Genomic DNA, 568,931 nt, shown 5'->3' with positions numbered 1-568,931 from the left:
GGATGAGGCCAGAAGGAGACCTGCAACTGTCTCTTTTTGTGCCAAGGGAATAAATCATCAAGATGCTGCAGGCACCACATCCAGATGGGCAACCCATGTGCACTCCGGTTGTGTTGAATTGGGAGGTAGCAGAAGAGTCAGACCTGAAATCAGCCCAAGCGTATGCTGTGATTTCAGCCAAGGAACATCATGAGTCTTAATAACCACTCAGACTTCCCCGGGCTGTGTATGTTATGGGACTAACAGCAAATGCTGTTTGTTTGATAGCTCAAATTTGCTAACCTTTATTTTTTCCAAGCTGGTCTTAAGCCAAAATAGTGGGTGATCCAAAGATCAGTTAAATTTTCTGCAGATTTTTAAAAGCAAAAAGGACATTAGGGTCAGGTAAACTAGCCTTCTGTATAGCCATGGCAGGAAACATATATTGATAATCCCCATCTAGCTTGTAATTTTTCCTTGAGTAAGAGAGCTTTGGGTTTGTTTTTATTCATTTTTTGTGTTTAACATAGAGATGGGCAGTTTTGACTGAAGACACTGAGGGATGCAATCCACTCCATTCCCTAGGCCAGCTGCTCCAATGGCTTATTACATTTTCTGCTGGAAAAAAATAAAGCATGTCCTACTTACAGCCTGGATTTCTTTAGCTTCAGTTTAAGCCACTGGTTTTTTTGTTATGCCTTTGCTAGATTAAAGAGACCTTTACTGTTTCAGAGTTGGGTTAGAAAGACCAACAAACCCATTTGCTCTGTCAACAGGCAAATAAAACCTGGGTTTGATTTGAAGTTCAGCATCCCTGAGACTGATACCTATTGCTCTGTGGATGACTGTGGTCTGGACTTCCCTCCCCACCCTGTTCCGGGTGTTTATAAACTTGGGGGCTCTCTGTACCTTTTTTTTTTTTTTTTTTTTTGGGGGGGGGGGGTAGTGGTGCCATTCCGCAGCCAGTATTTATACAGCTAACAAAAGGGTGGGTCAAAAGGGGAAAACAGGCCTTTTTCACTGCCCTCTCCCCCTCTAGACAGAAGCATCTGTGAGAAGTGATGCTCAAGTGTTGGGATTTTGGGTGTTTGTGAACATCCTGTCAGTTGCTTATCCCCAGAAAGTTGATTGGAGGGCTTCAAAGTAGACTGACAGCTGGAGTATAATAGATAGTACCATTTTTTTGACCTGGTACAGCCTACAGGTTTCACAGCTTTGCTATGAATTGCTCACTCAGGTGCCTTTTGCTGACATCTTCCACATTTCACCTTCTATATTTAATTCCGAACGGCCAGTTTGCTGCTTGCTGAAAGACCAAAAGAGAAGGGCAGAAGCCACCTAAGCAAGGGCATAAGGTTGTTGAGATTCCTTAAAAATTCAAAGCTGTCTCTGCTTAGAGCAGCTTGCTTTAGTACTAGGAGCAGTTTGGTAGCTGAAGAATGAGATGTGATCTGAAGTTTCACATGACTGCTCTTCAGGAGAATTCAGACTTCTACCATTGAGTGTGCCTTCACATGGCACAGTGGCATTCAAATGACAATCAGCAGTGACGTGCACTGTCTGACATACATCACTGATGTAGGATCATACATCAGAGCAGTGAGGCAGGCAGAAAAAAATCAGGGTGAAATACAGTGTTCAGTCGCAAATATTGAGTGCTTTGGGGTCAGCATTGTGTTGAGTTGCAAGTGTTTGTTGTATCAACCCTGAAAACAGCACCTATGCCTTAAGTGTTGTGTACAATCTTTAGGAGTTGTTTGGCTTGCAAGTCCTCTAGCAAGGAATTATTTTAACTTGCCATGTTTGCTCTGTTGCTCGTCTTCTGCTTGCTCCCTTATTTAGTACATTGCCTCAAAACTACCCTGGACTTTCAACTGACAAAGAAAAAAATTATGTGGAGTTTTTTGCAAATACTTTTACCAAGGAGAGCCTCCCCAGATCTTCTTACCTGACTTTCTCTGAGTGCTCAGGCTCACATCAGCTTCAGAATCTGGCTGATGCCTATGTCCCAAATTTGTTTTAAGTCCACGACAACATTCTGTGCAGTAGTGGTAGGGACAGCAAAAGGCTTAAGCATTCATCATTTCCTCAGTTAAGTTATGGATAAGTGTAGCTCCTGGTTTCTGACCCCAAAAGAAAGAGATGAAATAAAAGTTGAAGAATACTGGGAAAGACCAGAACTGTAATCAACTCTCAGATATCTGTTTATTCTCTAATATATTGACTTTTATTAAGGAAGTCAATCAAATTGTATCAAACTTCATAGGTTTTTTCAGACAGTTTGACTGTTTTTTGAAAACACTGTTGCTTCTCATCCTGAATGCCTGTTTTTGGATGGCAATTAAATTATTTTCTTCTCTCCATTTCTTCCCTCCTTCCCCACTGTATTTCAATAATTTTATACATGTACCTGAAAATTTAGATAATGCCCATTAAAAATGAGGAGTGGCTAGTTCCTCCTCATCATGATACAGTAGAGACAGCCTTTCAAATGAATGGAAAGAAGGGCTGTGTCACTGCATGTGCTCTGGATGTCCTCCTGTGCCATCCATGCCAGGCAGGCATTTCCCAGGGGTGCCTGGCCAGCCAGGCTGATGTGATACAGAAGCTGGTATGCTCCATCCTAAGCAATATCTTTCTGGCAGGTGGGTCTGACAGATTTAATCCACTTTGTGCTGACAGCATGTCCTCTGACAGAGTCACTAGCCACCCAGACCTTGCAGGCAGTAGTTGGTGTCTGCCTGCCTCCCTTGTGTTACAAAATGGAGATAGTAACTGCTCATATTTTATGCTCTGTATTTCTTTGTGTGACAAGGAGCTGCGTCAATGGCTGACATTACTCTCTCACCTGGAGCACTGCTGGGCCTTGTCTTCTGCTATGGGAATGCTGAGCTGATGAATGAGCCTTTCAGCATCAATTCTCCTATCAGTTTTGGTGAGGACACTCTTGTAAATGGCTGGTGCGTTCTAGCTAGGGCAAGGAAGCCCTTACAGGGCCTGTTCCACTACTGTCTTAGACCTATAGACCCAGCCATTCACTCTTCATGCAGGAGGCAGACAGAAGAATTAAAGGACAGGATGGGTAGACAGATGAGTTCTTGTTGGTTTGCTACTTTTCTTTTTATATGAATGCTGTCAATTTTACTGCTAGCCTGAGAGATTGCCATCTCCTGACCGCTCACAAGCTAGGCATGCTATCGGTGTGCTCTGGCCCACCCATAAAACCAGCTCTGCCATGAGAAGAAGCCTTACGGAACAGATGAGGGTGTTGTGTCCCCACACCACACCTGCCAGTCCTTGGCATATCCCCTAATGTCATCTGTGGTAGAGGTAGGCTTTCCAGATGAGTGCACTTGCCCACTGAGGACTAGCCTAACCCAACAAAATTATGCAGCAAATGCTGTCAAGGATCCATTGCACAGTAGAACATCTGGGCTGCATTCAAATTAGCCTCAAAGCCAAAGTCTATAAATCAGCCTGCATTTGAACCAACTAGCTCTCCTCTCTGCAGATTGTATAGTCTCAATGGTTGTATCTTTCTGCCAGCCTCTTAAAATCTACAGGCTGGAACTTCACTGGAACATAGTTGCAATCATAACTGGGGGAAAAAACATATAAAGGCTCATTTTCCAAATGTTTTTCACCATTGGATGCTTCGTTCCAGTACTGAACTAAAGTACAAGAACTCTGAATCTCCTTTCTGTTAACTTTACCCGTACACCAAAAAAACTCTGCCATTTCAGTCATATATCAGTTATTCCAGCTGCCCTTCCTTGTACCCTTTCTAAATCACCCTTTCCGTGTGATACAGAGGCAAGGAGAAAGCTGAGGGGAGTTATGATATAGGTTTACAAAATCATGAGGATAGTAGATAAGGTGAGCTGTTATTCATCAATTCCCACTGTACTAGAACTAGTGAGGCGCTCATTGAAACAGAACAGTTTAAAGCAGATAAAAGCAAAGCATTTTTTATGTGGTGGGTAGTAACTTTCTGGGATTTCAGCCTAAAGCGGAATACTGGACTAGATGGATTCTTTTTCAGTCTATCGGCTCCCTTGTCTTGCTCCCTAGACAAAACGCAAGTAATGGAACAGCGTGACTATGTCCCTTCAGCACTAATTCAGCAGCCAAAGAGCTGTTGAATCTTGCAGCTTGGGCAAGTGAAGCGGAGCAATGGCTATTACAATGTGGTAACTTCCCCGCCCTGTCAGCGAGGTTGTGATGGCTTGGCAGCTCTGCTGGCTTGGCAGCCTTTTCCCCAGCTGCAGTGCTGGGGGTTGGGGTGGGGGTGTGCGTGCAGTCTCTTTTCACATGGGCAAAGGCGCAAGGATAACATTTGTATTTGATTCATTGCAGATTGTCTAGGCAGATCTCTCTAACCTAAGGGCTTCAGTTTATTTGTATGTATTAAGACTACTTTGGCCAGAAGTTGTTATTTTTGTTGGCAGGGAAGGGAAAAGTGATAGAAGGGCTCCTTAATATTATGGTGATGGGGAAGTTGTAATGCAATATGCAAAGGGTTAAGCCTCTTCTGCTCTGGAGTACAAGTACACCATGAAGCCAAGCTGACAGCCTGTTAAGGAAAGTCAGGAGAATCGGTTTTGGTTTGGGTTTTGTTTTGGTTTGGGTTTTTTTTGGCTGGGATAGAGTTAATTTTCTTTTTAGTAGCTGGTATAGTGTCATGTTTTGGATTTAGTATGGCAAGAATGTTGATAACACACTGATGTTTTCAGTTGTTGCTACATAGTGTTTATACTAAGTCAAGGATTTTTCAGCTTCTGGTGCCCAGCCAGCAAGAAGGCTGGAGGGGCACAAGAAGTTGGGAGAGGACACAGCCAGGACAGCTGACCCCAACTGGCCAAAGGGATATTCCATACCGTGTGATGTCACGCCCAGTATATAAGAGTGGGGAGTGGGTCTGGGAGGGTGGATCACTGCTCAGGAACTGACTGGGCATCGGTCGGTGAGTGGTGAGCAACTGCCTTGTGCATCACTTGTTTTGTGTATTCCAATTCTTTTATTGTTACAATTATTGCCATTATTGCTACTATTATCATTATTATTTTCTTTCTTTCTGTTCTATTAAACTGTTCTTATCTCAACCCACAAGGTTTACTTTTTTCCCCCAATTGTCTCCCCATCCTATTGGGGGAGGGGGGAGATGGAGGGGTGGAGTGAGCGGCTGCGTGGTGCTTAGTTGCTGGTTGGGGTTAAACCATGACATTTGCTGCTTTTTTTTTTTTTTTTTTTTAAGAAAAATAAAAACCACTCCCATAACCCCCGCTCCCAAAAAACCACACAACCCACATATAAAAAAACCCAAACCACAAACCCCACAAAAACCAGCTCTTTGGCTTTTGGGAAGAGGAGAGTCCTTTAAAGGCAGCATTGAGTGAAGCAGGAAGAGACAAATATTGCGCACCCATTTGACACTGCCTGTCCAGGCCAGACAGAATGGGGGGCATTTCCAGTGTTGGCTAGCTTGGCTCTGCTCGTCTCTTCCTTTCTCAAGCTGCGAGGTGGCGGATGGGTGGGAGCTAAACCAATATGGCACAGGCTGAGCCACCCTTTCCAGTGCTGTGAAACCCCCAGGCAGCTGGGGTAAGGGTTTGAGAGCAGGAGGCTCAGGGCTTGCACTGAGGAGCAATGGTCACCTGCAGGGTCCTGTCTCCCAGCCAACAGCCCCCCACAAAAAGAAGCCTGGGTGAGCTGCTGTCTGGGAGCAGCTGAGGTCTTTAAACCACCTCAGGAGGATAGGAAGGGCATCGTCCAGCTCTTACCTTTAATGACTTTTGCAGGAGCAGTGTCTTTCTTGAAGCTAAGGGCAGTGGGGTTATTTCTGTGAATGGTGTCTTGTGAGGAAGAAAAAAACCACCCCACTAAACTAAAAGTCAGATACAATATTTTTCAATCTGAGAGTTATTTAGACTTTGTGTGTCCTTTGCAAGACACAGAAATCCTCAGTATAAGGTTTAATGGCTCAAGGGCTAAGAGAGGAAGAGGTAAATAATTTTTACTTTTGATATAGAGATGGCTTTCTCCTTGTTTGTCAGATATGATAGATGTCACCCACTGGTTGCCTATTGTTGTTCTGTTGTTGCTTGTCACACTCATACCTTCCTTTGAATCGTATTCTTCTCTTTTTTCCCCTCTTTCTTTCTCTCCTGGCACCGGGCTTGTGAGTAATTTATGTATGACAATATAAGACTAATTCTGTTATTATGTCAAAGGAAAATTGAATCTGGGGCTTTAGAGCTGCATCTGGGAGAAATCTTCAAATGAATCTGGAGTGCAGGAAACTCCGTGTTCGATTCATTCGCTTGTCACACTGCCTGCCAGATTAAGTCATTATGAAGGGCAGAGAGGGAGAAATGAGGAAAAAAAACCACAGGAGTTAGACTGAGAAATTAAAGGGAAAGGAGGAGAGGACAGAAGAATGAAGACCAAAAATAAAAGGAACAAACTGAGATGGCAAGCACAGTGGACTAAAATATTGGCAAATCATTCAGCTAAACATTCAAGCACGTGTTTAACATGAAGTGAAGCAAAAATGTAGCTGAGTCAAAGGTTTAGACAATTCCTAAATGCCCAACCAGTATAGGGAACAGTACTGTCCAACTCTTACAGTTATAGAGAGAGGTATAGCCCTGCAGAGCCATCCTTTGACCTAACAGAGCTCTCTATGGTTGATGCTTTGCCAAAGGGGTAAGCACTTCCAGACCACAGGTGGGCTCAGTCAGTCCACGGAGGCTTCTGTCCCTTTTCAGTGGAAATAAGTAACTCGGTTATGTCGACTGAGTCAACTAGCTGAAGTTGGGGCAGCAAGTATCCTATATGTTGTCTTCATCTTCTGCTACTCTTATTTCTCATTGTTTTCTTCATTTGTCATCAGGCTGGGAGGCAAAGAAAGTGAACAAGCCTTAACTGGGATCTTGAACGGTGCCATGCCAGTCAGTGCAAATGGGAGCAGAAATGCAGGGATTGATAGGACAAAGGACAGAGCAGATTTAGGAGATCATCGATGTCTTTTACCAGGGCAGTTGTGCTACATTCAAACAACAAGTTAAAGGATAAAAACTCCTCAATGCTATTGTATTCCCAGTGCTCAGTTAGCTGGACTTTCTCTTTGATGCGCCTGAACTGTAGCTGCAAATAACATCTTCATTTTGTGTGTTAGAGAATGTTAGAATTAATGCAGTTCTACTCCTTCCTTTGTGTTGCTCAGGCATAATTTGCACAGAAGTGTGTGCATGCTTAATTACTATGAGTTTGTTTATGGCACTGTTTGCACAACTTTGCCCCTCAGCTATTGTAGAGAGTTCTGCTAATCTTGTGTGTACAAGGACTGGCAGCTTCACCACCCTCCCACACCTCTCCCATTCAGTGGCATCTATCGCTTCAGTTTCTAATGCCGCTTTACTATTAATTGGCTTGTGTAATCTCCGAGATTGTTATTTATTAATAGATTGTTCTGAGCGTAGCAAAGTTCATTATTTAAAGCAGGAGAATGAGAGAGATCCAGAGGAACAGATGGACGCATGGAAGTATCAGAAGAAGGACTAGTTAAAATTCTAGGCATGTGCCAAGCCTTGACAAAGGATGGAAAACAGAATCAATCATCATTATCTAGGAGAAAAGCCATCAGTCTGTGTTAAAAATAAGCACTTTGTGTATTGAGCCCACGATGCCAGACTTCCAAGAGTTTTGACTGGTAGCTGCAGACCTTGAGGTTAGACAGATGACTGGGGAGCACTGCTGGGTGCACAAAACAGCAGAGGAATAGGGAAGAAGATATATATGAAAATACGAGAGCTGTTTTTGATGTCCGTCCGGTTCTGACTCACTGCAGACAGCAGTATTCATTTGTGGCAGTGTTGGTTAAAGTCACCCCTGAAATAGTAGTGCTGTTTATGACTAGTGTAAGCCTTTCAGACGGTATCTAAGGACTGTTTGTGCATCAGCTGTAGAAAGCAGGCTTGGAAAAGACCCTTAATATTTATTCTAATAAAGGAACTTCCCCATTGGAATGATTTGATTTCCCACCAGACTGCTCAGCTGACTTGGCAAGGTGGATTCGCAGTGGAAACTGATAATTGCCTGTAAGTGCTCTGAAGATGTCAACACCAAATAAGGGAAGTGTCAGCTAGAAAGAAGGGTATATTCAGGAGCTACAAGGCATTGTTGAGTCAGCCAAGCCTTAAAGATGTGTAAAATGAGTCATAGCAAGGCAAAATTACTGTCACATTGAGTTCATGGCAAAGATGAGATGAATTTAGGAGGTTTAAATCCTAGACCATTCTCTAAACCCTAGTTCATATCATGTTTTTCTTTGCTTAGGTAAATTGTTTTGGTACTTGCAAACACAAAAGCTTTCTTCAACAACAAAATAATATTAAACATAATCTCTCTGTTGGATCCCTGCGTGTGAAAGCAAAGGTCAGTTCCATTCTGAACTATTGCTAAAATGACTCTAATTGCATCCAATTTCCTGTACTTGAATTTATCTCCCATTAGCAGGCCCTGAAATGTTCAACTATAATAAAGCCAGCAAGCACTGCTGCTCTGAGCTACCTCTCAGTAATTGGTTAATAGTAGAGCTGTTTGGTAATAGGTAAACAGATCTTTTTTTTTTCTAAACCTAAAGCTTATACCATGGCTGTTCCTCCAGGCAAGGTTATTTCTGGCTGTGTTCTGGATGCACTTTTACCTTGAACCCATGATGTGTTCCTGCGCCAATGCAACATAAGACACAGTTAGCATCTGCTTTCTTTTCTCCTTGTAGTGCTTGCAGTAACTCCAAAGTGTGCGTTTGGGACTCTTGCTGTGTGTGTGCCATGTTGACATGGGAGGGTTTACTATAGGTTAGTTAACTAACCCATGTACAGAGAAACCAGAACACAGACCTAATTTGTGTAGTTGTTTAAAGACCTTTTTCTGAAAAACCTTCTTCAGCTTTCTTCTAAAATTTGAGATTTCCTGGTATGTAACCTGTTAGACAGTGCCACTTCTCCCTCCCCAGTGAGCACTTCTCCCTTGGAGGCATTTACAGGTTTTAAAACTCTCCCTGTCTTGTAATGCTGCTGCTCTTTGCATTGAGAGGGCAACGGAAGATCATCTAATAATGTACAATTTCAATTCTCTTTTTTTTCTATCTCTTATTGAGCACAGACAGATTGCTCTTAACCTTCATACCTGGCTTCCTTTTTTATACCTGAAATGTCAGAAAGGGAGGAAATGAATAATGCTTTGTGTTCTTAACATCTGCATCTTTTTACAAGAAAGGGGCGAGGGAGAAGCTTTGTGAGAATTTTTGTAAAGATTCTTCCAGAGTTTCTGTAAGAATTAAGATGATGGATTCAAGACTGTCAGATCCATCAATGCTTTTGTGAGACATTTTGCAGAGCACAGCAAAAGAAAATGATAGCAGGACATGTGGAAGATGAATCCTGATACAATTCATTTGATGTTTTCTTTCTTACTCCATGCTTGGGGCAACACCGCCACTGCTTTTCACGAGTTTTGTCTGGTACTGACTTTGGGGGTTGTTCTTGCTGGGCTGGGGAAACAGAGAAATAACTATTGGGTATGTAGAGGATATTCGTATCACCCCATTTTGCCACTGATGCTCTAAAAAAAGTCTTCCTCTTCCCATAGACTAGATGAGAAGGCGGTAATAAATGCTGAGTTGTGGGACCTGCCATATTTTCTCTAGTAAAGGCTAGTTTCAAGTTGTTCTGGTGAAAGTGTGAAAATATGAACACTAATCTGTCCCACATATTAAGTCTTATCCCAATATCTGAGAGTTAAGAAATTATTTTACAATCACAAAAATATGACTTCCTAGCTCAATTTGCACTAGCTTAACCATAGTTTTAGATTATATTGCTGCCTATACCACGGGTCTTCCTCTGCCCACCTAGCCCTCCCCAGTCAGGCCAACACAGGCCATAAATAGTACTTGCTGGCAAGAACAATACATGAGAAAGCAGATATGTAGGTGTATATGGGGGTTTGCATTTGTTTCGCTGTTTTCTCATTCCTTGTGTACCCTCACTTGGACATACCTACTCCTTGGTAAATGACTGGGTATGGGCTGAACAGGGAAGAGGAACAGAGGATTATAGAGTTTGCAAAGCAATGTGTCCTTAAAAAACCTAGTGTCGAGGCTGTGGCCAAGCTAGAAAGAGAGAGCTCAGATCTGTACTCTGGGAGGAGGTAGTTTTTCAGAGTTAGTTTCCATGGAGGTGGAATAAAGTCTTAGTGGAGTGAGTTGTGCATGAGCTAGAGATGAACTCTCCCTGCCTCATGATCGGTTTGCCTCACCCAAGTGGGATTGGGCACACAGCTTCCTCAAGGCTTTTGCCCTTCAGAAGAGCCATCCTAGTAGGGAGAAAGTAATATCCGCAAATGCTGCCAATCCATCATAAAGGTAGTGGATCAACCCAAGTTCCCATATGTCCTTGGCTCTCATAAACCATTTGCACCATGGCCCTGAGAGACAGGACAGTCGCTTCTCTTTAGCCTCCTCTCAAGGGGAATTTGAGTGGCACTGGTGGGGGTGATGGATGGTAAGTTTAGAAAACTAAGTCTGAGAGATCAATAGAAGAATATACAACCAATGCATCATGCAAGCTCTTCTTGTCTGTGCAGCACTAAATCAAAAATAATGAATGGCAGGCTTTTCAACCTTGGCACCTCCAGTCTTCCCCAGTGGAACAGCGTCCAGTGACTGATATGGATTATGCTGCTTTCTAGCATATTTCCTTTGGTTTCCTAATAATTTTGGCATTGAATCATGATGCTCTGTTTTTAATATCCTTTCCTTCCTCTAGTGCTACCTACCTCTTTCCCCATGTAATTTCCATCCTGCAGGCACATTGCCTATCTTGCATTCCCCTTGCTCATAGTGTATTCAGGCAATCTATTGCAGGCTGGGTTCCTCTGGAACTTACACTGGTTTGTTTATTTCTTAATTTCTGAATGAGTTATTGCTCCTGGGGGCTGTGTTCCAGCCACATGAGCAGTCGGGTACATGGGGAGTTTTGAATTCCTCTCTGGTTGTGAGCTGACTACTGCTGGTACTTGTCAGACCCAAGGCCTCTTTGTGGAATGGGAATGCATGAGCAGGTGTGGAGAGGATGCTGAGGTGGCACCAGCTCTGGCAGCCTGGGCTCTGCAGAACTGCTGCCCTAAGGTCAGCAAATGGCATCTGGTGTTTCTCAGGAGATAATGTTTTTGAATCAGAGCAGGAATTCACAGGCAAGGCACAGAGACTGACTGCCCTCTTCCATCATCCCTTCATGCCTTTGCAAGGTCATTTACACCATGAAAAGCGAGTGCCTTATTTTATGGCGTTATATATTTGCAATAAATGTTCTTGGTAGCAGCTAAAGTGACACTGATCTAAGTGCTGAAATTTTCCTGGATCAGATCTCTCTGCTTGCTCCAGTGGGAATATTTACAACCCCTCTGTACAGCTCAGTTGGCCCAGCTGCAAATGATGAGCATCTGCTTTTGTTCTTGTGCTCTTGATGTAAATCAGCTGTTAAGTTTTGCCCAGTCAGTAGACTTAAGCCACTGTGACAAAAGCATGCAAGGATACAGTCAGAACATTAGCTTGCTAAGAAGCTTGTGAAGTTACTCTTAAAGATGGCATAGGTGAACCTGTTCTACTTGATGCAGAAAGGTGATCAGTTATATTGGGGCTGAAGTGGCCAGTAGGAAACAGCAGATGGGCTTAGACAGCTACAACTGCTTTGTAAACATCAGATTATGTATCATGGAAAGCTGGTCCAGGCTTGTGTAAAAAAGCCTTGGGAACCATAATATGGGAAATTTCTATTGCATGTCTGCAAATTACATCATGACTGCCCTGAAAGCAACACCAAAATTCTCATAGGCTTTTGGAAGGACAGAATTGAACAGTATCTTAGGACACATGTGCTCCAAAAAAAGTATTACAGGATGGGGACAATGATAAAGGAAAAACCTAATTCAAAATCATGACAACAGCACACCCCTTGAGAGAATGCTGAAAACACACATCCGAAAATAAACTCCAGTGAGTGAGACAGACAATAATAGAGAGAATTGCATCTTGATCTGGCTCTGAATGAGAGCTTCTAGAATGAAATAGGAGAGGCAGAAGATCTGTGTTATCTATCAAGTTGATTGTTGTATCCAGAGCTTGGCTCAGTAATAAATGAGAATGCCACTCATCTGGTTTTCTGGTCTATTTAGAATATTTTTAGAACTCTTTTTGAGAAATTTTCTGATTAATCTCTTGAATTTTCCTTTGCTCACTGAGACTTAAAGCAACATTGGATTTAATTATACTGTGACTGGAAGGGATGTAATGAAGGCAGATACAAATCCTTGTGACAGCTTAGAGTGGCAGTGAGAGTATTTATCCATCTAGGAACTGAAATGATGAGTGCTGTATTAGTGCCTGAGCCTTTTGCAAGCAAAACCGGGATTTAGCTGCCAGCATGGGCAAAGCAGAGGAACTGAGGTGGCGTGAGAGCCCTGGAAAGATGTGTTTGCAAAGCCATCCCATGCGGCTTGCCAGAAGTCACGTGCAAAGCCAGTGGCACCCAGAACTCAGATCCCTGAATCCTACCTTAGGGCTTCAAACCCTCCTCCTCATGTTCTTCAAGCAATCTAGGAATGGGCTTCTCAATGATAAAATAAGCTTCATGGGGGCCAACAAGATTTCAGGGGTTATACTGTTTGGGATGCTGAATTTAGGGTTGGCACCTGCATCGAGTGGGACAGATGCCTGAGCAGATGCAACCTTCTCTCCCCACGTACACCCAGCAGTCTCTTGCCTGTGCGTGTTGCCACCTCTCAACATCCCACTGTGGATGTCTGTACAGGTAGCTGGTGCTTTATGGTCCCTTTAGCACATCTCCTGGAGTGCCTTGTTGCCAGAAGAATATGAATATTTGTTAAGCCGCACCTGCTTGCTTGAATAATTTCCCACGAAAGGAGGCCACTTACCAGTAATTCATTACCAAACCTTTGTTATCATAAACAAGGCTGTGAGAAGTAAGCACAGATTTCCCTGTTCCTTACTGTTTATCGGCTGTGGTTTCTATTAAGAGTTACCAGTACATCTTCTCCTCTCTCACTTTCCCACATCTCAGCTCTGCAGCATAATCTTGTCATGTTGTGGACATTTATATCTGTTTTCTTGGCTTGTTTTTATGCTGTAGTCTAAAGAGAAAAAACAAAACAAAACAGAGCTTCCTCATTTGGAGGAAAGCAAATGGGCAGACTGCAGTCTGATCACGATTGCCTGGCAGAAGGCACAGAGCTATTGCTCAGCATTTCTCCCTGAGCTCCATAATGTCAGTTCCTCCCACCCAACAGCACTTGCTGAGCGGTGGATGAGGAAAAGGTCAGACCCTTCGGTGCCATCAGCTAGCTACATCAACTTGGATGGTGAATTCTAGAAAACGCTTTTTGTATCTGGGCCACTGGATAAAAGATTCTCCTTCTCTGTAACTTCCAGATCTATTCCTTTTGGTCTGTTACTATTGGAAACCTTTGAGACTTTCTATGCCTTTTTTTTTTTTTTTTCTGTGGCTGTTGGCCGTTTAGGGAAAAAAATGTGGCTTGAGCGTAAGAATTTGGCAAACCTATGCTAACAAGATGAACTAGAAGTCCCCACTACCCATTTTGAGGTTCTTTCACCACGAAGTGTGAATAATAGATAGGGAGAAAGGCATTTTCTGTTTCATGCTTGAATTTCTCTCACATCAATTAGTTTCCATCAGGCTTTTCTGCAGAAGAATTGAGCTTTGAAATGGTTTGGCTCAAAATTAACCAAAGTTCTGGGGAACTGAGGGCAGGAAGTTGAAAGGAAAATTGCTGATGCCTTCTATGGTGTAGTTAGTCATATAATTAATGTCTTGCATCTTTAGAAGCCCTTCATTTTTTTTCCATTTTGGTCAAAGTTGATCTCTAGTTCATGAACTAGCTCTGCAGTTTGAGCTGAAAAGCCATTGGCTTGTAAATTTTATGGAATGGATATAGAAATTATGATGATTGTCCACTCGGTTCTGTTGTTGCCTCTGGCTGCAGTCTGTCAAAGCTGCAGTAGGTATGTCCTTGACTGACTGTTACCCTCGAGATATTCGTGGAGGTTATCTAGCTTCTTTTGCAAAAGGTTTATTGGCACATCCCCCGCAGTCATTAGCTGGGATGTAAGCAGTGCCTATGCTATGACCTGGCTCTCAGGTCTAGCTCACTGAAGTAATTCCTGATATCTCCTGCATGGAGATGTTCCTGCCTCCAAGGTTTGTGCTGAAATATCAGGAATTAGTGGGTTTACAAAAGCAGTAATGAGCCATCCTGTGACAAGAGCCTGTAGCATCCACTGAGAAGCTCCTGTCACACCATACACCAGCAAGGATGTCAGAAGAATCAGCAGGAAAACCTCATCTTTGCTTGCTTTTTTGTTTTTTTTCTGGTTTCCGATTATAACTTAAACCTAAAGCAAGAATACAAGATGCTATTTGCTACCTAGGGCCGAGGAGTTTCCATACTAGAAGTGGTTTTCCATATCTTGCTACATACCTCCGTAGACCTTAAAGAGAAAGCAATTTTTGCTCTTATTGTCTTTAGGGGTTGTACTTCTTCCTTGTGCAACATATTACTCTATGTACCTCACAACATTCTGCTCTCTAGTCGTGGCAGTGAGTGATCTTAATAGAGAGATTTTAAATTAATGTTGCTGTAAACCTTTCATAGAGAAGGCAGAGTGTGGGGAAAACGACAAAACTATCTAATGCAGTGATTCACTTTCATTTGCTCATGGGCAGAGTGTGGGGAAAACGACAAAACTATCTAATGCAGTGATTCACTTTCGTTTGCTCATGAACTGTCTCGGTGCTTGTAAACCACAGAAGAAATATTTTGTAAATAACACCTGCAATAGACCAACTCCTTGGCTGGGGTAAGCTGGCAACACACTAGGGTCACAAGAATAACATTTTTTTGCAATAGCCGAGAACATCTTTTCATCAAAAGACATTCAAGTAGAAGTACTTCAGTTTCTAGGGAATGTGATCCCATTTGACTAACATGGAGTCAAGAAGTGAGCCAAGAGTTACTAATGGCTCATCTCAGCAGGGAAAGGATCATGTTTTTTGCTCTGTCCCAAGTTCACTGTCAAGCAAAGACCAGACCTGCAGCTCTACAACAGATAATATAGGGGAAGGGTTGTTGCTTGTTGTCCTATTCTTTTTAGCCAATATTGTGCTTAAATGATGTGACTCTAGCCCCTCACTGTGGTCAGGTGCTGCTTTGGCTGTGCTGAGAACCTGGGGAGCAAGGGGTCACTCTGGGGTGTCCCCATCACAAAGAGAAGTGCGACTTCTAACAGCACCTTGCAGAGGAAGTGTTGGCAGACAAGGGAGTGTTGGCTGCCCATCCTTCCTTGGGAAAAGGTGTGTGCTAGTGTAAAGAAACAGTTGAGTACCCCCTGTCCTTCATTAAGAGCTGGAGAAGTTGATGAACATAAGCCTTTCCATATAGTTTCTTCTTGATGGTAGGATGGGGTTAATTTTTTGGTTTGACTATTTCAAGTCATTGTGCTGCATGGAAGGAACAATACTTAACCCAGACTTGTCCAGTTAAACTTGCTCCTGACATGCTTCGAGATCTGGGAGAATTGTCTGTCCCTGTCAGTCACCTGCTGTCTAAGGCTTGGGGGTGTCTGCATAGTGGATCTGCCTCTCAGATCAGAAAGAAAGATCCAGGAAGGCATTCATCACCATGATTACATTGGGGATTGTTGCACAGAAAAGAGTGCGCTTCCAATTCCAGATCCAGAGAAGCAGGATTAAAAGGAAAAACTTAAGTAGGGAGGCAGCACAATATTTCTCAGTGCTATTTTCAGTCAAAGACCTAGGTCTAATCCTTGTTCTCCTCTGAGGTTCTACATGACTTTAAGCCAATCACTTTTTCGTGCTCTAAACAAGGTTTGATTATGTTGATCACTTTAAGTCTCAGGATGAGAAATGCTATGTGAGAGTTAAGCATTAATATAACTTTTAATCGAATGCAGCCACGGATGCTTTACTATAACATTTGTAGTACCAGTCCATCCCTTTGCCAGGGTCCCCTGGGAGGGAAACCTGCTCTGTGCTCCATCCCCCTTCACTCCTGCCTGCCCAGGATAACGAAGGGCCTGTCCTCAGCAGACAGCCGAATGCTGCTCAGGGGGAGGGAATCCAAATACACTACTCTTGTAATGCCTGAAATCGGATGAGTCCCTGGCACCAACAGACTTAAGCTTGAAATGTACACATATTAATCTCAGAGAAATCAACATATGTCTGCCATGAAGCAGGAGCTCTTTAGTGACCTTTTGGAGAACAAGCTTGACAGTATTTGGGGTACTCGTGTCCCAGGCTAGCAGGGGAAGAAAACTCTTTCAGTGAGCTTGAACTGCCCAGCTTCTTTTTCTCTGGCCCAACACCAAACTGCATACAATTCAGAAGAAACTGTTCATTGGGTAGGCATGAAGGATTAAGTATAGTGCCTGCAGAATTGTATGATAATATAATGTGTCTTAGTCTCTTGGAGCTATTAATTGCCAGGAATCCAGAAGATTAGACGTTATGCCGCCATCTTCCAAACTTGCCAGGAGACACAGGGGTCTCTTTACAGGCTTGCTAAGACATTGTCAAACAGTTTGATTGTGAAAACGAGCACCTTCAACACTGCTGACTGAGCTCTCAGGCTATAAGGGATTAGTTTTTCAGGATGGTGAGAGTGGCATTTGCACTCCTTTGGGATGAACATGGGAGGTTGGATTCCCACAGCCGACTGACCACCAGCAATTCACAAGATTCTCAGTTTTCCTCTCTACAGAATGGAGCCATAAATTTTCTACTTGTGTTTGAAAATCCTAGGATGAAATAGGGAAGCACAAATCAATGGTTATGGTGAAGGATATAGAGCAATATAATTGATATTCTCATCTCAGGCAAAATGATTTAGTGTTTTGTTTTTTAAAGAGCATTGAGATTTATAAACTTGGAAGGCCAGGCTCTCTGGTGTAAATTGACATTGCTATTTCAGTTTAAGTCAGCTGTGATTCTGGGCCATGGCTGGATTTTTGTAGCTTATTAATAGGCTTCTGTTGACTGTTATCATTTGCATTAAGCAAGAATTTCTATCCAGTAGTCTACATATCTTGAAAGCCATTCTTCACCTGAGGCTGTGTTGATAAAACTGATTAGCAAAAGGAAGGCAGGGAGGAAGAAATGTGCTCATGGTGAAAAGGGCAGTACATCAAGCTGAAATTCAGGAGAAATGCTGAGTTCACAGAACATATCAGGAGTTATTAACCTTTGCATGAAAACAGTACTGCATGATGGTAGGAAATTTGCCTAAGCTGAACTTCAGCATCTCTCTGACACTGGCATATGGGGAAAATACTGCAGCACCACTGATAGTCTGCTTTTTATTCTTACCTGACAGTTTCATCCAACTATTTCAAAGCACCTTTGCCTTAATGAATTTATCCATGCAACAACACTGGTCAAATCTTTACCAGGTGATGTCTTACAGGTGAATTTCTCTGTACAGCAAAGATTGCAGTAGATGTTTCCAGTATGTAAATGGTGCTGTATCAGAGTCTCTGTTTCCTATCATACGTATGGAATATCTGGACGCACTAGAAGAGCATATCCCCTCTGCCTTCTCATCAGCATCAGCCAGTGCAGCAAGTAGTCCTCATCTCCTGTCACAATCCTAAAACTAGACATGCTAACATGGTCAGATCAGGGTGTATTTGCACCCGCAAGGGAAATAAGCAGCTTTGGTAACCTCGTAACAAACCATTTCAATGCTGGAATTATTCATGCTCTTCTATCCTTTTAGAAAGCAATGCATACATGATTTCTGTTATGGAAATGCCATTATGAAACCAGAACTTAATCTGCTATTTTGAGACATGCACAATGTAAAGTTTGGATCCTTTTGAAATGTTTTGGCTTTGGATGTGTTTAAATGATATGTTTTTGCCTTTCCAAAAATAATGTTGGTTCCCTTCCTACCTCTTCCCCTGAAGCTGCATTATTTAGTTAAATAAAATAAAAAATACGCTTTGGGGAAGGAACACGCTTCCCGAATCCCCTGAAAATTAAATAACAGCTTAACAGTAAAAGGTTGATTGATGTATTGTTTGACATCTAGGATGTAGGCAGCTACCTAGATGTGGCGTGTCTGGCTAAATCATTTGCTGTCACTTTTCAGAATATACTGTTACCAAAGGTTACATACTCGGTAAACTAAAGCATAATTACTCTGCATCACCATCTAGAGAGCATAGTTAGAACTAAGCCTCTACATTCTTGCCAGTAAATGGTATAACATCATAATTTTGATGGGTATCCTTTCTGGTTTTAGTGCTATTTACTCTCTAAAGCAGCCCCTATTTATAATATATGCTATATTGACACATCTGCTTTGTCCATATGGGAAAGAACTTTCAATTTTTACTCCCCTTCCATATGGAGTAAGAGGCATTTTTTTGGTGAACGTGGGCAGGTTAGAATGGGTATAAATAATTGGAAACTCTTTTAGTGACAACCACCCTAGAAATGAAATATTCTGGCCTGTTCCAGAGCTGGCCTTCTCCCAAAGGGAACTGTGATCTACGTCTCAGAAGTATTTGAATATTACCAATGACAATGCATGCTGTCGAGTTGTACATTGTAATGCATATTGTCGTGCATTTTTATATGTTGCTACAAGAATTAATGATGTAATGATGAATGCTAAGCTTTGTTCTGTCGCTCCAGGAAAATATGTCTGTATTTGGCTAGAGTACATTATAAGATTACTTTTTGTTACTGAGGTAAAGTCCTGCGGGCCAAGATTTCTCTTCAGACAGCCCACTACTGCTGCTGTTGCAAGCTGCCTGGGATCCTTCTGTGAATAATGGAACATTTTCATGTTTTAATCAGATGCAATTTTGCAAACGGTTTTTATGATTTAGCAAGTCCATTAAAAATGACATTTGTTCTGCTCTGACACTCGTAAGGAGCTCCACAGAGCATAAACACTGGAAATTACTTGTAGGAGAAGAAGATATTAAAATTCCCCAGCCCTTGTGTTCTTGTCTGAGAAATTCTGTTACCTTGTGTGGTGCCAGCTTGGAGCTGAGCCACTTGATATGTCTCTGAGTTTTTCTCTGTGCACTGACTGGGGGCAGCTCCAGGCTGCTGCAGAGACGAAACATATACATTTATCATGGTATGCCTCTCATATGCTTTACAGAACTATGTCTTAAGGCTGAAGAAGAGGCTAAGTTTAACTGGATGGGGCACTTGACCCTTCAGAGCAGAAGTATTAGTAAATGCAATGAATCTCATTCAAGGCCTGTCGTGTAAAACAGTGTATGTACCAACTGGTCCTTCCTATTATCTCCTATATTTATTGACTGAATTCGTTCTAGTTCTGTATTAAACTCTTCCAAGATTTGCACAATGCTTAAACCATATCCCCTTCATATTTCTGTCAAGTCCATAGCAGTTTCAGAATAAAGATGGAGATCGGTCCCCTGCCCTTTGTTATTCATCTACCCCCATTTCCCAGAGAAATTACTGGCTTCCTGGAGTTCAGCTCCTTTCTGTCCCTCCAGGGATCCTCTCGAGGAAGACTACCTGCCCTGTCATGTTTGAATATCTGCTTGGCACTAAAAATGCCTATTCCAGGAGCCCTGTCTCTTTGATATGAGCCTAACATCAGCATTTCAGCTGTAATATACATCTTGCAGATCGATAGCTTTTAGGAAGTGTTTTTTTCAGCCTTGCTACAGTTCTTCTTTGTTGTCCTATTCAGACAGTGGTATGAAGTTCCTCTTAGTGGGGAAGAACTTTCCAACACTGTCTGGAAATGAATCAAATTATCTGGGTTTTTTTCCCCCCAGCTGTCGTTTTTGCAATGGCTTATTTTGTGCATTTTTAAAAATGTTTTTGCATATAAAATATGGATTATTTCAAGCCATACCTCTATGGGCATGGAAAACTACTCTGGAGTTACAGCTGTCACAATGGGCTTTGCCAGAAAGGGGACAGAGTGGGTTTTAGACAGTTAAGCTTTCAGTGATCCCTCTGAAGTCCATTCCAACCTTGTATTTGAGCCTGAATGGACTTCCTTTTTTCCCCCTGCAACCAGCAACCACATGCTGGGCCCTTGATGTTATTTCAGACTTTTTTTATAAGTTGAAACAGTAGCTGCTTTTACTTTGCTAAACTGAAAAACCTCCAATCAAGAAATATCCAATATGAGCAGGTGATACCTCAGGGGAAACCTTCTATGTAGGGTAAATTGGTTACCACTCAGAAAACTACTATACTGGACCTGATTACCTACTAATTAGCCAGAGCAACCTGCTCTTTTCCACCTGCAAAATATGTCCCCTCCTGGTCCCAGCTTTGAATGGATATTCCATTTTCTTTCCATTCAGTCCTGAATCAGGCATCAATTTAATGCCCCACAGTTGGCTATGCACTCCAACTGGCAGTAACTTTTTGCAGAAATGCTCTGTTCAGTCCAAACTTTATGAAGTCCAGCATTTCAACCTATCTATATCTCCCTGTCTTCCGTTTTCCCTTGTGCAGCTCGGGGATTAAGGTTTTTCATTGTAACATGTGGGATTTAGTGTCAAATCTTTCTGAATGTGAAAATAGCTGGAAGTCAGTTTTCCCATGCTAGTTTTGAACTGCAAGACTTGAGAGTTGTTCTTGTTTTCTCCTCTTGAATATTTAACTATACTCACCATTAAAAAAAGCCTAACTGCTGATTGTATAAAGGCTTGGTGAGCAGTAAGAGCTTTACTGGAAATGGCCAAGAAAGATTATTCCTTGTGCAGAGGGAAGTGCTGGTCATACCCGCAGGTCATACTAGAGTGATTATAGTCTGGGAATGAGGCTGGCATTAAGGGATGGGCATGACTTCTTTGGTAGTTGTGTGTCCTTCAGGAACTAATCTCTTGTAAGTGCGAGGAGATCTTGGTAGCATCTGTGGAAGTAGGAAGCACTGGGAAGAGAAAGATCAGGCTTAGGTTACCAAGATACTGGCAAATACACAGCTGCGGGGAAACCTGACTGTCTGGAAACAGCAGCCTTGGGCTTTGTGAGGGGGAAGGTGATGAAAAATGACTCAACCTGTTGTGAGACATTGAAGAGAACGTTTGCCTTGATTGGGGACCATGGAGAGGCTGCAGATTCTAATCAAAGGCAGGGCAGGGGGAAGTCTGGAATTTGATTGCATTTGAGATGCACGGCAAACTCCAAGGTCTTGCACAGTTCTCTTGGCACTGTGATAGGCCAGGAGACCATGTGGAGGAAAAACGGCCCTGACAACATAAGTGAGGCTGGATTTGAACCTACTTCCAGAGCAAGTTCTCTGTCTCCTCCCACCCTGCCAAGGGCTTCTGCACTTTGCAGTTCTCTCCAGGACCATGAGCAGAAGAATTATTACTCATTATGTTATCCATTGCCAGCAAGGAAATGCACATGATGTGCTACCTACCTTGAGGGTAGTGTCACCAGAAACTTCACATTGCTATTACAACTCCTTATGTGCTGCACTTTATAGCAGCAATCAGCAGGATGTGCCAGTGATACCTGCAGCCTTCATTTGTAGTCCTAGAAGCTTTAGATAAGCATCAAGAGCTAGATCCTTGGGCTGTGCAAATTGGCTCCATTTTGCCACCAAAGTCAGTAGAGTTATTCTCTGTTAAAATACTTGAGAAAAATCTCACTTATCTGCTCCCTAGGGCTGTATTAGGTGAGCATCACACAATCTTTAATGACTTTCTCCTCCCTCCACCCTAGTAAGACAAGAGAGTACTATTATCTCCAATTTTCGTGATGGGAAGCTAGAGTGCCAAGCTGGGTTTGGGCAGCTTGCGATGTGTATGCTGCAAGTCTCATCAGACACTGTCCACAGCCTGAGGCACAGAAATCTCTCTGCAAATCTCGTCTGGCTATAGACACAGGCTCTGATCCTTGAAGACATTTAGGTGCCTAATTTCTACTGAGGCATTTAGAAGCTTAATCCTTTAAAGAGGTGGTTCAAAGTTGCTAGCTGAAATATCCCATTGGGTTCTGTATCAAAGCAGGGAGCTGAGCCTGGAAGTCAGGGTTAGCAGGCTAAATGCAGCCCTTTCTCTCTTTCTCCCTCCTTTCCATTACTAGATATTTCCCTAAATCAAACGACCAGCCTCTCTGCAGTCCCAGCTTCCAAGCCTGATGGTCCTGGTGACTTTCAGTTATTTAGAAAGGACTTTTTTTTCCTGCTTCTTAGAAACTGAAAGCAAAACCACCACAGACAGGCCGCCAGCATTGCCACTACAAAGGCTTTCCCCCTCCTGCTCAGATTTAAACTGTCACCACAACTAAGCAACAGAAACAAGCAGATTGAAAAGAAAAGCTGTGTGATGCTTGATGTCGTGTAACGTGTTAACAAGCCCCAAATTTACACTGTCAGTAAGAAACCCCAAGGAAAAGTGGAAGTAATTCTAACCAGGGGAGTGTCTCCCATCCTGCTGCTCTGGCTTTCACTTCTAATTTTGGCAAACAAAGTAAACATGGAAAACACAGTGTTTGTGCAAATTGCTCTTGCAGAAAATATGGACTTATTTTGAGCCTCTTTTGAATTTGTGTCTTGGGCTGTGATTGCACAACAAAGGGAAAGTATTTTATTGAGATCAAGGCTGAAAAGGAATTGCTGTTTGCCCACAAAATAAATGGTATGGTTATCTTCTCATCTCCTATCAGTTTTGATTTGAATTAATCTGTCACTTGAGTGTTCAAATCCCCTGGGTTGCCTAAGAAATGATACACTAAGCCTTTAACATGAGCTACCACTGTTCTGGAGCTCCAGATCCATGTTGGGCTACTGTGGGGCTGGCGGTGCCCAGTATGCCCCCACTGAGAGTGACCCAGGCTGGGTTGAGAAACACATCTCATACTTAGAGCAAAATAGTCATTTGTCTTCTGCATTAACCTGAGTTTTCTGCTCTTTTTTCTGTCATTGTGGAAGCATTTATTGGAGGGTTTACAGGTTAGGAAACTGATGTATGTTAGTGCCACTACAGGAAAACAGTGTGTGTGTAGAGACACTCTCTGATTTCTGCAATCTTTGCTGCCATCATTCCTAGAAGCAATTAGAAAGGGAGAGAAACTGTAGGAGGTATAGAGGGACCATCCAGTTTGCAGTGCCACGAATGAAACATTATAAAAAATGCCTGCCACCTGAGAGAATTTACTGTCAGGGAGCTGTCAATCAGTGGCAGAAAAGTAAGGGGGAGAGGGAATAAGAAACAATAAAAAACAAAAAGAAAAAAAAAAGCAGAGCACAAGTCATTTTATGAAACACTTATTTTAAGTAATGTTTGTTAAATTACTTGCTTTTTCTCTTAAGCTTGAAGAAAAAACATTGGTTCTTTTTTCTTACCTTTGATTCTCAGTTCTGGAGTGTGTTAACCCTTTTAGTTAAGGGAGGAGAGAGATGTACCTGAAAGGGCTTGGTAGATGTTTGGGATCCCAAAACCACAGCAGTTATGCTCCACAGTCAAACATGACTGCCCCTGAGCTAACGGATCTGTGGAGTTCAGTGGCTGGAAGGAAAGATATATATTCAGGTCTTACCTTTAATACAAAAGTCTATGAACAGAGATGACATTTCCTGTGTGTTCTCTGCATGTTCAGCTATTCCTTGTATTAATGTAAATAGAAAAAGAGCTTGGATCTGGGAGAGAGCTGACCTCACCACCTGCCCTTCCTCTTTTTCAGTGCTTTTTCCAAGCACTGAAATTGCTTGGTTTGAATGTCAGTAGTGCAATAATACCCTTTGGTATTAATCACCACAGGTGCATGGGAAACAGAAGGAAGGCATCAGAGTAAAATAAAAATGCAAACCAAGTTTGCACACATTTTGGCTTGTCTAAGGTTATTAGGTCTAACCTCTAGTCCTGTCCTGCATGTTATCTTCATGCAAATCTTAACCTACTTTCCGCTGCCTTCAGGTGTTCCTGCCTTCACTAGGAAATTGTGTGCTGGATTTGTGTGTTTACCGCTGCACTTTAATTGATATTCTTTCACTCGTGCCCCCACCCTTTGGGAGGGGTGGAGTAGGAGCAGGGTTTGTAATTGCATTTCACAGTGCCCTGTTGACAACTGTTTACTTAAAACTAAGAAGCAAAACGTGCTTTCTAGTGGCTTTCCCCTTTCTTGCACAACATTCAGATCCATATTTTCTTTTGTACATTTTCTCTATTTCCCTCAATTTCCACTTGTCTCTGTTGAAACAAAGAGCAGCAGTGCAACTTCTAGGGCCTTTGCAGTTTGCAAATGTACCAGTGTTCGTGTATTTTTTATTTGCAGAGGTTTGCAATCCCTGCAGTTTGTTTGGGGGTTCCTGACTCAAAGGTCTTAGAACAGATCTCAACAGGCAATTGTTACAGGGCATTGCAGCTGCAAAACTGTGCAAAGGCATGTTTTTATGGCAATGGAAGACCATCAGTTGGCCCTTACTGGAAAAACTGAGGCCAGGCCATGTAATATTTTATATAGGTTTAGTTAGCCTGTGAACCTTTAATATACTATCTGAATGAAACAGAAAACTCTAATTAAATGGACCTTAGGACAGAGAGGTTTTCCACAGCTTTTTGTCTGGGTTATAAATATTTTGTAGAGGAGGAACTGTATCAGACAAATATTATTTCCTAACTCATTGGTCTGCTCTGGAAATTATATCATTGGAATTCACTGCAGCTAAAGGTAGAAAGTAACAGCCTTTAGGCTGCACTTAAAGGATGCCAGAGAATTTGCTTGTCACTGGGATAGGCAGGTACTGGTGAAAGCCATGGTAGAGACATAAGTGACTTCTTTCGTTCTGGATACACTTGATATGTCTCAGGATTTGGTCCTGTCCGCATACTGGTTACAAATTCTGCACAAGTTAAGTTGTAAAAAGCCCAGGTCCATTATAGCTGGTTGCTGTGCTACAGCGGCCTTTTCTGTCCACGAGTCTACTTCCAGATAAGTCGGGAAGGATTAACTCTGCTCTATCTGCAGAGTGCAAGATAAGCAGGAGAGCTGCCCACCCCTCCCAGTCTGCCCAGGGGCCACTTAGAGACCAGCCTTGTGTGCACGATGCATCCCTTCCCCCAAAATAACAGAGAATGCTGTTTTTAACCAAAATCAATTGTTAGATTGCTCAGCTGATGTGAGGGGAGGGAGGCAGAGGAAGGATCAGAATAGGTACAGGTGGCACAGAAAGGGAGGGAACTTTCTTGTCTCTTATTTTTTTTTTATGTTCTTTCTTAAAATGATTGCGTATTTTCAGGATCCCTGGACAGTCTCTTGAGTATTGATGGGTTTGTCCTTGTCTTCAAGGCCTTGTACAATTTCTCTCCTGTTAACCCTTGCTCTCTCATCTTTCCCCAGCCTGCACAACTAACTTTGTTCTGCATGACTCTTTTTCCATGCCTTCATCCAACTGCTTTTCATAGGAAAGTCCTCTTGACTGTCTCTACTACCTTTCTGCCTTTTTTTTAACCAGCTCTTCCTTATAATTGTTTTCCAGGAGGTGATGGGACTGTCTTGAAGATTTAGGGAGATGAATAAAAAACATTCTACAAAGGAAAAGAAGCAGAAAATATGGTGCTAAATGAAGTATTCAGCACTACTCTGTTATGGGACTGCTTCTTCTCTGTGGCTGTAGATGGTATCTGTTTTACAGCTGTGCTAAAGCCTAAATTAGGTGGCTCTCATAGGTTGCTGATTGCCTTTGCTTTATTCAGCTTGCTTGGCACAGAATATATCCTCAAACAACAGTTTCATCTGTACAGCTCCAGGCACTCTGGGAATGGACGAGAGACACAAATTCCTCCACTTTTGCATTCTGAAACATCAGTACGGTCAGGTTTTTCACCTTGTTGCATTTATCAGTGGGATTTTGGGATGGGGGTCTGGACATTTTTCTGATAAAATCCTGAAAAATGCAATAAAGCAGAAAGCATGTGGGAGAGAAGGTGGACAGATGTGATTCCTATTTCATGTTCTTATTGCAAGACTGGGAAGGAATGAAGAAAATCTTGAAACAAAATGTTGCGATTGCTTTTTCAAAGCCCCATAAAGCTTCAGTTCCGTGTAGGAGATCATGAGGAGGTTAGACGGGTTCTTTATTTAATCCAATCAAACTAATTCTGGGTCCTGATTTTCTAGCACAGTATGAAAAGTCTCTGATGACTCTGATCCAAGTCTGTTATTACCTAATTGCTTTTCCATAAGGCTTTCACCTGATAATTTGGATATTGTTACAGCTAGTGAAACCTAGTAATTCTTCTGTACTGAAATTTGCCTGTATTTATTATTACTTGTGCTATGGGAACAGCTTAAGGCTGAGAGTGAGATCAGGTCCTCATTAATGACTACTGTTGCAGGCACACCATAAGAAAACTTGGGCAAGAGAAGGGAGGTGCGGGGTGTGTGTTGAGGAGGAAGAACATCAGGGTGTCTTACAAGGCCACGCTCAAACTCAAGCAGAGTCTGAGAGAGGACCCTGCTCCTGCTGCAATCCTAGAAATGACAGCTAGTGTTTCATAGTAAGCACTACACAGCATGTTCGGTTTGGATTTTTGTCACTTTACATGTGAATCTGTCCTGGGCTTTCCACAACCTGATAAGGAGAGAATTTCTCCTCAGGTTGCTGTGTAGTTAATGGTGGCTCTCTGAAAGATACATCCAGGCTTTTGCAGCTCATTAGAAGGGTTGTTAAAGAACTTAAGAACTTGGTAATTAAACAGAAGGACACCAGCTGGTCATTCAGCAAATCCCTCCCATATCTCTTTATATTGCAGCTAAGGCTTCAGGAAAGGTTTCTCCTGGGATCCTTGAAAGTAACAGTGAGTCCTACATAAACATAATTACTGATGTGCATGTCCAGGGAAGGTTGGGTGGCTCATTACCATGACCACCTCTGCAAGATTAATCAGGATAATGCTTAGTTTTTATGGCCAGGGTCTCAGGACAGAAAGCAGGAGGCATAATGCAGAGGACAAGGTGCTGGAGCTAAAAGGTTTGTGCGTAACTCATCATTCAACACGCCACCTATGTATGTAGCTTTGCCTAAAGCATAAAGGCTGTCCTGAAATAATCTGATGTGTTCTATAGCCTTGTGGCCAGCAGTTTTTCTTCTCGCCTGGCTTTTCATGCGAGATCTTACTTGGACCTGTTGATTACTCTTCAGAGTACTGTAGCTTTGTCTATTGACCAGATGCAGGGAATTCAAATTTTCTGAAGACAGCCCTGCCTTGGATTTTTTTTTTCCTTTCCCTTTGGATAATGCCTTTCATGAGTGATGCAAGGATAAAATCTAGTTGGGAAAGTTCTGAACAGCCAGGAGAGATTTACCAAGGATAGGTCATTCTTGATCAACTGTAGAGCCCTCTACAAGAAGTGGTTGGCTATGTGGATGAGGTGATATAGTCTGCCATGATATTAGTAAAGCTTTTGACAATGTCTCCTGAGACTTTCTTATTTGGAAACTGAGAAAGCAGGCTCTGGATAAACAGATTTTAGGGTGAAAATTGTCTGCAATAACAAGAGGAAACAGCCACAGTTTGTGAATGGGTAGGGTCAGACTGAACATTAGAGAAAACTTTGCTAGTAGGGCAGGGCAAGACTGAAAAGTGCTACCTCAAGATGTACTCTTCTGGAGGTTTGTGAGGGGAAGACAGTGACACAGCTGACCTTGCTCACTTGATGGTGATTGTCCTGCTCTGAGCAATAGGATGGATTAGGTGATATCTGGAGGTCTTTTCCAACTCTATGTGACTCTATGAAATGCAACAGCCGTTGCGTTTAGCAGAAGTTAAAAATAATATATTGGTAGACAAGACAGTATTAGGTTATATTTTCCCTCCTATCTTGCTGCTTCTGAGTGATTCTTTCGCTGAGGAGATTTCTTTCGCTGGAGGTGGACAGGCACTGTATGTAGAGACTGGCCAAGACTCATGCAGAACCAATGAAGTAAAATAATGTAGAGCACCCAAAAAAGGGGAGATGTAAATCTCCATCCAGATCCTAATAAAGACAACAGACTTGCTTTCCCTCAGTTTCAGCCCAGCAGCTGACAGGCACCGTGGGTGTCTGCAGTGGTGCAAGGAGGAGGAGAGATGGGTACGCGGGGAGCTCCTCTGGTGATACAGTTATTATATGCTCAGTTACTGATCACAGATTTCTCTGAATCCCATGGCTTATCAGCAATTTCCACTTGCTCTTATAGTCTAACAGCCAGTGTCTCTTTATTCATGTCTCTGTGTCACTTCTCTCCGGGAAGCGGTTAATCACTTGCCAGCTTCTCTGGAAGATGGAGAGGGTTCGATCTCACTGTGGCCTGTTGTGTGCTTTGCCTCCCTGCTGAGCTGCCAGCCAAAAAACTATTAGGGCAAAATATGAATGCTCCAGGGAAGCTTTCTTACCCCTGTGTAACATGAATCAGTTTCTCTGTGGGCCTGGCTTAGGTACCCGAAAAGCAACCCTCATCTTAAAAATGACATCAGCAGACGAAGGATGCTGTCAGGAGAACTGATGTTAGAGGGTCACAGTTGTCAGTCAAGGACACAAGGCCAGGCAGAGAGAGGGAGCAACTCCTTATGCTGCAGATGTCTCCAAGGCCAAATTTTGAATGAGTGCAACCTGGCAAACCACTACTAAATGAGTGCAAATTGCCCTAGATTCATCTAAATACCTGGAACTAAGTTAGCCTGTACCAGCCAGTGTTTTAGCTCACCTGATTTGATGCTGAACAAACCATGAATGGGGAGTGAGGGGGCTCCTGAAACATTATAAAATCCTCTAGAGGAAGATGATTTAGTTTTTTACAAGAAAGTTTGTAACCCTCCTGTAGAATTTTACAATGGAGAGTTTCCTGAGCTTAGAGACTTGTCTGGAGCAATCCTGAGAGGTGATCTCACTGTTCTTCAAGGGTTATTTTTCCCCCTTTATCAAGGACTGACTATGTTAAGGTATTCAGGATAATTGGCAATCTCTAACTGATAGCTCTCTGCTCATCCATGAGGTGAAGTTGTTACAAGGGGAAACAGCCGTTGGGTGCCTTTTCCTTGGCTGCTTCTGCATCTCCTTGAGCAATGCATGGAGCCTGGCAGCAAAGTTCAGAAAGACACGTGGGGAGGGGATGGAGGAGGAAAGAGGTGGTTGACTCCCTCCATATGGAGGAGGCTGTTGTGCGGGGAGGGAGAAGAAAGCAAGTCAGTCCTAACACAGGCAGGAAGGAATGGATCTGTTTTTAGGCTGGAACCTGTCCAGAGCACTGTATGTGTTTAGATAAAACTAATGTGACAGCTATGGGTTTCTAGACAAGGACTGGTCTGGCCAGATTTAATAAGAAAAGCAATACGTAGTGTGAATCTAATATAATTTCAGCCTATGAAAGAGACACCCAACCTATTGAGGCCTGAAGGATAAATGTGTAAAACTATTACAGCTGTCTACAGCATTGTACGTACTGCTCATGCTCTGACAGACACAATTATTTATTGTTTGTCTTATACTAGTACCTAGAGGCTTCCACTGAGATCCGGGCCCTTCTGCGGGGAGAAATACTGTCATGAAAAAATTTATTGTCTGCCCAACAAAGGGGGCTGGCAGTGGCTGAGGATGCTGTTGGGGAACTGAGACCTGGCGCAGCCCAGCTCTCCCCGGCAGCCTCCGAGGCTGCCAGCCACAAAGGAGGCTTGAGCTGCCCCCAGCCTGGCACGTGGTCCCTGTCCACAGCGCTTGGGCAGGGATGCTGCCTGGGGAGGACTTCTGGCACTTGATGTTTCAACAGGGATGCAGTCGGTGTTCGTGAGGGGAGGCAGAGCACGCTGCACCCAGGTCTGCAGCTCAGCTCTCGCTATGCACGCAGGGGAAACTCAGAGGCGGCTATTGCCACAATAATGGTCAGTGATGGGGATGGAGGGGATGTGTACTAGAGAGCAAAATTCTGCAACCAGCTGTTGGCCTGAGACCTCAGGCTTAGCTGGAGAGTCAGATGTGGGTGCTAATTGCAGAGAACTTGAACTACGACTGAATGTCATAGTCATGAGAAACGGCAACAGAAGGCTCTTTCTATATGGTGTCAGTGATTTGTGCAGGCCCTCATATCTGTCTTGGAAGTCAAGTGCAAAGCTGCCATACACCTGTCTCTGTGCACGTAACCCTGACAGATTTCCCAAAGCGAATTTTTAATTTGTGCTCTCCTTCCACAGTGTCCTCCATAATATTCACTCCCCAAATGTCAGACTTTTCCCTACTACATAGTAAAGATTTAGCAGCATAAGGCTGGAGGGGAGGCCTCGTGTTACTGAGACTTTAACAAATTACACTACAGAACATTAACTGGTATGCCATAAAGTATTATCATAATTAATTACAACTAAACTGCAGTTGTCAAATAAATGAACAAAGTACATTTCATGATGCATTATCCCTGCTCTTTTATTGTTTGTCCTCTTGCTTGTTACGCTAAAAATAATCAGTCATTTGGAGTTGGGCTTCTTGTTATTAGAGTGAAAGTCCCACTGCAGCCATGGAGTTGTAGGGAGGCTTGTGTGCGCGTTTATCTAAAATGAATGTACTAACAAATAGGAAACAATTAATGAAAAAAGCTCAAATGATAGTAACACTGAGGTCAGGGGAACTTGCTTCTTTGGCCTTTATGTAGTAATGGAGAATAACAAAGTGTTAAAATATTGGCAAGACAGACTTGTACTGCTTTATGCCCACTTTCATCAGATGTAAAAAAAAAATTTAAACAAATTGTGGGAAGTGTGTAGATGACACATAAGGAAGAAGAGCAATAATAAAATAGGGCCCTCAGGGAATATATGAGACCTTCCTCCAGATAAAGGAGACAAGATCTTTGCAGATAATGTGTAGAATGACCTTCCCAAGGTCGTCTGAGCGTAATCTTCGGCTTCCAAATATTGGTAAAGCTTCACTGAAGGGGCTAGGATTCATTTGATTTACTCCACTTAGAGCTCATCCAGCAATTGTAAATAGCTGAGGAAAAAGTTATGCCTTGTTTTAGTCAATTTAGTGGAAATCATCAGGCAGCTAAGTCCCTTTCCGTGGGTGTGATTGAGTTCATCTTGTTAAAAATGGCCTCATTAGCTTCTAAAGCAAAAATTGATTGTCTGAGCACTAACCTGATAGAGCAGGAGGTTGTGCACAGAAATTTTCAAGCTAGATGCGTGAAAACCTTGTTCTTGAGTGTGTGCACCCACATGAGCATACACAGAGCTAGTAGGTGTGCACAAGTAGTGGATGTGCTTTCACAAATCATTGCCTAGGCATGTAATATAAGGCTATGCAGCTATGTGTGCCATTGTACACACTTGACTAGAAATATCTGGCCCGTGGCAGAATGAAAGGAGATTGCGACAAAAACGCAAGAAAGATTCATTGGAGCCACTACCAGAGTGCAATTTGTCTGTGCTAGCTGAAAACCTGATCCTGAGTCTCAGGGCCTGCAAAACTTGCTCCAGAACCCAGTCCTGTCCAGTGCTCTAACTACTCCTGTAGTAACATACTGTGTCAGGAAAAAGGAGTGAAATATTTAATACCGTTCTTATTTCCAGGTCAGTAAATACCCCCAGCTGAACAAAGTCTCTCTCTGACCTCAGACACTGGTATAACTTTTCAGAGAGGTCCAGAGATGAGCCAGGGGTCAGTGACTGATGCCTTTCCCCTCTTGAGGAAGGAGCAAGGAGACTTGGCTGGTTCTCTGTTGCTTGATGTCACCAGGTGGGCACTGTAATTTTCTGCAAGGCAGATGCTCCTGTCAGTTGTGTTGTTTCCTTGCCAGGATGCATGTTACCTCTGGAAGCCCTTAGGGGTCCATTTACCAGAGATAATTAATTAAATTAACAGCCTTTTATAGGTGTGCTGGAGGTTCATATAATGAGTGTGCTTTGAAACAAGATGCTGGATTTCAACAGCTGTTGGTAAATAATGTGCAGGTTAAAACTCTTGGCCACATCTTTCACTGGTATTTATCAGAAAATAGTCAAATGGTGCCATTTGCCCTATGCAAGGACCCAGCTCCTTTTATCTTTCTTCTTCTCTTTCATATTTGGTCTCTCTGCTAGGTGTAGAAAATCTGTTTTTTCATGCATACCAAAGACGAAAATCTTTAACCACTCCCTGTCAACATGATTGCACATTGATTGTTCATCATCTTTCATATAATAGAATTAGGTCTCATTAAAATAATCTCTTCCCCCATGAGCCAGACTTGTTCAGTCTCCTGCTGTCTCCCCAATTTGCCCCTTGTTCTAATTAAATAAATCTGCCATTTGCATCCATTCCCTCCTCCTTGGATGACAAGGAGGAGGAGAAGGATGGAAAGGATGAGTTGCTGTGAATATTGCCTGCCACTTTAAATAGGAAACGGGCGCCAACTAACTGAATACCTTCTTGTTTTAGCAATGATGGCCCTGTTGGGTTATAATTATCCATGGCCTTCCACGCCACTCCACTCAGGGTCATGGATCATAGCTTTGGAGCAAGACAACCTATTCAGCAGAAAGGTCAATCAGCTAGTAGAAGCTATTTCCTTTTCTGTTCAGCTGCAGGTAAAAGGAAGTGTGTGAGCTGGTCTGCATTTCAATGAACTCCATGCTGAGAGCTGTTTCAGCAATTGCTACTGTGCTACAGAAAACTGCCTTTTTCATTCTCAGAGTTGTCGTGAGGTGCATATGGGCAAAACCAGATAGAATAAAATTAGGACTTTGTGAAAACCTCCAGTGACACAAGGGAAAACTTCAGGCAAACCTTTGCTTTGGAGTTTTGGGGAGCTACTTGTGGTGCTGCATTAGGGCAGATTTTCTTTTAATTCACCTTCATTCCTCTGAGTGACCAAAGTGGGCAAAAAAAGGAAGTCATATTGCATTTTTCTTTTTACCGTAGTTATGGATGAAGAAATATGCTTATCTCATGGCATGAACGTGATTCTCTCATTCTCCTACCACTTCTATTTGGGGTTGCCTGCACTCAGGCTCACAGCCTAAACAAGAGGATTATGGTATTATTCAGAGAACAGCAGCAGCTGACTGGGACTTGGTAGTTTTTAACCATTGACCAGCTCCACTGGGGAGTCATGACTACCTGCTTGTCCCAGCTGTCTAAACTGGAATGGGTCCTAGGTAGGGCCAAGTCAGCTGTGGAGTAGCTTGAGCAATTTTTAGCATGTAATGTGGGCTTCTGCTGTGAAAAGGGTTCAAATATGTACTAGAACTGACTGACTCCAGATTATAGGAGAGCCAGGGTTTGAACTTTGCAGTCTGGCTGTGACTATACTGGAAGGTATCAGGATGCTGCAGGCTTTGGGGGTCTTTTGGTTTTTGGGGTTTTTTTTGGTTTTTTTTGAGACATTATTTATCCCCCCAACATAGCAAATCATTGCTGGCATTATAAAATGAATCGGAAAAAAAAGGTGCACCTGTCCAGATCTTGTCCTTAAGTTCTGGTTTCATTGGTTTTCATAATCACCTTCCTATTTTTCTCCTGTCTAGCATCCTTTCCACAGGGATCTCAAAGTTCAGCTACCTGTATTCTATTCTTCCTGTATTATTAAGGGATTTCAGCAGTCCCAAGAGGTCCTTAAGATAAACAGGGCCTGACTGCACAGGAAATTTGTGGGAACTCCTAATAAATGATGGTCCTAATAAAATATGGTCTTCAAGACTTTACCAGCTAACAAGAAAAAGTTGAGGGCAAGATCTTATCTGCTTGATTGTTGTCACTCTCCAGGTGCACAATGGGCTGAAACTTCCATTAATTAAGGAATGTGTGGCAGACAGGATTGAATCTTGAACTTTGGTATCCCAACTCAGCATGTTTAATATCCAGCCATCAGACACTTAGCAGTTTCAGCGCACTCTTTTTCTCAGACAGGTGTTCAGGTACACTATATCAGTAAGGATACCAAGACACCAGGAATTTGTGTCTCAGTACACTGCCAGTCTGCATCAAGTCCAGTGTTATATTCGGATCTTCTTACACTATGCATCCCCTGATAAGCAACAGACAGAACTACTATGGCTGCTTTCTCATGCCTGCATGGTGCTTGCTGATTATACTAAAATCTCCATGATCTTCTCTGCCCATCTCGCATATCAAAGCTCCAAAAATGCAGGACACACTGACTCAAAATGAGAGCCACGGGAAAACTAATGATGTGGGATCAATTTCTTTAGCATTAGTGACGTTTCTGTATCACCTCACAGCTGGGTGGCTCTGCCTTTGTGATATAAATAATCTGCCACAATAAAGAAGAAAGAAAGCCAGATTTTCTGGGAAAAGACTTAGAATGCAAACTACATAGAAGTTTAATGGACAGGAACAATCAGGGAAATGTAAGAAGGAGCTCTGTGTTTGAACAGGATGGAGAACGAGGACTCCTGGGTTCTCTTCCCAGCTCTGGCAGGCAGTGAGCTGCTGAGGCAGTGCAATAAAAAATTTTGGACTCTCACTTCTTCCCAAACTTTCTGCATGACTTTAAATAACTAATTTAACTATGGTCTCTCTCTAAAGTAGAAAAAATTGCAGAACTTGAATGTTGTGATTTAGCAAAGCCAGTAAAATGCCTTTCAAATGAAGCATTAAAGGCGGAACATCATTTCTAGGCCTCCTCCTGATGCTCTGTCTCAACTGCTTCAACTGCATCAAGTCCTGATGGCTTGTTGGGGAAGAAAAAAAGACCCACAACACACATTTGAGGTGACTATGGACATATAAGAGAGTTTTATTTTAACGGTAGGGTGGAAGACCTGAGGAAAAGCCAAGATTGTCAAAGATCAAGAAACACCAGCGGATAGGGTGTGTTGTCAATGCGGAGGTTAACCTTGTGGGGGAAAGCTGTGTCTTGAGAGAAGTAAATCCCCACCTTCAAGGCTTTTCCTTAAAGTTAGTCACTGAGCTGCAAACAGGTAGGAGCACAGATGGAGCAGGTTTTTGGTACTGTAAGGGCTAGGAGCCACAAGGTTGATGTTATTCAGGATGACTGCTGTGTTCTCAGCATCTCTGTAAACTCCCCAAGCCCAGATGTACAACAGCTGAGAACCTGAACTCCCTTTGGCTTTGGACTTTTACCTGGTAGCCTTGAAAGGTGCACAGCAGTTAGACCTTCCTTTGCTAATATTAGCTAGAAAAATATGGGACTGGAACTGGTTGAGGATGGGGTGGTTATTCTCTGTATGACTTCTTTCCCCACTTCCCTTGCCTTGCTGCTGTAAGGCTTGATGAAAGGGTAGAAAATGCAGCTGGGCTCTGCCTGCCACAGGATTCATTTATTTTCATAAAGGAGTCAAATTTTCATCTACAAACCATCAATATCTCAGGGCAATGACAAAGCCCAGAGTGGGGGAGGAGAGTTCCCTCAGTCTCAAGGCTCTTTTCATAGTTAAAAGTTCACCACAGAAAATTTGATGCTTAATAAATTGGAGCCTTCTCTGCTTTAAATCATTTTTACAGCAATTGCAGAAGAAAATATAATTATTACAAACTGGTCATTTGTTACTGAGAAATCTCATTAAATTGACTTCATGCTGGAAGGTTTGGTGGGGGATGGGAGGGTAGAAGAGGCAAAGACCTGACAGAGGGGTGGGAGAGAAGTCTCTTAATTACAGATTGATTATTTCTTGTGATTGAATGTAGAACATAATCAGCTCATCCTTTGTAGTGGGGCAGATGGGAGCTACAGGGACCTTTTTGTTTTCCTTGACCTGCTAGCGTGGCATGCAAATGGCCGGGGGATGCAGGAAATAGCCAATACCACTGCAGAAGTTGCAGAAGCACGTTTAGATGAAGTCATGGATCAGCGCTGCTTTCCTCCCCTGGGAGTCAGTCTGGGCCAGCAATTTAATGCAATGTTGTTTCATCGTCATATCTTTATTTCACACTGAACTAATCCCACAGCTCTTGTACATCGCAACCAGGATACTTTACGGCTGAACAGGGGAGATGCTTGGATAGCCATATCCAACTAGCTTTGAGTCAGCTGGCTCAGATACTGCCTGCAGTATCCAGGCTTGCCTGAGAAGTTGGGAAAGCAATGGTCTCATTGCTTGTGCCGAGCTCCTTGCTAATATGGAACTTCTTCAATCTCGCCTACTCTCTAATCTCAGCCATGCTCACAGTAGTATGTGTGTATGTATGTGTGTATGCAGATTAAACAAATATACAAGATGGCAATACTCAGAAATGGGTGTTTGATTTAAGGTGGAGCCTCTCAACAGGAAAGCAACTGCCATGTAAATTAAGGCTTCACTATCATTTCTGAGAAAGATACCTGCAACCACAATGTGCAAAAATCATGGGGAAATGATTGCTGCTAAGGGGGATGTGATTTTTTTAAAACATTCTTTGAAAGGAGAAGAATATTGTGTGTTTTGACATCAAAATGGAGCAATTGTTTTTGTAAAATGATTTTTCTCTAGTTTTAGACCTTTTTAGTGATTTCTCATCGTGGATCCTTAAAGAAAAAAGTTGCTGAAATATGACAAATTGATAGACCATAATGATCTAATCGTGTGTGGTGTGTTTCTGAGAAAGAACAAAAAGAACAAGCATCTATGCTAGGATTTTAAGAAAATGATTCCTGGACGTGTAGATTGTCTTTTATCAGCATTAAGAACAATATGTAGCACGCATCCAGTGTATTTTGCTCCATGAAGATCGTAAAACTTTTTGCCATCCTGGGTGAAGAAGATTATTCAAATATTGGAATATTTCTTTCATGGTAAAACCAAATATTAGGGAAATAAACTTTTTTGTCCAATTACCAATACATGCTTAGGATCTTGGGCAACAAAGCCCCAGTAAAAAATTAATAGCAGCTGAAGCACTCAGCCAGCCCCAAAGGAGCCATTATCTTTCATTCATAGGTTAACAATACATTTTGCTTAACTAGGAACAGCAAGAAAAAAAATATAATTTTAGAAAAAAAAAATCAGAAGTAATTGTAGTGACAAAAATAAAGGTTTGGCAGTTCTGAATTTTTTACAGATACTTCTGTTGACTGGAACTGTTCCCTTAACTCACCCTGATTTTGCAGTTACTTCCTGCTGTTTGAAAACTGTTCCTGTTCTGTTCCTGGCTACGTTTCACAAGAAAACTGAAATGGCATCCAGCTTTGGGATTGAACTTTTTGCCCCATTTTACATCTGAAGTAACTGAAATGGAGAAGTGATTTGCCCGATATCACACAAAAAGGAGCATGTGAAATTAGGGGGGGGAACCAAACCCAAACCAACCAAGCAAAACCAGAACTCCTTGGATTCTGGTCAAAACTGAAAAGAATTGTGTATTTCAAGGATTTGTATTAGCCTAGGGACACATATAATGTTGCTGGAAGTTGTTTGAGAAATGCTTCTGCCTGTTTGAAATGTTCTTGCCAGTTAGTCAAGAGATGATGATGAGCAGTGAGGTTTGGATGGGCTGGTCTGTCATAGTGGTGGGCTACGTTGTGCCGTTAAAAGCAGAGATGTGGGATTTATTGCTTATTTAGAAAGTGAAATAGGCCTTTCAGGTATATGAAAATATATCTTTTTGTGAGTCTTTGCAAAATTGAGATTATAAGTTAGTCTAACGCTGTTACAGGGCTTTTCTATGAATGATAGCTTTTTGACTTATGGTTTTGAGAAGGGGAGATCCTACAGCTGACAGAGGAAGTGTGTCACTCATTTGCTTACGTATCTATCAGAGAACCAGCAATGGGAGAGTAATAAATTTGATGCACATAACTGCACAGATGTATCTATGTCCTTTCAACAACACTACCTTTATAACTCTGTTCCTGGAGGCAGGGGAAAGCTGCTTCCCAAGGCAGTTAGGTCTGCAGTGAGCCAGGTCTTTCTCTGCACTGCCAAATCTTGCAAATCTCCTCTCGCCAAAATTAACAGCTTCCAGTCTTGGCCTGGCCTCATGCCAAGTGGATAGCTTGCAGGATCCTGCCTGATTTCATGCAGGACTCGGCACAGGGCAATCTGTTGAATGAGAGGGGGGTCTGAATTACTTCCAAGCAACAGAATGTGGCTGGATAAGCAGCTCCTAAATGTTAAAACAATTTCAGTGAATAATTCAGGCCATGATACCCCGGATAGACACTCAGAGTAATCTTGGAGGCCCTTCATACCAATCAGGAAGGAGAAAGGCTACAGTCCTCATATCACTGAATGACCAAAAAAAAAAAAAAAAAAAGCTTTAGCCTCATCGTTACAAAATGAGCAAACCAAGAAAGAACAAAAATCTTTCTTGGAAGGCAAAGTCTGGTGAGCACCAGCCTTCCCAATAGTCTACACACAACTGGACACAAAAGGTCATCTGGATGGCAGAGTTCATACACACTAATACTGCAGCGTACCAAAAAAAAAAATACAAAAGGTCCCACCTGCCCCCCAATAGAATTGGCATGCACTTTGTGTTTCATGTACCAGCACTGATGCTACAGCCATCGTGGGAGGGGGATGTGTGTCAAAGCAGTCATGCTTCTGTGCTCTGATCTGCGTACTGCTCTGTCTGTTGTCTGATGTTCAAGTTTCATCTCAGCTGTGACAATCCTATCTGATCATTAATAATACAATAATGAAATAGCAACTGGAGAGACACTTGGATAATCATCTGAGCAAAGGCTCATTAGTGCTGCAGCACAATCACTGCCGTGTAATAACAGATCCCAGGAAATTTCAATTAAAGCTGGAACTCTGTTGCAATTTCATTTTATTTCCAGCCAGACAGCGGATGGTGTAATTTCAATCAGCCAACGCAATGTAAGCTCCTCTAACACAAACCTTCCCATGGGGCCGGAGGTGGGCTGCCTGTCTGGATTCTGGTTTTTCCTCCATTTCATTTCACTTCTACCTTTATAGGGCAAACAGAAGTGGATGTTGTTCCCTGCAACATCATACCCTCTTCTACTGCCATGCTGATCTGACTAAATTGGGATGTTGCACTTCAGGAAAGCTCTTCCAGTACTCTGACGCTCTATAGAGGCGCTACATGTGGAAAAGCAGACAGGTGTCTGTCGTTGTATAGGGCTAGAGTGAGGGAGCAGAGGCAGATGGAAGATGCTTAGTGAGAGCCAGGTTTGCTGCACGCTGAAGTCCAGAATTTGGGCTGAAATGTATTTTAGCATTTCGTGCTTGGGGAAGGAATAGGTTTTGCACTCTGTCCCTTGATTCTTTCCACCATGCTGAACCACGGAGTGTAGAAAGCAGTGGTTCCCTGTGCTTGCTTTATCAGAGCTGCTCTTTCATTTGTCCTTATATTGTTCTGATAGCACTGTTCTGCAGGGTGGGATGTCAGCCTACCTGGCTGCCCTGCAGTCCACCTAGATTTTTTTACTTTGTCCTTGAGCAGGATAGCTGTGTGTCCTCACTGATATAAAGCAGAGGTCTCGAAACCTTTTGTCCATTCAGACCTGTGGTATTTTGCATGGATATTAGCTGGCAAAACTCCAACATGAGTAATTGCATCTTGCCATCTAATTAAAATTTTGTCAGTGCTTTCAAATGAATGTTGTATTCTCCTTCATTTCTTGGCCTAACCCCTTTTATCTTGTCCTCGTGTGCTGTTTTAACCAGCTGCCACGCTCCACCCCGGGAAATGGATAGATGATGTGAACTAGGCGTGTATATATGTTTATATACTGCCTGAAGAGTGGATTTAGTGGTGAGGGACACAGTTACTGTCCACAGGCAGCAGCTAGAGAGAAGTTCATGAGGGCTGAATGCAAAGAACTGCGATGACTGCTACGAAAGCACAGGTTTCTCTCTCCCGCTGTGGCAGCCCATGACTCTCAGCAGCTATGTCTCCCTCTGGGAGTGGTCAGTACCGTCACCTCTACAGCAGTGCCTCTGCCTTCAGCTCAGGTCTCCATGCCACAGGGGTGCTATTTTTAAAGGTGCCTTGTCTTCACAGAGCACAATGCCAGCACTGCGTACTGGCTGCCACAACGTCGCTGAGTGCTCTGGAAGAGAAGGAGCATGAAGGCAGCCACATGAGAAACATTGACTGTCTGACCCAGGGACTGAGACCATAATTCACAGTTGAATTGGTAGCTGGAGGAGATTCACAGCAAACTTGGGGAGGAGGGGAAATCTCAGAAGTCATAAATATCTAGTTTTACTTGCACAGCTGATGATTTTATGCAAACAAAATGTGCTCTCTTGCTAGAGGTCTACTTAGCAGTCACCTGTGGAGGCAGCTACTGTGAACGTTTGGAATAGAAAAGTGGCTTTTGTTTTAATGGTTTATCAAAAACATTTTTTTTTTTAAACTTGCATTTTCCTGTAAGCAGAAAGATCTCTTAGTGGTGCAGAACAACAGGTCAGTGTACATGCAGCAGGCAGCAATATTTAACTTTGATCTTCTACGCTTTGGCTTTTATCTGGAGATGCATAAAATTAAGTCCCTTGGCATCTTTGCTCCCTGCTCTCCCTAATCCGTAGAAGAATTGTTTACATCTTCTGTTCTCTCCTTCAGTATTTGCTAGCATCCCTTTTTGCGATGAGCAAGGGGCTAGATGGACCCACAGTCTGACATAACCCAATCATTTTCATGTTGTTATGGAACTGTTGGGGGGGTTGACTAAAGCACACTGAGGAAAGGCATTAGTTCAGGGTTCCCCTGCACATCCGTCTGTGAGAGAGAGAGTTGAATCCTAGATCTCCTGGACCTCAAAACACTGAGACAGCCACAGGGAGTACTCAAAACTGGTGTTTTGTAGGGACTTGAGGACTGTTACGGAGGAATGTTTCCATAAAGGTGAGCAGCACATTCACTGAATTCTTGCTTTGTGCTCAAGAGGAAAATATGTTTTTTGTCCTCCTTCCCCAACCTCAATCCTTGCCGAGGTCCCTTGGGGAAAATTCCTTCCCAACCGCAACTGTCTCCATCAGCTGCACCCTTGTAACCTGGAGGGAAATTTCATTCCAACTTCAGATTTCTGCATGATTCATTTATGAGGCATTGGACTCTTCCCAGCTGTTTACACCCACATCTCTTATAACCTGTAGCTTTGCACCTTAATTCTCACAAATGTGGTCTCATCTGGTTGCAGACCTTTCAGTGGATGCAGAACCCACCAATGCCTTGTTTTCATCAGCCCTGCCAAAGGTCTTGAGAGACTCGGGCTCACTCCCACCCATTGCTGTCCGAAAAGCTGTAAAGGTATGAGGCAACAAGAGGAGACAGGAATGTGTGATAATTGAGAAGGAAACATACTTCAGGGAAGGGAGGGAACAGCCTGTGTTGGATGGAAGAAAGAGCATTTCAGAAAGCATGCTGGCAATAAGAAAAGGAGTTTCTGGCATAGCAGATTCATTGAGGCAGCTAGTGGATGCCAGGGACATGTTGGGGAGTGAGACTGCATTGGCTGAGGAGACTCGGACTCTGCCCCAGATCACCTTGGCATAGCTCGTGGTGCAGGACTGCTTTCCCCACTCTTTATGCTGTATTTCTCCACTTCCTATGCCAGGTGAGGCAGTGTACGTTCAACCTGGCTGCTGAATACTATCTCCCTCTGACAGGTTTCTCCTCTTACATTTTGGCAGTGCGTATAGTGCCTGTCAATAAAGTATTTTCCTAATTTGAATTTATATGAGCATTTGTGCAGGTTTATCCATGTGCATCTGCATGTGAGATGTATTTATTTCAAGTGGGATGTGTGCGTGTTTACCAATAGCCAGGAGTTACAAACAAGTTGGTACACCTATGCCCCCTACTAATCTTGTTCAGTTGATTCTCCTATTGACTCGTACAGCAACCAGCATACTGGTGTGACAGAATGTTTCTTGTTCTGATTTTTCAAATGTGACAGCAGTTCCTGTTAAGCTCCACAGGTTGCTTAGCACCTCTGAAAATCAAGCCTTAAACAAATGCTCCAACGACCATAAAAGCAAGACAGTTGCACAACTTCGTTGCAATGAGATTCTCCTGGCAGTATACCTGTGGGCATAGACTGAGGGTGCTGCTGGGGCATCTAGGGCCCTGGATGTCCAAACTTCCCTAAAAGCTTGATGACTGAGCTAGGAAGCAGTGGCTGGTTAAGTAGCACTGAGATTAGGAGAGGCTGAGCCGGTGATACTGGTAAGTGTTGGATCAGCCTCTTTAGATTTGGCAAATGGGAGCCATACAGGAATTTGTCACGTTCACTGCTAGATCCACACCGCGGGGATAGCATGTCTGGGACAGGCATTTAGATTGAGCTTAGTCTGTTGTCACCCTGTTGTGGCAAAGGCTAACTCTTTGCTTCCTGCAGTCTCCTGAATACTGAAGGCTTTGCACCGATGTGGTCTGGCTGTGGCTTCATCCCCGTCTATGTCAGGCTTTTGTCTTGCTTTCTGATACTTGTCTTGTACTCAGTTGTTTCTCTAACTAGCTGCAGTTTTTCCCTCTTTCTCTTTGATCTTGCTGTGGTCTGCTGAGACCATCAATAAGCTTAATGGAGAAAATGTGCTTTTTTTGGCTTTGAGATTGTTCTTTACTTTCTTTGAAACTATTTTTTTGGGTGGTGGGGGAGAGAACTGAAGGAGAGAAGGCAAATTATCATTACTTTACCTGTCTTGCCAGTTCCTCATAGAAATCTTGAGAATAAGGATGAGCAGGTGTTTCTTGATCTGTCCCTTCATCTCCCTATATTTCTGCCTGTGGATGACTGATCCTTGGTCTCAGCCTCGTTGCAGGCTAATGGCATATCCAGAATAGGGCTCTGCTTTGCTCAGAACCCAGCAATGCACTTGAAAGCATATACCCTGTGTGGAAATAGGTCAAATCCAGATTTGCTTCTAGAACACGTGAATGCATTGAGTTAACGGAATTTACACCAGGGATAGATCTGTCTCAGCCATATGTCCCAGAGCTAACTTGTTTCCCTCCCACCTTTTGAGACCGCTAATGAAGCAATATCCCCTGCAGAGAAAGCAGTATGTTGAAATAGGATTGTCGCATCCCAAGAGAATGGGCGTTAGCAGCAGAACAGAAGGAGAGAGAAATAGAATGGAAATCAGTGTGCGTCAGGACCTGATCTATGCTATTAAAATTGATAGGAGTTTTTCAGGGCCATGAAATTTCAAGTCCAGAACACATTCAATCAAGTTTTCAAAGTATCCAAGTTCAAGAGGTTTTCTTGTGTTGCATTTTGTAGCTTCTAATTTTTTTCAGACATATCCTAATTTGTTTTGATTAACCACTGTAGAAGCTGGAATAGCTCGGGAATCTCCCTCCTCTTGGTTACCAGAGCATCCTGGCTGCCTGAATCCCATGAGCCTGCTGGGGAGATGAGGTGAGGCAGATCTGTCTTTAGACCTGACTGCGGGCTGGGGAGTAGAGTGAGGGATAATGAAGGGTAGGGAAGTTGACTGCTTCTTAAATGCAGGTACCATGCTTGTTAACTCCTAGATCATCCTCTCCTAATTATTATAATTAGTGATTTGATGAGATCTGTTGACATAATGTTCCTCAAGGGAGAGTAGTCAGGAGGTTTGCCCAAGCCATGAAGCTACTAAGTGGTCTGCTACAAACACAATGTTTTCTACATCAAGTAGGGCAGGGCAAAAATAAAGGCATGACTGATAATTGATAGCCTGGTATGTCTGGACATCAGTGTCTGGTTACAGCTGGAAAAAATGCAGCATCTCACCAGCTTGCAAGCCACATCTGCATTAAAATCTTGATGATGAGGGTGAAGGAGATGCTTGTGTCCCTACCCAGAGGTATCGCCACTGAAATAATTGCTGATACGTGATACAGTTTCTGTGATTTTTAGAGTTTAATGGGAGCTTTACTATGGCTACAATGAACATTGTGACTCTCGGCTCCTGATGTAATTCAATCAAAAAGGAACCAATAGGGAGGTGGGCGAAAAAGACATAAATCCTTAAATTCCATATAAAAATAGATAAAAGCAACTGGCTTAAAGGATTTTATTGAGCCTTATTTAAGAACTTTTTTTTTTAAAGGAGAAGAAAAGGAATTTAGCACACACAAACTCTTTTACCTTTCTCATCAAAGGGTCATAAATTTTACTTCAGGTCCAGGTCAGAGCCAGATTCAAAAGGTCACCAACAGGGGGGAAATAATCTAAATAGGAGAGGTGGGAAGGAAGGCCAGCTATACAGTGTCCTCAGCATCTTCTAATCACATTTCCCTCTACTTGCCAGATATCAAACAGAAGAGAACATTTGAAATAATACATCCATTAAGATACCTTCAGTGCCTGTCAGATTTGCACTAAGAGGATTGTGCTTATTACACAGTGGTAAGGTTTTTATATTCATAAAATTCCTTCGGAGCAAGCAGAATAAAAAGAGGTAGGAAGAAAACATGCCTCTTTCATGCCCTGAAATGGGGCTGGGCAAGCAATTATAATTCTGTCCTGTGCTAGCCTTCAGCAAAGGACACAGGTGTGAACAGGTACTGTTTCTACCTAGTTTGGGCATATCCAGGGGGTGAGAAGCAAAAAAATCTGAAATTATTAGAACAGAATATGACAGTGTCAGGGATACGTGTGGCTGCAGTGTTCGGGGTACTTGGGGGCTAGCCGTGCCCCTCAGGGTTGGCAGCCATCCAAGGTAGTGGTACCTGTTTGGCTAGGAGAGTAAGGGGTGTGATAGCTAATGTGAGGAAGGAATGCTCCTGGAATGATCTGGGGAATTGCTGGTTTGCTTTTTTTTGTTTTGAGCTCTGATATCTCCTTCCCAAGGCTAGTGGGTCTGGACAGGAGCTTTGCCCAGTTCCAGCCATCAGCCTGCTGGATGAGCAGGACTGTGCTCCTGTTCCTTGGTGTAGGTAATGGACCACTGAGAGCAGTAGATTTGTTTAAGACAATGGAGAGGCAAGAGCTGCTTTCTGGGAGGACAGCTGGGGCATCTGATGGCTATAGTCTGCCTCTTTCCTACCTCTTAGCCTGCTCCAGTGCCATCTCCTGATCCTTCCCTCACTGATCATTTCTTCATCCCCACATCTTCGGTAGCTACCTTGATTCTTGTTCGTAGTTTCAGATGCTCTGTCTTTATCTTGACTTCAGATGTTGGGCTCTAACTTCAAGGTTTGCCCACCTGCACACCTGTCCTGTGCAACTGCATCTCTGATGATAGATAAGAAGAGTTGTCCATATCACAGGTTAGGCAGATGTTCTCCCTGACATTCTGAGATCTTTCAAAGAAAGATTTTAAGTGCTCTGTGTTTTTATTGTTAGGAGCATAATTGTGCAAATCAAAACCCTGAGCATGCACTGAAAAGATTAAAAGCTCTGAGGATGAAAAACATGATAAAAAGGGGCTAAGTATTGCTACTACAGATCAATGAAGATGCCTTTTCTGTGTGAATAACTCTGTTTCCCTGGGAGTCCCTGCCTCAGAGTTGCACCTCTGCCACTTTGGAGAGACAGAAACCATCTCTCCCTTCCTCTTGCTTTTATTATTTCTGTCTGAATCTGTCAACAGACAAGTGTTAACAGCCTACATGGGCAAGAGTTTTATTTAACATAATGCCTTTTCCTCATCATCACCATTTTTCATTTAATCTTTCAAAGTCATAATTATCTAATATTAATGTTCTCATCATTATAATGTTCATAGGAAGACAGTGGGTTTTTGTCCACAGAGACAAAGATCTCTGGAATTAATATAATACTTGTACAGGATTGATTTCAGCCTTATAGTTGCCCTCAGCCAGAGGGACCCATCTGTTTAAAAATATCTGATACTAATTACCCAAAGAGCCATTATTCAGCTGTAGGATTGAGTGAAGTTGTCCTTCATACGTCATATACACCTACATATCATTTCAGGCTTCATTGTTTTTATGTGTCTTAAAAATGTTAAGAGATATCTTGTATCCATTCAAGAAGGGAAAGAAGAGAGTGACTGTCTCTCTGGATCTGAGACACACAGAAACGGCATCCATTTTTCTTGCAATGAGGTATTTGGGAAAACGGGCACCAATCTTGTTCCCACCTTCCTTCGGAGCTCTAAGAGGGGGTGGTGGCCAGATTTGGAGATGGGTGACAATATATTAAAGAAAAAAGGCTATGGCCTGTGAAGCTTTGTCTATGCAGGATGAAGTTGCCTTCCTGGTGTAGATAGTTTGTAACTACAGAGCCTTAGTTGTGGGTCTTTTAACTGCCCTGCACTTCGAGAGCTGCGGAGAAACTGGCTGCTGGATCTGATTTGAGCTTACACAAGGAAATAAGCTGGTATAGGGAGGGCAAAGCAGAACATGAGGTTTCTTTACCCTTTACTTTCTCTGATATAAGTTTAAAATCCTTCCTAGAAAAAGAAAAACAGAAAAAGTTGACTCCTAGCTAAATTTGTTTCTAAATAGATGTTTCGTATCTCCCTAAATTGCTCGTGTTTCTCCATATGGTATTCAGCCCACGCACTTTCTATGCTAACTGGGTGTGACGCATTGCTGGGAAATGTGAAACACGACAGCAGCAGGTATATGATACAGGTCCACAAAGACCTAGTTTCATTGGTTTGCAGCAGAATGTAATGCTGCCGTTGCTGGGGAGTAGCTAGCTTGGCTACAGTGAACCTGTTTGATGGGAATATAGACCTGTATTAATGGAGATATGACAAATCCTCTCTTTTTTGGGTTTGATTCATCAGAAGCCAAACACTTTCTATAAAATTTCATTGGATACTCCATAAAAATATAGGTAATAAATGTCACCTCTTTTACATGAAATCATGAATTATTTACTGGAAACGATGACTTGAAAGCTGGGTCTATTTAAAACCTCATGACATAGTTAGCTCATCTGTCCTAAGCATTTCAGAGTTTTCATTTGAAAAGAGTGGCATTAGGCAAGAGCTAGGTTTGTGCCAAATATTAGAATAAGGCCTGTGTACAGCTCATGGTCATGGACTGATGGGAGCTAAAGTAGTGCAGGAACCTTGGCAACTCCACGACTTAAGGATTCAGTGCTAGAACTTGCAGGAAAGTGAATTTTAACCTCTGTGTCTAGAAATGGGTGGCGGGGGGGGTGCTTTGAAGTGGTTTTTTTTCTTTGTTTGGCTTTCTGCTACTTCTGTGAGAAATGTCTTTTTTTTTTTTAATGGCTTTGTTGAAATTGTTCTGCAAGTGAGTGTGCACATACATGAGATTAGGTGTGCTCACAGCCATTTTTAGAACGTGTAAAAACATGGTTTTAAAGAATTTTTTGCTGTTAAAAATAATTTCTGTTGTGAAAGTTTTCTTGTATGTTACCAGTGTTTCACTCCCCCAAGATGTAAGAAACCCCTTTCTCTTATTTTTTACCTCGTTCTTTTCTCTGTGTTGATGAAAAAGTATTTTATTCCAGGAAAGTATCTTTTTATTAAAAATATACTGACTTCCATGTTCCTTCTTGCACATAATCTCTTTTCCCTCTCACCCTCAAGGTTGTGCAATAGCTTGCATTCACTAAAGTTAGTGGAGTTATGTAGGATTAAAGCAAAGGGGAGTGAAGTCAGAAGTTTTGCATGGGAAGGTGTGTCTGTGAATGTTCAGGTGCTCTGTTTTAGGGCTGGGTTGTACAAGTGGTCAGAAACATGCATGCATCACTAGTTGTCCCATGAATTTCAGTAGCACTGTTCATCATGCTGCCTTGGCTCATTTGCCAGCACAGGCAGACTTGTGATTTTTGTAGGCTGCTGGAAGGCTCTGCACTCAGGATTTATTCGCTCCTGACAACCTTTGCTGTATTCCTTTCCAAATGCTGCTGTCAGGATCCTGTGCTGATCATGTGATGCAGCCAAATATCCATCTTCTTGCCATTCCCCAGCACAGGGTCAATAATTAAAGTCCTTTATTCTTATCGCTGACATAGCCCGATAGTGGAAGTAACTGGAGGCTCCCATGGGCCACATGGAAGTCTGAAATGGCTGCTGGTTCCATTAATTTTCTTCACGTGTCATCAAGATAGGTGCAGAATGAGCCTAATTAACCTCAGAGGTTCAGAAAAAGGAAGGAATGAGCTGATTTTTTTTTCTACCAAAAGGAATTCACTACCAGCAGGATGTGCCTGATAGGTTTAGAGGGGAGAGAGGAAAAGAGAGAGGTGAGAAATGCTGGACAGTTGGAAATTGCTTGCTGAGGACAGGAAAAAAAGAAGTTGAAACCAGCAATGTCAAAGTCCCTCATGCCTGAAATTCCCACCGGAGTGACAGGGCTGCTTTTGAGTTTGCAGCCAGTTTTACTACAGATAGGGTGGGAAAGCAGCAGCCAGCTCCTGCAGCCCCTGTGGACTCAAATGAGCCATGGGAGATTGGAGAGGTCACAGCTGCTGTTTTCCTCGATGTTGGGGTGGATTGCAGGTTCAGTTCACTGGCTGGCTGACATGGGGATGATGATGTTCATGCCCAGCTACTTTAAAACGCAAAGTAAAATGATGGGGCTTTGCATTTTGTCATGCACAGCTCATCACATCCCAGGTCTTCAAAGCATTCTGCAGACCCATTTAGTTTTAGAGATCCCCTTTCCTCTTCTCCCATTGCAGGAAGGAAGGGAAGGATCACTGGCTATCCCAAAGTTTCATCAAAAAGGTCTCTTTCCAGGACTGATTTTTGTGGCATGAGAGGGCTTAGGAGAAAAACAGAGCAAAACCAAGAGGAAAATCTAGGAGTGTCTAGACTTTCCCTCTGCTTGGACTACTGACAGATCAAGATTTGTCTTGCTCTTGGCATCTGTGTATCTCTAAACCAGGACTGTAAAAGCTCCAGCCTGATATTTAGGTATGTTTTTGTACCTTAGTACATAATCTTAAGTGTAGTATGACCATGGCAGATGATGCCTTTCATCTGAAATGATCTTTTAAAGGGTATTTTTCTGTCTCCCTTCTATTTCTCCCCCACCTCCTGTCTGCAGTTCTTACTCATTTTCCGGGCTCCTCGCAAAAGTACAATGTAGTGTCCTGTTCAGACTTCACCTTGAAACTAGCCAGGTTGTTTTTGTTGCCCTCCCTGCCTGCCTGCCTCCCCCTTCAAAGCTTCATCACTCTGGATAGAAACCTGCTCATTCTCAACCTAAATATATTCATGGAAACCTTGTATCTACTTATTCCCACTTACGTATAAACATGCTTGTTTGAAATTATTTTGCATTTTGATCATAGTTACCAACTGTGTGTGGTTTGTGATTTTTATTTATACATATATACACACACACATATACACACACCCACCCTGCTTCCTTGTTTGGTCATTTTAGGCTGAATGCAACACTTTTCCTTTTTTTCTCTTGGATTGAATGGGCAGTGTTCTGGGTCTGCATGCAATGAAGTGGGCAGGATTTGGAGCAGAGCAAAGGGAATTGAGAAAAATTATGTTCTCAGGTGAGAAATCTTGTAGTGGAGGCAAGTGCTTTGCTGTCCTATTGCTAGCTACTTCATAGATCAGGCAGCAACAATACAGTTTTGTGGGTAAATTCAAAGAGCTAAGCCCAGGTTCCCAGGAGAAGCAAGAGTGAGACTTTCTCATAACACTGTGTAGAAACCCAGGCAGACTAAGACTGAACCAGATCTTGCCTTACCTTTTCCTTTCTCCTCATACTTCTCCTGGCATGGAAGAAATAGGACGCAGGCCAAGTTAGGGCAAGCTAGAAATGACAGCTTTGAGAGTCCTGTAAAAGCTGGCCAGCTTCATCTTAAAAGGGCAATAGCTGGATGAAGATGTTCTGGGGAATAACTCCACTGTCTTAACCAAGAATTCCCTGTGGGGCAGGGTCTCAGTTTAAAGCCACAGCTGTTTACATTCACTTAAAAGGATGCAGAAGCCAGTTTTAAGTACATTAACTGCCAGTTTTTAAGAAAGACAAAGCAGGCTCAGCCTGTATTGTCCTGGAGGAGGCATCCTCTCCCTCTGCCATTACAGAGATGGCAAGACACTGATCTTGCAGCACAGGCAGAGGTACTCCTAGGGTGTTCCTCCCCCCACCCCCAGCAGCAATGAGAACAGTCTCCTGGATTGTTGGAGAGGTCTGCCAACCCGCAGTAAACACTTCTTTGACCACAGTAACAGAATTGATTCTCTCTGCCCAGCAGTCCTTGTATGACCAAGTCTCACTGTATGAACCACACCTTTCAACAAGACATGTTGCAATGCAAAGAGGTGGTGCTTTATGATCGATCAAAGGAGAGTAACGTCATTAGAGAAAGAGAATTTATGGCAGGTCCATGAGCTGTTCAGCAGCATGGATGTGCTGGAACAGCTCTTCCAGATCCTGCTTCCTTGGGGAGCAGCTGCTCCTGCCTCTCTGCTAGTTCAGAGCTTGTGTCTGTGTGTTGCACTAACAGCCCTGAAGAACAGCAGCAGCATCTCTCTGAACAGCCTGGCCACCACAGGAGAGAACTATAGGATGCTTTCATATGAGTCCTTAATTAATGAGCGCATACAGAGAAGCAGCAAGTTAAAGTGCCCTCCCTAGCATTTTGTCTGAGTCTGTCAAGTCCCATGAAACTCTCTTGAAATCCAGTCATTCGATGTGAATTCTTCTCTCTCTCTTTTGTTTGAGTGTTTTTCAAGACATACTTGATACAAAACCATCAGTTAGCATAGAGATCCTCATGTGCTGGCATGAAAGCAGAATATTATTCTAAGCCTAAGGAGCCACCAGAATGTAATTTGAAATCCTGAGGTTGTACAAGAGAAGTCCCTAAAGCTGCAGCTAGCCTTCCCTGTTGGAGTATGCAGCCATGCATCCTCAGTCCCTTGTCATCCTAACTGGTGTTCTGTTGAAGCAATTGCAGCTCTTGTCTGGCCCACGCTGCAGATTATTTGCCATGGAGATCAGACCATGGGAAATGGAGGTCGCATACCTCCCTACCACCCCATGGAGGTGGGTGGTACATGCTTGGACTGCACACTACAGTCAGAAATTAGAAAACACCCCTGGATCCCTTGTCTAGAAGTGTAGTCAAATCCTACAGTCACAGTCTGGGAGTCTGGAAAGCTGGGGAGGGAAGTACAGTCTTTGTCCTGTTTTTACACTCTTCCCACAGACATCTGCCAGTGACCACCATTAGAGACCAGGAGTGGGATAGATGGATGTTTGTCTTTTCCAGAAGAGCTGCTCTTATGTTATTTGTTGATGACATTAGCATAAGTAGTCAACTGTAAACTCTGGGCAGATAAAAACCTTGCTCAAGCAGCTGTCTGGGAAAAGGCAACCACTGAGGTGTTGCTAAATGCTTTTATTTCCTTCCCCTTAATTGTTTGAAGATTCTTGTCAACTGCAAGAACGAGGAAGGGGAAAAAGTTTAATTTGCACTAAAATAACGTTCAGTATCTGGGTCCCACTATATCTTACTAGCACAGATGTTCCTCTGTTGTTCTCTCTCTCTTGAATGACTTTCAGAATTAAATTGGGAATTGGGTGATTCACAGTATTTAGAGCCTATTTTGTGAGGAAATGAGCAGGACTTCTCCAGGGCCCTGTGGGTTGAATTCACACCTTTGTCTTTGCTGCTGTTTCTTCAGGTAGTGCAGTGCACCAGCCACTGCCAAATGACCCTCTTTTCAGCACAGCGTCTCTTTGCTGTGCCTGGCTTTCAGCCTTCAAGTGGCTGCTGTCAATCATCCCAATCCCTCACCGAGTCTAAGAATCCCCACTCAGACATGCATGCACACCACACACCCCTCAGTGGATGCTTTGCTTGATGAGTGCCAAAGTTTTGCTTTACTTTTGCAATATTTAGCTCCATTATTTTGTTTTGTTGCTCTCCAAATCTCACTGTGCACTGTGAGTTGTAGAATAGAGGCAGAGGGGGAGGAAGCAGCTTACCTGCACAGGAGAGCAGTGGCAAAGGCTGCGGTGTGAATGCAGGTCAGCTGGTTTGCTCCCTACACTACCTTTCTGTACCCCAAGCTTAGCAGGCTTAATTCAATAGAGCCCTCTCTGACTTACTTCATGACAGGAGAAGCTAAAACATGCAGACCAGCATTTCACAGGTGCTCTTGTTCTATCAACACTCTGACCAAATATGTTGGTCAGTCTCCCTTGGGTTTTGCCATGATCCCAAAGTGCTAATGCTGAAGCCACATCTTCACAGAGACCTCCCCTCCCAATAAAACTGTGAGACTTTTTTCCTCCCTTTGCTAGAAATGACGGTGTACCCTTCTTATCTCTGCATGGGGTTAAAGCAGTAGGTTGCTAGTGTAATAAACGGAGGTAAATACGGTACCAGACACATCTGCTCTGAGCACCTTCAGCCCTACCTTTTAATTTAGGTGTTCAGGGTAAGGCTAACAGAGGTTTTCTCTTCTGAGTTTGTGGTGTGGCTAAGCCACTTAGGAATGTTTGCTGGCAGTGTGACACCTTCCAGACAGACATCATGTTCAAAGATGCTAGATGAGCTTTTGGTGGCCACAGAGGGGATCAGAGACAAGAAATGTCATCAGGCACAGACCTTTTCCTTCTCCCCCCTGGGTGCTAAATTAAAAGTCCTGTTGTTCAAACCTGAGAGGTAACAGCAGGCCGGCCCTGGTCTCTGCTGAGGCAGTATATTCTGAGCAAAGGGGGGCCTGGTTCTGCTGAGCTGACTTTAGCTTTGCCCTTTTCACATTGCATTTAGCTCAGCAGGGGTTTCACATTTTTGTCACTTTTAGAGTGGCTTGTCTCAGAGACCTTTGTCAAAACCTCCCACCATAGTCTCTAGGGGACTGTGGACCCACAGATCATGTACAATGGCAGGTAATTGCCAGAAGCAATGGAGGGAGAAGCTCAGAAATAGGGTAAAAAAAAGAAAAGTGGGAGAGTGGGATTCCCCAGCCACAGCTATTTAACTCTAGAGATTGAGCCAAATTAGTTTCTTTCTGTTATACTGAAGGGCACCAAAGCACTTTGGCAACATGGGCTATCCAGTTGCAGAAAAGATCAGATTTTTGTAGTGCATGTCTTGAATAAGTGGGTAAAACGCTCTGGACAGTTAGGAACGGTCCAGCACAAGCAAAGCAAGCATGCAACCCAGACATGCAAAGAATCACTTTAATGTTGTTTCAGCATTTCAAAATGGAGTGGAAGAAGGGAGATACATTTCAAAGTCTTTGAATTTTATAAGCAAAATCAGTTTGAAAAACTATCACAGGATGGATTCCATCCCGTAGCCAGCTTCAGTGAGGTACTATTTGTTCTGCAGATGACTTTTTGTAAGTCTCAGCCCATGTCTTGTTGTTTAAGCTAAAAAAGGACCTAACAGATGGGTTCCTGAATACATTTAGCTCAGACATGAGAAGGTTTTTATAAGCAGTGAGGAACAGCTTAAAAAAAACAAACCTGGTTTTAGGTGGAACTTTGTCAGCTTTCAAAATCGAAACCGTTTGCTTCAGTGTTGATATTTGTATTTTATTTTATCAGCTGAAAAATTGGAATTTAAATCATCTCACAAAGAAACATCAGAGACTATTCTTCTAAAACTGCCAAACCAAGATATCTCATAATTTTCAATATTTTTTTATACCCCCGGTCAAAATTAGCACAATTTCACAACATATTTTGATTTTGAAAGAATGACATTTTCAAATGGAAAACAGTTCCATTTGAGTCCTCATTCATTTTATTTGAAATAAATTTTTGGTGGCAGTTTCATCCACTTTGCTTTCTATGAATCCTCTATAATTGCAACTTTCTGAAACATGTTTATTAGCAACGTGATATTAAAAAAATAGTTTCTGCTGATAAATCTTGGCCTAAAGCTTGTCAGTTATGAGTGTCTGGGAAGTGTATTTGGAGCAACTTTGATTCTTGTCTGTGGTTACATGGCATATCTTAAATTCCTGATTGGATAAGCATAAATCACAGCATCAGATTTCCTGTATAAATGTTTATGATTATGAAACTAAGAATTTGTTTTTCAGCAATAGATCTGCTTAAAACACGGTGTCCAAGACACTTTTTCCTGGCAATTCATTTACTATGATTCTTCCAAAAAAACTAAACATGAAGAGCCTTTGGGTACTGCTTATCTGTAGAGCTTTTATCCATTTTCTTTCATTGCCTACATTTGTTTGTTACTTATTCCTGTTGTGCATAATTTAAATTGAGATCACAAGTGCTTTTTAGCAGCATTTATCTTGCCATGTGTATACACAATTGCTAGCATAATAGGAGCCTAATCTGGATAGCATTTTCTGGCATGCTAATAAATAATGACAATGGTGAAATAATATTGCATCATTGTGGTAGTGGATGTGTTTGTGACTGCTCATCTGATATCCCAAGACAAGAGGCATTAGACATTAACTGGGTCTTCTCACCGTCACTTAACTTGAAGAAGGTGCATCCTAAAGGTTTGCTTTAAAAAAGGGTCTTTAATTTATTATAATTACTCATTTTTCTGACAGAAAGATAGATAAGGTTGTATCACTTAACTGTAAGGCAGAATTTTTTCAGTCAAGAATAGAGTTAGGGATATTTTTTCCTGTCACTGTCACCAGACTCAGATTGATAGCTACTTTAGTCTGGGACTTGCAACAGCGAAACCCAGTGCTGCAGTTTCTGAGAACAGAAAGTGTATCATTCCCAGTAGGGCCAGCAATGAAATTATATGAAGGCATTCCCTTCTGTCAACAAGCTGCTATGGACAGGAGCAAGGCCCTCTGAAATGAAAGTGAGTCTTCGGGCCAGCTTTTCTGCGCTTAGTACCAAGTCTCCTGTGCTTAATGTATAGCCTAAGGTATGAGTCTATATCCCCTTTAAACCTTTTATCCTAAACAGCTAAAGATGCATATTATGCCTCTGTGAACACTCTCTCTTTTCAGGCAATCCTAAATTCTCTGCATCTGTAATACCTCATACTTATGAGTTCCACTGCCTAATTGCACTGCATGTGAAAAAAGTGTTTCCTTATGTCAGTTTTAAATGAATAGCCTTTTAATTTAATTGGATTCCTATTTTATGAAAAGTAAAACCAGGAGCCTCCAGCTGACCTTCTCTGTGCCATTTATTACCTTACATGCCTCTTTCATGTCACCTTTTATTCATCTCCTCCCCAAACTAATCTAGTCATAGTATTTTTTTATCTTTTCTAATACAGAAGCCTTTGCAATCTTCGTGTCATTTTCAATATGGGTTTTAGATCCTCACACCTGCAATAGAGCCCCGATGTCCTAAGCGAGCAGTTAACATTGAAAACTATGGCAAGGCAATCATCTAATGAAAATTATGTAGCGATGCAATGAGTTATTCCAGCTTTCTGGATCACTGTGATGATGTAGATGGTCTTTCTGCTGGTCTTACAATCCAATACACTAAATCTTATTAATAAGCATCTCCTCAATTGAAATCAATGATGCATGGCATTACCTGACATAAATGAAGATTTGATAGTGACCTATGGCCACAGATCAGCTAACAGTGAGCTATCAAGCTTATAGGTGCTTATGTATTGGAAATAAAGGCCTACATACAACTTTGCTCCAGTGTTTTCAAAGGATAATATTAACAAAGTGTGTTACAGTAGCATTAGCCTAAAGGTCAAACTTAATCCATCCCAAAACATTTCTACTTTTGGTGGATGCCTTGCTCTTATTTCCAAAGTAATAAATCCAATTGCCCTTTCTCTTCCCCTTCCACATCCACATCCACAAGTCTTTAATGATACCAGCAAATGCAGAGATTTATACAACTAATTTGCGATTGGTTTTCTTGGCAGGAATGTTCTTGTCACACTACCTCAAAACAGCATTCAAAGTGCTCCCTGTTCTGTCGAGCTGTTCCCAGGGGTGTTGCGTTAGAGGTCCTTCTAGTTTAGAATGAAATATATTGTCCTCGATGCACATTTCAGGCTGGATGAACCTACTGTATGAAGCTATTCCAAATTTAACCATTCCCATTAAAGTCAATGGAGTTATTCCAGATTTCTAATGAGATAATTGGTATTCAAGCCTGGCTATTTTCCCAGAGAAATAGCCTTAGAGGATCAAGCCATTGGTCTACCAGAGCGGTATCTACCTCCCACAATAAATGGCTCCAGGTGCTAGAGAGGAGGGAGTCACCAGTGGATAATTAGAACTGTTTTCTTATAGGGAAAGCTTCTTCCTAACATACACCAATTAGAGGCTGGCCTGAGCACTGAAATGTAAGGGTTTATATCCTTCAAAAAGTAGGAACAAAAGCTGATTGCTGAGTTCTACCCTTTGTCTTTAAGTCACCTTTCTTGAGGATTAGTGCTAATTGCATAGCATTTAATTGTCTTGTATTTTTATTTGTAATCCATTTTTTCCACCAATCGATACAGTAATTCAGATAAAAGATTGGGATTCAGATCCTGAGCTACAGAAAATTTATCATTATGCTATTGATTTCTGTGGCATCACACTTGGCTTTAGCAAATGAAGCTCTTGTCCATATTATGAAAAAATATACTAATGCAAAATGGAATAAATGAAGAGTAGGAATTTCACAATGGGTTTAAGTAACAGTTAACACGTTTTTGTGTGGCCTTTCTGATCCAAACAGGAACTGTTGCATTGTAGGAGCAATCAGCTTTTGGCATCCCCTTAAAATTCCTAATACAACAGCAAAACAGAGCCTTCAGGACTATTCATGGCTTTTAATCATATAACCATCGCCATAACTATAAATATATGTGTGTGAAAATGGTGTATGTATGTCTCTATAGATGATGTATGCATCATTATTAAGTCCCCAATGAAACACCAGGAGACTGCCCTTATTTCTTTGGTCACTAATTACATATAAGTTGATTGCACCAATCATCTCCCTGTACATCCAGCTGAGGCCAGTTTGTAGCTATTTACATGGTGATGGAAAGAATAGGAAAACAGTTAACCAAGAAAACCTGTGATTACTTTGCTCAGCACTATGCAAAGGCATACTTTGCTTATGTGCCTGTTCCATTAGTGACTCCATAGTTCTGGCATGTGCCTGTATTCATATCCTCTCCAGGACCCTGTCCTCACTCATGCATACCAATCTATACTGACTCAAAGACCTTGAATCAATGCTTGCACACGTGCCTAATATCTGTTTCAGTTTTCTAGGAATGCTCCTGAAATCACAGTCATGCCATGCAAGGAACCAACAGGAATTAATGGCAGAACTTTGACTTTAATAATGTCACATGTATTCTCCCTGCTGTCCACTAATGTGTGAACATGCACACACCTAGGCTTTTATAGAGTATGTATGCAGATACACACAGTGCAGAAGCCTGATTTTACATTCACCCTAAACTTGGGCCCAACCTGCAATCAGATCTTTGTACTGCCACAGAATCGTGTCATCTAGTGTCTTTGGGGGGCTTTGTTTCCCACTGATAACACAATGTCCTGTTTCCTTAAAGTCCTTAAGGAAAAGGGTCTTTTCCTTATCTATTTGTAATGTGCTTCACTATGAAGAGGCCATAGCTTTAGCTGGAATTTGCAGGTGTTGAAAATGTGCACCAACCCTTACGTTTGCCTGAAGTCCTCTGCCCGCTGGGGTCTCAAAGCTGCTCTGTCAGCAAGAGCGCAGGCACTCATCCCAATCGTGGAGCTGGATACTGAAATGCCTTGAGGTCCCTTTGACTCCTGCTCCCTTGTTGGAACCACTATGAAAGAATTGCTATGTTGTGATTTTAAAAGGAAATTGAAAATTCCGTCTTTACTGCCTTCTAAATGAACCTTATAATTTCTTCCTTGTCTGTTAGTGACACTATTCAATTCTCTCCCTGTCAAAATGTACTGGTGAAGAGCAGGAGTGCAGTCAGTGGCAGGAAGGATTTATCACCCTGTCTCCTGCGAGCAACCAGACACCTGCCTGCAATCTTCTGTCATGCAGGGCTGGGTACAACGCATTTGCCAGACTGAAGAGCAGCCTGGGATGTCTTGCTATTGCCTTCCCACTTGCTCTGTGATACCCCTTGCTTGGGGCTTGCCATGGCTCAGCCCTGTGCTGATCTGCATAGCCTGTTGAAATCGAGTCCTCAGAACATTTGCTTTCTTCTTTTCCTAGAAAGGACTTTATTAAGCTGCAAGTTCGACTTGGAAATCTCAGTTCATTACAGTATTCATCTCACTGATTGTTGAATTACAGAATTAGGAAAGCATTTAATAGTTTTCTGCCTTTCTCTGCTGTGGTACAGGTTCCTCTTTCTTATCCGTTTGTACATCCCTGAGATAGTCTGATTACTCTTGTGAACAGAATGAGCATCAGATGAACACACCACCTGGATATGATCAATGTACATTTTCAGCTTACACTACTATGACACAGCACCCTGGATTAGAAGCAATTGTCTGGCTCATCAGATATAGTCCCCTGCAAATATGCAGTCCCATAATAGATGTGTCCGCACGCATCTTGAAAATCAACTCCCTACGCATGAGTCTTGGAAACATTTCTCCGGGATATGTGCACGCTAGGATAATACATTTAAAACAGGGCCAGAAGCTCCCAAGCTAAAGTAACCTGAGAGAAGAAAGCAAAACAGATCAAGGACATAAAAAATTTCCTAAATCACTGAAATAGCAGGGCATTTGTTAGGCAATAAATGATCCTAGGAATCTTGCACGTGGGGTTGATCATTGGGGGTTTCTTGCCTTTCTCTGATGCGTTTATTACCAGTCATTTGTAAGAATGCAGCATGGGACTGGCTGGAAAGCAAGTGTGTTGTGGCATTTAGCTATCTGCAGTTATTAAGGAGCGTAGAAGCAAGTCCTGCAGCCCTGGCTGCCTTGACCTTGACTTTCCTTCTTTTTTCTTCTGTGTTGCTTTTCTGAGACATGAGCACCATTGGATTCAGTGGAAGAGAATGGGTAATTGGTCCCTTGGTCTCTGGTGTGATGCGCGCTGTGACGCACGAGCTGGGAAAACTTCTGAGCTGCGTGCGCTGCGCTGAACGCTGTCAGCGTGGCGTTCGCTGCAGGGCTTGGCTTCATCAGTGGAAGGCACAGTGGGAAGGGTGGCAGCCGCCTGTGTCTCTCAAGTCTTGAGGTTAACATCATGATTAAAATATTAAGAAAGCAAGTGTCATTGAAGTGAAATATTGTGCCCCTGCCAGCATAAATCCCTGTGCAGCTCCTAGTGTTATCTGACAGGTTCCTCCAGAGATCGCAGTCCCCATCTCTTCAGGGTAAGTCACTCACCAGGGTAGCAAATGGAGCTAGTCAGACTCATTTGCTGCTCCCTCTGCCTGGTTATGCCCTGCTGGAGTTCAGTTGGCATCTGCTGAGCGAGTCCTGAGAGAGGGGAGAGGTCTCCATCCCTTTTCCTTGCTGCTTTCAAAGGTGTGGAGGTCTGACTCGCACCAGAGGCTGGAGGGGAGGCTCATCTGCCCCACAGACCACCCTTTCTGCCATAAGCTCTCTGCTTCCGTATCACTCTGGAGAAAAGCGATACCTAGAGGTACCTATACGAAATCCCTGTCTGTCTCCCTGTGACACCATCTGCCAGGCTAAAGCCCTCCTATCACCAAAAAGCACGGGCTGAAGGCGGAGAGGCTTTCTGAATCACGAAAGATGGCCTCAGGATGCAGATCTCCTTCTCCACTCAGTCTTTACAGATGCGTATGAAATCAGCACTTAGTTATTCGTGTGTCCTTTCTCTTTGTCACAAATAGTTAAAAGTGCTAAAGCAGGCTTGAAATCTGGAGTAGTCCCCAAAGTATGAACCTAGCTTTGATGAGGTGGGGATTTAAAAAAAAAAGGGGGGGGGGGATGATATGACAACTGAATACAGAGATTTTTGGCCCATTTATACCTCAGTACCATCGGAGTTGATGATGTTGTTATAATGCGATTACTGTTGTAAATTAGATAAATATCTTGCTTGTATAGTGGTTTTGTTTAGGAGCTTCAGGTATAGTTCAATCCCTCTGGTGCTGAGAAGGGAATAAGGACTCGGTAGAAAGATGGTCTTCTCCTCAGACAGTTTAAATTAAACATGCCAGGAAATAAAGAGTGAACACAGACAGAAATGAGGCAAGGAGCAAAGGTAGTTTATCATGATGGGCTACAGATGCAGCCCCCAGGTAAAGCTGCTGCTTCACTGGTTTCTTTGCAAGGGTGTTTTCAAGAGAGCTGTGAAGGGGAACAAGGATTTGGCTTTGTGTGTGTGTTTGCAGGTTGCTTCTCTGGACCATGAGAAAGCTCTGAAACACCAGACAAATGATATAATAAGCATCTTAGGGCTTGGCAGCCCGATGTCTTTGGAAGACACATCAATAACTCGGCAGCCAAGAGGTAGAGGGATGACAGGAAAATGAGTAAACCAAAACAGCTGCTCATGTCAGCCTGGCTGGGGGACTAACTTCACACCAACACTCCTGTTTTAATCTATAATTAAAATTGCAATTGAAAACAGGGTTTCTGGAGGATGGGTGGATCCTCTGCAGTGATTATCACAGCCTCTTTGGAACCAGCAGATTCAATGCTTGTCAACTTCTGCCAGTGTTTCACCATCACCAGCGCACAAAAAGTTACGAGCAACATCTTTGTTCCAAAACCCCAGGCCAGGGATTTCGCCAGCTGGCAGAGCTGGCGGGGCCGAGCAGTGGTGCGGCTGGCCATAGGGGTATGGAGCCCAAACAGAAGCAGGGGCTTGGATGAGCAGGATGGAGGTGGAAGTTATGCCAGCACAGCGAAGCTCGCTTTTGTGGGAGGGCTGCTGACCTCGCCTGGCATAAGCTGGAGGCAAGTCAGGCCTAGAGTTTATTTAAGCGCTGCTGAGGTCCCATCTCCATGGCAAAGGCATTTACTGAACACAGTGGGGAAATGGGGCTAGCGGGAGGATGAGGTGGGGGGAAGGAGTAGGGCTGCCTATCTTGCTTATTAGTAGAGATGTGACTTTTAGTAGCTGGTCAGAGGGAGAAGTGTGTTTCTGAGCTTCATCTTGGCTTCTACATGCTGGTCACGAATGCTGCTCTATTAAGCTGAACTCTTCCGCTGATCTTTCCCTCCTTCTTGGAGTAGTTTTTCTCTCCCTCTTTACTTCTAGCATTCCCTGCTTAGACAGCAGTGGCAGTCACTGAAAAGAAAGACGAGTTTAAGTGCCTGAGGCTCTGTGAAGCCTCTGAACTTCCTAATGTTGTCAAGACAGGGGAAGTGGGAGCTGACAGGGTCTGTCACGGTGAGGTACACCCGTTGTGACAGGCAGCGCCTCTAGTCCTCCTCTTTGGGAAAGTGGAGGGAGTGAGTGGCAGGCTCGACACAGCGTCTGACGTGGCCCAGCCCATCAGCATCTCCTCTTAGGAGTGAGGGGAAAGCAGGGATGGCCCCTCAGGTTGTGGAGGGAGGCAGGAGCCAGCAGCAAAGCCTCTGGCTGGCTGCTTTCCTTGTTTACGCTGAACAGCAAGCGCATCAGCCCCTGCATTTGCTGGCCCTCGCATCTCTGTGTCCAGGTGAGGTCTCTAGAGGCAGCAGCTCCTGAACTGGTGAGGGCAACTGATAAGGCCTGAGAGAGCTAGTGGCAAGGCTAAGTGGTTCGCTCGGGTAAGGAGCAGTGAGCCTGCGGGTTGTGCACTGCCCTGAGAGCAGAGGGATGCAAGTTCCTATTCTCGCACCTCTGGGTTAACTCAGACTCATTTTTTTGGATAGCAGCCCTACCTTTCCAGGGAGTTTATGGCACTAGTCATGTACTAGTCATGTTCTACCAGAAAAAAATGATCCCTCCCAGGAAATCTCCCCTTCTCCTCTCTTCCTGTCTTCCCAGAAAGAAAACTTGCAGCCTTCAACACTTAATGATAGTGCTAACTTGAGAGCAGGGTGTGCAGGTGCTACTGTCAGCAGTAATGGACAGCTGAGAGGATTTGTTAAGGACCCAGGACCTCTCTGGATTAAGCTCAAGATTATGGGGCTTTTAAAAATGATATAATTTTGCTCATACAGAAATTGCAGCCTATTCTGAGTAGGAAGTAGGTTTTCATCATAAGTGTGGCCTCTTCAGGTCTGTGAATCTACTGTTCTCATAGCCACTCTAATACTTTTCATCTGAGGATCTTAAAATGTCTACGTTTTGGTTAATCAAAGCTTATTTTGCAAAGGCACAGAAAGAGGACTTCAGCAAGACACTACCAGACTGGAGGGGACTCTAGGTAACTTGACTGAAAATGCACTTAGCTGGATAACACTCTGTATCTCAAACAGGGTCCAGAAAGTGGGGAAATATGTTGCATCACAGAAAATAAAGACAAAAATCACTGGGAAGGTGTTTCTTTGGTCCTCATGCAGAGTTTTGGGGAGGGAAAGAATAGAAGGTGTTGAATCCTAGGAAGAGGAGAGGGACACCCATAGCAAGGTAGGACAGGAAGGGCTCAGCTGATCTCACTGCAGTCCCAAGTCACAGTGCAACATAAGCCCAAGAGTTTCTGCAGAAACTGTAAGAACTAAGTAGGAATCCAAGTGGTGCAGTTCTTACTGCTGCAATAGGAAAGTGTTACTGCTGACCCTGAGGTGGGCAAGAGCTGGTGTTTCAATATGGTCTAATTGTAGCTGAAATACATTTCTAGGGGCTTTTCTCCTCTGCCTTCCCCAGCTCCCAGCCGCAATCTCAGTTTAACAAAGTGTCTCAGTATATAGCTATCCCTTCCTGTCTGAAAATGTCTAATTGGTTGTGAATAATACTGTATTAACTCTCCTGGCTGGATCAAAAGGCCCTTGCACACCTCTTCCACATCCTATCTCCATGGAAGGTTTTGTTATCATGTTTAGAAGCAGCAAACACAGACAAGAAATTTGCATATAAATAACCTGCCAGCACAGAAAGGCAGCAAGAAGCACCTGGTAGCTGCTGCTTTTATAACTTCAAGAAGAAGCAAGATGCAAGCAGGCTGCTGCCATGGGCAGCTCTGCTGCATCCCAGATTCACCCCAGCAGCCACCCTGACCTCATAAACATGAGTATTTGTGTGTAGACCAAGAGTTTGGAGACATCTGGTTGTGGCCTCCCAGTGAGAGGGTAGGAGCAAAGGCACAGTCAGTGTCCCTCCCTGATGAAGGGTGCTCTCAGACCGTCCTTCCCTGCCCCTGCTATCAGAGCCAGAGTGGCACTTGTTATTTGTGGACTTGGGATTAGCAGGAATTTAGTAACCTGTTGGAGAAGTGCTGTGCTGCCACTGTAGGTGTGCCATCCTGATCGAGACCTGACCACCTTGACTGCAGGCTGGGGGGCTGATACCTGGAACTGGGAGGCTTTGATACAGGAGAGAGAAGGATGTGAGACAAGAAGTGCCTTGCCCCATGAGGTGAATGCTGAGGAGGGTGACCATGGCAGGCTAGGGAGAGAAGGAGAAATTCAGGAGGGTCTAGGGTGGAGGACAGAGCAGGAAATCAGTATGGTCCTGAAGAGGGATGAACAGATAATGGGGAGGGGCAACAAGCATCAGGGTTACCAGTTCAAAGCGGGTATTGATGCTGGAACAGGCTGGTGAGGAATCAAAGGGGAGGTAACACGTGTTTGCAAGGCGTATGAGGCTTTCTTCATTTCACACACACCCTTTCCTTGTAAGTAAGAATAATGAAACAGAAACAATTAATATAATGTCAGCCAGGGACTGGAGTGCATGTCCTAGCAAGAATAAATAAAACCCAGGCTAATCTGGCTAACTGTTCAAACACATTCCTGCCCAGATTTAACACGTGCACGCGCACATAAAAATCTATGACAAAAACAAAGGCATTAAAAGGAAATGTGATGAACTGGTGAAGTAAAGAATGAATTGCTTGCAGATAGGAGAGAGTGCTGAACTACAACAGAAGCAGGGAGCATAGCACCATGCCTCGTCTAAAGCAAAACTCTGAGTGAGTCAGGCAAGGAGTTGACCTCAGGATGAGCTGAACCACACATAAGAGGTGTCCCTTTCTCTCTGCCAGTGTAAAAAGTAGCCAGCTGAGGTTGCTGGGTGATTAGCACACACACCTCTGTGCCAGAGGCATCTCCACTGGCAGAGCTGAACTTTGCCCTTTAAGTTTCTATTTCTATTTAAGGGGCAGGCCAAATTCTCCTGTTCACCTGACTAGCTCTCCCTGCTTCTGAATAGTTTGAGTCTAGCCCTTCTTAAATGGCATCGATTTCCTAGCTATGCTGTAACCCTTCGTTCTCTGAAACAGTTACATTCAGGGAGGTGAGGGGACTTGGCCAGTCATGCATCGAGACACTGTCATGCCCTGGAAGAGCGTCCAGGCATTCTCAGCCCATCGGTGGCTCATATAGCCCCAGAGCAGAGGCAGCTTTCACCTGGCTAAAGCCCTGTGACTGCTGTCGGAGCTTTCCTGAAAGCATGTGGTCTCAAGGCCATTCTTAATGACAGGGAAAAAGGGTGGAAGTCAAAGAGGATATGAGATCTAGAGAAAACTAGTATGTTAACTAACCTTCAAGGTTTGTTCTTGAACATTTCTTGCTGTTATCCAGATGGGACTTATTCCAAGTGGATGTTTGTGTAACTCCTGAGGGGCATTAGCAGCTCTAGATCAGCGTTTTAATCTTCATTCAATTTCTGTTTTCTTGTATGGCCTCTGGGGACCATCTCAGAGCTTTTAGAAGAAACAGTAACGGGAGATTTAAAAAAATGAAGACAAAGACTGAAGGAACTGGTTGTGCAGACTAGGAGGTGTTGATCCCCAAAAGGGGAACTTTAACAGAAGTTTTCTCATCAATGCAGCTGTGAGCAGGGCAGCTGATAGCTACTATTAGAGTGATGATCACACTGTAAGAACCTGCCTAGCAACCTGAAGTGCAGACACAGCTCTATTTGAGACAAATCTCCCCTGCCAGCTCCTGCATTCTGCAATACTCAAGAAAGAAAACTCCATGCCTTCAAAGGCAAACCCCAGGTTTTCCCAAATTGGCAGGAAATGACTCATTCCACAAATATAGTCTCAGACTATGAGTACAGGACTCAAGTTATCAACCAGGTATTGCTGTGGGAGCACTAGAAAAATCACTTAATTAGAGTTGTGTGGGGAAGTGTTTTCAAGATCTCAGATACTCTGCTTGTTCCATGTTTGTTTCAAGCCTTTTCAAGTGTGAAAAGATGCTAGTGCTTGCTTTCTATAAGGGAGGCTTCTGGTCTGTGCTAATCATTCCCAGTCCATGTAGAAAGGCTGTCCTGGGACAGCAACGCTCAGATTCTGTTCTGCCCGCACCATCCAGCCAAGCAGCAATAGACTCGGTTTGATAATGTCCCCTGTCAGAGCGGCACTGTACAGATAATTAGACAGCCAAACATTGACTGACAGGCAGCTTGGGCAGCACTTACCTGGGGTTCAACAGTGAAGTCATAGCTTTGGGTATGTTTTTCAAACTGCCTGAAGAGCAGATACTTAAGCTAGGGTCTCTCTCTAGTATTTGGCCTTAACAAAAGGCTGGCTTTCTTTGGCAACACACAAGAATTCTACTCTATTTCTATTTTGCATAGTACAGGGAAAAATGGATAGAAAATGACAGAAGAACAAAACAAATCAGAAAATAAGCTCCTGTCCTTGTTTTTGTTCTGTTACTGGATCCCTTTGGCTATGTTGTTTTACAGTGGCTGACATTCTCTCATGGGCACAATCATATTGATTACATTAATATTATTCTGTGGGATTAGCGGTGTTGCTCTGATGCTTGGGAAAACAAAAGTGAAAAAACTCTGTTGGACCAGGGGAACTGAATAGAAGGCTCTTATAAACAAACACCACAGGTCTGTGTATTGGTTTGGCTTGTTCTCTAGGAGGGAGTAGGGGGCTGATGGAAGCAGAGACACTGCAAACATTGAGGTCTGTGCAATAGAGCAAGTCAACTTGATTCCCTTCCATTTCTCCACCTGTGCTCCCCTTCCTGTGTGCCTGCCTTCATCTTACTGTACATAAATTTCAGCGTATCCCTAGTTCCCACCCTGGTGCTTCTATTCCACCAGGGAATTTTCTCATCAGCGTTGTAAAATGCCTCATTAGGAAGAAAGAAGGCAGAGCAGGATTTGCTGAGACAGAACCTAGAGATGTGGTACCGGTTTTTCCTTTTGCTCTTCCTCAACTCAGATGTGCTGGTTTCATCTGATATTTTGCTTGAATTGACCTAGTGTATTCATCTTTCAGATATGGGGGAATTTCTATTATTAACGCCTTTTGCCCTGCACATTGAACTGAATGACCCTAAAGGCAGCCTGTCCTGTTTCCCCAACACAGAAAGACTGAGAAGACCCAGGCTAATAAGTACGTATGAATTTCCTCTTCCCCATTTAGTCTCCCTCCTCGTAGATCTGTCAGGCACTGAGCTCATGTTTTCAAATACCCTGTTGCATGTAAAGGAGTTGTTCAAATTGCCATGAACAGATGCATTAAAAAAGCTTGATCTGTTTGATGGGAATAAATGTTTCTCTTAAGAGATACCAGGCAAAACTTAGTCCACTTTTCTCCTTCTGTCTTTCCTTTGCACTGGACTGAAAGAGATGATTTAATCAGATTTCATTTCCTTGATTTTTTTTTTCTGTTCTTAAAGCTTCACCTCCATGAATCATGTGTTTATCTTGAAAATCAAGAAGAAAAACTCTCTATCTCCCCCCTTGCACTTCCATTAAAAATTCTAAAAGCTATGTAGCCTTAGAGAATAGCCTTTCTAAAGACATGAAAAAGAATTGCTGATTTATTTATTATTTATAGATCTCATTATATTTTAACTCTAGGGGGTGGCAAATATAGGATAGACTCCTTCAAACAACTTGTGGGCCCTCCAGTGGTGCTCGCCATGTTCCTGCGCCAAAGAAGGTAGCAAAAAGCAGTCCAAGCAGCAATGTGAAGCAAGGACAGATAGGGCGGGCAGTTTTTGTACAATGTGAGTCTTGACGGTCTGAGACAAGAGTAACAGTGCCAGTTTGGGCAGGACAGCTGGGGATTTTCTGTAATGGATTTCAGTTAGATGGGAGTGCAGGGAGCTGGCCCAGGACCACCCTAGCAGTATTGCTCCCCAGTGGATGAAGGATTGCAGGAAGCAAAATTTTCCTCCAGGCATGCGAGGAGAGTGCTCTGAAACACTGAAACCCTCCAGCTTTTTCCCCCTCATCCTGCTCCTGTGCACGCTGTCACTGTTCCATTAAACTCTTTTGGGAAGCAATGTGCAAATGGGTCTCACATGGCAAATGGGCCCGAGAAAGCAGGAGTTTGCCAATGTGTAAGAGGTAGAAGAATGGCCTCACAAAGTATAAGGCTTTGTAAGCAGGGGGAAAGGGGAGTTATTTGGAAATGCACTTGGTTTTCTGTTAGTTTTTTCATCCCATGGGCTAGCATAGCCTACTGATGTTTGCTGCTGAAACTTCCTGTGGGTCAGACTGGGAGAAGGGGTGGACAAAAGGGAGTGGGCAGAGAGAAACCCTGACAGACCTTGGGCCCAAGACTGGTAAATTAGTGGGACTCACATGCCTGCAAGTATGATGTGTTCAGGGCAGCAGATAGCAGAGGTGCATGCCTTAAAGCAGTTTCAGCCCTGCGTGATTTACATCCTTTCTCACGCCTCCTTGCAGTGTCCTTGCACTTCCCTTGCCCCACCTCATGGCCCACATGCTCCCCACATGACATTAAAGGTGTTTTCCGAAGCTGACAATTAAATCATGCACCTGCAATGGGTGCTGATGAGGGTCAGTGTTGGCCTGTTCATTACACAGCTGAGAAGCTTGTATAACTCCAGCAACTGAAAAAACAAACCTGTGAAATGCAAAAGTGCGGTGCCTGAGGCTTGCAAAATATTTAGTCCTGTTGCTTCATAGAAAGAGTCCCCAGAATGTCCCTTGGAAAGAGTCACCACAGATCTCTCTTGCTGCCCCAACACAAGTTGATGGAGCTCCCGTTCCTGGCTAACAGAGCTCTCTAGCCATTATATCTGACCTGCCACGGACCTCTAGGGTGCTGATGGAGGGCAAAACACAAAAGCAGAAGAAACAAAGGGCTTAGACCAATGTTGCTGCTGTAAAGGTGCAACATTGGCCTGCTATGGGACAGAGCTAGGTGTATAGTACAATGACTAAGATTTGCTGCCTTACGGCTGTCTTCACTTCCAGGAAAACAAGCTGTAACTTTAAAGCAACTGGAGGGCAAAGATGTTCAAAACTGCTGTGGCTTAATTCCCCCACCTCTGCCCCCCAGCTATATCGCTGTGTGTCAGACCTGGGGAGGGACATGACATGCTGTTTTCACCTCTCTCTTCTCTTCTACTGTCCTGCTGAGCAAGCAAGGACAGAGGAACTCATAAAGCAAGCCATGGGTTTAAGTCAGGACTGAAATCTTATTTGAAAGGATTTGCTCTCTATTTCATTTTTGTTCAATGTATTTTTATTAATAAGTCTACTCAATCAGAGCTGCAACTCGTTGCCTCCCGCACCTGGAAGGATCTTTTCTCAACGTAATTTGTCAGCTGGATTCCTTCCTGGTTGTGCTCCTGGTTTTTCTCTGCACATTCTGAATCCCCTGTTTTTCATCAAAAGGAGACGCTTCCTATTGCTCGGGCACGGGGACACTTCAATCATCATTTTTGTCCCAGACACACACAGACACACACACACACATATATATATATATGTAGACACACATCCCCTTCTTCCCCCCCCGCCCCGCTTCTAGTCTCAACTTTTGAGTTTGCTGTGACTCCCTGACAACATAAGACATGAAATTACAGTCTCATCATCTACTTTACAGAAGTTGTTTGTTAGCGTTGTCTACATGGGCCATTCCCTCCTACCGCAGCTGTAGCGACACTGGCAGCAGGAGGATGCACTGGTATTTTTTATCACCCAGTCAGCAAGGACTAGGGGAGTATGGGCCTTCATCTCCTGGTACTCGGAGTCCAGAAATACCCCATTTCTGCCCCTTGTTATGTAGAGGGGAGGAGACCACCCTGGCTTTGTGGGGCACCCATCTTAATTTAAAAACTTTTTAAGAGAGAACAGGAGCTGACCTGAAAAATGGAGCTCCTAGCAGGAGTGATGGATTGAAACTGAACTGGTGTTTAGAGATACAGGCTGAGGAGGAAAAGCCCAAATAAGGTGACTACTGCTGTTCTTTACTGTGCAATAGGAAGGTTGTTAAGAGGACGGCAGTACAAAACCATGTCTAGAATAGATGCCCAAAACCTTGTTATCCTGTACTTAAATTCCCTCATTCCTAGGGTTCTATTTAGGCAGCAGCAAGACATATGGTACTGCTGTCATGCTGCTGATGCCAATATAAATATAGACCTGAAGAAACGTAGAGGAGACTAGCACCTTGCTGATTTGATTTCTAACACCCAACCCTTGAAGCTTCCGCTATTTCCTGGTTTTAGGGGTTTTGTGATGACTGCAGACAGGGGAGCTTTAAGAACTGGCAGTTTTCTGCTGATTGCGATTCCATATCAAAACTTTGATTAAACTTTTTCAAAATCCTACTCGTTAGCATAATTTGGGTGGATTTATTCTGTGTCTCGGCAATATATCTGATTATTTATGGGAGCTAACGGCCGATTACAATTAACTTTGATGAATGTAAAGCTTTCTGGAAGAAGGAGAAAAATATCCCTTCCCTTTGCTATAATTTATGCAGGTTAGTTTAGTTTGTGGGTACAAATAAATAGAACTAGGTCATAAAACATCCTGACTGAAGGCAATGGGAGAATCTTTGCATTACACTGTCAGGTGGTGTAAACCAGTGTAACTTCAACAGAATTCAAAGAATTGCACAGACTTGGTGCAATCCAATGATCTAGTCCCTTATCTTTAATCTTTTATTTTCTGCTGATTAGAGCTTTACTAGAAATTTGGGGAGGGGGGTGCTAATTTATGTAGATTTATGTGAACTGACAATATTTATGTAGGTGCTAGTGCATGCACACCAAGAGGATGGGGAAAAAAATTGTATCCATTGTCGGAGATGTCCACAGCGAGTAGAGGCTGTGGTCTCCAGAGAGGCTTTGCCTTGGGAAGCAGCTCTCTATCCAAGCTAAATGAGAAATCATCTTAACCTCAGAAGAAATACTGTGCCTGAGCGCAGTACAGCCTTGAAACACAGTAATACCCAGAGAGGTTTGCTGTTGAAATTCTGTGGCGGGGGAAAGACAGCTTCTGAAAGCTCAGTAAACACACCACCAAACCCCAAGTACCACTCCATCTCCTCCGATGGGACATGGTTATGCTTGTCCAACCAGCAACAAGCCTGCACGGGGTTTCAGGTTCAGCTGCCTTATTCAACCCTACTCCACCTACATCTGCCTTCTGAATGGAGGCCTTATTTATCCATAGAGAGAATCTGGCCAGTTCTGCTGGTGTAGCCACCTGCTGCAAGGTCTGTCTGCAAATCTGCGGGTGGATTGCAAGGGTTAGGGCAGCAGATCACTTCCCAGAGCTGTAAGGGGTGGGCAACTGTGTAGCTGCACTAGCAAGTGCTGAGACCCAGCAATTGCACCAAGTAGTGGCATGGCTCAAATTTGATTGCATGATGGAAACTTACTCTGTATCTTGAGCAGCTCTGTAGTCTTTCTGCCTTGTGAGAAACAAGCTATCAGATCTTGGTTGGCATGAAGGAGGCTTCATGCTGTTGTCTTGTTTTTGCTACTGACCTGGGGATAAAGATCTTGCGTGGACCATTTTATCAGCTGTAGTAAATGTTCTTTCTTTATTAATTCTATTTGGGATCAATAATTAATGCTGCTGCCTCCTTTACAATTCCCCTCAGTACGAGGAGCGTGGAGGCAGGCTAGTAATTCATAGCTTTACCATCAGAAGACCTTTGTGTTCCTTGAAGACCCCTGTAGTCCCAAAGTATATAAGCGTTCTTATACTATGAAACTCCTTTTCTTGTTTAGGGTCAGGAAGATCCCAATTTAAGTAGACTGGCAAGGTATATAATTGAGCATATAATTCCCATCACAGAGAAAATGCAGCAAATGCATTGAGCAAAGGTCTCCCTATCCCTCCCTGGTCAGGGACAGCATAATAGGGAGACTTGTTGGGCAGAAAGTCAGCTTTAAGTTGGTAGCACAAGCAGCAACAGAGGATTTCTCTCCCAGGAACCATCTCCCCACTGCTTAGCATTTTCTGACCAAGCCTCCACAATCTTTTTGCAGAGATCACCAAATTACAGGTTTGGTACTGTGCAGCCTGAAACTCACATACCATCGGCGATTACAAGGCTGTCAGCCCCCTGTGACATCCTGCTGCTAACAAAGCAGGGCAGGTTTGCTGCTAACCTAAAGGTAGAAAGGCTTTGTGGTCTCTTGTCTGCCCCTTGAGCCAATGCACATCCCTGGAGCATCTCTTACTTAAAAATCAAAGTGATTTGGATTCTGCATTTTAGAAAACAAATAGGTCAAGACTAAGGAGCCAGAATTTCTTTAGCTTCTAGCTAATTTCTTTAGCCATTAGTTCCCCTTGGGTCAGTCCATTGCACATCAGGGTTCTTTCTTGGCTGCTCTTCTCACTAATGCATTAACTAATAGGAGAGAAATCCTAGGCGTGTAAGTTTATTTCTGTACCAGACAAAATGCCAGGATGAGATCTTTGTGCCAGCAGCACAGCCCTATTTCAGCCACACTAGTGGCTGTTGACCCTGCTGTGGGTAAAAAGAGACTTTCAAATAAGTTGGCAGGGTATCAGATAAAGGCTCAGTTAATACTGCGCATCTCAATAGCCCCTTTCATGCAAGAATGGCAGATAGATTTTGCACACGCTGTTGAAGCAAGCTTGCTTCTATCCCTCAGATGTAGATGTCATCATCCTTTCATGTGGCAGGGAAACAGAGGCAATGAGTTAGAATAAAATCTTCCCAATTCACATCTTTTCAGATAGTTTCATTTTTGTGCTGTCTTCTCACAGCTTCTTCCCTGGCTTCTTCCCCTCCTCTTCCCCTTTGCCCTTAATCAAAAGTCATCTAACTTGACAGAATACGTTTTTACTTTTGAATCCGAGAAGGTCCAACAGCAATAAGCCTGACCCTAATACTGGGACAGATATTCAGCTGCCAGGAAGGTAGATCTAGCTGCTCAACTTCATGGAGAGTAGAGCTCAGGTTTATTCTAAGGGCTTGTTCAGGCATTTTTCTCTCTTATTCTTTATGCTTATATCAGGCTTTGGGGAAAATCCCCTAATGCTCTTTGCTGAGCATGGGTGTCAGCTGATGTGGTCCTTGCAACTCAACCTGCTGTTGGGCTGGAAACTTACTGATTTATGACCACATCCCTGCTAAAATGCTTGAAGCTATAACGATTGGCCAACACCCAGCTCACAAATCCAGCTGAGAAGCTGTCATGCCAAATGCCTTGCATCGATTACTGAACTGGTGTCTCAAAGACTGCTCCTCCCAAGCATGGCTTGGCTTCTCTGTGAGCCCATCCTTTATCCGAGCTGTGAAGCAACAGCCACATTTGCTCCAGTTTTGCTTCAAGGTTGCTTGCTTAGTATTGCATAAACATAGGAGACAGCTCATGTATGAACTGATCCTTTTCCCCTTGGCTTTGTCCCACAAGTGAAAACAGCAGCTCACTGAAGTTCTCAACGTGTGGATAATCCAGGTCCCTGCACAACCTACTGGAAACTACTCCTGCCTCTGTTGTCCTTGTTGTTTGTCACTGATGTTTACACTTGCATCTACAGATTTTGCCAACGGTATGTTTTCTTTTGGTGCTCAGTAACTTCTCTTTGGATTGCATTGTAACTGTCTAGTTCCTGGCTCATGTGAAAAAACTTCCAACAGGTCTATGAATTCAGTGAGGTGGTCAGTCTTCACCCCACATTTGAGCCCTGCACAGAGGCCCCATAGTATCAATTGTATTAGCATTGCCTTGGCCATCCTCAGCCTTTGCAAACAGGCTCCTTCTCACTTGAGTATTCATTTCTCTTTGTTTTTGCCTCATCCTCCACCAAAGGCATAAATAGGATTATTCTATAGCCCTCCAGATAGTCACAGACCCAAAACGTGAAAACAATGGAGCTATCTGCCAACATAAGTGAATATGGGATTCAGAGTCTAATTAGATGGGGACACTGAGAGCACATATGTAAATACCAAGATGACTATTGTAAAAAATATTTTTAGATATTTGTACTGCAGGATTTCTTGACTAGCTGCTGGGACTGTGAGGTTTATCTCTGTGGTCTCTGAGGAAAGAAAAAAGAATTACATGCAAAGCAAACCAGTGGTTGTCTGGTTTTGTTTTCCAACTATGCTGAAAAGGGGGAGGGCAGGTAAGCATCACTCAATTAAGAGGAATATGAGGGAAAGGAAAAAAAAAAAAAAGGTCTCAAAGATGATCAGCAGTCTGATCTCTCTGAACACTGTGCACCTGGACATAAACACGATGTGACTAGTTAATGTCTGAAAGATATACAATATGAATAGATTCAGCAAGGGTACTCCCCACCTTGCTACTACAGAAACCAAGCAATGAGATGCACTTCTTTTTTTTTTTTCAGTTAGAACCAGAAATGCCTGGCAAGAACAGCTTAATGAGTGCTGCTTAAAAAAATGGAGCAAGGAATAATAGACAAGGGGTACATATCCATTCTGTGTCCCCGAGGACTTTGTCTGGGTCCCGGTACTGTATGTCCAGATACACAGACATCCTCAGAATGCCACAGAAATGCACAGCATTTTCTGGTGGAGACATAGCACTTGAAAAGACTTAGAGGCTAGACCCACAAAGGTACTTGGGCACTTTTTGAACAGTAGCCCCTTAGTGATGTGCTCAAGGTCACCCAGAACAAAGAGCATCCTGCTCTGCAGCCCTGAGCTGAGGCCAAACAGGCTCTTCTTTGAATTGAAGGAGGCTGCTATGAGGTGTGGTAGCCTCAGCCCAGCTGGATATCTGGCCATTGATTGCATCAAGTTTACATGAGACTTGGGGCTTTAAAAGCTGCTGAAACACCAGCCCCAGACAGGAACTTGTGTTCTATGGCAGGTAACAGAGTTTGTAATGCACTGATTGGCAGAAATAAAGGAAACTGGTCTTACTGGTAATGCAATTGCTATTCAAGATCACCCAAACAACCTGTGAAAAAGAAGTTGCCTAGAGGAGAGTCTAGCCTTTGAGTAAGAGCTGAAGGAAATTAGTGTGGTACTGCAGGGGAGACTCTAAAGAACTGATTTAAGATGGATCAGAATAGTGCTTAGTACAAATTGCCCTGTGTAATTTGACTGCCGAGTGCCAGCCTATCTCCACTCTCAAATCCCTACATCTCCAAGAACCTTTCCTGCCATGATCTCTTTTCATCCTCCTTTCCTGAACTCTTAACCCATCTGCTTTAAATAGAAAGCATCTTTCTGTGAAATACAGACAGTTATCTTTAAAGAGGAAACAGCCACTTGCACAAAAGTGAGTTTCTACATTGCTTGAGCTCCAGCTCTATCTTTTCAGCTCACCAGGGACCTGCTTCCAGACAGGAAAATGCTTAGCAGCTGAACTGCATCCCACCAGCAAAATTACCAATGCTCTGAAAGGAAAAGAAAAAGACAGTAACATCCTTGGAGCTGGAAACTTGATTTGCCCCACAACCATGTTTTCACTGTGGCATAATTCTTACCAATTAATATTCATTAAATTAAATGGAGATTACATCCAGAAGCCACAAACTAGCCATAATCATGTTGACTAGAATTAGTTTGCCAATGTTAGCTTTTTCTGGCTGAGCTTAGTCTAATCAACTTTAATGGCATATTGTACTAGTAACCCCTTACTAAATGAAGAAGCTTCACTTCTATTGCTAGTTTGGTGCAGGAAAGCTGCTTAGCAGCTATTTATTTGGGGGCTCTGTGTTCTTCACAAAGTCTCTCAAAATCTGGTCATTGCTTCTCTCATCTAACCTCCCATCACTGCTCTACAACTACTTGGAGCTCTCTGAGGGCTGCTCAGAGGAGAATATTGTTGTTTCTGTTAGGGGACACCCATCTCCCACTAAGACCTCTGTAATGTGCTACAATAATTTAGGAGTGTTTCTGGAATTCTTTGGTTTGAAACCACAGATGTTCTGGTATTATCATACCAGACATTATCATTGTCTCTGAAGAATGAAGGATGTTCCCTTTAAGTGCACAGGTATCATTAGGAAACACTTGGAAGTCACTCTATTTGGAGTTCAAGCAAAGTTCATAACCTGTCCTGGATTAGTAGCCAGTAGGAGGCAGCTTGCCATAGCTTGATATGACCTTTTCTTGGCCATCTTGAGGTTTCTGTGCTCTCAGGGACAGGAGACTCAGCCTCTGCTTGCTAGGAAAATTCACCGAGTCAGGCAATTACTTCCTAGATAACCGGTAGTCTTGTTTCTGGTGAGCACAATATGAATGGAGCCAGCCCACGCAGAGCCTTGCTTACTGGTTCTAAATGAGATCTGGCTATGGGGCAGACCCAACCCAAACTATTTCTAGCATTGACAAGTTTGTCTGCTTAGACACATCCAGCTGGTGCCTGCTGTAATACTTTCTGCATCTCCTGGCCCCCAGCACTGTAAACACTGGGAAACTGATGCTGGGGTATTAGCCATGACAGCTAGATTTTTCTTTAATTCTACACAGAAGCCTGTGAGAACCAAGATAAATGAGATGTGCACAGGATGAAATTGAGGTGTGGAGTCAGGAAGGCAATCCCTGTGCCCAAATTTCATTTTCAAAACACGGTTGTGATTGCAGCTGTATCACTTCCTATCTCCCTTCCACTGTATAGGCAGGGACCTGAACACGGGTAAACCATGACAGAACTTCTCCATCTTTTTCAGTCTCAAGATCCCCTGTTTTTTATAGGGGAGAAGAGGAAATCAACAGACCCTCTTGTGTGGCACTGCCTCGGTGGCTTTTACTTTCAACCATGTAAAAATTACACTAGCCTTGTGACCATACACTTCTTATTTTCATTTCATCTCTACTCTGTTGCTGCAATGTCTGGAGGTTTTTCCCTGTGGTGTTAAAGACGGTTTCCTGTGGTTTGGGTGAACCGCAGGTTCAGCAATGTGCTGGGTAACTCACTCTGGCATCAACTGGTTGGCAGCAGAGCCAGAAGAACCTGAGCCTTTTGTGGTGTTAAATACAGAGCCGTGTCATCTCCCTTTGTAAGAGACCTTGCTATTGCTACTGCTTCCAGATCTAATCTCTGGACTCTCAGCAGCTGTGACTCCAGGTCCCTGAAGACCTGGCTCTCTCCTGCCCATTGCTGTTAGGAGAACCGTGTGGCTGGCTTTCACCTCTGAGCTCTGCCTGTCATTTGAACTGGTGCCTGCCAGAGGGCTGGAGGGGCAGGGATGCGGCTTCTCCCCCTTACCACGGGTGCAGCAGCAAGGGGAAAGGCAGTGGGTGGAGTGGGAGCCTCAAAGACATTTTGCCATTAAGTGGTGTAATTTAGTCTCTGCTCGATGTTTTGATTTTGCCCAGCTGTGTCTGTGTGCATTTAGATTAATCCTGTTAGCTGGCAGGAGCAGGGCTGCCTGCTGTTTATCAAGAGTGCTTGTGTGATTTCTACTTGATATGCAGTTATCTTGGAGAGGAACTTTGCAGCCCCACTCCTTGCTGTGGCTGGGCTCCTTTAGACAGACCTATCTGGGAGTTGGAAGGGAGAGCTGTTGAGGGCAGGCTGCTGTCTTCCTTCAGACTCTCTGAAACAACAGGGAAAAGGGCCAGTGCCTTGGTCACCCAGCGGGCACCGACGTGTGGCCATCACATTTTGTCAGAGTAGAAACTGGCCGGTTTATGTGCATTGGTTTGTGCTACTGCCTTCTCTGCATTGTGTTTTAGTCACTTGCAGTGAGGAGAAGAAGAGAAATTCTTCCTCACCACAAGTGACAGGAGTGTCTTGGAACTGAAGAGCCTGGACTCTACCCCTCCCTTCGCCAGGGAAAGTATGGACTACTTGTTGAAATTAATTGCTCCTTTAACAAATTACTGCTCATTAGCCAAGCCACTGTGACTATGTGCACACCCTTAGTCTGTCTTATCTATGAGATGAAAAGATGCTACCCTTAAAAAAACCCTCCTAATGATCAGCATAACTAAGTTGACTGGCCATAACTCTATCAGCATATGATAAAAAGTGATGCCCCATGTTCCTAACAGCTATACTAATAAAGCATAATAATATAGCACACACCTTTGAACTCCTACATGGCTGGTTCAGTATGGAATATCTTGGTGAGTCCTACTGCAAACTGAGGCGTTTGATCCTGTGGTAACAGAAATGGGTGCCCAGGATTGCTGTCCTAGGTTGGAGAGATGAGCTCTGCATTTTTATTTGTACACAGAGATTCGTGACCTTGTTCGTATATTTCATTAGTGTAAGTCAGTCCTCTGTCCTAGACCTTTTTTTAATTCCACATATTTCAGTGAAACTTGCTGCATTAGATGTGATGGAAGTGGAGCATCTAGAGAGGTTCAAATGGGGATGAATCATTTCTCTGGGTAATGAAAACACAAAGTTACTATGTTACTTATGAAGGGCAAGAGTCCCTTATGCCTACTGAACATGAGAGGATGCTGGGATGAGATTTTTGTTCTTGATTATTTCCCTCTACTTCCTGCACAGCTGTTCTTTTGGCAAAAGCTAATGGATTTGGGAATATTCAGTCACTACATTTCCCTCAAATTATTTTTCTTAAAAGTATATCAAATAATAAATGTTTCAGCAGGGAAAATTTTTCTTTTCTCATACTGATTTTTTTTTCAGAAAATAAGTTATTCTGTTTAGGTTCCTCTACTTCTTTGATTGTGTGTATTATTCCATCTTTCCATCACCTCCTAAGTATTGCACACAAAATATTAACCTTATTAACCATATTCTGTGTATCAGTATCTGCACTGTTTTCCCATGGTGAGTTTATATATCAATTCAAAAGGCATGCTGCAGATGTCCAGCTACACGGCCCCCCGCCCCTCCCCAATATTGCCTTGCCAACCCCCTCATTTTGATCAAGAGGTGACCTTTCAGCCTGTATGATTCTTGTCCCAATAAATGTGGTACACTGGAGCAAAAAGGGTGGAGGAAATTCCTACATCCATCATGTCCTCTGCCTTCCTTGGCAAAGCCAAGATCCCCAGCGATGCCTGCAGTCTCTTCAGATAGAAGGTGGAGCTGTGCTGTGTAACCCTGTGTTCCCTGCACTAATAACACCTTTAATCTGCCAAGTGGTTTTCAAATGTGCTGTCTGCACAACAGTATTCTCAGAGAAGTATTTTTATGGGACTAGACTATAGAACTCTTTGCTGCCACATGCTCCTGAGCTAAGGGACAAGTGGATTCAAAATGGGATTAGATATGTTTGAGGAAAATAATCCTCTCCTGGCTGGAGATTAGACCTCAAGTTCCTGCTTTGCTACAAACTCCTTTTTTGACCTTAAGCAAATCTCACCTTCTCTGTGCTTCTGTTCCCTGTGGTCATAAAATGGGGATTCACATTTGCCGTAAGTGCTGGGAAAATAAATGCACCAGAGATCCTGATGCTCAGCTGTTATAACTAATAGGGAGCCACATCAGATATGTAGTTAATAGGATTTGAAAATACTAAAAGTGGTATTAATTAAGGACATAAGGTAAGTACTAACTGATGGGGTCATGAGGAAGTGGTTCTCCCTAAACACAGTTTATCCCACATCTGTCTACTGGCATCTTCCATTGAAGCATCTGGTACTGTCAGATGGGTTACTGAACCAGATGGACTTGCTCTGCAATTCACTCTAACACTGTCTTTGTTCTTGCATCTCCTGACTGATTTCCCCCTAAAAGTTTCCATTTTCCATTTGCTGTGTGTCAGTGGGGATTGATTACTACAGAGCAGAATCTATACCCTATCCATGTGGAAACCTGATACATACAACAGGCTTGATTGGGACTGCGACTTTATATTTTTTTCTAATAAAATTGGAAATCATAAACGAATATTGCTGGCTGGTGTTTAGACTTTGGTGATTTAGCCAAAATGGAGCGTGATGAATGAGATGGAGGAAGAACTACAGAAAATTTGTTTCTTTATCTTGGAAGCACGTGGCAGTACAGAAAGGTCAAGGTCATAAATCTGTATCACTGGCCTATGTCTGTCTGCATTAAATGTGTATCTCGGGTCACTCTTTCCTGTTCTCCCCACCCGGTCACCCCTGCAAGTCCAGTCGTGTGCGTTTGCTAGCCCAGCCAGGTAGCCATTCTTGTTGCCATCAGATGTCCGGCAAGTGAGCTGGTTGGAGAGTGTTTCGGTGGACACTGATCAGTTCCCACTGCTTACAGAACCAAACACAACGCTGAACAGTTTCCTTGCTGATCACGGCTGCTGAGGTTTGGTAATGGGTTGGGACAAGGAGTTGGATGCCCTTGGTGACAATCCTTGGCCCGAGTAGAGCCAAACCTTGACTGATCAGAGCCACAGCAAAACAGAGGAGTGGAGAATTCAACATGCTGCTCTTGCTGGTGTATGGGGAGATGGAACAGAGGCAGGTCTGATAAAGTGGAGCCAGGCTGGGAGACCTGGGGTGCTGCTGCCCCACCCGCCAGCTCCGCACAGGTCCTGACGTGCCTTCGACACTCACAGCATCAGCCAGCTGAGTATCTTGCCAGGAACAGCTGACTGGTGTATTTTAATTAGAGTGAGAGTAAATTACATCGGACTACAAGAACCTGACTTTTTCACAACGGCTCGGGGAAAATGGAAAGACTAGCATTTCCAATTTAAGGTTTAGTTAGATAATGCCTGTTGGTGCCAGTAGATTACAGAGTGGATATTAAATCCTCCAGGATTTGCAATGTGAAAGTACTCACAGAATCCGTAAGTAGGCAGGAGAGCACGGCTATGGAGCTATCGTCCCCTGGAGGTCCCGAGCGGGAAGAGAAAATGTGAAGTAAACCTTTTCTTTGAAGGAGAGGCTCCACGTAAAGAGCACACATACGCAGGCTGTGGCCTTTAAAGGTTTGCCTGTTAAGAAGCTTTCTTGCTTCTGACAGCAGCCAAATGGCATGTGAAAAGGTAATGGGGTCTGTCAAACTGCTGGAGCAGGGAAATGCAAGGCTGGACTCCCAAGTGCTAATGTTCTTGCTGTGGGGTTTGAGGCAGGTCTCTCTCAAGGATCCCACAAAAAGACCTTCTGCGCCTGTCCCTGTAAAACCAAGACAGCTGTCCTGTGGCACCTGAGTTGCAGGGCCCCAAAAGCAGTTCACAAGCAACTCTGGCGCTGAGCTATTTCATAAAATCAGTGTAAGCTGATGCTGCTGATGCAGGGGTTGATGAGCAGTTCCTGACAGTGGCAAAGCAGACTCTCTTCCTCATGACTCGGGATCTGTTGGCTCATTTAGCCCACTCCAACTTCAGCAGGGCTTCGGGGCACCTAGGACTTGTCAAGTTCTTCCTAGAGCTTGTCAAAGTCGGACTAACCAGGTTTAGGGTGCCTGCTGTAGGAAGATTGTCTAACACTGCAATCCAAGGGAGACTGGCTAACACTATTGTAAAGCATCTGGTATCAGGCCTTATCAGCACCAACAGTCCGAGGTAGAGTTTGACAGAATCTGCTTTAAGTCCTCCCTGAAACATATCCAAGAGCACTGAGTTCAGCATCAGCAATGCCAGGGAAGCTGCTCCCTTTGGTCTCTGCCTCTGTCTCCTGATGAGGGAACTGGAGGCCATGCCTACCTACCTTCTCAGGGAAAAAGTGTTGAAAACACGTATTTACAAAACACTGAAGATCCTGTAATAACAAGTGATAGAAAGGGCAAAAAGTTTATCCTTCATTACTCTAGTATGCAGGAAGCTTTGTCTGACAGCGCATGGCAACTATTCCAGGACTAGATGTATGACTGATGCAAGTAAGAAAGATTAGTAGTTTTAAGTGCACTGAAACATGTAAATTAATTGCCACAACTATCCATGCATGTTTTATCTGGCTTAAACGTTGGGTTTTTTTCCCCAGGTTAAGGGAAATATTAACCTGTAAGGAGTTTCCTTACAATTCTTTCTATTTAGAAGAACTATTTCAACAATTCTTTCTATTACGTTAATTGAGAGTTGTTTAAAAATCCAAGTAGAGGAAAAAGCTGGGATAAAAAGAACATATTGAACCAGTTTTGTATTCCTCATTTTTTGGGGTACTGTCTGGATGACCATGCTTTGAGACATGGGCCTCACTTGTACCAGGCAAGAGAGTGTTTTCTACTTGTCTGTCTGTGAGCCATGGCAAGCTGGTCCAGGAGAGCTGAACAAGATGAAAAAGCTTTCTGTGACACAATGAGGCAGCAGAATTACCGGTTGTACTACCTCTGCAGATGCTAAGTATTTCCTATTCGTTTCCAGCCCTAGTCCCACGTGCCACAGATCCACATACTTAACTTTACAAGTGGTAAGTGATCTCTTGAAGGCAGGTCCTAAGCTAGCCCCCAAGATTATGAAATATTCAAAGCAGAATTTGGCCTTGGCTGAGGGTCTGAAACTGGTGTCCCCGTACCCCTTGGCTCCAGCATGGTCTTGAGGAAATGCTCTGTTATGCTGCGCAATTTCAAGGTCTGTAGCCGGAAGAGGTAAAAGTCTAAAGATAAGATTCTTGGCAATGGAAATTCAGAAGCTATCATAGCCTTTGATTGAACATCCCAATGGTTTTATTAAGAATGTGTCCCTGTATTTTATGCTTGCTAATTAGCAAATTTAAACACTTTATTTCTGTGTTATCTTTGTGCAAGAGAGTGGCAAATTTATGTCATTAAAATATAGCAAAAATTTAAAGGTTCACAAGCAATTAGATTTTATTATTGTTGTTTATACCCCTGAAGTAATTGTTCATTTTAAAACTTTATAGTTAATATGTACAAACATAAAACCAGCGGCCTGTCTTGCTCTGGTGACAGAAGTCAAGTGATTGAGTGAGCTGAATGAATTATTAGAGAAGATCCGCTTCTGGAGCTGCTCGCTTTGATTCTTAGCTGACTGTTGCAGCCAATTTACATCCAAGAAGAGGGTCGGTCCCCGTGTTATTAGCATTCCCCTTGGGCTAGCACAGATTACGCGTTGTTCCAGTTCAGGAGCCCAGAATTCCACATATGCCCGCAAAATTCGGCATAACCGTGCTCTTATTCGTGCGGCGGCCGGCTTCGCTCTTTTTCTGAGTATCAGAAGGCTCGCCTTACAAGTCCGAGAGTCACTTAGGCGGTGACGGACCCCTCGTCGCCCCGCCGCACCGCCCCGCTCCCGCCGCACCGCCGGCGCTGCCGCAGCGCGGCGGCGCGCTGACACCTGCTGGCCGCCGCCCGCCCGGCCCCGCCCCCGTGGGCGGGGCGCGCCCTGCCCCGCCTTCTCGTGGGCGGGGCGCCCCCTTGCCCCGCCTCCCCGTGGGCGGGGCGTGCCCCCGGCCCCGCCCGGCCCGTCTTGGGCTGCACCCAGGGTGCTTGAGCCTTGCCCGGGCGGCCCAGCTTCGGGTGGGCGAGTGCCCTCTGCCCTTCGGGGTCAGACACCCGTCGCCCCCGGCCCTTCTCCCAGGGGGTCTCCTTGGGACGGAGAGCTGATGCCTGAGCCCGGATCCAGCCCCTGTGGTCTGCCTGAGTGGAGAGAGGGAGAGGAGCAGTCCCGTCTCCTTCGGCTGGGCTGGCTGTCCTCGGTCTCCGAGCTGGGTGTGCAGCAGCGCTGAGCTCAGGCTGTGCTCCCAGGCTGCAGGTTACGGCGTCTCTGGGGCTGCTCTACGTTCCCTAAGCAGGCGCGACATAGCCCTGCAGCTGCGAGGTTCATTGCTCCATCCCCACGCTGCTGGCGCGGCCGGTCCTGCTCGCTGCCTCTGACTGCTCGGGCGATGAGCTCCATTATTTTTCTCTAGTGTCACAGAGTCCAGGAGCGTAGAGTGCGCTTGTAACTTGCTCTTCTCATGCTTAAATGGTGGAACTGAGATGTTTGCAGCAATTTCAGGACAGGAAGAAGATTTCTCTTTGATTGCTTTTTAATCACAGTAATAACAGTAATGGAGGCAGTGAGTGGAATTGATGGGAGAGAGCTGAGCTCTGTTCTCTGGTAACTCCCATGTGGGGTAAACAGGGAGGATTTACTGGCTTCTCAAGTGAATTGGCAGTATCCTTGCTCTTCAGGAACGACTATCAGCAATGTCTGGGGAAAAATAGGTGGTGTCCAGCAGCTGGGAGAAGAAATATGCCAGGCGTCCTCTGGAAAGCTCCCTGCCTTAGTGTATCTAGGGTAAATGAATAAACCTCGCCTGCTTCTGTTCTTATCCCCACAGCTTCGCATGTACGATTGCTCTTTTAAGCGGCTGTCAGAGCTACCTCTATGTGTGTTTGGCCTTGAATCCGCATCGTTAGCAGCCCACAAGGGATTTATTCTCTCCCTCAGGGATAAGAGAAGCCACGATATAGGCAAGAAGTTGAGCCATGCAGAACTGGAGGCCTATATCCCCAGAAGGGCTCAAGTGGGTGGAGGGTCCCAATGGTGCCCAGAACCACCAACCTCCTGGGGAGACTCAGGTCCAGGCTGGGGCGAAACAGTGCCTCAGCTCAGCCGACCTCCTCATGAGCCTGGTCTCTCCCAGGCTGATTTTGGCTTGCACATATGTGAGCAAGTGCTTTTCTCCAGTGGGAACTGGTAAGGTTTAACTCTGGCAGGGGAGAGGCACTGAAATCATGAACAACCACAGGCTGAGGGGTTTCTAGAAATGCCCTTGCAGAGAAGGACTTGTGTGGTAGCGGTGTTTGGGAACGGACCTAGTTGGGCATCTCTGCAGGGTAGTCTCAAGGTATTATACTAGAAGTGTGTTCATCAGTCTGGCTTTGACCTTCAAGGATGTGGGAATTTTCTCTGAGCTGACGTGACCCTGACTCAAAATATCCAGAAAGCAGTGAAAACAAAGCCTCTAGAACCTGGGAAAACGGGTTGTCTAGACCCCTTACTCGTATAGAGAATATTCTGAAGAGACTTAACCTCACTGAGACTGTTCCAAGCACACAAACACCAAAGACAGAGAGACCTCATCCCCAGGGGTTTTAGTCAGACATGGAGCTTTCTCCTTTATTTCTGCAGTATGTGTTGCACACGTGAAGGGCCTCATTTACATCAGCGCAGTCGGGTCCTGTCTGAGGAGGTGGAATTCCTCTTGCTTTGCTGATCGAGATAAACACGATAAAAACAGTTCATGCACAATACACCTCGAAGCCGCGCTGCTAGTTCCCTGGGACCGCGAGGTACGGCGGGGCCGGAGCTGTGCCCCGTCCCGCGCTCCTCTGGCGGGGGCAAAGGGCTGTGGGGAGACCAGCCTGTCGCCGGAGCGTGCCAGCGTGAAAAGTCGTGCGTGCAAGGTCTGAGCGAGGCCCTCGAAGTGAGGAGAGGAAGGGGAGCAAACAGGCCGTGGGGGCTGCAGAGGTAGGGGAGGGCAGAGCCGGCGGGGAGGGGATGGTGGGAGGAAGGGGACGCGTGCATCCTCAGGCCGGTCATTTGTGTGCTGGGCGAGGGGCAGTGCAGCTCCCAGCTGACATCGCAGCAGGCCTTCTTTAGGGCGGGAAAGAAGGGGGGATTTTAATATCCAAGTTTTGGAGGAGGAGGAGGGATCACGCCCACGTTTTGGAAAATAGAAGGGAGGTGGTGGAAGCTTTTGCTGGAACATAAGGGACCCAAGTGGCTACTGGATGCCTCCTCAGGGGCAAAACAAAGAGTGAGATTTGCAGGGCGGGGGGGGGTATTTTATCCTTTCACACACATACTCAAACCGCTCAGTGTATTTCCTAGCAATTCTATCCCGGTTTCCCTTTCTTCACGTCCTTCCCCACTACACTATTCTCTTCTCCTCTGGTCATTAAGGAAAAAAAAAAATTATAAAATAAGTGCCATTTCAAGTATTCTGGAGCAACCAACTCTCAGCCTCAGAAGTTTTGCCTGAGGTGTCAGATTAAAAAGCAGCAAGTATCTTTGCACAGGAATTAGCAAGAAAGTAATTTTCAGGGAATGATAGGTGTGACCTCTCTCAGCAAGGTGTTGCAAGCATTTGAGGGTAGGAAAGGTGGGGGGAAGCCATTCCAAAAACCACTTGAATAGAGCAAACCATGAAAAGTAGCTGTCAGGTCTTGGTTCTGTGTTCTGTAGATGCTTATCACTGTTCGAGGGCTCTGATGCTGCAATGGGCCATCTGCTTCCGTTGACTGGCCTGGGGGAGGGGTTGCAAAGCATGGACCTAACCTCTCAGCTTTGTCCAAGGGGAAGGAAAATAATCTCGATGAGACCATGGAAAGGTTAACCATCCCTGGCTGGTTTGCAAGCTGGGTGCTGATGTGATTCTTCTATCCAGGGGACATACAAAAAAATATTATCCTGAGCAAAAACCTATGGTACTAATTCTCATTGCCTATTGCAGAAAAAAATACCTGAACCACAGTATATAAATCAATTTTGGTTTAGGGGAATTAAAAAAAAAACCACAAAACAAAACAGCACCCAACACTTATGGCATCTAATCAATTTTATATTAGTAGAATGGATTTTCTTTTTATTTCTTGATTTGAAAAGGTGGCTGGAGGGGTACTTTAATGGGATAGAAAGCCTCTCTGCTCTCCACCAGTAGGTGGCCTTGGGCTGTAGCAGCTCCGAATAGGTCCTGTTGGATGGCTTTTTGGAAGGCAGCAGGAGCAGAGCTGAGCTGACCAAGGGCCCTGAGGAAGCGTGCTGCCATGGCCGTGGGCTGGGGGGAGTCTGCAGGGATCTCAGGGAGGTGGCAGCGCTGGACCTGATCCCAGCGAGAGCTGTGCGTCCCCATCCGAGGCAGGGCCGGGTCATGGTGTAGAGAGGCGTGGAAAGAGCTTTAGCCTGTCACTGCTCCCAGTGGCTGAGGCCTCTCCATTCCCAGATGACCTTTGGGCCCCCCCAGCTTGGGACCTTCACCAGGACTTAACAGCTATGGTCATATAAACACACTCAGGACAACGGGGCAACTGGTATAGCAGAGTCGGGGGGGCGATGCTACCCAAGCATGCATGCTTCCCAGGAGAAGCAGAGCAGCTCGCTCTGCAGAAGCAAAGGGAAGGGCGTTGACAGAGAGGCAATAAGGAGGTGACAGCAGAGGATGGGGTTATGTTGTTAAGGCCTGCAGAGCTTTCAAGGTGATTTGGAAGAAGTCCTTGTTTCCTCTAGTAAAGGCTATTCCCTTCTGCACCTTCCCTCTCCCTGGCAGAGATTAGAGCAGTAAGGTTAATATAGTAGCAGGTACATCCATGAAAATCCGCAGCTGAGTCTTCGCTCCAAGTGCTGCCAGCTCTTCCCTAAATCTTCAGGAATCAAGGTGCCTCGTTGGAGGTGGCTCCATTGCCTTTGTTGACGTAAAAGGGGCGGTAATGTGACTGCAATGGAGAATTTGGGGCATGTGAGTTTGACCTACCTTCTTTTTCTGACCACCTATACTTCACCCTCCTAGGTAGCCCAGCCATACATATCTTAACATACTCTGATCTTAACACCTTCCGTCTTTCCTCTTGCAGAGCAACACCACCTCATTTCACTACTGGAGGTGCTGGAGTCATCAAATGCAAATGGTGTTGCTTTTTTGATTTATACACATGCTTTGCATGGACCTAATTCCTGAGCCAAATGAGTCTGTGCATCATATAAAATTTCAGACTATGACTCATGGTTTGATGAGAGGTTTCTGGGAGAAGAGGAATGTCACCTTTATTTTTATGCTTCTGTCAGTGTCTTTTAATTGCTCACTAACCTGAGAACTCATGGGAGTTTTCACACTTAAAGCCATGCACAGTTATGCGAGTGAGCAGCCAAGTTGCATGGTATTTATTTGTGCTCTCTGGCTGGCAAGCCAAACTCTTGTGCATGGAAATTCTCACACCGTGGTGTATTGTTTATTCAGGCCTCCACATGGTGCAGGGCCCGGTACTAAATATTTGTGTAAACAGAAGTGTAAGTGGAGAGACAGGGGCAGAGCCTAAAGGAATTGCCCTTTTCAGTCTCTCCAGCTCTGTTTACTGCAGTCCCTAATTGTATCTCTTCTCATCAGGACCTACCCCTGGAATTTCATTCTTACCTGCATCATTACAAATAAGCAACAGGTGGCAAAGTTGTGTTGTGCAGCCTTGTGTTGGCTTGGGATGATTGCAAAACACAAAAGCCAATTTATCAACTGTGATAGCTGGTCGCACCGTCCCAGACTAAATTTTTAGCCTGGATGACAATATGCTTGCACCAATGAAGCAGTGACCAAGGCAATTAGGAGCAACTGTGGTTTTGTAATGTCTGATCTGTCTTAGGTTTGATCCACTGCCCAGATCTCACTTGCAGAAGGTGGGAGAGACGTCACAGGAATGTGCTGGTACGTTTTTGTGCGGCACAGTAGTTAATATTAGGCACGGCAGGAGGCTGGAAGCATGGGCAGAGCAAACCCAACCCATCTTGCTGCTTAGTGCCGACTCCCAATGCCTCCTGCTCAATGTTCCCTTTTGTTGAAATTCTTTTCATTTTATGGCTTTAATTTCCAATATAATTAAGAGATGGAAGAGGGGGGCTTCATTTTAAAGAACTCCCTGTGGGTTAAAAAGACATTCCTCCTTAAACAGTATAGTCTTTTGTGAAAATTCCTATTTACAGAACTTTTAGAATGGGTATTACTTAAATACATATTTAAGACTATTTTAAAAGCTAGATTATTGGCCCAATAGACCATAAAAGCTCCTGCAGAGCTACTGCAGGCCAAAGCGTATATTTCTATTTTGGGACTTTTTAATGCTTATATTTATCAACTCAATTGTTAGGTTCAGAGCTATCTGGTGAATATAAGCTATAAAAATAAAATAGCCGCTACAAGTGTATGCATGAGAGAGAAAGGGAGACAGAAAAAGACTGGTGACTTCATGTGGGAGAAGTTACCCAGGCTTTCTCTGGGGGGATTAAAGAATTCATGGGTTGTGTTCATGGAGCACAGCACACTGACTCATGCAGTGAGGTGCTTACTGCTGAGAAGACCCTACTCGCATCCACTAGTGCCAACACAGACTTCACATTCCTGAATAGACTCCCCCGGTATAACACCACCATTAGGGAGGATAGGTTGGTATCTAAAGTCACTGCGACGAGTCTCCATCTGAGCACACACATGATGAAGTAGATGATCTTTTAGAAAGGCGGTGATCAAACACAAGACAGAAGATATTGCAAAACTTTGCTGTTCGTAATAGGTATGTTTTGCTGTAGCACATTCAGAGACTTAAGGCTGGATTTTCTGAAAGTGATAGTCTACCAAGGAACATCCTTTTGACTGGCATTCATCTCCTCGTGGGGCCTTGAAAATTTAGCAGAGACATACAGCTGCAGTCCTTAGGCAGCTACTTCCTGTTGTGTGTTTCCTTTGTTTTCTTCCTTCAGTGTGGGAATGCTCTCGATTCTTGACCCTCTCCTTCTTACAAGTCTTATTTCCAGGGAACAGTAAATAATCTTTCACAAATGTATAATCAGAATTCAAAAAGCAGATTTCATCTGCGGAGATGGGGGCAAAAACTTGACAATCTTAATTCAGTTCGTGCAAGATCTTAATGCAGCACAGTGTGAATGTTTGTTAAGAAAAATGGATTAACTTAGTGTTTCTGTGGTTATGCATTAACTGTTTGTTAACCTTGTATATTTAAGATTACAAGAGCTAAAACATCACTGTCCTCTGCCCCTTATAATGCACTGTTACCTGTTTTATGCTTACAGTGCAAAATGAGTGACTTACAGATGTTCCAGTGATTTATGATCATAATCTGACCCTTCATCTTTGATATTGCATCTGCCTGCTACAGGATATAATTAGCAAGATACTTCTATATGGTTGTCTTTGGTGTCATTTACACAATCTGTGCTTTCTAGATGTTACAGACTACTAAGAGCGTATGATATCCCTGCAGGGAGGAAAAGTACTACAGATAGCAGCGTGTGTGCTATGGTATTAGTATAGCTTCTAGAAGCCTGGACCAAATTTTAGACCAGGGCAAAATCTTTTCAAGATGTCATTCTGAAGTACTGATTATTCCTACAACCCAGAACTGTGGAGGCAGGGGGGTTAATCTGCATCCTTCTGTGGATGCAGTTAACCACAGAAGAACTTAATAGAAGCTGTTGATTTGAAGCTTTTACTTTCCCATCTCCAAAGGACCCAAGCCCTAGTCTCTGAAGTCTCAGGTATCCCTAGAACAGATAGTGCTCTTGCTGAAGCTGTGCACATGCTTTCACACCAAGGGTATATTTCTTACCAATACAGACTGCTTAGAGGATTTCCATGTCTGTGGCGTCACCTTTGCAGACTGATGTCTCACTATTGAAGGATAAGCTGTGACAACATAAAACAGCCTGTTATAGATCAGTCCCTGCCACCATCCCCGTCCCCCCTTGCGAGCATCAAGATGAGTAGCAGGACTGGAAGTGCCACATAATTAGTATTGCATTGCTTAACGTTGATATGCAGCCATTTTTGGGGTGGGACACAACAGCCATCAGACAGATGCCTATTCCACCACCCAATCACTTAGGAAAAGGGAGTAAAGAAGGTCTGTCTAATTAAAATGTCTGAGGAATGCAGAGAGGTTGGATGCAATCAGTCCAATCAAATTTAGGCCAAGTTCCGAACTAAGCATTCTGACTGTTGCGAAGAACACTATAGGCTATTTAATTAGTGTAAAGAGCCGAGGCCTGCGTTTCATGTCAGAAGTTAACGACAGTACCTCTGGCAGCATGATAAGCCCTAACCCTCTTCTACCACACCAGCTCAGTTCTGATTCAAAAATACCAGCCCTGCTGAATCACAACCAGTTGCAGTTCTATCAGGTAATGGCCCTTCCCCACTGTCTCCCATTTGCAAATTCATCAGACCTGACTCTGCTTGGCAGGTGTTGATGCTCTTGATTTCCACCTCTGGTGCCCTTGAACTCGTGGGTAGTGAAAAGAGGATTATGAGATGGTGAATGGGGGATTCTGGTTCAGACGGAGAAGGACAGGCAGCTACTGCATATTTTTTTTCAAGGTTGTCCTCAGTGGCTATTATTCTTTCAGGATGATGGCTGTTTTAAAACACTGATGAAGCTAGAGGGGTATATGGCCATGAACATCATTTCCTAGTATCTTTCTCTCCCTGGTCCCTACGCCTCTAAAATCATCTAAAATTCTCATCGCTACCCGTTACAAACAAAATTTAAAACCCCTTTAATTATTCACTAGATGTAACTTTTTAATACTTTTTAACACTCTTTAATAAACTCCCGTTGCCCTGGTTCAGCAGAGTAGGTTACTCATGTAAACATGTGTGTGTATCTAAGAGATTGACAGTCAGGGCAGGAGATACGGGCCAGGTGTAGGACTGCTCCAGGCCTTCTCTGGGAGAGCAAGAACAGGATTAAATGTCTTATCACCTAAAAAAAAGGGGCAGAAGGAAGGGGAAAAAACTAAATGCCTAGTACCGGTCTTAGTGAAGAGGCTCCCGTCAGACTGTTTGCTGAAGTCACCAGGCGGATTCTGTCCCACCGAGGAGAACTGAAAAGGCAGCTTAGTACCATTGCCTACTGGAAGATAGAAGAGGTTGTGTTATTCCATGGTGTTACATGCTGCAGTGGGGAAGCCCAAGCATTTCAAAACACACCCTGTAAAACTACCTTCAACTAACTTAGGGGAGAATGGGAACTAATAGCTTTGTCCCTTTTCTCTTAGTAAGAAAAGGCAGATGAGAGCAGTCAGTGTGGGGTCCCGGTGTACACAGTGTGTGAGTGTGAAGAGATCCCCATGCTCCAGGCAGGCAGGGAAGAGCCTTTCTCTTGAGAGACCCAGAGTGCAGGTGTGACTGAAGAGCAGCCACTTCCTTGCAGGTAAACTGCGTCTCCAGAGACTGGAGTAATGAGGCAAAACTACGTAACTGCTGAAGCTCCCTTGCCTCCAAGCAGTGGAGGCTTTATTCAAAGCCCATTGAAATTAAAGCAAGGCTTCCCCTCCTGGCCTCCTTGGGGTTAGGCCCTGGCTGCCAGAATGAATCTGAGAGCAGAGACGATGAGAGGGAGACAGCCCTGCCTGTGGCATGAAAAGCAGGAACGACTCAGGTGTGGCTGTGAGTCACGAGAGCTCCCCCAGGCAGAGTGGCCGTGGATGCTTGTAGGCTGCTTCTGAATGAAAGGAAAGGCAAGACCCTCTGAGCATGAATAAAGCAAAGAACGAAAATATAGGCAAGAAAATGGAAGGTGGGGATCCGGGGAGAAAAGGCATGACTCGCTGCTGCTGGTTCTTGGTAAACTAGCTCAAAGCACCCCCTCCCCATTGTGCTGGACGCTGTACAGACAGTGAACATCGGTCAGGCTCTGTCTTTGAGAACTTATGAGCAAAGTAAAAGGTGTATGTGTGATGGAGAAGAGCAGCCTTGTGCTTCTGAGACTGGCTTGAGGGTATTTGGAGTCTGCTCCTGGTTCTGCCACAACCTCCACAGATTGCCTTGGATGATGTTGGCATTCCCATCGATTGCAGTTGCTTAGGTATCTCAGGATCTTTGCAAATTGGCACCCGTGTTTTCCATCTTCCTCTTTCACTGTCTGAACAATGAGGACCAGGGATGCCTTTCCCTCCTATGTACATAGCACCTAGAGCAATGAGACCCTAGGTTTGGGTGTATTCAGACGGTGCTGATAACCCAGCTAAGAGATGGTTCTGTGAGACAGTGATTGACAGGTGACAGGACAGCTGAGAGGCGAAGCAGAAGAGGTTGGTTAGCCAGCTAGAAAGCTGTGGCACGGGGGGTTAGATCCTTTCAAACTGAAGTCGGAATTACCCGTACCAAGTGTTTCCTCAGTCGCTTGGAAGGAGGAAAATTCCCATGATCGTGGGTTGAAACTGGCTGTAAAACAAGAGCATCCAGTTCAGCAGTCGGCTCCTGATGAGCTGGCTTAAAGGCCTGTGCCTGGCATTGCTCTATGAAATAGTCCCCACCAATTTGGAAGTAGCCCCAAACCAGAAATCTGGGTCCAGGGAGTAGAGGAAAGCCCAGTCTTTTTTCTCTGGGTTCTAGGGAATGGCGAATAGATTTCTCATTTAGAGAACAAAGCTCTCTCACTGCCACAGAGCTGTCTTTAGCTGCATTAAATTGCCAGCTCAGGTTTGTCTACTCAACATGACTATTCTGCAAAGAGATCTGCAGGCAGAGGCTCGGATTTATTGCTCAAGAGACACAAGTAGAGGAACATTTCTTGCTCAAGCACACATTGTCTCGGCCACTGTGACAAGCGTGTGCTCCGGGGTTTCACTAGGACATCACGCTGTGATGCAGACTAGTGCTGTTGTACCCCTTGTGTGAGACATTGGACTCCCAGAAGAGTGAAAAAGAGATGAATACTTTGAGCTGTTATGCTGCCATCCTGTGGACTGTTTTTCTATTTAAGCAGTTATTTCTCTCTGTGTGTGCCTGAGTCCCTTCTACTCTTCATTCAAAGACTTCCAAAGGCACAAGATGATCTTTCCAACCTCCTCCTGGCTTTGGCCAAATTGTTTGCAACATCAGGAGAAGAAAGCTCAGTGGAAGAGGACAGAAAGGAGTGTTCAGCTGTTGAACAGATTGTTCCTCTATCTTTTAGGCAGCATTTGAAACCTTTTATGTCTCCCCTCTGCCTCATTATGTCATCCCTGCAGGCAGATGCTCCGTGATACTTTCTTTAATGACAAGAGCAGTGGAAGGCTCCTTGAATTTAAGCAGGGCTTAAAAACCTATAGGTTCAGTTCAAATCCAAGCAGTTTCTTAGTATGGGCCACTGCAATTAGCACAGAGCACTACTGGGGCAGCATTCCTCAATGCAGCAAACAGACTTGCCCCTGTGGCCTCAGGCAGGATTTGCAGTGATCCAACCTAGCAAGAAAAAGGGTGTGTTACAAAACTATCGTGAGACATTCAAGGATTCTGTGCATATTATGCAACGCAAAGGGTGGTCCTCTTTTTTTTCCCCTCCTATTTTAGTGAATTCCTTAGAAAAGGTGCAATTGGAGGCAGTGCTGGACTTCTACATGACACATTGATAGAGCATAGAAAGCTCTAGAGGGTTAAATGGTTATGGGGATATTGCATTATTCATCAGATAATCCTTTGCTAGCCAGCATGCAAGCTAAGTGGGTCATGTCTCCTGTTTTGCCTACTGATTCATTCTGTTCCCAAAGTCCCCATCAGTGTGGTTTCGGCAGCTGGTTCCTTTCTATCATGCTTGAGTCCTCACCCTGGTAGAGAATCCAGCGCTGTTCAATCCCCATTTCAACAGAGACTGTGTGTGCAATCATGTGCTTAGTCTTTTTGGACAAAGTAACTTTGTTGGTAGAAAATACAGAATGAGTAGTTTTGGAAGGCAACATGTCTGTGCTCTCAGGAAAACGCAGATGTGTAGGCGGAATAAACGCTCCCCCAGTATATGTATATTCAAAAGTCCGTTGCAGGAAGCAGTGGGCCACTGAACTGCAAGCCGCTGTACAGCCCTCACACTATTCTGTAGCTGACTGCATCCAGCAAGTGTCCCCACTGGCTCCAATAAAGAGCACTAAATAAGAAACCCCGTCTCTAGCAGTCCCTGTTGATCCCTCCTGTCTCTTGGCTCATCCTCAGGAGGCTGGTATGCTGGATCCCAGCTGTGAGCCAGAGAGCCCCCGCTCCCAGGTCTTGGCAAGTGATCCTCCAGAGAGAAGCAGAGGGAAGTCCAGGCACTACAGTCCAGAGCAGTAAGCAGTCAGGCTATGCCATGCTATGGCACTGCCGCAAATGGCTTTTCCCTTCCTTTTGCCGTGTCAAGTTTCAGCCCTGTCCCAAACACACACGGGAGCGGTGATGGCAGAATGGCACTGTCTACTGTGTTACTCCCATCACACTCCCGCCATACTCTTCAAATGCACGTTGGGCCATTTCCACCTGAACCTGAAGCCCCGCGTTTCGAGTAGAGATGGGTTCAGCCCGTGCAATTTTAGAACTAACTTTCAACCGTCCCTTAAGGTTGAAAACAGTTTTGGATGCAGGGCTGAGTCTGTGGTCTCTCCCCAGCATCAGCAGCTCCGCTTAGCAGAACATGTGTTTCCCTGACAGCACAGGGCCTGTAAAGCCCTGAAGCAGCTGGGGCAGAACGGCAGCTATAACCATCCGGGTGGTGTTTGGAGACAGGCTTTGTGCACAAGGAACCCACCGCTGGCAAAATGCCCCTCTGCAGCCTCTGATGGAGAGGCTGCCCCCTAACTTGGGGAGCCCGCGGGAAACAGTCCTGCCGAAGGCTTTTGCTGAGGCTGAACTGGGAATGTCGCCTCTGCCCCTGGTATCTGCTCCAAACTGCATCCTCAGCCCTGCGGCGCCGGGCAGGGCGGCCAGCGAGCTGCCAGGCGTGGGCTGATTACAGAGGAGAAGGGCAAAGTGGAAATTCAGACAAAGGGCTCAGTGTTGGGATCTGGGTTATCCCCATGAAACCCTAACAACAGAGCAGGCGACACGGCACTTCAAATACGCTTTCAGGGGAGTGCCACTGCTAATTGCTGCCATATCCCTTTGCCCCGCCTGCCATCTGGCTTTGCAGAACAGCAGCTGTAAACACCTGGCAAATCCAGGCAGGGCCTTGGTCTCTAGGGACCAGAGGAAATTTGGTTACTTATTTTATGCTACCCTTTCTGTTCTTTTCTTTCTACATGCGTTGCCTTGCCTAGGCTCTTAGCACTCTGCTTCTCGCTCTGGGGGTCCTGACACTAATGTAGAAATAGACAACTGCCATTTTACAACTGAATGTGTTGAAAACAGTCATTCACTCCAAAGACTCATTCTGTAGTGTTCATGTAACAATTGGGACATAAGCAAATCACCAGGGCTCTTGTCATCAGTGTCAAGACCTCAGAAAGGAACTCCAGACTCCTGCTTTTTTAGGACACACTCCTCACTTCTTCTATCCTTTCCCTGTAGGGAAAAAAGTATGTTTTCTGGTGAAAGTAAAATCCTAATGCAGAGCAAGCCTAGTGTAGCTTTTACATTTGATAGCACAATGGGATAAGCTTCTGGTGGAGAGTAACAGGGACTTCAACCAAGTAACACATGTTAAAACTCCCCTATATTCACAAACTACACTTGTTGAAAGAGTTCAGTCGCTCCAGCTCTCCTCCATAGAGTTGAGAACCTTTGCTGCCCTGAGGTTTTTTTTGCCCTGCAAAAACTTCTCAAAGCTCTGTAGGCTGGAAAGAAGACCAGGCATAAACAAATGCAAAGAGACGGATCTTGTCCAGGGGACAGCAGGAAACATGAGGGAAAGCAAATTTGGGGACAAATCATTAATGAAGTTCCTTTCCTCTGCTGTGTTTGGAGGAAGCCTGACCACCATTAGGATGCCATACCTTTGGGAGACAGGAACATGGAAAATCTCTTAAGATTGTCAGGCTGGTTCCACTCATAGTTGTTCATCATGTACCGGTGGTCACCTGGAGAAGCAGAGCAGGGTGTGAGATGGAAGAAGCAGTTTGGTGTCCTTGAGGGGGATAGGAGGAGGGGGAAGGGGATAACAGATTGGAATTGCTTCCTCAAGTGCTGCAGGAGATATGGTTCTTCTCTTTGAGAACAAATTCCTCTATTTTTTTAATTCCTCTGTGGGACTCTGGCTGGGAGGTAAAGCAATGATGTAGCTGCCCAGAGGTTCAGCCTGGGATAAAAGAGAAAGCTTCCTCAAAGGCATAGCGCAGCTGAAGCATTCGGCCATTCAGGAGATATGCTATCTCCTGAAAATCTATAGGGAGACTTGAGCATTGAGGCATTTTCCTACCAAAATACTGCTGTGTGGCTAAAAATGTATCCCACTACAAAAGCAGTGGTTTGGGTTTGGCTTCTTTTGTGTGTTTAACTTGTGCACAGTGCTGGCTTTCAACCAGCAGATCTTGAACTGCAAGTATTACAAAGCTCAAGAAAGTCAGTGTTGGGAGGGCTCAATGGGTTGGTTTCTTCAAGTTTTAAAGAAAGATGCTAAACCTGAGTTGCAAACAGCTCTAGCTTCCTGGGCTCTTGGACAAGGGCATTTGGTTCAGGATTCATGCAAAATGGATGAAAACTACCCTTTTACTAGGTATTATGCAGCCTGGTTTTGGTTTTCCGACACTGAAATGATGCTCAATCAGTACAGTTGTTCATAAAAATACTTTATTTTAAGGCCTCAAGTGTTATATAAACCTATTGTTCTCTGCAAGGGGGTAAATTTGGTTCCCATGTTTAGTTCCATTCTTTGATTCTTAAGTCACTGAACAAACATCTATTTCTCCAATTTATTTCTGTGTTATTTAAAATCCCTGGATGCTCTCTGATTATTTGCATCCTTGCCACACTACTAAGTAGGTACCTGTTATGACAACTGACAACTGAAAAAGTGGATTCCCTTTGGAGTCTGCTATTAAGCAGGTTTCATTCCATTAATATAATATTTCTTGGTTTTTACACTAGAAGATCAAGCTGGTTGCAAATGAATTTGTTGCAATGACTCAGGGGGAGTCTGAGTTAATTAAATCCATTAAGTAATTGTGGAGCTATTTCCTTGCAGTCACTAGATGCAGAGTGCTGTCCTCTTTCAAGTGTAACTGTGGTTTGAAAAACGGAGAGCTCTGAAGTTTCTGAGACTCACCTTAAATAACATTTCCCAACTGAGTGGATACCACTGTTCTTGTCATTAGGCAGACTCCAAGCTGGGTCTATTAAATCCCCGGTAAAGTTTCTGAAGTGCCCAGGTTTCTGACAGTAGTTAGTTGTTGCCCTGCTCAGAAATGTTTTGGCACTTGAATCCCATGGATTTCAAGTACCATTGAGGACTTCTGACATCAGTAACATGGAGGGGGACCCTAAATAAAAGTGATCAAGTGATCAAGAAATAGTCAGTCTTTATCCAAAGCTACTAGAACTGAACGTACGCATACTCTTGTTGGGTTGTACAAATGGCCAAGTAAAATGTATTTGCTTCAGGACTGGCAAAAAACAGCTCAGCAGATGGAAGGTAACTTCCTGAGTTACAGTAACTTGAATGCAAAAATGCTTTTATGCTACTCATTTAGTTTTCAGAAGTGCTGTGAGTAGTCAGGCATCCAAAACCCCTTTGGCATTATGCCATTCAGGGTTTAGAAATTCTGCAAATCTCCAGGTGAACAAAGAAGAAGAAAGGAAAATGTACAAAAGTGATTTTTGGATCTAAGCTGCCTGTCATCTACTTGTATTAAGTTATAGCTAAATTTCTCAGCAAACCTTAGCACATGGAGTGTTGAGGATCTGACCAAGTACGTTGCAGTGTTAAATGTTGGAAGACATGTTCAATTTCTGGTACTACTTTAAGGGTAGGGAGAGTTTAAAAATATGGCTTTAGCTGTTCATCGTGACCACTTTGAATGTGAATCCTGACTTTTCTGAAAGGTTGGTTCTCTGGACCAGAAGTATCTGGTCCATCTAATTCATGTCTAATGGAGAATGATGGCACTAGATAAACATTAATGAACTGTTTGAAATGCAGGCTCCTTGGGACCAGGGATTTACTCTTTCTCTCCATAATGTAGGAAGGTAGCAGGCTGTCACTTGATGAATACTAGTAATTCTCATTACAGATCTAAATGTACTCTGGTCCCATGTCACCTTCATTCTTATTGCTCTAGATTGTGAACGCCAGAGAGGCTGATTCACAAAACCCAGGCTCTGAAAAACATTAGTGTGTTGACCAATAACTAAACGCATGTTGTTCTGACCTCTATGCATCTTTTCAATGGGCTGCTTTTTGTCTGGGTTTTTTGTTTTCTGGGTTTTTGTGGGGTTGTTTCTTCCCTTCTTCCTTTATCATATCATCTTGTAATGTCTGTCTTTTCTGGAAAGAAGTTGTACTGATTTGCATGGCTGTTGCCCAGGAAAAAGGTGGTGTATTAATATGGGAGGAATGTCTAGCGAGTACTGTGAATTTGAATGAAATAACAGGGATCTTGCAGACTTGCAGCAGAGTTCCTCAGCTGCTTGTGTTGTATGAACTGGACTTGAAATTATTCCTGTTTCTTTTTGAGTCACACATCATCCTGAACAGCAGGGTGCAATTTATCCTCATATTACCTATCCAGCTTCTTGACCTTTATTGTTCTGGTATCTAGGGTTCCACAGTTACTAATAGATTTTATCCTTATAGCAGCCTGGTGAGATAACCATTAATTCCGATCCCTGCTATTCTTAGTGCAAGAGATAATTTCATGGGATTAAGTAACTTGCCCAAGGTTACAAAGGCTGTTTGTGGGGGAGCTGGGAAGTGGAGTGGAGTTGTGGAGTCTCATTCTAGTGCCCTGACCTCCTAATCTTATGTGTGAGCTTGATGCAAGACAAATCCTTTCTGCAGAACTAGTTGGGAGACACAGAAAGTAAGTGGGTTCTAAAACTTAGAAGATTCTTGCAGTGCTGTGGTATTCACCATGACCTCTCTATTCACATAAGAAAGATCATCCATCCTTAAAATTCACTGAAGCATGGGGACCATTTGGCACTGCATGTCCTTTGAACACCTTGGCTCAGGGCAGATGGGAAACAAACCTCTCCCTAGTGGAACATGCAGAGAAGTATGATCAGAGGGAGTTACGCTGGTTCAAGTTGTAGCTTAACCTGAACTCCAAAATGGAGACCTTTTTACTTGGAAAATCAGTTATTAGATTTTCAGTGACAGATGCTTGCAGGGTATTTCATGTTGCAGCCAGGCAAGCAGTGGCTGAAACAGGCTGTTGTAAAATGTCATACAGTCATACCAGCACAGCACATGTGCTAACCAAGCTGTGCAAATAGGCTAATGACAGGATTTCAAAATTGCCATACTGGGGTGGCTACATTCACATTTCTGCCACTGCCTTCTCAATTTACCTAGTGAGCCACTGAGTTGCCTTAGTATGTCTGTGCAGTCTTCCATGTAGAAACTGCCGTGCTAAACTTGCAGGGGCTTGTTGGAGCCTGGCGCAAGGCAGAGTGTCCCTGCTGGCCTCTTGCAGGAGGGAAGGGTCACTATTCTCAACCCCAAAGAGAAGTGTTGCTCTGAAGTCTCGTGTGGGAGGTAGCTAAACCGATTAAGCACTGAGAAGCCGAAACGTGGAACAGCACTCAGAGAAGCAGGGCTAGTTTGGACCCCTGGGTCCCCTACACATGAGATACTTTAAATCCCTGGCAGTTCAACTGGCTCCATCCCCACATAGGTCTGGTAGGATAGCTCTAATATTCCAGAATGAATTCCTGCTATGGGTAGTCTTTCTCACACTTTCCCTAGGTCCTTGCTTACTTTCTCCTTTGAGAGCACGCTCATCACACTTCATCTCCTCTGAGCCTGCACTAGGCTTTGCCTAGGGAGGGAGGGAAGGGGCAGATCTCCGATACTCTACCGTTCTCCATGTGGTTCCTCTCTATGAAGTTGCGGCCAAGGTCTGCCTTGCAGATCTTCTCCACATGCCTCATGCAGACGTTAAGGAGGTCATCTCTGAGGAGTCCCATAGATGGGCTCATGCTCTCCCCTTCAAGCAGCACACTGTATGTTGGGAGAGATGGAGGGGGGACGTAATTCCGCATCAAAGCCCCAAACTCCTGCCAAAAAGAAGGGAGGAGAGGTTACTGAGGAGCATAACAGACGGAGGCTAGATCCTAGGGAACTGGCTAAAGTTAGGCTCCAAATATAATGAAGTGCAAAGGAGAACGGTGAAGATGGAGGGGGCAGAGAAACATTCTCCTTATGAGCTGTAGCCATCTACAAAAAAAGCAGGCATTGGCATACCTAAGTTCATTCTTCACCTACCAGAGCAGAGACAGCTTCAAATGACAGGGTCAGTTCCTGCTGTACGTGTGCATTGAACTGGAGAAGATTAATGCATCTTACACCAACTTGGGGTTTGTCTTTGGGACAAATCCTGTCCTCATGGGAAAAAAGGAAAGGAAAATGAGATCTCAGTTACCTGCAGGAAGAGCACAGAGTCACTGATCTGGTGGATCTGCTCCCTGTTCTCCTTGTCCTCCCGCAGAAGCTTTGCCCTCTCTTCCAGCTCATCCACGATTTCTTTTACATTCTCTGATGCAATCTTTTCCCTCTGGTCCAGGGCAGCCTTCACTTCATCCCTCTGCCTTTCCAGGTCGCGGATCAGCTCTTTGAAATGCTGGTCCACTGTGGCTTTCTCGTTGGTGGTGTAGTTCTGTGGAGGGAAGGGGCAGAGAGAGGAAGCAGCAGAAAAGACACAGGAGAAATAAAATATTAAACTTCTCAGGGGGTGATTTGCTAATAGAGAGAGATACAGAGGGGGATATGTCCAAGCATTCTCAGCATTTAGACTGTGACTATGGACACTCTAGGTATGTAAGTCTTGGCACTAGAAAAGTTGTGCCAAAAGAAGTAATACTTGTACTTGCAATAATTGTGTGTAGGTAATCTAAAGGGAATGCTGTCTTCCTGATTATAAGAGTATATCTTTTAATTCATGCACTGCACTCTTAGGTGATATTTGAAAACACTGTTTAACCTTCTAAATCATGGTTCTGGCTCCTCAAGAATTTGAGGACCAAATTCCCAATATTTCAAAGGAATGAAAGGTGCTGAAACACTTTTTACAGGGACCTGACCTCTAGGTCCCTCTGAAATATTCCTCAGAAGGACTGTGGATGTAACTATATTCAGAGTTAAAATTTCTAGGTCAGATTTCCAATAATAATAATAATAATAATAGTAATAATAATAATAATAAAGCAGGCAAAAAGCAGAACTGGGAAGCCAAAGTGCATGTACCACATAAAAGGGAAAAGAATGGCTTTGCCTATTAATATTATGCAAATTTTCTGGGGTGTGTCCAAATAGTGTTTTCACCGCTCTATTCAGTTAGGGTATAAATGAAAAGAAAAAAACAACCCACCATTACAGTATTCTAACCCTTAGCATGGTGAAAGAATTATAAAGGAGCCCTATATCAGTATGGAGATAAGCTGTTCCACTATAAAGAAGTTGTTTGTTGGTGTAACTCTGTCTGTTCCTGTTGCCTTATCTCCATCTGGGCAATCCAGAGCCCTTCTGGAGTTTATTTTTGTGTGTGATCTAGCAGGAAGAAAAGCAGCAGACCTTTGTTTCTGAATCAGCCTTGCTACTGGTGATTGAAGAACTATAAGGGACCCGAAGCAGGGAGGTGCCTTGGATCATTTTGTAACAAGGCTGTGCTAGCTCTTCTTGATCTCCTGCAGGGTATGTTGCAAGATGACTTCAGTAGGAGTTGTTGTTTCCAAGATTTGGCATGAGTGAGTTTTGGAGAGTGACAAGATAGAGGCTGGGTAAGGGATGGAGTGAGTAAGAGCTGGATATGGCAGAGAAGTTGAGGAAAGGAGGAGAGGGATGTGAAAGAGTGGAAAAGAAAGGAAAGTGGCAAGTGTGGGAGAAAGAGAAGTGAACTTAAAAGAATATCCCATACGCACCTTGATACGGTCCCTCTCCTTCTGCCACTTATCCATTTCATCTTCTACCTCAATGATCTTCAGCTGCAGTTGCTCTTTCTGCAGTGAAAGCTCAGCCTGTGAGAAGAGGGGAGTCTCATGAACTGGGGCTGAGGGTGGCCTACTTCAAAGAGGCGCTGTGCTTTCCACTTATGCATTTGGCCCTGGACAATAATAGCTGGGAGGTACAGGTTCCTGGCACTGCTTGAAATGGAGATCATGTGCTGACACTGGACAAGATCCCAGAGCTTCTGGCTGGGTCAAGAGATTCAGCTCCCTCAGCAAAGACAGCAGCAGAAGCACCCACCTACTAGGCTACCATCATGGTGCCGCTTTTAATCACATTAGAGTCATTAGCTGGAGGGGGAAGAGGCCTGTTTCAAAATTCAGCTGTGTATGCAGTGAAGGGCCCATCCCAGGGTGTGCCTCTGCAGCAATAACAGTTTTCATGTAATTACGGAATGACGTTTGACGAGTGTTGCAACAAGAGGACGGTGCCTCCGGCAGGAATTCTGTTTAGACAGGATTGTGGATTAATTTGCTCTGAATTGAGAGCTTTCATGTTATGATGAAGCTGGGGAATGCTTGGAAAAAATAAAAAACACAAAAGGAGGAGGGAGGAGGTGTAGTCAACCGTGCTTGGCTTAGATCAGCAACTTCACTGGGATTCATTTGCATTTCGTTTTGCACTGGCTTCCCAGAGAAGCTCAGACCAGACAATTGCATGCAAGGCAGTTCATAGAACTGGAGCCCGTGGAGGGCTGGGCAGCCATACCCCGGTGTAACATGCAGGTTGTTGTGCATGCCGTGTCTCTGGATCAGACCAGGACCTGGCTGTTTAGTAATGCCTTGCGCCGTTAACTCTGGGCAACCCCTCCCTCGGTCTTTCATATTCACCATGTCCCTGCCCAACAGATCATGACAAAGCCTTTGTTTACGCATTTCAAGATCTTTCTGTGTTTCATGTGTGTACAGGTTGGTCACAGCACAACTATAACTACAGGCAATCTGGCTATGGGACACTTATCCCCAGAGCTGTTTAGGAACTACGCAGTTGGCAGAAATTACCAGTATTCCACAACTGAGCTATGCCATGTTAGAAAAGTTCTGAAAGCCCACTGTTCATGCTGAGATCCTTTGGCAAATGGTTGTATTACCGCAAAGCACTTACATTTAGGCCAACAGTTAGAGGCAGGGGAGATGAGGGATGGATAAATCCACTCCCACGGCAACTAACACAGTGAGGTCTCCCTGCTGCTGTTAGAACACAAGGTATAGTTCCCACTGCTGCCCATCCAAGAACATAATGCAACATGAAAACCTGCGTCTTCTCTTGTGATGATAGCTGCCCTCGAGGTGGGAGTTTAAAAGTTTTCAATTCTCCATTCAAGGAGTAAAAAATAGCATCACATGATGAAGAGCAGGCAACAAGCTGTCAGCCAGCTCAGACCAAGGAAATCAGCCCATCAGGGCTCCTGTCTTGGTGCCAGTCACCAGTGTCTGAACATCCTCTTGAGCTTGAATCAAGCACAGCTGCATCTGAGAGCCATTGACTCTAGCTGTTCCAGTTTAGAAAATCTCTGTTTATAGAGGGTAAACAATTTGACTGTTGTTTTATTGCCTTATAAAACAGAAGAAAGGGGGAACAAAAGAGGCAAATGTATTCAAAGGTATCTCAATGGCGGAAGAGGGGCATCCTCACATTGTCATTGTAATTGTCCTTGTTTGTTGAGAGTTAGGAGAGCACTGGTCCTCTAAATATTATCCATACACCCTGACAGCCTTCAGTAGTCAACGGAGTGCTATCATGAGCTGAAGCTCATATTCTACAGGGGTTCAGAGCTGACATGGAAGGGTTTTGCGGTACAGGATCATCAGGGAACCGTATGGGTATCAAGATGAGAAAATTCACTCTACTACTGATCAAGAGTAAAGGCATGAGCTTGATCCTATAGTTTTCACATTTTCAAGACAGTGACTTGGAGGAATGCATGCTTTTTTCCATTCTCGTGCACTGTGAGATGTCCTCTGCATCAAGACACAAAGGTGTGCAACCATCTTTGCAGAGCAGGGAAATGCAATGAGATAAAAGCATTTTAGATCCAGATATCCATTGCACTGCAGTAACCAATGATGTGAGACATTACACTAAAATGCAAGTTGTTTCCTTGAGCCACAGAGCTATAGCCAGTTGTCATTAATTGTTAGCAAAGTAAAAAGCACATCTCCTGAGCATTGTGAGTTCCTGTTTCCCTCCTCATCCCTAAATATCAGGATGTTCTTGCAACAAGAATGTGAGTGAAATCTTACAGAGAAGGACTGGAGGGATTTTTCTGAGCAGACACGTAGACACTCCACAAGGGATGTGAAAAGAAAGGTAGCAGGAAAGAATTTCAGGTGATGGCTGGAAGGTGGTGATAACAATATTATACTTTTGTAGTACTTTTTAATTAAGATGGGTCTCAAAGGAATTTTGGAAACTATTACTTGCTCAAAAGTGATAGCTAACGCTTAACAGCTTGTTGCAGTTATAATACCCCTTCACCCAGAAAGGTAGTTTGGGTGCCTCTGGGATGGCATGTAACAACTATTTAAGAGCAGACCCACACTACAATTTAGAGTGAGAATTATGATTTGCAAATGGAAATTACAGAGGTAGTTCCAATAGCCAGAATATAAATATCACAGTCATCCAGGTTCGGCAGGGGTTAAAACACCCATACTGAGGGCAAAAGGAAACATTAGTTACAGACACCAGCAGGGGCAAGGGAGGTGAAGGGAGGTGTTTCATTGCATGATAGTACAAACATTAAAACTAGTCTTACCATAGAAAAAGTTTTAAAAAGAGGTCCAGGGAGACCATGGAATAGTATAAGAACTGGTGACGTGGGCACAAGGAGGGATTCAGTAGCGGTGCTCTGGAGGTGGACCAGATGTAAGGGGTTCAGCAAAGGTGATTTAATGATGTTTTTAAGGCCCCGTTCAGTCTGGGACTGGCTGGAAGATTGCTTTAGCTGTCCATGTATATCCCGTGTTACATGTACAGTAGGGTGGTTACAGGTACTAGGGACCTTCAACTTCTCAGCTTCATTCCCTGTGCAGAAACTTCCCTCCTAGCTTTCTTCATATTTCTCAGGTTTTCCAGGATCAACAATCCCTGATCCCCTTATGTGATGGACCACCCAGAACAAATCCATTGGGTGAGACTTGGGGTTCAGAAGGTCCTAGTGAAAGATAATACAGCAGCTCAGCCCATTGTGGGGGGAGTCCCTACAGTGCAGAAATAACAGTAACAGTGAAGAAGATCTAATAAATACAGGTTTAGACCATTCGGTTTGACTATAGCAAGTTGAGAAATGCCGTCACTGGGAGTCTTTGAGCTAAGAGAGGATCCCCTATTAGAGTCTAAGTTAATTAGGACAGTCAAGAGACCTAAGTGAAAGTTCAGAGTGTACACCTAAACATTCACAACTCAACCCAGCCCTTGTGCTGTAAAGGACCTAGAGATGTGAGATTATGAGTCTTGCATCATGATGCAACTCATTTTCGCAAGGCAGCAATACAAGCATCATCATGTCTTAATGCTCTGGGAACCCAGTCCCTGCATCAGGGAACACCCCTGTGTCACCAGCCTGGGAGAGCTGTGCTAATTACCTGACAGCAACAACCAAATGCAATAATGAAGCTAGAGAAGAAGTGTTTAAACTAGTTGTCCCAATACAGGGCCTGTATTGGAAATGACATAGCTGAGAAATAAGGAAATTGTTTGAGACGTTATTTCTGCTGGTTTTGCCATTACATTATCCTAAGCTTTTGTTAAGCAGAGGTGAGTGTCAGTAGTCCACAATCTTTGGAGACTCTGCCAGAATCCTGCAAAAATGGCACTAGTCACTGCATGAGCTGAGGCCAGAAAAGGCTCTCTGCACAGTTTGAAGAGAATTCCTTACTTGCAAACTGGTGGATTTTCCCTGGGTTCTGCCCTCACTGTAGAGGCATTAATGCAGAATGCAGGCAAATAGGCAAATCTACTCTAAATCACAATTTGCAGCAGGTCAGCTTCCCCAGCCTTCCAGCTAGGAAGAACATCCTGCAGGTAACTGCACCATCTCTGTGGAAAGAGTATCTATTTTAAGCTGTGTCCACAGAGTAACCACAGCTACTGTAGATAAGGTCTTATAGCCACATCATGCCCTAACCTTGCATCACTGAAAAAGGCCAAAAATCCTTCCACTGCCATATCGATACACTCTTGTTTGCTCTCTATTCAGACAGTGAAAGCCGTACAGAGTGGGCTCAGATTGAAATCCCTCTGCATCCATCTCTGTGGACGGTTGACTTCAAAGCCTAGTTCAGACTCTGTGAAGTCTCCCCTTTTAAAAGTTGCTTTGTTGAAACGAGGAACACCCAGCTCCCGTTTCTGCGTGCAGTTCTCTGCTGCCTCTTTAAACCTGCTGTACAATGTGAACTTTTCTTTAAAGGCAAAGAATTAAAGAAGAAATTCAAAGTGCTTTTCACTAGAACTGACCTGACATGCTGAGTACTAAGGCTGGCGCTGGATAGTAACACCAGGTTATTTACAGCTCTGTGACAGGCAGGCATATGTAAAGTTGTCTCATTTTGAGAATAGGCCTGTGAAACAGGTTTTGAATGAAGGATCCCCTTTCAAAATGAAAGGTGCTCTCTGAAAAGGGGGCTCTAGTTCTGCTGATAAATCAAGCTGGCCAGAGGGTTTTAGATGAGTGTACAAGCTGCTATTGACAATTCTCACTTTTCAACTGTGTGTGGTTATTACCCAGCCTCACGAACTTTTTCTTGGTGGTTTCTTGTACTGATTCTGGTGGGGGTGTTACTTTTCCTTTAAATCTGCAGCAGGAAACTAATGCAAAGTGGATCTGGGGAAGGCATTAAAGGTTTGCTGGGTAAAATGCGCAAATACCACTGTGTGGAAACTCAGAAAAAATGTCTGTGTCCTCCCTGCCAAGTTGCCTCTGGCTGACCCACTGTGCCTTTCACTCTTGTCTGCTCAGCAGCATACCAGGAAAAGGGGGATGAGTGACTCTCAGACCAGGCTCCTGAAAAGTGGAAGATGCTGCTGTGTTCTCCCTCTATCTTGCAGACAGAGAGGTATCAGGATTTCCACTGCTTGCCTAAATGCTCTAACCAGTAGGTGTCTGTATACCGGCTTGTTTGCATTCCTCTTCTTTTAAGCTGTACTGTCTCTGTGTTGTGGAGCAGAGTTACCTAATTCTGCAGAAGGATCTTGAGCTATCTCTTGCTTTCCCAACACTCAAGTACAGCACCTCTCTTCCCTACAGGCCTATAGCAAAGATAAACTCATGAAAGAGGCTGTAACCTGCATTAATTCCACAGTACGAAAGGAATAGATGTACCTAAAACAAGCATATTACACCTTATGTGACAGTTTTGTGCCACCAAATTGCTGAGCGCCCAAATAGACAGTCAGGCTTAAGTGCATCACAGCATAGAACCCCACGCTAGTTCTGCTGGAATCCTCTCCAGGTTTGGAGTCACTGTATAGCCAGGGACTGGGAAATCCTTGCAGATAAACCAATTATTCCTTGACAACCAATGCTGTGTGAAAGGGTCTGTCTGGATACAGCTGTATTCTGGTCACCAGTCCAGTGGTATAGTTAGCAATTTTGGAAGCAGTAAAGCTACCCTGGAACTGCTCGGATGCCAAGCTGTGAAAACAGGGCAGGGATGGGGATGACCTGATGTTGGTTTTTTGCTTATTCTTTCCACAAAGGCTAGCAGCACCAGCCACACATTGCCACTCTTCCAATTTGTGGTCACATTCCAGCTCAGCTGATTTACAAGACTTGAAAAGAATAGGTGGTGCACACAAGGGACTTGGAAATGTTCATTCCTCTTTGTGGTTCTTGCTAAGGCTCCACCTATGCTGAATAAATCAGGGCTAGGAATAAACATTTGTAAGTAACAGCTATCCTGTTAATTGTTTTTGTCTGAGTGAATACTCAAGTTACAACATGATCAAAACTCGTTGTCAGGAGAAACTTGCACATGTGTATGATTCATATTGATAAAGCCCTAAATCCTTTAGGCTTAGCAGCAGCAGAAGCAGCACAGGACAGTACAGGAACTAAAGCATGGAGCTAACAAGAGCAGCACAAGGACTCTGAGAAAGAAATCAAACATCAGTTAAATCTTAGGTAAAGTCTTCTCTGCCCTGCTATGGTTGCCTCTTTAAAAGCAAGGTGTTCTAGGTCCATCCAACTACAGGAAGAAGGCTCTGACTAGCGTTGGTTCCTCAGGGAGCAACTGTTAACCTCTTTTCAGTAGAAATGGCTAAGAGGAATTAGACAACCTGGCAGACACTAGACACAGCTTTAGGAGATGTAGGCATATGCTATGTTCAGAGCTGACATCAAAAACACAAGAACAAGCAATTATGAAACACAGCAGGCTAGCAAGCCCTGCAGGAATTTCTTTAAGAAAGACTGACTGAGAAATGGAAGAAACCTTGTCTGGTTTCAGCAAGGCTGCAAGTTGGAGATGACATTGCAAGAAAAGACCAAAATTTGCACAGGAAGACAGAGATAAGGTCTAGATAAGATGCTCTTTCAGCCTTATGAGATGAATCTTCCTAGCACCTTAGAAGAGTTAAACTGTTTTTCCAAGTTAAGGGTAAGTCAAGAATTTCCAACAGCGGCTACTTGTATTTGCCTGTTCACCACATCAGAGCGCTGGCTTGCACTGTGCCTAAGACTAGGATTTAGCAGACCTTAGTGCCCTTCCAGTTTCTGCCATGGACTGGTTGTATGACTCTAGGCAAATTGTTTTACATTATCGTTTCGTAGGTCTCCTTTCTGTAATCTCTCCTGTCCTGTCTGCTTAGATCAGAAGGTCTCTAAGCCAGGACATGCTCTTACCAAGGGGATGTACAGCACTGAACATGGTGAGACCCTGATCTTTACTAGACCTAGTGGAATAATCATACATCCACCCAGAAGGCAAATGGCATGAGACTTTAAGCAAACAAAGGTGGAAGACTTTTCATTACAATAAGCACTGTTCCACATACCAGCCTCATCTCCTTAGATGTCCATCCTCTAAACCTATTGTAGTAACACTTTAGGGGAAATTGTAATGTTTTGTGTTTGCACCAGGGTTTTTTCTTCATCTAAGCTTCAAAAGACTCTTCCTATAGGTGTGGCTCGACACTATTGTATCCGTAACAGAAAAGAAAAACAAAAACCCATAATCTCGCTCGAAGTAGCTGAGAAGGCAATTTTCAATAGTAACTTGAGCAACCACTGCTCTGACTAGCTGTATTCTGGAGCAATGAACTTGAGCAATGCCCCACCTTTCTGGCTGTGGGTAACACTACACAAACACTGTCAAAACTTGAGACTTTTTTTTTTTAAACTTAGCATGTAGGGCTTTGATTCAACTTCTGCTGAAAGGCAGAGGTGCAACCAGGGGTGGAAACCAGGTTGTCCACCCCCCACAATCCTGTCTGCTACACAACACCAATGCTATGCTGCTGTAACCAGCCATTAGGAGAACGATAATCCCATTGGAGCCGAACCCAGGCAGTATCAGTTCTCCACTAAACGCTTCCCATCCGCCACCCCTACATCCCAAAATTACAATGCAGACATGATTTTAGGAGAGACTATAGGCTGGAGAGCAGAAGCTGTGGTATAACATTGAGGTCCATTGGAAAGACTGATGGGAATGCGCAATAAAAAGAGCATTACCTCTTTTCCCGCTTTCTCGATCTCCACTGTCACTGTGCTGTGGTTCTTGTGCTCCTGGAACATGCAGAGGTAGCAGATGCACATCTGGTCTGTCTGACAGAACAGCTCCATGGTCTTCCCATGCACAGGGCATTTTCTTGCTTCAAAGTCCCTGATGGGGTCCAGGAGCTGGTGGTCCCGGAAAGCTGCTCCCTCCAGATGGGGCTTGAGGTGCAGCTCACAGAAGGAAGCCTGGCACACCAAGCAGGACTTCACGGCCTTTTGCTTGTTATCAATGCAGGAATCACACAGAACATCCTCGAGCTTCACCCTGGGCCGTGACCCAGCTGCTCTGTCAGGCTTGTTGAAGGTGGATCTTCTCAGGTCCCCTGTCTCCACGAGAGGGAGGGAACTTTTCTTCAGGTCCCCCATCTGCCCCCCAGAGAACAACGACTTCCTCCCTTCCCCTTCACTAGGCAGGAAGCTTTTTTTGGAATCCAAGGAGAAGAGGGGCTTCCTGAGATCGCCTTTCTCTGCAAAGGAGAGGGGTGGTCTCCTCATGTCTCCTATCTGTCCACTGGCATATTGCATCTTCTTTGAATCTGCCGAATCCATGCTGAAGTAGGTCGATCTCTTCTCATCGGATGACTCCACAAACTGAATGATGGGCCTCTTCCAGTCACTCCCAGAGAAGAGGGAGCTCTTGATTTGCCCTGTCTCCAAAGAAGCACCACCAGTGCTCTTCATAGCTTCCTTTTCACCTCCACCAGGGTTTGTGGTCTTCTTCACTTCTTCTTCTTTTTTGGGGGCAGATGGACTCTTCACATCCTCTGGCTTCCCAGTGGTGCCATTTGTCCTCGCTGCGCTCCCCGTTTCCATTGTCTAAACAGGGCAAATTGGCTTCACTGCTCAGTCTTTCCTCCAGTTCCTGTCTCTCAAGACTCTACAAAGCGGGTATGTCTGCACGGTCGTTGTCTCGGCAAGGAATGACGGTGGAATGCGGGAGAGTTTCTGCCCAAGTGACGCACCTGGAGCTCCTGCAAGGAGGAGGAGAATGCCTGGATTATGCTAGGTAGATGCAGGGAGAAAGAAAGAAACAGACGTTACCAGGGATCAGAAGCTACAGCTGTGCAGTTAATTATACAAGGCAGTCCACACCCAGGAACATTCTTGTCTAACCAGGTTTGGGAGGAAGGGCTGTTTATATACATAGAAATGTTTTTTTTTTAAAAAAAAATTTCATTAAGATGTAGCAACCAGTTTGACCGCTTGTTTCAAAAATAATTTTGCTCATTGTTGCTAGGAGCGGAGGTTACCTCCTTGCAGAGATGGGCAGGGACGGAGAGACCATGAGGTGCTGAAGATGGGTTTGTTAACTGGGTCATACACATGCACAAAAATAATTATGGTTGTAATTAAAATGAACGCCTAGAATAAAGCATTCTTAAACTGGATTCCCCTGAGGGCTTACTGTATTCAGTAGGACAGGGAGGGGAAACATATGGATAATACTTGGTTTAAAAGACCCTGTTATCTTTATTTTGATTTTCATGTTGGGTTTGTGCAAGGTCCTTCCATCTAGACCCGGAAATAGCCCAACCATGTATCAGAAGAACACAGCTGACCTGAAGTAAAAATTGGCTAGTCTTGTTTTTCCCACAGGCCATGCAATCTCCACTAATGTGACTAGTAGAATAAAACCCCCATTGCCTATCTCGTTGCATGTTCTCACTGAGATAAGGGTTCTGGTGTATCTTACGTGGCTCTTCCCATAAATGTCCACTGAACTGAGAGACATACCTGTAACATACCTGGAAGAGGATATATTTTACAGCTAGATGGCCAAAATGTTTCTTGCAAGAGAAAAGAACTGAGTTTTAAAAATAGATCGGTCTCCACTAGCTGTATTCCTGGGAAATGTTCAACTTGTTGGAATCACAGAAGATTTCAGAAGAAAAAGGCTCTTCGTAAATGCTGGTGAATTCCATCAACTTCAAAAGAAAGAGATTGATCTTCCACTCATATCAATTTAGCATAGATTATGCTCTGAATTTCAGTGAGATTGCTCTGAGATTAATGCCCAGGGTGTAAATTAACCATGTCTAAGATTTGTGCTTAATTTAATTTTCACAGAATGCAATGGTGGTGTTGCTGGAGAATGGTTTTTACCCTGTAATAATTTCTCATTAGAAATCTGTAACAAAACCCTGGTTGGAAGTGTCCTAAGTAGTGGAGGAAAAATCCAGGTCTGCATTTTGCAGGTCTTTTTTACGTGTGGAGGAAATAGAGGTGCAGCCCAAAACAGCAACAGCATACACTTTGGATCTGATATGAGAATGAGATAGCCAGGAAGCGCCCGTCTTACAGATACAGTTTCTAAGGGCTTTGTCAGTGCAAAATGAGAGAAAAGGAAAGAGAGAATTCCTTTCTCTTCAACTGAAATGCAGTTGGGACCCCTGGCTCATAGATCCAGCCCCTCTTACTGCCTGTATGTCGTTATGGCTCTCTATATATGAGAAATGATTGAGTATACAGTATTTTTGGGGATAATAGTTGTTGGGAAAGGCCACACCTTTTGCAGTAATTTCTAATGGACAGTTTTCTTATTAATAGGACCATAGTCTTTCGTGAGTCAGAAGTCATTCTCTGGCATAGGAATGGCAATGCTATTTTTTAAAAACAAATTTCATAAAAGAAAGAGATTGGCTGACATATATGTATTTATTTCCCCCTGGCTTCCTGGGCTGAGCTGATCTTTATAACATCAACAGTCCTATAGATCTCCAAGTAATTAAAAATACTGGAGGGCGGAGGTGCCTGTTCTCACGTGTACGGAAAAGACTCAGCAGAGCTTTTCCAAGCTAGCATTAATACTTAAGAAACAAAAGATATCTATATGAAGAGGTCTAACTTGGAAGAAGCCAGTCTTGGTTTCTCTTGTTTTCCTGACACTTTGTTACAATTTTGGAGTAGGTAAGGTAGTCAAAAGATTAAGGCCTGAATTTTTTCATCTTGGTTTTACTGATGCAAATCCAGAGTAGATAAGTTTAATCATTATTCTAGGCAGACTCGAGAGTAACTGGCTCAGGAGGAGGTTTATTATTGAGTCTTCTGTCCATGCAGAGGCACATACAAGACTGGCACCCCCCAATAAGTCAGGTTAGGCTGTGCTTTGCCTGACCTACCCTGATGTCAGCTGTGGCTTTAGCTCCTCCATTTGTTGCAGTACTGGTGAAGTATGGCCATACCTGAGATGTAAGACATTGTGATGTCTATCATCTAATGCTGCTCCAGTCAGACTGAGACGGGCTGTTGTCAGCCCTCACGACAGTCAGTATGTTCCATAAAGCTGCAGGTTCTGCTTTGGCTTTTGAATAGCATGGGTGGCATCTGTCCTTGCTGCTTAATTTTGGAGAGCCCTCAGCTTAAATGCTCTATGTCAGACAGAAAGAGGGAGGTCATGTGCATATACGCACAAACAGACTAATGGAGCCAAGTGCAAACTGGATTTCTTGAAGAAGAATCTGTTTGCCAGCAGTCTGAGCTGAACCTCCCTCGAGCCTGCAGAAAGAAAGGAAGGATGTCACTCATGTGTGCGTAAGGAACGTTCCCTGCTGTTGCCAGTCACTTCTGCATAATGCCACTTTCATTGGTCCCCTTTCAATCTCAGCTCTCAGCTCACTCTGGCAGCGTCCCACATGGCTGGCACTAGCGCCTTGGGCACGTCCTGCTTGCAAATACCTGTGAAACTCTGGCAGGCCCACCTGTGATGAGAAAGAGCTAAATGCATCACTTCTGCTGCCACATGTCCTGGGACTGCAGCTGTGCTCCGTAGCCAAAGGCCAAGCCCACTCTTTTCCCCATAATCTCTCTGCACCTCATCACACCTCATCATGTCTTTTTCATGCCAAAAATTTGTTTGCAGATGGGGCCCACCTCTCTTGTTATTTCTGGCCTTTCCTGGGAAATCTACTGTTCACACCTGTCTGAAACTTGAGGTGCACGTCGTCTTTTTGGTGCTCATAACCACTGCCAATGCTGGCTAATTCTGCCTGGGAATCACAGGAGGACTACTGGAGTTAAAGTTTGTTAGGCAGTTTGTGCTTCAGTTCCCAACTGTATTTAGAAGACTTGTGCGCACACATGTATTTCAGGCAATTTAGAAGCCAAAGCAGAGACTGGACGTCTCTTTATTGCAGGCTTTATCTTTGCACCTCCCAGAGGGTGGCTCCTGATTTCTATAGCATGAGTTCACACTTGTGTAAGCATCATCTGTGATTTTTGCACCAGCTATCCCTACGTTTCCTGCAGAGGACAACTGCCTCCTATCTAGTGCACTGCGTCAAGCTGATCACACAATATGCCCATGTCTACGCCTCTGACTCAGAGTATACACCCACGTTTGGCATCTGCAGTGCCTTTCATCTGAAAAACTCGGAGCGTTTTTCAAAGGTTCACAAATTAAACTTGACAACACCTTTGCAAAATAGGTCTGGGTTGCTAACCCTATGTAGCAATTAGGGAAACTGAGGCATGTACTGTGGAACTGACTGAAATTTTTCAGCAAAAGTGAAACTTTTTTCCTGAAATTGCTATGCAGCCTTTTTGCTTGCTCATTCTCTTATTTTTCATGATTGTGACCCCTCTAAATCCTTGATTTTTTTTAATATTCCATGATGCTTTTGTTCTTGTTTTAAACTTAATTTTCTTTCATTGTATATGCACCAGTACATTTGGGTAGTTTGTTGCTGGTACTAAAGCTTTTCCACTGTGCAATGTACTGCACAAAAATATTCATGGGTAGGTACCAAAAAAAAAAATAATTCCCTAGGATGGAGAAAGTGAAAAAATTTGGTCCATTTCAAACTAAATAGACTAGAAACAGTTAAGCCAACCCCAGGGCACTCCTTTAGACAGGCTCCGGAGCAGAATTTCAAACACCAATGACTGATGAAGTCATGGAGAGTCATAGAGAATTAGATCAACCAGCCCATGATTCACTGGCCCTGGTTCTCACAACAATTCCAACCAAACTAGGAGCGGGGAACTTGTCTGCTAATTGCCTACTCTGTGCTCTACCCACTAATCCACACTCCCTTTCACATCCCACATATTTTCAGTCCTTTCTTATTTCTTACACCTTTATGTAAAATAAATCCACAGCCCCGAAAGTGCTACACTGAAATGCATGCAGGCTATTCCTGCTACAAGAAAGCACAGGAAATCAATCCATCGAGCATGTAGACACCATTGAGCAATGACCATGCATTAACCAGCTCCCAGTGTTAACAGCAGAGCAGGCAGAACGAGTTCAAGGCTTCATGTTGCTTTCACACGTATCAGATTCAGTCAGCAATGCATACGGGTAGATCAGTAGAGGTATCCTAGTATGGAGTGCATGGGGAAAAAACAACAGTGCTGCAGGTGTGCTTAAAGCAGATCTACAGATACTCTCAGAGCTGTGATTTATACAAGATAGACTCAATTTACATGGCAGAAACTTCAGATATTTGTGACAATTTGGGCTCACTGCCTCCGTAATCAGCTGTGTGTCTCAGACTAGGTGAGGAAGGGAAGAAAAACTGAACCAGGAAGATCCAGTTATTTGGGGGATGCATTTTCATGTTAGGGGACATGCTGAATTAAGAGCTCGGTGATGATGGTCAGGACCTGGCTTCAGATACGAGGAGCTGGATTTTTAGGGTAGTGTGAGCATCTGAATAGCCCCTCCAGGGTACCACAGCAGGCCAAACACAACCTTCCCAGGGCTTAAATCAGGCCCGCAGGCTATGAGCTGGACCATGGGGAATCTTAATTATTGGAACAAGTTACAGGCAGGATATAAATGCCCGTTGTGTAACAACGATACTCAGTGAGCGTGCAGATGGAGGGTGATTCACTGAAGGATTGAGAGGGTGTGTGACGGGACAAGGGCATTAACTGGAGGATATGTGCTGCCTGGGGGAGGACCCCTTTCTAGTGGTTATGCTGAGTCTTCAACTTCGAAAAGGCTGAAGGGGAAAATGACTACTCAGCATTAAATTCATGTGGAGGACAGGAAAGGGAATACCAGCTAAAGAGGGAAATCTATTTGAATTAAAGGACAGTGCTAGTGTAAGATCAAATAGGGTAAATTTGTTCATTAAAAAATATAGGCTAGAAATTAGAAGACAATTTCTAGACATCACAGGAGCAGAGTTCAGGGATAGCCTTTGAAACAGTCTTGGGCACCAGGATACGAACTGGATTCAAGATGAGCTTGCAACAGTCGTCAACACGTTGCATAACTGTATGGATGATACTGCATGCCTTCAATGTGCTTACAAGACTTGTTGCACCATGTTCATATTGTTTTTAATTAATTAATTAAGCCTGTGTTTCAAGGCTTCTGCTGGTTGCCTGTAGAGGCCAGGAAGGATTCTCCCCCACCACCACTTTGATGATTAACTTAGTTTCTGTGTCATTGGTTTCCAGTTTTTGTTTTCTTTTCCGCCTCCTTTTCATGCACTGGAGATTGGCACAACCTGAGATGGGGAAGTTGGGTGGAGCTGGTTGCACCTCTCAGGTGTCTGCTCAGCACTAAAACATAATCTCCAAACTTGGGATCAGGAAGGAATATTCCTTAGTTGGATTGGCAAGGACCACTGGAGCTTTTTTACCTTCTGCTGTAGGATGGCATATTCTCTTTTAGCTTCTTGGGAGAGTGGTCACTAGCAGTTTTCAAGTCAGCCTCAGTAACCGTGCAGATGTGATTTCGTGGATGGTTCCACATGTGAACTTGGGAGATTGTGATTCTGTTCTCTGTTCTGGTCCAACCTGTTCATAATCTTCTAAAGTGCTCTGGGATCTTTGGGAACAAAGCATACTACAAGAGATAGATATTATTTATGTAAAATTGACAGTTCATATAATCTTATGGTTTTGGGGGCTGTAGAAGTAATAAAATATTTCCTGCTTTGCAGCTGGGAGAACTGAATTTATTGATATCTGGATAGCTGCACTCAGATTGTACTCCTTCCAGAAAAAGATTTGGTCCTGGGGTATAGGTGCTAGCATGGGTCTATAGCCCTCAGGATCTCTTCATGCTCTCTTCTGTGAGGATGCTCTTTTTTCTCTGATGCTCGGAAATGATAACTTTTAGCCCAATTTGCTGTTGTCCCCAGCAGCAGGAATTACTTTGTTACATCTAGTTCTCTATGGGTTTGCATCTCAGCAAAAAATGCCCTGCATCATACTCTGCAAAGCAGGGAAATGCAATCTCCATCTTATGCCTCAGGAAACTAAGGTGTGCCAAAGCTGAAAAACATTGGTTTTCCAGCAAGCCAAAGGCAGAGACCTTTCCGTCTCTGCCCCATTGCTTAAAACCTTGTTTCCCCGTTAGAGCTTATTTTACTGATCTGTGAGGTACAGTTCCAGTAGCTGAGCCACTGAGGAGGTTTCTGGTACAATGTGTCAGCAGATGGGGAAGGCTGCTAGGGCATATCTGCGGCAGAGCTCCTGTACGGTCCTTTCCTGCCTGAGCAGAGGGGCAGTTTCGCTCCCTCTGAAGAGCTGTGCTGATTAAGCTTGTCATACAGCTACATCTGGGGTCCTAGACTGGGAGAGAGGTGCTGTGGGATGGAGCCCAGGCTGGGAAAGGGTTGCGGCTACCACTGGTAAGATTTATTTGCAATAGGAGAGACTTGACAAGTCCGTGTCGTGTGCTGTAGGCAGGCTTGACGTCCAGAGGCTCTGTGCTAATGGAGCTGGAAGAAGCTCTCTATTTGGTGATTGGTGATAAAAAGTGGTTATAAGGAACATCACTACTTGCTCCTCCTTAGTCTCCTTCTGAAGTTCATCCCTTTCTCTGCAATCCCATGCTTCCCTGTCCCTCCTCTCCAAGCATCTGTTCTCTCCCAAGGTCGGCAGCTGTTCCCCAGCTTCCCTCTCAGTGCAGAGTCTCTGCCTGGGCGAGATCGAAGTCCCAGCTCCCTGGTGAGGTCTGGGAGCGAAAGCAAGTGAAGCTGATGGGACGGGGGGTGACTCAGTGCCGAGCCTGGAGGAGGCAGGTGGAGAGAAAGAGGGGAAACATGGATGGATAAAGAAGAGCAGAACAAGGACAGGCAGGGAAAGAAGAAAAAGGGCAGACAGCTATTAATAGAGTCTCCCTAACACACGAACTACTCTGAAATCCTCTGTATTTGGCAATATCAAGCCAAGCTTCCCTCCAGGCAGCGGTTGTTTCTAGCAAGGGTAGCATGGAGAGCTGTGCACGGAGAAGCACTCCTTGCCCTGGCCTGCCCTGGGGACAGAAACTGTGGCTCTGTCCCTCCCGAGGTGTCCAGGCTGACGTGGCCAGCGAGCAGCCCAGCACAGTGGGAGGGGAGAGCGGGATGGGGCAACCTCTGCCCTGAGCAAGCGCTGCAGGTGAGGCTGAGGAGGGAGTAGATGCTTCCTCCCCTTATGCTGTGCTTATTCACAGTCCAAGTGCTGGTGAGGGGCTGGGGGTGACGGCAAGCTCGCAGTCTTGTGGGATCAGCTCTAGCCCTGGTCGGTGTCTTCCTTGCTAAGAGCAAGTGCCGCCTCCCCCAGATCTTTCTTTGCTTCTTGCAAGAGCCTCGGTCTCTCAAGTCAGATCTCTGCAGAAGGCTCAGCCTCCTGAGACGCCCCCCCACCCCACCCCAAGGAAGTGGCTTAGAGTGATGGGGAGCTGTCACCCACCCAGGGCAGCAGGGCTGGTCTGAGCAGTCCCACAGATGTGGAAGAACCTCTGTTGGATGTTTTGTCCGCGCGAGAGCTGCCGCTCCATCATGCCAGGAGACAGCTCAGCACTTGGGGAGCTGCAGCCTGACCTCGCTGGGCTTCCCTGCCTGCCAGGGAGGCTTTAGGGGAGGCGGTGGTTGGGCCCCAATCTGTGTCATTGTTGGGTTCCTGGAAATCAGGAGTGCAGGATGGAGGAGGGGGGGAAGCCTGAGGAATGAGGCCACCACGCACAGCAAATGACTGTGAGCTCAGCTCTTGTGTCTGGTTGTTCAGAGGAATTCTCATTCCGAAAAGCCCCCGGGAAGTTAAATGGGAAAACATGTTGAAACAAGGGCGCTTATTCACTCTGTGACTGAGCAAGACAAATATCCAGCGTGTGTGTGCGTGCGTGTGTCTCTTGATTTACTCCCCTCTTCCCTTCCTATATAAATGCAGAAGAAAAAAATAGGTCAGCAAAAGAAAAATGAGACAGAGGTGAAGGGGGAGAGACAAAGAGGAGGGAAAACACTGGGAAAAGGGCAGAAGGAGGAGAAAAAATCAGAACAATTCTGGGAGAGAAATACAAAACCTAGATATGAGAGTGAACTTGGGGCCTGAGCCTCCCTTACTCACTGCCATAAATACAGGATAACTTGACAGAAGCCGAGACAGGGCAAGGGTCAGGGCCAGACCTCGAGGAGGGTTAGCATCCACCATTCTTACTCATCAGGAGCAGCGCTGCGCTGCGTGCCTTGCCTGGACTTGCTCGTCCTTGGTCAGCATTATCCCTCTGCAGCCGAATCCCACCCTCTGGTTTTAGGGTGGTGGCAGCTGCCTGGGAAACAACTGTGTCATGCTGTCCCCTTCTCCAGGTGAAAACAACAGGATCAGCAAGCTGCAGGGAAGGCCAGCAAGGCTGCTTTTCTCCAGGCAGCAGCGCAGAGACCACATTTTGGTTGCTGGCATTCAGTAGGAGATGGGAGCAGGGGGCAGGCAGTCCTTGACCCAGCTTTTCTTCCTAGGTCCCTTATCTGCTCCTGTCAGGAGCCGCTCAGTGTTTGGGGCTTGGGAAGGGATCTGTAATTCAGCGGGAGCGTGTGGACACCGGCCCTGGCATGCACAAATGGGAGTGAAATTTGGCATCCAAGGAAAGCAGTGTCTGATGGAAAATGTCTGATGTTTGCCTTGGAAAGGATCTGGGGACAGGCTGATCAAGGTAGCTCTTACGTCACTGGCACTAAGCTCACAGTCCTTCAGCACCTGTTCATACCTTCTTCCAAGCCCCGCTGTTAAATGGCAGGAGCTCAGACTTCACCTCTCATCCTGCTATCCTAGCTCTGTGTCCTAGCTCCTGCCTCTCTCCGGATGCATCCTCGCTGCTCTGGACAGCCCAAAGGGCCATCTGCACCCTGGATCCCCCTCACAGCCTTCCTGTAACCAGCCTCCCATCTTCCTGCCAACTGTACCAGGCCCTCTTTGCTTCCCTCCTATGTGGCCTGGTAGCAGAAAAAGCTGTTCCCCTCTCCACCCCCACCCAGCAAAACAAACCTCTGAAGGGTTCTCCAGCTCAAGAAACCCCCTGCAGCAGAACCTAACTCAAAGTCAGGGGAGATAATGGACTTCTCGATGGCACAGGCATGGCCACCGCTGCTTCCTTGCCCACGGACGCCTGCCTGTCCTTCCCATCCTCTCGCCTACCTCCCCAGGGCAGGGCTTTCTGTGTGGCTAGCATGTGGAGCTCTTCTCCGGACTTGGTGGCAGCTCTGTCCCTGCGGTAGCAGCTCTATGTGGTGAGTTAAGTGCCCATAATAAGGTGAGGGTAGCAGACTGGACACTGGCAGCAGCAGCAGCAAGGGGCACAGCCTCAGGCCAGGCATCTGCCACGCTCCCTACGTGCCAGCCAGCACTGTCACTACGACTGTCTGCTGGCCCCACAGAACAGGATGGCCGGTCAGGTTGGAAAATTCTTTTGCAGCTGCATGTGAGCTTTGGAAAGTGCCCAGCACCCAGAGGGCCCGAAAGCTCATGCATTCCTGCCTCCCCACCTCGCTACCTCCTGGCAGAGCCTGCTTCTCCAGCAGTGAGCTGCTGGCAGAGAGGCAGGATTTGACCTCCTCATTGGTGGTATAGTTGTGAAAGAAGGTAAGATAATGGGGGAGGTTCCCAGGCAGCTCTGAGCTGTGTGCTGGCACTGCAGCTCCGCGGGCTGCAGGAATGCCAGGGAGTGGAGAAGGGATGTTGCTTGTTGTGCATGGGCAGGGAACACCTGGAGCTTGGGCAACTCGGGGAGCTGTTCCTGCTGCTCCAGCTGGCTCCATGCATGCGCTAGCTGCTGGCCTTTATTACATTAATTGCATTTAAGTTTGAGGCTCCATCAAGTCCAAACGCAGCCTAACGTAGCGTCATGGGGCTGGCTGGCACCCAGGAAGGAAAGCCAGGGGGGTGGAGGAAGATCGGGTGAGAAAGCTGCAGGCCTGGGGGAGCTGCAGCTCTCTTCTGGTACAGGGAAGGGCGTGCTTGCCCTTCCCCGCTTGTCTCCCTGTGCCCTGGCAGCAATGATTCTGCCCTCTGGGCTGGCTGGGACAGCCTTGTGGGATGAGTTCCCCATGTCAGGGGGACACGTTGCCACCCAGGGCCACCTCTGCCGCTACAGGAGAAGGAGGGCCCTGCCCTCACCCACTTGCTTGTACCTCTCATGGAGATCCCAGCCCCGTGGCAGCAGGAGGGGGAGAGAGGCAGCATTTACGTGTGGACACGCATGCAGGTCACCTTCACTCTTGCTGAGGAGAGCACACGCCGCTCACCGCCCCGCTCACCACCCAGCTGAAGAGCACCTGATTTGTAAAAGGACGTTTCTGGTGGATGAAGATCTGTTGGACGTTGCTGGAAGGTTCCCAGGTCCCTCACCTGGAGGGCTTTAGTGCTCAGCTTTGCCTGGCCTAGGTGTTCACATCTTGCCCATGCAGTGAGGGAAAATGAAACAGTGAGCGGAGAGATCCCTCCCAGCGCACTTTTAGTGGCTTTTTTTATAGAGCAGGGCACTCTGAGCATCCCAACGGTGTGGGAGAGAACACCCAGGCTGGCTGGCGCAGCCCCACTGCCACCCAAACCCCCCCTCCCCTCTGCCACATCTGCAAGCCTCCCCCAGCATCCTCTGGCCCACCCCAGCTCCCCTCATCCTGCCCACCCTCGCGCCCTGCGCCATACCGGGGAGGCGCGGAAGCCCAGCCTGGGAGTACGCCGGTGGTGCCTATTCCTCCTCGCCGACCTTCTGCACCCACGCGCCCGCGCAGCCTTCGGATAACGTCGCGCGAGGACGCGGGCTAGGAGGATGCCGCGGGTGCCGAGCCCTCTCTTTCTCCCTCTCCGCGCTACGGGACTGCGTGATTTCACCGGCTCCGGGGCTCGTGGGTGAGCCCTGCAGGCGGCGGGGGGAGCTCGGGGGGTCCCCAGCACCCCTCGGCCCTGCCGCTCCCAGCCCGGGTGAGCGATGGGGCGAGCACCTTTAGGGCGGCTGGGCACCCCGGCGTGGCTTGCCAGCCACTAGGTGTCCTCCGTGGCCCGCACACGGGTGGCGGGAGGCCCGCGGGGAAAGGGGGCTTCCGAAAACGGGGCCGTGCTGGAAAACCCCTGCGGGCCAGGGCGGGCCAGTCCCCCCCCCCACCTGCCTGTCCCGGCAGGGCAGGGCTCCCTTCCCGGCCGGGGTCGGAGCGAGCGCCCGGGGCTGAGCAGGAGCAGGGGGACAGTATCTCCAGCCCCCCCGTCTTTGGTGGTCGGGTGGGTGCCCGCACCCTGAGGGATGTGTCCGCCCCTGGTGTCCCTGGACGCGTTGGAGGAAGGGAGGAGGAGGAGGAAGGGCCTTCCCCCTGCCCGCACTGAGGTCAGGGGCAGAGGACAGGACTGGAGCTTTGCTAGGTGTAATCTTCCTGGCTTTTCTGCGCTCCGCTAGAAAGGTAAACCCACCGCAGGCAGGCCCGGGGAGCAAGAGAGCTGCCGAGCCGGGCCCCGAAGCACAGAAGGAGCAAGGATAATGTGCCCGTGTGGGAGCCAGCCCGCCCCTGCGCTGCTCCCCTGGTCCATGCCTGTCCCGCAGGGTCCCTAGCGGGGTGAGTGCCTTCATCATTCATTTTCAGGAGGTACCCAGGGCTCCTTGGGGGTTTGAGAGTACCTCTTTCTCTCCTCCTCCCTGCTGGAATGCCCCAGATGCTGGGAGGGGATAGTTGAGTTTACAGCAGGGAAAACACCCCAGATTCCTTCCTGGGGGAGAAAAAGATGATCCTGGAAATCCCAGCTCTCCCAGTCCTGCTTTTCTGTCCTAGAAAGACCTTCTCCCTAAGTGGCCTGAAATAAATGCTCAAGAGTAAATGCCGTTGCCTCTGTAGGGTGCCAGCAGGGTATTTCCCAAACACCTTGCAGAATACACCTAGCAGCTTCCCCATCAACATACTCCCCTCTCATTCAAGTCAGCTAGTTCCCGCACTATCTTATCAGCACGCTCATTATACCCTCAGAAACACAGTGTAAACATCTCCAGCAAACTGCTCTTGATGACAATTTCCTTGCCAAATAAGCCACTTCCCTGCTTGAGTGATGGTTATGAGAGGGGATTTTTGTAACTGCTGCTGTTTGAACAAGAGAGAAGTAAATACAGCTCCCTTTCTGGGAGCACACACATGCACCTGCTCTGCGGAGTTTCATCACAGGCAGAGGTAGGAAGGTGTCTGTGGGAACTGCTCATTAAAATACTGGCAGCTCATCACTACTGCTTTGTTCAGTTTCTAACCTGGAATTTGGCTGAGGGAGGAAGATAACACTGGCAGAAGCTGCCAAGGGAACTTTTATAGTCCAGGCTGTCAGACAGTTGGTTTTACATCTTATTCCAAAAGATGGCACCTCCACTGGCACGGCATCTCTCATCAAGCGCGTCAGGGTACTGACACGGGCTGTGTTGGGAAGAGATTGGTTGTGCTGGGGATGACAAAATTGCAATGCTGCTGCCGGGCGCCAGTCAACAAGTGGAGCACTGCTGTGCTAAGCAGCAGGAAGACGACAGAGCACTTGCCAGCTTCAGCCCCTGCCTGTCCCTGCTTTCATTACCTGCCACGGCTGCTGTGGGATTTAGAGCAGTCCTCGGGCTGCTCTACTTCACAACAGGTAATGCAGCTGGATGCAGACAGGCCGGGACCCGTTGGGGATTTCAAGTGCTTCCTGTGCTGCTCTTCAGCATTTTAGCTCAAGCACAGCCTAAGAAAGCCCTTTCAGCTTTCCCTCATGTTTACTCCTCCACTGGGTGACCCAGCCTGCCCCGTCTGAGCCTGTACAATCTGGCTGGAGCTAAGCCCTTGGCCGCATTGCTCTCCTATTCAAAGAGAGAAAGAGGGAGGATGGGGAGAAAGGAAAAAAAACAAGAAACTGAATTAGTCTCCCAGCTGGTAGCAGAGCTTCCGTGCAGTGTTTCCAGAAGTCTGTCCAATTTCAGCTCCCATTATGAGGCTTTGTTGCAGACCCTCGCAGCTTGCTTTAAGAGTGGTGTTCCTCTCCGTGAGCACTGTGCTAATTCCTCCCACAGTCAGGGCTGGGATGGCTTTCTCAGATGGGCTCATTCCCACCCCGCTCAGCCTGTGTCTCTTTTCTCTCAACTCATATTTCACAAAGATATATTTTTTTCTTCCCTTCCCCATGTAAATAACACCACATATGGCCACAAATGGTGTGTTCAGCCAGCAGGGCTCCTCCTGACAGGAGCCAGTGCTAAACTAAGCAAACAGTGTCATTCAGCAGCCTGGCCTGATGCCCACCTTAGCAGGCTGAAGTAATGCTTTAAAGATCAAGGAGGGGGCAGAAACATCAGGAGGTGAAAGGGAAGATTTTTAGAGAGGAACTCAAATACAGATTAAGGGGAGAGAAAAGAAAATCCCCTTGGCATTCTGCATTGAAAGCTTTAGTTTGGTTTTTTGCAGTGATGTAATAACACTGAAGCAAATTTCTGTACCGCTTCACAACCCCTACCGCACATTAGAGCAAGGTACTGGTGCATAGCGTGCTTTGTACTATTGCCCTGTGTCTGTACTAGCTCTTTGTACTTATGTATCTAGTAGCTGCTGTTATGATGACTGAGAGGAAGATTTAACAGAAACTAAACTAAGATCTAAGCATAGACCTTTAGTTTTTAACTCTGCTTTTTAGAGCTGGAGAAGTTAGAAGTGAGAAGGAAGGTAAAGCCTTGTCTATTCAGTGCTGAATCCTAATTTCAGTGGATCCCTAGTTCAGGGAACTGCATTTCATCACCATTTGCAGCATGCCTTGCTTTCCAGTCAGAGGATGCACTGCACCATGCAATACAACATCTGTCTGATGAGGTGCAGAAACAGCAGGCTAGCTGGAAACCTTGCTCTGAGACGAGATCTGAAATAATTATGATTCCCTGAAGGTATATGTGGTAGAAGGGGCAATACAGAGCTTTATAGCGAGAATCTTCCAAGTCTTGACATGCCATAAAAGGAATCTATTAGATTTAAGATTGGTGGGGAAAGAAAGACGGGCTGGGCCTGGCATTGTGAGGGGGCTGTGCTGTAGATCTCCAGGGTCAGACTGGGACATGGACAGACAGTCCTGCTTAATTATTTGCCTGATAAAGACTGAGAAAGTGCATTCTTACTCAGGAAGTGAAAGTCTCTTATTTAGCATGAAAAATCAATGTCACTAATAACAGTAGGGAATTTATTCTGGCATGTGATAGCAGGTGAATTTCTTCACCAGCGTTCACTTGAACCAGAGAGGAAAGGTATTGCCCTGGACTCGGTTTTGGTAAGTGATGAGGGCACCATACTGAGAAAGTAAGCTAGGATTCAGAGATTAACCGTTGATTCAATTAAAATGAAATGGAAAGACAAACAAAGCCTGCAAATAAGGTTCTTGATTTCAAATAGGCAAATCCTTGTTGGCTAAGAGAAATCCACAGGAATGAAAATTGGACTCAGGAGCACCGAAGAGGCTTGCGATTTTTCGAAGTTAAAAAAACAAAGTTCAAAATGTTTGAGAGGTGGGGGGTGGGGAGACCTTCCAAGGGAGTTTTCCAGTTCTAGCTAGATGAATAACCACCTCAAAAGGATGCTAACAGTACTCAGAATGCCTGCAAGGGATGTAGAAACGAGCCAGATTAGCAGAGAAAGCAGCAGCTTAGAGGTCAGTGTGTGGAGGAATCAATGAGAGCTGTCAAAGGCCGAGCTGACTAACCTCGCAATGGGTGTTAAAATAACCAGCCCTAAGTTCTTCGAGTGCAGAACAAAAAGAGCAAGGCAGGAAGGAAGAAATGGTGATGCTCTGCAATCAGCAAGGGGTAGAGATTAAGGTGGGTCTAAATATTGCCTCAGAGGGACTTAATCATCAGTGGGGGAAAAGGGCTAAATGCGGGGCAAGTGAAGGCAAAGGTGTTCAAAAGGAAATTGCCAAGTTCCTGGTTAGAAACAAAATTCAGAGCTCGCTTTCTTGGGGGGGGGGGGGGGATAGGGAAATACCTTCTCCCCTCTGGTTCTAGAAGAGTGGGGGAAATCACAGATCCTTCATCAGGGTTTTTAATGAGTCTGTGTCTGTGTTTAATGAGTCTCAGCATTATCACAGGACCAGAGCACCTAACTCAGTACCTACGATTGAAGGGGGGATGGGGTTGGGAGAGGTTATTGAAATGCTACCTCACTCCTCAGCAGGATGTCGGAGCAAATTTTGCAGGAGAGAAGTGTTAAGACTACACTTAAATGGAAGGTGAAAGTAATTGTGGCTACCTAGGAGGGACTAGTTGTTCTTCTTTTCTAAAATAATTCAACTTGTAGATAGAGCCTGGGGGAAAAAAAACTCTCTAGCTTGCTTTAGGATGAAGCTTGAGCTATTTTGAGGAAGGGAGCATGTGATACAGTTTCTCCTAATACTACTCCAGCAGATCCTTTCCTGTTCCTGGAGGAGGAGACAGAGCTTCTGAGAAGTACTGCTGCTGATCAGCTTACATGTACGCCTGTGCTGGGAGCAGTGGCCACAGAGGTGCTTTACCCTGCAGTTGAATTGCGCAGGTTCCCAGCTGAGTCACTGGGGAGTTCGCTGTGCCCTGGCCGCCTTGTCCGAGGCAGGGTGGGAGCGGTCAGGCTCACCGGAGGCAGCAATACCCCTCTGTGGCTGGAGGTTTCCTAACTACACCGTGAAGAGGCAGTTCAGACCAGAGTCTGGTTTCTGGGTCCTCCTCTTGGCTCTCCTGCCACTGGGCTGTGCGGCCATGGGCATGCTGTGACCCCGTCTCTGAGATTACGGTGCAAAGATGAACGAGGCTAAGAGATGCCAAGTATTGCTGCTGTTATTTCCAACCCTAGCATATTTAGGTCTCCTCCTCCGCTTCATTGCGCACACACACACACACACTCTCTCTCTCTCTCTGCCCTAATAGCTCACAGTAACCCGAGTTTGTCCTTCCCCTTTACCTTACTTTCTCTCCTCTTGCTCAGGCACGTTGCTGAGCAGGCCAAAAGTCAGCATTGCTTCAGGAGGGAGCCCCTCGTGCTCTCAGCAGTGACACAGGAGGAGAGGAGCCAGCTGGCAAGGAAAGGAGTCCGGGAGAGGGAGAGGTGGCAGGAAAAGGGGGAAGGCATGATGAGAGGAGGAGATAAAAAGTTAAGAAGAGAGAGAAAACATTTCTTGCTCTGATTTGTGGGAAATCTCTCTGCTGTCCGTTAGCAAATTTCTCCTGGTTTTGTGGCAGCTGCAGCCTCAAGCTACAGCCTGGAAGCAGGGGAAGATAAAAGAAAAGGAAGAGGTGGGAGAGGGCCCAAGTCTTGCTAAACCAGCGGGATGTGAAACCCACAGTACTAACTGGCTGTCAGCGCTTTCTTACTGCTCCCTGCCACTTTCCTGGCAGTAGTTCTGAGCCCAGCAGCAGGGTGAGCTTGCAACAGAAAGAAGGGGCTGCAGAGAAGCAGCAAGGAAGGCAACGGACATGGGAAGGAGGGAAGGGGAGATGGGGGAATGGCAGGGCAACTGTGCTGCTATCAGTTTCCTCCAAGCCCTGCAGGCATCTCACAGTCCAGCAGTGGCCAGGGACTGTAGAGGACTCCCTCAGGGCCTTTCTTTGCCAGCCAGCAGTTTCTCCAGGGCTGCCTGGTACAGACAAAAGCTTCCTCTCTTCCTCTTGCTGCCCTGGCTGACAGGGAGCAGTTCAATTCCAGTGCCTGCTTCACCTCTTGGCACTGGAGGAACAGATGGGAAGATATTCCAGCTCAGTTGGAAGAGTCTGTTCTGAGTTTAAGGGTTTTGTTCTTTTTTTAAAAAAAAAAAAAACCACAGTTAATGTCTCTAATACTAAGCTGGGCAGCTCATAATTCTCCTTCAAATCTTGCACGAAGCAGGCCCACTCCTGCTCTGACTCAGGGTAGGAGATGTTCAAAGTGCTCCTGCAGGGCAGGGAAGGGGGTTGGCAGCTACTTGCTTCATCATCTCTTTCGAAGCTGTTTATTGACCTTGCAGCTCTGCACTCTGTCCTGTCCACGCCGGACTATGGCCTCTGCCTTTCTCACACCCCCATGAGTCACTTCCTCAGCGTCGGTTTAAGGACGTTTTGTGTGGGAGAGCACACCTGCCTTCTCTCCAGATGCTCTATATGGACCCTTATGCCCTTCAGCAATGCCAAATAATGACTAGGTCAGTCCCACCCATCCTCAGAGGGGCTGTGAATATTCACCCCCCAGCTCTCAGAGGCAAAGCACTCCCTGAACACAAGGTATTATACCAGCGGACAAGTTTCACCTGCCAAGATTAATCATTACACCAAATGGAGTCCTTCCACTAAAACCTGAAACTGCATTGGCTATATGAAAACCTGAATGACTTCAGCCACGAGCTGAGCAAGAGCCGTCCTGCGCTTCACTGTCCTGCCCTCGAGCAGTCCCTTGCAGCCTCACGAGGAAGGTGTTGGTTATCACATGCTGCATTTAATGCTTGCATAGCAGCAAGGCAGAAGCTCTGCCACTGGTGTCAAGGGTTCCCTCGCCCCGCTGCCTCCAGTGTTTGCTGGTGCATGGCGGGAGGCAGCCAGCCTTGCTTGCGACCTGTCCTTCTTCCCGTCATCAGCACATACCATAGCAGAGCGACCTGACCAGGGAGGGCCCAGCAGCCGGCTGCAGAGCTTCGATAGCCTGGGTGCATGCCTGCCACGTCTGCCCTGGGTGGGAGAGGCTGCTCTCCTAGCTCCTCCATCCCCTGCCTCCCCACTACTGTTCTGTAAGGGTCCAGGCATGGGAAGACTACCTGGCATCTTCTGCTGTCTTTCTTCACAGCTGGTGGCTTTGGGGGGAAGGGGGGAGGCTTTGCTCAAAGGCAGGGAATAGGACTGCGTCTATTTGGAGCTTGTGTTTTGAACTGGGGCCCCTCTTTCTGACCCCACCTCTTTTCCCCTTTTACGAGAAGCTGGCCTCTTTCAACTGACAGCAGGGCTTTCCTGCCAGGCTTGTTAGCTTTAGCTGGAACAATTTCCTTTGAACTCAGCTTGAATTAACATCTCCATGGCAATAGGATCAGGGCTTTGTCTCTTGCAACCTGCCCTTCACCCTCAACAAGAGGTTCTACCAGGAGGTGAGAAGGGAACAGTATGCCACCCTGGCCAACACCACCACCTCTTCCTGGGGAAGAGCAGAGGCGTTTGCTGGCAGGACAATGCGAGGATGATTCTACTGTTTGTAACTTCCCAAGGAGAGGATTGGGGAAGCTGCGTGAAGTGCCAGGGAAGTGAATGTGTGCGTTGGGGGTGAAAGGAAGGCGGCTTGTTTCATTTCACCATAAACAATCACAAACAAACACAGTTCCCCTGGGACTGGATTTCTCTGGTGCTGAGCTAATGCAGTGGAAGGAAAACAGTGCTCCCGCTTAATCCAAACTCAGCGTTTTCCCTTCTGCCCCGTGCTGTCACCCCATGTCTCCTACAGCCACCCAGTTCCCAACCTCTGTCTCTGCCCTGTCTGCTTCTTCATCTCCATGATTTGGGAATCTGCTGCTGCCGAAGGAGGTTGGCTGGGTCGCTCTCCCATCTTCTCACCAGGTTATGCGATGCACATAGCGCTTCCTACCATAACACCTCCTTTCCCCTGTAGTATGAAAAAGCCACGTGCAGGTCAATGACCATCTGGCTGTTTGCTCATCGGATGTTCCTCCTTACGCCTCCCCAGTTCCTCCAGAAGGAAGATCCCCCTCTTCAGGCTGTTACAAAACTTGACCTTTCCGGTTATGCTAACTATGCATCACCCCCAGCCCAGGCAACCCAGGCACCAGGTAAAGGGCCACTTTATTCCTTCCCTGTCTCACTCCTACTCCCAGCCCTGGCCCACGTGGGTCAGTCAGTTTGGCAGTAGTGGGCTCTCACTAACAATATGGGGTTTTTTCCTCTTGTAGAGTGAGAGGCTGGTTTTTCAGCCAAGTCTGTAGGTGGGAAAAAAGAGGCTTTTTCCTTTGAATGCCGGGCAAATTCTTTGGGAGCTGCCTCAGGGAAATCAAATCTGTTTCTTTTGGGGGGGGAGAACAGGGGGAGATGTAAACACCACAGCAACCACTTCCCTTTCTCCTGCTCCTCCTCTTTGTTCAGTTCCCTGCTCCCAAATACACTGGGAAGGCAGCGTTCTTCCTGCTCCACGCTCCTGACATCCTGGGATACAGGCTGCAGGTGTCGGGGCAAAACTAGGATGATGTGTGTCCAGAGCGGTTTTGCTGGGCATTACAGTGAAGTCAAGGTCATCCAGCTATCATCCCCAAGAGGCTCAGGGAGCAGAACAAGGTCCTTTCCAGCGTGACAAGCTGGGGTCAGTGGGGGTTCGGCAGGGTGCGTGGGGAAAGGAGCACAGGGGCAACACCACAAGGCTCAGAGCTCTTGGCTCAGGCTTTGCGAGGCAGTTGTGCTTGTTTGATTTCTTTTTCTACCTCCTTCCCCCTCAGCGCTTTTTCTTCCTCTTCCAACAAAGTAACTGCAGCTGGATCACAGCAGGCAGTTTTCATTCTCTGTTAATGAGAAACTCCTGCACTTTGTCCCTTGAAACAGAGCCATGTTCACCACGTGATTGTGGGGAAGGGCTCCAGCTAAGGTTACGGTGAAAAAGAGAGGTGAAGGGATAAGCTAGCTCCCCTCGTACATGTGGTTCCTATGCTAGGGGCTGAGCTGGGTGGTGGGAAGGCACCAGCTGAAAGCCAGTTGCTGGGGGAATCAAAGCCTATCTGGCCTCACCCTGCTGACCCTGCGCTGACTCAGCGGGCTGTCTGGATCTCTTCATACCAGGGAACGGGAATTCATCCCCCTACACTTTCCACCTCCACCGTCTCCGTCCTCAGCTGCGATCAGCATGCAAGAGGCTACATGCACATACCAGCCTCCACACTCCGTAACTGTGAATCATAAACCAGTGGGACGGTTTCCTGGAACTGGGGAACAGGGATCATTCCTCAACTCCTGGTACAACTGGGCTGGCCTCTTCCCACAGGAGCAGCTTTTGGTCAGGGCCAGGGAAACCCCCAGCACTGGTCAGCTGCGGCAGACTCCCCAGCTGGTCCCTGGGTCAGCCAGCAGCAGTGTCACTAAGAAGGAGGGGGACATTCCTTTTCTACAACCCAGGCTTTGCTGCCAGTGGTGCTACAAACCTGCTTGGCATCACCGGGGATGCAGCTTTCCCCATTAACCCAGCCCCCTGTTGCAAAAGCATTTTCTGAGCACGCTTGCAGGGAGTGGGGCCCCTCTGTGCACCCCATCGGGGTACAGCAGGTGCTTCGTAAGCTTCTGCTCTCCTGCCTCTGCTCTGAACAGGGAGGGCACAAAGTACCAGGCTCGGCCTCCCTCCTGCTGTGGTTAGTGCCTCTTATCTCAAGCAAAAGGTATCTCTTTTCTCACTAATACAGACAAGAGTGCCCTGACCCTTTTGTGGCTCCATCCCAGTCAGGGATTCTTGTTCTCTTGCAATCCTGCCCCATGAGCTGTGAAAAGAATATAATGTGATTTCTCCTGCAGTGCTAAGAGCCGCTCAATTAATTCTGGGCTCCAGACTTTCTTGCAGCAGTGTCCCACAAACAGCGTGATGTATTCTCTCAGGCCTGGCACTCTCGGTGACTTGTGGGCTGCCCAGCCTGGAAGTGGTTGGCAGCGTAACTGCAGGCAGGACCATCTTGTTTTGTTGTTAGCCAAGCTCTGACCTTCATGCCACAGTGCCTTGGGCACACAAAGGGGACTTCCCAGACTTCCCAGTGGTAGCTCTGTCTTACTCCAGCTCTCGTGCCCCCTTTCTGTTTTCTTTCATGCTTCCCTGCTTCCATGAATCACTATCTAATAGTGGACTCTGGTTTCACTCCACGGAATGACTGGAAGACACATCCCAAACTCCAGAGTAAAAGCTTGAGCCAAATGTCTTCGGCCTTTGGGGTATTTGAAATTCAGAGGCCAGTTCTTTCACGAGGGAGGGTTGGGAGCTCTGGGATTTTGGAACAGTATCTTCGCAAAAGATGCTGCTGATTTCTCCCACATGCCACAGAAAGGGAAGGCAGAAGCATCTTGCCTTTGATGCACTGGAGGGAAGAAAAAACTTCCCAGCTCTGAAGGCTTCTCAGCTTTTGCACTCCTGCTTTCCCCACCTCCTAAATGGGAGGGCGAATGGGGGGAGGCAAAGCAACAGGAAACTCTCAGACAGCTGTGTTTTTTCACCAGAATCTGAGAAACTGTCTGAGCTCGGCAGCTGCACTTAGAGCTGGGTCATTAAAATGACAGGGCAGCTCAGCTGGGCTGTAGGGAAGGAGAGCTTTCCTGCATGGGGGGGCCTTTGGGAGCCGGGGTGGGGGAAGCCCCTTCTCAGAAATAACTGGGGGAGAGACAAAAACAGAAAAAGACCTTGGAAAGACTGACTAGGGATATAGAAAAAATTCCTCTAAAGTCCTGGTACTGTGCCCAGCTAGTGAGTTGCTGTGGTTTTTAGTCACCGGTCTGGGAGCAGGATGGGAGAGTTAGGTTTCCTTTGCTGGCCTTGTGCTTCTCACGCTTTATCAGTCCCCCAGCAGTGTTGGAACTGAGGCCAGGCGAGGAAGAGGTTTTTTATTTTAATTTTTTTTGCTCCATCCCCCAAACGCCACATCAGCAGCAAGCTGCAGGATGACCTCAATGAGGAACAGATTGTCCCTTGGCCTGCCTCCATGTCGCTGCCTGCGGGGACATCAGGCAGGAGGACCTTGAGCTAGGAAGATAGAGATGAGGGAGGGTGGACTGTTTCCAGGAGCCACGCGTTGGGATAATGGCACCCGGGAGCCGGAGCCAAAGCAGCAGCAGGGTTTGGGAGCTGCAGGAGGGACTGCAGGAACTGGCAGAGGGGGGATTTCTTTCCGTCATCTCAGTTTGATGGCTTGTTGGCAGCATCCAGCAAAGATTTACAACAAGCGTTAGTCAGGAGCTGCGATCAATTGGAGAAGCTAGCACCACGACTTGGATCTGAACCAGCTCTACCCCTCCTTCTCCTCCACTGAAGCCCAGAGCGTGGGGTGACTGCTGCTGGCTTCACTTCTGAAAACCTGGGGGAGGTGACACCCCTCTTGGGGACTGCAGAGCCTTTTCACCACAAGAAGCACAGGCTGTGCAGGCAGAAGATGTCACCCAAAGGAGGTCCCCATCCTTTTAAAGGTGGTAGATATCACTGCCAGACTCCTTGCGTAACCAAGGTCATATGTCCCCTTTTTTTGACTGTATTCCTCACCTCTGAGTTCAAGAGGTGCCTGTATAAGCTGTGCTACTCTGGTTCTCAGAGCCAGCCACCACCGCAGGTCTTTCACAGGAAGACACTCTGGGCTTGGACCTTGTAACTAGTCCACTCTAGATTCATGAAGCCTAGCTTTCGAGTTTTGGGTTCATTTCTTGACAGGCTATGAAGTTTTTCTGCTTTAATCTTGTCTTGTTAAATCCATCTCTCCAGGTTGGATAATCATTTTATCGCTTACTACATTTATTGCAGCAAGACCTGGGCTTCTCAGATATGTGCCAGGATCTCACTGGCCAGGTGCCGTCAACAGGCAGCACAAAGACAGAGCCTCAGCCCCAGAAGTACTCGACCATGAGTAAAATCTTGTTTGTCCTCCTTCAAATGTCATCGTAACCGCATCTTCTACTCTGCTATAATAACCAGTGATGTTCCCCGTCCTAAATCAATCCCCATCATTTTTCAAAGCATGCTAGGTTATCGTACACTTTTTCATGTCTGCGCACGTGGCGCACGATGCACCGAGGTGCTTTCACTGTGTTTCAGGGTGGTCTGGACAGCACTTGTCCTCCTGTAGCCACCGGAAAAGTTTTAGTGACAGTACAGCGCGAGTGTTTCATGGCTTCAGGGCTTTTGTTTGCTGATGGTATTGCCACGATTATTTCAGCATCTGTATTCAATACTGTGATTGCACCACCTCGGCAAAAGAACAGGATGAGAAACAGCCTGGTCATGAATCTCCACTAAGTCCCAGGGCTGGATCCAGCTTGCATTTGCACTATGTGAAATCCCCAGAGCCAGATCGTGGCCCCTGTTCTCACAGGGACTAGCACTGTCCCTCACATTTGATTTCCCGGTAGGACTAGTTACAGAGGCAGAATCCTTCTCAGTGTAAAATTATGCAAATCTAGCACAGAAGGATAACGCTAGTGACCTGTATGATTTACTCTATCACAACAGACTGTAGCTGAGGCTTATTGCTGTTTTCAAATAATTGGAAGGGTTACTGACAGCCAAAGGAAAGCAGGAGGCATTGATGTGCCGCTATGGGAACCAGGGCTCTCGGGAGTTCGTTCTGGATTTGGGGTGTAACTTCCAGCTGTTAGGCACCGGACCTGTTTTCCAATTTGGGGCTCATTCATTAATTCCAAGTGTCACATCTCATTCCTTCCAGCTTGGGCTAAATCAGGCTTGAGTTTTGGTGATGCTGAATGTCTGTCCACCGCCTCGATTCCAGGTAACAAGCTCTGTAAGGTTTTGCCAGAGGCACCTTAAAACAGCTTTGGTAAAGGTGGTTTACTCAGTCACTCTCCCCTGGTCACCCCCACCTGTTTATCCTAGTTTCAAGCCAATCCCAAAGATTAGACCCCCCCACATGGCTTTGATGAGAAGAATATAATATAAGTTTACAAAACTATTTCCAATGAGCTTTAAGACCACGTAAGATTAGGTGACACAGAATGCATCCATAGATGAAGGGAATAGACATTTTGGTTAACCTGGGTTTTTTTAAAAGTTATTTGATTCAGTGGGCCCATCAGTCCAACAGACTGCCTAATTTTGCATTAATGTTCCAGGAAAGCATAGGAAACATTTCCAGCTAAATCTGCAAGAAGAATATTTGCATTTCCCTCCAGGCTGATTTCTAACCTAAATTGTTGGGGTTGGGGGTTTTGGGAGGGGGCTGCTGCTTTTCAGTAAGTTTCCACAAAATAGATATTTTCCTTTACTCTGGAAAAGTGAAGTTCAGACCACTGCGGATGCTCAAGTGCCAAATGGCTTTCAAGCACGAGAAAATTTTGAAATCATAAGTATAAAATATATGCCACTTTGCAATAAGATTGGAAGGGAAAAGCTCAAGTGCAAAGCTGATCTGAGGACGTTTTATTATTCAGAATGAAAAGAAAGAGCTGTCTTTTAGCTAAAGGAAGACAGAATTTTGATCTGAGTATTTTCTGAAATTGATTTTTTTTCCAAAGACAAGCAACAGTCTTATTAATTATTTGTATTGCGGTCATATTAGGTCAATTATTAAATCACTTAAGTGAAACCCAAAAGATCCTTAGGCATTTATTTTATGTGAAAGTGGATGAAAATGGAAACTACTAATGAGATTTTTCCAGTTTAAGAGAAAAACATTAACCACCCTCTTTCTCTGCAAACACAGAAGATTTGGGACAGTTCTGCCTTTAAACATGGGAGGCAAAGGGGGAAGGAGGGGTTCATTGCTCATAACTGAAGTGGAAAAAATCCCCAAATACTTCATTTTCTTTTTGTTGCTTCACTGTATACAGGACAGTTTGAAATGGAAATGAGCCTCCCTGGGGAAGAAATTTCAGACAGGACTGTGCTGGCTGACTCTGCTCTTGTCCCCTTGTCTGCAGGGGAGCCGGACCCCTCTGGAGGGCAGGGGAGAGAGGGAAGCCCCTAATCACCCAACGGCTCGTCCTTCCCACTACCCTAACTGCTCCAGAGTGTCGGCCCCGTCGCTGCTGGCACTGTGCACCTAGCATCACCGCATGGCAAAGTATGGCTAAAATGTGCCTAACCTTTTGCTTCGGGCTTAACTTGATGCCAATCTCTCTCAACTGTTTTGAGAGTCGACCCTCAACCTGGGGCCGACTCTCCCGGCCCACATTGCTGCGTCAGGTCCAATAGAGTCGGATGAGTGCATTCAGCCGTGCAGGGGATTATGCTCATTCCCACGAACTCCTGCTTAACTGAGTAGCCCTCAAAGCTCCCAGGACCTTGGGCTGGAAGACTCTGGGGTTCCCCTGAGCAGGGCTGTCATTATCTGCACTGCGTTACATTTACCCCAAGCAAACGGCCCCATTTTGCTTTCTTGCCATTCCTGTAACATGAGTCAGAAGTGATTGTGACTCAGTGTTGTACGCAAAGAAGAGCAGCTTTCCTGACCCCTTCTGCAACTGGAGATTGCCCTGATGCACAGTGCCTAATTAACCTTGCCTTATTCTTTGTAGCTGCAGGTGTTTTTAATGCTCATATACCTATCCTGGTGCCTTTCTTCACCTATTCTCATCTTCTGTGGGCCGTGATTCTTTTCAAAATGTCCATTTTATAAATCACTTTAATTAGTTGTATATTATTCTGTTATATTTATATCACTTGATTTAGGTTTCAGATTGCATCCATTACATCTTATATATAGCTTTGATTTTATTTATGGTGTTTCTAGTGCATTTGCATTGCTTTCCTTGGATATCATTTTGGCTGGATTTACAGTGTATTTCTTCAGTTAGATTTATATCACATTAATTAGATTTATATCCCTTTAGAATTTGAGGGCTTCACTTAGATTTATAATATCTCTTTTTCTAGGCCTGTCTTGCATAGGAGATTCACATCCTTTTTGTTTTAAAGGATATTGCTTAACTCAGCACTGATGTTGCTTTATCTAGACTTTGGTCAGCCTCCCAATTAGATATATGAAGCAAGAACTCACGACCTGTTTCCCCCCCTCCCCCAATTTTCACTGGGATCATTCCAGCATAAACTGTGCTGATTTAAAGTAACCTCTTCCAAGTCAGCGCCCCCAGGAATGTCATGGAGATCATCTCAGTAACTGGATTCCTCAGAATACCCAGTGGGAGTGCAGTTAGTGAGATACCACTTTTATTCCTTTCTTTCCTGTACACTAAATACCACACCATCATAGGGAAGCTGAGCACACTCTCCCCAGCATGGCAGGGGGCCAGGACTGTACTCTCCCAGACTCCAGGATCGGTGTCCAGTTGGGTGATATAGTCTCCAAACTGGGTTTTCCCTGTCCAAGCAAGTGCCCTAAGCATGAACCAGCTGGGTGTTGAGGGAGCAGTAGCATTTCCTTCTCCACTTTCCTTTTTCCAGGAAAATACTCAAATATCTTAAGGAGAGCTCAGAGCTGGCAATCCCAGGCATAGTAGCATCTCCCTCCACAGCATTTCCTTCTTGCTGGTGTCCTCACGACGATAATTGTGCAGAAGGAGCAGGCACCTATGCCCTCTCCATGGTGAGGCCGTGCCCCCTCACTCCTCATTTTGAGCTTAAGTCTTGCAGGACACAAAATTCCAGTGCAAGAGCCTGTCTCTCAACACCCCGGCCAAGACCACAGAGGGAGGGAAGCAGCAGCGCTCCAAAAAGCTGCTCTTCCAGTTAACAGCCACAGAGGACCTGGCTTTGTATTTCCTGCCTAGCTCTGATCACATCAGCATAAGAAATCAGCTAGGAGGGATCTAAATCCACATGCTTCAGGGTAAAAGCCAACCTCTGATTGAGATGGGTCAGTAGATGTCCCTGAGGGCTGTTATTTCAGACGTTCACAGTAGGTTATTTGGTTGCTTTCCCAGAATTTGGGGGTCTGTCTGAGGGCAGGACAGTGGGCCGAGTGGACCACTGCTCCCAGACCTTACTGAGTTTTTTCTCTAAACCCACTGAGGATCTGAGCTGATGGACTTTAATTTCTACTAAGATTTTCAGCCATCAGCACTCAGTTTGGCAGGGGTGGCTGCACTCACTCAGAGGTTTCATGCAGACAAAACCAACCTCCTGAATCTCTTCTTTCCCAAAACACAACATGACATGGGAGCTTACTGTGTGTCCAGGGATATTAAAAGCTTATGAGACATACCACTCATACAGCTGTAGCATTAGGGTACCTGGGGCTTGGCCATGTGAGATACCTGCCAATCAAAGAACAGCCTGTCAGCAGTGCAGAGGGTTGTTCATCCTCCCCATCCCTGGAAATGACAGGAAGATTTCCCGTCTGCTCACTGTGGTTACTGCAGGGCATCTTTCATAGGATAGTTTCAGAAAGCTTTTGCAGGGGGTTTGAATGGGATTCCTGTATTTATGTATTCCACTGCTGGGGGAGTGAGTGAGCAGCTGTGTGGTGCTTAGCTGCTGGCTGGGGTTAAACCACGACAATTTGTGTGGCATTTGGGAGCCCATGTCAAACAGGCCAAGAGCAGGGTTCAGGAAAGGGAAAGAAAAAAGTTTTTCACCTACTGATGCCTTCATCCTGCCCTGTCTTTGTCTCTCTCTGACCTCCCCCTCTTTGTGTTTGTTCCCTCTGTGAACAGGACAAACCCTACGAGGCATGAAGCAGTAAGGGAGGCAAGGAATGTGTTACAGAAAGTCTGTTGTTTGGTAGTTGAATCCAGATGTTAAGGGAAGGAGCAGATTTGTGTGAATAGGACAGAAAATGGCTAGAGCAGGAGAAAGTAAGGGGCACCAAGCCTACCCTGCCATTTAGACCAGTTAAACACAAAATGGATGAGAATTTGACTCTTCAGGTACAACTTCTATTCTGCCCCCAGCAGAGGACAGAAGCTGAACCAAAAGGGAAGCCTGCCCAAATCTTCAGCATAAGAGAAGGGCTGACCCACAAAACCCACTAAATCCTACTCTCCTATTCCAGTGTGATGATTTTGGCCCACACCAAGAGGTGTCTTCTCCAGAAGACATCCACAGCCAATGCTTATTCGTGAGCCTGCTTCACAAAAGCAGCTACTAGTCATGTAAGGAGCTGTAGGAGAGTGTTGGCCACAAGGAATATTTTCCAAGCATTTCCTAGTAGCTCCCAAATCTATACCATCAGCGTGAACTCTCAAGTCTCTCCTTCAGACAGACCAGACTTTTCCAAGGGATCTTTCCAGCTCTCATGGCCTTTCTAAGGAAGGGCAGCCCGGATCTGGACTACTGTTAGTGGATGGTCCCCACTGTTCAGGATTTCTCTCTTAGGGCCTCAGGTGCCCTGTGAGGGATCCTCATCTGTATTGTGTGGTGTGGCTTCAGGGGTATTATTTTTGTGGTATTCCCCTATTCCACCCTATCTGTGAAACACAGCAGGAGCAGGCTCGTGATCTTGAGTCTCTTCCCGTGAATTTACCCAGGAGAAAAGGGGCAGAATCCCTCCTGCACATGCCAGGAACCACTCCAACTGCTCTCCTCTGCCCTTCCTCCCCCTTCTCATCCTCCCTGCAGCTTCATCCAGCCTCTGCATAAATGAGCATGGTATCTCAATTAATGTGCATCTAATCAGGACATCAGCATCTCTGGAAGAGAGTCTGCATCGGCTGCAGAGGTTGAGAATTCAGTTAACCTACCAGTGCTCTGCCACTGGGGCCCGTTCATTTAATTACACCCAGGCTGCTGTATTCCTCAACCTTTTAATTGCCCAGGACAGAGAATAAGGTGGTAAACAGGTCAGAGATAGAAGTTGCTAGGCATTGTTTTTAGATAGTAAAGCTGTTTTTAAACACCATTCAGAAACTTGTTTTATGTAATTGCCGAGAAAAGGAGGGCATTCAGGAGGGCCAGCAGGGAACACTCAAAAGGGATGCTGAATACTTTTTAATTAATGAAAAATGACTTGAAGCCTGATTCCCTTCTGTAACAGTAAGATCTCTACTGAACACCACAACACAAATCCTTTCCCAGAGCTTCAGATCAAGCCATAGGTCCTCTGTAGTAATATTCCTGATAATAGCTGGGATTTAGTCAACAAGTTTGAAGACTGGGAGAATAAAAAATAAAATAAAAAAAAAAAATCCAATTAACTCTCCCAGAGCTCTATTACTTCTGCAGTGCTGTGAAGAGTAGTAAAAAGCTGGGTTTTATGGGTTCAGATCCCCAAAATAGTTGCCCCAATTGAATCCTTCAAAAAGCACTGATGATTCTTTCATGTAGCTTTAAAAGTCAAGTTTGGCATGAAAATGAAGGATGGAAGATTAAAGAGATCAAGGTAGAACATTTAGGTCTGATCCCTGACCTCAGTTATACCAACTTTAGTTGAGATTAATACCATTGTAAATAAGATGAGAAACTGAGGGATTGAACTGGCAGCAAAAGCTTGTTCTTGGTTGATTTTCGTTTTGAAGGCTTAGATCTGTCGGGCTGTTCTGAACAACCACTGAGTGGTTTTCAGAGCACAACCAAAAGTCTGATTTTCCTTCCCCTTGCCTTCGCATTACTGCCCTGAATTCTGTCTGTGCAACCAGTTAGCCAAAGTGCTGGAAGGAGAAGTCTGCCTGGCTCTCAGTGTGTGCACACAGAGCTCTCCTCAGTCCAGCAAGGGAAATAAACCTGATGAGGCCAGGGCAGGGGACGGAAAGCCTTGGTAAACCACAGGCAAGCTGCCCGGCGAAGGCTGGGAGAGAGGATGGCTCTCAGGATCTGCTGGCTGGATTAGCAGTCTGATCAGGGCACAAGGCCTGAAGCTGTGGTGACAGAATGTTTCCTAGGGTTCTGCTCAGCTCTGCACCTTCTGAGATGAGCTAGCTGTGCAGTGTTTTCCTGCTGGAAGTGCTGCAGAAAGGACCTGCAGAGTTGAGAGTGTGCTGTGAGTAGCTCCCAGAGAAACGCATTGCCCTGGGAGTATAGGGAAGTCTTCTCAAGCCCCTGTTCTACCTCGATCCAAAAGCACATCGTGCTTCCCAGCTTCAGCAGGGTCAGGATCTTGCTTCTTCCCATTGCAGTTTGTGGGCGATCCTGGTCTGTTATAAGTGGGCATAATCTAGTCTTAAACTTCTCGCACTGACAAAACAGGTGTTTGCACCAGCTTTGATGCTTGCTCCATCCATCTCCTCCATGCCTTAACCGAGCAAGGGCAAGGGTGTTGTGTACAGTTCATTAGACACAGCCCGATAAATCACCTTGAAAGAAATATGGTTTGACATCTGTGCTTCGTTTGAGCTCTGGCTTGGAAAAGACTTGGTGTCAGCGCCCTGAGGACATCAGCAGGCACCGGTTGCCCCAGCAAGCCTCACCCAGGCCTTGGCCCACACACTCTCTCCCCACTCTCCCCAGCTCCATTTAAGCCCAGGCCCCTCAGCCCTCCCCTGAGCTGGCTGTGGGGAGCATCCAGAGCGGGGCTGCCCCACTAGAGAAGATGGGCAGAGTGGGACAAGGCTGCATCTTTGCCAACACAGGCATGGTCCTGGGCAGGGTGAGCAGGGCAGGCTTAGCGGGGATAACCGGTTCAGCCAACAGTCCAGTAGGCAAGTGTGAGATGATAATCCAGGTCCAGGGTCCTGCTGAGGAGACAAGTCAAGCTCAGAAGGTCCTACCTGCGGTGGAGCTCAGGGAAGGGCTGGGGACCAGGGTCTTTGCTTAAAAGGAGAAGTGGAGCCAGGGCAGAGGGGGTGCCGGGGGAGGGCTGAGGCTGGACGTTTAAGGCTTGTTGTTGCTCTTAGGGCCCCAGCAGTTAGGTATGGCACAGACCTTCTTGAGGGTGCCCTGCCTGGACGTGTGCCTTCCCTGACAGCCAGGGCTTCCTAGCTGCTGTGTGGCTTCTGCACTGAATTTCTGCTCAACAGAGTGCAGGATGCTACAGCCAAAGGCAACTTGGAATGGCAAACAAGAGGCCTTTTTGAAGAAGCGGAGACAATTCGGAGGACCTAGAGCTTATTGGGAACCACTGTGGTTGTTGATTCAGCAGTCTGAGGGGAACCACACTGGCAGTGATAAAGCTGGTTTCTACAACAGCAGCATTGTGTGGGACTAAGAGCAGCTGAGATCTGGAAGAGGTGCGGTGCTGCACCTGCATGAAAGCCCCCTGCAGCCCTCTAGTCACACAACACAGGCAGGGCTTGCTTTCTGTCTGCCGCAGAGGATGGGAGCTGTGTCTCTTGCCCCTCTAAAGGCGAGGGATGCAGAGGAGTTGCTGGCAGCAGAGCAGTTCTCAGCAACCTGCTCTTCCCCACTGCCCAGCCTCGCACAGCCCAGCTCCCCGCTGAGTTACCAAGATTGTTTCTTAGAATAAGCAGCTCGTTCGCAACAAACATCCTCACTCTTTGATGTATTGGTGGTACTGCTGTTGTGGCGTTTTAAATACCTTGGTTTCATACTCATAATAAGAAAACTGGCCACAGAGCCTTACTGTAAGCTGATGGGAAAGTAGCAGTAATTATTGCTCTCTCCTCCATGGGAGGATAAACTTCAGATGCTAATGGCCTCTAGAGTATTGACTGATTACTCACATTGGGGTGAAACAGCAAGGGGAAAGGGCCTTTGTTCTCTTTGGTCTTAAATGCTCCTGTGTTCAGCGGGTTGGGTGGGAAGCAGCCTAGACTGCATGAGAGATAGTGGCAGCAGTCTGATTTTGGACTAAGAGGGGAAAGGATTTTTTTCGGGGGCGGGGGGGCAGGGGGACAGGGCAGATGTTTTCCTGGAGTGGACGAAGGGAGAGGATGGTGCAGGTATTTATGCACCATCCAGCTTGACAGCATGCACACAACATCAAGTGGGTGGTAAGTGGTGAACACAGGGTGGCTGCAAATATTTTTGTTTGCCTGGTAAATTTGCACGCACGGAAGGCAGGGCTCTTGCAAGCAGTTCACTCACCGAGCCTTGTGTGGGATGCTATAGGACTTCTCACACTCTCTGCTTCTGTTTTTCCCTTGCCCACTAAGGCTCTAAGCTGTTACAGCAAGGGCTGTCTGAGTCCAGGTCTCTGTGGGCATTAATCCCTTCCTGGTTTTCCAAGGTGCCGATGCGACAGCTTCTCTAAATGAAGTTTTGAGGTGAGGAAGAGGGAATGAAGATTGTAGCTTGGCCAAATATTAGTGGTTTTCCCGAGGGATGACAAAGGATGCATCTAAGGCACCAAGGCAAACCCCATGTCAGATTGTAATCCCCTGCTCCCACGCACTGCCCTGCTGGAACTTCACAACAAAGCACAGCGGAGAGTGTTTTCTTTTAACAGCATATTTTTTTCCTTAACCTTGTTCTCAAACATAGCTGAGGTATTTTAATGGAAGTTTCCTCCCAGTAAAAAGACTGCAGCGTGCACACATACCAGAAACTCTTGGCCCAGACCATTAACATTCAGTAAAACTAAATGCAACTCAGGGTCCCATTGACCCTGCAATGAGAACATTGAACTGTAAGGCATGTTTCAACTTTCCTACAGTTCAGAAAAGAGATTACTTGTACAAAGAGCTGTCTCATATTAGCAAACAGCAAAGGTAGAAGAGGCTGATTGACACCAGTAAAGGACTGGCGTAGCCATTCGGACCTGTCCCAAAGGCTTTGAGCTGTACTTACTCTTCTCCGGCTACCCTTAATGGCCAGTAATTCTCCACCCACCACTAACCTGTTGAAGTGTTTCTTGCTGGGATGCTGACCAGTGGTGTCTGTCCCTTTTGCTCATCAGCTTTCAGTCTCTTTGAAATCTCAGCAAAGTTCTCATCTCCTGTGGTCCCTGGTTACTTTTCTGTTTTCTGCTATTAAAGAGCTACTTGCTCTTTAATTCTGTTGCCTGCCAGCGTTTTGAATCCCCTCCCCACCTTCCAGTATTTGTCTGTGTGTCCATTCATTTTGGGACTGGGATCAAACCTACCGTTCCCAGGCCAGACTGAAGGTTCAGTTGTGCCCTGCTCAAATCGCAGTCTGCAGGACTACAGCATTCCTGGCAAGGTGCTGAGCCTCGGAAGGAGCTCTCTGAGACAGCCTGCTTTCTGATTTCCTTTGGTCTAGGATGTACCAGGAGAAAAATAATACCACTTACTCCAACCCAACTTTGCTAGCTCGGCAACACAGCGAAGGAGAGTCCTGCGTTCTCTCTCGCACCCCAGGATCCGGGTACACAGTGGGTACTGCTAAAACCTGCAGCTGGGAGACCACGTTCCTGCAGACATGCAGAGCTGCAGAGAGTGCAGCCTTATCTCCCCTTATCCTTTATCCTCCAGCACAGACTGCACTGTGCTCTGGTGCTTGGGGCTCACTTGCAAGCTGATAGACCTGAAGTAACCGGAGTGCAAGGGGGAAGTGAATTCCAGATTTGGGATGAGAAGTGAGTATGGCCCTTTGGACTGGAAGTCTTCCAAGGGTTATTTGTGCCTACTGACCTCATGGCACTCTTTCTTCCAGCCCCTGCTGGGGTCCTCCTGTCTTTTTTGCATAATCTCCTCTGAATAAAACCACTGTGAGTGGGGCCTTCTCCTCAGCAGCTTTTGTCATGAGGAACTGTCTTCCTCTGTGTTTCTACCTTGTGGGCCCTCCCTGTCTTTTTGTAGCTGAGCTGAGCCATTTCTTTTCTCCCCTCACTGCACCTCTGAACTTTTTCTTCTCCTCGGCTCTTATTTTTAAGCGCTGCTATTGTCCTGAAAAGTATTTCAAGGAGACAATTTGTTTTGAGGGAGGCTGTGGAAAATATAGGGTCAAAACTTGTGTGAGGTCCCACAAAAAGCACTCCTTGGAGGAGAGTGATCTCTTTGCCTGGAAGCATGGATTTAAATGGTTGTTTCTGTTTATTTCTGTGTTTCTCCTCGCAAAGCTCTTTCTCTGAGGCCCCGATCCTGCTGCCACAGTGACCTTTGTGTTTGCAGCGAGACCTTTTGAAATCAAAGGGGCCCTTCACGAGCATCTGCCCATCTGGAAGCGATTGCAGAAGCGGGTGGGTGAAGGGCAGGTTGGGAGCCTTTTGACTGTGAACTGAAGAGTCTGAAGGGACCCAGGTCCACGTGCCTGCGAAGGCAAATCCGACGTGCCCCTCGGGGGCAGGAATACACCCAGGCAACAGCCCCGTCCCGGTGCCCTGCGAGCAATCATGTAAATGTCGTTTGATGCACGGGAACCGCACGTTCGGCGGGCTCCACGCGTGTTTGTCCGTGCCGGCGGGAGAGCTGGGCTCCCTCGTTAGCGCTGCCCTCCCTCTCTCCTTTCCAACCGCAGCCTGCGGCCGGCCGCGGATCCCAAGGGAGAAGAAAAAGCAAAGCCACGCCAAGCGCGCCCGGCAGGAGAAGACGCCAGCGGAGCCCCGCGGGCAGGAGGCAGCGGGCTTCGTGCGGGGGGCGCTGCCTCAGGCCGGAGCTTAGCGCCGCGGAGCCTCGGCCGCCCTCTCTCCCTCCTCCCTCCCTCCGCGTCCCCGCCGGCGCGGGCCCTTTAACGGCGGGGCGGCGCGCTGCCTCCGTGGGGCCGGTCCCTGGGCCCGGCGAAGGAAGTGACGGGCGGGGGGGGGCCGAGGGAAGAGCCCGCCGAGGGCTTGAATGAAAAGGGCGAGCGGGCGGCGCGCCGAGCCACCCCAGCGGGGCCGGGGCCGGGGGCGCGGCGGGCCGCCCGCTTTCCTTGCCGCGCCGCCGCCGCCGCCGCTCCGCGCCTGCCCGCCGCCCCATGGCGGCCCTGCCCTGAGCCCGCGGCCTCGGCCCCGGCGGGGCGGCTGCGGGGGGGCTGTGGGATGCGCGGCCCGCGGCGCCGGTTGCCGGCGCTGCCCGCGCTGCTCTGGCTGGCGCTGGCCCCGCTGCCCGGCGCGCCCGGCCCCGCGGCGCGGGCCGAGCTGCGGGTGCGGGTGCGGCTGCCCGGCGGGCAGGTGACGGAGGAGAGCCTGCAGGCCGACAGCGGTTCCGACTGCATCAGCCTGGAGCTTCGCACGGCCGACGGTGCCCTCGTCACCCTCACCGCCGACTTCAGACAGGTACGGCTCTTCGGGACGCTTCTTCGGGCTCCCGCCCCGGCGTCGCTGCCCGCGGTGCCCAGCGAGCCCCCGGGAAGGTGCCGGGGGGGGACGGACGAGGGGGTCCGCGCTCTCTCGCGGGGACGCGCCGCTTTCCCCGGGGAGGACGTGCGCCCTGAACGCCTGTCCCCCGCCCGCCGTGGTCCCCCAGCCCCGAGGAGGGCAGCGGAGGGGCAACCCGCGGCGTGTCCCGCGGGGCCGGTCTCCCGCGGCGGTTCCCGGCCGAGCTGTAGGCGAGCGAAGGCTGCGGCTCGGCAACTCCGGCCCTTCGCACCTCGCGGGTCGGCAGGTGGGCTTAGCGAGAGGGTCGGGTCAGGACTCCGGCGTGGGGGGGGGGTTTTGTGGGGCGAGCGCTGGCGATAGGAGAACGCAAGGTCCTTCCGAACCTGGGACCCGCTCGGAGCCTGGGAAAACCCTGGCTGAGGGTCCAGGAGCCAGAACCATTTCTGAGGAACGGAGGGTCCTTGTACGTGTGTGGGGAAGGGTCCATCCACCCTCGAGCACTGCTGGGGTCTTTGTTTGCAGTCTCTTCTCGCTCGTATAGCTCCAAGCCGTTTAGGCAGGCTGCTGTCCCCACTGGCGTTACACCTGTAACCCGGGCTGCCTCTGTGGTGAAAGTAAGTGGTAAAAGAATCTAGTGGCGTGGGTGGCAGAGCTTCCCCCGCGCCCAGCCGACCCTAGCAGCTCTGTTTCTCTTTGCTGAGCTGCGAGTAGCATAGTTTTGCGTGGCAGGCTCAGCAGCAACTGGGCATGGAGCAGGGTTAGGGCAGGAGAGTCTCTGTGCGGTGGGGAGAGCTCCGGTTCCTGACTCCCGGATAGGGGTGTTTGTGCTCTGCTCTGTCACTAGGACATCTCTCCCCACAATACAGGTGGGGTACAGTTAGTTCCTTAAGTGGACTCCTGCTGTCTTTGGGAGCACGTGTGTGAGTCTGCGGTGTGGGAAGTGTTTGACCATCAGTTGTCCGTGGGCCTGACGACAGCCCTCCTGTAAGGGCAGCCTTTCCTCCCAGCGCAGTGCTTGAGAGGTGGCCTTTCTGCAGGGAGGTGATACTTGCTGAGCTGAAGCCCAAGATCCCAAGCTTCTCAGCAGGAGATGGTAGCTTCAGGGCCAGCATGGCGTTCTTCAGAGCGTGCCAAGCCTGGCTGGATGCAGCAAACTTGCTATTGCACAGGGAAGAGCTGTCTGGGTAGCATGGCAGTGTTATCTTCTTCCAACGCTCCGTTCAGACTGTTTGCTCAGGTGGACTTTGGTTTGTGGCAGGAGGAAGCTGAAACCCATGAGATAGGAAGGTGGTGTGTCCCAACCTGCTGTGAACCCTGGAGCCTTCTGCCAGGGATTGTTCTGGTGCCTCTTTCCCTCTCAGCTGTGTTCTTTGGTCCCAGTCTTCTTGCAAGCCTCTCAGATGGCCCTCTTCCATCTGGAGGGTGCAGGGTCAAGCCCACCTCTTTTTGAGATGTTAGCAGAAGCCTTGGTGATTTTGGATGTGGCAGCACGCTCAGTGTACTCCAGCACACGTGCAAGGAAGCAGTCCCATAAAAAAAAAATTCCAAGAAGACATACCACACTAGGGAAGTTAAGGAAGGGAGGGAGGGCTCTTAAGCCTGCAGTTTGCAGTCTTGCATACCACAGTGTATTCGTGGTCAAGGGAAATCCAAGCTCATTACAGATCCTCTAGGTAGGCCTTTTGGGAGCCAGGGATGTGACTTGTGGACTTCTGGTGTCCTGAGCTGTTGGTCATTTCAGCATTCTTCACTTGCTTCCGCTCTTCTTGAGGGGAGCTTGTTCTGTGATCTCATCTACAAACCCAACAGAGCCTATGTTAGCTCTTCTCTTGCTCTCATCCTTATTATAGTTGAGCTGCTTCTGGGTACAGGTTCTCTGAAGGTATCTTGACTTCAGTATGTTAAATTCTTAGCTCCATGCATCCTCAGCTCCTGCTGGAACTACACAGGAGATGGTCCCTGGAAGGCTTTGCAAGTATCAGACTTGCAGAAGTCCATTCCTAATTGTCAGTTCTAGAACAGTTGGGCACTGGCTCTCTCTGTTTCATGGCTTTGCTGGAAAATAACTGAAAAAAGCCAGAAAAACTTAAAGGACTGAAGAGATGAATTTGCGGTGCAGTGAGTAATGATGTGAGCAGGCAGCTGCCTGGCCAGGCTTCCCCTTCTGACCTGTTCTGGCTGCATGGAGGCAATTCACTGTTCTGCTCTGGTGCTCATCTCTCTAGTATTACACAACTTCTTCTCTCCAGAGAGAAGGTCTTGAGGCTCTTAGCCTTGGTAAAAGCAGCTGGGGTTGTTGATCTGGCTTTCCCAAGCTAGGTTGTGTGGTCATGCTGTGGCCAGGATGCTGGGGTTTTGCACAAATGATTTTTCCACTTCTCTGGCTTAAACTGCAGGGGGTTAGTCCAAAGGCTTTTTTTTTTTTTTTTTTTTTTTTTCCTTTGCTGACAAGGAGTTGCTGCTAGACCAGAGGCTGGAGAAGGAAGGAGTTTTAATGAGATCACAGTTCATTTCTCTGCTCTGACACTGGTGGAAGCTGGGTGGGACTTGAGCAGTGGTTGGGTCTTCCACAGAGGTGGGATTTACATTTCTCTTCCACTCCTGCCGCCCCTCCAGAGCTGAACATGAAAGAGTCATGTCCTCAGAGCACACCAGGTTTTTTTCCTCATTCTCTAGTGCAGCACAAACTGGTCAGTGGGAGTCCAAACTGGGACTTGATGTTTTCTGGGAAGTGCAGTAGTGAAGACCATTTCTGTTCTTGCAGTTTGAAAGAATGTGATGAAAACATTTCTTCTTTTCCTGTGTAGCACTGTCAGGCATAAAATGTATTGCAAAAAAGAGTGAGGGGGGACAGCAACCGTAAATGTTGTGTCTAATTTGAATAGCATGATCTTGCCAATTGTTAAACAGTGGCCTGAGAACAAAGTGGGTGGGTTTTTTCCAAGGTCAGTACAAAGATATAGAAAAGTTTCTTTTTCCTTTTGATTGCCAGAAAAGTTGGGTTTTTTTGTTTTGTTTTTTTTTTGTTTTGATTGCTGGAAAAGTGTTGGAAACACAGGAGAGAAACCATGGGTGATGGTATTTTAACACTTGCACTGCCAGTCCTTTCAGTTTCCTTGTTAATAAAGCTGATGTTACGTAACATTCTGGGGTGGTGTTTTGAGAATTTTGCCAGGGATCCATTGTGTTAGGTGCTAAATGACCAGGTGATACAGGAAGGCATCTGTCCGAAGATGACGGCATCTATGATAGATGATATCCATGTAGTTTGGAAAGCAGTCTCTTCTCTGTAGAGATGCCAAAAATATAAAAGGAGGGTCATTCAGCACCCTCTGGGAGGGCAGGAGGGATGGGGTGGGCTCATTAAAACATGGTGGTGTTTGTTACCTTGAGCTGTAGTGAAGTGCTTAAAAACGTTCTCTCTTGAACTGATCGCTCAAGTGTGGGTAGACGGCAGCTGTACCATATGCAAAGGCAGCGTGATGGCTGCTGAGCTGAGCACAGGGCTGGAGGGCTAAACTCCTGCCGTCCGGCCAGAGCTGCCCTTTGCTGACTCCTTGGCTTTGGGGAAATCACTTGTTAGGTAGGCTTCAGTTTCAAAAATGGTCTCTGACAGTTACTTTTAGGCATTGCTCAAGCTGTTGGTGCTGAGCATGAGGATGCTTAACTAGAGTTTGTTTTTCCAAGCATCTCAGAGCGTTGTGGGGATTTCTGGCTGCACAGTGCTTGTAAGAATCAGGGTCAAACCTTATTGCTCCTGAAAATGTGCATTTATTTCCCTCCCTCCCCCCCTCCCAGCACATCCTTAGTTCACCTGTATAGATTCGTGAGTATAAGAGGCAATGCACCAAAGTGTCTTCACTCTAGCCATTTCCAGTAGGAGAGGGGTTAAAAAACATAATCCCTGCCCAGTCAGGGTAACTCAGCTGACTGGGCCCCCAGTGTGGATTCTCTGTGTTGTAGGAGCACAATGACTTTCTGGCCAGCTGTAGCTGTTCCCCTGGGGCAGTGCAGGCAGGACCCTGACCACAGCAAAGGCTGCTGACAGCGTAAGGAATTGGGCCCAGGAGTGCCGGTATTTCCCAGTGCCCCGAGCAGTGCGTCCTTTTTGCATGTACCCACCACTCTGAGCAGGCGTACGATAGCAAAGACAAAAGTGGGTCCCACAGCAGCGCTGATGTCCTTGGGGGAGAGAAATTTGGCAGGAAAGCTGAATGGGTTGCGGGGAGGAAGGCATTGAAATAATTTATTTCCCTGGGAACTGGTTTGCTCCACTCAATGTGAAGTCGAGAGCCTGGGCTCAGATCTAGACCACACAGGCTTGTAAGTCTCTACTGGATAAACCCTAGAAACGGAGGTTGAATTGTTCTCGCACCCCAGATGACAGTCCCTGGAGGAGCTGGCTGAGGACAGTGCGAGGAGGGAAGAAGTTTGATGATTTCACTGCTCCTCCTTGCAGGCTAGTTCTTTGCTGGAAGTCCCTCTGGTGGGTGCAGGCAACCCAGGCTGTTGGGAGCTCGGTGCACTGATTTCTTTTCTGCCTTTAGGAAAGAGGAGCTGCTCTTGCCTTGCTGTGAAAGCCAAGGCTACGGTTACCTCCAGTGCCATGGTTAAAGCACGGCTGCAGAACTGGTTGTTTTCTGTTACATTAAGCGTTTGTCGTCCAAACCTAAACAATAGCTGTAACTGTACCCACCACACGAGTGCGGGTCAGGGCCAAGGATTCTCAGCACCCTCATGATGAGTTCATCTGGAGAGTCCCCGCATTGCAAAGGCAATGTTCTGCTGGGACTTGTTCCCTGCTGGGAAATTTTGCAGAAACCCGGAATTAAAGGTGCCGTTTGTTGCCTTGGCTGGGTACCCGCCTCGGCGCTGATTCACCCTACTCCTGCTGATGGGAAAGAGGTGAAGTGGCTGGGGAGGGAAAGGCACTCTGAGTAGGAAAAACTTCAGTGGCTCTTCCCGTGTGAGAAGCATGACATATTTTTGATGTGACAAGCTTCAGTTCTTGCTCCGCCTGAGGTTGCATAGCCAGGGCAGGGAGAGCTGGGAAGCTAGGGAAAGCCAAGAAGGCTTTGAGACAGAGAGGTGAAGCAGGGCTGGGCAAAAGATGAGACTGACTTCTCGCTCGGGAGAGAGTGGTCACTGTGGGGTTTGTGTCTCCCGGAAAATGGGCCAGCGTGCAGCACAGTTCTAGCCTTGCTCTGAAATCCACAGCAAGGGTCACGTTGGGTTTGCTCGGAGCCAGGTAAAGGTGTGACTTCTCTCTTCAGAACAACACGTGCTATAGGAGCCAGCTCCTTGAACAAAACAGGTTGATTAAAGCTGTTTGTTGGCTCACTGGCTATTTCGGTGCTGGCAAACCCAGACCATTCCTGTCTTTTCAGTGCATCTCCCTTGGTATCCACAAATGTGCTGTAAATCCCTGACACCTGGAGTTCAGGCAGCACCGGAGCCCTCTTCATGCCACAGTTGCTTCCTTTAGATGTCGTGGAGTGAGACAGAGCTGGGAGAGGGATGTGGGCCAGAAGCACTGGGAACGCAGGGAGGAGGTGAAGAAATGACCTCGTCTCTGGGGGACCCAAGCTGTTTAATGTACCCGACCAGGCACCTGGGCACAGAGCCTCTCTGATGCAGCTGGAAGGGGCTGCGGCAGGCAGGTGGGGAGCAAAGGGCTGGCTGGGTGCGTGCCCAAGGGCAGGAGCAGGGAGACATGAGGGAGATGGGCCATGCCTTTCTGAGAAAGGAGAATCTGGGGGTGGAGGAAAGGGTGGGTCATGCAGTGGGACACCACCCCATTGACCTATACTGTCTTCCCCTTGCTCTCTCCTCCTACAGCTGTACCTCCCCCACTGCAAGGCCACCTTTCTCCACCTTTCTCTTTCTTTCCCTCCTTCCATTACCTACCAATGTGCTCTTTCAATGATGATTTTTGCAGGGATCTTTACTAGAGTTTACAGGGACTCGTTGACCCGTACATCAGTAAGCACACAGAGATAGGCAGGTAAATATTTAGATTAGCTGAGCAGCAGCCCTGGGTCACTTGCTCACTGGTGTGATGGGAGTAAGGCTGGAGTTGGAGGCAGTGCAATAAGGTGATTTGAGGGCAATACAGCAGTGGCTGGTGACCCTGTGCGCTCCGAGCTTGCTCCTGGTGTCTGTCTTAGGTTGGAGGGGGACTCTCGATGCTTGTCTTGATGCCTGAGAGCTGTTCCTTTGCCCCACTGGTGCATTGTCATGACACAAATTTGGTCCTTCCTCTCCTCTGTGCTTGGAACTCGGAAACACTTAAAACATACTTAAAACCTTTGTCCGAATTCATCACTGAACAGAGTCACTTGAGTCCAGGAGTCTTTGTATCGTGTGGAAGTGGCACCTTGGGACCTGAGACCACTTGGGAAGGAGCTTATCTCTGCCTGGACTCTGCGCGGGCAGCTGGGCTCTGGACTGGGGAAGCAGAGCGAGGGACCTGCAGCTGTGTGGGATCGGTCGGGAGCTCTGGACCGTTTGCTGGGCGCAGCGAGAGCTGTGAATCTCTCGTGTGTATCAGCCTTGAGGAGGAAAGAGTTGGGTGTCTGAAGGCTAATTCTTAAATAGGCAGATCAGAAGGATTAATCAGTTGCTCAGCATGTTCTCATTTTACAAAAATTGCCTCCAACCTGGAAGTACTGCACTGTTTTTAATCTCCTGCCTGTAGAGGCTTTCAGCCTGAGTGCAAAACACGGCTATCCCTGTTTGCTTTTTCCAGACTGAATGCTGATTGTTCAAAGTGAATTAAATTTAAATCTTCAGCTGAAGAGTATGCCAGGGTCAGCTACCAGTTTTAGTCTACTCATCCTTGGGCCTTGCACAGCGTGGGAGCTCACAGCAGAAGAGATCAGCTGGAAGGCAGCTGGACTAAATGTAGATGGGAACATGGGTCGTTCCAGTGGTGCCAATGTCTCAGTGAGAATTCTCCCCATTAAAGCTGTAAAAAAATAATTATTCCATAGTAATTTCACAAGCATTTTTGGTATCTCTTTCTTCCCAAAACTCCTTCGTGTCCTGCTGTTGTGGTGAGTTTTCAGTCAACAAATGCACCCAGCAAAATCCTTTCTCCTATCCTGGGGAGGGAAATGCATCCCAAATTGCAGCTGTTTTTCAGCTGTCCAGATGTGCACTGAATTGCATACCCTTTTCTCTTCTGGATATGGAAGAGAAGGCAAGGAATAAATGGTGGGCTGCATGAGCTAATCCGCAGAAAAACCTCAGTGGGGACACTGCTTAGAGCTTGTAGAAAAGAGAAAGGCTCCCCTCTTCTTGGGGCAGAAAGAGGTTTGGATGAAACTGAGCTTATGAGCCATGCAACAGGTATAGCTTAGGAGGCCAGGAGGAAAGAGATTATCTTAGCAGCTTGGCATAGCTTCTGCTTGCTGCTCCATAGCCACCAGTATCTGTCTAGCTCTCTGTGGAGGACATTAAGAGCGATGGCTGTGGCTGGGTGCCAAAAGGCATTAATTGCTCTTCATACCGAGGAAGAGGCACCATTCCGATCCATCTGCTCATCCCTTATAGTAGTATGGTCTGACACCAAGACAGGGGATGGCAGATTCCCACAGAGTGTACAAATGCCTCTGAAGCCCGAAGCCAGATGAATTGATACCTGCATAGAAATCAGTGTTAATTTATGCCAGAAGAGGATGTAGGGAGGTTTTACTATTGAACAAGGTATTCTGTGAGTCTCTGTGGAGGTAACTATGACTGGTTTCCAAGCTGGTTTTGGAGACGGACTACCATCTATGTCAGAAGCTCTCTATATAAAATGCCAAAATTATTGACCTGGGCAGAAAGGAAGGTCAGCTGCAGCTGATCATAACAGGTTCCTTCTGGATCTAACAATTTGACTTTCATTTCTGTTCCACATGCTGTAGGGTTCAGAAATTAATAATTTGTTCTCCAGGATACCGGTTGCTCAGAAGCAAGTGAGGGAAGGCAGCAGAGGAAATTGGGACTGCTTGCCCTGAGTAATGCATGGAGATACTTGTTTAACAAAACAAAATGAGACTCCTTGGAGGCTTCCCTCCCTTCTTGGTAAAGGACACAAACCCCCAGCTGTTGTTTGAGGAAGCCATGGATGTGGGATGTGACCTGGCAGCAATTTGTTCTTGCCACAGTGGGATTGCGAAAACCCTTACTTCTTTACAGACACCAGTTACTATGCTGCAGGCTTTTGGGTGGGATTGAAGCTGGGACTACACCCCTGTGCTCGGGTAGCAGAAGTATGAGACCTTTGACTTCGTTCTTTTGGCTGGAGCCTTCCTCTTTGACCCTGACTTCTCGGTTCACCCTGCTGATGCCAAATATCTGTGACTCTCACTCTGTTTATTTATCTCTTTTTCAGGAGGTGAAGATCTTCCGTGCCTTAATCCTAGGGGAGCTGGAGAGGGGCCAGAGCCAGTTCCAAGCGCTCTGCTTTGTCACGCGGCTTCACCGCAACGAGATCATCCCCAGCGAGTCTATGGCAAAGCTGCGGCAGGTAAGAGACACCCTGCAGCTGGCTTCAGTGCCAGTTCCATCCTCCAGTCCACCCAGGGTTCCTTAGAGCTGTCCTGTCTGGATACCCTTCCCAGGCAGCTGCCCGATTGTTCAGCTATTAGACCCACCTTTGACCACCCCTCCTGCTTGAGGGACTCAGTATTAAACTAAGTTCATCAACAGTATTGATCCTGTTCTACTAATATACTAGTAGGAGGCATGATTTAGTTCAGCCTAGTCTGTATCAAAGGGTAGGTGGATGGGTAGAGCAATCACCCTGAAAATCCCTGTTCCACATTGCCCAGTGAAGTAAGTACTGATTTGGAACCCTTCATCACAACAAAGCATTATGAAATGATCACAGGCAAATCAGAGCAATGATAAACTACCATCAGTTTCAGCACCAACAAGAAGTTTTTTCAGTGCCTTCCCTCCAGATAAGATGCAGGTGCATTTACAGAGGAACAACCACTTGCACATCTTCTTATGTTGGCACGAAATCGTGACATGCTATAAAGAATGTGTTGTAACCAGGATTCAAGTTTTCATTATTTCATCCTCTGCAGAAAAATCCCAGGACAGTGCGGCAGGCTGAAGAGGTGCGGGGCCTGGAGCATCTTAGCATGGATGTAGCTGTCAACTTCAGCAAGGGGGCCCAGCTGAGCTCTCACATCCACAATGTCTGTGCAGAGGCCAAAGAAGCAATTTATACCCGAGAAGAAGACGTCAAATTTTGGCTGGAGAAAGGTAAGTTTCCTTCGGTTTTGTTGCAACTGCTCCTGTTAGCAAGTTGGCACTCTGCTGTGATCTGTCCTGCCAGGTTTCTGGTGATCAGCACAGATCATTTTGGCTTCTCTCTTGCTGTCTTTACGGTAGATAAGGCACGTGTATCGTTTGCTTGCATGTCACATTGCACTACTCTATTTGTTAGCATATCTGACTTCTTTTGGTGGTGTTCTCCTAGTGAACCTAATTAGGCAGGTATTTTCAAGGTAGCCTTTCACCTGGTCCATCACCCCAAAGAAATATGTTCTTTACACCCTTTGTGTATCTTTTGGCTTACTTTCCCCAGGGCCCTTTCTTCTCCCATGGTTCCTATTTAGACTCATGTCCAAACAGCCCCTGTGAATGCACTCTGTCTAACCTCATTCTCCTCGACTGTCCTGGAGACTGTGCAGAGAGAGCAATGCTTGCTTTGGTGGCTCTCTCCTTTGGCCTTGCCTTTCGGCAGCACCCTGAGCAACGTCTCTCTGCTTTCTCCCGCAGGGGTGGACGGCTCCATGTTTGAGGTTCTGCCACAGACATCTGATCTCCCTGACCTGCAGCGTTGCAAGCTGTGTGCAGATCGTTGGAAACCCTGCATTTGCAGCTACTCACTGAGCATCGAGTGGTACCCGTGCATGCTGAAGTACTGCAAGAGTCGTGATGCTGGGGGCAAGGTTTCTTCTTACAAATGTGGCATCCGCAGCTGCCAGAAGGGCTACACTTTTGATTACTATGTGCCGCAGAAGCAGCTATGTCTCTGGGACGAGGAGACCTAGCAGAGCCAGGCCAGACCTTTTCAAGGGGCAGCTCATCTGCCTCCTGCCACCATTTAGGATGCTAAGGGCCTCCTGGAGCGGGCTGCTCCAAAGAAGGAATACAGTTCACAGTGGTGCCTTGTACCAGGAGAGCTCTGTGTGTGTGCCTTTCCTTCTGGCCCCCTGTGACTCCCTCCCCACCTGATGCTGCCTCATACTGTGATAAGCGGGCTCAGCTCACTGTGCGTTGATGCTCTCCTGCCAGCTGCCAGGAGATCCGGCTCCCTGGAAGAAGCAGAAGACACGGGTTGCTGGGGTGAAGCACTGGGAAGGGTGTGTTTTGCCCTGCTCTGGAGTTTTGCCCTGCTCTGGAGTTAGCAGGTGTGAAAGGGGGCAGCTCTGATCAGTTATCAGCCCCGCGCATCCTGATGAGTTGTCAGAGCAGGGAGAGAAATAGTCTTGATGACCTGCATTGTCAAACATCTCTGCCACCGAAGAAGCCCCTTCGCTGACTTCACCACCTCCTGGTGACACAACAGCATTTCCCAATGGGAAAACAGCTGATCTATGGGACCACGTACCCTGAACAAGGAAGGTACGACGCCTACCCAAAGCAAGAGCCTGCCCGTAGCTTTTTCTAGTGTCCAGCTGGCTTTTATATCCTTCCTGTGGCTAGAAGATATAATGGGGGGATATATCCCAGCAATGACTTTTGCCCCTAAAGGGCTGGTAATTAGGGCTCTAATTAATCCCTGTTTAGACTAGTGAAGGCCCAACTTTTTGTGTTGGTCCTGTGACTCTCCTACTAAGAAAGAAACATCTAGAGACTTGTGACTACCATCATAACATTGTGGTTGCAAGAGGGGGAGGATGATCCCAGGTGGGTTCGCACTGTCATTTTGAAGAAGACAACATTCTACATCTACGTCCAGTTTTATGTCCTACTCTGCCAGCTATTCACAAGAAGCTCTTAGATAATTGTACTGCTTTGCTGTGCCTTGGTTTTCCCTATATGTAAAACAGGGACACCACTGAAGCTGACCTTGGCCCTGGTATATACCTGGAGGGCATCAGACAAAAAGCACTGCAGGAGTGCTGCCTGGTTCCTGTGTCCTCTTCCACTCAAGTTAGAGCAAGCAGGGAGGGGAGAGAGGCTGTTGGGGTCATTGTGAGCCCCTGTACCTCCTGGTGAAAAGCCTTCACAATGTGCCTTTTTGCCTAAAATACAGGAATTTTTGACAAAAAAAAAAAGAATTTGGTCACAATTATTTTTGTATTGATCACTTAAGGGGGGAGAAGGGAAACGTATTTTAATATTGCAACATGAAGTAAAACACACTTGAAATGATTTTTTTTAAAACAAATTATTTATCATTTGTAAGGTAAAATAAACTGATTTTTTTAAAGCATCCCTGGCCTAAAAGCTTCTCTGTGCAGCATAATCTGCATGTGATCCACTTGTTTGGGTTCTTGATTTAAGACTTGTTCCCTTATGGGTAAGTCTCCAGCCTGCACCTAGGACATTGAAGACCCGTGGGTGGGGGAGGGACATCGTGCTGTTCAGCACGACCACAGCACTTTCAATGTGATCCTGCATCTCACGCATATCATCCACCCAGCCCCTCAGCAGGGAGACAGCTTTGACTCATGGCAAGCAACTGTGGAAGAGTCTGAGCTCTGGTGAAGTAAAAGACCGGCAGTAGAGGCAGGTCCTGGGGTTAGGCAAGCTGGTGGTGCTTGCTCTTCTCTCGGAGTGATGGTGGGGTCCCATGAGGGGCTGTTACGCAGGTGTGCGGCTGCACCATGTGGCTGGAGGCTTGTCTGGTCCAGCAGCCTCAATAAAGTATTCTTTGTCTATTCCTCTGCAGCCATAGCTGAGGGGAGATGAGGGCTGCAGAGTTTTGGGCCAGCTCGGAGCTCTTAGCTCTGGCTGCTCGAGGAAGAAGCGTGGAGTGCTGATTCCCCCTAGTGTGGTGAATGCAGAGATGGGACGAGGACTTGGGCAGCCTCGGCCCTTCTCCACTTGAGCCACCAAGGCAACTTATCCCCTTACTGTGATTTCTGGGGAAGCTGAAATTGCTGGTTTTTCACTTACATGGTCAGCATTCACAGGGGTATGTTCTTCGCTGCCTCGGCTCCTGCTGCAGCAGGACACTGTGGGACTTTGTCCCCGCTTGCCGGAGTTAAATCCAGCTGTGGGACGAGGTGGGCTGTGAGCAGTGTGGGCGAAGACTGCAGGGTGGCTTCGTGCCTTTCTGCTGGGAGCCCCGCGTAGCCCATTTCCACTGTTGCTCCCTGTACAGGGCTGCCGGGAGCGGACACGACCTCGCTCTGGGAGCATTGGGTGATATCCCGGCGAGCTTGAATGTCCTTATTTCGTAGTGGTGAGGCTCTGGGGTGCCTGGATCACAGAGACGTCTCGGTGCTGTGTCGTGGGAGCTCTGGGAGTAGCAGACAAGCGAAGGATGTGAACCCTAAGTATGGGCAGTAGACCCTGAGCTCAGCTCCGTAGTCGTTTCTGGCTTTGTGCGTGCTCTGGCAGAGCTGGGCTTTGAGGGCAGGCGAGCGACCGGGGCACGTCCCCCAGGTGTGCTGCAACCCGCCGCGCTCCCCAAAGCGTGGGTGGGAGGTGGTGCCTCCCCTTTCCCGAAGCTAATGCCACCTGCTTGCCCTGAGGCTACCGGGGCCTCGAAGGGGTCCGAAAGGGAAGGCTGGGGAAGGGCGGGGGGGGGGACACACACACACCGGCCGCTTGCCGTGCAGCTTCCCCGGCCTCCACAAGTGGGTGCTGGCGGAGCACGGAGGCGAAGGGTGTCCGGGGCCAGAGGTTGGAGGCAGAGCCTGCTCCGGACCGGGGCGGGCAGAGCCGGGCTGGGGGGGGGCCGTGTGCTCCGTGCCTCAGTTTACAGCCGTGGGTCTCGGTCCCTGCGAGGTCTCGCTTTCCGCCCAGCCTCGCTAGCAGAGAGCTGTGCTGCAGCGCGTTTGCTTTTCCGAAGAAAAATCCTTCCTGGTGCACTTCAGGAACGCCCTCGAAAAGCGGCTGTTGCAGGTGGAGACAGGAGACCTTCCTGGCACAGAGAGCAGGCGCAGTTGGCCAGGAGCACCGGTATAAATCGTTCCTGCTAGAAAAAAAAGCAGTGTGGGGGGGGTTGTAACATCTTTCTGCAGTTCGTGCTTTCAGGGCCCGTCCAAAGGCCATACTCCATAAATAAATGCTATCTGCAGAGCTTATCTTCCTCCGAGAAAGGAATAAACATTGGCAGCAGGAGTGGAGGAACACATGCATACAGTGAGGATGAGAGCGGATGGATTATTCATTGATGGCCATGGAAGAAGAAAAAAAAAAAAAGCAGCATATCTGCTGGCATCTAGGAGTGATCGTCTCAGGGCTGAGTTAAAGCAAATCTGCCTTTGCTGAAGAAGGTGGTCTTATTTCCACGACAGAAAGGAGTGATGATGCTGTGATCCCTCCCCTATTTTTTTTCTTTCTCTGGGTAGCAGAGATGTTTCGGGTAGCTTAATAACGAGGGTGTATTCTCTCTTGCCTGCATAGCACATCGCTGAAGCCAAGGGTACCCAGGTGAAGGGCTTTGCTCCCACAGCTCTTTGGGGAGATAAAGCGCCTAAATTTTTTTTTTTTTTTTTCCTGCTGTTCCATTGACCACAAAATAACAGTCAAAAAGCAGATCCCACCAGCTGCAGGGCGATTCCCGGTTGCATTTGGCAGCGCCAGCAGGGCCAGGAGAGGGCACTGCGGCCCTGCCCATGCCGGGACAGCATCCCCGGGCGGAGGGATGCCCGGGATTCCTGTCCGGCTGGCGGTGCCACCGGGAAGGACCTGCCTCCCCGGGGCTCTGCGACGGGCTGCTGGGCTCTGGAGCAAGGGACGAGCGCCAGGAAGCGGAAAGAAAGGGTCGGTGTCAAGTGAAATACCCGGCTGCTGTGCAAAAGCTGCTCTGATGGGGGGGGAAGGAGAGCGCTCGTGGCCCCCAGCCTTTCCGGGGCCTTTCTCCTGTGCCCCAGAGGCCCTTCCAGCTGGCTGGAAGCCACAGCAAATCCATGTTTGACGCAGTGAAGAGGCCTGATGGCGTCAGTCTTCAAGATGGGGAAAACCCAGACGTGGGGGTCACGCCGAAAACACTAGAAAACAGACCAGCAGCTGGCCAGGAACGCCCCGAGGATCAGGGCCTGAATGGCTGGGGCTCTGCCACAGGCTCGGGATCCGTGGCAGGAGTCCAGCCCCTCCAGCAGCTCAAAACAAGCTGCCTGCGCAAACCACCCCATGTCACCTTTCTGCTTCCTGGAGCAGCGCTAAACGGAGCCCGCGGAAATCTCCCCTCGCGCCTGCAAACGTTCGTCTGACCTGGGAACTTTCTCTCCTCTCTGCTTTCCCCCTTCCATCTCTCCCCCCGCTTTTCTCCACTTTTTCCCTGTTAGAGTTTCGTTTAACACATCCCCCCTTTCCTCCTCGTGTGTCGCCCTCTCCTGAGGATGTCCTCTCCGACCACGCAAGCCGAGGGCAGGCACTCCGGCTCCATAACAGTTGGACTGGGTTGGAGGTGAGGCTCCAGAGCCTGCCCGCCCGCCCACCCATCTCTTCGGAGAAACCTGTCTTTCCAGGGAGGGAGAGCAGTATGTGGGAAAGCCAAGAGCCCTGGAACGTGAATTAGCCAGGGAGAGATGAATGTGTGATAGCTTGTACCTGGCAGCTACCAATTGAGCGTGTTAACGCTTTCAGGAGGGGTTTGAGCAGCGCTGGAGCTCAGGCGGTTAACGCAGGCGTCCTGCTACCCTGGGCTGTGCTGGGGGTCATCAAGGTAGTGCACGGGGACAGGGAGCAGCCGCAGTGCCCGGATCTGTGAGGGTGACTCTTGGTCCCCGTCACAGCGCAGGGTATAGGCTGAGGAGCTGGCCTCTGGCAGCTCCCTACAGAAGAAGCCAATATTAGGGGATTTTTTTTTTGCCTGGCTTCCCTGGAAGTAGGCTGAATACTGCAGCTTTAAACAACAAGGAGGAGGAGAAGGAGGCTGCCTGCCACTTCTCTCCTCTTCTTGGGGGACTGACGTACCGCACAGAGCACGAGTCAGGAAAGGGGCTTCTCCACGTGCTGATCCTAATCCTGCCCTGCGTCTTTAGCCAAGTCAGGTTACCTCTCCACTCTTAACTTTCCTTTTAGTGCTGATTGTTTCCTACGGCATCATTCAGGTTCGGCCCAGACCTAGGAGATGCAGACGCTCAGCCGCACAGGCTGCTCTCATGGCTCGCTCTGAGCAGACCCCGGGGTTTATCAGAGCGGCCAGAAATGAAGCGAAAGGGCTGCTCAGCGGAGGGGCACGGCAGTTCCCGCAGCTGGGACGCCTGCCCTTCTGGCTGCTGGCGGCTGCCGCCCAACCCGGCTCGACGCCTCGGCCTCTCTCACCCACGCGTTGCAAAGGCCAGAGCCACAAGCCTGTCCGCGAGGGGCCGGCTCGGCTCCGGGGCTGGCGGCAGAGCCCCCGCGTAAAGCCCCCCGCTCGCAGCCCGGCAGGCAGGTGCTGCGGGGCGTATCCGTGCCGCCGAGGGCGGGCAAACCGCCTTCCTTCCTCCCTCCTTCCCACCCCACCCCACGCCCTGGTAGCGCTGCAGGGACTCATCCGTTCCCCAGTTACTAATATGCAAATGGGTGCTTTTTGCATGGGCCGGGCGCCAGGCTGCTGGGTGTCAGGGCACCCGAGGGAGCCGGAGGTGGGGCGAGGCGTGGCGCGGCGCCGCATGCTCCCCTGGCCCTGCATGGCAACAGGCAATGGAGCTCTAGGTCCCTTGGGGAGCGGACCCACGCCCGGTTTGAGAGGCAGCGGGTGGCAGAGGAGGGAGGGCAAACTGGCAGCCCCTGGCAACCTGGGGCTGACGGCAGGAGGCTGGGCGCACCGCGGATTTCCCTCCGCCGGCAGGATGGTGAACCTGGAGTCTGTGCACGCAGGTAAAGGGCGCTCGAGGAAGGATCGGGCCGGAGCTCGCCGCGTAGCTGGGACCGCGGACTTGGGCAGGAAATGGGATTGCTCTGATTCCTGTGACCTTTCCTCCCTCCTTTCCCTCCTCTCTTCTCCCGCTGGAGTTGGCTATCGCAGCCGGTGCCTGGTTAAGTGCCCGCATTCCTACCTGGGGATGGATGCTGCCCCGATCCTATTTAGGGGGCTGCCAAGCCATGCCCACAACGTGGGCGCACCGCTCACGCTGCCAGCCCTAACGCGGGTCCGGGAGCAGAGCGCAGAGGTCTCTTGGGTACCTGGAAAACGAGCATTTAGTGCCTGAGCCGTGGGACTAGTCATCGGGACAAAGCTGGGAGGGGTGGGGAGGGATAAACTCACAGAGGGATGTGGCAAGGGTGGAGGGATGCGTGTGTGAGAGCGAGAGCGAGATGGAACGTGGGTTGGAAGGAGAAAAGTTAACGACAAAGAGGGAAAAGGAGGGAGAAATGAATGAAGAGGGAGCTGTAAGAGGCTGGGTTGTGCGAGGAATGAATGAACAGGAATACTCAGAGAGCGATGCCTTCCGGGGGGTCTGATCCAGAGGTACAGCTTAGGTAGTCCCACGACTTCTCTGAACCGACCTCCCCTCTGCAATTAGCTGGGGAACAAGAGCAGTCACTGCCGACCCCCTTGGAGCTGTGCTGAGCTCCGGCTCTCCCGGACAGAGTGAGTTTAGCTTCTGCCCTCAGCTCAAGCCCCTGTGCTCGGGGGGAAGGACTGCAGCCCCGGGCATGCTGGCGCTGAGGGTGACGCTGGGGTAGGAGCAGAGCGGCGGCAGCAGCGAAGGCCAGATCCTGACAGCCCCTTCTGTGGCAGGGGCAGGCAGCAGGGTGTTGGGGGTATGGGAGCGATCTGTGTCGGGTGCTTTGCGCAGCACGAAACGCCGCGCGTCGTCCCCAGGTTTGGAGGGGAGGGGGGGGATACATCCATCAGTCTGTCCCCGGCTCATTCCCATTGGCACGCTGCAGCGAAGCTCAGGCGTTTGGCGGTCCTGCTGTGCAGGGGAGAGCTCGGGGTCCCGTGCTCCGTGCCTGGAGCCCCTCAACAGCCCCTGCCTGCGTGTGGGCTCGCAGGCAGGCCTGCGGGGCAAGGCAGATGCTGCGGCAATGCCACCACCCAACACAGTCTCAGCCTGCGGCGGGCCGGCAGAGATGGCCAAAACCTCTGCTCCGTGGCTGCGTTGCAACCTCCCCATGGCTCTGGGATGCCAGCAGCCCCTCCACAGCTGGTCGGCAGCCCACTGAGCAGGCTGGCTCCCTGTGCCAGCCACGGGGAGGGCAGCTGGGGAGCCCCCGGCGCAGCGCGGCCGGCCGCGAGGAGAGGCTGCGGGAGGCGTGAGGCTCGTGGTCTTGGCTCGGCGTGTGAGCTTGACTAGTCTGAGCACCTGCGATGGGTGTGCTTGTGTGTGGTGTCTTTCGGGGACGCATCCCCCGCAGGCTTCTATCCACCCATCTGCTTTGCTTGTGGGCGACTCTTTCTTCGTGAGAAGATTCCCAAAATCGATACTGTGCCCTCTGTCAAAGGCAGTGGCATCAGTCCCAGGGTGGATTTGGCCAGGAGCTGCACAGAGCTAGGTGCACGCTGAACTTCCATTCTCCCAAATCATCCCACCTTCCCGTCTGTCAGAAGGGCCTAAGCTTTAAGCAGTCTTTTCGCAGGGAGAGAGGCCAGCCTGGGCCCAACGGCTTTCATGTGCCAGAGCCCAACGCTGGTGGGAGGATGTTTCTTCACCCTTGTGCAAAAGCAGTTCGGCGTGTTCAGTCTCAGGATCCCCGAAAAGCAAGGCCTTGCAGCAAGCTGCTTGCAAGAGGTGTGCTCTCTTTCTTCCCTGGCCATGCAGAGAAGATAGATACAACGTGCAAGGTGAAGGTGGGCTGCTGGGGCTCCGTACATCCTCCTCCCTGCCAAGAGGGTTTCCCTGCAGCAGCGCGTTCCCTGGCCTGTACCACTGCCTCCTCCCCAGACATTTGGATATTTGGCCTTCCTGCAGCCTCTGTAGGGGCTCAGGCACCTAAAGTGCAGAAAATTCAATAGGCTCCACGGAATGGTCTCAGCCAAACTGAGTTCCCCCTGCCACGGCCACCGGCTTTTGTTTTTCCTTTTAAAGTCATCAGGCTGCTTTACCCTAGTGCCCATGTCTGAACAACTACTAGGAATAAGGGCTTGGGAAAGCTTTATTTGCTGACACCGTTTGTTTCAGCAAAAATATAGATGCAGATATATCCCCAGAGAAGTGTCTGCACTGGTATAGTTCCTTTGGTCTGGGTGAACAAACCAGACTACCCCTACTCCAGGTATGTTTGCTAGCTGAGGTATAGCAGCACATTTTTAATATGGCCCAGGCCACAGTGGCGGCTCCAAATAGGTTTGTGGTTAGGAGTTAAGCAGTCCTAAGTTGCATTATTTTTCCCAGAGATTTTTTTACCAGCCTGCTTATTCTCTGTATATTGCCAACTGGCAAAGCTGTATGGAAGGAGCCTGCATTTAGTTGGACTCAAAAATCTCACAGCCTGTCTTGTCTTGAGATATTTGTTCAGATGGAGAGGGGGGTCAAATCCAGATGCACCACTCTGTCCTGGTTTATAGTGGAAGACTCTTGGGTGTCAGTAGAAAGGTGTTGGCTTTATCTTATCTACATTTATATCATATTAAAAAGTCATTCCTCTGCATGGCTGCTCCTTGTTCTTAAGGATCCCTTGGAGGATGACTGGTGTGCACTCCTGTCCGTAGGTATACAAAAGCTGGCCAGCCCCAAACCACGCAGATCAGTTAGCTTTGATCCAAAGGGTTTTCTTTTTCTTCCTCATCCCCCCCCTACCCCCCAAGATATTTAAACTGTAATAACTTGTATACATCTATGATGGGAATTTGAATCTTTGTCAATATAAAATTCTTCTGCTCTATATATGAGAGAATCGCGGGGTATCTTGTTATCTCCTGACTCCGGGAGGAGGGAATTTAACTGATGGATAGCATGTGATACGTAATCAAGTCACAGCTGCAATTCCTCCTTTCCTCCCCGCCCACCCCAGGTTATAAATGGCAGAGGGGCTAAGGGCTCACTCCTGTGAGAGGGAGAAAGCTTCTCACGGTTTGCTTTTGCGTCTTCCCTTCTTCAGCTCTGTGCCCATAAGGGGCTCCTTGGTCTCAGGGATTAGATAATTTTCTTTCGCTAACCTGCCTTCATTTGTTATTTGTGTGCTCACAACGAAACCTGTGTTACTTTTTTTTTTTTTTTTGCAAACTTGCAGGCTTTCTCACTAAAGCAAGCACCAAACTTCTGCATAGTTTATGATTTTTCTTACCCTATTTTATGAGAACTTGGCACTTTTTTTTTTTTAAGATACTTTTTGGCAGCAAGCAAAACTTTGTGCTTTGTAGATTGCCTAAGTTAGGGTCCCTTGGCAGTATTACAAGAGAAGAAGATGTTTATAGCTGATGATAATTACTCTTCCTGCAGTAGAAATGCTTAGAAGCCCCACTAAACGTTCGTGTCTTAATTGCAGTGGGTTTATTTGAAGGGGAAAAAAACCCCCAAACCCCACAACTCTTTTCTCTCTCCTTTTTCCTCTCACTCCTTAATACAATTTAACGAAAGGAAGTTTCTGGAGTACGTGAATGTTTCTGCACTCTGTCTCTTGTATAAAACTTTGTCATTTTTTTCTTCTTTTATTAACTTGCTGAAGAAAAAGCTTGACACTTTAACCTAAACAAAGCTATTCAATTTCAGCCAAAAAGCAGATAATTTGCCATTTGCACACTGGAAGTTTGAATAGGGGAAAAGAAAACCTGAATGAACAAAGAGGCCTGCCTGCTTTAGTGTGAGTAATAGAGGGAAATAGGTATAAACCCCTATGAGATTCCTCTCACCCTTTTGGAAATAATACAAGGCATATATAGGAAAGAGGAAAAGGTTTGCATGATGCCTTTAAGAAGGCTTCCACCTGCCTTTTCTACCCCAGCAAAACCACAGCAAACACTGGCCCAACTTCCACGCTGTTGTTGTTACCCGATGCAAATCGGATGACATCTGTGGCCGGGATTGGCTGCAGGAAGCACATGCAAATCAGTTGGGTCTTTATAAAAAATATTATTTTTTTTTCCCAACTAGCCTGGAAAGAGTTAAAATTCCCATGCAAAGAGTAGAAGAGCGTGAGGGGGTGTCCATCTGAATTTGAATAGATATTCTTCCTTCTTTCACTGCTGTGTACTTTGCCTCTTTTAAGGAGGAGATGAGCAATCCGGTGTAAAGTTGACTATTCCCACCTTTTCTTTCAGCTGTCCCCGAAGGAGAACGTGGTCCCGGGTGTGGTGGCAGCCATCACTTCAAGGGTAAACGACAAATTTACTGGCATTGATAAGGATGGGGGGAAATAAGCAGGAGCTTGATGGCAAAGCGCTCTTCTTGCTCCTAGGTTGGGGACAGTGCTTTGGAGCACGGCACCTTCTTCGTGGTTTGTGAGGGGTGTGAGCACGGGCATGTGGGAGAGAACAGGGTAAACAGTTTGCAAACGGGGATCAGATGTATTGAGAGAAATCAGCTGAGTTTGCCAGGGAGCAAGCGGAGAAGAGAGACTTCCCTTGCCTCTCTGAGAGCATCTTGCTCCGTGCCTGCCTTTCTGAGGCCAGTCCTGCCAGCGTGTGCTTTGTACAGCACCAAGCACCGGCCCGGCTGAGCCATCTCAAGGGACAAGGAAAGGATGTGGGAGAGGAGGGGAAAGCTGGCAGGGATCCCCTGCCTCTACAGGTGTGGTGGAGGACGGTGGCAAACTGAGAGCCACGCCAGCTGGTTTGGGAAACCTGCCTAAAGCACAGGGGGAGAGGCCACCGAGGCTGGTAGGGCTCCCAGCGGTTAAACAACCCCGCATCCCCTGTGCCGGAGAGGAGTGATGCAAAAGGTGAGAACACAGCAGCAAACTGGGGAGGGGGAAAGGAAGGAGGGGGATACAAAGAGCAACAGGAGGGAAAGTGCATCCTCGGAGCTGATGAATATTCTAGTGACTGTATGTTGAGGAATCAGAAATTTGAAAGTCTGATGGTTTATTATAATTACACATTCATTTGTGCTGTTTAGTGGAAGCCACATGTGCCTGTTGCCTGGGACTGTGACCTGTTATTAAAATCAGTTGTGCCTCCTTTTCCAGAGATCAAGATGAGCGGTGATGCGGCAGATTCCACAGATACTCGGCACGAACCTGACCAGGTGGAGCCAGGTAAGGAGGGTCCAGGACGTGGGGGGCAGGCGAGGAAGCCCGAGGAGGTAGGGGAAAGAAAAGAAGAAGGGGGGGGGGCATGGGTGCTGGAAGTTTCTGTCCGTGCTTTGCTTGACTCCTGTTGCTGCTACGTTGCGCTCTTCCAACCAGCCTGGGAGTTGATCAAGAATGCGCTCTGGGCTAGGATTGCGTTCGTATCTTGATCAGCACGCAAGATCCTTCTGTAACAGCAGTGAATCAATATGTGTCTCAGTAACGTCCTCTGCGGTTTTAGCATGGAAATATGCTCATGTCTTGCCAAAGGAATAATGCCATTGAAATAGTCTTGGTCTGCTCGGTTTAGCACAAACAACTCTTCGTTTTACGTAGGGTTTGTGTCAGGAACATTTCCTCAGACAAAACTCCCTGGGGACTAAGCCTTTTTTGGCCGTGTATATGTAGAAAAATGGGAGGGACTTCAGGAATAATCAAATCCAGCTAGGTAGTTCCAGCAAAAATTTATTGCTCTTCATCTTGAAGCATGATTGGGTTTCTCATGTCCCCTACTCCCACCTGATGGCTGCTCAGACTCTCGCTGCTCCGTGGCTAGAAGCCCCAGTTTTCCTTGAATATGAAAGGCTGAAGTACAGGGTGATCCTTTGAAGATGACAGTGTTAGTGTTGGTGTTAGCACTGATTTCTGCCAGGTTGCCTACCAACTTCTGCACTGCCACAAGGTGTGATATACACCAGAAAAATTAGTTTTGTATTTTCTGGCATCAGTTCTGACTGCCACTGCCTGCAGTGGGCTTTAAATGCAAGACCTCGGGTCTGTAATTTCACAAAGGCTCATATCATAGATGACTTTCTAGGGAAATAAACAGCAATAAGAAATATTTTTAGCACCCACTAGGTATAAAAAAATTAAGATTATTAGAAACCTTGAGGCTCATCTGTAAACTGAGAAATAAACACCTTTTAAAACCCAAACTGGTAGAGACAATGTAGAAGAATGATTGCTCTTTGAGCAATGAAGAGCCCTAAGCGGGGTGGTGGTGGGGATATGTGTAAGAGCAGATTAGAACTTTACATGAAATGATTTTACTGTTTCTCTTTTACTTCTGTCATTTGAGAGAACTTAGAAAAACTGAGATCTTTGTAAAGCCAGAGAACTCTAGGCATGTTTTAATGGGACTAAAACTACCTCTTTATTTACACCTTACACTGAGGACTAGACGTGCTCTGTGCTTTTAGCTATTAAGCTGGGTTATTTGACATAATGTAAGATAGAGATAAAATCAGGTTCTATTCATGTCCATGAACTCTGATTGACTTTGGTCAAGTCAGCTTCTGCTCAGGGCTTTCAGATGACCCCAAGTTGTTTTTTGAGATAAATGTTTCCAAGCCGCCTTGCAACAAATACGTCCTCAACTTCCCAAGCTCTTTCAAAAAACCCTGGTAGCTGTTACAGGGCCTTATATTGGGAACCAGAGTCTCCTGAAACATTTCATGCATTTTAGCACGCGGAGATGATGGATAGCACAGTTGAATTAAGATTAGGGAAGGCTGTATTGAGGGTAGTTATTTGGTTTTGGTATTGGCTGTTACTAAATGTAGTGGGAGACTCTGGCTGCTGATGTTGTCAATAGTGTTAAATAGGCGAGAAGCTGGCACGGCAGTTGACTGGGTAAAATATGTTTTTCAGCCTAAGCTTCCCAGACAGCTATTAGCGCTAGCTGTAGCGCCTCTTTCTAGTGGTAATTGAGAAAAGAAAGCAGAGAAGTGAAGTCAATTTGTTTTAAAATAACAAAAATGTTTGCAGCAGCATTAGCTCTGCTCTAGGAGCCTTCAAATCAAGCAGGGAAATCAGAACAAGTAAAGCTCCTTCATTTGCAAAAGAGTGGCACTTCCCTGCGGACTGATGGAAGGAACCTGTTTAAAGTATTCTTTTTTTCTAATGCAGTCCCCGTGACTGTTCAGGATCTTCAGAGATCACCACATCAGACTCAGCTGGGAAGAGAGGCACTGCAGTGGGTTAGGAGCTTCTTAGGGGACACTAGCAAAGAGCCACAACCCCTCCTGCGGGCTGCCTGGTCCCTTGCAGGACTCGCAGGGAAGAGGGTGGCTGGGACAGGACCACACGCTATTGCTCAGCTCTGTGTGTTATACTTCAGGTGGTGTAACCCGGCGCGTCAGCCCGACTGGCAGTCGCGACCAGGCAAGCCCACGGAGGGGCTGCCTCAATGCTTTTCCTAAAACCTCTACGCATCTTTGTCGTTTGGGTTTTTTCCTTCTTTCCGACCATTCTGTTTATAAACAACAAAGCTCTTTGTACTGAACTTCCCTGGAAGTTTTTATTTTCCCTTACACACATTGTTAGAAGAATATTTACTGCAACACCTAATAGTTTAGTGTTTTGTTTACTAGCTTCATGTGGGAAAATCTGTTTTCCAGTGACTCATTAATTGAAGACCCATTTCCTAATGAATTGGACCAATCCACACAGCTCCCCAGGAATCTCGTTACCCCCAAAGGAGAGGGCAGTTACCAAACTAACGACATTATAGCTTATAAAGAATGGAAATCCTTCTAGGTGCATATTTACAAAGGCCTTTCATCACCAAAAGATGCAGACCGGCTCCAAGAAGAATTAAAAAAAAAAAAAAAAATACTGGAGGGAGTTGAGTGCCAAAATGCTTTTGTAAACCAAGCCCTTGATCTAAAACTGATGCCTAAAGATCTGATGGGAAGTGTCAGTAGCAGAAGCCTAATCTCGTCCTTTCATATCTCCGCCAGTTCTAGGCTTAGGGGGGAAAAAAGGGTAATTTGGGGCATTGTTTTACTTTGAAGGTGTTTAAAATAATCATGGGGCTTTTTCTTTTTTGAGAATATTGTCAAATTGTTCATCTTTCGTAGGAGGTTAGGAAAGTGAAGCTTTTTTTTTTCTTTTTCATCCACACCAATTTCATAGAAAACACTTCAAAGCTTTTTAGTAAGATGGTCTCCAAAAACCCCATGTTTGTTTGATTCCACACACACCCCCCCCCGCCATGTCTATGGCTTGCAGTGAAATTTTACCATTTTACAAAAAGCTATGATTAAAAAACCAAACTTTCTAAGGAATATCAACTACCCTGCCCAGTTCTGTGAATCTTAAGCCTCCCTTTACTGTAACTCTGCTTTTTTTTATCACAGTACATGTGTGAGGAGTATGTGGAATAGGCACGAATTTCTTCCACGAGGGCTGTGGGTTGGGCTGCCTTCCCCCACGGCCCAGGATCTGTGTAGGTCAGCCCCAGTCCGGGCACCGGGTCATGTCTCCAGTCTGAGGGTCTCTTTACCCGTTCCTGTGCGATGCCAGCGTGGTTTAACGCTTGGCGTGCGGCAGCTGCGGCTGGGCTCGCAGGCAGTCCCGCTGACTCCATGGGGGGTAATGACAAGCGTGAGTTTTATGCTTGGCTGTAAGCTCTTTTCATCTGTTTAAACAGATGAAAGCCATGCCAGCAAGTTCTGGGTTGATTTTTTTATGGGAACTGTGGGGGCTTGGCACTGCAGAGTGTCGCCCCTGGTCTTCAAGCCGAGAGGCAGAGATCTCCCCCTTCTTGTGGTTTATCTAAGCCCTCTGTATCTGATGCAACAAAATGCTGAGGTGGGACTTGCCTCTGTCTGTCTGTTTGTTTGTGTCAGACACTTGTTCCCCGTTTATCTGCTTGATCAAAACAGGTTACACCAAGCAAAGCTACTTCCCTTTGATTTCATCTGTTGAGGCTATGGGGGGGAAGCCAAAGCTTTAACAGAAGGGCGATAGGGAAGCTCTTCAAACACAACCATCGGTAACTGAATAGCTGCAGGCGCTCCGAACATCTTCCCTCCCCACCCTGTAACACGGGGAACTGGCCAGCCTGCCAGGAGCCCAGGGCGGGGTGCGCGATGGGCATCCCAGTACACGGGGAGAGGAGCTGGGGTGTGTACGTGTGGGTGCAATATAGGACAGCCCTACAGCATTATCGCTGCCTCCGGAGCAGCTGGTATCGCTCCCCGGGACGGTGGTGGTTGGCTGACCCGGCGGCTTCGCCCAGCTGGGACGGGTCTGGGATCTGGAAGAGGAGCAGCCAGGTAGAGGAGCGCGGTTGCACGGGGAGGGCACGTGGAGCCATAAGCCGGGCTCTTGGCCTGCTTCTGACTCTGGTGGCGATGGTAGCAGGGTTATCTAACCCTCACAGCTTGGGTAACCTATCTGCGTGCATTAGGAAGCAATAAAGCAGGTCTCCTCTCTCTGAGGGTAAGAAAGACCCTCTCCTTTAAATCCCAAGAAAATGAAAGTGCGAAGGAGCTACGATACATCTGCTTCTATGGTCTTGCAAAGCGTCTCTTTTGAGAAGACGCTCCTGTGAATGTCGTTCTTCTCGCCCTGCATCCTCAACTTCAGCCAGCTTGTGCCTGTGGAAGGGTGTCAGCGTGAGACACCTTCCTCCACTGCTGCCACAAGACACCTAAAGTCCCCTGGCAGTGGAGGAGAGAAAGCAAAGGCAGCTCTGAAACTGGACACCAAAACTTCCACCCAAGCAAAAACTCCTCCCCGTACCCTGGCTTCTATGTCAATGCATTTTGCATTAAATCTGTATCAGGGCAGATGGAAAAACAGAGACCGTGTCTCAGTCTGCCTCTCTGCCACACACTCCCTGTGCAAACTTAATTAAGTCTATCTGTGTTCCTCAGCTCCAAAGTGAGGGTCCCGATCTCTTCTCCCACCTTTTTGCCGGGGTGTAAGCTCTTTGATGCAGGTGCTGCTCTCCCCACGGACGGGTGCAACTCTGGGCACAATGGGCTCTGGGACGGCTGTTTTACTGTATTCCAATCGCAGGTGTCAGGGTAGGGTCTCTTTTAAACATGATGGCTCAAGCTGGAACGGGGTGTGGAGGCTCTGACCCCTGTGTCGGCTTCTAACTCAGGCAAAAGGAAATTTGGAGAAGCAAGGGATGTCAGATTGAGCAGTGCAATGGCTTGTGTGAGATGAGTTGGTGGGTGCTCAGGCAGTGCTCCCTGGTGCACAGGGGCACTCCTTGCTGCGCTCAGCAAGCATGCTAAGGGCTGCACGATCTGAGCTTTTTTCTTTTGCCTTTTGTTGTTACCGCTTCAGATCGGGCTGGAAACAGACTGCCAGGCCAAAGTCTTTTGAGGAAACTTGGCCTTCCCCGGCCCCGCGCTGAGCCTAGTCCTTGGCTACGCCTTTGCTCTCCAAGGCTAGCTCTCCCTCGTGAAACTTTCCTCAAAGCCTCCAGGATTTCTCTTGACTCTTCCCCCTGCAGCCATGCACAGCCCCAGGACAAGTCCTGAATAAATGAAAGCAGCAGCAGTCGGGCTGGAAACAGCTGGTTGCTATGGCAATTGGGCCTGCTCAGGATTTGCATAAGGCTGATGATTTTCATAGCACAGCCACATTTAAGGCAAGCAGGAGAAATTTCCATATTCCCAGCTCCGAGTCAGTTGGGGCGTGGGGGAGGCCAGGAGGGGGATATTTGAAATTCAAATGAAGGTGATTAGGGTTTGAGGTTGGGTTATTTTATTTTTTTTTCTTAAACATCCCATTATGGAAGAGGATAAAAAAGGATGGGGAGGGGAAAGGGGAACAAAAGGCTGGTTTGACTTGAATTAGAGGGGCAAAGGAAGAGCTGGTCTGATCTGCCTCTTGCCTCTGGTCTAGGAGAAGAGACTTGCCCTCTCCCAGCACCTGCAGGTGAAATGTTTTCCGTGGGAACAACTGCTGCCCTCGGGTTTCCTTCTGGAAACTGCCTGAGTCTCCCACACTCGCTGTCCTGCTTTCTCCCCCCTGCACCCTGCCCTACACGATGGGTATATTGCACTCAGAGCTGCAGTGGGACTAGAAGATGGGATTTCTTTGAGGCATTGTTGACAAAGGAAAGGCATTTTTATAACCCAGGGGTTTCCACCCAAATGAAACACTTGAATCTTCAGTGAAAGCTTCCCCTGGAGTCTGTAGCCGTCTGACTGAGTCAGCACAGATTCACTTTTCTTGCTAACCAGTCTTAACTTTCCCATGGAGATGCTCTGATGCCCCGGTTTGGTCTGTTTGTGTCTTTAGAGCAAACAGTTAACATGAAAACTGCAGCCCTATCTGGCTGCCTCGAATCTCCCCATCCTGTTGATACTTTCCCTTGCTCTCTTTAAAAAGCACTTCTTAAAGTAAGCTTTGGCAACGGCAAGCATCCCAGCAGGGCACGTAAGGATCTAGGGCACTGACTGATGTCTGCTCAGCTTCAGTTTCTGCTCCCCAGTGCCACTGGACACAGCTGGAGGGAATCAGGGGTAGCCACTAAAATGGAGAGAAGGTCATTTAAGTGAGATCCTACCACCCGGGGCTTTTCCTGCTTGTTCTGGAGAAGTCACTGGTCTGGCTGCTGGGAACAGTAGCGTTAAGGGCTATGATCTGGTATTTGCTTGAGTCCTCAATCCCGAGGAGTATATCTGATGCTGAATATCTTTTTTTGCTTAATAGAACCACATCCTTCTCAGTGCAGGTGAGCATTTTACTTCATTTACAGCATGTGGGTCAAGTATTGTTTATAGTTATAATAATTGTTGCCACTCTTTACCTGCTCTTGGGCAATCTTTTAACTTCACATGTTGTTTGAGGTGAGAGATTTGATTCTTGTCTCAGTTAATGTGAATAAGTTAATTTCTCAGCTTCTAGAAAATGTACGTCGAAAGGCACTCTGCATCTGGCCTGCTTTGTCAATCTCTAATGGCATTGTGCTTTACCAGCTGGAGTGTTAAAATCTCCAAGATAGGTGAGATTAATCTTAATTTTAGATATTCCATACTTTGAGGATGAAGTCTGACCTACTCACCCCAGGCTCCTTGTACAGTCAATGATGAAAATAGGTATCTCCAGAAGGTGATTCATCTCTCTGCCGTCTATCTCGGGGGTGAGATGAATTGCCCTCTGGAAGCGCCCGCTTCCTCTCTGTAGCTGTAAAGGGAGCCTAGAGCAATTGGCTCAGAATTAGACACCTAAAAGTTAGACATCTAAGCCCAGGCAGCTGAATCCCCTGCCTGGTGTCTGCCTGGCACTGTTCCCCCATTGCCGTTCAGCTGTTCTGAATTTCCCTCCCAAACGCACGCGGCAGAAAACTGATTCCCTGTGGGAATTCCCCAACACCTGTTAAAGATTGAAATCACCTTCTAATTCCCTGTCCCTTCTGTGCAGCTGAGATCAAACTGTGAGGTGAATTAAGTGTGTAGTTGGGCGGGAAGGGGGATAAGGTTAGCTGGCTTTCTGGTTGCAGCCCTGATTTTTGTCGGTGGGTGAAAAGCCAGGGTGGCTGTCACTCCCCGGAGGTGACATCTGCGTGGTGCTGCGTGTGTTTGCCTTGTGAAGATGAAGGTGCACTGCAATCTTGATTTTACTTTTCTCCCATTACGGTGCTTTTACCGTCTAGTGCTGGACTGGCTTGGCGGCCTCCAGTGGGAATTGTGTCAGTTCTGATAGAGTGCTTGTCTTTGGTTTTCAGAGCAAATGCTGCGTTCCAGGTGGGGGCAACAGCAGCGGGTGGGGGGAAGCCGTCCGGAACTGTTCTGCTGCTCCCATCCCCAGAGAAACTTCCCCAGGCAAACTCGCACCAGATCTGATGCCAGTGCTATGCAAAACAGCTGCCAGGTGAACCAAGGAGAGCAGCGTAGTCCTTGTCTGCTGTGCTGCGGGGAGGCAGCTGAGCTTATCGCTGCCTTTTTCCCCCTGTCCAGAACACCCATAAAGAGGGGAATGAAGGCTTGTTTGATGGGGAGGCTCCTGGGAACCATAGAGCAAGGGCCTCAAAGCAATCTTTCTCCATTTAAATCCCAGGGCTTCCCCAGTTTGATGCAATTTAAGGAGGGGAGGACTGCGTCTAGCAGACGCTGGAGACTTTGGATCCCATTCTGTCTGGCTGGTGTAGCAAGAGGCAAGTTGTTGGCTGGTGTGAAGCTCCAGCAAAATTAGTGGAGTTCTGGCAGTTTACGGCAGCTGAGAATCTGCTGCCACTTACACTTTTCTTTCTTTTTATCTCCTGGAGCTAGAAAAGATTAAATCTTAAGTACAGATCCTCGTTGTTTGAACAGCCCATTCCTTTAAGGAGAGAAATGACTACTTCAGTGTGAGTCCTGATGTTGATAGAAACTGGGAGGAAACTGAGTCTATTTTTAAAAATATTTGTAGGAAAATTACTGATTTAACTGAAAGAGGAGAGTTGTTATCCCCATCACACCCAAACCTTAGCTTGCAGCTGGAATCATTTTAATTTCACTGAAACACAAGCTTTTACTGGAATAGAAAAAGACAAGATTTGTTTGCAAATAAATCTGTGCACAAACACTCACTGGTCCTGCTGAAGTGAAGAGATTTGTGTATCCAGCTCCTATTTACATAACCACTGGGAGTAGAAATCACCTCGCCCAGTTTTAAATATCTCACTATTGGACATCTAAGTCTGAAGTAGTTGCCCGTGGGTCCCTTTGTAGTCAATAAAGAGAAATAGTCATCTCCAGAGGGCCATTCATCTCAACTTAAGATAGGCGTCTAAGATAGGTCAGATGAATGGCCTCTGGAGGTGCCTATTTCTCCTCGCTGTCTACCAAGACAGCCTGGGGCAGTTATCTCAGACTTAGACGCCCAAGCTACGACTGAGTTAGTGTCAATCTCCATGCATATTTGCAGCATGCTCTACTGTCACAGAATACCTGGCTGATGTGCTCCTGCTTACCCCTGTCGACCTGCAGTGGGACATGCAAGAGAGCAGAGGGTAGGACTTGGAGGAAGCTGTGTCTGGCCTTGTAGGAGAGGAAGGGAAAACGAAAGGTAGAAGTCTGTCAGCTGCACACGCTTGTGAAGCGAGGAAAAAAGAAAGAGATGGGAAGCTTGGAAGAGGAAGAAAGAATACATTGGAGAACTTGGGCCTTGTGGTAGCAATGTGGAGTGAAACCCCGTTCCAGCTGTGCATCTCAAGTTCCAAGTTTTGGGGTGTATGATAGTGACTCAGAGCCATCATCGCTGGGACCTAGGGATTTCCCTCAAGGTCTTTGAATCTTGCCTCATCAACATGCTGCATTTGCACGTGAGCGAAACTCTTATATCCAAGAAACCAGAAGATTACCTTTTCCTTCCTGTTCTATTTTAGCAACTGGGAACTTTATTTCCTCCTTCTCTCCTCCTTGCCTTTCTTCCCTTTAGCTACTGCCTTTAGATTGCATCAACCCCCCGTGGGTTTCAAAGGTAGAAACTGCAGGCCTTGAAGATCCTCACACGGTCCTGCTCAGGTGTGTGGATACTGATTGCGATCATCTATTAACACTATCAGCATTCCCATCGTTATATGTGCAGTTGTTGGCTCTTGGGGCGTAGAGCTGGAACGCAATGAATGAACAAATTCCTCGGGCAGGAGCAGCTGGAGAGAGGTGGTCAGGGAGCAGATGGTTACAGCGAGAGGCACGGGAGCATGGAAGCGCGTGGCAGGTTGGAGGTTGTAGCAGAGTAGGGAATTACATGGAAGAAGATAAAGACCTGAGACTGGGAAGAGAAAAAGCTTTGAGAAGCAGGTCGGGAGGAAGACGGGAAGCGAGGGCAGGCTGTAGCACAGCAGAAATGCGGACAGGCTCGGGGAGAAGGTGCAGAGCTGGATCTAGGTTGAGTTGCAGATGATGAGAAGATGGAGGAGATTCGGGGGGAGGGGGCAACAGCTTGTCCTGCTATGAAATAGTGCTCTGGTATTTTTTGATAGTGAAAACCTACAGCCCAGCCTAACAAGAGCAACAAAGGCAGCTCAGTTTCCACAGCCAATGCTGTTAATATGTTGCAGATTAAATCTCCAGAGTTGTTTCTAGATAGCAGAGAACAGGGTGCCATGGAATTGTTATTGTTGACTCTAAAATATTTTGCCATCTATGAATAATTGTACCAAGCATGCTCCCCCTGAGGACCTCAAAGAACCATGCTGATTCACCTGGGAATATTATGTGTATGGTGCAAGTTGAAAAACTGCGTGCTAGATTAGGGTAGAGACTTGTTCAGTTGAAGAAAGCAAGTCAGTGGGAGAGTTGGATTTGCACTCCTGCCTGCACAGCCTCTCTTAACTGCTTTCCAACTTTTTGCAAGAGACATGAACTACTGAAAAACATGATGTGTTGAAGCTTGATCAGATCACAGGGCATGGGCTATGCTTTATGGGGAATGTTATACTGGAAAAAACAGGAGGAGGAGGCCCTGGGGGCTTGTGCCAATGGGATGTGAACAATTTAAGACTGTTTATCACAAACTCAGTTGGACTGGAAGAGAATGACTTAGGGAATGGATTGCAAAGGGAAGGGGTTTCTTGGGGTTGCCTTTGCAACTAAAGAGGCTTCGTGGAATCCCTTAAAGCATTCATATCTGTGGAGCGTACAACCTTTCCTCTGTGATGTTCTTGATGAATTTGGCAGGTGTGATGGGGGGGGGGGGGAATGTTTATCATCAAAGGGGAATGAGTGAGGGCCTGTGCGGTACCTTCAGGCTGAAACCTGTCTGATTTTTCCCCCTGTGCCTGCCAATCTCTTCTGGAATCAAGGAGACGCCTCTTGAGCACAACCCCACGGCACCCTCCGTTCCTTTAGATATCCCGTAATTACTCAGTGCCACACGGGTTCCTGAAGATCCCTCGTTTACAGCCTTGGCCACCTGTTTGCTAGCCTCTCCCACAGTTAGTTCTTGCCTTATGTACAGTGCCTTGGCCCTGGATTTCCCTAGAGATTTGTAACGTCCTCCAGCTCACCTCTGCTGGAATCTCCCTTTCAGTCGGTGAGCTTCCCCCACCCTTGCTGCTTGGCCAGCTGTCTCCCGGGCAGAAGCACTTCTCTTATACTTCAGCTAAGGCTGATACCACCAAATGTTGCAAAAGCTGCCTTCGTACTTCCATTGCTGCATTCACGTTGATTCCACCTTCCTCCTCCTCTCCTTGCTCTTAAGGTAAACTAAGCTGGGCTAGCAGCGTGACTTTGGTTATGTGTGTTCTAAGTTCTGGGAAGTTTATATCAATGCTGACTGTCATTAATACTGAGATATTTTTCTGCTTGTTTCATTGTAGGAAATGAACAGAATGGGCTGGACTTTAACAGGCAGGTAAGACGCTCCCTGGGTTACCAGGTATTCTCCTGCTTTCTTGAATTCCTGTTTTTTAGTTGCTCATCCTTCTGAGTCCCAGGCAGCTACTGCTAAGAGATAAAAACTGTTAGGTCAGAAGCTACCATTAAACAGACCACATAAGTCCTCCCAGTTCCCCTTGTGGGATAGAATGACAGATTAAACTTCTGGTTTCCAGGCCTTCCTACTTTATAGAAGCTCAGTTAATTATAGAGTTTCTTGAAATCACCATTTGCTTGAGGCTTTTTCTGGCTTTTTAATTTTTTTCCATTGTCATTTAGAAACAAAAGGGACCTCAGTTACAGTGGTAAATGTGCAAATCCCACCCCAAAGCCCCATGCATTTTTACTGCTTGTGACACTGGCTCTGAAAGCACTGTGGTATGCAAGTCTAAGAGCACGGGGCTGACTCACAGGAGTATCAGCAAGGACTGAAGATGAGGTGGTTTGAGGTCTTGGAGTGCGTAGGTCAAGACCAGGCCTGCCTACAACGGCAGATTCCTCTCTGCAAGACAGCGGGGAAAGGGACAGCAGATAAAAGCAAGTGATTCTTGCAAGGCAAGCAAGCCCTAATTGCAAATGAACATGTGAGGGACCGTTGTCTTTGCTGTGTTTGCTGTTATCCTCCTGCTTCATACAGCTAAAAGCAACCCCCGTCTCGCTGAGTGCCTGGAGATTTTCATACGTGGCTCTAATAAATTCCTGAATCTCACATCAGAATTGCAAGGGGAAGAAGCTGACAGCCCTCCAGAGCACATAGATTTTGAATCTGTGCAGACACATGAGAAAATGCTCTCTGAGTCCAGAGCTAAGGAATTCTGTGGAGCCATCAGTGGAGCTGGACTCAGACCTTGTAAAGAAAAAGGGGACGTCTAGAGAGCTAACCCACTGATCTGCTGCAGAACTCCGGGGGTTGGCTGGGGAGCTGGAGCAAGGAAAGCAAAAGGGGCTGTAACTCCACGGGCAGTCACTAGCGTTTGAAGCAGATGTTGGCACTGTTTACAGTGCAGCAACCTACTTGATTCCAACCATGCGTTCCCTGAGTTCAAGGGTTGCAATCCTTTGCAAAGGCTTCCTGCTAGCAGCAGGTGGGCAGCTGGAGCTTCTTGCCATGACTTTTCTGTCCTTCAAGCTTGCCTTGGTGGCTCTTGTCTGACAGATGTCAGCAAGCTGCTGTTTGTTTGTTTGGTTTGGCTGCTATGGTTTTGGGTGGGTCGTAACTTCCTATCAAAGGTGTCTTAACACGTTCAGCCATCTTCCAGGTTTTTGGAATACCCAGCTGAAAACAAAAAGTCTTGTGTCTCCAGCTCTGTGGATTGCAGAGCCCAAAGCACAGGCTTTCTACACGCCAAGAGAAGAATCCAATCTGCTTATAACTAGTGATAAAAGAAAATTCCCTCAAGATAGAAATAAGCTATGAAAGTACAAGATCATTACACGTTGCAAACTTTTCCTATGGCAACACCACAAAGATGTTAGAACTGGAAGCGGGGCTGAGGTTAATCAAGGAAATGTTATTGACTGTGGTGAAGCAGCGCTGATTTACACCCACTGAGGATTTGAGCCATTATCTTTAAGGTCCTAGTTTTCTGCATGCCACTGAATGAATGAGTGGATGCTGGTAAAGTTGTGGGGGCAGACAGCCTTGCAGTCAGTAGGATTTGGGCCAGAGTCTGCTTGATAGAAATGTCCTCCTCCCAAAAAGAGATTGTGGTTTTATGACAGCCTTCTGTAGCATTCACTTCCCACTTCTGTTTTTCTCTTTCCACCAAAGGGGTACCACAAAATCCTTTTCATTTGTGCCAGCATTTCTGTGTAACTGACTACCAGATCTGACTGGTGACTTATCAAGGTTTGAAAAGCAAAAGCCTGTGAACAAGCTCATTTTATTTATTTATTTTTTTTTTTTATCCGCAGAAGGGTTTTTGCAGTGATGTTGGGGATGGGTTATAACAGTCCATGTGAGTGGACATAGGGGTGCGCAAATGGCTCTCTGTCTCCCTCTCTTGGCCCTCTCAAGGCCATGTGTAAACTTGAGCCATTATAGTTATTGTTGTTATTATTTTAAAGGAGCATGAGCCCAAATGCACACGGGTCATACACTCACATTTCAGGTTGACCTCAGTTATTGGTGAATTCATCTTCAATTCAGCAAATAGATTTCAAATGACAAGAAAAAGGAAGAAGGGAGGTATGGAAATATCAAAGTGTTTTCATGTAAAATCAGGTGCTGAGCTCTTTCATTAGGGGTGGAGGTTGGTGGGTTTTTTAATTTTGGTTTGGGGTTTGAGGTTGGTTTTGGGTGGCTTTTTTTTTTTTTTTTTTTTTTTTGTTACCTTGCAATTCAAGTTTTCAAACTGAAGCCAGAGAAGTATGATTTGAAACCCAACTCCAAACTGAATGCAAGAGCTGCTGAGCTCTCTTTGACTTTATTTGGAGTGCTGGGCGCTAATCACTTTGAAGATCATAAATCTCACATCATTTAAGCCTCTCCCCCAGTCTTTGTAGATGGCCTACATTTCAGGTCTGTTTCCCTCCCATGTTATGCTCCAGGCGGGAAGAGAAGGGTGGAGTGACCTGGTTAGACCCCTTGCTTGCCTACCAATTCCCTGCTGTGGCTGCTCTCACCCTGAAAATGGGGAGGAGGGAAACTCTTGCGGAGTTTGAGGTTTTCTCGCAGTTTGTGGGTCAGCCCTGCACTTTATGAGAAAGCTGCCTTCTGATCCCTCAACCTATTTGGCAAACATTTCTTCCCCCCTCCCCTCTTCAAACTCTCCTCCCACCTGGATGCAACAGTAATTTGTATGTGAATGAGAGGGGAAAGGGTGTGTATGGAAAAAGAAGCATCTTCTGCCTTGCCTATCTGGTTTGGCTTTTTATTTAGTGAATCTAATGCTGGTTGTTTCCTGTTTATATCAAGGGAAATGCAAAGAGACAGTAATAAACTTTCACCTTCAGTGCTGGCAACCTGGATAGGGACATCTGCTTCTTGATGGTTTGGGATTGTATCCAAAGTGTGTCAGGGACAGAACTGAGTAACTCGGCGAATGTGGCTTGAGAGTCTTGCCATGAAAGGGCATTGAGTGGGACCAGGAAAAGGTCTGACCGAAAGTGTTGAAATCAGAACTTTACCTCGCTGTAATGTGGTGATCCTCACCAGGTGATGCTGCTGTGGTCTTACCAGGTCTTGTTTGGTTTATTTCTCCATTGGTACACGGAGCGTTCAGCTTTTAAGGAAATACTGCATTGTTTGGTTTTGTGGATCGCTCTGAAGAGAGCTGTTCTAGACAGGCAGGTAATTCACCCTGTGTCTGGAGTTAACCCCTGAGATAACATTGCCTTCTGGAATACACACATGGAGCTGATGGTTTTGGGAGACGACAGGGCTTGTGTGCATGGTGTGAGTGTTGTAGCCCAGCACATAGTGCTGTGCGTCGGTCTGCAGCTGGAGGAGGAAAATACACAGAGGCTGAATCGCTGATTTCTTTTCCATCAGGAAAGTGATGCGTAGGACCATGTCATCTGTTGGTCCTTGTATCAATGCAGTCTCTGAGTGCCAGGGAGGAATGAAGGCTCAGATCTCCTCTCCTTCCAGAGGAGGCAATGAGAGGTCCTTTCCAAGCCCCTTCATGCTCTCACGCACTGAGCTGCACTCCAGTGCTGAGAGAGAATATGCCTCTTTTGAAATAAAGCTGAATGGTTATATGTTACTAGTGCTTAGAAAAGGAAAAAAGGTTGTAGGTTACCAGCCAGGAAAGGATTAGCAGGATCTGCATGTGCTCTAGTAGGATCTGCATGTGCTCTGTATCCAAATATGTCATGCAGTTTCATTCCAGCAGAAGGCTCTAACCCTTGCAGACAGGCTGTCATTTGTTTAATGATAATGACAGGTTTGTTATTTGTATCAACGTAAAAGTGATCCTGCCGTGAGACTTTACAATATTTAAGACAGACAAGCAGGCACTAGCGTACTCGAGCAGCCTAGGGCTCAGCACAGCTTGAATTTTCCTGTTCATTCTTTACTGCTATTACTTTCTTTTCTTTGGTTTACACCAATCAGGGGGTATAATAAGGATATATATTTCTTTCCAACAGGCTTCTTAGAAATAGGATCTTGGGATGGATTTACCTCGGAAAAGGAGGTAGCTTGGAGATGTATTGCTGGGGCAGGAGAGATCTTCAGAACATAAAGGGAAGCATCCAGAACAAAATAAGGAAATAAGATATGAAATTGAAGTGGCCTCGTATTTCATATGCACATTAGCTCAGCACTTACATTTGCACACCAGGTTGCACACATGGCTGTTTTGACTGTTGCACATGACTGTAAGGGACACGTTTCAAAATCCCTCTCTTCCAGTGGTCAGTCAGCATTAAATAATTCAGCTGCTTAAGATTCCCAGTCAGTATGACCCGAGTAGACTTTTTTTGGCCAGTTGAGTGTGTCTGGTAGTATATCGTGAAAGAGCGGTGAGGGACAGGGTCCATTGAAAAATTCCTCCCTTCCAAAACCAGGTGAAGGATCTTGTGTGTTACTGCCCTACTCTCTACGAGAGGTGCCACAGGGGTTCCCCTCCCTCAGGACCTCCTTATCTAACTCATCTCCCTGCCCTGTTCATATCTGACAGAGTCATTGTCCAAGAGAACTTTAATTTTTGAAGGTTTATGTGGGGTTTTCAACAGTTGTTTTGAGGTAATAGAGTGAGTTGTCTCTGGTCTTCACAGCTGATGTCCTGTAGACACGTGATATGAGAAATTAAAGTGGGCAAACTGCATCTGAGATGTAAAATCACTGGTGGCTCTTTTTCAGTGCCATTAATAACACTCTGACCTTGTTTGGTACTTTCCACCCACACGTCTGAAGGTACTTTGCTAATGAATTTAGCATCCCGGTGCCTTTGGAAGGTAAGGTAGGGAGGTGTTTAACCCTGTCTTACAGGTGAGGCAGACACAGACTGACTACCTGGCTTTTGCCAAAGATGCTGAGCACCGTGATTGCAGTTGAAATCAATGGATGCTTTATAGGACAGTTGCCTGTGGACATTGAGGTGAATTGTAATCCAGGGACCTGCTCCCTGGCAGAGCTGGGATACGGACTCCGATTCTCTGATTCATAGTCTTGTGCTCAACCACAGACAAGTTCTTCCTCCCCTCCATCCTTTTGAAGGTGGAAAGAAGGGCCTAGCTTACTAGGTAGTTTGTTATTAATATCTGGGATGCAAAACTCCCTGCAGATTTAATTTTGCTCAATCAGGGCTTCCCTCCCCCCAGGGATGTCTCTCATAGTTTTTCATTCCACTTTGTGTTCCCACCTCCCCCTAATCTCATGTGTTCCCTGTATGTCATTTCTGTTCCTGCTTGGCTTTTCCCTGTGGGTAGTTCAGGTTTCAGTCTGCCCTCCAGATTTCCATCCCAGTCCTGTTTTGCCCTCCTCTCAAGGGGAGGTTCACATCCTGCTTCCTTCTCCCCTCTGGGGATCAATTCAGATTTCACTCTCTCTTCTTCTCTGCATTGCCCCAGGGTATCAGCCTAAGTCTTGCATCTGCTTTTCATCTCTTGAGCCTTCACTAACTGGAAATCAACCCGGCTGTCCGTATCTGCTTTGACTGACACTGGATCTAAGCTGAACACTACTTTGGCCTTTCCCTTTTGAAGTTTCCTTGCTCTGTCCTAGGGATAGACTGATTGCATAAATTTGTATGTGTGCACTGGTTCTTCATTGAAATGCAGCCCTTTGGGAAAGCATCAGAGAAAGCCCTGTCTTGAGGGAAAGTCCTCTGTTGCTATATATGGCACTGTTTTGCTTAGGACAGATATGTAGAGGAACCTCTTCTTCAAGCTAGTTTTGTTCTGGCGCCTTGCAGAGGCCCTTAGATGAGATTGTTGGGAATGAACTCCGAAACAGGCCAGTGAGTCTCTGGGGAAGCTTATGAGGAAAAGGGAGATGGAAGTAGGAGGAAGGATTTGGCCTCTTTGAATTTTTTCTCAAGAGGTGGACTGAAACCACTGAATTAATTTTATGTGAGTCAATAACAATTGACAACAACCCAGCATCGCTTCAGACTTGGCTGGATTATATCTATTCCTTAAGATCCAGCTGCAGTCCATTCACAAGCTCCTGCTTTCCTGCTCCAGGCTTCTAAAGAGCAACATATATTTATAAGGTATTTCCTATGCTTGTTGCCTTGGTCCACTGGCAATATATCTTGTACAGCTGTTTCAAAGCTGTCTTAGAGATGAGAGAGAAAGAGATAGGGCTTTGTGCAAATTCCCTGCTCCAACTGGGCTCCTATCATCCTTTGGGAAATATTTTCTAGGCTCATAGGTGACAAGCCCTAGTTTCATGGACCTGTCTAAAGGGACATAACGATTGTTTCCACAATAGAAACTAAGCTCAAGGCATGGTTGTCACTGTCAAACCACTATTTAGGTTGCCCGGCACCTTTTAAGCGGTGAGTTGCACGAACTGCTGTGCATGGATATGACTCTTTTGCCTACTAGAGAATGGCTCATCCGTAATAAGGAGAGGACTCAGAATTCTTGAAGGCCTTTCATCTGGTGAGCTCCAAGAATTCAATCAAAAGCCTGCACCACCCAGCAAGGGTGGGGCCCTACACCCATTTTGCAGAAGGGCAAGTCATAGCATAAAAAGGTGAAGGCGATGGGGTTTCAAGCAAGGCCTCTAATTTTGGAAGCCTGACATCAGAGTGCACTTTCTATCTTCCCAGAGGTGCTGATCTGCTAGCGCTCCATGTGAAAGCAGTGGGCTGAACTGGGGCTGCTCAGCCCCTCAGGAGTCAGACTTCGGGTTTATTCTAGCAAGGAACCCTCTTGCCCTGCTTCCCCAACATATCGAAGTTGCCCAGAGCCGCAGAGTTGGGAGCAGAGAAGTGGCTCTGAGCTCCCCCTTCCCCTCAATCGCTAGACTCGATTCCCTCCACCCAAAATGAAAAACTGTGTGATACTCTCCAGCAAAGTTGATCTTTCTCACTCTCCCTTTCTTTTTTAATTATATTACTTGTGTGTATTTAATGCAATCCCTCTAGCTGCTCTTCTTGTGTCCCAGTTCCCTGGGGCGCAGCAACTGGTGCCAAAACTACCATGAACCAATCAGAGAAACCTGCAGAGCTGGGATGGAGCCAGCCCCAGTCACGGGAGCCGTCTGATTCCAAGTTAATTCCTTTCAAATGTGGGATGTGCTGGAAAGTGCCTTGCTACTGAGGGCTACCAGTGCCATGACTCGCTAGGTGGACACTGCTCTGCCCTCCTCGTGGATGACTGATCCGGGGACATCGCTACTGTACAGCAGGGAGGCAGTGCCAGGTATTTAGATGGTTTGTGACCGGTTGGCAGCCAGAGGGCATGGAGAATCCAGAACAATCACAGTTTGCTCCCCTAGACAAGAGATCCATGGAAAGGGGAAATTTTTCATGCAGGGAATTTGGCGAACAGTTAAGGGTCTGCTTCTAGCCCCACAAAAGCCCAATAAGGCAACTTTGCTGCTGACTTCAACAGGAGCATGATTAGGCTCCAGGGAACCTGTGTGAGCATGCAAGAGGGCATGGGACAAGCCATGAAGCCTGGCGTGTGTGAAATCGGATTGATAAGGAAAGGGGCAGGGATGCAGCCCAGAGTGGGAGCAGAGAAGATAAGCACAAAGGTGTAGGCAGAGGTGGAGTTCTGGAGAGCTTTGGAAGTTGGGCAAGTGAAATTGAGAGAGATGCAGGGAGCAGTGCTGCGATGCATGAGAAGGTTGGGGCAGAAGGGCAGGACCTCTGGGCTGAGGATGGCTAGGGAGGAAGAGTCAGGGAGAGTCCTGGAATGGAGACGTGAGAGAAATCACAGCCTTAATGGTGGTGAAATTGTTTTCTGTGCTTCATTTGGAGGTTTTCACCATTCTGACCAAGAAAATGGCATCTTCCCCTCCCCCTTTTTTAAATACTTCCAATTTGGCATGTCCACAGACCTTGGCAGAGAAGGTGCCACGTGCCCGAGTACCAACAAACAGTAAAAGTGAAAATGCTGTAAGTGGTTGCTTTTCAGTATCTTTTTGCCAGTTCTGTGCTCGCTGAACACAGATCACCTTCCAAAAGCACTAGCTAGCTTCTGTGCTTCTGAAGCTCTTGCAGAGGCTGCAGTATCTAATGTGAAAAGCAGCCCTTCATCAGGATGTGCCTCCCTGAGCAGGCGCTGGGCCATTCAGGGCAGGTGCTCTTCCCACCTCTCATTTTGGTTCTCCACTCTCTTGCCCAGCGCCTGCTTTTGAAGCCTCCTGTGCTACACGTGATCATTTTGAGGTTTATTGTTCAGCACAGAGGAGAGGGGTGACTTCTTTCTTTTTCCTGTTCTTTGTTTAAAAGCAAAAACGCTAGGGACGTGCTGTATCAGAAAGCTTGTGAATGCAAAGCTGAGTGTGGTTCTGTTTGTTTTCTTTTCTGAAGCATGTAGCTCAGTTATTCTTAAAGTTTTGATTTCCCACCCCCATTTTTACTACAGCTAAGGCACAACTATTAACATCCTGAGCTGAAACTCAGAGGATAAAGCATATCAGATCAGGCCTCAATTAATAAACTCAAAAGCCTCGTGTAGCTGTGATGCAGGTGTTTTGAGGTTAGGGATTACATTTTAATTTTTCAGTGTGCTGTCATTGCTGAGTTTTAAGATGTAGTCTGTTAGGCTTTCAGCGTGGGATTAACTCCCCTTTCGTCACGCTGACAGCCTCTGAAAAATCCCACCCTTCAGTGTGAAAGGATATCAAATGTTATAGGGTGAATATCGTTGCATTGACATAAGGGTTTTCTGCTTTCTTCCTGGGTGTCTGTTAAGCCTTGCCGTACGTGCAGGATAGTACATGTGGAAATAGTAATTGCAAGCCCATTATTGTTATTGCTATAATTTATTATTAGTGTGTTTTTTATTTTATGGTGCCCACGTGTGCAGGTAATTCACAGAGAAGTACACTTACGCCATTGGAAGGTGGGAAGTCTTAGTTAACTGCAATAGCCTCGGATCCAGTTTTGGTACCTGTTTCTATCATAAAACTTCCTCCCTTGACTTCAGGCAAATCACTTTGGGGCCGCTTCAGACAGCCCCGTTGTATTGAATAGCGCTTTGGGAGTGATTCAGCCGTGGAAGAACCATGCTGTTTGTTTCCAGCGAGGGGCAACTGGTTCAGACCCTCTTAAGTCTGTGTGCACTTGACCCTCTTCTATCCAGTGAAACAGCCTTACCACTCCACGGAGTGGAGGGAGGGATACGAGTAAGTCAAACTCTTAAACAGCTGTGATTTGCTGACTATGAGATAAGCCAGATACGAAGGCAGATAAATATCTGTTTCAAAGAGGTTACCGTCTAAATAGAAACTACACAACAAATACGATTGTATTCTACCTTACAATAATGACCACAGTTCCTGCCTAATAAGTGATACTGGAGAAGGCTGACATGGCTTTAACGGCCTCACTCTGGCAGGATACGGAGAGCACTTATCTAGATTTGGGGAAAGCATCCGAGGCTCTGGGTGCTGAATCAGTCAGTGGGTCCCACCTTTGCAAAGAGGATGACGGAGCGGTGCTTACATTACATCAGAAGTGCTCATCAAAAGGAGGTGGCTTGGGGCAGCGTTCAGGCTGCCTGCTTTGGTGTCTGAGAGACGAGGAAGACCAATTCAGATTACCGGTGAGCGGTGACCCGAAGCTGCGCTTATACGAGGAGGGCTGCAGCCAGAGTCCTGCCCAGCCAACGGGATTCGGCTGTCAGTCCATTGAATCAAATGTGGGTCTGTCGGCCTGTCTGTTGGAAGGGTATGGCCTTCCACGCGGCGAAATCAGAGCTGCTAAGGTGAATCTTTCCAACTTCCTCATGTAAGGCTGGCTTTTTACAGCTTTGCAGTATGTCTGCAGGATGTTTTCATGAGCCGAATGTTTGCCAAAAGTTCACAGATCAGTTACAAAACAGATGTACTTTTTTTTTTCTCCCCTTCTTCCTACTGGTAAGGAAGAGTTTGTGCAGTAATTGCAGGCAGGTTGGGAGATGTTTTCTTCATAATTCTCCTTCTTATGAAATGTTTATGAAACACCTTCCACAAATCGGTTACGCAAGCAAGCTGAAGAGCTTTGATCATTTTCCATCGCCCTCAATATGTTTCTTAGTTTGTTTTGCTTTTTGTTTTTGTTTTCAGGCCAGAGATAGGTAAGAAACAATTCATCATCCTTGGCCAGGCCCAGCAGACGTGCTAGCCAACTGAGGAAAGGACTCTCTTTCCATCCAGTCACCCTTCCTGTGTTTTTCATTCTGATTGCTTGGGGGCAGCTGACCCTATTTTAAGGCTGTGAAAACATCCACTTGAGATTTGCAAGTGCGATTCCTTTCCTATCCCGGAGAAGCCCTGGGTCGCTCGACGTACGGGTGCCGCCACCTGCCGTTACCTCCTCCGGAGGAGCTGGGAGCTGCTCCCAGCCCTGCCCGCAGACTCCCCTGAGCCCAAGGGAAGAAGGTGCCTGGAGATTCACAGCTGGCAACCCAGGCTCCGCGCCTCTCCCTAGCTCTCGGGGAGCAGGAGGTGTCTGCGGTGCGTTACTTGCTCCTGCTGGTTTACAAGTTCGTTTTTCCTTGGACAGTGTTATTTCCCCAAGTCAGATTCAATGGGAAGAAACTTGGGTTTGCTCTCAACGGCTTCTTGTTCCCCATTCCCCGCCTGGCCTGATCCTCATGTAAAACCAAGGTCCTGAAGAACCACGGTGGGATCTGGTCCTGGTATTACCTAAATCACTGTTGCTCACTTGCAGCGTTTCAGCAGGGTTCTTCTCATCAAGGACCTACATGAGGCGATTCTGTGATAATTTCAACCTTCTTTTGGTTCCTTAAAGGAACCTTTTCTCATATTTGTAGAAAATGCCTGCAAATATGAGTCAGATGCACTGGGAAAGGAGAAGGCAACTCCTCCCCTTGTTTTAGTAATTTGAAATTTACATTATTTTAAGGGAGTCTCATGATATTGAGTGGCCTCGCCCACAATGTGTGTGGTTTTTTGGGGTTTTCGGGTTTGGTTTTTTTAATGTACAGTTGGTAATACTGCCGGTTTAGCCAGGGAAAAAATGAAGGTGCAGGATTTGCATAAACCATCCCAAAAGTTTTGGATATACCCTGAACTCTTGCTAATGAACAATTAGCCAGCTGCAGGCCTGTTGGGGAGAGGAAGAGGAGGGAGAGGTAAATTTGAGCCTAAACCCAATGAAAATAGGTGCAGGGGAGAAGGATTTGTCAAGAACACCCAGGTTCCCGCCCACTGCGCAGGAGGGAGCCAGAGAATTCCAGGGACGGGGGAAGGAGCAGTGGGAGATGTTGTTGTTTTTAAATCGGGAACCGGTCCTTTGCCAAACCCACCTCCCGTTCTCATATTGTGCGATGCCGGGATACAGCTACACACCCCTTTCACCCTGGAACGCTTCCAAATCATTCCGCTTGGCAGCTGTAAAAATTGATTTCAGTTTGGAAATGGCTTGTGCTTCTTCAACACTCCACTCTTATTGGGATCATAACTTAGGCGGGATCAAGTGCCTTGTTCTCTAGGACGCGGATAACTTTTCTTTTTGGGACTGTTCAGACTTGGATGACTGCATTGTGTGAGGCAGACACACATGAATTGCAAGCAGGGGTAATTTATTTTTTTTATTTATTTTTTTCTTTTTGGCTCGAATGACTTCTTTTTAATGCACCCTCAGAAAGAAAAACGTGCATAAAACCATTTGCCTGCAATGACTGGATGGCTCAGGGGTAACGGTGTATTCTCCTGAGCCTTTCGTCTAACATTTAATAACTTAGACACTATCCGCATTGATAGTGATCAAGAAGAACTTTCCATCTGATTTTTTTCGCCAGGTTAAGAGGGATGATCATGCCAACCTGAAAGGTAGGAAAGAACTGGAATTCGTAGCATGTATAACTCTTGTTGCAAAGAGCTAGCATTATTGCAAAACTAGTTTCGGCAGTGTCCAGAGCTATAGTTGTAATGAAAGGAGATGTTGTAATTCTCTTCCCTCTGCGTAGTACCTTCCAAAATGCAGAGGTTAACGTTACAGGGCCAGCTCCCTGCATTGCAGCTGCGAGCCTCTTGTGATCACATTTTGTCCTTTGCTCCTGCGGAGATTTGTGTATTCGTTTGCTTTAGTCAAATTGAAATAAAACCTCCCTCAACCAAAAATAGTCGCTTGGGCCAGTTTTTAAAAGCTGAATTTCTTGTCCCCCTCTGCTGGTAGGAGGTTGTATGACCTAAAGTCCACATCAGCACTGCAAAACCCCGGCAAATGCAACCCTGCTTGTCTTCTGGGAGATGTTGGGCTTGAGTAATTTGATGGGAAATAGTGAGGTTCAGCCCTAGTAGTAAGAGTGAATCTGCAATGTGGAGCCCGTGGACGGGGTTTTCAAGACCTTTCCTTTCTGGTGTCCTCTTGGTTTTTCCAGTTTGTGGAAACTGGAGCCTCTTCTTGCACTGGAAAGGCTTAGATGAGGAATGGGACTCGTGAACCTTGTTCCACGCATTCTCAGGCTTAGGAAAGTGTGACCTTCACTTTGGAAATTGTTTGCTTGGATCTTTTCTTAAGGAAAACGTGTTCTAAGAACTCTATATGTCTTTTCTGTCTCCTGTGCATGGCATCTGCACATAGACACTCCTCATACAGTTTTCAGGAATTAACCTAAAAACTTCTAAAATCTCCCCAACCAGGTCCCATCTCTCCTGTCCCAGTCAGCCTTACCTTCAGCTAGTACGAAGTGATGTATCGGGTTGTTTGTTTGTTTGTTTTAAATTAAGTAGCAGCAATGTTAGAAATTAACATGGAGACTACGGAATAAACCAGAAACAAGGATTGAGTTCTGGTCCCTGGGTAAATTCTTCTCTTAAGAACGTGGACTCAGAAATAATGATTTTTTTTTTTTAATTTTTTTTTTTTTTTGTAGACAGAAATATTTCTTGACCATTAAAGTAGGTCAAAATGACCACTGGGTGAAGGGCTGACACCTGTGAAGTTTTCCAGTTCTTTTTCCACAGCTTTTTCTAGCTAAGGAAGCAGATTTTTCCTTGCTAGACCAGTACAATTTCTTGTTGCTTTCTGGTAGAAGCTGAGCAAATATGTTTGGTGCCTGGGGTGCTGCATTTTCAAGTCTGGAAGATTACACTGCTTTTTGATGTCTTTTACTTCATGACCTTTCCTTTCCCATCCCCTTGTACCGTTCTCTGCTACCTGCAGAACAAAATGAGAGGCTATCTATAGCCAACCCTGCCATCGGGCTGTGAGTCGTGATCTGTAAAGAATTGCTTCATGTCTTCCTTATAACTCCACAAAATGTCTCAGTATTTTGTCTGAGGAAAGTATTCACATGCTTTAAACCTTGCTAAGTCACTGGAACTTCGTTACTTCCTAAAGTGTTTTAATTAATGCGTTTTGATTGAGCAAACTGCAAGCCTCTCCTTGGCTTGGCAGAGCAGGAAAACGATGTCCATGTCACAAACTGCAGAGCAGAAGTGGGGAACGACTATGCCTTTCTACAAAGCCAGGGATGGAAGCAGCGAGTCCTGACCTCTAACTTTTCTCTGAAAGGAACCCCTTCCCGATGCCTTCCAGCCTCTCAGACTCCTAGCTGCCCCACACCTCCTGCATCCCCTTGTCTCTGCTCCCTAATGCTACAATTACTTTGCTCTTTTTCAGATTAAAACCGAAGACCTCAGCGACTCCTTGCAGTCTACAATCCCCTCTAGGTCAGGTCACCTTGTGCAGGGATCATCAATGATGCCCGGAAGCCAAATCGCAGGGGTAAGTGACTTCGCTGCTTCGGGGATCCAGAAGTCTGAAATGGCGCTGGTTAGTGAACCTCCAGAGAAGAGGCTGGTTTTGAGACACTTGCCAAATTACATATGCCTTTTGACAGTGGCAAAAGGAGACTTGAGGGTATGATGGACACTAAATTGGAGAAGCGAATGTGTGTTGGCAAAAGTCAGCTTCCTCCTCAGCCTCTTCCTTCTCTCCAGAAAAGGGTTCAAAGGTAGGCTGGACACGTACTTGGAAGAGATTTCTTTTGAGGGTTTACTAAGTAGGCAAACCACACCATGCTCAGGAAACCCCTTGAATTGAAAATAATTGGAGGCTGAGACAACACCAAGGGGAAGTGTTAGATATGCTTGCCCTGGTCTTCCTCTTTCATGAATGTCTGGTTAATGTCATTGTGGAGATAGGATTCTAGGCTAGATTAACTCTTGTTCTGAACCAGTATAGCCATTCTTGAATATGTTGCCTCAAATTGATTTATGCCAGGGAAGAAATTCATTCCTTGAGGGAATTTTTTTTTTTCCTAAGGTAAAAAATTGGAGTTTAGCACTTAACTCTTGTTAAATTCTAGTGGGAATTAGATGCCAGAAGGCCACACAGCTGCTCAGTAATCTCTTCCCTCATTCTTTCACGGGTATTCAGATCTCTTACACAATTCTGGGACTGTTCAATTTCCCCAAAGCTTCAAAATTTTTCTTGAGAAGCTTGAAGAGCTCATCTTATTAAGTAATGAGTTCCTTTAAAAACGTACTTCTTCTGAAGTTGGTCTTATTGGGGCATTATTTTTGTGGGGGTCTATCCCAAGCAAACGCAAACTCTTATCCCCTAATCCCAACAAAGGACCTGGGGCTGAGACCCCAGTAATGTGAAAGAGCACTAGGATGTAATCCACATCTCTCAATACCTATTGCCTGCTCTGCTCAATGCAGGATGGGGAACTCGTCACAGCTACATGGCAAAGAACAGGAAACATTTTCAGATCTGGGCATTGTGTCTATTGCAATGCATTTGCTGTTGGTGCAGAGAATCAGGTGCTGTTGAGCATTGCTCCTTTCCCGTCTCAGCACACGGCTGGCTGGGAAATCAGCCCTCTGTGGAAAATAGGCTTTCAGTGTTCGTGAGATGGGACAGTTAGCTGCACTTTCCTGTGTAATTTTAGGGAGTTCACTCTCTGAAAATACATTATCTGGAAGAAACTGAAATCCGAGAGGTTTCACTGTTACTTCTAACAACAAGGTTTTGATTGCCAGTGCCTCAAAAATGTCATTTTCAAGGATTAACGTTTTCAGATAAAAGTAGACAACTCTCCATGTGGATGTCTGTATGTTCACAGAATTCTTCTTATACAGCTAAAAACTTCAGATCCTGGAGTTCCTCTGGACCTGTAGCTCTCCAGTGCACGAATTACACAGATCTGGTGTGTTGGCAGTTAAATGAAAAGTGTGAATGGGGTCGAGGACAGTATAAAAGAGCAGGGAATCTTTATAGGAGAGGGGTGCTGTGTGATGAGCAGGCATCTCTGAGTTTTGTTGTTCCCTTTGCTTTTCCCCGTAGGATATGAGCTCTCTTCACACTCTGCAGCAGCTTGTATTGCTTCCCGGTCATATGCAGTCAGTGCCCCAGTTTCTTCTGTCTCAATCTCAGGCCGGGCAACAAGGTAAGAGCAATAAAAGCAGAAAGGGGCATTGTTATAAGCAGATACATATCTAGGAAAAAACCTCCCTTCTTGCGACTGGTGCTTTTAATCTAGTCTGTTAGGTTTTCCCAGCATGATGGTGTCTGTTCCCCTGCTGCGTTTTCCCCCTGTGCTGGTTCCCACACCCGGGCTGATCCCGTAAGCATGTAGCTCCTCCGGGAAGGGTCCAGTTCCATCGATGCTCCTGGCACCTGTGGCTTGTGTGCGCTAAGAGTGCCACCTTGGGGCCAGTCTTTGCAGGCTTGGTGGGCATCCCACCTCTGGAAGTCAGGAGAGCATCTGGCTGGCTTTCAGCAAAGCAGCGAGGAGCCTGCTCCTTGGGGAGCAGTTGCAGCCTGCCTGTGCCCCCAGCTTCGCTGGGTTAGCGCTCCTCCTTTCTTCCAGAAAACTGAGGAGAGGTTGAGTTGATCTCTCTAAGTCCCTTAGAGGGAGAGTAAATCGAGGGAAGGAGCTGAGCTGCTCTGGTGGAAGGACGATGCTGGCACTAGAACAAACAGGTCTAACCGAGCCAGGGGCAACCCGGGGATGAGAGCTGAGAGGTGTGGAGTTGCCAGTGGTTGTTCCCAAATCTCGCTGCAAGCCATGGGGCAGGAGAGGACAGGAGGTCTAACTACTTCTGAAACACAGTGTAATCAGCTCTGTGAAAGGGATGAAAGGACTGAGGACTGAACCGAGTGCTCGAGAAAGTCCCTGTGTTTCTATTTTTACTGCCGATATTTTTTATGGCATTTCTCCAACAATGGGGATACAGGCACACCATTGATGAAGTTTTATGCTGCTTGTGGACAGACAAATGTAGGCTTTGATCCATAACCTGACAGATGCAAAGGGACTTGGGTCCTTTGCTCACATTCTTGACTTATTCCAGCACAGAGGTCCTTCAGTATGAACCAAAATTCAGAATTAAAACCTTAAAATCTCTGCAGCTTGAATGCACGGGTGCATATTACTCCAAAAGAAAACCTGTATTGTAGGCAAGTAGGAAACCTACTTCTCATTCACAGTATGTAAACTCCTCTCTGCCAAATAATGTTGAGTGATGTATACAGACAGTACTTGATGTATATTTACCAACAATCTAGAATTTAGTTTGTTTGAAATGGCAGGGTCAGGGTAATCTATTGCTTACTGCCTGCTTTTATTCACGTATGATAGGAAACACATTATACTGCAAAACAGAACTTGCTTCCTTTTATAGAGTTAGAGTTTCTTCTGTCAAGTGTCTTCCTTTGGCAGCTATAACCCCTCCAACAGATGGCCACTTGTTTGGCCATGACCCCTTTTGGTTCCAGACTTGACAAAGACTGGATGTTCTGGCCAGTAGCTGGCTTTTTGTGTGAAAGCACTTCCATTCAAATAGATGATTGCCAAGTTTTACTGGTCCTTTGACGTGTGTGTGCACAGCCACTGGGGAGTGAAAGGGAAGGCACAGATTGTTTTTATGGAACTGTTTGATACAGATACAGGTGGAGCGTTCTTCATACCAAAGAGATGCATGAAATATTCCTGAAGGTTGTCCCTTGGGCTGTCGTGTGAACACCCGCAATGTTTCCTGAGTTCTGGCTGATGGCTACATCAGTTAATGGATTTCATGGCCGAAGGGAGCTGGCTGTGGGCTTAACCTTTCCAAGAGGACATGCGTTTTCATTTGGGTTTTGCATTTTAAAGCTGTTTTTAAACCAGAGAAGTTGCCAGGTCTGATTCATTATGCCCTGATGTGATTCATTGTGCAGCCCTTCAAACAGCTAATGCTGGCACACTTGAATAAGGGGGTGAGAGCTCTGTGCCGTAAAGGTGGAAACAAGCAGCCAGGTAGATGCTGGGAATACTGTCAGCCAGAATATTCCTGCTGAAGTCTTCATCTTACGAAAACACAGCCTCAATCTCATCAGCTGTCAAACCAGTGATTCCTGAATCCAGTCCATAATTTTCATTTGAGCTAGAGCTCAGCTTTCGCAAAGGTGTTCAATCATGATTTTAAAGACTCCAAATGACAGAGCATCCACCATGTCCCTAGGCAAGCCATTCCAGTGATTAATTACCTTCACTGTTAAAAATGTGCACCTCATTACCAGCCTGCATTTGAAATTCAAAGTTGTTCCAGCATTAGAGAAGGCTTATTGAAACACCAATCTAAATAAATAAATGGGATCCTGCACATTCAGATCTAAATTTAAAAAGGAAAGACAGAAAGAGAGAGAGGGGGGGAGTGATTGATTCTGGACATGATCTTTTTTTCCTTTTTTTTAGCAGAAGTCCATAAATTTCTATAGTTTTCCCTATCTTTGTCAGTTACAATCAATAGAATATATTGACTGTTTCAAGAAGGGTTATAAATCCTCACTAAATTCTATAGGCTTCATCCACAACAGACTTGAAGAACCTAACTAAATTTCTAGGGAACTACACTGCTTTGGTTGCTACTTAATCCTTTAGGACATTCCCTGTAAGAGATATAGGTTTGTACTTGGCAGTTTGTCAACTAAACAATTACGCAGTCTCCATAAATACTAGTTTTTGTTAGTTTTATAGATTTTCTTTCTTTTTTCCTTTCATCATTTTGTGTCAGTTTATATATTCCAAAAGAAATTCAATTTATTTGAAATACAGTAAGGTAGAAAAGAAAGGGTCAGATGGCTTCAAAATGACACTTCAAAATGAAAAGTATAGTAGAAAGCAGCAAGTGGGCAGGCTCATGAGATTAACTGTAGGATCAGGATTTTTTTAACAAGATCAAGTGGCTGAAAGTTCCAGTCAGAAAAGCTTATATTGGAAATAAGATGCACATTTTTTTAACAGCTACAATGACTAAGCACTACGAGAGATCACCACTAAGGATGTAATAAATTCTCTGCTGCTTGGCATCTAAAATCAAAGTTAGATGTCTATGTAGAATGTCTGTGCCCTAGTTCAGCCTTAGCTTAATGAGCTACACACAGGGATCAGTGGATGAGATATTTTACCCATATCATTATTGTAATAATTCCCTTCAGGCTAAAAAGCCATGAAAAGAACCTTTCCTTTCTTGTAATCCAACTCAGAGCCATCCACAGTTGTAATGGCTGAAATTCTCCTATTTTGAACAAGAGCTAACTAACGTTTTCCATTCAGAGTTTCATGAGCCTTTCCTGTGCAGAGTGATGCTCAGCTGCCTAGGTGCTGATGAAGGAGCTGATCTGATCAGATATATCTCTTTTTCTTTCCTCAGCTTTGCAGCCAAACCTCCTCTCCTTCCCCCAGCAACAGGGCAGCCTTCTCCTCTCGCAGCCGGGACCCAGCCTGGCATCACAGGTAACTTGCCTCAACATACAGTCCAACATACAGTCCCACCCTGACAAGCACCCATCCACAAAAGCGCTGCTTCTCTAAGGGCAAATGCCAGAGAAAATTGTGTACTTTTCTATTGTTGTGACTGTACGCATCTTTTTTGTTGTTTTAACAGGCTGTGGGCCGTTCTGGACTCCCTGGCTCATCGGTTGAACCCCACCTGGACGTACCCCAGCATTTGCAAGTGGCAAAGCACCTAACTCCTTCAGGAGCATCTGAGGAACCCAGTGACCTGGAGGAGCTGGAAAAGTTTGCTAAGACTTTCAAACAAAGGCGAATCAAACTGGGGTTCACGCAGGTGAGCAGCCTCCCCAGTGGGAAGAGTGGTGTCACTTGTGATGTGGACATGTTAGACTGGGGGAGTTTGTGGCAGAGACATGGATGGAGGAAGGGCTGGATTAGATACAGTTTGGCTTTCTTTGGAGCATCCCCTTCTGAACACATGAAGAGACAAACCATTCCTTACCTTCCTTCATTACCATGACCTCTTTATCTGCACCTTCTCCGATACGCAAAGGCTCAGGGGTGCGGGGCAGATTCCCGTTGTGGGAAGAGAAGTCACTTTCTCTGGAAGGCAGGTCATGGAAACAAGGCTGGACCTACTCTGAAAGCAACCTGAGAGGTGGTCTGACTGCAGGAAGCTGTGAGGGGGTTTTCTGAGCTCATGTTGTGATTTGGATCTTCTCTGGCAGGGTGACGTTGGACTTGCCATGGGGAAGCTCTATGGCAATGATTTCAGCCAGACCACCATTTCCCGCTTTGAGGCTCTCAACCTGAGCTTTAAGAATATGTGCAAGCTCAAACCCCTGCTGGAGAAGTGGCTGAGTGATGCAGGTAGGTGACATTACATGCAGAAATGCCACCAGTCTTGGCCAGGACAAGAAGATTCATACAGGAACCTCCAATAAAAGCCAGCAAAATCGGAGCTGGAGCTAAGACCTCTCAGATCCGTGGCTGGGCTAGTAACACACTCCTTTCCTCTGCGGCTCACACAGCAGGTTGCATAGCAGCCTAGATATCACACCACATCTGCCCTTTCTCTCTGGCAATATGGGATTCACATTGCAATTTGGTGTCAGGGGCAGTCCCTTCCTGCATCGCCTCTTGCTCTGTTGCATGGCCTGCGGCAAATCACTGGGCTAGTCCATTCAGACCCTCCCTGTGTAAACAGGAAAGAATAGAAGGGGACTCCTTCCAAAGTGCTCGGAGATCAGCCCATGAAAAAGAAGACATAACTGCAAGGGGAATCCCCAACAGCAGCCGGGATTGGGCTCGTGTCCTCTGCTGGCTGCAGACCGCTGTAGGAATGGCCTTAGTCTCATGTGCTTCACCCAGCCCTTTAGGTGTTGGATGTTTGACCAATTTATCATGTCAGGAGCTGTCTCAGCTACATAAGGCCTGATCCCAGTGGTGTAAGTCAACATCTTTAACTGTGTGAAATTAAAAAATTCGAAAATGTGTGGTCCCAATCAGAGCAGGCTGGAAATCAAGCTGGAAAAAGGAAAAAAAAAAGTGTTGATGTGGTGGCTTGACCCAATACAGTTGATTGATTAAAATTTTAGCACTCATATTTCTTTCCTGATTCGGACAAGATCATTGGTGGATTTGGGACTGTTGAAGCAATTTTAATCACAATCAGAAGGATCCATAATGTAGGAACATTTTACTTATTTTAGGAGGTGCCATAGTTGCTAGAAAGGATCTAGGAATGAAAATAACTCATTATCTTCTTGAATATCTCTTTTTCCCTTCCTCTTTCCCCAGAATCTGCTCCTTTGGATTCTTCCATGAGCACTCCGAATTCGTACCCCTCAGTGAATGAGATGTTTGGACGGAAAAGAAAGAAGCGAACCAGCATTGAGACCAACATTCGCTCCACGCTGGAGAAAAGATTTCAAGATGTGAGGGGAAAATCTTTCAATGTGTTGTGAACTGAGTTTGGCATTTGCTAGGTCACAGTCTGAGTTTGGCATTTGCTAGGTCACAGTAGCACCGAATCCTCAAAAAGAGATCTCTCTTTTTGTTTGTTTTGGTAGCACGTTAGAAAATGCTTGCAGGGGTTAACAGGAAAAGTGTCAAAAACAAATAATCAGACCTAATTATTTCCTTGGCAAATGTTGTTTTAAAGGAAATACAATTTCATCGCCACACCTCCCCATTATTGTCCACTGAGCAGTGCCCTAGCCAAAGCTGATCTCCTGCAACCACCTCTTCTCTTTGCAAGCTGTAGATGTGTGTCACGGGAACTGTATGGCCATGGTGCAGCACGGAAACGGATTCCCCATTAAGCAGGTCTTGTGAGACCACAGAACCAGTTGCTCCAGATATTGCTGCTGAATCATTTCAGAATTGGAGCCTTTTACTTTTTAATGATCAAGATTTTCAAGAAAAATCGCTACAGAGAGCAAAAAGAGCTTAAAATCTGTAGGACTGAACTGTGCATTGAAAATTTTTCATCAAAACCATTTTTGACCAGCCCTCATTTTTTCTTGGTTTCTCCCTCATATCTGATCATATAAAAATTTCCTCCTAAGACTGTTAATGAGAACAAAAGACAGTCATTGTCAGATCATTATGGGCACCTCATTTTTAGCTACTGTGAGGCATTCTTTGTAATGGGAAAAGTGTCTTGGCATCTCTGTGCTAGGTATTCTTGGCCCACAAGTCTCCAACTCGGATCAAAACCCATAGAGCTAAATGCAGTCAAATGCACCAGAAAAAAGTGACTCAGAAGAAAGGTTAGGTGCTATTATTTCCTTTTATAAATGAAGGATGGAGAAAGATAAGAAATGGCTTTTCTGAGGATGGTGCAGGTAGGCGTACAAACAGCACTCAGAGCTTGTGTGTCCTGGGTTGCGATAAGACCACCAGTCATTAGCTTCCCCCCAAGCAATGATTTAGGGTGCTGTTAAGATCAAAGAGTGTGGTGCTTTATGCAATAACAGGGCCAGATACTGTGACTCATCCCCCACTGATTCCATGAGACTTGATGTTGAATCAGAGGCACTCTCTGGTTCACAGAATATAATCTCTCAAACAAATATTTACCCTTTGTCTTAGAAGCAAATTTTCTCCTCCCCAGTTTACAGTCAATGCCACCCTTGTCCTCTGCCTTTCCAACAGCAGAAGCATACATTGATGCTGAAAGCTACAGGTCTTTCGGGCTTTCTTTAACCTCCTGCCCTTTCTCAGCAGAACCCCAAGCCCAGTTCAGAGGAGATATCCTTGATAGCAGAGCAGCTCTCCATGGAAAAGGAGGTGGTTCGGGTCTGGTTCTGCAACCGGCGCCAGAAGGAAAAACGGATCAGCTGCCCGATGCCATCCCCCATCAAATCACCTATCTACAATTCCAGACTGGTGAGAGACTCTGGATTAAGGAGTTCTACATGCCATCCCAGACAAGAAGGGAATAGGGTGGGGGGGATGCAGCAGGGTTTGCTGGAAAAGGACAGGACATTTCCTTGTACACACAAGTCCCCAAGTTGCCGGCAAGCCCACTCCACAGTCCAGTGGGGGACTATACCTGCAGGAGTGTGCAGAGAAGCAGCCGGGCTAGCCGCGGATGGGGCGTATATTCAACATCCCAAATTAAATGGAATCTCACGTTCGCATTTACAGAACACTTATTTTTAGTATATTAATGAAAACAATAGAAAGAAAATACAAGTTTCCTAGAAGGTACAGGTCAGTTTAACTGTAGGATAATTTATTCAAATAAGGGTGCTATCCCCAAATCTTTCACCCTAAAATTGGTAAATAAAAGCTTTCCAAAGTTAATGGAGGAGGAATCAGCATTCCATGGAATGAGAATTACATCCACTTATGTCAATTTAGTTGCTAACTCTGAAACCTAATGGTAACCATTTACGTATCAGTTTGTTGTTTTACATCTGTGCAGAAAGGCAGAATACACTTCAGTAGAGCCAGCTGTCGTTCTCTCATGTGGTACATTCACATTTTGGCAAGTGTATTTTCATTGCCAGGAAGGATGAGGAAAAAAGAAACCATCGTGAGAGTTGGTGGAACCGTGTCCTTGTAATTTACTGTCTGTTGCTACTGGGGATAACAAGCTACTATCGCATTTCTGCTAGTTAGTAGTTGCTTAGTTGCTTCCACCTATAAAAGTGGCAGGAACCTCCCTACGGTGTTATTAGTGCTGGAGCACACGCAAGTGGGAGGGAGAGTATGTATTCGCAAGCAATATTTTATCTTGAAATCTTCTGGGTTTTGGAATTATCCATCAGAAGGCAGGAAAACATCACAAGAAGTTTGACCGCTTGTTGCGCAACACATTTGGTCTACAGTCACAAACACAAAATGCTGCTTGCAAGCCATGAATTTTTAAAGCAGTAGCTTTGGTGAATAGTTTTCCTGTGAATGTGTTGTACAAAGTATGCCTTTGCTCATCAGTCATTCTGAACAACGTGTTGCCTGTAGTTAAAGTATCATGATGGAACAACAAATGCCCCAGGCTTGCTTTGATTGCAGCCACCAAATTACTAATTGTCACCTGAGAATTCTCACCCACCAAGAACTCTGTAAAGGAAAAGGGATTATCTGTGCCCAAGACCAGAGTGAGCTGGGAAGTTTCTGTCTGGGAACATCCAGTCTGAAACATCCAAAGGGCAGTGGCTCCTACCACCTGTATCTCAGGACTTCCAGAATGTTTGGCTTGCGTTTGATAATTTCAGGCTTTCCCATAGCTGATCCATAAATTTAGACCTATGTAGAGAGTGTCAAGCACATGTAATACTCATTCTGGTTTCTTTCCATGGCCCTGGATTTGGGAATGGTGCTTCTACACTAGACTATGAATAGAAATATCTGTGGGAGCCTCAGATGTAGATAAGTCTGCCTGGGAGCCAGCACACTCTGAACAGAATGTGAAAGGAGTGGCATTTTGTGATGTATACCCTCATAGTGCCAACTGCTTACTGTTTGCTTCTGTTTCTCTCTAGGTCTCTACCTCAGGGTCCTTGGGGCCCCTTTCTGTCAATCCAGTGCACAGCACCATGCCTGGGACTGGTAAGCCTTGAGAAACCTGCCTCACCATTCCTTCCCTCCTTCCTCTGCTCTTGCTCTCTGACTACTTGGTTCCTAGGTCACATTTGCAGACCACTCTTAATAAGATCTTTGGGTTTGGCCAGGGAAAGTATCCCCACATAACTAGTGTACAAGGGGTAAGAACAGCAGAGTCTTTCTCTCGACTGCAACGAAGACATAGAAAGCTTCCTGGGCACGATAACATTCCCAGGATAATCCTAGGCAAATTTTACTGCGGTGTTTAGGTTTGGGAGCCAGGCATACCTAGAAGCCAAACAAGAGGAGTGCTTGGGGGTAGGTTACCGCATTTCTTCAGCAGAACATTGTGAGACCTCCTTCGAAAAGTGCAATTCACAGTAATAGAAACCAAGTGCTGCTACAAAGAGCGCAGTCCTGGAGACCCTCACCTGCTCTGTGGCTGGCGCACAGATTCTGCCTTGCTGCTGCAGGGCAGACAGTGAGTCAGGTGAACAACAGGGTGGGTACAAGATATAGTGGAATTGTTTGGGCCTGGGCTGTCCTTGGCAGGAAAAGGAGATCCCAGTCTTATTCAGCTTTCTCTGCTACACAGTAACATCATCGTGTTCCCCAGGGAATTCCAGCAGGCCCTCGTCCCCTGGCAGTGCACTCCATGCCAGCAGCCCCGGCACAGCCCAGAGCAACTCCAAAGCTGCAATGAACTCTTCCAGTTTCAACTCTTCAGGGTAAGGCGGGGGGGCCCAGCTTGCTCCTTGGCAAGGGCATTGGAGGGTTTGGGAGAAAAGCATTTGGACCTTGAAGAAGAATGTGCAAGCCCTTAGAGACTCCAGCAATGTGGAGCTACGTGGTGGCACGTTCTTACATGAAGCTTCATATCTAACTCAAAGCTTCTTGGGATATGGCTATTTCTCTGCTTGAAGACAAATAGTAAAGCAAGTTTTGCCTGAAAAATTGTGCTGGTTAAAAAAAAAGGTAAAAAAAACCCCAAACCCAAACAACAAAAACCTGAAGAGAAACACAGCCATAAGGACTGTCCTAAACTAACTCCTTGTGTGGATAAAGCAGAGGAAGGCTTATTTTGCTGTTTCTGCTTGGATAACCAACCCCCTCCACAGCCGGTTTTCTTTCCTGCAGTGCCACCCAGAGAGCTCTGCTGCAGAGTAACTATTCCACAGTGGCAGATGAAACAAGAACAAAAATTTTCCTCTGCCCTGCCTTTAGATGCTACAAAAGCATTAAGCCACACATATGGGCTCAGAGCCCTTCTGGTTATGTCACTGGACATGCCTCTGCCACAGTCTGTGCTGCTCAGGCCAATCTGCCATTGTAGTGTCTGCCACACCGCATCAAGGATGCTGTGTTAGTAGGAAGGCAACAGAGAGCAGAGGGCGTTACCCACAGCTCCTGGGCTTTCTGAGTCATGGATCATCCTGTGCAGTGAATCAGACCTCCTCTTACATGGAGGAAGTCCAACAGCCAGGTAGTATGTGAAAACACGAGCAATATGGAAGATGTTGCTTAGAAAGACAGGGGGTTTGCTATGAGCTTCCTCTAGGAGGAAAGGATCATTTGCTGGCTGCCAGGCCAAAGTAATGTTACAAACAGAGTAATAATGATTTTCATTTCAAGGGAAACAGTTAACAACATGGCAATTGCAGCTCTTATTCCCTATGTTGCAAACAGATCTTGGTACCGATGGAATCAACCTACCTACCTCCACTGAGACGACTCCTCCATCATGCGTAAAAGGAGCTCTGACTTCTAGCTATGGACCAGCTTCTCTAGGAACAATGCTTGGGGCAACATCTGGTGTTCCGGTGCCTTCAAAATGCTGCCAAATGAAGGTCTTGTTTAAGGGAACCCACAGCAGCAGAACTCTCCAGGGACTTAAACTGCAGCTGACCTTTCCCAAGGATTCTCAATGCCAACAGTGACATTATAATATTCTTCCAGGCATTCACTTCAAGAACGAGCCCTTGCTTAGCACTATTAGCATGAAACACTGCCCTCTGCTTGCAAATCTCTGCATTCACACTGGATTGCCTGTCAATCTCTAATCTGGAAGGATTTCTGTGTCAGGACCCTCTTTTCCCCTCACTCATTTCAGACCTTCCCATAAGAAGGGTCTATCATGCTGTTACTATCACGCACACATACCGTAAACCCCCAAACTGAGCCGAGGTTACCCAGTTCATTTCACAAGAGACCTGTGTCTAGATGTGAGCCTTGGTTTTCAATAGACTTTCAAGGTCAATGGCACTGTGCTTTATCCACTACCAAACTTGCTTTGCTTTGAGCCATTCTGCTGTTTCTAAAGGTGCTTTTTTTTTTCTTTTTTTTTTTTTTTTTTTTAAGTAAGTATTTTAGAGCCTTCTTATTTTTTCCTTTTAAAAAAATTGTTGTCTTTTGCAAAATTTGTGTCCAGGTCTTGTTATTGTTCACAGCTGGCCTCACTGCCCCACTGGAGGATGTCACTGTTTGAAAACCTTGGGTGAACTTCTGACTCCATTGAACACAAAAGCAGTTTGTGTTTATTTGATGGGATAAGGATTAGTCTTGACCTTCCCTTCTTTCTTTTATTCATCCTTTGGGTTTTATCTGATACCAAATGAAAGCAACCTCTCTGGAGTAGAGGTGTGCATGTGTTCTGGTCTTTCCTGAATTGTAAGTAATGTAGCTTGCCTGTTCTCTGCAGCATGTTCTTTTGTTGTATTGGTCAGGTGTGAATCTTGAGGTTTGTGTGCACAAGTGTTTCTTAATTTCATGAGATGCCAGAGTGTAGGAAACTTCAACATTCACAGCATATCACCAGGGAAATTGTTGTCACTTTGCAACTCTCCACTTGAACAGAGGTAGATATTTAATTTTGTTAAAGTAGACTTGAGTAGTACAAATTCCTGGTCAGGTTGTCTATGGGTACAAGTAATTAATTCAGTGGAACTAGAGTAAATGAGTGTCTGGTTCACAGATTGTAAATAGACATTTTTGAGTAGTAGTCTTTTTTTTCTGATGGCTTTTTTTTTTTTTTTTTTTGGTAAATGTGAGCTTTTTTTTTTTTTAAAAAAAAAGTAAAAATAATCCTTTGTCACTTCTGGGGAAAAAAAAAATTAGATCTGTTTCTTCTTATCCTACTCATCCAGTCCTGTGTGATGAATTATTGCTAAATGGGAGTCTGTGGACCTGAAGATTTTATCAGCTACCTTCACAACAAGTATTGAGCCCTACATGCCCCTTGTATATAGAACTGCATTTGTTGCTTTGAGTGAGGTTTTGTTATAGAAGCAGACATTGATAATAATGAGACAGGACTAGAAAAGATAAGGTAACGTTTCTTGAAAAATGGAAATTAAGAAAAATATTTCTTTTAAAAAAATACTAAAGTAAGCTTTTTCAAAATGTTCTAACACAAAAAAGGGAGAAAGTGTATTTCTGTTTCCTAGATTCCCCACCGCCAGTCATTTACCTCTAACTGAAACACTTTCATCATATCTGTTTTTCAGTGGAAACATTAAAATTAAATGAAACATTTTTTTTCCCCCCCAAAAAATCTGTTGTGATTTAAAAAACATTTTATGCTGGGAAAGCAAGAAATGTAGATGGGAAGTATTCTAACTCTCCTGATTGCTATGGCCCTTCTTTCTGCCATTAATTAAATTTTCTTACATGCTTGGAGGGTTGATTTCAAGCCTTGTTCTCCACTGCTTTCCAACTATATTTAGAGATGTGAAATGAATTATTTGAATATAATCACTCTAAAGCTAAGCTGTGACAGGTTTGGTACAGCTGCGCGGGTGGGTTTTTTTGGCAGATTTCCTAAGGTTCCCATTACTGTCTCTAACAGGGATTTCCCTGCAAGAACTGTCTTCTACAGCTAGAGTGACAGGAATTAAACATGGCAGCTTTTTCTATGGTGTATCTTCATCACAGGATTCTTGAGGAAAAAACAAATTCTCCTCCAGCCAAGAGAATGATACTACAAGAGTATTTTAAAACAACCGTGCTACACCAACTGCATTTCAACTCAGCTAGTTGTTCACTGGGTCAGCTGCAGGGACGGATCATGCCAACGTGCCCTCCCTGCGTGAACTTACCCCTGCCATTTGCCTCCATGGGATTGCTTATAATGATGGGCTCTCAAAACGAGCTAAAGCAAGTGCTGCAGACAGAGTAATCGCTGCTCAGCTCCCCTCCAGCGCTGCCTCTGTCCTGCTGGAAAAGCCTGCGTGATCACTGCCCAACATTAATAGCGGAAGATCTCTAGAAATGAATGCACTCACGTGTACACAACCAGGGACTGGTTTTTATTCGCACACAAGATCTTTGCTACCAGAGAGAGAATTGGGGTTGATATGAAATTTAAGTGTTTTGCCTGATTCATTTCCATTAACTTCACATAAGCAGATGAGTTAAACTGGCTGGGAGGCTGGTGGGGTGAGACTAAGGGAACTGTACTAAAATGGTGGAGGGTAGGAGAAACAGGAATGAACAAATCCACAGAAATTTGTTTTGCTTTTTGACTAAAACATGCCAGTGTTTTGTTGGTTTTGTTGGAAAGAAACCTTTCCAGAGTTGTGTTTCTCTCTTATCTGGTCTAAAAGATTAGAAAAAAGTATACTTTTACATGAAAATTTCAATTCTGACATAGTTTTAAAAAAATCCGTTCAGAAAACAAATTGTTGTAGATAAAGTGTGCAGGAGAATTTTCCTCTCCTGTCTCTGGCTGGGATAGCATAAACCCCATGGCATACTAAGATGAGCCAACGCGCATTGACGACTCAATTGCACCTGCCACGCTTGAATCCTGCCAGGTCCATTGCTACGGGCTTGTGCCCTTGGAGAAGAGATGCTGCGAGTCTTAAGGCAGAGGTGTAGGTGGTAACCGGCAAATTCATAGCCCCTCCCGCATGGAGCTGCCTTTCCTCTCAGGCCTTTCACTGAAACACCTCACTCGAGCCCCTGTGAGGGCTGGCCAACACTCTGAGAGGAGGAGGGAGGATGAAACAAACAGTCCTTTTTCATGCCAGCCTGAGAAGTGTTTTGCCTGTGACTGTTCACTGGGTGTGCTGCAGCCCTATGAATAAAGTCATCAGGATTTGGATTTTGACCAAACAGCAGCTCTGGCCAAGGATGAAAAAGAGGGGTGGCTGGCTCTCACTCTGTAATTATAAAGACCCCTTAAGAAGCTTCCAGCTTTTTAAGCAAGAATTTTACAATCCTTATTCAAAGCCAGTTCCATATGCAAAAGATGTTCAAGTGGCATGAAGGGATCTTGCTCCAGCCTCTCCCTCCTAAGATATAGACCTTCTTAAAATTAATACTCCCCATAATGGAAATAAGTGCATGACAGGATGGCATACTGCTAAGACAATGGCACTTTCTCTTTTGCTTTTTTTCTTTTTTTTTTATGTTTCGCTATTGTGAATATTTAAAGATTAACAGGAAGAACAAATTTAAACCACCGATCTGTACCTTTGGGATATCCTCTCTAATTTTACTTCCTGCATGACCTTGGACAAATGACTTAGTCCCCATTAGGCAATGGTGATGATAATCCTTCCCTTCTCCCAGTCCTCAACTTGTGCTAAATAGCATTGTTCACAAATGATGAACGTTACAGCTGATTCTGCTGCCAGCCATCATAGATATTTATTACACTGACCCTCAGCAAAACTCCAGTTTCCAGCTCATTTCTATTGTGAAAAATCTCGAGTGATTTCATAGATTATAAGCAATTATTTAAAAGCTCAGAAGTGGCCATTCTGATTGCCTTCATAACCCTCGCCTGCAAATTTTGCCCAGTAATTCCTGCATTAATCCTATACCTGGTAGCTGAGTTGTAACTTGGTTACTGATTTCAGAGTCAGCTGACAGTCTACTTAAACACTTGGTAAAGGCTCCCAGAGGTTCGTGAGCCTCTTTGTCAAAAAAAGACCAAAAATAAAGTTGTGAAAGGCAGCTGACTATTTACTATAATATATTTACAAGTTACTGTACCTGTATACGCTCTTACAGTACAGAGAAGAAACATCAAGATAAAAATCTGGTTCTTAACTGACAAGGACTATTCCATTTAATTTTCAGAAATTTCTCTAAGTAATTTGCTCCCACAAAAGCAGCACTGCATAGATTTTGGAATGTTATTTCTGAAAGCTGGGAGGGAAATTAAGAATGTATTAAATGCTCAATAACGGTATCTGTCCATTAGTATTGCAGCTAAGATCAAAGCCAAGCTCTGCCAGGTGTTGTGCAAACACATCATGAGAGCTGATCTCCACTGAAAAGTTTATAAACACAATAACAAGTCTCTCAGATTTATTGATAAAGTGGTTCTGAATAGGAAAACAAACACTAGCAGCTTGTTTGTTTCACAAAAAGCTACAGTTGGAAAGGAAAGGTCTTCATTCCCCTGTCTTCTAGGAATACTTCCAGCCTCACAGGAGCATCTCAGGGATTAAAAATATACAGAGCAGGAAATTCCAGCTTTCCAAGCCTAAGAGTCACCTCCCACAGCCATAGATAAACAATGCAGGGAACAATTGCTCACAAGCAGATGTGCCTCATAGTGGCTATAAGAGCTCACATAATCTCCTGAACGACCTGATCTGCTACCAAAGCAGCCCTTGTGCCTGAACAGTCTCCACGGTCTCTGTCCCTACTCTTCTCTTGAGGAGAAGAACTCCTCCGCTCCTCCACCGTTGGGACTTAAGCATCAGTGACGTGAAGCCCATGTGGGAGTGAAGAGCCAGCTGTCAGCTGAGGGCCTGTCTAAAAACACCTCTGTGGGTCCCATCCCTATTGCTTGTGAGTATAAGGGGTGCAACCCCATTCATCTTTTATTTTTATCTGTGGTCTGGTCATTCACAAGCTCTCTGGAGAAATGAGCCAGATCCCACTCAGCTCCAAAATCAAATCGAGGACATGGTATGCCTTTGGAAGTTAAGGTCTGTCTGTAGGTAGACCTCTCTCTCTCTAGTTCCTGCTCTTTTTCTCAGCCAGAGACAACCGAACTGGCATCCTCAGCATACAAAATGGACAAATACTCCTGACTTTGTATTGACAGATGCTAGAGTGCATATCGGAGATGCACTCCTGTTAATGACTGACATCAAGGGTGACTTTTCCACTTAACTGCAACTCCAGAGCTCTAAGTGAGTGTACAGGCCAGATAGGAGGTGGGGTACCTGATATATCCATGATGTTTAGCAGTGAGCAAGTTCATGCAGGACTGAGAAAGGTTGGAAAATTAACAATTTGCTGTTGGTATTTACTTTATTTTATTGTTCATTCCCCTTTCTTTCCCTGTTTTCCACCTGTGAGGAGAGTGAGTGCAAGCTGGGAGAACAGGGCTCTGGTCCTTGCCCTTCCCAGTTTTCCCTGTCGCCTGAAGGGAGACTTTGAGAATTTTTAAGTGTTCAAATGATCCCATCAAGTGCCTTCATCATTCCTGATGCTCACAGCGTTGGGACTTACAGTCCTGGTAGAATTAGCATAGATCCTAACACTCCAATACAACGCCTTCAGTAGCTGAGCTTAAATTCAGGCTCACCTTTACAGATGGCAGCGGGGACTAGTGCCCGAGCTGCAATGCGATCCCCTTTCTCTGTGCCGGGGGTCCCTGCCTGCACAGCCTGGGGGCTTCGCTTCAGAGTGGGGGCCAAAATGCTGGCAAAGGAGAGAAAAATCAGGAAGTTTTAGCTCAAATATGAGAGCAACCTATAATCCACAATTCAACTAGAAGCATATTTTAACGTGCTTTAATTTATAACACAGAGAAACATCCTATGGAGTGCAGCACACACGACAGGCCTAAGTGACCATAGATGAGGCCTCTCACGCTCTGAGTGATTGGTTTCACTCCCGGCATAGAGCTTTTGGCTGTAGGGAGGGTTTGGGTTGTTTGCAACACCCGATCTCCTTTAGACAGTTTTTCAAGCAAAATGAATAAACAGAAATTACATGGTACCAGCGCTGAGAATGCTGTCAGGGCTTGGAGGAAGCACAGCCCTTTCCTGGTTACTCACGCCTGCCTCTGCCCGGCCCTGGTGCTCAGCCCCAGCTCAGCTCCTCGCTCACTCATCCTGTTCTGCGTGTTCCGCGTCACATCTCCCGGCACACGCCACGCCACTCCCCAGCTCCGGATCCAAGCAGTCCCAACCTTTCCGGCTGCTCTCTCAGCCTCCCCTCCTTGCAGTCAGCGCAGGACAACACAAAGGTGGGCACCAGAAGCCCACCCGCCCGGCTGCTATCTTCAAAACCGGTACAAAACTTGAAAGAGACCTCCAGGACGCTTTTTTTTTTTAAAAAAAAACCAAAACACAACACCAGCAGGACAAAAGCACCTCCCCTCTTGCCTGATCCACCTTTATTCTCCACTTTAGTCTCCTTCATCAGAGAGAACATCCAGCCACATTAAGGTCCGGGGACCCTCTGGGACTCTTACAGCGGGAAGGCTGAGGCTGGACGGAGGTACCAGCCCGGCTGACACACTCCAAACGCCTGTCCCCTCATTTCGCCTACCCGGTTTCCCCTTCCCCGCACCGTCCCCCGGCAGCACGGCCCCTCTCCCTGCCCCGGGGCACGCAGCCGCGCTGCTCGGATCCTTTTTTTCGCCTCCGGGGTAGGTAAGCGGGGCAGAGCAAACGGGGATAGGGAGCGGCTGGGGGCAAGGGGAGCTGCCCCGGCCGGGGGCGGGGAGGGGAGGGAAGGGGAAGGAAGATAAAAGCCTCTCGGGGTGCGCCGGTACCGCCTCCCTTCCCGGGCAGTCCCGGAGTCCGCAGCCGGGCGGCAGGTCCCGGTCCCGGTCCCGGTCCCGGTCCCGGTCCCGGTCCCGGTCCCGGTCCCGGTCCCGGTCCCGGTCCCGGTCCCGGTCCCGGTCCGGCAGCAGCAGCAGCAGCAGCAGCGAGCCCGGGGTAAGGAGCGGGCAGGAGGGCGCCGGGCTGCTGGGTGACCCCGGGGCAAGCGCTGCCCTGGGCCGCGCCGGGGGTGCCTGTTCTGCCCCATGCCCTGCGGGGGAAGGGGGTCTGGTCCCCCAGGTGTGCCGGGCTCCCCCCCCCCCGGGGTGTCCCGGGTCCCCGCCGCTCTGTCTGCCGGCCCCCGAGGGGGAGCTGAGACGCTTTGGCTCGGGAGGGGGGGGTGTGTGCTGGGATTTTCTTTTTCCCCAGACGCGTTAGGGTCTTGGTAATGAGGAGGGGCTTGCAGGGGAAGGGTGCTGAAGAGGGCTCAGGACAGCACATGCTCACGGGAAGGGTACAAGGCATCTTTTGGTGCTGCTTGGTTTGTTTTGCTCGTGTGTGTTTTGCTGTTTTGTGTTTGGTTGGTTGGTTTGGGGTTTGGGGTTTTTTTGTTGTTTTTTTGGTTTTGGTTTGGGGTTGTTTTTTTTTTTTTCCCCCTTGGGTTTCCATGACTGGGCTGGGGTGGATACTGAGGCAGATAATCTGCATGAACACCCCTTGCCGAGAGGGCTGCTGCGCTCATGACGCCTTTGCTCTGTGTTCAGCAGGATGGTTTCCATTGTTCTCGAGGTGACCTGCAGCCTTGTCGCCTGGCTGTTTCTGTACACCTGCTTCTGCTACCGGAACAAGCACCGTTCCTCCGAGTGGAGCTGTCGCTTGGTCACCCTGCTGCACGGGGTGATTGTCACCTGCCTCTCTGGTTACGTTGCTCTCTTGGATGGCCCCTGGCCTCTGAGCCATGCAGGTATGTTTGGAGTCTTACCCTGACACGTGTCCTTGTCATGCAGTGTGGACACCTCTGGTTCTGTTACAGGTGGAGCGGGGGGCTGATTGCTTTCGTTGTCTGTTCTCTTATGTGTATGTTTTGGGGGCAGGATTTTAACTCTCTTACTTCTTCTCCAGCCCTTACCACCTCTTACTGTTAATCTTTCTATTCTTGCTTGTTTGTTTTATCCATGTACATAATGAAAGTTTTCAGGTTGGCAGCTTGAGTTTATTGCAGCATTAGGTGTAGCAATGTGTTGAGAATAGGCCAAGTGCTGTTCATATCTTTCAGGGTGTAATAACTCTTGGCATTTGGCTGTGGCGTTTTGTTTGCTGTTTTCTGTCATTAAATCCCAAATAGTTCTGCTGATGGGGGTCAGGCTTTCCATTGCTGCTGTCTAAAAGGGTGGAGAGAGAAAGAGAAACAGAAGTGTGGCAGGATGGGATGGCCTGCCTGGGTATGCTGGGCAGGCTGAAGTTTTAGCCCATAGGATCAGGCTGGAAACTGAGGAGGAAAGAGGCATACTCACAACCTTTATTGCTGCATATTGTAAAAGAATGTCTCAAATAAGAACCCAGGCTTATGTACATCTTTCATTTCAGGTTCACCAAACACATCTCTTCAGATCCATGTGCTGTCCCTGACCTTGGGTTACTTTATCTTTGACCTGGGCTGGTGCCTATATTTCCAGACAGAGGGAGTCCTAATGCTGTTCCATCACACGCTGAGCATCTGCGGCATGATCATGGTGCTGGGGCTCGGGAAGTCTGCTACAGAAGTCAATGCTGTTGTATTTGTGAGCGAGATCACCAACCCACTGCTCCAGACCCGTTGGTTTCTGCGGGAAATGGGGTGTTACCACACTTTCCTGGGAGAGGTGGTGGATTTCTTGTTTGTGTTCCTCTTCCTGGTGCTGCGAATCGGAGTAGGAGCTTTGATCCTGTATGCGATGGTGACATCCCCTGATCCCAGCTGGCTCCTCAAGGCTGGAGGCCTGGCCATGTACACTGTATCTTTGGGGTTCATGCTTGAAATATGCCGCTTTGTCAGGAGGAAAATGATGAAAAAATATCATTCCTGGACAAGCCTGAGGAGTAAGAATGCACCTGTGAAAACTAACGGGCACTTGAGAGCTCATTAATGGGTTGTGGATGACAATCCCTTGGGCTAGAGTCCTGGCTACTGAAGACTATTCCTGTGAAAAGATCTCCTAAAAGTGATGTGGAATTGACTTTCTGGCACTGGCAGTGGTCTGGAGGAGATGAATCAGCGCTATGAACATGGGAGAGCTGAAGGAAGAGGGGTTTGAGTGGAAAACTGAGGAACCTGACATGTCTACTGAACTCTGATTCCCTGACTTCTCCACCAACGGTACAGTCTCAGCAAGGGTGGCAATGCCAGACCTATTCAGTCTACAACCAATAATTGCACAATCTGTATGTTCTGTACTCATTTTGGAGGTAGAATTATTTTGTACTGTAGAGCCAGAAAATCAAATCTGAAAAATCCTGTCTTCCTGCCAGTGGGACCAGGTAGGGGTGTGACCTAGCAAAAATTTACTGAGCCTCACTCTCCCTTAATCCTGGAGTTGGACAACATGCTTGACTAAGTACTTGGATGAAAGCCTCTGAACAAGATTCAAGTGCTTGCAGGGATATAGTGGAGTTGTCCTTTGAGCGTGTGAAGTGATGGTACTTGAGGTGAGACAATGTTTTACCTCATTATTTGTAATGATACATTTCTTTTTTTCCCTTTTTTTAAAATACTTGCATTCAAGCAGATACTGATCTTAGAGCAGTGTGACTTCACTGGGATTGACTCAGGCCCTTGCAAACTCCCTTGCAAACTAGAGTCAAAAATTAGACTTGTGCCAATAAACTCCATAAGCAGGTGTTCACCTAGCCTTGGATTGCTTTAAAAAAAAAAAATATCGGGCACTTTGTGGGTGAGAGATGATAAGAGAAGAGCCCTCTCTGGATGCTTTTTCTGTTCTGGGGTTGGCTCATTTACAAGCCGCTTAAGCTGAATGCATGGCTAACAAGTCTAAGTGACTGTATTTTCAGGGGTGACTAATGTTCAGGCAGATCTCAGTGTAACATCTGCTCCCATACCAGCAGGTCTCAGAGTATGGACCAGTTCTCTTGGTTTTTTTACCTCTCAGAATCATGTTCTGACATTCCCCCTGGGGTTTTAATGTGAATTTCCCTCTATTTAAGGCTGCAGTTCAGACTTACTCTCCCATAAAAGCCTCACTTACAGCTGAGAAACAAATGGGCTTGTGTTGCCCTCAGGCTTAGCAAGGCTGGTTGCCTTTCCTTCCTGCTTTCAAAGATCTTGTTTAGAGGAGCTTTTTTATGGAGCTAAAAAGCCCCTGAAACAGCCTGTGTGGCTCTTGCTCAAGTGAGGTGTCACCCCTGCTGCGGAGATGAAGGAGGGGAGCAAAGGGAATACAGCTGCTGTGGGGATGCAGCCTTACTAGTTCCTCCATGCCTCTTATCTCACTGACTCTGGCACTGTTCAGGGCAGATATCTGCCTTGGTTGACGGTTAGAATAATGTGTCTGGAGAGATTAGAAAATGACATGAAATAACCTAATTTTTGACGTGCCCTCTGAATGCATTGCAGCTGTGAATCCAGGCAAGTTAGCAGGCTAATATGTTTTTCTAAACAGGAGCCTTGCACTCCTGATAGGTTGCCAGCATTGCTGTGGAGGGCTGGCCTCGTGAGGTATGGTCTTGCCAGAGTCACTGTGCTCTTCCAAAAAATCCGATGAGTGATGACACTTCTAATAAAGTTATGTTCTCTTTTTAAAAAGAAACGGTTGCTGTAATGTTCTTTTGTTCCAGGTCTTGAGGAGGCAGCTGAAGTTAATGCTGAGGAAAACAAGCTTGAGGGTAACCTAAGCATGCTAAGGCTAGTAGTCATTGACAAAGCTCTGGCTTATGCCCTTCGTGCAGTTCAGGAAGGAGTAAGCTGGTGGGGAAACAAGCACAGATGGAGCCATGTGCTGTGGAGCTCAGGCTTGAGATGTGAAGGATAGATGAGGGTCAGCTGAAGCTCAGATTTGTGACTAATGTACCCATAACCTGCCTTGCCAATGAATCACGGTCAGTATCGCAGGGAACTTAAGAATGGGCCATTAAACTGAGGTGTTTGCTCTTGATAGACACGAGGTCACAGGGTAACTGTTAAAATCTAGTCATGGCCCACATTGCAGGTTCCCTTTCTTTTTCTGCAGCACCAATGCCTCTCTGTTGCTGCGTTTCATCCTAGGAATGACAAATTCAGAAGGCTTGGGTTGCAAGGTGGTTTGCCTACACTATCTTTGGAGAAGCAACTGAAAGTGTGAAAAAACCTTTGGTGTTATGAGATGTCCTGAGCCACTGCTGAGTGGCTGTTTCCAGCTGAGAACCTGCCACTGCTGGGCCAGGACTCTGCTGTCTGGAGTGGAGGTGGGTCTGGGCTTGGCTTCCAACAAGAAAACTCCCTTCAGCTGAGGGACAATAACCCAGTGCACCCAGCTTGCTTGCATACAAAACAGAACTGATGGTAGTTATCCTGTGAGATTTGAAGAAAAGTAAGTGCCCTCAGGTGGTCATGCACCACATCTCATCTAAGGATAGTTTTAGTGTTAAACTCTCTAATGTGATGCTCGAAAAGCATCTGGCTCCACCCTCAGTATCCCATTGGATTTCTTATTTGCTAACATTTCAAAGAATGTAATTTTTAATACAGGTGCCTGATTTTTATCTGTCAAATATCCTTGAGGGCTTTTACAGCCACAAAAAGTGAGCATCAGTCTTGGCCTATCACTGAGGAAGGCCATTGGGCTCTCGTGTATTTCCAGTTTATTTTTGGACAAGAAGTCTCCCAGTGTTTCGCAAGTTAATACCTTCTGTGACCCGTTGGTACTGTAAGCTCTTGTTAGAATAGGTACAGAAAGAAGACAAGAAGAAAGAATGTACTGCTGAGGGAGGATGTAGCTATAGTAAAAGGGGTAGCAGTGTGAGCAGAGGTTCCTGTCCTGAGCTGTTTTGCTGAATGGTATTCATCTGCAGGCAAACTGAGCCAGTGCAACTCAGCCTGCCTATTTAAATGGCTGACTCTGCACAAAGCAAACAAGAAAATTAGTGTATAAGCTGCACCTAACTTCTGCTACAATCCACTGGGAGATGATTTAACTTGCCGCCTTGCATCTTGCTAGATGCAAATTTTGCACACTGTATGATCTAGGACAAAACCACCCACAACTCCTTCTCTACATTCTACCTCGGGCATTAAATGGTCCTTGCCTTGTTAGGACTTTCAGAGTGCTCTTCCGTGACCATCTTTGTTGTTCTTCCTGGCTGCTCAGTTTCTGTGCTATGAGTCAATGTTAGCTCTATAGCTTTCTGTCTGTCAACGCTTCTTTATCCAAAGCTTAATACTAGAACATCTCCATCTCAGTCATTATTGGGGCTATTGGAGGGGGCCCGGTGCCTGGTCTAGCAAAGGTGAGGGAAAGCAAGATGAGACCTAAGATTTGTCAGAGAAGCAAATGCACTATTAATGCTGGTGAGGATGTTGTGCTGAAACAGCTGAAGAATGAGTATCTTGTAGCAATAGGAACCTGTGCCTGGCCTGAACTGGAAAAGTAAGATAGAGATCCAGCTGAAAATGGGCTTATTACAAGTGCTGTAAGAGGCAGGACAAGCAACTGCCACCACCTGTATTTCAAAAGGTAAAACTTGACAGGATGAAGGAAAAAAAACAACCCTACTTCTGGGTGTGAGAGGTTGTTTCGGCTGCAGCTTACAAAAGGAGTGTGTTGGTTGGAGGAACATTTGTGTAAGCTACTTTAGGTGTCCCGCATAAGCCCTGTATTTTGCTGCTGTGTGGATGCAGATGAAGGCGGGCGAGAGAAAAGATGTGGGTTAGCATTGAATGCTTGTAGCGAGAAGAAATTGCTAGGCTTTGTAACTGCTGCATAAGCATTGGATGAGAGGGTACGTTTCGGGCAGGGCCGTGTGCTTTCCCAGCCTGCTGAAGCTGCAAGCTCTGTGCTGCGCCTGGATGCTAAACCCCGCGGGGTACGCTACCTTGCAGCGGGTGCTATCCTGACACGGTTTTGCAAGTTCTGCAGAACGGCGGGTTCGCGCCAGGCGCTACCTGGGTGCGAGCGGAGGGAGCCCAGGTCTGCCTGCCCGCAGCCCCTTCTCTTTGGGACGCGTGAGATGACCGGAGCGGGTCCCGGGTGCGTGGGACTGATCTCCCGTGCCCACAGACTGAAGCGATGATGCTCCGTGTGGGTGCGTGAGCCGGGGGAGAACCTGACCCCCCTCTCGTTGGGGGAGCGACAGCCTCCCGGGCGCTGCAGCCAGGTCCTCCCCGCCCGACAGAGACCCGCCGGGTAGAGCAGTGGGGGCCAGACCCCGAGGCCGCCGGCCTCTCGGCTGGCTTTAGGAGCCATGCGGCTCCCTCCTTGCCGTCCCTCCTCCTCGCCAGCAGGTGCCCCTCGGCCGCCGCCGCTTCCTCTTCCCGGGCGGCGGAGGTAGGCCGGGCCGGGCCGGCCCCAGCAGCCGCGTCCCTCCAGGTGGGTGCTGCGGGGCCGGGCCGAGCGGGAAGGGCCCGGTCCCGCCGGCTTGCCCCGGGGCGGGCGCCTTCCCCCGCGGCGAGGGCGGCCGGGGGGGCCCGGGCCCGGCTCCGGCGGCTGCGTGCGGCCGGTCCCCGCAAAGCTGCGGCAGCCGCTGGGGAAGAGCGGGGCCGGCGGGAGCGGGGGGAGCGGGGCTCGTTCGTCGCCAGGCCCGCGGGGCGGCAGGGAGGGAGGGAGGGAGGGAGGGCGGCTGCATCCCGGAGAGGGAGGCTGCTGGCTGCGGGAGGGCTCGGGTCGGCTGGGCAGGCTGCGTCCGTGGTTTGGGGGACGTTGTTTAGGTTCCCTGGGCTCCTCCATTTTCTCATTTGTACAGGGGAAGGGGAAAAAAAAAAAAAAAAGAGATAACAGTGCTTTGCTGGAGGTGCCCATCTCGGTTTTAAGCTCTTTCAGGGAGGGCAGGGCTGTTCTGGACTAGGATTTTAGGCTCACGTAATTATTGCAGAGCCTGCTTTCATTTGTGACCCCATTGCTACTGGTGGTACAAATGATTATAACTACTGATATTTTTAAGGGATATTGCCCTTTCCAGTGTGTGGGGGCAGGTGTAAATCACAGGTGCAATATACATTGTATGTGCTCATGACAGATACTGAGCTCTGATGTGCAATTGGAAGGTAGTCCCCATCTTTCTTTCCAGGGAATGGAGAAACATCTTCTTCACAAGTAGGTGTGGAAAACGCCTCAAAATGTTTAAAAGGTCATTTCTCTTCCTTCTACCAGCCTTCTTCAGCTGGTCAATCCCTTTTGTCACATCAGAATTCTTCCAGCCCTATTTGCCCTGACTCTAAATGCTTATGGACCTCAAGTACCAGGAATGTTAATGGAAACACCTGCTCAGAGCAGTTAATCACATCCTTATTTCATTTCCCCATGTTCCTGAGGCCCATTATACTGTAATGGTTTTGTTTACACAGCCTCCTAAGTCATTCCTAGTCATACTTGCAAGAGGCCAAACAGGAAGGTTAGGTATTGCAAATCTGACTCCTCATCACGTGTAGTCCTTTTGGTGTTCCCCAGCCCTGGCAGAGAATCCAGCACGCTGGTCAGAAGGTACCAGCAGGACCAGTGGTGCTTTTGCTGTTACGCAACTGGAAACTCAGGTATCCCAGAGCGTGACTCAACTTCTTTTGATGTGCTTCCCTGAATGCTCAGAAGTAATGAGACACATCTTATATTTCATGGAAAGGTATTATAAATAGGAACAAGATGTAGATATTGGAGTATTTGGGGGGCTTTTAGCAACAAGAACAATATCCTCCACAGATGTTTATGCCCTGTAATTTTGTTCTGGCAGTATGTCTTTTGCTTGTTTGAGAGATTCTGTATTGCACAGTGAGTGAGGGAAGGTGTATAAAAGAAATACTGCTGAAAAAATCTTGATGGGCATGGCTTCTAATCCTTTTGTATCAAAAAGATTTGGAGGTCTTGGTGCCAGAAGAGATGGAATGAAGTCTGCAGTTAGGAGGGTTAAGTGGTTTTCACCTTGTCTTGCTCCTCTCAAACTGCAGAGGAGGGAGCATCCAGTGCCTTGGTGAGGAGAGGGGCAGGGCAGGGCAGGGGCACTTGTGCACTGCAGCCAGGGGTAGGAAAGGGACTGGCTGTGAGTGCTTGGCTGCTCCCAAAGGTGGTGGGCTGCTTCATCCGATCACCATTTGCTGGGGGGTGCTTTGTTCTAATCTGAGCTTTGTCCTTGGACGCTCATGAAGAAGCCTGAACTATATGTTGTTTCACTGGAAGTTTTCCTGGGGAGGACAAGGGGATTTTACAGTGGTTTTTTTCCCCCAAATTGTCCTGGAAATGTGTTGATGCTAGAAGGTTAAAATTCAGTAGCAGGAGGAGATGGCAATGCCTTTGTGTTTCTTTTGACCTATTTGCAATTGGTGTCACTGCACTGGGAAGATTGATTAGCAGTGGACCTAGCAAGAGACTGTGTGTGTTTTGGGTTTTCTTGGTTTTTTGTTTCAGGAGAGGAGGAACCAAGCTAGCAAACAGCGTGACAGGGTGAGTAGGTCAGGTGGGGCAACACAAGCAGACCAGTCAAATGCAGATATATGGGCAGGGAACTAAAATGAAGGGGCAGGTGTAGCTCTGGATCAAAGCCTTATTGCTGGATGTGGTGCTCCTCAGCCTGTCCCTCAGGCAGTGCAGATGAGCACTAACGTATCCCAGCAGATCCTGCATCATAGACTGGTTGGGGAAGTCCCCCGAGCTGCTTTACCAAGTCGTGGTATGTTTTCTGTTTAACCAGGCTAGGAACTCACTAGCTTGCAAGGTCATTGCTTTCAGTGCATCTTCCCACAGCTGAGGTGATGCTGGTGGGGGTCTGTCTGCTGGTGGCCACATGGTGAATCTGCCCTAATTCTCAAGGATACGCTTCTTTGATGTAGGCCTTTCCCCAGAGGAATCGCAGTTCCTCTGCAGAAAAACTTTGTCAGGAGCAAGCAACACCATCAGGAAACAGCACTGTACGCTCAGTGCTGGGATGGTTATGGGTGAAATGCTGTACTGGGTTGTGCTAACACTGCTGAAGGCTAGAGCTTCTGATGCATTTTGTTTTTCTGTTCCTGTGACAGGATGCTGTTCGCTCTGCCTCTGCGGGTAGCCTACAGTCTGCTTGCCTGGTTCTCTCTCTATGCTTGGTTCTGCCATCGCTACAAGCACCGGAATTATGAATGGAGCTGCAGGCTGGTCACACTGACCCATGGCATCCTTGCTACCTGTCTCTCTGCTTACATTGGCTTTATTGATGGTCCCTGGCCTTTGAGTCACCCAGGTGAGTAATGGAAGTCACGGTCCCAAGTCCCCCAGTGGGTGATGGCACAAAGTGGGGTTCTCCTACCACCTCAGTATCCAGCCCACTTGAGGAATGATGATTGTAATGATAGCTGAGCTGCTTTGTGATGGAAAGTACTAGAGAAATGGAGAGACTGGTACTGTATTTTGCTAGTGTAATGGCCCTCCCCAGCTGCAATCTGGCAGAGCGTGTGATCACGTTGTGTGGCCATTACATGCATGCAGCTGTTAGACTAACAACTATAGTATTGTGACTTGTCTGACTTCTCCAGCTGAGCTGTGATCAGTACAAGCTAATACCAGCCTGCCAGTGCTGAAGGTAAATACCCGTTCCTTGTCTCAGATCCCACCTGCTTGTTGCCTCCATGCTTTAAAGCTCTGTCTGGTGTCTTTATATTTCAGGATCACCAAACACAACTCTTCAGGTACATGTGCTGTGCCTTAGCTTGGGCTACTTCCTCTTCGACCTTTGCTGGTGTGTGTACTTCCAGGCAGAGGGTGCCCTGATGCTGGCCCACCATCTGGTGAGCATCTTGGGCATCACAGCATCGTTGGCACTCGGGGAGTCAGCTGCGGAGGTCAATGCCGTCATCTTTGGTAGTGAGATCACTAACCCGCTGCTGCAGGCCCGCTGGTTCCTGAAGGAGATGGGATGTTACCACAGTTTCACAGGCGATGTGGTGGATTTCTTCTTCGTGGTCCTCTTCACTGGGGTGCGGATTGGAGTGGGGGCCTGGCTGATGTACTGTGAGCTTGCTTCTCCCAAGCCCAGGTGGTACATTAAGCTGGGTGGTGTCATCATGTATGCTGTCTCCTGGGTTTTCATGGTCAGCATCTGTCGCTTCGCTAGGAGGAAGAGCATGAAGAAGTACCGTGCTTGGAGGAGTCGGAGGAGTGATGAGTTACACTTGAAAACTAATGGACATCTGAAAAACCACTGACTGGATGCTGAGTAAAGACTTCCTCGAGTTCACAATCTGGCAAGAAGGGGATCGTGCCTGAAATGCCACTGTCGGGAGAGGAGCCAACACACGTTAGCAATTCTGGAGCCAGATTTATCCCTGGCATAACTCCACTGAAATCCATGGAGCTATGCCATGGATTCATTGGACCTGCAGTGTTTGGCCTGGCAGAGGCTGGCTCAGTGTGTACGTAAGCATACGCTAAATGATATGAGTGAAAGAAGGGCTAATTTTACAGACTAAACTTAACTAGTCCAGCAGTGCAGGTGTAAATAGCAATGTTAGTAGCTAACTCCTTCAGCACTGGTAGAATCTTGGAAGAGAGGAGAAAATAACAATAGATCTTCATGTTCAGTGTCCTGTGCCATCTAGACAGCTAGAGTGACTCTTCATACTGCTAGGAAGAAGCATGTTCTAGTGTTTCATTGGAGTTGGGATTCCTGGCTCTTCCACCAACTCGTTATGTGACCTTGGGCAAGTCATGTAACTCTAACTCTGTGCCTAATTTCCCCATCTGTGAATTGGGGGTGATGGAGCTGATCCATCTGTGTTATGCACTTTCAAATCTTTACTTGAGAGGTGCTATATAAATGCAAAATGATGGTTGTTACCTGCACTTTGTTCATTATCCCTGTGTTTCCTTTGGGAGAAACGATTTTGGTGGTTGAGCTAGAGCGTGACTCTAGAAAGAACAGGTTTTTTAGGTAGGTTATTGTTTCCTATCCTTGCTAATTCCTTTTAATAACTTATTAAATAACATATTGATAACTTGGTTTTCAGTAGTGTCCAGAAGCTCTAATTAGCACTGGCGCCTTGCAGGACTAGGTGCTCTGTATTCACACCCAAAGACACAGCCCCTGATAGGAAACACTTTTCTGACTTTTTATCTCCTCTTCATCCCTGACTGTTAAACCTCCACCCACACCCTCCAAATACTGCTTTTAGCTCTTGAGTGACCAACACTCTCTGTTATGAGAAGCCCCACCAGGACTTGCCAGTAAGTGGTTTTCTGGCTGATGGACCAAGCCCCGATTTGTCTGCAGAAAGCCAAAATTCCCTCTGCTGTGCTTATTGGCCCAAATGCAGGCATAGCGTGGAGCCAGCCTGAGACCAAATGGCATGCCTTGAGATTGTCAGACAAATACCTTCCCCAAGCTGTAAGTAACTTTTAAAAATAAGAACAGTAAATGCAGGGTGTTTTACTGCAGCAATCTGCAAACAATCTGTACTTGCCGGTTTGGGCAATCTAAAGGGAACAGGGTCCAGAACGTGATTTGTAGTGAAGGCTGTATATTTCTCTTGCCCTCGAAAGTGTCACCCTGGATTCAGACAGCATATCTGAACCTAGAGTCTGCCACAGTGCTTGGGGATAGTGGGGTACTGTAGGTGAATGTCTGGGAGCTCTATGGAAAAATGATTGAAAAACACTTGAAACTAGCATTAATGTTTTTCCCCAGGACCATAGATACCAGTTTTGACAAGAGTGTTTCCTCTGATCCAAATTGGGATTTCTGGTTGAAGAGTGGCCAACATGCATCTTCAAAACATGGTGGCTAAGGCAGAAGAGCTACCCAGCTTCAAGTCTGTCCTCTGCTCTGTTCAAGCCAGAGACTTAACCTTGGCTCTCCATCATCTGAATTGATGCCTTGACCCCTGGGCTTTGAATTCACTTCTGTCTCCCTGGTTGGATCTGGGTCACTTTATAAAAGTGAGCATTTTACAGCCTAATAATTAAAGGAGAGAGAGGCACAGAATCTGGCCTTTTTTAAGCAAAAAAGTGAACCTCACTGGGAGAAAAAAGTAAGTGTTACTTATCTGATCCCATTTGCAGGGAAAAACTGTCCCCCAGTTGGCAGCTTCTGGTGTTTATTTCACTGTATGTTCTTAAGCGCTGTTCCTTTGTTATTGCTGTCATTATTATGATCATTTATTTTGAGCCTCAGCACCAGGCCTCCAGTGCAGCTCAGGTGCCAGTTCTGCTGTGAGCCTTGCCTGTTGCAGCCAAAGACCTGAAGAGCCCAAAGCACTTCAGATTAGCAGAGCCAACTGGTGGGCGAGCTGGTCCTGAAAAGGAAACTCGACTCATTTAGCACAGCGCAGTAATATGACTATTGAACCTTGAAGGGAGACAAGAAGGGCTGGTTGGGTCTTGCTGGTTCTTTCCGAGCTCTGTTGCTGCTGTCGGGCATGTCAAAGAGCCTTTTTGCCTCAGCTTACCCACTTTATTAAGTGGGTAGAGTATTAGCTACCTCGCGGGGTGTTTTAATTTGTTAACAGTAAGCCACCTTTGATGAATACTTGGTGGTCTGTGTCAAGCTGTGCTGCATAAAGGCAAAATGCTGTTGCTTTGAGTGAAGCACTTCTCACTATGACCCGTCATCAATACTTTGTTACATGAACATGGCACTTCCCAGCATCTGGCTTGCCTCACAAAAGCAGGAGTCCAAGGTGTTTTACAGTGGTGCTTATGGGTAGGAGTCAAAAGGAGTAAGCTAGACACATGTAAAAATCAGCCATCTTGCTTCTTGTTCAGGTGGACTCCCAGGTTGAAGAAAGGATGTCTGGTGGGTTTTTTCTAGTAAGGATTACAGTAAATTTGGAGCCAAAAGAGTTTCAGCAGCCAGCCTGACCAGGGAATAAGGGCTTTCAGCAGCAAGTCCAAGTCCTGAAGAAATGTAGGTGAAAACAGCCTGTCCATTTCTCAGTGTGGCTGTTGACTTGCCCACCAAGAAGAGTTTCCTGAGCAGTTGTGATGATTTGGACTCTGACCTCTGCTGAGGTCTGGTGTGCAGCTTAATGCATGGTTACAGCCCTTCTGTGGGGGCTGTGCAGCCCATACCTGCCCAAATGAATAAGATGTCAGTTAGTGACTGCAGGTATCTATGAAACACCTTGCGTGACGATGTTTTGAAAGATAATGCACTTAATGGCTGAGTGGTCCCCTTCTTTGAACTTGGGGGAAACTTGTTTGGAAGTAGAGCACTGTGATCAATGTTGAGGCTTTAGAATTTAAACAAGGGCACCAGAAAATAAAAGAGCTATTAGGAATGGCTTTATGAGGTAGAGCTAGCAATGATGTCTCAGAGCAAGGTCTTGTAGTCTGTCTAGTGGGCCCCAGCATAGAATCACAGACCCAGAAGAAGTATAACTTTCAAGCTATGGAGCACATGGTGGGACCTGTCCTCAGGCTAGTCCATAATGGCTAGAGCAAATTGTAAAAGGAAACTGCAGAACTAGTGTGAAATAACAACTTGTGTTTGAATTACTGTGTAATAGCAACTAATGTTCCACCAGTGAATGGTGTAGATGCTTTGTATTATGTTTTATAAAATAAAGATTATTTAATTATACGAGGAATTTGTTTTCTCTCTTTGGATGCAATTCTTAAGTTGTATTGTGTATTGTTGGATGAGTTGGCATTGCCAGTGTAAATGAACAAAGTGATGGTCGGTGGGTGCTTTTTAGGGAGTGAACCAACAACTTGTTAGCTTTCACCATTTTTGCTTCTTAGACATGTTAACAGGCAGAAAAACCACTCTTCTTTGCAAGGTTGTCCTGAGGAGTACTTGGTAGTTTGGTGTTTGCTAATAGGTGCTTTCAGGTTGTTGACTGGCTGAACAGGGTGCATTTCTTCCATAGTGTTTGTTCCCAGGCCTTTCACACGCCTATCCTCAAGCAACTTGCAGAGCAAAAATGTTTCCTTTGCTTTCCATGCCTTGTATGCTAAAGGAGAAGGTTTTCCTGTGTTTCCACACCATGAACCATGAGCTCTTCTCATTCATAAACTAAACATTGTTGCCTAGGAATTGCTTCATTGGAACATTTGATGGGAAGAGAGGTTTTTTTAGCATTATTTAATATTGCGTGGGGGTACTTGCAGCTGTAGAGATGACCCAAAGTCAGCACTGTGCAAAGGTGCAGATTTAGTCTGGGGTCTGAGTCATGCTAGTCTGTTTCTCCACGTGCCTGCTGTGGTGTTATTGCTTACGTACTGGGGAGCTGTCTTCATTCAGAGCCAGAGAGAAACTGCAGGGCTGTGCAGCTGCTGGGAGCTGTGTATATCATGTTCTGTTCACGCCCCAAAACTCCCTGGGCAGGACTGACTGTGCCACATAATCTGCTGTGGGAGATGTGAGCTGCCAGGAGGATGTTGTGCAGGCCTCAGGTCTGTTTGCATAGGGGCGTCTTTTGCCCTTGATGCAGTAGCTTAGCACTGGGAAAGCCACCAACACACAGAACAGCTTTGTCACGTGATTTAGAAAGTTGTGCACTCCTTTTAAAAGCTCTGCTTCAAAGGATGCTCCTAAAATAAGAGGAGAGGAAAACATTTCTTTCAGTGATGCTTTCACTGACTGCAGTAAGAGAGCTAGGCACCAACAAGAATTTCTGTGAACCAGGCACTGTATAGACCCAGAACAGAACAAAGGCCCGGCCCTGCATGGTCTGTGCCTGCAGCTCTGAGTGTGTAGCCAAGCCGCACTCAGGAAAGACCTAAAGTGTTGTGTTGGTAAAGAATAGCTACTCTGCTTTGCTTATGGTCACAGCATTTTGCCAGAGCACACCAGTATGCCAAAAGTCTGTTTTCTATAAATAGTTAAGCCAATTTAGTTGTTTGGATGTAACCCTTAAATCTACCTCAAAATCCTCCAGCGCTGGGGAGCAGCTGTGTAGTGTTGAGCCCTCTAGAGATGCTGGCCTCTTTACGCTCTACAAGCAGCAAGGCTGCATGATGAAGGGGTCTCAGGGACTGCAATCATTTATGCTGGGGGTTTGTTTAACCTCTGAGTTAGTCCAGAAGCAGAGAAGAAAGTACAGCAGCATTCTGAAGCTTTGCTTTACAGCTGCAAGCATCTTCCAAGTTTCACATCTTCAGGAACAACATGCCAGAGTCTAGCCTTAAGTCAATGGGCAAATATGCTTTGACTATAAAGAGTGAAATCTGCCCCCCTACCCCCAATTAATTTCATTTTTTGTCTTCCCATTATTTCTTTTAAAGCTGTTCCTTCCCTGCTGCCTGCCTTTTACCTCTACTGCTGGCCCTGCAGTAAAGCTTTATGAAATTAACCTCTTTCAGTCCTCTACCCTCTTTTTCTAGTTGATCTCCTTATTTGTGTTTGAAGAAATTGCAATCTTATGATATTCAAGGCTTTATTCCCTTGCAACAGTGGTCCAAGCACTGGTGTAAAAACATAGCATTTTAAGTCTTTGGAGTCTGTTATTAGACTAATACCAGTGCTGTCAGCAGGTCTGTTTCTTGGAGAAAAAAGGATGAGAGAAAGTTTTAAGCTTTATGGAAGTCGTGGGTATGTTCCTTATACTTGCAGGCTTTGTATAGCTTGGCTGGAAGTAAAATAACGTCTGCTGCCTTTTCCAAAGAAATCAAATTTCAGAGATGGAGAGGGAACCAGTCAGCATTAGCTTTGTGCTGCATGAGCAATTTCTGGGCAAGGAGCAACTCTTTTTTGGTTATACCAATATACCAGCAGATTTCTCTGTCCAAGTCATCTTCAATATGTGGTCTAGTAAATCCATGTAAGAGAAGATGTTAGCTTTTGCTGGCTTTGTCCTGTTTCCCTCAAGTTCCAGGGGGAGTTTGGCAGCTGATAAGTTGGCAACATAAGGGATCTTTAGAACATGACTTTAAGAAGGAACTGAAGAGATCAAGGTGTATGGAAAAGCTTTTGCAAAGTAAGAACAGTTTGCCGGTAGTTAATTTTGTATGGGAAGGAGAAAGTGTTGGTTTCTGTGGCTTCTCAAATGTTACAACGTACAGGTTTTCAGCAATGCTTCTATTATGATGTTGTTTGAATTATGTATCATGTCAGAAGGTTAAGATCTGTTCAGTGTAACTGATAATCCTCAAATGCGATGAGAAATAATGTTATTCTCCATCTCTTTAGATTTTACCCTAATAACAAATAACTTTTTTTTTTTAACACCACCCCCCCCCCCCCAATCAGAGGACATTGATTCTAGCAGAGAGCAAGAAGGAAACTCATGACAGAATGTACAGCAGCTTCATCTGTCCTTACAAAGGTTGCTGTTTTAATTATGCTGATATGGAAAGAAAGCTTAGTGCTATAAAAATGCTTACTGCAATGTGGATTATCCAGGTTTAGGAACTGTAATAAGCTGTCACAGTAGAAGGTCTGATAGATTAAGCTATCTGTGTCTCAGCTAAGTCAGCAAAGTATTGCATTTGTGTCCAAGTGACTTAAAAGCATAGACCAGCCCTGTATGCATTTCCAGGATTTCCAGTGAACTGCATGCAGAACAAGCTGCCTGTCTGTAGGGAGCAAATCATGTGCCTATTTTAAGGTAAGAGATGGTAAAAGGCTTTGAAATGCATAGCAATGTGAAGCACAGCACAAATTCATGGGGTTTTTTTTTCAGATTAGGGTTGCATCCAGATGTCCGTTAGTGGCCATTGGATTGGTCATATCGGTTTCTGAAGCAGGTTGCATCCATGTCGCAGTGAAGCTGGGTAGCATCAGCATAGCATCTGGCTGGAAAATGCAGTGGATGGGCAAGGAGATAGACATGTGTCTGGATTTGATTCAGGGTATCATTACTATCTTCAGCTCCCTCAAAAGTAGAATCTCAGCAAATAATGAAATCCCCCACACATTCTCAGCTGGCTCAGAAGAATCTCATGCTAGAGCAGTTCCCCAGGATCAAAGGGTGCTGAACTAAGCAGCAGCTGTTAGTGCTTAGGTGAGTTTGACTGGATGGAATTGCAGGGTACTACAAAAGAATCAGGAAGGCAGGAAGGTTTAAGTTGTGCTAAGCTTGAGTGCAGAGCCAGGCTTACCCCAGTCCTGACACAAGGCCAAGGTCCTGTCCGTTCTTCAGGAGTTACAAATTTATATGCATATTTGGGAAATGAGCTGTCTTCTCTGTTAGCCTTGGGAATCATTTCCTCTGTGCCTTTCCTCTCCAGCTGTGCAAGGAGTAAAGGTTGGCTGTTGCCTTCCAAAAGCAGCTGACTTTTTTTTGCCAGAACGGCAGGTGGCATAGCAATTTATGCTAAGTTTAAATACTGGTGCATTCTATCACTAGTTTTAAATTGATTACTTGTAAGTAGCAAAAGTTAAAAGGCTCTTTATCCATTTAATTTTTATGATGGAGATCAGCAAAACACAGCTAATAGCCCATCATGTCTGACTTGGAACACACAATTTTACAAAGCTATCTATTCTTTACTTGAGGTCTGCAGGAGAGCCATTGCACTCACAGGTAAGTTGCTCTAATGACTAATGATCCTACCTGAAATGTTGTGAAGGGAAATTTTCCTGAAAAAAAAATTTATTACATTCACTGTTTGTTCATGCTTAAAATTTGAAGCATACCAGCTATCAGAAGCAACACAGTGTGATAAATCTGGCATCAGGGAGTAAAAAAAGTACCATCTTTTGCCGATTTCCTACCTTTGTTTACGCTGTGCCCATAGCAGTGCAAACCCCGCTCATACCTCCGCATCTGAACCCTTAGGTGGTCAGTGTTGAGCAAGCAGAGCACCCCAGAGCTCCACTATCTGACACCCCTTCGAAATGCTTGTTTCATAAGGGGACCGAGGGTGTGAGCAGGACCTCGTTGTTGAACTGCCAGCGGGGAGGGTTTGGGAGGAGAGGTGCCGTACAAGGCTTTGCCAGCAGATGGCAACGGCTCCTCAGTGAGCTTCGGGTGCGAGGCTGGAGAACTGGGTCTTTGCAAAAAGAACCTCAGTGAAACCTTTCTCTATAAGCCTACCTTTTCAGGAGTCCCGTATGAGGCACCTCCGAGGAGCTGTCCTTTTTGTGCCATCCTTTAAGTCAAAAGAAGTTTTCCTTCGTAGGAGTCAACCTTCTTTGCTTCAGGGTCCTCCTTACTGGAGCTGCTTAGCTCTGGTCTGGACTGTAAAAAATAGACCGTTGGAGACATTGGTGGTTTGCCCTGGAGACATGAACTGGTGAAGTTAATATGCAGTTTCCACTTCTAGCATCTATGTCTGTCTGATGGTACTATATGTAAATTCAGGCTAAGTGACGGCTTTAGAGCCACCAAAAAAAAAATCTATTTTAATTGGTACTGCACAGTGTAATTGCTTATTGATTCCTCACCCCCCTGGATTTCACACTGTAAAACTGCCCAGGCAGAGGTAACATAAATAGGCATCTATATTAGTGTAGGTACACAGTCAGCTCCCACCAAAAAATTCAGCGTTTGCAGAAAAGAGAAGCAGTTATGGTTCAGAGTCTACTTCTGAATTGGTTTATTAGTGTTTTGTCTTTCTAAGTGTTTCATTAAACATTGAAATGGGAATGCAGCCCATTATGAGCAAGAGTTAATCTAATAAACCGTGTGGCATAAGGGTTTTATGCTTCCTTTTTGTCATTGGTGTAGTTTTGTGTGATGCTTCTTTTGACAATGCTGAGCAAATTTTTTGTAAATGTTCAACACTGTCACTCCACTGAATTTTACATCAGTTTACTGCAGCAGGGGATAAGTTCCCTTCTCGTTCCTATTTTTTTTTTCAGGATTTCCTCCAGCTAATTGTTATTGTCATTATGTTGTTACGCACAATAAAATATAATGAAAGTAACAAAAATCATCGAGGCCTAATATGCAAATGCTGGGCCTGCCATGGAACAGGTCTCCCAGGAGCCTTCCTCTCTCAAGGCACAGTACTTTATGTTCCCTAGGTTAAAAGCGGGGAGGCGTTTATTGCAGAAAAGATGCAACAAGGAGGTGTATAATAAATATAGAGGTATTCAGTCACTCCATTACCACTGACCAATGTATTGCATACAGCTGCAGAAGGAGAGGCAGTTGTGGCTGCGTGTCTTGCATTCTCCCCCCCCTTTTTTTTTCCCCGAACTTCTGTCTTCCTCAAAAGGAAACCAAAAGAGGAAGTATAAATGTCCTGCGTATATATGTCAAGTATCACGCTGAAAATGATTTAATCCCACGCTTCCCCTCCTTTGCACTGAACTTCTTTAAAACAACAAATTCTTCAGACTATCAGTCTCCTGGCTTCCTGATTCGTGCTCACTTTGCTCCAAGGAGGAAAAAGCTATATGTTGTAGAGCGGCCGGGTCCTGAATATAGCTTCAAGCGAGGTATGGTCCTGGATGCTTAATGATGTATCTGGTCCTGAGCTTCCAGAAACCTGTTTTCTAGATTCTTTCCAAGTCCAGTGTCCCGGCTTTGAAGAAGTGTATCAAGGTAAGGTTAATTAGAGGGAAGAAGCATGGTGTCCTATGTGATTGGCATTAGCTAATAAGATTATATTGGTCTGTTGGCATTTGGTAGGAAAGACTGATGTTCCACAAGTTCCTCTGTATTGGGAGGACCAGTATTAATGCCCAGCCTCTCTGGCAGCAGAGCTGTCCTGCTTTCCATTCCACTTCTGTGGTGCTCATAGGCTTTAAATCCTGGCAACATGAGGCACAGTAGCATGGAAGGTTCCTGAACTTCTAGTATATAGATGTTATTCCTAGGTTTTTGAGAACAAGAGTGTCTGGCAGGAATCTTATTTATGCCCTTGTGTTGACATCGAGATTTTGGGATTAGGTAACGTAGCTAGAACTCAGCTTCTGATCTGTTACAGTTTGCTTCATGCTGTTCATGCATTGTCAGGAACAGGCTCTGCTGTTTAAATGCATGTGCAGTTGAGACAGGCACTTCTCCCTACAAGCTTATGCCGTTGTATACGGCATAAATGGCAGGGAGTTAGAGCAATGTACCAGCAAGGGTATGTTTCTGTTGAGAGCTGTGGCCGAGGAGAGGGAAGTCCAGGCGTGTTGAAATTTGAATGTCCAACTATTCTGTATTTAGTAGGTATGGTAATATACAGTCTGTTGCTCACCTTTTCGTATTGGAGGGAGTTTTTTTGCATTAAGAGAAGGGGAGCACGAACAGGCCCTTGGCTGCAGTGTTTCTGGAAGGCCAAGGAATGCGCAGGGAGGGATCAGTTCTTGTTCTGATCTTGGATTTTTGTTGACCTTCACCTGTGAGGAAAAATGCCCAATGAAACATGTTGCGGAAATGCAGGGAACACGCGATTTGATATGGGGCTATGAAAGGTCTGGGCGTAAACAGCACGGCCGGTGACTGTCTGAGGCTCCAGAGCCGCAGCGCTCCTGGCACCTTGCTATTTTAGTTTTCTGTTTCTTTCTGTTGTTAAGTGTCTTCGGTGTCCTATTTTCCACCCCGCGTACCGTGCAGAGGGAGGCACGCACGCTCCCTGCCCCCAAGAGCTTGTGGCAAGAGAGGAAACAGAGGAGCGGGATGGCTGGAGATGGCAGGGATGGGAAACGGAGAGGGAAACCTCTTCGGCAGCGATACGGCAGGCCAAAGGAGGAGCAACTAAGTTGCGATGGGATGAGAAGGAAACACCCCCCCGCCGGCCTGGAAAAGGCCGAGGCTGTCCCGGCAAGGGCCGGCGAGGGCGGCGGAGCCCGGCCTGGCGCCCGCCTCCCCCGCTCCCCGCAGCCGGGGCAGGCCGCGGTGCCTTGAAAGAGGGGGCCGGGCGGACTTGTGCCTGCCGGAGACCAGCCCGGGGGGTCGGCCGAAACCGCGGGGCTCGGCCCGGAGGGAAGGGGCTGGATGAGGAGGAATGCCCGGTGCGGAGTGTGTGTGTGTGTGTGTGTGTGGAGGGGAGGGGGCGCAGGACCGGGCCCGGCTTGGGGGGGTGTGTGAGGAGAAACCCCTCCCCGGCCCCCTCCTGCGCCGAAGGGGAAAGGAGAAAGCCCGCCGGCACCCGAACGCCCACACAGAAAACCCGGGGGCCGGGGAGCGACGGTGCGCCGCGGCCGGCCGGCCGGCAGAGAGGAGGGGCGGCCTGCTGCCGGCGGAGGGGTCGGGCGGGCGGCGCGGCGGCGGAAGGAGACGGCAGGAGGGGCGGGGGCGGGTGTGCGGCGGCCGGAGGTACAAGCCCCCCCCAGAGCGCGGGGGAGGGGCGAGTGCGGAGGCGGCCCGGCCCGGCCCGGCTCGGCTCGGCGCAGGCTCCTCCGGGCAAGCGCCGCTCCCGCCTCGGAGCTGCAACAGCAGCAGCAGCAAACAGCGCAGCTGGGCCGGAACCGGGCCGGGAGGAGCGGAGCGGCGGCGCTCGCCGCGGGACTTTGCCCCGTAACCGGGCCGGGACCGAGGCTGCGCGGAGGCCGAGACCCGCCGGCTGAGCGGAGCCGGCCCGCCCGGGGCCTCGCCGGCAGGCCGGGCCGCCGCGCCCCGCTCTAGCTCGGGCCGAAGCGGGACAAGCGGAGCGGCGGGGCATGGACCTGCGGGCCTAAAGGAGGCGGCCGCCCTTCCCGACCCCCCCCTCTGCGGGCGAGGGGTCGGGGCGGGCCGGCAGCGGGACATGGGCCCCTGGGCGGCGGCCCTCCGGACACCGGCAGCTGGCGGGGCGCGCCGCCCGCCCCCCGCGGGCGAGAGGCCGTAAAGAGCGGCGGGGAGTGGAGGGCAAGGGAGGGCGGGGGGGAACCCCGCGCCCGGCGGGCACCCCCTCCTGCGGAGAGCGAGCCGGGGAAGGTGGGCGAGCGTCCCCGGCGGCGTGGGGAGCCCCGCGAGCGGGGGGGGCCCCGCTCCCACCCTGCCCCGCGTTCCGCCTGCGCGGCCAGCGGGGGTTCCCCTTCGCGTTGAAACGCCGGACTGGTGAGGATCGGTCGCCTCGGAAGATTTTTTTTTTCGCTCTCGGCACGCGTTGCTTTTCCCCCCCCTTTCTGGGGGCTGAGGGAGCATCGAGGGGAACGGCTTGTTTTGGTGTTTGTTTTGTTTTTCTTGGAGTTTTTCTTGAACATCCCCCACGCCCCGCTTCAGGGGTCTGGATATTCTGGGTGACTGCAAGAAGAGTTTTGGATTATTTTTTTTTTCTTCCCCCCCCCTGCCCTTGAACTGAGTTTGTCCTCTGTGCATGCCTCTTCTGGAGCAAGGCTGGATCCTGAACCTCAGTGCATGTGGGGGGCAAAGCCTCGTTAATATTCCTGCAGTAATTGTAAAATGTAAATTGGATAATACGACTCATTGCCAAAGGCTCCAATGAGTGGCACACAGTCCACAATCACGGACAGGTCAGTATGAAATGAGATTTCTTCTTTTTTTTTTTTTTTCCATTTCCGAAGTCTAGGCTCTTCCCAGAGCTCGTGTGCTTTGTGTTCTGACTTCAGTGACAGACGGGATCAGAAAAGCGGGATTAAACCTGAGTTTCTGGGAATCAGCATGTACCTAGGGTGGCTGACTGTCAAGACAACTGGGTTAACTTTGAAACTGGAGTATTTCAAGTCCAACAGCTTTCAAGCCTGCCAGGCTGACTTTGTAAGAACCAGGGACTGCAATTCAGCTTCCAGCACGGGTTGGTGTTGGGAGGAACACCAAAAGGAACTGTTTCTGTGAGACATTAAAGCAGGAAAAGTGACAAGAGTTTGAGTTCAGATTCGAGCTGTATCCTAAAAACCGCGTAGAGGATGCACTTGCTTTGTGTTAGGTCAAGCATTGTAGCCTTCCAAAGAGAGGTCACCTCAGGTGAGGACAGGAAGGATAGTTGATGAGCAGGAATGTCTGCTGGTGTCTACGCGATGTTCCTTGCTTTAGATACCTGCTTAGGCCTCTGGGCTTCTCTGCAGGTGCTGCCATGTGCATTTCATTAGCAGTCTGGTGTTCTCTCCCTTGTACTGGGATGCTTCAGAGGCAGGGGAAAAAATGTATTTTCTATTGTGAGAAAAAAATTGGGTAGGAAACCTTATGTGCTTTTGAGACAGAAGTATGGAATGAGCATCTTCAGTTTTTTTTTATTTTAATGAGAGTAAAAGATACCTTTTTGATGCTTGTAAGCTGAAAAAACTTCTTTTTTATTGTGTATTTTATTATATTCTCCTTTATTTTGCCTATTTGGTGGTTAAGGTGTGAATGCCTGTGACAAAGGCCTTGCTGCTTAGGCCTTTCATGACCAACACAAGCAGTTCTGGCACAGAAGAGAAGCCAGGGCTGGGATGGGGGGATTATGCTTTTGGGTGCCTGAGATCACCTTTTAGACTCCAGGTGTGGGCAGGAAAGAGAGTGAGTGTAGTTCTCACACTTAGGCTTTGTCATGGCTCCACAGGTCTTAACAGACAGTACAGCGTCTGAGCAGTGCAAAAGGGCACTAGCACAGCTCAGAATCGCGTATGGTCTGTGTTTATGACTGTGGTGTTCATAGGGCACTAAGTCTTTGAAATGAGTTGTGTGGTATGTTTATACTAGCAGAATAGGTGACAAAAAGAAAACTCTTAACTTTTTCCTCTTTTGCGGTGCATGTGCGTGAGATATTTCTGAGTTGCAGGACACTTTTCATCTGTACCAGACCAGACAGTGACAGTAGAAGGTGGCATTTCAGTGACTTTGTGAGAATGTTGTCACGTACTTAAGAGCGTATGTATTACGATAGGTTGCAAGATATCAAAAGGAACGGCAGGATTTTCATACCAAGAAGCAGTTGAGTGATACATAGGAAGGAGAAGCATGAGGACAGGGAATTTAATTTGCTTCTTAGTAAAACAAAATACTTTCCATTATTGAATTGGAACAGCCAAACTGAAAACGTAGCGTAGACAAAAAAATGTCTCATTTCCTTTTGCTTTCAGTCTTGTGAAGAGGATGTTTCTGTTTGGTGTTCCATTAAGGTTCTGGTTGAAAAGACTTATGATGTCAGGTAAGGAGCTGTCTCCACAACCCTGGCAGTTGGAGCTTTCTGGCAGCGGGGTTGTGTGATGGTTGGGGGAATGTGGGGAAGCAGGGCCTGGCCTTGCCACTACTCTTCACCTCTGGCCTTGAGGAGCCCCAGCTCTGGGGGTGCAAAGGGAATTTGGTCACTGTGGCCCATTCATTCCCTGGCTGAACCTTTCGGCAGAGCGCTGGATGTGGTGGTGGTGCGTGTTCTCATCACGTGGACATCTGCTTACTAGCGTCTGGAGCAAGGCAGCTCCATTTTATCTACAGCATTGTGCAGGATCTGGAGGGGGGTGGTTTTCGGTCACTATTGTCCTAGCAGTACGTTGGTGTAAAGCTTGCTTTCCCATTAGGCCCAAGAAGCCTCTGTATTGCCTCTTTAAATCGGGCTCTTAAGCTTGGAATGTAAAGCAGGTACAATATAAATAAACTCAATGCTTCCAGTGTCATTAGATCTAGATGGCATAAATCATATGATATATTCAATTCTCTCTGTATTTATTGGTGACCCTCCTTGCTGGGATCAAGTTGGGAACTGCCTTAAAACAGAAAAAGCCAGCTTGCATCTGTGCCAAATGGTATTATGAATATAATAGGGTAGCATGGGTCTGCATTTTTCTCCATATTAGCTTTACATACTTGCATTTTACATATGTATAGCTGCTTAAATCCCTGTTACAGGCAGCAAATATTTCCTTTTGTATCCCTTCAGTTTAAGGTGGCAATCATACCATCTGTTTTGATAGCTGTTTGACATTTCCCTTGTCCAGGTTGCACTTGTCCCATCCTTTACGTGTTTTATGTCTTTTAAGGTCCTATTGATGATGTCATGTATGGCATTGAAGTATATGTAAATTAGAAGGAATATATGAATGGCCATTTCTAGTGCTGTTCTGTAGCCAGTATGATAAATGATTTTTTTCATTAAGCCCCCTCCTTTTTTTCCTTCTTTTTTTTTTCCTTATAGTGTTTTCTTCTTTTTCCCAAGAAAGTTCAATGGATTTTGGTATCTGACACTATGCTGAAATACAGTCATGCCAGTTCATATCTCATGTGTCTGGGGTAATTTTCTCTGTGGACCAAACCTTAACCCAGTTAATTTCGATAATGGTTATGCTTCATCCCTGAGTTGGATTCTGTTATCCAGCTGGCTCACGAAACAACATCGTTTTCTTATGTCTTTTTCCTCCAGTGTCTTAAGACTGGAGGGAAGTGAGTGCCTGGGAGTATGGGGGAATACCAGGTATTAAAAAAAGAGACATAACAGATGTTAAGACTTCTGAGAGTGTAATGACTGTTACTGAAGAAGCATTTGACACATGCCATTCCCCGTCAGCTACTCAGCAATTGGAGAAACATGTAAAGGGTGCTAGCAGAAAAAAGATTATCTTGTAACAGAGTACTTGAGATTTAGAAATACATAAGCAAAAAGTGGTCCAGGATAGCCATGGTGCCCTGCATGGCTTCTGATGGTATGAGAGAGTCAGAACTTTAAGCAGTGACATCTACTTCCCCTTCTTTCTTTCAGGATGTTCTTTTACTTTGTCAGCTGCTTCTTTTCATAATCCTGTTGCCCAGTGGACCATATCAAACAATTCATCTTCAGCCTTATTGCAGTGCCACTTTGTGTTTGTAAACATTTACACCCTCTTAATTTAATCCTCTCTTAGCTATGCTGTATTTGTTTAGAGGCCTCCTAAGGTGGCATTTATCTTGATTAACTTAATAAGTCTTTGAGGTAGACATCTTTATCTGAGCTGTTTGTCTAGATTGCCTTTATAGTTAGTGGAAGAAAATAGGCACATCTAGGGGACCATTTCTTATCCTAAAGTAGGTATCTGAAATTGATCAGGTGAATGACAAAATGCCTAGATTTAGGTGAGATTTACCATACCTTTTAGCCTGAAAATTTCTGGTTTTGTTCTTCCTCTAATTCCTGTCTAGTTACTAGTGCTAGGTTGGTTTTTTTGTTGCTGGATGCTGTATTGGGCTGTCAGTGTGAGGATTTTGGAAGGGGGAGATTGGACGGCAGGGACTGTCTAAGGCCAGCTTTGGGACCTCACTCTGGGTAGTGGGTGGCTGGGTAGGGTACATTAAAGGAGGTGTTTTCCTGTTACTTCTGCGAGACTGCATATGAGCGTGCCTGCGTTCGCTTGCTTCAGAGCTCTTCTGGCCCAGAAGCACTCGGGCAGGCCGGCTGGCTTTGGGCGTTGCTCTGTTCTGCTGTTTGTGGCAGGCGACACATGGCTGAGCAAGATAAGGGTTTTATTCTTTGCAAGGACATACTGGGGCCGGGATGAAATTCGGCCATTTGCAGGCTCTGGTTGGCCACTAAAGGATGGTCAGAACTCTGCTGTATCCTGTTATGACACTGAAGAAACATTTGTATGCGATTAAATTTTTTTTTTGTCTCATAGTTAACTGTTTTTTTTTTCTTCCTGTAACCATTCCAAACGCTGCAGAGTTGAGCAATTGCATAGCTACAGAACTTGCTTTATGTTTCTCTCTGTTTATTAAAGCACAGTAAAAGAATGGAGGCTCTTGCTACTTTTGCAGTACCTTGTTGAGGAACTGATGACTCTTCCTATGCAGTTGCTTGCAAATGAGTTTTATTTATAACAGTGCTGTAGTTTCTGTTGCTATGATTGGAAAGTAGGAGAGGTAGAATTTACACATAATTACCCTTGAGAGGTTTTAATTATCAATTTGCTCCTAACTTGGTACTAAAATAGACCTTAATTGTTTCTTATCTGCTTAGATGCACTTTCCCTGTCTTTGGCTGTTTGTAAGTCCCCGTAGTAACTGGGACTTCTTTAACTGTATGGTGGGAAGAAGTTGGTTTTTTTTCCAGCAGGGTAAGAACTTAATAGAAAGTCATGCCTTAATGTTACTGAGTAGCTAGATGTTATTATCGTGCATTTACTTAATTAGTAGAGTTTGTAAAAACTAATATTTATGGAAAGTGGGCAGCAGCACAATGACTTGTTTCTATGGACTAAAAAGTGTAATAGTCATCAAGGCACGTCTTCTTGTGCTTTCCATCGTTGTACCTTCACTATGTTTGCAAATTAGTAGTTGACATAGCCTCTGCATAAGTCACTTTTTATTTTGCTTTTATGGAAGCTGTCAGAAGAGAGTACTGTCTGTGATGTTTACTATTGGCTAGGAAGCAAATGCTACCAGTTCATGCTGCATGGTTTATTAGGGTTTTTACTGGAGACAGAAGTCGAGGTGAGCTTGATTTTCTAGTTTTGAATAGAGCTGTGGGCGTCATGATTATTTGGGTGGAGGCAGGAATGATATTTCATCTGTTAGCCCAATTGTATAATTCTCCCTGTGCACATAACTCCTATTATGGCATTTATTAGTGTTTCAAATGGATAGATTAGGAACGGTACTGGGATGTAGGCTACTTCAGTTTTAGACTTCCAAAAATCTTGTCCAGATCTACGGGAATCAGGGCGTGATACATTCAGCAGCAAAAAATACTCACCAGAGCTAATTATGGAAAGCCTAGAGAGTATGAGGGATTGCATGAAAAGTCTGGAGAAATGGCCTGGTGATAATCTGAGCTCTTCAGATACCATTCCTGTCAAAGTGATATCCATAGGGGCCTAGGTAAATGTGAAACGTAAAAACCCTCCTGCAAGATGGAGGGACCTCTTTGACTTTCCCAGCCTCATACAGTCCGTTCTACAGAGAACTCTTAGACTGTCTTATCACGGTAGGGTTTGAGTGCTGGTAGCGCGTTGACACAACTAATGACTGTCATGTATGGGTTGCCCTTCTCTGTGTTGTGCCCCTCCCCGTTCTTCCTGTGGACAATTGTTTGCACATTGGAGTATTTCAAGATCACTGTTCTGTTTTGTTAATGCCTGCTGCTGTCCTATTTAGAGATGCCTGAGAAGAAACGTGTATCTTGCCCTTGGAGCTGAAGTTGCTGAGGTCACTGGTGAGCTTTGTGTGTGTTAATTTGTAATCTGCTGGGACCAATCTTTATAAAAAATTGACTTCTGTATTGATGAGCATGACCCATATAGGAGAAGAGGTTTTTGGTCCTTGAGGGTGGCAGCATTGACCACAGTCTTCCTACTGGAAATCAAAGTAGTCTTCTGTTTACTCTCAGAACTGTTCTGTATCATATTGTAAAAGTAGTGATTTAGGCATTGAAGATTATTTGACAGTCCATCTGAAGGTAGTATAGAGCATTTTCATGTATTTGCCTGGGGAAAGCGGTGCAGATAGCTGTACCAGTTGTTTTGCTTATTTCATGACTGTATCCCAAGATCTTTTGATTATTTCAAGAAGTGGGGTCTCCTAGTGAATTTGTGCCTTAAGCATTTTGTGTGAATCCTGTTCAGTGAGTAGCTTCAGTGCCTGCTTCTGTTTCCCTGCTTTCCCAAAGAACTTTGGAGTATCTGTCATCAACAGGATTTTTGACATTAACTGGTTTTTTTCCGCATTTTTTTTCCACAGTGTTCTGAGTAGCATCGTTTGCCTCTCACGGTTACAAACATCAACCCCCACCCTGGCCAGCCCAGTGTTACAGCTTGTAGTTATGCAAAGTGTCTCAAAGAGGAGCAGTGTTTGCCTTGGCCTGGAGACTGAATTCTCCACTTAAACCTCTAGGTGGTCTTTCTGGGTCACCGAGGAAGTATGCTGGCTGTGCTGCTTGAAAGATAAGCTTAGGCTGTTGCTTTCAAGGCTTTATCCTCCAGGTGTCTCATAAAATACCTCTTCCTTTCCTCTCAAAATTAGCAGTAGGAGACTTACCTTGTGTAAGAGATGTCAATAGCACTAAGAGAAAATAGCCTTGAATGTCTGCTTTCTGGTAGGTGATGCTATGTTCTGTTCTCTGGCCCTGTTCTGGATAATTATTAGGTTTAAAGAATAGAAGTGTTAGTTCATGTCTCAGCTTGATTAAACTAAGGGTCAGGAGTCTGGATGTAGACAATGTCTTAACATCGGAAGAGAGGGCTCAAAATAAGGACAGGGGAAGCAGTAGCAAAGTAATTAGTAAAATGAAAAGGGATGTAAAATGTGCAGTGTTTAATTAAGAATGTACAAGGGATAAAATACAAGGCAGGATACAAACAAAATAGCAACAGCACACTTAGAAAAAGACAGGAAGAAACAAGGTTTACTCATTTTTCTTTTAAAAGAAAACATTTAAAAATAAATATATTAAAAATGACAGGAAAAAACAGTATCCTTATGTTTAAAATGTAAGCATAAGTATAAATAGCAAAAACAAAACAATGTTCAGACTGTGACATTCACAAATTGTCTACTAAACATCATTATGTTTTGTTATTACTCTGCATCCTTTCCTTGAGAATTTTCAGTATTGTGTCTGTTTGACTTCCAAGACCAATGGACAGGAACTCTTTCTTGCATAGTTGTGCCATTTAGTGAAGTCTGATGGTAAATAAGAAACATTGCTGTTTACGTTTGTTGGCAAATGCTTAAATATTATCTATGTGGCTATTTTGAGCTTTGTTTTGGCAACACTGAAACTTCTGGGCTCTGATGTCAGTTGGTAAGGTACTTCATTAAATTGCTCTGGCACTGGAAAAGCAAATGAATGGTGTCCTTCCTGAGGCTGAATACTTGAGGTGGAAAAGATCCTAAGGCATAGCACATGAGTTCCTGTACTTGAAACAATTTGGTTGTAATCTGTCTGGATCATTGTCATATTGGTTACTTGGATACTGTCAAATGTCCTGCTGAAGATAGGCAGTGTCCCTTGCAGGACTGACGTGCTAAGAGTGTTTGCTGGCCTGGAAGTGGCACTTGGGTCTCAGTTCCTTTAAGGGTTCAGAAAAACTAAACCTTTTATGATCAGGGAACAGGGCTATGTAAAAGATGGACTGAGCTGTGTAAATTGAGCAAAAGGACCTCTTTCGGTGGCTTATAAAGAAGTTGCAGTGTTGATGCTAGAAACCTAAGGGAGAATCCTGAGGTTACGAGAGTTCTTGGTTGCTCTCAGTTGGCCCAAGAAATGTGTATGCAAGGACAAGACTCAAACTGGTTTCTATCTGTTCCTGAGCTCTTGAAATACGTATTGGAAGTCTTCAGAGATATTGGTGGAAATCTTAATTTTATCCAAGTGCTCTTTCTCCTTGAAACTGTGAGTAGCAGCACAACTATTCTTGTTTATGTGAGAAGCTGATGTTGAATTTATTTGCAGACTGAATCCTGGTTCGTGGTATCATGGGCAATCATTTTACCCAGAGCTTGGGTGACTTCCCAAAATGAACCAGTAACCTATGAAGCGTTAGGTACTCTTTTATGGAGTCCTGCATGAGCTGTAGTGCTGGAAGGGGGTTGGAAAGTTTAGGTGGGACCTGAACTGACCTAAGTAAGCATTTCCAAGTCTGGAGGAAAAGACCCATCTATTTAATGAAGCACTAGACTGATCTGAGACAGGTAAGTCCACCACTCCCATAAACGTACAAGCTTCAACCTGCAGGCTTACCTAAAGTATCTGATGGCTGCTTGAAAGTCTTTTTACCCTGTTATGATAGTGGCTGTTAGTGTAGCTTATTGGCAGCACATCAGACAAGGCGTCTCCTCTCAGTACTCCTGTGGCACAGAGGCACCATTGCATGCTTTTGTTGTGCCCAGATGCAAAAGGATATTCTGATCAGTAGGGACTGAGATCAAAGCTACCAGAAAAGTGTTGGAAAAAGGGGAAAATAAGAGAATTGAAGGAGGGAAGCTATAATGAGCGCAGAGCAAAAGGAAATAGGAAAAAGCTGCAATGTAAGACATGAGAAAGTCAATAGGAAGTGAGTGAGAGGGAGAGAAATGGGAGAGATGGTGGCAACTGCCAGATAGGAGAGAGGTTTCGTGTCCACCAGTGCATTCTGAAGGCACAGGTCAGCTGTAAAGGACTAAGACCTGGTGGCGTAAGGCAAAAAACCCTGACACGCCAGGGCTGCAACTGTGTTGAGTTTTCTATGGAGGACTGAAGATATGTTTTTGGTGTCCAGGAGTACCTGTCTATTTCTTGAGGAGGCTGTGTGGATGCTGTTTGGGACTGGAACACTCTTTCAGCCATTGTAATGCCTTCTAAAATTTTGCTCTGACTTGAGTGACAGCAAGTCCCATGTGACAGTATCTGAGCCATGATGATGATAATTTCTGTTCTTTTGTTAAGTGGCTTTCAAAGTTCTTGCTTGCAAGTGAGAAAATAATGTGGTTTTCTGGTCTGTGTTGATAGGATATTTTTTTCTGCCTTCTGAAAAATTATGATTATGTGATGTCCCAAATTAGGCAGTGACTTCAGCCAAAAGTAAGCTGTTCTTCTCAGGTCACTTCTGGCTTTAAAAGGGTGATTTTCCCCACTGCTGCAGACTGCTGTATAGCCATCTAACCTGACTTAGGTAGGCAGCATCATAACAACTTTGAAAAAATATTCAGGGGAACTGTAATAGAACGGGATGAATTTATACGATGTGAACTCTCTAAATGCAAGGGTGGGAAGGAATAATGGTTTATCAGAGATACTTCTGCATCAAAGATAAAAGGTCTTAGCTCAGAGATCTCATAATGATGAACTGCAGCTCTCAAGTTGGCAATTTGTTCTTGCTGTCTGTTGAGAGGCACAAAATGATAGGTTGTGGTTTGCCCTGCGTAGTCCCTGCGGTTTCAGTAGCGGAAGTGGTTCATGTGGGTGCAGATCTGATCTTAGCAAACCAACAGACTCAACCATTTTGGCTGGTGAAGGTGGTATGGGGATACTGCAGAGAGAGCCATTTGCAATTGTTGTGGGATTTTCTTTGTTGTAAGGATGCGTCAAAGTCTGTAGGGCACTGGTAAAATGAATACCTTTGTTGCAGACTGCTTCTCTACCCTTGAGTTATAATAGAACCTTCAGCAGTAAAAGAAAATATCTTGTAATAGTTCAGAAATGGGTACATGATCTAAAAGAACTTTGCTCTGTATCTGGTTTAGTTGCTTCAGTGGCAGGTGCCTTGGTGTACTGAGTTTGATAATACTCAGCGGCTGGTAAGTATAATGTTGCCAAGCACTGCAGCCCTTTCAGTGGTATTGAAAGCCCTGAGTTTTACACTCGGATACATCAGGTCTATGAAGTTATGTAAAATGTTCAGCCACTCACATTATGGAAATTGTTGTGAGAATAAAACCCTATAATACTTAGGGAATAAAAAAAAGGCGAGTACACTTTCTGTCCTTCCAGTGTGGAAAGATGTAGGAATGTTGGTGATAGATTTAAATGCTAGAGTGTTGTTTACTTTGGATGTTAACCAGTTCAACTTCAGCTGTATGTATTGCATAGCAAACCTTGACCTCCTCTCCCTTTTCCTTTTGGTAGACTTATTATCAGGTTTTGCACTCATCTGTGAGACATTAACCATGTTTTCTGGTGTCTACACCTGTTCACCCGTGCCTTTGACTCCCCCTCTGCAGACGGGGTATCTGGCTGTGCTCTGGCCCTAGTAATCCAAACGTGCAGTCCCTGGTTTAGGCCAGAAAAACACTTCTCTCCTGGTAGCGTGAAACGTGCTTGGCTGGTTGTGAGATACAGTACTGCTGCCTGGCGGGTGCCAGGCAAAGGGGAAGAGTGGCTGTGTGCTGGTCACGGCTTGTTTTGACAGTACCAGCATTACTGGAGGAGGTTCTTTCTCTTAGCAGAGCTCCTGGGTCACGTGTAAAGCAGAAGCAGATAATTAAGCTTAGCTGGAAGGGGGAGAGGAAATAGCCTTGCAACAGGTTTGAGTTTTGGGTAGCCTGCAAATCTAAATGCTCTTTCTGGAATTCAGCCAGATGGAGAGAACCTTCCCTTCTCCCTCCCCCCTGCCTTTTTTTTTTTTTTTAAATCATCATGGCTCTGCTGCTACTGGGAGGCAGCTTCACTGAGCCTGCTTACTGCAATGACAAGAACATCACAGTAGCCTGCAGTGTGCTAAAAATCTTGCTTCATTTGTTGCCCTTCATATATGGAGAAAATGGCTCCTTCAGATCTATAACATCCTTCTTGCAATATTGATGGGTTTTGATCAGTTGTTAGATCAGCAAATGGCTTCAGAAACTCCACCAAAATAAGTTAGTTCCTCTGCTTTGATTGGGAAATGGGAATATGTTTTTCCTCAAAATAAGTGTTCATGTAGAGTGTATGTAGGGATTTAGTTGTTTGGGTTTTTTTGTTTTGTTTTGTTTTTTTTTAAATGAAATGTCTTTTAGATCAAAACTGCAATTGGCCCCAAAAGAGCATTTCAACAGCTAGGTAAAGAGGAAAAAAACCCAAAACAACGAACATACAAATAATGAGGTGCATTTTGGATTTTCTTTTGTTTCTTTGTTTAAAAAAAAAAAAAAGATTTGTAATTGGTTGTGAGGATAGGCACAAAGGGACTCTGGACACTTCAAACAAGGACTGTTCTGTTCAGGGACCTTGTTTATTTAAATCCCCATATAAAATCTCTTCATCTTCTTCTCAAAGTTGTGTTTGGATCAGTTTGCTGTAATAGTAAATTTGAAATACAATGATTAGCTGTATGGCAATGAGAAGCCTACTCAAATATCTGGGACCCCAAAATGGAAAGCTTGTTTCCTGTGGGATTTTAAGAAATACTTTCTCAGTCATAGTAAAGCTAGTAGCATTCCTGAAGCTGGTTGCATGCTCTGAGAATCCATGAGCACTGCATCCTCCCTTTGTCTCTGTTACCTCTCCAGCTGTGTGCACACTGGATATAGATGTCAGGCTGCATGACTCTGGCACAGAAATAACAGATCTGTGGGGCAGCCCTTTGTCAGTGACAAATACTTTGGCTGTCACTGTGGCCTCAGGATCTGTTTCTTGATGGCAGTCAACCCAATTCAGTTGCATGATAACGTGCAGGAAGAAATGTCCAGTAGCAAATGGATTTTTCTCTTGTAAGAATGCGAGCCGCCTGTGCTCTCCCCCTCCTCTTTCTTTTCCATCACGCAGAGGATGCTTGCTTTAGATTAAAGCACTTCTGTTGGCATCCTGGTGGTTTCATGCTGCAGTGGGTCTGATTACATATACTCCATTTCAGAACCCTGGGCAGAAAACACCTTGGGAGACATTGCCTTACCGCGGGCCATTCACAAATTTAAAGAAAACTGTATTTCCCTTTCTGATTTAATGCACTGAGTACTGAAGCTTTGCTGGTGATCAGAGCTTAACTTATGTTTGCAAGTTTCTTCAGTTACTTAAACTCACCTGTTGGTTATGGTGATAAGACAACATTTTGTTTAATCCTGTGAGGATGTTTGACTGGACAACTGCTGATGGGTAGTGAACATATTCAGTTAATACAGTATAGCGGAAATTGGAGAGGGAAGTCTGTATATTGGCATTTGGAGCATGCTTTGATAAAACATTGAGGAAGTTGTGGTTTCTTGCAAGCATGGATGACTCTCAGATCTAGCTGATAAGAACAAGTATATTAAAGTTTCTGTAGGTAAGCTGCATGTGTGCTCTGCTTAAATGGAAATGATATTACTTAATTTTGTATATTTGATGATCAAATGTTATCTGAAAAGCAGCTGCGATTACTGCAATTTGCCTGGTTTTAGCACTATTGCCCCTCCAGAGGCTAAAGCAGGAAGTGTCTCTTAAGGCTGCAGCAGTACTCAAGCTTGCGAGTAAATAATTAAAAAAAAATCAGATGAATCAGCTGCCATGCCCCACTAAAGTGCTGGCCTTCCTCTGAGGAAATATACTGTCATAATTACAGTGGTATAACTAGCTATGTGAATGCTCTTGCTTTGGAATTTCAAAGTAGGGGGCAGATGCACTGTTACAGTTACAATGGTAAAGCTTTCTGGCAAGATCTAAAACCTTCTTTTTCTCCCTGCCCATCTCCTGGCCTCTTGCATGGCTTCAGTGGTGTGCTTTAGGCATGATGATTGCTGTGAAGGGGGAGATGGAGAGCCCTGGAAAAGACTGTTGATTATGCATTGGCTTGAGGGCAAAGGAGAAATTGTCAATAGGACAGACTCCAAACTAAAATTAATTCTAGGGGAGATAACTCAAACTGGTATTTGGCTCATAGACAATGTCTGGAAGCACTGTGAACTCTAAATATCAGTGGTTGTATGTTCCTTGTCACACTGAAGTGATGAGAGGATACAAGTATGTTCTAGTGCATTAAGGAAATGGATTTCTGCATTTTCAGAGGCTGGGGCTATGAGTACAGGTATTGCTACCTTGCATTTTGTGGGTTTTTTTTCCTGCTTTTAGAATTTGGGCATGTAAGGCTACAGATGCAGGGTACGGTAATGATAAAGCTGACTTGCTTATGGGGTCAATATTTTGATGCAGTTCATGTCTTTTATTTTTTTAATATGTATTGTACTGTAAAGCTGGGGTGGTGTGAAGTCTAAGGTGATTTGAGAACGACCTGCAAAATCCTTTGGAAAGAATAAGTCAAGCTTCCCCGCCCCCCCCCCCCCCCCGCCCTGTTTCTCAATGTATAGTGAGCAGTTAGTGGAGTTTTTTTAGGCCTGAAAGTATTTATTGCTGAAAATTTCCAGCTCTGGAGCGTATCATGACAAGGTATTGAGTGCTAAAACCATGTTACCGGTCTTGTGTTTTTATCTCTTTCAATTATGACACAATTTTAGCAACTATGTTTAGCAGTTTGCTATGAGTTAAGTAGATTTTGTCTTAGAAAATGGAGTATCCCTGTTCTTGTTTGTTTTTTTTTTCTTTCTTTTCAAATTGTCAACTATATAGTAATTACGTGTCTCTCCCTTTAGTTTAGTATTCTGTTCTGGCATTGACTCAAGTTTGAATTTAGTGACTGGCATAAATATCGTATTTTGGAGCTGTTTTGGGGGGCTGCTTTTTTTCATAGCAGGCTTACTGGAATCAGTTGAACTTAATTCAACGACAGGATAAGCAAGAATTTGTTTAGATAGGCTGTTCTGAAATGTTTAATGCCTTCTAAAATTGTTCATGGTAAAAGATCAAGGAAGGAAACAGTATGACCTTTTAAATGGAGCTCCATATATCCCATTTTCTTATGCCAGAAGTCAGCCCAGACAATGAGAGACTGAAAGGATTAGGGTTCTCTTTCATAAAGGATCTTACACTTTTTGCTTTTACAGATAGGCATTTTTTTGATTGTTTCACAGATTTAACAGACTTCACAGCTGTCTTTAAATGTTTCCATATTTGTACCCAAACTTTCTTATTTTAATTACTGTCTGTAGAAAATTGTCCAGCAGCATGTTTTGTGTCACAGTAGAAAAATGGTGGGTCCTTCTGTAATTTTTTCTTTGGTTAGCAGATTCTTTACTTCAGTAATACCTTTTATGAGTAAATGCTTGCAATTCACAGTTGCGCTTAAAGTTTTAATGACTTCAGTGCTTTCATTTTTTGAAGATGATAATTTTTTAAGCACTGCATTTTGCTTATGGTTAATGCAGCCATGCATTAAAAACAGACAGATGTGGTTCAGTCTTGTAATGATTGACTCTGTAAAGTAGGTTGCCAGTGTAATCCTAACTTGTGCTGATACGTGCTTTTTAGTCAGCTGGCTGGAGCCCGGAAGGTGGGTTTTGTTCAGAGCAGCGCTAGAGGATTTGTATGGTGAATCATTCAGTGAGGTGCCTAATAAATTGGGTTGTATCTCAAGCAATAGAGAGCTGTTATATTTTCTGATCTTCTACTCCTGCTTTTGTATTTTCCCCACCCTGCTCAGGTTATCAATTTCTGTCATGTCTTAAATCATCTTTGCTTTTTCCTTTGTGGGTGGTGCTTCTCTGGAGCTTGGCCTACATGAGATTTGATCTCCTCTTGTTTCTTCTGTGCCAGCTTTTAATTTGAATTTTGCCTGGCATTCTACAGATGCTTTCCCTTGAGTTTTGTATAGTGACTGCTGAAGTTGTGTCCGCTAGTGTACTTAGAAAGTTGGGGGGTATTTCTTAGGGGGTTCTCATCTGGTATCTAGGATCCTAAAAGCATTTGGTTAACTCTCGTGTAGCAAAATGTTCTGAAACCTGAAAGCTTTCAGGTCATTTGGCTTACTTGCATGTGATTTTCTAGCACTCAGTTTAACTTTCCTTCCCAAACACGTCGTATATGCCAAGTATCTGTGACTTCGTTTCTGTACCTCATAGGGTGCCACGCAGGCTTCTCTTACTAATCTTCTAAAAAAGGAATTGTGGAACTGATTTAAGATAGAATGGCTGAGTACTGGTCAAATAATCTGGATAGTATTTCTACTTCAGCAATTGTTGATCTACTTTTTTACTGCAAAAATAATTTCCTGTTTCTGTACCTCAGTTTCCTATTTTTCAAACTAAGTTCCAGTAATTTAAGGCACGTTTCTAAGGAGCTGAAATAATGAAGGGTTTGTATATGTGAAGCAGTGGTTTTGTAAAATTATTACTTTATCTGATGTAAGCTCTCCTTAAATTGTCTACTCTGACTAGCAGAAATTCCTAAGAGGAAGCTTCTGTATCTTTAACTTCCAGTGCCTCTTATGTAATGCAACATACTTTGGATATTCAAATGAAATATTGACTCATTTGTTCATCGAGTTTTCTTCTGTTTTCCATAAAGCATGCCCAGAGTAGCCAAACAGAAGATTTCTTAGTTGTATGTTGCTTGTGAGTTGTTGACATTTCAGGCCAATAAAAGTTTATGAAAGAACACGGTCTATGCTGTGAAGGCAGAGAGGGTGAACTTATCCACTCCGTGTGTGTAAAGTCTGCTCAGTTCTGCACATGGCAGAAAGGAATCATCTCTGTAAGCGATGGAACAAGCGGGTGGATAACAGCTGCAGGTTGGGCAACGTTTGTGTGCTGCTGCTGTCAGAAACTGTACTGAAGGATCAATATCAGTTTTGGAAAGACGAAGGTCAAAGACCGAGATCTGTCTAAAGCAAAAATAAATTGTATGTGACTTGAAAATAAGGCAGCATAGGCATAGAGGAAAAAAAAAGATAACAGTTTATAGTTCTCTTGGTGGCAATAAAGAAGTGTCATTGTGAATGAAGTATGGGAGTTCTGACCTTTTTCTTTTTATGGGGAAAAAAACCCCCAAAACAGACATTTGCCATACTTCAGTAAAGTGAAGTTCAATGCCTCTAACATCTTTGTGACTTCTCAGTAGGTACCTGCATTCTAAAGAGCGGCCCACTATTTTTCTACTTGAAAACACTCATGTTTCTCAGATGTGTCTAAAAGACACAGGTCATCTAGTGGACTCTGTGCTCTTGCAGTATGTTGCTGAAATATGTCAGTTTTCTTGCATATCTTCTTGTCTGTACTTTTATGTTTCCACACTCCCTCTCCCCTCAAAAAAAACTTAGTAGCCTTTTGCTAGTTCCTGTTTATTTAAGATGTGTGGGATGGATTTTGTTGCTTTGTGTAAAAGATAGGAGAAATTAACATCTTGAGCCCATAAAATGAAAGGGAAAGAATGAGGGTCAGTGGTCATAACATACAGCTCAATAAAGTATTTAGATACTCTGATAGGGTAACTGGACAGCCCTTCTGCCTATCACTTATGATTTTAGGGGCTAAGGAAGTGCATTGACAAGCTTTTTGTATATTGATGTGATGTGTTATAATGTTAGGGATTCATTGACTAAAAATGCATCTATCCATCTATCCTGTATCCTGATAGCATCTGAACTAAATCCTTTTTCAAGAATAGAATTCTTTGTCTGTGCCTCTTTGAACTTCCCCAAAATTGTGAGTGAGGTTCAGCCTCTTTAGCTAGAGCTGCAACCAGGATGCTTAGCGCTTGGTGTGTTGAGGCCTTAGGTTTTGTTGTAGAAATTCAACCAGCAGTGGTAGTGATCAGATGCAGAGCTCTTCTGCTGCTCCATGGATTTTTTTCACAGGGGTGTGGACTTCGTTCCTAGGGGACCACTTTGCTTCCGCTGTATGGAGCTCTGGGAAGCTGTTCTTTTCCCATGCCTGGCTCCTTATTGGGGTAAAGGTCTGTGAATTCTGCATAAATATTTACCATATCCCAGCCTAACCAGCTGAGAGCTGCTAATACTGTTACTGAACAAGGAGAAGAGCTTTGCTTATGTTGCTTGTAGGCTGTGTGACTTGTATATATGTGAGAAGTAAAGCATTCCTTAATCAATAGAGAGTGTAAGGGAGGGAATAGGGTCCAAATTGCAGTTACTTGACAGAGAATGATGGACAAAGAAATTTGAAAATTCTAAATATACAGGCTTGTAACTTGTAGTGTGGTATTTTAGAAGCACTTATTTAGCTTAATTGTCTTCTGTTTTATTAAACTTTTTCTAAAAGGACAAAGAAATCTGGCCAAATGAGAAGGAGTTATATACTTATTCTTTTACCATGTTTCCTATGTTCTTAGGAGAGATTTCTTTTTTAATGATATGGAAAGTGGCATCTCTTTTCTGTGTTTTCTTTCCTTATACTCCTTTCCTGCTGTTGTCCAGGACTGTAGAAATCCCTGTAGATTTAAAATAGTGATACTACATTCACAACCCTGGCCATATCTTAGCTATCTCTAATTTCTTCTAAAAACCTGGCTGTACCAGACTCTTTTTTGCTTTTTTTAGTCAAAGATTTCCCCACCTCCCCACCCCCTCCAGATTGTTTTCTTCTTATGTTCTGTGGCTGAGAGAGTACTGAGGGAAGGAAATCTGGGAAATCAGAGTAGGAAGCAAGATATAAGCTTCCATTCCCGAATCTTTCTTGTTTTTATGCTGTTTCCTGGCAGCTGCACTGGTTTGTACTTGAAAGGAATGCATTGTGTTGCCTTTTTTCCAAAAGCTGTAGATAAAATAAAAATAAAAATTAATACTGTAAAATTATAAGTTTATGTGCATAAGCAAAAAACTGCAGCCAACAGTGAAGTCTTACATGACTTGTCTGTGTAGTTCTGCAGTGATCATACTGGATAATAATCCTGTTAAAAATCAGTTATTCATTATGCCCTTCCCCATCGTAAGTAAGAAAGAGAACTTTGTCTCAAGTAGTGATGCATGCCACCTTTGCGATATTTTGACTCTGGATGTAATAGGCTTCAAAAGGTGTTTGCTGCTTTAGAAAGCAATGTTCTTTCAGAAATTCATGATTTCAGGAAAGAAGCAATCTACAGTACTAGCCCTGTTCACTTACACCAGTTCCTTCTATATTGTTTTTGCAGTGTAAAAGAAACCTTAGAGCAAGAAATGAACAAATTCAATGTTCAGCTCAAAAGTTCATTCTCGTAATAGTTTTCCAAAAGTGCTGTTGCTGTGCCCTGTGCTTAAATCCTTTTTCTATTTGATACTTTTCCTGATAGACTGAAATTTCATTTGGATTCTTCAAAGTGTTTTTGACTTTGTTATAATGAAGAGAAGGCTGCAATGTCTATTTCTGAAGCTTTCAAGATTGTTTCATGGTACAAACACATTTCTTTTGTCAAGTGTTGATGCCAGTAAGAGAGTTTAAGGGGATTGAAAATGTCCCTTCTGAGGTAAAGGCATAACATAGTCTTGAAGCGTATTCCTTTTGTATTCTTCCATTTGTTCACTGACCTGTATGGTTTCAAATTAAATATTTTACATGAAAATTTCAAAAAGCAAGCACTCTGCTTGGAGGAATTTGAGTTTTTCAAGGATGTAGTAAGTAATACTCTACAATGCTGTACATACTTGTTCTTATGATTGTAAAGCAACTTACAAATCTTAAACTTGTGGTATTTCCCTGCAGTGGAGTAATACAGAGTTTAATTGGTGGGTAAACTGAGGTATACAGCTAGGGAATGTGAATTTCTGTGGAGCGGAGCAGATCTGGTTCTGACCATCTGTTTCAAGCTCTACTTGTTGGAGTGTGTTGTTTAGACTGCTGCAGGTGGTAAAAGAGTACCCTGGCCAATGAAGGAAATGGGAAACAACAGCGTTTCAAGCGAAATGTAGTTTAGTAAAGTAAGGCATATTGGCCTGCTGACATGGTTTCATCTATGTTTCACTTAATGATGAGGTGCATTAGGGAGAAGAATTAGGAAATACTTGATTTTAAAATGTAATCCAGGTTTAAAAATATCTCTGTTTTGACACCCTCTTTATGCCTTAGCAGTGGCTGTTTGGTGCACATGATTCTCACTCAAGCATGAATAAACTGGATATGAAGCTCTGCTCTGGGATTTGCAACAACTTCTCCCTTGCTTCCTTAACTCTTCCTGATTTCATGTTTGCTTAAAAAAACTGTACTTTTTTTTTTTTTTCCCTGTGCTTCAGGTCATATACCAGGACTCTGAAAGGAAGGGGTGCTAGCCAGTGTGTATCTGAGCAGCTGGCTATGTAGTGGGTTTTTTGCTTTCCTCCAGTTACCATTTTCTTTTTGAGAGCTGACATTTTCTTTTTTTGATTTGTGAAATTCCTAGAAAATGATAAACTGGGCAAATGTTTCAAAATACGAACCAATGAAATACAGCTTACTACTATTTAGAAAATGATAATGCACGCCACTGGAAAAGATGGAAGCATGGAAAATACAAGCTCTGGCTGGGAAATGATTGCATGCTTAGAACCATGGAACAGATAGATGTAGGGGTAGGAGCTGATTTCTTTGGCTTCCTGTCTGCTGTGTAATTGTAGCCTTGATGCAGTTGTGGCTTTGAGATTATATTTGGTACCAGCATGCATTGAACTGGGCAGCACAGAAGCTGTGGTGAGTGTAGTCTAAAAAATCTGGTCATGAGAACTGAGGAGATCCAAAAGAAAGTATCTACTGTTAATATATTAAAGTGGTTTGCTGCAGTTTCATCTTTTTAATATGCCCCACGATTTGGGGAAAAAAGTGGCGTTTAGTTAGGAATGGTATTTCAAATCAAATTGCCAAAAATTATTTCGATCAAGTTAGATGGTTTTATGGCAAAGGCTAAAATAGAGATCTTGCTTTCTCTCTCATCCTGCTGTACGTGGTGGCTTGGATGCTTGTTAATGGAGAGCCAGGCATCACACTGCCTGGGGCATGGTTAGAGCCCTGGGAAGATTTACATTAATCAAACACAAACAGACAGTGTAGCGTGAAGAAATTTCTATCCCGCTAGCAGTGCTCACAAACTTAATTAGGTTATTGGGGCAGAAAAAGAAAACAGCCCCTTCACCTTCCAATCCTTCTTCCCCAGGGCTTGACCAGTCATATAAGCTATAAGAGCAGTAAGCTCATTGCCCCCTCTGCTTTGACCTCCCAGTTTCTTTCCCTGGATGACAGAAAGAGGCATGCTTTCATTCTCGCTCTCTTTCCTGCCCTCTTCTCTTCTAAAACAATACAGAGGCTCTGTTTTTCTGAGACTATGTGCTTTTCAGGTGCCACGGTGGTCGGGTGTTTTCAAAATGCCTGAAAACAAAATATATTACGTAGCACAGTGTGACCCTGTAAAAGGCTGAAAGTGGATTGAAGGAAAAATTTTGCTGCTCTATGCCAAGCCTTTGTTCATGTGCCTTCATGTGATGCAGCTTCTTTGATCAGTGATCTGATTTAATGACATGCATGCACATATATATGTGTGTGTATATAGACATATACATGCATACATATATATACATAAATACATACAGAATGTACAGATCTATGTTTTGCATATACATATATAGGTATATATTCTTTTGTCCCTCAGGACAGTTGGAAATGCTAAATTTTAAAATCCTAGCTCTCTTCTGCTTTCTTGTTGCATGCAGTCTCTGTGGGATGTATGTGGATGCTGTTCTCTGTGTGTCCATTAGCAGTGCAGCTTTGGGCCACAGCTGATGGTGGTTGGGAGGAGGTGGGAGAGAAGAGGTGGAGTTTCTTCCCTTCCCTCAAGTGGTCAGTGAAACAATCAGGCAGATGCCTCTCAAGGATATCGGATAAGCGTAAAAAACCCAGAAAGCTTCCAGGAGGGTAGCTTGTGCTCCACGGAGAGGACTTAGTCTCAGTGTACTCCCTGTGGAAATGGGCCTTTGGGATCTCCCTCTTCAGCTGACTTTGTCTTGTGAAACAGGTAATATCTGAGAGTCTTTGTTCCTATTCTGTGATATATGAATATACTGAAAGATGAGAAAATAGCTTCCTTGAATGCAGAGGAGAAAGAAAGGATTTTTCCTTTAATATTTATTGGGAAAAAAAGGTGGGAGTGGAGGTTTTTCTCTTTTAGTGTTTTTTTTTCTTTAATGGCTGCTGTGTGAACCTTAGTTACTCTTTTTGTATTTTCATTATGAAAATGGCCAATTAAATATGCTTGCTGTGAAAATCTGTGCCTCGGTGTCTCAGCTCAAGAACAAAGGTTTTGACAGCTAGGAAAGATGCCTTAGATGTCGATGCTGGCAGCACTACCTTCTTTCCATTTCCCAATGCTGAATTACATAGCAGCATGTTAGCAGAACCTTCTCACCAGCTTTTGCAGTCTAAGTGAGTGTGATTTTTGATAAGCTGATATTTTACGCATGTTGATGTTAAGTTAGCTGTTGGTGTTCAAGAAACCATCTTTGTTTTGGGTGGTTTTTTTTCTGAATACAGTTTTCACTGATCTTTTTCCTTTTTTTTTTCTTGGATTTTATTGTAAAGTGTTCTAAAAATTAAGCAAATTGCATCAGCAGAGGATAGTCACAGTGATGGTCTGGACAGCACTGATGGTGCAGAATTGAGGCAGCGTTAATACAGTGACAGCCATCAGAGCATTGAGAGACTTCTCTCCATTTGCAATAGTTTCTGCTAATGTATGGGTATGAGAATTTGATGCAGAAGGGCTGTAAGATGCTAATCACTGCTGGGGGGATTTGTTTTTTACATATATGCATGTATATATAAAAAGCCTGGTTTTTGTTGGTTTTTGTGTGGGCTTTTTTTTTTTTTTTTTTTTGAGTGGATATGCTATAAACTGGTTACTTAGCTTTGTGGACAGATGCACATTTTCCGGGAAGGCAGCACTGTAGGTGGCTCTGACATGGAGAGGTAACTGTCTAAAATAATGAGCAGCAATCTGCAAGTTATTGCAAGCTTTGCTCTCTCCAAAGTCAGTAAGAGTTCGCAGTTCTCAGCATTGTGCCTGTATGAGGAGGAGGTACCAAGAACTGGTCTAAGTGAAGCAGATGGGGAAACAACTTAAAACTGGTAATGGTATTTCTGATAGCTTGGTTATGTCTATACTGCTGCTACATGTCTTGAGGAATTTTGCTGCCATCACCTCTTAGCAGCTGGTAGGTTTCCTGAGTAAATGTTTTTTCTTTTCTTGTATTTTTATTTATTTTAAGAGACCCAAGAGGAAAATACTAATACAAACATATTTGGGGGCCTATTAATAGCAGTGTATTTGACTCACATGCTGTTCTCAGGATCTTGAGCCATTTTACAAGTACGATGGCTTTGCTACTGTTTTTTTTTTCGCTTCCATTTTATAGTAGAAGAAACAGGGCTTGATCTTGCTGTGAAATCCTAATCCTGTGTTCTGCTCCAGTCCTTTACAGTTGGTCTTTCTGGATTTTATCCTGTAATTTAGATGAAGGGGAAGATGAAATGTGAAGGAGAAAGCATGCCACAAATGCCTGTGTAAATTTTTTCACTTCTCATGCAATGTATGCTATGTGCATCTTTTGTCTTGTGTTTTATAGGCGAGACCTGTGTTTCAGGGGAGAAATAATAGGTTTGTGTATCACAGAAGTCTCTTTATTTTTTCTTAGGCCATGTAAATAACTAAGATGTCTTTAGTATGTAGCGTTGCTAATATCTTTATAGTTCAGTTTATATCACATATTTCTTTTTTGTGAATTCTGACAAACTGAGATAATACAGTTGAGAAACTTGCCATGCATACTTTTAAAATATGAGTTAATGGTAGGATAGAAACCCTCTTGGGGGGGTGTCGAAGCAAGTAAGGTGAAATGTTCAATTAGGTGCATATTTTTAATTTAGTCTCAAATAGTTTAGGTTTGTATTGCCCTTGGTGTTTGCATCTACATGAGTAAAACTTCACCAGCAGAATTAGCTAGATTGGAAGCTGTGAAGGATTAAGAGCTAATAATACACTATACAGGTTAAGCAACAATGTGGTAATGATTTCTTGGTCCTCTCTGCTACAGCTTTCGTTGGTAAAATTGTGTATCCATTTTCCCTGGTGTAAATTAGGCCACTGGGAGCACTTTGCCTTTGGGTAGTTTAAGACATATTAGCTGTAAATTAGTTTATTGCAGCTGGCAAATATTTAGAAGCTTTGGAAAGGTCGTAAGGGTGGATGTTGTCCGCATATCCCATGTGGAATGGGTGTAGTTTGACCAAGGGTTCATGACTGGGTGGGAGAAGGAAAGGTAGGGCTGAAGATGCTTTTTTGGTTGAGTGTCTGCTTAACTTTGAACTGATCTATTCCTAGTTCTGATGAGCAGGCGAGTCTTGGGTTTGAAGTGTTGGCATTACATTTCTGGACCAGTAACTGTGCATTAACTCTTAAAACAAGCTAACAAGAGAATTGAAGGAAAACTTAAATTAAGACAAGGTGTCTGTCTTGGAGCTAAGTATTTTAGTTGTGCTGACCTTATTTATCATAGGAGTAACTTAATTAAATTTTGCATGGTGCAGTAGGTCAGACAAACTGATAATACCTTTTGAATATATAAATCCATCGGTAAAGGTGTTGCTGAGCTATGTACTTCAGCTAATGTTTTTAAATTTTAGTAACATCTGTATCAAGGTAAATCTCCAGTGAAGTACTAAGTCAGACATGAGCTCATATTGCTGAGGAGCAGAACAACAACTTAGCCTTGTTCATTCTTTAAAATGTCTTTTGAAAGACCTGTTGGAGAAATAGTAAATATGTCTTAATGTGGGTACTTTCTTACTAGTATCTAGCACCCAAGCTACATTTATTAGTTAGAAGCTATAGAGGCGTGGTGTTCCTGTGCCAGGCAACTGTACTCACTTATTCACCAGAAATGTGAACTCTGGGCCAAATATTCAAATGTGGCTCTGAACCTTGTACATATATTTGCAAAACTTAAAGCTGGATAATTGGAGTTAGTGTTACGGTATTTTGAAGGCTACATTTCCAGTTGTATTACGTGCACTGTGTTTTTTCTCCTCCCTTTCTAGTTGCTGTCTTTTGCTGTTTTTAAGAACTGTTTCCACACTAGGCTCATTGCTGGTTCATAACAACCACAAGCTAGGTATGGCATTAATAAGGAACTAGGCTGTGTGCCTAATGAAATGCAAAAACTGCTTGACACGCTGGGGCAACACGAGTGATCTCCAAGCCCTTATGCGTGTGTTGGGTGAAAGCAAATCCCATGGCAGTTGATGGCTTTAGGTTTCTATTGTTGGTTTAGGAAAATAAAATTGTCTGGCGCAGAGCTCTTGTTCCTTTGTCTCTTGCTTTGATTTTTGTGCATCTAACTAGAAAGCTTTTCCAGACGCCATGTAGGAGGAGTGGTGATAGGGAGGCGGGGAGTAGGGCTGCTTCCATTGAGCCAGTTCTGTATTGCAATTACTGGCAAGCAAAGCAAACATTTCATTTCCCCGTAATTAGCTCCAGTTTAGGGAGGCAGGTTAATTTGGACTGCCACGCCCTGTCTGCGCAAGAAACCTTGTTGCTTTATTTGATTCTTTCATAGAGGAGCAGTCTGTGGGCAAAGGGATTTAAAATTATTTTCACTAATGAAAACTGGAGAAAAGAATCGAACACGCATGTTCTGCGCTTCCCCCCCCCCCAAAGAGCTGAAGCTCAGGTTGCCAAGATGATATGAAAATGTGGAGAAAAGGGCTATTTTGGAGCTCCTCTAGCATGGCCAAACCATGCATATTTCAGCTGCTTTTCCTTGCTTCAGGGAAGCTTGGGCTCTCTGTGCCTGGGAATATTTCTCTATAGCCTACTTAAATAAGCAAGAAAACTGGGTCATAACTTCTGAAATCGCGAGGCTTGACCTTTCTCCTGTACCTGGTCAATTCTGTTAAATGGGTCATGCAATAAAAGCTTGCAGCAAATGAACAAATCTTGGACATTTCTTCTCTGCAGTGCACTAGTTTTGCTTAAATTTTTGTTATGGTAACATTTTCTGAAGGTCTTTTTAGAAAAAATACTTGGCCTTTTTCAGTATTTCTGGTGTTTAATTAATTTATTTTTTTCCATTTCAAAGATGTCAATTTGTCTTTCCCAGAGGTGGAAACTGACGGATTTAGCAACTTGTTAGCAGACACATTGGGGAACTAGTACGAAATCACCTGTGATTCGGCAGCCTCTGTTCTTTATCAGTTTCTGAACAGAGTTTATTCCTTCTTGGAACTACATTCTGTGGGCAAACCGCAACCTTACTGCTTGAATCTTGCTTTTAGGCTGAATTTAAAAGCAGCCTTAGGAAAGCACGAGCAACTTGGTTTGTTTATGTTCTCTTCCACTGCCCCCCTCCCCAGTTTTAGTTTGTTTGTCTCCTTCTACCCCATTGTGTAGATATTAAACAATAGGTGTCCTTGTCTTAAAAGGCTGTAACTTCAGGCCCTGTAGATGGCAAGCTGATGCTTCTGAGCCTTGGAAGTCAGTCAGGAGTGGAAGAACAGTACTGGCTGCTGAAAATGTCTCTGTCCCCTCCCCTTTGTAGAGTTTCTGCAGGGACTAAAAGTTCTTGCAGGGTCCTGGCTTCAGCAGCAGAGCGGCACAAAGGCCACATTGAGAATAGCTGCTGGGGAAGCCCTCCTTCCTTGCCTGCCCTGTAAATGCAGTTCTTTCTCCATGAAAAGCCCTGACATCAGCTCTTGGAAAAGTCCAAGTGCTTGTGTCATGGAAAATAGCTGAGGCACTTGCTTGGGCTGGGACTGAATGACTGAACTGTGGATGAAACTTCTCTAGAGATGCTTTTCTTCTACCCTTTCCAAACGTTACTGTTCATAGAGAAATATAAACCCTTCCCATCTGAAAGTTTTACAGCGAAACGGTGCTAAGGAAAGAGCTACAGTTGGCTATAGTATATGCAAAGTACTCTGCTTGTTGTTTTTCTTTTTTATTTACTTTTAATTTGTCTGTTTAACAGACACTGTTGTAAGCTCCTTTTAGAGCTTGTCACATCTATCTGCAAAGGAGTATTTCCCAGAGAGAGCAATGTTCATTTGGATGGGTATACGACCTGTATCATCAGGAAACTCATGTACTTCCTTGTGTGGAGGCAAAATCTCCATGTTCTTGTAATCTGTTTTATGAAGACGACTTATCTTTGTGTTCTGTTTTTCTTTCATCTTTTTAAACTGATTTTTTTTTTCTCTTTTCTTGCTCCCTTCTCATGCTGCTGCCTTCTCTTCACCCCTCTTGACAAAACCCTCAACCAGAATAAATCTCCGGTTAACTGCAAGAATGAAAGGTATACCTATGTAGATATATGGGGTTTTGTAAATCTCAAAGAGGAAACATCCCAGTGATGGAAATGTGCTGTCACTAGGACCAGTGGAATGTTCTTTTCCTGTAGAAGTACCTTCCTCTTGGAGTCCTGACCTTCTCTTCCTTAAAGACCACCAGAAACCTGCCAGCTTTCAGACTTGTGAAAAGGCATAATTTTTTTCCCTTGATTTTTATCAAATTTATCTTAACCTAGTTTGCATTAAGTGCTTAACTCGGCGCTGTCAGTTGCCACAGTGCTGGTCACTTGCATTGATCCTTACACTGATCCATCAAGAAGTATGTTGGTGGGCTGTATTGGCTACTCTGCATTTTCTAACCTAAAAGGAAGATTGAATGGCATATTCTAGTTATGGATAGAAACATTGGTGGGCCAGAAAAACAATATAACATTGACTGAGTTGGAGGTATTCACTGATGCTTTTTTAGGGCAAATCCAACACTGAAGTTGCTGGGAATGTTTAGAAGGTGGAGAACTGTGTGGAGTTGACCCAGAAGATACTAGCTATATGGGTTCTCTGGTCACTTCACTAAACTTCCTATGTTCCTTCTGAGAAGGCAGTGACTAGGCCTGCTCACAAAGCTGTCAGTAATCTAAAGCTAATAATGCCACGAACGATTCTTCTGTGAGTCATTGCGTCAGCTGTGGTTGCTGCCTTGGACTCCTACAAAAATAACATGGAACCTTTTATTGCCTAGCTCGGTTTCACCTCCTTGTGCACTTGCTGCAAGTTCGTAAGATCTGTCCATAGGCTCTGACAGCTCCCAGGAATCCATGCTGTTTGGGGCCCTTCTTCAGCCTGGCTGTTTCTCTGCACCTTGCATTACAATCTGTTGTCATCAGTATGCAGTGGGGTTTTTTTGAGGAAGAAAACTCTGTGGTTTCCTGAGCTTATGTACTTTGATATGGGGAAAAGATGACACTGCATAAAACTGCTCTTTAAGTGGGTTAATGCTAAGGTAAGTAGGCTTGATCTGTTGAATCAGTGTTGTCCGCAGAATAGCTGATGTGGTTACAGCTGTAGTTTGTGGGCAGTACAGTGAAATGGCAGACTTCTGTCTGCGTTTTTTCTTGGTTGCTAATAGTTGCCCACTTGCTGCATCTGTGTTTCTCTCTATCCGCTTGTCATTTGCTATCTCATCAGTTCCTTTTACTCACCCGCTGTCCTATACAGAACATGTCTACCCATTTTGTTGTGACAGAAGACTGCCTTTAGCTCTATATTAAGGTCACATCGGTACTGCTTTTGTTCAGGTCATGTCAGCACTCTCCCATAATACCTTTCTTAGGGCTTTTAAGCCCTGCAAAACGCTGCTCTGATGGATACATGCATCTGCAAACTGGGAAAACAAACAGACTTTCTTTTTATTTGTTTCTTCCTGTCCCTTTCAAGATGAAATTCTGGGAATTATCTGCAGAATGGCATTTGAGACATCCATGGTTACTGTACTTTCATGGCACTTACTTAAACCTACTAGATTTAGACAGAAAATGTAGCCTTTTTCTGGCTACTGTCAGTGCAGGTCCAATCAGGGTGTTGAATATGAAGCTTAATAGCTACTGAAGGAGTTGTTTGCACGAGGTGCACTAGAAATAGTAATTAAATTGTTCAGTGATTTTTGACTGTCACCCAAGAACAGACTTAGTTCTTCCAGTTGTAGGCTCTGTTTGGGTATGTACGAGCAAGAGGAGAGTACAGTCCAGCTCAGCCTTCCAGAAGCGTAGCTGCCAGTTACACAACTTGCTCTTTCACCAAAATCCATGGAGGTGGTGCTGGCAAAAGGCTTCTCATTGTCTAATTACTTGGTGAAAACCTCCTGAAGTAGGATGATGTCATTTTAAATAGATATAGTTTGGGGTTTTGACTGGGGGGACAGACTGGACTTTGAGTTAACCTTTGGTTTTCCTCTTCTCTTTCTAAATGTGTGAAAAAGATGAATGAGTGAACCTGTAACATTTCTGCTGAGTTTGGGGTGGTCAGGTGTTTTTGCTGCTTGTCTTTCAGATTTTTGAATTCTGTAAGAGGGTTTGTCTGTAACAAGCACAGTCTTATTTAAATGAAACTAATAAAGCAATGAAGAAGCTTCTATTGCATGTTCATCTCCTAATTAAAGATTAGTTCTGTCAAGCAAGCAGTTTTTGGCTGTTCTCTTTTGTATGGGTTTCACAATATTTCTTACTCATCTCGGCACAAGTTGTAGTAATTTATACTTGCATCGTGCAAACACACACAAGCTTAATTTCAGGCATGTGAGTAGTCCTGCTGAAGTAAATGGAACTAAAGTTAGGCACATGAATAAATATTTCCAAGGTTGGGGCCCTTGTCTGAATCTAAATATTTTTGTCTTTGATCAGTTTTTGAGATAGCAGATACTTGAATTCTGGTAATATTTTAGTATGGGAGGGAGAAAAAACCCAACATGGTTATCTGAATGCTGTGCTATTTATGGTCAGATATATTTTCAACCTCCCGGGCTAGAATGGAATGCTTTGTACTGTTGGAAGCTGGGAATCCTTCCTCACTCTGGTGTGTTTTGACACATTAGGTCTTAAAACTATCTTTTTCTGTCTTGGCTTCCAGGTTGTTATTAGGCACTGGTCCAGTACTGAATGGTGCATGCATGTGTGAGCTAACTTGGAGAAGTATAATTTTTAATCCACGGTGTTACTAGTTGTAAGTGTATTTTTCTCACTTGGCTTTTCGGTAAATAGATTTTCCTAATGCAGCATGACTAACAAGACATACTCTTAGTAATTTGATGCATTTAAATTACTTAAATTATTTGACCCAGTATTTTAAAAACAAAATGTGACTTGGCTTTTAATTGTTCCTGGTATTTGGGAGAGTGGAACAACTTGTTTGAAAATGTGCTGATGTTCATCGGTTATCAGACAAAATGTCTACAGGGTTTTATCGTGTAGCCTAAACTTGCCAGCTAGATTTGGAATTAAGTCTCCAGCTGTTAACCACACCCTGCTGTGCCTTCAGCTTGCATAGTGTTTACAGTAGTAGGTGAAATACATTTTATATGTTATATTTAGTGTTGGATACTATAACACAGTGAGGCGATTTTCAGTACTACTTTCAAACAATAGTATTTCAAAGTGAAGATAAGTTGCACTGAGATACAAATAGTTGCTGGATAAACTCGTGGGAACTCTTCCTTGTTGTTTGATTACACTCCATTTATCCACTTTTACTCTGCTTTCTGCTGTAGCATACAAGTGACATAGCGTTTGGGAACTGAAGAACATCTTCAGCAAATCAAGAAATGCTAGGTAGTCTTCAGGTAGGAAACTGGGAAAAGAGGAGGAACTTCCCTACTGCGTGCTCCCCAAGGTTTAGCTAGAAAGGATGTTAAATCACAGTTGTAGTCTTAGCTCAGGTGACTCTTCCATCTCTAATTTTTGTGATTTCATAACTGGTGGCCTGGAAAGACTGCGGGTCCAGGAGGGGAGTTTTTCGGGGGGGTGGGGCTGGGGAGCTTCACCTCCAGCCTAGCGGACAAAGCCCACCCCCTTCCTACTCCACTGGTTTTATGGAATACTTCTGAAGTGAAGCAAGTGCAGGAGAGGGCCTGGAGCTCCCTCAGCCTCACCGCCTCTAGTGAACGTGCTGCGTGTGCCCGAGAGGCTTTGCTGTGCTGGTGACCTGCCGCCTGCCCCGCATGTCCTTCCCTGCCATGTCCCTCCCTCCCTCCCTGCTTCGGAGAAGAAAGAAACGCAGGAAGCTGGCGGGTGGCCAAGGGGCTCCAGAGCTTCCGGGAGCGGCTCCTGGCGTGCTCCGCAGCCGTCCTCCGCAGCCTGTGGACACGGCGGGACGGAGTCCGAGGGGAGCGAGCGCTGGGCTCGGGCATCTCGTGGGTGGTGGGGATGCTTGGGAGCTGGCTGGCTCCTTGCAAGTCCCGACCGTTTGTGCTGAAGTGCTGTGCCTACAACGCTTGGTGCGGTTCCGGCCTCAGACGAGGAAGCTGAGGGATTTGGGCCCTCGCTCGGAGGGACTTCTATGCTCACGGGCAACCCCAAAGCACAGAAAAGATTCCTGATGCGTTTCAGTGCCATTTTATATACAAAAACTTCAGGGTTCTCTTTCTAAGTAATTAACGTCAGTGGTCTACGTGTAATAAGTAGAAAGTTTTTACGCAACTTTCTAGACCTCTAAAATAGAACGTTTGCACTTCATCCTTGAACGGGTAATAAATAGCTCTGAAACAACCAAAATGGTACAACGGTGGACTAACTTCATTTTATTCATAAACTTTCTTTTGCTGCAGGAGTGTAAGCCTGGAGTTCCAGGTGCCTGATAAGAAACACTGTGGGATAAAGGTTTTTACTTAAATGCTTCATTAAAATATTTGTTAATAGTGTTAGGATTTTTTATGAAGCTCAAAAGCTCAAGTGCATTAGGTAAAAAAAAAAATGTGGCATAATTCATCTTAAGCATCTTTTCGTGCCTTTGGAGGAATGATAGATTGTCTTTCCCTGGATTCCCCTTTCTCCTTTTCTGCTTTTCAATGAAACACTTGATTACTATTGCATCTGTTTACCATATAGTGTGCAGACAGGGTTACGGTGGTCTGAGATGACTTTTGTGTCCTTTGCTTTGGCATTCAGGTTGTCTGTCTTGCACAAAGTAGTTCTTTACTGGCCAGAATTTGTAAATGGGAGGACTGGATACTGAAGAGATCTGGCTTTGCAGGTGGAACAGAATGAGGAGAGGCTTGACTAGCTACACGTTTCTTATTTGAATCACAGTGGATTTCCCGGATTTCTGAGGTGAAAATAATGCTTTTTGGGGGGGAGGAGGAAAGGGGACTACCACTTCTTGTGGAGTCTGTATACGATCTTTTTTGTTCAATTAATTAACTTCTGTGCTGCTTTACCCCATAGGTTCCTAAGGCTTATGCAATCAAAGGCCCTATCTATCCCCTTAATTTTGAAGCTGTTATTTTATTTCAACTAAATTTGATGCTGTTATCTAAAAGATGGCAAGTGTCTTGATGTGCATAATTATTTTCAATAATAGACAACATTTTAATTTCACTTGCCTAATGTGTCATCAGATGTTCGTTTCAGGGTTGCCATATTAGCGCATGCTTGCATAGGGGATTGGCATGCGTGAGCTGGCAGGCATTTTGGGTGTATACGCATTTAATGGAATACCTGTTATTCAAAGAGAGGGATTAAGTTGAGTACTTCTGCTGTGTATCCAGTTATGTTTTTCAGGTAATGGGGAGGGAGTTACTGTAGCTCTAAGACTGTGCTATTTCTGGCTGGGCCACTCTATAGTTATCGAGGAAAAGAGAATAAGTGGCAAGGTGCCCCTGCTTTGGAGAAAGGAGGTTAAAACATGAGGTGTGCATTTTGGGCAGTCTTCTTGGCAGTGCTCAAGGAATCTTTTGTTGTAATGCTCTGAAATGCTCTTAGAGAATGGTTTGATTCTGCTTATTGGAGCAGTTTGGTTGGACAGGGCCATGGCTCAGCTCAGTTGAGTTTGAGTTTGGAGGTGGTGTCGCTGGGATTATCCTGCACTGATGTTGTCTTTTTCTAGGGCAGACTTACCATGGGGTTATTGATTGTTAGAAAATAGATGTGTTTAAACTAAACTGAGTAAAAAAAAAACAAACAAAACAACAACAAACAACAAAACCCAACTTTTTTTTTTTTAACTGAGTCATTTAATGCCCTGTTAACTTTTGTGGTATTAGATTTCTTTTTACTTGAATCTCTTTCCCTGCTTCTCTCCAACACTCACCCCATTGCTACCTGGAAAACCTGTATAAATAGGAGAAACTGAATGCAATAAGGATAACTATTCTGTATACGGGGGAAATTATTGGCTATAATAATTGTAGATGTCTTCATTTAGAATAAAAGGTGACTTAAGTTATTTATTCTTTTCTTATACACACAGTTCTAAGTGTTTGCATTGCTTTCCAGCCGAAGGATCTAAAAACATTTAACAAGTAGGAACGGAGCTAAACTTCTGACAAGTTCTGAGAAAAAACTAGTTCTGCTTTATGAAAGTAGAAGTTGGTGCCCTAAGCTGGATGGCATATGCTTTGCTATGTCAGTTTTCTGCAGTAATTCAGGGAAAAAAAAATCTCAGTTTCACAAGTCCCACATCTTTTCCTTAGTTAAAAAATGCATATACACTTCTTTCTCCCTTTAATTGCGGGTTTGTGTTGCCTGTTTTATCTGCATGTCCCAGTAATAATATTTGGAATAGTTAATACAATTTGGACTTAACTTCACTCTGTTGTGCTTGTCTCAAAGATGGCAAGTTCATACAATTTCATGAAAATAGTTAGAAATCTTGTTGGGAGGAGATGTCAGCCTGAGGTCCTGTGTTACTAGATACCATAGAACCCACGTAGGAGGGAGGTAACTGGAATGTCTCAGCTATAGGAGATTTTTCAGTTAGAGATTGGACCTTCATTAGGTGCCAGGTACTCAGTCCATCAGCAGGACAAAAAAATCAAGTTACATTAATTTTTAGTGTTTGTAACTAGTTATGAGAGGAAGATGAGATGATCCATGAGCTACTATACTAAGAAAGACAGACCTACTAGGTACTGGATTTGAGAGCACAGATCCTGCTTTTGTTCTTAGTTTTGTTTGACACCTTAAGCATATTGACTATAATTCTTTACCTAGTTGAGTCAACTGTAAATGGACTAATAATTGGCTGAAGTAGAAGAATAAAAAAGACTTGTTCTCTTGTGAAGGCATTACAGAAGTATAAAATAACTCTTTTTTATTTAAGCATTAGTGTTGATATCAAACATAATGTTGAGAAACAAAGAAAGTTCATTAAACTTATGTTCTTTCTTGTTTTCAGGTTTCCTCTCAAAAAACCTACAAGGTGAGTTACTGAAGTTTGACTGTTTATCTGTATTGCAAATTATGATACAGCTTTTTCAAAAGAGGAATGCTTTTAAAAGGAAAAAAAAATGTACAACCACAGATAGCAATACCCCTTACAGATGTGAGGAAATTAATTTCCAGATTGGGACAGGATGCCAAAAATATAGATGGTGAGGTGCTTAAAGTGCAAGGCATAGTGTTACCATTTGCATTTCTGTTACGTACACTGGTGGGTTATCTTACCTGAGATTTGAGATGGTCAGAGAAAGTGACACTATGTTGGTGCATGATGTACAGACTCTTCCTTTGGGGGGGGGTATTCTAAATCTTTAATTTTTGTGTACAAAGCTATTTAAGGTTTTCTGGGAGAGGAGGTAGAGTTAAGATTTCAGGAGTTTTTTCAGTTTTATGTAACTTTAATTTGTTTTGCTTTTAAAATAAAATGTGGCCTGGTGTTGAATGATAAAGAGAATGCACTTGCTGTTACTAATTTCAAAGGTTAACGAGACTGTTTCTAGAACCTTGAGTACACTCCTAAAGATTCTGAGGGAGATCATTTTCCCTCTTAAATTCAGTGGGAATAAATTTTTTAGGTGAACTTAATGTGTACGTTTTAATCTAAATGCCTTGTTAGCAAATAGAACTAGCTAAGGTTATTTCCAAGAGCCTCACCAGTTAGGCAGTGCTTCTGTGGCACGGGAGTCAGGATCCTCTGCTTTGGTTTGACACAGACACGGCAGCATTCTGAGCAGAGAGTCTCCAGCTGACAAGAAACAGAAGGTTGAACGCTGCAGTAGTACGCACGACTTTGATCCGACAGGTAAAGTCCTAAAATTTCACAGGTGAAAATCCAGACTTCAATTTGAAAAGTACCGGGGATTGGAATAAAAATTATTTTAATGTGTCAACAAATGTGTTTTTCAGAGTTGTGTTGTTCTGTAGTTGAGTCTTTTTGAAGCGTGCAGGCATTGAAATGAATATGGGCTTGCTTTTAAACATGCTCATTTACAAAGCAGCTGTTAACTGTGCAAGAATAAACCTAGATTGGTGGTATCAGTGAATAATTATAACTACTTCCTCTTTCAGAAAAGTCAGTCTGAAATTTCAGTAGGCAAATACTGTAATTAGTTGTGAGTAGTTCTTCTGGCTGTTTTAGTTGAAGTGTGAAATTGGAGATGTTATAGGCTCGACTACGGCTGGTATTCCTTGTTGGAATTTTTTTTGAGCCTTAGTGGATTTTGATCCATCTCTCTCATTTGTAAAGTGAATTTGTACTTTCTAACGTGATACATTTTAAGAGAAATGTCTATTTTCAAAGGATATGCTATCCTTTTTTTTTTTTTTTTCTTTTTTCTTTTTAACCTTCCAAAAGGTTAAATTAGAGTCAATTTGGTAAGCCTGTCCAGTGCTGTCTTGGAAATTAGGATGCATGAAAGGATTCTTCATTCTCTCTCTGAAACACTAACCCAGTGACTACTGTGTATGTTCATGAAATGCACGACAGGCTCTTGTCTGAGCCTCCTGGCCCCATGCAATGTGTGTTTTTCATGTCTGTGCATTCTGCTGTTTAGTCCAGTCTTTTCCCTGGGGCTTGTGGAAGACATGAGAGTTGAATGTAAAGGTGGTAGAACTTGTAGAATGTGTTTTTTGCACAAGGCATTTGAAGCTGATGTTTATAAACCATCCTGTTTGTTAATGCTTTCTGCCACTAGCTGCATGACTACTTCCTAGTGTGCACAAAATAAATTAAAATGGGCTTTTAATGTCAGTTTAAAAAAAACATTCTGTAAAGGAGAAAACCTGAATTAGTGCTTGTCTTCTTTTCCTTTGTCCTTGTGAATAGGTAATGTAAAATTATTTCAGGTTGGGGGAGGTCTCAGGCTATGGACCTGTTTTGTAGAAGGAATTTGTTTTTTTCCGAAGGAAACTTCAGGAATCCTCTAATCTTAATTTGATGAAAGTCTTTCCAATTTTGAGAGCTGTTACCTAGCACCACTGTTATGATGCTTGTAATCTGGTCTGCTAGATGAACTCTGTACTGTAGCCTTCATAAAATTATTTTCTTTTTAAGGGGTGAATTCAGAATGCTGAACTACTATGTGTATGTCAGTTACTTACTCTGGAGATAATCATTACCAGAGTTTCTATGCTTGGACTGTTTATTATCCAGAATACTTTCTATAGTTCATTGCAGAGAACTTCTTTTATTGTGTCTTAGATTCTGTAATAGATTCTTTGTGGTGTTACCTGTGTCTTCATGCTTGTATTATTCACCCTTTATTCCAAGTGTTTCACCTATGTTTTGTTCACATCTTATTTGTGTTTTGCACGATTTAACCTAATAAATCAATCTGTGTTTTTCATGAAGTTTTTTTTGTCATGTTTGGTCTCCATATTTTCTATATCTCTCTCTCCTTTTCTCCTGCTCTCGTGCAGATAGCTCCTCCAAGAAGACAAAGTCTAGTTCAGAGGAGAGTAGATCCGAGACGTATGGTAAGCTAAAGCAGCTGCTGCAGCCTTGCACCTTTGCAGTCTGCTCCATGCTTTCTGTCTGTGTACCCAAGGCTTTTATCCTTCACATGATTTGCATGGTTGGCTCTGCAGCAGGGAGTGGGAGACTGGGTTTAAATGTTGCTATCAGCTTGTAGTTTTTGTAGTGGCTGGAAACTAACCTGTACCTGGCAAGCACAGGCTGTCACCTGGATTCTCCTGTTATCTGTTGGTAGTTGGGAAAACTTGCTGGGGCTGCCCTTCTTGGAGATCTTGTGCCACTGAGTGTTTTTGGCATTGTATGAGGACACAGCTTATGCTGGACTCCAGAAGAGTTTTGTGGTTGTAGAGAAGTCTGTGTCTTGCTCTAACTGTGGAGGTTAATCTGGATGAGCCAGCAATTCATCTTTTTGCATTATTTGTAGAGGATCTCATGTCAGTTCCTTTTCATGTTTCACAGAAGTGGAAAAATGTGTCTGTAAATAATTTCAAAAAATGTAAGAATATGAACTTCACCATTCTTTGTTCTGAAGAGGGAGTAACTTCCCTGGGAGTCCTGTATTATGTATTACTACTGTGTTGTGGGCTTGTAGGCTGGAACAAATTGACATATAACAGTTTGGCATAGGAGTAGCCCCACATATCGTTATGTTGTCAGTACACCATAACGGGTGCTGCTGGAAAGATTGTCTACCAAATACAGCCTGTTTGCTCATCCTCCTTCTTTAGCTCACGTCAGGTATGTCAGTCTTCAGGCTGTGACACACTCTCCATCCTACCTTTATGTTAATGACTTGTTGAATTTCCGATCTCTAAAGATATTTTCACTTGTATCTTAGAAACTACAAGGTAATAAGTTTTCACAAGTTGGTGGGTGGTCTTTTGGATCCTACTAGCTTCTTAAGACCCTTGCACCTAGGCTGAATCTGGCTAGTACTGCTACATTTCATGTTTCTAAGTGTGCATGTTCAGCTCTGTCTTGATTCCAGCCATGGGTTGCCTTTCTTTTCCTTTCCCATTTTTTTTCTTGATGATTAAAACAGTCTGTGATACTTTCTGATTCTTCTCAGTTGAGAAAATTGCTTGCTACATAACCTGCTGTGGGCTTTTGGACAGATGCACTGACTCTTCCAGTATCAGCTTTATCATTCCACTAGAATAAAACTGCCAGGTGTTAATGGCTGTGATCCAACTTCTTAAACCACCTATGTAATACAAAATGATGCTGTCATAGCTCTGATTGTAAGGAACATTTGAAAAATAAAAGCAAAAAAAAACCCCAACCCCCCAAAACACCAACCTTGAAGAGTTCCTTTTAAACCAACATAGGCATGTTAGCAAAAGCCCTTCAGTTGGTGCAGTTTAGGGAGGTGTGATCTGTTCCTTCTGTGAAGATGAGATCTCTTAACTTTCCCTGGAATTTTGAATCACATGCTTTTCTTTGAAAACAAAACAAAAAAAGTAAGATGATGGTCATGTTCCTCAGAAACTGTAAACACGTTTTGAGAGTGCCTTGATTTGCTTCAGTAGAGCTGGAAACTTGTCTTAGGGAGACCTGGCTTGCTGCAGCTTCTTTGTCTTCCTCCCATGGTCAGAGAATGAACAGGGAAATGGCCTGCTTGAAAAGCATATATTTTGGGATGATGCTTCTGATGAGCTTGCGTGGAAGCCTTGACCAGTTCTTCTCCTTGCCAGATAGATGCTGGTTAGTGACAGCATGGACTGACTTGATCCCTATGTCTTGAAACTGCATTAATTTTTGCCTAATGCTGCTTACCCGTAATATACTGGAGGTGCTGTCAAACTATTGTAGGTTAATTACAGGAAACATTTGGTATGCTTGATGGAATGTATCTGTGTTTATACTCCTACTTCAGTCTGTACAGTGTCCTGGTTTTTCATGTATGGCAGAAAGAAACATAACTTCCAAACGTAAGCTTTTACTTCCCCCGAAGTTTCCTGCAGATGCTCTATCCATGTCCAGTATCTATGGGAGCAGTTTCCCCTCATCCTTCCTTTCCAGTGGCCTTTACTGTGTTGGACATTGCCCTGCCTTTTGTCTCTACCCTCTACTTTTCCCAGGTTCTGTGGTATGTGTAGAGAAGTCTGCTGTTTGCTTTGGATGGGACCAAACTATTTAAAAACCTACAAGTAGAAATACTGCACTGATATTTTTCTCGATGGTGACTGGATGGTAGCTGGCTCTTTCTTTGGCTAGCCATTGGAAAGTGAATAATAGAAAAGTCTTGAATGACAACAGGAAGAGGAGGTGTGGCTTTTGTGTATTTATTTGTTCTTATCTCTCAAAATTCTTAATTAAGGGGCAAGAGACCAGAATTGCTTGAAGTATATGAGTGGCTTGGCGGGGGGGGGGGGGGCAGAGTGGTTAGGTAGGGAAATTGTTCTGATATACAGAAGTTGATCTATAGCGACATGAAACTTAGTGAGATGTTTTCTTCCATAAATCCAACCATCTCATATCTGTGTATTCAACAAAATCTAGATGATCAGGAGAGAGATGGAGTGTAAGTTTCAGATATGTTATAATTTTACTAATTAGTGCCATAACCTCCCACAATACCTGATAGCTGATTCTTGAAGTAGAATTCTTGTCTCTTAAATGAACTTAAAATTGAAATCAGCTTTCAGGGTGGTAGGTGAGATATCAGTTGCTCTTCCCTTTTCCCCATGACTTGCTTGCTCTCCAAAGATATCTTCCTTTTTATTTAGTAATGATCAGTTTCTGGCCCAAATATTAGACTAGACCATATACATACTCGTTCACATGTGCTCACCAACTCTGGGAAAGGTTTTAAAATCTTTTTGTTTTGAAACCTCAGACTTCACCCCTGTTCAGATGTTTTTAAGTTGAACTTGCTTTTCCTGGTTTGTTTCTCGAGTTCTTGTCAACTTTGTGTCTTTATGTTGTGGCCACCATTTTCCCCGACTCTTGAAAGGACTCTCGGGAGCCCCTCATCACTACCCTTATAATAGCCAGAAACAGCTGTGAGTGCAAGGGGCACTCGACCACAGGGGTTGAATGTATCGTTGCTATGGGAGCAGATAGTCCTATTTATCATGGTTAAAATACATGGTTCTTTTTTTTTCTGGAAAGGTTTCCCAGTCTTGTTTTATGAATGGTATTCACTGCCATTGTTATTAACAGTTTTATCAAGACACTATACACTGCGCTAATTTCAAACAATATAGTTTTTACACTGACTTTACATGACTTCTGTTGCCAGGTTAGTGGAAGAATCTGAAGAATGCTGATAATATGGCATTTGGTATGAAGATCACAGTAATAACTAGGACTAAGTGAAATTCAGAATTCCATCCTATGAGAAATTTTCTTTATAAGAGCTGATAGTTTTATTTATTTTGTGGAGCAGCGTTTCTGAAAATATTTTGCAGAAATAAAGCTTCCCAAATGAAGTGAAACATTTGGACGTTCTCAAAACCCCAAGGAGTTTGTTTTTGTTTATTGAATGATTCATTTCAAATCACTATGTTATATTGCATTTTCCCATTGTGGCCTCATGCCTCCAGGGAGGTTATAGTTCACAAGTCTCCTTCCATGCCATGTCCCACACAGTTTGATCAGAGGAGAGGCTACGTTGTATTATGGGAGAAGTAATTCATGTCTCCATGCTCTCTAGTGAGTCAGGTTTTTAGAATGAACCCCTGCTCTATTTGTTATGCACTGCTAAGAACTTCCAAATTGAGTAACTTCCAAATATTTAGGATGTCTAGAAGAGAAGAAGGTAAGTGATCTCTTCACTAGAGAAGCTCTTGGACAGACAAAATGTATCTGGCAAGACTGTTTGAGACAATCATTTTTACCACGGTGTGTCAGTGACCTTGAGAAGTTTGGACTTTACCCTTCCCTGTTATCCAAAAGGCATACTTGTAAGGGGTTGAACTGAGCCACGACGTCGCAGAGGCAATAGTGCCACCTATTGAAGAGTTGATCGTCTTGGCTTTTCTTGCAATTCCTTTTTTGTGAGACTGGTAATTTCTAACTGCTTTTACTTCTAATCTTAAACCTCTTTAACTACAGCACATGGTTAGCTGCTTTACTGTACTCTTGGCTTGAGGCTATACCAATGAGTTTGGGGAATTATCATATGCATGAGGATGAAAAAGGATTTTTAAGACTTTTTTTCTCCACAGAATTTTATGAATCCACTCAAGATATGAACATGTAGTCTGATTTTGTGTACTTAAAGCATAGTTACAGTGAAGTCTCCTCATTTCATGCCATCAAGATACTGTCACGTGAAAGCAAACGTGGGAATAAGATTATTATTGATTTGATTTTGAGTACTATCAATTATGAGTTCTGTTGACCTTGTAATCTTTACTAAGCTTCAGCTGGAAAAAGTGAAATAGCATGATAAGATATTTCAAAATGAACGACTCATGATTTTCATCCAGGGAATGCTAAGAATTGGAACACAAAAGCAAAAAAGGTGAATGAAAAGCTGATTGCCACTTGCTAATATGGACTCTTCAGTGTTGCCCCAATCTCATAAACTTTAATTAAAGTGGGTGAAGTTGGTTTAGTTAGTAATTTAATGTAAGAGTTCCTGTATGTACTTGTGATGTCCAGGCATGACAGTAACAGCTATAGAAAACTTTACGTTGCGTGTCATTGGGCTCTCAGTGGTTTGTGGCTTTCCTTTCAGTCCATTCCAGAGTGTCTAATGAGGTGTTCAAGGTACAAGACGTGGGTTATGAAAACATTGCTGCTCTGGTCTTAAAATTCCACCACTAAGCAGATTTCAAATTGAATGTATTTTGCTTAAAGAACAAAAGTGAGCAAATGACAGATTTGGGGAGGTTCTTTGCTAATTTTCCCTTGCAGAGTACAAGAGAGCACTTGAATGTTGCTCTCTTTAGCCTACCTGGTTCAGACAGGGAGTGCTATCAAAGCTGATCTAGTTCTGCAGGTAACAGTGTTATCTTCAGAAAACTTCCAGATAACATCATTAAAACCACTATAAAGCTGTTGTGTATCTCCGTCAAGGACAGTATCTCTCAGCTGGCCTATACAGACTTTGTTCCAGCCTTTTATATTGTGTTTAGGAGAAGGGTTAAGTGCCTGCTTCTTGCCTGAAGGAAACAAATGCAGGGAAAAAGCAATTACAGACTAATTTGGGTTGGAGTTGTCCTAATTTCAGTTGCCTCCCCATTCTAAAATTAAAAGGTGGTCTTGGATGAAATTGAGACTTGTGGTGTGAAACAGTTTAACTTGATTATTCTTGGAACTTAAATTGCACTCTGTAAGGTCAGTTTATGTTGCATCTCCTACTGCATTGCCTCTGCTTTGGCATCAGGTTCATTCAAGGAGAAAGCTTATCAGTAGATCTAAGGGTTATTGGTTCTGGAAAAGAAAGAAATTCAGTGGAAGAGCAACAGGTACACAGGGCTATACTGTGACTTTAAACAAGGACAGTTCTTATGAGTCAAAAGATTAGTTAGTGTCTTACTCATAAAACCTGTACGTCTGGCAGCGGGGTTTAAAATGAGCTGTTTTTATGAAATAGCATATGTTCCCTTTCCCACACCCCACCCTGGGGCATCATTCTTGCGAAGTGAGACTTAAAGAAGCTTGGCCATATAGAAAAATGGGAGGTACAAAAGGGAGAGGCATGTTCTTTCACTTAACCATATAAAGAGGGTGTGAAAGGTGGTGGGTTTTTTTCCTCTTGTCTGCTCTCACCTTGCATCCATTCCATCAACTTACTGCAGATCGCTGTGTATGGCATAACTTGCTTCTACTTTATCAGCAGAAGGCGAGTTAATGGGATATGATACTGTGACCAGACTGCTGCAGAAGTGCTGGAATGCAACCTCTTTTCTACTACTCCCACGCCCATTTTCAATATGCCACACTCAAGGAGAACAGGGCTGACTGGGCAGACAGTATTTTCACTTGAGGCTCCTCATTTCCATTAGGAGTTGCTCCAGAGAAGTGAAAGGAGCTCTAGTGGTGCGAGAGTAATTGAAGATATGGGTATGACTCCACACTCTGTTGCAATTCATTCCTTAAAAATTATTCCAGAAAAGAGAGTCTTGCTGGGACAGCATCTTCATAATTCCCTTTGCTCCCTCCATACTAAATGAAACTGCTACAATTCTGGTATCTGATTGTGGAGAACTCCAATTCTTTCTCAAGATGCTGGTGTAAGAATGAAAGGCTTTAGAAATGAAGAAGCAAAGCAAGCTGTTAGAAATAACAGTGATGTTTAGTAGCTAGTAGTTTCTGCTGGGTAAATAAAAGAACATCCGTGAAGCATTTTGCAGAGTTCCTAAAGTCACTTTTCTGGATACCTTCATTGTGGTAGGCTTTTTGCGGATGCTCCTAGGAAAGTGGTCTGCAATGAATATGTCAGGACTATTGCTTTGTTTTGTTTTTCCCTTATTTTGTTTTCAAGTGAACAATAGACATACACAACATTACGGTTTTTCAAAATGCTGCACCTACTAAGTACATTTATCTCTGCAACAGTATTTGTGTTCACGTTATACTGAGTAATCCTAACACCGGGAAACAAAACAAGTTGCCTTTGATGTCACACAGCAAGTTAAAGGAGGAACAGATTCCAACTTGCATCTCCTGGGATTTTGCCCCTGTACTTCAGTAGCTCAGGGGGAAGCATGGTCTTGATTTCAGAAGTCTTGTTCAGTGTAGCAAGTATGGCTTGTATTTCATTACTGCTGCTGTTCTGGTTCTGTGTGATATTCTCATCTGAAACAGAAGGTGCCCCGAGTTGAGATTTTTGCTGACAATTGGGAGAACTCCTGATCAATGAATCTGTTTTAGTCCAACCTGCTGATGTTAGTCCGAGAGATTTGTGACTTACTTTTTAGAGTGGATTGTAGAAGTCGTTTGGTGGTTTTGATGTGTACTGGAACATGACAGCCCTCTACCGTACTTTGAAGAACTATTAATACAGACAAAGGGAAATTGTGCTCATTGGTTCATGTACATAGCTGCTGCTCTTTAAAAGCTGCTTTTACCTCAAGTTGTGTCTGATGTGTCAGAGCTGTCTGCATCTCTGCTGTTGTATATCTCTGTTTTGTGTAACCGAAGCAATAAGCTTGACCTGTCTTGACATTCCTATCTGTTTCTGGACTGATGCCCTGTTTCTGTCTCTCATATATTTTTCCCTCTGTTGTGCTGTACCAGTTTCTTTCAGTGCTCTGTGATTATCTAGGAGGATAAGGTTTTGGACTGATGCCTAGCATGTGTCTCTTTGTATTTCTCTCCTCTTTCTTCTGCCCTTTCCCCACATTTCTTATGCAGGTCTTGTTCAACGGTGTGTTGTTATCCAACGGGATGAAAACGGATTTGGGCTGACAGTCAGCGGAGACAATCCAGTCTTCGTGCAGTCCGTCAAAGAAGGTAAGCAGACTTGCTAAATGTGCTAGCCAGAGAGCAGCCTAGAGGGTTTTCATGTGAATCAAAGAAACATTGGTATGAGCTGGAGGAGAAAACTCCAAATGCCTTCCTCACAGGTGGGATGGCTGTAGCTTTGGAATAGATGTGCAAGGACAAAGGGCGTTGCACCATTGGGATGCAGCAAATTGCCTCCTCAGTGTCTGATGTATTTGGAAACTGATGTCTTGCATCTGAAAGGAAGTAAATGACTCCTTGAAATGTGGTGGGATTGTGGCTTGATATGTCCACTGCAAAATGAGAACAGAACTGCTCTAGATACTCAGATATTTTAATCTGATAGAGACAGAGGAAGCTTGCATGAGTGCGGGAAGTAGCTTTGTGTGGAACTGCAGAAGTGCTTAAACTATTTTAGCTTTGAATGGTTCTATTGAAATTAGAACTAAATGATTTCTTGCCTCTCTAGATGGAGCAGCCATGCGGGCTGGAGTGCAAACAGGTGATAGAATTATCAAGGTAAGGGCATTCAAATCATCAGAGAAGTGGATCCTTTGTATTAAATGAGCTCTTTCCCTGAAAGAATGTTACTGATATGTCTTCTGCGATGTTTGCGTTTGCCTGTGGGATAGAGGAATGGTCTAAGTTTCTGTGTCCTGGGGATACTGAAACAGTAACCACTGAAAGCCCACTGCTGAATGTTAATTTTGTTGTGGAGACCACTCTCATTTCAGAACTTTATGGGCAAGTTCAGCATCCTACAAGGCTCAAGTATCACATGTACAATAAAAACAGAAGTGGCAGGGGAGAGAAGGAATGAAGAGTTATTAATAAGTACCTGTAAATAAATATTCTTCTTGGATTATTGTTTTTCCCCTAACTGCCCGAGATCCATGTCCTCTTTTAGTCTCAACAACTAAGAAAGAGATCAAGTCAGTAACTAAAAAGACTGTCTGAACTATTGTTGCAAAATGATGGTTGTGCTACAGCAGCTACTGACACAGAGCTGGAACTTCAACTAGGCATTTAAATTAGTGAATTAAATTAGCTACCCTAATTTTTTTTCTGCCCAGTCAGAGTGGATTGCTTACTGCCTTTTTTTTTTTCTTTTTTTTTTCCTCGTTGGTTGCTTGGATTTCTTTGTTATGTGTGTATAGTTTTCTTTTTGCAGAACTCTGCTTACTGAGAAACTGTTAGAAGGATAAATTGTTTATCTGTTAGTGTCTTGAAAGACATAGTAATGGAGATCAGGGTGGGGGAAAGAAAATACTGTTCCTCATTCTATGTGCTTATTGTATAGTGTGTGGGTACCTTTGGTTGGAAATCAGTAGCTAAACACTGTTAACTTTCTCTTCCTCCCTACCCCCAGGTGAATGGCACTCTTGTAACACACTCAAACCATTTGGAGGTGGTAAAGCTGATCAAGTGTAAGTAAAGGCAGGTCACTGTTTTTGTCACTGTGCTCCTTTAAAGCATGAAAGGTATAATTTTAAAGGACCAACGACTGATTCAGCTATTAGGTGACAAGGACAAGGTCTAACCATGCCCCATGCTGAGCGATAAAGGGTGTGTATGAAACGCTGAAAGGAAGTTGGGGTAGTTTTGAAATCTCGGACTTGAGCTGATACCTGCTTCTGCAGTTTCTCCTTAGCTTGATGTTTGAAGTTACCATCAAACCTTGCCTACGTGTGTTCCCATCTTTTGATTCCACCTCAAATACCATAGCTATTCAGGCACTCTTAACGTAGATTACTGTATGATGCTTGCAAAGTACTGGCATTTCTAAAGGAAGTGTCATCTTGGTTGATATTCTTGGACAAGGAAGAAAGTGGTAGTGGTTCCTTCCACCCTAGCACAGTTGATTTAGTGGCATGAGCATATGTATACTGTAAATGCAACCTGATAGACTAGAAATTGGATTGTGTGTTTTTATTAAGGGTGATTATCATGACAGTTTTTGGATTACCTGAAATTTAAACAGACATCTCTAAAACAGAGCTGACAGTGCTCTCAGGTTCTCTGGTTTGAAGAACAAATGGGTGCAGAATGGTCTAAGTTTTGTCTCTAGGGCAAGATGGCAACCAGAGGAACAGCAACTATAGAAATCTGAAAGTGTGTCTGAAATGTGAATTGTTCTTGTTCTCCCTGCAGCGGGTTCCTATGTAGCTCTCACTGTTCAGGGGCGCCCACCGGGGTCGCCCCAGATTCCATTAGCTGATTCTGAAGTGGATCTGGCAGCATTTGGGCATATGTCTCCCATCATGACATCTCCCCATTCACCTGGCACATCAGGAAATGCAGAAAGGATTACTAGCCCAGTGCTTGTGGGGGTAAGATTTAAAGGTCTCTTTCCAAAGAACCACCATAGCAGTGGAAGAAATGTAGTCACGTATTTTTTTCTTGAATTGTTTTGTGCTGCTTGCACAAATCACAAATTGGAATTGTAATATTTATCCTGCCACCCAGTGGGCATTTAATCACATGGGGAAAAACATTTTGCAAGTAAAAACATCTAGTCCCATCTGAGGTAATACAAATACAGTTGAGGGGTTATTCACAGGTTGTCTTTAAGATACACTGCAGTTTGCATGATGTGAGTTTATATGTTGTCTGGTCCAAGTCAGTCATGCTGTAACTTCTATTAAAAAGTGGATTTTAAGGTGTGCAGGCATGTGGCAAAGAAGAGTAGGGAAAGTAAATAAGCAAACACTTCTGGTCTGTCTTTTTTCTTTTTTTTTTTACTGTTGATAGCTGTGTTCAAAAGTAGGAAAGAATGCATAGGATAAGATTTAGAAACTTGAATTGCTTCTTGTGGGGCTTTTCAGAGCCCATGTTTAAGAAGTAGATGAAAAGTGGGCATATCCATTTTCCTTATATTTCTTCCCAGCTCCACCAAAAAACCGACCCTTAATCTTTTCATATTTTCTAGGAGGAGAATAATATTGTCCACAACCAGAAGGTGGAGATTTTGAGAAAGATGCTACAGAAGGAGCAGGAGCGGCTGCAGGTACTGGAGTTGCAGGAGTTTGAGAGGGGGGAGGAAAGTATGATGTCAATACAAAGATTGGTTGTTGAATCACTACTTAGCAGCATCTTCAACATTGCCTTGCATAGCTTGGGTTTTACCTTAGCTTTTCTATATACTGGCCTAACACCAGAGCTCTAGTCACTCTTACTTACCAGCTTTTGAATTTTTAATCCTTGGCAGAGTAAGAAAAAGTTTGTGGGAGCTTTCTTAAGTGGAAATGTACATATCCATCAATCTGATCTAATCCGTGGTCAAGTAAGCATCTTTGACTCTTACTGAGAGATTTCAATAAATCTTTAGAGTTCTATTTTCATATGGCACACGAGAGAGAGGAGAGCTATATAAAATGGACATTCTGTAGCATCTACTTGGTAGGTGTGCCGATGTGCTGTTTATTATTTAAAATGTGTAATGGAATGAAGATTAGTAGTAGGTTGTAGTTCAAAGCTTGGACATTGAGGAGATATTGAGTGAAAGCTCGTGAAATTATTTTTCAGTCTCTGCAGGAAGAGTATAGCCGATCACCTACCACACGACTGCTCAAAGAGATACAGGAGACAAAGAAGCATATTCCTCAGCTGCAAGAGCAGTTGTCCAAAGCCACAGGCTGTGCTCAGGTAACAGAATCTGTCAGGCTTCTCTGTGGTGTGTTCCAGGTGAAAATTCTTCGGGGATGATAGTATTCTGGGCAAGCAGGCGTTCCCTGCCATGCTCTTTTGTGCTTGTAGAGGCAAATTGCACCCTCTAGAGTTGAGACTTGTAATTAGGCTTGCAGAGGCTGTCAAGCAATACAGTGCAATGTCAGTATATGAAGTAGACATTACAATGGTTATTCAAATAATCTGTGAAAAACTCCTTTTAAAACGGTAAGTGCAAACTATGATGTGTTTATTAGTCTGTCTGTCAATACAACTTAAAAGAAACCTGCGAAGTCATTCTTACAATCGAGAATGAATAACTGGAAGCTTGAAACAGTTTTGCTTTTGCTTTTGGGAAGAAAAAAAAAAAGTAGGTGGTATTATTTTTCCCCTTTTCCCTCTGCTTATAATGTTAATATAATATAATAAGTCCTGAAAACTTGGTGTCTTCTCTTAGAAAAACATTGCAGCCTTTTCTAGATAGATGAAGAAAGTTTTATAAATAATGTGAACTAACTGGGTTTTGAAACAGCTAATGTTTAAGGATTGTTTCTTGAAATATTCTACTTGCTCTGTGCTGTCTCCCCTCCCAACTCACTTTATCTTTTTAGGACGGAGTCTTGTCCTCCAGGTCTGTGACGGAATCGTTGCAGATCAGTGAAGCAGAGGCAGAGAGTGGGGATTGTGTGAGCAAACTGGATTACAGTGGTGACAGCCCTTCCCGACCAAACAGCGACATTGCTGATGTGAGTCTTGAACAGCTCCATGTCTTTGCTTCTATACCTTTTGGACTTGGTTTTCTTGTGGAGACTCTTCATGTTTGTGTTGTCCTGTGTATCATACATATGTACTCTGTAACACTATGTATTGCTAGAATAGGCTTCTCAGTACACACCAAAAATATTTCCCTGAGGAAACATACTATATTGGACTTTCGTTAGGGATGGGGAAAGAAATAGTGTGGGTTTTGGGTTTTTATCCAGGATTAGATTTTCCTGGCACAATCCCTGTGACCAGGCAAAGAAAGATGGATGCCAGCATCTTTCTCAGAACTCAGAGATGCCAATTAGAGCATCCTTTAAGGGTATGGTAATGTTCCAATTGCAGTAGCTGTGACTCAGAATCCAGTCAGTGGGCAAATTGCCATGAAAGTGCGGAGGAGCCTTGCTTCTACCAAATAAGCTTCAATTATTGCCAACAGTAAATGCTCTTAGTCTGTTCACTCATTAGTTATCAATCTGTGTGCTTGTATGGTCTCTCTGTTGGAGTGCCTTAGCACCTAATCCTTAATTAAGTCACTATCTAATTAGTGCAGAGGAATTGAGACTCTGTACTTGGGTGTTGGCCTAAGTTTGTTGTGGAAGCTAAATTTGTACTAGCAGTTGGGAGTGAAACGAAGGTGGGTCAGATATGCCTCCAAAATGTGAACATATATGACTCTATTTTAAAACATTCTTCCTCCCACTCCAAATCTGACTAAATATCCCCCATGTTTGTATAGAATAAACACAGAACAAAATTCATAGCTATCTTCCTGATAAGCTTAATCTTGTCAGTATTGTGGATGGTGTTTGATCACTGGAGGTGACTGACACACCAAACATTCAAGCTTTTCAATCCAAAGCGACCCTGAGAAACTTAAGGATTGGAGGTGAAAGAAATGTCTTGAAGTTTAACAAGAAGTCCAGAGTTCTACAGCTGGCGTGAAATAACTCCATGCATCAATACAGGCTGGAAACCAACAGGCTGAGTAGTAGCCTAGCTGAGAAGACCGGGCTGTTATTGTGGACACGTCTTTTACTGAAAATGAGCCAACAGCATGTGCTTTTTGCAAATAAAGCCAAGTGTCTACTAGGCTATACGAAAAAGAGGATTGCCAGCAGGTGGAGGGAAGTTACTAGCCCCTTCTGCTGGGCACTGGTGAGACTACACCCAGCTTACTGACCCCATTGCTGGGAGCCCCATTTTCAGAGGGGATGTTGAGAAAAGGGCCTAGTCAGAGAGCTAGCAACATGGGTACTACATAAACTGTCAGAAGAGGTGGAGAGAGCTAAGAGAAAGCTAAGGACAGGTGCACTAGTAGATTTTACAGCTCTGCTCTTATTCAATGTCGCTAGCTTTCTTACTGAAACTGCTTCTGCGTTTGGTTGGGTTTTGGTTGGGTTTGGTGGTGGTTTTTTGGTTTTTTGGTTTTTTGGTTTTTTGGTTTTTTGGTTTTAAACTGTGCATGTAAGTCACACATTGTAGTTTGGTTGTTCATACCTCAGCTGTCGAACAGCTCACTCTGCGAAAAAGGAGAAGTTTTGGCTGTTGCAGCTGAAAAACTTAGTGTGCAGTTCTCATTTTCCTGGATTTGCTGGTACTTACCAGAACTGAACTTCCTTTTTTCCCAGAGTCCTCGCAGTGGCTTGAAGGAGCGGATTTATCCAGATGAGAGCCCAGAAAAGACTGAGGTTCAAGATACTGTGAGTATAAAACACAAAGTGTCTCAACAGCATCTTCTGTAATGGGCCCATTAAAATCTTGCTGTTTTCCCCCCCACTTTCTAGACGGAGCATGCATAAACTTTGCTTTAGAAAGCAAAATGCAATTCAAATCGTGCAGGGGAAGTCAATTGGCTGAGTAAATGTTTATGGAGCTTAAGAGCAGGCCCATTTAGAGGCGAGAAATATATACTCAGCAGTAAAACAGCTGGACCTAAAATTCGTAGTGCAGTTGCACATATTTTATTCCTTGAGTCCAGCAGTAGATGAAACAATCTTTTCTTTAGGATATTTAGTCATTATGAGGCTGGCGTTATCACGGATAGCCTCAAGAGTAGGTAAAAGGGGAATATAGTAGGAAGTGCATACCTATCTGAATGTAGTATTATCTTCCTTAAGATGACTTCTGAAGTATTTTTTCTTCATCTGCTTGACTTTCCAAAGTCATATTTCTTCATTTGTACTAAGATGGCATTTGTCATGTGCCACATGCACATGTGCTCATGTCTGTAGATGATGCAGTTGGTTTTGGATCATCTGATTTAATGTTTCTGAATGCTTGCAACTTGGGAGAAGCATTTGTAAGGGGATCTCGTAACTGCAGACTTGGATAAGGTTGAGTAAAGACACATGGGTTTCCACTGAGTTTTGAGAAGGAAAATAAAAATGATAGTAACATCTCTAACTTGGTAAAGAAGGTTTACTGTGCCAACAGAGTAATAGCACTGTACATTTCTTCCCTTCCTTCCCCTTCTCTTTCCTTGCTTCCAACTCACGCCAGGATTCCCAGTCCAGTGTTGGAAGTCCTTTATCCCGCTTGGGGCCTCAGATCATTGGAGCAGAGGATGATGACTTTGACACTGAACAGGAGCAGGTGGGAATGACTTTTAGCCTCAGCCGCCACTTTTCCCCCTCGACCAAAACTCTGTTCCTCTGTGTCTAAACTACAAGTTCTCCATGACTTGTTTTTATTGAGCGGTTCTTTGTGTTGAATTAAGAATTGGAGAATGTGGTTCCTGCTATGGCTGATCTGGCCAAGTAAAGACATTTGGAGAGTTTATGACAATATGCCATCTTTGATTCTTTCTGTTACTCTTTCTTTCTCCTCATAACTTCAAGCTTTCTAGAAATTAATTTGCCTTGTTTCATTTTCTTTTGCTTATTTAGTTTCCACGAAGTTCTGCATTACTGTCACAGCAGTATAGCTGCCATGGTTTTTGACATATTTATTCTGAGTTATTTTAGCTGTCTTTTGCTCTGAATTATATTTCATTATATTGTACTCAGTGTTCAGGAGAGTATTTAAAAGAAGTGCTCCTATTGTAAGCTCTTCCTGGGATGTTAAAATGGCATTGCAAAGGTTCTGGAATTGATCAGGTTTTATTTTAATTAAACAAATAAGGAATTAAGGTGTTGGAACAAAGCTTCTTGGTTTTTCTCACAGTAGCTGTCTTGAATTATTCAAATAGTTTCCATGTATCTCTACAGATTAACGGACAATGCAGCTGTTTCCAAAACATTGAGCTCCTGAAATCTCGCCCAGCTCACCTGGCTGTTCTTCTGCATCATGTGGTGTCCCAGTTTGACCCTGCAGCATTGGTAAGAAGTTCTGGAATTGTTTCCCTGGCCCATATTGGTAGTCTTAACCAGAGTGTATCAGGATCTCCTTGTTCTTGTGTAGCACTGTCAGTGACATAGCTGGATCGGCAAGGAGAGAAATGCAGATCCTGTGTAGGCACAAGAGTATTTCAGATAAATGAAGAGAAGCACGAAGAGAACTGTTTCTCCCTTACTTATTTGTAAACAGCTAAATGTATTTAGCTCTTGAAAGCACTTCATTCCACCCTAAGGTGGTGAGATTATTTGTCTATGGGGAAGGTCTCCCCCCCTCTCCCCCCAGAGTTTCAATCTAGCAGTGCTGAATTCCATGAAATATTTTAAAGGAAACTTGGACTTAGGGATGTTAGAAGAGTTCTCATGGTATCACTTCATTTCTTCCCCTCCTATTTCCCACAGTTGTGCTACCTTTACACAGACTTGTACAAGCAGACCAACTCCAAAGAGACTCGGCGTGTCTTCCTTGAGTTTTACCAGTTCTTCTTGGACCGAGCTGCAGTAGGTTCCAGTCATTTCTCTCATTTTCAAGCATATCTAGCAAGTTGACTTTTACTTTTCTCCACTCTCCTGAACTGGAAAAACCTAAGGAGTTATTTAAGTCCTTCAAAATAAACCGTTTTTTTGTTTAAGTGTTACCAGTGAATATGGCAAAATGAATGGTGGATAGCCTCAGATGCCTGGTAACACAATAAATCATGGTGAATGTGTTGTCTAATAGGAGAAATAATTTTGTGATATGTAAGCATTATTGGGGTGGTGTGTGTTGTGTATTTTCTCCCAGCCTTTCTTTTCTTTTGCAGAATCTAAAAGTTCAAGTTCCAGATGAAATCTCCTTAGAACTAGGTAGGGTCCTCTTGCCTTGGGTATCTATTTCTGCAGTTTCTACTGTCTGAGGCAGTCCAAGCAAGTTTCTGAAATGCACTTGGGGTTACTTCAAACATACATGTTACGTGTTACAGGGAGAGACAAATAAATACTTCTTATGTTTCTTGGGGAGGGCATAATGTGTGCTCTGATACATGCATAAGTGGTGGGAAGCATTGGCCACATTGGCATGTACATTTTTTAGATGATAGTGGATGTGACCAAAGCTGCTTACACTTAATGCACTGAAGTTGGTATTATCAGCGAGTGAAAGACAAAAGGGTACTCTAGGGTGGGTTAAAGTATACACGAGTGACTTTATTCTAAGGTGGAGAGGACTGTTCTCAAAAGAATAATCTATTAACTTTTCTCTTCTGACTTACAGACAGACGAAGGCCAGAACTCCTTCCTGAAGAGCTTCATCGCCAGTTTATACAAACTATGCAAGATAAAGTCTGTCCAGAAGTTCAAAGGAATCTGGAGGATTTCAGGTAACAACAGTTGTCTGTGTAGTTTTTGTTTAATTCATACCTGCCCTCGGTCAACACGTCCAATACAGGGGAAGTCCAAACTCGAGGGACATAGTAATTCATCTGGGACCGAATAGGAAGATACCACTGGAGAGGGCCTCCAGGGTCACCCTGTGATCAATCCGTGAATGTTCTTTGACACTGTGTTGCAAATTACCAGTTGCAAGATCAATTTTAGAACTTGGATTCTTCATTCCTTGAAGCTATTTGAGGCATTTTCAGAATATTTTTACTTAGGTGATGTTATATAAATCCTTCTTACTGATTGTGTTTATAATCAGCTTATATCTTTTTTTTTTTTTTTCTTTTTGTCCTTTTTTCCTTCTCTCTCCCCTTTGGGCACAGAATAATCCACTGTAGAAAGCTGTCATGGGCATTTAGTAGAATTTGATAATTAACATTCCCTTTCATGTGGAGTCATAAGAGCTCTGTGCCAACATGAGACATTACACCAAGACAAGTGTTCAATAATGGACTTCTACCTAAAAATGTCTCAATTCAAGTATATGCTTCAAATACACAACCTGGGATGCTGCAAAAAGAGTAACTACTTTTTCTTGACCCTTGCAATGGCTGCCTGTCTTGATAAATATTATAGAACTTTATCCCTCCAAAGGCTATCTTAGCTATGTTTTACAGTGCATGCAAATGTTATGGAGAAATGTCATGGCTTCTCCATTTTCATACAGAAACCGATAATGAAACCTGTTTGACATTCTGAATGTCAAGAGGTTGCTTTTCCTTGTTACAGGTCGGTATTCAATTTCAAGTGATGCTTCCCTCTCCCCATTTTTTAGGCAGAAACGTAGTATGGGATTGACCCTGGCAGAAGGAGAGCTGACCAAGCTGGATGCAGAAAGGGTTCGTGACCGAAATGCAGTGGAGAAGGAAAGAGCATGTGCAGAGCAGATTATTGCTAAAATCGAGGAAGTCTTGTGAGTAACAGCAAGTATAACTGGGCAGGTAAAAAGGTTCTATTCTGAACCTGACAACAGCAGAGCAAGGAATTAGGAACTAGAAGCAATCTGAAATCACTATGTTTACATTACTTCCCCTGTTTGCTATCAATGTATGTTTGAATAATGATAGCCAAAAGTAAGCAATAGTTAGGTAAAGTCCATGTATCTTTTCAAGGAGGCTACTGTTCAAATAGCAGAGTTAATGCGCTCGTTGTCAGCTTGTGCATTATTAGATCAGAGTCCTTTTTTTGGGTTGTAGAAACTTATAGGTTCAGAATCTATTTTTTCTTTTAATGTGAGCTGAATCCAATTTTCTCAGCTGAACCTTCATTTTTGTTTACTCCCCCTCCCCCCCCCCCCCCGACTTTCTAACACTCTAAAGGACACTTTGAACACAACTGCTGATGCTGTGGTGCATATGACTGGGTGTTAATTGGTTTTCGAGTTTCTTTTTAAAAGTCTTTCTTGTTTTTAGGATGACATCTCAGCCTTTGGAAGAAGACAAGAGGTAATGGAAGTTGTGTGGGCTTAGTCTGTGAAGTAAGAACCCCAGTGCTGGCTCTTGTGTTCTGCTGAGCAGAACAAGACAGCCCTCTGCTGGCGCTAGCCAGAAATTAATTTTCTAAATCCCTTGGCATAATTTGAATTCAGAGCATCAACCTCTTGCTCTCAACCTCTTCTTGTTCTGAAGTTCATTGCCTCTGTTTCAGATCTGAAAAAGTTACTGTTGTTGAGAGTTCATGTTTCTTTTGGTTTTGTTTTGTACATGTTTCCATCTGGTCTAACATTTATTTTCTTAATGTGCCTTGCCTTGTTCAGTTTGTATGTATTCAACTGTCTGGGTAGCTTTTACTGGACTCTTTACAGCAACCATAGCTTTTACTGTTACTTATTCTTACCATAAATCAAAACTATAATGTGACTTCAAATATGTATTTAGTTTATCATTTTAGGACCTTCTATGTAATTCTCAAAATTCTGTTTTTACCTCCTAAGCTGGTACACCTTTTATATATTCCATCTTTTGTTTACAAGGGGGCAAATTCTGGTACTGGCTGAGTCTGTCCTGTTGTCTGTGATAGTTCATTTCATATTAAAAAAATAGAGATGCCAAGTTCTTTTAATCTAAAAATGGTTACTTTCTCAATAGAACCTTTGCATTTGACCTTTTTCATTTTCTTGACAAAATACGTTTTCCCCAATACATTTCTCCTTATCCTCCATCTTCTTTTTTTTTTTGTATATACTTGGCAGTTCCACAATGCAGTATGTGATTCTTACTTACATGAAACACCTGGGAGTCAAAGTTAAAGAACCTCGGAACCTGGAGCAGAAGCGTGGCCGTATTGGTTTCTTGCCAAAGATCAAGGTAGTAGTGCTGTGGCCAGAGTGCATTTGTTTAAAACTGCCCAGCATGGGTGCATCATTAGAATTCAGATTCCACTTTTGCATGACACATTCAAAGTTGGTATGATTTTACAGTCTTTATTGCAGCATCAAGAGGATCTGGGATTACTGAGCTGCACAGAAAACCTAACAGTTGAAATTGGGTTCTACATATGTTTTCAGACACGTGAATTAGAAATGAGTTGCCTTCTTTCTTCCTTTATCTGTGTGCCTGAATTCTACTTGTTTTTCACAGTTCTAGCCTTATTAAAACTCTGGGTGAGAAATGTTTCATACAATACAACCTTGAATCACTTGAGGATGTCATTAAGGCTAATCAGGCTCTTGGCCTGCATACTTTAGTTTTCTTCTTGCAAACCTTGCCCAAAACCTCATGCTTCATGATGCAGGAAAGGTACTCTTCCTGCCTCCCACACTATCCCAGTTATATAATGAATTTTTCCACCAAAACTCCATCTCTGTGGGTGTGTTCAGTCGTCTCCCACATACGGGGGTGTATCTGGTCACAGTAGCTACTTATTTTCATCAGCGTTCCATCTTCCTTTGAAATGTCAAGACTGTTACGAGCAGTTCTGCACTGACAGTGTGAAAAGGTTAGATCAAGTGTTTGCAACCTTTCTGAAGTGGTAAGATAAGTTGTATTTCTCTCTCCCAGATTAGAGTCTGTATGCTTGTGGAGGTTTGGAGTCACAAGATGATGTGCCTTAGCGAAACAAGGTGCTACTGGTCGCTGTAAATTGGTCTCTTACCCTAGGGAGGAGAGTGGTTTCTAGCTCCTGCTAAGTAAAAACCAGGGTGTGTGAGTTTTTGCTTATAACAGATGTGTGTCTCCCTGCTGCTAACCCTGTTATGCACACCTCATAGTCTGTCTGTAGGCTGTCTTTGCCTCTGATGCTGCAGGATGTTGACCTCTCAGTAACTTGTTAGAAATAAAATTCTCTTGTACCAAACTCCTGCAGTTTTAAAGAATTAGTCAATATCTCAGTAAATAACTGAATTTGAAGAAATGAGTGATCTGTTTGCTTTGCTTTTTTTTTTTTTATGTTAACGGCAGCAAAGTATCAAGAAAGAGAAAGAAGGAGAGGAAAAAGGAAAGAGAAGAGGCTTTCCTAATATTCTGGGCCCACCAAGGAGACCAAGTCGACATGATAGTAGTGCAAGTATGTCAGACAAGGAAATATATGTTCCCTAACTATTAGTCTGAAAGCCAGATAAAGTCTTTGCTGTCTTTTAAAAATCCATGCTAAGAATACTCAGTAAACTTCTTGATTTTAAAACATGTTTTTGAAGACACACAAACCTAATTTTGTCCTGAAATGCTTCCTCTCTTCATCGCTGAAAACAGGTAAAAACTTTTTCAGCAATATAATTGCTCTATGTTTGTTTAGTTGGCAGAGCCATGGAAATGCAGAAGCCCCGCCACCCAAAGCACTTACCTACAGCATCTTCTGTTAGCCCAGAGCCACCAGATTCTAGCAAGATGCGCCAGAGTGGGTCCTCCAGTGATGGAACAGATGCGCCATACCCAGCTGCCAACCCGATGTCTCCTTTGGCAATGGGTCCCTTTTCCTCTCCAGAGGGAAGCAAGGACAGCGAAACAGGTAGGATGATACTAGTAAAGAGGAATGATTAAAGATTGTGTTGTGAATGGGATATGCAAAGCACAGTTCTGATGCAACAAACTTAACAAATTAGGAAATGTTTTTGTCATTAGACATGATCTTCCTTGCCTTAGTCATCTTTTCTGACTTAGTCTCTGGTTCAAATTAGGAAATCTTATCAGAGCAGAAATTGTTGTTACGTGGGTTCTATCTATCACTGTGGCATTGGATCATCTAACAGGGAAAAAAACCCAGTCTCAAGTGCCTGCTTTTGTAAGCACAAGTCAGTGTCATCTGGAAACATTTGTCACTTGAGATTTTTCTTACCAACCTAGGAATTCAGTTCCTCCAACTCTAAGCTGAAATGAGGCTGTGAAGTTCTCTTATGTACTCTAATTTGGTACGGTCTCTGTCTAGGTTTGAAGCAGACTGGAGAAGCTCCACCTGCTAATGACTGTACGGATGGCACACCCCGCACACCTAATAATACCTTTGAATTCCCATCTCCTTTGGAAAACTTGCAGGAGGAGGAGGGAGAATCAGAGAGGTAACTATGGTGCCCTGCTTGCTTGAGCCTTGGAAGAGAGTTGATGTGACAATGGCTGTTGAAGCTTCATCCATAAAACTATTAGTGACATCATTTTGTTAAACATTATTGGTAGAAGTAGGAAATGCTGGTCTGTGTCTGCTGCTATGGTAGTACTAGAAAAATGTGTATCAGGAGGGTGAGGCTGACATATGAACAAAATGTTCTAGTTGGGAGGTTAGGCCTTTACTCTGAAGTTATGCTGAATGTCTGATTGGGTTGAAATTCTTGCATAAGCTTCCCTACTAATTTCTTTCATTTTTTTCAGAATGGTTGACATGGGAACACCAAAGCCTTTTCGCAAGTGAGTATGCTTATAAATGTTTGAACTTCGCTGAATTTGTTTAGATTTTAATAGGTTATGAAGTAGAATGCAGTAGTGTTCATTGTTCTGAGCCAGTACAATTGTCTGCATGATCTTTCCTTTTCTTAAATAACGCATATAAGAAATGAGACACTGGCATCTGTATATAGGACAGGTGGAGTGAATCATATGCAGATAAGCCCTTTGATCTATGCGTGAAATATAGTGATTGTTGTATCTACTGATTTGAATTGATGGGTTAGGGAGTTGAGATTTCCACATTTTCTTTTTAAATCTGTGTATTGCTGTTAGCTCTGTGTCTGCAGATAGATGGAGGAAAGAAATTGTATTCTGCCCTTTCACCAGCATGATATTTGACTTCAAATTATTTTATCTATATCATTAAAAGGAGGGTTATGGAAATACTGTAAGAACAGATACTTTCTCTTAGTTCTGTAAAGGGCAAAATTAGAAAATGTGCCTATAGGTTTAGATATCTAACAGCCTCCAGCTGTTATGGAGAGCATATTCATAATGCTTTACAACTGAGATACAAATACTTAGATTTTTCTCTTCTTTCTCCCATACATCTGTGCCTAAAAGGGGAAGTATCTGACATATTTTTTCATGTTAGGATGGACAGTGTTGGTTTCACAGATGTACAAAGTGAAGATGAGCTATATGATTTTGACATGGACATGGACCCTCCCAACTGGCAGCAACTTGTGAGCCGAGAAGTGTTGATGGGGCTGAAACCCTATGAAATCAAGCGCCAAGAAGTAATTAATGGTGAGATGGATATTTTTTCCTAGCTCACTAAGCACAAAGTTGAAACCTGTCCTCTGGAGCTGTGAAGTTCTTAAAACTAGGTCTTTCTTCACTGATCTGCTCAAAGTAGTGGCCATGTATTACTTCTGATTTGCAGAGTTCGTGTGTGTGAAACTTGTACTTGTTACTGAAAAATATCATGAGATGAAACTGATCCAGTCCTTGGTGAAGAAATAAACAATATTAAGTAGTTTGACACTGAAAGGCCAGTTTGCAATATCACGTTCTGTAAAAGAAAGCAAGAGGCGCTGTCTAGACCATTGGAAAGCACTTGATGCAAATGGAAAGCTACTACCAAACTTCATCTTCAAAGCTTCGTCTCAATTTCAGATCTTACAATCCTGCAGAACACTCTGTGTGCCTGTATGAGCTGCTAAGAGCTCACTGTTTGTTTGGAATAAATTACAAGTCACAAATCAATTGGCTTCTCTGTTCACTCAAACATAGAAATGCAGCAGAGCATGGCTCCATTCTGGAGCAAGCTGGGATATGGGCCAGCAAGGGAGGTGTTGATGAGGGAGAATTCTGTAAGTTCATACTTCTGAATTCTGTTTGCTTCACATTTGGATCCACGTTGCCACACCTTTTTAAGTAGATAGTTACAGTCCTGCTTTCCCCTCTCTCTTCAGAATTGTTTTACACCGAGAGAGCTCATGTCCGCACGCTGAAGGTTCTGCATAATGTCTTCTACCAGCGTGTCACCCGGGAAGGGATCCTGAACTCCAGTGACAAACGGAAAATCTTTTCGAATCTGGAGGATATCCTTGGGCTTCATGGTAAGAGCAGCTGAGGTGCCTTTCAGCTTTGTAGTCTCAGCTGAAATTCTGGATACAAATATCTGAAAAATTTAAGCAAGTGACCCTGAAACAAGAGGCAACCTCGTACAACACTTCAGGTGAAAAAGAATACATACCGCTGTTCTTCCATTTGCACGTAGTTTTTCCATTTCTGTTTTACAAAGATATTTTGATAAAGAATGCATGTGTCCAGTGTTTCAGATACTTGCTTTTTCTTATCTCTGTGCACAGACTCTCTTGTGCTGATTCATGCTTTGGCGCAAGGAGCAATGCTTTGATGACTGGTCTTTATGGGTCAACTTTCAAAGCATTACAACTGTTGTTGAAGAGAATATGAAAACAAATGTGGAAAGAATGGTGTCTTGCAGCTGGTTTTGAAAGGTGGCCCTCCCTACTTGTTTAGAGAAAGTACTGTTCAGAATCAGAATTTCAGCTCTGCCGCTGAATAATCACTTGTATAATTTTATGCAAGTGTGTTCTACATTATTGCTGTGTTTTTCAAAGGGCAGTGATACTGAGCCTCAGAAAAGATAAGACCAGAAAGGTTCTTAGGGGTCATTTGAAGACAGGTGAGACATAAGTGCAAAGGAGTTATATAACATTTTCTTAGATATTCTGCTGAATTTATTATGTTGCAGGACACTTTTTTTTTAATTTAATTGAAATTATTGCAAATCTACTCTTTTCCTAAAGTAGCTTTTATTTTAAAATAAATGCTGAAAATTAAGCAAACAATTTGAGCAGTACTAATGAAATTTAATTTTTTTTTTTTAAGTTGCATTGAACGATCAGATGAAAGCTGTCCGAAAAAGGAACGAGAGTTTTGTTATTGGCCAAATTGGGGAAGACTTGCTTTCCTGGGTAAAATCCTTTTTTGCTTTCTTGTACTTGAAAATAATCTTTCATAGAATGACAAAGAGCCAGAGGTTAGTGAAGGTAATTCCCAGCTAATAGGAATTACTTCTAACTGAAGGTCTTTCTGTGGAGCCAACACAGAGCTAGAGAAGGAGGGTTGAAGGAAAGCAGGAAGAACTCATCGGATTTTAATTTGGATAAAGATAATGGTAATTTAAGGAAGAAAAAATAATTCTTATGATGTGTGGGTAGAGTAGAAAGGTAGTTTTGGAGACATAAAGGTGAGAGTAGGATTTTGAAAAATAAAATAGCACAATTTATTTCAGTAACACTGAAATATAAGTCTTGTGTTGCCTGTGGTGCAGTTAAAAGATAGTTAAAAATACTGGTTTCCAATCCTAGAATTTACGTGGCTGAACCTTTTTAAAATGTATAGCACTGTTGCAGGCTTCCTTTCTGAGTTCCAAATGACAGGAACAGGAGTGATGTAGATTCTTTAAAAAACTCCTAAATTCTCTCTTAGGAATCTCCCAGTTTGTTGTTTGTTTTCAAGCCTACTTAATTTAGGATTGAAGATTGATCTGCTTATTCTTTTCAGCTTGTCATGCAGAAGTCTCTTGTGGGGTTTTTTTTTTTATATATCCCACTGTTCATCTAGTATTCCAGAAAAAAAAGACAAAAATGAAAATCAGATGTGGCTGGTAAAGAAACACCTCCAACCCTTTCAGTTCTCCTGTGTGTTATGAAAAAGAAAGAAGAATACCTGCTAGAGCAAGCTAGACCTTAAGCTAATAGTTATATGCCCTTGCATAGTGTTCTGGCTAAGTGGCTAAAACAAAAAACTGCAGGATCTCATTCTCCAGAGTGAGTATTTTCAGGAGTTACTACGCTGCATCACAGACTGGCTAGCAGGAATGGGAAGAGTTGCAGTTGCGGTAACAGATTAACCATCTGTCATCTGCAGCACATTTCTCAGCCCTGCTCATGACTATCGTTTCCCCTAGCTGTGTTTTTCTAATACTTTTGTTTAGGGAATAAGATGTTATGTTATATTCTGGTGTTTAAGCATGGGTGCCCCTGAGAAACAAGATGACCTTTAGTCTTGGCTTTGCTGACCAACAGTCTGGTAAATAACCCCTTGTCGTTCATCTGAGTGCAGTTTTTTCTGCTGTCCTTATGGCTGACAGTGGAGACATGGCACTGTATTCTCCCTCTGAATCAGCAGTGCATTTATGGAAAGGATTGAATGTGCTAGGGCTGGAGACAGGAGAACTGTAGAGTTTGAGATGTAAAGGGGTTCCTCAGTAGACTGGGAAGACAAGGCCTTAAAAACAGGATGGAAATCACTTCTCATATTTTGCCAGTAATTTCTTTCTTCCCTGGCAAGACCAGTTCTGCTGCATGGCTATATATCTGTTGAAAATGGCACATGCTGAACTTGAGTCTACCTAAATTTGGCTCTCTTGGCTTTCTGGCACAGTTTAGTGGACCAGCAGAGGAGAAGCTGAAACACGCAACTGCCACTTTCTGCAGTAACCAGCCCTTTGCTCTAGAGGTCATCAAGTCACGCCAGAAGAAGGACTCTCGATTCCAGACTTTTGTGCAGGTGAATTTTATGCAAGGGTTTGAGCTGCCTGAGGATGTGGCTGGTGGCCAGCATAGCATAATGAATGGTTGTAGATAAAGTTATTATAATTAATGGCATCATGTTGTAACATTGTCTTCAGATTGGGATCATTTCCAATACTGTATTTATCTATGCTAATCATTTCTGGAGGAAGGAACGTTTAATTTTGGGGAACACAGAATGTCCTGATAGAATGCAGGAAAGCACATGCTGTCCCACGCAGGAGATGGCATCTAACCTGAGGTGGCTGTTTCCCAAGAGTGAATACTTTGTGGGGAAAACTGCGTATAGTAGTGCAATTTTGATGCATGCCATGGTGAGAAGACAGATGATGTACACCTATTCTGCCTGCCAGGAAAAGGGCTTGAATACATGTGGCATTTGGAGGAGAGAACATTATCTTCATTACCATAGGCTGGGAAGAACTCCAGTAATACAAGGGTTGAGGTTGTATTGAAAAATGTACTGCAGTTTTGCTATAGTGTGAAAGCCTAAACTAATGTCTTCCCTGTATGGCGGTGACTGAGATTGATTGGAGATGGTAGCAGGCCTCTGTGAAGTAATGAGGGAAGGAAGCCACTACTTTTGTGATGAGCCTTTCCTATATGTAATTGCAAATGGAGAGGGGATGTGTTGTCTGAATGATAGATCTTGGCATTTCTTGTCTTGTATTTAATTACTGGAAAGTGAAGTAATAGACGTTTATGTGATGAATAGATGTTACACATTCAGGTAATTATAGTCTTAATAAAAATGACAAACGTAGTTATTGTGCTGTTTAAATTTAGGATGCTGAGAGTAATCCACTGTGTCGCCGGTTGCAGCTGAAGGATATCATTCCCACAGAGATGCAGAGGTTGACTAAGTACCCCCTTCTGCTGGATAACATTGCTAAGTACACAGGTAAACCTTTCCTCTAGGGTTTGTGTATGCATCTCAGCAGGTTTACTAGGCAAATGTGATTTCAAAGCATATGTTGAAGAACAGTTCAATTTTATGGGTCACTATCTGTTTTCATTGTGACCTTGCTGCTGCCTTCCATATGGGAGGGCAGGTTAAAAAAAAAAAGATTAAAAAAAAAAAATTCAGTCTTTGTTTCTAAATTAACTTCATTTTCCTTCTTAGGGAGGGGAAAAAAAAATTCAATGTGAAATAAGTGAATGACAGTCATGACAGTCTGCATTGGGTTGTAGTGCATGTAGAGTGCAATATAATAATTTAAATATAGTTTTAAAAGTTGAGGGAGAGGAATGCTGAAATTTTGAAGATAAACCAAACCACTCTGCTTATGAAAGTTACTGGCAAAACAACATGATTAGCTATTTGTTTTTGAAGAAGGAAGCCAGGAATTCCTGACTGTCTCTTCTCCACCGTCCCAATTCCTAGCCTGTTTCTTAGTTTTATGCTATTACTGTTATTAATGGTTTTTAATTATTATGACAACCAAACAGAAGTGAAGAAAATATTTTGTTTACATCCTTATATTTATGATTGTGTAAGAGTATGTGATAATGTCAACAGCTAGAATTACATTCAGAAGAAAAAGCAACAGAGGAAAAGGAGCGGGTATCATATAACTTCCTTATTACATGCTCTTAGCAACCAAATCTTTAGGAACTTACTGAAGGGCAAGTTGCATTTGTGCTATTGCTTTGAATAGTCATTAGCATGCCTGTTCTTTCTGTAATTTTCTAGATACATTTAACTCATTTCTACAGTCTTGAACAAGGAAATAATGAGAAAGAACTCAATCACTAAAGATGATACTCTGTTTCAATAAATTGGTTTTCAATAATAATATGGTCTGAGAAACATTTTTTTTCTTGAATTCAGGACATTAAGATAGCTAAATCAAACTTGTAAGAAAAAACACATTTATGTGAATTCCAGTTTCCTTGTAGATGCATTTGAGAGAGAAAAAGAATAAGATCTTCAATAACAGAAATCCCTCATTGTCCATTACTAACATAAAAATGTAAAGAATGAAGAATCTAATAAAAACCTATCAAGTTATTCCATTGCTTAAACAAGCTTGGATATACATAGGGCATACTTCCGAGCAAGGAAGAAAAAAAGGAAAGTATTAGTATTATAGAACCTAAGCAAAAATCATGTAGTGTTAAGGCTTATGGCAAATCAACATGTTTCTTTAAGAAGAGAACAAAAAGCAGATAATGCAGAACAAATTGATTTTTTTTTTAAGGTCAAGGTTTTCTTGTTACCAACCAAGGGTGGTTTTGTTCTTTTTTTGTTGTGTTTTTTTTTTTTTTTAAATCAATCCTCAGTAGTATTTGTTCAAAATTCCCAATACCTGGGAAAAAAGTGCACTCACAGTGCAGTCTGATCTACACCCCTAAAGTCTGATATAAAACAAGCTTCATATAAAAATCTTGGATCTTACCAATATAATGTCAAGTAAACTTTGAAGCAGATTGAACTTGGAAAGAAATACTTTCCTACACAGTAGACACCAACAGAATCTTAATGTAGCCTTCCTTCCTCATCTGTTGAATCTCTAAAGCACTACAGAACATTTTCACGTTCTTGCAGAGGGTGGAGTTTAGCTAGGAGGTGATACACTGAAAGATATTTCCAGCATGACAGGCGAAAATGTGATTAATAATATCACAAAATGCCTTTTCAGGTTTACTAGCAGATACCTACTGCAGTGTAATTTCATTACTCATAAAAAATACACTGCATTTACAAGTTCACTCTAATCATAATTAGGAAAGTATGTGATACTCCATTATCCTTGATGTACTTGTTTATTTGCCTATTAACTAAATTCTTAATGTGGCTTGTGGTAGTGAGAACTGATGGGGTTCACCTGTGTCTGTGTATGATCAAGTGGCATTGGCTGGAAAGATAACTCTTGTTTGCTCTTGCTGTAATGGAAGACTGTTCTTTATAATCAGGCTGCATGAATGTAGCCAGAGATAATTTTTTCCTAAGTTGTTAAAATAAATACAGGCTATCTGGATGGAAAAAGTTATTATGTAACACACTTTTTTGATATTTTGTGTTATGTTTCTTTATCTGTTTCTCTGCCTTCCGAAATAAATAAATAAAAAGGATCGGAAGAAATGCAGAAGCCAGTAGTCAGTTGCCGAATCCTGGGATTTCAGCTAGCTGGCTGTGTGTTGATCTTAAATATGTGCCCCAAGACTCTCTTTGTACTACTGTGGAGTCTTAGTAAACTTTTTAGATTTCTCAGAGTACTTCTCAGATTGATGTTTGTGGAATGAATAGTTATCACAAGCCCCTCAAAAAAGGGAAAGTTACAAGACTGTGCTGTGTATGGTGATCATCAGAGGCTGGTGTCTTGTGCAGGGCGGAACGAATTATCTCCTGTCACAAATCTATTTTTGTCATTTCACCTTTGAAATGCAGTGCTTTTGTTGATAGGCTATTCTGCGAATTTAAGTTCTCTTTCTCAAATTCGAGGTCAGCAAACTGCACTAGATTTCTGACTTTTTCAACCTTTATTGGAAAGCATTATTACATTTCCTTTTTCTCTTGCAGAACTGCCTGAAGAGAAAGAGAAAGTGAAGAAAGCAGCAGATCATTGTCGTCAGATCCTTAACCATGTGAACCAGGCTGTCAAAGAGTCTGAGAACAAGCAGGTAGGAGGTGAAGAGAATGAGCATCAAGGGTTGGGGAGAAGAGAGTTGATGGGCATCAAGCTGTTTTAAGACACCTAGAGTCTCTGTACTAGTGACTTTATATTGTGGTTCAAGATGTTTTGTGGCACAAGTATTCCTGTGAGAGGTGGAATCCCGGGCATTTGGGAATGTGTGGAAGTATTCGTGACGGCCTGCACTCTGATGTTAGTGAGGTTTCGCTAATCAAAGTGACCACCTTCATTGCATTTTCTGCAGCATTTGGAAGATTATCAGCGTCGTCTCGACCTGTCCTACTTGAAGCAGTCTGAGGATCCCATGATGGATGAGTTCAGGGTGAGTGACAACATTAAAGCAATCTCTATGTAAATTGTGATTGCAACCCTGTTGTTCAGTTTGTGGCTCTTTCTACTACAGTCTTCTGATGTACAGTCAAGTGGTCTCTGGAGATAAGTATTTCTGTACAAAAATTAAAACAATTAGTCTCAGAAATTTGAGTTTTGCTACCTTACTGAAGATCTCTGTGGATGTAACAACTTGGTTCTGCACATAGTGTTGATGAATCTTGTAAGCTCTGTGAAACAAATCTTAATGGTCTGCAAGCTAATGCACTGTATCACATAAGAGATACCTGATGGATGATAAGTGCTATTATGGATATACATCTCACATGATCACATGTCTTAGTTGTTCTGTTGGAACTGGGGAGGCCTCAGAGAGTCACGAGGTGTAGTAATGAAGTTGGCTTTAAAAGAAGAACTTGTAAACAGGCTGATTTGTATAGGAGATCCACAGGTATAGCCAAATAAAGTGTTAAGTCTAGTGCTAAATATACTGTGTTTCATGGCCCCTGTAAATTCTTGCGGTTATGTTAGTGAACCTGGTTATTTGCTGTCCCCTGCTGTTAAATGGAATGGGCAACACCACATCCTTGGAGCAGGACTAACTTTATGAAATTTTCATGTTTCAAGTGAATTATGAGCTCCAATAGGCACTTGCAATGTGAAACAATTTTTTTCTTTCTCACGTGTTCCAAATAGGTAGCTTCTGCAAAAGGACTCTTTCCCCTTTGCTCCTGCATCTTTTCCTCATGATTTGGTACTTTATCCCCAGTTCTTAATTTTAACACTATCTATGCCTGTGTGTTGTATAGATTCTCTGTTGTTTATTTATCACTCCCCTATCGGCCCCAAAGTCAGTGTGTATCCGAAAAATTTTTAAATGAAGACCTTTTTCTGTAAAACTGTGTCATGTATCCTTCCACAAATAAACTTGCAAGCATTTAGTTAGGAAATGAAGAACTTACTGGCAGTTATGAAATCTTGCTGTCATTGATTGTAGACTCTGAGACTTGGAAGGAATGACTTGTGAAAATTGTCACTTCTACTTGCCTGCAGATCTAAATGTCACAAGCACTGAAATGACTGAAGAATCCATTGACATTATAAAGTCCATCAGATCATTGGAATGATTTGTATGTCAGTATATCATTTGTAGGCACACTTGCAAATCGAGTGCTGAAGCATTAACCAATTGTAATGCTAGAACTGCAAACTTTATATGACACATTGGGAAAACTCCTCCTAGAAATCAGATGACATCCTAGTGCCTTAGTAGCTTGACTTAGTAGGAAAATTCTCTACCCTGTGACCCCTGGCATTTGCAAAAGAGCAGTGAAAGAGGAATAGTGATAACAAACACCTCTCACAAGATTTTAGTTTATAAGCATACCCTACTCCTGCTCCATGTTTCTTTTTCCAGACTGGGTTTAGCTGCTTATCTCCAAACTGGACAGCCTATCCTACCTTTCCCTCTGACATTCCCATGCTTTACCATTACTTGGTTCCGCAGAAATTTCATAGTGCTACTTTTTTTTCTTTCCCCTGGTGACAGAACTTGGATCTAACAAAGAGAAAAATGCTTCATGAAGGACCTCTAACTTGGAAGGTTAATCGTGACAAAACTATTGGTGAGTCCTGTTCCATCAACTGACTTAGTTGGGTTTGTGTGTGTTTGCTGAGAAGGAGAGTGAGAGAAAGCATTTCTGCAGTTTCCAATTATGATTCTTACTGCCACCTATAATAATGCCTGTGTGTTTCTCAGAGCTGATTAAATTATTCTTGTCAATTCTGAAATGTGCTGGAGTATCATTAAGGCCATGCAGGGACACAGCAGTCAGTCATGAGATGATCCAATTCCATCTGTAGCTTTCTGCTGTAGTTTTGATGAGGAAGATTTGCAAGCTTTGCCTAGAATGGCATACCACTGATTACTGCCTCTGCATGAGTAATCAAAAATGCAGTCTTTTTCTTTCTGCAGGGGTGTGATACAAAACTATGAATCTTTAACTCATTCTGGGTTCTTTTGCACTCTGTGCAGATCTCTACACTCTGCTTCTGGAGGACATTCTGGTGCTGTTGCAGAAACAAGATGATAAACTGGTACTGAAGTGTCACAGTAAAATCTTGGCATCGACAGCTGACAGTAAACACACCTTCAGTCCTATCATCAAATTGAACACTGTTCTGGTTCGTCAGGTAGCAACAGGTTAGTGTAACCAACTGAGAAAGCAAAAGGGGAAGCAAAAAATGAAGATTAGCTCAGTTGAGGACAGGTGTTTTTGTCTAGAGTTCCAGAGTAGAACATGGAAAAATGCGTAGGCTTAATTCTTGGTTGTCCAACACCTTGCTTTATATGTATGAGCTGTTTAACTTCTTTGCATCAGTAATAGGCATGGCTTGAGTTTTAAATAGGCTTCTAAATTAAAGTACTCTGATTGTATTAGATGAAAGGTACTCTAGAAATTATTAGGAGGAAAAAGAGGAGAAATAAACCTGTTTTAAAATGGTTTGGGCAGTAATGGCTCTTTTCTTTCAGGACTAATAGACAAATTTCCCGGATAGGGAAAGATTGATGTTTATATATTATAGCATTGGAGGGTTATCTCATGAACTCTTCTTTCATTGCTTCTGGTTAGGGTTATGCCCCATTTTAGGAATTTTCAGAAAGCTATTGTGGGACAAGGCCTCTAGTTAAATTCTTCCCTCCCTGTGTTGCTTCAGATAACAAAGCTTTCTTCGTCATCTCCATGTCAGAAAATGGCGCTCACATTTATGAACTGGTGGCACAGACTGTTTCAGAAAAGAATGTGTAAGTAATTGGTTCAGCTCCATATGCTGCTTGATTTGTTCTACTTGAGAGATCTTTTACATCTGCTTGCCTGTAGTAACTGTGCAGGTGTCCATGAATTACCTGAGTTCCTTCTCTGAGCTTAGCTGTTCTATGTAGGAAGTATCCAAGGATAGTTTCTCCCAACTTATAAAAAGCAGGGGGAGAGTGTATGCACATATGTTAGTGAGCACGCGTGTGTGTGTATATATACGCATATGTATTTAAAAAAACAGCTCATACATACACTCAATGCTTCTGTTGTTGCTTGTTGTCTGGCTCGCTCCAGACCCTTTTCTGACCTCAGAAATGCTCTTGTTTACCCTTGCAGTTTTGGTCTTATGTGACTGACTGCCAGATGAGTAACTGAAATAATTCTGCATCTTTGTGCAGAACCAGTTAGCTTTGCAGGCTTTGATACTAGCATCATAAGCACCCCAATGCATAAATTTGATTCCCTAGCTAAACACTTTTTTTCCTCTTTGGTAGAAATGCTTTTTTTCTGAAGTATAAGCAGGGCATAGACTTACTTGTGTGATACATAGCAACTGTTATAGTGTGTCATATATTAAACTCTTCAGTAATATGTGAAATGTTACTTAATGCTTTCATATATATTTATATATAAAATAACTGCCTTACCTGACAACTCCTGCTAAGGTCCTGTCATTAATTTACTTCTGCTGAATAGTATCCTAGTGAGGTGAGCATTATGCTGTGGTGCTTCACTTGTGGCTGCAAGGTATTACTGAGGAATTAACTGTCACAGAATTAATTAAATAAACAAATAAATTCTGTTGATAAGAAAAGCAGTAATAATATTAGCTGGATTTAAGAGGTGTTAAATAGAGAAGTATTCATTGTGCTTCACGTCTTGCATGTTTTTGTTTGATGTTTCTACTACAGATGGCAGGACCTTATAGCTCAGATGGCAGGGACTGTAAAAATGGGGAGTACCAGAAGAGTGATTCCATTACAGTCGGGACCTGGCGAGTAAGTAAAAGTAGCTGGAGGAAGGAGGACTGGTTTTTCTTTTTTCAGTATTCCTTTTTCTGCTCAAAGATTGCCAGTCAAAACATGGATTCTCGTGCGGCGATTCAGATAAATGTGACTAAAAGAATGTGTTCATTCTTTCCTCCCTGCAGAGAAGACCGTGAAGAAGAGGAGCAGCAGAAGCTCAAAGAGCAGCATGACATTCCTGCCAGTAGTCTACAAAGTCCAGGTAAAACAGCGGTCCAGGCAAATGGTATCAGTAGATTTGCTACATGGAGTGCAAATGTGCCAAGCCATATTCCTTGGGGCTTGGGGATCCTTTGGTAGCTTTGATGTTTTTCTGGAAAGGAATGATTTCTTTATAAGTCATGTAGAGAAGTGATACTGAAGCTCTTGGAAACCTACCTCTTACTATTTCCATCTGTTTTATAAATTGCTGGGAAAGATTCCTTTTTCCCCTGGAAAGAATTGGCCTTTTACCAAGCCCATGCTCAAGAGCTGTATTTTTTAGTGTTTTCACAGATTTCTGTGTGAAGCGGAATTTTCTGCAGTTTATCATTGTATTTGGCATAGTTGTTTAACCTGAATGTATGTTTTCTGTTTACTAGATAAAGATTTGGGCCTCGAATCTCCCTTAATACTGAATGCTCAGTCGTCTTCACCCATCATGTCTGAAAAATCCAAGGTAGAAAGTTTTCTTGTGTCAGAAAGACAGTTTGATAAAGTGCAGCAGGCAGACCTGACACTTAAAGATTCTTCTGCATGCTATGAACACACAACCACCAGTTTACCTTCGGTATCAGAAGGGCAGTGGGCATTGGATGCATTAAGGAACTGTAAGTATCTGTGGGCAGTGTCTGGTGGGATTTGATTTGGAGATGGGAATTGTTAGGTCAACCATCTAAATCAATGAGCTAAAATAAGATCTAAAGCCCATTTCTATTAAATATCAATTCTCTCTGTGCTGTAGATCACAGCATAGCTAAACAAAATGGATCAGACAGCAAGGAATTCTAAGTTCTGAATTCATATACTGGCCCTTTCTTTGGCTTTAGGCATCTCATTGTTTTTCTGTGGTTTTCCCATGTATAAAATGATGGTGGTAATGAATTGTTACTTGCTGTCCATGAAGTGCTTTGATGACAAAATTATACTGCAGAACTTTGTGCAGTGCTGTACAGTGCCATTGCTAGTCAGCATTTTTTTTAAAAGACAATGCAGTTAGCTTGTGGACTTACTTTCATAGCACTGGAGCAGAATAGGAGAGTTTGCATGAATTGCAGAATATGATTTTGCATATTTTTTTGTAAAATCCTGCAAACGAGATTGGATATATGTGAGCTTGGCAAAGTCTAGGTTCAGATTTTCTGAATACTTGGGAGGTGGTTGGATATAATTAGACCTACACTTGCGTGTGTTGAAAAGAAATTCTCCTGATAGACAGATTATTCTGTAAAATCGTTTATAGATGATTTTTAATTGCTTCCTCTGTTCTCTGGTATACGTCCTTTCAGAGGAAGAATGCAGGGCTATGCAACCTACTTGATCAGATCTAGCAATGCAATTCCTAAATATAACTTCCTAAAATTTGAATGAATTCATTAATCCATATATCTCTTCTTGGCAACTCCGAAAGGGACATGAAGTCCCTCAGCTGTACTTGGAGGGAATAGTCTGTATTGCTTCTCTGTGGGTCATTTGCTTTTACCCAAATGTGCAGAGCATTCATATCCTTGGCCCGAATTCCCTCTTCCATCTCTCTATACAAGTAATGACACTTCTTTGCAATCTAATAGTTTATCTTGGATCTTTTGATCCGTTTATGCTTCTCTTTATAGGATTCAAAGTCCTTTTCTAATTCTGAATGCTGTACAAATGTTCTTGGTACTTATTTTCAGAGACCAGTGATAAGATAGTCTTAGTCTGCAGGGTGTGTAAAGACAGTATTAGTGACCTAGCATCTCATGACTCTTCAGACTTAAAAGAGCAGCCCTCTAGCAGCAGCAGTGGGTCACTCACATTTTGACAAGAGCCTCCCACTTAGATGAGTGACTGTTTTGTTGTATGAAATCATAGCTTTTCTTGGGTGTTACATGAGCATTATATGGTGAGAATGAACAGTGTTCTTATGCTCTTGACAGTATTATATTTTTGTTTTGAACAATGTGTCCTTATTATGAAGTGTTTGCTTGGGATAATTTGAGAACTAAAGGAATGTGGGTTGAAGTTCAAACAAGCATAAATTTGCATGAAATTTTAGGGAAAATGTGTCTTCAATTTTTTTGATCTGTCATTTTAAAGTTGAGTGGAATATTCTCAATATGCTTGTTTCTCAGGTGGGAATCCCCTATTACAGCCATAGTTTTTAGTTCATGTAGGGGCATGGGTAAAACCCAGGCACTCACCTGCACTCCAGCTCACTTGCTGGATAGTTTCAGTAGATGATTTCTCTGTTTTTCCCTAAGCAAGATGGAACAAGTATCGACATGCTTGCTCTTGCTTGTAAGGTAAAATGTGGAGTAAAGCTTCAGACCTTATGTATTTATTTTATCCCTGTTTTTCCTACCAAGAGCAATGAGAAGTCTGGCTGCTATGATATATACCTTTTTGAAAGGATAGCCTTTATGTCTAGTTTAATCACTGTTAGGGAGGTTATGGTGCGTGAAGCCTTGTGAACGTTATCTCTACTTGCAGTGGGCTTGCTGAAACAATTGTTGGTACAGCAGCTTGGCTTTTCTGAGAAGGGGACCCTTGAAGACCGACAGCGCTTTCCCAGGTTTAGGACCATTTCTGAAGAAGCCCAAACAGAGAGTGGAAATGAACCCGGACTACAGCACTCTGCCAATAACAAATTTCACCAGCCTGGGACAGACAGAATGCTTCTGAGAACCGGAACTAATGAGTCCACAGCTAGTTATGGCCTCCGGACTTCAGCTGAATCGCCAGCTTCAGGGGATGCCATGCAGCTGATAGTGAGAGACCCCAGATCAAGTAGTAACTTAGCAATAGACCGCATGAGTATGAATCTGGAGATCTCAACCACAGAGCTGGAAGGGGTGGGTGTTGATGAAAGTGGGGAGCATTTTTTCGATGCTCGAGAAGCTCACAGTGATGAAAATCCATCTGAAGGTGAACTAATGGAAAGGAAGGAGGAAGAAGATGTGCAAATACGGATCTCAGGTGAGCTGAGATCATTCACCCATTGAATGATCGTCTGTCCAGATTCAGTATTAGAGACTTCCTCTCTTGTTTTTATAGTGTAGGACATTTAAAGTTAACTCTCAGACCTTGACAGTCATTTTAGCCCTGAAAAGGGCTGTGCAAACACATACCTACTGAATTCTCTATGGAAGAAGAAGTTGAAATACTGTGGTGTTAATACACTGTGACAGACTGTAATTACAGAGGCACCAGGTACAATGCAAGCTCTTGATTGTGGTTGCCGCTGGACCACTTTATCTCTCAACTGACCGTTGGGACCTGTAGGGAAAGCATTTTCCCTGAAGGCAAAGCACTTCCTTAGTCTGTACAGACAGAGCGCCCACAACTCATGCTATTTTGTAGATACTGTGTTGCTTTCCCCTGATGAAGCTTCAGAAAAGAAACTTAAGAGTTTAGCTTTGCGCTGTAATTGTCTCCTGTGACCTTACCCCAGTTTGAAGCTCTTAAAAGTTTATTATTTTTGTTATTTCTGTTATTATTACTACATATGGCATATTTGGCAGTTACCGGAGCAGCACCTTAAAGTATATCTATTCTAGCCTTCAAGAAGGTTGTACAGCTGTTAACTCAGCAGAAAACTAGCTCTAAGGCAGCAGCTGTGAGCACTTTCATGGGTCTTTGTGTGCTTTGTGTTTGGAAAGTGTGATTTTGATCAGCCAACATAGTGACACTGCACTAAATTTAGCACACAAGTTGAGGTTTATCTCAGGTGCAAGTTGTAGTGGAAGTAGCTACTAGTAAGTAGATTCTATATGACTATTAGTCTTGAAATCTCTTATCCATAAATATTCTATTATTTAAAAATTGGATTCTATCAATGTGGATAAGCCAATTTGTGACTGAATGCTGCCTTCCAACTACATATTGAAAATAATTTTTCTTTCCCTGAACTACTGAGACATTTTAAATTATTAAAACTGAGCCAACAACTTGAAGCATCTAATTTATTTGTCACCTCTTACGCTGTTTACTTTCTTAACTGTGCAGGGACATCAAAATTAGATTGGCCTGTTTTTAGTCAGTTCTGATTCCATATGCTAGCTTTGCTGTAATACTGTAGAGAAATTATTTAATATAATCCTATTGCTAGGTGCAGGTTGTGAATTTAATTGCTTTATCTTTTAACATAGCATCAGCAAGCTGAATTTTAAAGCTACCCCATCTAAAAGCATCCTCAGTACTGTAGCTAGTAAGTAGAGGTTAGAAATCTAGCAGTGTGATTTGTCAGGTACCATTAGTATAAGTGCAGGTTTTTCAGACATCATAATAGAAACACAGATTTTGGAAAAACAGGAAGGTAGGTGATTAGCTCATCTAATCATGTAATTCTCAAACTGCAGTCCAAAACCCAGGCATGATCTCTGAAGCCCAATTCAGAACCAAACTAGTCTGGTCTGATATAATCACTATTCTGTGTAGTGTTCACAAACGCTTTTTCTTACCCATTTTAAAATCTCTCAGGGGATGGGCCTCTTGCCACTTGTCTTTCTTAAAGTCTGCTTAAACTGTCTACAGTTCAGTGGTTCTTGGTGATTATTGAGCTGGAGGTGTTAGTAAAAAGCTGTTCTCTTAACAGGAAATTATTTGATTCTTGATGGATATGGAACAGTGCAGGAGAGCTCCACAGATGAGGAGGTATCATCTCTAGTTCTCCAGTGCACTGCAGGTGGCCGCACCTCTTTGGACTCTGCACAGCAGCAGCCGCTTTCCCCACGGGACACCCAGTCGGATGGAGGAAGCTCCCCGTTTGCTGAGGAGATGATGGCCTCGCGCTGGGGGGGAGTGGAAGAGTCCTGCTCATTCGTAGCAAGCCCTCACTTCTCTTTAGAGTCACGTGTGCAGATGATGCAGTACATTCAGAAGATAGAGGATGACCTTGAAAAGTTAAAGGTATAGTATGCTTCTATTTGCAGTATCAGCATTTTCATATTCCTTAGGTTTTCTTTTAGAAAAGAGCATGAAAATAATTTCGAGTGGGAAGAAAGGCAGCCATGCCTTTTTTTGTCTTTGGCTCTTATCTCTGCAAGCTTTTGCAGCAGAAACTTGGTGCTGTTTTGCTTGCATTAAGTTGCGGGTTACAAGAGGCAAGTAGTTCCGCTAGAGCTAGTGGGTATGTATATTGCTTTGATGTGAATTTGGAGAGATGCCTGAGGGGTGGGACAAAACTGATGCAAGTCTGCAACAGTAGAATTTTGAAGGGGCCGCTGGCCTAAGGAATATGAATATCTGACATAAAAAGACCTATCAAATCTGTTGCATACTGCTGCTAATATCAAATGAAGGCACTAAGTTGCAGTAGACTAATAACAAGGTTTTCAGCCTCACTATATTCAAAATGATTTTTTTTGTTTATGATGGGGATTCTCTATACATAATAGCCATTGCTGTAGAAGGTTTGTAGCATCTTGATATAAGACATGCTAATGTGTCAAGTCAGTAGCCAGCCTTTAATTTAACTGAAATCTGAAAAGAACGTACAATGTTGCATGCAAATGGAAGGCCTGATAAAGATGCTGATGAAGGAGTTGAGATCCGTTGTGGGTCACTGTGCAACATGGGTGATTCCAGTCCACTCACCTGTAGTGAAACTTCTCCTTTCCCGTTTGAAGCCCTCTTTGTGCACTTGGTAAATAGAGAAAGAGCCACTTGAGTTTTGGGGTTGTTTTTGTTTTTTAGGAGGTTGAGGAAGACTACACCATTCTCCGACGCCAAGGGCTGGCTGGATCAGCCTCCACAGGAGAGCACTCAGGTACACAACCAGACTGTCTATAATTGGTAGCATATACCATGTTAGCTTCAGACATTAAACGAAGAACACAAAGTCAATTATTAATGTTTCTCACACACACAAAAGGTTTCACCTACTTCAGCAGCTCGCTCAGGGCTGAGACCATGCTGATTCCAGGAAAGGTCAGTTGAATCCATTGAGACTCACGTGTGCAGAGGAGCTTGTTTCTTCCTCTGAAAAGGTTGTTTGCAAGCTGTCTTGCCCCTACCTGTCAAAGACCTACATCTCAGGATGTACAGCTTCTCTTTCAAAGAACGCTAGATTGATGTGAAGTCCCAAAGGAAGATTTTGGAACGTGTAAAATGATTACAATCTGTCTTTACTTTCTCTGGGGTGTCTCTAATGCTATGTAAAGTGGTTGCCATGGGTCCCTTTAAATTGGCCGTAGGCATCCTAGAGATTTAATTGCTGGAATTGCTAACAAAGGTCTTAAGGTTAAACGGGTGTGTGCTGTCTCTCATATAACACGCTTTCTCTGCTAGTACTAGTGTTCAGAAATGTTGGGCATTCATCTCTCATTGCACCCCCTGTCTCTCACCACCCCTTTTTTTTTTCCTCCCCCCCCCCCCTCCCCTTCAGACAAAAGCTAGTCAAGTTTTCAGGAATGGCTGAAGATTGGATGAAGAGTATCAGGACACAGCACCTGCTGTCTTCCTTGTGGACTCTGAGACAAGAGGGTTTGGACCATCCAAACATGAACCATACTCCAGCAAAGTGGGCATGGGGTGCTTTTCCTGTGGGGCATCTGCACTATCTTGTCAGTGAGGGAGTCTATTCTGCTCCTCTCCTTGCTACCAGAAATTCATTTTTCAGAACAGAAAAACCAAACCAAATGTACAGAGCTTTGGGTGTAGGATATAAAAATGTATTTAGACATTTAAAAAAAAAAAATCAATGTATTTATTTGACTTCATTCCGTGTATCAAAAGCACATTTTAATTTTTTAATCTGCCTTTTTTGTTCTATTTTAATTGGGTAGTGACAGTTCTAGCCCTCTGCATATAGTACACCCTGCTTGCCACTGCTCCTGAACCAAAGGTCAGGTCTGAGGGGAGAGGGCGTGCCTATGTGCAAGTGTATCTTTACTTCACTGGACTGGACTCTGCACTCCCTGCTGGCAATCAAACTGCCATGCGAAGAGCTACTTATGAAGGTGTTAGGATGATTTGTGGCTGGAACTATCTGTATTCAATGATTGCATGGGAACTGCTCATGTCACCACATGTGTAACAAGAATTCTCCATGCGCTAAATAGCCAGGCACTTGAGATGGGCAAATTTTCTTTTTCTCCTCTCCTATTAGGGGTCTCCTTTGTTGACATGCAAGATTAGGCTGGGAGAGGAGAAAGATAGGTTTAATTTTTTCTTCACTTTGTTGGCTTTGATCATTGTCTCCTTTGTAAAGAGATAAAAATACTTGGACCTGCAGCACTTTCGTAACTCTTCTCTGGATCAAAAAGAAAAAATGCAAACCCAGAAGTGTTTCAAAGATGTGGGGCAGATCTGCCCCTGATTCACTACTGAATGAATAAGGGCTGCCATTTGAGTTAGCCACAGGTACTGCTGATTATAGGGCCAGTAAGTTTTAGTACCTGAAAGTATGTCTTGCTGAGAGCTTGGGGTGGGTTTGGGGGTTTTTTTGGGGGGTGGGGTTGGGTTGGGTTTTGGGTTGGGTTGTTTGTTTTTTTTAACAGATTTGTGCCAATGTGTTCTCACTGAAACAGAGATGTGCAAAACAAAGAAGGCTGAAACAGCTCTTTAGTACTTCCTTAGGCCTGTTCTAATGGGTTTTGCTTTGACAGAATTCCTTCTAGTCTGGGAACAAGATGGTAAATATCAGGCTACCAGCAGAGCTAACACTGGACAGCCTAAGCTGTCCCTGGTATCACAGACACTGTGAATAGGACTGCTAGTGGAAAGCGTTTAAGGGACTCTCTTTCGCACCCTCTTCCCAAGTTTTAAACTATTTAATGAACCCAAACTGAACAGCATGCCCAACCTGTAAATCCCGTAAAGACGTCAGAACTGCTATAGCGTTGTTTGCATCACTGCGTGCATCATGAAGTACTGAGAATCTGTCTTTGGTCAGCATAAAGATCATAACCCCCTGCTCCTTTAAAACAAGTGTTTTCTCTTTAGCTACTGGCAAGAAATCAGATCTATCCTTTGCCTACTCATGTAGGAAAAGAACAGTTCTTGTTCTTCCCGTTAGAAATATGCAAGGGACAAGTTCATGTAAAGATTGGCAGAGGTTGAGCAGAAATTATTTTGGGCCTGATGTGAAAGTTGGAGCCATGAGCTCTTATAAAGTAGGGAGGAGTTTTTCCTGTTTTAAGAGTGGATTGCATAAAGTATCATTTTTCACCAGCGGAGCATTACACTGCCAAAAAAAGCCAAAGTGTTCTCTTCCAGGCTGGCAGGAGCTGCTTCTTCCTTGGGACCCACCAAGGCCTGTCCTGTTGCACCTGTATGAGTCTACTGTCAGTATTAGCTGAGCACTTCCATTCTTATGTGGGTGGGAACTCCCCTCCTCACCTTCAGCCATACGGTTCCTTTGGTTATAAACATCTAGACTTCCTTTGATAAGCCCCCAAACTAGAATGCTGCTTCATACTGATGTGGCATCTTTTACGTGATCCTGCCAGAAAAAGAACTGAGATAAAGCCAGACTTGGTGTTTAATGCCCTTTTCCCCTTAAATAAAAGGACCCCAACTCCTCTTCATCAGTTGGCATGATGTTTGCCGGGGTCTACGCACTCCAGAAAGGGGAGCAGCTATTATGACCTTAGCTGTCTAAAAGCTTTCCAGCAGGCTTCTGTGGTTGATTGAAAATTACCACTGAACTCTAATAGGGAGACCTCAGTCTGGCTTTTCAAGAGTATGCTGGAAGACCAGCAAAGATGGGACCTGTTAAGGCCTGGTTGCTTAATACTCCTTCCTTGTGACTAAAGGCAAAATCCTTGGTTCTCTGGTTTTCTCCAAGTTGCATGAATTTCAAGGCTCACGGTGAACAACATACTGCACAAGAAGCATATAGGTGTTCAGATGGGCCATGGGGGAACAGTCTGCCCCTTCTGCCTCTGACTTTCACCTTTGCATAAGCATTTTGTAGCATCATCCACCACTACATTGTTTCATCTCTAATAGATGTAGCAGCAGTGAAAAAGCTGGGAATGCCAGTTTTTAGGTGGCCAGGTCATCCTTACATTTCTGCCTCCAGAGCTGCTGGAGTGGAATCTTCCTCACCATCCCCTAATGCTACCTTGGACGTAATGCACTGGGAGGTCAGGTGCGGTTCTGTCCTGTCACCTCTCAAGATGTGTAAGGGGAAACGCTTTGTGCCAGGCTGACGGAGATGGCAGAGAAGCCTTTGTGCTAGATGAAATGGACAGTCTCCAGAGCAGGAGATTGCAGAGAGCTTTAAGGAATGTTAGAGAAGACCAACCTATTTGAACCCAGTTTTATGGGCAATATAAATGACACACTGTGCTCTGTCCTGTTTGTTTTTTGTTTCAGCTGGCCACTTTATGCTACATTGGTCATCCTTACAAATAGGGCATTAGTCCTCTAGAAAAATGATGGTGGGGTCAGGGATCTATTATCTTCTTAGAGCAGTAACCTGAAACAATAGGAGATTCTTTTTTCCTCTCTAGCACATCTACTGTATGGCAGACTTCAGGCCATGTCTCGCTGTGTGGAAGGAGCTGGAACGCAAATGCACTATTCAGGATTCTCACTTTTTTTCCCCCTTTAAGCCATAAGATACCCCTTTTTTAAATTTCAGTTTCTAGCGTAAGGAAGCGTTTTAATTTGCCCCTGGTTGGTGATTGATTGCATTCCCTTATTCAAACTGGAGAGCAGAGCAGGACAATGTTCTCTGGTTTGTTTGCCGCAGCCCCTCCTCCCCAGTGTTTTGGGTTTTTTTCTTCCCCAAATACAAGATGAGCAAGGGTTTCTTACCTTGGGAACAAAGATGTAGTATAGCAACCATTCTTGCATATCCTTCTGGGAAGTTATTTCTCTTCTGCTGTTACAGGATGTAGTTCATGGACGAGCAAAAAAGTGAGATGGCTACTTTCTGGAACAGGCACTTCCTTCTGCTGTAGAGGGGTAGAAGAGCAAATGCTAAGCTGGTGTTTGATCACTCTGGTTTCTTGAGCATACCTTGTCTGTAGGGAAGGGAGATTTCTTTAATATCCTGTAGGTGGAATCAGAAAGAAGGATGAGGAATGTAAACATCAGGAGCTAAGAAGTCTAGATGGTTTTGGTCAGCTTTCAGACAGCACTATGGCTATTTCCAGTGTTTTCATAAAACTTAGATATTCTGATTTACAGATAACTGTCCCTGTTATTAGAAGAGGGGTCTGATGCTTCTGCCAGTGACCCTTGATTATAATCGCAGTGCTTGATGGTATCTGGTATTGTTTTCTTACTCTGTTCCCCAAAGAAATCCCTTAATTCCCTCCCCTAAAGGTGCCAACTGACAAGCAGATGTACTGCAAAAGGGATACTGCAGCCAAAACACTGCTGTTTTATTTTGAATTAAGTCTTGTGGAGCTCTCTTCATACTAGAATATTTTTATTTTCTTTGTACAACATACAATCATGTACTCTTAACAGAGATTTACTTTAAAGAGAAGAAAAAAATCTGGAAGTATTCTTTAAAAAATACACAAAAATCTTTATTAATAATCCTGTATTTTTACTGATCATGTTTGAATGTCTAAAAAGACTTTATTGTTCTAATTATCCAGATGTATGTTTGTAAAATAGCTCTTTTATGACTTAGCTGATAAGGTTGTATGTTTCTGGAATTAAATATTGGTCACTTAAAAAAAGACTGTTTTCAGGATCTGGGAAATAGAAAATTTAAGCGTTTCAAATATCATTAAATAAGCTTAAAGTAAATAAGTTTTGTCTGCTGGATTTTTTGGGGGGGGTTGTCTTGTTTTAATTGCCTGGAGTGTTCGACAGGACAAACTGTCTTGATCGGCAAAGGAAGCTTTCATTTGGTACAAATGACCTTTCAGAGTCTGCTGCTGCTGTTGCAAATGTGGGACCCCAGTTCTCCCAGTTAACGCAATTCTTATTGATCAGTTGCTCTTCCTTGAGGAGAGAGCGAGGGCCTCCTGCCAGCAGCAGTGGAGATGCCCTCCTGTGCTGAGCTCTCCTGTGGGCACTGCCTGTGCCCAGCTGACTGGCAAAGTGAGAAAATTCTGCTTGCATCATCTGGTCAAGGTAAAAGGGTCCTGTAGTTCCAAGCCCTGTTTCCCCTCCTGTTGTGCTATCTCCTGCTAGTTTCAGAGGAAATGTTTGGGCCACCTGAGCAACTTTGGTTCTAATTGATGACCTCACTCTAACCGTCTGTATCTCATCCCCATCCTAACCTTGTGAATAAACTGCAAGAAATGCATGTTTCTGGACTCAGCAGTCTCTGCTTAAAGATCTGCTCATAGCAGTGTGTCTTCGAAGCTCTGTGCCCAAGATGATCTTTAAAGAATAAAAATACCCACAGGTGTAAAAAAAAAAAAAAAAAAAAAAAAAAAATCTACTGAATCTCAAGAGATTTTAATCAAGTCTTTCAAAATTCTGACATTGAAGACACCAGGTTCAGACTTTCACAGATGCTTATGTACCTTGACCAAATTTCTGCTGGTCAGAGTTAGTGAGTATCTAGTCTTATTCTAAAGTCAAACATGCCTCCTGAAAGAATTGAGGTTCCAGATCAGTAAGTAATCAATGCTTCTCCGCCCATCACATTCTGGACTTGTACTTTTGCTTCTCTGTGTTGGTGTCAAGCAGCAGTGTTAGATGAAGGCTGTAATCTAACAGGGGTATCTGTATATGGTATATAATACAATGAGTATCATGCTAAACCAGGGCAAAAGAAAGCTCATGAAATAAACAGCTTGTTTGGGAGCTGCATTTTAAAGGATGGTGGTGTTTGGTTCCTTGCCAGATGCAATCTTTATTGTACAGGGAACAGTGTCCCTATGTCTTCCCTTTAGTGTTGACCAGTAAGGAGGAATTAGCACAAAACATCAAATACAAGAAAACAAACAAATCTGTGACTTGATCCAGGACGAGAATGGTACTTCAGGATGTTCGCCATGGTAAGTGATGCCTTGGTTGTGTTTTGCACAGCTTGTAGTGCACGTGTGGCTATTCTGTTTTCTGCAGTTGCTAAATGTGGCTTGGAAATGGAATTTTGCCCTTTATAGTGAAATTTCCTACTGAGGTGCAACACCCACTGTTGCATTTCACTGGAATACTTTTTGTTTGCTAGTATTTCCATCTTTGTATCACTAACAGCAATTTAAGAACACTTTAAAAAGTCCAGCATAGCTGTCACTATTAACGCTTTGGCTCATCTGATCATGTTTGACAGTTAAACCTGAGCAGTGAGTTTTGCTTTCTGTTTCAAGTCAGTTTTGTGTTCCTGTGCTCCAGTGCTTTACCTGCTGTAGGGGTTGCTTTTAAGTTTCTAGCATTGTGCTTCTAAATCCAACCAGAACCATTATCCAATGAAATTGGTTAAGTTGATTTTATTAACTTATAAGCTTATTCTTATTTTTAAAATGGAATCTGTTTGATGGTTAGGAACTGTCGGTATGTAGCCTTTCAACATGATATTACAGCTTAGTGTCTTGCAAATTTTTATCATTTAAGGCTTGCTGGACTAATTTTTCCCCTGAAGCATAACTGCAAGCATTTGCTGTCCAACTAAAAGGCTGCAGCTTTACATCAAATGTTAGCCAGAGTCCATTGAGCTTAAACAATAGTTTGCTTGTGTTCTGTAAAGTGAATCTTCTTACTTATATATGTCTTTTGGTTTTAAGCTTTATACCTTTGAATCGATTTGGTTTCTTCCAGCAAGTTCTTTTTGAGACTGCCTTCTCTGGAGTGTTCACAAAGACGATGCATATGCGTGAAGTGATGTGTGCAGCAGAACAAGACACTGTTTTTTCCTCTCTAGACTGCTCTGTTTTACCGAGTTAGAGTTTCTAGAAGATGAAACTTCACCGTTGTGCTTGGCAGCCCTTGCCTCCTCTTTACAAGATGTGGGATAGAGTGCCTATGGGGACAGTCACATAACACAAGCTGTATTATACTGCTTTGCGTATCAGTGCATGGGAGCACTTGAGGCTTTTCATTTCCATTCTTTTGCTGGATATTTTTCCCTCCACTAGGATCAAATAGAAATTTGAAAGAGAAGTGAAATTCAAACTTGCTGTTGAGGGAACTTGCAAATTTTTTAATAGGGAACATCTGTGCTAAGCGTTTGGTGCCAAGGCCTCTGTTTTGTTTTATTATCTGCAGAGGATGCTTTACATGAATCCCTATCATTTAGTGATACTCCTATCTTCAGCTTTTGACTTCCTGGAAAGCGATGCAGTCACATTTCTGATAGACAGGCTGATAAAAATAAGTGAATAAAAAAACAAGGACCAAACCAGAAAGCATACTAAATCAGGTATATTTCTGAATGTTTAGAATCCTCTTTTTTTCTTTCTTTTTTTTCCCCTTCTGCAGTATGTATGTGAACCTCCTTGAGAGATTACTTTATTATAATTGGTAATCTGAGCTCTATTATGCTTTTCTAATGATGCTGTTCGTGTTTTGCCTATTTAAATGTTACTTTATATATTCCCTTTACTGCGCTGCTGTAAATAAATGATTCAAAATAAACAGCTCAGAAAAATCTGAGCTTTGTGTCTTCTGCAGCCTATGCCCTTGAATCCCAGCTAGGGATCGGAGAGAACTGTACTGCATCTTTCAGGGCTCTTTCACACACGCAATCATGGAATTAATCTTTCCTTGCTGCCTGCCATAGGGAAGGAAGACACAATAGAGGATTCAGAGTGTCTTATTTCAGATGGGTTTGTGTTGTTTCTGGGTTATGTTATTTAAAGTATTGTGGTCATGCAGCATAGCTCCCAGAAACATTGGCGTGTTTGTTAATACTTGTCCGTGAATATATCTTATGTGGTAATGCCTGACAGTTTTAGCTGGGACTGAGGACTTCACTGTGCTGCAAACTTTACAAGACCAGTTTCTGGGCCAGAGATTTTGGAGTCTAAGTGAAGTTGCAGCATGTTTGGGGATCCTGAGATGCAAGCAGTGCTAACTTTGTAATGCATCTCCTGTGCCATTCACCTCCCACCCTTTTTTGTGAAGTGTCTCTCCTAGTCTTTACTCTAGGTCTAGGGGTATTCGTCTGGAGGTATTTGGCATTTTTGCTCGCACACCCAGTGATTCTAGGATCTTTTTGGGCAATTAGGAAGGCAGTTCTATCCACCCACCACCACCCCAAATGTCAAAAGGTGACAATTCCATTTTGTTCCAGGAGAAATCTTTTGGTAGGGGTGGCCTTGGTATTTGCTGAAGACTGTCTATAAATTACCCTTTCTTTTTATCAACTAGTCAATGGATTTTAGGTTATTGTTGTTGTTTTTCTTTTCCCAAAATATTAATGGAGGTTGGCATAAAATGGAAGTTGTCCAGTTCCTGGCATATGTTCTTTGCCACTTGCTTGGATTATCGTGAAGGTAAATGTATCACCAGAGAAATGGACCCAGGCAGGGCACAGCTCACACAAAATGAAAGCTTGGATATGTTTGCTTTAAGTGTGATCCAACATTTAGATGGTAAGCACATGAGTGTAATGCTACAATATGGGATTGATACCTAGCTTATGTCTGTGTTAAGATGTTGGCTTAACAAATCTTAAAAATTTTTGAGAGACCTATTATTTAAAAAGGAGGGTCATCATAGCTTCTGAAGGAGGGGCATAGGAAGTCAAAAGTTATGATACAACTCTCAGCTCTACACTGGAAAGGTTGGAGCAGTACTGCCCAGACAGCGAGAGATGCAACAAAGTAGGAAAATATGGCTGCTACTGTACGAGAGACTTCAGAGCCATTCTGCAGAGCTGGAAGTGTTGCAAATTGGTTTCCAGACCCGTTAACTGATTTGACCATTTCTTGGAAAATAGTTCTGGGAGAAGTCTGTTCCTTCCTTGAGATGACTGTATAGATTCCTCTTGCATTTCTCCATATCACAAACCAAAAAACTGACAGGGCTTCCTTCTTCAGTCAGGGAGCATCTATTTTTCCCCTTCTTCCTCACCAGATGGGAGATTACAGCTGCAAATCATCAGTTGGGCTTTTGGCAGAATAAGATGCCCAAAATATTTCTGCCGCTTTCTTGCACCAGTTTGTTTGTTTCCAGATGTCTGCAGCTTATTCACTGTGAAGTATTTCCCTGATCAATATTTTAACCTTCTTGTTGATATTTACTCAGTGCTGCTGAATAAACTGTGTTAAGTGGAGCTCCATGGATGGGAGAGTAAATCTACATTTCTATCAGGTCTCTGGAGGTTTTGCAATAATTTGTATTATCTGAGGTTTTTGTTATACTAGGATATTAATGAGCACATCTTCCTTCCTCTTCCCAGAAGCTTCAATTAATATCCCACTTCTGGTGCTAAAACAACATCTCCGTTCTGAATTAGCATGGAAAGGAGAAAGCTTTGTGTTCACCTCTTGTCAGCTCCAGTTTGGAAGAATGCTTTCTCTTTAGTTTTATAAAGATGTATCTAACTTCATCTGTTTCCCTTTGACCTTTGTGATGAGAAGGAGATTAAACCCTTCTCTGTGGGTCTTCATTGCATTTTTAAATCCTGCTGGAGGTTTCTGCTCCTTCTCCTTCAACCATCTCCTTTTAAAACTCTGAAGTCTAATTAGACAGTACTTAGCAGAAGAGATGCCCTCCCTTTTCTCCAGCGGTTCTGGTGTTTGTTGACTATTCAACACAAGAATTTGATTATAGAACTGCCTGTTCTATGTTCTGCTGTGCATGCCCTTTACCCAATATTTTGCCTCCAAACACTGAATTTTTTTTTAGCTTTTTTTTTTTGTAACTTTTGTCTTGGAAAAAACAGGTTCACAGTGTTTTGAAAGCCACTCTGACCCATTGATCATCATCATTTTAGTGGATGCATGCAGCAGAAGTCAAATAGCCTCAATTGTATCTTATATTGAACTCATCTTTTTTCCTCTGCAATTTCTTTATTCTGCTGTAATAAAACTACCCCTGTCACTGCTGAGCTATTGCTCATCTGTCTCTCTCTATAAAATGGGCTCTGCATCTGGTCCGGAGTTGGCAAAAAGAAAATGCTTATGTGAGGTCAAACAGTATCTGTCTACCTTAGAAACAAAAAAAACCAACCCCAAAAGTATTTCTTGCATGCTGCTAATGCTGTTGCAGGTGGCAGCTGCCTCCCACCTGGCATGGCAGTGACTGTGGATGTCCCCTGTCAGTCACCTACATAGAGGAGCTCATAGTAGCTTAGCCAGTATTAGCAAACGAGCAAGGAAAGACTCCAGTCTTGCCTTCTCTTTCTTCTCAGTAAACCCGATCCTCCAACGGCGCGTGTTGCTGTGCCAATGTCTGCATCAGAAGCGTGTGCTGGGGTGGCTGCCTTGCTTCAGCTGCTCCTCTGGGACTCTGCTCTCTACTTGGAATATGCTTAAGAGACTTGGGAGTTGGATTCTCAGCAGATCTATGTTTTTCTGTTCAGGTGACCGTGCTGATGCACACCGTCCTAGGCCTGAGCCTTGGTCTTCTCTGCTTTACTTTCTTAACTCTCCATAGAAGTGTTAGTGCTGGAAAATACTGTGCACTGTGCTGATGAGAAAAGTCAGAACAGGGTGCTCAGAGCTCACCTCAGAAGAGCATTTGCTAGCTCGAGACAGCTTGGTACATCGACTGGCCAACGCTGAGAGACAAGTGAGTCCAGGGCATCTACAGTTCCTTCAGAAACTGGAAAGAGAAAAGGTGGCTCTGCACCTCTGAGTGCTTTTTCTCTGAAGACTGGAGGCTTTATAAATTGGTGGAAATTTAAGGGCAGACTAATTTGCCTGAGAGTGACTCGCAGCCAGAGCAGAGACTCCGGGGCTGGAGCTCCCTGAACCCATTGCAAAGACGGGGAAGGTGCAAAAACTCCTCCCGGGTTCGGAGGGTGAGTCAGTCGATGTCAGAACACAGAGCAGCGAACCCGGCATCTCCTCCTCTCTGGGCTGTGTCCTTAGTCCTTGGGCCAACCTGCTGATGAGATCTCTGAAGTCAGGTTCATTCTTCATTACTCCCTTCTGTTAATTATTTCTCACCCAAAAGTCTCTTAATCTTTTGCTTTCACATTTCAAAGAGAGGTGGTTTTTGTGGGTTGGTTTTTTTGATTGGGGTTTTTTTTTTTTGCCTTGCTTTTTAAATGACTGCTTTTATTTTCTTTGGTGCGTGAATGGAATACATATAGGAGAAAACATCCTTTTATGGCAGTAATTACAAGGAAGAGAACACCAAAAAGCAAGGAAAACTAAGATGCAATTGAAGATAAACACTTTGCAAATAATCAGTCCAATATTTATTGTTGTCTGAAGGGGATAGATCTCCTTGTGAAAGCACAGGGCTGTGACCAAACGTGGTCTGGGCTTAGTTCTGAGATTTGCTATGCAAGCCTGTGTGACCTTACTGAAATCATGTCATTGCTCCAGCCCCATCTCTAAAATGGCAAAGTACTGCACATGCTTTTTTTTGAACCTTATTTAAATGCTCTGATCTTCCAGGATTGTCTCACTGTGAGTACAGCACCTGAGTGAGTACGCAATCAATCTCTTTTGGAAGTGTTAGGCACTAACTACATATATATACATATATATATGTATACATTTGTGAGATTAAATGGTAGTTAAAGGAATGGGTTGCTTTCAAAATTGGGAATAAACAGAAGTGTAAGGATGGAGGCTGTTAATAGGTAAGATATGGCCAAGAGAGAACATGAGACTGAATGCCCAGCTGTTGGTTGGTAACGGTGCTAGCCCGGAATTTCTGTGAATGGGGGCTTATCACTGTATTTCAAGCAAAAACGATCACTATGATTGTGGCAGTAGCTGTTTAAAGCTTAGTAATGCCAGTGCGGTAGCAGGGCTCCCACATCTCTGGGAAACAGGCCTGTAAGGCAAGTCATCTCTCACCCAGAGTGCCTGGGAAATCTGCGTTCCTGGCTGCAGAACAATAACCAACAAAATGCCAGTGGTGGCCTCCACAGTGCTTATACTTTATATAGCCTAGATCCTGCAACCACATATGCACCTGCTGCATTTTAGTGCCGTGAGTGATCTGGCAGGGGCATGTCCTCACCCAGGGAAAAGCTTTGGGACTTCATGGGCATGGGGCAGGGGGTGGGGTGGAGGGAGTTATACAACGTAGTGTGTGAAGCAGCCTCATCAAATGGGATTACTAGTTATCCCCCCCCAAATTTTGCATCAGGATCGCAGATGCCATTTCTGACTTTAGCTCTTTTAAATTCACACACATTTTCTTTTGCATAAAAAAGAAAGCAAACAAACTGTTCCACAAAATGTTCCTTATTTATCTAACTCATCCTACTAACTTCTTTGAGCATCTAAATATATATATATAATTAGATGGGCTTTTTTATGTAACTACCACAAGATACTTACTCCGCTAACCGGTTCCTTCAAAGCTGTTCTTATCTATAAAATTATCTAATTTGGACATGTTCTATTACCAACAGAAAGTTGTTATGAACCTCGGAAGAAAAAAATCTGGCACATATATATTAGATTTATTTTTTGTATTTCAATCAAATGAGAAATCTTGCCTTTTGGAATGTCTGTTATCCCCAGAAATCTCTCAGTACTTCATGCATTTGACTGACTCTTTTTTACAGTGGTACTGTTATTTACTCTTCTGCTGAAATATAGCCACCTATGAAGATAAATGTAGCAGTTGTTTAAATGATTCACGACTCAACTTCACGTCAATTTGAGATCAGAGCCCCTCTTAGTGCAACTGAGAGGGAAAAGATAATTTAATTGCTTAGATATATAATATGCCATGAGGTAAGCAGTGTGATTACTGATGGTGGCTATTTCCCCTAGATGTTTGGATCTGTAGACGTTAGATTATTCCATGGAACAAACAGCCTGTTGTTTGTGAAAATAGGGACAGACTGATCCATATGCATCACTGCAGGCTTTCTTACACCCTGCATGGGCACAGCTAGTAAAGCTACTGCTGGGGAAAGCATGTTTTGGTCTAGATTGAGCTGGACCTGCAATAGTATGATTATTGTTTTGAGCTCCTGTTTTGGACGATTAACTCGTTTTCTAAGACCATCTGATTTCCCCTCTGTGCCTTTTTGATGTTAGGAAGCATCTCAGCAGTGAATCCCAGAGAGGGAGCCTTCAGGGCTGTCCGGTGCAGCGGGGACCAGTGCTCTGTCCTGAACACCCTGGAGGGTCCTTTGTGTCTGAGCCCCTGGGACAGACGCTGCCTCTCTGGCTTTCTGAAGTACCAGCGTCTCTCCACTGTCTTTCTGCGCCCCTGAGTGTAAGTGGGATCCCAAACCCTCTGTAATCTTTGGATTTATAGTCTCACAACAACAATAGTTCCTTCCACAAACAGGATTTTCTAGGTCATCAAACTCCCTTGCTTTTGCAGGCAACTGTGTCAGATAACCTCATTCATAAAATGACCAAACTCTATTTTAAAACTAGTCGGATGGCTTCCCTCCCCCTCCTCTCCCCACGTAACACTTTGTATCAGAAGGCAGTTTCAAAACCTCTCTCTCGTGGTTAGAATCCTTTTTATTTCCAAACCAAACCAGATTTATTTGCAGACAGTCTCTACCCCATTTGTTCCCTTGCTGAATTATCTCAAGCACAAAGATCCCAAAAGGTTTTAAATAAAACACAACCGTCTCAGAAACTGGAGAGAGGAAATGAAGCTGGAAATAATTGGAATGCAGCGATCTTTGCTCAAACTTAGTGGTGAGACTTGCAGCAGGAGAACCCGAGCTTTTCCAGAGCAGGGGAGGAGGGAGGGGGGCAGCAGGACTGAGCTCAGCCATGCTGTCCTTCACTCTGTCTTGCAAGACTCGTAGGACAGGACGGGTCCTGATGATGCGGTGAGGGAGGGTGTGCAGCCATGCGTGCTGCTCCCCCACCTTCTGTTGGGCTGGAGGTTTGTCCCTCAAGGTGAGGCGGAACGAAGGCTTTCCACTGCCCGCCTGGACAGCAGGGCCGGGCAGCATATCTGCCTTCTGCTTTCCAGGTCCCTGGGGACCACAGACAACTCTCTGGATAGCCATCTCTTCTGGTTTGCTTTCTTTGAGTTAGTTCTCACCTGCTGTTGGCTGACAAGGGTGCCCTAACTTTTGTGATTCTGCACCGATTGATACTGTGCCAGAGGATGGCTCGCAGAGCTTTTGAGGTGAAGGCCTTGTGTTAGCTTTCCACGTCTTAAGTTACCTTCTAAGAGTACAACAGCAAGGCTGCGGCTCCAATACTTGCATGGAGGACTAAGGGCCATGCAGAGATGATGAACTACGCAAAAAACGTCTAAAAGAAAGCAGCGTGGTTGCACAAGCGAACGCCTCCAACGGCAGGAGATGGCAGGAGCCATGAGGAGGATGCAGCATCTGGTGGGATCATGCCTGCGAGGGACACACGGAGGAAGCCCTGCCTGGCTTGGATGTGGTCAGCGCCGAGGTAAGAGGTGGGCTCCGTCTGTTTCCCACTTCTGGAGTTTGCGCAGAGGCTGCTCTCCGCCTGGAAGCAATGCCAGCTCCGTCAGCCAAACCTGCGTGTTCCTGTCCCCCAGCCCCCCGCTGCCACCTGCTCTGCCCATACTCGGACGTGAGCAGAACGCGCTGCTCCATGCAGTACTGAGCTACGGCCCAGACAGTTGTGAATCTGGACCTTGAGGGCCACAATCATAAATTAAAAGCAAATGCAGCCCAGACATAGGGAAACGCTCTTTTATTCTGAGAATAATAAATGCTTGGAATGGCCTGTTGGGCAGGGTCACTGGTGCAAAGGCACAGGGACCATTCACAAAGCAATTGACTTGTAGCTGTTGTCCTAAGGGAAATGATGTGTAAAAGGGATGAGCTCAAAGCACCCTGTGCTTGTTACCTATGTATCTTATGAGTAATTCGTCTCTGAAGCAGAGGCGGGTTTTTTTTTTCTCCTCCTGTGAAGCTGATTCTTTTCCTCCAGCTTATTTCTTCTCAGCAGGAGGGGAAGATGAATTTCTGTCAAATAATAGTTCATTGCTTCTAATGCAAGAGTCCAATTAATTGATGGTTTAAAAGCTTTGCTTTTCTCGTTATTAAAACCAACCAAACAGGAAAACAAACTGCAGTGTAGCAGAGGAGGCTGGAGCGTTACAGTCTACAGGGACGCAGCTTAGAAAACTGACCGTCTGGTGCTGCATTTCTCAGCCTTGCACTGTAGGACAGGTCCTGTTTGTCCCGCTCCTGCCAGTTTCCCAGTGCTAGATGATGTCTCTTGCCCAGCATGCATCACTGGTCAGGGCACAAGGAGGAGATTAACATTTAATATGAGGATTTTTAGGAGCTGTGGGCAGAAGCATCTCACCCTGCGTCCTTCTCGGGCAGCGGAGGAGAGGACACATGGGGAGAGTCAGGGTCCCGGCTAATCGCAGGGGGTCCCACAGCAGTTAAGGTTGCGGGACGCGTGGGGAGAAGGCACAGCCTTTCCAAAAATCACATGTCACTCCCAGGAGCGCTCAGCCTAGGCTTAGGAACACCGGTCACTTTTGGAAGTGCCGGCTCCCTGACCTCCCCCCCCCCCACTTCCTTCCTGCATCCCAGCTCCCTGCCCTCCCTCTCCATCCTTCCCTCTGCCCTCCCTCCATCCTTACACCCCCCCCCCCCCCCGCGCCTGCCCTCCCTTCCTCCCCGCCCGCCCGCGGGGGGGCCCCCGCAGCCGGCAGCCCCTTTCCCGCGGCGCCGTGCCCCGGCAGCCGCCCCCCGCCCCTGCAGTTCCCCCGCTCGCCGCCGGGGACCCGCCGTTGTCGCCGTTGTTGCCGGAGCCGGGGCCGGAGCAGCCGCGGGCAGAGCCGAGCCGAGCCTGAGCCTGAGCCGCCCAGCCCAGGTAGGAGCCGCCCGGGGGGGGAAGGGGGTCGGGCGCCCCCGCGTCCTGCCGGGGGGAGGGAGGGAGGATCGGAGGATCGGCCGGGGCCCCCGCCGCTCGCAGGCAGCGTCCCCTCGTGTCGTGGCACCGCTCCCCGGGGGCTGGAGCGCCGGGCCGGGCTCTGTCCGTCGTCCCCCCCCCCCCCCGCGGGATGCCGGCTGCGACCCCCGGGGAGAGCCGCTGGCCCGCCCGGCGCTGCGGAGCCGCGGGGCCGGGAGGCGTTGGGAGCCCCCAGCGCCCGGCAGCGAGGTGCGAACCCGAGCCGAGCCCCGCCAGGCTCTCCGCGGTTGCCGGCGGCGGTAATCCCCGGCCGGCCGCCCGCTCTCGGGGCGGCACTTGCCAAAGGACTTTCCTACCAGGGCTGGGGGGGGGGCGGCTCGGCCGCTGGCGGCCGCAGTGTTTTTAGGGTAGCGAGAGTTGCGAAATGTCACGCTCCGGCTTCCAGGAGAGCTGAAGTTCAAAGAGCGCGGGGCGACGGCTCTGTAGGGCTACAACTCCTATGGATAACCTGGGAACAATTCCCGGGATGTCTCTGGCGTGGGGAAGCGTGTGGGAGGCAGCTGTACGGGAGAGCAGGAGCGGGGCTGCCTGGGATGGATGCTCCCCGCGTATTTGTGTGTTGCTGTGTTCGCAGCCTGCGTGCTACGGTCATAAGCAGGGAGGAAAATGCTGTTTAACAGGTATTTTTCTCAGCCTTTGGATTGGGAAGAAAGGGCTCATTGTTCTGGAACGCGTCTTTCTTAGCGGAGTTGTGCTTGTGAATAATTTCTCTTAGAATACATGAGGTACTCGTCGTATGCACCGGCGTGCAGGTTTGATGCCGACACGGATTCTCCTTTAACGAGCAAGCAGTGCTGATTCTGGGCAGTGGGGGAAAACTCCATGCAGAAACCTCTCCCTAGGCCCAACTTTATTCTGTGTTATTTATGCATAAACTCTGGCGTAGCCTGCAGCTCTGACTGGGCGCTCTGCATAAGTGAGAGCTGCTGCCAGCGCTCTTCAGCTCTCGTCCCCTGTCGGGTTTCTTTCTTTCCCAGCCTGGTAGGTTTGAAACCTCGAGGCTGCAACCCTCGGGAAAGTTGACATCCATGAGGTTTGTTTCGTCTCCCACGCGTGCCTCCTTTGCGGTGAGATGCTGCTTGCTGGAGGATCCGGAGCTGCGCCCTGCCTCCCTGGGGGCCTTCCGCTAGCGGGAGATGCCGAGGGCCGGCTCGTTCTGCCACCGCATCCTGGGCAGCGTTCCTGCCGGAGCACCGCCGGGCACCGGCTACCCCACGCCGCGGGAGATTCCCCTCCTCGGCCCCAGCAGGAACCGGTCCTTTTGTCTCTCTGAGGCGAGACGGCCTTTTCTGCGAGAAGAGGTTCAGCGACCGCATCCCAGCTGGATGTGACCGCTGCAGTTAGCCGAGAGCAGAGCCTTCCCTGCTTCCCTGGACGGGGAGCCGAGGGTCTCCAGCAACAGCGAGCGAGCGAGCGTCCCCATGGAGTCGCTGGCGCTCCTGTAGAGCTGTCGCCAGCAGCCGGCGGCTGCTCCTGCGACCAGTTCCTGGGCGTTAGGACGTGTGTGCTCGCAGGTAGGAGGTGGATGTTAACCGTCCTCGGTGCTTTTCTGCCACGGCTTGCTTTAGCCTTCGTTTCGCAGAGGGGTAGCAGCGTGCTCTCTGAAAACGATCTGCAGTGAGGCTCCTGCCGTGCCAAGGCGTTTTCAAAGTGTCTCGGTGCGAGGCTGCTTTAGTATTTATGCATGTTAGGCTGTGTGTTTGAAGGGAACCATCTGGGTAGAGAAATAGACGGTAAGCGGCTGAACCTTTCCCCGTTGGTTTCCATTTCGGGGTTGGGCCTGATTAGCAAAGCCAGAAGTTGGGAAAGTTGCTGTGTGGCTTTTTCTGGTTTGCAGGGGCTTCTTTCCCTGTGTCTGGCATGAATTAACGGCCTGAGACGAGAGACCTGTACCTGGGCTGTGGGGAAAAGGGAGCCCGTGCTGAGCAGAAGGAGGGCTTTACGGCGTGAGCACAGCAAACCAGAATGCTCTTTTTCTCTTTAAATGGCCATTTCTCTTAACCCTTTGCGGGCTGCCTCCTGCGGGGACGGTGCCTCTGCTCTTGGTGGTGGCAACGGGGTGCTTGAGGAGGGTGAACCCTGAAATGAAGGGCCGTGGGTGGGGGCAGGCCAGTGTGTCTCCAGAGTCCTGCCTGGGGGAGCGGGAAGGGGAGAGAGCAAGGCTGATAAAGGCATCAACATCTCCCTGAGAAGAGTCTCCTGGGAAAGGTTGGCTCTAAATGGGGGGTTTAGAGGAGCTGCCTGCAGCTCTGAGAGAGACACAGAGACAGTGCTGCTGCTGCCTGCAAGTTATCTTGCTGGAGATTTCTTCTGCAAGCTGTGCAAGGAAAATAAGCCAAGGAGTCATGTGGGCTGGCAAAGGCCTAAGTATCCAGATGCCAAAGAGCATGCAGCAATCTGTGGGTGAATGGCAAACGATTCGAGGGAGCTGGTCTTCAGATAGCTCATCAAAGGAACAGCAAGGCAGGTATGTGCAGCGCTGCTTCCAAACGATCTATTCTGAAAGCTAAAGCGCGTCAGGAAATCCCATCTCTACTGCGTGTGTGCGCTTACGCTGATTTCTTTGCTTGATGGAAAAGCAGCGAGTGAACTTAAAACTCACCCAGGACTTGGGGAAGATCCTCAGCTAGATGCTGGCTGATTGCACGAGTTCTGGTGGCAAAGCACCAGACTGCAATGTAGGATCTCCGCTTTCTGCCACAACAGCTGCTTTGACCATGTTGGTTTAGATTCCTCTTCTTCTGGGAGAAGCAGCTGGTTTGGCGTGTGCCATAGGGCCAGAGGAGACCTAGGAAAGGCCTTGGGCCCCTTTGGCTGGAAGAGAAGCTGTGTGTTTTTACTGGGTGTGCATGCAGAACGGGCGATGCTTAAGCCTGCATGGGGAGCGAGTGCCTGCGTGGGCAGGTGGAAGGACGGGCTTTTGTGTCAGTGGAGAAAGAGGAAGGAGGTAAAAGCAGGGGAGAGGAGGAGCGCGAGGTGACGCAAGTGATGAAGGACCAGGAAGGAGCAGGTGCATGCTTAGAATCAGACATAGCTGGGCCATACAGACAAAGGAGAACTCCCTCGTCCAAGAAACTCTGTTTTCTTTAAGATGGTTTAAGCTTTATTCTGTATTCAGTCGGGACTAAGCGTGTGCAGGTGGTCAGTGTCTTGCCCTTTTTAAAGGCTTGCTGATGTGCTGGGTTGTGAATATTGATTCATGCTGACTTTGGGTGGAGATCCTCCTGTGCAGTACTTGTTAGGGTCAGATTTTATTTAGTTTTCATGCTTCTAGGCAGCCAGGCAGAAGGCGAGACAGAAGTTTTGCAAGTTGTCTCAGAAATGTTTTCTGCTCTGGGCAAGAGGCTTCCAAGGCAGCATATACAAAGCTGAGGTATCTGTTAATACAAGGAACCTCTTGCTGTGCGTGAATAGGAGGAACATGCTGAAATCGTGGTCTAACAAGATGAGAACAGCTTGAAGGGTGTCTCTTAGACTCGAGGGAATGATACGGAGAAATCAATGGGGTATTAGCGACTCCATGATGAAAGCTTTGAACAGGAATGGAAAACTTAGCTTTCAGCTTTGTACAGAAAACAGACTGTAGTACTACTGCAGGGTCGTGCCTGTGCACTGGAGACTACAAACTCCAGTTTGTCTGGCTGTACCCTCTTAGGGGAACTATTAACACTGTTGTGGGTTCTCTGACAAGAAAAATGGGGGGCTTGGAGAGATCAAAGAAGCTATAAAACTCATGAGGAAGTAACGGAGCCATTTTCAGGATCTCCATAATAACTTTTTATCTGATCCGTGGGACATGGCTTGGAAGGACAATTTGTGGCATTAATATAACACTGCTTTTCGTGTTGTTTGTTCTGGTGCCTGTGGCAGTTACTTTTAATGAAGGTGGAGGAAAATGTGGCGAGGACCAGCCTGAACGGGGTCATTTCTACATTGGTCAACAGCGAGCGGCTGATGGGTAGAACGGAGCTGGCAAGCTTCAAGCAGTTCAAAAGCTATCAAGGCAGTAAACCCAGAAATGTTTCCTGTACCTTAAAACGCTCAACTAGTGTCAATAGAAGCTAATGTAAATAAAGAAGTGAGCATGGGACTCCTTGGGTGCTTTTCAGCCGTGTGTCTGCAGGTGCCTTACCCGAGAGATGAGAAAGGAGGCGTAGCTGCGTTTTACCCAGCTCTCTCCGCACGAGCTTCTCTCTGACTACGCCAAATGAGGTGAGCCGGACGTGGGACCTGTCAGCTGTAATGTTGTCCTCTGCTTTGCTTGCTCATTGCTCTGCCTCTGTGGGAGACTTTACTGGGGCTGGGAAAAGTCTCCTTGTGTTCCCGGGTGCAGCGCGGCATAAGCAGCACTGCGTAGGTGGCATCCAACGTGGCTAAGCAACCGCAGGATGCCGAAATGCCTCCAAGGGCTGCAGTAGTGAACGGAGGCTCCCTGAGCCCCAGGAGGTATGAGGAGCTGTGGCAGAGAGAAAAGTTGGCTGGGGGAAAAGTGGAGTCGTTTCCTTGTACCAGGATGTTGAGGAAATCCCCATTTACAGTAAATTAGCAGCGATTGAATTGTTTACAGAGGAAGTAATGGACCAAAGGAAGAAACCTGGGTGTTGTAAATCAGTAGGACTGGGGATGGTTCATCCCAGGGCCCTGAAGTAAATAAAGTGTGAAAGACCAGCAGGTGTTAAAGTGAAAGAGAAGACTCTTCCTCCTCGCTGGGAAGTTACCAAGGCAGGAACCCAAGCAAAGGGAACTGCCAGATACAGCAGGAGTAGTTTTGCCACGCAATGCCGTGAAATCAAATCTGAGCAAGAGCTAGGATATCGGGCAGGTGTTCTGTGTCAGCTGGGAGGGTCTAATTATCACTCAAATATTTGGATGGATCTAACCTTGGGGGTCGAATCGCCATAGCTTGTATGAAGAGGATGGGTGTGCAGTAGGGAAGCCTACCTTCCTAATGCTGCTTGCCGTTTGGAAGGCTAATGAAATGGGAACTGAAAATGTACCAATGGACCTAATTTATTTGGATTTTTCGTTAGATCCACCCAAAAGAGACTATTTTAGGAAATAAATAGAAGAATGTGGGCAATAAATAGCTGTAGGGTAAGGGGCAGAGTTCGATGCTGGCTTTCCTAGTAAAGCTGTAGAAAATAGAAGTAGAACGGAGGAGTGCTGATCAGAGCATACATATATAGGTGATTATGTGAAGGTTCCGCATACAGAGGCTAGACTATTTATTATCTTTAATGATTTGGAGGTGGAAATGGATCAGAGCTGAGTTAGAGCGAGCGTGCCAACAGAAAGGGTTTGCTTTTGCGGCTGAACATTTGGAAGAATTAAGAGACAAGGCTGCTGGATTTGAGCGTGCCAGTGGTTCGGCTACTGTAGCAGCAGTCAGGGTGTATCTCAGATTCCACCAGGAGAACGTGCAGGGGCGTGAAGTGATACGAGTGGTTTGTGCGTGCAGCTGACAAGGCCCTGCTCTGGCAAACCATGCTCTCCGTCTTCGGCACGGTGTGGACCAGGGGCTGGGTGGAGAGCGGTGTCTGCAGTGACATAGCACTGACGGTCAGCCTTTCCCAAAGCCGCTCGTGTCAGGTCAGGGAGCTGGAGCGGGGGCTGCGGGCAGCCAGGCTGTGCCCGCGTCCAGCTGGACTGGCTGGCTTTAAAATGAATCGGGGGGAACTTTGCTGAGTCCCGGTGAGCTCTTCCTTGACCATCTGGTGGGACCTTCCCCTGGATTTTCCAAGGGGATAGAGACCGCGTTACCGATTTATCAGGAAGAAGGAGCCAAGATATAAGCTGTCCATCTCCATGGGTGATTTCCTACCCAGATCCGCAGTGCCTCTTACCCAGAGACCTGGGAAGCATTTACAGCGTTTGAAGGGGAGTGTTACCGTTAAGTGCCTGAAGTGCGGTTTTTGAAGAAGCTGTGGTCTCACAGTGGCGGGAGGGAGATTAGAGAGCCCAGAGGGTTCGTAATTCTGCTTGATTGCCAGTCCCTGAGCCAGGTCTCAGCCTAGGTGGCAGGGTAACAATACTTTGGCCATCCTTTGTATGGAAGCGGCTGCGTAACGCAATACCCAAGCGATGTCTCAACTTAGCACCTGGTGAGCCATCCAGCGCAAGGAGATTTTAATCTCTGCTGAGATCTCCTGGCTTCAAAGTCTGCAGAATTTATTTGCATCCTTCATGAGGGGAGAGAGAGCCAGGCATACTTTTTTTCCTTAGTCTCTCTGTTCCTCCCCCCGCCCCCTGCCACTCGTTTTTCAGTTTGTTTATTTGGTTAGCTCAGCATCAGCACAATGATGTGGAAATAAAGCAAAGGAGAGTCGTCTTGGCCTCATTGCATATGCATAAATGAGAGAAATAGATCATACTGGCAATCCCTAGCTAGGCTACAGTTAATGGAAATTCTTCTGTGACCTTATAAACCCTGCTTTGCAAGGGTTTATAATGAGTCTGCAAAAATTCATTCTGGGCACAAACAAGTCATCTGAGGTCTTAGACCCCGTGAGCACAAAGTAATAATAATACTAATTTCCCACCCACTCAGGCATGTGCTCAGCTCCTTAAAGATTTTGCTATTTTTAAAAAACAGGTTTTTCCTTTCTGGGACTGTCAGTGTGTGTGTGTGTCAGCAGGGGGGGAATGAGGATGACTGGTGGCAAACAGCTCATTCCATGCAGCGTAACGCCAGTTCCCCTGCATCTCCTCCCTTGGGAGAGTCACTGTGGGTCCTTCCCATGGCTCTAGCTGAAGTGGTTTACGTCATTAACATTGCAGACTGATGAACTGTGTGATCGCACCTCAGCTGTTTCAGCAGAAAATCAGCTCTTTCTACATGATCGTGGCTCTGCACCCTTCTCTCCCCTTCCTACACGGACATCTGAATCAGATATCAAAGATAGTCTGGGCCTCATCAGGAGGGGATGGATTGTTAAAAATCCGTGCAACATTTCGTGCACCCTTAACATTTTTTTTTAACTTTTTGCTGAAAATCAACAAGTTTTTGGTTCAATGACAGAAGTTGACATTTTTCTGGAGAAGGCGTTGCATTTTGATGCTAAGGGTTTTTTAAATGGCTCTCTGGCCCTGCTCGGAGACGGAGGGATTGCAAGGCTAGTTGTCACTGATGTTTGAGTCCACAGTGGGATTCATGTTGGGCAGCAGCCCTGTGCTTTCTCTTTACAGACTATGATGAAGAAGGAAATTGCTGTGTCTGATGGAGTTGCTCTTAATGTGGCTTGTCTCAGGTGAAGTGGCAAGGCTGGGGAGTAACCGAGCCATGGACAAAGCCTGGCTGCAAACACGCTGGTGCAGTATAGTACTGCTAGTACGCAGTACATTGAAACCAGTGCTGATCTGCAAACTGCTACATGTGCCAAATCTGCTTTTTTCACCCCCCGAAGTTTGATCAAAATATGTTTTACTCTACCCGCACTCATTGTTTGCTCTTGCTGTTTTCTTGTTTGATCTCTGCTTATTTTCCATTTTTGCTCCACCTTGAGTGTGGTCTGGTAACATCTGGTGTTAAAAGATTGTATGTGTGCATGGACAGCTTTGAAAGCGGGCTATCACATCTCTTTTTAGACTGAAAAATGTTTGGGGCAGAGACTGCGCTAATGTTCACAGAGCATCTGGTCCTCTCCAGGTCCAATTCATCACTGTCTTGCAGTTTGCATTATTGTTCACACCAAGGGAAAGTGGGTGTGAAACTGGAATAATAATGTTTCACACTTGCTTTGCATTGGTTTTGATATCCAACAGCATTTTAACCTGTCAGAAAAGGCATAAAGAAATGGAGTAGTTGGAAACTGAAAACACAGTGTACAAGTAACACGTTAATTACCCTTACTGAGAAAATGACCACTGTGCTCGGTCGGTCCTTTATCGATGGCAAATCTAAAATCAAGATGGGATTTTTAAGTTATAACTTAAGGGTTCAGATCATCACGCAGGAGTTAGTAGGTGAGAGCAGCAGCAGAGCTCATTGCAATGGTTCCCCCAACTTCAACCTTCTCATGCTGTACAGATCTTCTGAATGTAACTCCACCATGGCTGGGGAACAGGGATATTTTCCTGGGTCTGCAGAGAGCCCTGAACAATATCTCTGCAGCAAAATATGCCTCGCTCATTTAAAAAGGTGTTGGTGGGAATACTAGTTGTTAAATGTTGGATTTCAGCGTTGCAGTTTCTTTAATGAAACCTAACGGCATAAACATGGAAAGAATTTAATGCTCTGTGGTATATCTGAAGTTTTGTGTTTGGGAAACAGGTCCTTTTGGTATTATGGTAGCTGGACTTCCCAAGGGTCTTTAAGGAGACCTGTCTTTCAGTGATTTGGACTGACATGCCTTTTGTTCTGTTCCTGCTGAGTGTTAAATAAGATTTAAGTCTCCTCCGTCACTATTTAGTTATTGAAGAACATCCCAGCCGACAGAAATGCAAACAAAACTGTCTGGATGTTTGTTTATGCAACAGATCATTAGAAAGTCTGTAGGAAAAAAAAAAAAGTTCTGGTCTGTTAGATAATTAATCTGCATTTTAAGAATTGTCTAAAGACATATTTGCAAGCTAGTCCATTGAGCCGCTGCTCATCTAGTCAATAATCCCCATATTTAATAGTCCCTAAGAATGTATTTCCATAATGTGCTGTGAACAGTTGAGAAATCTGCATCTTTTTTGTCTTAAGATGTCAGTGCTTGCACATTTTCTGTGACAAATTTTTTTCTAACTGTTGGTGAAAAATCCAGACATATTAGCTTCCAACTGATAGGGCTGGGGATAGGGAGAGAGAAAGCTTCTTAAAGCAAATCCCTGGGTCCAGATCCCTTCAAACACTGGATGAGTTTGCAATTTCCATCTGGCATCGGATGCCAGTGCCGTGGCGCGAGTCTGCAATGTGCTGGCAGCGTTGCTCCGAACGCACCTCGTGGCTAGCGGGTGTGGGGAGAGGGGCTTTGCTGGCTCTCGGGGGCCCGGGCTCCTTGTCCCGTGGGTGTCGGAGAAGCAGGAGCATGTCTCTGGAAGGAGGATCTGAGGTATGTCTTGAGCTACCTCTGAACAAGCACTGTGCTGTAGGGGTAGCTCTGTTGCAAGGGGCGTGAAGTGCTGTAGTCCTTGCGTGGTAGATTTATTCTGGCAGGAGCCTGGAGCGCAGATATACTGGCATTGCTTGGGTTTGACTGATGGAGCTTGCTTGGCTCCTGGGAGCTGGCTTTGCTGCAGTAGCACAAAGCGCGGCTTGGGACCTGCAGCCGTGTCCGGGCAATGAATGCCCTGGTTCTGCCTGGGACCCTGACAGCAGGCACGGTCACTCATGGGTGGTGGACCAGGCTCTGGTTTTGGGATGTCTGCAGCATAACCAGCTACCTGTGTCATCTGAGGCAAGGTAACCCATGTTCCCGTACTGGGACAAATGTGAGGGTTTGAGAAAGGGTGTGAAGTTTAGTCAAGTTATCTTGCATTTATAGTGGAAAAAGGGGTAAATGTACAGACAGCTCTTGCAGCATGGCTGGCATGTGATAACTTACTAATCCGCGTTAACAAAAGCAGGGAGTAAAACCCACACTTCGAGACAGGAACCCCTGGGAGTCAAGGTGAGAAGCTGGAGCTTAATTTCATTATCTTATCAATAACTAGCTGGTCTTGGCTGTGTTGTGAATTCTCAGGAGTGTTAATGCTATCTTCGGCTGTCTAAGCAAAGAAATAATGAATACAAGTAGGAAGAGCGTTGTGTGCAGTCATGGTATCTATACCTTAAAAATGATGTTGGCAAACTGGTGAGAGATAAGAGAAGAGCTACGAGGATGATGTGAGGTCTGTAAAGCATGCTGAAGAGAAAGACCAAAGCTCAATCTGTTTCTTTTAACAAAGAGAAGGTTAAGGGGTGATTTGATTATTGTCTGTAAGTACTTAACCAGGGGAAGAGACTTCTGCTAGCCAAAGGTACGAAGGCAGGACGTAGTTCTGTGGCTGGATGCTCAAGCTACATAAATTCAGATGAGACAAAGGTATGTTTTATTTTTATATAGCTTTATATTTAAGCACAGGAGCAAATTACCCAGGGCTTGGTACATTTGCTGTTTTTAAAGTGAAGTGATACATCTTGCGGAGTTCTTTCAGGTCAACTGCGGGCTGTGGAGGCTTGGTGTGGGAAAACTCAGCATCAGTCAATAACTAGTAAAACCAGATTTTCAAGATGGTCATTACTGTCCTTCAAATCTTTCAGTTATGTCATGATTTTTTTTTTTTTTTTTTTTTTTTTTTTTTTGAGGCAGGGGCATGCAAAATCCAGCAGGGCGTTGGGCTGTAGTTTAGGAGGGATTGGGGTGGTGTCAGCTGAGCCCATTTCTAGGTCTTGGCCAGAAGCTCAGGCCATAATGGCACGGTGCTGTATGTGCTAAATTGTCACCCTTGCTGAGTTTTTGCTTGTCAGGATGAGTCCTTTGTTCGAACAATTAAAGAATCCCCTCTTCCCTCTGCTGTTAGGAGAGGAGCAGGCAGCATAAGCTTTGTCCAAAAACTGACCTACTTCTAGCATGACTTTACAGCTGGGACGTGAAATGTCTCGGCCAGAATTGCTCCCTATGGAGGGCAGAAGGTGGCTACAAATCTGCAGTTACCACTGTAGGGCGCTCGGGGTGAATGGAGTCATGTGTTGACTGTATGAGGTGGGGAAGTTCTGTTCCTTCGGCCGGTGATGTAGAGCAGAGTCCCAGAGTTCCCTATGCACTAAATTTCAATACAGTTCTTTCACCCCTGCGTTGCCTGTCTTCCTTCCCTGCCTGACTTCTCCAGCAAGCTTCCTCCCTCTTCCCCTGCCCTTCCGTGGTGTTCTTCCTACTGAGAAAGCTGGTGTTTGGACATGCTCAGGGTGGCTGAAGATGTTCAGCTTTCATCAGACCCACTTTCCTCTTACTCCTCCATGAGACACGCCACTCTGCAAAGCCTCCAGCATGTGCCTGCACAGAAACAGAGGACGCTGCAACCACAGATCCCTTATGCCACCACCTGAGCCATGTTCAGCAAACTGGGGGAGAGAGATTAGGAGGCATCATTACCATTCAGTCGGTAGCTGGTGTGTTAATTAGGGCACGTGGTATGCTCAGGAAGGTTACTTTCACCTAATACCTAGCTCCTCGCCAGCCTTAAAGCTGCAAAGCAAGGGAGAAGTGGAAAAGGAGTAATGGCAAGAAAATGCAGTGACACACTGCACCTTGAAACAAAGTGCCTTTCACAAGTGATTGGGGCAGGGGGGTGGCCGAGCCTGTACCTCCAGGCTGTTGGGCCAGTGTCCTCTTGTAGGACTGTGCTGCCTCCCCCTTCTAGATGGAAGGTGTTCCCAGGTGGTCATCCTGCAGCCTTGTGTTGTCTCCTTCCACCCCTTTGACTTGGCTCTTTGCAGAATCGAAGGGGCGTCTGAATTTTTTTCTCTCAATGTTTGATGTTGGTGCATTAGAGAAAATTAAATTAGGGTTGCATCAGTACGAGGGAGAGATTATCATTTGCAAAACCACATTTTGCTTAAGTTAGTAGTATTGTAACTGTTAATTGAGTGTTCATTGATTGTCTGTCACTACCTTGATGTAATCTGTTATTCTCCTTTCAGGCGGATGGCCTACCACTGATTAAATAGTATAGCTGCTCTTGCACCATTTAACTGTCTTGACTGTTTGTTTTTTCTCCCCCAGTGCTTCCATTTTACCAGTGGTATAATTAGTATCATCTTCTCCTCTTTGGAGTGATCTCAGCCTGCATGCCGTCCTTGTTCTCTCCCAAGTACCTTTAATGCACCTAATACTTCAGGGTTTTAAAGTGGTCTGAGACAAGAATTTAAGCAGGGGATGCATTTGAACTCGGTCCAAGAGCTGTTGTCTGCGTGGATTTAGGGTCCAAGTTTCCCCAGAAATTGCTTCATTTGTTAGAGGTTCTTTGTTGCTGAAGGTTCAGTTGTGGAAGTGAGTAGTGTTTTACAGGAAGGGGTGGGAAAAGCAAACCCAAACCCTAGCTCTCTTATGGTGTCTTTCACGTAAATGGCTCCGTAGTCAGATAATCATGGACAAGTCATTTGTGTAACTGGTACATAGCAACGAGACTATCTGTGTGCTCATGATGCTTTTCACCGAGAGACTTGTCGAAGCCTTTTCCAGCACTTCAGTGAAGCTCTTCAGGCTCCCTGGGGAGGCTGTAAGTGTACAGGTGTGGAAAGACACTTATGTGGGATACACACGCTGGTGAGCAAAGGCGAGGGCTGCTGCAGGAGCTTGGCTGAGCTGTTGCGCAGCGCGTCAGCAGCAGGGCCAGGCAGACGCAGCAGGCAGGAGAGCGGGAGGGTTTGACGTAGCACCCGGATCCACAAGTCCTTGAGTCCTCCAAGTACTTCTGTACCACGAGATGAGGAGCTGGCAGCACATTCCAGTAATCCCCTGCACTAAACAATCCTCCTCTTCTGTATCTGCTGTATGATCCAACGTGTCCAAAGTAATTGCGTTTTTTTCCTCAAAGAATGAGACTCATGGCATAACATGGTGCAGTTTTGCATATTCAATTATTTCTTCTCTGCCAGATTTTGCAGAAAATCTTTAAGATTTGTAGTGGGCTTTCCTGAAGCCATGGGCTGGTCTTTAAGATCTTTCTGCTGTGTGTTTGGTGGACTTGAGCACTTTTGAAAGATTAATTAACCCTAGGTGAGAGACTATGATTTAACATTTCTGTAGGGGGCGAGGGAAATTAATATTCTTTCTGCCATGCTGAGTATGTTTAAACTTCTGCTTTCAGCTTGTCTGACTTGGAATGTCTTCTAACTAGTACAAATGATAGAACAATTTATTTTAGATGATGATTTATGAGAATATTGCTCATATACCCAGAACATGACATTTTCAATCACATCTTCATTGCATTGGTAAGAAAAAAATGATTTTTGTATCCTGACATGTTTATCCTTTGGAGACTGAGTCAATTATCATATTGTATAAGAATTCACTCTATAGCTCTTAGGTCTCTGGGAGTATCATCATGTCAAGAGGAAAATCCTGCAGGGTTTATTCCAGCCGTTACAAAGTTGAGAGGATAGCACGAGTTAAGTGTTATCTACAAGTGGCATTCAGTAACAGGAAAATGACTTAATAAAGGTGTGGTGTTAAATATGCAAGTTAGAGCCCATTAAGTTCTATGGAAAAGCTGTCATGGGGAAGCAAATTTGTCCTCAAATACTTTTTCTGGTTTAGTCTGTTTTAATTTCATGAGTATAGTCATGCAGACAAAATCTTAGAAAGACTGGGGATTAACTGGTCAGCCTCTCTGCTGATTTATTATTGCACTATTAATGTCAGCCCCCTGATAGCAGTGATGGCTCTGGCCATCCCGGGCTGCTGGGGACTTTGTCATAGGCTCTGAGCAAAGGATGGTTTGCTGCTAAGTGGTCCTGAGAGTCCCTGCATCCTCCCTGATTGCTCTCCCTCCCTCTCCGGGTCCAAAGTTGGGGTGCAGGTGACTTTTGCCCCTGCAGTGTGTCAGGGCTTGCAGAGCTTTGCCAGCATGGCCCAGAGTGGTGCTACGGAGTGGCTCTGCGCATCCTGCTGACGTCTTCTCTCAACCATTCTGCAGACACAAGCAAGGAAAGGAGACTTCTTACAGGACCGTAGGCTCCTAAATCTCTCATCACAGCTGTTTCTTCAGCTTCTCTTTCCATTGCGCTGAACTTTCGGCTCCCTCTTTGCGGTCTTCCTCCAGAGGCTGCAGGGCAGGGAGAGGTGCTGGAAAATGATGCAAAGTGACTGTTCAGGTGGGGCATTCACATCACTGTCTTTCAGTGTTGCATAATGATGAGCTTGGTCAGCCCAAATATCGATTGGTGTCCTCTGAGAACGACTCCTTGTATGAGATTACCCAGACTGCAGAATGTGAGTGCTGCTGCTTCCCAAAAAGGCCCTGAAAAAGCAAATCCGCTGAGAAACAAGCAAATGAATTCGGCCCCGTTTATCTTTCATGCCCAGGATGTATTCTGGTGCCTATCTCCTCCCCACTCCGCGGTTATGTCCTGACGCCAGCCTCATTTTGGCAAGTGCCGTGGCAGCAGGGTGTGAGAGGACAGGCTGTGCCAGGGCCCTGCCTGCCCTGGGCACCGGTGGACTGAGTTGGCCGTCGCGTGGGGAAGGCAGATATGGCAGTGTGTGTGCGTGGGGAGCTTGGCAAGACTGGGGGGAAACCTGTGGCAGGGAGGTTAAAGCTTCAAAGAGAAAACAGTGCCATCTTTTTTTATTATTTTATTTTTATTATTCGTTTTGCCTATTCAGTTTTTCAGTGGTGTGCGGCTTTAAACTTTTCTTCAGGGCCACAAGAACCAGAAACTTGCTTTCCATCAGCCTGTTAAAATGAAGGTGGAGATTCTCTTGCAAACTCCTGAGCTGGTGATGCAGGGCTTTTAGCAATATATCAGAGATCATGAGTTGAATGATCAAATCAGCTTTGGCTTAAAGCTCTTTATAGCCCTTAGCTGAGGTAATTGATGGAATTTGTGCATTGCTAGCAGTGGTCTGCAGGGTTCATGCTGCTGCCAGTTACAGCAGCTGGAGTTGTTCTCCTCTCTGTGCTGGTAGACTTGCTGGTTGGTTGGTGGGGGCCACCGTACTGGAAAGCCTCTCCTCACTTCTTTCTGCATGCAAAGCGTGGACAAGACCGTGCTCTTAGAATGTGGCTGATTAAAATGGGTTGATGCTACTGGAGGTGGAAATGCTGTTCTGAAAGTACAACTCAAAGCAGTTTTCTCCTTGACTGTATGTTGAGCAAATTTCCAGTCACAGCAACAAAAATATCTGAATCCCATTTGCAGACATCGGTGTTAATACAGTGCAGCTGATATGCTCCATTTGCTTGCATAAATGCAGCTTTTAAAGCTGTCACATATGCTAGATAGAGCCACTACCCCTCACCTGCTTCTTCTTGGAATGGCAATGTTTAGAAGGGATTCCCAAGACGATGGAGATGATGGTTGTATCTATGCATTTGTGCATATGTCAGGACTAGAAACCCACCATTTCCAAGCTGGTGTGTATAGCAACGCTTCAAATGAAATGTTCAAAATGCAGTTATACAGATGGAAATTTTGAGCTATATACCTTGGCTCAAGCACTCCTGTTTCTGTAGCTTTGTTTACGTGGAGGTTTTGTGCTGGGTTTTGATTTTCCCATTATTGAGGTTGTTATGTTTTTATGGTGTTGCATTACTCATTGGTTCCTTTTATTCTTTTCAAGTTTGCCAGCCATGACTAATGAAGAGTTTTGCTGCGGACCTTTTATGGAATGGAGACTCGAGCTGGGTTAAGGGGGGGTATTTTTTCCCCTTTCCCACCACCAAAATTTGATAGTGAATAGTTGATGCTTTCAGTGGGAAGGTGCAAGCTGAGAAATTGTGACTCCTTTCTCCCCCCACACCTAGCCCAGGAGGGGTGATTCAGGAGTGCTGGCGTGGTGTCTCCAGTTTGGATGTGGCATACTGTGGGCTGGTCTTTCTAGTCAGACTAGTGCGTTCCCTGGTGAAGTACTGGCCCCATCTTACATCCTGGGAGTCCATGACTGAGAGAGAGCTGTGTTTTATGGGACTATTAGGACTCATGATGGATGGCAGGGGTTTGATAAAATGTGCTACCTTTTCCTGGAGCAGTGGCAATAAGATTTCTAGTTCATTTTATTTCCATTACTGGAGTGTTCGTGCTTTAATGAAGAGCTCCAATCTGGTAAAGAAATTAGTTGCTTTCTTGGTGAAGGGATGAACTTCTGTTCAAGTGAAAATCTGAAGCATTGAACCTGTCAGCAACTGGCCTGGCTTTGCAGTGTGAGGGTCATTACCTCCCAAGCTATTGCCGCTGGGATGCCTTTGGTGTCACTGCATGTTCTCCCTGTTCCCAGCATAGCTGATGACCTATTTGGGATCATTTAATGCAAACACTGTTGGTGTTCTCTGTTTAGCAATGGCCACAGTCATGAGCACTGGCCCTGAACATTTTGGCAAGGTCAAATGAAGGAACCTACACCTGTGTTGGGGACAGTTGAGTTATTTCTGCTTCAGTGCTGAGTTGGTGCCATAATTTTTATCTTTCTATGCCTCTCTTATGCAAGAGAGCTCAGCAGATGACCTGGAGTCTGTTATGCCATCTGTTTGGGTCACGTCCCTATGCCCCCAACTCTTGCTTGTTGAACTGATGCTTTCCTGGCACCATGTATTTCAGAAGTCAGTCAACCCTGGGAATGCTCCTGGGGAGGGCGATAGGATGTGAGCAACAAGAAAGAGGAGGGAAGTTAACAGTACTTTAAATATGAATAATTGTCCCCTGCTCCTAAAACACAGCTGCTTTGCCTGGACAGCTTTGCTTTGCCTGTCATGGGGATATTGTTTCTGCAGGAACCCCCCCTCTTGGTCTGATGGCAGCACTAGAGTGAAGGTGCTTCCCAGTGACCCAGAATCACAATCTATGGAGCTGATTGAGCAGCAAGAAAGCAGCAGTAGCTGGTTTTTTCTTTTTTTTTTTTCTGGAGGTGGCATGCCTTCATATGACAGAGTAGAAGATTTGGTACTAGAGATACCTTGAGCAGTAGGCCCTGGACTAAAATGCAGGCATTTTCTCCCAGTTGGAAGACATTAAATTTACAATGGAGATATTAGAGGAGGAGAAGACGACGAACTGTTGTTTGCGCAGTGTTGATGCCCATGGGCTGGGGAAGGTGAGCAAGCAGAAGATGCAGAGGTTTGGAATGTGGCTGGTGCCACAGCACTGGCCATTGTGCAGAGCTGCAAAAAATGTACTGTCTTTAGATGAGGGGATTGTCCTTACCCCTTTTCTTCACAAAGGTGTTGCAGGAGGATGATGTGATCTGCCTGGGACAAAACGAAAAACCCTGGGGCAGAACTGAGAGTTGAACATGCATCTCCTGACCTGTAAAAATTAGCCCTGCTCATCCCACAAACCTGCAATGCTAACTTCCAACCCCCTGCTGTAAACAGCCAACTGTAAATGCCTTCTGGCTGCTTGTTGTCTGTCTCACTGGCTGCCTCATGCACGCCAGCTCTAGCAGCCAAATTGAATGACCTAACCCTGGGTGAGAGGGGCTACAACAGTACAGGGGTAAGCAAAGCCAGAGTGTCTCAACATAAAGACTTCAGCTTTCGTGGATACTGGGAAGATCCCCTTCACCAATTCTGCCATGGCATCAGCTTGGTTAGAGGTAGAGGCCAAGCATACATGGCCAGGCTGTGGGAGCCTCTGAACCCTGCTGAATGTGCATAAAATCCTAATCTGGCCCTCAGCAATGGAACCCAGCCCTGCTTCTTGCTCTTTCTCTCCTGTTTGTGCAAGCAGTCCCTGAAGTCGTGATTCAAAAAAGTGCATGAGCAGGTGAGTTCTGGTGCTATGCTTTGAATAGCTTTTCTGAACAGGGAAGCTCTTTTGAACTGGGACATGAATCCATGAGCTTTTCTGGGTAGCAGCTGTCCTGTACCTCTACAGCACCTAAAACCAGAGAGCTCTGAGCACCAGCGAGGGACTCTGGTTGCATGGGGTCCCAATACAAAGGATTAAATGGTCGGAAAAAACTGAATTCAGTTTTAGAAAACATCTATGAAGTTCATTTTTATCATGATAGACAAGCTGCATTCACTAACACTTGTGGTACGCTTTGGGTTCATGGCATTTGAAGATCTTGACAGTGTTAGGAACAGCAACTGCTGCAAGTTTGAGTGGTCTTCCACTCCATCTTCAAAGAACGCTGGATATATATATTCATACTGGATGTTTTCTGTGTGAGAATTTGGATCCATATGACCCCGTGTCACCCTTCTTAACTGTGAATAATTCGGGATGTGGGAACAGGTAGCTGTGGACAAGCAGCCGTTACTTAATTTCTATTAAAAATTTAAAATATGCTTCCTATCCTTAAAAGAAAAAAAAGGCAGTGGAAACAGATTGAGATTACTTTTTTTTTAATTAAAGGAAGCTGTTGACTTGTGTTCTTGGATGTTCCCGCTGAGATGACTAGCTTTTGAGTTTTAATTCACTGCACATTTTTTGTTCACTTTTTTCCCAGATTCTCTTACTGAACTTTGCCCTGTGGGTGGAACTAGTGTTAGCCTTGTTAGAGCATCTAAAACCTCTAATTATTGGAGAAATGGCTTTCAGTGGATGAGAATTATCAAACCAGCTGCTGTGTATGTGCGATGGCTTTTTTTTTTTTTCCCCCCCTAGGTGTGGATGTGTCTACTTAATTTAAACAACAGGGAGCATGTAAGTGTGGCTTGATTGGTGTGTCTGCATTACTGGTCTAGTGTAGCAGAATGAGGTGTATTTGTGTGTGTGTATGCTTTCATCTTGTGTATCCACTCCTGTCCAAGAAGGCTCAGAATTGTTTTGTATTATTTGGTGTATTGTTATTTTGCAACTGAAATGAAGTAACATGGAATTTTTTTAAAAGGCACATAGTAACATGGAGCCACTGGGACCAGTTAGTCAGTGAATATGGAAAGGTACCAGCCCTAATGATGACAGGGAAAAGTTCTTTATGGGATCTGGGAGCAAAAGGCAGGGAACAAATGGATACAGCCTGCAGAGGCACAGGATGGAATTCATCAGGGAAACAGGGCTTGCAAATAATTGCATATGCAGTTGTTAATGTCTCGGGTGATTAGTTAGGGCCTGCTGTCCCATCCTTTTTGGGCGAAGTGCCTGCAAGAGGGAAAAAGAAGGTTGCCTGAACTAAAGAGAGATAAAGAAGCGACACAAAGGGTGTAACAGCATTATAGAGTAGTCTGGAAGAATGAAAAAGAGGGGGGAAGTATTCTAATGGAGGCATCTGTCTGGATTCTAGCTATTTGCAGTCAAGCAGTTATTGGCGAGATGTTTAGTGTATGTGTGTGAAAGCAAGCCTCTGGAACATAAAATGGGGAGGGCGGTTTGGTGCCTTGTTTTCTTTTCCCAGCTGTCTATGAAGACGATAAGCTTTTGAGTCCTGTGGTCCTTGCAGTGTTGGGCATAGGAAAGCCAGGCAGGAGAAGACAGGACTGACTGGTTTAGGAGCAGTATTGCGGTGCCGTCCAAAAGTACAGTTCCTGGTGTCTGCTGCAGGGAGCTGGAGGGTGTCCTCCCCATCCTTAAAGCGTGGCGCAGAGATGGTTGCTGGGAGGCTGCTGCAGATGAGCAGGACAAACTGAACTGCTAGAGCAATCCTGTAGGCTCGTGCAAAGATGTCATTAAACAGAAGAGTGCTGCAGAGAGGTGGTGAGGGCTGCACAAACAGCAAATACAGGAACGTGTGTGTGCGTGCTGAGGACTTATTCTTGCTCCCACTGTGGCTGGTAAGGGAGCTCTGGTGCAGTGGAAAATCCTCTTGCTGTTGTGGAGTCAGCTGGGCCCTGCTGAAGGTCCGAGCAGCACGGCGTTGGTGGCTGTGCCGAGGGGCAGGGATGGCAGAGCCAGCCGAGCCACGGCACGAGTCGCGCGGTGCAGCTGGGTGCCGGCTGGATCACCTGTGTGCCCCTGGAGTTGTATTGACCTGGTGTGGGATGCTATGCTGGGGCCCAGAGACAGACAAAGAAATTGCAGGACACACCGTGTAGCATTGCTTGGTGTTATGGGCTAGCCAAGGTGGAGGACCAGAGCTCTGCCCTGCGTTGGAGCCCACGGTGACCTCGACAGTCTTCGGGAGGGTCTGATGGGGAAGGGCAAGGACCACGGGCTGCCTTTGGGTGGCTGGGTAGGACGGGGTCAGCAAAGCACTGCCGTTTCTTCACAGAGGAGATGCAGACAGCTCCCTTCACACGATGCCGGTTCTGTGGTGTGTGGTGAAATAGAAAGGATGGAAGAAAGAAGCTGGACTCTGCGCAGGACCACACTCAAAACTGTCAAAGTCGGCGCCGGCTATGGGGCTGGAGCGCAGCCCAGGTCGGCAGAGTCGCACCCCTTTCAGAGCTGAGTACGCGGAAGGAAGGGGGTGTAGAGCCGGATCAACAAGGAAAATCTCCATGGGTAAGGAGGAGATCTCCACTGGGAGCAGAGAGGCTGCTCAGCAATTCTGCTTCAGGAACAGGTGTGAGTTTGTGCCTGTCTCATTTGCTTTGTTGTTACTCAGAGAGTAACTTCTCTTTCATTTGCTTCCCAGCATGCTCCGATTTTTTCCATCTATTACTTTGTTTAAAAACTAGCTTGTGTTGCTTTGGCCCTGATTGGTGGTTGCTAGGTCCCAGCTATCTGGCACAGCACTGCTTTCCTCTCCTTCTGGTTTCCCAAGGCCACAAGCCAATGTTTCAAAGTTGGGAGCTTAAGGCTGAACTCCAGCGTCTGCAGTTTAGGCACAAAAATAACCCTTCAACTGTTGTATCTCTGAAGGTAATTAGCTGGTCTGAAACAGAAACTGATTCTTTGGGTGCCCAAGTCTGAGTACTGGGGTCTGCCTTCTCTGTGGCTGGTGTGTAAGGGAAAATCAGGCCAGTGCCTTTAATGGCTGTTTCTAACTCTTTCAATTTTGGTTGCCAGTTTGAGACTTTAATAAGCAGAGCTCCTATTTGTGCTGTTGCTTTGGCTGTGCCATATGCATAGGCTTGGATGGCGATACAATGACAGCAAATCTCTGAGCTGGCCTTGCAGAGGGCAGTTCAAATAAGATGGCCCATCAATTCTGTTCTGTAATGTTTGATTTATTAAAGCATGGAAACCTGTGGCCATCTCGGCACTGAACACATGCCCACAGGAATCAAAGAGAAACAATCTCAAAGAAAGGGAATGAACTCTTCTCAACAGCATAAATTGCAGCAAGAAAAATTGAGGCTGGACATCAGGAAACATTGCTGAACGGTAAAAATAGTGAAGCACTAAAATAGATTGCTAAGGGAGTTTGCAGAGTATCTGTCACTGGAGATTTTAAAGAACAGATTAGACAAATGGCTTGGAAGGATTGAGCCTGTTGGATGGACGGGGAGACTGAGAGAGGTCTTCATTTACTCCCCGTTTCCCACGGTTCCTTCATCAGTGTCATGGCAGCCTGAACTGCCCTTGCGGTGGGCAGGGCAGCGGGTGCATTTCTCCCTGTGCCTGGCTGAGGCTGTACAGAGAGCTTAACTTAACCTCTGCTTGGCACAGTCCAGTTCTGGGGCACGCAGACCCCTGGAGACAGGGAATTTGGGGTTACCTTGCTCTTTCTTAGTACCTTATTTTTAGCCCTCGGACCGCTGAGGGGTCTGTGCCAGGTATTGACAATAATACATGAGCAGTAGCCCTGGGCTGCTACAAACTTAGGTTTAATTCATAGCTCTGCCAGAGATCTCCCATGTAGCCTTGGGCAAGTCATATTGACCCCTCGGACATGGGCCAAACTTTAAACAACAAGTAGAGGCACCCATGTTAGGGACTTGAGATAAGTTATGTTCTTTTACAGTCCACGGATGACTGAGATAGTGGTGATAAAGTGGAAAAGATCTTGACTTGTATCCCATGATTCTTGAGAACGAAAGCAGGGCCAAACTTTACAGTAATAAACCAGTTTGTCACTGTATTAACACCTCTGCACCCCTTCTTGTACATGCTGGGAGTGGTTCTGCTCTCCATGATATGCAGTCCTTTCTTTTCAAGCAGGTTTTATATAAATTGGGATGGGCGTTATATGAAAATGTTATACCTCAAGACTTTCAGGATCATGGAAGGAAAAAAAAATACCTTTGGAAAATTAAATATTTCTGACTAGGGCATGATAAATTTTTGCTGTTTAGGAAGATGAGAGATTAAAATTGCAAAACAGGCAGCAAAGGAGCAAGTTGGTGTGCATGGCAGGGTTGGCTGGGTCTCCTGACTTCAGCGAGACTGTGTGAGGGAATCAGCAGAGAAACAGAGCTCGTTCATATTCAGAGAAGTCTAAGAGCCTGGCTATGGCACGGCTGTGGTCTTCGTTTGCAAGTGTAGGATAACAGCAATCTCTTAGCATGCAATGCTGAGCCTGCTTGTGTCTATAGTTATTTGACTTACGAGTGTTTTCCCTTGTCTTTGTAGTGCTATGAGAGTGCTGAGAAGACTGAGGGGCATATATTTGTGTCCTTTCACTGTCTGTTTTAATCTACAAAATCTCTACAAAGATAAATTTTGGAGTGAGTTGAACAGTAGGTTACAGATGAAAAACCAATTTACAAATATATAAGCATGGGGAGAGGGAAAGGAGAGAAATGCATGGGTCACCTGGTGATCTGCTAAGTGCTGGAGTGTACTATAGAGCTTAAGGATCAGATGTGTGATGGGGTAACTTCTGACTTGTCCTCCCTTTAAAAGGAAAATCACAGGGTGTTTTATTTGATCTGGAGAGACTGCGTTCTCTGTCTTAGAGGGCTGTGTTAGCACTCTCAGTGTACAAAGCACAAATTATGTCCTCCCTGTCTAAGAAAACCACTTCTGTTCAGCCTTTGCTGGTCTGCTGGATCCCTAAGGCCAGGTTTTGCTATATAAAGCAGAAGACATCATTGTGTTTTATTTCAGACTGAAGTACATTCTCAGAGAGATAGCTGACACATTAACCTGTCAAGCATCCTTACTGCGATGGTGTTCAGTTGTATATCCAGGCCTTCAAATGGGGAAAAAACCTTTGGAAAACCTAGGTTATAATCTCCGGGACTGCAGCGAGAGGTAGATGGGTGATTTGGTCAGGTCAGAGCCTGGTTTGGGACGTGAAGCTCTGGCTGGGTCCTAAGGGTGGGCTTGGAGCAGGGTGGCAAGGTGGCAGCACGGTATCCCCATTTCCCAGGGGGATGGATTGGCTGGTCCAGAGTCACTTGAGGACATCTCCAGCGGATGCCAGGAGCCGATTCTGCACCTCCAGGGGCCTCTCCCTTTTCCCACTCAGTAGGAGCTTTGGGGACCGAGCTCACCTCGCAGAGGAACTGGGGGACCCCTTACCCATGTCCTCAGCCCTCCTCAGGGTAGTGGCAAACGGGGTGCCAGGCAGCAGTCCTTTCCTTCCCCTGAAGCGTGGCCCTGGCAGCTCCAGTGCCTCCGTTACTCTGGCAACAAACTGCGATCAGACAGCACCAAGCAGCTGAATTCAGCCCCTTGTTCCAGGAAAAATGCTCTCATTGAGGCTGAGCTGGAGCAAAACCCTCCCGCCTTTATTCTGCTGAATGACACCAACATCCATTCGTGCACTTGTTAGTTAGTGCGTGTGCGGTGGGGAGCACGGGAGGAGGCGCCCCGCAGAGAGGGAGCGGTGGGCACAGCCGAATCCTAATCAGGGCCACCAAGTCGCTCGCCCCGTGCCATATCCCCGGTGGTTGGAGGTGGCCGAGCCGCAGCGGACATGGAAAGGAGACGAAGGCTTGGGGAGGAGAGAGTGCAAGAGAAACTGGGGATGGGCAGAGGGGGGAGATGCTGGCGAAGAGGTAAGAGCAGGGAGACCCGCTGGCAACACCAGGAACTGTCACTGAGACGGAGGGCTCGACGTAAGCGGGAGATGGAAATTCTGCCCTCCTCCCGCCAGAATAAAGAAAGTCTTGCAAAGCACTTCTCTCTCTCTCTGCCTGTTTGTCGGCTTACAACGGTAACAAAGGCATTTGTGGCACTGGGGATGTGCTGCTTCTCTGGGATTGAGGGAGCTGCCCAGAATGATAATTGGGTCCTTTTTCATTTTTTTAGGAAGCTAACAGGCTACTGCACAAAGTAATTAACTGGACAGATGGATACAGCAGAATTTGTAAACGTCGACAGCAACAATAAGGCACATTTTTTTTAAAGGCCTTGTGTCAGCAGAAGGAGAAGGGCTCCAAGTTGGGGCTAGCTTTCAGGGAAGCAGCTAAAATAAATGAGATTTTAAAAAATTAATAATCTTTATAGCTGCATATGATGCAGGTGTCTGGTGATGGCTGTGAGGATGGCCAGAAGATGGAGGGGAGAGCAAAAAGGCCAGGATTTCAATACACCTCCTTGCTTGTCTGTATATTTCATTTTGCCTGTGCAGAACATCCCCCCTTTGTGTACATAAAGGTGTAGTTTCTCACCAAATGTGTGAGAGGAATGAAAAAACATAGTTGTTGCAGTACCGAATCCAATCAATGTGTTTTTTTGATTGTTACCTATACTCTGGGACTGTCAGATCTATTTCAAGTTGTTTGTAATGGGTGATCCAAATGCTTATTTTGCTCCTGCCTGGTAGAGTTTGGTTAAAGAGGGAAGGCGTGTGTTTCTCCCACACTTGCTAACCAATCTTTTCAAATGCCTGGGTCTTTCCTGTGCAACGTGTCAGTCTTCTCAGTTCTTGCCATTTGCTGGTTTCTTGTGGCAGTGAGCTCCACAGGTTTAATTATGTGTTGGGGTGTTCTTCACTTTGTGTTGAAGAAATGCTGGTCACTTCCTACAGCAGCAGCCTCCCAGCTGATGGCCTGTCAACGTGCTACCAAAAAAACAAAGTGGAGGGCATAGCTGTAGCCAAGCAGCTCACGCAGAGCTTGCTTGGGCACCTGTGAACCGTGCTGCGTTGTGCAATTAGTCTGACCCAAACAAGAGCGAAGAACTGGCGTTGATTTGTAGCAGGTTACGGCTCTGTGCTGATGTCGGTCCGTCCAGCAAGACTTGGGAGCATGTTGTCCTCCAGCATCAGCATCCCAGGAGGCGTGTTAAAAGTTAGGCGAGAAGCCTGCTTTCCCTGACGACTCGGCGTATATCGTCAGAACGTCCATCCTGCAGATGAAATACCATAGACACCGGGGAAAGAACCTGGGCCAGCAAACAGGCTCTGGGGCTCGGAGGCAGCCCCAGCGCCGTTGGCCCCGCGGGCGGCTGGAGCTCTGTCCGTGATGCTGGGCTCGCCTGGGGCCGGGGCCGCCCGGAGCCCGGGGGGGACCTTGCCTCATGGTTTGGGGTTGGTTTGCTTATTTGTTTCCTTATTTGTTCGGGTTTAGCAGCATAAATGCGTGTCCTCGTTAGGGCTGGAATAGTGCGGGTTTACGGCATGGGCGGTACGGTAATGTCACAGTAAGCGCAAAGTCGCTGCAAAGATTTTGATGCTGCATCCAAGGAGAACGTCTCCCTCGTCACCCACGGACTCTTCCTTTTCTTTAACGAGCAGGCAGGAATTTGGACAAGTTGTACCGACTGCATAAGTGGGGGCATATGGGGAAAGAAACTGCTAAAAACTGGCGTTGTGTTAGTGTGGCAAACTTCATTAGGGAGAGAGCGTGAGTGAAACATGGGAGGCGAGTGGTGTGCACTGTCTCCTGAATTCCTAACGACCCCTGCCTGGCTGAAACACCTCTCTCTGGCAAAGGGAATGTAAAGCATTTGACAGATCAAACCCTGTCAGGGAAACAAGGAAAATCAAGTTAACTGTTTTATGGGATTGTGATTAGAGCTTTCAATACATTGATGACAGAAGCAGCTGTCATATGGTTTGTGCTTTGGATTTCCTTTTTCTTCTCCTTGTAGATAAACCCTGCTTTCCCTCCCCTGAGAATGATTTCTTTTTTTTTTTTAAAGACATTACATTGGAAAAAGTTTGGTTTTCAATTTTTTTAATAGGAAAAAAATAAAAGTCCTGTCTTTCTCCCTTGGAAAAAAAAAAAAAAAGAGGAAAAAGAGAAGCATCATGATTTCCTGGGTTTGGATGCAACAGTTTGAGTTATTGTTGAAGGTTTGGTTTGGTTTTTTCCCTGCCCAGCGGTAGGACTGAAGAACTTTATTCTGATCTAAGTTCTATTGTCTTCACTAGTTTTGGAGATGAATTGAGGGTTTCTCTTACTTTCCACTTTCATTAGTTGAAACAGCTGTTTGCAATTAGGGGATGTGTTGTGCTGACATGCCAGGGATTACATCTCCTCTGCAGAAACAGGGCAGGGTAAGTAGCACTAGCATCCCCCTCTTGTCCTGTCGAAGGATTTTGGCTGGGGTCTCATGGATGAGGTGGGGCTCTGCTGGAGTTCAGTCCTCTGCTCTGTTGCTGAGTTTCCATGTGAGCAAAGAATTTGTCTTTTTCCATGTAATGCAGCATCTGCATGCAGACCTGATTGCTACAAGATATCCTTGAGTTCTTGAGTTCAAAGTCATTCAGACTGGGCACTTGCAGGGATAGGGAGAATAAAAACTGAGTAGAGCAAGTATTATGCAATCAGTTGTTTTTTTTTTTTTTTTTCTTTTTTAAGGATAGAAGTCATTCTGATGCTGGACATGGCAAAGGCCTCCCTCAGGACAGGTTAATTGGTTTTCCCTTGCAACTTGTTCCAAATCTTCCAGTTTGGTCAGAGACGAGATCTAGGACTGGGTATGCCAGTGTTCTAATCTTGTGGAGCAATTTATAAATTTTGATCGTGATCTCTTGGCTTCTAGAAACTGAGATCCAGCAAACTCATGGGCTCCTAGACTTCATATAAGCAGCAGGCAAAGAAAACAATCTCGAAATCCTTTACAGCTTTGGTAGCTGTAAAACCAGCTTTACAACAAACTGTGTGTTGTGGATGAATTGTCTCCAATTAGACTAACTGCTTGTTCTTCTTTTATGGGAAAAGCCTCCAGCCATTTCCGGGTGGCTTTACTGTTAAAAGCAAGATGATGTGAACAGGTGAAGTCCCATTTATCTGAAGGCTTTTTCATAGGCAGAGGGATTGCTGGGAGCACAACACTAGTGTTGCATCCCTTGGATTTTTGTGCTTTATGCCAAAATGTTCAGGTCACTGATTCATAAGATAAAAGACTCCTGACTTGAACATAACAGCTCTGCTACAAACTGCTTTAGTTCATTATAGTTGGGTAATTAATAGATGCTCTTTCAAATCTGCTGAAGCTCAGAGCTGTCAGTCAGGGAGCAGGGGGAGGTTGTGAGCCTTTCTGCATAACGGAGGACACAAACCAAAGCAGAAAACTGTCCATGTTCATGCAGAGGCCAGGCATGGCTGATCTGGAGGCAGCCTATGCTTGTGGCACTGCCTCGGTCCTGGCGATGCCAGCATGAGTTGAAGCTGGTCCTGGAGCTGAAGGAAGTGTACATCTTCCCGGGCTCCGCTCCAGAGCGCCTGGAGCAGGGGGAGGGTGACTGGTGGTGCGAGCATTGGGTTGGAGGAGGGAAGCAGTGGTCAGAGACACGAGCGTACGTACAGAGTACCCTTGATGGGCTGCTTCTTGCATAGCGATGGACTTTTTCTTGCAGTTCTGCTGTTTGCTGCACCTTTTGCCAGTAGCGAATAGATAACAAGGGAATGGAAATATACTAAGGAAGACAGAGCAAGTCAGTGGCAGCATCTGGAGTAAACCTGGGTCCGTCCTTTGACACCTTTTCTGGGTGAAAATGTGGAGGAGTGTAGCCCAGTAGCAGAGAAGGGCCAGGCTGGACATCAGCATCCAGGCAGAGGGGAGAGGTTCTGAGCAGTTATTACAGGAAACTTCTTCAAACCATTGAAGTGGAAGGGAAAGCAGTAAAATTTTATATGTAAAAATATATGAATAGTATAATCAGCTGGAGTATTAGCTTGTATTAGCAGGCTAGAAGTACTGCTGTGTCCCTGAATTGAGGCGCTTGCCTTCTAGGTCACGGGAACAATTGCACTGGGGAGAGGAGGCAAATGCGGGTCGTGTCCCCGCTGCTTGTCAGTCCCCTCCCTCTCCGTCTCTTCTGTCAATTTGTGTGCAAATACAGGGCAGGGATAGCTGCTGACCATGAGCATGTTCGGCACCTTCTTCAGAAGGGGCTCCCCTGGCTTGCTCTGCTGGAAGCGTATATCCCCATGAGCCTGCGGTCTTGTCCCTGTGGGCAGAGGAACGTCTTCTGCCTCAGCCTGGGGCTGACCCAGCCACAGAGCACATGTGACACAGAGGATCCCGAATTATCCCATCTGCCTCCTGCTCTGTGTAGGCTTGAGTAAACCCGTGAGAGTTGGAGGAGGCTCCAAAATGGCAAAAATACATACATGGAAAAATAGTTGCAGTTTTGGAGATGAAAAACAAAAGTCACATTCCTCCTTCTCATGGCCTCTTTTCCCTTCTGTTCTTTTTTTTTTTTCTCTGTTGTTTCTCCCCACCCCACCCCCCCAGCTTTTTTCTCCAGTAACCCCTAACAAAGGAGATGATAGAAGCTGAGTGTGTTACTTGAGGGGCTTGTGGGAAAAATTGGAAACTTCTTGGTGAGGGGGCTGAATTGCAAAAATCACCAATTTTTGGAAGAAGGCCATTCTCTTGACAAAAACTATTTGAGAAATTCTTCCCGGCTCTAGCTATAATGTGTTTTGGCCACCATCCTGTGTAATCACAGTTCATTATTTCTGAAGCACGGATGATGCCTCATCTGAAATATTCCTCGCATGAGGAACAATTATGCTTCAGTCAGGCGGCAGCAGAGACCTGCGCTCCCCCTCTGACCCCACCAGCAAGACGCGATGGCTCCCCGCTACCCCGGACCTCTCAGCTCTGCAGGCGATCTGCGAACAATCTGATGGCTCGATAAAACATGGCATGCTTTGCTTGGTGGAGATGGGGCTTTGCAAGATTTCGGGGTCACAGGGATGCTATCAAACCCCCTTGGTCATACCTGCATCGTGGTGTAGCAGAGCATGGGCTGGCCAGAGCAGCGTGGCTATTGAGCTTGTGCTTTGAAGCAACAAGGAGCTCTGGTTAGACCTGGCTCTGTTGCAGAGCATGGCTACTGTCTTTCTCCGCCTTGCTGCCACCTTCCTTCCTTTTCTTATGAAGCTCTTGGAAGGTTTAAGAGCTGATCAAAGTGAAAAAAAAAATTAAAAAATGAAGGCACGTGGTTCTGCCCTGTTGCTTTGAAGCAGGAGTGTTCCTGCCTCTTTCCCCTCTGCCCCTTTTCCTGCTGTCACCTCCCTCTGTCCCAGAAAGGCCTCCGGCTTCTGCTGTGCTCCTGGCTGTCCTCCGGTTCCCCAAACCCAACTGGACGCACCTCTGCCTGGCTGGGAGTGCGGCTTGCCTGACCTCTGCCTCTGCAGCAGGGCCAGAGTAGAGTGAAGACGTAGTTTTTCTTTGACTCTTGGTGATGGGTTGATTATGCAGTTTAAAGCTCCTTCTATTTCTTCTCCTTGAAGCAGACACGAGCATTTTGCAAATGTTTTGAAGTGCCAGTGACAGCAGTACAATACTGCTACCGTTCTATTTAGTTGCTTACTCTACCTCTCCTGCCTCCCCCTCCCCTCAGCCTCCACTCCTCCCTGAACACCTGCCTTTTATCCAATTTAATTTTCACACCTCCTCCTGCTGCTGCTGTCCTTGCCAGTTATCTCTGTGGTTATGCAGTGAGTGTCTCTTTCCTTTATTGGAGCGATTGCCTTGAAGACTCCCATCCCATCCCGAACTGGCTTCCATGGGCCCAGCAGATCTGGTCCTAGAGTTGACTCTGCCGCAGCTTCCCTCTATCCCGGGGGAAAACACCTCGGATCCCCACAGTACTGAAGCATAAAGTTAACTTCAAATTTGTGCTGAAGTCATGTTGATTTCAATATAAACAAGTCCCTTCGTGAGTTTGGTCACCTGTGTGTTATCACCGCACCTGTACTGTGGAGAAAATGGCACGTTGCTCCTCTGCCTCTGCAGAATTGTCTGGTTGTTGCTGGCCAGTGTAGCTGCTGTTGGAAAGGCATCAGTCTGGGTGCTGATTACCCTGTTTGGGAAGGAGAAGAAACTTTATTGCTAAGACATTTTTAACAGCTCTCTTTGAAGCTTCAATTGTGAATGTGGGGAGAGTGGTTAGCATGGGTTTTCTTAGTGTGGCATAGCCACTTCCATTTCAGCCACGGTACCTCACAGTTCTCTCGGATATGTGCATCTCGTCTTGATGGCAGTGACCATCAAGTCAATAGTCACTTTAGTATGGTTTCATTCCTGAGACATCTGTCTGCTTTTAGGCAGGCTGCTCTGTGTTTATTCTCTTCCTTGCTCCTGCTAGCCCTGCAGAGACAGCACAGCAGCTGGAGAAGTCATCATCTGCTCTGGCTCGGGCATCACCAGAAGTGCTAATGAAGTCTCAGCTGAAGGGCCAGGCAATTGCACTTCTATATCCCCCAAACCAGAGCCAGATTCTCCTGGGCTCAGTGGCCTCACAGGACGCATTTGGTCTGTGTGATCTTTATGACTCATAATGACCAAAAATGAGAGGACCCAGCGTGAATCTTCAGCTCCCATCTGAGTTTGCAGGGTTGGCAGTTCAGAAGAGGAGAGAGTGAGAGCATGATGTGCTCTTAACGGAGAAATCTGGGCTCATTTGGTCAGAGTAACTAATGTGCCAACAGGGATGCTTGCTCTACCATTCCATTTTTCAGACTGCTGTTACTTTTTTAAACAGGGCTGGGAAGGCAGAGTCTGAATAGCAAGGCCCAGAAGGGCAGCGGGTTGTGCACAACAACCCGCACTTGAGGTGCTCAGAAATCCTCAACCAGAGGTTAATAACAGGGTGCTCCTCACTAGGTGAGAGACCTATTCCCTTTCAGTTTAGTGTCCAGTGCCACACTAGAGAGGATGCAGTAACTTGTCTAGGACTCTGCCTTGTCTCCACAGAGGGTTTTTCCAAGTCAGCTGGAACAAGGCTAGAAGAAATGGGAGGGAAATGTTGGCACTGCCCTGTGAAAACGTGCAGGACCTCATAGCCATTGGCCTCGAGGTACAGGTGTAGTACAGAAGAAGGAAAAAGACTCAAAGCATGACAGTTATGTCCATGTATCCCCTTTTAAAATGGATAACTGTATCCCCCAGGTATTTCTGTAAGTACTGTTTTTGCTCTGTGCATAATATTTAGCACTTGCATGAAATAATGTGATCTGGCCATCACTTGGACGTACCATTCTGGAGAGGACAGCAAGGATTTGTAATTTGCTGCTGCGGACAGAGTGGCATAGGGGGTGACACCTCCAGGGATGGAGAGGCACCCTGGGTGAGCATCCAGGACTGCTGTCTCTCCAGCCCGTTGTCACTGTTACTAGTAATCTCTGTCCTTGCCTTGCCTTGCCTCTACTGAGATCTGAGCTAGTGTGATTGCAGCAGGGCAGCTAGCACACATGTGCTGCATACTACCAGTAACGCCAGGATAGTTGCCTACTCAGCCGAAATCTCTGTGTGAATGTGTCTGCGGCCCCATGCTGATTTATTCAGTGAGGGATGCAGTCGGAGATGATTATGAGGGACCTTGATCAAAAAGACAGAGGTTATCCTAACTGGGAGGAAGAAAAGATGGCGCCTGCACAGCAGGACTGTCTGCAGCTGGTAACCTGCCTTACAGCTCCGGAGTGCCCTTTCTAACTGAGGAAGCGGGGAAGGGGGAAAATTGCCATCTTTTTTTGCTAGGATGAAAAGAAAGCGAAGTATGAACGGTCATAATTTAGTGGGCTCCTGGGTAAATTTGTATTTCATTCCGATTATTGAGTGCATTCCCTAATTGCAGCAATAAAAAGGAATAGTCCATCTTCTAAATGCAAACGGTAGTGCTGATTGTTATTTAATTAGTTGATTCCAGTGGTCGAGGGGTGAGCTTGGAATTACAATTGCAGCTTGTATTATTTCACCGAGATTGCCGAATTAATTAGGAGAACAATGGGATACTTCAGTGTTGACGTCTTAAGAACTTGTGACAATAACTTTTAAACTGAAGGAATAATAAAAGGCCATAATGGGTGGTTCTCCTGACACACAGAGCGCTGCAGAGAGACACGAGGGAACTGTAGTCCCCCCATCCCCTTTTTCCTCCTCCACTGCCCTTCCCTGTTGTAGAAGACAAGGTGTTTCCAGGGAACTTCCTAGCCTTGCTAAGGAGAGCATCGGAGTAGTGTCGTAGGAGAGAAGGAGCAGCTCTGCCACTCTGCAGCCATGCAGTTAGGTGTGCTCGGAATAGCAATAGCCACAGTGGGCTCAGCGTCAGGTGCCAGAGCAGAGCTCGCCGTTGGGATGACACGAGAGAGAGGAGTCTTACAGCATGGAGGGAGGATCAGTGTGCGTCTTGCTTGCCAGCATGCAATGCTCATCTTCACTTCGTCATGTTTTCCCTCTCCTCCCTGGATGTGTCGGACCTAGGGAAGGTCAGGCTCTGGGCAAGGACACCTAGTGTAGGACAGTGATGCTGCGATGGATGGTGCTGGTGCAGAAGGCGACCTGGTTGCTGTGTGACTTTGCCCTTCGTGGTGCCAGGGGGCACGAGGCTGCTGCAGGTCCTGTCTGCTGTGGACCGAACTGCCCTGGGCTCACTAGCTCACCCGCGGTTTGCCAGGCGTGCGGGAGGACCCTCTGAAACAGCGTGCAGCGGCATAGTGGTTGCGATACTTGTGTGGGGTGACTGTGTTAGCGTCTGAAGAGGTTCTCTAATGGGATCTGGAGACCAAACCCTACATGATAAGACAAGTTCACAAAAAAAATTCCTTTTGCTGCATTTGATGTGCAAGGTTTCCTCTATGATGAGCAGACAAAAATGTGTGGATGGATCATTCAGGCAAAACCATCAGGAAAGACAAGGTAATTTAAAGTCAAACTTGAGTTGCTGACGTGGGTTAATTCCTAAGTATTGTGGAAAAATAGCCTGTGGTATTCATTGTCACACAGTATAATTGAAGCTGAGAATAGATATTTATGTGGCTTATCAGACTTTTTACGGAGTTGTAAGTATAAAAGCATAAATGAATAGAAAGTTATAAATTCTTATGCTTCAGGATATGACCTAACTTCTGCTTAATGAGAGCTGAGCAGAAACTTAAACTCAGGACAAGCTGTCTCCCCTCTGCCTTTGCACTTTCTTCTCAAGCACTCAGTGCTGGCTGCTGTCAGGCCCTCACAGCCAGACCAGAGACCACTAGTGTGTCCCAAGGGAGGCTGGGTCCGTGTTGGGAAGTGTTATGTTCAGCTTAATGATCTGCTGGCCCTCCACCCCCGAAGGTGCTGCCTTTCAAGGCATCCTACTGTGATCGTTTTGTACAACTGAGGAAAAATCAGGAAAATCGCACACCCCATTCTCATTGCTGTACCGGTTAAGGATGGTTTGCATCCATGTCAGTGTATCAGTCAAGAAAATAAGGTCTTGCCCTCTCTCGCCATTATCCAGACACACTACCTGGGAATGCAGGCTTTTGGGAAAGCGCATTTCCCTTAGGGCTGCTAATGACCTGCAAAAAACTATTCCTGAAGTGAAAAACATAGAAGTCTTTAAAAACTGAGGCAATGTGCAAGTGTGTCCATGAAAGTGATGGGCAAGAGGCATTGAGGTTTCACTCTGAAAATGTTGGCTTTATTGTTTTTTCTCTCTTTTTTTTTGTTATTGAAAATGTGTTTCATATAATGGCCTTTTGGCTGGTTTATTGTGATGTGGCTTTTATTGTAGCTGACTGACTATTTGTGGGGATATTACAGCCTTGAAGTAGAAGAAAATACAAAACAGGTTTTCTCAAAATACATGGGGGGCTTTATTATGTTAAAGTAATAATCTTTCCTGACCGAACTTGGCTCCCTCTTTCATGGGTGCTCTGCAGAGAGTTGTTCCTTTCTTGGGTATGTCTTTGCATTGTCAGGATTAATTTTTCGGAGGGAGAAGTCTTTATAAGCTAAGTGTTATCCACTCCTTCCTTTTTAGAGTCATGAGGTAAGATATTTTTCTCTCTCTCTCTCCCCTGCAGAAATACCGTGGCTTGAATCTACTATGTTGCTCATTTTCTTCCCTTCCAGGGCCTGCTACCGACCACTCTGTTTTCGTCTCTCCTTTTATATGAGTTTTTTGTGTTGATCGGAAGTACTCTGAGGTAGGCTGCTTTGTGGGAATTTGTAGGGCCGTCTTAGATGGAGGGGAGCACCTGAAAGGCTAGGGTGCCTAGAGTAAAGCTGCTGGTATGGCTGCAGTGGTCCTGGGGCCACCTGCCCGGCTGTAGCAGCAGCGTCGGGGCTTTTGTGTCCCTCTCTGCTCCCTCAGGGCTGTCTGAGCCGACAGTGCATGGAGCTGGGAACCCCTCTGCCTGGTCTGTAGGTGCCAAGATGGGCAGCGCTGAACAGCGTGAGATGGAAAATGGTGTGAATGAATGATACGGTAAATATTCAGATGTTTATCAGGGTGCTCCTTCATAGGCGTTTGTGTTCATCTACTTAACATCAGGCAGAAACGTATCCCCTACTTTCACAACTGCCTGCCTTTCTTCCCCTCCTCTCTCCAGCTCCTGCACCCCTCTAGCCCTCTCTTTGGCATGGCTTAGCTCTCCTGCTCCTGGCTCATCCCAGGGGCTGTATTTCACCTGCTGGCAAGACCTCTTCACTCTGGCTGTGCTTCAGCCGAGATTTTAGCCAGGCATGAGTAACTGCCTGTAGCTCAGCGTAGCCAGGAGCTTAATGAAGGAGAGCTATGCCACAGCAGAGCCTGAGCTGCCGGGAAATGGGGCAGCGTGTGCAGCCCTGGCCCCAGAGGCTGCAGCCACAGCCAGGACATCCTCCCAGTATCCTTGCCCCGTGGCAGCAAGCATCCCCTGTGATAGGGGAGGAGGCTGGCTGCTTTTTGGGGTGTGGGAGCTAGGAGGAGGGGGTAATGTTGGGGGCAGGAATGGGCTGGAAATCTGCACGTGTCCCTGCAGGTTTCTTGGGAGGGCAGAGGAGTGGGAAGGGTGGCATGGAGTGGAAACTGTCCAAGAACTGGGTGGGTGGGTTTGGGCAGACCTGAACCTGTCAGGTCTGTCACTTTCTCAACGTCTTGGCAAGCTGCAAAATCTCCTGAGCCTAAACTGTGGTCCAGGGGCCAGGGAGAAAGTGTGTGCCCGTGTGTGTATATAGAGGGAGAAGGAGGTGGGCTGCCCTGAGTGGTTGGTGTGAGGGCATGGCAATGGGGAGCGCAAATGATGGAAAGAATACAATTTCCCTCATCCCCCTCTGGTTTTGATGTTAGAGTACTTCAAGCTCTGTTTGCTTGCATCAGAAGGAAGAAGCTTGTGGCAGTTTCTTCTCTTTACTCAAAATCGGTTTGAAGTACAGGGCAGAATAGTTTACGGTATCTTCTCTTTGTAGTCTGGCTTCCCCCATCTCCTGTCCCTTCTTCACTTCTCAGCCCGTTTTCTCCCCTTAGCTTCTACTTGTACCTGACAAGCAAATGTCTCCTCTCCCTCTCTGCAAGTACCTTTTCTTTCTTCATTCACTGATTTTTCTCTTCAGACTCCAGAACATCTCTAATCTCTCTTCCTGCACTGATAAGTAAAATGAGTTCTTCTTTTCCCCAGCCAGCAACAGCTCAACTTGGACAGGGCTGAAGGGCAGTTTTGCTCAGGCTGTGATTGACAGGGGATCTTTGGGATATTGTGGGCTGTGTTGATATATTTCCCTCTTTCCCCCTCCCTTCCTCAGAGAGTTTGCCACCTGCAGAAAAAAGGGCAACTGAGTTCTATTCCCAGAGTGCAAAGAGCGAGGGGAAGGAGACACCAACCTGACAGGGGCATGGGTGAGATCAGCCTTGCTGGGCATTGGTGGTCATGAGTCCATCAGCCAGGAGCTGGGGAGATAAAGAAACCTCAGGGGAGAGTGAGGTGGACTGGAGAGGTGAAGAAAAGAGAGCAGCAAGAAGGAGAAAAAAAGAAAAAAAAGGCACCCTGGAGATCTGGAAAAGAGCCAGAAAGAACAGTGTACAAAATACCAGGGAACTGACAGTTAATTTACAGCCTCCAGGAGAGGAAAGGGAAAAAGGAAAAAATGTCTTTGTTGCAAAGAAGCAAGTGATATGGAAGAGAGTTGATGGTGGTGTGGAAATATGTGGCACCTTCCCGACTCCTAGGCTTTCTCCTCTTTATGCTACAGTAGTCCTAGTCAAAGCGAATTGCATCTTTCTGAGCACCTGAGCGAAACCCTTGTCCAGGAGCTCTCCCCTGCCACCATGGGGAAGCTCTAGGTTAAACAAAGATAATGGAGGAAATACAAGAGCTGAAGCTGGACCCTGCACAGGAGGCTGTTCACAGTTCCAGTGCGAAGCTGGGAGTTGGGGTATCTGGTTTTGCTACAGATTGGATTTGAAGGGGTTCCTCCCCCCTCAGTGGGCACCTGCCCACTGAGATCAAAGTGCGGGGAAGTATGATGTCTTGTTTCTGTGCCTGCTTCTGGCCCTGAGAGGAACAGCACTTTGCTCTCTGATCTGGCTTCAAGCTTTGCCTGGTGCCATTTTTTCCTGCCGCCTTCCTGTACAACAGAGTTTCTGGATTTGCTGAGCCTTTGCCCAAATACACCCCAGGGTCTGTTCCTCAAGGAACCACTGGGAGTTGTGCTTGCTTGCCTCAGAGCTAAGGCTGACTCTTAACCTGTGCATCGAGTTCAGGAGTTGAGGGACAAAATGGATCTTCTTTATCCAGTGATAGAAAACCCTGCATTCTTCCTGAAGGTGGCAGGTGTCCCCAGAAGCAAGAATCCTAAAGACAAGATGTGCCGGAGGGGAAGAGGAGAGCAAGCTATAAGAAATGCTATTTCTTTGTTCTTTGAGTTGAGAGTTCCCTACAGCTCTAAGCTGGAGTTGTTGGGCTGAGCAAGTTGTGAGGCATATGGTGACACACCTCACTTCATGCTGGTCCCTGCTGTTCCTACCAGGAAAGCATTGCTGGCAATTATGAACAACTGCTCCAGCACTGCCTGCCTCTCAAAAGGCTTCCTGGCAGCTGGATCCCTGTGGTCTCTGCTGCAGGACCAGTGCTCCCTGCTGGAGCGGCACCTGTTCCAGCCTTCCTCTTCCCAGGACCGGCTGCAGAGTTTGCCTGCACAGAATCGCTTCCCGCCTCCTTAGCTCCCCATCTCCCAGCTCTCTGGGACCACCGGCTGCTGGTCTGTTGATGTCAACTTATATGACCCTTCAAAGCCAGCATGTTCCCCTTCATTGTAATTGCTGTTTGCTGAATAATTTACAGATTCCGTGTTTTCGGCTTAGGTGCGGTGTCCTTTCCTGGGAGAATCCCCATTTAGGTTAATGGGGTGCGTTAAACTGGGTGAAACCGTGGTACTAGGGAGAGACTGGGATGCAGTGGAGATTCAGCTTGCTTAGTGCTAGAATTTGGGAGTTTGAGAGTAGCACAGAGGACGTGTCCAGGTAGTTCGTTCGCTAGCTGATGAGCCACTGTCTCCTTTGACAGGAATATAGATGCAATGGTTCTTTTTCACTCTGTCTGAAATAGCTTTGTAATAACAGTAGGAGTTGGAGAGGCATTTTTATTGATTAAACAATTGAGGCTATTTGTCTTTACAAAACCAAAAATATAGAGGTGTCTTTTGCTTCCTACGTATACATTGTACACATTTATTATATGCAGCAGTCTCTGTAATCAACTGATGTTTATGATGGACTGGTTTATAACACTGGGTTGAGGTGGTATAATGTGAACTGAAGTGCAAAGGAAACCTGATGTAAATATGCTGAATAATAAGGACTGGAGTCGAGGCAGCCTGTGAAGACAGGGCGGGAGGGAGGCCAGGTGCTGGCTTCTGGCAGGAGATGTGTGATGTGAGCGAAGAATTACTTTTGAAATGTCTGCTCCTATGCTCTCTCCCAGCAATGCACCAGTGATTTCTAAGACATTGCTTTGATCAACCACCATTTCATCTATTGGAAAATTTGTAGCTGCATCTGTTTCTTGACCCTTTCTGCCAATGGTACTGCATGATTGCAGAGTGTCGGTGTTTCTCTGAGGCTAAGGCAGGAGACATCTGTGGTGCGTGTATGTGTGCAGAGGAGGAGCATCTCTGATGCATACAGCTTAGGCTGCTCTGCCTTTGGCACACAGCTCCTCTTGTTTTGTAGCTTTTTCTGCCCTCCCCTTGTTTGGCTTTATCAGTTTCTAGGTGGTACCTGTGATGAGCCAGTCCCAGAGCATTGATACAGGTCTCATCTTTTTATTTGTGTGCTTGTACTAGCTCATACGTAACTGAGTGCTTGGGAATTATCTCTGCATTTACTCTTACAGATTTTTTTTTCTCTTTTTTTTTTAGTTTCTTTTCTTCCCTTCTCCAAGTGGGCACATGAGCATTTCTCTGCAAACAGGAACGTGTGTGTGATGGAGCTTGGATGCCTTTAGGCATGTATGGACTTTCTGAGGTCATCCACTGAATACGGTTTGTGTAACCTTTCCCTGCAGTCAGATATGAGAACTCTCTCGGCTGTGTGTCTGACTTTGCCCCCTAGCTTTGGGCTGGCAAAAGGGGCTTATTCTGGCAGACCTGCATTGCATTGGCAATAGCAAGTGTCCTTCAGGGGACTGTGTTTCTTCTTTGTTTCACCCTTGCAAGCTCCCTTACCTGCCTCCCCAGGCAAGGATGTGCAGTCCAGGGAGGGACCTGAGCCTTACCAGGAGTGAGGGAGTGGTTTGTCCAGATAGAAGTGAAGCAGCTTGAATTTGACTGAATTATTAAGTGATCATTTAAGTTTCAACACTTGATGCTGGGTTGTTTGTGCCAGTTCTTTAGGGCTTCTTTAGGAAGCTGTGGCATACAGATTGGAGAGAAACCAGTTCAGCATGAAATGCCTTTGTAGGTGTGTTTGTTTATACGGTATCTTAAGTGCACAATATGTCTGTGTATGCCACAGCCACCTTCATCTTGAAGAAGTGGAGGGCTTGGCTGAAAACACTGTGTGTGTGGCATATATGTACGCGTTGCTCTGTTCTCTCTGTGTGATGTGTTGAAGGAAAATTGGATGTAAGCCTGGACAGGGACCTTATGAGACATGCAGTCCCTGTAATCACAGGTACCTGCCTTGGTAAAGCTTAGCAAGCACCATCTGAAAACTACTATTGTTTTTTCCCCCTTGCTAGTTTTTGGGAAGGCTATGCTAGATCCTTGCTGCTCCAATGGATGGGAATGCCTTCAGAGCGCCAGCCTAAATTAATTCAGAACTTGCTTAGCCCCATTAGTTTTTGTGTCATTATTATCCTTGGACATAAATAGTCATATAGAGGAGTTGTCCACTGAACTAATCTTCATCTGTAATTGTGCAGTAACGTGTGCATCACAGTAGCATGTGAATGCAAGCTTGCTTGGGTTGGGTTTTGCTAGAAAGTCCCTTTCAGCATGAAGTAAAAAAGGTGCCCTTGCCACTGCAGCTTTGCAGGGGATGATTTACATTTCCACAGAGCCCCCCCTTCAGAAGAACTTGTCAGACTTTCCCAAGTTAAAATGACAATGAAGAAAAACAAATATAATTGATAAGAAGGAGGTATCTTGTGAAAAATGTTCTTTAATGGAAAACGTCTTTTTTGATGTGACAAGCTTGTGTGTGTGTGTGTGAAGTAACATCACAGCTTTGATTTTGGCATGGTTTAAAAACAATCGACTTTGTCATGTCCTAGAAGTGAGGAAAGGAAATGGTACTAGTAGAAAGAAGCATGTCTGCTGCTTTGGATGGAAATTGTCTGACCTCTGTCAGAGGGCCAGAGGAGGGACACTCAGTCATGCACTTCATGCACCTGGCTGCAGCTTTTAGACTGAGGCCTAAAAAAAGATGGCTGGAAAAATGTCATCTTCCCATATCTGATATTTGAGAATCTTTTTTATTTGAATGCTTTCAGAAAACGTCTTCAGCAAGCAACAGTGCGGTCCAGCCCTCAGGGCATGGCAAAGGGTGGCCAGAGTGACCCCGTGTCCTGACTGTGCTACGTTCAGCACGGAGACAGCACGGCTCTGATGGTTTAGGGTTTTTTTTGATGTCATGGTTGTATGGGGATTTTTATGTAGTTATTTTAACTGTGTATGATTAATGCCAGTATAGGCATTTGCTCAGTAATGGGTGAAAAGTGTCCCTTGCCACAACAACATTGTGAGTACTTTTGTCCCTCAGCTTCTTCTGAGCTGAGCCAGTCCTCGCACTGTTTTCCCATCTCTTGTATTCATTTAGTGAGGCACAGAAAAAATAGGATGGTTTAAGCGGCATAGGTGTGTGTGAGGTCGAGGGCCAGCTATAGAAATCAGCTGGTGGAGGGCTGTGCAGGGGTACCAGCAGCCACTTTGTGTGGAGGGGAGAGACAGAAACTGCCATTTGGCTTTATGTGGCTGCTTACAGAGATTAGGGCGCTGTCTGCCTCCTTCCTGCAATGGTTTAGGGTTCACAGAGTCATCTTTATTTTGCTACGGTGTCCCTTGATTCTACAATTGCTGTGTCTGCCTTAATTGGGTACTGCAACAGTTATACATGTTAAAATAAATGAACTTTTTACTGCAAAAGGGGAAAAGAAGAAAGACAGATGATCCCTCAGTAACAGCTGTTTGGAGAAAGAATCCCACAGAAGCTGCTTCCTTCACTAATTAGAAATCTGCTTTCCTTTAGGAAGGATAACGTCTACATTCTTGACTTCTGTTCTTGCTTCTAATTACTTCTTGGAGAAGTGAATAAAGACACTGTTTCATATGTTTTACTTAGAGTTGCTGAGGCAGAGAATGTTGGGTGGAAATGTCTTCTGGAGATGGGAAGGAAGAAAAAAAGAGAAAGAAATAAAGATGTCAGATGGTGCTTTGAATTTCAGAAAAGGGGGTTGGTTTTTATTCCAGCAAGAGCTGCATGAGTACTGGATTAGAAGCAGTGGTAGAGCCGATACGTGGCATCTTCTGGGTCTCTGGGGAGAGGATGCCGTTCCTTAGAGAGGACAAATCTGTGACGAACTGGGACTCGGGGATGATCACATTGAGAGACTGCGGACAGCCACATGGGTCTGCTGTAAAGCCAGACAGCAAACTGTTCCCTCTCCCCTGCAAAATACAGCTTCCCTGCACAGCTGCTTCTCTGCGTAATTTAAGTGAAAAAGGGTGGTGGTTGGTGCAGTAGCTACGTCCAGCCAGGGAGGAATGAGTGATGCTGGGCAGAGGAGCCTGTTGCTGTCAGAAGGGATGCAGGACAGAGATTTAAGGAAGAGCGAGCAAATGTCGAACCTTTCTATGCATGAAGTTGGGTTTAGGTTTACAGAGGTGTTGCTGAAATCAGGAAATTGCAAGGAGGTTTAGCACCGTGGCTGAAAGGAGCCTGTTGCAGGCTGTGGTGGGTGGCAGTGAAGCGAAGGTGCAGCAGTTCTGCAAAACAGCCGCTGTGGGAGGGGAGGAAGGTGAATCACCGGGAAGGCACCAGAACCTGCGTGGCAGCGTGCTGCTGCTTCGCCTCGGATCTCAGCCTCCTCCCGTGGAGCTCAAGGTTTGTTTCCCAGAAAGGAAACAAATGGAAATAAGCCCAGATACCTCCATACCTAATGTCATTGCTTACAGTGGGAGCTAACTGTATAAACCCCTTTGGGGTTCTGGCTTAGCGATTACAGTACAGAGGGGCTCCACAAGTGCTGTTTGATATCTGGTGAATCGAGCAAATTCTTGTCAGAAGTTTCCAGTAAATTCGTCATAAATCAAATGCTTAGATAAATGGAACGTTAAAGCTAAAACTCTAGAAAAGAGTAAATGTGCTAGTTTGACATCTTATAAAAAACATGCTTTGATTGTTTTCCATTAAGAAATAATTTTGGTTTGAAATGTGTTTCATCTGTTTATTAAGGTTATAAATATTGGAATCGGAACAAAGCATTTTATTCAACCTGAAACAAACAGTTCTGTGTTTTCCCCAATAGCTGGTGAGCAGTGTGTGAGGTGCAGAGTGTCTCCTGTGGGCTGGAGGGGCTCCGTGGGAGAGACTGCTTGTGCTGCTCTCCGCTCCAAAAGGCACGCAGGGGTTTGTTGGTGTGCAATGGTGGCGATTTGAGCAAAGCCTCTCTCTACCTCCGCTGAACTTTTTTAAGCCTTGAGCAGGTGTTAGGTTGCAATCCAGTAATTCAATTGCTCTGGGCAATAAATTTCAAGGTAAGTGTTGGAAGCTCCATCACTTGAAGTACCAATGTTTTTCTATTTTCTCCCCGTCTTCTAGGTAGTATCATCAGCAATGGAAGTAATGAAGCCTGGTTTCCTATGGATTTCTTTCTTATGGTTGGATTCTTTGATAACTAAACAAGTGTGAGCTTTGACTGAATGCCCCGGCCATAGAAAAAACTTCAGAAAAGCTGTATTGTGTGTAAATTCCTTAATAAGAAGTGAGCTTGCATTGCATCCTGCCTGTCCGTGAGAATGCTGAGACTGGCTATTGTCTCTGTTAGCTCTTTTTGTGAAACTCGAAGTATTTGAGGGAGCTGGCTCTGTCAGATGCGGCTGCAGGTGGCTAGTGGGTTCATTTATGGTTGTGGGAGGCTGACAGACAGCTGCTCAGGGGAGCTTGTTTCCATGGGAAAGCAGCTTAGAAATATAGGTGGGTAAAGAACAATTTGGAAGACGTACCTTTGCTATGATCCTAGTGGAGTCAGTGACACCGTTTCTGGACTCTGAGAGGAGGAAGGAGCATTTTTTCCCCTTGGGAGTTGGTTTCTTCCAGGAGTGTGTGAATAAACATGCCCATTAATGCAGTGGCAATCAGGACTTGGTGTGCAGGGTGGGTGAGCATGGTACTTGAATTAAAACTGCTGGTTAACCATGACCAGTGGGTAGGATTTAAATGTGTTGGTTCTTGTGTTGGGCAAGTACCATATCCGCAGTTACCAGAGGGTTAGTTAAATGGCATGCGGTATATTAAAAAATGATCCATTTCTCCACTGTAGACACAATCTTCCTAAAATCACTTTACCTTTTCAGTGTTAGTCATTTTCAGGAGTGTGCTTAAACAAAAGCAGTAATGAAAAGTGTATGTGTGTCTGGGCAATAAGAAGGAAGAGGAGTGAAATATGTATTTCATCTCTTGCCTAGGAGCCATACAGACGAGTTCCCATCTGCGGAACCTGCGGTTTGCCAGATGAATTCCCCCGGCTCTAAAGCTGATGGGATGGTGCTGGCGTTCTCCACCTTTGATGTTTCGCATCCAACGCAGAAGTAAAAATCAGGGAGCAAAATCAGTATGGGAGAGCAGGGTGACAAATCTCTCTGTACAAATAACAAGCGATAAGCTGATAACTGGTAGCAGAGGTACACAATTAACACAATTGGTTAAATTAACTGATGGCAGAGATCTCCTTCATGTGGAGGTTTGCCACAAGTCTTTATGACCTTTCCGAAGGTTTGCAGGGAATAGCTGTGGAGGATAGACATCTTCAGAAATTAGCAGTGACTTTCAAGCAGAATAGATGATTAATGAGAATGTATTGTTCTTGATGGACAAATGAAGCACCTCCAGTTTTCTTGTGAGTGATGTTCAGCTTTCTTTTCTCCAGTAAATGATTCAGCTGCTCAAACTTTTCTGAGAACAATTAGAGGTAAAGAGAGGGGAGAGAAGGGAAGAACTGGCCTCTCTCAGCTTGATTTATGATCTAACTCTTTTGTAACAAGATTTCCAGTGTTGTAAAATATTAAATACATCCTTATATTCAATATCACATTTTGATACATTTCATGCCTCATTTGCTACTGGAGTCAAGGACAACTTCACATTTTTCATGGCACAAGGCCCAGATTTGTCTATTTATTTATTTTTAATCACTACATTTTTCTTTTTTTACCTGTATCAATTTGGATTAAATCTTGGCAACCATAGCAACCTATTCCACTGGGTGGTTTCAGGTCTCCAGCACGTGGGAACTTTTTGGCTTGGCTTATCCCCCATGGGCTGCTGTGCAGTAACAATCTATAGAGGATCATGGTTAGTAGGGAATGGGTGAGATATGGTTTTGTGCTGATGTTAGACTGAGGCAGGCAGCTCTGTCTGTCACCGGCTGTGCCACTTTTAAACAAAAGGCTATTTTGTTTAACAGCTCACGTGATATAATGAGGGGGATTAAGTGGAATTTGCTGCCACAGTTAAAGGAAGATGCACATAACTCCTGTTAATTAGAAAGGGCTCTGTATTTGTCTTTGCCTTGATCTGTGTGGGAGTTTTTTGATTATTGCTTCTCACATTGGGGAACAACAGCTGAATCCTGTTGCCTTCTGTATCGAGTCACCAGTACACAGTGGCTTTGCTTTTGCAGGTAGGGATGGCAGCTTGGGATGCAGCAGAGCCAGTGCTGCACCTTTGTAATCGGAACATGGGCTCCATCCTATTTCAGCTGTTGGACCTTGGGTGCATCCTTTTAAATTCCCATGTTAAGCCAAGGAGTTTCTGTGGGACTACTTTAACAGCAGGGCTCTGTGGAGGCTGAGTGGTGACATGTCTGTGTTGGTTAGGGGTTAGATTTTTGGGGGGAGAGGTCAATTCTCATACATACACCTTGCCCTGGATCCATTCCACTTAACCTTCACTGACGAGTCTCATCTCCTTCTTAAGTTGGCGTAGAGGAATTAGACTGTGTTCCCTTTGGAGGTGATATCTCAGATGTGAGTCATCCTCCTGGGCTCAGGGTGTCTGACTTTCTCTTTACAAAATCCTATTTTTTCTTCCTACTGGCAAGGTGACTCCAGTTTTTTTGTCTAAGAAAGTACAGTAAGAGCCATTTGTAAGTAACTGGAGCTCAAGAAGCTCTGCCTAGAAATAAGACAGACGTTTTTGAACAGTGAGAGTAATTAGAAACCGTAATACCTCCCCTAAGGCTTGTGGTCAATTATCCATGAATGGCAACTTTACATTGCGATTGGATGCTTTTCCTGAAAGACGTGCTTTAGTTGAAATTGGAATGAGCTCAAGAAGGCCCATGGCTTGTTGTTTTGGAAGGGGGCCTGGACAACCACAGGGGTCCTTACTGATCTGTAAGTGGGAGCTGGTTTAGGAAAAGAGTCCAGTGTTCACATATTTTTTCAACAAGCTCTTTTGAACCGCTCCAGGTTTGCCACTGGCGCCGAGTTCATGACAGAATGGCCACGAGACTTGGAAGAGTTTGGCTGGATGGAAAATTTTACAGCTAACCTATTGGTGGTGTTGCCCTTCCAGTTCTCAAGAGCGCACATCTTCTTTCAGAAGTGGTCAGCACCCAGAAACTAAATTCTTTCAAGTTTAAGTGGTAACATCTCCTCATGGGCAAGCAGTTAGTGCCTTTAGGGACAGGTTGTCACCAAGGCATGGTGCCCTAAATGAGTGACATCGAACCTTTGGTCCATTGGCAAAGGAGTCTGTGAAAGATGAGAGTTTCACAAATGACAAACAGACAGATTTTCTCCTCAGGAGAGCTTGTGTTGGTACTGGAGAACTTCTAAGACTTCGGATCAAAAAAGCTTCAAAACCCTTCTTTTTAAATGAAAGTATCAGTAGGAGTCAGGGGCCTTATTAGTTTAGGGGCTCTTAAAAATCTACTAGGTGCTTATCTGCCTCTTTTGGTGGCCAATATCCTTTGAAAATCTGTCCCAAAGTACTTGAATCACTCCTGAAAATGGAACTTACACTTCTAAATTACCTGTTTGCCTGAAAACACTATCCATAACATTGCCTTTTTCTGATAGCCACATCAATTAAAAGCCTTTCTGCATCTTGCTGTCAGCAGGCCCTTGTGTATGGTAGGGAGTGCAGGAGTTTCACCCAGGCTGCTTTTTACGATCCCCATGCTTTGCAAATGAAACAAAATTTAGTGAGGGAACCTGTCTTTGTTCCCCTCCTTCCCATACAGCAAACTAATTGAAAACAACATGAATGTTAATGATGCATTTCGCATTTGGAAGTTAGAGGGGTGATTAATACATTGTACGTTGTGTATTAACACCTTCTCAGGGGCATAATGAAGACAAAATATATGCTCTGAGATGAGGTTGTTTATTTTGCAGTGTGTTTCCCGTGTTCCACCATCCCTTTTCACAGTGAAATACAAGCTTTCCAATCCAGAGGGTTTTGTTTCAAAGCATAATTTTAAATCAATCAATAAACTTTTATGTCTTAATCCTTTTTTCCTTCCACTTTTGGTTGGATAGCTGAAACAAAATGCACAAAGTGAATGGAGATGTGAGGAAGGCAGAAAGAGAAAAGAAAACCTAAGAGGATGATGCACAAGGCCAGTGATGTGACAAGGTTCCTGAAGCTGTCTCCTCTTGATGTTGGTAGAAATGATCTGGTATTGGAGAGAAGGCTAAGAAAAGGTAACCTGTTAGACTCCAGGGAAAGCTTTTTCCCCTCCTCTGCTCCTTGACCGGTGGCCACCTCCAGAATCCTTGTAATGCTTTTTTTAATTATTGTGATAAATCGCTCCTGTGAAGTCTCTGGCGTGGCTGGAGGCTGAAGTTTTTGATTAATCTGTAAGGCAGTTGGGTGCACCGAGTGCATCCATGGGACAAGCAGAGATCAGTCTCCTCTGTCCCCGGTTGGTACTGGAATGGCAACTGCTGTCTTAGCTGGGCTGCTGTGACCCGTGACTTCTGGAGCACCTGTACACATCCCTCCTTCTGCATGCCCGTCTACCCTTCAAAGGCATGGCTCCTTCCAGAGTTAAGCTGGGACTCGAGCACTGGTGTGGCCCCAGCCTTCCGACTGTCCCAGCTTCTTGCCTGTGCCACATTTCGAAACCTCTTGGCTTCCAGGAGGGCTTTAAACAGGGCAGGGCTTCCTCTGCGGCACTGATCGCAGGCCAGGTAACCTGTCTTTGGCACAGTAATGACCAGCGTCAGTGCAGCTGGCACTCAGCGCTTGACTTAAAATCGACTTGCAGCCTTGGCAGAGGTTTCAGCTGAGCTGTGGACGAGCAGCAATATCTGCTCACTCTGCAACTTTGCGTTCTAGAAGAGTTCAAAAGTTACCAGGTTTTCTGATTCTGTTGCAGATACTTGAAGGGGCTTGTAATTTTGCAAGGAATTTGCAGTTCCTATTGTCCCGCATCTTCCATGCAGCTTGTGCTTTCCTTTTCTAAACCAGAATAAGTCTCTTGTTTGTGAAACAAACCTTAGGCACAACAAGCATGGTGAGAAACCAGAAGGAAGTTAAGAATGCCAGATATATTGGTGTTCATGTGTTATTTCATACGATAATATGGGTTTGGGGGATTGTTACTTTTAGTGTGATTTTGTGTAGTGATGTTGGAATTGTCTGCTCTGCTTGTGGTTTGGGCTGGGGTCATTTATGATGGAAAGGCATGTGATTTTTTTATAATAATGTGTCTAGTTCAGTGCCTAGATGCACTCACATGGAAGCGTGGCATCCCTTGAACTTCTCATAAATCTGCAAGGTCAGTGAAGCTGTAACCTGAGAAAGCGTCTTAAGCCCTTCAGGTGGGAAGACAGGAGACTGGTGTTGCATGGCTTGAGTATCGGACGGTGCAAGAGAAGTCAGCGGGTCCGCAACCACACGATGGATGAAAACCTCAGCACTGGTTAGCAGCTGAAGCTGTGTCTGAAATCTCTGAGCCCTTCTGGCTAGCCCAGGGAGCAAAGCCTCACAACTCACGCAGATCACTCCAGCTACTGTCTCTAAGCAGGCATGCTCTTTACCTCTTCTCATTGTCTCGTGGACGTCCTGAGGACCGCGAAAGGCGATGAGCGCCTGCATCTTTGCATCCCTCAGACCGCTCACAGTAAGAAGCTCTGGGAAATGACTATTTATTTAGCGTGATACGGCCCTTATACTGCAATATTGTTGTCGTGGGTGGAAGCATGTGGTGGTGGCTGATTATGTAACTCGCTCCAGGAAGAGAAGGAGATCACGCGAGCTATAACACGTCTATAATTAAGTACAATGAATGGCTAAAAAACAACAAACACTTTTAAATGCCGTTCTTGGCCACAACTGAATTATTTTTCTCCTTTGGCAAAGTCATTAAAGGGGAAGGCGGGGGGGCGGGGAGGAAACGTGTATGTATCAATCCTCTCTCTGTGTTTGAAACCTTGTTTTATTATTTTTTGATGAATGAAAATTAAAGTCTGAGAATGGGTAGAAAGTCCCAGTGAGAATGGCTGAGTTCCTCTAGGCTGTAGGCAGCCTCTTATTAATGGCACCTGGCACTGCTATTCCCACTGGTTTGGCGATGAAGAACCCCCCCCCAAAAGTGGGGTGGGGGTAAGAATCAATCCATAGTAATTACTGCTTTGCAAGTTCACTATTTATTGACTTTCTGCATGGTCATGAATGGAAATGTGCTTTATTTATTAAAACACATAAAATGCCTTTTTTCTTCAGAACTCGACATATTTTTCCTGTTCTTGCTACCCCCTAACCCTTTTAATCTGCCATTAAGCCATGTGTTTGCATGAAACCAGCTCCATCTCTCTGTTTTGTCTGAAATGATAGTAGGCTCAAATTGAGGCCCTTGAGCTTCTTGATGGCACGTTCTACGTGACTTTCTTGGCTGTCTCCCTGCCTTGGGAGCAGTATCCTGTGGCTGTGTATATGATCTTAACCTACTGTGGCTTGGCTGTATCGTAAACGGCTTCCTTGTTTGGGTCTAATTAATTTTCCATTAGTAAAGCAGCCCAAAAGATGCAGCTACGGATTTCAGTAGTCCCATATAGAAAGATCTGAAATTTAGAGCGATGGTACCAGGAAAAACCATGTCATCTTTCAGGATTGTGTAATAGAACAATTTTATCCTTCTTCTGTAATTTCCAGGCCAGCTGTGGTAGGACGCAAGATTTACTGCTGCTCTTCTCTGGCAGGCAGGGTTGTTCCTCTGACCTTCTGCTCTAGCAGACATTCGAACCTGGACATAAATCTGGGGCTATTGCTTCTTCCAGTCATCTTGGTGATCTCACTGCTGCCTTGTGCTCGCTGTTGCATATCTGTCTGTCTGCCTGCCTCTCCTCTTGTGCTCAGATCCCAATTTTGGGGGGGTCATGGGGCTGTGTCCTTGTTTATCTGCAGCTTGCAGGGTGCTGGAGAGACACATGAGGGGAAGGGTTACACTTGCACAGTTTGGGCAGCTTATCTTGTGTGTAACCTGATGTGGCCTGGAGCAAGACTTGCTGGATCTGGGAACTTGGACAAGGGGTATCTAGCTGGGGCTGGGTTACAGTGGGCTGGAAAAAGATGCAAGAAACTCCAGGACGTGGTGAAGGAGCTGCCAGGGCTTGGGTACTATCTATATCCTTGAAGTTAATGATTATTTCCTATAAGGGAAACCATTTTAAAGGAGGAGATGAAAGGTCCTGAATTGCCTAGCTGCTCATGGTTGAAGATTTCCCAACCCTCTTTCTTTGGCACAGTTGTTGGCCATCCTTCTCTGCTCTGGAAATGTCTCTATTGTGCTGGCCTGATTGCCAGCTCTCAAAAGCCCGTGAGGAGTGCTGATGGCATTGCTCAGTGATCTTGAGATCAGATGGGATGATCTGATGACTGCATCAGCAGTTCAAGTGTGCTGGAATGGTCAGGCAGAAGCCATAAGTGACCACTCTTAAAAAACTGTGCACGTATGGAAGTTTCTCTTTCACACCTTGATGCAGCAGCGTGGAGTAAATCCAAACTGTCATAATCCATAAGCGTGAGTCCTCATGTACAACCTCTTTAGCAGACTGCAAGAGCTGCTTCCAGAACAGTAACTCAGGTAATAAGGAGTCCCTAGGTTCAGCTTACTAATAGCTTGTAATGACTCCCAGGGAGTGATTTCAGCCTCCGTCATCCTCCTAGCCGTACCCACTTTCTACACTAGTGTCCGTAAGGCACCACACTGGTGTCATAAGCGATCTTGTGTCTTGCTGAAAAGCTGGATGCAGTGGTGTTGGTGGGGAGCAAAGGTACAAATCAGGGCGGGGGCGGAGCGTTTGGGAGATGGAGAAGTGTGTGGGTTTTGTCATGGAGTTGGGCACAGCGTGTGGGAAACAGCACGGAGGCAAGGAGGAGGCAAAGGGGACTGGGCTGGCTGACTGAGCAGGTAAGGGCACAGACCTGAATGTCATTTTAGAGACCTTGATCTAAAAACTCCGACTCAGAGACTGTTAAGACTAGGACGAAGGCTCAGATCAATAGGCTTTGAATGAATTCCTATAAAAAGGAAGAATTTGGTTTTGACTTTGTAGGCATACTGCAGGAGAATCTAATCCATTGTCCCCAAAGGAGTCGTTCCAGCCCTCCTCTCATCAAGATACGCAGGGATTTTAAAACCTGCCAGGTTTTAGTGGGGTTGGAAAAGAAAAGAAAGTGGGGGAGAGGCGGAAATTAAACCACAAATGTTCACAATAAAATGGTGATAGAAATGGAGGTGGACAGGGAAGAAGAGAGCATCTGATTTTAGTCTCAGGAGACCAGTAACTTCCCAGGGCGTTTTTGGCTGTTCTCAAGTCTTTTGCCTGTGTGCTGCAAAGGCCTGTGCAGGCTGAAGTCAATCCAGTGTTGGGATTTTGGCATATTTTGGTGTCAAGCCCTGTGATTCCCACCCAGGCAAATGCTTGGATGCCCCCCACCTTTTGGAATAAGAGTTGTCCAAGCCTAAAAACCAGGCATGGAAGTGAGCTTCCTGATGTCGAGTGCCTGCCCAAATGTTTTGCTGGAGCAGGGTCAGTGTGCCTTGCCTGTTGTCGAATCAGGCTTCTACAAGCTTATGTTCTGCAAACAAATAGGTTTTCCGCCTTGAAGCTGTGCTCTGTGTGTGTATATATATGAGAAGCTTACTTTCTTTTTGATAGTGATATTTCATTTTTCTGCGGTGCTTCTCAGCTCTAGGTCCCAAATCTCCTTACAAAGAGAGGTATGACCTTGTCAGCATGTGCATACGTTGCTGTGCACTCTGAGAAGGAGTTGAAGGCATCTTTTCTCCATGTAGCTGGTAAGAAGTCATTACAAGCAACCTTTGAATCCAGGCTGGGACTTCCAGGCAAGTGTATGGTGTAACTGAAATGGTGTTTTTGAAGCTCATTTGAATAGAACCATGCAGTACCAAGGCAAGAAGACCTAGTAGAGAACACTTCCAGTTTTACAGAGGGGGAAACAGTGGGAAGAAGAGACAGTGAGTTATTTAAGGATAGGGAACAGGGCAGTTGCAGAGCTAAAAATGGATTTCTGGAGTCCCAATTCAATAGACCAAACTATCACGCTGTGTGTGTTATCTTTTACAGGCTCACTAGCAGGCATAAACATGTACCCACCCACACAGTTTTAATCTCAGTTGCTGTGTCAGACATTGCTGATGGGTGAACCCTGAAAACTCCATGAGGCAATTTTAGAGGCATTGCCAAATTTTCCCTGGCTGTTAGTCTAAGAACGTCCGCCCCTTGGGTCTACCAAACTGAGCTGGGAACCCTTGGAGAAGCATCTGTTATTTCTAGGGGTGGATTTCCTGGGAAGTGGATTCCCCTGCAGACTGACTGTTGAGCTATGATTTTGCCCCTTCCTGTCCCATACAGAGCCAAAAATGGGAATGAAACCATGAAACTCATGCCTCTTCCCCATGAGCATGCAAAAATCTGGGTCACATTTTGATGGGGCATCTAGAGCACACACATGAGACTAGATCCATTTTGTACTTACCCAAACCTGCCTTGTTGGCAGGTGGATCAGGTACTGGCAAACCCAAATCATGTCTGAATACACTGACAGTGCTTTGATTTTTTTTTTTTTTTTCTCTTGGACCTCCTGGACTCCTACAGTGTCCAGATACTGGGAGGTCCAAAACTGAAAGAAGTTTGCTAGCTACTTTTAATGAAAACTTGTCTGTAGTGTTTTTTTGTTTGTTTTAATGGGAGGATGGGATGTTTCAGGGCTTGCAGTGTTATCCAGTGATCTCAGTTCAATGTCCTGTCAACTATGGGCTCCCTTTGTGATTCTGGACAAATTGTTTTATCTCTTTGAGTCTCGGTTTTCCCTTCTGTGAAGTGAGGATGGATGATTGTACTGAGGGGTTGTGAGGAGAAGCAGTACGTGAAGCAGGGCTGAGAAGGGGACCTTGCATCTGTCGTCTTCTGACTCTTACTGGTGGCAAGTATCGGGTTTATTTGGACATGGCTACTACATGGCTTTAGAGAGGGCTACTTAGACTCCTCTCTAAACCCCAGCAAATCTGCTGTGGGATAGCACACTGCTTGACAGCTGTTACCGCCGAGCTTTGATACTCTATTTACACATGACAGAAATGAATTGTAGACACAGCGGATGACTAAACAGATTAGTTACCACGTCGTTAATTACCTTCATCCCAGCACTGTTCTGGACAATGCTCTGAGGCAGAACAGTGACCTGACGATACCAGTGTTGTGTCGCCTGTGCTGAGCTGTCAGTGGGAGAATTATTAGAATTGCTTGAACTGGTAAATCACTGGTGACTGCTTTTGTTTGGTGTGAGAGAGACTGTCTCTATAGAAGAAAGTTGCCTCACGTAACCCATTTGGTTGTGTTTACAGTGAACTATTGGAGTGACTTTGACATGTCCTGTCCCACTGTGGAGGGGAATAGGAATAGCTGAGCTGACTGCACCACAGAACAAAAAGCCCTGCGAAATTCAGTGGAGATGAGGATGTTGTTAAAAGATGTTATCTTCTCATTTTACTAAACATTAGTCTTTTCTGAGGGCACTGGCTAAAATCTTAACGTGTGAAATGTTAATGGCAGCATCTTCCAGTGAGCACAGCACTGCATTATGAGGACTGGGCTCTATTTCATGTTCCCCTCCTGACTTTGCTTTGCTGTGCAGAGCAGGGTTTGTCTTGGTTTGCATGACAGGAGTAGAGTATTTGGGGACAAGGATTTTCTCTGGAGCCTGGAGGATTTCGCTTGGAGTGCTGCTGTAGTTCAAATAAACGAGAAAGTCCAGCTAGGCAGAGGATCAGGGTGTGGGTTTACTGGGGTTGGAGGAAGGGAAACACATACCAAATGCAGCTGGAAAAATGCTGCTCCAGGTTTCCAGCCTCTGGGTTATTCCTGGCCAGAGCTAATGATGATATATGACTCTTACAGAACTTTTCATCCTGAGACCTCAAAGCCCTTCACTGAAGAGGTCTGCAACATTATTCTCACTAGGTACAGGTGGTAAAATTAATGCATTAAGAGAGAAAGTAGTTTAGCCAAGCAGCAGAACTGAAGATGAAATTTTGGTGTCCTGAAACAGTGTCACGCTTTGCCTCGCAGGAGCCACTGCCTTTCCTAGCTCTTGGACTTTGCTGCTGCTTTGATTACTAAGTCAAGCCCTGCTGTTCTGGAAGGTCAGCAAGCTTCTACCTCTTGTTCACGCATACTTGCTTGCTTGTCTGTTAGCTTCCGTGAGCCCCCATAAAGCGCTCTTAACCCTATCTCCCAGCATCTGCTGTGTGCTTACAATGACAAAATCAAACACAAGTTTATCATCATCTTCTTCCTTCTGCTGAGCAGCTGCTGTGAATACCACATGCCAGTGCTTTAATTCTCATAAATTGCTCACAAAGCCTGGCAGAGGTTTTACAATTTTTTTAGGGCTTTTTTAGGAGGGAGGGAGGGGAGAACGCGAGAACTTCTGCAGCACTCTAAAAAGCCCTGGAAAAGAGTGAGCCCCGTGGCTGTTTTGGGACATGACCCCGTGCTCCCTGTAGGGTCATATCTCTGCATGCAGTGCTGTCTGGTCCCGTTCTTTGCTAGGAAGTGACTGCAGGCACACAGGCATCCCTTTTCTTATTTCTGGCTCTGGGGTAATCTGGGATATAATCCTCAGATTAGCATGGTCAAACCAAGTTTAAGGGCTGAATTATATCAGTGGGAGAGTCGAACACACTGCCTGCTCCTGAAATGCATCTGTATTCCTTTCTCCTTCTCTGGTTACTCTCCTAGGGCACAGAGCAGTTTTGTGTCCCTCTGCCTTTTCTCCTTTCGTTGCCCTGTGGCTCTCAGCTATTAGCAGTTGAAGCCTGTTTCTTGCAGTTTGTGGGGTTTTTTCTTTTCTTTTTTTTTTCCCCTGCATGGATCTTGATAAGCCATTTCGCACCAACCCAGATATCTGCCAAGTGTGTGCCTGGCTCTCTCCCTGTCTTTGGCTGCAGTTAACACTGTGCCGCTCTCACTCAAGCGCATGTGTTAACCGTGGGCATTTTTCTCATCCCCCAGGCTGGGTTCTGTTCTCTCAGTCCTCTCCTCTGCCGTGTGCTGTGCAGGCTGGCTGTGGGCATCTCACTCGGTTTGATTTGAGCCTTGGTTTCTCTCCTTTATGTAACACCACCGCTTTTACCCTGGCGCCAGGGTGAATGGTTTTGGCCATGAGGCAGCTGGCCGCCCAACGAGGAGGGGTGGATCAGCACCAGCGGGAGCAGGACTCTGCAGAAAGCCCCCAAAATTGGGAAACTCTGGCTGCGTTGGACAGGAGCTCGTGCTGCCCTCCTCGCAGAGTCCCCTCTGGGAGCAGCCCCTCCTGATCCGCTCTTTTCCTTGGCTTCCTTTCAGTTGCCTGGTGCTATTCAAAGGTGTTGGCTCTGCTCCCTCAGCTTCTTCCTCGCCCCAGGAAAGAGTTGCGTCTCTCGGCTGCGCAGGCAGTCTGCCACCGCTGCGGAGAGCCCGGGCTGTGTAGGTGGTTGCCTCTTGCCTCTGCCGGAGCGCAGAGCCGGAGGCGCGTGGGAGAGAGCGGGCGCTGCATCCCTCCTTTGCACTCTGTGACTCTCCGTGTTTAGCGCCGGTGAGCTCACCCTGCCGAGATGTTAACGTGCAGCGCACAGATGGCCTGAACAGTTTGGGGAGCAGACTCTCTTCATTTGTGTAAAGGCAAATAGGCTTTGAAGAGACTAAACTGCTACAGCAATAGTGACAGGGGAATTCAGATTTTTTTTGAGTCTGTTCTTAGGCTTGGTTCCTTCAGTTGCAGCTAGAGGCTTTGGCACACGCGAGGAGATCCTCTGCACTTTTGCAGTTCCCCGGTGGCGTCCTGAGCTGCATCTGACTGCAGCGGCTCCTGCGGTTTTGCTCTGAACTGTGGCATTGTGTCACCGTTTGTCCGACGTCTGCTGGGAGTCACTTGGAAGGGGATATTGGCTCTCTTTTGGGAAACTTCTTGTTCATTAAGGGGTTTATCAGTTGAAAAAGTCACTGGGGTGGCAAGAGCTATTTCTGCCCTGCGGAAAATCCCTGCCGTTTATTCTGTGAGCTAAAGGTCAACTTAGCAATCTCCCCTATTTAGATAAAACATGAAACCTTCCCTCCTCTGCTGTAAGCCTACGCTTGCTGGACCACTTTTTGATATTTCAGCATGCCTGTAGGAGGGAGTAATGGATCGGGGAGACTCTGGTGCTCTTTAGGTTTCTTGCTAACTTGGAGGCTTTACTCACATGCCTACCGTACGCGCAGAGATTGCTGCTGCCGACCATGAGCTGATTAAATGCGACGCATTGAAGTTAAAGAGAGCTTGAGATTACCACTGCAGCTGTGATCGGCTGACAGGATGTGGCACAGCCCAAAATTCTAGTCAGGCTAAAATCAAATTAAAGTTTCCCAGCATGATATTTTAGGAGGGGAAAAAAAAATAAAAAAGAGACGGAAAAAGAAAAACCCAAAACAAAAAAGCCCCCCACAGAGTTCATCTGGTGGATGGAGTTACATTAAGCGAATGGAAATTAAAGGCTTTTCATAAAGATCTTCAGTATAATTTGATGGAAGACTTTAATTATTTCAAAGTGCCTAAGAAAAGGAGCTTGGAAAGATTTCGGGCGGGTGAGCTCTCATAAAAATATCTCTCTTCACAAGCGTTTTGAGCTGTTGTTGGGCTGAAAGGCTGCTGTCAGCTCAAAAAGAGGGATATGAAAATCCTGTGCCCCCCATCCTCCCCAGAGACCAATTCCTGCATGAGTGGCAGTCAGTCTCATAAGAAAAGGCCAGGGAGCTGCGAGGAGGCGGGTGAAGGAAGAGCAAAGACTTCAGCGCTGCCAGGCAGCTCTCTTTATCAGCCTTCACAAGGCACGTAGGATGAAGAGGGCTCCTGGCCGTTAACGTGAGGATGGCGGGCTGTGGTTGATTTGGATCTCTCTTGGCGTTTCGGACAGTAGAGCCAGAAAGAGCATCTTCTCCCTGGCACCCTGGGGAGATGGTCCATTGAAGTCATAATGCTAAAGTTGTCACTCATCCAATTCTTGCTTGGACAGGCCAGGAATTAATGGGTCTTTGTCTAGTCTCCAGGTTGACATAAATTCAAGTATCTGGAGACCATCCATTCTCTCCCTGAGACTCAAATGCTCTTCTCCGGTCTCCAGCCTGCTCACTTTTAGGAAGAAATGTGGCCTCTTCAAGCTCCGAGTGCTCAGTGTTTTCTTCCCCAGACATGCCATTTTGAGATACCCCTCTCCACCTCCATCCACACCTCTCCGGGAGAGTGGCCCGATGGTGTTGCAGGAAGCTGCAGGCAGCGCGGGGGTAGGACTGTGCCCCCAGCCACGGGTCTCATCGCCGCGCCAGCGGGCCCTGCCTGTGTGCACGGCCAGTCCTCGCTGACCTTCTGCTGGGCTGAGACTGGAGGAAGGTGTTCGAGGCTGGCAAAGTTGAGATCAAGGAATCGTTTTGGCTGAACAGAGCAGCCCTGAAGGGCAGAGATTTCAGGTTGCTGCCCAGAGCTGCTCTCACTCCCGCAGGTATGTGCTGCACTCCCAGGCTGTGGTGGAGGACGGCAGTCAGAAATGGCAGTGTTTCAATGAAACTGGGAGTCTTGCCTGATTTGCTACGGCCCAAGGGTTGTGTAGCACCAGGTTTTTCCCATTAAACTTCAGGATGCCTTTCCTTGCTACGTCTGTTCTCAGCATCCTTTCCGATGGTACAAGTGGTCCTGATGTTAATTTGACTGCGTGGGGCTTTGTGGGGGCTACATGCGCTCTACCAGAGACTCGCTGTGTGCCCTGATGTGCCAGCCTGTGTGTCAGCTAAAAGAGCACTGCCCTCCTTTGCGGGGGTGCTCTGACGATAAACAAGGCCAAGGAAGTTCATAGCAAAGGAGTGGGAAAACCATAACCATCTTAGATAAATAGGTGAGATGGGGAGAACAGTGGGATCCATTCCCAGGGACTGCATTGTATAGCAGTAGAGGGCAGGTGCTCATTTCTCCTGCCTGTGAGGATGGGCGCTTGGCAGATAACTGGCAAAAAGGCAGCTTTGGTAGCCATGGCGATGGGAGAAGGGGGTGCTCGGTTGTAGGTAGGAACCAGGGCAAAAAGGACAGGCACACATCTAACAGGCAGATGAGTTGCCTCTGTTTTCAGCAGCCTGTTGTCCTGAGTGATCGCTGCTGGGCTTGGGGAGCCATTGAGCTTGCACAGCTCGTGGGTGAAATGGTCCCAGGGAGGGAGCCATTGGGATAAACATCCACACCAACTGTCTAGAGAAATGAACTCTGTTTTTAGGAGGCTCAGGTGACTGCAGAGTCATACAGCCTGCTTGTGAGGAGAGAGGGAGAAAGCACTGCAACTTCAGAGAGAAGCTTGATCTGAAGGGGCATTGTGTTTGTTCAGCCCCTAATGAGCAGCTCCCTGGAAGTGCTGTCAGATGAGGTCCTGTAGGGTGCTATATCTGAGCCTGTTCAGGGGCCAGAGTTAATCCAGCACTTCAGTAATAGGAAATTATGCACTGTTTATTGCTGAGAATATTTGTGGTTTTTTTTTTTTTTCCTTGGTGTGTCAAAGACTTTCTGCACTGATCGTTCTTTGCTGCATTTCCTCCCTAAAACTGCTCTTGAAGAAAAAGGAGTTTGTGCTGTGCACTTGGCCAGGCTCCTGCGTGGTGTCACTGCAGAAGTTTGGGCTGTGCGGTTAACCATTTCTGTCTTGTTATGTCAGTATCTAACCACCTTCCTCCCACATCACATCTTCCGTGCTCCGCAGGCGCTTGTGCCAACGCATGCTTGCGTCACTGGGTGAAATTAGAGTCCCTCATGAACCTTGTGGGCCCCCGCAGACGACGTTCAGATCAGTGGCTGAAATCCAGGTGTGAAATAGCCTTCCCGGTTTGCGTGTCATCTCAGCAGAAGAGCTGCTTTGGTAGAATAGTTTTTTGAGCGAAGACAGCGGAGCGGTGGATGCAGACAGCTTCCTAAGCGACATGTCTTCAGGGCAGGGACGATTCGTGTAACAGGAAGCAATCGAGGTGATGGCGGTTGGTTTTGTTTTTAATTTAAGGGTCTATTTGCACACACCAGGCTGTCCTTGTTCTGTTAATAACGGCATCTGCACACTGGGGTCACCATCTCACTGCACTCTTTGAGGATTTGTTGTTTAAGCAACAGCATTTGTTGGGGGGTGGCGGAGAGAAAAAGGCCCCCTAATGTTAGTGATTTAACTTCTGGCAAAGCAGGCTGAGAGATGGAGGGGAGGAAGAGCTGCTCCACGTGGGGCTGGGGAAGGAGCTCAGGCTGGAGGTCTGATGAGTGACCACCCTCGTTCACCTTCCAAATGCTCGGTGTTATCTGTCCCTCTGGGTGTTTGTCCCTCTCCTACCAGCAGTATCTAAGCTACTTTTGGAAAGGAGTAATGTGGAGTTTAGTATTAATAGCTTTTCTTTTGGGGGCAGGAGAAGATGCAGAGGCTGCCAGGCTGCCATTTGACAGCAGTTAGCAACGATCAGCTGGGCTGATGGCTACTGGGCAGCTGGAATGGTTGGAAGCCTGCTGGGCTCAAAACTGGTTCAAAATGAGTTGCGCTGAATCACAACCGCTCAAAACTTCCTCTGCTTGGAGTGTATCTGAGTGGAAGTGAATCCCAGAGGGTGGGGGGAGAAAACCCAAGTGGTTCCTGTGAGCTGGGGAATTAAGGCAGCCTGGCGTACAGTTTATCCCTTGTGGCTGAGTTCAGTAAGCTCTAATTGATGATTTTCCCTATATTTCAGGCACGCATAACATCTTTCCCTTGTGGATTCCGTGGTGCCTAATGGGACTTGAGCTAAACTTGCAGTCCTTCCGTCTGTGGAGAATTCTTCCTCTCCGCTATTAGTCTCTTATTTCATGAAAGTCGTAGAATCTGCTAGTTTAGTGAGTCTGCATCCCCATGAAATTTGGTTGGAAACTGGCCATCATATTCCAGGTTGGTTAGGGATGGCACATCAGTGGGTATTGAAAGCACAACTGTGAGTTGCTTTCTCTGATATTGAGGCCAAACCAGAAGTGTCTGGATCAGAAAGAGCAAATGCAGGATGTCAGGTGTCCAAGTCCTGTTGGCTCATCTGGTCAGACAGGCTGTGAATTTGGGCTTAAGGATAACAGCTGCATCAGAACATGGTGCTGGATTTTGGACGGATTATAGGTCAAGATGCAAACATTAAAGTTGGTCCAAGGCTGGTTAATGAGGACAATTTATGCTTATAGCTGCAAGAGAATGATGTGATCAGGGTTTTCAGAGCGCTCAGCGTGGGCATAACTTAGTCCCTTTGTACTTCCCTCATTTAACTGGAATTGATGTTAAGCCAGTGATGAAAACAACTGAAAAGCCAACTCCGGAAAGGGTTTTTCCTTGCTCAGTTTGGAAATTGGATATCGCTGATGAGGATGAGTGCTCTGGGAGCAGTTTTGAGAATGCTGCTAAGTCAGGAGCACAGACAGCCTGATTATAGCTAACTTGGAGCAACAGAAAGGTAAGGTGGTCAGAATGAATTTGTTCTGTGAACAAATTTGTTTTTCACACTGAGGCAATGGTCCTGTGCCTTTGTAGGCCTGTCTGTTATGTTTTATTAATGAAGCCAAGTGATCTTTGCTTGCTGCACATTGGATAAAGTCCGCAACTGTGGCATCATTCTTCTGCTTACATCACACTGCAGATAGGAAGGGAATTCTTGCACTTGGGTAAGGATGGAGTAAGGGCCCATTAAGTGTCTGTGAGGTGTATCCCATGCTTAACTCTTCACAGTGATGGTAAAATGCAGGCTCCATTTGAATCAGTGGTGAAATTCTTTGCTGGGTGTGGGGTTTTTACTCAGGGCTTTCCTAAGGCTAGTTTTCATGGCAGTTCAGGAGTGCATGTCCCATCAGCACTTCTAGAGATCTCTGCTGGCCTTTAGTGTAGAATTGCTTAGATCTTTTGCAGGAGTGACGCTGTCTGGGCAAGGTCTCTGCAAGTGAGAGGACTCATGGCATTTGGCTTGCTAAAGGGAGAAATGGTCAATAACTTAAGCAAAACTGTATGTGAAGTCTGCAGCTGTCCAGGAATCATATATGTTATGGCCGTGTCTGAAGCAAAGTGGCCAAATATTTGAGAAACAAAGGATAAGCTAGATGTAGAGCAGTTATCTTGAGGCTTATGAAACTTGAGTGGTGCTTTGTTCAAAAGCACTTCTTGTATCCTCAGGCAAGCTGCTCTGTGCCCATATTCCCCGTTAGGCGAAGGAGTCTCCAAGCCTTAGAATAAATACATTAAAGGCCATGAGACATAGAGAAGAGGATGGTGAGAAACTGAGAGATGCCAGAGCCAAGACTGTGGAGAGAAGTCATGTCTCTTACTGAATTTTCTGTGCTGTCATGAGGGGAAAAGCTGAGCAGCTTTTTCCCAAGGGTGTGTGCATGAAGATTTCTCTGGTATTTCACCCAGTAATGTTTTGACAGGCCTAATAAGAAATTTCCTTTTGTCGGCAAACATTGTCTCTCTTCTGTCCTTTCACCATCACCGCTACAAGGGTGCTTCTCCTGCTGAGCCAAAAAGGTGAGGACCTATTTCCCAGTGAACTCTTTTTAAAAATCTCTATTGGATTAAATGAAAAGCCTATTCCCTCAGGCTCACATGCTCTGCAGTGACCCAGTGAGGGAGGTTAGCATATTCTGCCCTTGTCTGGGTGGTATTTCTCATGTGGCCAGGACTCCCCTCACTTCTCTGCTGCTTGGCCTGTTGTTGCAACAAGCAGGGGGGAGATGCCAGGGCTGCCTCTTCTCCTCCACTTGGATGTTTCATCTTGGTAACACAGTAGCACTGCACCTCTAATTGCATGCTCTCTGGTGCTAAACTGTTAATCAAACACATAAGTTTCTGATTTGAAATCTTTTTGGTGTCACTTATGCTACAAGCAGGATTAAGAGCTTCTCTCATGCAAATTAACACCTCTTAAATGCAACATTACTTACCAGTTTGGACTTGGTTCTGCTTTCCTGTGCAAGACTATTTATTGCTACGAGCCACTCCATTTCTCCAGCTGCTGTCTTTTGCATCTAGTTGTTGTGTGCAGCTCTATGGTTGCATGTATGTGCATCTCCTAACTCCTGTGGTTTTCTTGCATACCTTTAGTTTTGCAGGTTTCCTTGCTCTCTTGTGCAGACTTTTCTCCTCTGCCTGCTCTCAAGCCTATCACCCCTATGCTTTCTTGTGCATATTCTTAGCTTGGCATCTGTCCTCTTTCCCACCTCCTTTCAAATGCATATGCTTGCTGTCTTCCAAATGCACACCCCAAAATTCTTGCTCCATTAAAATACACAAACCAAGTCTTACAAACATCATCTTCAGCCATTCACAAATTACCTCCTCCTAGCCTCAAATTACAGGCTTTTTGAGCTTGTATGTATCAAAATGTTCTTTGGGTGATAGATGGGAGATTAATCTATTTATTTCACTTACAGTTTTGGCAGCTACAAAAAGAAGCAAAACTAGCTTTTTGGCCATAAACCACTTCTTGCAGGTTGATTTGGTAGAGGCTTCTTTGTTTTCCTTTCTTTTTTCCTCTTGAATCTGCCAGAGACTTTAAGTGAAATAAATAGATTAATCTTCTTTCTGTAGCCCAGAGATCAGGTTGATGCATTTAAGAGCTCTTTCTCCCCCTAGACTTCTGATATGTTCAGAGATCCAATTCATATTTTAGAACTTCCTTCATGTGTAAAGAGACTCAGTGGTAGCAGTAATTCTTCACTAACAGCAAATAGGGGTCAGTGCTTGTTGGATTTATTTTCTTCTGAGAGAGCTGAAAATTTTCCATCAAAGCGTTTTTGATAAAAGGAAATTTTGTGGAAAAATATCAGTTGGGGGGGGGGGGGGAGCAGAAACCACCCAAAACCTGAAGGAAGATCTCCTTCAAAGGAAAAAGTTGGTATTTTGCAAGACCATGTATCTTGAAGAAAGTTCAACTGCTGTGAGCCAAATGGCTGGAAGCAGATTTCCAAAAGTGTATATACTTATCAAAACAGAACTGTGAAGAAGTGTGGCAGAACTGGAAAAATCCTCGGTTTTGAGGACAGGAAAATGGTTTTCTGAGCAGCTCTGTTTTCTGTGGTGAAAGGGTATACGCTGAGTGTAAGGAGGTCTCCTGGAAAGGGTTTCTTAAAGGAGTTCATTCTGAAATCAGTCCTTGACACTTTATAAAGCTGGGGTCTTGGTTTTTTCTTCCAGCGTGTGCACTCGCATCACAGCTTAGTGAGAAATAAGCAAGTTTGAAGAACTGAAGGTTTAATGCCGTCTGGGTACTTGGGTCTTACACCGCCCAGGGAAAGACACAGTATTGCTAAAATTGTGTGGTCTGTACGTGTACCCTCCAGTGAAATGAACTACTTTGCTTTGTGTTTCCACATTTGCTGTAGGACAGGAGTGTTGCCGAGGGATATTTTCTGCAGAAGAGCTGATGTCCCCAATTTCATATGGTGGCTTTTCCCTGGTTCACGTGTCTGTGTTGGGCTTGTTCTCTATGGGAACAGAACTGAAATTTCAAAAACCTTTTTTATCTATTTCTTAATGTAAAACAATTGTTGGTTTAAAGGCTTTTTCTTATTCCTGGTTTAAGCTTTTTATGAAGCCAAGGCTCTGACTGTTTTTATTTATTCAGGGTCCCACAGGCCTCTTTGCAAGAAGGCAGTTGTTGAGCAATTGAGATTCTGCTCACCTAGGAGTTTCCTCATGCCACCTCAGCTGGAGAGATCAGTTTGTATTTCCCCTTCCGAAAATATTCGCTTGTACTTGGCTGCATACTGTATGTATGCAGTGCAAACTAGCCGCTCTCTCCTGCACCAGAGGTATTTTAATGGAATTGATGACCCGCAGAGTGGGTAGGAGTCTTCTGCTTGAATAAATGTGGCATAATGTTTGATACAAGAGCCCTGGCCTCTTTATATGGGAGAAACAGCTAGTGCAAGGCTGTACACTGAGGCTTTTGTGGGTGCCAGGTGTGCAGAGGTAAACAAAGATTTTCTCACTACTTTTTAGACGATTTGGGTCAAACCTGTCCAGAAACTTTATCCAAGGTAAACAGCCCTCAGCCTTGTAATTATCATTAGCAGTGTACTTAAAATAGTTAAAAGGTTGAGGTGATGTCATGACATAGAGCTCTTAGGTCAGAGGAGCAGTACTGGTGCGGACACCTCTGGCCCCTTTTTAATGGCAGCTTGCTGTCCTTCTCAGCCGGCAGAAAATCTGCCTTTCGCCTTCCACCTACAGACACTCCCCTTCCCCCAGGCTTGTCGTGATTTTTCCTTTAAGATAACAGCTTCAAGCCAATTAAGACTGTCTGAAGTGGGTAGAGCAGACATCGCGGTGTGAGACCACAGTGCTTTTAACTGCTATTGTTTGTTAATAAAAATAAAGTGTGGGCACCAGGGAGGGAGAAAATCCCACATGATCTTAGTTTTCTCTTTTCGTTGTTTTTTCCCAGTGAGAAGCGATTTGTCACAGCCAGGGAGGCTTTTGGCAGATGATCTCAGGAGGGTCGTGCTGGGATGCTTTGGAAGGGTACTGGTCCTGTGCTCGCCTTGCACGTGTGCCCCCCATCTCCTTGGCTCGGCCGCTCTGCGCCTGGTGTAAATCACTGCTCATAAGCTTCGACGCCGGGCTGTGAACCCGAGGGGGCTGAGGCACAGGCGAAGATGGCATTTTGCTGCCTCTGCTGCCAGGAGCGGTAACTTGTGGCAGAGGGATGGGGCAGCCAGAGGCAGCGTCCTCGTTGTCGTGCTGTGAAGCTGGCCAGAGCTCGTCCATCCCAGCTCCGTGCTGCAGAAACGTGGCTCAGGTGGCTTTGCCGGGGAGGGCGAGGCAGGGTTGCGCTAAACAGCCCGGTCAAATGGTCCTAGTGCTTTCATAGATCGGGGTGTTTTGCCCATGGTGCTGCGCGTGTCCATCCTGTTATGCGCTTTGGTGTCTATTTTCTCAACAGCCGTAGGACTTCCTTCGTCGCTGTAGTGCTTGAAGGCTTTGCTGTTCCGTGCAGTGCCCTATGAAGCAAGGCAGAGACAGGGGACAGCAGCGCGTAGACGGGGTCCTTTTGTGTGCCCCAAGGGTCTGCCAGTGTGGTTGTACTGGCAAAATTTCCTAGCGGAGAATCAGCTTAAACCTGTTCCTAGAATAAAATAAGCTGCCCCAACAAACGAGCTTTAACGCTATCAAGTCAATGTCTGTAAGGGGACTTTTGTAAGCAGGATTCCGAGGGGGCAGGTGGGGTTTTCACACTCGTAATTCACTTTGCTGTGCCAATAAAGCTTTCAAGTATTGACTGACCCTGGGGGGCCTGATAGGTCCTGTGACAAGCCTGTGGAGGAGCGGATAATTGAATGGAGATGTCCTGTGACTCAGCCTGAAACTGTAACTGCTGAAGTCTCCCTGTGTTCACAGCTCTGTGGTTGATAATGCTGGGGAAAATCTAACTTTGAGATAGCTGAGTCTATGTGCAGCTTGTATGAGGAATTAGAATGGGTACATATTGCTTTTATCTCTAAGCTATCACAGGAAAAGTTGATCAGGCTTTGCTAATGGCGGGGTGGATTGAGAAGGGTGAGACAAGAGAACACAGGATTGTAGAGAGAGAAAGTTAAAGAAAATAATCCACAGGAATACGAAATGTCAGGAATACATTCGTCCTTCTGCTTCACTGCCTCCAGAATTCTTTTCTCCTTGAAGTTTCTTGCTTCTTTTTCTGGAAGTCACGAATGGGGGAGGGAAAAAAGAAAAAGAGAGAGATAAAAGAACACGGCTAGGAGAATAAAAAAAAAAATCCATTTTATGTATCAGCTGAGCAGGTGTTTATCACTAATATCACCTTCTCTTGAATATCACCTACTCTGGTGCTAACCGAATGACCCTCACGGAGCTGTGCAGTCACTGTGGTGTGATGGAGAGTCGGAGGTCCTTTTACCCCCCGGATACCTGGGGAAGAGAGATACCACTGGTCTGTCTCTCACCTCAGATGAGTTCATCCCTGGCAAGCCACAGTGCGAATGTTGTGAGGACAATGCGAGAAGAGGAAAGGCATGGTGGCTGAAAGTAAAGCAGGCTCTTTAATGCTGATGAAATCTAAAAGGAGACATAGTTTTTATAGGAACATAGAAATTGCTAGACTGGAACAGAGCTGTGCTTCATATTGTTAAGTATCCTTTTTTAGTACTAGCTGCTTCCAGAGCAGTGTAAGGAGGCTTGCCCCAAGGGGTGATTCTTTTAACCCTCAAACATAGGGAGTTAGCCAGTGCCTTGCAGCGTGAAGGGTTTATATGCCATCCAAAACCTTATTTTCTCCTTTTCTTTTTTTTTTAAACTTTACTATTGTAATTCTAGCTGTTCATTCTCTTTATAAATGTTTGATCCTTCTCTCAATCTTACTGAGGTTTTGACTGCAACAATACCTAGTGGTAATGATTTACCCATGCTAATTACACATTTTGCAGAGGAAAACATATTGTTCGTAGCTTTAAATGGCATGATTTTTTGGTTTAATTGAACTTACATCTTTGTATCCCTGGGGCAGGCTTGCAATTTAGTTCCTCCCCCTGAGACACACAGGCACTTTCTCAAGCCCAGCAACAGTCACTTGTTGAAATATTTTTCAGGTTCCTTCGCTCTTGTCAGTTCCATTTAAATTTGAGCCTCTCTGCAGATGAAGCTTTGCAAAAGGAAATAGCTCTCTTTGCTTGTCGAAAGAATGAAAAAGGCTCTGTTAAGTTGTTTGTTGATATTTCCTGACAGTTTTTCAGAATTCCTTGCTGCTCTGCAGCTGTTAAATTTGTTGTCTCAGCTGTGAGGATTACTCTAGCTTTGCTTGAGCTGCATTTTCTCACCATTCATCAAGCTTCTGGTGATGCACAGAAAGATCCATCAACACCAAAGCCACCTCCAAACTAGCATTTGGGTAAAAGTCTGCCTCCCAATCGCCTGGATAAGATTGAAGTTGCTGACAATTTTTAAAGGGTGTTTGTGGTTTCTCAGTGAGCTTGCAGACGATGGCGTAGGGGTTTTGCAGTAGAAGTAAAAGGAGGTTGCATCAGGATAAAGCACACGTTGGGGTTTTTGAAAGCCTGGTCTTGGCACTGCCTTCCGGACCGTGGAGCAACGTGCCAGTGCAGCTGGAGATGCTGTGCCCTGTCTTGCTGGGATGCAGCCCATTGCCAGGGCTCCCCGGCTTGCTGGGACCAGATGTGGCAGGACAGATGTGGCAGGCCAGGTGGCAAACAGATTTTGCAGGGTGGGCAGTATCTTTGGAAGTGTGAACAGAAATAGCAATGCACCTGGATTTCTTGAGTGTCCTTGGCAGGTTGGGCAGAGGGAACAAGAGGGAGAGAAGAGAGGTGGCTTGTTCAGGGATATCTTCACTATTGGCGTGGCAGCTTCAGGAGGGCTTTATTCTGTGATTTAACATTTTATTCTGCCTTTTGGCTTTTGCTGTATTGTCTAAGAATTTTTCTGCAAAAACCTCAAAATATCCGGAAGATGTGGTGATAGCAGCAAAGAAAAGTACCATCTCACAGAGTCATTAAAATTGTATAAGTAGTTTCAGAAGCAAGTTGCTTCCTCTGAGAAGCAAATCGTCCATAATTCTGCTTGGTATTTAGAGACTTTTATCTCCAGAGAGAATTCAAAACTATTCAGTATAGTCTTGATTTATTTTATTCTCTTGAATTTTCAGAGCTAAAGATGAAAAAGGGCTTAACAGAAAAAGAATTACATACTTGTGCTGTGCAGAGAGAAGCCAGGGGCCAGCTCGTGATCCACCAGCTATTCAACAATTCACCTACCACCCTGAAGGACCCATGAAACTCTTTTCTAGCCAGCTCACTCCTTTTGGGGATAGCAGATTCAGACTGCTTTATAACAGCTGGCCATCAACCAGGCTCGCTTGCTATCATAGCACGCCGCCAGGACAATAAAGAGGAACCATTAATGCAAGAGCTGTAAATGTACAGGCTGACATGTTCTTGGTGGAAACGTCAGTAAAGGAAGTTGGTTTGATTTATTTCCAGCAAACTGTGGTGAGGATGAGTCCGGGATAAGTCATCTTCACATGCGCAAGAATTAGTGCAGCAAGTTTCTAAATATCCTTGTTCTCTTAAGTGTTTTCTTGGCTTCTGAGGCTTTCTGCTTTGTGTTGCGTGAAAGAAGAATGTTATCTTCCTTCCCTCTCTGGGTGGAATTTCAGAGTGCGCTGGAGTTGATGCCCCAGTTGTACCTCTGATTCATTGCTGCACCTGGGCAGAAAGCATGTTTTATGGCTTCTCCTGGGGAGATGAGAGAGAGACAGGTGCACCTTGCAGCTGTAAGGAAGCACAAGCTGTTGGGAGGATGGCTAGCTCAGCAAGGCAAAAATTAGTTTACAACAAAGGGGTTGGAACTGTGTTTACCACACTTTTGTGCCTGAATTTAGAGAGTAGGAGGCAGGAGGAACTTGAGGAGATGGAGAGCTGTGAGGACTGAAGTACCTCTTTGTTCCTTGCAAGTTAGAAACCTTGATGTTAGGCTAGGAAGAAAAATCCTCTCGCTCCTTTCCCTCTCATCCTATGTCTTGAATTCCAGTGTCTGTTCCCACTGCTCGGTGGTGCAGATGTGATGGCAGTGAAGTGTCCTTGTGTTGCACTCCCTGGGTATTTTGCAAGCACCTCCACCAACCAGATGGTCTATGGGTATGGGTCGTAGGAGCCTGAGTAGTTCTGCTGTTTGGTGAACCCCAAGGTGTATTTCTATTGCTGACAGCTGTTTCTTGGGTTCGTGCTCAAAAATCAAAGTACTGGGAAGCCGTTCTTAGCAGTGGGTAATGTGTTAGGTGAACGCAGCATCCCTCTGTGCTCCGTGTTCTAGGTAATTACAACCCTGCCGCTCACGTAGCAGAGCGCAGCGGGTGCCCTGTATTTATTATTTAACTTTGCTGTTAACTCTAAGCTGGTGATGCAAAGGCAGCTGCTTCTCTGGGAATCTCGTAATTTGCCTCTTCACCAAACCAGGCTGCAAACGGGAGAGGTGGCCTTGAGGTCTATCCCTTGGAGCTGAAAGTCACCGGACCCTTTCCCAGTCCTTCGCTTTTCATAGTTTGCCTAGAGTCGTTACCCTCATACGGTTTGTTTTTGCAGAGTCTAAAATGAGAACCACCCATTTTAGCATGGTGATCCCATAGTGCTTTGGCAGATGTTAACTCCAACATCCGCCTCAAATGGCAGGCAGGCGTTTCCCTCCCCTGCTTTGGCTGGGAACTGTGGGGTTTTATGTCTGCCTTCCTTGCCCTGGTCCAGAGGCACAGTTAGGCTGCCGCCCTGCTTTTCCCTCGCAGTGGCTGCCTTTTAGATGCTGATACAAAGTGGTTGCTGCAGGTTGGGATCGCATTTATCCGCACAAAGACATGGTCTTAAAACACCTTGCCAGATGATATTAGACAGCTGCGGCTAACGTTGCGGAGGAGAAGCGCGTGCTGGTGGAGGAGGAGGCTGGTGGGGAGCGTACCCAAGGGCTGTCATCTCTCACTGTCCCTACCAGAGGAATGAGCTCAGCACCGTGGCAGGGAAACCCGCTTTAGTACTGACATCTTTCAGGCCTGGCTCTTGCATCTCTGACCTCTGTGTGTGGTTGCTCCTCTTATTTCTTCTCATTTCGTGTGAGAAACGCTGACAAATCTGAGCGTTCGCCTCAACTTTCCCTGGGACCGAGCCGTACCCTACGTGCTGCCGTTCCCTACGCCCTCCTTGGCCAGTGCCACAGCCAAAGGTTTCTGCTGGTTTCTGCTACAAACGCCTTTTGTCGAGTCGCTCTTTTGAGCAAAGAGGCAACGTGTCGGTGTCTGACAGAACACAGCGGGGCCGTGGAGGGGAAACAGCGGGGATGAGCAATTGCTGTTTTTCTCAGTCGTGTCTCAAGATGCGTTTGGAGACTTTCTCCCTTTCTCTCCCTCTGACGGCTCTGGAAGCCTCTTCTGGACTGCCTTGGCCAGGCAGGAGGGGGCAGTGGAGGAGAAAGAAGGCAAAACGCATCTGAGGTCCCGTATCAGATGCTTTGCTACTCGAGATGTCGTTGTTAATCACCGCTGGCTGGCAAGGGCTGCTCGGGACGTTTTTTGCACTGAAAGCATGCCTCGGGTAGCGGTGCAAGAAGTGGGACCTAAAGGAGGAAAAAAAGGCTGTGAGTCTTGGGGAGTGGCTTCGGAGCCGACGCTGAGCGCGATGCAGCTCCTCGGGGCGCAGACCTCAAGGAGGGCTGAGAGAGGGGGTGTGTGCGCCTGTGTGCGACTTCAGCCCTGCAAGCGTCACTTCCACAGCCTGGGCTGTAATACCGGTGGGAGTAAATTTGACGTGATCCTGCTGTTTTGTCAATAACTTGGAAAGTTTTGAAATAACTGCTTCAAAGTGCTCAAATGATACGTTGCTCCGTAATCTCTCTCTGCTGCTGCCAACGCTTCTAAGTGACCAATTTGCCGTGCGCTTAACCTTTTAGGGATTTTCCTCCCCAGACATTACTCTGTAACTCCCACTTTAAAAAAAGAAAAAAAAAAAAGAAAAAAAAAAAAAAAGAGAAGAATGCCATTGCCCTTCTCAGAGGTGGCTAATGATTTCCAGGTGGTTTTTGGCAGCTTCAGCTTTTTAAAAATGTGTTGAGCACACAACTTCTGAAATCAGGATGTTCTTCAAATGTCCAACGGACACTTGAGCATGGGGGTCCCTCAATTTTCTTGAACTGAGGGAACTGGGACTCGGAAGGCAGGGCTGCTGGTGGGAGCTTCCCAAGGGAGATGTGATGCAGAAAGAGAACAAGCTACAGGGAGTGAAAATGTGCAGGGGCTCCCTGCTCAGCCCCTGTGTTGCCTTCTTTCCTATGGCCACCTCTCAATATTTCTTCTGCCTCCCTTGCCTGCCCGTAAAAAGGGGATAGCCCCTCTGAAGCGTCCTGAGATGAGAAGGTGGAAGTCTAAATGTAACCTAAAAATAGCTTAATTGAAAAATTGCAAGTAAAAAGCTATGTCTTTCTTGAACAAAACTCCTGGTAACTTCAAAGGCAGATTAAAGACTTTGCCTGTGTCAGGACTTCAATATTTGGCCCAAGAATTAGACAAACGGAATAGCGTGAGAATGTCTGCCAGAAAATTGGAGAAGGGAGAGATAAGGTAACAGACGAAATACTCAAAGTCAGCATTTAAGGACATTGCTGCCTGTAGAGATAATTTTATCAACCTGAGGGACAACCATTTCTCCTATAAAGTAAAATCTACCCTCTATGTAGCTGTTTAAAATGGCATTTGTTAAAAATTTAAGTGTGCTGTGGGAATCTGCTGTGGGACAACCAGTGCCAATATCTGTACTAATGAGAGTTTTGTGGATTGTCCACTTACTGCTCTTCATTTTGACGGTCTTTGGACTTTGAAAGATAGACCTATGTGTGTTGGGAGTGGTGTTACCTTGTAAGAGGAGAAAAAAATGGTCCTGCTCTTGGTCTTGTCCTGAATCCTTTTGCATGTGACAGGGAGGGAAGGAGGTGGTGACTGTCATTGGGGCTAGAGCAGTACAAAGAATTTGTTTCTAGTTTGGTGGCCAAAGTGACTCTCTGTCTCTGACTCCCATCTCTCAAATTATGGTTTGGTATGAAAATGTTTTGTCCTATCCTAAAACCAGAAGTCAGTATTATATTTTAAGTTGCAGGCTGCTCTGAGTGAAAAAAAGGAGGGGGGGGAAGAAACATTAGAGATGTGACTCAATATTGATTTCCACTTGTTTTTGTGGAAACGCTAAAAATGCCAAGATGAAATATTTGGATTTTTCCTTGTGTTTCTTTTCCATTTTTTTGTTAGAAGCTCTTTGCCCAGTTTGACTCCAATTCCTGAATAATTCATAGTCTGTAAATAGCTTCCTCCTCCTCCTCCTTTGGTAAATAGACTCTTTGTCCCAAGTGCTTGGCAGGCTCAAAGCAGTGTCATCCTGCTGAGTTGCTGGTTCGAGAGCCGAGGTGCTCACGGCGCCGTGTGTTCTCTCTCTGCAGAGTTATGTCATGCCCAGACCACCAAAGGGCTCCATGAGGATTTATAGAAGATGCCCCGTGTCTTGGCGCCTCTGGTGCTCCTTCTGCTGTGGCTAATGAAGATCGCTGCCAGCCCCCATTCCCTGAGGATTGGTGAGTACAAAGCCTCCTCTGCCCTGCGTTTAACCATCCTTCCACTCATTGTTTGGGCTACTCTGCGTAGACGTGCTCGGATAAGGGAAACCAAGCGTTGCCTGCGGTGGTTGGGCTCCCTGCGTTGGTGGTGTGCTCCCCGTTCAGGTGGGGCTGAGGCCCTTGCTGAGCTACAGTGTCCCACCTGTATTTTGGAAATGTTCTCTCCTTCATCTTATAAATGAAATGCAGTTTATATTGAGCATACGTATTTGCGTTGATTTTTATGGTGGTAACGTTACCTGATGGGAATCTCTTTCTGTATAAATTTGAAGTGAAAGCCACTCCTCAAAGGGGCACTGAGGAATGAAACTTGCTCCCCCCCACTCCACTTGATGCTCTGCTAAGGTCCACACAAAAGGAAAGAGTTTTTTGTCACAAATTTATTTGTGCCCACATTGATGAGTAAGGAGTGTTTGAGCCCAAACTGAACCTAGTTAACTGGTGCAACAAGAACATTAATAACTCCAAAATGCTCCATTTCTGAGAGTGTCCTATGCATTTGGACTCCTTTGGGCTTTATTAAAAAGTGTTCAGGAAGAGGCACCATCATCTTTGCTTGCTGCCTGTGTGGATTAGGGAAAAGAAATGCATCCAGAAACCTTGTAATGAAACTTGCTTCATAGTATAGACACTTTGCTCTGTTGTTTAGAAAGGAAACTGCTTTACCTGAACCTTCTCTCTGGAGCTACTAGCTGCTTTTATTAACTATTTGTTGCAGATAAGAAGCTAATCTATTCCTGTCCCCATTTGCAACTTTCACAGGTGACACTTGAAGTAAAATTACTTCTCCCCTCTGCTAGTGGAGCATGGAGCGGCTCAGAAATATAGCAAATGAGGGTCTGTGCTGGCAGGAGTCTGGGAAGGGTGGCTGGGTGTTTTATATCCCCAGCATCTGTGATTCATGGGGAGCACTCATGCTGCATAGTCTCAGCTCCGCAGACTGCATTTCATGTTGATCGGCAGATCCTCCACTTGAGCCAGCAGATGGGAATGGTGATGGACAGTATATTATCAGGATGCTGAAGGTGAAAGATCCTTCATTACACCTTGTGCTCCAACCACCTCCTTCTGTGGGGAAAGTACTGTGGGTGCTTGGGAGTGTGAGGGGAAGGGGAGCTCCCCTGGCAGCGCACATAGCAGCACTGGGCTGCAAACCAGTCTGGGAACTGGCGTGGTCGTCCACCTCCACAGTGCAACCCAGAGTGAAATGGGGAGGTGTTTGCGAGAGACGGGACTGTGCTTTTGTGTTCCTGGCTGAGGACTGGAAATGAAAATCTGTGCTGCACTGCACTGGGGGCAACTACCAGGCGGGATTAGCTGCTGCCTTCCAGGTCTCAGCTTGGTGCGTGCTTAGGGGCTCCCTAAATGGTGCTGGTGGCGGCTGCTGTGAGGCCAAGTCAGTGCTGACCCCTGAGGGCAGGCAAGAAGAAGCCGGGGTGTCTGTGTGTTCAGGGGACACATGAGCAACTGCAGGGTTTGTAGAAAATCTGCCTCCTTCCATCCGTTCAAATACTAGTTTTGTCTTCTGTGCTTGGTATCTGCTGCTGGGTGAAGGAGATCTTGACATGTTGAAGGCATATCCATAATAGAAATTACTCACACACTTGACCGCAGGCATGATTCACATGTCGCCTGGTCCCACCATCTCATACAGGTACACAACTGTCTGCCTCTGTGCTTAGAAGAGATGCGCAGTGGTGAATAGCTGAGCGCATGCTGCTTAAACATAAGCATCTTGTCGTTAGCATCGTGGACCTGGCTGATTCCCACATGTGAGCCTAAAGCAAGAATTTGCTGAGGGAGGGGAAGCTCAGGTAGGTATGCTAGTACATATCTACTGCTTTTGCTTTGCTCATGGCCTCAGAGCTAACTTCTCTGAAAATGGTGTCTGAAGCAGATGGGCAAAGAGCTGAGGGGGGGGGTTGGGGTTTTGGTTTTGTTTCTTCAAGACAGAGTTTTATTTTAACAATATATCCAGCAAAAAAAGTTAATAAAAATAAAGTACAAAATAAAAGGAGCAAAAAAATATTACTAGCAGCCCTGAAATTATTCCCAAATGCATGCTTTTGGCAAGGCAGGGAGGTATGTTATCTAGCAACATAAATCAGTGCACTGCATAGAAAAGGAAAACAGACCAGCATGAACATTTAAATATTCAAAGAAAATGCAAGCTAACATTTAAAATAATTCTGAAAGCCATCTGGTAATGGACTGCTCAAATGTACAGTTATGTGATTAGTAATGTGAGGTGAACATAGGCAATGTCGTGTCTGGGTTCTTCACCAAGTTGCTAGAAGAGGTTATTGCCTGCTGCGCTTGGCTTCCAGGGTAGAAGGAGGCACAGTGGTGCTGAGTCAGGGGCACTTGGCTTGGCTTTTAAACTAAGCACTGAGCTTCCCTGCTGCTGCTTTCTTGGGTTTTGGGTGGATCTTGGCGCTGATATTTCTCAGTGGAGTTTCTAGGCAGCAGATTGCTTAATCTTTGAGCACACAGTGACAGGAAGTTCTCCGAGCCTGGATGGGACCAGCAACGAGTGTTGCATTCCAGAGAGCTTTAGAGGCATCATCTATGCAAAAAAGTGAGCAGAATATAGGCTACAGGGTGACCTTCCCTGTGTCTTTGGCATGCATAGGAACAATCTGTAGTCTATCGTATGCTCTATTTCTCTCCTTGATACACAGGAAAAAACATTGGTGCAAACAAACCTTTTTTTCAGCCTTTTTCTTCAGCCTTAAACTCTGTGTATTCCTTTCTGATCCCATCCTGGAGAAAGTCTCCTAGTTCACATTGTTTTGGAGACCTTTGGGGGGAAAAACAGTGATCCACATGCTTTATCCAAATAGTGTCTTTTTTCTGAGTGCCTTTTGTTTATCAGTCAGCTTACCTGTTCTGTCCTGGTGAGGTATTATCTCCCTAGATGCTCAAAAGATGATTGTGATCAGGGGATGAAGAAGCAGGCAGGAATGGGCATGTTCTCAGAAGTTTTCAAGAGCTCCAGGAGGTGTGTAAGGAATTGCCTCGAGACATCCTGTAGCCCTTGAAAGAGCCAATATATGTCCTAATAATATATGTCCTGGGAGCAAAACCCAACAGCTGGTGCTTGCCCAACACGTGCTCTGTTGCATCCATCCGCACCAAAAGCACAAAAGACATCAGCTTCCTCCTGCCTGCCCCAGTGTCGGGCAAGGAGGATGGCTGGTGCAGTGTGCTGTGGGCCAGCATCTCCCCTAGCTCTGGTTTCCTGTGGTATATACATATACCTGGCTGTACAAGTAATTCTGGTTTTGTTTTTCGTTTGTTCACTCATGCTCAATAAAGTGTCAGGAAATTTACTTGAGTTATTTACTCAGTTATTTACTTGGTCTTATAGAGTAGACCGTCAGAGCCCTAAATTGGTATTCTCTTGCTAGATTCATTGGGTGTACTAACAGCTTATTTAAAATTCATATACAAGCCAAAGTTGTAGTTTATATGTGGCATTGCCCTAACTAGCGGTAGGCTCAGTAGCACTGACATACGATCTACTGACAAACTCCTTGCAAGGCCTCCTTCAGCCCTGCAGCTCTTTAAAGTGCTCTTTTCTGTAATTGCTTCTGTCTGTCCAAATCCCTTCCCTCCCTCTACCTCTCAACTTTGCAAAGTTTAGACAAAAGGCAAGATGCGGTTCTAGCATTTAGAGTATTTTGTTTGGTGAAATCTAGTGTTCTTCTACCCCATACCCAGTGAAAATGCATCCACGGCTTGCTCAGCTGATAATTGAAGCAATCATCTGCACTGCTGTCCCAGTGCTCGTGGTAGGGTTTCATCCAGCAGAGAAGCAATGTGTGGTCAAGGTCTCCACAAATCCAAACTGACAGTGGGGTGTCACTAGAGGTGCCAGCCTGGGACATTTGTCCTTGTTTCTAGGCATGTTTCCAAAAATCTGAAATACCTAACGGGCTGTGAATCTCCTACATCTGCTGTGATCGTGGAACTATAATGTCAAGGAAATATTCTTGGGATCCCCCGGAGCATGCGGAGTCGTGGGAAAGCACTGGCATTTAGCTGTGCATGCTGAAGTAGGTGGGAAGAGGCAAACTGGAGACATGCTTCCAGCTTTTTCTGCATCACTGCAATTGTATAGTGCCCCTCCATTTCCTACCTATCACCTTGTCACAGACCTGTGTGGCAGAGCACCATTTGTATGGCCTTGCAGCCCTGCGTAATTACCCTCCCAAGGTGCTTATGACACTAAGCTGCTTGTTTAGTGAGCTAAAGGCCCCACAGCCGCACGGCGTGCTTCTGCCCTGTCCGATGCAGTTAGTACGTTGGTGTGTCTGAGCTGGAGGGCTGAAGCAAGGGAGAAGAACTGAGCGTTCAAAATGTGTGGCAACGAACGCAATTGTGGACCGTTTAGTTCAGCCTCCCCAACTCCCAGAGGATATGCATAATTCTCCTAAAGGCACCGCAGAGAAGATCCCACAAGGCAGCGTGTTATTTAACATTAACATTTTTAAGGGTGATAGTGCCATTGATGATGAAGGTGCAGTCAGTCCCCCGGATGCTGTAAAAGAAAAACGTCGCTGTCAGCCCCAGTGGGCAGGTACAAATGCTTCCTCCCAGGGGTGCGGTCCGAGGTGGAGAGAAACACGACTGCGCCCTTTGCGGCAGGCGGGGAGAGCTGTGGCTTTGTGGCGGGTTGGCTCGTGCCAGCCCCGGTACCCCCATATCCCGATGGCAGCTTGCTGAGACGGCTTGAAACGCCACTTCTCTCGCCTGCGCGGAGGCAGGGGAGCGCATTCGACGCAGACAGACAAAGCACAAGCTCCTTTCCTTAGGCAGCGCTGCTTTCTGGCATCCCCGAGGCCTTTGTGGACGATAGCAATGCAACTGCAAGAGACTGCTGCCCACCAATTCGCTATTCCCCAGCAGAGAAATGGCCTTACCCTGGCTTTGAACCCAGCGAGGCTGCTGCGATCAGCGTAAAGCGGAGAAACGGTCTCCAAGTCTCACGTGGTGGTGCCGTTGCTGGAAAACCTTTCCACTTGTAATTACGATTAGTGTTTAAGAAAACGAAGCTTCTGGTAGGGGTTAGGTGTCTCTCTCTCTGGCCAGCCGTCCCACCGGCCGCGGGAGCAGAGCCGCCAGGTACTGCCTCTGCAGGAGGGGGACGGCTGATGACTCCTTGCCAGAAGGCAGCAGACTGGAGGGGAAGAACTGGGCTGGGAACAAAGCAGGTTGCTGAGACGTGCGTGATCAGCTGGCTTCTCCATGCATGGACCTAACTGTTAAAAACGTTATTAAAAATAACCCTTAAAAAGAAACCATGGTGAGCTGCAGGGCCCCAGTGCCCGAGGCGGTACCCACATGCCTCCGGGGCAGCAGCACTTGTTGGACGGACGCTTTCAAGTCCCGTCGTGTTTGGACTGTGATAAAAAAAAGCCCCAAAAAAGCCACCCTGGCTTGAGGACTGGGGTGGGAGGAGGGCGTAGCTGCTCTGGGGGTCAGGTGGAGGGGTACGTTCTGGACACGAGGGACGGTGGAGGAGTTTTACTGTTTGCAAATGTTTGCCAAGTTGCATCTGGAGAAATAAGGCACGAACGGAGGGCTGTCCCCATGCTGTGGTGGCAGCAGCAGGTGTGGGCTGCAGCTAGGCGGACATTAAATGCGTCAATGTGTATCTCTATGAGTATTCAAGAATAGGAAGATATTCCTAGTCTTGAATATCTTCCTATTCAAGACTAGGAATACAAGTCCTAGTCTTGTATTCCTTGGACTAGGAACCCAAGCTAGACACTTGCCAGGGGTGGCCCTGGGCTCCCCTCAAGCCCACACTGTAGCTGCCCATCTCCTGGAGTCCTGCCGTGGCATGTGGCCCACCATCGCACCCAGCTCTGGGAGCTGGGAAGTGCTACTGGGTGCCTGAGCTTCAGTTCTGTCCCCTGCTTGATTCACGCCTCACTGGGCTCATTTCAGCACTCGTAAGTAGGGTTTGGCCTGTATTGATTTTATTTTATTTTTTTTTAAAAGGCTTTCACATTTCATTTAGGACTTTCCTAGATTCTGAGAGTCTAAAGAAATAGAGAACTGTGCAGGAGGAGGAGAGGTATCTACATCTTTGTTGATGCATGACATGGTAAATTTGTCTGGCTGAAAAATATTAATATTTCCCCCAATATTAAAAAGGCCCAGTTAAGTTCATTAAGGTGAAGTAGATTCATAGTTATTTGTCATTTGTGGCTGAAGAGTGGTGGGAGGTAGAGAAAAATACAATATTCATTTGTTAACTATTTGCCCTTTTAGTTTTGTTTTCATTATTCTTCTAGGAGAGTGATATTTTATTTATGCTTTCTGAGTTATGTGCATAAATCTTTATTTTTAAAAAAGTCACCAGTATAGACGTCAGGCCCTTTCAGCAATGCCTTGTCTAGGCTTGCCCTTTGATTCTTTGCAGTTCTCCCCAGGTACTGCTGTGTTACAGTGCTAGGAAGAGTGGCTAACAGTGCCCCATTTCCTAGCCATGCCTTCCCTGTCCTGAGCGGTCTTGTGAAGGCAACTGATCTATGGAGGCTACTGCCAGGATAAAAGGAGTCTTTTTTTTTTTTTTTTTTTTTTTCAGCAAAAGACAACTGAAGCGGTTCAAAGGGGGCTGCACGCAGCTGGTGACTGCTGCGGTCTCTTATCTAACCTGTTCTTCTCTGAAATGATCAGGTGAAAAGTGGTTTTCTTGAATGCTTTTGATGTTGGACGCTAGGGCAGAGCATTCAGGCTCCCTGCATGTGTGCCGAGGTCGGTATCTGAGGAGAACGTGGTTGCTGGGTGGTCACCGTGTGTGGGCAGGGGTTTGCACGCTGTTCCCCCTGGCTCTGCAAACTCGAGTTTTCCTAGGGATGCGCTGGGCGGCTTCTCTGCATGCAGAGGCAGGAGGCTCATTAGCACCATCGAAGTGTGAGTGAAAACTGCGGGAGAAAAGCGAGAGCTTCCGAGCCAGGAGCCCTGGGAGAAAGCGAGTGGGAATCGGGTTGAGCTGCAAGCGAGTACTTGAGCAGTACTTGAAGGATGTAGAAGTCCTGCATCCCTGCTTCATTTTGCTTTGATTTTGAACAGTGAGGGGCCTATTTGGCATACTGACTGAGACTGGGTACCAAAGAGGGAGGGATTGATCGTTTCCTCCACTGTAGAGGTTTCTACATGAATTGCATGTGATCAGGGTTGAATGCATTTGGCTTAAAATCAACTGAGCCGCGTGCTCCAGGGAGCCCTCATGGAAGCAAGAGGGGCTCGGTGCGATGTGTGAGGACCTGCCCCGCAGCTGATGGCTCCGTGGGAGAAAAGCACCCGTGGCATGGGCCAGGCAGCCCAGTGCCCGTGGGGCTGCCCTGCTCGCCCGCTCCCCGGGGCACGCAGTCCCCCTTGCCTCACCGCGGAGATTGGGCTGGGAGGGGTGCGTGTCTCTCCAGGCTGTGGTTCAGCCGTATAAACCATAACAAGCTCCTGATCTACAGCTGAGGAATCCAGCACTACAATAATATGAATAATAAATAATAAGCAGATTTATACCTTAGATCAGTGCTACAGGGCATGGAGTGAGGGGAGGTTGCGGATTCAGTGAGACAGACCATCTCTTTATGTGCTTTGCACCTCTGTGGCGGAGTTATTTTTACTGATCTGCTCATTAATGTCTGAGAGGCAGGCTACATTGTCCATCCCAAGAGGCCTTAAGTTGTGTTTTGATTCATTATATATCCATGTACATATTATATAGGTATAGATCTCTGTGTGCAGAGCATCTGGATGGGGAAGTCAGCTGGTAGTTACGGAAAAGAGCTGTGTTGCTCAAGTAGCAAACAGCATAGACCTCTATTTTTTTCATTTACTTGTTTAATGAAAGTTGCTTGCTCACCAGCACTGATAAAGTTGTGGTACGCCTAGGCACAGCAGCCAGCTGCTGCCCCGTGCTGTACCTCATGGTAGATCTGGAAGGTGACCGGGTTTGAAGTAGGTGCTAATTCAGCAGGAAGAGGAAAATTTGCTTTAAGGAGAGGAGCCAGGGAGAGAGGGGCTGGTCAGTGGGAAGGTCATACGTATCTCCCTTACAGGTCCAGTCCTATGCAGTCGCAGGGGGAGCGACAGAGGGCAGACATGGATAGGTGCACGTATAGGGTTTTGCTTCAGAGGTCTGATTTTTCACTTTTGTTCCTGAACATCGAATATTCTCCCTGAGCCAAGGATCAGGATCTGAGAGCCATGTAACCTGTTTTATATCTAAATGCTGTTACTGCCCCTGGGCAACGCTTTGTGTATTTAGCTGCTGAGCCATGTTTAATAGAGGTCTTTTTGTTTCATAGAGTGAAAGCTAGACATAGCAAGAGCTACTCTGTCATTTTTTCATTTTTTTCATATATATATATATGAATAAAAAAGTCAATTACATGAATGAAAGATGCTTGGTTCCCTGCCTAAACAGCTGCCAAAATTAATTCCAATTCTGAGCCAAATTCAGCAAAGCTGGAATTTCTGCAGAAAGCTCCAGCGTGGCATGAGATAGGCTTGTGCATTAGTCTGCATTACAGATTACTGCTGCCCAGCTCCTCGCCCTTGGCTATCCGTGTGGGCAGCTGAGGAAGGATGGATTTCACGCACTCTGCGATGAGCTTGACTTCACTGCAGAATAAGCCCGAATTAAATATCCTTAGCAGACCATTGCTGGAGTGAGTGCCATCACACTGCAAAGCAGGGCTCACTTGATAGAGAACAGCTGTCTTGGCAGCTCGGAGCACCTGAAAACTTAGTGCCAGCGTCAGCAATACTTTGAGCTTCAGATTTGTTCCTCCCCACGGACCAATTAACTTGCATTTAAAGAACCACCTGAATTGAGCAGGAGATTTTTTTGGATGTGGACAGGAGCTGCGTTGAGTTACAAAATCTGAATAAGCACGCCAAGGAAGCAAGCCCTCCGTCCAGGCAGGAGCTGCTGGTGTGGGAGGGCAGGCAGCAGGTCTACGGCTGGCTACTGAGGATGGGGCACCTGTGGGATACGTGGCTGAAGAACACGGTTGCTTACTTTTAGGGAGATGCATACCTGTAGTGACTATAACTAGTGATCTGAAGGTTGTTTTCAGGAGGTGAGCTGGAGGATAGCCTTGCAGCTTAAGGCAGTGGCCCAAGTTTCTAAAGGTGAGTTGAGATAAAGCCGAAGTCATTACCTGTGAGTTATTACAACCTTTCTGAGAAGGCAAGCTGGAGGATGGCAGATGGGAGGAGGAAGACAGCAAGGCAACTCCAACTTGTAACAGTCTGTTGGAGCAGAGCTGAGATCCTCACGCTGTGCGCGTAAGGTAGGGTTTCTTTCTGTTTGAAGTGATATGCCTTGTGCTTAGAGGTTTATTCCTCATTCTGTTGCTGCGTAACTCTTGGCAGGTTCACTTGTCCTTGCTCTGTAGATGGGTGGACTGCAAGCTCAGGGGCCAGCACTCCTGGTTGCAACATGTGCAGTGCTCCGCTCAGTCAGGTGTTAAAGCCTCTTGCTAGCATTAGGCACTGCAGGGCTGTTGGGCAACCTTCCCAGAAAAGGTGCTTTTGATCTGAAAGGGCACTTATCTCAAGTGCCCCTCTGCAGCTAATTGCTTGTGGCTCAGTTTAAGATAAACACACCCCTGTTAAAGCTAAAAGCCCAAATTGTCCTGGCTTGGATTTAGAAGCTCTAGCTCTTGATATCCAGGTGTTTTGAACCTATAGCACTTGAAAAAGTCGCAATCCCAGAAGTAGAGAACAACCTGCTGACAAAGCAGGGGTGAGAGAGATCCTGGCTCCCTGCCTGCTGCTGCTGCTGGGTCCTACACAGGGCTCCAGCCTCTGCCAGGGGTAGGTCCTGCCCTTCCCTGCAAAGCCTTGCTCCTGGCTTTGTGCTCCTCTTCTCCCTCATGAAGACCTCGCTGGGGTGAGATTGAAGCTGCTGGCTGAGGTGATTGCTGAAAAAATGCTGGGGAAAAAGGGAAGGATGGAAGAACTTGAAAGAATGAGTTTTGCTTTTCTGTAGGGTGTTGGCTATGAAAAGCACAGAGCTGTAGGCTGTGCTGATCGGCAGGGGAAGCAGTGTCCGTGTGGGAGAGAAGGGGGCAACGCCCAGGGCACAATCCATCCCTAAAATAGCTGTGAGCAGGCAGGACAAATGGGTGCCCTCAGCCTGCATTTTGCTGGGAAAGCCCTCCAAGAGGATGATGTCACGTTAGGGTAGCATCGTTCCCCAGAGCCCTTCTTTGGGGTGTTCTCTCTGGAGGGGGGATGAGTGTGGGAGGCCTGAGAAGCAGAAGGTGAAGATCCCAGCTGGAGGAGAGCTTCTGAAATGAGGAAGACCCAGGAGATGCATGGAGATGGGTGCTTATAACCATGGCTGGTTATGCCCGAGAGTGATAACGTGGAGCAGTGGCAGGGCATGGACCACAGGGCTCTTGGGGCTGGCAGAGACCTCCCTGCGGGAAGGGATGTTCAAACGTGGTGCTCGTAGGGCTGGAGGGTGTGAGGGAGCTCCGTGGCCCATAGGTAAAAACGAAATGCTAAGCTCAGCGGGCAGAGAAGTAAAGAAAGCAGAGGCTCATGTGTCAGCAAAGAGGTGGACTTGAGCATGGAGCTAGAAGGGAGCAATAGGGGGGATCTGCAGTGGAGGAGCAGCTTAGCCAGGCAGTTGCCAGCTCTGACTCGACCCCTGCCAAATGAGGACTGTGAATGTAGGAAGGCTGCAGGGAGGGATGGCTCATTTTCCCAAAGACACCGCTAATGAATTCCTCTTGCACCTCCAGACGCTGTAGGGGTTTGGAGAGGCTAAATGGAACTTTATGCGAAAATGATGGCTGAATGTCAATTCTGCTGTCGAAGCCAATTTGGGAGCCGGAAAGTGCTAAAAGAATTAAGATTGTTAAATGGAAATAAGTCAACTTGGTTGAGATGAAATAGGGTTTAAATGAGTGAAATTATCTGTGGATTACTCTTGTTAGAGTACTGCCTTATTTAATAAACTGAGTTTTAATCTGCTGCAGGGATTCCTGAAGGAAAAGCTTAGCCTACGGGGGTACATGCATGTGATGAAGGGGAAGGACCGGCTGTGCCATCTTCCAGAATGGAGCCACAAGAGTAAAAGGGAGGTAATAGTTTGCCCATGAGTGTGTTGTACTTTCATGAGGATCTTGTTTGCTGCTTCATAAGTGGTTTGATCCTTTTTCAGGCTTCTTGGGTAGTTCTTTTCTTTCGCTAGCAGAACAGGAGATCACTTCTTCTGGTCAGGTGATGTCTGTTCTGGATACCACATGTCCCTGGGGAGCATTTCTAGCGTAGGGCCATGCAGGACTTCATGGTTCCTGGGGTAGATGTAGTCAGACCTCTCCCTGAGCACTGGAAAAGAGTTCTGCAAGGGAACGAACTCTTGCTGTATTTAAGAGGGAAAGAGAGAGCGCTGGAAATCTTGAGGGCTGCAATTTCATTGCGAAGAGAAAGTCTAGTAATTATTAATGGGCACTGATTATCTGCTCCTGCAAGAGCAGATCTGTTGCAGAAGAGCAACCAGGTACTCTTAGCTAACTTTAGCTGTCCACCCAACTCAATGCAGATGTCACCTGTCATCTTGCATGTGTTTCTGACCTGTCTCTCTTTAGTGATAGTCATGAAAGCATAACTGCTCCAGATGCTTCTAAAATTGTCCGCGGAGGGAAGGACCTGATCTTAGTGCTGAGCAGTCATGTTTCAGCACTGTAGGACTCTGCTCTTGGCTACTGGAGCTGGTGGTGTCTGAGCCTGGGAGCTTACGGCATGCAGGAGGGGCACGTGGCTTAGAGGGGAGGATCTGAATGTGAGGTACAAAAGGCTAATGCACAAGGAGGGATGGGGCTTGATTTTCCTCTCAATCCTATAATAGGTTTCAGAATATCTCATGTTCTGTACTTGGAAAAGTCAAGAATTTCCAAGCTGTTTTCAGACAGTTTTGAGAGAGAAATCAATTCCAGAGTCATTGGTGGGTTAGGAGTCTCAAAGGGGATGCAGGAGATCCAGGATCAAACTCCGGCCCCTGTAGGAGGCCATGGGTAACCTGTCTGGGTTATGCTCCTATCCATTCAAAGGAGACTGTCTGCTGTAAAAATCTTTCGTAGCCCTCGTTGTTGTTGTCAGGAGAGCTAATAAAACTGCCTAGTAGGCAGAGCTGAGCCATTGCCTGCCACAGCCTTCCCATCCCGTATTTTTGCCTCTTTTCCTGGACCTGTCCCGACAACTGGTCTCTATAAATGCTGAAAGTTCTTGCATCTCGTGCTGCTAAAATTGTGTTTGGAGAGGAAGTTAGAGCTGGGATAGCAGGAAGAAGGCAATGAAGAGGCTCTGTTTGTCCATATATTTTTCTCTCGCTGGGGGGATTGCTGTTCACTACCCCGTGTTGTAGCACAGAGCAGACTCAGTGGAGCTGGTCTGTATGTGCTGTGTCCTCTGAAATTATTCCTGGTTTCATATTGTAGAAGTGCAGGCCAGGATGAATGCCTGAGATCTAGCCTGAGGCTCATTCCACATGAGCTTAAGACTTCTGTGATCTTCTTGCCAAGCCCAAGGGGTAATGGAAGTTTGAAAAGTTATAATGTGGCGTCAGCTTGGGTTTGTCTGAGGATCTCCCCATTCATTACAGATTCCACTCCCTTCCTAACCCTGATTTGTGGTTCTTCTGCTTGACAAGAAGAATCTGCTAACCTGTATCTGATAGGATCGGCTGCCCCATCTCGCTGCTAGAGTTTTTTGTAGTCACCAGCATCTTACAGAATTTGTGCTTATGGGTGCACATGTGTGCAGACTATGGTGTTCAATAGCACAGTTGATAGCCCCCACCTTGTACCAGATCTGATTCACAGGCATCTAATTTTACCATGGCAGAATGCCCCTAATCACACTCCTTCATTCACCCTGTAGACTGGTTTTCTGGTCGTGTTATGCCCTGCACATCTTCCCATTTGACCACCAGCAGAAGTCCGTTTTGCCATTTGACTTCTGCACTTTAGAACATTTTGTTCCACATCCCTTGCGCAGAAGATAGCTTGGCAGTTGCAGACCTTTAGCATTTATTATCTATTGTGTTTCTATCCATTTGAGTGGCATGTGGAATTCTTTGTCATGCTTGTTTCATTGAGGGAAGAAGTACTTTGTTATTCCAGGCATGCTCAGAAATACCATGATCTTAGCGATCACACAAGACACAGCAGAAGAACGGTTGAGTTGGCAATGAAATATCTTGCAGTACTTGTGCAAAGTCTTAGGTATCCCATGCAATAGCCACCCCAGATGCCTCACCAGCCCCAGTTGTGCTGCTTCACTGCAGAAGCTGGTGTTGAGCTTTTGGGGCCAGGTGAGGCTGCAGCGACTTTGCCCAGGCAGCAAGCAGTGCCCCGAGCACTGTAGCTCCCAGCAGAGCTTGCCTCAAAGTCCCCAGCATGACCAGTCTTTGAGAGGGAATGCGGTAATGCTATGGGATAGCTGCCTACCAGCTCTGGCAGAAAGGAAGCACTGTGGTTGTCCAGCTTGGCATGGCTGAGGAGCATTACCAGGGTAGGACAGGGGTCTAAGCACTTGGGTTTTGGAGCAGAAAGCTTGTTTTCATTGTAATGGCTGTGGTTGAAAAGCCTGTTCTTCTCTCATGCGTTTAAATCCCATGGAGCTTCTCGTTAGGAACAGATGATGCCTCAGGCAAGTGGAGCTATAGAAAAGTAATCTTTATTAAGCACCCTCGGTGGCCAGAGTTACTTGATGAGCTCCAGAGTTTTATTTGCAGGCAGCTTGGGTTGTCATTTAGCAGGAAAGAGCTTTGAACTCCCTCCCTTCCCTGTCTCTAGGTTACTGTTTTCTATTTCTGTGTGTTTTGAGTCCCTACAGCCCTGCAAATACTGCATGTAAAATTGTTGACACTGGGAACAAAATGAATGGAAGAGACTGGATGTACATAGGTCAGGAAAAATGCAGCCATGCTTGGGGAAGGGGATACAAGGTGCCTGCAGTGCATCGTGAGTCCTGAGCAGGACACAGGCATAGCTGTTTCTGTGGGAAATGCTGTACAGAACCCACAGATTGATGGGGGAACATCTATGGGAAGTTCTGTCTCTGAATGCTTCATGGCTGCATATTTGGGGCAGGAATGGCTACTGGGAGAGCAACATGTCCTCTTGGAGCCATCCTCTCTGCCCCTCCGTGCCGGCACCTACAGTAAACTGTACGGCCAGTTGTCTTTCATCTCTGCACTTTGCAGGTTCTCCACAGGTGATAGAAAATGAGCTATAAATTGTAAGCACAAAGGCCAGCGAAAACCAAAATAAATTTAAAACAGCATCCTGCCAGATGTTTTGCTTTTTGCTGGATAGCTAGAGGGAGAAAGAATAAACAGCTCAGAAAAATAAAGCAAGACGTGGGGTGTGAGTGTGAAGGTGTTGCACACCTCAGCTGCGTAGCTAACCCCGATAGTTGTTTGAGGCTCTGCTGCTACACGGTGCTGTATGGGATGTTTCTAGATTGACGTGGAGGCAAGCCCAGCCTCACCCCCTGCTTGAGTGATATCAGGGCATCTCAAGGTAAACCCAGGATGAAAAAGGGAGAGAGAAAAATTAATCTGTGACCGCTGTACTTGGCTTTATGAAAAGGAAATGAAGTGAAGGCAGGAGACTCAGAAGTTCGCCTGCATCTGTCTTGTCAAGCATGTGAAGCTGACACAACGATGGAGTCATTACAGGCTCCTGTGTAAATACAGGCTCTTCATATTTTATTTTTTTTTCCTCATAACATATCTCATTTACTTAATAGCCTGTAATTGCTCTGGAGGAGCAGTCATGTCAGCCATCTCTAGCACTCATGGTCCATAGGAGCTTTTTGGCATCAGAGTAAGTGCCTCTGCAAAGTGCAGCAGCAAGGAGGGCTCAGTAAGCCCCTTGCACAGAGGTCTCGTGGCAGATGCTTTCAGTCCCCCAAGCTCTGCACTGTGACGGGGACCTTTTAGGAGGAAGACATTTTCCGTGGCGCTGGGGGCAGCTGTGCATTGCTAGAGATGGCTTTGAGCTGGTTGTGGTCCCTCTGCTGCCTTCACTTCTCCTCATCATTGCCTGGCTCCTGCCCTTTTGGATGGCAAACTGCAACGGGTCGGTGGCTGTTTGTTGTCCTGGGACTGTCAATTTTATTGCAAGGAAATGGGAAGCATTTTCAGGCATTGGCTAGCAGCACGGAGAGTCTTTGAGCAGAATTTTGTGCCACTAAGCATGCTTTTGAAAGATGTGTCCTGATGCTTAGGGAATCAATTAACCTCTAAAAGATTTGGTGGCTTGGTTTAGAAGAACACTGGCTTTGAGAGTTTCCTCTCCTGCTACTAAAACAAACCACCTCTAGCATTAAGCATGGATGCTTTCTAACACCGAAAGGTGAAGTGAGAACAAAACCAAAATAAAATAATTTTTAAAACCCCACAGCAAAACTCTGGAAGGAATGCAAGAAAGAGCATCTGTGTGACTAACACCCAAAGCCCTTCTGAAGAACAGTCGTTTGCTGAATATAGCTATACGCTTTTGTTTTAAATGTCCTGGCTCTATTCTTTGCTCTCTCCCACCCCCCCATCTGGAAACAGTCCAGCATTATTTGTGCTTGAAAAGGCAGAACTGGCTCTCTGTGCTGAGCTGCCTGAGCTACAGCCAGCACCTGCAGGGAACTGTGCAACAGGTTACTGTCTGCTTGCTTTTTTTTGCAGCCTTCTTAAGGGAGAGCCGAGCAATCTGTGTACAGGTGCGCATGCTGTGGGGATGTGCATCCTCACCTACTGCGCTTGCACAGGTCAGTGCAACCTTTCAGGGCTAAAGCTCACTGCTCTCCTGGGAGCTGCCAGAATGCAGGCTCCGCTGTGAAACATGGTAGTTCATCGAAGTTCGCCCTCGATACTTGGAATATCATTGCTTCTCTGCTGGTTTTACCGATCTCTCTACTAGAGCTGAATTAAGCAGGTTCTCCAGTGCTGTGGGGAAAAGTGTCACTAACTTGCTGACCAGAAGTTTCTAACCACCAGGAACATCCTTCCCAGTTTTGCAGTGGGCTTGAGCGGGTGAGTTCTGCTTTCAGTTGCAGAAATGGAAAACACAGTGAAATTAAATGCAGGCATTACTTTTTCTTGCACCTCTCCTCTCTTTCTCTTTTCATCCTGGCAACAGACTTCAGCCAAGCGTATGCCTGGGTTTTGAGACATCTGGATTGTCTGTAAGATATAGCCATTTCCAGGAGAAATACAAACTCCATCTTTCCCTTTTCAGAAAATCTCTCCCTAGGTAGTAAATCCGAATGTAGTCAGTTAAAAGCTGAGAATCTGGAAATGTAAAAATATCAGCATTGGTTTTATGTATTTTTCTAGCCAGGATATCAATGCCTGAGTGGTGAGACCAAGGGAATTTCTTGTTGCACAGAAGAGTCTATCTCTCGGAGAGCAGCAGGGTCTGATAGCTGTGGTCGTGGTACAGGGTTCTGCTCCTGACTGGCTTTTTTCCTTCTTTTTGTAAGCCTGGGTATGACACACACGCTTTAGATTTCAGTCTCAGCTAGTTAATCTGCTTTCTGACCTATAGAAGAAAATAGCCACTAATTATTTGTTTACATTGTGCAATTCAACTGCGCAAGCACTTCCTTTGAAGAGATTAGTAGCGGGGGTTTATTTTATTTTGTTTTCCCTGTCACATTGTCTTTTAATGCGTCAAACTGGATTTCTTGGTTTTGCCCTTTGTAGGAGCCCTGAGCCCCATTACTGCATTAAACGTGTAAAACAGCAAAATCCCTTGGTCTGGAGCAGAGGTGTCGTGAGGGAACAAAAAGCCAATGTGTACGTGCGGTACCACCAGTGTAGGGAGACAGGAGCTGGCCGGCCCCAGCTGAGGCCGGTGAGCACACCAGCCTTCACTCAGCAACGCAGTAACGCGCCGATGGATTTGGATGGGACAGTAAGGCACAGTGTTTGCTGAATTGGGTTCCTCTTTCCCCACATTGTTCCTCAAAGTCAATCTGACCCTGCTTTGCACCGTATTTCCATGAAAGCGAGAGGGTGCTGAGCATCTTGCAGATGACAAAAACTCTCTTTTAGCCCGGGATTATTCAACTAATCTCATGATTATGGTGATAATCCCCTTTGCAATGGTGCCCCTCTCCAAGGAGCTCTTCCCTCGGGGACTTACAAGTCCCAAATCGCATTTTCTCCTAATACCAAAGTGCTCTGTATTAAATTAAGGTGCTTTCAAGGATCAGAGGTGTGCAAGTCGTCTGCTATTTATAGCTTTGGAGTCTCTGGTGTATCATCTGTTGCCTTATTGACCCTCTTAAGGCTCACGGTAGGGATGGAGACTGAGGGGCTCTCCTGTTGGAGAGGAGACGGCTTTTCAAGCTTCACCCCGTGCCCTTGCAGCAGAGGGAGTGAGCTGGAGCTGACCCACCAGCTGCGGGCAGCATCACCGCCTGGTCAGCGATGCTTGGGGCCCGCCGCCTTGCTGGCTTCGGAGGTCGGATGTTTTCAGATCGGGTTTTGCTGCAGCCGAAGAGGGCAGGCACCTGATGCGCTGCTGCCTCTGAGGGCAGGCAGGGAGGCAGTGAAAGCAGTGCTACTCTCCAAGCTGTAATCCCTTCCCACTCCTGCTGCCAGGTACTTGGCGGCATATAAATATTTTGCTCACAACTCATTGGAGGTGGCATCTAACCAGATGTGCTCTCACTTGGTACGGTAGGAGATTTATTTGGTTGTCCATTTATAGCTTATTATTTTCTTCTGTCTCCCCCCCTCCAACTTAATAGCAGTTTGCTATCCACTAGGGTATACATTTTCTTCTGATTAAGTACCATTTAGCCGTTGGCTGCTTGCTCATTTTACGTTTATAGGCACATTTACAGCGGCACAGACAGAGGCACAAGCGCCTAGGAGCAAGGGTAAGGAGAATGGAGAGTCACAACAGCTTGATTAGATTGGATTTTAATAAAGTTTCCAGCTAAGCTGCATCACAACTATTCCTCACAGTGGAGATGCTTGGGGTGCTGGGGCTGCACAACTTCTCACCTGGTGGGACAGCCAGTGGGACCTGCCCTGGAGCCAGCTGGAGGCTCCTCATGAAATCCTTGACCATCAGGGATGTCTGAGTTCTGGGAAGCTTGGAGCTAGTCTCTCTAGGGTGAAGAGTGATTTCCCAGCTTTCGGCAGCTGCTAATTAGTTGCAGCTGATGAGATAATTTATAAAAATTAGGAGCAATTTTCTTCATTGTGCTAATATCGCTTGGCAATAAAACCGCTCTTTTAAAAGGGTGACTTTTCTCTAATGTAGGGATCAAGGCTAAAAATATATATGTGTGTATATCAGTAGAGCGAGAGAGCACGCTTCTTAACCACACGTGAAGAGGTATTTCAGAAGTTCATTTGAACCATAAGAATGAATTCAAATTGAAATGCAAATTTCAGTGTCGCTTAGAGCACTGTTTGGAAAAGATGTTTGATCGTGTCACCTTGGTGGCAGGGCAATAGAAAAATCCTCTCCAGCATGCTGTGGAAGGAGGTTTTAATGTGGAGCAGACAGCTTGCATTACGTGGGGGTTTTGGCAGTGAATCAGCAAAAGGAAGGTCGCCGTTCTCCCCCTTTCCCAGGAGTGACAGTGACTCATTGCCAGTTCATAACGTCATGCAGGAGTAGCGGCTTGACTCACAGGGAGCAATGGGGAGAGTTACAAGAGGAGTGTTTTGTCTCTTGTGCAGAGTGCCTTGGGGAAACAGGATGCACGAGTGAGGGGAAGACGTGGAAGCAGAGCGGCAGGGAAAGGCTCAGCACCCAGTGCTCCTTATCCGGGGGCTTCGCCTGGCTGTCGAGTAGAGATGCAGTGGTGGGATTCGTTCCCCGTGGAGGTGGGATTAAGACATAGCGGTGGGATTTGTGCCACACGCTGCATCGGTGTTTGAGAAGGAGCCCCGTGCTGCAGCATTGCTGCTGGACCTCTACGCTTCTCATGAGCCTCGGGTGTTGCTTGCCCCTTTAGCTGGTCTAAGAGTAAGCTGAGCCCTTAAGCGTGCACGTGTGTTTCTGGCCGGTGTAGTGGGAACTGCGAAACAGAGGTGTTGCTCTTGCAGTTGTTTGGAAAAAGACATTCATTAGGCTGAAGAATGAATTTTCCACAAACTCAGAAGGCCTCCAGTACTCCGTCAGGTTTCTAATGATTTTGTCACGGTGTTAATCCCTCAGGTGAGCGGCAGCATTTTGATATCAGCAAACAAATTACGTTTCCGCATAGATAACCCAATATGGAGTCAAGCATGAGAGCAGAAAACAATTCATCAGCTTCTAATGGGGCCTGCAGATTTCAAGCAGGGCTGGATTCAGCTGCGGAGCGGAGGGGAGCCTGTGCCTGGAGCAGCCCCCTGCAAGCCCTGGGTGTACAGGGGAGCGTGTGTCTGCACGGGACAGCTGTACAAGTGCACACAGGTGACCTGGTTTGGCTTACGGTGATGCCCAGGATTTCCAGCTGAGACGGAGCACCCTTGTTGTCCCTCGCTGTACGATGTGATTTATAGCGAGAGGCACTGTCTGTACCGGAGAGTTTACAGGAAGGCAAATCATGAGCAGAATGGAGAAGGTGGAGAGGATCGGTTGCTCTGTGTGTCCCCTGGTAGGAGAACCAGAGGACGCTGAATGAGGCCGATAGGAGCCAAGTTCAGAACAAACAGCCGGATGTCGGTTTTGTGCAACAGGTGATTGATACGTTGAGCTCAAAGGATGTGGTGAGTACAGAAAGTTTTCATAGATTTAAGGGGAAACTAGACAAGCAGAGGGAAGAGAAAAGCACTTAAGAGTTATTAAATATATAAACAACATCAGTTTCAGAAGTTTCCTAACCTGAGAGTAGCTGAAGGCTGGGAGGCTATTAGTAGGAATTATTGGATGGACTTTTGGTTTGACAGTAACATTTGTTCTTACGATCTAGATATGAAGCAGAGGCACAGAGAAAATGAAAGGAATTGCCTGTAGCAAGTTTTCAAATTAGCACCTAGATCTCCCAAGTCCCGGTCTAGTGTACTGTCCATCAAGACTGAAAGGTGTGGAAATCCAGCTGGGCTGTTAGCAATGCGCAGTGGAAACCTGTGGCGGCACTGGCTGCAGGTGCAAAGGGCCAAGCAGCAGGTACCAGGAGACGGGGGTAGATTTGAGAGCAGTAAGTGGAAGGGGGGAGCAGTTTGCTGTGTGCAGATAACGTTGATGGTATTTGCGTGCTAAGCCATCGCCGCTCCGAGCATCTGATGGTAATTGCACGGGAGCCTGTAGTACGCAAGCACACATATGACACAAAACAGCACTATATGAGCATGAAATTGCCTTCCAAGCTGGGGGGGGATGCCGGAGGGCAAGTGTGTGTGAATGGAGTAGAGCCCTGAGAGTGCATCAGCGTGACAAAAACCAGGATATGCAGCCGTGTGTGCAGGGTAGCAGTGAGCCAGCACTGGGCGTCCATGTGTGAAATAAACTGCAACGGAGCAGGCAGGCACCGGGGAGACGTGCAGGAGGAGCAGGACTGGCGGCAGCCTCTTGCTCGCCGGAGCCAGACGCTGAGGCGTGCCGACAAAACCAAAAGCGCCTGTTTGCTCTGGTGGTAGCAGGAATTGCCGGGGGACTGTGCTGCTGGGGTACGTCTTGGTGCAAGCAGGGCCCAACGCCCCTTGGGATCGAACGGTTGGGATGAAACGGAGAGGCTGTATACCACCAACGCTCAGCCGGCACATGCTGCACCTCTGTCATCGCCCACAGAGCCACAGTGACTTCTCTGGGCCACGTGGGCTGTTGCAATCTGATCTGCAAAGCCTTTTGGAGGAGGTATTTGCACAAGACTAGCACTGGAAGCTGCTGCTTAAAATTATTCCCTGGTTTTGTGGAAGCAGAATTAGTTTAAACCTAAGTTTGTTTTTTCTTACGTGAAACAAAACACCCTTCTCCCATTTCCGCAGCTGCATGTTCATTTCCTCTTTTTAATGCCATCCTTAAATATCTTTTTCATCTCTAAGTGATTCTCTCTTGCACTTTATGGTGGAGCTATCTTTCTCTCCCAATCTCTCCTACCCTCTCCATGTGTCAGTTTTAGTTGCCACTGTTCTAGGAAAAGCATGTTATGTTCCTTCAACCTGGATGTAGATGTTGATACACAATTCTTTCCAGCATTTTATTAGCATCCCTCAGATCCCTTCTAATTTAAACATCTTTGGTTTTATAGTTTTGGGTGCCTTGCTTTATCTCTCTGTATATAAACATAGAGCTGTGAGCACAACCTCATTGAGACTCCATTAGGAGGACTTATATCCTGGCCTAATCTGATCCGTGATATGCCTTTGAATCTTGCCTTACTGCAAGCCCTTTTCTAATTCAGTCTCTCATACATCTTTTCTTCAGCCTTGTTTTAAAAATCCGAAGTCTTCTGAAGCTGTTGCCTCAAGCTGCATGGCCTCAGGCTGTGGTCTTGTCCAACATGACGTGCTGTGTGTGGTCAGCGGGGTGGGACATGGACAGGAGACCACCACAGGCAGAGCTACAGTACTGGGGCAAGGTTGTTCAGCACGGTCTGCGAAAACATTGCGTGCAGCAATGCGTGGTGTACTGGGGAGACTGTTACTTGTTTGTGGATGCTTCATGTGCATCCTGGTGTGTACTGGGGAGCTGCTGTTACCTGTTTGTGGATGCTTCATGTGCCTCCTGATGCCAAAGGCCCAGGAGATATGACTTTGTGATAGGCACATGTAGGAGCTTCCCTAGCGAGTGCTGGGAGGCATGTGCTTTTCTTTTCTGTGGAGTTTTTTTGGAGTCTTACTACTTGTGTCCACCCAGATGTTGGATGCCTGATAGCTGCTGGAGACAGTACGAAGTCTTGTCTCTTGTAGTCCAAAGGAGTGATCTGAGTTACTGACCCAAACATCGATGGCAAAGCCTTGGAATATTAGCCAGGATGCCCTGGGCTTGCCATCGAAAGGACCTTGTTTTAATTTTCCGATTGCAAAGGCTTCATCAGCTCCTGCCCTGAGTACGTAGCTCTGCCATGTGTTAGTAACCAGCTTATGCAATAGATGGATGGAGTCATCCCCTTTATATATAACAAGCTCAGGAGGATCATATCGCCTGTCTGCTGGCTAATGTGGATCTTTCTCAGGATAAATTCATCTCACTGCATGTACCAATCCTTTTGCTGCTGTGATACTTCGTATAAGGTAAAAGACTGCTCCACTGTAACTCATCACAACATAGTGGCAAGGGTCCATTTTTGCAGCACAGTTTGAGTGCTGGAGCCTTCGTTGCTTTGCAGGGAAATTGTGGACCAAATTCAGGCCAAGGTGTTATTTTTTTTATCCCTGTATGTCGTGGATCTTGGCAGCACTGCTCACAAACCCGCTAGCTGAGCATTGTGTTGTGTGGTCACTGAAGTCAGAGAAGGGAGCTTTCCTCCCCAGTACGGTCTCCTTTGAAAAACCTCATTCCAGTTCCACAGTGGCCTTGTTACCCCAAACAGAGGTGATGCCTACTCTAGGACAAGTTTGTAGATAGTAGGGGGTGTGTATTTGAAGCACGAAGAGGCTAGAAGCTGGCATGAGTCCTTTCCTAGCTTTCCAATTTGACAACTGAGGCAGGAATGTGGCAGACTGTTCATCACTCCTGCAAAAATCCTGGACGGTGTTTGTCTCTGGCCTTGTTGAAATGAGGTGGATCTGAGTGACTACTATGTGTTTAAAGGAACAAAAGGGGGAACAGGAGGAAGCAGCTGATGCTTGTATAGGTCCACCTTTCCAAAGAAGGATTTTGCATTGGGATTCTGCAAGGAGGCAAGTCCATCTGGTCTGGAGAGGGAGATCTGCTGCGGGCAGGTCAGGAAACCTTCTGTGGCAAGAGAAGCACGTGGATCTGAGAGTGTGTGTGACTAGCGTTGTGATGGCAGTGTGAAACGGGTCAGGCTGCTGTCTGTGGGTTTCAGCTGTGGCTGGACAAAGCAGAGGAGGGAAAGGTGAAGCAGAGAGATAATGAGGAGGGAACCAGGCCATCTCTCATTAGCAAATGATATGTTTGCTTTTCAAAAGGAATGAACAAAACATCTCAGTCCCCTTGCCCTTCAGGTCAATAAAATGAACACTTACTAATGGCTGAATCAGAGACTGAACAACTTCATTACATGTGTAAAATCAATTGCCATTATCTAGCTCTCTTTCTATTGATCCGTGCTGCAGTATGTCAGCATGTTCTGGCAGATGGCTGTGAGCAGGCAGCGGTCTGCTTACTATGTCCGCGTGCCATTTTGCGGAGGCCCATTAGAAGACACGCCGAACAGGCTGGTCTCTTCCTGATGGGTCAGATCTTCCTTGGGTCTTCCATCTGGGCTCCCTGCAGGTGACTCCCACACCAGCACACTGGTGAGCTGCTGGCCAGAACGTGTACTGGAACAAAGAGGCCACAAGCTAAGCAGAAGGGTCGGCTTGCGATGTAAAAGGCCACGCAGCCTTGTGAGAAGGGCTACTGGGGCGAATTTGTAGCTTCTGGACTGCTGCTGGGAGCCTTGGATGTAAATGACAACCTAGCTAATAAGGTCTAATTGGCTATTAAAGGAGGAAGCAGCCCCAGAGATGCTAAGGGCCAATTAACCCTGGGAGCTGGGAGCACGACACTGTATCGCTGTGCAGTGATGTGTGCATGAGCCTTTCATAAATGGATATAGAAAAGGAGCAGTGGAGGTCCTTACCAAAATCCTTTTGAAATAGCTCGGGATATTTCAGGCATACAGCAAGTTGAGTGTTCACTTGCTTTTGTAGCAGACTGGAGACTGGATTAGTGGCTGACTAGTGTGGGCACACCCAGCACAGATCTTACTGAAACCCTATGGGGATCAAAGGGGCTCCGGTGAGATAAAACATCTCAGGCGGCTTTTTTTTTTTTTTTTTTTTAATATCTGCTTAGCTCTGAAGAACTAAAAGCTGTATCAGGTGGGACGGATCCACGGAGAAGCCGGCATGTTGGCGTGTGTTACCAGTGCGTGCTGGCGGTAGGAGGATGCGGTGGGCTGGGATTGAGGCTAGCACTCGGTTAAACCAGAGGATGGTCACGCAGCAGGGGACCAGGAGGGAGGCAGGTCCGCTCCGACAGGAGACAGACGGGCCTTGGAAGGCTGAGATCATTTCTTGAGCAACCCAGTCCAAAGCCTGTTGAAGTCAATAGGGGACTGTGGGCGGCTCAATCAATCATTCTGCCTCAAAACCTCTTCTGAGATGAGGGCTGAGAGGAGCCAATGTTTTGACACAGACTTGTCACTAATTTGAATAAACAAATTGTGTCTAATGGCTTTGTCCTCTAACTGATGCCACTGCCGCCTTATTAAAGGAAAACGGAGATATTTAATGTTGCAAAGCAAGCTACCTATTTTCATAGTCTATTTTTCTGCTAGGTGTGTGCAGACAGAAAATGGGATTGGGTGGATTTGACTAGGAATTTGGACCCAGCAGTCTCTGCATAATGTGGGCTGTATGGCATACGTCGGGGTCTATTGCCTTCCAAATCTTTATTGCATGAGGCTGGCTTTGTGTGTTGCTGTTGTGATAGTGGCCTTTCTCTTGTTCCTCTTCCTCCCGTTGATTTTATTGTTTCTGATTTCTGCACTTTTGCTGCTCTGAACTTTGGCCATTATGTACTCCAGTGAGTTCAGCTCAAGTAGGAGATGAGTTCGATTGTAGGACTCAACTCATGGACTTGGAGGAGCAGCAAGGTTGTCTTTGTTTGTCTTCTGCTTGGCTTTTTTTGCAGAGTAGGGAGAAGGGGACCGTGACTGTAGGGTCTGCCCTACAGTAGCACACCCATGGTTTGGCCTGTTCCAGTGGAAGAAATAAAACAGATATACTGCTAATAGCACCGTTCTCACTGTAGTTTTTCATGAAAAGCAGAGCAGAGCAGGAGGAAAGAGCTGCTGTCCTCATTTCCTGATGTTCCCCAAGGACGTTTCTCTCTTGTTGTGTTCAGGAAGCAGATGGAAAGAAGATCTAGTGCTGACCTCAGCAGTATAGACAAAACGGATTAGCTTCTTTAAACCTGTGTAACCATCTTTTAGTCTGTCTGGGCCATGAGACTCCTATTGATGATGTCTAGCTTATGCACTTGCTGATTTGGCAGTGAACTGGCCTGAGCTGGAGTTCCCGTTCCCGAGAGACAGGCAGCGTGCTGGGTGCTGAGACCTGCTGCAGCTGCTTGTGGACAGGGACCAGCCCTGCAGGGTGGGGGTCTGCTGAGCCCCCCCCATGACTCTTGGGCTTTGGGGAGGGGGAGAGGGGATTTGGAGGCTGCTTTCTATATTGACTCGGGTACAAAGGAGACAAAAGCTTCTTTTAGCCACATAGCCTGAAGCGCTCGGCTGAAATAATTTCTGTTACCTTTTATCTGCCTCAAAGGAACACTTAAAAAATCATCCTGCCCATAGCGGGTAACCTGATGAGTCTAATTGGTGGTATGAAAACACAGCCACTTGGAGCTTTCCGATCCATGTTCTGGCTAATTAGATACACTTCCCCTGCTAGCTTTTGCCTGCTGTGCAGTGTTGCATGTGTTCAAACACCCTATCAAGAGCAGGAGGTGTCTATATGTGTGCATTTTGGCTAATACGTTTGTGAAGGTAGGTGTTGGTATTATTAATTGTCAACCCAACAGAAACCAGGATGTACCATCGCCAGCTATAAAGGCAGCATGTGTCTCGCTGGTTCCCCTGTCTTTGACAGCCCACAAACAACAGTGTGGCGGGGCTAACATTGCAGTCTGCTTTTCTCTTTCGGCTTGCAGTTTTATTTATTGTGGTAACCTGTGTTTGCAGGCAACATCGTGAGGTTTTGGGGCGAGGAAGGATAATGTTCTCCAAGGGGAGCAGGGGTTGGGAGTCGCTCACTGCGGGTGGTAGGAGCCTGCGGTGGCAGAGTGAGGATGTGAGAGTGGCAGGGCTCCAGGGCTTGTGCCTGGGCAGCAAACACACAGACAGCACCTCTGGGTCACTGCCACTTCCAATCAGTAGGCGGAGGGGATGATGGCATCCCATCCCGGGGAGATGAGGCCATGCACTTGAGGGGACCACTCTGGAAGGGTGGCCGCAACCGCGCAGCCGTTGCCTCTAACCCTCCTAGCATTTGCATTTACAGCTGTCAGGGTGCGTTGTGTACGGCATGGAGATGTGATTGAGCAGTTCGTGTGCGTCTGGATGTGGCGTAGGCTGAACGAGAGCTGGTCATGCACTGGTTACAGCTTGCAGGTCTGGGGCTGGCACTTCAGTGCCTTTCCACCAGCACTGCGTTGCTTTTGAAAATAGACTTTGTTAGAGGCTTGCTAGTGGAGAAAGGTGGGCCAGTATTTCTTAGGAGATGAGAAAACTGCTGGTTTCCCTCCAGGATGGAAAATGTTCTCTGTGGTGCAATGCTAGAAGGATAAGACAGGACCTCAGAGCACTGAGGAAAGTTTACTCCTCCACCAACAGATTGTTTTGTGTCCGCTTAGGGATGCCACTAATGCATGTCCTGTCTGCACACACACCTAGCACAAACGTCAGCTGTGGGGAAAAGGCACAGAAATTCAACAGGTTCTGGCTGAGGTTTTCACCTAGGCAGAAAATAAATTGGCTGGTGCTGCTATTCTCTTTTCTAAATTGGCGGTACCTGGCATAGGACCAACTTTCTTTTTCTTTCTCTGGGAGACAACTATTGCTTCTCCAGGGAAATCTCCAAGGGGACCTGGAGAGCAAGATTGGCTTGTGGTTGCAGTAAGCAGCGGGATGTTGCAAAGGTTAATTGCATCCAGCTGATGCACTACTGAAAACCAGCATTTTGGCATGAAAAATTACTGCAAAACTGAATCCCTGGAGCTGCAATAGCCTCTGCCCTAGACGTGCACGTGTTCCCGCCTCTCCCTCTCTGTAGGGGTAAGCAGGCACATCATTTAGGTGCCTGGGCAGCAGTTTACAACAACAGTCTCATACATGTTCATACCCAAGCTCTCCTACAGGTAAGCGTTCATACACTGATGAGAACTACGAATATTATCGGTTGTGCCTCTAATGGCCAAGCACGTGTTGCAAATTTTTGCTTAGACGAAATCTGATGCGTTCAAAAGCTGCACAAATCTCTTAAAGAAAATGAGATCTTAGCAGGAAGTCTAAAACCAGACAGAAGGCTCTTTATTGACCATTGGATGCTGTTTTCGAAAGGATACTGCAGGTGGCTGTTTCTGTGTAGCAAAACATGTAGGGTTGCTCTGTATGTGTTTTTTCAGACAGTTAAGAAACCAATAAAGTTAAATTGGTAGAACTGTCTAATGTGATTACAGCAAGATGGGGATAAATGTGGTTTCATTAGATCTTGTTTTGAAGTAGGAGACTGTCATTTTCTGATGGAAAACTGAGATGACAGGGAGTACTGGTATTTGAAGTGCCTTTTTTAAGAATGACCTGCTCTGTCTTTTTGACATCAAACATATGTATGCAGAAAGAGAGCACTGGTTTATTTTTTTCTGGTGCAACAAAAAATGGAAAGCTCCATTTTTAGTCTTAAGTTTTCTATCAAAGAATTTCATGAGGGGAGAAAAACCTTGGATAAAAATGCTTGAACATGTTGTTTATAGCAGGGCTTGTTTGCAAAACCTGGACTTGAGCTGAGACCGCAGTTGCATGCAGGCATCTCCCACATAGTGGCTCCCGTGACCCCAGGTATAGCCTGCAAATTCCAGCTGCGGAAGGATAAGCCGTATAGTGCTGTACTGGTCTGTGAGGTGCTCAAGGAGGAGGGTGAGTCTGCTAGTGAAGGTGGCTTCTGGCTACAGTCTCATGCATTCAGGGTATCCCAAGTCACATACTTTTAACAGTAGGTTTCAGTTTTGGTAGAAACTCCTGAGTTGGTGGCACTTGCAGGGCAAGCCACATGCTTAGATCTGATGTTCCTATCTTTGAGGTTTCAGGGTTTGGGGAGATAGGGGCTATGTCTTGGGATAACTCCAGTCCTTGACCACCCTGGAACAAGGACTCTGAGCTGTAAAGATCGTTTCCTCTAGTGCAGATGGTCTCCTTGCCATCAGCACTTGATAAGAGATCTGGAACTTGCCCCTTTGGTGCCATATGTACCTGCCTTTTCTCTTCTAGGGAGAGGGCTCAAAGCTGACGCTTAGCTCCGGTCTGGTTTCTTTGCCTCCTGGCTCTAATCTCACCATTGGTTATGAAATGATTCACAGGGACTTCCCACTGTCCCTGGGTTGTTAATTAAAAGATTTCCAGCCTTAAAAATTCCTTTGCACCGTTGGTCTTCTGCAAGAAGCTACAAAATAGATTGGTGTTTACACTATTAATCCCCTGGTATCTCCAGGAGACCAGCCCTGGCTGGAGCCGCGCACAGATTGATTTTTCCTGGTGGTCGGGAAGAGAGAGAAATGCAATGTCTGATGCCCCCTGGCCAGGAGATGAAATCTGGGAGGCCATGGATAGAAAAGCACTAAGGAGGACAGGAGAGAAAAGGGATGGCCCAGGCCCCATTATAGCAAAGATGATATGCCGTCAAATGAGTAATGCTGATGGAAAATGTAGCAAATGACTAATGTTGCAGCCAGAGTAATTGTTTGGAGGACTGGCATTTTTAGCATGGAAAGATTCAGAGTGAGCTTTCAGTAAATAAAGGATAAATTGGCCCTGAAGTTCAGGGCCAAGATTTGGCAGCTGAGATTGAAAAAAGGAGGGGGGGAGTGTTTTATGTATTTTAAGGAAAGAAAATAATTTTTCAAACTGCATTTCACTTAATTGGATACCAAGAAGAAGGGCTGGACTGAAAAAATCTTTATTCCATAGAACAAACAGAACAAGCGTCACCTCACCTAGGCTGCTCATGGCAACCAGCCCTGGCTATTGAACTGTGCCCTGCAGAGCTAAAGGGGACCTTCTGCATCCCCACGGATGTAATCCCATATAATTATAATTCCAATCCCCTTTTTTGTCCTGTCACAAACATTAACTAATTCACTCCTTGGGCAATCTCTTGTGTAACTGCTGGTGCAAGATTGCTTGTGCAAGGTTTTCTGGAATTAGCTGTGTGCGTGGTGGCAACAACAGCAACTTTTCTGAGCAGTGGATGCTTCCCTGCGAGCATTTCCCTCATGGATGTTGAGTAGCCAGGGCAGGGTAGAAACCCCTTTGTGATGGTCTGGCTTTAATGTAGTCCGTAACTGGGATTTGAGGCTGTCTACAAGAGCATGTTTGTGTAAACTTGTCCTGGGTTCAGCTGGGATAGAGTTAGTTTTTACAGGAACCTGGGAGGTGGGGGGCATAGCTGGGGCAGCTGACCTGAACTAGCCAAGGAGCTATTCCATACCATGTGCCATCATGCTCAGTATATAACTAGGGAGCGGGCTGGGGGGGGTTCTCTTGACTTTTGGTGGGGGAAGTGGCGGAGCGTCGCGTTCCGGGTGGTGAGCAGTTGCACTGTGCATCACTCTTTTTTTGTATATTCCTTCATTAGTACTGTTGTTGTTGTTGTAGTAACTTTTTTTTTTTTTTGTGTTGTCCCAGTGAACTGCCCTTGTCTCAACCCTCGAGGTTCCGTTTTTTGTTTGGTTTTTTTTTTTTTTTTTTCCTTTTCTCTCCTCCGTCTCCTCCCCATCCCACCGGAGGGGACAGGAGGAGTGAGCGAGCGGCTGCGTGGTCCTTTGTTGCTGGCTGGGCTGAAACCACGACAAAACTAATGACCCATTTTCTCGCTCCCTTTATCCTTCTCATGATCTTTCTGCTCTCTTCAGCAGTACCTTTTCCACTGGGTTAAATCAAAGTGCAAAGCTCTGGTTATCTGAGTTAGCGACCCTCAAGATACTTAAGACCAGGGCAAATGGGATGCCATCAAACATCAGCTTTTGACGCTTTTGACCCTTGTTCTTTAAGGGTTTTACCCATTACGTGTGCGGATGGGTGCAGAAGAAGGGGTTCATTAATGGGAGCAGAGCAAAGGCAAGGCATGTTCTAATAAGCTGCCATTTGGAGCTTTTATAAAGGTCTGTGGAGCTGCTTGTGGCTTCCAGATGGGCAGGGGTCACCCTTTTCTTCCTCATTTCTCCCCAGACTGCTCTGGTCAGGATCAAGAGAGCAGTTTAATGTTGAGGAGACAGGTCTGGATGTGGACCCTCAGGTTCAGGTCCCAGCTGTGCCTCAGGTTTGTGTCAGGACCAGGCTGGGAATGGGGCTTCCTCCTCCCAGCCACGCAAAGATCAAAGCCGTTGGGGGCCTGATACCAAGAGCTCAGGGGGTACCTTGGGTATGCAGAAGCTGGCAGGATAAGAGGGGAAGCAGATGATGGTTTCCATTCAAGGCAAACTCTCTTTGCGCCCTTTGTCCCTTTCTGCCTGCAGTGGGAAGGACAGCATTCCCAGTGCGGAGGAGCTGGCAGGATGCCTGTCCCCCTCTGCCTTTGGCAGCCCACAGGTTAGGAGTGTGTCATGGGAACCCACGAGCACGGAGCTGAGCTCCAGGCTGCTGACGCTCTGATTAATGCTGCAGCAGGGCTTGTTATGCTGGAGAGGAACCTTTACTCCAGAGACATTAAATATTAATAGCAGCAATAGAGACGCAGATAAACAAGAGCAAGTTATAAACTGTTCATTTTGAGGGCATCGGTGTTAACTCTGGCAAACTCATGTTAGAGCCAGCTCAGGAACATGGGCCAAAGGCTGGTGCTGCATTTAAATCCCTGGATTTCCACCTGTCCTTAGAGATTCTGACTGTTTGCCCAGCTCTGCCCTGCAGAAAAAAACCTTCCTACCCACAATGAGGCCCCCGCTGCAAAGTGGCAAGTTCTTTAACCTGACAGCCATGCTCTTACTTGGTCTGAGCTTCCCCAGCAGCTGCCATCTGCGCGCTGTGTTTTCTCCTTGAGTTTGTTCTACAAGTTCCTAGATAGCTGAAAACGTACCTTCAAAAATCAGACAGAGATCTTTAGCCTTGTATCTTGCCAGGTCATTATAAACTATCCAGGCTGGATCCTCTCAGGGCATCAGGACGGGGAGGACAGCCCAGCGCTCTTGGAGACGGCGGGGATGCTGTGGTAGGACAAGAGCTGCCATGGGCTGGTCGCAGCTGCTGCTGAGAAATGTTGTGTTGCTGGAGCTGTAGGTGTTCAGGTCTCTCTGTGGGGCACCTATGAGCAAGTACCCTTGCAAAACAGGCCACCTTGCTTATTTGAAAATCCTCCCAACACATGGTGGTAGTTTACAAATTGGACAGCATTTCACATGTTTAAAACTTACCACTTAATGGTGGAAACGTCTAAGGCTTTTGTGACAATATTAGCTGTGTGGGCTGGACAGTCATCACGTAACCCCAGGAGCTGGGCATATAGGAAAAACACTAAATATTTCCAGTGCAAACTGAGAATCAGTAACAAGCATTGTGTTCACTACTTAGATTAAACACTTTTCAGATGAGAAATGATTGTAAACCCATATTCTACTAATGCAAAGTATTATTGACTGAACTCAAAATGCAATCATTTATAACATGTCATGTCAACTTTTTTACTGTAATTTATAATGGATTCTTTTTCCCAAGGGGTGGGAACAGGGAAGACTGTTGCTGGCTGACATGTCACACTGGAAGCAGCTGCATTTGGGGGTTTTGTATGGTTTTGGGTGCACTTTTGGCTGCACCCCATTTTTTAGGGTGGACCACTGGGCCCTGGAATATATAGGGAGATCAGGGGTGCATGAGCCTTTGGGCCAACCTGCCAGTCTGTAAAATGTTTAAGATGCCTCTTTGAACAAGCAGGTCTAGAAACCACTTCTTGTTGAAGAATGTGAGGTTGGAGGGAGACTTCCAGCTCCTCCTGCAAAGTAAGATGATGAAGCACTAATTGTGCGAAACCTCCTGGGCACTGACGTGATCATCTCGCTAGGTGACTTGGGAAGCTCCAGTGAAGCAGAACCGTGAAGCTGACTAGCCGTTGGCACACAGAGCAAAAATAATAACAATTAACATAAAAGAAAACAAAACCCAACCAATGGCTGCAGAGGGAAAAGAGCAATAAAATGAGCACTGCTCTGCCATCCAAAAGCTGACCAGTGGGGTTTAAAATCCCCTCTTAATAATGTATGCTGCAGCAAGGAGGATCAGACTGGGAATCTAAAGGTTTAATATGAGGAAAAAAATCAGGCAAATAAATCTGTGTTTAAAAATTTGCTCCCTTTGTAAGAGAAATATATTAAGTTTCTTTTTTTAATGCCGTTGGGGCAAATGCATACTTTAATCATTGGATTTTAGCATGGCCAGACTCAATATATTAAACTGGTATTTGTTCAGACCTTTTCAAGAATTAACAGATGGTGAAGAGAAGATACTGAGTTTTTTGGTTCAAGACCTAAGTAGTCCTCATACACACAGTCCTTACACAGCTCACCTTGGTGTCACCACATGCTAAAGCCTTGGAGAAATGTCCACACCCTCCTGGAGAATAAATTAACGGTACTAATTACCTATCTGGGTAGTCTATACAGTAAGTGGCTATAACTTAACCACTTTGCTAATCAAACCACGCTTAAAAGTAACCTGCCGAACTCTGTCATAATACAATATCTGTCTTCAAAGCCTGTATCTATCTTTTATTGACCTTGGTATTTACACAGAATATGAAGGATACTTTCTAGCCCTTTTCTACACATGGTTGATAATCCATATTGATGAATCTTACCCTAGGTGTCTAGCATTTTTAGGAAAGCTTCAGTAATTAGCTCAGTAAAGCAACACTTCATCTTCTGTTTGATGGAGCTAGTAGCTGGTATGAAATAGAGTCGCTCTGCGTGCTCGGCCCTTGCTGAGGACAGCTTTGGCCATCGGAACAAGCTGTCAAAAGCCTGTGTAGTCTTCATCTTTCCATGTCCTCATATCAAGAGTTGGTTCCTTTCTGGAAGGTCTCTCTTAGTGGACGTGGGATGTTGGGTTTCCTGTGCGTACAATGTGACACGACGGTGGGATCTGTGGTAGTTTTCTGCTTCTGGCCTATTGCATAATAGTCCCATCTTGTCATGGTATATAGACCCAGAAGGTGTGACTCTTAGGACTCTGATACGTGGTCAGACTATAGCAACAACTGTTTTCCCATCAGATAGGTATGCTTGCTGTTTGCGTGGCTGGGTTAAAGGTCTGCCATTAATTGCTGAGGGTTCAGTCGTGTTGCTTGCAACTGGAGAAAGCTAGGTTGCGCTAGGTGATGGTGATGCAAAGCTGGGAGGCAGTGAGATACCCGGGTTCCTGCACGGCTGTGGCCCTAGTTGTGTGGCAACTGTCTGACCGTCCTTCCTGCCTGAGCTCTTCTTGGCCCCTGACAGCTTCCTGCGCGTTTCCACGCGTGCCATTGCAGCTCATGGAGCCCCAGTTTACGATTAATGAAGAGAGACGAGTGTTTTGCAAAATTGGATGGCGTACTTAGCAAATGGCCCTCGTCACTTATATTTATGTTATTAATTCAGTCTTCTGTGATAATTGGCTATTGTGCAAGGCCCCTCATCTTTTCTGGTGAGAACACTTGAACATAGTTTGTCTTAACATGATTTATGGCGGTGGCACTTTAAAGGTAATTGAGATTGCTGCAGCAGTTCCTTGAAGAAATTCTGAAGGATATTTTGCGTGGTGGTGGGGGAATGAAGGGTACAAGCAGGCTGCAGTTAAATATCTGACTCATTTCTCCCTGGCTCCCTGCGATGCTGGCAGAAACATCTGGAGGTCGCCTGTGCAGAACACGTGTCCCCATCCCAGAGAGTCACATAACCACCTCCTCCTGCACAGTGTAAAACTTACTGTCTTTTCTTGAATGAGACAGCTTAAAAGGGGAAGAAAAATATGGAGCACAGTGTTTGGCTAATGCTTGCTTTCAATGCACCAAGACTTGCTATCATTATTTCTTCCAGGATGGCTTTTGGTGGCATGGTTGGGAGATGGATGGAGCTATTGTGAACATCGTGATGGGAGTTCAGCAGTGTGGAGTCAGAGGGAGAGGGCTGTGAATCTCTTGGAAGTGTTGTTCAGCCAAGATCCTACACAGGCAACAGATGTTGTACTGGTTTAACGATTGATTTTTATAAATCCATTTCACCCTTGTTTGAATCTGTTGGTAAATTGCTGCTGTTTATAGCCACTGTGGTAACACGTGAATAGCCCCATTTACTGTTAGGTGCTGTACAAATCCAGGCAGGGAGGGAAGCAGAAGTTCTTAATGTCACACTGTGAGGCACCAAAATAAACCAACCCAGTTAGAGTCAGATGGGGTATAGCATTCACGCTAGCTCGTGGCTCGAGCTGTTCGTTTCGACTCTGGCCAGTACAGCAGAGTTATACGTACAGAGCCCTCTGCCCACAGAGATGAAGAAGTCATTGATATTTCCAGGCTCCCTTGAGAGCTCTGGTGTCACCTTTCTGTGTACTCGGTGTTAGCTGGCTGAAGTTATTTGTGCTTCATTTCGTCTTTCTAGGAGCTTAATCTACCCGAACGTTTCTATTTGGAGCTCAGCTATTGATGCCCCCCACATCGTGTCGACCCGAGCAGGGGTGATCTATGGCTGGAACTCGGGTGTCCCATGCTGCCAGGGAGCTGTGGAGGCTGGGGTCTGCCCTGCCCTGCCTCGGGAAGGTGGGGGGACAGCTGCTCTGCCTTCTGCGCTGCCTGTGCCCAGGGCAGCCCCCTTCCTTTTCTTCCTCCTGCGAGGCTGATGGTGATGCCACTGAGCAATAAATTGGAGCACAAAAATTGCACAGGTTTTTTTTTTTTTTGTGGCCCAGAGGACTCGAAGGAGAAAGAATTAGTCCAGAGTGAAAATTTGTAAGCTGAGGAAATTGATGAAAAAATTAGATCCGAGAGACCAGAAACTCTCTCTGGGTGTTTTGTGATCAATCCACATATAATTGAGGCAGCGGAACAAGGAGAAACCTGAGCTAGAAAAACCTCTGTTGCTCTCTCCTTTCCCTCTCAGGGATCAAAGTCAGGAAGACTCCATCAGCCGACAGAGCAGGCTTTTTAAAAATCACTGTGTGAATGTTGCATGCTTGCAGTAAAAACAAGAACATTAATGATAGCCATGCCTGGAGTCTGAATTATTGTAATACCATTTGTCTTGGTTATTGCAAAATATAACCTGGTGCAGAGCTTTGCTGAAAGGATCATAAAGTTTGTGTGAAAAGAGCTGGAAACAAAGCAGGAAAGGGTTTTACAAAAAAATAACTAAATCGGCCCTGGCTGAGAAGAGGACATGCAGGAGGGATGCTGCGGTTGTCAGATCTGTAGCAATGCCGACACTTTTGCTTCTTCCACTGCTCCTTCTCCACGCAGCTGAAATAACCTGTCCGTGCCCACCGGGAGGTCGCCGTCCTCCCTGCCCTTCCAGGCTGAGCTGCATCTCCGCACGCTTTGAGCCTTCGCTGAGCGGCACGCTCGACGTGTCTGCCTTGCAGAGCGTGGGCAAGCGGCAGGGCCGCCTCTCTCCTTGAAGCAGCCGGCACGAGTCCTCGTGCTCCTCCTGAGCCCCACGGATGGGTGCCCGAATCAAGTTGCTGTCACCCAGAGTCTTGGGCCACTGCCTGGTTCCTGGAGGGTGCACGGAGCGGGTGTGCAGCCGGGCTGCGGAGGAAGCCGGGTGAGCATCGGAGCAGCAGCCCTTGTGCCCCGTCTTTAGTGCCGGCTGACGGGCTTAATCCGTGTCTTCCGTGGGCTCCCGTGAGCAGCCTGCGAGCCTCTGCCCTGCCGCCGTACCCCTTGTTAACCTTCCTTTCTCTCCCTCTTCATCTGAGGATACGAGGGGCTTCTGGCAGCTCGTTGGTCCTGCTGGAGCTGTTCCGAGAGGCAGCAGGCGAGGTGTGGAGGAGGAGGGGACCGAGAGGCCGGGCTAAGCGTTGGCATCTGCGAAGCGGCTTCGTACGGTCGGCGATGCCAAGAGGTAGGGTCACTGCTGCCGAGCCGCCCTCTACCCCGACGCTGGCTGGGCTGAGTGCGCCCTGCCTGGTGGGCGAGGTGGAGGAGCAGATTTTCAATGAGGGCATCGGTGAGATGGAGAGCTGGAAGGCCCAGCCGTCCTCCCCGCTCCGCTTTGCGGCGGGCCAGGGAGCAGTGAGCGCTGTCGGAAAGCTGCCTGCAAATGGGCTGTCCCTGCGCCAGGGCCCAGAGCATATGGAGGAGCAGGCGAGTGCCATCCAGCAGCAGAGGCAGAGGAAATTAAAAATGTGGCGTGCAGTCAGGGAGCAACGGCTCTGGCGTGGGGGACAGCCAGGCCCGTGCTGATGCCGCCTGATCCGGGGTTTTGCCCTGTCTGAGGGTAAGGCGAGCTGGCACCTCGAGCCGTCGGAACATCCGGCCTCCTGCCACTCGTTCGTTAGTCGCTGGTGAGCTGCCCAAAACTCCTGTCACGCAGGGAGACAGGCGGCCCGCCTGCATCTGTCTGAGCTGTTTGGTAAGCGATGCTGTGCTCCTGTAGCACCTCAGGGGGACTGCGTTTCCCCAGTGCCTTTTTTTAAAAAAAAAAATTTCTTTTTTTTAACCCAACTCTAAGGTGCATGTTGAACTCCCATGTTTTAGGATAGAGGATTGGCAGACCCACTGTGATGGAGTTATTTTAACTGGGAAATAATTTCCTTGTTTGGAGTGTTCTTTTTGAAAGTGGCGTACAGAAAGTTCCTTCACAAAAGCATGGTTTGACTGATGTTGAATGAGAGTCAGTCCTTGCTCCTAAGTTTGTGCCTCTAGCGGAAACTAGAGGCAGCATAAGCAGCTGGTCCAGGTTCAATGCAAGACGTGACTTTGGATGGAAGTGGTGCATTTGTAAAAAGAGGGGTGACCTTGAATAGGCCTCGGATACAGAAGATCTGGCCTCCTCATCTATAGCATTTGAGTCTCTAATATTTGTACCCCAAAACGGAAAGGGGGAAGTAATTGCCATGCAGCTTCCTAGGTTGTAATGCTTCAAAGAATAGCCCCCGAATGAAATATATCTCATGGAGAGAACCAGGACTTCTGCCCTGTTGCTCTCCACATTTATTTGTAGTTAATAACACTGTGTGCTCATCTTTGGATCTATCCCAGGCTGAAACCAGGCCATAGATTTTGCAGTACTTTGTAATGGGAAGCCTCACCTGAAATTAAATGTATTTATTTCGAGCATCTATGTAGACAGGCTACCTGGTAGCAGAGATGAAAGAGGAAATGTCATTTATTTTTTGCTTTAAAAAAGGAGAAATAAAAGATTTTAGGTGACATTACTTGCGTGGTAGCCTCAGACAGTTCTTTGCTGTACATAACGTATTTATTACTTTTTTTGCTTCAGCCGTAGTTTTGTGAATCTGTTCTTGCATTAGGTCTTCTCTCAGACACAGGAGAGGGTAAGGCATGAATTGCCAGTGCCTGAGCTCCTACAGAAAGGTTGTTCATTCCCTCACAGGGGGCACATGCTTGGCATTACCCAAGTCCTGCTTAAGCCCCAGGTTGCACCTGATGCACTGGCTTCTCCAGACAGAGCAGGATGCAGCCAAGGACCAGGTGCTGTTTGTACGTAGAAAGCCTCAGCTCCACTGTAGGGTCCTTTTTCACCAGCATCTTGTCCTGCCTTGGCTGACTGGGCTCCTTGGAAAAATCACGGGTTTAACTTCACCGCCTGCCCACTCCCCCCAGCCTCTGCTTTCAAGAGTTGGTTTTAATGGAAGCCAGGGTGGCTTTTGACAGGGAGAAAAAGATTTCAGTGGTGTCAACAGTGAATGTTAGGATAAGGGCAGCATTAATCCTCTAGTGACAGCACCTCCAGCTAGGGTGTTAGTCCCACATAAGTCTTAGTGTGTGCATAAGCCTGAGACTGCTTCCCTAGTGAAGTCCTAGGGTCAGCACCAAACTTTGGCTGGTGGGGATTCAGAGGTGGAGATCTGGTCCAGGGCAAGTACAGAGCGGTGTCCGTAATTGCACCTATAAGGAAAAGTATTTTCCTTTTGTCATTGTTGGGCTAATTACATCTGTCAATTGTAGTCCCGCTCCAGAAATCAATAAAGAATGAAGCTTTGTTTGGCTGTACTTGAGAGAAGGTGCATTTCTACAGTCTTCCCTTGGCCTTGCAACAAATAGTAGTAATAACAAATCTATATTTCTGCTCATTGTGTTTTCTGTTATCTGGATCTTTTTAGTGAGATAACATGGGGAGCAAGAAATGCAGTGTTCTCTTTTTCTTTCTTCTGTCTACATGTTTTCATATTTTTAAATTAACCTTATCGACTCAAGTATTGCAAACACTGCTCTGCTAGCTCCTGGGTGCCAGGTTCTGTGGGAGGCTGAGGGGCTGCCCGAGCCTCGCAGGGCGAGCAGAGCCGCAGCGGCAGCCAGTAGTGCTCTGCTGTGCCTGGTGCCTCTTCTGTGGATGGATTTTTGCACCTATAACCACCAGTCAGCTTGGTGCGTTTTCATATATGGGGGTAAAGTCTGTTCATCACCATCATGAAGATTTTTGCCCTTTTTTAATCAAAACACCGGATTGGGTTGCTACTGGCTGGTAGCGGGGGCTGTGTCTTTGCCCTGTCTGCTCCCCAGGGACAGGGCTTGGGCTGGACGTCCCATTAACCCCACTGGGATCTCAGGGCAGGCACATAGTGGATGAACCTGGGAGGGGTCGGGGATCACCCTCTGCTGTCCCCTGTGCCCAGGAATTGCCTTCCCACTTCCCTGGGCTGTGAGAGCATTTTCTTGGGTTTCTGTCACCAGCATAGGTCTGTCTCTCGCAAACTTTCCCTGCTGGAGAGTTGAAACTGTGCGGAAGCTTTGCAGGGCATGTGATTCTTTTTTTTTCCCTTTAAGTAAGCAATATATATTCACGACTAAAACTAAAGATACGCAGGAAATTAAATTGCTCGTATTGCTTCTGCTTGGTGGGGAAACTATTTCCGTCCCTGCTAACGGAGGAAGGGGTCCAGCTCTCAGCTCCGGAGGGTCTGAGGTGGGGGCACAAAATTAGCAGCAGCCACAAAAATAAGAGAGGAGGAGAAAGGATAAATAAACGAGGCCAGGGAAAGCCTCTGAAGGTGCTTGCATATTGGCTGTGTTCAGGCTGTGCTCCATCCCCCAGGGTCTTCCTAACGTGTGGAACAGCGGGACATGCGGCCAGCCCTGGATGTGGGATTATCACCAGGAAAACGGCCGAGGAAGCCCCCACCACCCCCTGAAAGGTTCTGCATGGCCAATGGATTAACTGCAGCAAGCCATAAACCTCCTCAAAAGCCTTCCAGAGCAGCAGCTGATGCTACTGTAGGCCCAGGGAAGCTGACAGGCTCTTAATAGAGGGATATCCCTGCCGTTCCCCTGATACTGAGTCAATGTGCTTCAGCTGCCAGAGAAGGGCCAGGGCACAGAGGAAAGAGGTGAATCCCGAACAGGTTATGAGTCCTCCAGCCTCTCCACGGGAGAGCGGTGGGTTTTGCTGGCTTCCCCTGCAGACAGACTGCTGGGGCCCTGGCAAATCTGTGCCAAATCTCCGACTTTGTCTCCTGGGGCGGGAGGAATTAAGGACATCAGGTTGAATAAGCTTTTTTGGAAAGGAAAATCCTAAGAGTGAATGAGCTCAGAAACTTAAAGGCAGGGATTCAAGTTTCTATTGCTGTTGATTAATTTAATGTGAAATACAAAGAGTGGGGATGGGAGGGAGTTTTGGACCGACTTCAGGATTGTCTCTAAAGAAAGCCCACTGCAATAGCCTGAAGGCAACATGGAGATGAGCAAGCTCTGTGATGTCTATATAAGAGTGGAAAACTGGCAGCTTTCCGGCCAGCTACTGAAAAAGCACCTCAGGCAGCTGATGATGCTACATAAGAAAGGAAAAGCGAGGAAGGACCCCAAAATACCTGCCGGCTGCAGGCTGTCTTGGGGATAGTCGGGTTGATGCTTCAGATCCTGCCTTTGCTCATCTTCTAAAAAGTCTCCCAGTTTTTAAAACTAAAAACATCTTCTAAAAACATCTCCCAGCTGTGACCCCGTCAGGCGGCTGTGCGTGGCCCGCAGCAGGACCCTGGGGCAGTGCAGGAACGCCTGCTCCCAAGGGAGAGCCGTGGGTGCCCCCAGACGTCCTGATCTCCTGGAGAGTGGGTAAAGCCCTGGCGCTAGCTGGGAAGACAGCTTTATTGGTGCAAACCGTCAGAGCACTGTGCTGGAAAATGTAGAAGGGCTTTATGTGTTTTTTTTTCTTGAAAACTATGTTAACGTGACAGTTTTAAAGAAAATAAAGAAATAGGGCTGGAGGTGAGAAAAAGCACATATATAATTTCTCAGTTACTGCTCCCATAGCTTTTTCGATTTGACTGTTTCCCCTCTGATGTGTGAAATCTGAATCTGAATCCAGGCTTTCTCTGCTCCTTCCCTGTTGACCTCGTCAGAAACACTGAATGCAAGGAAAAAAAAGAACAATAAATTGCTTTATGTAACTCCAGACAGGAAAACCTTGCACTTACCCTCACAGGCAGCCTTTCCCATCTGTTACCTCACTGTGCTGCCTCTGGGTTACCTCAATAAGAAAACTTAATTGAGGCAATGTCATGTCAGGAGAGAATGATACTTCCATTTTCACAGGCTCACTTTTGTAACCTGTTTCACTCTTAGCAGAACTACATTGGGCTTCATGTCTTGCAAGATTTTTCCCGTCGTCTTTCTAATACGAAGCTCCTTTCATAATATTTTTCATTCATACACAGACAAACATTTTTGTGTTGTCACTTCTTTTGGTTTCAATAGCTGTGTTGCAGTAACTATCCTCTGCGTATCCACGTGTTTTTAATGCATAGATGCATAATGAGGGAAAATCTCTGCTGCTTGGCGGTTGGACTAGATAAAGTGTGCCAGAACAGGAGGATTATCCCCCTGCTTTTTCAGACGGGGAGATGACAGGAGGAGACTAATGGGAGGTTTTTAGCAGTAGTTGGAGACTTAACGGGCTGTGAGTGTTTCCTTCCTGTCATTATAACCAGAGGTAGGGGAGCAAGTGTGCATTCAAAAGTTATGCTGAACCTGTCCTGCACGCATTCTGCTCACTTTATGGCTGGGGCTGGACCTCCATCATTTTTAGGCACCTTTGTAGCACAGGAAGCATAGATAGTTAATTCAGCTGCCTTAGAGGCTCCCGTTCACTCATTCCCTTTTCAGGGGCTGTGTCATCTAGGGAAGAGTGGTGGTACAGACAGGCAGCCAGGAGCTCAGCAGTCTCCTGCTTCATACCTTCAAAAAACCCACTGTTTTTTTAAAACTAGTGAACTTCCCTGAAGAACAGATCAGAGATGGTGGTGGTGCGCAGATGAAACCCTCCTGGCTCCTCAGTGCTTGCAGGCTCATGATGAGGAGCCGAAAATGGGAGGTTTGGGGCTACGGTTTTGGCCAGGGTTCTCTCCATACCTTGCCCTTATCATCTCCGGAGAGCCCCGGGGCTCCCCTTTGCAGCCAGGAGGGCAGCAAGGTGTGGGGAGCTGGCCCTGCGGTGCAGAGCCCGTTGCTGGTGTGCAGCACAGCCCGGTCCAGCACCTTCCCGGGACATCCTTCTGTGCCGAGATGTTTCTTAAACCGCTTTTCAGTGAGAAGTCTGTTCCTGTCACTCTCATCCCTTTTCAGAGTCAATATTAATAAATGGCAGTTGAGTGAGTGGGGGAGCTGTGTTTATCCCATGGATGCCAGGCAGACAATGAACCTCGTCTTGCCCAGATGGCACAGGCTCTCCTCCAAGCAGATAAACAGGGCTGGTGCCATTGAAACGGGCCCAAACACACAGAGTTACAGTGATAGTATGGTAATTACAGCGCCTCCAGTGACCATCTGGACACACAAACTGATTTTCTATTTGGATAATAAAACCTCTCCTATGTCTCCAGTATTAGCCATCTATGGGGATGCTAATTGATTTAATTGAAGCTCTCAATGTTGAGCCGTCAGTATTGCCAACCTTTTCAGCCTAGGTACGTGGTGGATTTTAAGGTCTGTCTGAGGCAAGGAAATCGGGATGTGCGTACACTGCTCTTGAGATAGTTGCAAAAGGAGCGGCTGTTGGAGGTCCCGGAGTCTGGGACTCCTGAGGTCCTGCTCCAGAGTGAGGTGAGACAGGGCGGCTGCTTCTGAGCTCCCGTAAGCAATGGGACAGAACTCTCGGTAGGGCTGGAGTCTCGCTAGCTTGTTGGTTGATTTTAAACAAAAGTTGTCTTTCCGTGGTTTATTTATACATATACACGCAAACACGTATTAGATTTTGGTTATATGAAAAATAAACTCATGGCCAAGTGATTAATATCCTTTATTTTGTACTTTAGCATCTCGCAGCTCTGGTCATAAGCCACATACCAGGTCTTGCACAAATACTGAAACACAAAAGAAAACGTGCGTTCAGGGACTTCCAATGGAATGAGAGCCCTCTCTGCGCCTTTGAAAAAACTGTTTACTGAGCTTGTTTTCATGAGAAATTTCAGGGGTTTTTCATCATTTGAAAATCACCATTTTGGCCTAGAAGACATTGTTGGGGTTCTCATGCCAAAAAATTATCTGAGTCTGTCTCTTTTTTTTGTCTTTACATGACCTTTCTCTAGCAAACAAACAAAAACAACAAAAAAGAAAAACCACAACCTTGCGGCAAAGTTATCCATCTAACAAAACAGCAAAAAGTGACCTCTTGCATAAGTGACATAGTCAGAACCTGTTGTATTAGAAACTATTCCCAAATGACCTCAGGCTATTACTTGGCACCAGGTAATATTCCTGATCATTAACGTGCTTCATTATGTTAAGGATACATAGTAGTGTAACATCTGTGGTATGCGTTCCCCAGGATAAGCGGTGTCCTTAGCACTTTACCTCTTCCCCTGTAGCTTTTTGCCGCCCTTCTTGATGGAAATATTTTGGGTTTTTTTTCCTGTGCTTTCTCTTGTTTAAAATAGGAGGGATGTAGTGGCTCATGTTGCCTTAATTTCCTGTTGATTTTGCTCTATCCAGAGTCCTCATTAACTGTTTAATCAGGAACATGGGAAACATGGCCAAGCGTTTTTTGTGAAAGGCATGTTGAGTTTGGAGGGAGTAAAACAGCTCAGAGGAGGCACCTGCGAACAACCAAATTATTGGCCTGAAATCTTTTTTATCCCGGTAGGCAGCTGACTGGGAAAGGAGAGATGATCTTGGTTCTGCAGAAGCAGGGGTGGGACTTTGGCAAAAGGTAGGAAAGTATAATTTCTTCTCGCTTGGGAAACTCTGAAGGCCTCCTTTTGGCCATCGGAACAGCAGGAGCTGGGGAGAGCCAAAGGATGGGGAGCATCTTCCTCGTGAGGTTTGGTGACATTTGTTGGGAGCAGAGCCCAGGCTCGCCGGTACTGCTAGGGTTAATTCCTCTGGGCCCGCAAGGGTGCACCGCAGCACCCGCTGCCCTTGGAGGTGTTGGGGTAAAGCAGTGCTATACAGCCAGCAGCTGATCGGAGCAAGGATCGAGGCGGCTGCTTAAACAGAAAATAGTTATCGTACCCACTGCTTTGCATCAGGCCTCTGTGCGACTTATTCCCGTTAAGCCTTATTCGAAGCGATACAGTGACACAGAGATGTCGTGTTGACCTCTCTGCACGGGGGCTAATCCAGCATGAAGCTACTGGGACATCTTGCTCCTTCCATACCTAACAACCCTCAAGATTGCTGAAAAGCTGATCGACTGGTAGGTGTCTAGTCAATGTACCTCAGAGATCCTGGGCTGCTAGCATCAAAAAGCAGTCACAGGTGGACATTCTCCAACACGCAAAACGTCCTTCATTGCCACCAAAGGCAAATGCTGCAAGATGCATGTTGCGTAGTCTGGGGCTCCCTGGGGAGGATCCCGTGAAGAGCGATGGCAAGCTGCTGGGGAGTTCACCTGCACTTCTCAAGGGTGGATGCTCCTGTCAACTGGCTCTCATAGGAGACTTCAGAAATAATCTTCCCTGATGTCAGTGCACATGTTAATTGGACTTGACAGATGATAATGAAGAAGAGGCTGTAACTGAGAAAGGGCAGAGGGAATGTCATCACTCTTGGGGGAGGAGGAGAAAACAGAAAAGTCCAGATGTCCAGAAGTTACATGAGGTAACTCAAAATACTAACCTTTGCTATTTCTGGTGCCAGCGGTTGTAGATGCAGGGGAAAGTCAGTAACTCTAAGGTGGGTAGCCAGCAGTTCACATTCATGGCTTGGTCTTGTTGTTAACCCCTTTATGAAAATGAGTTTTTTGGTGAGGGATCCTCCTTTGTTGAGAATGCCATAGCTAATGCCTGCACGTTGTACGGGGGGGACCGCTCACCTGAGGGACTGACTTAGCAATTATTCCTGGCAAACGGGGATGGGGAAAGGGGGATGGCTTTGTGGGTGCTGTGTCTTCAAGCACAGAGCTTGTAAGCAGAATGTAGCACCACTTCCTGGAACTGTGGTTCCGTGCCCATGTGCCTCATGGCTAATGCGTGATTAGCCTTAATCAGCTTAATTAGTCTGGAAAACATTTTTTTTTTTTTTTTTTGCCTTTGCTAGAAGATCAGCATGTCCTCCCCATGCTGGGTGGACATTCTGGCCTGGTGCTCTCAGCAGTGCGAGCAGGACCCCAGCGATGCCAGCAGAGCCGTGCTGGCTGGTGCATGGTGTACCAGGGGGTGCAGCCCGGTGCGCTGCAGCATCAGAGGAGGTCTGCCAGCCCTGCTGCAGGGCTCTGTGCTCTGGGATTTGGAAGGTGCATGTTCAATTCCCTCTCCCACACGACGGGCAGGTCCTTTAGACCCTTGAGGCTTTTTAAGTGCAGGACTCCCATTTTGATAAAACTCCTGCAGAGACTAGCTCCTTGAAATAGGAGGGATTTTACCCCCTCAGGGGCAGGATTGGCATCTAAATGTCACTGCAGAATTGGGCTGTATCCTTTTTCTGCCTCTGCTCCCCATGAAATCGAGGTGACACTTCTCCTCTCACTGCTGAGAAAGGGCGGCAGAGGGGCTTGCCTGGAGCACTGCAGGCAGGGATATAGGCTGTTTCGGGAGTCCTGTGCAAACAGTTGATAGTTGCAGACTCAGTTGCCCGGTGATTGTGTAATGAAAAGAACAGCCTTGTTTATTGTCATCAAATCAGATAAAAGTGGCATCTGGCAGTTGCATTGGTAGTACGCTCAAAAGACAATGCTGTGTGCCAGAGGCAACGTTTTCCCTGTGCTAAGAGCATGCCCAAGGACCCAGCTCTGCTGAGGTGCCTGTCACCCTGGGATTAGTTTAGAACAACCTCTTCAGCAAAGTCATCCTGTGATCCTTATTGCAAGGTTTCAGGGAGGACAGAAATCCTCCCATCGCAGCTACTTCTGATGTGTGTTTCCTGATTGTGGGCTCTCATATTTTTCTTGTAATTACCAGCAAACTGCCTGAACAAGAGCTGAAATGCTTTTCCCTGACTGGCAGGAGCACAACACCCACTGATGAGTCAGAGGAGGAAGAGCTCCTACTTCACAGGAGAGGGTATTGGGGGAAAGGGAGGGTAGAAGACAGGGAAGAATAGCTGCCAGAGAGTTGTGGAATATATGACATTTGTTTAAAGACACATTAGAAGATTAATGATGGGAGTTAAAGTATGAAAGCAACAGGGCTTAAGTGTAGTATTAATGGAACCCATTTTCTTTGCCATCTCCTGCAGGAACTCTTTGGAAGTACAGAAAGAGGAAAATCACTTTACAGTAATAACTGTTATTTATATAAGAGAACAACATTGGATGTATCAAAATGTGAGGTTTCAAGGTAATAACTTGACCCTCACAATCATTGTTATCCATTTAAAAGGCAATTTCTGTGATGGTGAATAGATGGAGGAAATAGCCCAAATCCTGCAACTGATCGTAAATGAGGTTTATTTTATTATTATTGTTATTAGTCAGTTCCCAATCTGGTAAGATTGTGTTAAGAAAAAGGGAAGAGACTGGGAGAGATGAAGGAGCTGATAATCATCCTCTCAGAATTTGTTGGGAACGTTCGATGGGCTCATTAGTGACTTAGGGCCTTGTCTTGGCTCCCTCCAGAGTCAATGTCAAATGTCCCATTTCAGCATCATTGATTCACATCCCGTAAAGAGGAGCAAGCAAACAGATGACATGATCCTGTAGTTTCAGAGAACTGCTCCTGTTCTGCACCTGTAATTCCCACTGGTGGAAGGTGACTACAATGTCGTTGCAAGTACAGGGCGAATTAACAGCGCAAGCCAAGAGGATAACGATGGCTGTACTCAGGGACTGTCTCTCTCCTGATGTTAGCTGTGTCCACATCATATAACCAAATCACATACGTTCCCATCCCAGGATTTGCAAGTGGCCTTTGGCAGGAGTAGCCAGGCCCGCTCCACCCATATGGCTGTCCATGCGTGGTCACGCGAGAGGGTAATGGGCCATGCACCACATGGGTTGTCCCTGGCACGTCAGCTCAAGCCAAGAGGCTGTTTCTGTGTTTGGGTATAGCTAAGGCAAACGGGCTGTGGCTGTGCTCCACGGGCAGAAAACATGTTCTGCACAAAGCAGGAGCCCAGCCCTTTTGCAGGAATCAGGACAGATTCATGAATGATTCATGGGAGGGGTTGGGGGTAGCAGGGATGGATGATAATAATATGCTCCGTGTGGTCAAAATATAACAATAATTTGACCAGCTCTAATTTTTAATAACCACTGGGTTTGTGAGTGGATGTGGTAGATGAGCTTGAGCAAACTATAGCCTCCCAAGCTGGCTTTTCACTTCAGAGCAACTGGGCCGTTCTCTGAAATGCAGAGCTGTGTAAAACCTCTCAGGCCGTGGGAGGAAGGAGCAGAAAGTTGAAAAAGAGGGGAGAAAGGTTCTGGTCTGTTTTCATAATATTCCAACTAGAATAAGTGTTAGACATGAGCCTCAATTCATCCCAGTTCAGAGCAGTGTTTGAATGGGAATTTTATCTTTAAACCTCAAGTCTCACGGAATGAAGTCTTTCATAAGAGCTAGGGTTTTTCCCCTTTAACTCTGCAAGCATGGCATTAGCTTGAGCATGGAGACTCGGACTGTGATGCACGAAGTAAGAGGGGTGGCAGGGAGTGGGTAATGGGGAGGGGAGGTCTAGGTGTTTGATGGTGAGACAGCACTTTGCTGTCCCAGAGGTGGCCCTGGACATTTCTCACGTGGGAAGAGGCTGAGGTGGGTGATAAAGCAGCCGTGTTTCTCCAGGCAAGTTCTGCTAGCTGCGATAATGAAAAAGAATTGCATCTGTGAGGGCAGCTGACACAGCTTGCTGTCTCGAAGATGTTTTCGGTGTTGTGTTAAGATGCCTTTTACAGACTTTGAGAACTAGTGGCAATGTGGTGCCCCTTGCGGTTAGCAACCCTAACTCTTCATGTGACAGCAGCACGAGCAAACCCCCAGCGGAGAAGCCTGGACCACCCACTGAAATGCAAGCTGGTCCCAGCCTTCTCACGGTGGGAGGGTTCCTTGGCAAGATCCGCTGTCCTCCTGCCCTGCCCTCTGGTGCGTACTCGGGCTCGCAAGTGTCAAAACGTCTGTGGCTGGATTCAGCTCTTGCAGGTATCCTCATTAAGGTGGTTGAAAGGAGGAGGATTTAATGATCTGAACCATGACTTTAATTAGTCAGCATAACTGTTGCTTATTTATAACATAAACCACAGCCTATGGATAACGCTGTTGTTTAATTAAGCTTATCACTGTGAACCTGATCCAGTTCCTTGCTGCATTCATGTACCTAATTCAGTATCCTCTCTAAGAAACATCATAACAAACTACAGGGGATGTAATTCACTTCACTCATCCTCTGCTTTACAAGTGCGGATGGTTCTGGTGTGTCTCATTCTTGACCCGGAGTTGGTACCTATTCCTCTCCAATCCTACCAGCTGCTTCTGCATTAGTGTGCTGCTTCTTCCCTCACACCTAGCACCTGGGAGTCTGGAATAGCTTTTTCCTTTGGGTTTCTTTCACCTTGTTCACTCAGAATTTTTGTGTCTGATTTTAATTTAGTCTATGCAGCTGAGCTTTTTCTTTATCCTTGCCTTTTGCTTTCTTTTCTTCCTCTTCACTTGCCCTTTCCTGTTACTGTGTAGCATGTTTAAAACTTTTCCACATTACACAGATGTAGGGAAATCTGTAATGAGCTCCCAAGCTGAAAGCAAAAGCTGTTTGCCTAAAAGTTGTTCTTTACCTTCATTGAAGAGCACTGTAGTAGAAACCTCAGAGATCCTTTGGAAAAAGTTTGAGTAACTTTTAAGGATTTTGTGGTTATTTTCTGTTGTGCCAAGAATTCTCCAGGCAATGTTTGTCACCCCCCCATAGGGATGGTCTCCAGAGGATGCTAGGTCAAATCACCTCAAGTGGGGATGTTACTGTGCATCACTTCAGTCACTTAGGTCTCTGTAGATCCCTTCTCTTGAAAAGTAATCTAACAATAAAGTGGGGCTGCTATTTTTTCCAAATGAGAGCACCCACATGAGAGCTTAATGTACTGTAACTGGTGCACATTACCTTCAGATCTTAATTAATTTTAACTTGCCTGAGTATCCACATGTTTCTTGACCTCTTCAAAATGGACATGGTAGTATTTCTTTGCTTCATGGAGATATCATGAGGGTGAGCATTTAGGAAACTCACAGGTTGTGTTAGAGACGGTAGAGTTTGTGGGAGGTGCCAGAAGGCTCAGCGCTCAAGGCAGAAGATGGGCCTCTGGAAACCTCGGTGGTGTGGCTGAGCTGGTTCAGCTCTAAGTCTCAGAAGTGCCCATTTGGCTCGGGCACTGACATTCTGTGATCACGCGTTCAGCTCCAGTGTGGATTCAGTGCAAGGCAGGTAGGCACAGGTGCTGATTCGGGGTTAACAGGAGCCACTCTGTACACAAGCAAAGAAAGATAAAACAGGTGGAAAGGGAGAGAAAACCATGTCAGAATCCAGGGAAAAGAAAATTCTGGGTTTGTTTTCCCATCCAGAAGCCAGGGGAAGAAGTCATTGGGGAAAAAAAAAATGCAGTGAGGAGAGCACACTAAAGAGGAAAGGCAGGAAGGCATTAAAGTAACCTATTAAATTGCTGAAGACTGAATGGCAAAAAATAAATAAATAGAGGCTGCGTAGACTGATGGATATTGGATCTGAAGGGCTTCCACATCTGGTGTGACAGCTCTTTAGCATCTCATTTCAGTGTGACTCAGCAGGAAAAGTTGTTTGTTCTAACAGAAAAGCAAAGAGATGAAAACAATCCTGAGGCACATCAGTGAAGGGCTCGGCTGTCATTGTTTTATAGTTGGATCAAACTCTTTCATGTAGTATAATACATCTGGATCTTCTGTGATAGGGGTGAGGTTTCCAATGTCACCTCTTCCCACCCTTGTTTATCTTCTTCTCAGCTTCTCTGTGATAACCTCCTACTCTTAGGCCACACTCTCTTGCACTCCTTGCACTTCTGTGCACCAGCATCTGGGCACTGTGGGGATAGGGAGGTGGTGATAGGTAGGCAGTGAGGTTTTCCATGGAGCAGGTGCATAGAGAGCAGACACTCTAAAGGCCAGCTTGTTAGGGACAAATTATTACCAGATTTGGGTGTTCTGAATTGCCCTCTGTAGGTCCTGAGCCTCTCCACTGACTATAAAGGCTCCAAACATAGTTTGAATATTCTGTCCAGGCTGTGCTCAGCCTTGGAGCATTGACCCTGGTCTTCATGTTTCTTCATACATGTTTACTTTAATATGCTGCTGCTTCTGGAGGTTCCCATCTCCCCAAAGCTCTGTTAATAGTGCTCACTTGGCTTTTGTGATACACTTGGATGCCTGTACATTGAAGCAGAAGTGTCAAGTTTCAGTGGCAGTAAGTAAAAAGGCTAAGGTGCTAAACAAAGGGTTCTGAAGTCTCTTGGCATATTAACATAAATAAACTCTGTTTATTTGCCATGTGGTTTTGCAAAACCTTGAGGAGTCACTTTATCTCTCTGTGCCTCTGTTCTTCATCGATCATAAGAGAATGAAAGTCATTCCACCTATCATTTGTGTCATATATTTAAAGGAATTGTCATATCTGGTATCTACATCCAGCATGGTAGGTCCTTGTCCTTGGATCCATCTTTTAGAGATTTGTAGTAGTAGCAATGGCTACCAATTTGTAACAAGAATAGAACTGGTGCAAAATATCTGTAAGCTCTCCGTATTAGTGAAAGCAAAACCCTAGATCCCATTGCTACAGCAATTTTTCTTCCCCTTTTCACCTTGACATTGGGGATACATCCAAGGCTATTTGATATCTCTGTCTATGCAATTAATCAGCTGTCTGGGGGAAGCCTGGAACTGGGGCCTGGCACTTATGTATTCCATCATTTGGTCTAAGCTGTGCATCCTCTGCAATGCACTGGTGTTTGCCAGCCTGGGAAGAATCAGCAAGTGGTGCCAAAACCCCAGCATCCTTGAAATAGGGAGATGCTGAAAGAAGAACAAATGCACTGTAAATGCTAAGATCCCAGGAAGGGTTAAGATGAAAATAGTCACTAAAGGCCCCATTTACATAAATGGAAATTCACTGGCTTTAGAGGGGCCCCAAATTCCTTTAATCCTGAAGCATGCTGGAGGTTCAAGAAATGATTGCCTCTGCAAGAGGCAAAGTGTCAGTTTTGGAAATGTTGCTCTCCTTACATCATTGTCAATCAGTAAATTCCAAAGTATTGCAGAGAGTTGTGTGTATGCTGGAATAGCCTTGGCTGCTGCTGAAATACAGCCCTACCTCTGGAGATGGAGCTCTGGTCTTTTGTGGTCATCTGTCTTGTAGGTACAGAAGATGCTTATTGTGGGTGTGTGACCAGGAAAGCGTCCTGCGTCATCTGGGGTTCTGCAGCTTTTTCCTTTCCTACCTCCCCATCCCGTGGCAGGCTCTTTCCCACACCAGTGGCTGCTGCCTGCTCTCAAATGCGGAGTCCCACCGCTGCATCGTTCATTGCCATCTCTCAAATCTATGATTATAACTATAAATCTTAGCAGACTTTCCCCATTTGTTTTTTGGGGTTTTTTTTCTTTTTTTAACTAGGAATTTTACACATTGTTTCTTCCTTCCTCATTCTTTTTGTTTGCCTGGAAGTGGCACTTGGGGTTTGTGTGGTTATTTCTCTTGTATTTATACTCTCCACTGACTTAATTAAGTTCTTGCTTGTTTCCTGGTCTTGCCAAGTTTATGGGCCCCACCAGGGCTTCCCAGTGCTCTCCTCCTAAAAAACACAGCTGCTGCCAGTCACCTGAGACCATGATAATGGGCAGAAAACTTCCTTTTGAAACTCAACTTGATATTGAAACAAAAGACAGACAGGAAAATTATGTTCCCAACTTCAGTCAAGTGTTTTTAGGCTGGTTCCCTAAGAAAATAAGATTTAGGCACTTAGACTGACCTTGTGTGGATATGGGTGTTTATCCAGTAGCTGAAATTTTGTGGCAAAGTGCAGTCCAGTTTGACAGATAGGCTTTTCAGAGATGCAGAAAACCTGTACTAGAGAGCACTGTTATGAATACCTCCTGCTGTGAGCAAAGCTTCAGGGAAACAAAAAGGCATCCCTCCACGCCATGTACACACGTGCAGAAACAGGCTCTTGGTGGCTGGAATTGCCTGTTTTCTTTCTTGCTGGAAGATTTCTGACACCCCCAGGAGGCTCTTTGCTGCTGGTGCCCATTTGCTTCCGTGTGCCTTTGGTAGCAACATCCCTGGACAGTGTCCGTGGCTCCTGGGATGCCTTGAGTGAAAGGTGTCCCACCATGCCTTCCTGTCATTCAATTTTAGTATTAGGCCTTCACCTCCTTCCCTTTCTGTCCACGAAACCCTGCCCATGTGAGAAGGAGAGCCCTTCTTGTTCGTTTTTCCAGCCTGTCCTGCTGGAGGCCCTGCCCATCTCTTTCTTTCGGAGCCATAATCATTTATTCCCTGCTGCAGCCCTGACCTTACACCTCAGGAAGGTTAAATTCATCATTCTTCCTTCCCCCTGCTTTTCTCTCCTCCTTTTTGGGAAGTTTCTTGACAGGCTTTTCAGGGGAGTAAGTAGGATTTACCTGGTTGCAAACACACTATTTGAGTTCACAGATCAGGACTTTATCCATAGCTGCAGCATGCCTCAATTCTGTGGCTGTGGAAACCCGTAGGAGTTTCCTTGTTGGCTTTAAAGGACCTCGGTTTGCTGCCCTGCTTTTGTACGAGAGGACGGCTTCAGATTGCATTAGCCAGCTCTGGACAGGGCATTTCCATTTCAGACCCCGTTCTCGTGCCTTCGTGCTCTTTTGCTTCTGTCTTCCTGCTAAGGGTGTTTGCTGGCTGCCTTATAGCGAGATTTGTATTCGGAAAAGCAGGTGATCTTTGTTGGAAGAGCAGGACCTTGTCTCATTAGTGTGTTTTCCTCCCCGCACGTGAAGTAAAGGAGTGAGAGGCGAGATGCGACCTGTCTTGCAGATGCCTGCTTTCAGAATGGCAGCTGAAATGTGTTCCCCCCTCCCATCCCTTTTTGGCTACAACCAACCATCTCTGTTTCACTTAGGTGTGTGCGGAGGAGGGAAGAGGAGTCTGGCAGTGCTTTTACCTCCCTGAACCAGAGGGACAATGTTTGCGGGGGCACAAAGATGAACTGACCCCACTGAGGCTTTGCATCCCAGCGCTGTGACAGGTCCAGTATGCTTGACAGGTTGTCGCCTTCCTAGGCTCAGGGAGGACGGCGGAGAGGTGTGACGGCATTCTCCGCCTTCCTGGAAACTCATGGTCTCAGAGAATGTTATTCTGATTTTATGTACACAAATCAATTAAAGAAGAGAAAAGAGAGGTTGTGTTTCAAGCCGTAGAAACTAAAGCCCTCTGCTGTTTTTATCAAATTTGCCTCTCTCTCTCTCCCCTGAATTTGCTCTCTCTGGATAGCAGAAATGAGAGGGAAGCTCCATTTAAATGCAGATTTCAAATGTTGGCCAAGAGCAATAAATAGCCCTCTGCTACACTGATCAGACAAACATTATCAAGTCTCTTTGTGACAGAGAGTTTATGTTTTTAGATTTTCTTTTTCCTTGATGAGATCCTCTTTCCTCTCAGAGTAATAGCATATTGACGACTTTTTATTTTATTTTTAAGCAGCACTTTAGAGATTATAACGGAAACACAATCCCACCTGTTTCTCCACTGGAGCTATACTTGACAGCCCTGTAATGAGGAAGTCTGCAAATTTCTAATCCTTTACTGTATTGACAGCCTGAAGGGTTGACACCGTATTCAGCAGAGGGGAAAATATGTGCAAAATAAGGCAATCCTGCAACCATTTTTCATCAGCTGACCCTCAAATGAATCTGCAGCCTCAGGGGTTTGGAGCTAGTGTGGGGTTAATGAAGAGAGTGGCAACTGCAGGTGGGTCTCTGCTGGTAAGGATAGCACAGGTGGTTGGGGAGCAGCAGCAAGGGGAGATGTGGAGGTGTGGGGGGATTCTTCCATGTCATCTCCTGAGGATAGTGTTCCCCAGCAGGACATTGGTGTTTGAAGAACGGTACGTTTTTCTGGTATGCCTTTGATCTGAAGAGTTCCTGGTTTTGAGACTAAGGACTGCTCAGCTCCAGTGGTTGGACCTTCTAGGTGCCTAAACCTGGTTGAACTGAGGTTACAGTTGTTAATTTGGGAGCCTATTCATAATGGGAACATAGAGTATTTGAGGAGTGTGTTTACAGTATAAATCAGAAGAGGTTGTAGGTGTGATCTTAACCTGTCAGAGGAGACACCTGAGAAATAGTGCACACAGCTTTATATCTTTTTAACTTGGAGGGACAGGTTACGAACAGTGAAATATCATGTTTACTAAGCCAGTGCTTTGCTAAATCGGCATCTTCAAGAGGCGACTTGAGATGGCAATTGTGTTTCTGAGTATGGCTTTACATCTCAGTGGTATGAAAAGCATCTGAGAAAATGTAGCAATACTTAATAAAGTTAATGGGGAAAGGTCAGCTGAAAGCTGTTTGTTGTAGTGGTATATAAACCTCCCCATAACATCTGTTCCCTGTTATTGTTATAAAAATGCTACTTCATTAGATCTTGGTTGGATCATGAATTAAGTAGCGTTATGTAGTAAAACTTGCAATCGCATTAGGCTTGTCAGAGTGCATATGCTGTGAATCTGGCTGGTGGCGGGTGGCACTCTGGGGAGCCACATGGCTTGGGGGAATGGGAGAAGGGAGGCTTTCTGCTTTTTTAGCACTGGTTGAAACCCAGCTGAGGGTGGAAAGGATTAAATTTCAGTGTTGTCTGTAAACTGGCTGGTGCTCTTAATAGGATGAGTTGTTCTGTCTCTGCCCAGCTCCAGGAAGACAGCTGTCTCCACCGCTGAAAGCACCCAAGCTGACAGCACTGCCTGTCCCCCCATTCCCTGCTTTGGTGAAAAGGAGTAGGACCGGATTGTTCGGAGTGAGAAATGAATGTTCTTCCTCCTTCTGGAGAAGTTCCTCTTGGGTAAGAGGAGAAAAGGCAGAAGAGTTTGAGCATCTGCCTTTCGTACTGCCGTGGCTGTGCTCTGCTCGAGTGGAGTGAAGATGCTGCAGGCAGATAGATGCCACCGCCGCCGGCTGTCCCGCTGCGTGGGGACAGCCTCGGGGGCGCGTGCTGTGGGGCCAGGGCAGATGGGGCTTAAGGAATCCGCCCCTCTGGGGAGCTCCTTGTCCCGCTCCTGTCTGGCCAAGGCACTCGCAGATGGCCTATGTGCTGTATCTCGGCAGGGCAGGGCTTCGAGTGGATGAGTACTAATGCACGGGCATACAGTGCATGCGTACACAGGCGTCTCGTCAGAGAGCCCCGACGCCTGCCTCCCTGTCCCCCATCGTGTCTGCCCGCCTCTGAGGGCTGGGACATCGCTGAGGTGAGGATGACCTGTAGGAAACTTAATGAAATCTGTTTTTCTCAGAGGGCACCGTCACGTCATCTTGCGTTTCTTTGGCTACCAGTAATACCTTTTTTCTGGTTCTTGCTGTTAAATCATTAACTTTGAGGGTTGCATTTGAAATCTGCGTCTGACGGAAATTCACAGTCACTTGTTGCTTGAATCTTGAGCAACTTTAACGCAGCTATTTTCAATGCATATCCAAAGCGATAAACTCTTCTGGTTTGTAGCCTGTTGGGTTTGTGGGTTTTGTGTTAAGTGTAAGGAGAACCTGGGCATATTGAATAAAGAAAGAATCATTACTATATGCTTACCTATCAGGATTGGAACATCCTGTGGGAAAATATGTTTCCAGCCAGCTCTTCCTGAGAAAAGCTCAGCCTCTGCCAGTCCTTGCTGACTTCACTTGAAGTTGTTTGGCTCTCAGTCCCTGTGAAATCCTAAGCAGCCCTGAATCAGGCATTGCAGACCAAGGTGCTCCTGACTCCCTCTGAAATATTTTTCTCATAATTCTTAGAGAAGGCAGTCTAGATTGTAGACATTTATTATGATGGGGAAGATAGAAGTGATTTTTGAGGCCAACAAAGTTCAAAGACTTTGCTGTAAGTTTTCAGGATTAAAGATTTACTTGATGCATCTTCCCATATTTAATAGACAGGAATAGATGAAAGGGAATTTCTATAAAGATTTTCGTTCATACTTAATGATGCTACTATTAGATGAGCTTTGGCACTGTGTCCCAAGACATGAAGTTTTAAAACCAACCTTTTTTAAACATTAAATGACCTTTTTCATCTGCTAGCTTTAATAAATAAAGATTAGTTCAGTCTCATTACCTAGTCTGTTCTGGGGGCTGGATTAATATTGGGTAAAACTAACTAGTCTCCCAAAATGCAAGTGAACAAATTTTGCTGGTTTTCTATCACAAGCCCCACGGGGGATAGGAAGCAGTAATGTAGTTTGATTAGTGGCTGGGCTGTAGGAGTGCGACCACCACCACCTCCATCCTGGGATTCAGGCTGTCCAGCTGCGTTCCTTTCTTTTCCAAAACCTGCCACCTGCTGTGAGCACTTTCCCCTTTCTCATGTATTTGCTCCCATAGCTGCTGCAAAGTTCAAATTTATTCAGAGCTGAATAGGGAAGAGAGTTTGTTGGTGGGTTGGTTTTTTTTTTTTCCTCAGCTGTAGGGAAGTTTTCAAGATTTCCAAAAATAAGAATGGAAAGTCCCATCCTGAATAGAGACAAAAAACCTTTGTGCAAACATTTGTGTCTAGGTGGCCTGAGGAAATTATTTGAAATGCTTTGGTTTTGACTCTTTTATTTTTAAAATGTATTTAACTATACATTAGTGGAAGTGAATTTTTTTGAAAACTGATGATTGAAGAATATACTTGAAAATGTCCAATTTAGTGATTTTGAAGCTTTAAATTACAAAATAATGAATCTAAGAATGCTGACGTACACTCCCCCCACCCCGATCTTTAATTGTGCTATGTCAGCACTTGGACCATAAGCAGCATTTTGTGATGTTCATCAGATTCAGTACGTTGCTTTACCGTTTCCTGGAAACAGGGCCATGGTGAAAAGTTTACACACATCAGACAGTTTTGTGTATGAGGACTTCCTTCTCTGTCTCTTTCTGCTTTCCTAGAGAAGTGGGGCGTTGAGCAAGCTGCTTGTCGGGGCCCTTTATTCTCCCAGCTTCTCTGTAATTAAGAGCAGTCACCAGCCATACCAATGTCTTAAAAAACCTATGATCCATGCTCCTGGCCTTAGAGGAAAGCACAACCTTTTTTCTTGCATAATGAGATTAAGATTAAGTACCCTAGCTTTGCAGATAATGATGGTGCTCGCGTGTTAGCGGAGCAGAGGAGATGGTGTCGCCTGAAGGACTGGGAATGTTCGCCAAGACATCTGTGCATATTGTACAAGAAGTATTGCTGTGTGTTTCTTTATCAGTACTTAGTTCAGTTTAACTCCCATAAACCTGGGGAAAAGTAGGAAGAGAAGGAGTTCTTGAGTGGGTATCGTTGGGATACAAAGTAAATCAGGCTAGTGTGGGCTACCTTTGCTTCACCAGTGGATTTGGTCTCTAGTTACCTTCCACAGCTGGGGTTAGGGTGGGACTGGAAAGAAGAGGTGCTCTGCAATTTTGTCATGAGAGTAGAGATCCTGCTGGGATGAGCATAGCAAGGCTGAGAAATGAGCCCCGAAATGTGATGCAAGTTCGTTGTTGAAAATGGGCTATGCTTTGAGTTTTGGGGTTGGTTCAAAGGAAGTCTTGGGGGCAGGAAAGCCAAAGTGAAAGAAGCCTGAACCTAAGACAGGTTTCTTCATTGGGCTGGGCTGTGTCGGAGGCTCCGTATGTTGGTGGCAATGGAGGGTGATCGGTGCCCGTGAACTGGGGGAGCAATGAGGCCCTTCAAGGCACAAACTAGCGCTCTGAGGAACATGTTCGTAGTCCCACCTACAGCACTACATCACCACGCTTCTCTAACAGTGGTCCCAGTTAGCTATGTCTTCAAAATATATGTATCCTTGCACTCTGCTTCCAGTGTTTGCTCTTAGGGGGGCAGGACACCTCCCATTTATAGCTGATGTGCTTTACTTCAGCTGCCAGCTGATTTACGTGTTTCACTCTGGTTTTCTCTATCTAAAAAAAACCCACCCAAACCCCAAATCTGCAGCCACACAATGACATATTTCAAAGTTTCAACAAGGCACCTAGCTGCTGTAGTTCCCCATTTCCCTGACACAAGAACTGGCAGAGCCCCACTAATCCCTGCTTTGCGAACCTACGTGGTGCGGGGCCTGATTTGGTGCTGAGCTACGACTCTGTCTACACCCGAGCAGTTCTGAATGGCCTTGCTCCCTTTGGAGCGATTTTTTGGGAAGGGAAGATAAGCATTGGTGCCTTTCTAATATACACAATAAACCCCAATGCTGCTCTTCCCCAGGTACAACTGAATAGCTGCATTCTGGGAGGAGACCTCCTGTTAGCAAGGATAAACCCACTGAGGTGCAGAAGTTGTGCCAGCTCGTAATGAAACGCTGTGATTAATGCTGGACTCCAATTTCTTTTTGCCTTCCGTCAAAAAAATAAAAATAATACCCCACACTATCTCCCTCTGCCTAACACAGATTTGAGTGGGCAGGCCCAGGAGCTGAGTTCAAGAGTCAAGTGCTTTCTGTTTGAAAAATATTTGTCCCTTCCCACCCACGGCTGCCCACATGCTTCCTGAAATATTCCAGCTATCAGCACCGTACCAGTGCTTTCTCAAACGAGCGAACTGAGGCTATCTGGGGACGTTCTTCCTTTGTTGGGATGGGAGGCAGTGCCCGGGATCCTGGCTGCTTGGGGCTGCACAGCTGGACGCCCCTCTCCGGGAGCACCCAGGGCTGCGGCGGGTGCTGGGCACCTCCAGGACCCCAGCAGCGTAGGCGGCCGTGTCGTGCTCCAGCGCGCCGGCAGGTACCGCGGCCGCCGCTGCAGAGATTTCGCTGCCCACGTGTCTGGCATGACCCGGGAGGTGGGCGAAGCGGTGGGAAAGGCCGCGCGTGGGAGGGAGGGAGGGAGGAAGGACGCGCTAACAACAGCGGCGGCCGCTTCCGTGGCGGCGGAGATCCCGAAGGGGCGCTGGGAATGGGGCAGACGGGGAGACCCGAGACGGGTCCCCGCCACGGCTAACCGCTGCCACCGCCTTTGCTCCCGCAGCTGCCATTCTGGATGACCCCATGGAGTGCAGCAGAGGGGAGAGGCTCTCCATCACCCTGGCCAAGAACCGCATCAACCGTGCGCCCGAGCGGGCGGGGAAAGCCAAAGTGGAGGTGGACATTTTTGAGCTGCTGCGAGACAGCGAGTACGAGACGGCAGAAACCAGTAAGTAACCCTCCGTGTAGCTGGTCCTTCCCCAGTTCTTCTCTCTGCCGGCTCGCAGGAGGTGTCTGGCTTGTTGCACTTGTCGCAGAGGAGAATTGTGCAATAGTCAAGGCGGGTACCCAGGGTAAAAAGCGCCTCTCTGCTCCTCTGTCAGCACTTGAAAGATCAACACGTGCGAGCATGGAAGTGGGTCTCTGCCCAAGCGCAGTGGGGTTTGGTTCGGTACGGTCTGGGTGCGGGTGCAGCATCCCCTCGGGAGGCGAGTGGGACCTTTAGCAGCACTCGTGCTGCGCTCAGTGCCAGCCATGCGTTTGGAAGGGCAGGCCCTGCCTGGGTGCACCCACTGCAGGGGCACAACGGCATATCAGGGGATGTCTGGGCTCAGAGGGCGAGCGCCGAGACCGGATTTCGTCTGAGTATTTCGCGTGGTGCTGTGAGGTGAGCCCTGGCACGGACTAAGAGGATCCGGGTCCTCAGTAAGCTTTGCCACCATTCAGCTCAGCGGCTTGGGACAAATTATTTTCTTTAATCTGTGTGTCAATAAACAGAGGTAATGATACAGGAGGTGATACTCCTTTGTAAAGTACTTAATGGTGTGCAAATTAGAGACTCTGGGCAAGTTCAGTGCAATTAAGTTATTTTTAAAACCCCATGGAACGCTGTGTGTCAGCAAACATGATAGCTCTTCCAGTGCTTTAGATTGGCAGTGGATTTGTTTACACAAAGCGAAGTTTTCAAGTGATGTTTAAAATCATGTGGATTAAAAAGAGCTAATTTTGAAGGAGCAGTATACTTCCCGCGTTGCTTTAAAGTCCTTTAATGCAAACAGGTCTCTACTATAATTGTTATTCTAGATGCCCAACTTGTCAACTCCACACTGATGAATAAAAAAGAAATTGATGGTCAGTGTCCCACAGACCTCTCAGGAGCCCGAGTGAAAGAAACCAAAAAGATCTATAATAGCTTCTTTCTGTAAGAGGGAAAATCCTTTGGAATAGGATACCTTCCCTTTAGAATAATTTTTAAGATGACCTTTAGAGTTCAAGGGAGGACTATAATTTTTTATTACAAGTTGGCCTGAAAAAGCTGGAGAAATCATTTTAAATAATAGCGATATTAGACTCATTTCCCAATGGTTCTCTGTTCCAAGCCTCTGTAATCTGCAGAGTACCCCCAAAAGGTGTGGTAGTATGTTGTGGTCTAGAGCAGGCTGTTTTTTTCACACAGCTTTGGTGTTTGTTCTGCACAGACTGAGCATCCCTGTGCCTGGGAGGCCCTGTGGAGCCGCACACCCCGCGCTGCTCCGGCGCAGGTCTCCGGATAACTGGCAGAACGGGCTCAATAGGCCTGCGAGATCAGCAGATTGCTCCTTCATTTCCTGAATTAGCGTTTGCATTATTTATAGAAGCGTTCAGTTAATAAAGTGCATTTCAGCAAGTACCTGTATGTCTATTTATAGAGCCTGTCACCCATGAGGCAGTCTAGATTAAGATCATCACATGCAGCGTCACAGGGACTATTTGAAATAGCAGTTCTCCACCTTTTCGGATGCCTCATCTCTTTTAACTTTTTCTTGGTCTTTCCCATCTGTTCAGGATTGTGCGCATCCCGCTTTACCCTCATTTGGCACAGCGACAGGGCAAATCCAGTCTCACTGGCCAGGCTATGCAGAAGGGGTGGGGACTGCCTGGGTTTCCAACTGCATTCCCAGTTTGCCCCAAAAGTATCCCAAATCTCCCAGCGAGCCTCCTAGGAAATGAAAAAAATTGCTTACTTGCCTGAGCCTTCTGTGTCTTTGAAAGAACCAGTAGCGTTTTTAGTTCCATTCTTTTTCCATTCTCATAAATCTTCTGCATGTAGCAGTGTTTCTGTTATTTAACTTTGCTTGGGAAACAGGCTCGATTGTCAAGTGACCCCAGAGCTGCAGTAAAGACGGTGAGCGGGATTTCTTTCTTGCTTGCACCCCTGTAACACTGCTCAGAAATTATTCTGTTGGAATGTTTTTCAAGCAGAAGAATACTAATTTGCTGAGAATGAAGTATTATGCAAGAAATTGTTGATTTCAGCAAATGTGGTGTTTGGGGAGAATATGGAAATGGGATAAGTGAGGAAGAGGCAATCTTCCATTTCAAATTTTCACCTCGGGGTGATTTTCTTTGTTTTCCTTACTTTGACTTAAAGAATGTAAAAAGAAATCGGAGCAAACTGATTTGATTTTGGTGAAGTGAGTATTCACATAATTTTGCAATATGTTATTTGCCTTTTCTAAAGAGTGAAAAATGTCTTGAAGCATTTCTTACAAAAGGAAAAATCTGGATTCTGCATGGCTCTGCTATTAATGTCACTGAAGTTATTCTCGATTTATACTGGTGGCAGAGGAGAATCAGATCCTTTAACTTACATTTCAAGGCTTTCATGGCTTTCAAATGTCTGACTTCTCAGCTTTAATACGGCACTGATATTTGTTATCACACGTAATATTAATAAAAGCAGTTTAGATGTTTTAACCTATGACTGCAAAGCTGTTATACATCTGTTTAATACTGTTCTCAAATTTCACGCCCTTTGAATCACCCTTAAATATCACAGATAGCATGCTTAGCTGACTGATCTAGGAATGCTGTGATTACACCCCATCAGTGATATTCTGTGTGCAGTTAGTTCTTCAAGAAAAGAAAGACTTTTTGAGAGTTAGTTTTTTATTTTAGAGTTGAGCTATCTTTCTTTGTTTTTTCCTCCTGACTGACTCAGGCATCTTACTGTTAGGGGGCCACAAAATCACAATTGCTCTAGCAGGTAAAATATGAGTCAGTCTTAATCACATTCATGCATGGTTTGCAGTTTCAGCTTTATATATGAATGAAGACAAACACTGGCTGTTCCTGTATGCAACATCTGTAAAGTCCTGTGTTTTGAAATGAGTTTGCAGTGAAAGGTTGTGGATAGAGCTTTTTTTGCTCTTATAAGTAAAGCCTGTTGTCTCTTTGTGATTGATGTTTCAACTCCTTTTATGGAGACCCAAAATGACTTGTTTAATCATGTCTTTTTCTAAAACACCTTATTCCTTTTGATGTCCAGGGAGGGACAGATCTTCTACTTGTCACCCTGTCCCCTGTCATCTCGTCAGTCTTTTAAGCATCTTTTTGTTGTTAATCCAAACATCTCAGGGCAGTCAGCAGTCAGAGTGAGTGAGCTACTAAAGGATTTTTAATTTTTATTTATTCGCACCAATATTTCAAAGCGCTTGATACATCCATTCGGTGACGTTGACTCAAATGTGCTATTAACTGTCCCACCATTTTTGTGATCCTGTTGGATTTCATGTTTAAGCCTGCTCTGGTTATGTGTTCCTGTTGAGAAGCATAAAGGATGCTGCAGGGAGCAGTCTTGTAGCCATGGTGCAGGATGCGCTCTATAACGCCATCTGTTTAAGTACTTGGTGTTTTCTGTATGAGAATCCCATTCTGACCAGTCCTTGTCATTCAAGATCCTCTGACATGTTTTGCAATCATGGAAATGTTGAGGTAATTGCATACCTTCCCTGCTCATTTATTTTCAATTAGAGGCAGGAATCTTCTTTGCATGCTGTTGGAAACTCTTGTATCAGGTATCTGTATGCACTGAAAGAGATGCTGTGTTCTGCACCGAGAGTGGATGCTCTCACCGGAGTGCTTTCAGCCGTGCTCTGAACAGGGAGAGTTGATGGAAATGCTTGCCAAGTGCCCTGAGATCCCAGGAGGTGAGAGGCACTATCTGACCATGACTAAGTGGATGTACATACATATATAATGCAAGAGCTACTCATTTGTTGTGCTTTTTTACGTTCCAAAATAAGCACATATTTCCATCTTCCTTTAAAACATACCTTGCTGTTTCCTGAGGGTCTAGACCTGTACTTAATTCCCAAATATACTAGTGAACACAGCCCTTTCTTGCTTAAGCGGCAGGACAGACCTGCTAGTATGAAAGGAGGGTCACTGTTTTGGATTGCACGCTGAACACACGCCTGAGGTTGCGTGAGGGCCACGTCCCAGCTCTGGACTGTAACCTGTGCTGGGAGGGAGACAGGAGACTCTGACCCCACTCCCAGCTTCTGGGCAAAGCCCATAACTGTGCAGATGGAGGTACCACAACGGGACACCTGAGCTGTACAAGCAGCGGAGGCAGGGAGGTCCACGTAGAAGTAGAAAGGCAGCAATCATCAGTTCGCACCTCCAAGAAGCTGCCCCCAAGTGATGGCAGGAAGGATCCTGTCCTGCCTAAACCAGTGCAGGTCCCAGCAGAGCAGGGTGCACCCTAGGATGTTTCCTTTTCAAGGATGTATGCATTTTAAGAGTGTTGTTAAGAAATCTGTTTGCTAAGACTGTCTCTTGTTTTCCTGTCCTACTGTCCTCAAGGATGTTAACTTAGAACAGCTGAGTGCAGGCAGTCCGTAAAAATGGCTGGAATAGGAGGTTTGGGACATCTCAGGCCATCAAGTCAAGGATGATCAGTAGTACCCAGGTCCCACCTCACGATAAAGAGGTTTTTAACGTGTTGTCATTTCAATGTCCCGTATTTCTTGAGGTACTGAATTCTAAAAAACATAAAAATTGGACATGATCTTGGCCAGAGGTAACTGGGTTTGCACCAATCGAAGACGTGTCCTGTACAGTATATCGCTTACATGGCACCCGTGTGTTGAAGTATGAAGAGACTTGAGTGGCAGGGGCTACGCCAGTATCTGTGGTTATAGTCTGTGCAGTTATCAGGGATGAATTTTTGGTACAGGGCTGACATTTCTACGTCCCTGCTAGTGCTTGTCTGAATCCACAGTGCCCACGATGGTAGCAGGGTTGAGCCTTTTTTCTCTCTGTAGAGACTAACAGCATCAGGTAATGTTCTGCAATAGGAAATGTGTTTGGATTACAAGAGAAGCAGCTTTCCAAATGTGGTCAAAACCTTTGCCTCAGGCACCTTGGCTTTGTTTCCATTCATTTTCCTTTAATTTTACTGGATGTTTCACCCTTGGAGTGATAAGCCAGGTCTTTTTCATCTGATAGTTGTTGCAACTCTGTTGCTATGACTACTTAACCCACTTTTTGTTCTCCATACCAGCGATATGAAGGAAAGTGTTCACCAAACTTTTCCCTGTGTGCACAAAAAAATTCCCCCTCAGGACTTTTGCCCTAATGACCTGTGGATAAAGAGGACTTGGAGCAGCTCTTTCTTCCTAGGTGCTGAATTGCAGAGCACCCAAAGGGTCTGCTGCAGCTGAGAGGGACTGACGAGTGCCGCTGAGATAGCATGCGGGGTTTTCAAATTGCTGGTGCTCTTATTTAAAAGGATCTTCTGAAGACATGTAAGTGCCTCTAAATTTTTAAGCACAGAAGAAAAGCAAGTACTGGATTCCTTTGAAGATGCTGCAGAAAAATATCACTCGTTCTGTAGCAGATCAAGGTGGTGGAGGGTGAGAGAGCATGGAAGGAAGGAAAGCCCAAGAGAAGATGTTTGTATATCATCGCACTTTCTGTAAGAAGTCAGAGCAATCAGTATGTGTAGGCACCTAGTAGAATATGGAATTTTTCCTTCAAGTAGCACTTGGAGAGAAGTAAAACCAGTTCCCGGAAGTGACTACCTAAGTCCTCAGCTTTTGGCCTTATATTCCACTCATGAGGCTATGGAGACTTATGAAGTCTAAGGCTAGAGATGACCACCTTGATGAGCTGATCTTATCTTCTGCAGAAAATGGACTGTAGATGTTCATTTGCTGAATGCTACCCTCGGCCCCATAGCTCACTGTTCTAAAAAAAACCCCAAGCGCAGTATAGGCTCTTGTTTTACATCCAGCCTTGATTTAAAGACTTGAAGTTGATAGAAAAACTGCTCTGATCTGTAGTACGACAGTTTTGATGATGAATTCCCTTCACTACAAAAAATATGTTCTGGTTTGAATTTTTCTAGCTCCTTTTTCCAGCCGCTGAATCTAGATAACTTTTTACAACCATCACAAAAGCTTGTCTGACATCTAGGCCAGGGACCCGCAGTGAGGATGGTGCTCTGCAACAGACCAGCCATTTGATACTGAAGAGGCACTATCTTTAAAATCTCTGCTTTGTGATACAGGGGTTTAGTTTTTACACATGAAAATGTTGTGAGCTTGCTCTTGCCAGAACTGATAAGTCCTTGCGGTGTCTCCTTTCTCCCCTGTGGTATCCTCTTTCTTCAGAAAGCAGTCACTTGATGCCAGTTGAGCAAATGTGGCTTTGTCTGTCCGGGGAGAAAGGAGCCGAGTGCGTGGTGATGCTGAGGCAGGTTTGGTATTTCAGAATAAGCCGTGGCCAGCACATGTTCAGACAAGCCTTTTGGAGTCCAGGGATTCAGGCACGAGGGGCTCTTGCCTTCTGTTCGCGAGGCTTTGCCTGCGCAAGCTGCTCTGGAGGAGCATTTCTGAGCGACATGGTTGATTGGGATGGCAGCGGGGAGGTGGCACCAGCTGGGGTAGTCCTCGGAGTGCCATTTGGCTAAATTTGTGCTGTGAATTAAAAGGACAAAAGGTTGCAGTTTAACCCGGGAAGCTTGAGGGAAGAGATTTAACTTCTTCATTTTGTCAGGGTCTTTTTATTGTTCTGCTAACCTTGGTGGCGTGGAGCCAGAAGATTAACTACTGCCAGAAAAAAACCCACAAAACAAAACAAATGAAAAACAGTGGTACGATCCTTATTATTACCACTGAGCTCTGCAGAGGGTGATGGAAGAAATTAATACAAGTTTTCTACTAGATGATGCTTTGAAGCTAGGTCACTGCTGTATTTAGTATCTTCCATAAACTTTAGTTAATGTTTTATCTTGGAGAATAGCAGATGGGGCTGAAAAGGGATGTTGTAAGAGAGAGACCCCAGTTCTGAGTCGAGGATGGGGATACTGGGAATCTGGGGAGAGTTCAGGTGGGATTTAGAAAGGCTGGGCAAAGACAGAGAGGAGGGTGTCACAAGCAGGGTGACAGTGCTTCAGAGGGAACGGAGGGATTTGGGGGGACATAAATGGCAGGGGGTATGTTGTGTGAAGAAGATGATACTGTGTCCTTAGTAAGGTGCAACAGGTACCGTAAGCGTGATTGCCTGCTGGAAACTGAGGATGAAGTCTAATGCATGTTTCCTCTCTCTGGTGCCCACAGTGTGCCAGATTCTCCCAAAAGGAGTGGTGGGCGTCCTGGGACCTTCTTCAAGCCCAGCCTCAAGCTCTATTATCAGCAATATCTGTGGGGAGAAAGAGGTAAGTGGAAAAGTTCTGTGTTGGAGTAAGTCTGTGCTCTTGCGCTGACTGACTTGGCTCCAGTGCCCTCACGCCCACAGTAAAGCAGGAGCCCGGGCTTCTTCCTCCCGGTGGTTCGTGGCAGGCCTGGGGCAAGAGCGGAGTCACCCACTGTGGGTAAGGGGCACTGCAGAAATCCTGACCCGTTCCCCAGCCCTGCCTTCTGCACGTTGTCCTTCAAACTGAAGATGCTCTCAGTGGGCTCTGGTCGCAGCAGTGCTTCCCGCTGGCTGCTGACTGGTGCCCGGACTCCCTGGGAACACGGTGTTTTGCTGGTGATTTTAGTAAGTACAGATTAGGTTTTTAATTTACCACTATACTGAGCAGCAATGCCTTCTGTACAGATCCCATGCTTTCTGCAGCCATGAAGGGTTTCATTGGAGACTCTCGTGTCTATGCCAAGTCCCAGCCACAGCCACACAGCTTGCTGCAGCTTCCAGCTCTGCCGTACGCTGCCTTCTCCCTTGCCTGGGTCTGCCTCTTGCACTTCGTGTTCAAGTCTGGTGCTCTGTTTCTCAGTCATCATTTCTGTGTACGCACACCTCTCCTTTCCACCCGTGCCCCCCAAACCTTCTCCAGCTGATATCCACATGCCTCATCATCCCCGGTGTATTCTGTCCTCGTGTCCCAGCTGCAAGGCAGAGCAGGGATGTTACTTCCATTAGACAGGGGCAGTGAGGTACCTGCTTATGGTACTCCAGGACATCCTTGGCAAAGATGACTTACTGTAGTTATCTGCTATATCGTCCTTCCCATGATCTGCTGTGGCGTCTAATGATCAGAGTTGACAGCTTGGTTTATCACCCCTTCTCCTAATGCACATATTCTTGCAGCTTCTTCCTTTTCCGTTTTCTCTCTCTTTTCTGCCTCCCCTGTCCTTGTTTTTGTCTGTGTGACCTTTCAGTTCATCTTCCCTCACACGCAACGCCGATGAGAACCACGTCCTTACCGACTGAGGGGTGCCAAACCCAAAGCTTGCCCTGGCGGACGCACATCCTGGCCAGAGTTCCTGGGTGTGACGTGACTTTGCGGACATGCTAGGAAAGCTGCACCCCTTTGTGTTTGCTGCTGTTCCATCAATGCAAACCCTTTTTGTCTGTGTCCAGGCTATGTGCCTGATTTAATATTTTATAAGCCATGAACAATTTTACACTGATCTGGCTCTGCTCGCGGGAAAAGAAATTGAGTTCTCTTCTCATAGTTCATCCCTTTAAAGCCAGATAACATCTCTCAGCCATTTAGCAGTCTCTCTCTGGAGCCCAGCCTCCAAGGAGGGGAGTGTCTGGAACTGAGCACTGTAAATAACTTGCATTCACAAATGACTGCTGCTCTTTGTTCCCTGAGAATCAGAAGTGTTGAAGAGATGGAAGAGATCTTTTAGACCTAGTGCTTTGGGCTGCAGCAGGATGGGTCTCTTGAGAGTATTTTGTAGTGCTTTCTCCAGTTAAATGTCCCAGACATGTGCTCCATCCCAGGCAAAGGCAACTCTGCAGTAACAGATTGCAAGTATTCTTCCCCTGAAGTTCATATTCTGTCTGAGTCTCTGATCTAAGTCTCTTCATTTTTTTTCAGAAATGAAAGGTGAGTGCTAGTGCACTTCTAAGGGATCTGATTCTCAAGCTTGATCTCGGCTGCCCTCCTAGTGGTGTAAACCTGCAGTAACTCCCTCCGATTTATATCACACGAGCATCAGTTGGTGCTGCTGTGTTGAAGGTAATACAGCAGCCCAGCCAGAGCTGTTGTACTTGCAGCCATCCATCAGGTAAAGGAAAGGGTGTCCCCATTTTACCACCGAGGCACCAGACGGTGAAGTGACTGGCTTGATGTTCACCAGGAGCCTGTGGTAAAACAGGGGGATGAATCTGTGTCTCCTGTGTTACCCCTCCAGTGCCTTTGGCCCAAAGATTTCCCTCCCTCCTCTCCAGAAAGGGGTATTGCACTGGGGCATAGCTCTTGGAAAGGAGAGGAGGGCTCCAGGACTGAAGGTGAGGTCTGAACCGGGGCTGTGATCAGCTCTGGGCACTTGCAGGAGCTGCCGTGGTGGTGGCTGCCTTCCCCTCTGTCTGCATCTCTCTCTTCTCTCGTAGCGGTTGTTGCTGCAAGTCTCAGACTCCATCAGGCTCCCAAGAGCGATGAGCATGCTTGTACTGGAGCTGCCCTGTCTGCTCTGGTTAAAGGAATTTGCCTTTTGCTTACAGTCAGCTTCTCTCCCTGTTAACAGGGCCCAGGATGAGGGCTGCAGAGTGAAATCAATGCAGATAGCAGCTTATTACACTTTAACTTTCCTATTGCTAACCAAACATCTTATGCTGTCAATAAAGCAGCCATCACAAGCTACTAATGGCTTTTCCCAAGAGGAGGGAGATGGGAGGCGTGGGATGGTAGCTTCCGGAAGGACTAATAATGGAGGAAAAGAGGACTTGACACTCCTTTAATGAAGCCAAAGCAGATGTTTCCCTTTCTCTGTCTTCTATCTCTTCCAAATAATTCACTCGGCAAAAGGAAAGCAATATTCCTTATTTGGCCGAACCCCCGGTGTCTGAGCTTGATCTGTCTGCCCACCCATTCCCTCTACATGAAGCTGTGGGGTGTGCAGCAGAGCTGCCTCAGAGCGAGCCCTCGGGCTGTCCCCCCGAGCAGCTCCCCTGCTCCCCCTTCCCCGAATCCCCTGGGAAGCGGCGTCCCGCTCCCACCTCCTGCTGCGCTGTATTAATGACAAGCGCAGCGTTATTAGGACCGTGGTTACGGTCCTGTTGGATCTTGCCCGCCGTACGGCCACCTGTTACCTCTCTGCTGATCAAAAAAGCCCAAAGCTTCTGGCTGCTGCATCTGTTCCTCTCTCTCCCGAGCCTTGCCAGCACAGGGTCATCTTGTTCATCCCTTCATCTCTCCTAATTACCTGACGACACATCAGTACTGCCGGCAGAGGTGCATTTGCAGCACTTCATCTGTCTAGCACACAGCAAAGTCAGGGGGTCTCCAGCATGGGTTGTGTACCTCCCTGCCTGTCTGCAAAGCATCCTCCGTATTTACCCAGGCAGCAAGCCCAAAATGAAGTGTGGGCCCAGCTACAATTAGTGCCCAAGCTAATTAAGTTGAACTCATCCGGAATGGTTTCCTGTGCTGTAATGACAGCCCCTGTTGCCTTTCTCTGAGTGGCTCAGCAAGACTTTTCCTGATCCACTCCTTCCCGTGGCTTCTTGTTGCTGTGATAATTATTTTCCTCTGCTATTGCACAAATCCCACCCTCCTCTCTTCGCTCCAGTGATGCTTCTGCAGTTTTATTGGGATATTTCACTTTCTGCCTGCTGTGCATTTCACACCAAAGGTCCTTTATGGTAGATTTACTTGTTTTTATTTCTTTTTCCTCTTTAATTATGTGTTCTTGCCCCTCCTCCCCACTTAGGTTCCTCACTTCAAAGTGGCACCAGAGGAGTTCCTGAAGCTGCAGCTCCAACGGTTCACCACCCTCAACCTCCATCCCAGCAACACCGATATCAGCGTGGCCGTGGCAGGAATCCTGAACTTCTTCAACTGCACCACTGCCTGCCTCATCTGTGCCAAAGCTGAATGTAAGTCATTGCCAGGCTGGGTTCAGCTGCCCCTCTGCTCCCAGTGCCTTCTGTTCTGCCTCCTTCTGCGTGTTTGGTGCCTCTTGGAGAAGGTCCCACAGGCAGGTGTGAGAGCTGGCTCGCTGTTGCATCCCAGGGCGTTCATCTCTCCTGCTTGTGGTGACAGGGTCTCTTCTGTGGGCAGCAGGCAGGCACTCGGTCGGAGCAGCCTGAAACAGCGGAGACCTGCGGGGCAGATTTTCCACCCTGTTGCCCCGTGGAGGTGTTTGTGGTGTTTGTGAGAGGAGGAACGGGGATGGAGAGAGATTCGCCTGCCTTCTGTTTGACAATCTGAAGAGTGTTTTGCTTGCACAGATGGGTTTTTGAAATGAAAAAAAAAGGCTTAGGCTTGTTTCTGGAGATTATTTTAGGCAAGTAAAGCTTTTTGAAATATGTCTTTCCCAAACCCACGTGCAGTTTGTGGCCTAAAAGCAGGACTTGATTAATAGTCAACACACTGCACACCCTCTCAGGCTCTGCAGCCATACATCTGCTGGTAATTGTGCATCTGGATGTTGGAGCATTCACCTCAGCAAGACCATATTCATCTCTGCATAACTCTCCTAACATGGCAGGAGCAGGCTCTGCATCGCAGTGGTTAGAGAGAGTAAAGTGTGTTCTGTGCTTTTTAAGGTCAGCATGTAGGTAGGTAGCTGGTGTATAGTAGCCACACCAATTTTGCTTTTATTGTCCTGTAGCCAGATCCATTAGCACTAAAGTTTATCATACAAACAAGCCTAGAAAAGGGGGTTTGAAAAGGCACATGGATCCAGGGAGAGCTCTGGGGATACTGGCAAGAGCTTAGCAGTCTCTGACTGTGGGGCCAGGTACAAAGGAAAGGCAGCATCCTTTCCAGCTAGCCCTGGGCAAACTTCACACCACCAGCTGTGCATGGCAGTGTTGTGGCAAACTCCTGCACAGGGACAGAAGGAATAAGAGCGTCTTTGTCTTTTGCTCCTTACCCTGAGGAAACCAGATCCTCAGCTGATGTCAGTCAGTAAATTGCCTTCAGTGAGCGTGCTCAGATTTACCCCAGCAGAGGACCTGACCCAAAATTATGCAATTAAAATCATGCAAATGGTCTCCTACATTACTTCTAGTGCTGGAATTTTTCATTGTCTAACCTTAACCTTAAGCAACAAGGAAAAAAAAAAAAGGAAAAAACGATAATTAGGTTTTCTCACCTGTCGCGCAGCCTGCTCACAGCTCTGTCCTCGCACTGCTGCCAGGCATGGAGCACGCATATACACATCAGCACACTGCCATACACCCCTGCCCTTCTCCCCAGTTACATGCCGGTGCCTCCCATCGAATGCAGCCTGGTATGAATACGAGTCTTCATTTAACTGGAATAAAGCCTTGGGAACCAAATAGCTCGCATTAAAATAACACCCTTTTAATTGAATCAATCCAGTTTATTTTACTCTGGTTTTCCTCGATAACTCAATATTTAGCATGTGCTGTGCAACCCAAGTCCTTCCCAGACCCAGGGAAGCAGTGGGACTGGTGCCTTTCATGAATCCTGCTCTTTGTGCTCCGTAAGGACCTTATCTGAGCTAGGCTTGAAGCACAACACGCTCTGACTATAACGGAGTGCAGAAAAGGCGTAATCCAGCTTCATGTAGGAGCACAAGCCCTTATTTTCCCTTAGGACAAGCAGTGCTCCTAAGCACCGTCCTTAGACAACTAACTTGAGGCACTTTGGGCTTTCAGAAGGTTCCCTGGAGGCAAATAAGGGGAGTATATGAGCTGTCAGCTCATCAGTGGGGAAATGCTGTTTTCAGGGATGTTATTATTTAGATCCCAGGAGGGAAAGTCATAGCTGTTTTTGTTTAAGTACAAGGCTGTGTGATGGGACTCCTGGGTCCTATCTTGTCATGCTCATACTATCACTGTAAGGAGTCACATCCTTCTTCTGGGGACTGATTGTAATTTCTTCTGGCAGAAGCAGAAAATGACCCTTAAAGTCAATGAACTTAGGCCAGCCTAAGTGTAATGCTATGGTGAATAGAATAAGATTATGTGATGTAGTTTCTCTGCGGTGTGGAATAATCAGCTAGTTTGCGAATTGCTCTGAAGTCCTAACGTGGAAGGCTTTGTGTGATTCCACAGAAACCTTAACTCAAAAAGGCAACCACAGACAAATATAGGGGTGCACAGGCTTCACAGGAGCTACTCTGTAAGCTCTGATTGTCAGAGGGGAGGAAATAACACCCAGTGTTTAGGAAGGGAGACCAAGGCACTGAGATCAAAAAGCTTGTGCATGTCCTAGGGCCGCAGGGAGAAGCTTGAAGCAATGCTGTTGGGTGTAAGAGTGAGGCTGGATGATAGGAATCACCCTTTCTCTTCCTAACCATCAGGGGCAAGGATTGCACCAGCACAAACCCAGTGCAACCATAAACAGAACTGCTGGTCCCCTGGGCCTTGGTCAGCAGAGCTCAGAGAGAAGGAGGCCATCTCCTCTCTAGTAGCTTCATGGGCAAAAGCAGTAAATAGGGATGTGGAACTCCATGAAAGCCTCCAGGTCCTGCCTTTCCTGCTTCCCAGCAGTGTTCCCTGGCAGCAGGCTGTAAGGTGTGCCAGGCACTCTGGAGGGGAAGGCCATATCTGCAGAGAGCTTGGGGCTGGGCTACTCCTGCCAGCTCCAAAAGTTGGCATAAGAAAAGGAAAAATAACATAAGCAAGGTCAGGACTTCCCACTGGTCAGCTCGAACCACTGACCTGCCTCAGGGCGTACCTATGGTCCCTATAGGACTGCTCAAGCAACACGTGCCTGATGCAGCCTCTCTGCGCACGGTGGTCCTCACCTTAGTACTTCAAAGTTGCCAGGAGGGGTCTACAAGCCCTTGCTCATGTTCAGCCTGCAGAGCACCCTTCTGAAGTGCCAGTCTGTCAGCAGCAGCATTTCACATCCTCTCGTCACCACACAAAGGGGAATCTCTTCAGATAATAGAGACTTGCCTCCACGTGGCAAGAGGAGCTGCAAGCGGGAAGCCCGATGAAGCTACACGTAGGATCTAACGTGCTGGAAACGATAATTTCCTTGAGCCAGAGGAGGAGATCAAATGCTTCCTTTTTTTCCCTGGTCCCACTTCCTCCTTTCTGTGCCTGATGTGCTTTAGAAGCTTAGCTGGGCTCTGCCTTTCTCACCACAGAGGCCAGGGTGGCTTTCTTACCTGGGCTTGTGCCCCGGTGAGCTGTGGCTGGAGGAGAAGGCAGCAACGGGGTTGCAGGTGTAGACAGCAAAGAGAAAAAATAAAGAGGAAGCTGAGGCTCTGATGAGAATCACAAACTCATAGCAGCTGGCAGAGGGATGCTCTCCAGTTTGCAAGATTACCTTACGGCTGAGATATACAACCTTTGGCGTTAAGCAGCAGGATCTAATTTTCTTTCTGCAAGATATTAAATAGAAAAGGTGCGTTTCCAAAGGGGGCAGCTAAAGATTTCCCTCCAGATGCCCGCACCCTTCTGTGAATTTCTGTCCCCTTGAAATTCATGTCATGGTGTAAATATGGGCTTCTCCCACCAGCACGGTGGCGTGCAGAGTAGCGCAGCTTGCCCTTTTCTTTCAGGTCTGTCTAAAGCTGAGTGCTGCGGGGCTGCGATCTCGGGGAACGCTCGGTACTGACTGCAGTGCAAGCACTCCCCGCTGCCAGCCCCTGCTTCACCCTGGTGTTTGCCTGGGAACTCTCTCCAAGGGCAGAAGTATTTTATGATGTTCAGTGATAGTCCTGGGGACTTCAGTCCGTGGGCTGCAGTGGCAGCAATGGTGGGTCCTGGCATCAGCGGCCAGGTGTGCTCAGCCCTCATCACTGACTTAAATTGGGTGCAGGCTTGGTAGTGAGCGCTTAGGGAGCTGCGTCTAGAGCTGCCTCTCTTCCTCCTGAACACCTGCTTCTCACAGAGTACAGTGTTAAATGCCATGAAATTTAGATCATTGTGGAAAAAAAGGGTAATTTCCCATGTCTTCCTTTTTTTTTTAATGCAAGACTTTTATGACGTTAGTGAAGTGCTCGTAAAACCTTCCTCAGTTTCACAGCAGCAGATTTTGCTGGGATGAGCTGTAAGTAAACTTGGTGTTTTCAGGACTGTTACTTGCAGCAACCTGCCTGGTCCATTGCAGATGTGGAATAAGGTGAAAATAAACCTTACATGCATCAAATGGAGGGCTTAGGTAAAATTTACTGTTCACTTGAGCTAGCATACAAAAATAGTATTCAGGTGAGGTCTAGCCCATGTGTCCTGTACACAGAGTGAATTCCCTGGCTAGTGAGAAAGAAAAAGAAGCTGGTGTGATCCAGAGAAGTCCTGGCCGTGACTGTTTTTGTAGTCCCTTGCTGAGTTCCTACTTGTACTCAGAGAAAAGGGAAGAGGTGAATGCATTGTAAAGAGTTCAGTGCAAACTTCGCATGCTGAAACTCTCACTGTGAATGAGAGACATCCTCATCTTGGATGTATCCCTTTTAATGCACTGCTTTGTTACCTTTGTGAAGTGCTGGGAGTCCTTGAAAGCAGCGCTTTGGAACACTAATCACATCACATTGTATCACTTCCCTGGCCCCTGACCTTCTGGTGAATGAGCGGTTTCATGCAGTCAAAAGTATAGTTAGGTTAAGAGTAGACCTGTGACTTGAGGATGGGTTTTGCCCCTCCGCCAGCTGGGATGTGACTCTGCTGATAGTTCTGTTCTTTTCGATTTCCTTCAGTTCAGCTTTCCCCCTTCTTTTTGGATTGTCTTCCCATAGGGACGGATGTGTGACCATGCTAGCTGTCTGTGTCTTGCTAATGATTACATGTGGTCGTCTCTCTGGTCAATCAAACTTGACAGGAGGTTATTTCCTGATGAAACTCAGCAGCCGGATAGAAGAGACAGACTCTATCAAATATGCTTTCTTGACTAAGAAAAGCTGCAGCAGGAGCTTTGATGTCTTATTAGACATCAAAGAAGCTGTGTTGGAAGGAGCCCTTGCAACGACCTAGCTGCAGGAAGAAAATTCAGTCAGAAGTGCTGAAGGCAATAGGGCACAAGCCCAGGGAAGTCGGGACTTATCCATGTGGGTGCTTGCTAATTATTACTTCTTTCCTTCAGCTCCCATCTGAAGGGAGAGCCCGGTCCCGCAGACTGCTTGGGGAGCGCCGAGGTAGCCAGAGTCCTGGCTCTTCCCTGTATCCGATCACATCCAGACGCTGCCGCGGAGGCAGAGGGCTGTGCTGTGCTGGGGCACTCGGAGGGCTCGGTGGGGGCACAGGGGAGGCAGAAATGCGGATGGCAAAGCAGAAGGAGGGAGGAGGGCTTTGACGTGGAGGTGGAAGGTGGGTCTCCAGGGTCCTTGCCCTGTGGTGGAGCTGCTGGACTGCAAACATTTTCCTACTTTACTCTCTAATTTCTCCATGAAGCACCAAATATGCTGGTTTGGTTTTTTTATTATTGGCTTCCGTGTTGCTCTAGGAATCTGCAGTCCACAAGTAATTCTGCACTGTGCTAGGACCATACTCACAACATTTGTCACAATTTTTTAATGTAGATCTAATGTTGTATTCTTGCAATGATCTCTGCTTTGTCTGACACTCAGCAGAGCTTTCCATCCCAAGGGACGGATGCCCCTGGAAGATAGCAACTCCCCATCAGAGTGCTCCAAGATCTCCAAAGTGTATCAAGTTGTGCCTTGCAGGGCACTTGGTTTGTGAGCTAGTAATGCAAAGGCTTAGGAGAAGGGATCATCCTCCAGCAACCAGTGATAACCAGAACAATCCCACATGCAGGAAGATAATGGAGAACTTTTCTGGACTCTGGGCTCCTGAGCAAATTTGTATCAGCAATCTTATCTCCTGCCAAGAGGCCTTTGGGGCCACTTTTTGGCTGGAGAACAGCTGGAGTAGCTCCGTCATTTCCCATTCCCCGTCAGCCCAAGCAGCGAGCCTGTACTGCAACCCCAAATCCTTTCCTTTGCAGTGCATAGACGCAGAACTGCTTCCTACTGGGGATGACTACGGGCCATGAGAGAACTGCTCTTTAAACCAAGTGTAAAACTTAGAGGTATCTGGTTTTTTTCTCCCTTTTATTTGAAGGCCTTTTAAACCTAGAGAAGTTGCTTCGGCAGTTCCTCATCTCCAAGGACACTCTCTCAGTCCGGATGCTAGATGACAGCCGGGACCCTACCCCTCTTCTAAAAGAGATCCGAGATGACAAAACAGCTACCATCATTGTACATGCCAACGCTTCCATGTCTCATACCATTTTGCAGAAGGTAAGTGTCTATTAGTGTCACAGCTGTAAATGCTGCTGCTTCCACTGAACGAGATACTGCGTGCAGTACATGAGCATGCATGTGCAGGTGTTGTGTGATAATGGAGTGTTAAAGTTCCTGCAGCAACACTGGAAATGGTCTCTGCTGAGAGGGGAATTGCCACTGATAGAGTTTCTGGGGAAAATAATTTGCTCTCTCTTTCCAGGACTGTATCTGTAGAAGCAATGGTTTAATTGCTCTGAGCTGATGTGTTTGCTTTCTAGAAGTGGTGAGTGCTTGTGGCTCGTATTGCCATCAAACAGTCATGGAGGGCTGCTTAGTGCTCTGAATCAGTCAATCAGTGCAATAGATTTTTCTTTTTTTCTCCGAGTACATTTCTAACTTTTTGCTTCCTTTTTTTATCATCTTATTAACCGAGATTTTATTTTAATCGTGTTTATTTTTAAATGGTCTCTTGCTGCAGTTTTTAGCATTTGTTTTGATAGTCTACTTCAGAATTGAGCAGTGGCTCCAGATGGAGTCTAAAGTTGTGTAGAGTTTCCCACATCCTGGAAGGAACAAGAAGTACTTTCCTGAATGGAGGCAGGATCCAAGCAGTGGGGTCCCCCCTTGGCTGTTGGTGCAGGCATTACACACGGTGTCCCGGCTGCAGTATCAGGGAGTCAGTCATTCAGAGGCCTTGACTGTATCAGATTTATCCCTCATGACAGCCGGCAGAAACCATTAGAGCTGTTTTTGTTATTCCCCACCTACCCTCCGCAAAGATTTCTATTCCACTGCTTGCAATTTGGCATTTCTAAATAGGCAGGTTTGGGGTTTTTTTGAGTCCCCTCAATGCAGGGGTGTGTGTGTGTGTTTTTTCTTTTTTTTTTTCTCCTGGTCCCTGTTGCCTGCTGCCTGGCTGCTGAGGGCTGTCCCCCTCCTCTGTTGCTATAGTGACTTCCCACAGGCACACAGCAGCGATCTTCAGGCACTGGCACTCTCCCTTCCCGGCTTGAGCGTCCTTCTGCCACAACTGATAAAGATGTCAGAGACTGCCATGATTTTTCAGCAGTTCAGTAAAAACCTAATGTAGTCTTCCCGGCTAGAGGATTGTAGGAATGGAAGGTAATAAATAATGAGCTTCCGATCTGGCAACTTCTTGCACCTTGGGAGGCTGGAAAGTATTTTCTTTATAGAGGTGCAACCAGAGTAGGGAGTGAGGTTGTGGTGAGCGAGTAGGTACATCCTTGGTCCCCACCCACAGGTCACCAAAAGCTGGGGAAAAGAAAAGCCGGAAAAGAAAAATGCACTATTGGTTTGAAACTGCCTTGTGTCAGACCTGTCTCAGGAGACCAGTCCTGGCCTCGGACAACGACAGAAATTGCAATTTCTCATCTCTTACCCTCCACATATGGTCTGGAGACACATGGTTGCTTCCTTGATTACCAGCCTGTCCCGGCTGCCCACCTGCCAGCGGGCACGTTAAATGGATGGGAGCGATGCTCGCAGGAAGCGCTTTGTTGCTCGCTTTGATTTTCTGCCCTTGAAATCAAATGCACTGACTTCAAAGTGGGTCAGAGGGAGAGCTGACATTATCGCTGTCCCCAGGAAGGGAAAAGGGAGGGAGATGGGTGCCAGGTTTTATTGTGTAGGGCTTAAAAATGAGGCAGCTGTCTGGAGAGCTGGCCGAAAGGCAGGTCGGCAGCCTCCTCTGGAGTCTTGGTGCTCTTTTGGTCAAATGACTTTGCTGTGTCCATTTTGCTACCTGTGCAAGGGACACGGTGACAATGTGCAACCAAAGGGCTGGGCACAGCCAGACCTAAGCCACTGTCAGTCCTCTGTGTGCATCCAAAGCCCTCCCCGCTGCCTGTGTCCGCTCCCACTGCAATGTTGGGTTTGCACAGAAATAGGTGAAGAACAGGCAGGAATAGGGAGATGTGCAATCGAAGCCACCTCTTCTCAGTATCTTTCCTTCACTCGCTTTCTGTTGTCACCATCCTCCAGCTTCTGGGTGAGATGGAAAGGGACTAAAACCAAGTAAGGAGATGCTGCCTTTGGGCCTTCCCTCCCTGCCTCCCGTTCCTCTGTGTGGTCTGGGGTGATGGGAAAACCTCTTTGCCAAGGTCTGGAAGCATGATTTGAGACCAGCTGTGCTTGGCAGTGAAACATAGGCTTGCAGGAGGATCTGCAGATTAATCCCCAACTTTCCTGAGCATCTGTTCCCACAACCAACTCCTTGTTGACTGAGAATTTTGAATTTTGGAAAAGGACTTCAATGATCTGGTCTGTGATCTCTAGAAAAGATCATCCCATGGAAAAATCCGTGTCCTTCCCTCTGCATCTCCAGACACTTTTACCCTCTTTTTTCTATTTCTGTGGCCATTGCAACTCTGTCTAAATTCTGGAGAACAGGCTGAGTTACTAGGTTTCATTCATGCTAATTAATCTGTGGGACTGGAGCCCAAATCTGACTGATACATGTGGGAAAACCACCACTGGGATGACTGTCCTTTTTCTGTAACTCCAGAAGAGCTTTTTCTGCCTTGCTTTCTGCATCTGTGGTGAAAGGAGACCAAGCCCTGAGTTTTCTCAACTGCCGCTTTCCCTCATTACGTTCAAAAAGATGTTGGTAGTTGAGCAGGAGAAAAGCAGCATTCATGTACAAAGCGGCAAACCTCAGCCAACCTCGCTTTCCTCCAAACACACTGCACAGCCGAGGAACAACTCACCCCAAGGGGCTCCGGAGGTTTCAGGCTGGGGCTGCGGGACCCCACCTCGCCTTGCCAGGGTCTGTACCGGCCGTTGCTGTTGGTTCTGCGCCTGCAGAAATCCCCGAATGCCATCTTGCGCCGTGCCACAGTGGGAGCGGGGATGCTCACAGGGCTCCGGAGCTGCGGCTCGTGCAGCGTTGGGTCATTTCTTTCTGCCAGGCAGCCCCTGTGCAGGTGCTTTGTCAGTGCTGTTGCAGAGGGGAGACCTCGGAGGTAAGCTCAGTCCCGCTGAAAAATTAGTTCCCCAGACTTTAATTTCGCAGGTCAAACTGTGTTGCTGTGTCCCACCCTTCCCCGCCTGCAGGAAGAGAGCAGTGCTTGCACGGAGCGATAAGGATGAAAAAGCAAATGTGGCCCAGTCTCTGCCTTGGTGGAGTGGAGATTGAAGATTGTCAGGCTCTGGTCTAATCTCCTTTCCTCTCCTTCACAGGCAGCTGAACTGGGAATGGCGTCTGCCTATTACACGTATATCTTCACTAATCTGGTAAGACATTTTTCTCGGCTTTTCTCCCGTGTGCGTGTAGAGTCATGTTAATGGGAGCTGATCTCCCTGGCCTGTGGGAGTGCTGGGAAGAGCCACGTGCTTACGGAGCGGGGGATCTGCGGTGGAGGGAGGGGGAGGCGAGGAGGGGTGTCCCCCTGCAAACCTGAGCATCAGTCAGGGAAAGTCTTGCCCTGGCCTTTGGGAGGTGAAAGCCGACGGGTGCCCGGCAGAACCCATCGATCCCGCGCAGCTGCCAAAGGCAGGATTTGTAGCCGTTGCGGCCAGAGGCAGTGCGATGAGATGTGCAGGTCCTTGGGAAGCACCAGCAGGCGCGTGGTTCCTGACCAAGGGCTCAGGAGGGTTACGCTGGAGGTGTCAGCCCCTGAGCCCGTTCTCCGTACCGGGAGAAGGGCAGACTGTACTGGGGCATGCGTGCGGAGGGCACCACGGCCCCGTGCTTTTCTGCCATGCCTCCGAGAGCAGCTGTGTAAGACAAAGGAAGGATGATACCATAAATGTTGAGAGGCAGAGCGGGGCATATCTTCAGCATGGCCCCTGGTGATTTGGCTTTATAGCTACTAATAACATTAATGGGGGGATCGTATGGTTAAATCCCTGAGTGCTGTGCTAAACAAGGAGTAATGGGCTTAGGCAGCAGCAGGGGGAAACCCAAAATAAACATCAGAGAAACTTCTCTTGCAGCAGCTACAAAGCTCTTGAACAGGCTGCTTAGTGGCGTGGGGGAACTGCTACCGCCACGGAGACCAGATACCTACCTATTAATTCTGGTGTGGGGATGATGGAAACCTGAGTGCGGCAGGACGGGCTGGATGATTAAGTGGAGGTGCCTTCCAACCCCAAATGATACTCATATTCTCTAATTTCTATTAATATTTATGCCAGGGTGTGCGTGTGCCAGGAAAGCCGAGAGCTGAATCACACTTTGTGTTTGGGTGGGAGACAGACGGGAACGGATGAAGCCAAATGTGTAGGCAGGAGAGCTGGAGTGGAGAGGAGGAGGGGGAAGGAGGGAAATGGAGGGGTTGAAAGCCAAGAGAGCAACTGGGACAGAGAAAGGAAAAGGGATAGGGAAAGGAGACATCAGAAAAGAGAAAAATGCAAAAAAACCCCCACAAAACCCAAACCAAAAAACCAAAACCCACAAGCTTCCTACCTGAACTAATAGCATTCTGATTCCTGCTTAGTGCTTGATCCATAGGTCCTAACCTTGCTCAATAGCCGTCCAGCAAGAACAAGCTTCGCTGCTCCTGTTTATCCCCATGCAAACGATCAGCACTGGGCAGCAAAGCAAAAGGAAGGGCTGTACCTGGGGGGGATCAGCCAGTGATGGACGCTGAGGGAAGAGCTGCACCCTCGGGAGGTGAACGTCACTTGTTTTAAGGCAGTGGCTGCTGCATTGTGATTTCTCACCCCCAGTGCCAGCCCCCCAGTTAGAGCATAGCTGTGCTGGTGCTGCTGGTAGAGCTGGTAAGGGACAGTGGCTGTCCTCATCAGATCCTGCTCACAGCACTCAACCACTCCAGTCATTTCCCAGTCCCAGCAAGTAGTTTTCCTGTTGCCCTCTGGTCCCAACCACTGTTTCTTGTTCCACTTGCCCTCCCCAGTCCCAGCAGTTGCTGTGCACCCCATGGACCGGGACTATGCACATAGTAAGGGATTTCTATTTGCACGTCACAAGCACAGTGGAGTCCGTGTTCCTGGATGGCGCTCAGACAACAGAAATATAAAAATTAAGCTCCCCACTGCCACCACCACCAGACTGGTTTTGAGCATGGGTGTGATTAAGCGTTTGCTCAAGGTTAAGAGGTGAAATTTGTCTTTGAAACCCACTCATCTAGTGTAATGCAGTTACGGCAGGTGAGAGAGAAATGAATTTTGTTGCCATTCACTCTCCCGGGATATTAATCTGTTTACCCAGGCTATTTTACCACTTTGTCCAAAAGACCAGCCCTTAGCAGAGTTAACTGGATTTTTGGCAGGGACCGTTAAAGAAAGGTGACATCGGGCAAAACCTGGGCAGATGGAAGAGATGTTTAAGGAAATTAGTAATATTTAAATGGGGATGAGAGATGGGAGTGAGCAATTTAGACTAATAAATCTGGAGGGATTATCAAGCTCCTAATGAACCCTCTGAGGCTTTGCAATCACTGCCTAATAGAAAAGATAAAAATCATAGTGAACTGCTGTCAAGGGGAGCAAGCAAAAAGATGGCTTTAAATGGAGGGAGAACCCATCAGGAAGGGAATAGACAGTTTGTATAGCATTAAGCTGCTTGGAAATGGAAAAATATTTCAGGCAAAAAAGGAAGAGAAAAGGGGATAAAATGCTGAATTAAACACCTGCCCTGCGGCACTAGAGGGGAATTCTGTTTCTGTCTTCTAGCATTAATTTTATTTAATAAGCACATCCCAGCCGACAGCTAGTTGTGCGTCGCAGCTCTTCTCTCTGCGGAGTGTTAGATGGAGGCAAGTTGCTGCAACTCCCCTGGCGCCGGTCCATGGGAGAGCAATTCGGGGGTGACGGCTCCTCCTTAGCCAGCCTGATGACTGCAGATAGCGTCAGCACTGCTTTCCCCACCGTTCAAGGGGGAGGCAGAGCGGTGCGTGAAAGCAGATGCCAGCCTTTGGCAGGAGATTGCGGGAGCAAATGAGGAGGAAGTCCTCGGCCCCCAGTGCATTTCCATCGGAGCCGAGGCGAGCAGCCTGATGTAAAAATATCCACAGGCTAATTTACTGCGTGCGAATTCATTATCAGCCTCCTTCAGCCAGCTCAAGGGACGCTTTTTGTCAGCAACAGAAGCTCAACAAATTTTCCCGGAGTCCTAATGAAACTCGCAGAACAGAGCAGGTCTGTTGCATTTTTCTTCCCCACGTCTGTCATCTGCGTACGGGGTACTCGTGGCAACTGAGCACCCTTCTGTCCTCAGGCCCCTTGCAGAAAATCTCACTCTGACCCAATTTTCTTCCTGGTATCTCCACAAGGTGACAAACTCCCTTGCTCTGGGACTTACCCTTCTGGGAGGGCTGAAATTTCCTGATGATTAATGGCAAATGCTGACCCAGTGGCCAGCTGCTCCCTATGCCTTCGTTTGTGCGGTGCCGAGATGAACTCAGAGCTGCTCTCGTCGTCCCTTCACGGGGGTTTTGTGTATCCACACAGCTTATGACCACGTAAGGGGGCGATGGTGTGCTCCATAATAATAGTAATAATAACAATAATGCCAGTGCATAAATAAAGCATTGCAGGCAGGCTGTTGTGCATCGAAAAAAAATGTTCCTCCTAGTGCTGGAAATCCTTGAAATCAGCAGTGCTGAGCAGGAGGGGTTGTTGGATGCCTCCAAAATCCCGTGCTACAATTAATTCTTTTAGCTTGTTAATTCTGTGTAGCTTGTTGGTTTTTGTCTTTTTTTTCTCTGTCTCTCTTTTTTTTTTTTTTTTTAATATAACGTATGGACCTCAGGCTGGGTTTACATTTCAAAACATTTATCAAGGAGATTAGATGGAAATAATTGAAACAATTAAAATTATTACTGTAAGAAGGAAGGTGTAAGGGAGTTTTACTAGTGCCTTGAGTCAGATGGTCTATTCATTGGATGCAGTTTGTTCCCTGACAATATTGTGCGCAGGTGTTGTTGCTGATAAAACAGCTGCCGTATTCAATTTCCAGAGACCAGATAAATCAGTTTTGGTTTGGTTTTTTGTTTCCTGTTTTTTCTTCTTTGTTTAGTGATTTATAAAGAGGTTGGTCTTCATATAGGATGAAGTTTTCAAGGCTGAATTGTCACTCTGGATGCCCTGTTGGAACTGGAGGGGAAATTAGTGTCCAAATCACCCAGACAACATCACACGTTTCAGCGGTAGCTTGTCATTATGGTAACATCCTTTGGAAGGAGGGGATGATGTAAAGCGGAGGGAAAGTGGACTACAGCTTAGTATTTGACCAGGGCTGTGGAGCTTAGGTTTTTAGTCCTGCCTTGTGAAATTACTTTCTCTTGCGAAAATGACCTTCTCTTTCTGTGTCTGGTTCTGCGGCGCGAGCTCCGGCGCAGGCCATGGTGTTTGGCCTCGCTGCACGAGGTCTGCTGGCCGCAAGCACCCTCGCGCTCCCTTGCACAAGTGAAGGCGGCGAACTCTTGTGTCGTGCTGTGACAAATTTTACCTTGCAGTCCAGCCAGCCTTCCTGATTCCCAGTAGCTGATGCAAACCTTTTTGTAGAGCTCTGATCATTCCGTGGATTTATGGTTCATATTTTCAGTGGCATGTGGTAGCAGGGCAAACAAATCAGGTTTTTGCAAGGATGCCAAAGCAATTCTTCCTCATTCCAGTTAGCAAGAGAAAAGGAGGATTTAGATGAAGCAATAACTGTACCTCCCTGTGTTTTGCTGCCTGTGCTACCTTACCTGTCTGGGTCATCTTTATGCATTGTTCAGAGTCCATCCTGTGCTTGAATTCCAGTTGTTGAGTAAATCGTTCTCTCAGATACAGCCCAGGCCCTCTGATGGGAGAGCAAACCTCTCTTTTCCTCTGCCCTCATGCTCTCTTGTCCTATTTGTCCTTCAGACTTTCTGCCCCTTGTTTTCCAAGAGTTGTGCTTTTCAGGTCCCAACAGTAGCACTTGACCTCTTTGCTCTTTGAGTATTTGTCACTCTTCAAACTTCAGGCTCCCTGCAGAGAAGTTGAAGTAAATTGCTTTCACTAAGTATGTGGGCAATGTATTTTCCTAAAGTGCTCTTGTTTGAAGAACAGCCTCCGAAATTTAATAGCTCTCCTTGCATGAGGAGGTAAAAGACCCATCCTTACTAGCATATGGCACACTGATGCTTTGGTGAGGTGTCAACTTTCTAAGAGCAACCAGATTATATATGGACAGTTCCCCTGAATTGTCCCTGAGTTTGTTGAGATCGCCGTTCCTCTTTAACTACATGAATGGCTGAATAACAGTCCCTTGGGTAGATCTCCCACATCCACTTACTTACTCAAAAGGCCACAATTTGTTGCTGTGATGGCTTTTTTTTCTTCCAGAGAAATTGATTTTTACATGTGGCCCATTATAAACTTATTGACTCTGTCAATAGTTTATAAATAAACTGAGACTTTCAAGAAAAGCATAAAGCACTTAGCATAATATTGTCCACTTGAGTAAATAAATAAATGTGTTCTTAGAGGAGCTTAGGAATGATTAACAGACTCGGCAGCTCAGCCCTGAGGGCAACAGGATCCAGAGAGGCAAAGGCAGGTATTTTCTCCGCTGCTACGTCTAACAGAGGAGGTCTGACGATCTCAGGGGAGAAATTGGTCACTGGTGCCAGATTGTGAAGAACTGACCATTGCAGGGGCCAAATGTCCCAGTCATGTAATGGCCACATGGCCATGCCCAAGGCTGGTAGCGATGCTCAGGTGGTGGTCCCTGGCATGCCTCTGTTACAGAGGAGGATGGGAAAGTCATTCACTTCAATCTGTGTTTTGTGTCTTTTGTTGATTTGCACATTTTTCTTTCTTCTTGTACTCTTGCTGCTGTTAATGATCTCCATCAGTACAAGCGCACTGTAAGGGACCTCAGTGACACAGAAGCCTAAAGTCTTTTCAAGCTTCTTGTGAGGAATCCATGGTTTAGCCATTTGTTTGGGTGTCCCTGAAGGAAGACTAGTCCTTCTGCTCCCCTCTCTGTCAGCAAGTCTTGCTCTGGACTCAACACGTTGTTCATGCCTGAACTGTGAAAACCTGGAGTAACTGCAGAGCAGTTGCACCAGATCTGTTCAGTGTAAATAGGACCAGGATTGGTACCTTCTGCCCCTTTGGACCAAGTGTATGAATCCTGCCACCCGTGGCCCGGGGAGAGACTCCCTGGAGAGAGTTTTGGTTGCCCAAAGAACCAAGAGCTGAAATACTTTATGTCCTCTGGTTAACCCTAAAATGGTGAATAATGATGCACATTGGCATCCAGTGATGTCAGCAGCGAAGTCACTAGAGCTGTGCTGACTTTGCACTAGCTGAAGGTATGGCTCTTGCATAAAGGCTGCCAGGCAATCTCAGTATGGGAGTTGAAAGTCCGTGTTTGGAAGGTGACAACTTTTCTAAGCACCAAATACTCTTGAAATGGAAGTTTTGCCAGAGTGAGGACTTAATAGAGAAATGGAAGCCTTGGCCCAGTATTCTCCTTCCCATCCCACATAAAAATAGAGAAGGAACAGTACAGTGTGTTCTGGTCCCACGGCGAACCTGTGCCTGGTGTAAGAGCCTTCGCTGCCGTCAGAGGGCCGGATCCTTGGCTGGGATTGAGGGAATGAGGTCAGAGCAGCCTACTGAGCTTAGAGCCCCAGGAGTTTCTCCTGCTGAGTGCTGGGCAATGACAGAGTCAGAGGGTGTTTTGGAGGCTGCTAATCAGCAGATCCCCAAATCTAATAAAGTTCTTGCAGTAATTAAGAGAGGAAGATAACCACATGTGTGTGTGAGCGAGAGAGAGGAGGGAGGGAGGGGGACATCTTACTGTCATTGTAGGTTGTATTGAGCAAATCCTGTTCCTTCCAGGGGCTTGGGATGGGGTGAGGTCGAGCAGGGCATGGGAAGGTCTCGGAGTCACTAAAACCAGAACGAGATCACCTTTATACTTGTCTCCAAGTATATACTTTATACTTGCCTCCATGCAGGTAGTAGTTTCTGTCTCCCTGCTTCCCGGGTGATCTAGGTTATTAAAAATGTGATAAGAATCAAGTGAGGGAGCGAGGTTCTGCGTACACAAATGGGATGCAGAACAATATCACCAGCTAAATCGATAAAGCTGGAAGGAGCTCAATAGCTGATGCAGAGCGCTGAATAGCAAACTGGCCGTCTCGCTGCTGCGGGGTAAGCAATTACCAGGAGCCACTCGCTGAAGTGAGACCACAGCATGGCAGTGCAGGGGAGTCTTGAGGGTTCGCAGCTCCACACTTTAAAAAACATTTGCTTATCAGGCAGCTTGTTATGACACTAATAATCCCCTGCTTGACTGGCCCTTTCTACACAGAAGTCTCCAGCCTCTTCCCAGACGTGGGAGGGAGGGTGTGATGGGTGGCAGTGGGGCCAGTAGAGAGGGAAGACCTGGACATTATTTGTGGCATCTACTTTAGTCTGGGAGTGGATCACTTAGGTGCAGATTTGGGAGGATACTTCATTAATTACATGCTTAAATATGAATGTTGCCTTTAATGTTTTGCATTGCAAGGCGTGTTGTTTATCCATGTCTCTCGGGCTAAACTGGGCTGTCAAATTTTTAATTGCTTGCCATTTTTTTGCGCTGTGCCTCAGTTTCCTCCTCTGTATTGTGGGAACAGTAATTTCCTGGCAGGAGTCCCCACGGAGCAACGGCAGCAGTGATTTTGTACATTCACCTGGCACTGTGCTGTGACAATGTGAGGAGCAGCATGTCGCTGCTGTTGTGTTACAGAGCCAGAGTGAACTGGGCAGGGCAGGAGGGGGATTTCCATCAGAAACCCAGGCTGAGGTGGGAGAGGGCTTGTGGGTGCTGAGTCCCGGCTGGGATCGGCTGGCCCGCGATCTGAGCTTTCAAGTCAAGAGACTTGCACTGAGTAATATGCTTGTACCTTATGGCTTTATGTTCCTAATGGAATGGAGACTATAGGCTGTAAATCTCCTGATCGTAACTCACAGCTAGTGATGCCAGAAAATCCAAGCTCATGGTTTTAAAATCATGAATTACTGAGGTTGGCTGTGTGGCTTTTATTAGCCAGGTACTCCCAATGATCTAAATGTTTGGGTCACTCCATAGGTTTTGTCTGCTGCTGTAAAGTGAGAATGCAGGTCGAGTGCCGCATGAAGCACAGAAACCCAAGAGTGACTTCATCCTCTAATAACTCCTCCAGTGCTGTCTCCCAGGGAACCCCTTTGTATTCAATTAGCTAATGTGCGCCTAGCACTTTGAAAATATAGAGTGCCATAGAATTGCTAAGTGTTGTTATTTAACAGCACATATTTAGTGGTTGCAGCCCTGTAGTAGAAGTCAGAAAATCTACACTGTAATTGCCTGGTGCTGCTGCAGAATTTGTTGTGATTTGAGCAAAGCCTGGGGATTTTTCTTCTGTAAAAGTTCATTAATTTTTGGCTGCAGACCCTCAGGGCCTACTTTTTCTGAGATCTCATGAAACAGAATATTGACTTTTGGTGGGTGCTTTAAAAAATGGATTGAAAAGAAGGGGAAGTGTTCGGGCAGCCAGGATTTGTATACCTGAAATTCACCTTGGCGTGATTTTTGATGGTCTTCTCTGTGCATCAGGTTGCACTGGTTGGCATAAAGGACCTGGGCTGAGATGGAGGGCAAAGGGCTGGTCAGCTATTGCGATTGTTCTGGTGTAGGGAGGGGAAAAAAAAAAATCATTGGCAGTGGAATAGGAAGTAATGAGGGAGAGGCTGTTTGCACCCATCTCTTTGATTCGCACCCTCTTGTGTTCACCAGGTACCTTGATCTTTCCTGAAAGTATGTGGTTACAAAACTGTATTTGTGCAGACGAAGGAGGCTAGGACAAGGCACACCAGGGCTTGGAGTCCCCCGTTTAAACAGAATCTGCTGACAGGTGTGAGTTATTTTCCTAATGGCTCCTTGCTCTTCGTGCATTGGAAAGCTATCTTCTAGCCTGCAAAAGTACCAGCCAGCACTGCAGATAAGGAAGAGTAACTACACGAGGAGAGGACAGGAAAGGCGGCTGCGAAACTATTCTGTGTAAGCACTAGGCCCGCCAGCTTTGTCTAGCAGTCAAGGCAAGGTCAGGTATGTATACCATGGTTGTGCTCAGACTGTTTAAATTTTTTCCTAGCTTAGGCAAAAGTCGGCGTCAGTATGTCTCAATGAGAAAACCTTGGATCTGACACCGAATCCCTGTGCACCCACTACAGAGCCATTCACGTGTCTGAGTCTTGCTTCTCAAATCTGAACAATATTTTCTCTACCTCAATCTGATCTTTGGAAAGGTAAATGCGTTAACACTTGCACACAAATGCATGGTGAGAGGAGCCATCTGAGATCATGTCCAAGAGCGGGGTTTTCCACTCCTTTTCCTGACCGCGCTCGCCTCTTGCCAGGCAGCATCGGAGGCTCAGCCGTCCCTTGCCATCGGGAGGGCAGGACCAGGGCTGGCGGATGGGGCGTCAAGCTCTGGAAATCAGCTGAGTGGTGCAGGCCTTGAATGGCAAATGAGTTTGTGTTTGCAAAACGTGGGCTTGGAAATGTCGAGTGTGGTGAACGACTGTGTAGGAAAGGAAAAAAACAAACAGGGACAGAAGCTGAGCCGGCAGCTACTGGAGTATCTGGATGCTCTCGCCCCTTTGCCCTCCGTAGCAAGCCTGACCTCACCAAATCTCTCTTATCCCATTGCAAATGAAGTGTCTCCCCCAAGGACAGTTTGTCTCCGTCTCATTGCATAGGCAGCTCATGGCTCATTGCTTGTTTCTGACCTGGGTCCGCAGAATACTGTTGTGCGCATCTGATGGAAAAACATTTAAAGGCAGAGGGTTGGAGCTGGAGCAGGGAGAAAGGACGGGGAGCAGTGCAAGCAAAGGGTCGCGTACAGGCCACGCGATCCCCCTGTGTTACAGAGGTGGATGCTTTATGAGCATGACAGCATCAGAAATGGGGTTTTCTGCAGCTGGAGGCTTGCCTAGAAAAAGATGGATACGGAGAGCATTGGCTGTAGAAAAAGACCAAAGCTTGCAATGACCAGCCACCACTAATGGGAGCTGGGGAAAAGCTGCTGTTAACATTTGAACCAGATCAAATTGTTGACTCCGGTGGGGGAGCATGTCTGGGTCTGCCTGCGGTCGCTTTGTCAGGCAGCGAGCCCTGGCAGCTGCCTCCATCCTCAGCGGGGCACGGGAATTTTCCCAGGGAAATGGGGCTGATGCGGGCAGGGGTCCCTCCTGAAAGCTGCGCAGGGAGCCGAGCCGGGGGCTGGGACTGACCCCCCATCACTCAGCCAGCCTGAGCAGACTGGACCCATGGGTTCAGCCTTGCGACTGCTCTGTGACTGGGGCAAATCGCACCTCTGCCTCAGTTTCCCCCATGTGAAGTGAGACCAGCGGGGCACATTCCCTCACCCAAGAATTGCTAATTTAAGGAGCAGAGCTTAACAAACCTGCCACGGCCTGAGCAACCTCAAAAGCTTAGAAACGTCTTCAGGGGAGAAGAGACGTGATAAATAAAGGCACTAATTTCAGCTGCCTTGAGATTGGGGCGGTCTGGCCTGAGACTGAAGCCTTGGACCGTGTGGCTGTTTTGGTACATAACATCTCATTTTCCTTCTGCATATAATGAAGCCAAGAGGGCAGTCGGACAGCTGCTCGTGTTGTGCCCCCCACAATTTGCCTCCCAGCTCTGGCTGGGGGGAGGTAGTGTTTTGCAGGGGCTCAACATATCTCCTGCTGCTCTGCTTGCATCCAGGATCTCCTCAGGCCCAGGTCCTCATTAGCCATCTGCCCTCGTTGCGTGGGTTGACAGGATGCCGTGGGTAAATGGATAACCTGTCAGGAAGGCAGGAGGATAATATCATTCAAACGAATCAATAGTTCACAGGCAATTTCATGTTACCTAACGTTAATGCAGTTGTGTCCAAAATGCATTTAATCCTGTGTCTGATCACATTCTCGTGGGAGTTTGCCGTGCTGGAATAGTCTTGTAACTCCATGTTTCAGAGATTTACAGACATTGTTCCTGTGTGCACACGTACGCAGGAAAGATAAAAAATTACTTGACTTGCTGAAATCTCATAGTCCACAGAGCCAAAAGACATTCGTATTAGTGGTGGAAGAGAATGGGTATCCAGCAGTTTCAGAATCTATTACTCCCACCTTCTCACTCCATTTTAGCAATTAGCAAATGAGAAATTAGTGAGGAAGGCACCATTATTTCCTGCTAATAGGACAAGGAGGGCTGGACTCTTTTCCAGGAAACTGGCTTTGTCATGTAACTGCTTCCATTGACGTGAGTAGCAAAATAGAGCTCTCGCTTTTTCCTTTTTTTTTTTTTCCCCCATACAGTCATTTTTATACATCTTACCACTTTGCTCTTTAGAAATGCAAGAGGATGGGCCCCGCTCCAAAGCCCACAGTCAAAGCACCTTGCCTAAAGGCCTCCACAGGACATTAGGATGTGAGTGGCATCTCCTCCTGGTACCTGATGGCAGAAAGGAGCAGAGCAGGATTGCCCTGTGGGGAGGAACTGCTTTAATTTAACAGTTTAAAGTTGGTGTCACCGAATTGGATATCGTGGTGGTAGAGCAACTTCACTCAGCAGATGATGATTGCAACCCAGGCTGGGGTCCAGTTCAGTATGCTCTCAGAGGAAATTAAAAATAGTAAAGAAAAAGGACGTTGGTGTCTCTCCAGACATGGGTCCTACAGTCCGGTGGTCTTGGTGGCTTGGGGATCCCTCCTGCCCCCTATTTGGATGGACAACCACTGTCTGTGTGCTCGTGCTGTCTGTAGCAATACGTGGGCACAGCAGTGTTTTCATGGGGAACACGGTAGAGATCTTTTTCTGGGAGTGCCTTGGAGAGAGCATTGCTTGGGAAGTATAAATCTGCTAAGGAGCTCTGTAATCCGGACCTCCCACAACACAGCTGACCTTCTCTGGCCAATTGTAGCAGGTTGCTGGCTTAATCTGAAAAATTTCATCCACCTCCCTGCCTCTGCTGTAACCTCTGTGTAACAGGGAACCTCCTGTCAGAAGAGTTGGTTTTGAAGCTGCAAAGAGTAACACCACACTTGGCCGTGGTTGACAGGAACCACGGCTCAGAAGTGAAAAGTTCCCAGCACCTGCTTTGGGAGGGGTTTTGGTCTTTCGGTGGAACTTGGCCAATAAAGTACTGGACTTGGCTGACATCTTCATTAAAAGCCTGAGACGGGCAGCACACTGAGTCGAATTGTGGTTAGCGCCCAGGCTCTTCCTTACCGGCCACTGGGTGGATTTCAGCCCCAACTTGGAGGTGGTAGGTTTCACATGCAGGTTCTCGTAGCTGCATGGTCCCATCTTCCCTTCAAGGGTACTGAGTGGTTTTGAAGCTTTTGGTGCCTGTTTTCTTCCCTAATCCCATTTTCTGTTTTGGGCTGCTTTAGGAGTTTTCCCTCCAGCGCCTGGACACCCTGCTGGATGACCGAGTCAACATCCTGGGATTTTCCATTTTCAACCAGTCTCATGCTTTCTTCCAAGAGTTTGTCCAGAGCCTCAACCAGTCCTGGCAGGAGAACTGCGATCACGCCCCTTTTACTGGGCCAGCAGTAAGTAAAATTCATTCCCATTGCTTACAGTCTCCCTAAGCTGGAAGCTGCTATAGACCGTCAGGAAAACCTTGTGAAAAGAGCTGCGGGCTGGTTCTGAGCAGACACTGGCAATGCAGTGTGAAGACCACGCAGAGGTAGAAACACTGGTCTCAAATGTATGGGTACATGGTATTCCCTAATTATTTAATCCAGATAAGCCCTGTGCTAAAGAGCTCGGGCACATCACCAGGCTGCTGTTGTACTGCTGCAGCTTGGATTGGCTTTCACGGTTGTCAGTCTTGGGCAGATGCAGTCCAGGAATGGGAAGGAGGAACTGGACCGAGCACCTTAGCTGAATTAAGTAGGTAGGAGGGGATTTGGGGTGTCGAGCCGTGACTTACCAGGGAGCCTCCTGATCTGGAGAATACTAAAGCAATCCTGAAAGCCTGCAGTCGCCCGAAGGGACCTTGGGGAGCCACGTGGGTGTAGAGCTTTAGAGGGCTTTTCTGTGCTTGAATGGCTGTACAGCTTTAAATTCAATCCTAATCTTAATTTGAATTATATTTATATGTGAGTGCAGGGGATGATGCAGCCCTGATTCAGTGTTCCCTTGTGAAATTTGTCCCTGTTTATTTTACCTCTAGGAAGACGGCTTGAGGAAGAGGGAGTCTAGATGCAAAGAGCGTGGAAAGGGCTGGGCTTAGGCAGATGCCAAGGGGCTGTGTTACGTTGTGTGTTCGAACATCTCCCTGATGAGTGTGCGGATCAGCACCGAAATCTTCCCTAGGGACTCTTCATAACTGGGAAGGTTTGCAAAGCAGACTTGCCAAATTGGGGATTGCAGGGGGCTGTGGCTGGCGCTGGGGGAGGAGAGAGAGAGAAAATGCCATCAGTGGAACCCTTTGCATTGTTTTTAATGAACTCAGGGTCCCCTTGACAAGCTGAGGCAGCTGTGTGCTGCTGAAAACCTCCTTATTATCACTACAAAGTGATATTAAACAGGCGAAATAAGGAGCTTGCTGCCCTCTGTGTCCACATCCTATTGGCTTGACATGGAGCTCAGGCCATGGTTAGTACGTGCCTGGGACCATCCTGCTCTCCATCCTTCCAGCCCTCCCACACAGAGGCAGCTGCAGTGAGCTTGCTGTCTGCCCTGCTAAATCTCTATAGGTTTGCTACCAGGAAGCTTCCTATTTAGATGACGGTTGCAGGGACTGTTCAGAGGCATTAAAAATAAATTTCCTTCTAATCATACAAACAGAAGACAGTAGGAACAGGAGTGTAGCAGGTGTGATGGGGAAATAACTGACCTTACTGTGCCTTCTTACCCTGTGCTGTCTTGAACAACCAGCAAAACCTGTAGGTGGAAGGATGCAAGAGCATGCCCCATTGCAGCGTGGGTTTTTTGGTTTTGTGGTTTTTTTGAAGGAGTTCAGAGCTGAAATGGAACTGTTCGGTTTGTCAGCCTGAGCCTAAATCACCCATTGGTGTAATACTACGTCAGCTGGATGCTCCCTTCATTCATTCATAAAGCATAATCAGCCATACAGCAGGCTTCCTCCCAGGCCAGGGAAGACGTGTCTCGAGGGAGGGGGCTCGGCCACGCTGGATCGCCCTGACCTAAACGGTTCCAGCCCTGCTGTCATTAGGGGACCTGCCCAGGGGCTGCAGTGGCTTCCCAAAGAACCTGCTGTCTGGCTGCTCTGGGCTGTGCTGGGCAGGGTAGCTCCCCTTGTGCTAGCCGGTGCTCAGCTGCTCGGGAGGGAGTGTTATTCTTGGTGTACAAATGGGAAATTGAGGCACGGAAGGGAAGTGACTTGTCCTGTTATATCAGCGTTAGGGAATCTACAGCATAATTAGAAAATGGGTTCAGTTCTCCCAAATCCTAGTGTAGAGTCTTAACCAAAAGATGATTTCTTTCTGATAATGCGAAGGTTTGCTCTACGTTCATAGCAGAGTTCCCATTGCCAATGTGCCATGTCCCAGGTGATGAGAAAAGGGCCTCGGCTCGGGTGGTGAAGATACAGAGCAGAGGTGAAGTGAAATATTCCCAGGCAGGGCACGTGTTTCCTCTCCTGTGTCTGCAAAGCAAATCCAGCACCATTTTGCCATGCATTGCCTCTGCCGTTGGAAATCTGGCAGGTCTCAGCTCCCAGAGAGCATGTCTCTGTGTAAGAACTTCCCCTTTTAGTCCTGGGAAGCAGATATCTCGTGGGGTAGCTCATACTAAAAAGAGAAAAGGAAGCTCAACAGCTGGAAGTGACAGGAGGGAGGTTTCCTGCGAGCTGCAAAATCCCAGGGCTTTCTTGCTAGAGCTGAGAAAGCGTCTGAGGAAGAAGGAGGGAGCTGCTTGCTCTAATGCCGTTCTCATTAATCACATTGCAAAGAAAGGAAATCAGAGAAAATCATTCAAATTACAGATGGCTAGATTAGGTAATTAGAATTTAGGCTAAAACAGATGTTTGTAATTAAGTGTTTATGTCATTGAATAAAATCCAGATTGTAAAGTCTATTTCACAGGATTTTAATGGTTTTCATTCTCTGTGTTATGTTTGGGGGCAAAGATACAGATGATAATGTTTTAGGAGGAAAATTAAAAAAAACCCACATGGCAAAACCCAGACTAGCCAAACCTGTTCATATTTCCCTGGTTATCCGTTTACCTTTAAACACAGCCTTTATGTGGGAGATTTCCATAAATAAAAAATAAAGTGGGATGTTCCACTCAGCTCTCCTTAACCTGCTGTTAGTTTCTAGAGAGGCAGATCTGGTGTTGGGAGGAAGGTGTGCTGCAACCAGCAAGGAGCTGTAGTGTACCAGGGTAGAGCTCAGGCACCATCCCTGCTCCCACGGTGCAGGGCATCTGACGGCATTAGCTGCCTTAAAGGCACTGGTGGGAACCAGCCTGCCAGCTGGTGTGCGCAAGGGCTGGAGATCTGTTTCTTGACCCTTTCTAGTTGGTGAGTTGTTCCCAGGGCGTTGTGTCACAGTTGTACCCTGCAATACCTCCGTAGTTCTCGGGTACAGCCTCTCCTTGTGCAGCTGACTGGCGTGCCGAGGGGAACGGAGCAGCGAGCCCGTCTGCCCAGCCTGCCATCTGCTCCCTTTTCTGGAGCCTTGTTCTGATGAGGCATCCATCAAGTGGCAATTTTTATTAGCAACTTTCATTGTCAAGGATCAGGCTTTAGGGAAAGAGGGAAGTCCTCCCTGAACCTGGGAGCGGAGGACCACTGCTGAGCTTACCAAGTCTTTCATGTGCAGCCTGTCGCAGAGCTCTTATGTTGCAGAGGCAGTACAAAAACAACAGGGATCTGCACAAATCAGACAACGCATGCAAGGAAGAAAATCAATTTGTTAACAGGCAAATTGGCTTTTTGTGACAGAGTGACAAAGCTGTGGTTTAAAATGAGAACATAAAAGTAGTGAGAGATTTTATAGGCAATGTGAAGAAAGTTGAGGCGATGTACGCGAGAGCAGTGACAGATCCCACTTGCTGAATCTGCCTAGAGGAAGTTAAAAAGGTGCTGCCTCCAGCTCTCTCTCCCCTCCTCTGCCGAAGGCTGTGGCCCCAAGGCATCTGCCTGCTCCGCATCTGTTCCAGTGCGAAGTCAAGCAGCTTCATTTACTGCACCACTAACTTAACGTGAGCCTGCAGGGAAGTGGAGTGGATGTGCTAAATGACCCACTCGGCATCTTAACGTTCTGGGCCGCAGGAGATAGCTGGCAACAGTGAGCTGGTGTTAACCTTGTTAACCCCAGTTACCCTTGTGAGAAGACACTTGCCTACCTATGAAAGCCAGAGAGACCAAAGAACCCAGACGAGCTGCTGCACTCCAATGCTGTGTAATTGTGAACGGTTTCCTCCGCACAGCCTACGTCCCAAATTAGCTTGCGGTGTGGAATATGATTCATTTTATATGAGTTACCAAATGAATAGTGGCAGAGGGAGATGGCCATTAGGTGGATGGTGCAAGGCAACAGAGCAAATGCTGCGTTGGGTTGAGATGAGAGACAAACAGGAGAGGGGTGGTGCTGCTGGTGGGGTTGCAGGTAGCAGTGGAGCAGGATGATCCCACGCCAGCAGCCATGGGAAGGTATGGAGTGCCTTAGAGGATCTTGGTACCAGAGGAGGGAATAGAGTGAAGGCCATGAACCTCCCTAGGTCTGAGTCCTGGTGGCTGTTCAAGAGATATTGAAGGGGGAATCAAGGTAGGTATTTAAAAGGAGGTGCACGGGTCTGTTCACTTGCATGTTGCTGTGCTGCCAGGCTCCCATGCATCCAGGTGCCATGCTCCAGGACCCATAAAAAGGAAAGGCTGGAATAGGAGCCTGGTTTTGAGCCCGGTGGGGCAGGGAATGGCTGGCATAAATAATAAGCGGCATCAGGAATGGCAATGTGGTTCTTCTGAGGAAAGCTGTGATTTTTCTTTAAAAAAGGAAAGAGGTATGTTGAGGGCATGGGAGAGATTCCCCTTCCCTGCCAGGAGGACTTGATCCTGCGTATCACAACCCCCTCGCCAATCCCTAAATTTCTTGAAATCATAAGAGGGCTGCCAGAAATCCTAACAAATTGTTTAAGGCTAAGGAGTGAAATATTCTAATCAATAATGTCAAATGCTTCACTGAGATCTACGAGTCTCTTGCTCACCAGCTAATAAGAGATCATTAATTGCTCAGGGAAAATGGAAATGAAAACCCAGCAGGAGACAATTAAAAATGCTGTTCTAATATTCTGATTTGGTATGAGATGGTGAAACTTTGGGGTCACAGGGGTTGCGTTTCTCTCATAACAGTTTCATTTGGCCAACTGGTATTAATATGGTTCCTGATTCGGGAAAGCAATTGCTAGTTGTGTATGGTATCCTGTAACCTGAATGGGACTCAGTCCGCAGTTAAAATTAAGTATAGGCTAAAGAGCTTCATGGAACAGGGGCTGAGGACAGGCTGGAGAGGTCATATTACAAAAAGAACATGTACTGAAGGTAAAAAAGAAAGGTAGGGAAAAGGATATATCAGCTCCTTTAAGTAGCTCTGGAAAATGCTTCCCAGAGGGGAATGTTTAGGTCAGATGTGAATACTAAACAAAAAACCTTAGTAGACGTACCCCTGAACAGAAGGGAAGAAATGCAGGAGAGGCTTGCTGCTGTTGCAAAGGGACCTGTGATATCTCATAGCTAAGGCAGGATAGGAAACGGGATACCCAGTTTCTGTTCCCACTCTGCCACCAATTCCTTGTGTGTCCTCAGGCTGCTCAGCTCCTCTGGTGTTACTGTTTACCTCCTGAAAAATAGCTATAATAAAACTTTGTAGCTCTGGAGCCAGTCAATCCTTATTATTAGCAGAAAGCTCTCAATATATATGACCAAAGGTGCTGCCTGTTGCATGGGAAACAGGTCAGATGCAAGACTGACAGATGCCAGTCAAGTTGCTCAGTGCTCACTGGAGAGTCCCCAGATGCTATTTGTGTAAAACAGATTACACTGGTACGTGCAGGAGGAATGCGATAGAGCAAATGTGAGTCTGTGCCGGGACTGGAAAAGTGAGAGGTTACTGGTGGCATTAGAGCTGGTGTTTGGGGTTTTTCTAGCATCAGGCTGGAATCATGCCTTTTAACTTGTGCGGCTTGTACGTTTTAAGGTTTTGTGCTGCTTGTTGACTGCCTAATCCCAGGCCATTGTGGTCAATGAGGTCTTACCACTGATCTGAGTAAGATCAGGCAGGGTCAAGTCTGATTCACTCTGTTCAAATTAGTAACGCGGTTGAAGCCAGAGGTTCATTGGGATGATTGAACTGGGTGAGATTGTCCTTGCAGGGCTGCTGGCAGCAGTGAATAAACCTAATCAGGCTTTGGGAGGAATAGAGGATGCAGATACCGCTCAAGTGCTGTAAGCCACAAACAGGGTAAGGTAGGGGAAAGGAGCCCCAGGCTAGAGATTGAACCCGTTGCTGGGAGCTGGGATGGTAAGAGGGTGCTCTCGGAAGTAGCCACGAGGAAATAGCCACGAGGAAAACGTAGCCTTGATAGTAATGAGCTGCAGTGGCTTAATTCCAGTAGAGTCAGGAGGTGACAATAATTAAAAGTGAAATCTTAGTCACAACAGTGAACATGAGAGAGCAAATGGCTGATTATTAACTAGATCAAAAACATTGAAACGGTTGTGCATGGGCGAAAAACACTGTTTGCGAGGCTTGATGGACAAAGAAATCTGATTAAAGGCAAATGAAGCAAAGATGAGAAGGAGAAGGGACGAGCTCTGTGATTCCTGACGTTCCTTCAGCAATGCCATTACAGAGCAGGTAACAGCCAGCAGGAAAATGGAGGTTGCAGCAAGGCACTAGATGGTCTCGACGGGCTCTGAAAGCCAGGACTCAGTTGCATGAGAAGCAGATCTAGCAACACCTCATTGCTTGTCGACCTGTCTTTCAAAGCAGTGGTCGAAGAAGGACTCTCTGGTGCCTAATGAAGGCTGAAGCAGCACAGTCACATTTTCTTCTGTGGCTGTAGGCACAGGATTTTTATTCTGCCCAGCTGCCTGTTTTAAGAACTTCACAAACCTGATGCTCTTAGGGGTGTTCCCCCTGGCCAGCAGATTGATCAGAGGTTACCAAAGCACCAAAAAACCACACCTTGATTAGAAAGGGTTAGTTACTTTAGGAAACTGAGATAGAAAAGAATGGGAAGGGACAGCGACAAATAGAGATAGAAAGGTCATAGTGATGGCAGAAACCCTGAGGAACAAGCAAGCAGAGACATAAAGGGTAAGGAAACAAGCAAGAAGAGAAGGAGAAATGTAACAGACTGGGAGTGGGACTGGGGCTGCCAATGGGTACGCTTGCCCCAGTGGTGCCAACACATCAGCAGTTCAAGGATACCATTGCTTTTGTCTCCCTGTCCTTGCATGGGTGCAGACGGGGTGCAGGGTGTTGCTGGAGCAGAATGGTAGGCAAGCAGTGCTTGCTGTCTGCATGGAGGAGGCCGAGGATTTTGCTCCTTTCTGACCTTTGCTGAGGTTGTGGATAGAGCACTCTCCTGCCTGCTGCAAGGTCCTGAAGGTGCAGTGGGAGGCTTGATTTTTGTCTTCCTGCCTCCATTTTTTTTCCTTCCTTTTCCCCACAGCTCTCTTCCGCCCTGCTTTTCGATGCTGTGTATGCCGTGGTGACTGCTGTGCAGGAGCTGAACCGGAGCCAGGAGATTGGTGTGAAGCCCCTGTCCTGTGGGTCTGCCCAGATCTGGCAGCACGGCACGAGCCTAATGAACTACCTGAGAATGGTGAGAAGGGACTGAAGTTTGCTGGTGTGTTAGGAGCTAGTGCTCGTCGCTGCCGGAAGGAAAAGAGGTGTATGTACAAGCTGGTGCTGGCACAGTTCTCAAGCACAGAATGTCGGTCTGTTTGAAGGTAGCGCTGGGAATGAAAAGAGAGGAGATCTGAGGGCTGGTTTGTTACTGGCCTTGGAGCGACATGAAACTCTCCGTTTTTCAGGCTTTGCTGCAGATAAACTGGAATTCAGTGATTTTTTTTTTTAAGTATGAATGTTTCTAAGTGATTGGAGCTCTGTTTTGAGTGAACTTGAGTTGCTATAAGGTCATGCAGTACAATTGCTTAGAGCTCAGTGGCAAGTTGTGAGTTTCCCTATGAAGGGGATTGGGTTCCTTTGAACCCAAAAGTGTGGTTGCCGGGACCAATCAAGCCTAGTTCTGGCACAAGAACAGACCCTGAAATTTCAGCCTTGAGAAGTAGTCGGAGTTTGTCAACGTGATTCCTGAGAGCTGAGCTTGACCATGCAGAAGGAGCATGTTTTCTGAGTCTGTTTGGGGTGCAACTGAAATGTCATAAGATGAGGAAATTTCATGAGATCTTTTTTTTCCCCCCAAAGGAAGGATCAGCTGAACCTGAACCTTGTACCACTTTGGTCGATGCATGTGAACCCTGCTTTAAATCTCACCCTTAGTCAGAGACAACAAAACTCTTCAGCTTCCCTTGGCTCTGCTACTAGGAGGCCCAGTAGCTTGCCCTTGTTACTGAAGAGGTGCTCCAGCAGCAAGTGAGCAGTGGTTAATCTGCACAGTGAGGCTAGGCACTCGTCCTGGCTCCGTTGCAACATGCTCTTGTGTTAAACGCCAGCCCGATGCTGTGAAACGGCACATAATGGTTTCTGGAGGAATCCCCCGCTAGCGGTTCAGTGTGACGCAGCGAAGAGCTCGTGCCTGCCGCGGAGCAGCGCGGTGTTAGCCTTGGGATGGAGGGAGGCGGCGAGGGGCTGCGGAGGTGGTTGTTCCAAAGCAGCCGGAGCAAAGAAGTTCGGGGAGCCCCGCACCTTGTGCTGCTGATTCTCCTGCTCCCCTCCGCGTCTCTCTGCTACCCTAGCCGGACTCCGAAAGCAATTAGGATGGAGACGCGAAGACTCGCGTTGCTGTACCTGCTGGGAGGGTGGGTGGCCAGTGCGTGGGGCGAGTGGCCACCGCCCCCGGCTCTGCTGCGGGTGGTGGGGTGAGCCGCCTCGATGGGCGCTGTAACTCATTCTCTCTTGGACAGGTAGAATTGGAAGGTCTCACCGGCCACATCGAATTCAACAGCAAAGGCCAGCGATCCAACTACGCCCTGAAAATCCTGCAGCACACGCGCAGCGGCTTCCGACAGGTGAGAGCGGCCGTGCCGCCCCGGGGACGGTGCCCGGGGACGGTCTGTGCGTAGCCTGGTGAGGGCTCGGCTCAGGCTGCTGCCGCGGGGACCGAAGGGGATTATGGACACCCCTCCCTCGCAAAATGAGGTGTTCAGCAAGTGACAGCGCGGCGTGGATGTCGTGGTAGCTCTCGCTGGGCCTGGGTTGTCAAGCGCACCGTGTTTCACTTCATCAAGGACGTGTCTTGAGATAATTTAGATTTGTCTTAATGTATCAGGCCCCTGAGGTGGTGATGTTAGAGTCAGTATCTGTCCTGTCACAGTAACCCTCCTGTGTGGGAGATAATTCAGGGCGTAAAGTGTATGCCAGATACAGCACTTGTTCTTAAGCTTGTGGAGACACGTGTACTCATAATTATTTAGGTGGGGAAAAATGGGAGTCTCTCCCATGAAATGGGCAAAAAAGGGTACCGTGAACCTTTCCAAACAACTGCTTCTGGGAGAGAAATAGAAGGGGGCAATCCTGTGTCACCATCTCTCCCCAGCGTGGTGTGTGGGAGGAAGTGAAAGACAATTTACCTCTCAGTTTATGGTGCATGTTCCTCTGTAACGGGTTTGCTTATCTCAGAATCTCGTTTGCTTTTTGTCTCAGCGCTTGTAGATTCCTCACAGTGTTGGTCCTTTTTCTGCTTGTTACCCTCTTTCTGTCCAAGGGATATTTTCTGGCTTCAGCTAAGGTTAAGGATAACTCTGTGGGGTCACAGATATCAAACTGATGAGATTACATGACACAAGCCCAAGGAATTAGGGTTTTACTGGTAAATCCAAACCTCATTCAGGAAAAAAATGCAAGTCCCGGGAAAAGGGTTTTCATCTGTCTTATTTCCCTGCTGACAGATCCACACCTGCCCTTTTCTTGGAGATTGCCACTTCTCCTAGGTGCTGGCAGAGAACAAAAGCTATTGTATCTTACCCTACACCAACAGAGCATTTTGGCATTAGGAAATCTCTCCTGGTCTGGCAGCAGTGAATTTTAGCCTTGGCAAGGATGTTGCCTGCCAGTTCTTACCTGTCAAGTGACAGCTCAGCTTTGATGCTGCCTTTAGCTGAGTGAGCGGGGGATCAGGATGGCATTTTCCCCATGGTAAGATCTCTCATAGCACCGATGCCCTTTTAATCATGTCCCAAACCCATCATATTCTGAGCAAAAGTGACAGATCCAAGCCCATCTGCATTAATAAGAGCGTGCATTCAGCTGGAGCAGAGGAAGCAAATGCTGTAAACCTCGCTATGACAGCTACATTTCTGATGTGTTTAAATGTGGCAGAGAGTTCACATTAAAAACACAGGTCCTCCTGGAGCAGCGCTTCTCCCAGAGCTCCACAGAGAGCTCTGACTGCAGCTTAATCCGCCCTGAGACAAAAGTCTCAGCTCTTCTCCACAAACCCGCTCTGACAGGAGAAAACATTTTTTGACCTGTTGCCACAGCTCGGTAAAATAAGCAGCTTCATGTTTCAGAGGAACCCAGGAAAGCTGCGCCGGGACCAAGCTTTTCAGATTCCCCATCAGAGCGCGGTGGTGATAAATCACTTCCAGTAGCAGTAACAAGGTGCTGGAAGGACGGGGCAGTCCCTCGGTGTGCGCAGCTACCTGCTGAGATCCTGTGGTGGCTGCAAGCTCTCTCCTGTCAGAAACCCACCACGGAGGAGTTAGTCTTCATAAAACTGCTCTGTATGCCTGCAGCAGCCTTTCCGCTGTCTGCCCTCCCCTTCTCAGGCAGCCCCCTCTCCGGGGTCTCGCCTGACTGATAGCAATGCCCGGAGGGGTGTTAGGGCCCCTGACAGGCTGCAAGAGTTTGCCGTGATATGCCGGGCTGGGAAGGGCATCCCTGGACGGAGCTCTGAAACCTGGGCAGGGTCCTGCCTGATCCTGCCTGCCCATCTTGGTCACTGCAAAGGGCAGCCAAAGGCCACTCTGCTGTGCCATAGATGGTTGTTTCCTTCTCGCCAGCTCAGCTTCTTGTAATAAAAATGACTAAATAAATCATTAGAAATCATTTAATTAAACCCACCTTGCGGGGACGGCGTAAGGAACAGACATTCACATCCTGGAGACAATCTTGTTCCCAAGGGTTATATTAACTGATATATGTTAACGGGCTCTTGTTTGAAACACTTCCATTCCCTCCTTAGTTTTAATCGAGCTCATGCTCTCTGCCCTTTTCTCTCTTTCCATCTCTCTCTTTCTCTCTCCCCTCTCTCTTCTTCCATCTATCGAAGCCACAGGGACTTCCAGCTCATCAGCTTTGATAAAGGATTCACCAAATTTTGAAGCTGATCCAGCCAGCAAACAAATTAGAGACACTTAGAATTTCTAACTTGCTGTTGCTTTTGGGCAAGGAGAGACAGGGCTTTTTAACATCCAATTTTTAATACATTTATGTAACGTACCAAACGTGTCTTTTCCTAATTTAGCTTAACTAGTGGAAATTTTTCCCTAGCCATATGAGAGCTGCTCTCTGTTCATAGGAAGCGCGATAAAGCACAGACTCATTAATGTGTTGGTGATCCCTATATCTGACAAGGACTGAGTTTGCAAATGTCATCTTTTTATTTTTTCCCATTCTTTGCCCCTTTAAAAAGCATTGCGGCATACCCCTCCAGTTTCAGCGTAGCGATTTGCGGTAAACCAAGAGCTCAAGTTTGGCAGCTTAACAGGAGAAGGGAGTGAAGAGGGGCCGTGATTTACGTGGCCCCAGGGGAGGCAAGTGTGCAGAGGAGAGGCAGGGGAAGGTGCTGTCGAGGCTGGAGCCCCACCGTGGGCACGTTGCCCCCAGCTCTGCCTGTGACCCCTTGCTCTCGCCCGGTCCTAGGTGCGGCCTATTAGCGGCCATTTAGTTAAAGGCTCTGCTGGTGTCCTGAGACAGAGCAGTGGAAGTGACGGGGGTGTCTAATTGGTATGTTGATGAGATACAGATGAGTTACCAGCCGATAGCTCTGAGACCCTCCGCAATCCCCGCCACATCAAACCTTTTTAACTTAGAAGCGGCTAATCAGTCTCGATGGGACTTGTTCCTCTTTAGCTGTTACCCTCAGCAAGAGTTCAGGGACAGATCCTGCCAAGAGCTGAGTGCCTTTTGCCCCCCAGGACCCAGCCAACTCGGTGCGTGCCACCACCAGGTCCTGCCTGGGCTATGCCAGGTGCCAATCATGTTGTCTGAAGGGGATGTCTGGGGAGGAAGGGGATCGCGGGGGTTGCTGCGTGGCCTCAGGGGCGGGTTATGCACGTGCCTCGTGATTGTACAAGATTTAATAGTTGGCGCTCTCTGTGTCCCATGCTAACTTCTGTGGAGGACGTTTCTGCTTGCCTGCCTTGCTGGCATCAGTCTTGCAGTAATGTCCTTCAGGAGTGCCAGCGATGTGGCAGACCTGTGCAGTGTCCTCCAGGGGCTTTCCTTCATTTGTTTTTTTTATTCCCTTTTCCGTCTCCAGGCGCCTCCAAATTCCCTCCCCTTTGGGCCAGTGAAGGCACCATGTACCAAATACCTACTTAATAGTATTTCCTCCTGGCACAGCGTCTTTCCCGTTAGAGCCGACAAGACTCTCCGAACGCAAGGCTTGATGAGAGATGATAGCATTTTGTACCCCTTCCTTTTCCTGGGGACATGGAGGAAGGGGAGGTGACGAATGCAAGCTGTAGGACAGTGCTTGCTAATCAGAGCCCTGAAGGTATCGGGGTTTGTTGCAGTGGTGGTCCCCTGCCTGTTTTAAGACACCTGTATTCAGGGCTGGCTTTGCTTTAATTTTTAGCTGGGGAGAGGGGGTAGTAAGTACCTGTGATGCCTCTGAAGCTTATGGAGAGGTCCTGCTATGTCATCTCTCCCTGCGACCAGCTGCCATTCAGGCCTGCGGGGCACTGAGCAGAAGACTTCATTAAAATCATTAGTTTGAGTGGTATTTTGTCATCTTGCACCACAAGGAGCTTGAAAGCCCAGGCGTCGTTGACATGGCTGCGTCTGAACAGAGGAGCTGAAGGATTGAAGGAGCAAGCTGGGAATGCCCCACTTGCATTGCCTTAGGCACTGGTGATTTTCTACGGAGATGAGAAATCTTTAAGTGTCACCAATCCGAATAACAACTTTTGCCGAGCAGCTAGTTTGAGGGACCTTGCCTGCCTGTGGGGACGGAGCAGTGTCACGAGCAATGGCACTCCCTTGCTTATTCCAGCCTCGAGGCTCTTTGGGCTGGCTTGCACCGAAACTGTGTGTTTGCTCCCTGCCTACAACAAGGACATATAACAAGACAGCCCTCCTGCCGTGAGATGCTTGCAGGCGTTGCAGGCAGGACGGGCAGAGTAGGGCTGGCTCTCCTTACGGCAGAGGCAGAGGGCTGAGTGTAGGGAGGCACCGGGAGGTGCAGAGATGATGCCGCAGGAGTCTGCAGCAGGACCACACAGCCCGAGGACATGGAGGGAACTTTCTCTACCCAGGCCATGGGCTGTCACCTGTCACTGGGTTGTATAATCCCTCTCACGTAGTTGTTGAGCTCCAGCTTGCAACCAGGTGGTTGTGTTGCCCTCGCTGCTCTTCTGGAAAGGTATGCCGTCACTTCAGCTCCTCTGATCATTAGGAGCCCTTTTCTAATTTTCAGCCTGTTTATTTCTGGCTGGTTTATATCTACTTATTTTTGTGCCAGCACTATTATTTTAGCTTCAAAAGCTGTTCTACCTCTTTGCTATGGACCTCCTCCACCTGGTGTATTTATACAGACCAATCATATCCGCTACTAAAAAATCCCAAGTCCTAAAAACTCTTTAAGTCCTAGTCCAGAGCCTTAACAACAGGATCATCTTATCCGTGTCTGTGTAGAGCATTTGATTGTTTCCTAACACATTTTGCAGATGAATGTGTTTTCTGTTTTTCAGAGGCTCTTTATACATAGATAGCGATGATTAAAATCACCTTGACATCCATCTTGCAAGGGAGGGAGAGATCTGATGATCCCAGACTTCCTCTGACACATTACACTTCAGAAACAGCGAGCAATGTGAGGAGTCAATTAGTGGCTTTATCATACTGCGAGGGGGACAGTGGTGAGCTGGAACAAGCCAGGATGGGGTGGAAGTACCCCAGCACATGGGAGTGTTTGGCTCTGGTGCTGTGTTAAAAGCAAGGTCAAACCCACTGCGCTGTCAGAGGAGGAGGCAGTCAATTAGTCTCAGTATGCCAGCAGGGGAGGGACAAATTTGAGAACAGTGAGGGCTGTTAAAATTAAAGTTAATCTGTCAGTAATCTCTGGTTGTGAAATCTCGGAGAAAAAAAATTAGGCAATGTTTATGACTGATCACTCGCTCAGAGAGGCAATTGCTGCAGAGGGTCTGTTGTTCAGCAATCACAGGAAAAGGCAAGCACCTTTGTGCAGAGTTGGGGAATAGAGCCGGGATAAATCCCTCCTGTCACACCAATGCAGACCCTGCGCAGGCCGGTTAAAGCTGTGCTTCAAGGACTCTCTGTCTATGGAGTACCTGGGAAATCTCCCAGTTTGGGACTGTTCCCAGAGATGAGTCCTGCACTACAGTGTCACCGTGATGCTACGAGCCTGATGCTAGTTAAGTCACAACAAGCTGTCAAGAGAACGGGATGCCCACGATCTGCTCCCAGCCTGCTCCGACACACTGTCACTGTGCCTCCATCTCCCCATCTGTCAGATGAGGCTAATAACCCCCCGGTACCTCTCCTGTTTGTAGGGAGCCTCCGACAGCTAATGCTTCCAACACATTCAGAGGTCCTGGCCATGACAGGTGCTTTTAGCAGAGCATTATTAATGTTGGCGAAGGGGCTGGGCTGACATCTTGGAGGAATAATGTGTGTTGTGTTATCGGCAGAGTAAACAAGCCCCCCCCCCAGGACTCAGCTGGCTCTGCCTGCACTGCTGCATCCCAGTGCCTCAACTCCAGCTGGGGAGGAGAGCAGACATTCACGTGACTGTCCTTTGCTTTCCCTGCCTGCTTTCCTTCTGCAGAGCCGCCGAGTGCAAGCTGTCCTGTTTGCGCTTCCCGCTGCTCCTTGTGCCTCGAGATGAGGAGGCTGGATTTGGGACTCCTCGCAGACGGCCACTGTTGTAATGCCTTGTCGGTCGCTTGGGCCGGATTTGCACCGACAGCCAGGAGAAGAAAGGACTTGGCCCTTTTTTCAATGTCCAGAGCGATTCAGTTTGCCGACAGCGTGGCAGTTTCAGGTTGTGTTTGGCTCAGGTGTGCGAGCTGGGAAGTGACTTTGAAGTCCTCCAGCCATCAGTCATGCCAGAGGCAAAGCACTGCCAAGAAAAGTGACTGAGTGCACGGAGTCAATCCTGGGGCGGTGTAAATTGGCGTGCCTCCCATTCATTTCCAAGGCGGTGCACCCGCCTGGCCCGTAGCTCTGTGTCGCCTTACACCCACCTCTTTGAACGTAATAAGATTACTCTTTGACGGAAGAGAAATCGATTTGTTCCTACCACCCTGACAACCGTGGCACAGTGAAAGGATAACCTGCCTTAGACCGACAGTGCCCGAGACAGCTTGTGTCAGCGCGGGGGAACCGGGAATGGATTTGCTCTGGCTACGGAGGAGCCGTGAAGACACCCCTGCAAGTTGGGGTCACCCGCTACCTCTTAGGGCAGCAGCAGCTCGATTCAGTGGTGTCAGGGGACTTAGGCTGCGGGCAGCAATCAAGTGTGCAGAGGGCTGGGTGAGACCTGGTGGGTGCAGAGAGGCTTTGCAGGAGAGAAAGCAGAGAGAAGGGGTCTCAGAGGGGAGAAGGGGTCTCAGAGGGAGCTGGCCTTCGTCAGCCACCGGTCTATCCGTGAGAAAAAACAGAGGCTCTTTTAGGGAGCATAAGAGAGCGAGAGCCTAATTTGCGTACTCTGGATGAGCTGCTGGAGGTGCTGATCTCCCTGCCCGGAGCTCTGAGGGAGGGAGATTAGGCTCTTGAAGTTAAAATTAGGTTTGTTGAATATTCCTCCCCCTGGCTGATGGCAGCGGCTGGTTGCGTTGCATCACAGCTGAGTCACGAAGTCCTCCCAAGCGCTGGGGGACTGATCCCCGCCATGGGTAGTGGCAATTAGGTTTGCCGCAGTGACACTGACGCTTGGATGGGCGAATTAGGCTCTCCATGGAGCTGTTGGGTGTGATGAGCCTGAATCAAAGGGTTTGGTGGTACTTAATCATAGTACAGTAGTTGTCATCCATTATAGGCGATAGAGGAGATAAGTCACGGTGCAGCACTGCTGAGAACGTGGCTTCATTTCACCACTTGCCACCAAGGTGGAGCTGCTGGTCCGGGCTGGAAGACGTCTGCCCCGCGTCGGCACTGCTGCTCTGGGATTGCAGCGGAAGCTGCAATGCTGTGATGCTCCCTGTGAGGTGGCGTTTTCCTCCGAGGAACTCGCAGTGCCTATACCAGCCTTTAACTAACGACAGTGATGCTCACAGGAGGACAGCAGGAGGTTTTGCTTGCTTTCAGGCAGGTGAAACCTTTGTTCGAAGTTACAGAGACAGCGTAAGGCAGGACTGGAGTTGGAGGCAGGAACCCCGTCTCCCCGTTTCTGGGCTTTCACTGTGAAATCACGAGACTTCAGCACTTCCTGAAGTTTTTCTGAGCTGTGTCTGTAACACACAGTGCCTGTGTGAAGGGCTCAGTGTCGTCAAACCTGGGTGTAGCACTGACCCTGCAGCGCGTGCCGGTGGTTGGGTCTCGCTGCAGGATCGTGCAGCTGAGCCAAACCCCGGCTATAGCGTCGCCTTTCTGGCAGCCTCCCGTGAGTTAACTTCCAGAGAACTGAGGAGGTGAAGGCGTCAGCCAAAATGCACCAGGCTGACAGCACTGACCAGGTCTTCGTCCTGCAGCCATGACCTAGCTGCCATGCCTTAGCGTGGGGGATGGCAGAGGCTCCAAGCCGCACCGCGCCGGGAGGGACGAGCTGGCAGGTTTGGCTGCGTGGGGACTGCTGGGTAAGATGAACCCATCTCGGTGGCGTCTGGGGACGCTGCAGAAGGCTGCTTGGCCACACGGCTTTCTCCTGGTGGACCGCTTTACCGCAGCTGCAGGGGGGACACATGGGAAGGCAGCGCCTGCCATAAGCAGGGTCAGGTTTTTGGCGCTGTCGCGCGAGTGGGGGTGTGCCAGCACCGTGCACCAGTGGGTTAATCTCTCTGCCGGCCCGTTGTGGGGGTGCATTGTAAAGGTAATGGAGCATTCATAAAAGCCTCTTACAGGGCCAGCTTGATGGTTGTCAGTCACCGGAGCCATATGGCGGGTGTGTACAGTAATTTGCCCTGTAAATTCCCTTATTGTGCTGTTTATCTCTCCAGATCGGCCACTGGCACGTTTCTGAAGGACTCAGCATGGACAACAGGATCTTCTCCTCCAACATATCAGACAGTCTGTTCAACACCACACTCATTGTCACCACCATCCTGGTAAGTGAGGGGGTCACCTACAGTTCCCAGTAGCTCTTTGCCAGCCCAATGCTTAGGGGTGTCAATCAGCTAGAATATTATTCCTTCTTCCTACCCCCCTCAGCCCCCAGCATGCAGCATTGCACACTGATTTCATAAAGAACAGACGATCAAATCTCTAATTACAGCACTGAGGACAATCCATGACAGTGTAATTAAACTCAAGTTGATGTTTCATATGGAAATTATATTTGATGAGTTCAGAAGCAGCTGGGGAGAGGGCTGGGATGGGGCTAAGTTGCCATTTTACATTTATCTCTGAATGATGTTCCTGTTTTGCACACAGCTGCTAAGTTGGAGGGGACAGTTGTCCCTTCTACCCATAAAATTACTGAAATTGGCCAAGATGGGTACAACTTTTATGAACCAAGACTTCACATCTACAGGCATCACTGTCCTTATTCAACAAATTTCCCTTCCATGTTCTGCCTGTCCTGTGGTTTTTTCCAGTACCTCTGCTCCTTCCTTAAAGGCACTCAAAATTCTGAAGAACTCTGGGCACTATTTCTTCATGTCCCACAAAGTTTGTTGAAAAGGGGGGACAAACTGAAGAAGTGGCTATACGCCAAGAGAGGCTGGGACCTGTATGTCCTGCCATAACTCGGAGCAGTCACTGGGATGCTCTGGCATATGCCAGTTGGAAACAGCCCCCAAAGCCTGATCCCTTAGCTCTGCTTCATATCCTAAACTGGGATAACTCTGCTGCACCTCCAGCCCATCTCTGACACAGCGGGGACCAATGAATACCAGCGTAGAAACAACTCTGTTAGCTTTACACCACCTGGGTTCCCAAGTGATTAAACCAGCTTTTTGTTCGAGGGGGATATATCGGGATGGGAAGATTTGGCCTGGGTGCCCCTTATATGAGCCTCTGCCATCCCGGTGCTACCAGGGAGCCCACTGCCCTCTCTGCCCTGTGCTCGGCACCGTGCTGGTGGGACGCCTCGGCTAAGATGGGAATGACAGCTGCCCAGTTTCAATGCAGGAAAACCCTTACTTAATGCTGAAGTGGAACCATCAGGAGCTGGAAGGCAATGACCGCTACGAGGGCTTCTGCGTGGACATGCTGAAGGAGCTGGCAGAGATCCTGCGTTTCAACTATAAGATCCACCTCGTTGGCGATGGTGTGTATGGAGTCCCTGAGGCAAATGGCACGTGGACAGGGATGGTCGGGGAGCTGATTGCTCGGGTAAGTGAATTAGCTGCTCTTTTTAACTGTGCTCTAGTGGGACTTGGCAATGAAAAGCCCCGATGCTTTATTAAGTGCTCCAGGATGATAAGGATGGATGGGGGTTTTAGTCCATTTGTGAGACTTTGACCAGAGGATCTCTGTTTAACGTGTTCTCCAAATGGCAAACGTATTTGTTGTGTTGATGTGACAGCGTGTGAAGTAGTCAGGGCAGGAGCCAGGGCCCCAGGCGCTCTCAGGGGTGCTCACTTTGTTGGAAGGGAGGCCTGGACTCCGGGGTCCCTGCGTAAGAGCTCGAAACAGAATGGATTATTTTTTTTCACAGTGGAAATATTAATGAAAACTTGAAACAGGAAAATACGCAGGCTCTGGCAGGGGTTGGTAGAAGCTGAAGAAAAATTACAAAATCACACTGTTTGGGAGGGAAACAAGTAAGAATTGCATTTCTACCCAGAAAAGTTTTGGCAGATTGATTTCAGCTCCTTAACTTTGAGTATGGTTTTTGGAGAAGAACATTTCTTGTTTGCTTGAAGCGTGTGGATCGAGGTCTTTTCACAGCTCTGCTTTGCAGTGTTGCTGCACAGCAGCTAGACTGAAAGCTGAATGCTTTTGCTGCGTTTGACAACAATTCTGTGTACGTGTGTGCTCAGTCAACCTGTACCTCCCTCCCTGCTCTTTGTGTTCCTCCGCAGCTAAAGGTGGTCCTTCCCCAGGGACCCTGAAGCTTAAATACAGTTCACGAAATGCTCTGAGATCCTTAGTAAAATAGGCTTAGCCAAAGCTAACATTAAGATTGGTGTTATTTAAACCAATACTTCTTCACTCACCGATTTCTACGCTGCCTTGTTATTACCGGAGCGCCTGTGAGAACCCAGCGACAGTTTCTCAGCTGGTGGCAAATCCACAGTGAGATGTATTTATGATAATCCACACCACTGTGTGAGAGGAGCCCCTGAGCCACCCCATCATTATCCCCACAATAGTGGCACATCCTCCTGCAAAGCGGAGGAACGAGGGCCTGAATCCCTCCCCTGCGGCTCCAGGCAGGAGTCTGGGGCTCCTGCTGCAGCTTTCCTCGAGCTGCGGGATACGAGTGAGCATCTCTAGAAGATGCCCGCCGGCATCTGTCTGCTTCTTCCCCGGATGGCAAAGGGGACCTGGCTGATGCTCGTCCTCCCTTAGGAGCTTCAACTGAGTGTCTAAAGTCGGGTGGGACAACTCTAGGTCTAAAAGACTTGCTGAGGGTCAGGAACGGGGCACGGTACGGACTGGCGGTCCCTCCTGAGCTAGCGCCCTGTCTCCTGGGTCGCCCTTCCCCGGCAGAGTGATAGCTCCCGATGCCAGCTGAGATCCCACCTCCGTCTGCTTCTTCTAAAGAGCCTTCTGTACGGTTGTTTGCAAATGCTCTGGGCTATTGGCATAGTTTTTATACATATCTTTCTCTGTGTATATATATACACACACACACAATTACAGTTCTGCAACGTTTCTTTTGGGAGGCAAGAAGGAAGGCGCAGAGAGCAGCGTGTGATCTGTGCAAACAAAGGAAGGGAACAGCCATCAAATTTTTGGCCTACTAACCTTGGCAGTGCCTCTCCATTAAATGGGAGCTTCTAGAGGGTTGTTTTTCTTTAGTGGTAAGTGTTTTAACTTCATCTTCACATGGAAACCAATTGTTTCTTCTGCAGCTCGAGCCTTATTTGGGAGGATTTTTACTTCTGCTTCAGCAGGGCAGAGCTGGCAAAGCCTGTGTGAGGCTGAATCAAAAACTGGAGAAAAGAAAAAGCTTTCTCTGCTTTGTTGTTCCTAGGGCCTTCAGAGTCATTATAATGGCTTCAGCGAGTTTTTGATCAGTCCCAGGGACTGGCACTTTGGATCGGGTCAGCTAGGGCAGAGCTGCCCGTGTGCGTGCTGTTGTGTTTATTCAGGGCTGCTTGGGACATTGCTTTCTGGGATCATGTCACCACCCAAGGGGTTCTTCTTCTTCCTTGACAGTCAGCTCCCAAGGGGGTTTGTCCTCGGTTCCAGCCCGTTGCTCATTCCCTATCCCACTTCAGGACCACTCGAAGCAGAAGAGCCAGCAGATCCTGTGTTGGGTGCACACATTCCTTTCATTGGATTTATCCCTCGGGCACCTTTCTCTATACGGCATTTAGCACAGAGAGGGCATCAGTTGGGACACAAACCTATCACAGGGGTCAAAACTTCCCAAATCCTATGCAAAAGAAAAGCTCTGCACGCGTCTCTCTGTGCAGTGCTGTATTATTGCAGGAAAGTGATCCTTCCTTGACCCTGATCAGCTGTTAGAAAGTAAGGTTTGACTCACATGCACTTAGTGTGCAGGGCAAGAAGGTCAGAAAATTATCCAGCTCCATGCAATACCTTTCCTGGGTTTTTTGTTTGTTTTTTTTTGTAATCCCCCTGTGGCCCCGAATATCCTCAGAGCAACTATACGCTATATGGGAAAAGTGTTTCATTTTATTGCTTCTAAATTAACTAGCTATTGATTTATTCTTACGTGTTGAAAATTCTATTACAGCTAATTGTGCACTATGATATGATTGAGAAGGATGCAATATAAACATAAATTTGTTGTTGACCCAAATTCACCAGTACATATCTTATCGACCTGCTCACAAAAATAATTAAGAGCTGAGGAAGAGGGGGACTGGGATGGCTTGGGGGATTAGTGGAAGAGCTGTAGAGACTCCTGTGTCTAGGTCAGCAATCTGACTTGTCATCAGATCAGGAAACCTGTACACTTTGTGATCAGCCAGTGGAGATTGGGCTTGGGAGAAATCACTTGGAAGGACTCGAGCCCATTCTTCAGTGAAAGATGTCACAAACTCAGAAAACGCTGAGCTAATTGGTCCCTCTGTGCATGCAGGGCAGGGAGGCTGAACACCCTGCTCATTCCTTGAGTGAGCAGGGGAGTAAAGCTGCTCTCTGGCCGGGGCAGATTTCCCCCGTTAGCCTTGCTGGCTCTCGTGCAGACGACTGCAGGCTCCAGCAGTTCGGCTGACACCGTACACGCGTGCTATCCATAACAAGCAAACAAGGGGGAACAGCAAATCTTCCCGTCTCCTATTCTTTGGCGTCAAAGCCTTAGGGGACAATAGGGCTGGAAGAATTACGTCTTGCTCCTTGCCGCTGCAGTACAGTCTCTGGCTCAGAGTCCCTGATGGTTGTCTGGTCTTCCCTTTCTCTCTCTCTCCAGCTCATCCTCAAGCTGAAATGAATTTGCTAGTCTGATACGAGCCAATGAATGTATTTTCATGGCAACGAGATAGCCTTCTCCTTGTTCCGCCACGCCTGCACTCGCTGTCTTGGTCGCGTGGTGCCCTGGTGGCTGTGCGCAGTGCCTGTACGTTGGCTCACAGCAAGCCGTTGGCACTCGGCTCCCTTGCTTCTCCCTGAGGAGATGGGCTTGTGTCTGAGAGATCCCTCAGCAACAGTTTCTGATTTTACCCATCTCAGGAATGTCCCTGGAGAATATTGCTGAGCTAAAAGGAGATGGTGTGGTTTGGTTTTGCCAGGGAGCTTTGTTGGCAGGAATCTGATGCTGTAGTTTTGCTAAAAGATCTCCCAGGAACCTCCCTCTGATACACCCGGGATCAGGACCCTGCCGGATGCACTAGGTGACTGTCCCCTCTGCCGAGGACCTGTCCCACTCGCCTGCGGCAGGCTGCAGGGGACGGGAAGGACAAAGCAGCCCCAGCAGGAGCACGCTTTGTGCAGACTGGCTGTGTGTTTTGTGCAGCCTGAATCAGCTGCCCAGGCTTCCTTCAGCGTTGTTTAAATAACATATCACGTTTGGTGATGGTAACACAGCAGATCCATGAGTGTTTTGAGGGCAAGCACATCTGGGCGAGCCTGGTGCTGCTGCAGAAGGCGCCTTAGGGTGCACAGAGTGAGGACAGGGTGATTGGGGACAGCAAGCTCCTGCTCTCCCCTTCTGCACAGGATCATTTGGGGAGTGAGACGTTGTGGAATAATGCCAGACCTTTGGTGTCTGCGTCAGTGGTTTGAACCTGGCCGAGATCACTGGTGATCAAAGTTCTTTTTAAAGTGAGGGAAATGAAGCTGTCCATCTCGTGGAAGGGTCTGGCCTCAGGAGCAGCAACACCAAGAACTGAAAGGACCCTAAAGCTTTGGGGTGATGGTTTTTCCAGCTTCCTTGCTGGTGACCAGGTGGTGCTTTACAATCAGAGGCCCTCTCTCTTCAACTGCTCCAAAGATGGGGAATGGCAGGAAGGGGAAAGAAGGAAGAAGATATTTCAAAATTGGCAGAGTCCTGCCTTCCACTCGGCAGTGGGTGTTGGTGTTCAGTGAGAAAAGCTGTGCGTGGGTGAAAGGAGGGAGGGGGAGTCTGTTTGCACGCTATTGCGCTGGCAAGTGTGACATGGGGGGGCTCGAGAGGGTGGGGAGCGAGGGGGAGTGTGGAAGTGAGGAGGCGTGGGTTGTTGAGCAAACACAGCGAGGGTATGGGCAGAGAGGTTTGCATTGCGCTGTTGATTTTGCCAAAATCACACACAAGATGGTGGGTGTGGTGTGAGGTGGTTAGGTCTCGCTGCTGTTCGCTGCGGGCTTAGGGTTCCCATTCCTGGTGCTTCACCTTAACTGGCTTTTGCCATGGGCATGGTGAACACCTGGCACAGACTTTTTCTTCCCAGCCCTAGAGACAGTCCAGGTGAAGAAAGACGGGTGGAGGCAGACTTGAGGCTGACATCTGCACTGATTGCTGGTCATCCTATCCCTGACTGTGGCTTAAATGGAGGGCAGCAGCCTCCAGGGTTTTCAGGCTGTCACTTTTCATATCGCTGAATTCATGCATGTCCTTAAAAAAACCCCCAAGCCCTCCAGTTTTGAGTGACCCTCATCTGGCCCTGCTTTTAAATGCAAGAATATGCATCCGAGCACACAACCTGGCTGCCGCTCGCTCCATCAGGAGGAGCTGCACAACCTGAAATAGCTCCTGTCAAATCAGATGGACGGCTGGAGCAGAAGCAATCAGTACATTGATCCGGCAGCCGAGCCGTACCTGTCGTGCCGTGGGACAGATCTGCAGATGCAGAGAGACTGCTCTGTCATTGCCACGGTGGTGTGGGAGCCGCTGCCCCGGTGAGCAGGCTGCGGCCAAACTGCCATGCAGTGGCTGCTGCTTATTTCTCAGAGTTGCACAGAATAGCAGAGATCTTCTGGAGATCATCCAGTCCAACCCCTGGCACAAAACAGGGACACCTCCAGCCAGGCGCTCAGTACCGCATCTGGATGGGTTTCCAGTGGGGCAGGCATCTGCAGCAGCAGTGCTGATGCTGACGGGTCTGCACTGGGGGTAATAGCTGGTGGCCAGGTGGGTCCTGGAGGTTGAACACTGATTTCAGCTTTCTAGAAGGCCCTCTAAGCATGGGGGCAGCGTAAAAATAGCTTTCCCTGACCTTGGCCACACTGTCAGGGCTCTGTGGGCAGTGCTGGCGAGAATGACGCTCTCATGTGCACCCAGGGCATGTAGCAGCCAAACTGCTGTTCAAGTCAGGGACTCCTGCTCCTGGAAGAAATTCCAGCCTTGTGCTCCCAGAGCTGTCCTTCAGGCTTGTCTTCCGTGTGTTTGACACAGAAACAGCCCAAAGACTTACGCCACTTGGACCTTCTCGCTGTGTTTTGTTTCCGTAGCTTGACAGGAGGTTGTGAATTGCTGTGGGGCTGGAGCAGGGTCGCTCTCCCAGCTGGTACCCCATGCCATGGGAGACTTTGGCGGGATCCTCTCTGCCCGGGCTGAGGGCTGACGTGAGGCCCCATTCATCACCATTAGTGCCGAGATGAGCCTTGTCAGCATCCGCAGCGAGGAGGCGGCTGCCTCCTCCGGACTGGCAGTCCCTGCAATTTGCTTCCTAAGGCTGCTTAATTGTTGTTCCTCTTCAGGAGCCCGGCTCAGCCCCCGTGTTTAACATCCTTTGCAGTAGCAGCATAAGCCTGTCTGCTAATGCAGGCAGATCCCACGGTTAATGCCAGGTATGGTGGTGGCAGCTCATGCTTTCATCTCAGACACCAGCCCACCTGGGCTTCCTCTTGCCTAGCGAGAGTTTGGCCTTGTTTAAGCAGTGCTTTGTTAAAGAAGCGTCTGTCTCTACTCCCAAAGACCCAAAATGCTCTGGGTCTTTTTCTAAGCCTATTTCATGCTGACATTTATAGCTGCAACTGTGCTGGAAGGATGATAATCAAGCAGTGCTTGCCCCCTCTTCTCCCCATCCTTTGCCTCCCGTTTTCCCTTTCCCCAGGGCCCAGTTGCGGACAGAGTGCAGAAGCACAAAGCAAAATCCGTTTCTTCCCCAGTGCATTGTTTAGCCTATAAAATGCAAAATCCTATCCGTGCTCCAGTGGGGAGGGCTGGAGAGCGCGCAGGTTTGCGGAGTTCCTCTGTAACTAAGATACACTGATCTCAGTGAGTCACAAGAAGTTTTGTGAACATCAGGAAACAAAATCGAAAGCATGAAATGGATGATATTCAGGCAGAGAATACATTGCATGCCATTCCCAGATCAAAGTTTATTGCTGTCAGAAATCGGCTCTTAACTTGCATGACTTCTGAGCCTGCAGAGAGAGAGTCTTTGACAGAGCACAGCCCCAGCTAAAGCCAGGAGGTGCCAGGTCTCTGCTGCAGGGAGCTCTGGCACAGGAGAAAGCAGATGTGCATATGCACAGGTTAGAGCAGGCTGCGAGCTACGCTAGCTCTGATGCTGGCAAAAGTCCTGAAAGGGCAGAAGTCGACCAGGCAGGGAATGAGTGGAAGGAAGCAAATCAAATCTAATGGAATGGCAGGACCCTCTGAAGATGAGAGGAGGGACCTGGGCACAAAACCTGTGTGCCCAGGGAAGGCGGCTCTGCTGTGCTGAGTTTTTGCTCCATAGGCAAAGGGAGGGGGATGGATTTGCATTGTATTTTGCATAGGGAAGAGCAGCTTTCAAGACGCTGCTGCCTACATGATCTGGAAGGGTCCCAAAGGACGATAATTGGGGGAATAACCAGGGTGCACAAATTTCCCTGGTGGCATCCATGTCCCACCCCTGAGAAGGTGGGGGGGACGAGGCGAGGGACGATGACTTAGCTGGGTAAACTTGGGGGCCATGCCGCTCCTTTATATTGGCCCCTGGATGGGGATGGAAACGTCCTGAGAGGTTTTGCATGAAGCACCTTTGATGCAGCATATTTACCATCTATTTAGTCTACGACTTTGCTGGTAGAATTGTATTCAGTTTGGAGGACTGGGAGAAGAAATCCGTTGTTAGAATAAGCTGTATCTTCACGAGGGGCTTTGCTGGAAGAGCTCTCCCCAGGACAATAGTACCTGCAAACCCTTTTAAGTACAGACAAGAGAGGTTTAGGAAGCTTTAGGCTTTTCTTGCAGATAAAATTCCTCACATGCCATGTTCCACAGATGAACTGATCCCATTTTAGTAATCTGCTGGTGTTTACATAGGGCTCAAGTGCTCATGCACCATGTTGTGATTATTGGTGCCTTCTAAAAACCCTGTGGGTAAATGTCTGGCTAGGCAGAAATTCTCCCCCACTCATAACTCATTCCAGACTGAACCTCCCAGGAATCTGTAATAGCTGCTTGGAGACAATTGCAAAAATCTGGCACTGGGCCTGTCCAGTAAAGCAGTCCTGCATGGACTGTGAAATATCACCTTCTCCGTGCCCCCCCCCCCGCCTTACTGGGCAGGCTTGCAGATCACCTTGCCTTTCTTTTCTCTTCCCTTTCCTTCGTCCTGCAGGCTCCAGCAGTGATGCTCTTCCCTCTTGTAACTCCAGCCTTTCACTGGCCCTTCCTCCCAGCCTGCCTTTAAGTGGGCAAGGCTGTTGGGGGGGGACGGACGATGACACCCCTTGGTAAAGCTCTGCCAGGAGGTGGTTAGTCCTCTGAAGGAAAAAGGTGCAAGAGCAGCAGGGTCAGAGAGCGTGGCAAGAGTGATTCACCCACAAATTTGCCTTTGTGTGGCACATTTACAACTAGTGCATGGATCCAGGGCAATAAGCTGCATATTTTAGTGGGTCTTCGGGCCTGATGGTGCCTTGGCTTCTGCGCAGACCTTATGAAACTTAGGGACAACAAGTGCAAATAGCTTTTCTTTCCCCCTGTTCTCTTTTTCCACTTGCATAATCATCATCCTGCAAAGCAGGCAAACAAATGTGTAAGGGAATGGAGGAGGTTCATTTTTACAGAAAGCAATTACAGACATTAAAAGAGCTATAGTAATAAAAATAATATTTAAAATTCAAATCCCTTATCTATATTACAAGGGTATTAACATTGGAAGACTTTTTTTTTTTTTTTTTCCCCGATCTCATTTGCTTTGCAAGTCTATCTGGAAATTTTTATGCCAGTCCTCTGAATTTTGTGGAAACTGATCTGCAATTTTGGTAGTCTGGGTTGGCAGGCTTGTAAACTTCATGACTCAAGGTACAGGGGTAATGATGCTGCTTTGTTACCCTTTCCTACTTATGGCGCTTGCAAGTAACAGTCTTGTCTGGAAGGGGACAGCTCTATTCAACAGCGGCTTTGGAAAGGGGAGGTTGTATCTTCTTTAGATTAGTACAATATTTATTGTCTCAGTGGCTCTTGTTTTGCCAGGTCTTAAAGCATTTGATGAATAGAAATGGCAATCAGGCTGTGAGTGCCTGGGGGCAGGGACTGCCATTTTGTTCGCTGTTAATACAGCTCCTAGCACAGTGGGCTCCCCACTGGGAACTTTGTGCTTTTCCAACCTGTAAGTATAGAGATAAAAAGGCCCAGGTGAGGAAAGGAAAAATGGGGAAAACGGTCCGGAGCACAAGGTGGGTTAAACTTTGGAGTGTGTCTGAGCAGGGCTTATGCAAAACCCACACGGGGAGAGGGATGCAGGAACAGAGTCCAAACCAGTGGACATCACCAGCAAAACTCCCACGGTTTCCACAGAGCCTGGGTTTTGCCCCACAGCAAATGCACCCCATCCCAGAAAGATGGGACATCCATCCTCCAGGAGCGGGTGGCCCTGGGCATGGCTCTGCTGCTCTCCCTGCCCCGCGGCTTTCCCGGGCTCAGGGTCCTGATCTTCTCTGCTATCCTTTCTCTCCAGAAAGCCGATTTGGCCGTGGCAGGGCTGACGATTACTGCGGAGCGGGAGAAGGTGATTGATTTCTCTAAGCCGTTCATGACTTTGGGAATTAGCATTCTCTACCGAGTTCATATGGTAAGAGACTTATTTTATAACCGTTTATGTCCCTCCATTATTTGCATGCAAACGTGCCTAGTTATAGAAGAAAAATGAATGACTCATAAAAATATTTTGATTTCTTATTTAAACGCAAATGTGCTCGACCTTTATTCCCTTCTTTTCTCTGTCTTTCTGCCTTGTGTCAGCTCGGTGGATTCGATTGCCACTATTCAACCCCCCAGCTCTGTTGGCTCCCCTTCCCCATCCTCCCCGGGCACAGAGCGCTTGCTGGCATGGTGAGGGGCCATGAGCAGAGCCCTGCCAGATCGGTGCTACCAGGGGAAGCGTGGGTAGATGTCAGCTTGCCTGGGTCTGCTTCAGGCACAGCGAAAGCCGTAGGATGGCTTTAGCACGGCTTTGAGCCCGCTGTGGCGAGGTGTGCTAAGGGCAGGCTAGGCTGGATGGGTGCAGCAGCGCAGCTGGGGGGGTCCACAACTGCAGCAAACGTGGCTTGGAGTCTCCATCCACTTGCACTTAGTGGGAAAGACTGCCTGGGAGGCTGAGCTAGGACATCTACACGTGCACCTAGTCGGTGTCGGGGCCCAAACGCCCTAATCTCAGCTGCGTTCCCAGCCTCTGTGGTGTGCAGCCTTGCTGTCTTCTCACATCGGAGAATAAGATCAGGCCAGGAAGATATCTGGGATCGCTTTCTTTGCTGTGACCTCCTGTAAATGCTCTCCATGGAGCTCAGCCCTCTGCTTTCTTAATCACAGGCAGGTAAAGGGAAAAATGGCACTGCTCGAGTGGCCCAGGGCACTGCCCTGGGGCAGGCTGAACTCTGCCGTGGGCAATTATTTCCTTGCCCCGCGTGGGCTCTCTTTCTCTGCTCTCAGCCCTTCTCATTTGCCTCCTCTCAGCTGTTCACCCTAAAGATCGGAAGGCCCTGCAGCCCGAGGAAGGCTCCTTACTCTTAGGGTGCTCCCCGCCTTGCACGGGTGCTCTCAGCCCCCCTTTTTTTCTGCATTGGCCAGGTGGGAGCGAGAAGGGAGGCACGCTGTTGTTTAGCAACTAGCTCTGGTTCTCACTCCACCGCATTCGATAATCTTCTGCAACTCCAGTGGCGGCGGTAGCATGGTTAGCCGCTGCCTCCCGAAAGGCAGGTCAGGCGTTACGTGGTGGCTGTCCAGCACCGTGCGGGCCCCTGGCTTGGAGCACAGCAGCCGTGGATCTGCCCAGGGGATTCACGTGTGCAAGCGTGTACGTGGCGTTGCGTTGTGTCCTTGCTTAGACAGCGCTTGTCGTCTTAAATTCTTGTGGATTCTCTTGTATTCCCATTTTCCGTTGTTCTAGCTTCTTCCCGAAGCTCAGGAGAGGACAGATTTTCCCCAGCTACGCCCACACATGCCAGGCAAAGCCTCCAGTTCCCCGGTGTCACAGGAGGCGAGCTCTGGCAGCCAGGTCCTTTGCAACAGGATGTCATATTATTCCCAGTCTGCATTTTGGAAATGTGCTCTGTACAGTGCCGAGTGTGATGTGAATTACAGTCTTGGTTTCCCGTCAGCTCAACAATAGCAGCCAAAAGGATAAAACAATTAAAGCTGCCTCTCCCAGCCCGCTCCCCCCCCCCGCCCCCATTCAGGAGGCTGTTAAAGATGCAGCGTTTGGTATGAACATAAACAAACTTGCGCAGACATCTCTCTGTGCCGACTGGCTCCTGCCAAGAACAAACAAGTAATTAAAATCTAGTTAAAATTGTTTCCTCTGGTACGTGCAGAATTTAGGATCGATGACTTAATGGATCAAAAAGGGTCAGACTCTTCAAGATCCTGGAAATCAGATGTAACTGTCCCTTCCCTGCTACACTTGCTTTTTCACACCACCAGCTGCCCCATGGATCCGGGAGGTGTTTCTGCCAGCGTCTCTTGGCTCGGATTATAATTGAGTTTCTTGCTTTCTTGGATGCATTTTTAAAGTTTGGAGATTGAGTACCATGCGTGCTCTGCCTCCAATTTACACCATAACCTTCAGCAAGTCCTTTAACGAGGCATCATTCCCTGAACAGCGTGAGGCTGATGTCGCTCCCTCCAGAGGAAACACAGGAATATTGGTGCAGGGTTTGCATGTGATCTGCTCTATAAGTACAAGGCATTTGCCGGTGCCTCTGTGAGAGCTCAATATGAATGTGTCTGACACATCTACTTAGAGTGTAAGTTCTTCAGGGCAGGGACCATCTGCTGCTAGTGCTGGTACCGGAGTAACGCAACGCAGCCACGTTCCAGCCTGCCCTTCAGGCATTTACCGAACTGAACAGGGTTAATAATTACATTCTTAAAAAGTCTTTGGCAAATAGTGCCCTGCCGTCGGTCAGGACTTCGTCTGCAGCTGCCCGATGAAGGACCCAGTTAGGACTTTGAGTAGCGGAGCTGAGCAGTGACCCAGGCAGGCTCGCAGGGGAGATGTAGGGCATGTTCCAGCTCAGGTCACCCCGCAGCGTGCCCTGCTTTACTGCATCGAAGCCATGAGGAGTGATGGCAGGGGCAGCCTGGGCTCGTGCCCTCCCCAGGAGCAGGGAGGTCTCCCCAGCAGGGAAGCGTGGAGCCCCCTCTTCGTTCTCCAGCACTTGGCCCTTCTTTGTCCAGACCTTTCCTGCTTAGCTTGAGGAGAGCGTCTGAGAGTGGTGTGGCAATTAACTTATTAAACTGGTAAATATTTATTTAACAAGGAAAGGCGAGATAGCTAATTGCTCTGTTTTCCGTTAAGGTTGTTGTTTGCAGAGCAGCGGAAGGCAGCCCCACAGCCCCATCTGCTCCCATCCCCTCCCCTACCTTCCCTTCCCCGCCCCAACAAACATCTCTGCAATGTCAAAAATTGCAGCTGACATATGTTAATCAGGGCACAGATCAGACGTAGCCTAATAAATAACCACAAATAAATCTCTTGCTGAGGAGTTGCCTCCACGCCCTGGTCTCCTCCCAATATGATGACATTTTATTTTAATTTCCATGGAACTCCAGTGGCAACTGATTTCTCCTCCCTTTCTCCTCCCCACCCTGCCAACCCAGCCACCACAGTGCGTGTGTCTCTTATCACACATAACCAAATATGGCAGCTTTAAATGGGCCTGTCATTTTTCTCAATTTCACTTGTTGTGATATAATCAAGTATGGATTTCTGACACGGGGACTCTAATAGGCTTTCTGACTTGCAGCCTGCTAAGAGAAAAGGCTTGCTTTGTTTTATTATGTTCCCATTCTGACCAGCTGGTGGGACCTGTGGAAGGCAGGAGATGGATGACGAGTCCTGAGCAGTCACTCTGCTCGGCAGAGGGCTGAAATCAAGTGCCCAGTGCCATTTCTGCACAGAGGGATGTTGAAAGTCAGGTTTATTTGTAGCGTACACATGCTTTTGCTCACATACCTGCCTCTATGGGAGGGAACGAGGGACTAGTTAGCACGTGACTCTGGCTCATCAGCCCTGAAAGTCCTTGCTGTGCTCTACCTTAAGATGAGAAAATGTAGATTTGGTGAGCACACTGGAATAGCTGAGTTGAGGCCAAGTGAACTGAGACTTAAAGTGTTTCTACTTGATTGCTGCAGAAGACACGAAATGGGAAGGACCGAATGAATAGCTCCTTCATTCCAGCCAGAGGAGGCTTGACAGCTGAGGCAGAGGAGCCGAGAGGAGCTGGGCACCCCTCCTGACAACCCGTGCTGCTCTGCCAGCAAGCTGCCCGCTTCGCTGAAGCAGGGATGGGAGCAACCGCTGGCCCCAGGCGTGCCCGGGACCACGGTACGCGTTGGCCTGTCGGTTGTGGACCATCTGGTGACCCCAGATTAGGCTCAGGATTCACAGCAGCCTATACTCGGGTTTTGCTTATCAACTCCAGAGAAAGGACTCTGGAGAGGGAGGGATCTGGATCTGCACCTGGATCAGACGTGGTCGTCCTAGAACGTACACGCTTTGTTTTGGTGAGACCAAATGCACTACAGTTACACCTAGCACGCATCAACATTTCTGCCTTTCCAGGCTGAGTTTCCTTGCTTTCCTTCTGACTTACAGAGACAGAAGAGAGTTCTCTTGCCTGCCTCTTATAGGGACAAACGTCCATGAGAAATGACAGAGGTAGGGCTGACTGTTTCTGCGAGAGGGAACAGGCGAGCACGGGGGACCATTCAGACTGTGTGTGTGTCCAGGGCAGGCAGGGAGTCTTAAGGTCTCTTAAGGACCTGAACACAGACAAATCCAGGACCATGCCACACAGCTTTGCTCCTCTTCCCGGATGTCCTGCACGTTCAGGCTCTTGGATCACCAGTATCTGCCCAGAAAACTGGTTCTCTCTGGCTGAAAATGAAGACTTCCAAGAACGACTGAGGAGGGTAAATGAATCTCTCCTGCTTCCATCTGAGGATTTGCAGGAGGCCTTCATCAATTATTGGACATTTTGAACATTTCTATTCCAGGAAAAATAGCTCTTCCAATTAACAAAGCTGTATTGGGACCGGCTAAAAATATCTGACAGACTCCAGATATTGTCATTCCCATCTTCAAAACAGACAGATAAGAAAGAGTTTGTGCCCTCCATGGGAACAGAATATCTTTATTCTTACCCACAACTGTGAATGAAAAGAATATGTAGCAGCAGCCTGAAAATGACTGTAGCTGAAAAGAACCAGAACTACTACTACTGTAAAGTCACAGGAGAGAGTCATTGCCAAGCCTGAGACTTAAAGCTTCCAACGCAATTTCCTTAATGAGCGTAATTTATTGACAAACTGCCCCAGAAACATAGAGAAGACATCAAGGCCTTAATTACAGAAAGGAACTTTGTTACAGGAGCATCTCACAAGGGAGCCTCAGCTGAGGCAGCGCCAGTGCCTGGGAGTTTTCTGCCAGCTCTGGGATGCTGGGGAAGGATAAGCTTCCTGGAATGATCTTCTGCTCAAGAAGCTCCAGTTTTCTTAGCTGAGGGCAGATGGTGCCCTTCGCACCTTGCTGGTTCCCATGGCCTCATTTCATTCTTGAGAGTGCAAAACACCTGTGAAAGAAGAGAAGCAGCTGAGCCAGTTTAGCTCTAGATGAAAAAGGGAACCAGGGGCCTGTGGGGCACCCAGGAAAGCCGTGCCGTCGCTAAAGAGAAGAGCTTTGACATCGCCTACCTTTGGCTTCCTGCTGGCATCAAGAAGTCCATGACTGTCTGGATGGGATCAGCAAGAAGTGCAGAGGGAGCGCACCTTGGAGCCTGCAGACTTGTGAGATGGTCTTGTCTCTGTGAACTAGTGAGACGAGCTCCAGCAAGGTGAGCAAGGGACGTTACTGGAAATGCGAGTCCCTCTGGGATGCTGGGGGTATAGTTTCCAGCAGTGCCTCTGGCTCTGAAAGCCTTTGGTTTGGGCCCAGATGCTGGCTGTAGCAGATGTTTGTCTCTCTCTGGGTTTTGGGGAAGAATATAAGGAGAAGCAGAACACAGCAGCAATTGACCCAAAAAAGGGAAAGGAAGAAAGAACATAGGATCTTTCACTGTTTGTACCTCATCTGCTTATACCAAGCACAGTAAGATAACCTGGTATGGAAGAGAGACCTTGGTTTAAAGAGACACTCTGGAATTATACCCGGGAGAGCCTGAACCTTTGCTTGGGAAGTGACTTTAAATTAATCTGAAAATGGGTGCAGGATGGTCTGAACCACTGATTCTTAACTCATCCATTTGTTAAAAGGCTTAATAAGCCAGATTCTCTAAAAATGCTACTGTATATCCCAAGCTCAAACTCATCTTGTCCTTAAGGATACAGGGATAGGATGTTATGGTGCGGTGGTTCTTTACCTCATGCAGAGCAGAGTTTGCTGTAGAAGGTTTCTGAGATGTTACGGTCCCAGCTGGTGACTGAAGCTGAGAATATCACAGTATCCTAGATATTTTTAGTACAGGAAGATCTTTGTGCAACAACTATTGCCTTTTCTAGCAACAACTTAGTCTTCAGAAGAACTACCAAGACCTTGTGAAATTCAGGTTTTGCATAAGATTAGGAATACTTTAGTAGTAAACCAGTGGTTTTTAATGGAAATGGAATTTGAAGTGCTGGTCTGAGTCTGGGGAAGGAAAAAAAAAAAAGCGGCTGTGCTTCCTGGGGACTTTTGTGAAAACAGAAAATTATTCACCACCTTTGGGTTAAGCACAGCTCTAAAATATCAGGACTCTGGTCTTTGATGGCTCTGGGTTTGCCATGGCGATTGGGGTTAGGTGTTATTTATTACCAGCTATTATTAGTTTATGTGGTGTCACAGACGGGCAGGGTAAGGCAGCGGACTAGGGAAAAATGAGGCCTCTGTGTGTCAAATATGATCCCCAGCAGCAGCTTTTGTGTAAAGCGAGCAACCTACAGAGGAGCAGCTGCCGTGCTGCAACTGCTGGGTAACGGCTGCTGGAGTGAGCTGCATTGAGCAAACAGTGATAGATGTTTTCAGCACACAACAGAGCAAGGTGCCAGCAAGAAATACATTGACAGCCTGGCCAAGATGTGATAAAAGGCTGTTTCCATTCTGACTTTACAGTAAAAGCCTTCATAGGACCTCTGACTCGTGGGCAGCTTCCCGGTTGCAGGTGCTTGGGGAAACTGTAGAGCTCGAGGTTTTGTGATCCCAGGCGTGGCTTTGTGGTTTGGGGCAGAAGATAGAGGCTTCTGTGAGTCAAGGGCTTATATTCCCACAGGGTTAATGTAAGCCTTTAGCCCTGTGTTGGGAGTTGCCTGCTTTTGCTGGGAGTCTTTCGGAGGAGACGGTAAGGAAAGAAGATGCCTAAGGTAGATGAGCATTGCCCAAACGCTTGCAGCATTTGGGGTGCGAGAGGCGTGTCGGGGTGCACAGTGCTGAATGAAACAAAACGCTTGCTGCTCCACACGGGGATTGTAATTTGCACAGAGAGTAAGAACACTTCTTTAGTCCTGTGGCTTGTGCTCTATTTTTACCTCTGCCCTTGTCCCCCACAGTGGCATTGAGTGTGCTTGACACCACCAGTGTCTGTGTTGCAGAGATGGTGGTGGTGGGAGAAGTACGCTCACCAAAATGGGAGGTGTTCAGCTTTTGAGAAACTTCACCTAGAAACTAATCCTCCCTTTGCACAAATTTTGCTACATTTGACAAGATTTCAGCGGTGGCAGTGTCCTTGTGAAAATCCAAAGTACTTTGAGTGAAGATCAACAAGCTTTTTCTAGCAGTGAGGCCTTACTTTTCAAGGAAAGGTGGTTTGCCGAGAAAAAACAGGAAATTCTGACGCATCCTGGAGATAAAAATACCGTGTTCCCTGAGATAAAAGTAATAATTTTATTGGGTTTTGCAGAGAAGAAACATTTCAAGGCTGAAGAAAGAAAACCAGAAATATTGCAAACGTCTCTTTTTTTTTTTCTTTTTGTGCGCAAAAATTATTTTCTCCCCACTCTGCTTCGTGCAAAGGATCCCACCCGCCTCCGAGCTCAGGTGTGCTCTCCTGCCCAGCAAGCGTGGTGTGCAGCCTGCTTGGGTGGACAAGGGCTCCAGATGGGGAGTTCCCCATCGGGGGGCAAGGGGTGCAGCACATCCTACCATGGGGAGGGCAGAGCACTGCGATTGTCTTGATTTTTTTTTTTTTTTTCTTTTTTCCCCCCCCCTATCAATTCACCTCTTTCTTTGCCTGGAGGAGCAAAAGTAGTTGAGGTGGGGAGAAGAATGGTCTTAGGAGATGGATCGCAGCGGGGACATGCTGCAGGGCTTGGTCATCTGTTGCATTTGCTGTCACCCATTTCCCCTGCAAGGCTTTTGCAAAGCCCCATTTACTTTATTTCCCTTCTGTTGCTCCCATCCACTGTCAGCATCGGGGCAGGTGTGTTTCTTTCCGTTGTTTTCAGAACGGACTACCTAATTTGTAGAAATACAAGCAGGTCAAACTCCTTTTTGTTTCTCTTCCAGGGCCGCAAACCTGGCTACTTCTCATTCCTGGATCCCTTTTCCCCTGGCGTCTGGCTCTTCATGCTGCTCGCCTACCTGGCTGTCAGCTGTGTCCTCTTCTTGGTTGCTCGGTAATGTGACTGGCAGCGCCTCTTCCTTCCTCGCGGTGCCATCTAGTGTCCCGCTCCCAGACCCGTGGGGGGGATGCAGGGTGAGGGGCTGGGCAGGGGGACACAGGGACATCCACCAGGCCACTGGTGTCCAAGTGTCCAAGCCCTCTGCCAGCTGGGGACTGGGGCTTTGCCGCTGCGTTCCCGTGCAGGCACGTCACCGACGCATATGGCAGCCCCGGGATGGCCGTTGGCATGGCCGTGACAGGGCGGGCAGCAGCAGCGTGCTGCGATTCAGGAACGTGCTTGGCCACGGCGGTGGGCGCCGGTGCCGAGAGCCGCGGGGGAGGAGGTTTGGGAGTCGGGCTGGTGCTGTGCAAATGGTTCTGGTCCCTGTAGATGCTTGATCTGCAAACAGGTAAACCAACCACTTGTCTTGACCAGGAAGGGTGGAGGCTGGCAGGTACCAGCAAATGCATTCAGAGATGATTAATTCAGAATTAATGCAAATTCCGGTAGTGATGTTTGCTTCCTCTGGCCCTGTAAAACCCAGTGTGTACAGAAAAAGAAAGTTCATTAATATCTTTCAACAGCCTCTTGGTTGATGTGCAGAGCCTCACTTGACAGCTCTCAGTTCCGTTTCCCTATGACTAATTTAAGTCAGCTTTAAAATATATCACTGTGTGCTCGTCTGCAGCATGTCTTTCATCGAGGCCCGGGGTCTGTGCTCCATTGCTGTCTTCCTTGACCTCCTAACAAACTGCTTATGGTTGGTGGCGTAGATGGGTCTTTTCAGACAGAGTTGAACTGTGTCCCAGCAACGTGTACCGAAGACGTGCTCAGGGCTTGACGGCTCTTTCGGGACACGGTTAATACCCAATTCTCATTACAAAAATTGGAACTGTGCTATCACTCGGTCCCTTGGCATGGCTAAAGTTGTCATCCTGACAGGACTTTAATGGTTTCTTCGAATGCTGTTACAGCCTCAGAAATGTAGTTCTGAAGAAACCGTTGAATAATGCAGTCTGACACTCTCTGCAGACCGAGATTTGGTGCCTTTTTAGCCCCCTCCTCATGTTTTAAACATAATCCTCCAAAGAGGTGCCTTTACACGGCTTCCTGCTGGAGAAGGGGGTTTGGACACTGCTCTCTGCCTTGCTCAGTAGTAAGGAGCTTTTGACCCTATGAATTGCAGAAGACTTTCCCAGATTTTTTTACTGCCAGTGCTTGATCCAACCATAGAAAATCTTCAAGAAATAACCTGTGCCTCCCTGGCATCACGGTGAGGTAGGAGATGCAGAAATGAAAATAAACACCTTATTTTGGTTAAATGCTGTGTAAGCTGGCAGAGCCCTGCAGCTGTATTGGCAGTATCCCCAGATTGACCTTCCCAGGCACCAGCTTTGTTAACCATTAGCAATATAATGAACTGCAGCATAGGAATTAGAAGACTTTCTTAGCAACCAGAGAACTGAGGATTGGAAACAGCAAAAAAAGAGAGCTTCTGTGACAGGCTGTCAGTTATTTCAGATTGCCACCCCTGTCCTGTCCTAGTGAGCACCGAAAGTACATGATGCTTTGAAACACCAGCACTTGGCTTCAAACTAGGCCTGGGACCTAGACCTTGCCAGGGCAATCAGACCTTCTCAGAGAAACCATTTGCACCAATACAGTTATTTTTCTTGATGGTGTCACGCAGTCGGGTCTCGCACGCTTCACTTTTGAACTTCCCATTGATGCGCGTTCTCCAGTCGGGATCACAGCCAAAGATGTTTGATTTTAATTTCACATCAAGTCTGTGCACATCTTGAATTATTGTTGTGGTTCTCTGCAGTATGAATTTGCACACAGAGCTCCAGCCTCCCCGCAGCCCATGCCCAGATTTTCTGCAGAGCCTCTCAAAACTTTTGCAAATCTTTACAAGAAAGCCTCTGGCTTTTGAGTCTTAGAGCAAACATTTCACACAGCTCTGAGCCCTGGGCATCAATTGACAGCAAAGAGTTTCCTCCTCAGAAAAATCTGCCTCCAGGAGAGTTAGGGCTTCACAGTTTTTCTTTTTTTTTTTTTTTTTTTTTTTTTTTTTTTCCTTCTCCGAAGTGCCCCATTTCCCAGTGAATTACCTGAGCTACCTGTTTCTTGTCATTTTAGATTGACACCGTACGAGTGGTACAGCCCCCACCCCTGCTCGCAAGGCAGATGCAATCTTCTCGTGAATCAATACTCTCTTGGCAACAGCTTGTGGTTTCCAGTCGGGGGATTCATGCAGCAAGGCTCCACCATTGCCCCCCAAGCATTATCTACGCGCTGTGTCAGTGGAGTCTGGTAAGGAGGTCTACCCTCCTCTTAAGCAAGGCTTCTCTGTGGATGTTTTCTGGGCAGAAGCAGATGGAGAGGCACAGGGTGGGGATGGGGATCAGATTCAGTCCATGGGGAAATCTCAGGTCACTGTCTTTGCTTCACCTTTCCCTAGGTGGGCATTCACCTTGATCATCATCTCCTCCTACACAGCCAATCTGGCAGCCTTCCTCACTGTGCAGCGGATGGATGTCCCCATCGAATCCGTAGATGACCTGGCTGACCAGACAGCCATCGAGTACGGCACCATTCACGGCGGATCCAGCATGACCTTCTTCCAAGTAAACCCCATTCTTTTGCTAACTAGGGCAGGGGTGCAGAGGGCACCCTGTAATCAGGTTTGGATGTCACCCCAGCCTGTCGTGCCTGTTTTATTCCAGTTTCTGGCATGGAGGGGACCTCTGGAGCAGACCCCTGGCTGCTTGGTTGCGCAGGACTGGGCTAGATCCACAGTGGGTGATGGTGGGATGAATGGTGGAGGAAGTATGGTGGAGGACAGGGAAGGCAGGATTTTGTAATGCAGCAGCTGGCATGCTCTTGGGGTGTTGGAGGACTAGAGTCAGGACATCTGTGCTGCACCCTGAAGCAGCAGATTTTCCTGCTTGGACTTAGAAAGCAACTTAACACTTGGAGTGCCACCACGTGGGTGGGAAAGTGGTATGCATCCCTGTGTCACAGCGATGACATAACATGCTCTTCAGCAGCTGAGCGTCTGCAGTCAAATTTCCATGGGTCTCTATGTGGGTTTGATGTGTTCTTAGCTTTTACATGAAAGTGTCAGGTTGGGTAAGCAAAGAAACGTTTGCAAACCCCAGGTAGGCTAGCATGTGTCAAACTGCTGGAGTCTGTCTGTGGTCAGTGGCACTGAAAACAAGTCAGTCAAGTGTATGAAAACTTACGTGGGCCATTTAGCCCAATTTAATTTTTATCTTCCCTGCTCTATTCAGGAGGGAAATAAATGAGTGAATCTTTTCTGCAGTGCTCTGAATGCACAAAGAACTGCTTGAGGATTATTTATTTATTACTTGTTGAAATTCCGAGAGGAGATAAAGCTTTTCTCACTTCACCCCCGCCCCCCTCTGAGTCTGAACTGAACTGGGAAGCCTGAGAAATCTCCTGAGTGAGCCTGAGCTTTTCAGCCCAACTTTACACCCTTCAGGGGTTTGGCAAAAAGCTACTTTTAAGCAGAACGTTACAACTAAAACGAGCTGAACAGAGCCCGAGTGACTAAGGTGGTTGTATACAAGGCACTTGCATACAAGGCACTTGCTTAGTTCTTTTCAGGAAGGCTTTCAAGTTTAAAACCCTGACTGTGGCTCTGCACTGCCTGGCGGGTGCTGGAGTTGCTGGTACCAGAGAAGAAATTAGCAAAACATGTTCTTGTACCATTTGCAATGCTTGAAACTACGTTGGGATCCATGTGCGTCTGGTGTAACAATGGTGGGTCAAACACAGTGATGTATTAAGCAGGCATGGCTGAGGCTGTCTTCACCATCCTGCAGTTTCTGGTTGCCTGAGACGTATGTCCACTGCTGAAGCACCCTGCCTTGTAAGCTGTCCTGGCAGCCGTTTCCCCTGACGCTCACACACAGGGTTACGGTCTAAAAGTGCAGTGAGTTGGGAACAAACACACCCCCTGTTCATCTGTCCCTTGCCCAAGTGACTGCACGCAGAGGACAGAGCTGGACAGATGAGGACAGTAACTAGGCCAGCAGCAGATTCCCTGAAGTTCTCCGGCATCGCTCACCAGCCACAGAAAACAAGCCCTTGGAAGTGCGATGGCAGGGGGTGCCTGGCAGCACGTCACGTACCTGCTGCCTCGGCCAGGAGGGGACGGGAGGGGGTGTAAGGGACTCCGTGCGCCGCAGAAATGCAAGCGTGAGGGGAAAGGGGCAAATTCAGGAACTCCTAATGTAGACCAGGGTGTGTTTATCTTCAGTCTTTGTGCAAGCAGGTTTCACTCTTTGCCCAGCGCAGGCAAGAGAGATTAACCATAGTTGGCTTTTCTCTCGATCAAACCAAGGTGGGTTCAACCACCAGCAAAGTCGGAGGATTTGGGGCTGGTTGAGCTTTAGTTTACTGTAGTCAATGAAAAGACTCCAGATCTCTTGAGCAGGTACTTTGATTTGCCTCACAAGGGGGTGAACCAAAATCTGGATTCAGGAAGCAACAAACTCCAAAGAGCTTTGGCGCTGCCCTCAGCCCTCAGTTCCCTTCTCAGGATGAAGGTGTCTGGCTCTGATGCTGGTGAACTGTTAAGCACAAGGTTACGGTGACAGACACTAGGGTGTGAGCTCTACAGGGCGCATTCGGTGGTTTAAATCAGCCGAGCACAAGCTGTTTCTTCTGGCTTTTTTTGTGTGTTTTTGAAATACTGTTATGGAAACTACGTATTTTTCTAAAATTGAATTTATGCAAACACCTTTGCTGGAACCTATTGGAATTAGGTATGCATTTCATGCCCAGCTTTGCCAACAAAGTCTCAAATCCACCAAGATATTCGGGCCTCTAAATCTCATTGAAATAAATGGAGGTTAGGCATCTAAATCCTTTTTGAATCTGGCACCAAATCTGTTTTGACTCCTTTCCCTGTTGTGGCCTTTTCATAGTGGTGTCTAATTTGGGGTTTATGTTACAGCAAGATGCTCCTACCTTAGCCGCGCTTGCCTCCTTGCTCCTGCAGAACTCCCGCTACCAGACGTACCAGCGGATGTGGAACTACATGTACTCCAAGCAGCCAAGCGTCTTTGTGAAGAGTACGGAGGAAGGGATTGCGCGCGTGCTGAACTCCAATTACGCCTTTCTGCTGGAGTCCACCATGAACGAGTATTATCGTCAGCGCAATTGCAACCTCACGCAGGTCGGGGGCCTTCTGGACACCAAGGGCTACGGGATTGGCATGCCCGTCGGTAGGCAGTGAAGAAAAATTCTAGTCCTTCTCGGCTGTCGGCAGAGGACCGGAGCATTTGAAAGGCTGAACCGGCTTTAAAGCCAATGTCACGTTTCACAGCTCTGCCCAGGGTCATTTTTTATCTCAGGAGGAAAATCAAATACATTGTAGTTGCCCAAGGTGCATGCTCCGAGCCAGATGACGAGACCCTGCTCTGGTCCAGAGCCATGTGACACGCGACTGTGGCTCTTTAAATAATTCATGTGAAAGATGTTTCAAAACTGCTGCTTATTTTCTGCATATGTGCTCTTTGCTGACTGCTTCCTTTTTGAACCAGTGTTTTTGAATCATTTTGTGCTCCTTGTTTTATCTCAGAAGTGCTGTAAAAGTAATGCTGTTGCAACTCTTTTAGTTTTTAGCACAAGTTTCCTAACAGCTGGTGGTTCTTAAAACTCCAGGACAGAGAACTGGGCAGTTCAGTGACTACCTCAGCTAATAGTCAGGTTTAACAAATGCAGGGGTTTTGTCTTTCAAATATGAGAGCTAGCAAGAGAACATCATCTCCCAGGGCAGCACAGAAAAAGGATGTAGTAGTTGTTATTCCAAGCAATCAGCTGATCTTTCAGCCAGTCTCGCAGGCTCGGGAAGCCTTGTTCCTGACCTTTAAGCACCTGCACTTAGCAATACAAAGTTAAGGTGAATTACGTAAGAACCGTCACACAAACAGTAACTATAGTTTAGCTAACACATATAAGCTTGTAAAGTCACAGTAACCTGATTGTGAATACAAATCTTTACTTTCAGGACTAAATTTGTTCTGACATTGTCTTGTTAAACAGTGAAACTGTAGCAGATAAGAAGAGCAGAAAGCTGCTCGCTGGGACAATAGTGCAGAGTTACCAGGAGAACCGTGGTCTTTCCCACGGCCCTTCTTCTGGATCTCTGGTAGCTGGCATCACGAAGACTGCCGTAGAGCTCAGTACTGAGCGCAGAAGCGAGCCTCCTCTACCATCAACATTTGGGCTTGCGTGTAGGTTGAACTGCCTGCTGTTGCAGTGCACCAGTTTGAGGGAAGGAGTGTTAGAGCAAGGCTGAAGTTCGAAGCAGAATGACAGGAGAAGGGACCTCCGTGGTCTGGAGGAGCAGCGGTGCAAAGCTGAACTGCCTCTTCAGACCCTGCCCCTGAAGCCCAAGCTCCCCCTTGTAATAGACCTCTTCAAATGGCCTATGTGGCTCTTGGTGGACAGGCAAAATTACCATCTGCATATGACATTAACCAGTTGACAGTCCCAGCAGGGAGGCAGCAGGATTCAAGGGCTTCTATGAACTGGAATACCTTCCAAACCATTCAGAGGGAAGCTTTTGTAGTTGGGTACACTGGCAGGGCATCGTGGCAGGGATGAGTGGGGAGGAAGGCTGGCCGAGATGGTGCCTTACCACATACCTTTTGGTGTTGCAGGCTCTGTGTTTCGCGACGAGTTTGACCTGGCCATTCTCCAGTTGCAAGAGAACAACCGCCTGGAAATCCTGAAGAGGAAGTGGTGGGAAGGAGGCAAGTGCCCCAAAGAGGAGGACCACAGAGCCAAAGGTAAGCCACGCCGCTCTCCGGTAACGCGCTGAAGGGACTAGGCAGTAGAAGCATCCCTGCCAGCAGTGCAAGGATGAACTTCCATCTGCACATGAGCACTGCCAGGTTTTCTGCCTGAGAATTACTTTTTCCCCTTCTTCTGACCTGAGATTCCTTCCTTCACAATTCAAGGAGAAAGCCAAACAGCTCTGCTGTGCCTCATGCTGTGTGTTTTTGCCTGGGGCAGAGATAGCGGGAACAACCAAATGACAAATATTGGAGGCATATGGAGGGTAAATTAGCTTCTAATGAATGTCTGGGAAAATAGATGGCTAAAGGGATCAGACCAAAATCCTGGGTTCCTTCAAGGGAGATGGATCTCCACCACAGGCCCGCTGGTTAATGGCTCCAAGTGAACGGGCTTTTTAAACAGCCAGGGGAAGGGACACAAGGACTTTGTTAGTACATCTGTAAACCGAGGAGCAAATTCTTTTGGGTAATGCTATGCAAATTGCCATAAAATCTACCACATTACGCTGATGTCCCAGTGTGAGAGCAGTTGCCAGCTGAACACAGTTGCTGCATTTTTTAGTTTTGGCAGTCACCGTTTCCTCAGCAAGTGTTTTCTGGGAGGCCAGCAGGTCCCCCAGTTGAAAGAACAGTCTTCTGACCTTTCTGAGCACAGAGATGGAGAGCCAAGCCGGGTCCGTGGTAGCTCTTTTGTTTTCTTGACACTGCAGCAGGTGTAGGTGTGTGTGTCTCTGCCGTCCTTGAGTTAGGCTGGATGAGACCCCACGAGGAGTGTGAGTGGGTGCTCCCTGTTGGGCAGTGCTGCGCTGCAGGCAGCCCGGGCTACTAGTCTCGAGACAGAAGGTGCTGGTCCAGTGTCAGACATCAGGCCTCAGGGCAAGGCGATAAGCTAGTAAAGGAGTTCCTTTTGAAGGCAAGCAGGCACATGGGAGTCTTCTCCTCCGTGCACTGTGCAAAAAGCAACTCTGAAGTGGAGTCTAGTCTGTGGGCTGTTTTGAGATGGCTTTGGGTGGGGGCAGCTGGGAAGCAGGCTCCTGGGCTGTTTCTGGCGCTACCCAGCACGCTCTGTGACCCTGGACAAGTTCTTCTGCTGTTTTGTGCCCTCTGTCATGGCTCACTTTCTCAGTTTGGGAAATGAGGAAGGCTGTAGCCTGCTGATACGTGTAAATGGAGGAAGGAAATACCCACTCCCAAGCCCATCAAGAGGTATCTGAGGCGGCATCCAGGTAGAACGATAGAAGGATGCAGAGAGAAGTACTGGCCCTAAATTCAAATTTGAGAGCTGCTAGGTGGAGAGGATGGCCTTTATCTTTGGTCTAAACTGTGATTATGAGCTATGTTTTCTGCCCTGCAGTTGTTGTCTTAGTGGAGACATCTCTGTGAAGGGCTGATTTACGGAGTCACTAGATTGCTCCGGAGGCAATGCCAAAAGAATGACGGAGGAGGAGGGAGAAATGTGACCTCCTAAGTTTTAGAACAAAACAGGTCAGCTATTTACAGGGATTTTGGTGAAATTTTATGTCTAAAAGCCACGCAGAGATTAAGTCAATAAATCATTGATTCTTCCACTTTGATTTAATGCTACAGAGGGGAGAGGAAGATTTTTATAGATGTTCTCGTTGAGTAATGGCCTCATACAGTCACCTCAGTGCAAAGCACCGCATGCTTTTTAGTAATCAATCCAATCAGGGGCCCAGTCCGCTTGAGACCCGAAAGCAACAAGCACAGGAGAGAAGAGCCGTTTCTCGGACAGCGTGTGCCGAGGCCGGCACTGCTCCCCGGCTCCTCTCACAGCCTTGTTCCGCAGGGCGAGGCGGAGGCACGGGCTGTGGTTTTGGGGACGGGGGTCACGGTGGGAAGTGAGGTGACAGCCTCGGCACACGGAAAGCTCAGGCCAGGTTCTTGAGGGGTGGATTTTCCTCCCAGCTGATGAGCTTTCTGGAGTGCAAGCCGTGTAGGACAGGGCTGGCAGCTGCCGTGCACGCGATTTAGTCCCTCCTCGAAGCGAAGCTGTCCGCACGTGCGGCATTTGGCCCAAGGCGGCTGAACGGCTCCTGTGATCCGTAGAGAAGGTAGTCATCCCGTTGTGAGTTGTCCAAGGGAAGTGAGATGAGTCGCCCCACGGAAGGGTCTGTTTCCTCCTCATGGGCCAGAGGGTGCTGAGCAGAGAGCACCCAGCCTATAACCAGGTACCCTGGGTGGCAGGCACCCCATTCAGTCACCACATAGTGTGAAAGTGTTGGGTCCTGGCCTTGTTTGGAACCTCTCCTTGGTACTGCAATACAAGCAGCTGTAAGCATTTTCCAGCAGCACTTTGTAATGCAATCAAAGGCGCTTTTCTTGGTGCCAGCTTCCTTTAAAGCCCTTTCTTGTCTTCTTCATCTCCGCTTCTTTAACAACATTGCTCATTTTCCTTTGCAAAGTTCAAAGCAACTAGAGCTGGGCGAATAATTTGCAGGGATTAATGTGCCCGATTGATCTCTCATTTTTTCTCCTGTTTTCAGTTTGTCCACAAATTGCTTTGTACTTCCCTTCAATATACTTGCTGTTTATCTGCAAAATCATCATTTCTGAGAACGCATCTTCGATCGTGCAGCTATTGCAAGTCATTTGGTTTGCCATCTGAGTCATGCGGTTAGCTATTAATAGGACAGTGCTGGCTATGTGTTTTTGGTCCCCGGCTGGGTACATGTAATGCCAACTAAACAGCAAAGCGTTGGGATTTCTGTACAGCGATGCTTGCAATTTATGTTGTGTCTGCCTCTGCACAGCATTGTCTCTTCTGCTTTATTTTAGGCCTGGGAATGGAGAACATAGGTGGAATCTTCGTGGTTCTCATCTGTGGCTTAATCGTAGCAATTTTTATGGCAATGCTGGAATTTTTGTGGAGCCTTCGGCACTCTGAACAGTCAGAGGTAGGACCTGAAATTGTCCTGAGGTTTTAGTGTGTTTTCATTGCTATCTGCGGGGTGCTCGGCAGTGCAATGCTCTGGAGCAAGTAATGCACCCAGGCTGAGATGAGCGTTCACGGTAATGAGACCTCAAATGCACAAGAAGGCTAGGTGCATTGGGCAGGGTCTAAAATGCACGAGCTTCTCATGCACTCCTACTAAGATCAAGGCTGTAGGGATGCTCCAAGGGCTTTTGAAGGGATCAAGGATGTGTGCAACGTCCAGGTACCTTTCCTGGAGATGGCATCACCTGAGGATTTCTACCGGCAATGGGTTTGGGTCTCATGTTGATTTGGGGATCCAGAACACAGGAGGGTCTCTGACAAGAGGCGGAATCTGTTGGCCTAAATCAAGCGTAAGTGTCCGAGCATTGATGTGGAAAGCCAGTGGCCAGATTAACGACCGAGTCCGTAACACTTTGGCATCAGAATCCAGAGCAGACGCAGCGCTGCTGGGCTCGCAGCTTACTTAGGTGAGCAGTATGTCTCGGGTCTGCCTTCCAGGTGTCGGTGTGCCAAGAAATGGTGACGGAGCTGCGCAACATCATTCTCTGCAAGGACAGTTTCCACCCTCGTCGGAGGCGAGGGGCAATGATACGGACTCGCCCCGTTATCCCGGAGGAGCGCCGAGCCCGCAGCACAACCACGCTCAGCAACGGGAAGCTGTGCAGTGGGGGCGAGCCAGATCCACTGGCACAAAGACTGGCACAAGAAGCCGCCCTGGTTGCCCGAGGGTGCACGCACATCCGTGTGTGCCCCGAGTGCCGCAGGTTTCAGGGCCTCCGGGCACGGCCGTCTGCGGGCTCGCCCGCACAGAGCGAAGAGAGCTTGGAGTGGGAGAAGACCACCAACAGCAGCGAGCCCGAGTAACGCTGGGGCAGGGGGCGTTGGGGTGGGCCGAGAGGGTCCTGTTCCATTTTACAGAACACGGACTTGTACAATGTCAACTTGTTTTTAAATTAAAAGCAGTTACCCAGCTTCTCCAGAGCAAGGCGGACCTTTGGGCTGACGCGCAGGCCTGGCCAGGGGGTCGGCTTTGGTTTCGGCGTCGGAGAGGACGCGCGTCTTGCCGAAGCCTGACGCAGCGGGAGCGAGCTCCGCCGGCTGGCCTGTATCCGGCAGTTGTCTCCGTGCCACCGTGCGGCTCCGAGGCAGGAGGAAGGGACGTGGTGGGTAACTGGCGTGGCAGATATTGCCCACCCAGGGGCAAGAGCGGTTCTTGGAATTTCTCCACCCCAGGCCAGGAGAAAGGACGCTGGCTCCGTCTCCCCGTCGCGTAGACTTACCAGGGGATGTTCTCAAAGGGTGGGGGGAGGGTCTTTTTATTTGATGCGGAGAAAGGATGGGAAGGGAGGAGCCGTTATTTCGTTTTGGTTTATTTTGGGTACATCAGGACCTAGTCTCCAGGGCACCGGGTTTCAGGTGCTGAACTCTTCTTCCTTTTCAGAGTGTGGCAGGTGGACTGAGGAAGGAAGGGAAGGATGGGATGGGACACGCTCCCCCTGAGAAGGAGCATTGGCTGAAGGTCCATCTGAGGAGTTATTAAAATACATCTACATATAAATATATATATACACATAGATATATATATATTAAAATGCCAAAAACCAACCAACGAACACAGTGAACTCAAAGAGGCCTTGAAACGTCTGGAATTTCAGGGGTTCTGTGTCTTTTGTTTAGTTCTGGGGTTATCTTTTGCTTTTTTTTTTCCTTTCTGTTTTTAGGGTGCGGGTGGGAGAGCCTTTTGAGGAAGGTGAGGTGGGAGCAGGCGAGAGTGGGGAGCGCTGGGGAAGGCTGCCCTCTCCCGCCAGCGGAGGGAGGTGGTATTTGCTGCCCACTGTCGCTCCCCAAAGCATCCATGGCCCGTGCTCTGCACGCTCCCGAACAAGTGACTCTGAGCTCTGCTCCAGGCTCGTGAGCTCCTCTCGTCCATGATCCACGGAGCACCCTCAGCTTCGAGGATGACTTACAGCCCGTGTCTAGCAGTGACGATGCCGCACAGCATTTGACAAAACCATTAGCCCGGGATCTGATGTAAGGAAAATATTTACTTCCCTAGCAACAGCAGCAGCTCACCCTCTGCTTGGTACAGACGTGGGTTTTACATTGACAAGTTTAATTTTCGGATTGAAAAACAAATTCTATGCAATTTCTGATTGTAAAAGGAAAGAGACAACAATGGAGAGGGGCAGGGGAGAGAAAGCCTTGAGTGAAGGTACATCCTGTTCTTGAATTGTTTTCTTTTCTTTTTGTCTTGAATGTACTGAAATAAAAGATGTCCTTGTATAATCATGCTTTTTTTTTTCCTCTTTCCTTCCCTGTCCACACTCACAAAAGTCATGAGACAGTTTGAGGCCTGTCTGCTCAGGGAGAAACCCAGCAACTCCCCACCTGAAAGGGAAGACGTGCTTTGGCTGTTGCAGTTCTCTGCTGCCTGAGTGCATCCACACCTGTGGTGTTGCCGTTATCTGTAGCTGAATGGAAATGGGAGGGAAAAAAAAAAAAAGAGAAGTCCAAAAAAAGAAAGCCCAAGATATGTGGTGGTAAGGGGGGAAAGAACCCATAACTAAAAGCAGTGCAGTCTGTCTGGGGGGGCCAGGTTTCCACGCGATGTGGACCATGGCAGTTACAGCCTTCCCAGACCTCCTGGTTGGAGCCCCGTTGACCAGGGCTGAGCGTTAGGTGCAGCGGGTCAAATCCATCATGTTATCTCAGGCAGGAGCCCGTCTGCAGCAGATGTTTCTGAGGAGGAGATGCAGGGAACAGGATGCGATGCCATGGCGATGGGCACGTTAGGCTGGTTCTGTTGTTTCCAGCAGCGTGTGAAAAGAAGCGTCTGCCACACAGCAACAGTAAAATGTGCGTGCTCGGAGAGTGCTTGTGCAACAAGGAGGAGAGGATTTAGACCTTGTTATGCAGGATGTCATACGAGGTGTTCACAAAAGTCCTTTCTGGCCTTCATATCTGTAAATCTGTGGGATGTTACCCTCTCCTGGACTGAACAGAGCCGTGAAGGTGCGAGCATGAGATGAGGTAAGGCTTCAGCAGAGCCCAGGAATCTGGTGCCGTGGGATTGGAGGGGCAGATCCTCAGCTGAGGTAAGTCAGCAAAACCTCCATCCCTGCATTCTGTAAGGATCTGGGCCTGGGCTTTCAAAGTACTGACAGCAACACTAGAGACATTTGAGTGTGCCTGTGTTGTGTTTAAAGGCCGACATGTTTTTACGAGCAGCGGAATATATTCATCAAAAAGAAGCTGCTTTTTAAAATTTATTTACAGATTAGCAGAAGAAAAGGCTCCATGAATCATTTATCAGACCTGATGTTTTTTCACCCCTTCACCGCGGTGAATAAAGAGGGATCTTGACAGAGCCAGACATTATTCCTCTGTTTCTGCAAAGATCTTGCAGTCATCTGCTCAGACAGCGGATGTCAGGAAAAAAATGATGAGAAACCACCTGGTTTCTCACCGTCTTTCCGTTTTATCTCTCCTGTTAGCTTGCTCCACCCATATGGTATTTTATATCTGGGTCTGTATTTTAAGGAGATTTTTTGCATGTTCTTCTTGCCCTCTTCTCTCTCTCTCTTTCGCTCTCTCTCAATGTTCGGTGTGTTTGCACTCAGAGTAGAAATGGACCTCGGAAGAGGAGTGGATGGATAAAAGCTGCTGTCACTTGGATGCATTTTCTAGTGTCTCTGTAGGTCCTGTATTTTCTGCTCACTGGTAAATAAATACCTACAGGTTTTATACTGGAGGGACCCCACAGCAGACAACATTATGCCTGTGCCTGGGTTTCTGCTCACACACATTTGTGTGCCCAGATGGGTTTACATCTCACGTGTTCTCTCTTTCCCCAGTTTTTGCTGTCATCTCTGAAACTATTGTGGGGGCTCTTTTGCTCAGCCGTTCCGAATGCTAATGCAGTTCAAGATCTGGAGTGGCTTGCTGTCCAAAAGGCGCTTTCACAGTATTGCTGTCTCCCAATAAAACTTGAGTAATTCTAGTAAGATATCTCTGCAAATTCTACTGGGAGCCAAAGATTAGATCAATTAAAATGTAATACTTTGCTTTATCCCCTCTGTTTTGTTTGATCCTCCTGCTGCCCCCTCTGTTCGGGGTGCCTGGCAGCGGGGCCGAGGGCTCACGTCTCTCCCTGCGCTGACGTCCAATTCTCCAACCCTGGCTGGGTCGACAGCAGTCTGGCAGGTTCCTAACTAAAAGGCCTGGGATCTGTCCTTGTGTGCTAAAACCCATATTTGTGTTGTTATTCCAGGCAGTTCCATTTTCACCTAATGATAAAAAGCTATTTTCTCCCCGGAGGTTGCATGGGTGAAGGTATTAACAAGGCTTGGATGAATTGAGTGGTGTAAGTAAAATAGAAAAGGATTGCTCTGTGAACCGTGAGAGCCCACAGGACTTTGGGAAGAAAGACAGTGAGCTATAAATTATAAAATAGAGACTGAACCCTTTGGACCTTAGTTGTCCTAAGGCAGAAATTTTTTAACCATTTCAGCTCCACAGAAATCTTCCCTGCTCCTGCCCTGCCAAGTCTGCTTCTCTCCCTGAACCTTAAGTGCCTTACCAGGTAAGTGACCCAAAAGGTGGAGGAAGAGGCAAAAGGAATAGCTATTGTTTTGCTTTGCTTTTTTTGCAGTTACAGAAAGAGTCTGGAAGGGGTGTGAGTCCTAGCAGTCATATGTAGGCTGGTGGAGATACCTACAGCACTGGTAACTGCAGCTGTGGGCACAGGGTGACTGGGCTATACACAGAAATCTGGGTAACTGGTTTTGATGGTTCTTGGGTGATGACTCTGAATGGTAAAGACATCCCTTGGGAAAAGGAAAGGACCTGTAGGCAAGGTCTGCTCGGTGGAGGCTGGATGATGACTTTGTTCTAAGCTTATGAAAGAGCAAAGAAGCAAAGACGGTCTGCTTTGGGGTGAAGCTGTCATGATTTGGCTATGAAAAGGCTGGTATGAGTGATCAAAGTCCCCTCCATTGGCTTTTGTTTCATTTAACTCTGAGATTAATTATCTGCAAGATGTGTTTCTCTCTTCTACTTCACTTGTGTATCCAATGAAGGTGATGAAATTTGTCGTGGTGGCTTTGACTATATGGCTTTGATTAGAGGGAAAAAGGAGCACTGCGCATTAGAAGGAGAGCCTGCCAGGGAGGCACTGCTCTGAAGTGAGGGAAATAGCCCCGATGTCCTAGAGGCATAAGTGGAGGCAGAATCAGGCCAGTGATCTGCAAAAGGAACTGCAAACTGCCATCAGAAATGGTAAAAAGTAAGTCTGGGCTCACGCTTGATACTTGCAAGTCTGCTGAGTTTTGGCCCTCCTTGCTGAATATCTAACTGTGAGGGAAGAGCACGTCTGCCTGAAACGAGGAGCTGCAACTTGAACAGAGCTAGAGGAGCAACGGCTCAGCGTGACGAAATGCCTGCTGAACAGAGGATAAAGCACCCACAGTTCCAGAAACCCCATTAGAGTTTGATGGCCGCTAACTGATTGAAAATACAGAGCTGAAATCTTCTGTGTACAAAGTAGCATTGATGAATTCAGTATAAATAGGCTCCTCTGGAACTTGATACCACACTGGGAAAATCAGCTCTCTATCAACTGGATCGGACAATGGGCAGGTTTATGCATCCTTCAGGGGGATTTTTTTTTCCCTCCAAAGGGGAATCTGCTGTGCTCCAGTTAAGTTAATAGTCTGATTTGTGGCCGGACTGCAACATTTCATCCCAGAAAGCATTCCAGCCGGCAGATGAGGATCGCTTGCCTTGCCACCGATACGCAGCTGTCTGGGGTGGGGGGATGCGCGGCAGTCCATCACCAGCACAAAGGGCCACACAACGGCGGCTCTCTGAAAGCTCTGCTGAGGCCACATCAGTAAGAAAATGAAGGAAGCTAGCTTAATTAACAAAGGCTTTCTCCTCTGCTGTGTGTAGGTCTGCAGTTATCGGGGTAGCTGGCAGTTCTCAAAGGCTGAAATGACAGTAGTTGGCTGTAAAAGAGATAACTGTCAGATTAGCCAGTACAGATCTTCTGCCTAGGTTTTCTATATCATACCTATCTTGAAGCATCTCCATGTATCAAAGGGACTAGTTGGCCATTTGCCTTTAAAAAGTACCCTTTCCAATGTGATAAATAAGGGTCTATTACAATGGAAAGACCTAACATTTCTTGTTTCTTGACTTAGGATGTTTTGGAATAGTATTTTTCACGCTTTGATCGATTTGTACAAACTAATCTTTTCTGTTGTTTTTATTGTGGTGCTTGTGTTTTCGGTGTCTCACGTATTGAGCTTAGGGTGCAAGGGAGAGAAAATGTCTGTTGGAGTGTAAAGGCAGTGAGAAGGGCCATTCCTGGCAGATGGAGTTTCTTCTCACTGCCCATCAGGACTCCTGCGGAGTCGCACCCTCAGCTCCTCTAAGTCGGCTGGGAGCTGTGCTGGGCTGTGCCTGCTGGGGAGCTGGTCCAAAGTGGCTGCTAAAAATCCCAGTTGGTGTGCAGCATGGAGAACAGAGAGGACTTGCTGCTTTGTTTGGGACAAAATGTTAACTGAGGTAAGGGGGAATTTCACTGACGTTGGTGAGGAGAAGGCAATTTAGACCAGTATGGGTGAGACCCGTGCTTTTTCAAACCTGTTATCTTCCGTCTTTTCTCTTCCTCTCTCTCTGCCTTCCAGGCACCTTTTTCTTTCCTATTCATCCCTCAGATACTCCTCCTTACGTTGCTCAGTCTCAGAAAAAAGGTCTCAGATTGGCTTTTGCCTGAACTCCCAGGAAATGTTCATGAATGTAGTCTTCTGGCTTTTCAGGCTTAGCTCTTGCTGAGCTGAGATTTAAAGCAATTTATTTTGAAGCCAAAAGTGAATGTAAATGAGGAGAAAGAACTAGGGGAGGAAAAGAAAAAAGACCTCTTATTCCCAGGTGAGCACTAAGATGTCTGATCTGCCTGCCTAAAACTGATTGTTCTTCCAGAGTCTACAGTAAATACCCTTGCGTGTTAGTGAGCACAGCTGTAGAGGATGCTCTGATTATTGCTTGCTGAACTAAACTGGGACAAGGAGGTGAACACACAGCCTCTGGTTTTATTCCCAAGCCATTGATCAGCCACAACATCTTTAGCCCTCAGACAGCTGAAATGGAGGTCACAACGTGGTAGGGAGCCAGACATTAGCAGGAGGCTACCAAGTGTCTGCGCTCTGAGGTCCTGTGAGCCACATTGCTCTCTTCTGCGAGGAAGGTTTGGTTGCTGGCCGTTTCAAATGGCCCCGGCATGTTGCTGGCCATGCGACTGGGTCAAACCTATGGGGATTTCTTTTTGAAGCTAGACCTTGAATGTAAAAACGGGGTTTTGTAAGGGAGTCTCTTTGTGAGGGAAGTCTGCTGGTTTAGCAGACGTAATAGTTACTCTGACCAGGCAGTTTCATTATAATTCCACCGCGTGGACACTCTATTTTGAGGCCGCATCATTATTCTGGAATGAAGCCCCCTTTTTTTGGTTTATTTTTGGACGAAATAACGAGCTGCTAGAAAGTACCAGCAAGGATGGCAAAACTGGATGGCAAAAACGCCACCAAGCCGTAGCAGGCACAATGGGAGATCCTCTCACAGAGGATGCTATGCTCTGGCTGGCTCGCGGTTATTTCTGGCTGTGGTGGCCACTGTGTCCCAGCAGCGAGAACGGCAGCAAAGCTATCACTCCACCGGCTTGCTGATCCGTGTCGGACTTTGGGCTAAGCCTGCATCCCTTTCCTGCTTGGGCTTCCTTGACAGCAAGATAGGGATGAAGACCTGCCAAGCGGAGGAAGGACGGTGCGAGGTCTGAGGCGCTGACTTGCAGGGTGGGAGGCCACGACCCCTCACTATCGCTGCAGCGGCAGCACTCGCTGGGGCTTTGGCAACGGCATTTTACCACCCTCCACTCTGCCTTGTAAAATGGGGATGACCTGAGTACTTCCCAACCTCACTGTGTTTACTAAATACCCTGTCAGAGAATAGAAGCAGAGGAAATTCTTTGGATTAACGGGTAGGACTGGAGGGGGTCTGGCAAGGTTTAATCTGTTCATGTTTGCAAAGGACTCCGAGAGCTTCCGATGAAAGCGGGTGGAGATTTGCCAAGTGTTTGCTAACATTAATGGTTAATTATTATGAATGCTGGCAGCCTACACACTCAGCCAGCATCGTCCTCCGAGCGAGATCCAGACCTGTAATGGAGTTGTTACACGCACAAGACAGGAAGAGACAGCTTCTCCCTCTGTTTTGTCCCGTTCTCCCAGCCAAAGTCCCATTCCAAAATCAGACAGCAGTGGCACTTTTCTGTCTCATAGTAACAACTAGTTACGAATCCAGAGCATTTGGCAGAGGAAGACCTAGCCATTTTCCTGTCTGCACTCATTTCTGTCTGCTGGTGCCCTTTTTGTCTGGCTGAACAGAATGGAAATTGTGGTCCAAAATGAGATGTGCCCTGAATGGGGTAGCACATGGGTGCCACGCTGTGCTGCGCAGCAGGGACAGATCCAGAGCTGACTGGAGAAGGGCACTGGGCATAATCCATGCCCAGGTTTGCTCTTCTTGCTGCTCAGGCTGGGTCAGTGAGCACCTGGCCATGCCGTGGCACTTCCCAACGCATGAGATGCTGCGCTGGGGGATCAGGGGAGAGGACACAGCAGTTCACACGTGGGTTTGGAGAGTCTCGTGAGTGTGGCAGGTCAGCTGAAGAAGAGCAAGCCTGGTCGGCTGCATCCTGCACCATGTGCCCAAGTTTGCGACAGAATCTGCATCATGATGGAGAGGGTGAGACAGCAGCCAGCTGAGTGAGTCTAGCCCTGAGTGTGTGAGATTTGATTTGGCAGACGTAATTTGATGGCCAGTACCATCGCAGCAGTACCTCAGAAAGATGCCTTTATCTAATAGTAGCCATCCGGAAAATGAAATCAAATGAATAAAAGGCTCAAGGTCCATTTGGTCCTATGAACATGCCTAGCAATTGCCAAATTATGAAAATCCAGCAGATCTTCAGACTGCACCAGTACTGATCTATTTTTTATTTCTATGTTTGAATGTGCAGTCTGAATTTCTGAAGTTGAAAGCTGCATCGTTCCTATCTTTTGGCTACTGATAGTATATTAGAATTATGACTGTGGAGTAATGTTTGCTCTAAAAGGTAACTTCAAGGTGCATTAGTCTCAGATAATTGACAGAGACCGAAGAAGTGATTTGGGAAGCGCTTATGCAGAACCAAAGATCTTAGTGAATTGTTACCTTAAATTAATGGTCTAGTGAGAAGCTGCTTGGAGTTGATCAGCTGGTGGTAGTACTAAATGAAGCCAGGCTTTAAAGTTATTAGCAAAATATCTGTGAGACAGCGCTGCTATGGATTTATACACTAGCATTGTGTCTTAAGGGACCCAAATCTGCAATGAGCTCCAAGTCCACAGGACTTCCCTGGCTTCGATGGGAGGAGAGAGCGCTCAGTATCTCTCAGGATTGGGCTCTTTAGCATACTGGAGCTCAGGTTAGGCCAGCATGGCTAACAGGCTTCACACCTTTAACTCCCTTCTTAATCCCCAGATGAAATGAAAGGTCTTCTCTCAATACTTAGTAAATCTCCAATTTTATTTCTCATTATTAAATCATGAAATTGGCCATAAATGTTTAAATTAAGTGAAAGGAAGAGAGATTTGTGAGAAAATTGAAGTCTCTTTGAGGAATTGAAGAATAATCTCCAAGGATGAAGGAAGTTGCGTTTGCCAAATGCAGAAGCAAAAGGATTAAAAAGCTACAGAAAAGAAGTAGAAAACTGCGTATGTTTCAAATCCTCTCCCCCGCCCTCTCCCTAAAACCTCTGGTGATTTAAATGTAGGGGAAATTATTCTGATAAGCAGCAGAGTCTACTAGATGCTCCCTCTTCTGCTGCTGCCATTATCTCCATGTGCGACCCAGAGAAATTCTGTGATTTTTTGATGGGTCTGTGTCCCCATGTGTGACAGTGACACTGCTTCCCTGGGTGCAGCAAGACCTGTCGAACGTTATTAGAGTGGGTTGGGAATTAATTGGGTTTAGGAGCTTCACTCCGACTAGAATGAGGCCTGGTTTTTTTGTGTGGTTTTTTTTTTTTATCAACATAGTGAGCAATTAACTGTTTGATTTTTTCAGACTGTGCTTGATTCTCTGTCTCAGGTAATTTTTCAAGAGTACATGCATTTTTTTTTTTTTGCCTGAAAGATCTGCTCCAGATCACATCGGAGTGAAAATAGGGGAGTCTGTGACTTGTATTCTGAACATTAACAATGGTTCCCTTCTGGCCTCAGTATGTACAAACCTATGAACCTGCTCGAACCCTGGTAAGTGCCCCCCTTGACAGTGGGTGACATTTATTTGTGGCACATTAGAAGTGCAAGTAATGAGGAAAGGATTGTGACTGGAATTTTTTCAGATATTGAGGATGGGGTTTTTTGCTGAGGTTGATCGGGTCCAGCTCTAAAAGTATGAAAATAAAGAACTTAGGTGACAGAGCAACCCAAATCCAACATGGGCATGTCGCTGGGGTGAATGCCTCTTAAGTGGCACTTGTTCTGCATGCGTGAACTAGCTCCACCATTGCTGAGTGCCACAGTTGGTATCCCCTGCGTGACCAGACAAGGAGGAAGCAAACAGAGAGGTGACTCTAGTTCCCATGGCCTGTTTAATCCTGGAGGAGGTGGCGGTGGGAAAGAGGGGAGCCTGCCAGGGAGGGGTCACCCGGGACGGCCAATGGTAGTAAAAGCTTTGGCAAGCGGATACTTCTCTGCCAGGGAGGAGTAGACTGAGACCCATCAAATTTATTTCACTTGAACAATGAGGCAGCTAACTCATGATAAGCACATTCAATCAGCGCTAGCCTGGGCTGAATTCAAACCAGCCCCTGGAGGTGAAAGACTATATTGTGTTAACAATTCCCTGACTTGTCCAGTCTCCGTTGAAATGGTCTATAATGTAGGCCAGGGGATACACTGGTCACTTTCCCACACTTGCAGCACTGACCCAGCACAGGTTAACACGGGCATCTGTTATATCCAGTTGATCTGTAACTATAGAAAGCAGCAACTGAAATGTATTTCAAATCAAAATGTAGCCTGCTGGTGCCAGTTACCAGCTGAAGTATGCTCCGTCTGCCTTCTAGCAACTAAATAGCACAGGTAAGTTGTGTAAAAAAACATGAGGATTGTTAGCAAGTGTAGCCTCTGAATGCGATGGAGTTCTTTCTCTCACTGAAACAGATATGAGAAGTAGGGGGGGAAGGCAAACCAAACGGAGACAAAGCTCTTTCCAGAATGCATTAAAAGAACCAAATAAGCCATTCAGAGCATGCAGGTAGATATTTTTTTTACGGAGCATTAGCAAGGCAATGTTCATGTGTGCTGGCCCACATAGGAACAAAATAAAACCAATGTTGTGTCAACAGGGTAATAAGAAAGAACACCAAAGTGTTTTTTCTCTCTGTGAAATGGAAATCAGGCCCCTGAAAGCCATGAGTACATTTCAGCGCTGACAGCTTGGGCTGCCAGTGCTCTACTGTAAGGAGTCCGGGGGTGGTAGGGTGGCACACAGCAGAATTGCAAGGAGATAGTGCATGTGATTTGGACCATGCCACCTGAATGAAAACCCTGAACCCTTTGACATAGCGGCAATGCTAGAATTTGCCCCAGGATGTACAGCAGTAATGTGAATCTTTCACAGTTCTGCACCAGGCAAGGTTGGGAAGTCAGTCAGTCTTTCTCCACCGGTGTCATGAAGATACATACCCAATGCTTTATTTAAAAAGCTGCTGTGTGTGAACAAAGTCCCAGCACCAAGGAGAAGCAGGGAATGGGAGGCAGGGCAGCTGAATTTTAGGAGTGGTAACAGTCTGGGGCACCTCTGATTCAGCCTAACACAGCTTTTAACTTTGCAGTTGGACCTTGGGTAACGTGCTGATGGCCCTAACACTGCCAGTGGTCTGCCCGAGGCTTGCTTTGTTTCTTGGGATGGATGTTTTCTGCTGAGAGATCCTTAGTCAAACTGGTTTAGCTCTGGGGGGCCCAGAAGAATTGCTTCCTTGGCCTAGCATGAGTTGTCTGTCCCCCACTTTAGTCTTCTGATTGTAAACCTGTGGGTACAAGCCTATGCTGTCAGTCCAAAGTGAGGTGGGAAATACATGGCAGAGCAGGAGTTAAACAAGTCTCTCACTGCCTGGGCTGATACTGAACACATTTTCTTGTCCTCCATCTGAGTAGCACCCACAATGCTGCCATTGTATTCTGCTGCCTCAGTGGAGCGTGCATAAATCGGGGTGTGTAAGTAACAGGATAAAGTTGTCCCGATGATGTTACAGGCTCAGGAAAGCGTGTGGATATGCTGCAGCTATTCGGCCATGACTAATGCAGCTCTCCTCCAAACTTCCCTACCTGCGGCAGGAACGAGAGGCCACGTTTCGGGCAGTTTCTGATTCTTATCATGTAATCCCGGCAAGGATGGAGATGGGGAACCAGGCAGGCTCGTTGCTAGGCAGATTTGTCTGACACGGTCTCACTCCCTGTGATGATTGATCATCCTTCCTTCTGAGGTCGTGACCAGCCACCGCAGAAAAGATGGTGCCACCACCGAGCCAGTAAAAACGGGAAGAGAAACGGGCAAACTGGTAAAGAACGGCCGGGCCCTGCCAGCAGAGGGGCGCAGCTGCCGGACAGGGGGATGCACCGACGTTACAAGTCAAGAACGCGCAACGTTTACCGATTTGCAATGTTTTTATGTACTGTTGTGCAGCCAGGGCTTCCCCTCCTGCCCCTCCAGCGGGGGGGGGGGTTCTGGGGCGCCGGGCCGGCCTGGGGAGGCCCCAGAGCTCGACCCCGGGGACCTTCGCGTCACCTGTCTCTCTCCCCCTGTCTGACGTCACTGCTGAGGTTAGGTGACGTCAGAGGACACCGCCCCGCGGGGGGGGGGGGCGGGGCGCGGCGCTGGCCGGGCCGGCGTCGTCTCCGTGGCAACCGGGGCCGCCTCCGCCGGCCGGGCCCCCTCCACGTGACCGGGCCCCGGTCACGTGATGTTTGGCTGCCGCGGAGCTGCTTCCGGGTCAATGCAGGACGCGGCCGCCGGGCTTGGGTGAGCGGGGCCGGGGGCGGGCGGGGACGCGGCTGTCAGCGGCCATCACCGGCCGGCAGTCCGTCCGTCCGTCAGTCAGTCAGTCCGTCACCGGCCTGCCGTGCGGCGGTCGCGGCGTGGTGCCGGAGCGGGGGAGGCCGCCGTCACCCCGGGGACCACCAGCCGGGGTCCGGCCCGGCCGGGCCGTGTGAGGGGAGCCGGGGACAGCTGAACGTTTGTGTTGGAGGCGGCCGGGCCGGCGGAGGCTGCAGCGCCGGGGGGAAGGCCTCGGGGGGGTTCGGGGCTGGGGACCCTGACCTGTCGTACCCCGCCGTGGGGCCCAGCGACCCGGACGGGGACCGAGGGACGGGCTCCCCACCGACTTCTGCGGCGGAGTTGGTTTTTCCAGCAGCGCCTGAGGGCATCGCTGGTTCGGTAGCGTAGTGTCAGAGTCCGGGCCAGAAGCACGTCCAGTGACATGCCTGGCATCTCTCGTGCGGTTTCCGCTCTCCTCGCCACGGTCCCTGCCGTTAGCACTGGCAGCTTCCAGAAGCGTGGAGTGGCGGCGGGTGAGCAAGTAGTGATGCTTGCTTTGATGAAGTCCCTGACAGCGTGTCGCACGCTTGGCTGGTTTGCCCTGGTGGCTCAGAAGGTCAGTCTGTCTACCCTGAGAGTATTCATTCATCTGTCTCTCAAGACCTCTTCAAAAATAATTTCCCTGAGTCGCGTCTTAGCAGAAGAACATACCAGCTTCTTTTAGGCAGGCATTTGTTCTGTTGCATCTATTCCTTATGCTTTGTTTTTCATGTATACAAACATGTCAAAATGCGTTTGGTGCGTGGCTGGTTAGGACCTGCTCCGAAGGCACTCGAGCAGCACTGGAATTTGTTAGAATGTCGTTAATGATGTAATTCTCCTGCAGGGTCTCTTATTCTCCTCATAGGCTTACAGCACAGGAATAGGAATATTTTTCATGTCGTTTCTAGTGCTATCCTTTCGCTTCACTCATCAGCTGCAGCAGTCCGCTGGGCTTCCCTTGGATCTCAAGTCAGGGTCATGCTCTTCTTTGCAGACACTTGCCACGTTGTATGTTACTGGGGCCACAGCCTTCCAGCAAAGCATTTAAACATAAGACAGCAAAGACTGTTTGTTGACATCTTTCAAAGTCTGAGCACATCTTTTGAAATCTATGCTGTCGTTTAGAAAACCCAGAGTTATTTTAGGATATGAATTGTTCCTTGGGCCATCAGTCGGAAAACACTCAGAAGTGTGCGCCTTGCAAATCATCCCGTCCTGCCCTTGTGCAGACAACATTCACTTGAAATGTGTCATGCTTTCTTTGCACGTTCTGTTAATCCTTGCTCTCAAGCAATTGTAGTGATTCAGAGAAGCCACGTGCGTGACTGGTAATTATAGTGATTATGTGAAATGTGACAGGAAGGGAAGTGGAAAAGGTGACTGCCCACTCCCCGACACTTTTGTCATCTGGCAATGACATTGGCATGCAAAAGTAAAGCTTGAGAAAGAAAATGTTTGTGATTCAAAGTCATTGAATGTAAATGTAATTAGGTTTTTTTCTCTGTTCTGGATTGCTCTCATACTGTAGCTGAAAACACAATTTTTTGCCTTTAGTGTGATGTTAAGGTCGCTTTTTCATATGGAATTTCCAGCTGTTGTTTGCTTAGTCGATAAAGAGGAATGGAGTTGATAGAAAAGCAATGTGAAGGGCAGAAAGCTTTATGCATGGTGGGAGTTCCAGAATTTCCAGACCAGGAGGTCTGAATGTGCATTTAGAAAGCAGTATCTGTCCGTCCTACAGTGGGGAGCTTCCAAACCACTCTGGAACAAGGTCTTTCAGCCTAAAGCCTTGGCTGTCAATGCAAATTGTTCCTGTAGCATGCGGAATGTTTTAGCATAAAATTAAATCTTATTTCTAACACAGACTTCAATTTGAGGATTTTTTTTTCTATTCTAGATAGACTAGTGACATGAAGTTAAGCTTGAGATATGAGTCAACCAAGGTGTTGAGAGCTGAAAAAGGCGTGGGTTTGGTTTTTTTTTTTTTTAAAGTAAGGTCAATCCTTTAAGTCTCTGCTTGTGACATGTGAACTTTAAATATAACATAAAAATTGTAACAGGCTTCAGTCAACTTGCTTCTTATTATACTGAAGTCCTTTGTTACAGGGGTGTTTTAGGTAGTCTGTTCATGAAGAAGTAAAGTAGAGCTTGTTAAACAGGTGATTCTTAGCAAAGGGAACCTGAGTCTTAGTTAAATCACTTCTATTCAGGATTTTATATCTAGCCTTGCTCTTAATAAATCTAAAGGAAAGTTTATGGCAGCAGGCAGAGTCTTTAATTTGGCATTGGTTAGCAACGTCGCTTTCAACATGTGTGGCTCCACCATGAACTCAAAAGTATGGTTTTCCACCAGGAGGTGCAGGTTTATGTGCAGAATGTACATATCTGTGTGAGCTGGGTTTTGCTAGTATACTAGAAATGTAATTACGCAGCACTTGGTAAAAACGCTGCTCCACGACTATGCTGTAGGAAATCTGTAGCTGATTCCTGCAAGTTCATGACTTGTGTTGTTAGAATGGGCGGGTGTGGATCTCTCCTCTGTGTCCGTGATGGGTAGCAGGCCCTGCTTTGGACTACGAGGCCTCTGTGAAACCTGGGAACAGTGTGGTTCCCTTTCTTTGTGCATGTATCAAGCTCAACTCCTTTATTATCCATGAAACCATAAAATACCAAGTTCAGAGTATGTGCAGGAAAGTAGGACAGATAAGCTTGCTTCTACCTAGGGTACGGCAGAATGCTGGCCATGGTGGTATCTTTGTGCCAAGTATACTTCCAGCTGACAATATCTTTGTAGGCAGGTCAGCAGCCCACGGTGTGGGGAGTCCTTTTTCCTGTGCTGTTCCGCTCTGTGACATGCGTAGATAGGAGGGGCACGTTTATCTTCCAGATACATTAAACAGCTGCAAAACTGAATTGGCAAAACTTGCTTTTTGGACTGGCCTAATGACGTGCTCATACGTGCTCAAGAGTGTTTCATGACACAGCAGTTGTGTTCTAATTAGAAGCCCAGGTTTGTAGGCAGGATGGAAGAACTGTAGTTCTTTGCAGATGTCAGAGGAGAAATGACGACACTCCTTTTGAGGCCAAAGCTTGCTTTGAATGAGCCACTGCTGTCAGTGAAGGCAAGAGCCTCGTGATATCCTGAGTGAGTTTACTATCAAAATCGAGTATTTCCATGACACCCTGTGGGTCAACTGATGGAAGTCTTGCTAGCAGAAGCTGTTGAGCTCCAGGCTGTTTACAGCATCGGCCTGATTTTACAAAGACAAACCATAACCTGCTTTGTATAGTGTTTCTTTAGAAACAGTTAGGGAGCTGTGGATCCTTTTTCTTTTTTTACGTTTTTTCCCCACCCATAAAGCTGATCTTGACTGAAAGTCCTGAGTTACAGAAAAGGGAAGTTACACGATGAAAGCACCTGTTCAAGCAATCTCTTACTCATAAACAGCTCTTCGGTCTTTCCCCTCCTTGCTGCCCTGGAAATATGTTTGAGAATACCTGCGAATATCTCACAGTCCTCTTGCGAGGTACAGAAGTCACCTTTTGCAGCCTGGGGCATATTGGGAGTTGTCCTGTAAGAGCATGTGGAGCAAGGAGGTCTTGTACTTGGCCTGTAATGGTATGACTGAAAACATGTTTGTGTAGCTTGGGCCCTCTGTTTGGTTTTGGTTTCTGTTCAGGTAAAGTTTTACTGCAATGTTGAATTTGAAATATGACTTGCTAGACTAATCTGTAGTTCAGAAGTAAAACCCATGACCCATCTGGTCGCTTTCTGTCCTGTGTTCCCAAGGTCCACTACTGCAGGTTATTATTAGTTGCTGACTGTTTATATGCTCTGTTTTTTTCTGTGTTAACTAGAACTCCAAGAAGGGAGCATGGACCAGCCCAGCGGAAGGAGTTTCATGCAAGTTCTTTGTGAGAAATACAGCCCCGAGAACTTCCCGTATCGTCGTGGACCTGGTATGGGGGTGCATGTACCAGCAACTCCACAGGGTTCACCTATGAAAGGTAGGCTTCTGGTCTTTCTGAGCATCTGTGGGTTCTGGGTGGGATCGGTTTCTTGGTTGTTCTTGCTTATGGTGAAAGAAGAGTCACCCTGAATTGACCAGAAAAAGAAACACCACGATGTGTTATAACGTGTTTCTTACTGAAGAGCTGAGAGACTGGAATCTAACAGTTAAAGACAGAAAGTTGATGTAGCGACTGAACAGGTTGCTGTAAAAAACAAGTAAGTTGCTCTACAGCATAACAGAATCAGAATCCTGTTAATGAAAGGTGGAAATAAGGCCCTGTGCAGTGCTGAGTTTTGAGGGTTCAGCGGTCCCTGGAACTTATTTTCTTCAGACTGGCAACACTAACTATTTTATTATTGGCTGCAACAGCACATATTTTGGCAGAGATGGCTTAACAAATACATAACACTTGATCTAAATTCAAGGTTGGTCCAAGTGCTACAGGTGTCGTGCAGTGCCATCAACTTGCATCAATGGATGCACGTACAGGAGTCCAGTGTACACAGAGGTGGACCATATTTCAAGCCAAGCGATGAGTTGTTGAATCCCCGGCTAGGTTTCTTTTGTGACAAGCAACTCAAATGAATTCGTGGTTTACTTTGGCTCTCTTCTCAAGGCATCAAATGCTCGCTGACTGTGCTTATGCTGACCTAGTGGAGAAATCCCCTCTCTCCTTTGCTTCTGACCTTACTGCCTTGATAGAGTTTCAGACAGATGTGTGTGTGAAGTGCTATGCTGCTCTTGTATGTCCTTGAGCCTCCTAGACTGCAGAATCTGTGTCACTATTTCCTGCTCTTTGAACTGGATCTACTTGACACCCTTAAGTCTTTCCTCACACTCTGACGTTAGCATTTGGTTCCTGGCTTGTACGGGTGAGCCTGAGATTCACATTATTCCACCAGAACTGCCCCTTCTTTGTGTAACCTCTTGCCCATCTTGATCTGAAGAGTAGTTTAAATTTCCATCAGGTCAATTTGTATCATAACCAGCCCCAGAGGGGAAAATAGCCACAGAAGTCAGCTGGATGAAGTGTACAGTAACTGAGTTTGACAGAGGAGAAAAAAGGGCCTGAGTTCAGTTGAGGATAAAATGTACCGCATGTCGTTCAAAATTGACACGAACAGAAAATTGGCCTGATGGAATATTCAGTCAGTGCCCTCCCTCTTGTGTGTGAGCACCCACTTACCTGAGCTGTTTGGATGCTGAAAAGAAGGTACATTTGTAAGTCTTAAAACGTGACCGAGACATGACTTACAAGTACTTGTGACTAATTCCCGAAGTACAGCACTATCCTTCAAAGAAGCCGAACGCTAATGAGCCAGGAAACTTGAAAACTCAGGTCACTCCAGATAATTGTCTGCTTCTAGAATCCTCTTCTAGTCATGTAGCTGTCAAGTATTAAGGAGAGAGAAAAAGGGCCACCTTTTTAGGAAAAAGCTTGTTGTTAAATTTTAACAGATTTTGATAATCCATAGAGGTGGGAGAGCCATATTGTATGTGAAAGAGCATAAGAATGATGGCTTGCCTTGCCTACACATGGATTTCTTGTGTCAAAAAGGTTTCCTGTTACAAATCCACAGCTTTTAACTTTGTCATGTTTTGGCCTTAACAAATCAAGCTGTGACTGAGATCCAAGTCCTTGTATTTGAAATAGCTGTGAGAACGCTTACCTGCATGAGAAGGAACTAGAGCAAAACCGAAGCAGAAACGTAAAAGGCAGAGTAGAGACCTAAGTTCTTCCAGGCTGGAAGAATGCTATATGTTCTGCATTGTTGAAAAGGGAAAGCTTAGAAAAGAAAGGTTTAGATGCGTCATTGCTGTTACTAACCCCAAGTGGGCTAAGTACAAGAGGATAAGGGAGTCTGACCCTGTGCAACAAACAGTCCACTTAGTCCTGTATCCTATCTGCAGCAGCAGATGCCTGGGGAAGAGCATAAGTTCTGGCAAGAACTGATGAGAGACGTACTATAAACTACAAAGGACTGGCCCATCCTTGCTGCGATGTGGACAGAAATGCCTGTAGTAATTGAAGAGCACTGATGCTGAATGGTACTTCATGTTTAGACACAAGAAGACTTCTTGACTGATGTCAGTCACTTCTCATAAAATCCACATTTATCCTGAGATCCTTAAATATGTGTAAATTGTGGAATTACTGGTACATCTTTTCTTTTGCTGAACGTCAGTCATGTTTGTTTGTGCTTGTTTTTACTTTCTTTAACTAAGCAATGCAATGCTGATCAGAGGGCATCTTTTCTTTTTTCCCTGTTTCAGATCGCCTCAACCTTCCGAGTGTGCTAGTACTGAACAGCTGTGGCATAACCTGTGCAGGGGATGAGAATGAAATCGCTGCCTTCTGTGCTCATGTGTCTGAGCTAGATCTTTCTGACAATAAACTGGAAGACTGGCATGAGGTAAAATGGTTACATGCGCATCTTTCTGAATAACTTTGATGGCTATTACTGTGACTGAAAACGCATTGCAGGTTGTAAGAGTACTTCACTCATTTAAAGGAGAGAGATTTCAATTTTTTGTGGCTTCTTTCTCATCTGTGAAGCTGATGCTTATTTACTTTGACAACAACTGAGCAATAAATGTGATTAATTTAATCCATTTGGGCACTTCATTTACCTCATGACTTACAGTCTTGGCCTGTGGGTGACAAATATACACAAATTATTTTCTTTATTGTGCAAAGCATCAGAACTGGCATTTCTAACATCAAGAGGTTAATGAGCAGTGCAGGTTTTAACAGAGTAAGACCTGAGGAGGTCCGAGTAATGGGAGTTGATTCCCATCTTTGCCGCCAATTCTGTGATGCTGGGCAAGGTATTTTTTCTTTCTCCGCTTTTGTTTCCCTATCTGCAAAACAGGTTTAACACCATTTACCTCAAAGGATATTTCTGAGGCCTCATTAATTAATGCTAAATGCTATTGTAAAATCCTCTGAAGTGCTTGGATGAAATATGCTAGATAAATGCAGTGTAATACGAGTAAAACAATCGCAGTCTGTTCAAGAGTCATTAACAGTTTCTGACTGGCTTATGCTCTGCTTTTATGTTAGCGTTTATTGTTGGAAATACGTGGAAAAGAACAGGATGCGCAACATAGAAATTATCATGTATTCCTGTTGCATCAAACTCCTATGTCTTTAAAAAGGTAGCAAATGCAGCATTTGCAGAAACATCCCAGCTCTGGCACGGGGGTCGCAAAGTCCGAAGTGGGATAGGTTTCCCTGTTCCTGTTATTTTCTTGTTAGCCTGGAAGGTATTAGCTCAGCGGGTGGGAGAGAGCCCTTCAGTTTGTCTGTTGAGATTAGAGCCAGGGAAGATGGTTTTGTACTGAGGGCATATCTGCTAAGAACTGGGGTGGTGTCTCCTAACTTGTTTTATTCTGACCCCAAAAGGCCCTCTCTGACAGTAATGAGGTGCTGCCTCTCCACTCCCTGTTCTGCCTCTTACTCTCAGTGGGGCTGGCCTCGCATTGGGTAAGCAGCTGGGAGAGCTTTCACTTGCAAGCTGCATGCCTCGCACCCTGCTATTTGTTCAGTCTGTTTAGGCTACCCTGGACGGCACAATTTGCCAGCTTCTGCATGAGCTGCAGTAAAGCAGGAAATGAAAGGCTTTCTGTGTACTTTGGCCCCTCTGAGACAGGATTAAGTTTTCGTAGCCCATCCGCAACAGATAAATATCTACTCAACTCTTAAAAACTGCCAGTGATGGGGATTCCAGATCCCTGGGTAGCTTGTTCCCATGCTTAGCTAATAACCTGATAGTCTAAGCTATGTAACTTAAGTCTCCCATGCTGCAATTTAAGCCAATTGCTCCCTGCCCTGTTCTCAGCAGGTATGGAGGAGCATTCATCGCCATTCCTTATACGACAGTGTTTTGTACCCACGAAGAAGAGCTTTCACCTCTCCTTTTCCCATTTTAGTACAGTACTGAAAAAAACAGTTCTTCTAATCGTTCATCATAGGCCATTTTTTCTAAATCCCGTGTTGGTTTTGTTGCTCCGATGTCATTCCAGTTTGTCTAATTCATTCCAAACACGTAGTGCCCAAAATGTGACATCACCTAAGATGACGTGTGAAGTGAGGCAGACTAATTACCTTCAGCATCATGTATGCAACACTTAAATTCAACCTCCACATGAGACAATTGCCCTTTGCTAGGAACTGGGCCCTGTTATTGACCTGTGTATGTCATGATCTGCCCCATCTCCTCCCATCCCGTTTGCTTTGTGGAGTGAGGCTCTCTAGCCAGGTGTTCTCTGACTCGTAATTATTTTCTGGATGAATGTTTTTTTCCCAGAATGTTAGTACTTTGACTATCCTTGAACTGAACTTCTGTCTTACGGGTTCAGTTCCTCAGATGGCTTCGCTTTGGCTTCTAGTCTTGTACCACAATGTGATGGCAGCCTTTCCCACCTTACTATCACCCACAGATTAAGAAAACCACATAATGTTCAATTATTCTGGTCACTGAAAACATAACAAGTAGTATTCTGCTAGAACACTCCCTCTGTATGTCTGCTAGCTTTGTATTGAATTCTTAACTTACAGTGCTATCCCAGGCACTGTAAGTCCCCAGTTTGCCTATGCGACTTGTGTGCAGATGGCGTCAGAAGCTGTCATTCTCTTATACTACTTCCCTCTGAATCAGTTACACAGTTGAAGAGGAAAATTAGATCAATGTGATGTGTTCTTTACAAATTGATGCTGCCTGGCTGTTCTGTTCACTTAATCATTATTAGATGACTACAAATTGATAATCTAAATAAGTTGTTCACCTATCTTTGTGCATATTAGCAGTATCTAGGTCAGCACCTACCTCGATCACACTATCCATTATGTATCCTGCATTCCAGAGCTGTACAGTCGTCATCTCTGGCTTTTCTTTCCATTTCTTGATCTTTCTTCCTCACCTCTCCGCTACTTTGCCCTTAGCTGCACATCTGTACACACAAAAAGAGAAAGTAGCCCCAAGCAGAGTTGCCCGAACATTTGGATTCATTGTAAGAAAGCTGCTGTTTTCAGAGTAATGGCATCAAATAAGAACTGAATTGTATGCATACAGTGAGCTTCTATCTGTCTTTTATGTTAGGCAAAATGGCAAGGTCTGTGGCTAGCGGGGAGCAGTGGAAAGCTGAGCAAGTGATCAGTGTTGGCCGTAAACTCAAGAGACGTGCCCGTTGCCTCCCTGCTAAAAGGGGGTACAGCGTGCTGGCTCCTGTAACGTGCTGCTGCTTAAGCTTGGTGTTGAGGTGGATTTTATGACCTCTCCCAAGAGACTGGCTTTCTCTTATCAAGCTGCTTGGAGAGTGTAATTAAGTGAACTGTTGAGGTGAATGAGCAATTAACCAATCAATCTAGATCAGTGAATAGCTGGAGTATGAATTACAGATAGTTATCCAGAAGCCTTATTTTTTTCCCCATATCATTTCTTTGGCTTGTGGTGATTCCGAAGGGCCCTCTTTTAGGAGATGGGATATTATTGCATGAGGTCCGATTACTGCCTGATACGCATTTCTTTCTTTCTCTTTTTTTTCCCTCCCCACTTAGGTCAGTAAAATTGTGTCCAACGTTCCCCACTTGGAGTTTCTAAACTTGAGTTCCAACCCTCTCAGTTTGTCCGTTTTAGAGAGAAGGTGTGCTGGGTCTTTCGCTGGTGTTCGCAAACTTGTGCTCAACAACAGCAAAGCTTCCTGGGAAACAGTCCACACAATCCTGCAGGAATTACCAGAGTAAGCATGGGGAGTTGGGCGTAGAAAGGGGTGCTCACTGCACACAGGTCAAGGCTGGCTTATCAATTCACATAGTGAGGGATGAGAGGGGTGTGAGGATGCAAACATGATCGGTAGAGAAAAAGGGAATTTTTTTCTTTGGGAGCTTGGGAACCGGCCAGGTGAATGGTTTACATTGTCTTAAAGGCTGAACTTGTGCGGTGCTGCAAAGCCCAGAGCTTCTCATCCAAATCTAAATACCAGAGATGGATAACCACCCTGACAATGTAGGAGGTGACACACTTTCCTCTGAGTCACTACAGAATGAATGGTGCAGTGCATACCTGTACTAATAGCTTTTGAATGGGATGTAAGTCTGAGGGTCTGGCCACTTGACAAGTAATATTTCATCATGCTTTTCTGTACAAAAGTGTTGTTTCTGTGGCTTGGCCACGGTCCACCTTGGCAGTGGCATTCTGCTTCCACGAATGTCCTCGGTGGCTTCATTTTGACAACAGATTCCTCTTCATACAGCTTTGTAAGCGGAGATGATGACAGCAGTATATCCTGCGTGGCCAATGTATGCTTCCCTGGGATTAGGAGACCTAGTTTAGTTGTGTGAAAACTTGGTGGGACCTGTTCTTTCTTTAATGAGAATCTTTGGCAGAACCAGTGATGCCAGGAAAAAAGTGGCATTTGTGTTGTATAAAACCACCTTTTAAGTGGTGAGCATTGAGAGCAGGTACCCATCACTATTGGAGTTGGGTCGGTGGCTTGTTGGAACAGCACCCCGAACAATCTGTTACACAATTAATACTGGGAGGCTAGGGAAACACTTAGAAGTGTTTTTCATCTGTGGAGGAAGTTTATGGACGGGAGCAGAGACATAGTCAAAACACTCCATTTGGAGTGCTCAAAGGTCTTCTCTACACCAAGGTTTCAAATCATGTAAGAGCCATTACAGAAAGTTGTGTTAAAGTTGCATATGCATGTCCCTGTACCTGAGAGGGTAGCCATTTCTCAAGGTATGTTGAGATGATAAAACAAGCTTTCTCCCCTGTGCAGCTTGGAGGAGCTCTTCCTGTGCCTTAACGACTATGAAACAGTGTCTTGTTCTCCGGTTTGCTGTCAGTCTCTCAAATTACTCCACATAACTGACAATAATCTTCAAGACTGGACTGAAATTCGAAAATTGGGAATTATGTTTCCATCACTGGACACACTTATTCTGGCTAACAACAACCTCACGACCATTGAAGAGTCAGAAGATTCCCTAGCAAGGCTGTTCCCCAACCTGCGATCCATCAATTTGCACAAGTCAGGTGAGAGCCTGGAAGCAGTATGCTTTTTGTTCTCAGCGTAAGTGACAGCGGTTGATCGGAGTCTCTCCTCCTGAGTAGGTGAAAAAACACACTTGCCTTGTGCTTTTTGAAACTTTGGCCTTGGGGTGGTTGCTTCTTACGCCTGTGTTAGCAGTAAGTAGCCTGCAGTCAGCATTGCTTCCTGCAAAGTATGAGAGGGGGCAAGTGAAGGCAGAAATGCTGAGCAAGAGCCTAAACCTTTGGGATAGTTCTGTTGCTGTAGCAGAGATGAAAATGCTCAGTGACCTCTGTCTCAATCTATCCTGGCTTCTTGGCAGAATTGAAAAGCTGTTGATAGATGTAGTCCCAACAGACCTATCATGTTGAAGTCTAGTTTCCTAATGGTGCTAATGCAGGGCCACTCAAGCAGGTGTACTGAAGTGCACTGACCTGAAGAATGTAGTGTTAGGAGGGGAAAACAGGCAAGAAATCAACTTGCCTGTCTGTGGGCTTTACTTGCTGCTTTTGGTAGTTAGTAGTTATCTAAGAGATGAAACACAGTAGCGTGGACTGGCAGTTATTCAAAATGAGCTGGCAAAGGTTTACACGTTAGTAGTTTCCCTCTGTTTCCTGTCCCTGCCTCAGGTGCTCCTGGCTGGAGAAGGATAAATAAATGTCTGGCAGTGGAGGGGATGAAAGAATCCCATTTTCCTTTTATTCGCTGTTTTATCTCGGGTAAAATGAGCGTATGTGTAGGTATGTGGCATGTAAGGGCCGAGCATTCACCAGCAAAAGCTGTCTGTCATCTGTGCTCGGAAGCTCACCACAAGTTATGTTCGAGGCTGCTTTTACACTTCAGCCCCAGAGAATTTTCAGCCAGTGCTCCAGAAAGAGAATAAGCATTTGGCGTATTGGGAAGGGCACTCCACACTCAGAGAGAAGGAGCTGCAGGGCAGCTCGTGAGGGCTGTGACGTGTTTGTGAGATAACATGTATGCCAGAAGTTCTTCTGCAGGAGTACTTAATTCATCATCGTCTTTTGTTCTTTACAGCTTTATATGCTGTGCAAGCAATAGTTAAATGTTAGCCAAGGTAGAAGGTACTTTATTAACATGCTCTTCAATGTCAGCATGAAGGAATCCCTATAATAAAAGCTTAAAGCTAACTAGAGGAAGAAAAGCCTGTTAAGCTGGATTTGAAAGCACTGTCTCACTGAGGAGCAAGTGCTCCTGTGGTAAGTAGTTTTGCAATTTTGATGCCAGGTACTTAAGAACTCTGGATTCTGTATTGCATTTTGATGTTTTGGGAGCTGAAAGTCAAATAGAAATCCCAAGGAGCATGTTAAACTCTTTTTTTTTTTTTTTTTTTTTGCGGGGGCGAGGGGGAAAGCTGCTGCACTCCAAAATTCTGTCATGTGAAGACTCCAAACTAGCGCCTCCTTTTGCAGGATCTTTTAGCTTAGTGGAGGTCAGGGGTGAGCTAAAGATAATGGTTTTTAGTGAAGTTGTAGCTCAATGGGGTCATGAAGGGATGAACGGATTTTCCTGCCAAGGCGGATGCCATGGCTGACAGCAGTTTCTCCTGCAGAGGTGGTTGTGTCTCTGCACTAGCTTTCTCCCAGCTACAAGAGCTTTTGGCGTGATCCAGAGAGGTACTGGGCACAATTTGGTGATGCTGCGCCTCAGAGATCAGGTGGAAGAGTTCTCCTCCTGTCACACACTTCTACTCAATTTGTCTGTCAGTGTGTCTGATACTGATACCCAGAGGATGGCTTTAGGCATAGGTGACCTTGGCAGAGGTGTTTCAAGTGCTATGCGGAAAGGAAGCTCTCTCTGCCTGCCTCGCGCACGGTGCCGTGATACTTACAGGAGTTTTGTTTCTGCTCTGAAAAGAGCCGCTTCTTCTGAGCTGTGGTTGTGACACACGGTTTGGGCTTGAACTTGACATTTCCTGAGAGGCTTAGCTCAAATGAGACCCCTGATTTTGTTTGAACCAATAATTTTTCTGTTTTTTCACATTTTCTGTACTGTGTGGGTGAAGCTGTTGAATGTTGTTCGGAGAAACCGGTTTTCTAACTCGTGTTGCTAGTGTAAGCTTCTGGAACAGTCATCGGAAAAGCATCGCAGTAAATGTTTCCACAGTCGCAGCAAAGGGAAGCGAAGATGAGTAGTGTTGATCTTGCCACATAATCAGGGCTGTACTGTTGCTCGATCCTCAGCTTTTTTTATTTTACCCTCCCTGCTTGCCTTGTTATCCCAGATGTCAGGTCTTGAGGGGGATGAAATTAAGTTAAAGCCTTTTTCATTAAATGGCTGGATGGCTTCTGGGACTGTTTTACCATTGGGTCATGAGTGGAAATGGGACCCAAGGTGGTCATGTGTGAGAGGTAAAGCCATTTGATGGCTATTTAGTGACGCCTAGAATGACAGAAGTCCTGACGACTTCAATACTACTTAAGGCAGCATCCCTTTATAGATGCAGCCATCATAACTGATGCTAGTCAGTCCTCGGCAGTGAGGCCAAAGACTGAATGGTCCATAAAAAACTAAGCTCCCCAATCAGCCATGAAGATCATCCTTCTAGACTTACAAAACAGCAAGAGAGAATTTAAACTACTCTGTCTTGTAAGCAAATGAAGGAGGTTTTTTGCAGTGCATCATGAGCAAAAAGCCAACTTCTCAAAGAAATGGCAGCTAATGCTCGCCCTGTCATATATGTTCTTTGGCTGTGTCTGATTATCTTGGATACATGATGTATTATCTGTGTTTGTTTAAGCAAGTCTTTTCTTCCAAGCAGGTCTGCATTGCTGGGAGGACATTGACAAGTTAAATTCTTTTCCCAAGCTCGAGGAAGTAAAATTGCTAGGAATCCCTTTGCTGCAGTCCTACACCACTGAGGAGCGCAGGAAGCTGCTAATAGCCAGGTCTGTTGCTTGTTTATTCTGCTCAGCAGAAGCGTTACATGGCAGTGAATGGCTGGAGCGGGTAATTGGAGGAAGAGGCTGTTAGGAGATAGGGTTTTGTATGAATTCAGTGCTTGGAAAGATTTGAGATTTTTTTTTATAGTGTGGGAAAGTGGGAGTAGTGGAAATCTTAAGTCTAACTTCTTTACTTCTCAGAGATTTTTTTGAGTCTCATACATGCCTGTACATGCAATGCATATATGTGGCAAAATGAAAATGCTTAATTTTGAATGTGCTTGGAGAAACTGCATGGGACTCGCCCTCTCTCTTGAGGGGACTGAAGCCTAAGCTACCTGGCAGGATTCTCCTGGTGTTAGTTGTGGCATGTAGCTTTTGATGGCGACCATCTTGTTGGTCACCCTGTCTGGGTTTCTCTTCTTGCTGACTGTATTTCTTGGTGTCTGCATGCAGGTTGCCATCTATTGTCAAGCTCAATGGAAGCATCGTTGCCGATGGGGAGCGAGAGGACTCGGAGCGATTCTTCATCCGATATTACATGGAGTTCCCAGAGGAGGAAGTCCCATTCAGGTATGAACTCTTTGTTGTGAAATGGAGAGCAGGAGCAGATGGGCGGCGAGGCAAAAGAAAAGGTGACTGAACAGATGATGTTACATGGGAAATCCGAGCTAGTTGTTCCATGAAAAAAAACATCCCTCACCTTCCGCCTGTCTTGCCTTCCTCAATTGGTTTTAGTTAATGTTGTTACATTAGAGCGTTGTCTGATGACTTGTAGAATCACTTCTGAGTCAGATTTGGTCTTAAAGTGTCCGTGTCAAGTGCCATTAAACAACATGACTGTTCAGTTCATGATCTTCATTGCTTCCTGGCCTCCCTGATGGCTAGCTTCATAATCCACCTGTGTTTGGGAGTCCCCAAAAGCCAGTACAGATCATGCTCTCTGGTGCCAGGCTGGGGCATCTAATTCTCTTGACCATCTGGAGTGTGGAATGTGACTGGTGATAGGAAGCTGTCCCCTTACTTTCAGGCCTGCAAATAGCAAGTCTGATGGTTTTTCTTTGCCAAAACAGTATGCCCAATGATCTGTTAATCTTGGTAAACTAATGAACTTTGACAGACGCTGTTCAGTCGGTATCTTCTCTGTGCCAGCATCTACTTACTGTTTCTTAATGGGCTGAGAAAGGGTCATGGAGGATCAGGCCACAGCATTTACGTGCCTTTTTCCCTAGAACCCTTATACGCTATTCAGACAGCAAAGCGTCATAGCCCTTTCTTTACAGAAAGGGGATAGGACAAGAGCATGTGGGTGTGTGTCCGGGGGGACAGACAGAGGTAGGGACAAACCGAGGTAGAGAAGAAGGTCAAAGGTTTGGCCCAGTACAGATGACAAAGGTGCGAACGGAATCTGATTGGTGTTTACATTGGCTGGTCAGTGTTTCTGCCAGCTTAACTCTTAGGTAAAATGTCTCTTGTTTTTCAAAAGGACTGTGTATGTGACCTGCCAATACAGAAAGGCTGGAATGGGGAATGAGGGCACGGCATTTTGTATGAATACTAATAGGTCTAGCGATCATAGTATAGGTGTATAATATATATAGGTGTACTGGGGTCAGTTCAGAGGTGAAGGGTACTAATGTAGTCAGGGAGATAAGACAGCTGGTGATCCCTCTTGTGCCTTTTTCTGAGGACAAGTCCTGGCTTGTAAATTTTAGGAGCCCTTGAAGCAGAAAAATGGAAATAAATATTGGAAGGGATAGCAGCAGAGGTGGAGAACGTAGGGGAGAGGAAGGGGAAGGGGAGACAGGGACTGTGAGTTCATGGCGCTGCTCCCAAAATGGATTATTTTCTGTAACGTTCTGTTTCTAAGAAAACTGTTTCATGTCTCTCTGTTTGTGGCTCTAGAAAGGGAGAATAGCAGGGCAGCTGAGCCCAACAGCTGCAGCAGAGTCCTGCCTTTTGGTAAACAGGGCTTGGGCTGACCTGGAAAACCAGTCGGGAGAAGGCAAGGCAGGCCCTTGCACTGAAGACAGTGTATTCGGTTGCAGTCTGGGAGGGGAACTAAGGTGCGAGGAGCCCTTTGATCCTGGTGGAACGGGTGTGCCACCCTGAGCTCAGGAGGAAGGGTTTGCATATGAGACGGAAGGTAAATAAATAGCTGGTGGGCTCTGAATCTTTTCCTGCTGGACTTGTGTCTCTGGGTATTGTGGTGACAGATGCCTTGCATGTCCAGGACCCATATATTGTTGAGAAGGACACAGTGGGATATAGTTTTACACATGCATGATGCTACTGTTAGGACATGGACTTTGGGAACAGGCTGTGTGCACCCATGTAGTTACACAGTACAACACACAACTGGGGTTGGTTTCCAGGTGGGAGTTCATGTAAAAAATTACTAATATCTCACCCATCCAAAAAGCTGGTCTGATCTTGACCAACATGCTAGCTTTATGCTATTTTGGTAAGATACCAGAGAATTACCTCCCCCTCTGATTTCTTAACCTTTAAACACTGTGACTGCCCTTTTCGTGGTCAATGGGCTCTTTGTCTGAATCCCTTCATCTGTGCAGCGTTTCCAAGAGACTTGTGCAGCTACTAAAGAGGGTTGTTCTGTTCTGGAGGAGTTGTGTGCCGCTACAGACTATTTTCTAGTGAGGCTGCAGATGGCTGAGAGTGTCCCTAGTGCTGAGGGCTGGGTTTCAGTTCTTGGACCTGTATGCAGCAGCCCTTGTAGGAAGGGAACCCTGGCATTCTTTACAGAGGGATTTTGTGTGTGTTTGTTGCTAAAGCTTCCTCTTCTTTGCTCCCAGATCTGGTGTGGTCTCTCCGAAGGTGGTTTGTAATTAGAATCTAATGAGGACACACGCATGTTGTTGCTGGGGGTATGGCATCTGCATTGCAGTGCTGCCTCAAGCTGAGGAAGAAGACACGCTTGGGCATGAAAAACTTAAGAGTGTAAGCAGCCCCCCTCAAGATTGTCGAGGTGTAGCGTGCGATAAGCGAACAGCACGCACTCACAGCAAACCCTCCTGCTTGAATTGCATGTCTTCTCAGGCTGCAGCTCAAAGGGATCGGAAAGGGAGGGAAACGGACAGAATAATTTCTCTCTTTGGATGTCGTGGGTTAGAAAGGAGTGCCAAGTGTGCAATCCAATATTGGCCCTATTCTTGACTGACGTCTGTGTGTCTCTAGGTTTTTAATGAGTCCTCTGCTTGTCTGGTCCGCTGTTTATCTGCAGAGTATCAGAGACACTTTTAGCCAGGCTCAGTTCTTCAGCATCCTCTGCTCTGGCAGCCATTGTCTGCCAGGCTGCAAGGGGTAATTATAAAAGTCTCCAGGGTGCCTGTTATCGGGGTACAAAAGAACCATATGAGCAGTGTGCCTTCATCCTTATTGATTTGAGGGAAGCCAGTCATTCAGACTCCTAACTTTCTTTGCAGGCTGCAGCTAGCATACAAGGAGCAGGCTGCAAAGCTTGTTCTGCTTTTCCTTTACATGAGAAAATTTAAGACAACATTGCTTGACCCTCCGCATATTTACACTACGCATTTGGGTAATCTTAGCCCACTCATGGTATTTCTGTCTCTCAGCTTGCTTGAAATTTGTCCCCCTCTTTGTACTCTTCCCACCATCAGCCCTGTTCACTGCAGTTTCCCTCAACGCATGAATCCTGGCAGTACTTCTGGTCAGCACGTGAGAAATTGTTGCTGGACTGCGGTGGAAACTGTGCCGCAAAGAAATCCTCCCCATTGGCAACACACTGGCTAGTGTTTGCTCTTACTGCGGGCAGTAGCCCGGTGGGTGAAATATGGGGAGTGCGTTGTCTTCTCTCAGCACTAATGGCTTTTCCAAATAAATAGGCCTGATCCTATCACCCAGGTGACTGTGAGAGCATGGCACCGGCCTGCCTTCAGATGCTCTGCCCTGGTGAAGGCTCATTTTGTCTGTGAGACTGGGGAAATCCTAGTGTGCTGTGGCCCTTACCTCATTTCCCGGTAGACAGAGTGTCTGCTGTTCTCCAGGAATGTTCCTGCCTTCAGCAGGACTCCCTGGGGTCACCCAGCCTGCCAGGTCCCATCATCTCTCGACAGGGGCTGTGACACGGCACCGATTGCATTCAGCTCAGACTCGGATCGGGAACAAAAAGAGCTTTCTGTACGGCGCATATTGGAGGGCCTCTGAAATGTTACCTTTTCTCGGCAGTTCTTGGTCTTTGTCATTTCAATCACATTGTGTTTTGTGTTGCTGTTTCGCCTCTTTCCCAGCCAGGCAGGGGAGATGCAGCCTTGCCCAACTGGAGCGATACCCGTTGAAGGTGGCAGGAGGGTGAGATGGGCTTTCCATTGCCAGGCATGGCTCCCTGCGACAGACCTTGTGAAGGACAGTCAGAGAACTTGGTTCCAAGGAGAAAGTGATGGTGGAGCATGTAGCTCTGCTAGTAAAATTCCCATGTTGTTTTAGAGTAGGTGTGAAGGATCAGTTGGCAAGAAGTCCCCTGTTTGTTGTCAGCTTCCAAACCCTGCAGCAGCTCATCTTAATTCGGTGATCTTGATGATTCTGTGCTCAGTGTAGCGTAACATTTGGGACCTAGCTGGCCTCTTGGAAAACAGCAGGAATGTCTGGAGATCAGTCAGGCCATGAAGCCACAGATACTGGGAATCCAGACTGGGGGTCATGTCCTTTGTAGGAGCACTAGCTTGCTTCTGGCAATCTTTAGTGAAGTGTTTTCAGTGGAGCAGGAGGCATAGAGCCTTGTGAGTGCAGCATCCTCTCTTTCTTCTGAATCCCACTGCAGCCATGGCTGGGGTTTCTGAAATGGTAGGAGCCCAGTAGAAAGCTTCGCTGCTCAGTTTTGAGACCAGTCAACTCAAACAGGTCGGTGGTAACTTCACCTTCCTCAGCTAGATACCTCCTCCCTAGTTGGACGCTCACATGGGTTCATCTCAGTGCCGTGGTGCAGCTCAGGAACTGTGAGACAAGGTGACTGGAGTGGATGGGCTTTTTAGGTTTTATTTTGTGCTTTTCAGCATCTTGCCTGAGAAACACTGTGTGCTGTGTGAAGTGTCATGCCGTCAGGGGAGAAAACAGGACTCACACCATCCTAATGGATGTCTGTTCAGGTCATCAGACTTGAATTGGAGTGAATGTTGTCTCCCCAAAGTGTGAGCAATTTGGTGGCAAATGGAGAAGAAAGCTGGGGTTTTCCTTCAGTCGCTGCTGGGCAGGAGACTTGCATGGAGAGAAGCATGCACTTATGGGCTTTCAATGCTAGCTCGGCAATATTCTTCACTCGTGAGAGCCTCATCCATCCTTCCCACCTTGAGTGAAGTGCCAGTTAAACTGCGAGACATTTTGGAGGAGCCATATGCCAGCTAGTCACTGACATGGAGGATGAGGACAGCTCATCGCTGTCTGGGTTCCAGTTTTAGCTCTTGTCTAAAAGTTCTGGGCTTTAGATGAATTGCACCTTGGAATCTGCGCTTACCCTCTTGTCGTCTGGTCATTGTACTGTCCGTGCAGATATTCGTTTGTACTTTTGCAACCTAGTAGCATCCTTGGATGATTGCAGTTAAAGTGGGGTAATATCATAATGTGAAACAGAACCTGACTTGTGAAAGGTGCATTGGCCGTACAAGCAACTATACTGTAACTCTGGACTTGTTTTAATTATTCAGGTATCACGAGCTGGTCACGAAGTACGGGAAGCTGGAGCCCTTGGCAGTCGTGGATCTTCGACCACAGAGCAGCGTGAAGGTGGAGGTTCACTTCCAGGATAAGGTGGAAGAGATGTCGATCCGTCTTGATCAGACTGTGGCAGAATTGAAGAAGCACTTAAAAACTGTGGTGCAGTTGTCAACAAGCAACATGCTGCTCTTCTACTTGGACCAGGAAGCTCCTTTTGGTCCCGAGGAGATGAAATACAGCTCGCGAGCACTGCATTCTTATGGCATTCGGGATGGAGATAAAATTTATGTGGAACCTAGAATGAAATAGCCTCTTTTGACCTTGTGAGTGCACACACGTGCACACACATGCCCCCACACACCCACACACATGCATTAAGGAATTTTTGCAAGGTTTTTATTTCAGTTGGTTGGTTGAGGTTTGGTTGCGTTTCTGTAGCAGGTAATTTCTTAGCCCGGATGAAGTGCCCTGATCTGAGAACCATGCCCACCATCCACTGCAGGTGACCTTGAGATGACAACTGACTGCAGTGCGTGTGTTTCAGTGTGTGCAATACCTTGATGTTTTCTTCGATGCTCCGGTATACTCGTGATTTGGCGCGAATGGTCAGTTGTTCAAGCTAAAAAATGCTAGGGTCCGTAAGGGACAAGATAGCTCGGTGCAGAATTTGATCTGTTTTTTTCTTTTTCTAAATTTTTTGGGGTTTGGCTCCACCAGAGCACCCTTTGGCCTAGCTATCTGACTGTGACTCGAGCTTGCCGAAGTATTTTTTGCAGCTGGGTGCTGTCTCAACCTTCTGTTGCGTTTGAGTTCACTGAAAAGATCTAAAACAGTATTCTGCTTGATTCAGAGCTCAGGTACTTAGTGCATCCACTTAACTCTACTGGTTTGGTTGGTATGAGTGCACAAAATGGGGGAAAGAAAGAGATCTTATTAGAAAGAAATAATTTATTTTCAAAACGCACGCTCTATATCCATGCTGTCCTATTCTGATTTTGGGGGAAAAAAAAGTTTTGATTTCTGTACCAGTCTCACACAGTGTCTGCAACCCATAGCACTGGCAGTCCGGAGGCACAGGGACCCTTGCTGTGTGCATTGCAAAGTGAATTTTGGAAGGCGGTGGATGGGCGTTGCGTTGGAAGGGCTTTTAGAGTAACAGGTCAAAAAGGGGTTGAAGAGCAGATTCCCCCGCGTTGGCCATGACTCATCCCTGCGAAGCTGAAGGGATCCTCCAGTATGCACTTAACTTCGTACCAGTTTGTACTGAGAGTGGAATGGCTAAAATTCCTCTCCTGAGAGAGAGTAAGAGTAAAGTTGAAGTTTGTGTTTGTTGCTGTTGCACCAGAAATGAAACCTAGCACTTTCCCTGGGGGCCCCTGGCTCTGGGGTCCCTGCTTAGGGTCCAAACTAGGAGAATGTGTTGGCTCAGATCAGTTTCTAGAAGATGAGTAACAAAGCAACTAGACTCACATTTATCGTAAAGCAGGTTTTTACTATCTATATTGGCTTGCCCCCACACGCACCTCGTAGGCATCACGTGCTGCTGCTTAAATTAGCCCCCGTTTTCTACTGCAGATTCCCTTTCTTGTGCAATGAAACCCTCCTTCCTTTGTATCCCTTGTTTTGCTTTCCTGTGTCCTCCCCTTGTTCCTCTGTCCCCCTGACAAGTTGAAGACTTTTCAGATTACCTAGGTATAAGCAGCTGCATAAAAGTTTTTGAAGCTGTGCAGTGAGGGCTCTAGTTACATGTGAACTTCTGACCTTAATTTTGAAATGCTCCCTTATCCCCATGTGCACTTTCTTTCCCATGATGCTTTTGTCCACATCACCAAGCTCCTTTTATATTCTTGGAGTTGTATATTTCTTGTCATATTTTACCTAGATCGTGGGGTGGGGTAGGATGGGGAGGGGACAAAGTATTATCTCATAGTCTTCAGGTTCAGGATGTGGGGACCATTCGGAGGGGAGTAGTTCCGCATCCAGAGTAATGATTAAAAATGGAAGGATTTTAAGACAAGTTAATAATTTGTGCCTCATCCCCCTGCCAAAAATGTTAATCTCCTGGCCCCGTTGAGAATGAGCAATAGGAAACGGAGCAAGATTTGCAGTAGGTAGCATAGAGGCCGCAGCACATAGATGCGGGGCCGTGGTACCTGTAAAACAAAAGAGCGGGGAGATGGCGGCAGTGTAGCATAAGATGATGCTTTTATAAGCTAGAGCTTTACTGAAGATGTATTTTCCATTTGGGCAGAGAAAGGCATTTGCTGCCTTATAGCAGAACTCTTAAGCCAACACTTCTGTATGATATATACATACATACGCATAGGAAAAGTTGTGTTTAATAAGATATTTTGTTATAAAACAAAGTTTTATGAAGATATGGTTGTTTAATATTAGAAGCCTATTTCTCCCCATGACCTCCAGTTTAAGTAGGTTATCCCTCAGTCGCGGCAGTGTCAGAGGAAAGCGACCGACGGGGATGCAAAAGTATCTCTGACCTAATTCTATAGAGAAGTAATTGCCTATGTGGGTATATTTATGGCATTGTAACTGGTATTAATGAGATGCTGTAACTGTTGACCAACTTCCTCAGCACAATTAAATGTCTCTGTTTCAGAGAAGGAAATAAACAAAGACCATTAAAGAGTTGAATGGGATGTTAAAGAAGACCCAAATATGTGCTTTTACATTTGTTCACCCACAAAAAGTTAGCCTGTCTGGAGAGGGAATGGTGCTGTCACCGCACCAGCTCCGAACTGTCCGTAAATCATGCTTTTATTTACGGCGGACCTCGTAGGAACTGGAAGATGGAAAAAGAGAACACCTATTGGCATACAAGGTCAACAAGCGCTATGCAGCTGCCGGGGATTTGGTGCTAACACCCAAACTGGCTCCCCGGTCTGTTCAGGTCAGCAAAAGTCACGATATGAATATCACCGCCTTGCCACTTCATCGGGGGAAGGTTGTTTCTGGATGATGTTCTCAAGCCATTCACCTTCTGCGCAGCTAGCAGAGCACTCGTGGGGTGGAAACCAAAAATCTCAGTTGGCTTCCCAAGGAGAAGGAGTCACGTCCAAAACCCGGGGACAGTTTATGCATCCATATGATTGACTTTGGAAAGTAGGGCCAAATGGCACGCCACTGATGTGGGAAAATATCCCAAGTCGGCTCACTTTCCTTTTGTAATGCCTTTTGGGAAAGGGTCTTATATGTGTGCCATGTTGCTGCTTAACAGGGAACCATGTCTTGGGGAGAGAGGGAAGGGCTCTGAGCGAGAGAGGGGGTTTGGGACTAACGGTGGGTGCCAAGAATCTGGGAGGGTCCTGAGAAGGCTGGCGGTTTGATTTAAATCGATGCAATGTCAGGAGGGGCTGTGTCCCAGTGTTGCTGGCATATACCCGCTTTAGCAAAAGGTCCCTTGTTCTGTTGCATTCCTTTGAGAAAACAAAATAAGAGTCCCAAGCTTCTCTAGCTTTTGTGTCTTCTATCCGAGGGCTACTTTTGTCAAGAACTGTTTTGTTGTTCATGCTAGTTCGTGCATAAAAGTCTGCTGCGGGCAGTCTACACAGTGGGCAAAGCACCTGGTTCGGAAGGAATTAGGTGACAGCTATATACCAAAGTGTCGCACAGCTCCGTGTACTGAGATTAGATGCTGTGCCATTGTGTTTTTGGATACATTCCTATTGAATATCCATGTTTTGACCAGATGTTTCAGGCGGATTGCTTAACTGGCGATGTTATGAATATGCATAGCGTGGCAACTGTCCTCTGCTCAATCGGTGGGATTTGTAACTCCCTTTCTTGGGAGTTGCATACATCCCGATGGCAGATGATAGCGTGGCCCGTGGCGGCTTGGAGCAGCTCGGAGGACCTGTGCCTAATGGCGCTCGTTGCTTCTGGGGAGAGGCTCTCAGTCTGCCCTCACCTACTCAGGTCTGTAATCCGAAGAAACCGATGCGGTGGCTCTGCCTCCGTCGGTTGCTGGTTTTGCTTGTTAATGAGATTCTGTAGGTTCTGTTCCTGTGCAGATTTGAAAATGCAAACGAGGTGCTGAAAGCAGCCCAGAGGCTAAAATATGTATTCCTGGCAGCTGTGCCTCCCTCATTTGAATGTGGCACTTTTGTAGGCGGTTAGAGAGATGCCTTCCCCAGAGCAACGTTAGAGGGGCTTTAGCCATCTCAGGCCTTTGCCTCTGTGATTGCTTTTCTGCAGCTACTGGAAACTTCAAATATAATTTAAACATGAAGGTCTATTCTTGCTCCCTATTAATGATGCATCCATATGTACTTTTAAAGAAAAAGGAAGAACCGTAAGTCCATCTCGTTTTTTATTCTGGTTTCTCTCACGGGGAATATACTTCCCGCTCCCACAATTTGCCTTTGGTTTGCTCGCAGACTTAGTGGTGGAATTCAGGCCAAACAGGTAATTGGTTTGGATCAGTTCAATAAACTTATGTAAGTTTTTACACAAAAAAAGCGTCCTGAGTTTTGCACTTCTGTGTTTCCTGAAGCAAAACGTTTCCCTCTGTCTCACTCACACACTTAACACAGACCTTCAGGAGAGTGGAAGCTGCTGAGATTTTTTTTTTTTGTTCTGCTGACTGTTCGTGCCAGCTGTCTGCCCGGTGAGCTCAGGCACAGCCACCTCACTTGTGTGAAATGCTGCTTGTCAAAAGGAGAAGTCACGGTGCTGGAAGACCTAGTCCTCTTCTGGACTGTATTTCTCTGTGGCGGTGACTCATCTCCACTTCCAGGTGAGGAACAAGGCTCGAGCTTGCTCTGTTACCTGCTCCATGTCCTTGGTGGGACTGGCCTTGGGGTTAAAACGAGTTTCGCCCTTGAGGAAGGGCTTGCAGTTGCTGACAGGGAGGGCAGTATGACCCATTAAAGCAGTAGTCATGGGCTTAGCCCATGCTGGCCTGCACAGAATGATCCTGGGGAGTGGCAGGAGGAGGTACGTGCCCCTCTGGATGAGACGCAGCTCCTGGGCAAACCCCTCGCCAAGGCATCTTCCCTGGTGTCCCGATCCAATATCGGGGAGGGCTCTTAAACGATCCCAAGAGCAAGATTAAGACATAAACGAGGTCAGATGCCGTACAACCTTCCAAGTTTTATTTCCTATAACAACTGATAATAGCGATAGGACAGAAGGAAGAAGAAAGGAAAAAGAGGCAGACCTAAGCAAGAAAACGGAAGACAGATAGCAAGACTAGTTACCACCACCACGAAGCCAGCAATGTCCCGTTGACTCCGTCC

The 568,931-nt window shown here is 46.1% G+C and overlaps 8 protein-coding genes across 36 annotated transcripts; 7 read left to right on the top strand and 1 right to left on the bottom strand.

The window, feature by feature from the left end:
* Nucleotides 1–83,912: 83,912 nt before the first annotated feature.
* On the bottom strand, nucleotides 83,913–110,249 carry TRIM29 (tripartite motif containing 29). 15 transcript variants are annotated; one of them, XM_075035037.1, is made up of 9 exons: nucleotides 109,098–110,249; nucleotides 101,338–101,433; nucleotides 99,843–100,076; nucleotides 99,279–99,477; nucleotides 95,259–95,342; nucleotides 91,705–91,764; nucleotides 90,350–90,451; nucleotides 89,150–89,226; nucleotides 83,913–86,254 (listed from the first exon to the last, which is right to left on the bottom strand). In XM_075035037.1, the coding sequence occupies exons 1-9, from the start codon at nucleotides 109,953–109,955 to the stop codon at nucleotides 86,192–86,194; spliced, it is 1,773 nt and encodes a 590-aa protein (XP_074891138.1). In that variant the 5' UTR covers nucleotides 109,956–110,249; the 3' UTR covers nucleotides 83,913–86,191. The 15 variants fall into 15 exon arrangements, with proteins under 15 accessions (XP_074891138.1, XP_074891141.1, XP_074891139.1 ...); XM_075035040.1 differs by having other exon boundaries at nucleotides 83,913–84,032; XM_075035038.1 differs by having other exon boundaries at nucleotides 90,350–90,448.
* Nucleotides 110,250–144,499: 34,250 nt separating this feature from the next.
* Nucleotides 144,500–156,435, top strand: OAF (out at first homolog). The gene is made up of 4 exons (XM_075035036.1): nucleotides 144,500–144,950; nucleotides 153,373–153,507; nucleotides 154,073–154,253; nucleotides 154,773–156,435. Exons 1-4 carry the CDS (start codon nucleotides 144,714–144,716, stop codon nucleotides 155,045–155,047), a joined length of 828 nt encoding a protein of 275 aa, XP_074891137.1. The 5' UTR covers nucleotides 144,500–144,713; the 3' UTR covers nucleotides 155,048–156,435.
* A 4,264-nt stretch (nucleotides 156,436–160,699) lies between these two features.
* On the top strand, nucleotides 160,700–205,165 carry POU2F3 (POU class 2 homeobox 3). 2 transcript variants are annotated; one of them, XM_075035034.1, is made up of 14 exons: nucleotides 160,700–160,985; nucleotides 165,313–165,366; nucleotides 166,179–166,247; nucleotides 177,337–177,371; nucleotides 191,098–191,202; nucleotides 192,769–192,871; nucleotides 196,119–196,201; nucleotides 196,353–196,535; nucleotides 196,930–197,071; nucleotides 198,002–198,138; nucleotides 199,433–199,594; nucleotides 201,196–201,262; nucleotides 201,852–201,984; nucleotides 202,943–205,165. In XM_075035034.1, the coding sequence occupies exons 1-14, from the start codon at nucleotides 160,700–160,702 to the stop codon at nucleotides 202,980–202,982; spliced, it is 1,599 nt and encodes a 532-aa protein (XP_074891135.1). In that variant the 3' UTR covers nucleotides 202,983–205,165. The 2 variants fall into 2 exon arrangements, with proteins under 2 accessions (XP_074891135.1, XP_074891136.1); XM_075035035.1 differs by having other exon boundaries at nucleotides 160,753–160,985; nucleotides 201,873–201,984.
* A 2,698-nt stretch (nucleotides 205,166–207,863) lies between these two features.
* On the top strand, nucleotides 207,864–265,980 carry LOC142034202 (TLC domain-containing protein 5-like). 3 transcript variants are annotated; one of them, XR_012651549.1, is made up of 6 exons: nucleotides 210,462–210,955; nucleotides 211,579–212,347; nucleotides 260,954–261,046; nucleotides 262,987–263,148; nucleotides 265,214–265,237; nucleotides 265,971–265,980. XR_012651549.1 is itself a non-coding variant. In XM_075035032.1 (3 exons), the coding sequence occupies exons 2-3, from the start codon at nucleotides 210,760–210,762 to the stop codon at nucleotides 212,115–212,117; spliced, it is 735 nt and encodes a 244-aa protein (XP_074891133.1). In that variant the 5' UTR covers nucleotides 207,864–208,060; nucleotide 210,759; the 3' UTR covers nucleotides 212,118–212,122. The 3 variants fall into 3 exon arrangements, 2 of the variants coding, with proteins under 2 accessions (XP_074891133.1, XP_074891134.1); XM_075035032.1 differs by lacking the exons at nucleotides 260,954–261,046; nucleotides 262,987–263,148; nucleotides 265,214–265,237; nucleotides 265,971–265,980 and adding an exon at nucleotides 207,864–208,060 and having other exon boundaries at nucleotides 210,759–210,955; nucleotides 211,579–212,122; XM_075035033.1 differs by lacking the exons at nucleotides 260,954–261,046; nucleotides 262,987–263,148; nucleotides 265,214–265,237; nucleotides 265,971–265,980 and adding an exon at nucleotides 210,030–210,168 and having other exon boundaries at nucleotides 210,759–210,955; nucleotides 211,579–212,122.
* TLCD5 (TLC domain containing 5) lies at nucleotides 212,481–223,915 on the top strand. Of its 5 annotated transcripts, XR_012651548.1 has the most exons (5): nucleotides 212,613–212,676; nucleotides 214,250–214,428; nucleotides 219,182–219,381; nucleotides 219,804–220,549; nucleotides 221,821–223,915. XR_012651548.1 is itself a non-coding variant. In XM_075035027.1 (4 exons), the coding sequence occupies exons 3-4, from the start codon at nucleotides 219,183–219,185 to the stop codon at nucleotides 220,340–220,342; spliced, it is 738 nt and encodes a 245-aa protein (XP_074891128.1). In that variant the 5' UTR covers nucleotides 212,613–212,676; nucleotides 214,250–214,428; nucleotide 219,182; the 3' UTR covers nucleotides 220,343–223,915. The 5 variants fall into 5 exon arrangements, 4 of the variants coding, with proteins under 4 accessions (XP_074891129.1, XP_074891128.1, XP_074891130.1 ...); XM_075035027.1 differs by having other exon boundaries at nucleotides 219,804–223,915; XM_075035028.1 differs by lacking the exon at nucleotides 214,250–214,428 and having other exon boundaries at nucleotides 212,481–212,676; nucleotides 219,804–223,915.
* Nucleotides 236,411–311,969, top strand: ARHGEF12 (Rho guanine nucleotide exchange factor 12). 3 transcript variants are annotated; one of them, XM_075035024.1, is made up of 41 exons: nucleotides 236,411–236,428; nucleotides 265,214–265,237; nucleotides 265,971–266,059; nucleotides 267,676–267,732; nucleotides 275,042–275,140; nucleotides 275,601–275,650; nucleotides 276,501–276,558; nucleotides 277,283–277,461; nucleotides 278,061–278,138; nucleotides 278,657–278,776; nucleotides 279,409–279,543; nucleotides 281,191–281,262; nucleotides 282,062–282,154; nucleotides 282,769–282,879; nucleotides 283,297–283,395; nucleotides 283,698–283,740; nucleotides 284,147–284,252; nucleotides 285,089–285,226; nucleotides 285,726–285,758; nucleotides 286,505–286,619; nucleotides 287,712–287,817; nucleotides 288,046–288,258; nucleotides 288,676–288,805; nucleotides 289,113–289,148; nucleotides 289,783–289,937; nucleotides 290,606–290,752; nucleotides 291,549–291,634; nucleotides 293,109–293,234; nucleotides 294,044–294,158; nucleotides 296,781–296,881; nucleotides 297,137–297,214; nucleotides 298,772–298,847; nucleotides 299,258–299,425; nucleotides 299,941–300,028; nucleotides 300,953–301,039; nucleotides 301,192–301,268; nucleotides 301,648–301,875; nucleotides 303,734–304,219; nucleotides 305,838–306,151; nucleotides 306,938–307,010; nucleotides 307,629–311,969. In XM_075035024.1, the coding sequence occupies exons 6-41, from the start codon at nucleotides 275,612–275,614 to the stop codon at nucleotides 307,637–307,639; spliced, it is 4,320 nt and encodes a 1,439-aa protein (XP_074891125.1). In that variant the 5' UTR covers nucleotides 236,411–236,428; nucleotides 265,214–265,237; nucleotides 265,971–266,059; nucleotides 267,676–267,732; nucleotides 275,042–275,140; nucleotides 275,601–275,611; the 3' UTR covers nucleotides 307,640–311,969. The 3 variants fall into 3 exon arrangements, with proteins under 3 accessions (XP_074891125.1, XP_074891126.1, XP_074891127.1); XM_075035025.1 differs by lacking the exon at nucleotides 267,676–267,732; XM_075035026.1 differs by lacking the exons at nucleotides 236,411–236,428; nucleotides 265,214–265,237 and having other exon boundaries at nucleotides 265,988–266,059; nucleotides 286,505–286,622.
* Nucleotides 311,970–322,950: 10,981 nt separating this feature from the next.
* GRIK4 (glutamate ionotropic receptor kainate type subunit 4) lies at nucleotides 322,951–531,867 on the top strand. Of its 3 annotated transcripts, none has more exons than XR_012651547.1 (20): nucleotides 322,951–323,034; nucleotides 393,910–394,041; nucleotides 452,710–452,874; nucleotides 460,031–460,128; nucleotides 463,574–463,739; nucleotides 469,848–470,026; nucleotides 473,210–473,263; nucleotides 485,384–485,545; nucleotides 492,645–492,797; nucleotides 494,062–494,166; nucleotides 502,498–502,605; nucleotides 503,630–503,833; nucleotides 512,950–513,063; nucleotides 520,966–521,075; nucleotides 523,203–523,376; nucleotides 523,525–523,690; nucleotides 526,093–526,269; nucleotides 527,759–527,887; nucleotides 530,693–530,811; nucleotides 531,351–531,463. XR_012651547.1 is itself a non-coding variant. In XM_075035022.1 (20 exons), the coding sequence occupies exons 2-20, from the start codon at nucleotides 393,960–393,962 to the stop codon at nucleotides 531,714–531,716; spliced, it is 2,880 nt and encodes a 959-aa protein (XP_074891123.1). In that variant the 5' UTR covers nucleotides 322,951–323,034; nucleotides 393,910–393,959; the 3' UTR covers nucleotides 531,717–531,867. The 3 variants fall into 3 exon arrangements, 2 of the variants coding, with proteins under 2 accessions (XP_074891123.1, XP_074891124.1); XM_075035022.1 differs by having other exon boundaries at nucleotides 526,093–526,318; nucleotides 531,351–531,867; XM_075035023.1 differs by lacking the exons at nucleotides 512,950–513,063; nucleotides 520,966–521,075; nucleotides 523,203–523,376; ... (3 more) ...; nucleotides 530,693–530,811; nucleotides 531,351–531,463 and having other exon boundaries at nucleotides 503,619–503,763.
* Nucleotides 531,868–543,924: 12,057 nt separating this feature from the next.
* TBCEL (tubulin folding cofactor E like) lies at nucleotides 543,925–568,136 on the top strand. 4 transcript variants are annotated; one of them, XM_075035019.1, is made up of 8 exons: nucleotides 543,925–543,980; nucleotides 547,896–548,045; nucleotides 550,325–550,464; nucleotides 553,611–553,792; nucleotides 554,837–555,093; nucleotides 557,868–557,994; nucleotides 558,445–558,561; nucleotides 563,667–568,136. In XM_075035019.1, the coding sequence occupies exons 2-8, from the start codon at nucleotides 547,913–547,915 to the stop codon at nucleotides 563,983–563,985; spliced, it is 1,275 nt and encodes a 424-aa protein (XP_074891120.1). In that variant the 5' UTR covers nucleotides 543,925–543,980; nucleotides 547,896–547,912; the 3' UTR covers nucleotides 563,986–568,136. The 4 variants fall into 4 exon arrangements, with proteins under 4 accessions (XP_074891120.1, XP_074891121.1, XP_074891122.1 ...); XM_075035020.1 differs by lacking the exon at nucleotides 543,925–543,980 and adding an exon at nucleotides 544,263–544,611; XM_075035021.1 differs by lacking the exon at nucleotides 543,925–543,980 and adding an exon at nucleotides 544,744–547,182.
* The last annotated feature ends 795 nt before the right edge of the window (nucleotides 568,137–568,931 follow it).

Source organism: Buteo buteo, chromosome 9, assembly GCF_964188355.1.
Source record: "Buteo buteo chromosome 9, bButBut1.hap1.1, whole genome shotgun sequence".
Classification (NCBI taxonomy): domain Eukaryota; kingdom Metazoa; phylum Chordata; class Aves; order Accipitriformes; family Accipitridae; genus Buteo; species Buteo buteo.
The sequence above is the reverse complement of the archived record's forward strand: the minus strand, read 5'-3'. Positions and strand labels throughout refer to the sequence as shown.

Coding starts and splice junctions, on each gene's coding strand:
- TRIM29 (XM_075035037.1), bottom strand. CDS start 109,955: ATGGAAACGGGGAGCGCAGCGAGGACAAATGGCACCACTGGGAAGCCA. Junction 99,478..99,842: donor ACTCTGTGCTCTTCCTGCAG/GTAACTGAGATC, acceptor TCTTTTTGGCAG/GAGTTTGGGGCTTTGATGCG. Junction 90,452..91,704: donor AGCGACTGAGGAAACACTTG/GTACGGGTAATT, acceptor TCTATCTTCCAG/TAGGCAATGGTACTAAGCTG.
- OAF (XM_075035036.1), top strand. CDS start 144,714: ATGCGCGGCCCGCGGCGCCGGTTGCCGGCGCTGCCCGCGCTGCTCTGG. Junction 144,951..153,372: donor TCACCGCCGACTTCAGACAG/GTACGGCTCTTC, acceptor TCTCTTTTTCAG/GAGGTGAAGATCTTCCGTGC. Junction 153,508..154,072: donor CTATGGCAAAGCTGCGGCAG/GTAAGAGACACC, acceptor CATCCTCTGCAG/AAAAATCCCAGGACAGTGCG.
- POU2F3 (XM_075035034.1), top strand. CDS start 160,700: ATGGGCCGGGCGCCAGGCTGCTGGGTGTCAGGGCACCCGAGGGAGCCG. Junction 191,203..192,768: donor CCGGAAGCCAAATCGCAGGG/GTAAGTGACTTC, acceptor TTTTCCCCGTAG/GATATGAGCTCTCTTCACAC. Junction 201,263..201,851: donor CAGCACCATGCCTGGGACTG/GTAAGCCTTGAG, acceptor TCTGCTACACAG/TAACATCATCGTGTTCCCCA.
- LOC142034202 (XM_075035032.1), top strand. CDS start 210,760: ATGGTTTCCATTGTTCTCGAGGTGACCTGCAGCCTTGTCGCCTGGCTG. Junction 210,956..211,578: donor CTGGCCTCTGAGCCATGCAG/GTATGTTTGGAG, acceptor CTTTCATTTCAG/GTTCACCAAACACATCTCTT.
- TLCD5 (XM_075035028.1), top strand. CDS start 219,183: ATGCTGTTCGCTCTGCCTCTGCGGGTAGCCTACAGTCTGCTTGCCTGG. Junction 219,382..219,803: donor CTGGCCTTTGAGTCACCCAG/GTGAGTAATGGA, acceptor TTTATATTTCAG/GATCACCAAACACAACTCTT.
- ARHGEF12 (XM_075035026.1), top strand. CDS start 275,612: ATGCGGGCTGGAGTGCAAACAGGTGATAGAATTATCAAG. Junction 283,741..284,146: donor TGAAATCTCCTTAGAACTAG/GTAGGGTCCTCT, acceptor TCTGACTTACAG/ACAGACGAAGGCCAGAACTC. Junction 289,149..289,782: donor ACACCAAAGCCTTTTCGCAA/GTGAGTATGCTT, acceptor TTTTCATGTTAG/GATGGACAGTGTTGGTTTCA.
- GRIK4 (XM_075035022.1), top strand. CDS start 393,960: ATGCCCCGTGTCTTGGCGCCTCTGGTGCTCCTTCTGCTGTGGCTAATG. Junction 460,129..463,573: donor ATATCTGTGGGGAGAAAGAG/GTAAGTGGAAAA, acceptor CTCCCCACTTAG/GTTCCTCACTTCAAAGTGGC. Junction 521,076..523,202: donor GTCCTCTTCTTGGTTGCTCG/GTAATGTGACTG, acceptor TTGTCATTTTAG/ATTGACACCGTACGAGTGGT.
- TBCEL (XM_075035018.1), top strand. CDS start 547,522: ATGTTTGAGAATACCTGCGAATATCTCACAGTCCTCTTGCGAG. Junction 548,046..550,324: donor ACAGGGTTCACCTATGAAAG/GTAGGCTTCTGG, acceptor TCCCTGTTTCAG/ATCGCCTCAACCTTCCGAGT. Junction 550,465..553,610: donor AACTGGAAGACTGGCATGAG/GTAAAATGGTTA, acceptor CTCCCCACTTAG/GTCAGTAAAATTGTGTCCAA.